General features: G+C 42.7%; 3 protein-coding genes across 4 annotated transcripts; 2 read left to right on the top strand and 1 right to left on the bottom strand.

Moving 5' to 3' along the window:
* The first annotated feature begins 24,630 nt into the window (after positions 1-24,630).
* SEMA5B (semaphorin 5B) lies at positions 24,631-311,257 on the top strand. The gene is made up of 23 exons (XM_054176331.1): positions 24,631-25,131; positions 113,407-113,467; positions 169,795-170,000; positions 186,316-186,415; positions 200,967-201,012; positions 226,924-226,986; positions 237,721-237,819; positions 238,580-238,793; positions 241,290-241,575; positions 245,687-245,822; positions 250,063-250,270; positions 252,891-253,098; positions 269,378-269,495; positions 275,894-276,075; positions 279,205-279,348; positions 280,825-280,972; positions 282,263-282,488; positions 283,119-283,337; positions 285,253-285,423; positions 286,670-286,819; positions 287,684-287,728; positions 290,907-291,112; positions 310,781-311,257. The coding sequence occupies exons 3-23, from the start codon at positions 169,847-169,849 to the stop codon at positions 310,934-310,936; spliced, it is 3,279 nt and encodes a 1,092-aa protein (XP_054032306.1). The 5' UTR covers positions 24,631-25,131; positions 113,407-113,467; positions 169,795-169,846; the 3' UTR covers positions 310,937-311,257.
* Positions 311,258-328,870: 17,613 nt separating this feature from the next.
* Positions 328,871-398,779, bottom strand: SLC49A4 (solute carrier family 49 member 4). Of its 2 annotated transcripts, XR_008463019.1 has the most exons (10): positions 398,232-398,779; positions 378,078-378,171; positions 364,064-364,332; positions 358,245-358,374; positions 353,102-353,210; positions 352,429-352,496; positions 347,402-347,529; positions 336,485-336,667; positions 332,353-332,598; positions 328,871-330,346 (listed from the first exon to the last, which is right to left on the bottom strand). XR_008463019.1 is itself a non-coding variant. In XM_054176316.1 (9 exons), exons 1-9 carry the CDS (start codon positions 398,596-398,598, stop codon positions 332,483-332,485), a joined length of 1,464 nt encoding a protein of 487 aa, XP_054032291.1. In that variant the 5' UTR covers positions 398,599-398,779; the 3' UTR covers positions 331,158-332,482. The 2 variants fall into 2 exon arrangements, 1 of the variants encoding a protein (XP_054032291.1); XM_054176316.1 differs by lacking the exon at positions 328,871-330,346 and having other exon boundaries at positions 331,158-332,598.
* Positions 398,780-399,067: 288 nt separating this feature from the next.
* HSPBAP1 (HSPB1 associated protein 1) lies at positions 399,068-443,406 on the top strand. Its single transcript, XM_054176305.1, has 8 exons — positions 399,068-399,164; positions 412,984-413,169; positions 421,959-422,143; positions 426,968-427,104; positions 430,172-430,343; positions 439,218-439,301; positions 442,515-442,625; positions 442,818-443,406. Exons 1-8 carry the CDS (start codon positions 399,128-399,130, stop codon positions 443,364-443,366), a joined length of 1,461 nt encoding a protein of 486 aa, XP_054032280.1. The 5' UTR covers positions 399,068-399,127; the 3' UTR covers positions 443,367-443,406.
* The last annotated feature ends 14,385 nt before the right edge of the window (positions 443,407-457,791 follow it).

Genomic DNA, 457,791 nt, shown 5'->3' with positions numbered 1-457,791 from the left:
CTCCTCATGACCTTTCCTACAGCTCTTCAGCACATGATGAAAAGCAAAAGAGACAGGACCAGCCCCTGTAGGACATTACATAGGAGTGGTCTCAGGGAAGAGGCACAGCTGTACAATGCTTTTCTACAGCTAATGTCTGTCAGAGGGGAGAGCCTGAAGGCAGCTTTCCTTTTCTGCTCCCTCCTCAGCACCTGAAGCAGGGCTGCAGATGCAACGTATCCATACACATCAGCTAACAAGTTCCACATAACATCATCAGCACACCAAAACGAGGGATACAAAGGTGTAGCTGTTACATGAACCATTGTTTCTTAGGTCAAACATTTCATACTTTTGCGTGAACTATTTTTAACACTATTATTGTTAATGACAGAGAAACATCATGGCTCTCAAGGCGCTGTGCTGTTATTTGGCTGTGGCACATCTGTGCTTTTCACCTCACTGCAGTCAATAGGATGTTAGGGAGGCAAGAGGGGTTGGAGTTCAACCTGAGAGCTTTTATCTCAGTGCTCTTCAAGAGTGCTGTACACAGCCATATAACTCAGTGCCTCCATTTTCTGCATCATACCCCTTTATGTTTCTGAGGTCTAGAAGGACTGTAGACTTTTTGTACAGCTCAGAGAAGAAATGCATGCATGCTGTGCGCTTTCATGGGAATTTTACTTGTGTGTTTTATTGCTGTTGTTTGCTTCATTCTGGAATAAAAGTACTTCTGGACCACAGGTAGACAGATGCTCTTTATATATGAGAGCTAAAAACAGTAGGTACTGCAGGAGTCAGTTAAAAGTGGATACAGATATTTCCCAAATATTTCTTCTTAGAAATTCTCCATTACAGCTGTTATTGCTCTCCTTAAGTCTGAGGTCTGCATGGCCTTCTACATTTATGTGGCCCTACTGTTGAGAACGCTGTCGTTTCTTTCACTGAACCTCCAAAGCTGGATATAATGTGTTCCTGAGTAACATAAAAACCTTCTACAGTACAGGCACCTTGCTGGCAGGTAGTAGATAATTTATGTCTCTCAGCTACCTGCTGAGAGAATAGTTTAAACAAGATTAAAACAACCATTGGAGTCTAGCTGTTGTGCACTGACTGCAGCACTACTGCATGTTTCCAAAGAACTGCAGTCAAGACAGTCTTCCAGTGATTTGCAGATGCTTACTGCATTACCAGGAAAGTGTCAAACAATGAGCTTGTGAAGAGGACTGAGATCTAAATCTGACTTCAATGCATAGGCCAACTCCAGGTTTCCTGCATGAGTATTATCATATGAGGTGGCTGGCCTCTCAGCTTATAAATGAGAAACAGGTGCATCAGTGGAGTTTAGCTAACACTCTTCAGATTGTCATGGTACCTACATACCATATGAGGCTCCAGCTGGTTCTCTTAGAACAACATTGGTCTCCATTCTGATGGCAAAATGTCCAACTTTAATACACAAATTCATTTATGAAGACTCATCAGGCTGTTCAGGGGTAGCCTCATGCTGACAGCCAGCAACAGGGAAGTAGATGGGACTTATATGAATGAAGATATTGTGCCTTTGGTCTGAGTACACCAAATATTCATCCATATGAAGGACTGAATATAAAGATAGGACTATAAATATGCACTCAAAATATTCAACATTAAATGATGTTTGCAATACTGGCCTTAGTTTTCAACGGAGCCATATCCATCCACAGTAGCTGAGCATCTGTCTCCACATTATACCCAAAGATACATTAGTATTCAACCAGCAATGTATATTTGCTGCAGACTATGTTCTACTAAAATATTTTTGTACATCTATCCTATGAGAATACATCCAATATATGCATTTTTTTTTCTTACTCCATACACAGATAATTTCATACCAGCTTCTTTTACACGTGTATGCACACACACACACACACATACACATGACATATATTAAACAGGTACTTTGCATGGATCTATATGATTTTATACACTATTAGTAAATATCTGGTCAATATTTTTTTCCTCAGTTTTTCAGCTTTTATGGAATTTGTGTGATTAATCACTGTCTGTTTGAGATCAAGATCAGCAGCCACAATTATGTGTATGACTACACAGTTCCTAGCTGCTACATGCAATACAGCAAAGTTTAATGAGAGGCATTTTCTTCATGAAAGACCTTGTCTTTGCAAGGACCACTACTCACAGCCATATGAAAAAAGCTGTGCTGTGATGAAGCTAAAACCCCCACAACCTTATGATCAAATCCCTTGGCTTTCTGTGGTTGCATAGTCAGAGTAATAATTTAGCAATTCAGTAAGGAATTTACTAGGATTTTCTCTCTCTAAACATCCTTCCTTCCATGCATATTGCAGTAACTTATCTTTTTGTAGGGAAAGACCACAGAGAGTGCTGCATTGAAAAAGAGGTTGTAGAAGAAGCAGGGAAGGAAGCAGGAATAAGACCTTGATCCTAAACTCTTTGAAGGTAATGGATTGATTTCAGCAGGTATTGTCTCAATCCCCAGCTGTCAGGGAGAAAAGTCAGTAAAGGAAGGAAGAAAAAGAATCTGAGAAGCAACAGAGAAACAAAGGAGGTGAAAAGAAAAAGTACTGAAGATAAAAGGAAGAAACCAGAAAGGGTAAAAAGTAAAGTACCAAGGGAAGCCAGGCAGAGGAGAGCAGTAGTGAACACCACTAAAACATAAACAGAGTGAGACAAAACCAAGAGTGAACAATATGTGAAATGGATTGTGCAGGAAGCCGAAGGACTCCTGGCTTTTAAGCTGGTTGTCTACATAGCACAGTCTTAGCATTGTCATGACTGAGGCTGCAACTACATTTACCTTTTGATGTGCTTTGTGGTATGCCCTGCATCTCAGCTCCCATGGTTAGCCAGGCCAGCCCTTCTTCAGCGAACACCATGGCTCCCAGCTGCTCTATTCATCCAGGTTTTCTACACAAGAAGAGTCTGGTGTGCATCTGGTTCTCACCCTGAGTACAGAGTTGAGCTTTTTGGAAGTCAATGAGAACAGAAGGAGCTCAGTATCAGAGAAATATGCAGTCTTGCCTCTTGCTTAATGATCTATTGATCATTAAAGTGGGTCTTATAAGAACAAGATTGTTTTGCAGGCTAGAAACAGGAGTTAAGAAACCTAAATTTTCTTTCAAAGCCCTGTCATGAGCCTGTGGCAACCATTAATAACTCTATAAAGTATATTTTTCTCATTCTCTTCTCTTGAAATGTGCATAAGCCTGGTGGCAGGTGGTTACCCAGCTGCTGCTTGTGAAACAGTGAGATATCCAAACAGGTTCTACTGTGAAACCTTTTGGCAAGGTCTGTGTTGGGAATGGACCATCATAGTTAGATTTGGTTGTTCTCCCAGATCTTCCTTTAAGAATACAGTTAATTTTCCAAGATACTTGGCAATACTTCTGCGTGGCTCTAGGTGAAATTCTTGCAGCATTAACAAAACTGAGAACTCTGACAGATGAAACTGAGAAATATTTCCCTTGTGGGATTGATTCTAGGCCTCTGAAATTGCACTATTTCCCTGGGATAGCCAAACAACACAGTTCCCTAGATCCAGAAGAGTTATTGTCAGCTCTAGACAGCAACTCTCCTCCCCTCACATCCCTGTGCCTTTGGAAGAATGTTGAGCAGAAAATCCAGCCTGAGATTACAGCCAGATGAAGCCAAAGCCAAGATCTCTGCACATGCAGAAGACTAGTTTAGATTTCCATCAGTAACATCTTTGCTCTGACTGTATTTTTGGCCTTTTGTGATGGGCTAAGTAGTACCTCCAGGATCAAATGAGAACTAGAGTGAATCTATGGGAGAGCGAGACTGAGCAGGGAAACACAACCAGGAATCAGTGTGAAGGGCTGATCTAAGAGACACTGTGTAGAGAGAAACCAAGGGATGGTAAGCAAAACTCAAAGTCTTCAGTTCCATGAGGATATTTGAGACAGATTCTGGGACTGAATTATGGGTTGAATGAGGAAAGCACAGCTGAATTTTCAAAAAGGATAAAGGTTAAGGTAAAAAGAGAGGAGCTAGAGGGACAGAAGAAGCTGTGGGCACACTCTCCCCCAGCACCCTGAGATACCCAGATTTCTGCTCTAGGTAAGTACGTGCTTAAACACACTCTGACAGATGGCAATTTGCCATTTCTATGCGTTAACTCCGTGTCTCGACTACCAGGATGGGAATGATGAATTTTGTTGATTTCAAAGATACAATATAACCTGCAAAACTGAAATATAGAATAGAATAGAATAGAATAGAATAGAATAGAATAGAATAGAATAGAATAGAATAGAATAGAATAGAATAGAATAGAATAATAGAAAAATAGAAAATACAAGTGACCCTTAGTTCATCTTCAGAATGTGCATGTGCAGTCAAGGTACTTCTTTTAGAACAGAATTAACCATGTTGGAAGAGACCTTCGAGATCATCATGTCCAACCTATCATCCAACACCATCTAGTCAACTAAACCACAGCACCAAGCGCTACACCAAGTCTCTTCCTAAACACCTCCAGTGATGATGACTCCACCACCTCCCCGGGCAGCCCATTCCAATGGCCAATCACTCTCTCTATGAAGAATTTTTTCCTAACATCCAGCCTAAGCCATCTTCTTGTTTGGATTGCTTTTCAAAAACACTTGGAAATCACATGCACACATGCTCTTTTCAGAAGAAACAAAGTCACTCACTCAAAAGTTGGGAGATACTAGATTAAGAATGCTTGAAAAATCTGTGCTAGCCTCCTTGAACAGCTTGTGAGATTGAATTTTTAACTGCTTTTTTTTCTCACAGATTGTCTAACCTGTTTGCTACAAAAGTTGGGAGATATATAATTAAAGGCAGGAGATGAAGAAAAAAGATGATCTTATCATTAATGCAATGTGACCTCTATAACACTGGGGAAACTACTTAAATGAAAACTTTTCCACATTATCTCTAAATGTTCCTATCTCTATTTCTGAGTATCCAGCTTGCTATCTGATCAGATTTGCAGAAATGCTGAGCACTCATAAGAGAAACACAATTCAGTAAGAGCAGTGCAATGAGCACTTAATACTCTATGCAGCTGACTATTCTGACGTAGGAGATCTTAGACAGCTTGACTATACAGCCAGAATAGAAAACTCAACCTTCTATTCCCTGCCTGTGAAGTGGAAGGGCATCTTATTTTGTCCTGTGTATTGGAAAAAAAAAAACTTATCAACAGGTATGAAGCACTCAGGCTCTTTAATGATAAACAGCATACAAAAGACCTTGTAATAAATAATATAACTCGCATAAAAGGAAAGCCTGAGTATCATACAGTAAGGAAGCAAGAGATCATGGAGGTTAAATGAAAATAACATGAGCTGCACATGTACTGGGCACCATCTTTCCTGTACACTGAAAAAGAAAGAGAATTGGGGGGGGTAGGAAAGGGAAGAAGAGGAGGGCAGAGGAGAAGTGATCAAATATTAACAGATGCTCGTTTATCTAAGAAAACAGTTTTGGAGGAAACAGGCAGTGAGAAGACAAGAATGTGTTTAAAAACATTCTGTCAAGCCTATGCAAAAATGTGTTAAGGACCTATAAAATGGAGATAATGATACTTCTCCTTGCTTGTGAAGTGCCTTGAGAACCAATGCTGAAATCTGCTACAAGACTTACTGCATTTTTCTTTTCTCAGGAACTGTAAGATGTTACTGAGTAACTCCAGGATAGCTCAAAAGACGGATCTGAAGACAATTGCAGTCAGTGGGAAGTTAGTTAATTTCAGGGGTTTGGGAGCAAAATCCATGAGCCATCAAACCCAGTTTCATTTTATGAAGAGACTTGATGTCAAGAACTGTAGACCCTAGAGACAAAACCATGGACTTGAGGTTATTAGGATGACATAAGCCAGGATACGGGCTTGGTTTATTTTTTAAACAAGTTGAGTCTTGGCAGCAAACCAGAAAGAAACAGTATGTATAAAAAAATAATAAGGAGGACAGCATGGTAATAAAATAGCTACTGAAACTAGATCTGTGCAGACAGTGAAGTCTGTGAAATACAGGAGAGGGACAGCACTGGGACACTAATAAGGCATTATGTGGCTGAACTAGTGCAAAGCAATAGAATGAGATTTAGCTGAGGCTGACGGGGTCACCTCAAGCTCATTTCCCCGCATGTGCCACAGAGGGAACATAGCCAAAATGGCCTTTTTTTTTTTTTACCTTCTGTCAATCATACAGCAGAAAAACTGAGCACCTGCTGAAGGCACTTGTCAATGACAAGCAGCAAATGGTAGCACTAGAAGAGCAAGCCAATGAGCAAAAGTGACCTAAGAAATACAGACTGACAGTGAAAAATGCTGCAGATTTGAGGTACACCATAGCTCTCTGGGTTTATGAAAGCAGTATATCAGGGCAGCTAGCATGGGAAACAATGATAGGGCATGTGTCTGAGGTGTTACTATGGAAAGACACAAAGTGCAAAGTCCTAAGCATCATTTGGAATTGGAGCCTTACCACTACAGTGATAAAAAGGTAAACAGATTCCCATTCTTAACGTTGTGGTCAAATTCCCAGGCCCTACTCTAAGCCTTCAGCTGGACACACTGTTCCCAGTACTGTCAAAATACTTACTCCTTATCCAGCCAAGGAGCTAAAAGCTTTTGCCTGTACAGGACCAAGACCTGCTCCAGTGTGACGTTCTATGTGTAAGCTTTTATCTCATTTTGGAGTTTATCTGAGCCTTGTGCCATCCTGTGGAAGAAGACTACAGATACATTAATGCCGTAAGTAATAGGGAGTTACTGTCACTGCAGCTGGGGTGCTGTACCTCTGTGTAGGTGAGTATTTGATACAGAAGGTATGCAGGGCCTCCAGAAGGAGAAGGACCCTAGATATGTTCTTGAGTTGCCTATGCTTAAAGCCTACTCTGAGGGGAATGTGAGCAATTTTGGACTCAGTGAATTTGTTTAAAAGAAGAATTACCACATACTTACGTTCTTCTATTACATTTCCCAAGACAAGAGCTCTTTTATTTAAGCTCTTTTATTATGTTGTCATCTCTTTGGAAGAGGAATCCTCTTTTCATTAGATAGCATCTAGTGCCATGGTGTTCTGGTCTGATTAGAAGACTTTCATGCCAGTGTACTGCAATCATTGCATTATCACAATATGGATTTTCCGTTTCTTCTTAATTCAGCCTTGATATGGCCAGAAAGGACAGAAATGGAAATGCTCAACTATGTGTGATCAATCTGTTCTCCCTTACCACAAACCTCATGGGGTTTTGCTTTTTCGTATGACATTAATATCTGATTGGTTGTGTATTCATAAATGCCAGACTTCTAAGTGAGAATTAACTTGTTTTAATATTGCCCACTTAGAGGAAGAGCTTAAGGGCAAGAACCTTTTCTCTGATTGGCATAAAGACATAATTTTTTCTTAAGGCACGTGGGTATATTTGGGTTACATAAATCAAAACACTCAGCTGTCTGTACCACAAGAGGGATGATATAGCTTATACAGAGGAAAATGTGCTGGAATTACAAACCCACAATTTTAATCAAAGTCTTTAGGCTATATGCTGTGTTAATACTAAAATGCTACAATACGTGCAAGCAAGATTACATAATGAGACTCTGCAAAATATGTTAATTTTTCTGCTATGTCAACTCATGTTCCTTGGTTAAAGCATGTTGTGTGGAAATTCAAGGCTGGCTGTGTACTGTGTCCAGTTCTGGGCCCCTCTATTCAAGAGAGATGTTGAGGTACTAGAACGTGTCCAGAGAAGGGCAACAAAACTGGTGAGGGAACACACACCCTATGAGGAGAGGCTGAGGGAGCTGGGGTTGCTTAGCCTGGAGGCTCAGGGGAGACCTCATTGCTGTCTACAACTACCTGAAGGGAGGTTGTAGCCAGGTGGGGGTCAGTCTGTTCTCCCAGGCAACCAGCAACAGAACAAGGGGACTCAGTCTCAAGTTGTGCCAGGGGAGGTTCAGGCTGGATATTAGGAAGAAGTTCTTCACAGAGAGAGTGATTTGCCATTGGAATGGGCTGCCCAGGGAGGTGGTGGAGTCGCTGTCCCTGGAAATCTTCAAGAAAAGACTGGATGAGGCACTTAGTGCCGTGGTCTACTTGATTGGGTAGGAATGGGTGATAGGTTGGACTGGATGATCTTGGAGGTCTCTTCCAACCTGGTTGATTCTATGATTCTATGATTTTGCTATTGAAATTGTATTTACATATGGTAGTAAAATGCCCTTTAACATTTCCTTCTCTTTAAAGCTGTTTATTGTTTTTCTCTTATAATGAGGACAATACTACCACAAGTGCTATTTGATTTTGAATTGCATTTTGACACATTAAGTTGTTAACATAAAGGCCAGAATGATTTGCCTACATTGCTAGTAATATATTTTAAGCAATTTAAGAATCCATTTGACCTATCACTTTTGATGTGTTTCTGAGTTCCCTCATACACATCACCAAATGAATGAGTAAAACAGATTTCTTCCTTTGGAGTAATTTCATGTTTTGTCTAAAAAGCAATGCAGAAAAAAATAGATGTTCATTGTTTACAAACAACAGAGTCTCATTCAAGTGTTAAACAACTGTTATTATTAATTATTTACATTGTGATAGCTCTGCAGAGACACTATCATGGAGCATGGCTCTATTATGTTAGCTTCTATACAAACATAGATGAAGAAGATGATTGTTAATATTCCTTATGGCCAATATGCTAAGCTGCCCAGGGTAACCATGATTTGTTTATAACAAGCAGGAAAAGGGCCTGGATTAATCCAAACAAAAATGCCTAATTGTACTATTGAAGTAAGAAAGAAACAAAACTAGAAAAGAATGTACTGGATTAACCTCACATTTGTTTGTTGTTAAAATAATAGAGGGATCAAGAAGGGGAAAGAAAAGACTGAAGAAGAATCAAGATGGCTATGAAAGGAAATATGCTAAGGCATTTTTTAATGTCTGCTTCCTAAATCACGTTCTGCATGCTGAAAACCACCAGTGCACTACTGTAGAGGAAGACCTAGATAACTTGTCACTCTTGTCAGCTTTAGCTAAAACCTGAACAAATACCTGTTGTGGCTCTTCTAGATATTTTTTTTCTTTTCCATCTATTTCTTCTGCATTTTTCTCTTTTTAGCATTTTTTCACTAACATAAAAGGATTTTTGCTTAGTTGTCCAGGATCAGAGGCCTTGTTGCTATGACATTAAATAGGCTGAGATCTCTGCATTCAAAATCCTGAATCCTATTTCACCTTTTAGGACTGGTCATGAACGCACTTTTGATTCAGTCATCCTATCAAATTCAGTGTAACAGTGATGCAGGCATCTTACACTCTAGCAGCATTACATAACATAAACTTACAAAAGGACTATTATGCATTCTAATTTTGCACCCAGAACTATCTGAAAAATTTTCTCTTGTTAATAAATACAGCATCAGTAGGTGCTAGGTTTAATAGATTGATGCAGGAAGTCTGTGGCATATTAGGATACTGAAGTCTGCAAAACTGCAGGCTAGCATTCTAATTACTGGATTACCTTTCTTTCTCCTATCACATTGCTGTTTCCAGTAGATTTCATTCATTATCATTGCTTCATTTTCAGTATGATACCAGTTTCCTGGGCAGCCAACACAATATACTGTGCTCTTCTAAATTGTCCAGAAGCAACAGCCTCCCACAAAACCCCACTCCCTTCTGAGTGCCTTTTTAAGCATGGATTTTTATGGAAAGCTGTCAGGCATGCCTTTATCTGTATGCTTCCTAAATGATACTTAACTTACTGTGACAGAGTCTAGAGAAGATTGTTTTCTCCTCTTGACTTTTTATGATAAAAAAGTTGTTTCCTTTCTCTTTGGCAGGATCCTTTTGGGGAGGGGAAGCAATCTCTGCTAGAAGGCATGATCATGATCATAAATGCATCTCAGCATTGTAATTCATGTACGAGAATTACAGGGAACAGCCCTTGTCACTTAATGTGATCCATAGGGAAGTGGGAAAGAAGCAGACAGAAGCAGTGTCTGCTCATTTTATCAACAGCAAAACTGACTAGAAAAAGTAAAATTCTAGTCTGGTTTTGGTGGATAGAATTATTTTAATTAAAAATATTTCTGTTCAGTGGTACTTGTTCTCTGCAGAAAAGTACCGCTGAAGCAGTGATCATAACCCTAGCTATTATGATTCTGTAATATTATTGAAGTCTCATATACTTACTTTGATTGTCTGATAGTCCTTTGGTTTTTTTAGGCTGTGTTTTCCCCCTTGGTGTGTTGTGGCCATGTGACTGCTGCGATGCACCATTTCCCTATACAAATAAAGTGCAAGAGGAGAGCACATTGATCTACTTATTTATGACAGGGAACCTAACCTACAATGAAAAATACCATTTTGCAACAGCTGGACTACAGTTCCCAGGAGGCAGCCCAGCTTTGTTTAGGAATCAAAATATTTTTCCTCTTCGCTGCCAGTTCAGGCCATTCTATCTAAAACAACTCCTCTCCTTTACTGCTTATTTTCCAAGCAGTTCTAACCAGGAATTCTCAATGAGACAACAGGGGAAGTAACAGAAGAGAGACCTAGTTAAGGAAAGAAAAAATTAACCTAGACTTACAATTTTCAGATGTCATCATCTTCTAATGAGTTTATTTTCTATTATGTGAGGCACTTAGACTGATTCTTCAGAAAACCTGGAAGTTAATAATGATCAATCTACATTTACTCTGTACATAAATGTAGGGGTTATGATGCATGACATAATTGCAGTGTACTGAATGTTTCCCTTTTATGGCTGGCTGCAGAGACTGTAATAGCCTGTTATTAATTTCTAGGTAAAGGAGTTCCTCCTTTGGTTTAGGTGGCAGGAATTTGTGCTTCTACTGCTGAGATTTTTCAACCTGGTCCTGACCAGCAGTTGTAGACAGCTTCATTTAATTATCATGGAGACAACATTGTGTTGCCATTCTCCTTTCAAAATGACCACAACACACCTGACAACAGTACTGTATCAAACAACCAAAGATGTTCCTAGAAAGGAGTTTTCCTGAATGCACTTCATTGCAAGGAAGAATTTATGACATGCTTTAAGTGTTCTCGTTTCTTTGTTTTATTTCTCTTTCCTTCAGAGATGACAAAGAAATAGAGAAGACCTGAGGTTAGAGCTGGCATAATTCCAACACCAGTCTGTCTCTTATACAACAATTAATTATTTATCTCTTTTCCTGAGAAAGACAATCAACATGCAAACAAAGTCAAGATGTATTATGTGTATTTACAACAAGTGAAACACAACAAAGATAAAAGAAAGCATTGTAAGTTTAAAATATTCTTGAAGATAAAACCCAAGGGATAAAGTGAAATTTCATGAATGCATACAAGTATATTGGCCCAAATCCATGCCAGCTATTAATCCATAGCTCAGAGATGAATTTATTTCACTGTTATTTAAAAACAGAGCAAAACTTGATTCTGGAGTAGTTACATTGAGCTGACAACCTCGTCACAGAGAACAATGTCCTGGATTAGACTAGAGAAAACACATTCAGTTAAATAGGTGCCACCAAAGAGAAAGGATGAGCTTGTAGCTATGGCTTTAGTGCACAACTGAGAACAGCTGGATTCACTACTTGTGAAAATCATATCCTCCCTCTGTGTCTGTTCCATGAGTAAAATAAATCTATATTTACCTTTCTGCATTGCAGAAACCTTCAGTGAAGACATGTTATGCTGCCACTGGAGACCGATCTTAGGCCTTGGAGAGCAAAAGCCAGGCCTCTTTTCTGCTTGAAGGATACCAGCCCCAGTCACATTTGCCTGAGTGACAGCTCTGGCCATTTCAGCCAAAACAAGGGGAAATATTGAAGGCAAGAATGTAGTGATACTGTTATCCATTCTGACTGACAAAAAGAGTGAGTAAGATTCACTGGAGATGTCCCATGTGAGAGTATACCTGAGCTGGCAGAGCTGCCTGGCCCTACAGAGCAGCTGCCTGGCCCTATGGAGCAGCTGCCTGGCTGACAGGGGAGGCCACAGGCCACAGGCCACAGGCCATCTACCCTGGTGAGCTGCATGGGTGGAAATGTCTTTTTCAACTGGAAACTGAGTTGAGCAAGCTTCCCTCAGCCTGCCTGACATCCCCTTTCCCTCAAGACTTGGCATGTTGCCTCCATGGTGCGAAGCAGTGGTGAGGAGAAGGTGACCACAGCTTGATCCTGCCACCATGTTAGGAGCTCTTTGATGGCTGTCACCCAAGATGAGGTAAGGACTAGAGGCATGGTCATCATTGGTATGATGGGGAGATCATGGTGTTCAGAGCTCCACATTTATGTTTATAACTGATTTAGAAGACCTATGAAAGGATTTCCTGGAGTTTTGGAGGGAAACTTTGGGGCTGTCCCTCCTGAGGGTGAGAAGACCTCTGGGTCCCTCTCACCACTCACCTGACCCAGAGCTGGTTTCATCAGTTGTGAAGGGACAGAAAGATGTTGGGGCACTGTTGGAAGGCCCAAAGTGGACAGTACTGAACACAGCCCCTGGAGTCTGGGGGTCATGAGGAGCTTCTCCTGGCTGGGCAGAGTAGCTTTTGGAAATGTCCTGCTTTGGGCAACAGTCAGTGATGAGAGGGCAGCCAGCTGGTGGAGAGGGAGGTTATCCATAGGATGTTTCTGTGTGGATTTCATTAAAAATATTTGGGGAGGCAAAGAAGCAACAAACTTTGTGGTGATGCTTCACCAGGCATGCCAGGGAGCCATAAGATCTGGCAGCTCCCTGGGATCTGGGGACTGCAAGGGTTCTGTGGGTGGCAGGACATGGCCTCCCTGCCAGGGAGCAGGGTGGTGGGCAGGCAATGAGGCAGCTCCAGCCCTGGGCACCATGTATCTCCCTGGAGACAGGATACCAGCTTATGGGACACATGAGTAGAGCTGTGGGGATCTGGAGACCTGAGCTTCTTGTGGCATGGCTGAGGCAGGAACTGAGGGCCCTGAGCTGGGCTGGAGTGGGATCTTGGACTGTGAGCAGGTGAGGAGAGGCCCTGGGAGATTGCTCAGAGCTTTTGGGCCTGCATGGGGTGGCCACAGCAACCCCATGCAGAGCTACAGGCTGGGGTCAGAGTGGCTGGAGAGCTCCCAGACAGAGAAGAACCTGGGAATACTGATTGACAGCCACCTAAACATGAGCCAGCAGTGTGCCCAAGTGGCCAAGAGGGCCAGTGGCATCCTGGCCTGTATTAGGAATAGTATGGCCAGCAGGAGCAGGGAGGTCATTGTGCCCCTGTACTCTGCATTGGTTAGGCCACACCTTGAGTACTGTGTCCAGGTCTGGGCCCCTCAGTTTAAGAAGGACATCGAGACACTTGAACGTGTCCAGAGAAGGGCAACAAGGCTGGTGAGAGGCCTTGAGCACAAGCCCTATGAGGAGAGGCTGAGGGAGCTGGGGTTGTTTAGCCTGGAGAAGAGGAGGCTCAGGGGTGACCTCATTGCCCTCTACAACTACCTGAAAGGTGGTTGTAGACAGGAAGGGGTTGGTCTCTTCTCCCAGGCAACCAGCACCAGAACAAGGGGACACAGTCTCAAGCTGCGCCAGGGGAGGTTTAGACTCGAAGTGAGGAGAAAGTTCTTCACTGAGCGAGTCATTCGTCATTGGAATGTGCTGCCCAGGGAGGTGGTAGAGTCACCATCCCTGGAGGTATTCAAGAGGAGATTGGATGTGGCACTTGGTGCCATGGTCTAGTTATGAGGTCTGTGGAGACAGGTTGGACTCGATGATCCTTGGGGTCTCTTCCAACCTTAGTTATACTGTGATACTGTGATACTGTAAAAGTGCACTCAGGGCTGTGGCAGTGGGCTGTATGCTACTGAAGTAACTGGGCAAGCAATTAAATCAAATATCAGAAAATTCCATAGAAACAAACATCTCATAAAAATAAGCATTTTTACTGAAGCTCTGGAAGATACTGTCACAGGAACCCACTGAGGCCAAGACCTTAAAGGAGATTGTAGAGGGTTTGCTCAGTTATGTCATAGCAAGATTGTCTAGATTTGACATAATTTGTGTCAGATTTCAGAGAGATTTTAAAGTGTGTGCTCCAGGGGAGAATTTATTCTCTCAAGAGATTAATTTGATATTTAAAGCAGAGAAAAAAAAAAAAAAAGGCACTGCCCTCTTAAGCTACTATTAGAGAGGATACTGATCTGAACAGATTGCCAGGTTGATAACATATGACAATTTCTAGGCTGAGTGCAGCCATGAAAAACAACAGTGTATGTGAAGGGCATGTGATTTTAGATTTTACAAGGGCTGCACCAACCTAGCTTCTGACAAATGAAAGCCTATCTGCTGTGAGAATCTTTCAATCAGTGAGGTTCCATCCTTCATGAAAGAGGAATAACTGACAAAAATGTTATTGCATCCACAAATTAATCCAGGTTTCCTGCTCTTTTATCTGGTACATAGCCTTTTGTTCTATTTCTCCCCTGCCCTTCCTTTTTATTTGGTATGCATAGGAGACAGGACTCCTCCATCACTTGGGTAGTTGCTTGTATTTACAAAACTAATAAGAGTGTTACAACATTTCTGATGACACATGAAAAATCACCTCTAGATGTGCAAGTGTTTCAGCACAGCAAACAACACACAGGGCATGAAATCCTGTGGCAACTCACATGTGAGTTTAGACAATATCCGTACAAAAGTTACAGTATGTGAACGTTTAGAGAGAGCTGCCATTGGTACCAGCTGGCCTGCTGCCATTCCCAGTTTAAGCAGCAAAATGTTTTTCTTCAAAGTACACAGATTACGATTTGTGACCTTAAAGAATTCTTGGGTGAGCCTTAAAGAGAAGTTTGCATGCCTTTCTCATAAAGTACACATCTGTGCAAAAGGTAATAAATTAGAAACATATTTCTTTATATATTTTTTAACCCGTTTGACCTAGCAAAATGCCCAGGCACTTTAGGAGATTTTGAGTTCCCTTTGCCCACCACTGATATGCAGTAATTTCTGGGCTGCAAACCAGCAGCTGCTGCGTGATCCACTACTGAATGAATAATAGTATCTCTTGCTGAAACCACATGGCAAGTATAACCAGTGAGCTTGGTGATTTTCAAATAGTGCAGTGCCACAATCTCTGCTTCAGATAATTCATGGATTCTGTTTTTCTTTACAGTGTCATAATGTTTTTCTCACTATTTTTCCAATATGCAGTGGAGGTACCATAACAATAGTTGAGCAAAATTAGACTATAGGAAACAATGTGAAACTGATCTTCCTTCAACAGGAGGTTTGCATTTGCTTTGCCGCCCTTGATGATTCAGCATTCTTTTGGCATGTGTGTTGGGAGATTACACTTGTGGACTCGTGTGTGTGCAGGCATTTCATTTTCTCTCCAGGTCACTCTGTGCTAGTCCTCTCCTCTCATTTGTTTGTTGCCTTCTTGTTTTTATCATTGGCTGAAAGTTTGGTCGTAGCTGGGTTTCCATCAGAGATACCTGAAAAAGACATCAAAGAAGTATGCTTATTTTAGAGCCTAGCTGGCCCAAACCAAAAGCAACAAAAACACAACCCCCCCAAACATGCAAACAAACAAAACCCACAAAAAATCCCCCAAACCCAAAACCACCAACACAAACACAGTCTCAAGCTGCACCAGGGGAGGTTTAGACTTGAAGTGAGGAGAAGGTTCTTCAGTGAGTGAGTTGTTCGTCATTGGAATGGGCTGCCCAGGGAGGTGGTGGAGTCGCCGTCCCTGGAGGTGTTCAAGAGGAGATTGGACCTGGCACTTGGTGCCATGGTCTAGTCATGAGGTCTGTGGAGACAGGTTGGACTCGATGATCCTTGGGGTCTCTTCCAACCTTAGTAATACTGTGATACTGTGAACAAACAAACAAACAAAACAACAAAACTCAAGAAAAAGCATTTGGAAATCCTAAACGAGTCTTGACCTGAGCTCTGAGCAGCAGCAAGACATCACAGGTCTGAGACTGACAGGTTCTCTGCCACTGTGACAGCAGTGGTTTTAGAAGATTACAGATTGAGAGCTGCTGCATTTGCTGAATCAGCAAAACTGTCCGCCTGAATGCTGAACTGCTAAATGCTTGGATGCCTATGCAAAGATCTTGCCTGGCTTCCTTCTGCTATTCAGAGGAAGAAATAGGGCAGGATCACAGATGAAAATCTAGAACCTGAACTTCCATAAAATGAAGACCTTCAACTGTTTTTCACAGATGGTTCTCTCAAAGGATGTGATTTTTCAGACCTAGCTTTCAAGCACTCCCAAACACTGGGAGCTGAATCCAAATTCTAACATTGTTATTCAGGCTCATCAACCTAATACCTTTGAGTAACTCCAGGTGGGTATAATGCAAGACATGCAGTGAGGTAGAGGATGCATGTTTCAGTGCTAATCACTGAACTTCACAAACCCTCAGTGCTATCATTTGTAGCAATGTGGTATCAATCTTCAAGGCTTATTTTGGATTGTGCAGAGAAAAATTATTAGTACTTAGGCTGCATAACCTTTTCCTTTGTAATGTCAGGAGCAAATGACAATTCAAAGTGAGTACTGCTCCTTCAGTTGAGCAGCTAGTATGTTTGCTTACCTGATGCAATGTTCTTAGACAGTGATTAGTGAAAGCTCTTGAGTCAGAGCCTATAAGCAGGATGGGTATTAACAGGTAAACCTAGAAACAGTAAAGGATAAAAGCTCCTGAGTGAGGGAAAGGTACTAACTGATATCTCAGTCTGGCTGCTTATATCTTGGTTCAAATCAGATTGTTCAGAGGTTGTTACATTTCAACCCACATGAGAAGGAGGATACGTGTTTATAGCCAAAGATGGACACACAGAGACTGGTGGCTAACTTCTCTGATGAAGCACATGCCTGACTTTAAGCAAGCATTTAAATATCACTGTCCTTCCTTGAACTTCGATGAAATTTTGGGTCACTGTTCAAGAACAAATTGATATTTATGTCCCTTAAACATCTGAGATGGGCTTGCTCATGACTTTTTTGCTTTGCTGGATCAAGGTTTGTAACACTACAAGATGATTTATATCCTATAATATCTAAATATTTCAAGCACATATACAAAAATAAACCTAATCTGATGCCAATATTCCACCTCTCTGGTCTCATGACATTCAGGGCACAAACCAGTGATCCTCACAATGATCTGACTTACAAATCCATTTTTAGAAGGCACTGACAGCTAATAACTCCTGCAGCTGGAATTATGGCATCTCCGCCGCATGTGACTAGCTTGGAAAATGAAGTTAAATTTGTACAATAGAAGTAATTTAATACATGATTTAGAACTTTAACCATCTTACTACAAATTAATTTGCATGCCTGCAGTGAGTAACCCTATGTGTTTTGACAATATTAGTGAAGTTTGGCCTGCTGACTGTAGAAATTATAGTATCTTAGATCAGTGACTGTATTTACATGAAATGTAGCAGTTCCATTCATTGTTCTTCCGTATCACTGTTGAATCCCACAATTTGAAGAAAGGAAAAGGAGAATGAAGCCTTGCATATCTCAGCCGGTTATGACAATCTGAATAGAAAATGTAAGCAATGAAGTAATTGATGACACTTAACCTGATCACCTACCAAATGAAATCATAGCTGAAATTTAGATAGGTCACTGCTCAAATAAGCAAATTCTGTCAATTCTGAGAGAGCTTTGACTACCTTTATGACTGATGGAAGGGATACTTACTGTCTTATAGAACTGGATTTTATGTTGTACGGTCATGGAACAAATTAGGTTGGAAGGGACATCTGGAAGTCTGCAGTCTGACCTTCTGCTCAATGCAGAGCTGGCTTCAAAACCAGATCAGGTTGCTCCAATCTTGCCAAGTTTTGAGAATTTCCAAGGTTGGAGATGAAATGTCACCTTTGGACCTGTGTCTCAGTGATGCACTAGTTCCACTGAGGTGATATTTCCCCCATAGTTTCAATCAGCATTTCCCGTTTTTCAGCTTGTGACTGGTGCCTTTTGTTCTTTTGCTGTGCATCTCCTAGAAAAGTCTGAATCTGTCTTCTCCAATGGATTAGGGTAGCAGAAGACTGCAACTGTATTCCTTCTTGGCCTTCTCATCTCTAGGTTAAACAAACTAGTTTCCCCAGCCTCTCCTTGTACATCAGGTGCTCTGGTCACCTCATTGTTTTAGCAGCCTTTCTCTGGAGTCTCTCCAGGGAGCCAGTAGTTATTGTTCTTGTTCTGTGGGCTCCAAACTCCAGCTGCATGGTTGTTCACTCAGCCCTCAGCCTGACCCTGACACACGAATTTGCATTTGCCTTTGTTGAACTTCATGAGATTCCACCTAACTTGTTCCTCCAGTTTAATGAGGTCCTCCTGAATGAAAACCTTCCAGTGTATGAACCACTCCTCCAGTGTGGGTGTCACTTGACTAGGTTGTGTTGTGTCTCAGCATCCAGGGCCATATGGCATAGCAGCAGGGTAACATATTGACTTAGTCAGCAAGTGATAATTTTCAGCTTATCTGGCAGGAACAGAATTCTTGATAATTATTGACCAGAATTCATGGAATATTTTTGGCCACTAGACTAGTCTGAATATACAACATACTTTGCAGTATGCCCTTAAAGTGGCAGGCAGAGCTGTTTAGTTTAGGGTTACATTTCAGGTTTGTTGTTGAGAAATGTCTCAACCTGTGAAATTGTATCTACCTTGCCTAGGAATTTGAAACCACATTTTCCCAACGATCATGGGTCTGTCTGTGTCATTTTGAATGGTCCTCTGTCTAATAAGAGGAAAGACCTTGAGACTGGGACACAACCATCACAGGTGAAGCTACAATACTGCTTCTTTTCTAAGCCCTTATTTTTAATACCTGTTTGAAAATCTGCAAAGTGGAGGGTTGAAATGTAAACTAATTGCCCTCTGCCTAAAGATGAAAACATGCTTTTAAAATCAATTCTTATTTTGATTGAGAAGACTAAAAGTTTAGGTTTTTCTTCTTCTCCTGACCCTTTGGCTCAAACAGCTCTGCAGAAAAAGTGGGTTAGATTTGAAAGTCGGTTGGGTTTGAACCGAATTATAAGCACACTGAGTAGGTACAGTATGGGTTTTAGTTAAATTAATTAAAAACATGTAAGTATGAAAGGACACTGTGTGAAATGAGTGCTATGCACTTTTTAAGTTGTCAGAAAGGCTTTCCAGGTCATGAGTTACAAATACTACAGGAGAATTACAGTCTGCTGAACAGATATTCAGTCTTACTAGCGTGTTCACATTCCCACAACACTGAGAATTGTGTTCTCCAAACTAGGTACTGCCAGCTGCATTACCAAGACATTGGTCATCAATAAGCAGGTGGAGGAAGGAATGCTAATACTATCAAAGCCTGCTCATGTTTAGACCCAGAACTTTCAGTAGGACACAACTCACTGGACATAACAGTTTGTTGTGCAAGTGGCCCCCTGTGAAGCTTTTTAATATAGCTGTTTAAAGGAAAATTAGAATAGGGCAAGATACTGCAAAGGTTGTAATGGGAACTCACAGTGCTGAGCTTTCAGCTGAATTGCCTAAGGTTGGGTATGAAGTCAGTAGATAAGCCCTCAACAATTCTTAATTCACTTTCCATTCAAACCTTGTTCTTGTAGTGTTTGGTGTGACATCTAATATGCCAAACAATATGTCTTTAAATTAAAGCTTAAGTGTAATTGCAAAGATACCTATACTCCCCAGGGAAAAAAAACCCAACCCATTTGTACTTGCCAAGGAAGTTTTCGTTCCCTCAGATAATATATATCTAGGAGCACCATAAAGGTGTTCAGTGCTATGTTTTACACTTCAGTCTCAAGACAGAAGTGATTTCCAATAAACACAGTCTCTAAGGTCAGAGTTTGAGTTAGAGGAGCAGGAAAAGCAGTTTAAAAGTAGTATCAAATCTCATAATAGTGTTATTAATTTCCCCCCCCCCCTCTGTTCCTTTTATTTGCCAACAAATAGGTGACTACTAGGTGCTGTATATCTTACCAAAATGTGGGTGGTCACTGGGCAGTGACAACTGTCTCAGATTCACATTCCCTACTTCCTGGTATATCGTATAGTTAACTTTTATGTTTCAGGAGCCTTTTTCTGCAAACAGGGAACTTTCTACTTCTGTGAGACTCAGTGGGAATACTCAGACCTGCCTCTATTAAGTGTGATGACATTTGCTGACTTCCTTGTGTCAAGTGACATATGAAAATTGGCAATTAATAGCACCTGGCTTCAGGGGGAGAAACAATTGTATATCACTTGTCTGTAAGCAGCAGAGGCTTCAGATATAATTCTCTGAAAATAAAGCAGTTGTCCCAATTTAAGCTCATTTCATTTCTTTCCAAAGAAGTGAAATATAGTCACTCCAGTGATAGTGTCAAGTCATTCCGCTCTATTATTCCATTTGTTCCATCACAGCCTCTTCTCTCCAGGGAGCTCATTTGTATTCTCTTGCTTTCAGGTCATCTGACTCTTAGTTTGTGTCATGGGTTTAACTTTGCCTCTCTTTAGTATAAATTAAAATATTACTGTCGCCACCAGACTGAGCCTGGAAACCATGACTGTGACTATTTAGCAACCTATTTTAAGTTCAAAAGCCATATACCTAAATATTTTATGGCTAATGGCCATTTAGCTTTAGATTCAGATCTCAGTATTCAGGATAATGCTTACTAGCACTATTGCTGCATGCCATTGCATTTGAGTATTTGCTGATACTGTGTTTAGAAACGCATTTTTTATCCTTTAGAGAAGACACTGCATAATCTACAAGGGAGTCTGGGCTCTACTTGGGTCATTCACATCAGCATAAAGTTGTAATGAACATCTTGTTGTGTATACTTTGAAGTTTTTCCTCATGGCAACCCTGCTTCTCTCCTTGATGGGGAAATAAAAACTTGTAGTCAGCTACTGAAATGACTGGCTGAGCATGTGTACCCAGCTCTAAATTCAAGCATAATTTGAAAATTTTGCCACTGACATCTTCACTTTCCCCTTTCCTCATTCTGTGTGAAATGGTCTGGCCATCTACAGCAAAATTACTTTTTTAATGAGACTGCTCCTACTGTGGAATCCATAGTCCAGTGATCAAGTGTGGGTGAATGTTGTTGCCTAGTTTGCAGACAGTTAAGATTTTCCTCCAGATCCCCCCTAAAACACCTCCCACTAAGATTTATCTGAATGGCCAGAACAGCTGGAGTTCAAGCAGGTCCGCAAAGGCAGCGCAGTCACAGATTGATTTACTGTGTGCAACTAACAGTCTGCTCAAGTTGGGCGGCAAAATGCAAGACTAGCTGCGATTGAGGGCGCTATCTTTGGATGCCCTGACTCACAAAAAGCCTAGGTCTTACATCTGCTTACCCCCACAGACCTCGGTCGTGCACTTGAAGGTCCTTGTCCCCACTAGCGCCCGACAGTGCATTTCTGTCATCCTGCCGCCTTTTGCCCTATAGCCCTCCCGTCCCTCAGAGTCCTGTTGCTCCTCGGGCAGCTGGCGCCTCTGCTCTATCTCTGCCCCGTCCTTCCCGATGCTCTGCGCCGCTGTATCTGAGGGCCGCAAAAGTGACCCCAGTTCCCTGCAGGCAGCGGCACTCCCTGTTGCGCAGGCAGTACCCTCCAGGCACTGGAATTTAACTCCTGCAGCCAGCTCCCGGGGAAGCGGGGCCAGAACTTCGTCCCGAGCCTCTGGCCGGTGACGTAGCCTGCTCACACAAATCGGCACCGTGTGCACGCACCCGCGTGGGTCGGTAGTCCCCGGCTGAGGGGATGCACTCTGGCCCCGAGTGGCCCCGCAATAGGGCGGCTCCGTGCTGACGGGGACCGGGCATGAGCTTGGTCAGCCCGGGCTAGCTGGGCTGGGCTCGCTGCCGTTAGGTGCTCATCGGGAGGCACTAGCAGCACCTAGTGGTGAAAGGAGGCCCAAGCGGCAGGAGGAGGGGGATCTGCCGGACACCCCTTTGCTTTGGTGAAACTGCACTTTGCGCTGACGAGAAAACGACTCGCGAGGAGCACCGCGTCCCTCCTAAGGCGGCACAAGCCAGGAGAAAAACAGAGTAAAGGAGGTTTCTCCAGCAGGGGTGGCTCTGGAGAGGGGTGCATTTCAACACCTCTGCAAAAAATCTGAGAGTCTTCCAAGAGCTCAGCCTCTGTCAAGCCCAGAACAGGAACCCGGTACATCCTCTCCATGGTGAGGCTTAGCATTTAGAGACTGAAAACAAGTTGTTTGATATAGATCACGTCACATGCAATACCCTGACTTTTCCCATGACATTTCTCTCTCTTTCAAAGAATCTGGATTGTACTGCTTTGCACCACAGGCCCTCACTAGGATTCGAGCAGTTTCCCTGTCTGGCTAGTGATTCAGAGATGTCATGCTGTGTAACACCATTAAGATGTCAGGACCTGAGTTTCCAACGACTTTAATTTATATGCACCTTTATTTATGGGTCTCTGAGCAATGCATGCACATACATGACCAACAGAAGTATTGCCAGCTTTGGGGGAAAATTGCTAAACAGTAACAGGAAATGCTTAGAAGATTTTAGGGAAAACATTGAATCTTTTCTCCAATAGAAAAGATCTATCCATTAGGTCTTTAAAAGTTGACATACACTGGGAAAAAACTCATGCAACTACCCTTTCACTGCTCAGTGCCTCCTCTGCAAGTCTCAGGAGGAAGAAAGGTTGAGCTGAGTCTTCTGCAAATTACATGTGTAGTTATGGCATTTGGTGAGGTGTTTTATCCATGAGGTTTAGCTAACCAAACCACCCGCTCTGCAGTAAAGCTGAAAAAGAAACCCAGGGATGTCCCAGCACAGCAGTGCAGCCTTGTGCTGTGTTCTGCTCTGAACACCCAGGCTGCTGTACATAATTATTTAAAATTTAATTTACTCAATTGAAATACAGACAGCTATTTACTACTCATGTAAACGAAAACAGCACTCTAAGAAGATGCTGTCACCAAAAAAAAACCAATAAAACAACCAAACAAAACCCAACCCAAACCAAAACAGCCCCACCACATCAGCCAGAGGGATTTTTTTTTTTAATTTAGTAAAGATGGTGATGAAAAAGGTGGGGCAGGTGCCAGGCCCGTGTATGTAGGACAGTATGCTCAGCATCATCCAGGCTGACTGAGGCTTATCCCAGAGTTTGCATTTTGAGCAGAATACACAGCCACACCGGTTGCTTTGTACCCATTACCTGTCCCACGCTTTACAGTGTGAGTTTTAAAATGGAAAGTAGATTGAAAATGCTACGCATATAAATAATGTATTGACTGATTCATAGAAGCTGTATCTATAAATGCATTACTGCATGACTGGATGTAGTGACGTAGTTGCTCGATTAACGAAGAACTGAGAAATTAAGAACCGGCAAATAATTACATATTGTATAATGATAATCTCAGTGGATCTATGCTGTGGCTTCTCTGAGATGTGAATCAGGAGAACACCCACTGCCACAACTGGCTGTCATAGCATTGATAAGCCATTATACAATTACACTGTTTTTATATAACTATAACATACTGTCATCATGAATGACTGGATCAGTTTACAGAAGAATGAAACAGCAGCCTCATGACATACATGCACATATGTATGCAAGGGCATTGGTGCAGGCCATTCTCTCTAGGGATTCAGCTGGTAAATAACTGAGGCTCTTATCTTGCGATTTCAAAATGTCACTAAACGACCCCAGATGCATTTTCATTCTTTCACTGTCAGGCTGTGCGTCCATCAGCAGCGATCACCCCACAGCTGTACGCGGTTGCTATTAAAGGAGTAAAAGCACCGTGCATAACCGCGGGGACATCGCGGCACAGCAGACACTTGCAAAAATACGTTTGATGCCCCCTCCCCGCCCAGACGCCCCAGCGATTGCCGGTGGGCGGCCTACGGCCAGCGTCGCGGGGCTGCGGCTGCTGTCGAGTGGCCCCGGGGCTCGGAGGGCTGCGGAGCTGAGCTGAACGCTGCGGGCGGCGCTGTCGCCGGGCAGCGCAGAGCGGCGCTGCGTCGCCCTTGCCCTTCGCGCCGCGTACGCGCTTCGCCCCGGATCTTCTGCCGCCTCCTCAGCTTCGGCCTGAGAAAACTTTGCCGCTTTCCTCCCTCCGTTTATTTCGACCCCCGTGGTCCCCGGAGAGCAACGGGACGTTGCGATGGGGAGATTGCAGCCTGAGCTCCAGGTGACGGGAGCAGCTCAGGCAAGGGGTGTTGTGATCCGACCGAGGCTCGGTAAAAGCCATGCCGGGCCGCGGCTCCAGGCAGCAGCTGCCTCGGTGTCTGCAAGTCAGCCCTGCCCCTCCGGAGCTGGGCCCGAGGGCCCGCGGCCCGACTCCAATCCCCAGTTCGGCGGCTTCCCAGCTCCCTGCTTCCATCCACAGCCACAGCAACCCTATCGGCCCTGCCCCCTCCATCAGAGAGGGAAGGGGGTGGATTTAAATACAAGCATCTCTCCGCCGCTGGCTCTTCTCACTCTCGGCTGGTGCCTCGTCTCCACCCTCAGCCCTCCCAACGTCTGCGTTGCTTGAACCTGCCCGCCCGAAAAGTGTGCTATTCCCCGATCCCCACTGGCCAGGTCCTCTGGCTCCCCTCCGCAGGGGCCCCGGCCGCGGAGCGCCGCCGTACTTCGGAAGACCCCCAACCGGCCTGGGACGGCCAGCGGCGAGTAGCAGGGAGGGCGGCGAGCAGCGGGGAGGGCGGAGAAGGCGAATCGCCTGCGAAGAAATGCCCTGTTGAACTTCGAATATATTAGTTGACATCAGTGCGAGTTGGGGCTGCCAGCCCCAGCTCCCTCCTCCTTCCCTACCTCCTCCTCCTCCGCCTCCTCCCCCTCCTCCCCCCGGTCTCCGATGGAAAGAGTTGAAGCCGTGCTGATAGGAGCCGCCTGGAAGAGACAGCAGAGCGCAGGGGAGGACTTAGGTCCCAACTCCGGCCGTGCCGCGGGGACGCTGCCAGTAGCCGTTCGCATGGCCCGAGGCGGCGCTCCCTAAGCGCCGGGCCGGGGAGAGCCGCCGCTCCGCTTCTCTGTTCGCCCCGCTCCCAACCCAGCCGCGCCGAGCCCAGCCGAGCCGAGCCGCGCCGCGCCGCGCCGCGGCTGCCCCCGCGCCTGCAGCAACCGGAGAGCGATGTGCCGGTGAGCCCCGCACTAGGAGCCCGGCTCCCCCCTCATAAGGGCAGCGCGGCGGCGGGTCCGGCCGCGAGGAAGAGGGCGCGCAAACTTCCCAACTTGGCGGGGGGCCGGGGCGAGCGGGCGGCACTGGGAGGGGGATCCCGGGGAGGTGGTGAGCCCCAGGCTGCTGCGCGGTTCCGCCGGCCCTGGCTCAGCCCTGCGGCGGCCGGTGCAAGGCAGCGGCGGGGGGTGATGGAGGAGCGTGTGTGTGTCTGTGTATGCACGACGCCCGGTGCGCCGTCCTCCTGCCCCCCGCGGGCTGCGGAGCGGAACGGGCTTTTCTTGTCGCTGTTTTTGCAGCGCTGGAGAGGACGTTAGCTAGGAGGTGGCAGTGGAGGTGGTTTCTCTCCTTTTTATCTCCTCACCGTCCCAGCTCTCCCTGAACCCATTGAGCAGGGCTGTGGCGAGAGGAAGGGGGTGCAATGGTGAGTAGTTCGATAGCCTAGACGGGGGGATATTAATGATTTTTTTTTTCAGATGGTAATTTGTCTTTGTGGTAGGGGTGGCCCATTAAATTTCAGCTCACGTCCTGATGGAGATCAAAAGCGAAGGGGAGAGGGAGAGGGAAGCAGAGAGCCTTGTGCAGCTCCTTAGCTCTGTGTATTGTTAGAAACTTATGGGTCGCGCCGGGGGGAGGATTCCCAGAAACAACCTTTGTCGATCCAGCTCCAACACCCACACCAAAAGTTGGAGATCTGTGTTTTCCAGCACTACCATCTGCGCCCCGGTGCTGCCCAGGAGCACGCTTACTGTTACGCCTCAGAGGAAACAAACAAAAGGTGTGCTTGCCAAGTCGGTACTGAACCTGTCTGTTCTTGGGCTTTTAGGTGGAGCGTGAGTATCGAGGAGTATCTATGTCCTAAAGGTTCTCTGTCCTCTGTTGGCTCTATTTAGACTCATAGATAATTTCCTATCCTTAAAAAAGGTCTCCAAACACGGTAAATGCCAGGTTTGTTTCCCCCCTCCACCCCCCCTCTTGTTTTGGTTTTATTTTCGGTTGCATTTTATTTTTTGCCTTGAGCTATTTATGTATGGTTATATTGGTTTGAGATCATAGTAAAGTTTCATATTTTGTTGTGCAAAGTGTTCTCTCTCATTACAGAAAATGCTTCTTTTCCTAAATTATAGTCTGAGTGGCAAGGGGTTAGCTCTTTGCCTCTGGATAGGGTTCAGTGGTAGGCTGAGACCTCAAGCTGACTGCACTGTAAACAAAATAGAAACCAACTAAGCTAAAAGTTATAATGGGCTTTGATTCTTACTGCTGTTTGAGATCAGTAGAGATCCTGGGTGAGTGAAGGCAAGAAGGAAGACTGAGAGTCGCTGAAAGAAGCTTCCTATACAGAAAAGTGATGTTTTGATTATATGTGTGATTTGTAAGACCCAAGGGAGAAAACTGGTCATAAACTGCAGAGAAGGTGACAGTGGGAAAAAGAAAAATACTGATCTCTAACCAGATTTTTTAATAGGCATTTCATTTTTAAACAGCCACTTGAATGATCTGTATCTTCTTTTCATTTTTTTTTCCCTTTTGGACGAAAACTTTCATGTTCAGATTGAATTGGATGATAAGTAGACTCTGCACTAGGCGGGCTATAGTAGGAGATCTCTGCATTTGATGTTTTGCCTCTTGCATTTTCAGTGAAGCGGAGGCAATTTCTTCTCTTTTTCTCTCTACCTTGCTTTCTGTCCTCATAGAGGTTAAGTTTTTTGTCCCTGTCAGGGACATGCTAATCCTGAAGTTGTGGCAGGTCAAGAGATCCCACCATTCAGAATATAGATATTTGCTTTGTTCATCCCCCGCAGCCCGTTAGGCTGATGGAATTGGCAGTGGCTGCCCTCCATGACCTCCCTCCCTTCCCTCAAAGAGCTGGGGCAACCAGAGAGCAGAAAATGTGCAAACTCAAGGGAGTGAAAAAGCACAACTCCAGAAGACAAAAGGCTTGAATGGAGAGATGTAAGGATGAGGGTCTGCATGGGGAATGACTCTTAACAAGGTGGCCTCAGTTGCTTCTTACAGACTTGAAAAGGTAGCATGGAGATAGGCTCTCTAGGAATGCACGTAGCCAGAAAGAAACTTGATACAAGTGGAGGTGTGGGATTTTAGTTGTGTTGCAGTTAAGGTGAAACAAGGGCCCAAACCAAATGGCACTGGTCATCCAGAATGATTGCCCTTTATTCTCCAGGCACACAGCTAACGTGGGGGTAATACAGCCAGACTTTATAGCCATTGCTTCTCACCTTGTAGTCATTTGTAAAAGTCCTACTTGACTTGGGCTAGGAAATGACAAGCCTTTGTTAGAGGAAATGTTCCTGGAGAGCAGTTTCTCTGTGATGTTAAACATGGCTTGAACAATGGATTTCTGCTTCACTCAGGATAAATAATCACACGAGCAGTCATGGTAGAGTTAAAGAAGACCATCTGTGTGAATAGTTTTCATGGAAACAAGTAACCTGATGTGAAAAGTTTGTGTGAAGCTTGGGCTGTTGACTTGCTGGTTGGCAAAAGGGGGCAGTATCAAACAGTACCACAAAGCCATCCCCTGCATGCTGCCTTCCAGCCGTGAGTGCTGACTGATCTGTGCTGTTATCTGCCGGCAGCCCTACTTCAGGTGATTCCTCCGAAAGACGTCAGGAAGGTTAATTGACTGTGTAAGAGATGCAAGATCAAAGCTGTCATTCTTTTACTTCGTGGCTGCATCACTTCCATATGGTGGTTTGACCAGGGAGAGCTCAGAAATTAAGGACAATGTTGTATGATTGCAAAGCTACTTTTGTTCATGTTAAGTAAGGCTGACAGCAGTAACTTTAACCTGTTTTCACCCCCCTGATTTTAGGGAGAGCATGATGAAGCCTTTGCTTTAGATGCTGTTCATATAAATGCCCTCTGAGGAACTGTTTTCTGTAGTAGGAAATCCATTTTCTTCTCTAAATTTAACTTTCTTCGAGAACTTGTTTCCCATCTAGAGAAATATATTGAACCATCTTATAAAATGCTGGTTTCAGAATGCATTTAAAAGCCTTTTCACCTTTGATGCTTAGATTACCACTTCTTAGTTAATCTTTTACTGAGAACCATGAGCAATTTTTGCCAAGGTTCTGTTATTGGAAAGTCACGCACTCGACTTCAGTTTTGTCAGGTGCTCTAAGAAGGCTCACTGCCTTCATGGCAAGAGCTGCAGTGGCAAGTGCAGACTGGCCTCAAGAGAGCAAAAGAGGTGAGGTATAAGGAAACTGTCATAGTAATGCAAAGGTGTTCCACAGCCAGGGCAGTGCTAAGATCCAGAGTTTAGGTACAGTCCAGTGTGAAATCTGAAACTGGATTTGGTTTGCTTTGATTCCTGCCGAACTAGAACATTTCTGGTGTAAACTGCAAACGAGATACTTAATAATATGCGGATAATGGTGGAGGCAATTCAGAAGTTTCTCTAGGAGTGAAATTCATTGGTACAGCAGGTATGTACTATCAAGTCATGCTGAGATTGCAAAGTCAGTCATATACAATTACAGATTAAATGCCCCTATGATGGGGCGTTGCCACTATTTTAGGTTTAATACTTGTGGTTTAGTCCAGAAGACAAACCATAGAGTATTACAGCACTACTCCTGCTGTCCCTTGAAAGGTGCTATGTCTGAATCTGTGTTGCTGACTTTGAGGATCAAGTCAGCAGTTCTTTGTTATCATTCTATTGCCTTTTAAAAATTATTATTAATTTTCTTTTTAAGGAGGAAAAATCACCTTATTGAGGGGAGTGTATCAGCTAGTCTTATTTTAGGGACTCTTATTTTAGTGACTTTTTACTCTGGGCTGCTGACTTTTCCAATGTGCACAATACCAAGACTCATCCCATTTCTGTCCATGGTGGCAATTTACATTAGTTTCAGTGGCAGCTGTCTGAATGAGAGATACAAGACAGGTATTTGAGTCTGCAACTTGTGTGAACAGTGCCTTGCTTGTTGGAGATTATTCTTCAAGCACAGTTAGCCTTCAAGCATAGTATTTATTTCACCTCTTTTCTCATTGTTGTCCAAAAAAAAGTACTGCTTGACAGCAGTTATTCCTTCCCCCGGGCTCAAACCATGTGAGCAAAGTGCAGCAGAGCTCTGACAGCACAACTGTGACTTCCAGTATGTAAGGTCTCCTTGACTACAGTGTTGACTCCCAAAGTTACCTCTGCTTCAGCACTCATACAGAGCACAAATTTTTAAAGTCCACACAAAATGACTCAAAGTGATTCTCTGATGACGACTGTATGAGTAGAAACTGTTATCAATTATGTATCTGCAAACCAAGGGGATTCATTTTGTTTCACAATGTAATAAGTCTGGGAGGTAATTTGCATGTGAAGGATGTTACCAAGTTACAGAGTATGACTCTGAATTGGTGACAAGGCTATTCATGGGTTTATAATTAAGCACGTACTCTGAAGCACTGTGCTGGTTCAAGACTGGTGTCTTTTTATTTACTTTTTAGAAGGCTTTAAATGAGATAATAAATAAACACACTGATTACTAGTCTTAATCTCCAAATCAATTGTGAACACCTTGGGAGTTTATAGATCATCTGTGCAATTTCATTGTTTTCCAATAAGGAGTCATTTGTGGAGAGGACACAGGGTGTTTTCTTCCTAGAAGCTGCTGTGAAGGAGCTTGATCTTACGAGGTGCTAGACATTCTTCCTTCTTATGAATGTGTCTCTGGGAAACAGCACCCTACATGATCAGACCCTTATAAAACAAACCCTGAGTGCCCAACCTCTGTACGCCATCTACTTTGTTGAGCAGGATAAATGGTTATGGCCTTGTTAGTCTCAATATATTAGGGTGTTGCCAGAAGTCAAAAAAATTGCAGAGTGCTAGTTTCAAAGGTTTGACTTTATCCATTGTGCAGCAACATGTGACCAGCTGGGACGTGGCAACCTGCAGAGAAGAACCATAGTCATCAGTTTTATCTCTGCCAATTACTGTGTTGTGCTCAAAAGCTTAATCATAACTTCGAACCCATGAGATTGCCTCTCTAACTGGGAATAACATGTGAGGATCTGGTGATGCCAAATGGATCCTCCAGTAGCCTTGAACCCTTTGTGCTGTGGAGGACAGACCCTGATGCTGGATATGTTCAGATGTTAAGCAGAGATGCTGTCTGCGGTCTTGTAGAACAGCCAGGCTAAGTCCTATGTGGATGATCTATAAGCCATTTACAGTTTAAGGGTTTGTGGATCCTGATGTTTGTATATTTTGCAGATTGCTTGTGCTATAGTCTTCAAAAACTGTTAGCTTTTAAGACAAACAGATGGCTTTAACAAAATATATTTGCTTGCACCTGGAACAGGTGGATCTGCAATCAATTTATGCAGTGTAATTTTTCCACACCCTTTTTGGAATAATTTTATACCCTGGAGCCACCTAAGATGCTTATTATGTAGCCAATAGGGAACAGCTTCTGTCTGACTACATAAGATTTTACGCAACTTTTATAGCTAATGCTTAGATTGAAATGCAAAATTTAGTGCTGGGAGTGCATGTGAATTTGTGAAAGGCCCTGGAGAAAATGTGGGTGCATGTATCAGTGAATGAATTATGCTCCTCCATAGACAGAGAGGGCTTTTCCTAGTGGTAACAAATGTCCTGTGTTCAGTGTTTGTCATTTTAAAGGTAGTATTTTTCATTTGAAGTGCAAACCTTGTGCAGGTTACTGATGTAGAGTGAAAATGAGAAAATAGCTTTAACTTTATTTGAAAGAGTAACAGAATGAAAATTTCTGGTGTGGTATGAAAGTGTCCTGACATAGAGATGGAATTGTTGTTCCCAAAAATGTGGCTGTGACAGTTGGAACTAGTTATCTGAGAAAGGAGAAAATCCTGCTTGTCTTCTCTAGGGGCAAGCAACAAACTCCATTGACACCTTGGCCATATCCTCATTCTTGCAACAGGATTGGAGCCAACAAGCTTTTCTGGCTGTGTAGATTCATAGTATCTTCAAAAAGGTTTTGAGTGGGTGCTGGGAACATTTACACAACTCAGAGGTAGAATTGGGCATTAAATCTGGGAACACTTTGGGGCCAGAATCTTAAGGAAAAGGATGTTGACTACAGATGGCCTGTTGGTCAGGTTTAATTGCTCTGCTGTGTTGCCTGGCCACGTGGAAGTTGTTTAGCCTGCTGTTTCAGCTAAAGGCTGCTTATTTATCTCTTATAATGCTGATTTACAATAGATCAAAGATTAGAGGGAAAAAAATAAGACAGGAAAGGAAAGGTTAGAAAGTTCACTCTGGATACCTGTTTGGCAGCATAATATAGTAAGAACGTGGAAAGAGATGCTTTTTGGAGCCTGTATATGTAATGCATGGAAGGAAAAATGGGCTAGGTCTCAAAAGTTTGTGAGAGTGATTACAGATCCCCTTGCCCTGCCTCATGTTCCCTTCTTTGCTCTCTCCTCCTGATTGAAGATAATTGTCTGCCAGTTTGGACAGGGCAATCAGTCTATATTTATAAATCACTTAAGATTTCACTCTCTGACCGTTTTGGGGGCATCACCATTATAAAAAAACCCAACAAAGCTAAGACAGTTTCTGCCTGTGTTCAAGGTGTTCCTCTGGTCTGAGAGAGATTAGCTTTTAGTTGGAATTTCAGCTAGTAATCACCTCCTTAAAATAAAAGACAACAGGGGAAATAATATAATTAGTGGCTTGTGGTAGGATAAAGATACGTATTTGATTCAACATAAGCAAAACAGAACTGCACACTGCAACTGCGCACTGTTCCAATACTGCTGAAAGCTGATGTCAACTAACATATAATATAAATCATGAAGACTTCCACAGTTCCTACTTTGTGAGGGTAATCAAGTGATATAATAGTACAACTTACCCTTATTTCAGTTTTGACAATCCTGCTCAGCAGTCAGAGGTAGTAATCATCAGGGAAAGAAACTGAGGTATAAAAGAACTACGGCTTGGAGAATGTTGTGCACTCATCTGTTAGAGATATCATGAAGCACAGCGATGCAGATAGGCGCCAAGTAGGATTGTCAATGACTGAAATCAGTATGAATTTGGCTTTGTGGTCTGTGAAAAGTCTGGTGCTAAGCGACTTGCTCAAGGTCATAGAGCGCATTAGTGACAGAAGCAAGGTTACAACCCCTGAAAACTTTCTTGTATACTTAATTCTAAATATTTAGTTTAATCCTGTGAATGAAATGTTTCATGTCATTGCTTTCCTGCATCAGAGCCCTAGACTCGTGCCTCACAAGACTTGCTAGACATTGCCAGTAGGTAATGTGATCGCGCAAATTCTTTACTCACCTAAGCAGTTCAGTTGAAGTTAGTCTGACTACAGTCTGAGAAGGGAGGTTGTAGCCAGGTGGAGGTTGGTCTGTTCTCCCAGGTAACCAGCACTGGAACAAGAGGGCACAGTCTCAAGCTGTGCCAGGGGAGGTTTAAGCTGGATGTTAGGAAGAAATTCTTCATGGAAAGAGTGATTGGCCATTGGAATGGGCTGCCCAGGGAGGTGGTGGAGTCACCATCACTGGAGGTGTTTAGGAAGAGACTGGATGGGGTGCTTGGTGCCATGGTTTTGTTAATTAGATAGTGCTGGATAATAGGTTGGACTTGATGATCTCAAAAGTCTTTTCCAACCTGGTTAATTCCATTCTAAAAGAAGTACCTTCACTGCACGTGCACATTTTGAAGATGAACTAGGGGTCACTCATATTTAATATTTTTATATGCACACTGGACTTGTATCCATACAGATGAAATTAAACTAAACCCAAGTGATTAACATGCTTTAAACTTTAACACTCCTCCCCCCCCACTTAACCAACAGAAATTGCTCCCAAGAGGGTAGTTTACTTGACACCTTCTGTGTTTGTCTAGGATTGCACATCAGGAATACAAACTGTGATATTGCTGCTGCTATGTCTTTCCTCTACTGGGTCTTTGAAATATTAAACCAACTTATATTTGGAATGAGCTTTACACACCTCCTTCTCTGTGGTTGCTTTGCAAATCCAGGCTTCACTGCTTTGCCTTGGAGAGTTATGAGTTTATTATACTCCTAGAATGCTAATAGCACTTAGTTTTCCCCCCTAAATTTCTTCTTCATATTTATTTATTGATTCTCCATTTGAGCACAGTTTCACCGATAATGATGGTACTACTGAGAATAGCTGGTATGAGTTAATTTTCAGAAGATTCTTTGCCAAGAAGATCTCTGTAAAGTTCATAATGTAAGGCATCCAAAATACTAAATTAGTCAAGACCACTGGATAAGATTACTTCAAATGTTGTATTTCATTCCTAGTTTCATAAAAACAAAGTGTATAAAGACTGACAAACTTAAAGTTAATTTTTTGTGTGTGTTGAAAACTCATGGGCAGATTTGCAGATGATACACTTCAGGGAAGCAATTTTTTCTACAGTCACTCGGTCTTTATTCAAATGAAGAGCACTGTCTTGTGAGAGAACACATGTGAACCAGGTTTTTAGCATTTCAGCCTTTAGTTTATGTTTTACTCTGATTCCTGAGATTCTCCCCTATCTTGTCCCTCTCCTCACAGAGATGGACAGTAACTCCAGAAAGGTGCACTCAGTCATTTTATCTGTTTTCCTTGAGGGCACTGAATTTCCCTGAGCTGATTGATGTTCAAGCTGGTCATCTATTTTAAACAAGCATCTGATTTCAATTTAAATGTTTCTGAGGGAAGAGAACATCCTGGAATTCTTGCTTAAGTGCTTAAAGTTCAGCAGCCCTCACGATTGTGCTGTCTCTTAGTTTCTCAGTGGCTCAGTTCCTGGTTCTGTCATGCTCTCATCTGGAGAGCAGAGCATCACATTTATTTTTTTTTCTGTGGAAGTACTTGTGAACTGCAATAAAGTCATCTCTTAATTTCTCTGTGATATTTCATTATGATACTGGATCCTTTCAGTCCTTATTACAGCTGACGGCTCTTCTGTGAACACTTTCTAGGGATGCCGCTGGCCAAAGAAGAGCCGTAGCACTGACAGCTGCAAAGACTTGTCAGAACTGGAGCAGCAGAGATTGTGGAGCAGAATTGAGTAGATAGATAGCAGGAGATAAGGACTATAAAGTTGGAAAGCAGACAATAGGGATAATGGTATTGGCTGCTCTTGGCCGGAGAAGCCTGGTGTGATATATGCCTGGTGAAGAACTAGAGTAGCTGTAGTGGTAAAAGGCAGCATCAAGTTTTTACCATCAGAGAAGGGTGGCTGAGAAGTGGCTAGGGACTGCAGCAGTACTGCTTGTAAATCAGAGCAGTGTTGTATCAGAGGAGCTCTGGGAAATGTCAGAACATCTGTCTGCGCTTTGCCTGGGCATAACCAGATTCTCTTTCACTCAGGAGCACTGCAGTGTGGGCAAAGAGAAATGAGATACTTCAACCTACAGAACAGACTTCAAGCTGAATTTCTGTTGAGGAGGTCATTCTGCTCTTGCAAGTGTAAGATTTGAGCTTGTAAAATAAAACTCAATTTTGCCATGTGTTCAAATGCATGAAGTGCTACCAATTTCAGTGAAATAACCTGGAGTATTGTGTCCCGTTCTGAGCTCCCCAGTTCAAGGACAGGGAACTACTGGAGAGAGGCCAACAGCGGGCCACAAGGATGATTAGGGGACTGAAGCATCTCTCTTACAAGGAGAGGCTGAGACCTGGGTCTCTTCAGCCTGGAAAAGAGATAGCTGAGAGCGGATCTTATAAATGCATATAAATATCTAAAGGGTGGAGGTCATGAGGATGGGACTGGGCTCTTCTATGTGATGGCCAGTGATAGCACAAGAAGCAGTGGGTACAAACTAGGACACAGGAGGTTTCACTCGAACTTGAGGAGAAACGTTTTTCTCTTCCGCATCCAGCTGGCAGCCAGTCACTAGCAGTGTTTGCAGATGACACCAAGTTTGGAGCAGATGTTGATCTGTTAGAGGGTAGAAGGGCTCTCCAGAGTGACCTTGAAAGACTGGACAGATGGGCAGAGTCCAACATGATGACATTCAACAAGTCCAAGTGCCAGGTGCTGCACTTTGGTCACAATAACCCCATGCAGTGCTACAGGCTAGGGTCAAAGTGGCTGGAGAGCAGCCAGGCAGAAAGGGACCTGGGGTACTGGTTGACAGCCAGCTGGACATGAGCCAGCAGTGTGCCCAGGTGGCCAAGAGGGTCAATGGCATCCTGGCCTGTATCAGAAATAGTGTGTCCAGCAGGAGCAGAGAAGTCATTCTGCCCCCGTACTCAGCACTGGTTAGGCCACACCTTGAGTACTGTGTCCAGTTCTGGGCCCCTCAATTTAAGAAGGATATTGAGACATTCAAATGTGTCCAGAGAAGGGCAACGAGGCTGGTGAGAGGTCTTGAGCACAAGCCCTATGAGGAGAGGCTGAGGGAGCTGGGATTGTTTAGACTGGAGAAGAGGCTCAGGGGAGACCTTATTGCTGTCTACAACTACCTGAAAGGAGGTTGTAGCCAGGAAGGGGTTGGTCTCTTCTCCCAGGCAACCAGCACCAGAACAAGGGGACACAGTCTCAAGCTGCGCCAGGGGAAGTTTAGGTTTGAGGTGAGGAGAAACTTCTTCACAGAAAGAGTTATGTTTATTGTAATGGGCTGCCCAGGGAGGTGGTGGAGTCACTGCCCCTGGAGATGTTCAAGAGGGGATTGGACATGGCACTTGAAGCCATGGTTTAGTTATGAGGTGCTGGGTGGTAGGTTGGGCTTGATGATCTCTGAGGGCTTTTCCAACCTTATTGACTCTAGGATAGGATAGGATAGGATAGGACAGAACAGAATAAACCAGGCTGGAAAAGACCTTTGAGATCATAGAGTCCAACCTATCACCCAACACCATCTAATCAACTAAACCATGGCACCAAGTGCCTCATCCAGTCTCTTCTTAAACACTTCCAGTAATGGTGACTCCACCACCTCCCTGTGCCTATGTGAAAGGATTGCATAGGGATGGTGTCATTTTGGAGGCACATTCCAAAATTAGGACTGCAAGATTATGCTGTTATAGAGCGCAGCACCAAGAGAAGCATTTCCAGTTTTAATTAAAACAAAACCCAGCACAAGATAAGCTTCCCAAATGTTTGAGCATGAGATGCAGAAGTAATTGATTAGAAACAGAAGTAAAATAATGAGCCTTACTTTTTCTTTCCTTTCCGATGCTGAGGAAGGGAAAAAATCCTCTGAAGTTTTTACTTGCATTGAGTAAGACTTTTCTGCACATGTAGACCTAAAGAACCACTGAAGTGCTTCAGTGAAGTTGTCACAAGGACCTGAGCCAGTGGGATTATTTACATGGCAGATTTCTACCTGATATAATCAGGGATTTAAATTAACAGTATAAAGAATTTAAAATAATCTGATTTCTGCAGTTGTAATGGTTTAAGACACTTGTTGAAGAGATAAGGGCCTGATCCTGCACCAAGGGACATCAATAGCAAAAGTTCAATTTATGTAAGTTCAAATTGGATTTTTCATTTTTAAAAGCCCCAGAAGTTTGCATCTTGCAGTTCTTATTCCAGGACTATTTGCTTTTGTAATTGGGATACTACCTTGAGTCAGGGTTGCTTGAGTTGCTCCATGTTTTCAACCTGACAGTACGTCTTTAAAATGCAGCAGTATAATTTAGGCATCTCTTATTTGTTTTGAATAGCAGAGCTAACATGTCTGTCAGTTACAATGACTTGATAGATGTGATTAAAAGGCAGGAGATCAGGAAAAATGTGTGCTTATCACAGCCAACCCTCTCTGATGAAAAATATGTGGCTCAGTGGCATATTTGCAATTGAGGTGCAACTGAAAGCATTTCTAGAAATGTGCTTTGTAGACTGCTTTGAAATGGTGTTTTCTATTATGACCAGTTTCTGGAACAGATTATCATGATTGTAGGAAGCACTTCAAAGCAGATGTAGGAAGATCTTTTCCCAAAAACTTTGGCTTCTGGGTAAGGCAGAAAGCTACAAATGTGTCTGCAATCTGTGTCATTTCAGCTGCAACAGCATTTATTTGATAAAAATGGGCTGGTATTAATTTCCAGAATGCTACAATGATCTTTGTATTTTGCTGTTTCCTCTGCTTCACAGAGGGTTTCAAAGATTGTGTTTCATTTCTGCCATATCCTTCTAAATTTCTGGTTTGTAATTTTTTTAGAGGCTGCGATTTAAACATGGTAATGAAATGTCAAGCTGCATCTGATAACTAGTCAGACATTAATTTAATATATTGGTGGCCAGACTTTCATAAAACAGATCTTGATGCGTTATCTAGTCTGTTCCCCAATCTCAGACAGCATCAACTATACCTCCACCATTCAGCTAAACACAGGCTCAGCTGAACTGAGCAGCAGCTAAACCTTGTGTTTAAGCTATATTCATCTTTGAATTTTCACTCATAAGAATAGCTGTGTTCCATTTCAGCAAGACTCTTGAAAACTTTACTTGCAGGCTAAATTCTCCATCTTTGAGAACTGAAGTCTTCTACATACTTGCCAACACAGGACCAAATGGGAAAACCCAACCGGCTGGTTGGTGTAAAACCATGTAGTAACAGTACAGTGAAGCATGGTGGGATGCCAGTAAATTCTTCTTGTTCTTCAAGGGAGGAGGTTTCTGCAGAAAATGAAGGACAGTGGTAGGAGGAAATACAAGAATCAACTAGAACTGTCTTGCTCCACTGTATTTAGTATAAGCTCCTGCAGAGGATAGGAAGAAAATATTACAAAAAAGTTGTGTTATTTTGTGTCTTGCCCAGCTGTAATGTATCAGAGCCATTGCATCACCTTTTATGATTCCTTAATGAACAGATTTCCTTTTTACCAAGGAAGAAGCTGAGGCAAAGAGAAGTTGAGACACTTCTCTAAGCTCATCCTGTAGCCACAGTCACTTTTTCATGTTTGACAGCAGAAGTATGATAAATTCTTCATGTTAAAGCAGAAGAGCCTTGAAAGAGTCCCTGCCCTTTCTGGGAAATGCTTTTTTCCTATAAAGCAAGGTCAAATGCTGTTGATGGATATGTTGTGAATACTTAGGGTAACTGTTACATTTCATTTTTTATTTTTTTATCCATAGTGCCATCAGATGAACAATTCTGACAAACTGGTTTGATACTAAAATACTGTGTTTCTTCTCTCAGTCAGCTCTTTAAATAGCTAAAGGAATACATTCTATGCGTATCTGTGGATTCCATTTGAAGTTGCCATCTTGCTGTTTGAAGCCCCACCAAGGCCTTCTCTTCTGCTCAAGTGTTTGTCATTTTCTTGAGGTTAGGAGCCTGTTTTGCTTATTAAAGAAGATAGCTGTTTGCAGAGATGCTCCTCCACACAGGTCATGTTGTAGGTTGTGTCTTGCTTTACTATAGCCACACAGTGTCTATTGTTCACCGCAGAACCTGGGAGTGGATGGGCTGAATATGTTGCAGATTTGTGTATCATCATCATCATCCTCAGCCTCAGCACAGGCCTGCTCTGCCTTGGTCCCTGTAAGGACTCTCTTTGTAACTGTTACATGGTACTTCTTTAAACTGTTTGCCCTCACTCAATTTGTTTCACTTCCTTCATTCTGTTACTTAATTCCATAACATTTATTCTTTTTGTCCAGAATACAATTTATTTATGAAATGTGGTGAGTAAATGACGTTATCTTATGCAAAGGACTTATTCTTCCTCAAAGAAAGAAAATAAGAAAGAAAGCAGAGCACTTTTAAATGAACTTCTAAAGCAGACAACTCTGAACCCTTTCTTACCCTTTCTTTTCTCCAGCATAGAAAATTAATAGCCAAGCACCAATTTTACTTGTATTTTTAGTGAGCATAAATTAATCTACTTAATATGTAGTCTCCTTCTTGCATCTACACATAATTAAATCATATTTGTTCTTAGAAACTATTCATCTAGTGTAAACCTTCTTCCTGAGTAAATATTCCTTTAATTAGTAGAACAAACAGATTGTGGGATTTGGAGTTTATTATCACAGCATTCCTTTCCCTGATGTCTGCTTCAGATCTGCTCAGCAGAGAGGGCTGCTAAATACAGCCAGAGTGCACAGCAGCAAGCTTCTTTGCAGTTTGAAAATAATACATCTTATGAATACTTCACACCTACAGAACCCTTCATTTGGGGATTACAAAGTGCTTTGCCATGCTGTGTGGGTATTATTTATTGCCACTTTAGAGGAGATTAAGGCCAATACACAACATCCCCATGTTGTATTAATAGGCATAGCTGTACTAAGATGTATATGGTTGTATGCTGCTTGTGTAGAACAGCAGAGGATATGGCTTTTCATACCGACTAATGAGGTACAGCATCCAGCCTTGGATGCCTGGTTGTGCATTTCTGGTCTCAGGGTTCCTTAAAGCTCAAAGCAGAGGGAAGTCAAGGAGAAATAAAGATACTGGAGATCTTGGAGCCATTCTTCTCCAGCAAGGTACCTCATTTTCAGTCTGGGCTGCTGTTTAGTGGCTTAGGACTGGGATGTACAGTCGGTGGCAGAGCTCAGAGAGCAGAGCAGATGTCTGACTGCCTGACCTTGCTGTGCCAAAGCTGAACTATTTAGTCTCAGATGTGTATCCTTGTCTATAGCGCAGCAGCTAGGAAGCTGGAAGCTCCACCTGAACAAGCACTGTAGCAAAGCCATGTGCACATCCTTAGTGTTTTTGTATTTGCTTCTGGGAAGGTGTATATGTGTGGGTGTCACTGTTTCCTGGGATTTTTTTATGTTAAGACTGTACAGGAGTAATTCCCCAGAAGGTATAGGAGAAATATAACACTCCCTTCCTGTGGGAGGAGTGTTTAAGAGTTGTCAGCAGCTTCATGTTTCCTAACTGCAGGGTAAGGGATTTCTGATCGGGGAGGGTCGATTTTGAGCTCTGACTTTCTCCCGCTGAGTTAATTAGACAGAGTTTAAAGCACTTCCTCTTTGGAGCTGGAGTTTCTTATGTGGGAGAGAGAAGTAGGAGACCACAGCCAAATGAGAATCCTAATTAAGGATGCAGGTGAACAAGGCTTGTAAATGGCTGTCTTGAGTTTGAGCAGAAGACCGTGTCTGTCAATGAAATGATGTTTGGATGTATCCTTAATGAAAGAGTTTACTGTGGAGTTAGCAGCCAAAACATCCTTTCTGCTGTTAGGGTACAGTGTGCCACATGTGCTGCACTTCCGCCTGTCTTTACTTCAGGATTGATGGCAGTGGCATTTGGAGAAGACTTTGGAATGTCAGAGCTGGGAAGGGCAACTGGGTTCTCTGTGATACCATCTTAATGGGGACAGTTCTTTGCATCTGCTTGTTTTTGGATGGGGTAAATTCATAAAACCACACACATAGATACTGACTTACAACAATTCTCTCTTCTTACAGTTGCTGTTTTCTTTTCTTTTTCCTCACTGGAGGTATTAGATGTATATAAATTTGGTTGGATAATTGACTGTGAAGGAAAAATATGTTGCTTAAAAACATCTTTAGCAACCAATAGGTTTAGAGTTTTATTTCTCTATACACTTTATCTTTGAAAGCTTGAGAGGCTATTCCTTCCTAACTCTGAAGGCTTTATTTTAAAAGCAAAGGCATCAACTGCCCCAAGCAGGTCCCTAGGATGTTGGTAGTGCTAGTACAGCCTGTGTCTTGTCAGCTAGCACAGGTATACCTACCTACCTGTGCAGTGGGTACTTCTCCTGCATATAGTGGAATGATAACTGAAGAGTGCCTTTATGTGGTTTAATGTAATCCTCTTAACCACAAGAAGATGTTCTGACTCTGTAAGGCACAGTATCAGCTGGGGGAACTAGCAGGAAATACCTATTGCCATTTAGGTTTACATCCTGGATTATTAGGCAATGATTTCCTTTTTGTATGAAGTTCTATCTCACACAGAGGTCAGATGGTGCTGGGACAGGAAGTTTAAACCAACTCCAAGAGGATATCTGATGAGTGATCTCTGCCTCACCTCCACTGTGAATAAGTACAAGAGTTCATTGAGATCAAAAGTCCTTTTGGGATGCATTATTCTGATGAGGTACTCCAAGGAGTTACTCTGTGGATAGCAACTTGTGCTATGCCACTCATGTGGGATCACTACCTGTCTCTGTAACACAAATAGCAGTTAGAATCCACCTGAAATCTGAGTGACTTGTAGTTTAAATGCTTTCTCTTTGTTTTGAGATAACAATCTCTTAAATTATTTGAGGCATTTAATGACAATTGTTTCAGCATAACTGCAGTAATCTTAGAGAGCATTGTGTGTGGTTTTGGGTAGTTAGGAACTGAAAACATACAGTACAGCTGGAACCCCAGCATTTTACTGTGTGATGACAGGTAGCATTGATTTTACAGTTAGGTGAGACTAATTTAAAATGTTCCTTTATTGAGTTTATTGGCACCTACGACTAACAATGTTAAAAGGTTAAATGGGATGCGTGTTGCACTGCACACAGCCAACAAAAATTGTTTAGAGAACCTAAACCACAGAGTCTTTTGTGACCAGTCCTTTCACCCTACAAAATGGCTGTGGATGGATTTCTAGCCTTGGTGAGCTTGTTCTAGATCACTGGTCAAGGTCTTCTTACATGTTTTCTGTGCCTTCTGTGGAGGATATTTTTGGCTGAAAACTGAGTTGGAGTAAGGGCAGAATGGGCTTTTGAGCTGAATGTAGATGGCAGACTTGGAATATTCCTGAAATATTTGGGAATGACCTGGCATCCATGGCTAGTACCAAGTCCTCTTATAGGCTTACCGTGCGAAAGTGAGCATGTCCCATAAACACTACAGCGTTGCTACTCAGCCCCTTTACAAACCAAATACACAGAGGTGCTGTGAGGCTTTGGTCACTGGGCTTTGTAAAGCTCTGGGAGCATTTGGTCTGGACCAGCTACAGAATTGCAAGTATTAATATTGCTTGGAGTCAAGCAGTCCTGTGTAATTGTCACTTGCTTTGGTCTGTGTTAACAGTTAGGAGGGGACCTGAACTAACTGAGAGAGGCATGAGCTGTGATATTTTAAATACAAACCTGGGAATTGGTAAGTTTTAACTTCTGAACTGATTCCTAACATCAGTTCACTCATTGCCTTGGGCAAATAATGGTAAGTCAGTATCAAGCTTCTCTGTTGTAGTAATAGTCTGTAAAAAAAAAGAAGAAAAAAGAAGAAAAAGTATTTTTTAGAGTTGTGAGAATTAATTAGAGATTGTTTCAAAGGATTAACCTGGAAAGTGCTATATATTTTAAATGGTGTCCCATTTTCAATCTGAAGCAAAGTTCCCATTTGGTGATTTCCATTTTATCCTTTCCTTCATCAAAACAACAGAGGGGACAGATACATACTACTAAACCACAATGTTTGAAGTGGCAGCATTATCTGTGAAACCCACCCTGCTGGAGCAGTGCTTGCAGAAACATCAGCTTCCCACCAGTTAGCTGCTGCTAACTCTTGCACTCAAGTCCCCAAGTTACTTGCAGAACAACTGGCATCAGCCACCCTTATTTCCTTTGATGAAAGAAGCTTGCATTTCGCATTCTCAGATTCCTCCACACATGTGCTCCCAGTAACAAGGAGTGATGGGCAGTGAATCGCTTGACACACTGTGTCGAGTGCTGGTTTTGCTCCTAGTGACGTGTGTCAACCTAGGCAGAAAAAAAGAAGTTCAAGAAAGGTAGACCCCAAAGGCATGATAACTTGAATGATTCCCCTTCACCCCTTTCCTTCCTGGAGTGGAAATCCAGCTTGTGTGTGGAGTTCGCAAACTGGAAACAAGCTGCTGACTCTGTGGCTGCTCTTGGCTGTGATCCTCCAAACCTCAGCATTTGAATTGAAAGCCAGACCTCTCTGGTGCATTAAGACTTGCACACTAGCTTTAATTGTTGAGCTTCCTTTCAGGACTAAGAGATTACAAGAGGGTTGCCAAGGCTTTCTTGTCAGTGGTCCATGTTCCTGTGATACTCTAGCTAACTTGACATTGAAGTGGGCTGCAAATGAAGATGCTCTTCATTCTCTCCTCTGAAGGAGGAGGGAATCTCTGAGGGTCCAACTGCAACTGGAGTTCATGTCAACTTGATTAGATGGCAGCAGCTTTGATGTGGACTGAAATGCCTAAAGCAAATTGTCTCTTTAGAATTACCTCTCACTCAAGAAGTTACTGTATTTGTTCCTCCTGAATTTAAAGCCTGTAAATTGGCTATGAGCCTCCCGTTACGTATGTGATTCAAAGATCACTGAAATAAAAGAGGGAGAGTGTCTTAAAATTCCATCCATCAGTTTTGGATTAGGTTGCCTTTTAAAGATACTTGTCCTTTCATCTACTCTGAACCAAGTATTCTCAAGGACTGTGTATAATTTTTCTGTTTCAGAAGTTTCTGCATTTCATTCCGACTGGGATCCTCAGTTCAGAGTTCCTCTCATTTAGTATGACTGGTGATCTGTAGAAGCAGGTTGGTTTTCATTACTGCATCTGACCGTGGATGGCTACCAAGATTGTGTTTTAACAGGATGTGGAGTATGTCAATGTACAACTGAACTCAGAGCAAATAGCATATTTTACCTTTAAGCTAGTGAGTCTACCCAAGCCAGTACTTTTTTTAGCTGAATGGGAGCTGTACATCTGTTGCGGCACAGCTGGAATACACGTCGTTAAGGGCAGGCTGTCCTCTCCAGGGGCTGGGTGTAGTGCTTTATATGCTGTCCACCTGCAATGGACTCTTTTCACTTGGCTCACTGAACTGTGGTCATGGTTGAAAATAAGCAGATTTGTTATTTAATACCTTTGGCAGTATGACAGGGAGTTACAGTAAAAATCTAGAGCACGCTTGGTTGGCATCCTGTTCCCATCAGAAAGGGCTCATGTGAAAACAGATCCCTGTGCTTGTCCTCTTCTTCTAGGGGTGTTATACCTGCTGGAGAGAAAAGGAACTTTAAGGTGATCCTGCTTATTGTCACCAGTCTACAAAGGATAATCCTAGTACCACTGCTTCTCAGAAAGAGCTTTTTGGCCTTGGCTGCCCTTTTTGGTGAGAAGGATGAAGACAGCATTTTGCAGCCTGGAGTTCATGGGTTCCTGATGCAGGGAAGTGCTGCTGTGTTAGGTTGTCCTTAGAAGTCATGGATCTGCTCTGCTGAATGCAACAAGGCAAGTGTCTTCTGTTTCTCTGTCAGAAATTGCCCCCCAAAAGGCAAAAGCAAACTTCAGTTGAATTGCTTCTCTGACAGGCTGGTAAATTATGTGGCTCTTTTGGCTGGAAATGGGCTGAGCTCCAACCTTTCTCATGCTGTTTGCCCTGTAACCTCTGTTCCTTTCCCAGTTCCCATCCATATTGTCAGAACTGGGCAAGCTCCAGTCTGCCGCTGGCTGGGCTGCTGCCGGCAGTGCTGCTGCCCTCCCAATGGGGCAGGGCTCTGCCTGGCCCAAACAAGATGCTGGCAGCTCCCTCCCATCCATCTGCCCACTTCCTACAGTCTGCAGAGCCTGGATGTTGTCCTTTGCTTTCATCCTCATAACCATACTCAACTGAGTGATTAGAACTGTTTGTGTTTCACTGGGAAAGCTCTGCACCTGTCCATTGGCTGGCTGGGGTGGTGAGGGAGCAAGGAGTTTTCAGCCACTCCAACTGAAATGACTTCTAATGACATTTTCAACTGAATGCTAAGGTAGCTGTTTACGAAGCCAAGAATAGGTCTCTTCATGCCACTCAAACACTTTACCGAAGGTGAGGGTGCGATTAGTCATTCAGCAGACAAACATCTGGTGCTTTTGCATGCCCTGCGGCTCCTCCTAGTTAGCAGGCCTCACCTCAGCCTGGCTAAGCTTGGAATGTGTCAGTGCAGGCATTTTAATTTTGTGCTTTTAACCATAAATGCCACCATAAATGGGCAGGGGATAAAACTTGCTCATGTGGTCTTTTCCAGTTCCATATCCTTGTATTTCTAGATCCCAACTCATTCTGGACAACAATTTATCTCTGTGATAGATAAAAGAAATAGGATTTTCAGAAGATTTCGAACCCATTATCTCTGTCCTTTCAGGCAGAATAGGAGTCAGAAAACCAGGGAGAATATAAAATGCCCTTACACTATCTCTGCTCCTTTAGTTCCCATGCTTGGCTTCTTTTCTGTGTCCCAAAGTCACCTTTGGAACACGAACAGTTCGTGGCTGATAGTTGAATCCTTGCAAAACTTCCCTTTCTTCCTTTACTTGCTGGCAACCCACCTAGGCTTTTATTTCCAGAATGACAAGGTGTCTTTTTGTTTTCCACAAATTGGGGAAATGCCCTTTTCTGCATGCTTTTCCTTGTAGCCCACCTGCAATAACAGTCTTCTTTCAACTCTCAGCACATCTATTGTCCTGTCTTAACATAAAACTGTTTACTTTGTCTTTTGTTTGTCTTGTGTCTTCTTTTAGAAGAAGTGTGTGCTGTGTCATGGGCTGTTACTTCACCTAGTCTGCGGCTGATAGAAGGTGTCTTGAAGTTTGGTGCCTGAGCTGAAAGTGCATTACAGCTGCTAGGAACTCAAACAGTGATTGTAGACAGAGGCCTGAATTGCTTCAGGTATCTCAGTAGATCTTAATCACAACCTGTTTTCTTCATCCAGGCATAGCTTCCAGGCATACTCAGTCTCAGAGAAACATGGTGCAAGTACTCTGTTGTTTTGCGCAGTGCAAGAAGTTCTTGTTAAAGTGACTCTCACGGGCATTTGGAAAGCAAAACCTCTGTGGTGAAAAGGCTTTGCTGTGCTGTATTTCAGTAATTGCAAGGTGACAGACTTGTGCTCTCTGTCTGTTATTGAATGTGTATTTAGGGACACTGGTAAGCAGAGCAATGAGGGCCTTTTGACCCAAAGAAGAATTATTAGTAAGTAATAATCTAATTAGGATTGGGAAAAGGCTGACAGCTGTCCTGGTTTGAGTTAGAACAGAAGAAATTCTGTACAGTGATGTTACTTTTCTGCTCAGTCTCTTCACAGTGATAGCTCTTTGTGCAGTTAACAGCAAGTTTTCTCAGACAGTGTCTGCTTCTAGCAGTGATAACACTCAATTTTTCTAGTTAGTACCAAGGATTGGTATGTGAACAAAGGTCATTGGTAAATCTTATGTACTATGTGGGAATGGAGAGTAAAAGGCCACACCTGCAGGGAGGAGTGGATGGGAGAGGTGAACCTAAACTGAGCAGTGAGGTATTCTGTCCCATACCCATCATATTCAGTACAAACATGAAGGATCACAGGAGCCAACTCTTCCTCTTCTTCCATGGGTGGCATCTGAGGAAGACTCTGCCTTTGATCCCAATCCAGGAATTCTGAATCCAGTTCCACAATCCAGCTCCTGAATTGCTTCCCATCTGCTGCTGAGTCTAGTCTGGGACTTCTGCCACAGTATCAGCGGTGACAGTGACTAATTGCCATCAGGGGAGGTTGGGTTCAATATTGATTTTTATATATTTCACTGTATTGTTATTATTTTCATTAAAGTAGTTTTAATTTTCTTTTTCAATTCATAAGTCTCCTTCCCTTATTCCCTTTCTTTTCTCCTTTGGGAAGGGAGAGGGGTTAATAGAGAATGTCTGTCAGTCATTTAGTGGCCAGCTCAGCCTTAAGCCTTGACAACAGCCTAATCAGTTCATTCCTTGCTAATGTGGGATTGTTCCCTACATGAAATTTTCTCCTGTTGGCTTTAAATAACTAAGCATCTATTGCTTCCCTTGGGAACGAGTACCATTTGCCAGCAGTGAACTCTGTCTAACAGCCAGTTTAAACTTTTCTTAATTTGTCTCCTCCCAATTAACTGTTTTTAAAGATACTTGTACACCTTCCTACTTACTAGTAGATAGCTCTGTTTTTACCATATGTTGTGCCAGTGATCAATGATCAGTGTAAGCTTCATTCTCATAAACTGCTGTTTATGCTGCTTCAAGTTTCACTTTGCAGATGTACATTTTCCAGTGCCACTAATTAATTAATGCAAACTCTAACTAGAGTGTGTTCTTTGATAAAGACACCTGTATGCCTGAATAAAGCTGTAGTTCTCGATACTTTTGAAATGTGTCACCACAGTCTTGGAGCAACATGAGGTCATACAGCCACTGACCCCCTTTTTTAATGTGGGTTACCCTCTCTTCATGTGGGAGTTCTAGGAGAGTGATTTTGCCTGTCAGAAGTCAGGACAGCTTGTGCATGAGTGGTACAGATTACATTCCCCAAACTGGGTGTGTATCAGGGGGACAGATGGTGCAAGTGTAGCTGAGATACTTTAGTCTTCCCAGCTGTGAGTTAGGGGTGCACTTGTAGGTGGTATTGTAATTCTTCAGAAACCAAATATTAACCACTACTGTGTCAAATGGTGCCTTATTTTTAAAATGGGCTTATCTACCACCAAATCCTAGAGGAGCCCTTTTGGCTGTGTCAGATCTGAATCTGGACATTGAGCAAAAGGGTTTCAGAGGAAAAAGCTTCTTTTTTAGACTATCCTTGCCATCATCCAGATTGATGAATAGGCTATTTCTTTTATTTCAGCTCAACGACTAATCAGCCATCTGGAATTATACATCAACCTCTGTTCCATATATTTTATGATTCATTGAAAATTAAAAAGAATCCTTTTTTGGAAGCCTGAAATGTTACTGATGGCCAAAGATCCAGAGAATCCATTTAGAGGAAAAATGCTAGTAAATGTAAGAGAGGATAAAAAGCATCACTGGCTGTGTCTTTTGGTGTAAATCACATTAATTTCATAAGTCTTGAACACATCCCTTAAACTTTAATACCTGAGTTTTCAAGCCCAGCAGTCAGTGGAGTTTTTAGCACCAGCCAGAGAGTACTCATAGTTGGCAGGCAGATGGTCCTCTCCCCTCTTTTACATTCTTTTAACGCACTAACACTGCCAGTTGGGCGTTTGAAAGCCTCATTAATTTTCCTTGCTGTTTGGCAATAAGACCTTGCTTGTTCCTTGCTGTCTTCCATTACTGAAACCTGTGCAGTTTTCAGATAGCTCCTACTTGTTGCTTTGATGTGGGGCTGGATTATTTGCCTTTCTCAGAGACCAAATGGTGGAGACGTTGAGTGATGCTGAAACATGATAGGATGTGATGTCAAAAGCACAAGTAGTTAGAGCGTGGAGAGGAGAAATCTGGTGTGGGTGCAATGAGGGAATTAGAAATGAGAGCGAAAGGGTCATGTCAAGACAATTATGATGTTACACCCAGCAAACTCAGAGATTATACCTTTCTCTGGTTCCATTATCTGTATTTGATGTTGTGGAGTAGCTAGTGATGTTTCTCTATACTTTCTGGAGAAGACTCATTTTTTTGTGGAGCTCTGGAAGTATGTGATGCATCTAAAAATACTGGGTTTTTTTACCCTTCCCCTCAAAAGAGACATGCTTTACAATCTATCCCTCCTTAATAAAATGAATTTGCAGAAGTGGCAGCATGGAGATGCATGTTGAATGGTTTCATATCTCATTATCCAAGTTACAGGATGCATTTTTTTGACTTCCTGCCCTGCAAACTTATATTGAGACAGGTGTGTTAAAAATGCATGTGTCCTTGGTTACCTGGAGAGAGCAGAGGTGCTTTGTAAGTCTGAGTTAAGTTAAATGAATAAAACCTGTATTATTCATCAAGACAAAATCATTTTCTGAATCTGAAAAAAGGAGCCATCTTGTCTTTGAAAATCATTTATCTGGCCTTGATTTTCCTGAGGGCAGCAAGTAGAAGTGAAGTTTAAAACAGAGACTTGAAGTCTTTCTGTGTGATCGAGAAAAGTAAATTGCCAGCAGAACCACTTTTGATCAAATGAGTGTCTGCTGCAGGAGCGGACTGCGCTGCCTGTGTGGCAGCGTTACAGTGTTCACCTGCTCTCCAGTCAGTTGGTATTGCTTTGTGCTCTTCTCTTGATGTGCCTGGCAAACTGAGAAAGCTGGATGTGTAAAAGGTTCTGTCTTTCTTACGTGGACTTCTTGAAGGTGAAGAGCTCACCGATAGATCAACAGTAGTTGCATCAGTCAGCATGTGTACAGAGAAACCACTAGTGCTAGGAATTCATGGGAATAGCACCTCTGTGGATGGTGTGGAAAAGCACTGATTGTTATGTCACAACTTAAAGAGGACCTGGCTAGCATTCTACAGCTCTCAGCCTGGGGTGTGATTGAGTTCTCACACGTTAAGAAGAGTCAGACACAACCAAATCTTCAGCGCAAAATTGAGGGTGATAATCATGATTCATGTGCTGCATTCCTTTGCCAAAGTGTAGGATGTTGCTGGAGTCATTATCTTTAAGGTAAGAAGTAATTCTGATATCCAAACGGTGTTACCATGGTCAGTATCCATCCATTTCATACCTCAACACTATTTGCTTTTGAGCCCCTGAGTCTTGGATAGATTGCAAATTGGAACAATTTATATTCTTGCTGCCATGGTGAGTTACAGAGGAGCATAAATCTCCAGAGAAAGGTGTGTTGTGCTTGTGTGTGAGTAGGCACTAATCAGCATCACCAAGGGGACCAAGGTGGCCACAGCTGGTGTGTACATGTGTGTGTGGCAAATAACAAAAGTAATATATTGATTAATTTCCTGAGCTTTTGCACCAAGAAAGAGTGTCTGTGGAGAAATTTCTCCCTACAAAGAATTAGGATTGATGAGTTTGGAGAATATGGATCTACATTCACTTTTGGCCTGTCAACCAAATCCTCTCTTCTAAATTACTCTCCTCAGACTTGTAACAAGTAAACTCACCAACCAGCCAGTAAAGCATAGGGAAAAAAAAGGCGTTTTTTCCCCCCTAAATATTCAATAGATCCCTTTCACACCTTTATGCCAGTGGTACTGTTATTTTTTTCAATGATTCTCTCCTACCATAGTGGTAGGTGGCAGGGTAAAAATCAAACAAGATACAAAGAATATTTAGCCCACTCTCCAGGAGGAATAATTTCAGCTGTTCCCTATACAAAAATATTTAAGATATCCTGTATTTGTGTCTGCATGTAATTCTCCATAGCATTTTAGGTGGGGGGGCGGGGGAGGCAGCTTCTTCTTGGTGTCAAGCAACAGGACTAGAGTAAATGGTTCCAAGCCATGCTAGGGGAGGCTTAGGGTGGATGTTTGGAAATACTTCTTTACTGAAAGGGTTATTGAACACTGGAATGGTCTGCCTCGGGCAGTGGTGGAGTCTCTGTCCCTGGAGGTATTTAAGTTGACCTGGCACTTAGGGACATGGTTTAGTATTGACCCTTGAGTGCTGGGTCAAAAGTTGGACTGCATGATCTTTGGAGGTTTCTTCCAACCAGATGTATTCTGTGATTCTTCAGCTTCTCTCCTAAAACACTTGTGCCTCTGTGTAATATGTTGTTAAACAAGCACTGTTTTCCACTCCAGACATGGCTGTATTGCTGGACAGGGTTCTAAGGATAGTTCACAAAATACTTCATCACTCTTAAGTGTGAGATAATTCTACCAGCAATAGTAGATATCTTGTCTCCTTAATAAATCTCAGACTTATTTTCTTTAAAAGGTTCAAAGAAAACCTGCTGTTCTTTTTACTGTTTTGTAATGATCCTCGAGGTCTCTTCCAACCTTAGTGATACTGTGAATACTGTGAATACTGTAAACTGTATTAGTTGTCACCCAGATTCTTGCAATAGCATTTTGTCTCCCTGTTATCTCCTCTTACTTATACAGCAGAACTGAATCGAGCTGAACGAGCTATACATGAACATGAAGTGGTGATTACTCAGCCCTGCTTGTATTAACTCACAAATGTAATTTAACAAATAAAAAACCCCCAAAGATCCTAACTTCACTCAGTACCTTTAGAGCATCGATCACAAAATTAATGGGAGCCTTCTAAATACTTCATGCAAATCCTGCATGACACACCAAATACATACCCCACATAGAATTTACAAAAGTTGAGGAAGGCTTGTTGCTGCAGCTGCCTGTGATGTACTGACGTGACTACTTACATTGCAGAACCACAGCGTAATGAATTACTCCTTGGTGGCTGATCCTCTGTGTAGTGAAGGCTGCTATCAAATGTGTTGTAGCTGAAGCTGAGTGGGAGAAAGATGTTATCACTACAGCTGCTCTTCTCCAAAATTTTCCTGGAGGTTGCTTTATTTAGGCTAAGGTGCTTCACTACTCATTTGCAAAGGGGTAGGAGCACAAATAGAGTCCATTGTTATGTTCATCTGACAAGTGATAACATGCAACCACTGTTGGGTTTTTATTGTCTAGGCATAAGTATTGCTTTGATTGTAATTGTTGTATATTTTTATTTGTCCCATATTAGCACTCCTTGTTTTGAGGTCTTTTCTTTTTCAGCTGCTACTCCCCTCCAGTCCTTCTCTCCTCAAATTTTCTAGTTTTGACTTAAGTTTTAGCCAGATTGTTTTATTAATTTTTAAGTAAGATGCCCTTTGAATCTGCCACATAAAGCAAGACACAGAGAAATGACACTATAGTAAGAGTTCATCATTTTGTGATAGTACTATAGTGCCAAGCACAGTGGGACCCTGGTTCCTCACCATGACTGTGGAGTCTCGGGAACCCTACAGAGGTGCAAAACTGGGATGACATCTCCAGACTTTGATTCTGCTCTCTGCTCTTCAAAGATGGTATGTTGTGAAGTCCTTACTACCTCTAGCAAGTCACACTTTTAAAGCACATGTCCCCACTCTTCTTCCAGGAAGACTGTTTAAGAAGATTGTCAGAAATACTGCCTAAGGTGTATGCTAATTCTATTCAGAGATAGCTAATACCATTTATTTTCTTGTATGCACTCTTTGTTTTAACCTTAATAGCTCTTTATACCTGATTTATTTATAGTCAGTAATCATCTCCCCTCTCAGCTTTTGTTTTACTAGGCCGAACAGTCTAAGCTCATGAGATTCATAAAGTGTCTGATAGCCTGAGTAGCTTTACTTTGGACCTACTCAAGTATGAATTCCTCTTCTTTGAGTATAGTACAGAACTGTATTGTATAGCTCTATTAATGTCTTCCCATCTCTGCTAGAAAAATGTGTTTTAATACAGTGATGCCCTGTTAATGGCTCAGGTGCTTGTGAATGCCATTATAAACCAGGTCTTTATCTTCCTCTTTCTAGCCAGTGATTGCCTCAGTGTTCTTGCTGTGTTTTAAATACATGATCTTGCCCTTAGTATTATTAAATGTCTTGCTTTGCATCTCTTTGGTCATGTATGGTATCACTGTTCTCTTCTGTGTCACCAATTTGTTTGAACTGTGAATCAGCATCACCTTTCATTAGAACATGACAACAAAATGCATCTGAAATGTAGAACTCAGGCTGCAAGATGTTTGTGTATTTCTTGCTGCATGCCTGCCTCATCTGCAGCTGTAATGAAGCTACAGAACTTGCAGCAGGAAATTTCTCATCTTTCAGCTCACGGTAGCAGGCCATACATTTAACTCTGAATGTCTTTAGTGAAATCCCTAACATACTTGTCATGTTGGTTTCCACAGTGTTGCAAGATCTTGTGCTGTGCTGAACTATTCCAGTGTGCGCACGCTTCAAAGGCACTCAGTGTTTGCTAAGATAAAGCTGCTTTGCTCAGGACATCTTTTCAACAAATGTTCCAAAAGATGATTTCTAGATGTGCCCACGCAGAATTCTTTGCAGGACTGTAGCCTAAATCACTTTCAACTTAATTATTATACAGATGCAGTCTATGTCAGGCTGCATGTGGGTATTTATGCTTCCCTCTGCGTGTAGGATTCCGTGGTTGCCTGCTGTGACCCACTGTCATTCCATTAATGAATTTGAAGCAAGCATGATTTAATTCAAAATGGTGGGACTCTACAGACAAAATTCATGTCTGTGAGGAGCTCCTCACAGGGGCAGGATTTTACACAATGTTACTAAAACTACTACTCAGGGCATAGATTGGAAATATCACTTATTGGTAAAACCTGCAGCTAGTCAAATTCCACATTAAAGTTGTGTATTGAAGGGTCCCACTGACCTACTCAGTGATTCAAGTGAGGCTGCATCAGGGGATGAGTCTGGCCAGTTAATTTAGCCTTGATGACAGCAGTTGTGCTGCTGATCTACACAATCGGATTGTGTTTTGGCATTGGAGGGACTCTGGGGAATCTCACGTGATCTGCGCTGTGAAATTAATTTGATAATGCACCATTGTTTTCCCTGAGCTTGATCATTCATTCCCGGCTGAAGCTAAGGCCCTCAGGATTGAATTCATCACATTTAGAAACCAGCCACAGCTTTCCATTTACAGAATGTCAAAATCCCTGTGTGGTCTTTCTCTTGAAATAACCCGAAGCACAGCGCTATGAGCAAAGGGAGGCCTGATGGAGGTTTCTGCCAGTGAGGGGCACATTATTATCCCTCAAGCTTTACAATTTTGTATGAGCGCTGTATTCCATAATCACTGCCCCATGAAAAGCTGGCACTGAGTTTCTTTAGAGCTGATGATGGGTGAATCTGCAGGTGCTCATTCTTGAAGGAGCTGACGCAATCCATTCTGATGAACGTGAATCTCAACAGGTTCAGAGGGAAGCATCCACTCCCTCCAGGCTGCGGTTGCTCCTGCAGATTTTAGCTGTGCCAACTAGAGGCACTAGGCCAACTCTAGCCATGGTGTAAGTCCATTGACATCCGTGGAATTGCCTGCACCTACACAGGGCTAACTTTGACCCACTGTGCTTAAACTTCTGTCAGTATTTCCGCTAAGCTCTTTTCTTTATTCATGGGTTTAGAAGCTGGCTGTAAAAATGTGCTCCATGCTGACATTTGGCATACAGCATCTCCTCATCCTGGGAGCATGGCTTTTCTTCCTCTGTAAAACAAAACAAAACAAATAGAAAACCCAAACCCCACTGAGGAATTTTAGTCTGATTTCCTGGATTAGGAATAAGTAAGAGTTTGTTTCCGATTCTTTCCTATTCACCTGTATCCCTGGGGTGGATTTGTGTTAAAGATTTTCATAGACACCTGTATACAGGGAATCTGCTCCTGCATGTGATGTCTCCTCATATTTCCTGTTTTGGTAGTCAGGGTCAGATGGCCCTTTCAGGAAATATAACACATTTCTTAGGCCCCTCTGTCCATAAGTCAGTGGCATGGGCTGAACAGGTAGCTTCTTTGTGGCTCTGCATCCCTTATCTGAATCACAGTCACTGCTTTCAGTAACTAGAGCTCCATTTGTGTCTTCACACAAGGATTTGAAGCTTGTGGCACATAGGTTTTTATGTAGATATATTTCAGTTCTAGAGTTGTTTGAGAGTAACTAATTGTGTTTTTTCATGGCTGTTGTCTCTTGGTGGCTAGTGGTGTAGCATAGACAAGTCACATATGAGTCTGTCCAGTTTGAGTGAAGTAAACAAGGGGAGGAGGCATGAATGAGTCAGTTGTGCAGATGCTCATGTCAGAGCATATTTGCATGAGTGTTCATGAAACTGCATGGACTTCTCTGTGATATTTCTTTGCCTGATTTATTTTTTTGCAAATGCTGTTGGTTTATGGACAACAATAAAATCAGCCTCACAGCTATCTGTAGACAAAAATGCATTTGCAGTGTTCATCAAGAGGGACTTGCTGGAGGGAGTTCAGACAAAAAGGGAATCTGCCCAATGCTGCTGCCAACACCCAGGGGTGAGATCGGCTGAGAAGTGGGTTCAGTAAGGGGAGACTGTGGTTTCTCCCCTCAGGTATGTCCTGGATCCCATATGGCTACAGCAGACCACACAAGGGTAATTAGGGAATCTAGGTGTGGGAGAAGCATATCTATTAGCATATTTATCTATTTCACAAGGATATGGCAAATTTTGGCAGATAGTCATGCCCATGCCTTTTAAACAGCTGTACTGATTTAGGTGGTTACTGTCTCTCAGCTGTTCATTATCTGTTGCTCAGCTGACTGATCATGTAAGTATTCCTAATTTGTTTCAGTACAAAGTGAAACAGTTCATTTAATGAAGCTTTTAATTAAGCTGATAGCAAGAAGGGATGGCCAGATCTTAAAGCACCATCGTTTTCAGGAATGAAGGTAGGATGATAGCTGCAATATTTGTAAAAGCCTACGGAGATGCTGAGGTAGAAGCAGTGATTCAGTTCATATCTTTAAGATATGGCTTATGCTGAATCCATAGGATATACTGTTTCTAAAACACTTTATGCACTGCTTTCTCTTCTCTGTATCAAAATACAAAGACTTGGAAAATAGATACCAAGAAAATAGGAGAAAAATTTTCTTGTAAAATGCAGATTTACTGGAAATGAAACCCAGACATCACAGAAAAGGAGTGGAATCAGACTTAGCAGTATTCGTGTTCCTCACTGCAGCAGTGTTTACATGGTCAGTGATTGGAAAAAAACCCCAGTGTTCACAGTTCCTCATTTTTAGACTGTTTTTGGATTGTTTAGGTCCTGAAGCATCAGTCCTGGGGAAGCATATGTTCATGGACCTGTAAGGAGTAAGACCTTGTCTGGTTCTTTGTCATGAAAATAACACAACCCATCTGTTTTTCCAGTTGTAGAGCTGACCTGGTTGGTGTCTCACTGGCAGACCAGCTGCAGGGAGCACTAGGTAGATACCCAATTAATATTAATTTAATGTACACTATACAATGTAGTACATTTTCACACACTCTTTTGATAACCATCATTCTTTAGTTTTCAGTGCATCTGAGACTGGGGAAAAATCAGGCCCTAAGGCCAGGCTGGCTCTGCTTTTGGAGACTCTGAGCTTCAGAGGAACCTGTGGAACCTGTGGAAGCTAAGCCACAGGTTGAGCTGTATTTGCTCATACAATATTAGTACCTCATCTGCAAATAATTTGACTTGCTTCAAAGCAGTCATGAATCAAAGTTTGCACTTTGTAGTGGGAGTGAGCTGTAGGGCCAGAAGACTGATGTCATTAGAATAAAGGAGCGTGAGCCTCCCAGGGATGCCTCAGTTCTGTTTGAAAGGGTCAGTCTGAGTGTATCTGAGATACTGATGGGAACTTTGTGCATGCTACACATCTGCACTAACTGAAGATCTGCTGGCCAAGCTGCTGAACATACTTTGCTACATGAAGGTCTATTGTTATGTTACATTATTGTTTACAAAACAGATTGGAAACCCCAATGTTGCCATCAGGTTTTCCATGTATTTTTACTTTTTGTTTGGACCAAAACCTCAAAGCCAATTTTGCTTTTATCTTTAATCAATTTCCCTTTCCAGCTCTGTGCTTTCTCCCTTATTGTCTTCCCTATGTACTCCTGGAAAGATTTTTAAATATTTGTACAAGTGGAAAACAAGTGGAGCTTTTTCTGTGAGTTTTCTTATAAAGAACAGCTTAATATTGTTACAAATGCTGAATGAATAACAAGTTTAACTTTGAAAGCACTTTGTGATGCTCACTCTGTCATAGAACATGTATTTGTTTAAAATAATGCAGCATTTGTCATGCCTTCTGGTTTTTCCTGCTTTACTCTCAGTATGTCCCTTACCAAGTCTCTGATCGTTTTGGCGCCTTACCACAATTTGGGCTCGACACATCAGAGTATTACGGGTTTGTTTCTCTGCTTCCTATTCAATATTCATCCTAGTTCAACCTGAAATCATGTCTACAATGCAGGAAATACAGATGGTATTCTGTTCCCAGGGTAATTCAGAAGGTCATCATGGACTAATCTGGCTGTAAAAGATAATCATTCTTCTAAACCTTTGCAGTACTTTAAAATACTGCAAGGTGCAAAAATACTCTAAACAGAGTGAAGAGCCATCATTAGAGAGGAAATGAAAATAGCCAGGCTTGCTTAGCCCAGCAAGGCTGAGGTGGAAAGGGTGTAGGAGTATCCATAAATATATTATGGGTGTTAATATCAAGGGAAGGAAAAGAACTCTTTAATGTAAAGGACTGGGCTGGCACAAGATTAGATATGTGTACACTGGTTGTCAGTAAATTCAGCCTGAAAACTAATGTTCTGGCTGCTAGAGAAGTGAAGGGCAGGCTTCTGCCACAGCTTTTGGAAGGGAGAATGTGTTTAATGTGGATCATGGCTGTTTATGAAAGGGATCAGTGATGTGGTTGCGTGCAGGAGCAAGAGGCTGGATGACCTGGCAATGCTCGATAAAAGAGCAAAACCAGCCAAACTTTTGTTATATGCTTCTGGTTATGATGTGTGAGAGTGTACCTTGTATAAGGTAAGAATTGACATTCTCATGATGGCCAGCAGACTGCACGGTAGGAAAAGAAGTATGTTCACCAGCATGTCACTACTTTATTTATACATGACTGGGTAGAATAAATCTCTCCAGTTACCTTCTATATGCAGCATTCTGTGTCTTATGAATCTCTTGAGTGAAGTTTAATGAAAAAGCAAGGTCACAGAACAGTAGGGGGAAAATTGCCATGTTCCAGCTATGAAGACAAAAAGATTGATCCAGTCAATAGCCATTCAAGTCAGAGGAAACCTTTACATTGATTTCAACGGAAACTGGATCAGAGCCTTAGTGAGTAAATTACTGTCTGGTCACAGCACCATGTCTGTCTAGTATCGTGATATAACACAGTTACATTTGTGAAGACATTTTACTCTCTGTCTGCGCTGTAAGGCATTAGAGATAAAAGGAAAAGCGATCCCAGTTGGAGCATTCTCCACACCACAAAGGTCATTAATTTTTATCTGGAGCTGTGAAATATAATTCAGAATTCTATAGAAAATGCACACTGACGTTTGTGATCTCTTCTTTAGGAACAGTCATTTTCCTACTCAAAAAAAGGAGCAGATAATATCCCTCCCACCCCCTCCCCCCCATCCCCTCACCATCTGTAAGGAGAGCTTTACATCCACGGTTTCATTCAAGTGCTGAATATTCTTCCTTGATGATTTAAACTAAAACCAAACCCAAGCTGAAATGCTGGGTCCTAAATCCAAGACTCTGGGACAGGTTTCTAGATTTACTCTACCAGGGGAGTGTCTGTCTCAACTGCTGTCTTATTCTGGTTAGTCTAGCTGAAAAGTTGAATCCAGGGCAAGATCCACACAGTGATATATATTGTTATACTTGCCCTAAAGTATCAGTAGTCTGCAGTACATGCACAAGTATAGGTGTTCAGGAGAAGACTTGATGGGGTGCTTGGTACCATGGTTTAGTTGATTAGGTGGGTTGGATTGTTTGATGGGTTGGACGCGATGATCTTGAAGGTCTCTTCCAACCTGGTTTATTCTGTGTATTCTATGTAAGTCCTGTTGCTGAAGGGAGACTAAGAAGTCCATTTTTGGACTCCATTGTCAAGATAATGACCTGAGGCTTCAAGATTGAGGGACTGAGCAGGTATCAATGGCAGAGCCAGTACTGAACCTGGATTGTCTATGTTGCAGTGTTTGATTGTAGATACCATTGTTTCGGTCACTGTATCTTAAACTTTCAGCTTGCTCTAACCTTGAAGGGCTCCCATGTGTTCTGAGCCACATGTGTGGAGAAAATGGCAATTTTCAGAAAAGCTACCTTTCCCCTCATTGGCCCTGATTGTTTTTAGGATATGGTGTATATTGGGGGCTGGCAGTAGAAAATTTCTTTTCACCACTTGTATTGTCAGATGAGAGACCAAAGACAAGCAATGGAACAATACATGGAAAACCACATGGCAAGTGAATCCATCTTGCAGTTCTGAACGTTTTAGGTATGCTGGCTCATTTTCCAGTTATGCAGACAAGACTCTCCCTGTTTCTTCTGCTATATAAATTGAACTACTGGGTCTTCAGGGATGGGACCCTCTTATTAAAACACTGTTCAGTGTGTTAGCATTTTGTTTCAGAGATGCCTACAGAGAATAACTGAATCCGACTATTGTGTTTGTCTGTGCAAACAGACACCTCCTGCATTCTCTTTGGTAGCCCTGCAAAGCCTCCACTTAGTATGCAGACGCTGCCACGGTAGCTTAGCCTACCCTCCCCTGTGTGGAATATGGATGGATCCTGGATGCGTTTGCACGCACTTACATCAAGCCATCCTGGCAGGTTTTTATTTTGCACCACCACTGTCGGCTTTCTGGGCCACGGGGAGGGAAAGCTGATATTCTGCCTGCTTCATAGCAAGTGCTTAGATGTAAGTGTTAACCATTCCTAAGTTGGAGATGTAAAAATTTTAGGTGCTGAATGAGAAAATACTTGTACCAGTAAGGAGTGTGGGCTGTGCTGGTGACATCTATACTGGCTGGGCGTCTACAGAGGTCTCTCCCTGAGAGCCAGCTGCCATCCACTTGCTGTGGAGTGCTGTGACCTCAGTCCCATTTAGTGAGCGCTACTGAAGGTGCAGCTTATCAGTGGATCTTTCAGCTCACCAAGGGGCCATGACTGGAGCACAGGGTCAGCGCAGTGTTGCACCCCAGCATAGGTGTGTGCTTCCCAAAGGGCTCCAGAGGTTTTTCCTGTTGTGTGATACACCACATCAGACCTAGCCCCTGTGTTAATTGCTGGAGCAGAGGAAACTGGATGTCTGCAAGTGCCAAAGTTAGAAGCACGCTCTCTCTTACTGCTCAGAAATGTAGGGGATATTCCCACAGTACTGCTGCTTCCCATCTTCCACCCTGAAATGTCTTGAGACATTTCAGAAAATACAAAGCTGTCTTTATTGTTTTCAGTATGTTCTCTCCAGCTTGTTGATGTCAAATCTGTGTTGCCATATTCTCTTTATGCTTTAATTGTGTTGGGGTTACTGCCCTCTTAGGTCAGCTGCTCATTAGGTGGTGCAAATGATCCCTGCTGGTTTAGTGCAGATGAACTGAATTAGGGTAAATACTACTTCAACCCAAGTTAAATGACCTTCCTGCTTCTGCTCTCCGTTTGCTGTTGATGTATGGCTTTGCTGGTCCCATTGCACTGGAAGCTCATGTTGAGTTCCTTGTTTGCTTTGACCCTCTAATTCCTTTCCTGGAAAGCAGTGGCTCTGCAAGCAGTTCTTTAGCTTTCAGGAAAGGACTGCATTCTTCACTCTAGATGATCCTCTGCTCTAAATTTAACTCTATTAATATTTTGAGTGGAAGCAACATGTAAAGAAGTCTGGAGTCATGTCATACACTTACCTAGGCTGTGAAGAGCAATTGAATTACATCTCTTCTTAGAGGCAGTTCCTAATTCTTTGTATTCCTGAGCTCAATTCCTTTTTTGTTTAGTTTTGTTGCTCAAGAGCTGAGAATACAATTAAATTCAAACAGCTAGTATCTGTGGACCTAAGTGTTACTATTCCAGGTAAGGGCCCAGCTTCATGTTCCAGGGTCCTGTTTGGCATATCTTAGCTCTGCAGATGTTCTCTCTTGTTGCTTTTGGTCAGATTTCACTTGTCACCCTGATCAGCTCTGGGCCATTGGGGTCAGGTAGCTCACACACTGGGAGGAGAGCAGAGCTCAAATGCTGTGGTGGTCAAAAGCAAATCTTTTGGATGTGCTGAAACAAAACTATCAGGGAAAAAGAGACCTGACCAGTGTGCAGATTTGAGAGGTATCTGTCTCTTTTCTTCATATTGATGAATTTAGCTCTAAACTGTGTAGCTCAAATATGTCTCTGGCATTTTCAGCAGTGTCACAACAGTGTTGGTAAGTTAGGGCCTCTTCAGGAGTGGCATTGAGCACACTCTCATAGAGATAACTGACAGGAGCCTTGCTGTTAATGTGACCAGAACTGGAACAGATAGGACATATTTGCCAATCAGTTCCTGACTTCCACATGCATGTCTTTATGCCATTTCAAGCAGTGTGGTGGAAGCAGATAGTATCCTGAAGATTTTTTTCCTTCTTTCTCTCTAGCATAAAACAGACAGGATATGATAGAAATCAAATCAGAAATGCATGCTAGCATATTTTATGCACAAGCTTGCTCACTCTCTCTCTCCCTGGATAGGAGATATTTAAAATAAACCCAGCACATTCAGAAGCCCAAATACAGCAGTTAAAAGGGAGTTGACCATAGCAGCTTCCAGAAAGACAAGTGTAGCCTAGTGTAATTGGCACTGGCCTGGGACTGGGGAACTGAGATACTATTTCTGGCTCTGCTATCAGTTTTTCCTGTGCAGTTTCCCTGTTTGTAAATACAGACACTTATCTCTTTCAGGAGAGATTTAGAACCAGTTGAGGAAAGTCATGGGAGTGCTGTAGGAGTCAACAACCTTCTTGGCACTGGAAAAAAAATGATTTAAAATTACTATATTAATATCCAAGCAGGCTCCTGTTTCTGCCTCGCCTGAGAGGCCTCTGTTAGGAGTGAGGCTTCAGCATATGGGATGCTTTTCAAACACGCAATATAAGTCAGCCCCAGCCCTGAACAGATGGCAGAGTGCTCTGTACAGCTAGACCTCATACCCTGTTGCAGTGAATGGGACACTGCTGCTATAAACAGCTTGTGGGTTGGATGCCTAATTAAAGAGAAGAGGCAATAAGTGAACATCGTGGTAGCAGGGAAATGGGGAGGTAAGTGGAATAAGTGGGAGTGGCTGAGTAGTCTAGGGGGCTCACAACTGGATTTCAGTTTCTGGTTTCACTTAGAAAAATTCAGCTCTCTAGGTCTGCACTTCTGCTTCCATTTAAAACTGAAACTATTTTTTTAAACCTCTGTTTATCTTCAGAAACCAGTTTTTGACTGGTTTTATTTTTATTTTTTAATTTTAATTGCTAGTTTATCCCAGTAATATTTACCATGGATTTTCTTGAGGGGAAGAAATGGATTCTGCAATTTGAAGCCAATAATGATCTGTCTGTGTACAACATGAAATAAAGAAACGGAAGGAATTTTTTGACAAGGAACAGACGTTTCCGTAAACGAATCTATTCTAAACCTGCTGTGGAGAGGTTTAGCTTTCTGGTGTTTCCCATGAAAGCATACATAACTCAGTGCTGCTCAGCAGTTTCAGGTCACTTGATGGGATGCAATTAGCATTCTGTAATGAGCTGGTAAGCCTACTGATGGTCTTGCCAGGGAAATGTTTAGGAGTCTGCAAAATGTACTTTGTACATCAGACAGAATCATTCAATCCCTTAAGACATTTCTCTTCAGTTCACAGGGTGCATTTGATGCATATCTACAGATGTGGTGTGTGCATGGGGTATGGTATGGCTGCTTAGAAGACTGTGATGATACTGAAATTGGTGGTTAAGTTTGGTTTCTGTGAGCTGCAAGCACTGTTTGCACTGATGTCCTAGAAAGAAGAAGCTGACACTGTAGGATGGGGAGGAGAAAACTTGGTGTATTAGCTCCGTGTGCATGTGGGGAGGGCATAAAGCCCAAGGTAAGTGGTGTAAAACCTCACTGTGCGTACACAGCAAAGGCCTGACTCCTGCCCAGCGTTAGAGGGAGATGCTCCATGGGAGGGCAGCTGCCTTCTTCAGAGCTGCTCACTGCAGTTTGGAAAAGATCTCAGGGAAATCCACTTTAGGCTTGGAGAGCCAGTACATAGCACATGGTTTCTGAAATACTTTCTGACTGTGCATGTTCAGCACTAGCAATAATTTAGGCCCCAATCCAATACCCACAGAAGCTAATGGGTGTCTTTCCGTTAACTTCTTTTTAATAGACCAGGCCCATAAAGCGAAGACAAGCGTATTTTTAAGAGCCTGCTAATCTGTGGAGCATGTGCTACTTTAAGTAAAATTCCCTAGCACTCTGTGAATGGAACACTTCCAAAAAATAAAAAAAAAGGTGGAAAAAAAAAAGAAAGAAAAAAGATTAAGAAAAGAGTAAATAGCCATTGCAGAAGCTAGGGAACTGTAATGGCTGAGAAAGGAAAGGTCAGCTGTATTTCAGGCTAAAGACTGCAGATCTCTATGGTTTTGAATGTGCCTTTTCCATGTGTGGGAGCTTTGAATATGCCTCAGTATTAATGGTATAGAGGAGAAATTACTAATAACAAGAGATCCGCCCCAAAAAAGCCCAAACCTCTTTACTTTGCCTCAGACTAAACTGCAAGATTATAGGGAGTGGGGGGAGCCAGCTTCCTTAGAGACAGAAGGAAACAAAGTTTTACCTGTCATTTCATAATAAACACAGCTTTTGTTGCAAAAATGCATTCTGTGTGGAAAAAAAATATAATTAAGTGGCATTATTACATCACATGTTTGTACAACTGTTTCATATTGTTTGTGTAGCTATTTCATATTTGTTTTCAAAGCCAGAGTGGCCTGTGAGCATCTAGCCTAATTTCCTGTTAAACTACAGAACATGAAATTTCACCTGCTAATTCCAACATTTAATTCAATAATATACAACTGTCTTAGAACATACCTACAGTGGGAAAGATATTCAAACTCAGGGCATAGAAGAAATGGAAAATCTGTGACATCCCAGGTTGAAAAGCTAGGTAAAGAATAAAAAGCTTGCTTTTTTCCAGTTTGTTTGTATAATTACTCCTTCTAGCACTTTGATCTGCCAGATTAGAGACCAGCCTAGGATCAGATACCAGATACTGTGTAGGTGCTTACAGACTGTGATCAAATCTCCTCTTAACGTGCTCTTTGATAAGCTAACAAGATTGAATTCTTTAAATCTCCTGCAGAAAAGCATGTTTTCCAGACCATGAATCATCCCTGGCCATTTGTTTGATAGTGTTGCACCAGTGTGAAATTGGAGGTGTCCAGTAGAGAATGGAGCTCTGTTGCTTTATTTATTTTGTAGAGGCGCTTGTTCTTTGAAAAATATTGGGCTTTAAATGCCTTTAAAAATGTGACCACCTCTGTGTTTCTGCTAAAGAAAAACAGACAGTAGTCTAGAAGCATCTCTCCTTCTTGTGTAAACTTAACAATTGTAAGTGTTTGCTTTTGGGTAAATGTTTCTTTAGCACTTCAGAGAAGCAGAGATGGTGAAGTAATGCGCACCAAGCCCCAAATGGTATGTGAAAAGCTTCTGAAAGAACCAGGAGATATAATGGTTCAGACCAGTGTGATAGCAATGCCAGTATCATGTTTTTATCAGCTAAGAATACATATAGAATAGAATACATAGAATAAACCAGGTTGGAAGAGACCTTCAAGATCATCATGTCCAACCCATCAACCAATCCAACCCACCTAATCAACTAAACCATGACACCAAGCACCCCATCAAGTCTCCTCATGATCGTGTTGCTACTGAAATCAGTTTGGAGTCCTCCACAGCCTCCCATGGAAGCCAGAGAGTATCTCCTTGGAGGCTGAACCTGTTCATTCCAGTCATCTCCTTTCTGTGGCCACTGCATTTCTTGGGAATCTGAGCATTACAGTAACACAGTGCTATAAGTAAGTAGTGAATTTCACCTGAGATATGGCTGTAGACATTGCTGGGACAGAGGGAAGAAGGGCCCTCACATGCTTGTTCAGTGTGCCAGTAAAGAAGGCAAGTTGTTTGTTGGCTGCAGTGACACAGGGTCAAAACTGACAGCCATAAAAGCTGTCAAAGTTTAGGAAAAGGTCTTCTCTGTGTCATTTACCAGACCCATTGCACTAAACCCCCTTTTCCTCTAGTGTGTGCCTTTGACAGCAGGCTGCTGCAGATGCTTAGGGCAGAACCTATGCAGCATGCAGTCCATCAGTAAATAGAGAATTCATCCCCGGAAAGCTCTTTGTGAATCCAGGCCTGATATAATATTTAGTGTTCCTAATGTAGCCCTTCTAAAATTCTATTTTTTGAGCTCATCTTCACCAGAAAATAAATCTGAATTTCCTAGCTTATGCCAGCGTTAGGTTTAGGAATACAGGTCTGTCCAACCCACCAGTTGAGATGTAGGTTAAAATTTTAACTCCTTTTCGCCTAAACTTGATGCCCTTTGGTGCCTGGTTTGGAGGTGTATGCATTATGAATGGGGAGAGGGATTAATGGTTATGGTTTAGCCAAAGAAACGTATGTGTGCTTCCAAATACATTGCATGGAGTATAGCTTCTGAAGGGAAACTCAGGTGCCTTATCTGACTCAAATCAAAGTACAGTGTACAAAACTGTGCTTGTGATTTCCTGGTTGTAAAAATGAATAATTCAGCTGATATCAGGGAAGTTATACCTGGTTGATAACCAAGTAAATGGCAGCAAAAGCTAGTAGTGTGCCTCCTTCTATGGATCTTTTCCTCAGAAGCTGTTCTTAAAGAGTTTCCTGAGTCTACAAGAAGTCAGTGAGAGCTGAAGGCATTCAGGGTGTTAAAACTTCTGTTACATGAGCGTGAGGAGATTGGTCAGGGATGTAAGATAAGGTATAATTACCTTCACTCAAAGGAGTTTAAATTCTCCCTCTGTAGACGGGAACCTGTGATGCATACCGTGTGCATAAACATTGTCAAAACCCAGCTATTACAATTAATACAACTGTAGTGAAAGTTATATTGATTCTGAGTGAAGAATATCTGTTTATGGCTGGCAGAGACAGTTTGCCTGCAGGATGCTCAGAGCCTGGCACAGTAAGCACTGTTCAGCCTAAATGCATGAACTTCAGCCTATTTTGCTCTGCTTAGGTCTGCTTGTATTTCAGATAAACCACCGGGAGTTTGATGTTTATAGTGAAATGCAATCTGAAAATCAATGTTTCTGTGTCTGCTTTTGCCAGTGTGCTTCACTGCTTTTTGTGGTCTTCTGTTATTAAAATTACATCAGGTGTGTAGCTGTATTGTATGATTTGGTAGTTGGAATGCAGATAACACTTGGATTATTGGGTCAGATGTATTTATTATCCATTCAGAGAGGGCGGATATCTGATGTGAATTTCTGGAAGTGTCTGAGTTGATTCTGTAAGTTGAGAGCAGCTTCCTCATCACTGGCTGCTGTGTGCAGACAGTCCTTTGGCTGCTGCTTACCTTTACTTTATTGTATGCTCCAGTGGAGCGTAATGAGCTTGTATATTGGAAATTGCTTGTTGTGTGTGTGGTGAGAGGGAAAGCCCAGCATCCGCTGATTCCCTGGCAAAGGAAGAGGGGAATGGGTGTTTCTTGATCCTTTGTACATGCTGTGTGGAGCTAGCACTTGGCTTTGGGGTCAGTCACTTCTTTACTGCTGGTACTGATTAGGGTGGAGGGCCAAGGAAAGGCATATGCAGGCAGAGGAGTATAGCCCCAGTGACAGCCACGAGCACTGAGCAACTGGGTGTGTTCTAGTGACCTCCTACTGCATCTGGCTGCCTTACTGTCACCTTTTTGCCATCTCCGAGTTATACTTATGTCTCTGGATGCTGCCTGTCTTTTTGCTGGATGTGTCTATTGGTGTGGGTAGGATAGAATGTACATTTCTGCCTCTGCTTCAGGCAGGGGTTTGCAGCTATGCACAGCAGCAGGTGGTATGAGACCGGACGCAACTTATGTGGTGCAGAGCAGCAGTTCTTGGAAGTGCCCAGGTGAGCCCTGGAGGTGTGTGTTTAGCAGTCCACGGCCAGGTGATGACACTAGCATGATGCCTTTCTGGGTTAATTAGTCTTCCTTGGAAGTGGGTTGCATAAGCTTGGCAGAGTGGTTATGTTGCTCCCAAGTGCCAAATGAAAAGTGGTTATGTTGCGCTCAGGGCTCAGCCTAGCTTGTTGAGAGCTGTCTTGGGTGTCTGCCCAACAGTGTATTCCAGACACCTACTCTTGGGGGTGGAGGCAGGTTTAAACAGACTTGTCCTTGCGTGGTGAAAAGAATCATCCAAACCAGCTCCACAACACATGGCTAGACTTGTGCAAAGAAGTCAAAGCCAGGAAGAATGATATGGCCTCACTTGGAAGCTGAGTAATGGAGAAGCACGTCTGTGTGTGATGGCCCAGAACATAATATCCAGCACACAAAAAATACCCAGATCCTTTCCTCTCTGTAGTCCTTAGCTCACAAGCAGAACCCTGCAGGTTTGGCTCGGAGAGACCGCAAGTGAGGGAATCCCTGCAAACTCAAATTCAATTACCTTCCTCTCTCTGAGAGCCAGCTCTCTGCTCAGCTGTTCCTTATAGAAAGATGCAGGGTTAGGGTTGTCCTGCACGTCAACTTCTTCACTCAGAAACTGAAGAGGAGAGGTATAGTGCTGACCTGCCTTCCAAGTGGGCAGATGTGTTCATCCAGCAGCTTCTGAGCTTCCCTTTTAGGAGCTGAAACTCATAGATTTAAAACATTAAACCCGAGTTCATCAGTAGTCTGGAAAGTATTTTGCAAAGCGATATGCATGTTACCCAATAAAACAAATTACACCTGGCCAGCCCTTGCAGCTGTACATCAAATAGATGTGCACAAGGAGGAGGGGATGAAGGGAGCTAGAGAGGGATTTCTTATTAGATTGTTATCTAGGAGATGATTCTTGGCTCAGCAAGCCTGTTGCTTCCAAGGCTATAGCTGAAAGTTTGAGATTTTTTGCTGCCATCATAAATAGTTTCTGCGTCCTCAGTCTGACTTGTCAAGTCCTCTCTCTGGGATCAGGTATGGTCTTTGTCATGTGCTTATTTGGTTCTTCTCTGTCCAAGCTGTTTTCAGAGCAGATCTTTTTGTCCCTGACAGTTCATCAGGAGGGACCTAGCTTCATAGACTGAGTATTGTACATAAAGAGCTGTGAAGATCAGCTGGAGTCAATCTGTGCTTCAGTATCTAGTCCACTTGGGACTTTGTGGTCCTTCATGCTTTCTTCAAGTGTTGGTTTCCTTTCTAGTAAATCCCACCCTGGGCTTGTGTACAAACTGTTACTGATTATTTCCTTCTATGGTAGCTCAGCTGAGTTCTCAAAACTGGTTTGGTAAAAACACCAAGCTCATGATGCCTTGTGGTGTTAGCATTCATCTTTGGGCAGCTGTAGAGCTGGCTGCCTGTGGGCAGTATCGGGGAGGAAGCTTGGGCTGCCATATCCCTGTCTGCAAGTGCCAGTGATACTTGAAAAAGGAGGCTCAAACATGCCTGTGGAGAGTCCAGATGTTGCAGAGAGGATAACTGGCATTATCAACTCAGGGTCTATTAGTGTGCCATACACATCAGAGGATATTTCTGCAAGCAATGGTGCCTAAACTCATTTTGATCTACTTTGGTTCTGGATTAAGCTTTTGCAAAGTCAATTTCCGCCCCCCCCCAACTTTGAATCCGTATTTCCAAAGCAAAGGGGACACCTGGAATGGAAGATACTGTAGAGGTTTAGGCTATAAAAGAATAGAATATCCTATTTTTCTCAGCATGGAGTTTGTCAGCAGCTATGCATCCAGGTATTTAATTTTAAACCACTAACACATAACAGGGCTTTGCAGCTCTATTTTCAGTGCAAATATTTTATAAAATATTAAAATTTAACACAGCTCTCTGTTCTTTGTTACAGGATAGTTAAACCTATAACTGCAGTTTCTTTCTCCATCAAATCCTGTAGAATCCTATTAGCTGTTGAGCTATAAAATCCAATCGACCCTTTTCCTGTAAGATCAGCTGCGAAGATGTGATAGAAATTCAAAATATTAGCCCCGACTTTAGCCTAGGGCAGACACTGTTTTCTGCAAGGCTACCGGGGCCCTCACTATACTTACACTAATATTTGTGACATACCCTTTACCCTCAGCTGGAGGCTTTGCTTTCCTAATCAACAGACCTGTCTGCTTGAGACTTATTTGATGAAGCAGTTGATGCATCCAGCTGTGAAAGTAAGCACAGCATTCAAGGGTCATTTGAAGTCCAGATGCCCGAGTCCTCTCTTTAAGACTACTCGAAGGGGGGGGTGGGGGGGAGAGGGAATTGGAAGAAAATTCTCTGAAGAGGAACTTTGCACTGAATGAGCAATTTGGATGAGAGTGCTACACAGCCGCTCGAAGCTGTGGGAAGAGATGACCACACAAGGTTAACTGCATCTGCCAAGTGTTTCCAGATTTCAAAAGAGAAGAATCACATATGTTCTTCTTCCCTGCCAAGTCCATTAGTAAGCTTCTTAAACTACCATGTAGTTCTGTGGATTCTTTCAGGCCATGAGCATGCTATGGGCATGAGTAGTGTGGCCCACAAGATGCTTGCATTTCCTGCAGGAGATGGGAGCACCCATGCTGTAACCACCACACAGATGGCTCTGGCAAAGCTGGAACTCCTAAACGTGGCTGGGGATGGGTCCAAATTAGTAGACCACTCAGAGAGATTCATGGATAAAGCCTGCTTGACCCCAGGGTCCAGAAGGATTTGCTCACAATGCACTGGATACACAGGACCAGTGTGGATACTGAGCACATAAGCTCAGTCTAATGAGAGCTGGGGAGTTGGCTCAGATCAGGCCAGGCTTTTCAGCTTTGTGTCAGAGCTGGCCATGAAGGATCTGTGCTGACTAAGAGTAGTGAGGGGTGGTTTTGCTATTTTCATCATGGGACTTTTGTGTTCTGTTAGCTGGGATACTCCAACTTCTTGTTACTTTGGATAGCAAAACATGGATGGTATACATGATCTTTTTATTCACTTAACTAGAACATAAGAGTTTAAAACAAACCTTATAACTGGCATCCATCATACCAGTAAAGTCAGCAATTAGGTGATCCTGCCCTGGGAGGGGGGTTGGACTAGATGATCTTTCAAGGTCCCTTTCATCCCCTAACATTCTGTGATTCTGTAAATTAACCTGCTACCCTTGTCTGAGGTCAAAAAAACAAGGAAGAAAGTTACAAATTACAGTTGTTGCCCAGCAAAATGGGATCATGCTCTGTCTCTCAGAAGTAGAAAAGTTTAAAAGGTAGTTCACTGGGATCAAAAGAAAAACTAACCATCCAGGGGGCTTGCACCAATAAGCTGAAAACACATCGATTGCTAAAAATCTTTTCATTACATTATGATGTAGATGAAATATGTGAAAACACAACGGAATTGTTAAGCTTCTTGATAACTGAGTTCAGTAGCATAAACATACATCTCAGTATTTCATGTTGCAGATAAGTTTTGGGAGTCCTCTGTATGCATGCACTTGGTAGGAAACAGGATCAGAGGATCAGAGCTGGTTCTTGTATGAGATTGTTACTTCTTTGGCAGGATGTGAGTCAGCTGCAGGTAACGTCTACAGAGACATGACTGCAGGGGTGAGTTGGATCTTTCTGGGTTACCAGTAGGACAGAAAACCTTGCCTATCATTAGTGTGCAGTCACAGCCTTGGGTATATTGTGCTCTTGCCAGATCTGGTATAGAGAATTATGTCTGAGCAGGCCTGATACTAAAGAAAGACAGTTAGGGTTGTGAAATGATGACTTGGACGAGCGAGTTGTTCCTACTGATTCAGTCAGGCACTGTGTCACTCGTCCTCCAGGAAAGATATTAAATGAAGTTTCTGACATTTGAAATCATTAATTATCACCTGGCATGTTTCAGAAGTGAAGAGGTGCCAGTTCCATTTTGCATGGTTATTTCTTGGCAGATTTAACAGAATAAGAAGTTATGTAGGATTTTCTTCTCTGTACCATTAAAGAGCACCTGTGTGTGTTAAGCAGTGGCCCCGGTGACCCCTAGCCCAAATCCTCCTAAGATTCATCCTGCTTTTCAATCGTGAGGCCTGAATAAATTCAGTGCAGAATTGTGGCCATAAGTGTGTAAGACAGCATTATATCCTCCCAAGAAGAAAAGTACTGTAGAAATTCAAGATCAGTATTTTAAAACACCCTCCAGGTCTGGACTCCTGCCGTAAACTCTATCTGAAAATAAGCAGAAGTGCCAGACACTGCCTGTTTTGCCCTGCCGCTGGCCCCCTTCCTTCAGAGCAGATTAGGAACAAATGTGGAGCTCACCAGCTCTCTTAAGCACTTCAACGAATTTAAAAGCAAACATGGTGATAAAAAAATCAACAGCCTTTTCACCAAGATTTAACTCTCTCTGTCTCATTGGTAACAATGGAGATGTATTCTACAGCATAGAGATGTAATATATAATAATTTCTTTATCCTGCTATTAAAATGATTTGTGATGTCTCTTTATAGTTAGTAAAATAGTAATAGGGTAATTGAGGGGAACTATTGATGTGTTGTTGGAGGAGATGAACAAACTTTTTTCCTTGTTGCTATTTCCTCCTCTGAGAGACAACACACTCCTTCCCTGATGATGTTGTGACTTTTGTCACACTCTGCTTCTGAGAGTGTTTGTTAATTGGCACCCCCTCGATGAACCTGTCAAAATCAGATGTGGCACCTGGATGTGGAATGTAACAAAATACTCTCAATATTTGAAAGGAATCTAGACTTAATACCATGTTCTATAAATAAAATCCCCTTGTTGATACGAGATTGATGTGATACGCCTTTAATCATAAAAATGAAAAGTATTCCGTGGATTTGCTTTCTGGTGTTGAAGCTTGCAGATCCCAGATCAAGATGTAACGTAGGCCCATGAATAAGTGCCATTGAAGTCGGTGACCCCTAGGTACATGCTTAATTTTAACGGTGTGCTTTTAAAATGCTGCGCAAGGTCAGGCACCACTTTTCTTAAAATTAATCATAATTTCTTTGCAGACATTCTTGGGACTCTGATTTCTGTGGCTTTGGGAATGTTGCTAAGAATGTGGAGAGGCTATTCAGTTTCTATAATACTGCTTTGGCCACAGTCCTGCAGCCAGCTCCAGAAGAGTGCAAACTATTATCATAGCAGCAGAGGTTTCCTGTATGCTGTGCAAATTTGTAATTCCCTTTCTTCACTTGTAGAAAGCTAAACTTGCATCCAAGAGCAAATCTCTATTAGTACGGCTCCCTATGTGCTGTGTTCCACATTAGCGGCTTTGCGGGTTGCAAGGTATGCTCAAGCCTCTTCTTTAGTCATAATGACTGTAAGCAGTTGGACACAGAGGACCTCAGCAAAAGCCTGCTGTGGTCAATGAAAAGGTTCTTACTGGCTGTTTATGATCATACCCTTGTTTTCTGTTCAGATCAAATGCCTTCTGAAGCAGGAGATGGTTTAAGAGAAAACATACAGCACTTCATGCTGAACATAGGTGCAGGTTTGGAGTCCTTTTCCTGATGCCTTTTGGAAAGAGAATTATTCTGCATTCTTACAGTCATGTACACAATGCAGGAAGGCTGAAGAAGTATTGTGGCTAAGCATAAAAATGAAGGATAAAGTGGTTTCCTTGCCCTGGCAAGGGTGAACACAAAGATAGAGAAGTGCACACAGACAGAACGAGCCCTTTCATGGAGGCAGTCGTGATTTGCTGATGTAGTGACTGCATCCCAAGTGCAGCCATGTGACAGGAGCAAGGCTCTGCCCCTCAGGAGGCCAAGGGGGCTAACACCCAAACACCTTGAATCTGTTTTCTTCTTTGCACTGATACTGTTCCAGTGACTGCATGAATTTACTGCTGACCCATACCAGTATGCATGTTAAGGTTTAAACCCTTTCATCTTCTCTTCCCTCTGTTTCCAAACTGATATAAAAGGCAGTGAGGTGATATCAACATTTTGCATAGGGAGTGCTGGGCTGTCAGCTTAACATGCTTTGCCCAGGTGTGAATGACTTTGGTGGCCAAGGTGCAGGCCTATTTCCTTTAGTACTGATGATCACTTAGGTTGCTGTGGCCCCCGCTGGGTCCCATTCTGCTGGTTATTGCAGTGACTCTGAGGAAGAGGCAATCCCTTTGCCAGATCAAGAGCCTGACTCTGATTTCATGTTCCCCATGACAGAGTAAATGAGTTGAAGTCAGTGGAGCTCTACTGGGGTGAAAGGAGAACAGAGCATTGAGTGTGATGGATCTGCCTGCTTAAGGAGTTTTTATGGCTCCCAGGGCTGTGATGTTTGAATGCCTCACAAACTTTAAGACCACTCCTGTGAGAAAGGGAAGCAGTGTCATCCCTGCTGAACAGCTGGGGAGCTGAGATACAGTAAGATGAAATACCTTGGCCAAGGTCGCTCTGGAAGTCTGTGACAAAGCAGGCTTTGCCAAATAAAACCTTGCCAGGTCTCAAGCTGGCATGTGAATGGCTGGGCCAGCTTTCCTCCTAGCATGGGGTGAATGGGCTGTCCTTGTCATCTGTCCCCTCTGCCTTCATCTTCCTCCTTTTTCTGTGTTGTGATAGCAGGAACTGCCTACCTGTGGGCCTCTGAAAAGGATCAGGCAAAGCCCAGCCTCTGGGTGACTGCGATCATGCAAGGTGCGGGTAGAGGATGGATGCCCATTTCCCAGGAGTGTGGGAATCCTGGGTCAGCACACCACTGGCCTGTCCATTACCAGGATCTGAACTCTAGCACCTTCCCCTCTCACATCTGTATTATTTAGGGTGACTAATCATAATAATAAATTGATTAAGGTTAACTGGATAAAGTCATCTAAGTCATATTTACTGCTAAACTAACTGCCCAGGGAGGTGAATTAATGATCTTTACAGAAACCTTTTATGGTTATTTGGCCACAAGGTGCGATCTGGTTTGATCTTTTATGCAACATAAATCAGTTTAATGGTTAAATCTGTGCAGCTAGCTGTTGAATTTAAATGAGGGCTTTTTAAATGAAGTATGATGCTTTTTCACGCACAGAGGGACATTGAGCAGGTGTATATTGCAATTAAATGGGAAAACTTACAATTAGATAATGTTAAGTTTGTGACACTGGCTGACAGAAGCCTGGAGATTCATGGTGAAGGTCCATGATCAATCATTAATTCATGCCATCGCTGAAGGAGTAAAATTGCAAATGGTTTCAGTTGAGGTCAAAGCAGTGTGGGAGAGCGATGCAGGTCATGCAGTGAATGGCTGATAACAGGCATTCATTTCAATAGCTTTGGGTTCAAATACTCTGTTGAGTCACAGATGGAGATTATTTGGTTTTAGGAGGTATTTCTCAGCCTTTCTAGCATTTATACTTCTTTTGGCAATACCTAGGAAGGTCCAGGCACCTGTTATAACAGGAAGATGAATAGCTTCAGACAGTTGCAGATTTTTCAGGACAGAAGAATGCTAAAAAGGCATTGGCAAATCTCCTGGTGTTCCTGCACTTTTAACACCATGCTTCTAAATTGCCTGCTGTAGTCACAGCCTCTCCTCCTTTATTTAAACCACAGTCATATCTCTCCCAGGAGCTTACTGTTTAGATGGTGAATGCACTTTGGCAGAGGGAGGCTGACCAACCTGTGCTAATACATCCCAGGTCAACAAACCAGATCTGAAAATGAAACCAGCACTTTTAATCTATACAGCCTTTTGTCTGAGTCACAAGACCACACTGCCTCTCTGGTCTCCTATCTTCACCCAAAGACAGAAAAAGGGACCAACTATTAGACATAGCTGAGCTATGAGCTGCTTCCTAAAGGATTTGTTAGCAGTCTGTTAGACACACCTGTTTACTCAGGTGTTTCCTGAAGGGAAAAGTGTTTGGGGTGTTGATGGAGCACAAGTTGTTTGTAGTTGGGAAGGCATAGAGAGGAGTGAATGGTTCCTTTTTGACTGACTTCTGTCCTGAGTGCGCTTGTGTTAATATTTTACTGGAAGTATTAAAGAATAGGCAAAGAACTTTTGGGGCAGGTGATGAGTAGAACTGAGTGAAAGGATTCATGAACATTCAGGAAAGGATTGGTTCAGACAGCATGACTATCAGCAAAGTCAAAGTAGCCAATGAAGCATAGTCCTCCTAGTCTTATCTCCATGTTGAGCAGAAGATAGTTGTTTGTTGTTCCTGTAGAGGCATAGTGCCATTGAGTAAAGAGAACTCAAATGTTCAGTGATTCTGCCAAGCCTTCCTGCATGTTTGAACTCCCTGTGTGACCCAGGGCAGGCAGCACAGCTACATACAGTGTTGTGCTGGGACTTGGAGGATTTGTAGCAGCCAGTTATAGACTTAACTTTTTGCCTGCATTACTGTGTGTTTTCTGCATTTCCCATCCATCTCCCATCACAGAAGATGGATTTTCTAACGCAGATCTCTGGGTAAATATTGTTTGTATGAGGATAAAAATGGCTGTGTAAGAGTTAAGCCTGCTTACCATAGACGTGTGTTAAGTTTACTGCTTGAAGTAATACAGCCTGTGGAAGATCCACCTGTGTGCAGGATCACAGCATGTTGTGGGCGCTTCTTGGGTTATAGCTTTTCAGAACTGCCAGCCAGTTTGCTTTGTTCCTCCCTGGTGGATCACCTGTGCTGAAGCTTTCTTTCAGCAAAGGCAGTAAATGATGTTTTAACACTTAAAATAATAATTTGCATCTTCAAAGCTCTTTGCAAACATAAACTAATTGCAGGATCATCATCAACCAAGAAATCACAGTTTTGCCTTCTTGCTTTTTAACTTACTGTGTGACAATACCCACCTGAACGTTGTAATAAATGCTGTTCATAGAGCAAGTACAGAAAAATTTCATGGGTTTCTTTCTCTCTTCTTTTTATAGTCAAAGCTGTGATTGATGACGTTTTAATTCCTTTTTTCTTGATTAACTGGCTCAAATAATGAAAGGACTAGAAAATAAATTAGCTACTTTCCCTCCAGCCTGCATTTGCTGTGAGTCTGCAGTATTGAAAATTGGGTCTGTTTGGATCTTAATGTTTTTACCTTTTGTTTATTACCTTTTTGTGCAGAACAGAATAGAAAGAGCACCACACAAACATAGGATTTTTAGAGCCTTAAAACCTGAACAGGGGGTTCAAGATTGTGCTTGAAACTGCTTCAGACAGTATCTCTTTGAATCGCATTAAAATGCAAGTTGGTGCATTAAGTCTCCCACCACCTTGGTGAGGTAAGTAAATATTATGATCCTATTTAACCTACGCCTCAAGCCATGTAAAAAGCCAAACAGGGACTTGGTGTACTTGGATGTGAATCATTAAAACTGCAGCTCTTTAAATGAAGACTGAATTTAGTCCAAAGAGAGGATGTTAGGACTGGAATTAGACTTGATTCTCAACTCACTTCCTGTACAAACCCCTGTGATTTAATAATGTAGTGACATATAAAAAACTCTACTGATGACTGTGACAGCATTTCAGATTTTTACTGCCATGATTGTTTCTCTGTTTTTAAATCAAAGCTCATTGTTTCTGCTGTGTTTGGGCTCGTATAAAGGGTAACAACCAATCTTAGATCTGCTTTACCCTTGGAGGGTATGTTGCCTGGAGCCCTGGTAGTGTGTGAAGTTGATATCTCAAAAGAAAGTTTGAAAACTTGCTTGGTTTCAGTTTCTCTGATGACCAGTATAGGATTTCCACCAAAGTGCATAAGGAGGCTTGGACCCATGCAGGAAATTTTTGAAGTGGTTGCGTTTGGAACCAGCCTGTTTTCTGTGAAAAGACAGTCTGAGGCTGGGTGGAGAATGCAAGATGCCAGTTTCTTTGTTTCTTTAGCCAAGTATTGTTCCTTACCACTTAACAGAGAAACAGACATTCATTTTTATTATCAGGACTTTCAGGATTCTGAAAGTGGACATTATGTTCACATTATGCCAAGCCTGCATTGGCCTTTCAGTAACATTTATCTGTGTTTCAGAATGGAAATAGAAATCACAAAAGCTGTGTTTCATTTCCAGACTATTAGAGTAGGCTTGTTCATGTGATTCTGATGTGGGGTTTACATTTGAGAAACATAGAGATATGGCAGCTTAATTCTGTCTGGGTCAGACAAAAGCTGCTCAGGGATGCGTGGGTCAGTCTCTGCGCTGATTTTATGATTTTCTTGAATTGATATTTTGAGTCTGATTTTAAGAATAAGGTTGGTCCGTTCTGCTGGAGGAGAGGGGTAGTCACAAGTCATCATAGGATCCCAATTTAGGAAGGTCAAATGCATCTTCTCCTTTTTGTCCCACTACTCAAGGAGGAAGCTGAGAGGTAAAGACTGCATGAGGACTCTCAAAATGCTTACAGTTTCATCAGTTACTTGCTTTGGTTGTGATTTCAGATTTGCTCTGGCAGAGTTGTCCGATTATAAATAAAAAATAGTGTTGGGAACTGACTGTGGTACCCAAAGAGAGAGCCAATGACAACATTCAGCATTGCGCCAAATTAAAGCTGCTATAAAACATGAGGCAGATGTTCTGTGGTGATGTGGGCACTGGTGAGAAGGAAAACCAGTGAAGGTAGATCAGCTCTGCTAGCCCAAGTGTTCACCTCTTCACCAAGTATACTGTGGGGAGGAAGTGGTCCAAACAGTTCAGAAGGTGGAAGCAGCTTGCAACTGAGATGCAGTTGACAGTGCTGTTCCAAGTCTTAAGTCACACCTGGCTATGCTGTAACTCTCATTTTCTGCTTGCGCTGCAAGGAAGCATTGCCATTTTCCCTGCTTTGCCCTTGAAGAAGACACTCCTTTCCAAGAAGAGATGAAAGACCTGTAGTAAAGGCACTAGCATGGGACTTGGAGGATTCTGGTTTAGTTCTTGCCTCTGCCACAGACTGCTTGTGTAACCCTGAGTAAATCTGTTAATCTCCATATGCTTTCAGTACTGCACTTGCAGGATAATCCCTCCCCAGCCTTTTCCTTTCTTGTCTAGTGTATGTGCTGCTCAGGGCAACTATGGTCTCCTTTTCTTTTATGTAATCCAGTAACTGGACAGTGGAATTCCGTAGGCTGAAGGAAAAACAGAACAATAACCTGGGCCACCCTGAGGCAATTCAGGCCAGGGGCAAATGAAATCAGAGAGTGGAAGGCTGGTGTTTGCTAGATTTGGGAGTGGGGCTGTGATTTGTGGGTATCTGCAGGAGTGGGGCACTCACATCTCTTGGAAGAGCTTTCACAGCTGTGCTAAATACTTCAGTGTTGATGTGTGCTGGAGATGAGGACTCTGCACAGTGACGTTGCAGTGCCATGTCAGCCACAAGGTTCTTTGCTGATAGGAGAAACTATGTGTGTGCTGTGCAAATTCCTTTGGGTCCAGATACCAGAGTTATTTCCAAGCTATAACATTCCACTTGCAGTTTTTGTTTCATTTCCCAGGGCTGGGACTTGCTTTACTTACCTGAGGTTCACAGTGCCTCAAGTCAGGTTTGGAAGAACCTAGAGGCTAAGATGGCATTTGGAACTCTGTAGTTACATTTACTGTTGGAGTTCAACCTCATGCTGGACACTACTCCAAGAGGCTATGGGTTCTTAACGTAAGCTGGATCTTGAAATAGGTTGTCACAAATCCCTGTGTCATGCTGTGGCTGAATTTTAAATGGTCTGGTGGTGCTAGGTTGCCTTTACATCTTGTACCTGTTACGACATCGTAGGGCTGTCAGTAATTTGCAACTGAACACTTCTGAAACAGAAGACAGCTCTGCAGGGTGGCTGCTCCCCAGCAAGATAAAGCCAAACACAGAGGGTAGGAGAAAAGAAATGACAGCACAGAGAGATGGCCAGTGGCCAGGTTCAATGATACAATTTTTAGGAAATTGTGTGTAGAGAAGATTTCTGTTTTCCCTGACACTCTAACGGTTGTCGTGGCTCTGAGGCATTCAAATGGAGAGGCACCATGAGAACTGCCATTCAGGTCTGCATAAATGGAAACCTTGTACTGCTGTGTGACAGCCACAGCCCTTCTTCCACAGGGGAGCTGCAGTAACAAACTTGAAGTGTCCCAAGCACATGCTGCAAGCCATCAGACCCAGCCCTGCTGCAAAGTCCTTGAGCACATTGTGAGGAACCTCAGAAGGGTTTGTGTATTTGATTCAAATCTGGCATTACTTATGCCATAGCCTTGATCGGCAACATCCCTGCAGTGACTGGAGCCCACGCTGCAGGATTTACAAGGGACGTTACTAAGTTAAATATAAATTACATAAGGAATAATTTACTCCCAGCCATGCACAATAATGCTGCTGCAATTCCAGCAAGGCGCTCTGCTGACATCAGAAACTGCCTCCCCAGGTCTCATGGCGGGACTTGCAGCCACAGCTCATGTTCCTTCCTCGCCCACCCTCTCCTTGCAGGCAGGCAGCCAGCAGCTGCAGCGAGGGAGGCACAGGAGGCACGGCACGAAGCCCTTCCAGCGTGGAGGCCTGCACCTCCCAGCACAAGTCATCCCCCACACGAGCTGGTGTGGTTTGGTAGGGGGAATTACCCCATCTCTCCACGCTCCTGGCTGGCTGGATGCAAGGCAGCTCCAGCCCGCAGGCTGTAACCGGAGCCTTGGCATGGCGCAGAGCGAAGCAGCTCCTCAGGGCTTATTAGCTAACTCCTCTTTGATGCTCTCTGCAAAAACACTTCTGTGGCTTCTGGTCTGCAGCCAATGAGCCCAGGGCGCGGGTAGACATGGTAGGAACGCACACACCTAACCTGCAGGCAGGGTGGGCAGCGTGCCAGAGCCATGGCCTCAGGGCCCGAAGAGCAGCTCTGCCGCAGAGCTTGCCGGATCCTGACATCTGGCTGCAGGTCCCGCTAAGGGCTGGGGCTGAGAGCTGGGGCTGAGAGCGAGGCCTCCTCAGGTGGAGAGTGGGGCAGGAGCTGCTGAGCCTGGAGCCTTTCACACCGGCCCCTAATGCTGCTCCCTTCCTCCTTGGACTGTTCAAGTGTTTGTGACCCCTGGGCTCTCTCGTGTGGGACTGTAAGCTATAGCGTTTCAAGTGAGAGAAGGATGACAAGAGAAGCGAGGGAAAGGCACCTAATACGATTTCAGAGAGCCCTCTGGCAGCCAGTCCATGGGAGGCTGCCATGTATAATAAGGAAACGATTTGTCTAGGAATGATTCAGCGTGTAAAACTCTCCCTTCCTGACCTCTTCTTAAGTCTCCAGCACGGGCTTGCAGGAGGTTTCCAGCGGAGGAGAGCTGATAAGGCGCAATAGTTTTCATATGCTTGGAGGAGAGGTTGAAGTGTCCATGCTGAGGCAGCGTTCTCACTGCCTCATGGGGCTGTGTCTAGCTGCATTTCACCTTTACCCTGTGGAGGGAGGTGGATTTTGCTCTGCTTGGAGACACATTAACTACCAGGGAGCTTTCCTTCTCTCCCCAGCCAGCCTTTGGGCTTGCTCTTCCCACAACCTCTCCCCCTGCCCCAGGGACTATGGCCAGCAAAACCCCACTGGCAGCTGCAGAGATCCTGCCTCACTGATTTTCACAGGGCTGCATCCATGCTCTGAGCTGGCCCACTGGTATTTCCCCGTGGTCTCCACCCCTTTTGTGGGAGACCACAGGGAGGGCTGGCAGCTGGAGCAGCTGCCCTGTGGGAGCCAGGTGATGCTGACTGATTTGCAGCAGGGGAAATTTGTGCGAATTTTCCGGAGCTCGCTCTGGACATGACGGTTGAATCACTTTCGCTTCCTAGGTGCTCTGGGAGTTTCTCCTGTCCAGCACTGTAAGCTTCTACCTGACTTGCACAAATGATTACAAAACTGCAGTTTCTTGGGAGCTGCACAGATTTTATAGGTTGTCAGGCTTTCCCAGTAAGTGTGGGAGGGGAAGAGGAGAGAAAGCAACAAAGTAGGCTCAGCAGCACTGAGTTTGCAAATGCTGACTTTTGAAATAGTAGTCACTCATGTGTGCTTCTCTGTCCCCTGGTAATACATCCTGACATTTTTGCAACTTTGTTTTTATTGCAAAGCTGTATTATCTGTTGGGGTGGGATGTTCTTTTGCTGCTTGCTTTTGCAGTTAGTTACACCAATGCAAAAAGGGTAAGAAGTGTGAGCAGATGATACTGGGCAGGGATTTGTGGGCAGCCTGAGGGGGCTGCCTGCTTCCCCTGTCATGTGGGGAAAGAGCAGCTGTGCTTCTATACAGTTCTCTTCCAGAGCAGTGCAGCTGTCTCCAGATCTAGCATTGCTCCTTCCCTTTTCATTAGCTGAATGTAGAGATGGCCAAGATTCCTGACCCTACAAGTTCTGGGCAGTCTTAATGCTCGTGTGGCTGAAGGCCACGAAATACATACAGCATCCCTTGGGGAGCTGGAGGGGGAACTGAGCCTAATTTAGAGATGGGAAGAAGAGACAAGCTCTGCAAAGTAGCGACTGTTCTGCTACGAGATGAGGCTGGACTGGGCATGCAATGGGGTTTCAGGGTGAGAAGTTAATGACCTTCATCGGCTCATTTCCCCTACAGCAATGACTTATGCTTATACCTGCTGTGCTTCTGGTAATGTAACCAGCTCAGCTGGAGTCTGTGTTTGAACTAGTCATGTGTGTGCAGATAAAAAGTTGTTGGTGGGCACCGCAGACTTTATGAATTCAGAGTAAAAAGCCGAGGTAAATGAGGCACCCTGTGTTAGCCCACAGCGAGGTTCATGCTCAGCAGGGAAGATGACAGAAGTTCAAACCAGTACTTAGGGTCTATGAATTCACCTTCCGAACACATTGCTTTCTAGGTCCTTCAGAGATATCAGCATGGACTGCAAGTGAAGTAACTGCTTTCCTGGTTATTAGGTGAAATCTATAAGCAGACAGCTCATTTTCTGTTCTGTTCCTGGCGAGGACATTTTGGCCAGAAGTGGTTTCCAATCTGGCAGGCACAACCAAAGTATTACAGGAAGGGAGAGAAGTCAAGATCCATGGAGGAAATATTTTTATTCTCTTTGTTTTTTTTCACTGGTTTGAAAATAGCCCCTAAGCAGGATAGCCAGCCAGGAACTGAATTGTCTCCAGTTGCTTGTTCATATGTATCAGCTAGCAGCAAGTCCACTCTGTACTCCTCTGATTTTGATGAGAATTTTGAGAAAATCAGCCTGGACTGGGATTACTACCCAGGCTGTGTTTCTGCTGGGTCTGACACTGGCCAAAACCTGCTGCTGTGTGTGTTGTGTGTGTGTGTGAAATAAACTCTCCATTGTTAAGGTCTTGTCCTATTTCCTAATGTCCAAGGACTCACTCTGAAATGTGTAGTATGTTTTGCCTCTCAGCAGCCACAGTTTGCTATCACAATGCTGGATAGACTTGTTACCAATGTGGATGCCCAGTCCCAGCTTTGTGTGTTGTAGTTTCTCCCAACAGCTACCAGTATGAGTGCACTGTCTGGCAAAACCAATGGTGGAGGACAAACAGGGAGAATGGAGGAAGATCAGTGTCAAACTGTCTGTCATTCATTATCTTAGAGGCTCCACTGTTGCCTGAGGAGGTGGTGGGGTCACCGTTGCTGGGGGTGTTCAGGGCGAGGCTTGACAGGATGCTTGGTTGTATGGTTTAGTTGATTAGGTGGTGTCGGATGATAGGTTGGACATGATGATCTCGAAGGTCTCTTCCAACCTGGTTAATTCTATTCTATTCTATTCTATTCTATTCTATTCTATTCTATTCTATTCTATTCTTTTGCTGTATAGAACAAATCATGAAACCTTTCTGTGCCTCGGCTCCATCCTGTATAATGAGGACAAATATTAATTTGTCTCCTAGTGACAGAGAGAGGTTACAGATTGCTTTGGTAATCACAGGTATTCTGTCACTGCCATATATTGTTACTGTTACCTGACATCTGCCTGCTTGAAGTTTAGTCTATGGGGTGCTGCATGGCCATCATCTTTCTGTGTCCATGTGGTGAACATGAGACAATTCAGGAATGGGATTTGTGCCACTGGTGCTGGATGTGACACCTGGATCTGAACTGTTACTTTTTAGCCTGGTGCATTGGTTGCACATGAAGCTGTCATGGCAAAGACAGCATGTAACTCCATGGCGAGAAGAGGCTTGGCATCTTCATCATCTCCTGCAAGAAGTTTACCCATCCCATCCCTCTTTCTCTCCTCATCACCCAGCCCAACAGCCTTTTTCACCACCTGCTCTATGAGCCCCCAAATTTTCAGCTCTCCACCAATGTTCAACAAACCCATCTGCTCAGGCTCTGTGATCCTGCACCTTGGTGTGGTGAGGGGTTGGCTCAGCAGTAATTAACAATGTGCACTTCATTAGCACTTCTGCCATGACTTTTCTGAGCAGTCTGTAAATGCTGCACCAGCCCACACTTCATTACCTTTTCCCCACTTCTCTGCTTAGTTAATTCTTTCAGACCTCATCCCAGAGGAACCTCCTGCTTGCTCACTGATATAGAGGCATTTCTTATCCCCTGGTTTTCTCTGGTTTTTGTACCTGGAATATTATTTCCCCTCTTGCCCTGTCTTCCCTAGACACTTAACACTTTATGTTTCGTTTATAGTCCCTATCTGATATTTTGTCTTTTCAACTCACTTTTTTTTGCTGTTGTTTTCCCAGTCTCACTTTTTTTATACAGGAAAATGGCGTTTGAAGTCTTTCTAAATCATCTTCTAAAGCTGAGCAGAGCACAAGCTCCCAGCAGCAGCATTCTGGGTGCTTAGGTGCTGTCTAAAAAAAAAATCTTTTGAAATACAGTTTTTGGGTCCCTTCTGTAGACCATGGTTAAGGTGCTGCAGAAGCTATTGTTTGCATTTCTCTTGAGAAGCCCAGGACTCCTCCACACTGACAGCTGTGCAACCACTAGAGAAATTATTTTTCTATTCCTATGTGCCTTCGAGAAGCTAATCTTCACGAGAACCCCACGGGCTGGGATCTTGCAGAGATAGAAAAGCTGGCAAACAGTCACTTAACCAGGATCACAAAAGGAAATCAAAAGCAGAACCAGGACTGAGATTTTTGCACTAATGCCTGCAGGCGTGTTCTTGGAATGTCTTTGACAGGACTTCCGATGCCACAGTGTGTGCACCCCACTTGTCTGCTACCACGTGCAATGGAAATTGCCACCAGCCTTGGACACCAAACAAAGTGTCATGCAGGAAGAGCAGTAAGACTGCTGCATGGCTTTGGGAGAAGCATGAATTAATGGTTATAGATGGTGTATGTGCTACATGGTGGGTAGGATAAATTTTGTGAAATGTTCATTTAGTTTGCTGAAACAATCCATTACCTGCACTCAAGAGTCTTGCCTGAAGAGCTTGCTTTTTGGTTTTTTTGCAGACAGCCAAATATCATAAAAGTTAATTGCTCTAAGGTAGACAGCAAGCCGTTTGCCCTGCACCCCGGTGCTGATGTGAAGCATAATGCCTTTGCACAGGCATAGTTTTTTGGACTCCCTTGTCAGTGTGTGTGCAAACACATCTTGATGGATCATGCTGGGCATTGCCTCTCTGGAAACACCTCTGCAGTGCAGCAACAAATCAGGACTAGCTCTGCCCTTGGCTGCAGGCAACATGTCACGTTCCCTCCCCAACCCGACTGCCTCTCTTCTCTGTCCCGTTGGGTATGTTGGAAGTATGTTGAGCCCTGCAGTGCTGTGGCTGAACAAGCATTCCTCCTTGTTCCAGAAGAGACCTGGGGCTAGCCTGTTTAAGCTCACCTTGGATATTTCTGATCGTTTCAGCATTGTGTTGCTCTGACCTGTCTGTACAGCACCGGTCCCAAGATGCTGGTTTGTAGGAAAGAAGCTGGGATGCTGCTGCTTGCTGTACATAGTCTTTTTGAGCCTTGATGCAGAGGGGTGTCTGGGAGGGACGCTGCTTTGGTTTTGGAGCCATCCAGAGCACGGATTCTCTAATCACATGGCACGTGGATTATTAATTTTATTCATAAATGAAACAAATCGCCAAAACTGAGGGATGATGTGGAACACGAACACCCAGCAAGTCTGGGTGCACAGCTGTCACAGCAAAAGCCAGTATCTGCAGAACATAAGGGGTTAGTTATGTTAGCAGTAGCATGATTAGGTGCTATGAACACTAATGATCCAAAAAAGATCATTTTTAGCTTACAAGAGAATTGTATCCACTGTTTTCATGCCTGTTAACTGTACAGACAGAAGGCTTCCTACAGGAGCCAGCGATCCAGGCAACTACAAGAAAAGTTACTGCAAATGCACGTAGTGTCTGACTGGAGCTGTGGTCTGTAGTGGGAAGTTAGACAAGGTGAGACTGTAAAAGGCCAGTAATTGTTCACAGGAGATGGCCGTGATTGCTTTGAATGCGGAGCCATTGTCAGGAACACAGAGGGAAAAGCACAGCCTTTTTGAGTGCTCTTATCTCAAACTTGTGGCTAAGTGAAGTCAGGCAACGACTGAGGGGTGTTCTTGTTGCCTGTGCATTTTCACCTCTGGGATTTGTAGAAACTTGGGATTTTGTGCTGCCTTTGACATAACTTTTCTACCCTTTGCCAAGTTTCATTAATCAGCAGCCAGGGGTTACATGAAGGGTATAGTGTCTACCCGATGGGAATTCAAGGACCAAAAGGAGAGGTTTCAATAAAGTTTGTTTAAAGGCACTGCAACTGCTCCTGAAACGTAACTGCTGTCCTTCGACTATTATCAACGGCCTTAGAGCTTCACACGCTGGGATCCATGAGAGAGTGTCAGACTGGCTTGCTGCTACATGAAAAATGTCAAATCTTGCGGCATCTCAGCTCTCGATTTTTGTCTGGTTTTTAGCACTTTGGAATTTGATGCTGTCATCTTATCAAAGGGAAAAATGTCTCAAATTAGAGCTTGCTTTAAACAGATGCTTTACCATCTCAAATAAGTACAATTTGTAGACATAACTTGGAGAAAGAATTAAATGTTGAAGGCAGCTACATTCACCAAATTGCTGTAATCCAGATAAACAGATGACTATTTACTCCAGTTTCCCATCATCCCTTGAGCATAATTTTTCCTTCCAAGGTATTCCTCTTGATTTGCTCTTATCCCTGAGACTCTGGTCTGATTTCCATGCTGAAAAGCTTTGCTATCCCCTTGTCTTTGTGAATCTTAGGCATCACTGTTCCCGGTCTTGTGGTAGTGTTGCTCTTTGTACATCGCTTTGTGTGTACAAACCCCCTGAATTATGACACATGAAATGAAGCAGTCTATAAAGCATGGGCTAAACTCTGTGATATTTTTAGTATTTGTTGCCCTTGTCTTGGCCCTCACTTTATTTCTCTGGGAAACGGTTGCTGAGTAGCATCATTTAGCTTGTCCCACATAACTCCAGGCTCTTGGAAAGCTGGAGTTTCCTGCCAGGCTTGAGACTTCTCAAATGGCTCTTTTCCCACTGGGAATGTGCCCATTACAGCATACAAGATCTCATGTCTTATTAATTTTGATGAGCATTTGGGGTGGAAAGGCAATCTCAGGACTAGACCTTGTGCTGTGTTTGGAGGGGGTAAGCACCAAAGGTCATGAGTTTAAACTGTGGCTAGGTTGTGTGTATCTCTTTGCTCCTTTTGCAGAGCAGTTGGAGACAAGCTGCACCACTGTGTTTGAAGATTCCTGATGCACAGGTATTCCTCTGAAAGGGGACAAAAAGCATTACTGCCTCTGGCAAATAAAGATACTATGGATGGGTGGGGGACAGAGAGCCAAATCGATACCTCTATGGAGAAGCAGACACCTTAGTCCCACAGTGGCTGACTGCTGGCTGGATTGACAGCGTGGTGGGTGAGCGGCATTCAGCTTGGCAGACAGCTGGCTACTAGTGAGGCAATATGGGAAAAAAGTGAAGGTCCTGGCTGGGCCTGTGGGAGTTTGTGATGTGGGGATTTCAGGAGATTTGGAAGAGAGATGTTGGAAGGCTAGAGCAGGATTACAGGGGCATAAAGGAGCTGGGGTTACATGAGTGGCTGGACAGGGGAGGACACTGGACCTGGATCCCTTGACAACGTTAGCATTACTGCTTCCAAAGAGCTTGCCTCAACTGCTGGATTCCAAAATGAGGGCTGGTGAACCTGAGGCTGGAGACATGGCCCCAGCTGCCTGCACTGTGCAGTCTGTTGGGGCCCTTGTTTCACAGCAGAATAGGCAGGGGCAGATAAGCCTGTATTGCCTCCAATTCCTGTGCAAACCCCATTTTTTAGCTCAAACCAGTGAGGATGATAGGCATGAGCTGAGCTCTCTGGCTGTAAGCTGGTGTGTTTAAGAGCAGACAAATGTCCTACTTTGCCCATTGCTTCAAGCAGTGGTAACCTCTGGTATATAATTGAGCCTTCCAGGGAGGGTGATACCTTAAAACTGCTAAATCTGCTGAAATGAGGTTGTAGTCAGGTGGGTCTCTCCCTAATACAAGTGATAGAATGAGAGAAAATGGCCTCAAATTGCACCACAGGAGGTTTAGATTGACTGTTAGGAAAAATTTCTTGACTAGAAGGTGATCAGGCATTGGAACATGCTGCCCAGCGAGGTGGGAGATTCACCGTCTCTGGAGGTATTAAAAAAACTTCAGGACATGGTTTAATGGCCATGGTGGTGACAGATTGATGGTTGGGCTCAATGATCTCAGAGGTCTTGTCCAAATGAAACAACAGGTCTGTAATTCCATGATTACCTAGCACAGATCTGGTTTGTGAACCTATAGTATTCGCCTTTGTAATCTCTTCTTTCTTACCCTGAGCACTAAAAGCCTTTTTTTCTGCTTTGTTGTTGTTGTTCTGTTACATTACATACAAATTAAATTACATCATTACTTCAGAGACAGAGAGCAGTGCTTTTATTAACTGAGAAAACACAGGTGAAATGAATGTTTTAAATACAACAATGGAAAAGTTGGGTAGCAGGACTGGGAGCAGAAATGCTTCTTCCATGTCCTAGCACGGAGAGAGAAAAAAGAGAGTGACTGAAGATCCTGGGTGTGGAATTCTTCCTCTGCTGGGCAAAGTGTTACACTAAGAACTAATTTATTTTCTGCAGTCATTTTACTTGCTTGGAAAAAGAAGACCTTTATATATTTTAGTTTAAAACTAATTGTTCACTTTTCAAACTGCTAAGAATATGAAGAGTGAAGCTAAGAATTAGTTTTTGAAAAAAGCACTGTTGGTCTCAAACTGAACCAAGACTTAGATTAATCACAGTCTTCTGTGCAATAGAAGGCATTTGAGAATCCATCAAGTTCATGGGAAAGTGATCTTGGAAGAGCAACAAATAAATACTGTGACCTTTTGACTCTGCTAGCCCTGGAGCTGTGGTAAGTTTGCAGTCAGGCACTTGGTTCCAGACAGGAATTTTCATTGCTGCAGTGAAATAAATCACCATGAGGAGGAGGCCTTGCTGGCCTTGTCTGCATGGGGATATTCTCAGAGCTCTAATTCCCTACGGGTGCCCCCTTCATCAGTGACAGCATAAGTGGGAGCCAAATGATAGATCTGCTCGGGAAGCCTGAAATACCAGCATCTTAAGCCCTGTTAGTTAATGTGGCAGCAGAATTGCCAGTGTTATCGCTGTTGTGGTCTGCAGTGGTGCTTCTGGCTGAATCCCAACACTATGGGACAGATTTGTCCCCGAGGCAAATGTATTAAGGGGATGGAGGGTGCTGTAGTGCTTGACAATAGCACCATCTTGGTGTGGCGCGAGTAGGACTCTTGAGGTTCCCCATTCCTATCCACATCTCTTCAGCAGTTCAAAGAAGCTGAATTAAAGATGGGAAGTAAAATAGCTTTTGGAAAAATCATTGGTTTTCATAATTATTAATTTAATGATCTTTGGAAACGAATGTTTTTTAAACCTCATGTTAGGGGAAGGGAGTTTCTCTGCAATTTAATTGTCTGACTTGGTTGGGTTTTTGTTTGTTCTGGGGTTTGTCCTCCCTACTTTAGTCATGAGGTCTGTGGTGACAGGTTGGACTCGACGATCTTTGAGGTCTCTTCCAACCTTAGTGATACTGAATCTTTTTTTTTTCAGCCTTGCTTTTTTGTAGCCTGCCTAGGCTACTAGGGTAGAGTATCTCTGCTGCCTAGAGCTGTGTCTACCCGGGCTTGAACTCTTATGCCTAATGTTTTAATTACAGTTAAGCTGCAGATATTGAACCAAGTGTCATATTGCCAGACTGGTTTTCATGTCATGTGAGATGAGGGGCTTCAAGAGGTTTGATTTGTCTTATAGAGCTGGAAAACTAAAAAACTGACTCAAAGTTCTTTCTGTTTTGACATGTGTGTTTTCTGGGGATGGAGGGTAACCTTTGATTTTTCAGTTTCAGTCCTCTTTGTCCATCTTTAGTTCCAGATTAGTACTGGAAGAAGTTAAGCCTTGTTTCCTGTCAATTTGTGTCTTGTGGTTGGTTGTGAAGCCTGATAAATGTAGTTAGGCCTCATATATAAGGCTGTTTTCCTATGTGGTTTAGCTTAACAAGGCATGAGTTCACATTTCAGCCTTTCCTGTATCTGTGAGAGCTGTCCTCTTCAGAGCTTGTGTTCATGTAGTTTGTAAGTACTTCTTCTGGAAACCTCCACTTCGCTCTGGTCTGGATTAAAACTAGTCCATGAGTTCCCAAGTTATTAGGAAGATAAGACAGTCAGGGTGTATGTTGGGTCTCATTTCCTTAGGAACAAGGAACAATGCTGATTTTTGTGATAACTGTGGAAACTAGTGTTTTAATGAAATGACTGGCCAGTGCAAGACTTGGGATAAAACAGCATTGAAAATGATGGTTTCTCCTGATCAGTCATCTTGTGCAAGGGAATAAAAGGCCTGATTACCATTGAGACTGCTTCAGAGACAATATAACTGGGCTGGATGTTATTTTGTTCTGCTAGATTGCCACTGTCTCCGTATGAGCTCAGTGCAGCATGTCCAGAGTGTCACATGAGGCGAGTAAGAGGAGTTTGTGCACTCTCTGTACAGTCATTATCAGGTTGTCCGTGGAGAATATGTCTAATGCATCTCTTCCAAGCGTTGTAGCTCTTTCTGGGGGGAAAAGGGGGGGCTTGGAGCGGGTCTGTGTCTTCTTTATCCTCACAGATGCTCACTGATACAATATAGGAGCAGGAATCTTCAGGCGATGCTCTGGCTTTGTCTTTGCAATCTGTGTGTGCTCTCTCCCTACCCTCAGTAAAAGATGAGTCATGTCAAACATGCTGAGATCCATTAAAACGAGTCCTTTTCCTCTAATAACAGTAAAATCAGTGCTGCTAGAAGGAGAGTCTTGCCGTCATTGTGCCTAAACGGCTGTTGCAGAGCAGTGCACAGGACTTGGCTGTGGAGCAGCAGAAACCTCTGGAAGAAAATCACAGGGGTTGCTGCTGGCTGTAGAAACCTCTCCTTCCTCAACATACGTGCTCAGTGTGAACCTATGAAATGCCCAGGAAACAACAGCTATAAACTAACTTCTCTGAAATACTTTCTTACCCTCTTTTCATCCTCCCCCGTCTGCTCTTTTCTTGTGTTTCTGTTCCTTTGGTGACGATAAAGACCTCTCATTAATTCTGTGGATTCCTTCCCCCTCAGGCATCCAGTGAAAAATACACATGGTATTTGATGTAAATCAGAGTAAGATCTGCTGGGTTTTTCCCCCCTTTTTTTCTGTGCTCTAGGCATTAGTACAGTGAAGGAGAAGACAACGATTCTTAATTCAAATTCTTTGAGGCGGATGCATTTGGCGTGTGTGTGACTGGAAAAGACTGGTCAGTGTGGCAATGTGTGAATGACTAAGCCTGAACTGAGGGCTGATTTTTCATCTGTTTAGGTGAAGACAGGAATGTGCCCCCTGCCTTCCTTCCCACATCATCCTCACCTGCCATGATCTCTCCCTTGCTGCCTCTTTGTGAGCAGTGATTCACAGGCTCACCAAGAACATAGCAGCTGCAGAACATCCTGATTCCAGGAATGGTGACAACAACTGTGGTGCTACTCCACCACCAGCTGAGACATGCTCCCATAGCTGGCCAGAGCAATCACTCAGTGACAGGGAGATCTTCTGGCTGAGGGATGTGCCAGGAACCTTCTTGTACTATACATAAAAAGAGCCAAACTGGAAGAGCTAAACTGGCCTGACCTGTACCTTGTGGAAGGGGAAGTAGAGTCTAGTCCACCACTGCACCCTACACAATATTTCCTCCTATTCTGACTTCATTTCCCCATGACAGAGTATAGTTTTGCCCCTTGTTTTCCCTGTAGGGTCGCTGTGCACACCCTGATGTTTAATGTTTCTTGCAGTGAAGTGGATACAGCTTTTCTCTGACAGTACCAAAGGAACTGGAACTGCCTGTCCCACAATTTGTTCCCTGGATCCTGCTCACAGGGAGAGCTGATGCCAGCCTTTACTCAGAGCAGATGATGTCTTACAATCAAGGTGTAGGTGATTGCACTGTTAGGATTTTTTTTCCCAAGTCAAAAATGGATCTCCAGGAAGGTAAAATTTTTCAACCCTGATCACACTCTGATGGACATGCGGTAGTTCTGCTCTCCCAGCAATTCATCCTTTCTGATAGACAAAAGTTCACCAATTCATTTATTTGGCATTTGTTCTCTCTTTTAAGAACACCTTAAATTTCTATCACTGGGAAATCATTTCGCTGCCTTGGGATGGCACTGTGGTTTTGAGTCTGATTTGTTGAGGCTTTGAGGCCAGATAACTTTATTAATGACAGTAGGTTCCTTTTCAGATAAATCCTCTTTTTCAGAGAACATTTTTCCTGAAGAGTTTCACAGCTGATTATGGACGCAAATAACTCTTCAGAAAAAAGTTAGTGATACTCAGTGCTTGGCAAGCCCTGAGTTATTATCCAGTTAGTGCTGCAGCACTATTCATTTCCAGCTGTGTTGCAGTGGCACACAGACCTCAGCAGCTGTTGCGGAGCTCATTAAATAGCTGTTGAGCATCATCCCTGATTTGTCATAAACCTAAAGGTTCCTCTGGGAAAAGAATGTTATCACCTGCCACAGCCCAGCTACACTTAAAGCAATGCTCCAGCACTGTTGTTATCCTAGGGATGCTTCTTGTTTGAATTCTTCCCCTCTCCCCTATGCCTTTGTTGTTTTTCCTGTTTTGGAGGGAGTTGTGCTTAGATTATTCACAGCTTTATGCGTCTAACTGGCTCGTCTGACAGTGCAGTTCAGTGCTTGCTTTAGGGCTTCCCGCCTGCATTTCTTGCTCACCAGCTGAGTTTACATTAAAAAAAAATTTAGGTGCCCAGCAATAGCAAGAGGCACAGAACAGAGGTCTTTTGTGAAGCACTCAGGTACGTTGTCCCTATAGAGAAGAATGGAGTTTCAGTTGTAAGCTGTGGAATGGACAAAAGCTATTATTTTATGCAGGATTTTCATGTTTCCATGTATTCAAGAAGGAAAAACCCCAGAAAACTTCAAAACTGGAAAGGAAATTCTGAGGGGGGAAAAAAAGCTTTGTTTGGGCTCCACAAAAAAGCTTTGTTTTAAAAAATGTTTATCTTCAGATGCCTAATGCAGAACATGGTGAATCAAAAGCTTATCTCAAAATATTTTTTGCTTCTCAAAGCTTTCCATGTCTGATTTTCCCAATTTCAGAACTTTTCCATTTTTTCTTCCTTTTTATCCTTTCAGATATAATTTCAGCAGAACTGATATGATCACCCAAACTGTTTTGGCTCAAGGAAGAAAGCTTCCAAAGATTTTCTGACCATTTTGGTCTTGGTGCTGCTGAAAACCCTCATTTGGTATTCATATGTTTCCTAGAGACCTGAAAAATTCAGGCCATGGTCTGATGGAGAAGGTGTTTTGCAAATGCAAGAGATCACAGTTAAGTTTCTGTTCTTGGAGGCTTAAACTCTCTGTGGTTCACACATTTCTTGATACGGTGTGAACAACAATAAAGTTGGTTTTCTTTTGGGTTCTATGCTTGTCCTGGCAGGGTTCAAGTTATTGCAGTCCCTAATTTCAGAGTTCAGCTTTTTAACTCATTCAACGCCCCTTCAGGCTTTGGTTTTGAAACACCTCAGTGGCCCTTGTGTTGGTATGGAAGCATTATCAAAAGAGACGTGGAAGTCACTCCTGGCCAAATCTCTGTCTAGCTGTCTCTGAGAAACACCCTGACAAGAGTAGTTTTCCATCCCTAAGTTGCAGATTAATCCCAGGAGATTTGCAGTGATTAGTTCCAGTGACACCCAAGTACTAGTGACAGGTGAAAGTATTTGTGTGTTTTCACAGAGGATTGTTCCTTTTGTGACTGTGCTCCTTGCAAAACTTGCCAAGTCACCATGATTGGGCTGTGAATGTCCCAGTGACTATAAATATCCCGGATAGATAGAGACAGTGCAAAAAGCAAACAAAGCACTTAAGTGGTAAGGACTTTCCTGTTAGACCCTGCTGGGTTTGTGCAAGTTGTCATTGTGCTTGTCACAAACAGCCTGCAAAAAACTATTTTCACCTACTTGAGATGAAGTAGATGAAGGTGAAGGCTTTTTGTTGGCTTGAAACAGGGAGTTGCTTTTGGTACCAAAAGGTTCTTTCTTCTTGCAGTCCCCCAAAGACTTTTTTGTCCTGAAGGCTCATGTAACAGCTTGTATATTAGTCCAGTAAAAGATACACGTAATCTAGCTGGTCTAAGTATCAGTCCATCACCTGGAATGTTGCTGCAGCTAATGATGGCTCATACATGATTTGTATCTAGTGTATTTTAAGGTTACAAAACCATCCAGCCAGGACAGATGTGTGTCTGTTATTATATATGCTTGTATTAATGATGAGCTATCTTGTAGCATTAGTCAATTTAAGTAGTGAAAACAAATGTTCTCCTATTTCTCTGCCCTGGGGCTAGGAGTGATTATTTCAGCCTCTTCAGCGTATATGAAATCTGCATTTGTTAGAGGTCTCTGTTCTGCAGTGAGCCCAGTGTACGAACCCAGTTTGCAAATTCATCTGAGAAGCGCTAAAATCGGCACCTAGTTCTGCTAGTAACTATACCAACAGTGTATCCAACGGTGTAAATACCTCATTGCTTTGGAATTGCAGTTTTTTTAGACTTAGCCACTTGTGTCAATGTCCTTCTGTCTCTTTATTGTTTGTATCTTGATGTTTCAGTGTCACCAGGATACATTATTATGACCCTGGGATGCAAACCTCCTATTGCCGAGGCTTTTTTTTTTTTTTTAGTAACTTGGCAACGTTATCTGAAGCGAAGCAGACTCTTGAAATTGGGACATACTGCAATACACAGGGACAATGAAAAGTATATGTGGTACAGAGTAATTCTTGCACATATGAAATCTCTGTTCTATCAATCAGAAAAGGAGTGGCTGAAGCAAAAAGTAATTTGTTTACTGATTAATGTTTCTGACAATATTTGAATTGGCAAAGATACATTTAGAAATGGTGTAAGAGTGTCACACAACCACCTTAATGTTTATAGTGCTGTTTGTAAATGAGTTTAGGGAAATATAAAATTGTAGATCACTGACCCAATAGTAATAAAATTTTCAGAGCTATTAAGGTGTGTCAACTGAATGAATGTTTAGAATCAGTGCAGCACATGCAGTAAAAATTTGCATGAGAGCCGTATTGATTTCAGGTGCAGGGGAATCATTTCAAGGCAGGATACATGGGCTGCTGGATTCATCTGTATTCTAAGCCAGGAGCAGGTAGAATTTGCCCAAGGGACCTCTTGTAGTCCTAACATGAGATGGTACAAGGCAGTGGGAGGCATTGCATATGAGGTGTAATGAATGACTGTGAGCTGCGGCTGCTGGGTCTGTCCCACATACCCCAATGAGGCAGTCTGTGATGGATAGAAGAGCTGCTCCCATGAATACAAGCAGAGAAGAAGAAATAGATGCCACTCTTCATGCTGCTTTTGTGACATGAGTCTCCTGATGAGTCCCCAGCACTCTTTGGCTGCATGCTGGTTTCAGCATTTGTGTGCAGCAGAGTTGCGATACCAACAGCAACGAAAGCCTCAGCTCCTCCAGAGCAGTGAGTGAAGGGAGACCCTACATCCCCAGTGACCGGGCAGTGGAGGAGACAGGGAGAAAACAAGAAAGCTTGGGACACATTGTTATGAGCTGCAGAAAAATAACAAGAATTTTGCACAACAGATACTCAGTGTGGTAATGTGCCATTTATGATGATGTGCCTCAGTGTATCCAGATCATTTTGAACATTTTGTTTCCTCAAGCCAATGTCAAGGTCTTTTGGCATCCTGAAATCTGGAGCTCATTAAGTGCATGATACATGGAAAACTGTGTTTGCCTCTTAGTAATGTAATACTGGGGAAAAAAGTTCTTAACCCCATTTTCTGTTGGGCACCTTCTACATTCCAAATTCAATCGATTTTATATATGTGTGCTTCAGTGTTTGTACTTGCATCTCACCATGTCCAAGTGTGGGTTTGAAAGTCATGCTCTGTGCAAAAATCTCCCCTAGTCACCAATCCTTGGTTGAAGGCAGAAGAACAAAATACGTGAAGTGTGGTGTTCTAGAACCCACCATGACCTGAGAGATGGAAGTGCCCCTTTACTGTGAATGTTACAAAGGGGTATTTCTCCGGAGGGAGATATTGAAGGATGCAGTGCATTTAGGAGTTTGTTGTTGTCTGCTTCAAAGTGAGGAGAGAATCAATAATTTGTTAGACTGGAAGTTGACAGCCTGTCTGAGTGCCAGCTCTGGTGCCCTCTAGAATAAGCTGCCAAAGTGACTGAGGGAGCAAAGCGGGATGTAAATTCCACAAGTCATTTTCCTGAAACTCTTATGTGGGAAACCTTCAGAAACCTCTCAGTAAGGACAAAATCCTTCCAGGCTTAATTCTTGTTTGAGCAAAATTCCTTCTGAGGTCAGTAGACCTAATCCTAAAGTCTTATAGCTTGTTTACCTCGATGAGATTTGAGGGTGTGGGGCACGGAGGGAGGGAGGGTCTTGGGAGAGAGTGTGCTGGAAATGCTTTCCTGGGAGGCTGAAGGAAGCCTAACTGGTTTAGGCTCTGCAGAAATGGTCGCATATGTGAGGGGAAGGCTTGCTTCAGTAAAAACAAACTGCTTCCCATTTTCTCAGCAGTGGTAGCAAAAAGAGGTGAGGATTCCTCTGTGGAGGTTTTTTTGGTACATGGCGTGGTCCAGCACCATCCTTCAGGGACAGTACAGCTCACACTTCCACGTATATGCTTCAGAGGTAGTTTTTTCTGAGGTCTTCCTTCTTTCACATCCTGAAGGAAAAGAAGTCTCCTGAGCTAGCAACTCCCTATTTTTAATTGCAATGCAGCCCATCAAAGTGATAGATCATGTGAAATATAGAAGCAGATGCGAGCTGGGACATTGGTTTCTGTTATCCTCAAGCAGAGAAACAAGCTCCGATTTTGCCATGTGGCTCTGGGGAAGGAGCCCATGGGGAGTTTGGAACAAGTCCTGACTCTGTTTGCCCCACGTACTGTCATGGTGAAACCCCTTAAATTGCCCCTTGTCCCTGCTTTGCAATCTATGACATACCGTAGCCTGCCTCCACAGAGGTTTCTCCTCTGTGTGTCCCCCTGCCTTCCCCCTCTCTTTATTTCTCCCTACAGGTTGAAATGTGACTTCTTTATAATGAACTCAGGCTTTATTAGCCAACTATCATGACTCTTCATTAACCTTCCAATAAGGCTACATCAGCTGAGTGAAATACTGGGGCATAAGGGATCATACAAGTCACTGCTGGTGTCACACAGCTGTGTACAATGCAGGGAATGGAGATGCTGCGTTTTGCTTTTTGTTTGGCTTGATGATGTTTAGTAAAGAGATGGAAAACATTCTTTTCTTTTTGTCTGCTTTCTGGTGAGTGACTTATAAATGGCCTGCATAAAATTTGCTGTAGAAAATATGATCAAAACAATATATAGGCTGTTGGTTGTAGCCAGGTGGGGTTGGTCTCTTCTCCTAGGCAACCAGCACTAGAACAAGAGGACACAGTCTCAAGCTGCACCAGGGGAGGTTCAGACTGGATGTTAGGAAGAAGTTCTTCATAGTAAGAGTGATTAGCCATTGGACTGGGCTGCCTGGGGAGGTGGTGGAGTCATCATCATTGGAAGTGTTTAGGAAGAGACTGGATGGGGTGCTTGGTGCCATGGTTTAGTTGATTAGATAGTGTCGGATGATCAGTTGGACTCGATGATCTCAAAGGTCCCTTCCATCCTGGTCTGGTCTGGTCTGGTCTGGTCTATTCTATTCTATTCTATTCTATTCTATTCTATTCTATTCTATTCTATTTATGAATCCCAGGTCATGACACTGGGGAGATTTCATGATAAAGTTTCATTAAAAGTAGAAGAGGAATCCTAAAAGCACTGCTGCTGATCCTGGGAAAGTAAAACTCTGTCAAGCCAAGTAACACTGGGCCATCTTGTACTTAATTCCCTGCTGTTTATCTCAAGCACATTTCTTACATTCAATAGATTTCTACTTCTGACAGTTTGTATCTCCATGAATTTAAGAGCCTTTGACTAATTAAGAGCAGAAAGATTTTCACTAGGCTGCCACAGGCTCACTGAAAGAATAATTTCCAAGTATTTTGATCTCTACTGGCATATGAGGCCAAAATTATAAAATCAACACATTTCTGTGTGCATATACAGATATATTGAGATGTCTAGATTGTAATTATATCCACATACATACTAGTTTTTATAAGAGCCTGTGGTAGTGAAATGAGCTCCATCAGTAGGTATTGTAACACAGTCTTCTAGGTGGACCTCTGGTTGTGTTAGAAGCTATTTGCAAATGCATCATGAAAGAAATGTAAGAGGTTAGACCCTGCAGGTGAAGAAGGCTGTGTTTGTGTGAGTGGGTGTGCATGCATGCAGAAAGCAGCTGTGAGGGATGCCTCTGCTTAAACTGATCAGACAAGTTTTATTACTTCTGTCCATCGGTGCTGTTCTGAAATATGGCAGGCTGATCCTATTAACTTAGCTCAGAAATGTCTTTCCAAAATGTTTTTTGGGCCCCAGTTCTCACACTACTTCACTTCCTTGACTCACTTCAAAATCTGCTTCCCTCAGCATCTGCTGCATTTGTTCACACAGATGCACTGAGACTGGGTCATTACCCAGCAGTTTTATGTAACAAAAGGTAGGGTTTGGTCGGGATCCAGAGAAGGATGTGCAGGAAAGGATCACAACCGTGGAAATGTCTGTGTTAAATTGCACTTCAACAATGGGATGGTAATATATATATGAAAAGATACACCTGAGTTAAAAAAACCCACACAAATGAAGGGAGAGGCACTCAAATTTGCCTTATTTGTGTTGGACAGTGCCTGACTCCATAATAAATCCTGCACACCAAATTCAAGGTTCAGATTCAGGAAAACATGCAAGTTATTAACTTCATCCCTGTATGATTCAGTGCCTCTCTCATTACTGTGAACCTGATTGTCAGCCTCCACAAGGCTTGGAGTAACACTGAGGTGAGACCCCCTGGATTTTTCATTCCACGTATAGATGTTTGCAGTGTCACAAGGTCTAAACCAGAGCCTTCAGCAAATGTATCCTGAATATGAGTAATGCAAAAAGAAGGGAGAGAAGCATTTGTCAATGGAAGTTAACAAAACACCTTTCATTTTACTGTGATGTGTCTGAGAGGAACAAAATCACTCATGAATCCTGAATGTTGCTAGAAGTCAGAAATTTACAAAAGCATTATTATGCTGTTGCTGTGATCTCACCTGTATGATCCTGCACCAGGGTGATACTCTTAACTTTAGAAACCAGTCTCCAATGGAAGACCACAATATGAGAGGAGATACAAGAGTATAGAGATAAAGGAGATACAAGGGAATGAATTTAAGCATTCTCATCTGAAGAAATATTTAATGGCAGAATGGTAATCTTAAGGGTCATTTAATACCAGAGAAAGGAAATGACACATAACACAAGTAGTAGCACAAAGAACAATGAATTCAATTTAATAAAGGGCAACGTAAAACTAGAAATGAGGCTAAACTTTCAGGTGGTTAAGGGCAGGCAGAAAGGGAAATTTTTTGCTTAATGAGGTAGTACGACAAGCCAGGTAGAAATAGTCAAGTTTCCAAACACAGCAAGTGTGGAGTTGAATCTGTCCTGTCTGGTACAGTGGGTTCGATCAAGGTGCCCAGCTGTGTTTTGTCAGCCTTGTCCAACATGACCATTAGTTTCATTAATAATCCATTGAATATTTAAATAAAGGCACTACAGTAACATGCTGAGAATTCTTCTTTCATCTCTAACAGTGGAGAAAGAAATAAGATTTTTTTTTGTGGCTTCACTATATGAAGCAAATAGTTAAGTGTGCTGTGGTTGGACAAGCTGAGATTTATAGACCTCATGGTGGTTTAGAGCTCACAGCATTTGTGTCTGATCAGAACCATGTTATAGAAAGGCTGGTGGGGGTCTTTTCCTAGGGTTGTGAAGGACCTGAGTGCTTTGTTTTTCACCATGATGTGGAGAAAGCTGCCAGAGATACCTTTTCAAATCCTACTCTTGTATTTCACTTCCACTACTTCCTTGAAGCAGAGCTGACCTGATGGCTGATAGTAATGCAACTGTTGGTCCTAATTAACCACCTACAAGTCTTCCTGCTCCAAATGGGCTCTCGGTCTCCTGCCTGCTATAGCACTTTTTAGGAGAGTGTCTGAAAATAGCCTTGTATCTGTGTTGCCAGGAAGTCTCTGTGAAAAAAAAAGACTCCTAAAGCATACTGCCAGAACCTCATATCTGAGTGAAAGGGGAGCAAATATATTTCCAATATAAACTTACTGGAATTAGTGATAGAACTGATGCTGATTTTTAAGTCAATGGTCTAAGATGATAAAGACAAGTGATTTACAAAAATGTTTATCTGCAATTGACATGTCTTGCTTTATTTTAAATACTTTGGTAGGCACAAAGTACCTAATTAATGAATTTTCATGGAGATCCCAGTTCACATCTACTGACCACCAACTGGTGGGTTTTGCAGTGTCTGAAAAGGAAAAAAAATGATAGCATTTGGTGCATGGAAATAGTACATATTGTCCAACACAGCTGATAATTACTGTGTTTAAGTAACAGAATTCTCATAAGGATTTGAGCTTCTCAAAATTTAATGCAATTTTTCCAGGACCCTGATAATGATCAGGATGTGACTATAGAACTGTGATCTCATTTCATTTGGAAATTTAATGGACTAATCTGATGGGCAGAGCTTGGTAGGGATCTAACTGTACACTGAAAAAGAAAGAAAAAGATTGAGGCAGTGGTCTCTGTCGGCAGCAATGCAAGTGGAGAAGACAGTAGATTTTATTCTGTAGTTACCTGAAAATGGGTGGTGTCCCAAAGAGAAATAAGGCAGCAGTGCTTTTTGTGAGGAAAATAGGTCAGCCTACGTAATAGCATTGGTTGTTCCATGCTACGATGGATGTGTATGTTGGAAAGGTGGTTGGAAAATTAATGTATTGCTATAAAAACATTGCTTTTATAGAAATATTTCTTTAAGCTTTGAGATTTTCTTTGGAAGGAATAAAAAATTATGTTTCCAGCTACCAGAAAGTTTCAGATGGAAAGCTGGTTTCTGGTTTGGTTCCACCCCCCCCCTGCCCCAACTCCCCTCCCACCCAAACACACCAACACTTGCAGGAGCAGCCATCTTTAGCAGTGTGAATGTTGTTTCTTCTACAATAGAAATTAATTAATCTTTGCAAGCTCTTCTGGTTTGTTTCTTGGTTCTGCTGCATCTCTGACTGGATGTGTAGGCAGCCTTAGCTGTTAGCTCCTTATTCCAGTCATGAGTTTCGAAGTTCTGGGTTCTGAGGTTCTGTTCCAGTCATAAGTTTGTAAGGTGCTCGGAGAGCTTGTCATCCCAGTTGCTCTCAGATCTTCCTTGCTCTTTGCAGATGAACTCAAAATTAGTAATAAAGTGTTTGTGATGTTCAGTGAAAGCAATGGCAGCAGTTGTCTTGCAGTGAATGTTACAAAAAGAAGCTGTAGAGGCTGAGTAAAGTAGATGCAAATTATCAAGAGTAAGTGAAAGACATTTTTTTTCTGAAATAACTCAGTTGTTTTGGCTGGGATCAGAGAACTACAATCAGAGTTTTAATTCACCCCTCGTGTGAGTGGTTGAAATTGCTGGAAAATAACCCATAAAATATAGACTAGTAGAATTGTCCCAGGACCCCAGCATAGGTAATGCTTCCCGGGTGTTTTGTGGGAATACTTTTTTGGACCTATACAGCACACAACCAGTGTTCATCAACTAACATGTAGAACTTACTGAACTCAGCTCTGTAAGTAGGGAAGTTGAGTTGTCAGCAGGAGATCAGAGTAAATGATCTGTTGGCTCATTCTTGCCCTCACTTCTCTGAATAAAGGTCCCAGATGTCTCTGCTAATGTCCATAGGCATGTGTGTGTTTGCACTGAGCAAAGGAAATGCGGAGTGGAATGGGCTGCCTGGGGAGGTGGTGGAGTCGCTGTCATTGGTGGTTTTCAGGAGGAGACTTGATGGGGTGCTTGGTGCCAAGGGTTAGTTGTTTAGGTGGTGTAGGATTGGTTGATGGATTGGACACGATGATCTTGAAGGTCTCTTCCAACCCAGTCTATTCTATTCTATTCTATTCTATTCTATTCTATTCTATTCTATTCTATTCTATTCTATTCTATTCTATTCTATTCTATTCTATTCTATTCTATTCTATTCTAAAGCTGTGATTAGCATTAAAACATGCTTCTTGCAGGCAGTCCTCTGAGTTAACATGTGAAAGCATGGGTGTTTCATAATTTGCTGGGGTATTTTCTGTACTTCGAGCAGGCCAGTGTCATGTATTACCAGAAAGCAGAGTTGAGGGGGAATGTGCTAGTAATTGCAGGTCCTTGTTTAAGATACAAATACATACATCAGTCTGCATAGCCAGTACCATTGTTGCTTGGGCTTTTGACTGAAAATGCAAAACAACTGTTAGAGGGTCTGGTTAAAACTTTAGTATTTTAGGCTGGGGTGTAGGATTGCTCCTTAGGATGCAGATGGTCTTTCCCTGGAAGGCCTCATTTTTATTCCTATGTACAGGGGAGAAACTCAGTGGGATGAGAAAACTCTTTCCTGTGTTGTTAACTAGGGACTTACTTCCAATATCTTCCCTCCTTTAAGTAGGTGTCAGTCACTTTTAGAAAAAAAATGTTTTTATTAGATACTATAGACTAATTCCTGTCTCTGTTCTGGGTCTGTGGTTGAACAGAGTAGTTCATCACCAGGGGAAAACAAGTCGTTCCTTATAACTGTTTCTCTTCATTTTATCGCAGCTTGTCAGTGTCTGGCAGATTCTCCATCCTTTATGCCATTCCTCTTCAGCTCACTAACAGAGCGGTCATTAGCGCCGCATATAGGGCAGGCTCAGGGGATTTGGTACTTGTCTGGAGCTTCCTTCACCGTTTTTGAATCTTACTTTCTTTACAGGTGAGAAAGGCTGGGTTCTGCTCTGAAGCCGGTCTTCGTATTGTGCGTTCTTTGCACTTGTAATTCCTCCCAGACTAGGCTGACGCGGGACAGTGTTGTAACTGTGCCTAACATTTCTGTTTGGAAAACCATTTATGATGTTGGCATGTGTATCTCATTTTGTTAAGTTTATTTGTACTGTTTAAAGCAATCTGAGGAGATTTATAATTGCTTATTTTGTAATGCAGCCACAAAGAATTAAGTAAAAGCTTTATAAGTAATCTCTTTTTTCCCCTCTAGCCAAAGACACACTGTCATGTTTTCATATATCAGCTTATTTAGGGTCGAAGGTTGGCTTCTCTCTGCATTTGATAGGCAGATATAAGTGCTGCATCGGAGCACACAGAGGAATTTGGCACTTTGATTTTTAAATGCGGTGCCAAACATGTGGAGAGAACAGCATTGCTTGATTAAAATGGAGCCCATGCAGCAAGGGGAGGTGTGTTTGCAGCAAAAATTACTACGAGAAGAGGCGACAACTTAAGAAACCAATTGTGATTAAAATTCTAACTGAGTTGATACTGGAGTTGGATAACTCCTAGCTTTAGATACTTGCTAGCTAGGCAGAAACTCAGAAAACAAGTGGTTTCTGAGAATAGAGATATGGAGAAAAGATGGCTTATTTTTAAGCCCCTATGCTGGGGCTCAGAAAATTGACTTCAGTTCCTTTCCTGGCTGCCTCACAGGATGTCTCTGTAGTCTTGGGGACGATTATAAACTTTTTACCATATGTTTATGCTGCATCTAGTGATCTGGAGCCCTCATTTTAGTTGGGCTTCATGAAATTGTAGCCTACCAAAAAATATTTACTCTTTAGTCTCTACCAGAAAGTAAACAAATGGTCTTTGAAAAATTAAACTGAGTCACGTTTACACTGAATAGGGATTCTGTGTCCTGGTCAGTGATGGATGAAAAGTAGGGCCTTCAGAGATGATGACTATATCAGACTTGATGCTGAGACCAGGCATGGGATCATTTAATTTGTTTCAAAAATATGTTGTGAGGAGGGAGAAGGGGAGGTGATGCCATGCAGGCTGTGAGCTATCTTCCCAATATTTTAGTCACATAACTCTGGAAAGAGGAAGGATGTGACAGAAGCAGAGAGAGCCTTCCTCAAAGACAACTTTATAAGATCATTATTCTATCAGCCAAATGCAGGCACACTTCTATTTTAGCAAAGGAAGAAAATGCCTTTCTCCCCCCCAGATAAATCATGCACAAATGAGCTTATGAGAAAAATAGAAGGAAGAAGGCCAAAGAGGCATGCCAGAGAAGGAAGTCTGCAGAGTCCAAGGGGTTCAGAGAAGACTGCAGTGGGACTGCCTCTGAGAGGGAGTGTTTACATCACTAATTCTTAACGGGTTTACCTTCTGGGACTCCAACCTTGGACTGCTGCCTGGACATTTGTCTTGGACTTGGCCTCTGGACTGGTGAGTTAGTGATGGAATGACACTCATCTCTGTTGTGCTGAAACATGATGACTTCAGATTGCTCAGCTTGAGGGGTTTTGGTATCTGATCACTGTGCTTCTCCTGCTCCAGTGATGAGAGTATGTGTCAAGGACAAGTCTGGTTGCTGGAAGACTTGGCCTCTGTTTCTGAGGCTGCCACAGCCTGTTTGTGGTTTTGGACAAGGCAAGGATTGACGGACGTTAGATGTAGGATTTTCCAAATGGCTCGGGGCTCTCTTAACTCTGCTGGTATTGGACTCAATGGGACTTTCTCACTTCTGATGGGAACAAGGACCTTCTATTTCAGACTGTGTGTGGAGTAGGTAGCTTTCTGTAATAATTTGGAATAAAAAAATGTGTGCCTGCTGCAGTGCAGTGAAATGATGCAACTTTTGCAGATGCTCTTTAGTGGTCAGAGGAAGCACAATTAAAAAGGTATGTCACAATCAGGCTCTAGTTAGTGTAGTAACAGCTTCTGTGAGAAGCTGCCAGAAGCTTTCCCCATGCCTGACAGAGCCAATGCCAGCCAGCTCCAAGATGGACCCACCACTGGCCAACGCTGAGCCTATCAACATCAGTGGTAGTGCCTCTGGGACCACATATTTAAGAAAGGAGAAAAAACTGCTGTGCAACAGCAACCCCAAGAGAGGAGAATATGTGAGAGGAACAACTTTGCAGACACCAAGTTCATTGAAGAAGGAGGGAGAGAAGGTACTTCAGGTACCAGAGCAGAGATTCTTCTGCTTAAGAACATGATGAGGCAGGCTGTTCCCCTGCAGCCCACAGATGTTAATAGTGGAGCATATAGCAGCCCATGCCAGACCAGGTAGATATGCCTGAAGGAGGCTGTGACCTTGTGGGAAGCTCATACTGGAGCAGGTTCTTGACAGGACCTGTGGCCCCGTGAAGAGCCCACTCTGAAGCAAGTTTGTTGGCAGCACTTGAGACCCCTTGGAGGACCCACATTGAAGCAGTCTGTACCCTGAAGGACTGCACCCTGCAGAAAGGAATCGTGCAGGTGCAATTTGTGAAGAACTGTGGAAGGACTCACATTGCAGAAGTTCATAGAGTACTGTCTCCCATGGGAGGGACATGATGGAGCAGGGAAACAGTGTAAGGAGTCCTTCCCCTGAGGAGGAAGGAATGGCAGAGACAACATGTGATGAACTGACCTCAACCTCCATTCCCCATTCTTCTGTGCTGTGGGAGGGGAGGGGTAGGGAAAATCAAGAGTAAAGCTAACCCCAGGAAGAAGGGATGGGTTGGGGGAAGGTATTTTAAGATTCAGTTTTATTTCTCATTACCCTGCTCTGACTTGATTGGCAATAAATTAAATTAATTTTCTCCAGGTCAAATTAAATTAATTTTCTCCAGGTCAAGTCTGTTTTGTCCATGCTGGTAATTGCTGAGTGATCTCTCCCAGTCCTCATCTCGACCTGAGCCTTTTGTGATAGTTTCTCTCCCCTTTCCAGCTGAAGAGGGAAGTGATAGAGCAGCTTTGAGGGGCAGCTAACATCATACCTCTTTATTGACAGACCTGGCAAACCTAAAAGACTGGGTGTGTCAGTGTTGGCAAATCAAGCTTTACTGTCAGAAGGGAACCATGCTGGAAATTTCCTGGGCAGATCCGCTTAGTGTATCCTAGGTCTAGTTTAGAAACAATGCAAAGAGCAAACTTTGCTCAATGGGTTTTACTTCTCCAATCTTTATTGCCCAGAATGGTGTACAGCAGCTCTGCTCTTTGGAGGAGGAATAGGCATTTTCTTTGACTGGAGATGTTTGCAGCTATCTTCTGTCTCCCTTGAACTCTTTCCATATTCACGACTTTATGCTAAAAAGATCCTCTGTCCTTTACAACTTTTCTTGGAATAGCCAAAGGGAAAAAAAAATAGAGGGAGGAAAAAAAGTAAGCAACAAACTAAAGCTTCATCTGAGTCTTTGCCTTATCCAATTACTGAAATTAATCAGTGTCAAGGAAAAGCTGGCTTGGTGTGACCACCCGGGGTGCTCTGTCTGGCTCCATGATTTATGTTGCTTCATCTGGGTGTCACATTGTGCGTGTGGTTTGGGATTATGCTCTGTCCTCAGGTGCCTGTCACCTTTACACTGTGTAATCAGACTGAATCTCGGGTGAATGTTGAGTACCACAGAAAAACATTTCCAAGTAGCTGTAGGTTTAATGTAGGCTTTTTAGGATCAGATTTTCACCTGTCGTGTAAATCCACTGAAGGAAAGAGTTTGTTTAGAGGCGCACCTGTTGGAAGTAGAATCTAGACCTAAATGTTGTCTTCAAGCAGTATCCTGAGCCCTGCTTCTGTGACCTTCAGTGTATGTATACATGCTTCTGGTGGCAGTCTTAAATTAAGCCATGACTGTATGTGGAATAGGCAAGAATTAAAACAGTGCCTAACTCCATGGTGTTCTTGGTAGAAACATCAATAGGAACGAGGACTAGTGTTTGAAGGGCACTGTCCCATAAGCTGAGGTTCCTCCATTCCCCTAGCTGTGCCACTGGCTTACTTTAAAGTCCTTTAGGCTTAGTTTTGCTTTTGTAGAGGAGGAACAATGATTCCTTTCAGCTGGGCCTCCACAGCAATGATTGAGCAGGACTAACAGGCACAAATGCAGTCTTCAGGGAGCAGCAATGCTGAAGCTACTCTAGTCAGTGTTTTGTACTAGAAGAAAAATGGATCCTTAAAATATTTAATCAACAATCTGTGGGTATATATGCCCCCACTTCTGCATGAAATACTCTTAGTGATATAGGGCTTTATTATCACAGAATTGTCAGGGTTGGAAGAGATCTCAAAGATCATCCAGTTCCAAGCCCCCTGCCATGGGCAGGGACACCTCACACCAGATCAGGTTGCTCAGAGCCATGACCAGCCTGGCCTTAACAAAATTCCAGGGATGGGGCTTCCAACGCTTCCCTCGGCAACCTGTTCCAGTATCCCACACCCTCATGGGGAAGAACTTTTTCCTAACACCCAATCTGAATCTGCCCACTTCTAGATTTGCTCCATTCCCCCTAGTCCTATCACTACCTGACACCCTAAAAAGTCCCTCCCCAGCTTTCTTGTAGCCCCCCTTCAGATACTGGAAGACCACAATAAGGTCTTCTTGGAGCCTTCTCTTCTCCAGACTGAACCCCAACTCTCTCAGTCTGTCTTTTCCTCTTTTGTTTATCTCATGTTTTCATCAACAGGAGCTTCACTTCACACCACGATAAAGCTTTTTAACCATACCTTTGCTGGCTGTGGTTGTTAGGAAATGTACTGTGTATTTTCCCCTCTCTGCCCCCTGTTTTTTCCCTAGTAACCCCATTCTCACTTTCTGAACTATCTCAAGTCCTTTTTGAAGGGAAGCAATAATAAATTTCCATATGGACTATACCTTGTAAAAAGATTATCTCCATTTATTCTTTTTATAAAGTTTTCAGAAGGGAAGGCACTGTCCCAATGCACAGAAGCAATTTTTCTTTCCAATGGATCCTGTGACTCAAATCTAAACCTTTGCTCTCAGAGGAACACTTTTCAAATGTTTACTTACTGCTTGATTCCTGATAGGCACTCTGGAAAAAAGATGAGGTGTTGCTCCTGAAAGTTATACTGCTTTATATTGTTTGAAAGGCAGAGATTGAACTGATTTGTCTAGCAGCTTGCCTTTTCTCAACTTCCTTTGTAGCTCAGTCTTTTATCAACAGTACAGTAAAAGTCTTTTATATATATATACATAAAAAAAAATCATACAGCATTCATATAAAGCCTTTCATCTTGATGGCTCCAAAGTAGTTGACAAATCTGTCAAGTAATTTATCAACTACTTTCAGCAAAAGTTATCTCATACTCCAGCACAAAAAGGGAGGTATTTCTATGCTGTGTAAAATCATCCTTTCTACTAATAGCTTTTAAAAGTAGCCATCAGACTTGTAATGTATGCATTACAAAATTTTAATCTAAGGATTTTTTAACTTGTTCCTGGCTGTCTGAGAGGATCTAATTAAACATGAAGCCACCCTCTCGTTCTAGTAAGGCCAGGGAAGAACTGGTGCATGAAGCGTGCTGAGCAGGAAAGGATCAGTGCTGTGTGTGCACTGTGGGGTTACTGGGGGGAGGAAAAATAAATACAATGCTGAAAACAAACCGAGAGTCTTAAAAGACCCCTTCCTGACAGTCACTTGGTGACAGATTCCTCTTCTGCAACACAGCTGGAACAGATTATTGTGTGTATGGGTGAAATCTGCATGAACTGATGGGGATGCCTGCACCTCTCTGATACCCCTTTACCCGTCCCAAGCAAGGAGTGGAGCCTCTGTGCCAAGAGCAGGTTGCTTTCCTGGGCCTGGTGATGCTCTTCACAGCAATCTGCCCATTGCCTCCTTGCTGACACCATGACCTTCCATGGGCAGTGTTTCCATAGAGTGCTTGCCTCTTCTGGAAAGGCTCTGCATTCACACATCCCACATACATGGACACCCTGCATCTGTAAGGCTTCATCAGAGGATTCTCTTGGCTCCTGAAACTTTCCCTTGTGCAAATCATTGGGTACCTTGTGAGCAAACATGTTGCAAGGTGACTGAGGGTTTCGTGATGGGATCTGTAGCACGAGTGTGTTAATGGAGTCAAGTACTATTTATTGGCTCCAGTGCATTTCACTGCGCCTTTGGCGCATTTGTGCTTCCTGTATGAAACTTGGCTGAAGGAGTCAGAACTGCAAGACATCATCCCAAATTCCAGCTGGGATGCGTAACTTGGCTACATGACACTCTCCCTTCTTTGCCCCCCTTAGCCACTTCCCATGTTAAATAGTTTCTCAGGACTCAAAAAGGAAGGGGGAGATAATCTCCGGGCCAGTGTTTCTGATAAGTAGAAGAATTGCACAAATAAATTAGTCATGGTTAACAGTAAGAAACTGTCACTTGTCTCACTTGCCTGGAAGTTGCAGCATGCCGAAATGACAGTCCTCATCTTGCTGTTGGGAGGTGGGATGCAGAGAGTGAATGCTGGGGGTAGGGATGTATTTTACACATATTTTCAAATTGGAGGGGAAAAAAAAAAAAAGATGATTTATTTTCTTTTGCTGCAGCCTGCTCCCAATTTTCACTTTATATTAATTGCTGTGGGAACAGCAGTTCTTATGGCCATATACCTCAGCTATTAACACTGTGTCTGGTTTGACAGTGCATCTCAATTCTTTTTTTCTATCCCCTTGCAGTCATAAAATATGTATCAGCCTTCCTTTTTAATCTCATTTGACATGTCCAGCTAGTTAATTTGTGTCTTCCTTTCCTCCTTTAGAACTTGATTTTCCTGACATCATATGCTTAACCAGAAAAAACAAACCAACTTTTGATTGAGAAACTTCCTTTCACTTTATTTTATTTCTAATTAAAAATATGTTTGCATTTATATTTAATGGAATAATTTCTCCAGGAGCCCCTAACAGCTTTCTACCCCAAATGTTTTCTTCACTGATATTTTAATTGCTGTAATAATCAGCATTCTGAATAAGAGGTCTTTCCCCTAGCTCAGTAAATCCATACTGGCTGAGTAAAGCATGTCTGTGATTTATGTGCAGATAAACAGCTTTGGATTCTATCCAATCACTTCATCAGTTTTAATTCGGCTGCCTAATCAGTAGCAAGCAGGAGGCTTGGTTTTTGTTGGTTTTTGCTTTGGTTTGTTTTTAACGGGGTGAGGTTGTTAATACAGGGTTTGGCACCTTCCCCGGAATGGCACAGATAGCTCCCCATTTCTCATCATGGTCATGTCAAAGTCAGCTCTAACTTTCTGAAAGAGTTTGTAAGAAGGGGATGAGATGCCAAGACTTGTCTTTGGGCTTTCCTTGGTATCTAAGGAACCTTGGAGATACGCATTCGGAACAAGAAGTCATCTCTTATCTCATGTTTTATAAAGGACATCTCTCAGATGCCTGAGAAAATTGGAAGGACTCATACAGAAGCAGATTTTGTTTCCTGTCTGTGTTTAAGGGTATTGAAATTATTTTTGCAGCAATCATGTTACTGCTGTTGCTTAATAGACATCATGATGAGAGGTGATCAGTGCCTGTGGGGTGTGCAGGGTTAGGAGCACTGTAGCCCACTCTTACTTTGCAGCTGCCATCTGTAGGTTCCTGTCATGTGTCAGCCATGTGCACAGTGCTATAATGACCAGGGTGGTCCAGGTGACCCCAGACGGAGGCTTTCTGACTTCAGCCTGACCACAGTTCCTGACCTCATTTTGTCTACCATAACCCAAGCAAGTGCTGTTAAGGTTAAAACATTGGACCATTTACATTTTTATCTGTTAGTGCCATGTGTCCAGAGGTGAAGTGTTTTCTGATTTATAAGCAGCCTCTGAAGGATTACAGAGACCAACCCCATTTTAGTCATCAGATATAGTGCAAGCATCTCTAATAATAAAGCTTACCTAAAGAGCTTAGCACGATTTCAGTAGTAAACCATGGCTTTGTGTTTTTGAACCTTGTCAGCTATCCTGGCTGCCATTCATTTCAGCCTGTAACTGTGTCTGGCCACTTCCCTTACACTGGGAGACTGTAAGAGATGTTAGCAACACTTCTGTGCCTGTTTTTCTCCTGTTTCATAGCTGCTTGTGCTATGTAAGCAAGCAGCAGGCTTTGGAAATCTGTGCTAGGCTGGATGGCCATCACTGGACTCTTTAGGACACAGGTTAATTGGGAAGAACACATTAGCTTTACTACCATATTTCATGACCCAACTGACACATAGCACCTATTTTTCCACATCAATTTGCCCCCTCCCCCGCCAGCTCTGTGTTTCAGTATTGCCAAGAAGAATCCTATCCAGAGCTGCTAAATTAAAAGGTCTTGGCCCAGCTGGAATTCCTTGAACACACCCAGAGCTGTACAGGCTTTAAATAGCTATTTGAATCATGATGAAATTCAGAGAATTAGGCTAGGCTAGAGGGAAGGGCAGTAGGGTTGGTGGCAGTTTGGGATCAGTTCATAGTGCAGATGTGCATGTCCTGAGGGACCTTGGGTGAGGTGTTTAATTCATCTGCTGTGCTGGGTTTTTTATAGCTTGCAAAAGGGCAGTAATACCTCCTGCCTTAGACTGGGAATGAAGCAAGGATGAAACCCATGACTAGAGAGAGAACATTTAGATCCTGTAGTGGTTCTGGTACAGCTCCATCTCTGCTGCAGCAATTACTGGGCTTTGTGTCTTCAGCTCCTGAAGATTTTTCACAAATGGTTGTGAGCATTTTTATACTTTTCTTGTGCATGGTCAGAGGAAGTCAGTGTGCACAGTGCTTGACCATTACATTGTGCTACTTATGGTATCCTGCTTCTTTGTAATTAATGACAGCACTATGGAGGGACTGCCAGCTTGGGATCTTCCTGGCTTTAACTGAGCAGAGTCTACAGGACTGGTTCTTTTAACTTCAACGAGAGCTCTGAACATCCTGTTCCTGTTAAAATTAATGTGAAACAAAATTCCAGAGTCCTGAAAGATGAAGACTATCCCATCTGTCTATCTGCTGCTTTAGTGGAGAGATAGGAAAGGTTTCTTGCTGTAACCTGAGAGGGAATTGAAACATCTGAGAAGTAAATGCAGGAGAAGGCTCAGTTTCTTGCAGATCAAAGGGTGAGTTTAGAGAATCTTTTATTCTCTGGCCAGAAGGGAACTATTATGTTTAGAGAGCTAGGCAGTTTGCTGGCTAAAGATCCTTCTGGTGATTAAACCTGAGAGTTTATGCACACCAGTGGCTTACTTTTTAGAAAGCACTATAAGTCCTGGAGGTTCTACCTAACAGATTCATCATTATTTTCTTACAGCTTGGTATGCTGGGCTCTGAACTGCCTCCTGGGATGTCACCAAAAATGCATTCTCACTCTTACAATTCTAAAGAGTGAGAGTCAACTGACAGTGAATTCTAAGTCCTTTTGTTAGGTGGTCTGTTGCCCCTAGGTTCCCTTGGGCTTCCCCTCCTTCAGGATTCAGCCCTGGCAGAAGAGCTGCAGAAATGTTCACATCTTCATCCCTTCCCTCTGATTTCTTCCACAAGGGAAGACTGGTTGGAGAAGGAAGGAAATGTGAAAGTGTGTATCTGTGTTGGTCTTAAAATGTTGAAAGAAGGAACTGTGAGAGCATTTTCAGAGTTATGGAAATGTGATGAATGAGGTCTCTTGTAGAAAACAATTACTTCAGTTCTCTCAGTGGGCTGGGTGACTGGTTCCTTTGTTGCTTCAGTTTCCTTTTTACAGATTTTGCAACATCTGTTATGACTTCTTCTTTATTATTTTAGATTTTTATTTCCCATTATCTTTCTCTACATTTTTCTCTTTCCCCTCTCCCCTTGCCCTGCCCTGCCCTTGACCTTGCCCTTCTTCCTCTTCTGCCTCTTCCTCCTCTTTTTCTTCTTCTTCTTCTTCCCCTTCCTCTCCCTCTTCCTTTTCCTGATTCACATTATTTAGAAGCCTTTGTTCAAGGAAAAGACCATGGTGGGCAGAAGTCTACCTGTGGCTAAAGTCTGATGACCTGTCCCTGAATGTGGCCCATTAATCCATGGGAGCCCTCTGACATCATTGAGCATTTTGGCTGACCAGACACTAGTTTCCCAGGAAAAAAACCTTAATGCTTTTTAGTATCTCTGTTCCTTGCCTATGATGCAAAGTTAACAGCATGTGCTCCTTCTCAGGAGCATGGTGAGGAAAAACCCATCTGGTTTGTGAATGCTCAGACATGGCTCTAATGGAAGCCATGTAAATAACTAGATAAATTATTTCAGTGAGATCATCTGTCAAGCATAATAGGTAGCAGGGTCACAATCTCTTCACAGTGAATCATTTCTTACTGGCTGAGTGGGATTTGTGCTCACAAGCCATTGTGCAGAAGCATCTTCTGATTTTTGCTCATTCTGTCTCTTCCCTGCCTACACTTTTAGCTCCTTGATCCCTTGCTGGCAAGCTCTGGGGAGCAAAGATTACCATGACCAGTGCCTGCAAAGAGTTCAGACATAGTGTGCCCTTTGGAAGTGCTGCTGTAATAAAAAACACACCGCCAAACCAAACAAAACAAGCAAACAAACAAACAAACAAACAAAAGCTAAATTATTAGGAAATACTCTAGAATGTGTTATAATTTGTTACAATTTTTGCTTCTTTCCTCAAGCTGTAGTGGAATTGGAGGTTTTGGCCAAGGCAGAAGGGTGAAAGTAATGAAAATAACCTTTGAGGTGTGAGTTTCTTAAACAGATTTGTACATTGTGTGTTTTGCTTTGGGATCAGCACCCTTGGTGTTTCCAAGAGGGGGGAATGTGGGCTCACAGCTAGCATACTAGATGCCTGCCCTGCCAGGCTTGCTGTGAGACCTGGGGCAAATCATGTAGGCTGCATTCACACGTCTTCATCTGGCTACAGCTCCTGGTTTCACTTGAACAATTTAAATAGGTTTTTACTAACCCATATCTGATGGCACTTCTGAGTGGTTTGCTGATAGAATGGAAGACTTGGTGAACTTCGGCAGGGGTGAGAGGTGAAGCCGGGTGAGGGTTGGTGGGGACAGGAATGTCCCAAAGCGGAGTACTGCAGTGAGGAATAGGATGCGTGTTCACAGCCTGCATTTCTTGCTGGTGCAAATATCCCACCTGGAAACTGGGGCAAGAGCGATTCCCGAGCTATTCCATGAGGGTGAAGCATTAAGGACTGTGAAAAGTTCAGGAAGGGCTGCACAATTCCTAAGTTAGATTGAATGTGTTAAAACATTTATTGTTTCTACAAACATTTGCTGCTAGCAAATCTGTAGGCTAGGATTTTTGCAGAGAGAAAATATGAAGAAAATGACTGCAGCTGAAGCAAGTTTTGAAGTTATCTTTAGGTGAGCATTAAGGCAATTTTTACACTGCTTTGTGGTTAAACTTAAATAATATGTTATTTACATATTGTTTCCAAAATAATGTGAATATTTGACATAAAATTCTCTTCAGCATCAGATAGGAGATGTAGTTAGAAATATCCACTGAAGCCTCTTTTTTTCTGATGTTTCCACAGGTTACTAAGGATTTTCCCTGGAGCGTGACTTTGACTATGACACTTCAGTAATGCCAAGGCTGTAAGTAAATAATACAATGTTTGCAACTCTCCTTTAACAGCCATGCCTACATTCTTTCCAGGTCTTTGCTAGAAATCATCTTTGCTAACAGTCTGCCTTGCAACTAGTTTGCGAGGAAGTGCCTGGAAGATGACAATGTTCTAAAATGGAGAATGACGTTTTAGAGACTGTGCTTTATCAGCTTCTTGTTTCATTTAAGAACTCAAATAATGGTTGCTTAATCTGCAGGAGGAAAGCCCAAGACATCTCTCAGTATTGCAGGGAATGCCACAAGCAGACAAAAATAAAACTACCTCATTAGTGTAGATGAGCAGTGAATAAAATGCAATGATACATTACCAAAAGCTGGCATGCAGTTGGTTCCCAGGCACAGAACAAAGGGCAAGAACCTTATTTTGCTTGTGTTACCACTAATTAAAAAGGCCTATTAGAAGCTGAATAAATGAACTCAAGGGGCTGCTGACTTGGTCATGTGTTTTCTGCCCTTTGGTAACTTGGTGTCAGTTCGGTATCTGAAGATTCTTGTCACAGAGGCAAGCTCTTGTCCAATTCCTGGTTATGAATGCTTGAAAAAGATACAATTTCCTTTGCCTCCTCACCTTTCCCCTTCTTTTTCTAAGGTGAATTAGTGAGCTCTTAATTTTGGTAGCTCCTCTGCATTGTTTTTCCTAATCAGTTCTCTCAGATCTGCTCAATCTCCGTGTAATTCAGTCAGCTACTCAAAATCAAACCTTTTGTAATAAAGAGAGTGCTAATTTTTCCTTTTATTTCAATTGTGGTTGATGGCTTTTGTCACGTGTTATCCTATAACTCAATCACCCGCCACCGGCATTTGTAATTTAATCAATAAAGGAGGCCATTTTTCCTCAAGGAGATCAAAAGAGAAAGAGCTCAAGGAAAATACTCGGTTAAAGGAAGGTGAAGAACAAAAAAGGGTGACAGGAACTGTGGTTTGAATTTAATAGCTGCACACCATGGTGACTACATCTGCCTGGCAAGTAGCATGCCAACCAGATACCGCTATTTTAGCATGAATGAATCTAATGATTTCACCTATTTCACCAGCACTCAGCTGGCCAAATCTAGTGGGAAAATCATGCATGTTACCTATGGCAGCTACCTTATATCAACTTCACCCCATCAAATGGTGTTAGCAACCCTGTACATGAGGAGTAGAATAGAATAGAATAGAATAGAATAGAATAGAATAGAATAGAATAGAATAGAATAGAATAGAATAGAATTAACCAGGTTGGAAAAGATCTTCAAGATCATCGAGTCCAACCTATCACCCAACACCATCTAATCAAATAAACCATGGCACCAAGTGCCTCATCCAGTCTCTTCCTAAACACCTCCAGTGATGGTGACTCCACCACCTCCCTGGGCAGCCCATTCCAATGGGCAATCTCTCTTTCTGTGAAGAACTTCTTCCTAACATCCAGCCTAAACCTCCCCAACTTGAGACTGTGTCCCCTTGTTCTGGTGCTGGTTGCCTGGGAGAAGAGACCAACCCCCACCTGGCTACAACCTCCCTTCAGGTAGTTGTAGACAGCAATGAAGTCTCCTCTGAGCCTCCTCTTCTCTAGGCTAAGCAACCCCACCTCCCTCAGCCTCTCCTCATAGGGCTCCAGAGCTCTCACTGGCTTTGTTGCCCTTCTCGGGACACATTCTAGCAACTCAACATCTTTCCTAAGCTGAGGGGCCCAGAACTGGACACAGTACTCAAGGTGTGGCCTAACCAGTGTTGAGTACAGGGGCAGAATGACCTCCATGCTCCTGCTGGCCACACTATTCCTGATACAGGCCAGGATGCCATTTGCCTTCTTGGCCACCTGGGCACACTGCTGTCTCCTGTTCAGCCTACTGTCAACCAGTACCTCCAGGTCCCTTTCTGCCTGGCTGCTCTCCAGCCACTCTGACCCCAGCCTGCAGCACTGCATGGGGTTGCTGTGGCCAATGTGCAGAACCCAGCACTTGGGTGTGTTAAATCTCATGCCGTTGGACTCTCCCCATCTGTCCAGCCTGTCAAGGTCCCTCTGGAGAGTTCTCTTATCCTCTAACAGATCAACTCCTGTCCCCAGCTTGATGTCATCTGCAAATTTACTGATGATGGACTCAATCCCCTCATCTAAATCATCAATAAAGATATTGAACAGGATGGGGCCCAGCACTGATCCCTGGGGCACACCACTAGTGACTGGCTGCCAGCTGGATGTGGCACCATTCACCACCACTCTCTGGGCTCAGCCCTCCAGCCAGTTCCTAACCCAGCACAGAGTGCTCCCATCCAAGTTATGGGCTGACAGTTTGCTGTAGGGGATGGTGTCAAAGGCCTTGCTGAAGTCCAGGTAGCCTACATCCACAGCCTGCCCCACATCCACCAGGCAGTCACCTGATCATAGAAGGAGATCAGGTTGGTGAGGCAGGACCTGCCCTTCCTAAATGTATGCTGGCTGGGCCTGATCCCTTGGCCATCCTGTAAGTGCTGTGTGATTGCCCCCAAGATGACCTGTTCCATAATCTTGCCTGGCACTGAGGTCAGGCTGACAGGTCTGTAATTCCCTGGTTCCTCCTTCCGACCCTTCTTGCGTATGGGCACCACGTTGGCCAGCTTCCAGTCTTCTGGGACCTCTCCAGTGAGCCAGGACTGTTGAAAAATGATGGAGAGTGGCTTGGCCAGCTCATCTGCCAGTTCTCTCAGCACCCTAGGATGGGTCCCATCTGGTCCCATGGGCTTGTGGGGATCCAAGTGGCTGAGCAGGTCTCTACTTATTTCCTCCTGGGCTACAGGGGAACTATACTGCTCCCTGACTCCATCTGCCAGCTCAGGAGGCCAGTTGTCCAGAAGGCAGCCAATCCTGCCATTAAAAGTCGAGGCAAAGAAGGTGTTAAGCACTGTGTGAATGGTAGTGTTCACACTACCAGTTTGATAGCAAGGACACCAAGAAATGAAAGCGTGCTATATGAGATGCAGTGATGTTTAATGCCTTCATCAATGATATCAGACAGTAGGGATGAGTTCACCCTCAGTAAGTTTGCAGATGACACCAAGCTGAGTGGTGCAGTCAGTATGTCAGAGGGATGAGATGTCATCCAGAGGGACCTGGACGAACTGTAGAAGTGGGCCCAGATGAACCTCATGATGCACAATAAGGCAAAGTGCAAGGTGCTGCACCTGGGTCAGAACAATCCTTACTACCAGTACAGGCCGGGGGAGGATGTCATAGAGAGCAGACCTGCAGAAAAGTACTTGGGGGTGATGGTGGATGAAAAGCTGGCCATGAGCCAGCAGGTTGAGAGAGGTGATTTCTGCCACTCTACTCTGCTCAGACCTCACCTGGAGTACTGTGTCCCACTCTGGGGCTCTCAACACATGGAGGGTCATGGATCTGATGGAGCAGGTCAAGAATAGGGCCACAAAAAATACCAGAATGCTGGAGTAACTCTCATATAAAGACAGGCTGAAAGAGTTGGGTTTGTTCAGCCTGAAGAAGAGAAGGCACCAGGGAGACCTGATAGTGGCCTTCCAGTACCTAAAGGGGTCCTGTAAGAAAGCTGGGGAGGGGCTGTTTACTAAAGAGCTTGTAGCAAAAGGACAAGGGGCACTGGTTTTAAACCAGAATAGGGTAGATTTAGATTGGACACGAAGAAGTTCTTTACTGTGAGAGTGGTGGAACATTGGAACAGGTTGCCCAGGAAGGTGGTGGAGGCCTCAACCCTGGAGATATTCAAGGTCATATTTACTGGGGCTCTGAGTATCCTGAGCTAGTGGGAGTTGCCCCTGTTTAATGCAGGGTTGGATTAGGTGACCTCTAGGTCCCTTCCAACCAGTGCATTCTATGATTGTATGATCCTCCCTTCTATAAAGATGCCTTTGTTGTGTTGCTGTTGCTTTAGACAAGGGCAGAGGAGGGAGCAGCTGTGGCATCAGGCTGCTCATGATGTGCTTGCTGAGCAGCCTGAGGCTTTGCAGCATAGGGATCTCACTTGGTTCAGAAGAAGTTGGCTGTGGCCTGCCTGCCTGTTCTGTCCACTCCTTCTAGGTTTGCTTCCACCACTGCTGCAGCCCCAAAGAAGGGGGTGGTACTGCACTGGCTTGGCAGGATAAGGGGATGGCTCTTCATTACTAGCAGTAATGAAGATCTTCACCTCACTCCTTGACTTCAAAGGGAGATTGCCTGGACGGGTCTCAGCTATGATGCATCTGAGGAGTTAGCTGTGGTTTTGCTGATAGATTGTTTAGTATTATGGTCTCAACTTGGTAAGATCTGCAAAACTCAAGATGAAAGGTATCAGAGTTACTCATTTGGAAAATGTTGATATTTGAAATTACATAATTACATAATTACATAATTTGGTCTTTAAAAGACACCAAAATGCTGCTTTACTCATGTCTCTCCCCAAACCCTGTTGCTAGTGCCACAGCCATGCTTTCTACAAATCAAATGTTGAGCCAGCCATTGAAAGGTGCATCTGGGGGGATTTTTAGAAGTTATTTTTTAAATTCAAGCAGGCACATTATTAATCAAAGGCCTAAGAATAAAACGTTTGGGAGAAGTTTTAATACGTGGTGTGGCATTTGTCTCAAAGATTTTAGTACTCCCCTGGAGTGCTGCTCCAGATTGAGTAAACAGGTATTTAGAGAGTCTTCAGGTGCTTATTTTCAGCCTGGGTTGACAAACTTTTCCTGTGCTAAGCACATAATTTCATAAGACAGTAAGACAATCAACTGATTACAGTGAATAATCTTTTAAAAAGCCACATCAAGCACTTTAGAGCAAAAGCCATCACTTAATTGTGGTAGAAACTTACCTCTGGGTTTGTTAAACACTGAACACCATGAATTCAAATATGCCTGGGTAACTGTTGCATCGAAATAGCTCAGCAATTCTTGCAGCCCACCTGAGTTCAAATCCTACTGCTGTAGGACTACAGCTGTACCAGACAGTTTTGGACAAGGAATGTATGAAGTGTGCCAGTCAGATGGCTGCAAAATCTACACAACTGCCACTGGCTGGCAAATCACTCCCTTTGCCCTTGGAAAAGAAAACAGAAGCCTTTTCTTGTATGAGCAATATTGTAAATATTGGTTCAACTTTTTTGAAATAAGACTGTTTAAGACTCTTCTCCAACCTTCCAACGGTGCCAAAGGATTACCAAACACACACCATATGATTGCTTATGATGCCGAGTTCCTTCTGACACCAAATAATGCCATCAAAGTCAGTGCTTCTCTGCCTGTTGTGTTTGGCCAAATATGAGAGCAGAATTTCTCCCACTGAGTAGCTTAGTGTCCTGCATTTGAGTTTGGCTTTTTGGAGCATCCAGGCTTTGACTGGCCAAAGCAATCAGTGTTTTGCCTAGTCAGGCAGCCTAGGGAACCCAACTGTAAGAAGTGAAAAGCTTCTGATCAGGCTGAGGTTGAAAGCATTTCTCAGGGTTGATTTAGCACTCAAGAGCTTAGTGCTTTGTAGAATTGGAGCATCCTCAGAAGCAAGCAATAGCACATCAGACTGCCCTTCTGTCCTTCTCACAATAATGACTTCCTCTTCTCACCTAAAAAAGGAGAAAATAAGTAATTATGCTTTAGTCCCACTTTTTGGTGGTATTTTGCACAAAATCCCTCCCACAGCGCGGAATAACTGGGTGGTTGAGAATCATGCATGCATATAATATGCACCAAAATACTTATATATGTGGCTATAAATTTTTTCCCCCTAATTTGCCTTGAAGTCACTAAACCATTTTGAGACACTTGGATTTTTCTTCCTGTCCTATTCCCAACACCAAACCACTCATTTTAGTGATTCCAAACTGATTATGAATCTGGAGGGAAAAAAAGGAAAGAGAGAAAGGACACTGCAGCCACTTTTAGCTAATCTCTTAAAGCGTGTTGAGTTTCGCTTCCACTGTTTTGGATTCAACAGGCTGCAGAAGGACTGGGTGTCATTTAGCTATTAAAGATTTTTGTTTTCCTGGTCATTGTGAAGTAGCATCATTAACACAGGCAAATTACCATGCTTCACTGTGCTGTGTCCATGGTGCATTAGAGGCTCTTTTCCATTGGTAAAGCTGAGTCTATTCTTCTGTAAAATGAGGGGCCCATTGGCAGTTCTTTGGCAAGTGAGACAGAGGGACTATTTAATGAGAAGAAGAGTGGTCTAATAAGGGAGAAGAAGTTGAACATGGCAAGTGCAGGGAAGGATAGCAGAAGGCTGGTTTATAAATCACTGTATAATTGGGCCAAAACCTGTTTGCATAGGGTCAGGGAAGAAGGGAGCTGCAGTTCTGGGGTAAATGAGAAACATGATTTTTCCAGAGCGTTTCTGTTCCATTTCTCTTCCCCACAGCAAGTGTTGTGCTTTCAGACTAATGGAATCTGGTGTGGATTGCTTGATTTTCTTTTCTGAAATGGTGTATTGGCTTTTAGTGAAGAAATTTGACCTATGCTTGAATATGTCTAGATTTTACAAATAGGTTTTTAGTTTAATAAGATGAAACCAATTAACCGGAAACGTCATTGCCGATGGATTTTACTACTACATAAAAATATATGGCTTTTTCTTTAAACGTTTCGTCACCTTCTTAAATGTTCCTTTTTCTTTCCTTTGCCACCACTGACAAAGCAGTGAAATGAATTTATTGCCTCATGCATTGATCTTTGGCCCTGATGGTGGGGGTGTGGGTGGGTGGGGTGTGTGTATGGGGGAAATTGCAGGCGTGTGTATATGCCTCTATTTATTTCTGTCTAACTTTACCCCTGGTGTCTTTCAGTGAGTTTAACTTGTGTCCTGAGGAAAGACAGAGCATACAAGCTGTAAAAAGGTGTTCTTAAGAGGTTACTTAAAGTGGCACAGGACCCAAAGGCTAATGAGCAGTCTCTCAAAACCAGGTGTTAATGCAACCACTGAAACGTTTAGCAGGGCAGAGACATTGAGGAAGGCAGTAGCACCTGGTTGTTACCCTACTGCATCCCTGAGAGAGGAAATGTCTCCTGGAAACTCTGGTACCTCATTATGCCAGCTTTGCTTTGCAAGTGAGGGTGAGGACAGAGACATACTGTTTCACAGTGTTGTGGAGGTCTGTGGAATTGAGATCTGGTCTCTGTCTGCCTGTCTCTGAACAGTATTGCCCATTTAATCACCTCTAGTGACATTTTACTTCCATTCTGAATAATTAAATCGGAGGCAATTTTAATATGAGGCCCCACCAGTCCCCACACAGTGACACGCGGAACATGAGGGCATACTGAGGAACTACAGAATTTCTCTTTCCATTACCTCAGCCTTCCCTGTTCCCTTACAGCCTTGCCTACTGGTTAAATTGCAAAGGATATGAACTTCTGTGATCATGTGGGGCGGTAACGCCGGCAGGCGTTGCCTTGGGATGACAAGGTTTGCCTGTTTAGCTCCATGTTAACTGAACTGTAGAGTCTGCTTTAATCCCTAACAACTTTGCTAGTTTGCTGTGGTTACCAGCTGATCCAGAAATGACTAGAGCATGGTACTTCGGGATCAAAATAGGGTGTACATGGCATATGACACAGATGTCTCTGTTTACACCAACTTTGCTGAGTCCTTCAAGAGAAGATCTATATCATCTGTAAGCATAACAAATGCTACGTTTTGGTAATAGGAAAGGTTTTAATTCTCTTCTCCCAGAATCAATGGGAGTGCCCTGCAGGGCAGTGCCCTTTTAGCATCTCTGCTTCCGTTTAGCAGTGGTTCTTATATTTTAAAAGTCTAGATATTTTACCAGCAGTATGACATCATTACTAATGCTATGCCTATTTAACATATAACTGCTGATCTAGTTAAAGGAAATAATTACATTGAGGGCTTTAAAGGAGACACCCCTTTCAATGGGGTATGAGCTTCAATAAACCACGCAGCTGCTTCAAGTCCTCCTGGATTTGTGAAACTTGGTGAATTAGCCACACCAATTGGCGAACGATGCTGCCCGTTCAAAAAGCTGGGACAGCCCAACACCTTCTTCCAGTAGCTGTGGTGTGAGCAGCATGTGGTGGTTCACATCCAAGCCCATCCTCTGCGTATTTCATTCTCATGCCTTTTGGTATTTATTAAATTCCTAGGCTGTTCCTCATACTAAAATGACCTTGTTCCTCTAGGGAAACCTCTCCCCATTCAAACAAATGGTACCAACACCAAACAGCCTCTTTGTGGTATCCAGTTTTGTCCTGCATTTGTTTTAAAGCTTCCCAGGAACCCTTGACTACTTCGCACAAACTGTTTACTTGAGGGTAACAATTTTGTCTGGGTTTTGTCACAGAAATTCAATTAAGGAGGATTATGAACACAGTTGTAGGCCTGTTTCATTTACAGTTGCAAATGAAACCCAGGCCACACACTGATCGTTTATACAGGAAAGGAGATGGTGTGTAGTTTTGAGTGGCTGAATTACCTGCGTGTTCCTTTGTGTGGCTTCACTTATTGCAGAAGGGAGGGGAGGGTGACTTGCAAAATGAATGAAGAAGTGATGGAAAGGTGGGAAAGAAATCACCAAGGGAAAAATCTACCCCCACTGCTTTTCCCTAGGAGGCACACTTCCTGTCTACACATAATAAACTCCACAGGGAATTTCTTCTTCCTTAGAAAACATATCCCAACAGGCAAGAGTGAGTAGTCCCTTTATTTATTTATTTATGGTTAACAAAGAGCAATATTCTGTTTTCCTGGCCTCGCTTTGGCTGCAAGTCCTGGAGCCACTGGGGGCAAAACTTATGGTTTCTGGTTTTTTTTTTCAGTTCTTATTTCTGGGCTGTGCAAGCCAACTTTTCATTCCTTTTCTTTTTTTCTCTTTTCAAGTTCTCCTGCAAGCAGCTGAATTCCCCAGGTAGGAGAGGGGAGAGAAGGGGGAAGGGAGGAGAGGACATTTACCAGATTGAAGCAAAATGGTAGCTGCTGCAGAGGCTGGGTCCTAGTAGAAGCAGTATGCTTGGAGATAATGAGAGGAGGGATTTTGTTTATTTTGTGGAATGCCTTTTTTAGGTCTGAAAGGCAAAATAAAAGCAAAACTTGTTTTGATGTCTGGAGATGAAATGTCTGTGTTTGTAAAGAAGCAATATATCTCAGCTTTACCCTGCAACAGTAGCTTTAGAATTGCTTTGGCCATCTCTTTTTCCTCATGCAGGCTTTATCCCATAGCATTGGACTCCGTCCTCTATAACCACTTTGCCTGAGAAATCTCACACTGGTTTCCCTGATCTATCACTTGCCTGAACACACAGAGGATGTGGCTTCCTATTACTAGTAATGCCTAAATCTCATCTACTAAATTTTATTCATAAAGCATTATCACCATTTTTCAGGTGGGGAAGAGAGAGGTGCCCTAAAGTGGAAACAGCCCCGTTTAGAGTTGAGAACAGAAACAAACCCAGTCTGTTCCCTGCCTCAAGTATCTCCTGCTAGTGAGTGCTGGAGAGTCTGCTAAGGGACCTACACCACTCATCACCTTTGATTAAACCTCTCCTCCAGTATACTCTATTTAACAACTCGTTTGCTTCTTGTTTCTTGCGTTTCTCTTGATCCTCCAATTCCAGGAAGGGTTTTACTGCCCTTACTGTAGTTTCAACTACATGCCCAAGAGGCTTACTGGATTCTTCACCAGATAAGGGGAAATAAGCTCTTTTGTTTCTAGCTTTAGAGCAGATACTGTTTCCATATATCTCGCTGTATACAGACTTGACACTGTTGAAGAGTGAAAGAGGAGCAGGCTGCTTATTAACTCTCAAAAACTTTGGCAAAATTCACTGGAAGTGGTGCAGTGAAATGTGAACAGTATCGACTTTTGCTCCATATCCAGGGCAATTGCCTGTGGGGAGGGTTTACAGTGATTTATATTTCTCAGTTGTTTTATGGTAGAGTTATCTTCTAACAGACCAACCTTGTTGTGAGAGTTTGTTGTTGAGGCAAAGCCAGGATGAAAAAAATGAAAGGCCTTGTGTTGAGGATGATCTGTGAGTCTCTGACCACTTTTCTGAGGAAGTTTTGACAACTGAATTCAGTGCCCTCAAAAGATGAACATGGCTTTGGAGCAGGTATGTTGATTTGTATGGAGCAGATATGTCTTGCTGGTGCAAGAACAGTGGGGGAGAAAAGGAGGAGGATCAAGATCCTGCATAACTATTGGATTATTTTGTTACAGCATTGGGACTGTCTGTTATAATCCAGGTTTGTTGTGTAGTGGAGGAGGGAGATGAGCATTTCCAGAAGGTGACTCATGAGAAAGACATTCCCACAGGCTACAAGAGCAGACCTTTGGGAGTGCTGATCTCCTGCTGCTAACAGTACCAGGCGCCTCACGGCCTAGCCTAGCCTGGCTTTCAGGTGAATAAAGTAGGGTGAGATGAATCTCTGCCTACGTTTCAATCACATGTTTTATATTTGGCAAAGCACACAGAAATAGCCCCTTTTTAGCATCTTTCAATCTGTAGATAGTAGAGTTAGATACATAGCCACATAAATGAGCTAAACTTCAGCGTTGAAGAGCTGATTTTGATGGACTGATTCAAACTTAAGTGATGAAAAGCTGCTTTGCTCCACTTCAAGCAGAGTCAAATCTTTGTGGAGGTTTTTGGGGTTGTTTTAGTAGTACCCCATAGCTTATCACCTAAACCTCAGCAAAGGAACAAGAAAGAGGCTGCACAGGCACAAATTATTTCATATGATGCTGTATGTTTTGCACAAAGTGCTTTTAGATTTAGCACATCTGGCAGCACTGCCCTCTTGGAGTGTAGCAAAGAAATAATCCTTTCAAATCAGCTCTGATAGACTGAAATGTTTTTCACTAGCCGGGTTTAAAAATCGTATATGAGCCTTTTCCTCCTGTGGCTGCTAACTGGTCTTGCACAAACAATGCAATGCACACAGGCAGTAGCCATTTCAGTAGTTTCCCCAGAGCTTACTGTACATTTTGCTGGGTTTTTTTGAACAAGGTTTTTTTTATACAGAAGGGAAAATGTTGAATCACAGGGCTAGATGAAGCATTGTGAGCCTGTGTTGAATTGAGGTCCTTTTCAGCCAAATAATGACTTTATCTGCTTATAGTGGAAGGATTGAAAGAGATATGGGAAAGTAAGACTGGAACACACTCAGGAGCCTATATTTCAGGAATGAGGAGGAGGCTGACTGTTAATATGGGAATTAATAACCCTCTAAAGCCACCTCTTGAGCAGCTGCAGTAGGAACTGGCAGTGCAGAATGCACAGGCTAATTCTCTTTCACAGCAGCTAAAATTAAATGTTTGTTACAGCTTTATATACGTATGCTCTCAGCAGGGGCTGTTTTCCTTCCCTTTAGGGAAACTCAGAAGAGGAAGAACATTTAACAGCCTCAAACCACCCAGTCAGTGTGCCATATGTATATGCTACTGAGCCATGCCTGGGTTGTCAGTGCTCAGACCCTTCCTGAAGGGTGGAATCTGGGCTGGTTGCTAGCAGTCCCTGTTGTTAGAGCACTGGAGCAAATTGCTAATGTTGATCAGAAGGGGAAGGTTAGAAATTGTAAGCAAACAGAAGATCCATGATGCTTTTTCACAGATGATGATAAAAGGCTGGCGGTGGCAGTCTGCTTATCAAATAACTAGATTTATTGAAATAGCCTGTGCTGTCATTAAACAGATTTTATTTCTTCCTACTGAAAATGTCTGAGGTTTCTTCAAACCTACTATTACTGCCATGGCAAACTGGCTAATTTAGATAAATTTTTCTGTTAATGCTCAAAAGAAGCATGGATTACAGAGTTCTCACTGACATAGTGGAACCTCAGTGCAAAGCCAGTCCCTGTCATGAAATCTGAGCTTCCTGGAAAATAAATTATAAAATCAATGTAATAATTATAAGTTTGTTCCTTCCAAGATGATAGTGCAAGTGGAAGTGTAGCTACACATTACATTTAGCATAAGCCTGGTGCCGTCAGCTATGCACAGAAAACAGGATAGGATCGATCATTTTTAATCACTAGAGAGAAATAAAATGCAGGAACAAAATGCTGCTAGCATGGTATGACATCTCTGTGCTGAAGGGACCATTCCTATCATGGCTTAGCAAGGTACTGCATTCTGTGGTTTTGTTCCCAGGGGAACAAGCTGCTGCTTTCCTTCTTTTCTGAAAGTTTGGTAGATGAGAAGTGGAATATTAATAATTGAAAATGCAAGTTGCAGGAATGCCATTTGCATAAGGATGTTTCTTGACCTATGGAGGATACTGTTTGTTGGAGTAAAGATCAGGAGAGGAACTGTGGGATCTTCATGGATGTATAAGGCTACCTGGCAATAGCCATTCTTAAATAAATCCTAATGCAGATCTTTCAGGAGTGGAGTTCTCTGTGTAAAGCCTGCCCTTTTTTTCTGGAGGACCTGAGATACCATTGAAAGAATCAATTCCCCCCAGCACTGGGTGTGGTGACAGTAAGTAGATGTTAATATGGAGATAGGTTTTTTTAGAATTGTTAGGGTTGGAAGGGACCTTGTTGTAGTTTGAGCTGGGTGCCCCCCTGGTGCATTCACTTCCTGTGTCCAGAAGTCCAGCCCAGAGGGATGGACACAGGAAATTGTGTATTCCCTACCATAATTCTTTGCACCACTATAAGATCCAGTGCGGAGTCTGGCACTTCCTCTTTCCTTCCCTCTCCGAGACTTGGTAACTGGGGGAGAGATCTCCCGGCCATGGGCCTGACCGGGCCCAAGGCCACAGGGGGATGGGCAGTCTCAGGCCTGGCCAGCTGAGACTAGCCCAGCAGAGGGAGGGGGAAGAAGGAGCCCTGGGGGTTTTGCATGCACCCTCAGGTGGGGATGGGATCTTTCTTTGTCACTGCGCTTTGGGTTTTCTGTAACATTCACTGCTTTCTATTTAAACTTTCATCACTTTTGCAATCCGTTTGTCTGAGTCGTTATTTCTGCCTGTGGTGGGGAGGGAATCTGCCCCAAACCCATTACAGACCTCAAGGATCATCTAGTTCCAAGCCCCCTGCCATGGGCAGGGACACCTCGCATCAGATCAGGCCACACAGAGCCACATCCAGCCTGGCCCCAAAAACTCCCAGGGATGAGGCTTCCACCACCTCCGTGGGCAACCTGTTCCAGTGTCTCACCACCCTCATGGGGAAGACCTTCCTCCCAACATCCAATCTGAATCCACTCATCTCTACCTTTTTTTTTTTTGCATACCCCCCAGTCCTTTCACTCCCTGACACCCTTAAAGTCCCCCACCAGCCCAAACAAACATGTCCCTTTAATAAAGGACATGGAGACAAATCTTTCCACCTGCAGAATTTGCTTTGTGAAGTTTAACAGTTTAACTCTGAGAAAGTTTTTGTCCAAAGACACTTTAATGGTGAACTATATGGGGCTCACCCATCTGCTGCATCAGAGGGTGAGACTGAGTTGACTCAGATGATATTTTAACCTGTAGTTCCATGAATTCTGGTTGGTTTTCTCTTGGACTTTTGGGGGAGTTTGTTTGTTAAGGCAGTTGCTTATGCTGCAGAGCCATCCTTCCATGCTGTTTTGAATGCTAACGGTACTGAAACATTACTCATAAAGTGCACACACCGTTATAATTCCTGACTTTAACTCTTAGCATATTTATAGGCCTCATTTCCATTTTTTGTGGTCTCATTAATGAAACAGCGATAATAAATTGAAATGTTAATGGGAGATCATTTCACCAACAGCCCAAGGTATTAACAAACTTGATAAGATAGTTGAAAGGAAAATAACTTTTTAGTAGTGTAATTTTTTTTAACCACAGGTCCTGACTGTGTCCTTCCAAATATGTATAATTGGGCCAGTTTTGAAAGGATGAACACCGTTTCATGTAGACACTTTTAAAAATCATCTTCTTGGATGCCTTGCATAGGAGATGAACCATCTGCAGAAATTCCAGTTGGGGCAACCATTCTGGAAGTTGAAGCGTGGGCAGACTTTGCCGTAGTCATGATAATAACCCAGGAGGCACTTTTTGTCTATGTAAGTTAGTGACCTTTATTAATGTGGTGTGAAAAAGTGGTCCTTCTTGTGTGAAGTGGGCAGTTCACATCCTTTTGTGAAATACTTGTAGACAGTGTTCAGATATGGTTTCATACAGGAATTAGATTCCCCAGAAAACAAGGGAATTGTACCTTTTTAGAATAGAATAGAATAGAATAGAGTAGAGTAGAATAGAATAGAGTAGAATAGAATAGAGTAGAGTAGAATAGAATAGAATAGAATAGAATAGAAAATAGAATAGAATTAACCAGGTTGGAAAAGACCTTTGAGATCATCAAGTCCAACCTATCACCCAACACTATCTAATCAACTAAGCCATGGGCCCCGTCCACTCTCTTCCATAGATTTGTGGAAGGACCCAGGTAAGTCCCTTAGTGGCACTGTATGTCAATTTTTGCCACTAGTAAAGTAGAGCAGTTTGTGTTAATGGAACACAGCAGGTTTTTCAGGCTTGGTCAGTTAGTATCTGTGGAGAGTTAGTATCTTCTGAGGGAGAGGTGGGACACTCTGGAGTAATCCTTAGCTGGAAGTAAACAGTATCAGAAACTATCCAGGACCTTTGCCAATACTATACCTTGTTGAAAACATCCATGATGGAGTTAGTTAAGCTATAAGGGCAATTCTAGACACATGCTTAGAAGCTGAAGACTGAAATTTGTAATAAATTTGCAGTAAATTTGCCTTTTGGCCCCTGGTACAGAGCATCTGCTTGAGGTTTTTGCTACTTAATTCTACATTTTCTTCCCAGTGGGTTTTCACATGTCAGAGTGCATGGATTAATGTCTTTTGGACTTTGCTTGCCCACAATTTTTGAAGTAGATTGGCAGCTCTTCTCCACCCTTCTTTCTTTCTTTTCGTTAAACAATAAGTTTAAAAGAGTTGCATGTTTAAACTGATTGTTTCTGCAAGAAAGCAGAGATTGGCATTTAAATGTACCATTCAAGCTAATCATCTCATAATCAGGAGTCCTGTGACCTAGAAACTTAATGTAGATTTGTGTGCTCAAGTATGTGCATTTTTTTGAGAAAATTGACAAAAGTATTCTTTTCATATGAGGGATGTGACTGGCTGAATTCTTTCTTTTTTCTTAGGTATCATTAATTAGAAAATTACTTCTGCACAGTGCCATTGTCTTCCTTCCTTGCAGGCAAACTGCGTGAGCCCGCTAGCTAAGGATGGGATGAGCAAGTACATATGGAAGTGGACAGATAAATGCCCATGCCAGGGGCATTTGAAACAAACAAACAAACAAAAGATAGATGAGAACCAGAAAAATGACTGGAAGTATTATATTGCATTTTTTTTTTTCTTGCTTTAAGCTTGATCCAAAACTCACCAAAATGAATGGAAAACTTTCCACAATGTGTTTGAGCTTTGGGTCTGGCACACCTGATCCTCATTCTTCCTGTCTCACTGCGTCAAATTTCTGAGTGCTTCTGGCAAATAAAGATATTTTCAGCAGCCAGCACTACCAACACTACCTGGCACTGGCAAAGCAAACTTCATCTGTTGTGGCTTTAACTACTCCTCACCATGTAGAGAGGAAAACACCTGCTTCCAGTAATATGGCATGGATATGGATATGGATGTGGATATAATCCAAGCACGTGGCGTGAGGTTGTGTTCAATGAAGTGTCATTTTTAGATAGAAAACTCACCTTAAAATGTTTGTATGAGTTTGCTGCATCACTGTATTTTAAATTTCTTTATCTTTAGAGTTTATTTTTTGCCCTAGGTTTTTATGTCTCAGGCAGTGTGTGCAAATTTGGTTTGAGGATGGAGGTGGAGAACAGCTGGTGGAGTGGAAGAGCAGGGAGGGAGCAGATCTTTTTTAAAGCAGCTAAACTTGTAGCCAAAAAAGATACTGCATTTATAATGTTCCCATTCTTCTCAATACTTAACAAGAAAAATGATTGTGTGTGTGTGACGTGAATATTCAGCACAGAGCTTTGGTAGCTGACCGCTCTCTTTTCACAGCCATCCAACCGCACACACATTCCTAGGAGATTACCTCACTGCCAGCGCTCCTCAAAGTGTGGGATACGCTGCAGCCAACCAACTGCAAAGCTCCTTTCTTCTCTCTGTGGTGCTGATTTTAGGCAATGACCTTTAAAACCACTAATGTAACCCTGCATCTACCATTCAAAAGATTATTCATCTCTTAGCTAAATGAGAGAGATGCTGGGAGTGGAAATAGGGTAGAATCAGTAGGTTACGTGTAGAAATTCCTCCCCAAGCTTTCCACTCCTCTTTGGCTCTAAACAGTCAATAACTTTCCAGCCAGAGAATGTTTGTCCCTTCCTTCTCTCTCGCTTTTTTGTGTTCTTCCCTTGTTTTGCATATTCTGACAACACTGTTTACTTCAGCCTGCAGCTCCCACTGCTTTGTGTGCTTTCTCCTTGTCTCACAATTGCACAAATAAATCACTGAGGAAAATTTGCATTTGATGGGAATTTTTAGGTGATATTAAGTTTTATGGGTGGAATATAATGTTTGTGAGTTGGCTTAATTAAACAGAATTTTCAGTTGTGACACAGAGGTCTTTATCTGCACAATACTATTTCTATCTTTCATCTTTTTTGCTATTAAACATGCCAGTGGATTTGAAAACCCGAGGATGACAGATCTTGGATAGTATTGTCTCTCTTGTATCAGAGTATCTGCTTATGCCAAGTGGAGCAAATCAGCATCATCACATAGCTGAACAGATAATTTATGCCAGGAATTTCTGAACACCAGACGGTCAGAGTCCGAGGCCCATATGTGTTGTAGCACCCTCTAGTCGCTCCATTGGTAACTTGCCTCACTCTAAGACAGATGAAGCCCAACAAAAGAATTTTGATGAAGATAAACTTTATTAAAAGTTTGTCCAGAGTTTCTGGGCCCTGATATGCTACAGAGGTTGAAAGTGGTTTCCTTCCCCATCCCAAACAGTCACATGTGCCCCAGAGTGCTGCTGGATTTGGGTTTGGTGAACTCATGGTCTCTTGCCACTACCTGTCCTGCTGCTAGGCCAAAGTTTGCTTATGGGCTGCAGTTTGCCTCTGAGATCCTGGGGGCTGTGAACACATGCTGTCTGTTCTGACACCTGGGTTGAGATTGTAAAGGTTGCAGAACATTTGGGAGTGCATAGGAAATTCTTCTCTTCTTTGTTCCAGAGAGATGAGGAACCAGCCTTCCAGGTTCCATTTTCACCCAGCTCTTAAATATCTGAATTGAAGGAAAGGGCAGAAATGCCATTACAGCCTGCCTCATGCACATAATGAGAGCAGGTTTAATGCATACTACTGAACAGGAACTTGGCCTGTGATATTTTTTGCTCCAGGAGCACTGGGAAGGGCTGTGAGCCTCCGGCAGCATCCCCCGATCCCACCTCCCGGAGCGCAGGTACTCCATGCCAGCTCTGAGTTTCTGACTGTTTTTCTGAAACAAGACCGTCAAATTATGGGTTGAGATAGTCACACTCATTAGTACTAATAATGCTGCTACAGCTCCCCAAAGTGCATGAGGCACTGATGAAAGTGCTAGTTTCAATGTGTTTATTTTTCAGGCCAAATATTTCCACACTTGCACAACTCCCTCTGCTGCCATTTTCCATGCAAAGGGCCTGCATGCCCCTGAGACTGATACCACATCTGCTCCTCTGCAAAGACAAAGATAAACTGGTTCATGGTGTGTTGTTATTTCGCTTGCTCTTCAGCATAAGAACAAGCAATAAGAATGCATTTAAGATGTTAATGAAATTAATGAAAGCCAGATCTCGGAAACAGCTGAGATTGTTGACTGTCTCAGGCAGATTTTTACTTCATTTTAATTACAGATGAGCCAGAACCAAACCTCTGATTAGAATTACTCCAAATTTTGGATCCACATCTCTCAGCTTTGCAGTTTGGACCGGTTTCCAGTTTAATTATCTCCAAGTTTTATTTTTCCTTCTGGTTTTACTCCAGGTGTTTTAATGTTTTCCTTTTGTTTCTATGAAAGCCTGGCCTTGGTGGCAGACATGAGACCTGCTGCCACAAGCTCTGCTGGGACTGCAGAGGCTTAATTTGGTATCAAGATGTGCTGAAACTTGCCGAGGGAGCAAGTGCTAGACTTTGAGTTTCTGTGCCATCCACACAGGCAGGTGGTTACTCTTAACTGGCATTCTGGTAGCTGGGTAAAATACAGTCCCTGAGAAGTCCTCCTTCTGTTAAATGGCAAACGTCTTTCTCTTTGGCCTGAAACGGCCACAACCCCTGACCGCTCCCCCAGCCACAAATCTGAGTGATGGTTTGGGACCACGCCTTTGGCCGTACCGCCAGAGCAGTGTTCTCAGTTTGCATGTATATCAATTCCATCACAGAATTTATACTTTGATTAAAAAGAAAGGCCTCTTGGAGATAGTGTGTTAATAATGAAGGAATTCCTTTTTATATCTCCTGGATATAAGGACACCACCCTGGAGAATAGACAATGGTCTGAAAAGCCTGGTTAGAAACCTCAGAGGCAACAAACACATGGGAGAATGTGGTTTATTATCTTTTTCTTTCCTGACTGTACTCAAATCCCAGGAACAGTGTTACTTTGAGTCAAAGATATTGTGCTGTTCATTTTTAGGGTAGGTTGAGAAAAACATCCTATCATAATGGCTTTAAAAACAGTGATAAAAGAGGGAGAGGAAAAAATATACATTAAATGCTGCAGTGCTTCATTTACACAATATAATAAAAAGCAAATTTTGAGATTCAAGTAATGATTGCAGGTTATTAAACCAGGCTTTAAAGGCTTCATAAATGAAAGGCTTTTAATAAGTGATGAACATGGACGATAATGCTCTTGGAAATAGAGAGAATATTAAGTTTGACACATTTGTTCTCCACCTACTTCCCTGCTACTTTATTTGGTCCCTGGATCATTATCACAAAAAATGCACCAATGAGACAAAGCTTTAGCTGGGAAACTACATGGGAAAGCACCATCTTCCATGACTGCCAGGGGTTGGAGGACATGACATTTTGGGAAGAGGCTGTGATGTGTGGCTTCCTGCTGATGCGAGTAGGGGTCGTGGGACAGCTAAAGCAGGTGGGACTCTGCTTCTAGAGCCAAATTCATTGCCAGATGGTTTCCATCGATGTGTGTAAGAGATATCTCCTACGCTAAAGCCTGAAAGTTGAGCAGAGAGCTCACTCAGACATGCAAGTTGCTTTCATTGGATAGTGTACAGTTAGAAAATTAGCAGCTGATTAGGACCTGATTCACAGCATACTGGTGTCAGTGGATGCCTTCTTATTGGCTTGAAGGTTCTGACCTGGTCAGTGCTGGATTGAGAAACTTTGACAGTCATTTCATAGTTTCTTCATCTTTCCAAGGGTTAGTTGTGACTGGGATTTGCTGATCTGGGAGGAAGGTGGTGGAGAGAGAGGCAGAGCTGTGCTGCTGAGCTGTGCAGCAGATGGTAGAGTCTTCCTTCTCTCAACTGGTAATAAGCTGATGCTGGTCTAAGGGAAACTGTTCCTGCAGGTACTGCCTTTTGATTAGATATCTGAGAGTCATAAAAAAACTTACTGTAATGAGGGTGAGTGTATCAGACAGCCCTGCCCAACTGCAGTTTTGAATAACTTAATTTTACCTGCTCAACTTGCTTCCTCATTTCAGTGGAATATTCTGCTCTATTTTGCCTAAATTATTAAAGACTGATGAGGTTTCCAACCTAGAAGTGGCTGCATTTCAGTGATGGATGAGTAGATTCTTGTGGATATAGTAATCAAGGCATTTTAAAGCATTTTCAGCATGAAAGGCACAATATAAATGTGAAATATTTTGTGCCATGCTGCTGCTCAAATCTGAAACACACATTATGTCTCGGTAATATAGACAGTGCTTAAGACTGTTAAATTAAACTATTAAAGCCTATAGAAAAAACAGAGATGACAGAGTGCAAATTAAATCTGAATTATCGTTAAATTGCCGTGCCAGTACTTTTCAAACACATTCATAGTGACCTGGAAGAGAGCAGGGGGAGTGGAATGACATTCACACCTCCTAATTGGAGTCATTATCTCTACTTTGTTACCATGCTGGCCACAACAAGGGCATCCTGCAATCGGGTGACTCAGGTAGGGCAGTATGATGGCCGTGGACCATAAAGGTTGCATAGGAATATAGTCAATGTCCTCCCATCTCTCTGATTTAAAGCCAGGACATGGCCATGCAGTCACTTTGTCTGATACATAGTTTTTAAGGTGATAAATGACTGCAAGTGCTTTTCTCTACAGGGCGACTGAGGTGGGAAAGCAGGGGCATGGTGCATGGCTGTGTTGTGCTTGTGAGAAATGCTGATGTTCCAGGGATATGCTGGTCCTTCTTCCCCTCTTCTCTGCTAACAGTCCAAGCTCAGTGGGGGCCCTTACTGGACCATAGACTTGTAGTAGTTCCAGCTATTTGCCTTCATGGAATATCAGGTGGAAAACGTGTGTTTTATGTCATCTAAATGATCTGCCTGCCAAAACATGAGCACACCTGACAGTATGTTCTTAGGTGCTTTGTGCAGTTTGTTTACATCCAGTTCCAAGTGATGACATTTACAGTTTCCTTTGGAAGTGTATCCCTTCCCCCTGCTCTAATAAACACTCCACAGTGTATTTTAAAAAGGAGATTTTGCCTTTGTTTTCCTCATTTCATTACTCATGATGGTATCTCTATGTAGCTCTAAAAAAAATCCCTTTCCATCCTTAATCTTTACAAGTGCTTGCAGGCATGTTGGTATCTGTTTATTGTGAGTCAACCTTATGCCAATCCATCAGTTTGCCTCTTGGAGCACTTTATGACAGCAGAAAGTGATTAATTTTCAAAGCAGACACAACCTTTAATCTGCAGAAAAGGAAACAAACTTTCCCCTGCTCCTTTGCTGATTGAATCAGGGAATGGATGAAGGATACCCGACTCAAATGTGTTTCTAAAATAGTTTTCATTAAATATAATCGGTCAGTGCTGATCATCAAAAGCGTCTTGGAGGTTGGCCTGTATATGTACACAGTGCTAAAGTCAGGATGAGCTCAGTGATCGAGATGCATCCAACATCTTAAGCTGCTCAACTGTATTAAAAGGATTTTCCCAACGTCCCTGCAAAGTGGAGAAATAATATAACTCCTGAGCAGGAATATTAAGGCAGAGAGGATAAATGTGATGTCCGAAAGCAATGCCAAGCAGCTCCTGACTTGTATCTTCATGTCTGTCATTCTGCTGTTTGTCATCATCAACCAGTGCAGTTACAGCTGAAGGAAACCCCCAAGGATGTCCAAGAAAAGACAGTTTGGCAAAACTGGAGGAAACATCTCAATGTGGCTTCTTCTCTGTGTGCTTTTGTAGTTCCAGATCTGTCAACTGCTCATTGCCAGTGGCTGAACCGGGACTAAACCCAAGCACACATACAACCTTAGCTCGGAGTAGTGTGGGGTTTTTTGGGTGGTTTGTTAGTTGTTTGGCTTCTGTACAAATAAGAACACAGATCCCTGTCCTTAAGTCCATCCCTTGCTATACTGTTAAATATACTTCCTGCTACCAGTGTGGGGCTGAACCTTGGCCCATGAGAATCTGAACTGAAGTATGTAAGTCGTTTTACATACTGCTGCACTTTAAAAATAATGCCAATTTTATATACATATACAGTTATCTCAGTAATGGCTAGAGATCTCTGTTCCTCTTAGAGGATTTACTGCAGGAAATCTTTTCAATTTCCCTGCTGCAAAATGAGAGAGTAACTAATAGTGTATTTAATTTAGTTATTTAAGTCCAAGCCTGCTACGGGACATTTGTCTGCAACTATGCCTTCTGGAAAGATTTGAATGAATGACCAAGACGAATCTGAGCCATCCAGTCATGCAGACTAAACTATTCCAATAATATGAGGGCTACTTTTCCTGATCCATAGTAATTGATGAGGCTCATTATATGTTAATCTCACTCCTTTATTTTTCTTTTTTTTTTTTTAAGTTCTACATGTAATTCACTGCAGTGTTTCAATGGGAAGGTATAATTAAGATTCAGATGGCAATTTCATTCTAGACTGCTCTCTACAGTTACTTCAATAAAAATTACTGCTTGGGATACAATTTTCTCCAGAGACAGAAAAAGATACTCTTTTGGATACGTTAGATATTAATCCATTCAGCCACTGCTGAGTTTTCTACTTGTGAAAAAATGCAGAGTACTACCTCTTCTAAGCAAGCACTGCTTCTTTTCCTCCTCCAAGGACTGGTGCCCATGCAGAAGGTCTTGTGTTCAGTGCAGCAGCTGGGACTCAGTTCCTACGTGCACAAAACCTCTGACTTTCATGTCAGCTTTTACCAGTGACCAATTCCTCCATCTTTATGTTAACACTAAGTATCGGTGTGCATGGTTCTGGTGGGTACAGCAGCCAGTCATTTCAAGGTTTGCACAACCAAACTATTGGTGTGAACTTCCTGCTGTGAACCTCCATGAAATTTCATTGAAAGTTTATTATACACATTGAGGGTTTACCCGGGCCTTAAAGTGGGCAAAAAGCCTTCTCAGTGAGGGTGTGAAAGGCATGTGTGGCCCTGTGTACTTGTAGAATCATAGAAAAATTTTGTTTAGAAAAGACCTTTAAGGTCATTGAGTTCAACCATTCTCTAACTGATGCTAAAACATGTCTCTTGGCACCACATTTGTGTCTTTTCAACACTTCCAGGCATGGGGATTCAACCACCTCCTTGGGGAGCCTGTTCCAGTTTTTGACAACCCTTTTAGTGAAGAAGGTTCTTCTAATATCCAATCTAAAACTCACAACTTCAGGGCATTTCATCTTGTCCTATCACTTCTTACTGAGGAGAGGAGTCTGTCCCCCACTATCACTTCTTACTGAGGAGAGGAGTCTGTCCCCCACCTGGTGCTCCAACCTCCTTTCAGGTAGTTGTAGAGAGCAAAAAGGTCTCCTCTTAGCCTCCTTTTCTGCAGACTACATAACTCCAGTTCCCACAGCTTCTCCTTACAAGATCTGTTCTCCAGACCCTTCACCAACTTTGTTATTCTTCTCTGGACCCACTACAGGACCTCAGTGCCTTTTCTGTAGTGAGGGCCAGAAAATTGTACACAGTAGTCAAAGTGTAGCCTCAGTAGTGCTGAATACAGGGGGACAGTCACTTCCAAGGTTGTGCTTGTCACACTGTTCCTGATATGGGTCAGGATGCCATTGGCCTTCTTGGCCACCTGGGTGCACTGATGGCTCATATTCGGCCAGCTGTTGTTCATCACCTCCAGGTCATTCTCTGCTGGGCAGCTTTCCAACCACTCTACCCCAAACCTGTAGCATTTCAAGTTGCATGACACGGCCTTGCTGAATTGCACAAAACTGGCCTCAGCCCATTGATAAATCCTGTCCTGATCTCTTTGCAGAGCCTTCCTACCCTCAAGTAATCAACATTCCCTCTCAGTTTAGTGTCATCTGCAGACTTACCGGGGGTGCACTCAATCCCCTTGTTTTGATCACTGATAAAGATATTAGAGAGAACTGGCCCCAGTACTGAGCCTGGAGAACACCGCTTGTGACCAGCTGCCAACTGGATGTAACTCCGTTCATCACAACTCTTTGTGTCTGGCCATCCAGCCAGTTTTTCACCCAGAGAAGCATACTTCCATCCAAGCCATGTGTCAGCACTTTATGCTGATCCTCTTCTTTACAACCAGGCTCTGTCTGTATGTGGGATTTGATGACTGCCTACCAGTTGACTACACACATGAGCTTACGCTGGGGATGCAGCTCCCTGTTGACAGAAGTGCTTTGGAACGTAGCGTATGAAAAGAGCAAACCAAAATGTTGCTGTGATATTGTGCAAGGGAAGACAAATGTGGGTGTACATGAAAACAGCCATGCGAGCTTGTTGACACGGGCAGAGTTTCTGATCTCTTGTAAAGCAAGTAGAATAGTTGCTGTTTGGTAGTGGGAATTCCTGAAGTGAATAGCTAAGTCTCATCCTTTTTTTTTTATTTTTAATTTATTTTTTATTGTATCAACCCTTTTTGGGAAACAATAATTTTGCCACTGTTTTGTTCAGACTGACATAAGGTGCTTTATGAACCCTGTTTCAGAGGCTTTCTTTGCTGACTGCTTGAAGAGAGCGGGGCCGCATGTCTGGAGCGCAAAGCTTGCGCTGGTGTGAACTGTGGCTGCCTGCAGTGGCGTTGCTTGGCAAGGCAGACTTGGTCGTTTCTCTGTCCAAAGGCAGATGTGCATTTTACAGCACTCTCAGTGCAATCCCCATGGGTTCATAGTCTGTAACACACAGTTGTCTCACCAAGGCGATGCAGTGTCCTCAAGGGTAGAAGAGCAGAGGGAAGGAGACTGCCTGCAGTGGGGGCTGCAGTCACCTTGTGGGCATGAGGGCAAAATCCCATCCACTGCTGCAGTGGATGGGACAATGTGTGAACACTTTCTAAGTGCTGGGGGTCAGAAAGAGGCAGACTGACCATTGGGCTCTGCATTGGGGACTGCTGTGAAAAATCATCGAAGGAAAAATCACTGAAGGAAAAATCATTGAAGGAAAAATCACTGAAGGACTTTCTGACGCATTTTTCCTTCATGTAGTTGGAGGAATTCTTTCCCCAGGACTTTGTAAAAAGTATTACTTTATAGTGATGCAGTGGTATGAGGGACTATGTGAGTCCTTCAGAGACACAGCATTCTGACAGCTGCTTTAAAGATGTAAAAAGAAATGCAATGATTTGGCTTCACTTTGCACCATGTGGAAAAACAGGATATGTCTTTCAAAAAAGGAATTTATCACAGCATTGTAGTTCTGAAGGACTGCAAGGAATGTGGGTCCTGTTCATCCCTGGTGTAATGGCAGCTCCTGTGCCTGACTGACACAATAGTGGGGATTTGGGGTTGCTCATTCGTGCAGGTAGCTGTGGTGGGAGTGTGCTGTCTCTGTGCCATGTGTTATACCATAATGTGAGTATTGGAACTGAGCCTGTTTTTAATAAACTGTACCTTTTCCTCGACTGCTTCCTGTCTAAATACTGCACGCTAACCCCAAAATGAGCAACCGTCACAGCAGCTGTCAGTGGATTTTTGTATGTTCTCGGCAAAGACCCTCTGAGGGAGTTCCTTATTAAACAGCCGAGATATCAAAAGCGCCTTTTCCTGCCAAAAAGGGCAAAAAGCACAGAGCACTGAATGAATGCTCAGTGAAATTCTGTTGCATTTTAACAAGACTGGGCTTTGGAAGGAGAACTCTCCTGACTGGTGCCTGCTGCAAAGAAAGTCAAAAGTACATGCTATAGTCTGGAGCATAAAACCTTTATCATCTTTGCTTTGACCCTTGCAGAGTGTATGGGTAATCTTGACATACTGCTGATGGATACGATTGCCCCTGGAGTTGGGCTGGGTGGTGTTTGTAGGGCATCATGTGCAGTGAATTCTTGGCTACTGTGGACAAACTCTAATCTGGCAGGCTGGGGAGCATTGTTTCAGCCTTCAGTGTATTTTTGAGGAAAGTACTGACCTCAGTTGTAAGAAAACAAGTGAAGTTTATCACCAGCTGGGTCTGTAACTTTTGGTGGTAGTGTAGAACAGGCCAGGACTCCAGTCTGGAAAAGAGATGGACCAGATGGGCATGTGGTGGAGATCCAAAAGACAGGAGAAGGCGTGGAAGCAGACAAGAAGTGGGAAAGAGGAAGGATATGCCTTCAGACATCTGGAAGTCACTGTTTCTCTTCCTGTGTTTTATGACTAATTCTAAAGGAGCACTGGCTAGATAATTGTTGTTGGAGGGAAATCTGTGGGAAGATCATGTCCAGGGGTGATACTGGAGGAACTGGCCTAGAAAAGCACTGGGACGAGTCTTCATGGGATTAATAGAAAGGCAGAGCCTGCATTTTTGCAAAGAAGGAAGCAAAGTGATCTGATTTGAAACAGAAGGTGATGTTAAAAAAATTACTCTGTGTGAGAGGCAGACAAACTGATCTCATGAATTAAGACTATTCATTTCACTGGTAGCACAAAAACGTGCTTTCTGCTTTTATTCCATCTCAACCTGGTTTTGGCCATTTTTATTCGGAGTTACTGCTGGAGGATGTCGCTTTGAGCTGCTTTCCTGTATGGAATTCAGGAGCAGGACTTCTTTCTTGAGTTAAAGTTTTCCATTATCTTATTTCTTTCCTAATGGAGTAAAATTGATTCCCAATAAAGCAGCTGGTTCATTTTGAAAATTCTAGCACTTGCCTATTTGTTTGATCTTTTGGTTTTCCATTTGATGGGTTGCTTGTTCTGTCTTGCCTCTAAATGACTTTCACCCATTCTGTGGGCATGGATTTCAGCTCCATGTCAGGGCCATTGTATGCTGCATCTGTTCTCCAGGGATTCCCACCACACTGTTGGACATGAAAGTTAATGAAAAATGTTATTTCTCCTTTTCCTTCAGTGGATTTGATTTCTATTCATTTTGTCCCTTTCTGATGAGACTGGATGAGTAGAAAAGGAGTCACTAAAGTGCTTTCATCACCCTGAGTGCACTCTGCTTCACTGTCCCCTTATTTCCTGGAGTAAATTACCACTTTTTTTTTTTATGCCTTTGCATTTTCTTTGTTTCTCTTTCCACCTCCCATCATAGATTCTCATCCATGTTGCCTCAACTCCCATCTTTTGGCACTGAGAGATCCTCAGCTTTGAGGCATTTCCTATTTCAGTGAGTATGTTTGGCAGTAATAAACACCAGAGCATGGTCCAAGCCAACAGTGCAACAATACATACCTTGATATTTCTTCTATCTGATTAATGTTCACACATTCAAGCCAGCCAGTTTCCAAGTTAGGACATTTGTTTCTCTGTCTCTGACCACTGCAAACTCTTCCTTTTATGTAGAGGAGAAAACATGTTTTCCTCCTGCTTTTTAAAGGGATGCAGTAGCACTAAGGAGGCTGGGCTAAAAAGCTGGCAGGTAACTTTGTGTATTATACATAAGATTGAAGAGGACAAAGTCTGTTCCCCAGAGTTACTTTGGCTGTGCAGAGTGTTTGGCATTTGTTTGTGAATGATGATGCAAACACTGTGCAGATGAAAAAGTAAGCATAACTCTGTCTGGTATCCAGCATGGTTTTAAAATACTTCTCTGAAGATAACTTTTATTCAGCAGGAAGCCAGTTATTTGACACACCGTATCCTTCTTGTGGGTAGTACTTCCCAACAGGATTCCAGAAGGCTACTGGCAGAACAATTAAGGGTGCATATTTTAAGCAGTACTTTCGAGAGCTTACAACTCTCGGCATCTCTAGTTACTTGTTGGGAGAATAGGAATAACCGTGCCAGATAAAGCTGGCAATCATTCTTCTCCAATCAGCTGCCAGTGACGGTATCCAATGTAGAATGCTTTAGGGAAGATGCAAGAAACTACGATGTGCCACGAAAGAACTTCCTCTGACTCACACCCGTCAGAGCTGGCTGGTGCTCTGAAGTGTGTTGATGTAGCATAAATAGTGATTTTTAGCTTGTCACTGACTTGGGAGTGAGTGCTACAGAGCACTCAGTGCTCTGTAGTGATGGAAGCAAAGGTAGCTGGAGTGCTATGGCTTGGCCAGGTGTGGAACTAGGGAAGGTCAGGGTAAATTGAAATAGTACAGTGGAAATGATCAATTTTCATTACGTTTATCACTTCCAATCAGAACAGTTTAGTTCTTTCCTTTGAATGGGTAAATGAAGTAAAACATTTATGCAAGTCCATAGGCAAATATTACAGTAATGTGAGCCTTAATTTGCTCAGAATTAGAATAAGCTTTGCTAATGAGTTCCTTTATCATGAAGTAGAGAAGACTTGTGAGCCTCTGAATTCCTGTAGAACTTGAATGAAAAGTCAGCGTGCTTTTTTTCCTGATTACTTAACTAACCAAATTCTGCTTTCACCTTTAAATGCTTTTATATGTTTAAGTGACTGGGGTTTCACATTTTTCCTCATGTATTTGAACCAGTAGAACAATTACTTAGTTTTGATCTAACAGCCATGTAGGAGATGGAGGCCATTTGAGTTCCTGTAATTTCTTGACCTACCACCTATTGAACAGAGAAGTAACACAGAATTGATACAGATGACTTGGCTATAAGATCTCAATATATAGGCTGTCAGCATCAGCCTGAAATATGCTGCCTGGGGAGCGTCAGACGTGAGCACTGCCAGCCCTGACATCACCTGCCTAGGGACGCTGCACCATATCAGTTATTCTGGCAGGTGGTTCCCAGGAACAAAAGAGAAATTAAACATAACAAAGCATTTTACTTAGCTGTGCAAAACACTATTAAAAAAGAACTTTCAAATAAGATTTGTGTGTTTCTTGCTCTATTGCTGTGTAATGACAAGACACCAGGCATTGCTGGCTGCTTTCATAGGTGTGGGAGGCACAGACACTGGTGTGGTAGTGGGGCTCCAGTCCTGCATTTTTAAGATGACATTGCTGCTGAAAGACCTTCCTGAGCTGCAGAATTGCAGCAGCTTTAGCCATGGTTATGTGGACAAATCCATTTTCACCCAGTGCTACCAGCAGAGCGAAACTGGGTAGGGCTGCAAATTGTCAAGTACATTGGCCTGTGGTGTAGAGGCCAATTTCACACTGCTGCCCTCAGGGACATGCAGATGTGGCTGCCCAGGCAGACTTGCAGGCACCATGATTACACCTTTTGCCCTCCTCAGCAAGTAATCAATTTGACTTTGTGGGGTTTGACTTTTTCTCTTGTGTTTCAAAGTTTCAGCACATCTTTTGGGTTTTGGGTACAAAATAGCCCACTGTAGAAAACTCTGTTAACACAGGGACAATGAACTCTACATTGAACTCTCGTATTCTGGTTTTCTGGGAAGTTTGCTATCTGGAGGATCCACATCAGTAAAGCTGTGATAATGCCAAAGTCACCTTGTGGTGAGTTGCCTGAATTAAGTGGCTAACCTGTAGTAATGTCCATACTGTCCCAGCTTAGCTGTTTTCCTTTCCAAATGTAGCCAGACAAGAGCTGGCCACTTTTGTTTACACTGTGCTGCAAACACTCTTGCAATTGCATTAGAGTCTGTGATATGTTAGTACCTATTTTGGGTGCAAAACAGTGATAAATAATTTTGAAAGGAAACTTTCAAAAAAGGAGGAAAAAAGGAAAGAACAGACAAAGCAAAAGAACATGCCTAGGTCATCTGTGCAAGTTTTCACTGTTCTTGGAAGCGAATGACAAATCTTTTTTCCCTTTGCAGTTCCAAGGTGCTCAGCTGCTCTGGGATCTCTGGTTTACCCAAATATCCTCTCTTCCATTGAAATCGGACTCTTAATGTCAGTTATACACTCTTCTTACAGTTGAAAATCCTAAGTAATTTTAACATTTCATCTACTGTCTTTACTCCATTGAACAGAAATAATGGAAAGAAGATAGAGTGATAAACACCAATGGGAAGCAGAATGAAAACTGATTGATGAGACATAATGTAGTTAAGCAGCAGATGTTAAGCACCGTTAACTGAATGTCTTATTATATTCTTCCAAAGGCTCATCTCCTCCGACCTGCGCAGGCCGAGCGATCTGGGAGCGCGTACAGCAAGTCAATGCAAATCAGAAGCAAAACATTTGCCTGCAGACTTCTAAGGAGCTTTTCAGTTAGGCAGTGGTGGTATAAATGCCAGTCTGATCTGATCTATTAGTGCAGTCGAGGCCAACCTCTCTAGCCTTTTAAACATAGAAAAACAACAGCTCTAAGTGGCTGTGAGGTTTCAATTACATTTACACCCCAGAGGGACGCAGCAGTGGCCTGGTGCTGATGGATTTATGAGTATGTTATCTGACAGGAAGGCGGGTTTAAAAACAACTGCTGCAACACGTGCTTAGTTATTACGCTACACTACTTGTCTTGGATGTCTCTATTTTTCTCCTCTCTGCAGGCTCAGGTAGTCCAGAGGATTGCTACCATTGATACGAAGATTTAGTTGTTCCAGAAATTGAAATCAAAACAAAAGCAATTTTAGACATGAAAAAAAAACCTCACAGCAACATTTGAATCACCAACAGAGTGATAAGCCTTTTGCTTTAGATGTTGGGGTTTTTTTTAAAGATGAGATTGTTTTCTCTAACTAGTTTGGATCAAGAGTGATTTCAAATGTAAAAGGCTGAGTGAGAGTTTTGTGAACACTTCCCACATTTAAATCCTTGGAATAAACAGACTTCAGTGATATATTGTTTGGCCCACATTATATTGTACAAGAGGTTGGTTTACTTAGCTGGAAGCCACAGAATATTATTCTTGAAAGTTATGAATTGCATTCCTTATTCCTCTGGAGCCTTTTATTCTCGTTTGGGGCTAATCATTATCAAGCAAATAATTAAATGTTAATGTGAAATAATGAAAACATTCTAAATGGGCTGAAAATTATACAATTGTCATGACTCTGAAAGTGATCAAATTAAATAGTAATATTTCAGCATTCTCTAGTATGCCACAAACCTACATGTGTACATTCCAGCTCAAAACTACAGTCCTGTGTAATGGTTTCAGTTTCACAGATGTATTCACCATTAGCCCATGTGTGAAGACTGCTAAGTAGTTTTTAATTAACTTATGTCAAATGTTGCGTTGTGGCACATCAACAAGAACTTACAAGAAGAACAAATCTTCATTCAGCTCAGATCAATACATGTACATAATTCATTACACCTGTACAGAAATATCCTGCAAAGACACCTTAACTCTGACCCATGAGGCTTTGCAGACAGCAGATGTCTATTTTAATAATTATTGCAGTAACAGGGATGAATAGGAATATACCCTCAGATGCTTCTGCACGTAGTAGCACTTAATGGTGTCTATATGTCATCTATCTGCTTGCATTAAATTGTGTGAGTTACCTCTTGCTGAGCTAGGAGCTGAACCAGATGTTCTAGCCATATTAGCCCCAATTAGCATCCTTTTTGATCTTGTAATAGCTTGATGTAAGTGAAAGGTGTAGACCTAAGCTTTGGATTCATCTGCAAGTGTCTCTTTCTTCAGCAGACTCTTAATTTTGCCTTTTCAACTCCTCAGAGCCTGTCTACCAGGCAGTGTCAAATGCATAGATATATGAGCTGGGATCTTGTCAGCAGCATTATGGCCTAGATATTCTCAGGCAACTTGTGTTACTGTTCTCTGTTCTGCTGTGACTAAGTTCCTAACAATATGTGTAGTACGTTTTGAAGATGATGTGAGCGTATCTGCATCTGGCACAGGGATTCAGGGTAGATCAGCCCTAAAATGTGAGGCGCTCCTGACTTGAGCTGTTAAAACTGCAAAACATGATTGGGCTATAGGTGGTATTGAACGTTTGTAAGTTATTATTTTTGTATGCCAGTAAGAAGTACACTTTGGGAAGTAAAAAAGGTCCAACACTGGAGCTGGAGGCACTGCATAATATTTTTGAAAACACTCTTTTGCTGTAGTTTTGTCTTGGCCATTTGTTTTTTCCCTCTAGTGGAGTACAAGTGGTAGGGTCTCTGACAGTCTCAGTTGGTTCAGATATCCCTGAGTATCACCACCAAAGTTCTTACAGTGGTCTGTGGCCAAATGAAGGTCTCTGCACTGTTAAGAGTCTGATGCCTAAACCAAGTGACTAAAGAGGTCTATGGGTGAGTATATTTTAGGAAAGGTCGCCTGCAGTGCTGCAGCAAGAGGAGGAGAGATGGCTGTGACAGACAGCTTTGTGGGCTTTGTCTCTGAGTTACACAGAAAGTAGTTTGACATAGCCTACATCTTTCTGCATAGCAAAATTTTCCTCTTAGCAGTCTGTGCATGGATCAGTCAGGAACATGATGTCTGCTTTAATAATTTTTCCTCATTCCTATTGCCTTTCAAGTGGTCACTGAGTTACAAGGACAAGAAAATGTAAACGTGCAATGACCAATAACAAGCAGCTTTTACAAAACTCACTACCCTGATAGAGCTGTGCTGCAGCAACATTTCCAGTCCATTTTTTATAGCTGTTCCCTGCTGCCAATCCCAATAATACAAATGAAACTAGCTTGGGACAAACAGGACCGTGTAACTTACCCATCCCTGCACATCTCCAGCAACAGCCTTTTGGTGCATAAATCAATGGACTGTTACCTGATGAGAAGGAGAATATGAAGTCAGGGATTTTCACTTCACAGTGCAGTTCCTATTTGAAACTTGTGTGACCTCCCTGTGACTGCCAGCTTAGTGGCAATAACACATTTCACTGGAAATATTTGCAAAGAGAGTTTTTTGTGCATGTGTATTTCCTGTCTGACAGATGGTTTTTGGTTGAAGCAGGGGTAGAAATTCCCCACAGTAGTTGCAGAGAGACTTGGCCACATCCACTGGTATTAATTATAATAATTGTCCTTCATAATTAGCTGCACACCAGAGCTGGAGGCACAACGTCACATCTCTGCCGACTCCATCTGATTGTTGTGTCCTTTTGTGGATTGCTTTCCCACAACTGGGAAACAGATTGTTTGGGCTGGAATTAGAGAGTTGTAGGTAGGCAGCAGCTGCTCTTGAGGTTTTTTTTGTATGCTAGTTGGATGTGGGAGATGAAATTTGTTTTGTTCATTTAACAGGCTGTTCAATGGAGGAGGAAGAACAATATGAGCCTCTGGTAACTGGTAACACTCTGTTCTCATAGAGGCTCTGCCTTAGATGACACTTAAATGATCGATTCTTGTTCCCTTATGAATGCAGAAAACAGCCCTTCATGTACCAGCTTCTGGTGGAGAAACCCTTATTCATGTCATGTCATACCAGCCTGTGCAGGTGGCATTTGGTTTGGCCTGGGCTTGGTGTAAGCAGTGAATACAGCATTACTGAAATGATGTAGGCATTTTCCACATTGTAATTTCAGTATGGAACTGACCTTATTTTTGAGACCCACAGTTTTAACATGTAAGGAGGCTTGCGTATGAGCCCTGAGCCGTACTGATAGTGAAGAATCCAACCTTACACATTTCTTCAGCAGGGTTCCCAGTTACTGGGGTGGGATGCAAGTAGTCTAAAAGCTTAACGACTCTTTTAAAAGGATTTCATGTCAGTGGGATAATAAGGACTTAGTGGGTTTCTCTTAACAGGACTGATAATCTTCTTTAAGAACAGCGGCAGTGGGTTACTGCAGGTAACCCACATAAGATAACACCAGTCATGTGGATAAGAAGGTTCGGATGATGGGGCTCACGCTACTAAATTTGCCCCTGAACCTTAGTCCTTCATCTCATATGTAGCCAGGCACATCAAGCTACAAAGTGCATCACTTAAGTGTCATTCCCATGTCAGCAGAACTTTTAACATCCTCCACAGTGTACAGCACATTTGATGATGTCTGCAGCAATGGCTCTATAGTGTTGTGTGCAAATTGGTGTTTGTGTTGAGGGTATGGTATCAATGCAAGATTGAAATGAAATCCAATTTGTGTCAAACAGTCTTGACAACACAGATACTGCAGAGATGCTGTAGTGAGCAAATAGGTAAGCAGCCATGCTGAGCTGCAAGATGGATGTTTTCCAGAGATGCTCATATGCAGTGTGTTACAAAGCCTTGATGCTAAAATGATTAACTTCTCAAGCCAAAACAAAGATATTCCACTTTATCTGCAGAAGAAATGCAAAGTAGCTGCCAAACTACTGGAATGAAATCTGTGCTTATTGTGCTCAACTAGATCTTTTGGAGATAGCAATAAAATCACTTTCTTTTCCATTTTGTCCTTGTGCCAAGACAAGGCTTACACCAGGGATGGAACTGACTCTTTGCTCTGTTCAGTCTGGGTATGTGGGAGTGGGAATGATACAGCTTACCATGGTGCCTCAACCAGAACTTTGAGAGAAAGCGAGAAAATCCGTATTTCTCTCCTGCCTCAAGTGCATGAAATGACTTCAGCTTATGATATTGCATTACATTATTAAAGTTAAACTCTGAGGGAGCAGGTGGCCCCAGTGATGTTATTTCACCTCCCAAGTCTCTTGACAAATATGTCATCTTGACATCAAGTGAGAATGAATTTTGTTGGCTGCAGTCTAGGGGGCTTCAGAAGCAGGGAGTTATTAGTGGTAATGGCTATTAGTGTTAAATGTTTGCTTTTTGCAAAGGAGTTGACTGTGACATGTACTAGTCACTGTAAAGAGGAGAAAGAGACAGCATTTTTTCTGAAGACATTCAATGAGTACTGTATTCAATTGTGGGGCTCTCACTGCAAAAAAGACACTGAAGTCCTGGAGTGGGTTGAGAGAAGGGCAGTGAAACTGGTGAAGGGTCTGAAGAGCAGGTCTTATGAGAAGCAGCTGAGAGAACTGGGGTGGTTTAGTCTGGAGAAAAGGAAGCTAAGAGAAGACTATATCACTTTCTACAACTACCTGAAAGGAGGCTGCAGCAAGGTGGGGGCAGTCTCTTCTCCGTAGTAATAAGTGATAGGACAAGAAGAAATGGCCTCAAGTTGCACCAGGGGAAGGATTGGGTATTAGAAGAACCTTCTTCACTGAAAGGATTATCAGACAGTGGAGTAGGCTCACCAGGGACATGGTTGAATCCACATCCTTGGAGGTATTTAAAAGGCACATAGCTATGGTGCTAAGGGACATGGTTTAGCACCAGACTTGGTAGAGTTAAAGGATGGTTGAACTCAATGATCTTGAAGGTCTTTTGAAACCAAAATGATGCTGTAATTCTATGGTTCTATGAATCCCCGAACCACTTTAAAAGTCTGGGTGAGTTGGGTCTATCTCTTCTCTAAACTGTAGGGAATATGTCTGTGTCCAGGTTTGGAGGGTTATTTCTGCAGGTTTGACTGGAGCATAAGGCATGGATCAGAGCAGGAAATCCTTACTTGTTGATTGTCTGCATTATGAATAGTTTAAACCAGTTCCAAATTGAAAAGATAGATTTAAATAGAAAGAAAACCTTCTCACTATTCAAGTGAAAAAAAAAAAAAGGGAAAGAATCTGCATCTCAATCTCATTGCTGCATTGAAGGAGATGTACTGAATTTACAGAATGGCTGCAGCAAGTTGTGAATAATGTATGAAAGAGAAAAATTGCTTCCCTGTGCACAGAGAAAATGCAAACAGCTGTGCTGCTTGCTGTCTGCTGGCTACACAGATACACTGGCATCGCTGGAGACCCACGATGAAGAGTGCAGCAAATCCAGAGTTCCTGAGTCTTCCCTCCTCTTCTGGCACCAGTCCTTAAGAAAGTTTAAAATTACTTTCATGGCTTACAATTAATTTTTGTTCCTTTTCTCTTAGTTTCTTCTCTACTGGCAACTGGCCAGTTAAAGAAAGGGAAAGAGAATGAGAAAGGCACACAAAGAGTCCAAAGAAAGAAACACAAGTTCAAATATATTATAGCCAACATTTTTTTTCTTTTTAAAGCTCAACCTTCTCCTTTTCAGTGTTGTTTATTTACTATAGATGAGAAATTGGGATGAGTAGGCTTGGCAAAAGTCAGTGTCTTCTGGTACTGCAAATGAAACCTTGATTTCTGCCACATCTGTGTACACCCACTACCTTGAGCAGGTAATCTAGAGCACAAGTCTTATGAGGAGCAGCAGAGGGAACTGGGTTTGTTTAGCCTGGAGAAAGGGAGGCTCAGGAGATGTCACTCTCTACAGTTAGCTGAAAGGAGGTTGTAGTGAGGTGGATGTTGGTCTCTTCTCCTAAGCAGCAAACAATAGGGCAAGAGAAAATGGCCTCAGGTTGCACCAGAGAAGGTTTAGTTTGGATATTAGGAAAAATCTCTTCACTGAAAGAATTGCAGAGCATTGGAACAGGCTGTCCGGGGAAGTGGTAGAATCGCCATCCTTGGAGGTATTTAAAAGACATGTAGATGTGGTACTTGGGTTCATGTTTTGGTGGTGCACTTGGCAATGATAGGGGTATGGTTGGACTCAATGTTTTTCCAACCTAAATACTTCTGTGTTTCTATACTTTAACCCAACAAGTCAGAATCTGCTCAAAATACAGTTTGTACTTCAAGGCATCATAGGTTAGACCTCAGCATCTTTTTTTCCATGATAGTCTCCTGAGCAGATGTGGCAGTTCAGGCTGGGTGCCTCCTGTTACTGCCACATAAGCTACACCTCTGGTGTCCCAAGTGTCCAGCCCAGTAGGTGGACCCAGGAAATAGGGTATTTCATACCCATAATATCCTGTGCCCTATAAATCCATCTGCAAAGTGGATTTTCTTCCTCTTTCTTCCCTCTCTGCTCTCATGGGAGATGCTCACTATAGGGTAATGGTGGGGGAGTATCTCAAAGCCTCTTAGGCCTGGCTAGGCCTAGTGCCAGGAGAAGGAGGAGGGGCAATCTCAGACCTGGCCAGCCTGAGACTAAGCCTAGCAGGGGCGGTGGGGAAGAAAGAGCCCTGGGGGTTTTGGGTGTACCCTCAGGTGGAGAGATGGGAAAGGCTGGGGACCTTTGGTTGTGCTGGAAGGGACTCTGTACACTTTGGGATTCTTTTGTCACTGTGCTTGTAGTTTCTGTAAAACAGAAGGACTGCTTTTCCATTTAAACTTTCCATGACTTTTGCAGTCCATTTGTGTGAGTGTCATTCTTTTGCCCCTCTCAGGGCAAGAGAGGATCTGCCTGGCCTTAAACCAGGACACCAGAAAATGAGACACAGGCCCAGTTCTGTGGTATGCTTAAGGTTTAGGGCCAGCAGGACACAAGTACTTTTCAGAAGGCTGTCTGAACTCTGGCCTTTGGAAAGGAGGGGGAATGAATGCAAACCCATTACCTAACTTAGCTTTCATGGAAATGAAAAAAAGCTTTTTTTTTTTTTCAATCCTACACTCTAAATTTGAACACATGACTGAATAGTGAAACACTAGAAGAGCTGTCCTTTGCTGCCAGGAGAACCTTTTGTCTGATGTGGTGAAGAAAACAATTAGTCATTTTTATGCTTTCAGAGCAGTGGTTTGATGGTGTCGAACTTTTTCTGACAGATCTCGTCTATCTGCCGCTCCAGCTTAGGAGGTTTCTAGGGCAACTGACATCTTCATAGTGAACGACCAGGCATACTCTCAGGATCCACTGAAGGATCTTATTAGTGGCTCCTTTTCCTTTAGTATTCAGAGGTTAGTAGGTCAATTCATTAAATCACATCAATAAATTATTATTATTGTAATAATAATAATTATTGTTGTTGTCATCATCATTGCCTCGAGCACAAGCCCTACGAGGAGAGGCTAAAAGAGCTGGGATTGTTTAGCCTGGAGAAGAGGAGGCTCAGAGGAGACCTTCTTGCTGCCTATAACTACCTGAAGGGTGGTTGTAGCCAGGAGGGGGTTGGTCTCTTTTCCCAGGCAACCAGTATCAGAACAAGACGACACAGTCTCAAGCTGTGCCAGAGGAGGTTTAGACTCAAGGTGAGGAGAAAGTTCTTCATTGAGGGAGTCATTCACCATTGGAATGAGCTGCCCAGGGAGGTGGTGGAGTCACCATCCCTGGAGGTGTTCAAGAGGGGATGGGATGTGGCACTTGGTGCTAGTAGTCATGTGACTACTAGCACCAAGTGACAGGTGACAGGTTGGACTTGATGATCTTTGAGGTCTTTTCCCACCTTGCTGATTCTATGATCATTGTAGTTATGATTGTTATTCTTGTTGTTATTTAAGTACAGGTGAATGATGTCTTGTCTTGGATGGTTACGAAGACTTTGACTTTCTCCTCTGTCAACTGTCTTCATAAGCAAGGGGTCTTGGCTAAGAATATTGCATGTAACTCTCTTGAACTTTGTTGGGAGTAACATTTGCTACACTGCTCTGGAAAAATGCTGTTGTCTCAGTCCAGGATCTGGGCTTCTCATCTGAGTAACAAGAGAGGTGAAGAGAAAGGCAGTGGAAACAAACAGCTCTGGGCTGGGGCTGCAGAGTGAGGGAGGTTCTTCAGTCTGCTGATGAAATTGCTTCTATCAGAGACTCAGTGCATCTCAGTAAACAGATACAGGATGATTTGTATTGGTAGGAACTGGTCCTAAAAGGAGGGGAGCTAGTTTCCTGCTAAAGGAGGTAGAAATCTTTGTTCTGAAGTCTACAGCTTGGGGGAAGTTCAGTGGGACACTGTGGCTGCAGAATGCCGGTTAAAATATATTTATGCTGTGGATCAGAAAAAACATTAACCATGCTACCTGGAAGAAATAGATAATCTGATTAGTCTGAGATTCTAAGTTCTGGGAGATAAGGTATATACATGTTATTATAATTAACTATGTTTGGCTCCAAAATCAACTCTCTGTTCTTAAAACACTTTCTTTTGAAAGATGATAATTTTATCATTACGTAGAAGATGGATGGATAGTGATAAAGAGATGTAAGGAAGCTGTACCACAGCTGGATGCAGTCAAGACAAGAGGCATGGAATTGTACTGATATAGCCACAGAGAGGTACCCCTCTGTGTTAATTTTATGTCTTAGAGGTGTCTGAAATCTCTTTGACAGCACTTTAAGGCTGTGCATCATGTGTTTGAAAAGCATCTAGCATGTTGGTGGCACTGTTTAGGAAGCCATACTCTTTCATTGTTCGTTGGTGTCATTCTTCCTGCACTATTGGCTGTGTAAAGGCAGAAGCTGAACAGCGCTGAGTATTCAGGTCTGCTCTTGGGTTTTAGGCCAATATGTAACAAAGCAGCTTGCTGGCTCATCAGTTAGCCAACGATAAATGGATACCATGCTTTTCAACAGACTTTCTCTATTAGGTGGTGGAGGGGGCAAGGAGATGCAGAGTTAGCTGCTGAAAATAAATGATAAAGTTGCTTATAATGCTTACACTTCCAGCTGGAGCCTGTTTGCTAACACCATCTACCCCTGCCACTAATGCTTCCCCCTTCCCTGAGGAGTGTCCATTTTCTGCTGCTGGCTTGGTGTAAGAATATCATGAATAGGATTTGTTATTTATTAGCTGTGTTAATGTGGCACATAGGAACTGCATTGCACTGGGCACAGTACAAACACATTTATTTAGACTTGTGTGAAGATTTCTAATGAGAAAAGATGGCTGGCCAAAGCTCTAGGCATTCTGACACCTTTGAATAAAACAATGACATCCCAACAATGTTTAAAGTGATGATTCCAGCAGAAACTCAGCCAGCTGCTTCCAGAAACTCCTACAGCATACCATTAGCCTTCTCTAAATAGTCTATAAAGCAGAAGACTTGACAAATGTTAGGAGATGGTCTTTACCCTGAAGTGTTTACAGCCCAAAGCCTCCATCCTTCAGAGAAGTGTCTATTTATATGATATTGTCCAGTGAGAAGATGTTACTTGCCTTCTTTAAAATTATGCCCATCTCTGCAAGGTCAAGACAGAAAGCAAAGGGAGAAGAAAGGAAAAGATGGAAACTTAAAACTGAAAGGGCTTGCCTGGGGCCATGTAGAGAGTCAGTTGCAGAGCCCAGAATATAAGCCAGATGTTTTGAGTCTGTGACAATACGCCTCAATGAGATTTTTAACAGAGAGATGTTTTTTTCTTCAAAGTCTGTTTTCATCTCCCTTTTGAATTATCTTTTGGTTGTCTTTTTTTTTTTCTCTCCTCCCTTTCTTTACAAGCTATCTAAAGAATAGCATGGGGAGTTTCAAATGAAAATGTTACACTGAGGAATCCAACATTTGGGACATTTGCTTGGATTTTGATTTACCATGAGCAAGAAGAGTTGTTCTGATCCTAATTCTTAGGCAGGAACCTCAAAGATTGCAAGAGTCTATAAATATTTGCTTTATTTGCAGTGAAGAGCACAGGAAGTTCTGAGTTAGCCTAATTTAGGTTTCAATATAGGCTATTTATGTACTACCTCCTGGGACCACCTCTGATTACTCAAAGAGTGACCTTATTGGAAACCAACAAGGAGGTCTGCAGTTAATTATAAAGAGTTCAGAGCTCGCTGCAGAACCCTAACAAAGGTATTTTTGTGGATGATGTTACGTGTTTTTACTTAACAGCTCAAATCAGGAGAGCTAAACCAGATGGTGTAGTTGTTACTGCTCCCTAAGAACACCTATAGAAAGACACTGATAAGAACTGAGAGAGGCCAAGCCTAATAGGTCAGGAATAATGGCAAAGATCAGGCTGTCTGGACTCACTAATTACCATCTGAAAGCAATAATGAACTGGTCAGTGGGGTCAGGAGCAGGTGATGCTGTGTGGAGTGGGTGAAAGAAGGTTTTATTTGTCTTCTGCATTTGGAAGAAGTGGTTTAAACATTGTTGTCTCTTTTAAAACTATAATAATGACAGTGACTTAATCTAATGTAAATGTGGCCTATGGAGAAAAACCTGCTTTAGGACTTTTCCAAAATAATTTCCTGAAGGAAGGACAAATCTGAGTAAACTTCAGGGTAATGTCTGAGGAGAGAAATGTAAAAAGCTGACTTAGGGGGCAGCAAGTTTATACATGGGATGATGCTCCTCTGGGGCATTATTAGAAAATGATTATACCAGATTTTGTTCATCAAGGCGAAGTAAGCTGAATCAGATACAAGGTAAAGCCCTTAGGAGGGGGAAGAACATATTCAATTTAGTGAGGCAACTGTGATAGTAATTAAAGCCCAGATGGAAACCTTTGAATGTGTCTGGCGTCTGTGTATCTGCTGTGTTTTTTGTGTTAACTTGACATTATAAAAAGAGCACCCAAAGACTAAAGAGATGGTGTTTGAAATTTCATCAGTCAAGCACTGTTCCAAATTTGATTTATTGTAAACAATCTTCAGAAATTGCTTTGGGTGTATATGATACAGGAAGGGCATTTTCTCAAGTGGTAACTCACAAAGAGAGAAATTGTCCATTATTTCTAGATTTGTCTTTGCTGAAATGAAGTCAGGATTAACCACACCATTTGCCAGCTCTGACTGTGAACCTCTTGTGCTTCGGACATATGGATAGAATTTTATTCTGCTGTTCTGTATTCTCTCTGAAGCAGAGTGCTACGCTGTTTACTTTATGAGACTGCAAGTTTTCAGGAAAAAAAATTCCTATGTAATGCAAACATTAATGTAAAAATCAAGGATTGAAAAAGGAAATGTTCCACTTTTCCCCCTCTAATGCACAACCCAAGAGCAAAGGTTGGTGTTGTGTGGAAACACCGTTAAAGGCTTAGAAACGTGTAAAGAGCGATTTGCTGTTGCTGCTAAATGGAGGGCTGGGGGTGGCTGTAACTCTGCTGGGCTGTCACACACAACCGGGAGCCTCAAGTGTCTCCTGCCTTGTGTTTGAGTCATTGCTTTATCTGGAGCAGACAGACCGCTTCCAGTCCCAAATCCTCCAGCATATGGACAATTTAATGCCTAGGACAGTCATGTGTGCTGTGCTAAGATTTACTATTACCACTTGACTAACTGGAGAATTGTAGCTTATGCTCACATTTTCCCTTGTCTGACTGGCCAGAATCACCATCACTGGGTGCCACCATCGCTGACCATCCTTTCATGTCAGAGCAAGGGGGAATAATTAGAAGTTTGGAGTAGGTCAAATGTACAAGAGAAAGAGGGGAAAAGGGAGATACTCCTCTTCAGGTATGTTAGATCGCTTTCCCCCATATCATCTCTAAACACACACTTAGGGGCTTTTGAAGAAGTCTGTTACTCCCCAGACAGACTAGTTTGCTGGCAATTTTGTGATGTTATAGTTGCAGGCAAAGCTGTAGTTAAGCATATGTAATTATCAGCAATATTAATGGTCTTTAATGATACTAACTGCAGGCAGTGGTGTTTTCCCCAAGTTTTCCTTACCTTAATGCTGATAATGGTTTACATCCTTTGTACTAAATCCACGTTGCCAAAATGCTTCTGGTGGTTTTCACTTTAAGTAAGGATCTCCATGTGAGCATGTTTCCTTCACATATGCTGTCAGTCTTCATTAACATTTTTTTTTTCCCCACTAAAGTTCATGGGGCCTCTCTTGCAGTCTGGATTCTGAAATAACAACAACAACAAAAAAGCCTCTTTTAAAAAATATGAAGCTCTCTTTAAAGAATTCTTAGCAGCTCTACTCTGAATCTACTTGCTCTGTGGCTATGTTGGCTGCTGTGCTCTCTGCAAGCGGTTTACTGCTCATAGACGAGAGTCCAAAACCCAGAGTCCCACGAGTTATGAATTTGGGACAGATTGAATTAATTTTAATCTTTCATTAAAAAAATAAATAAATCTTTGGTTTATCTCCATGTTTAATATTAGAGGTCATAAGAAGTGTATGTGTCTATGGAAGGTGTTTTTTACATAAGTCAGGTTGCCACCTCTATCTAACCTTGGAAGTGGAGTTGCAGCGTTCATGGGCTCTGTGATCAGTCCTCTACAAAGGGACCAGATACTGGCAGGTCTATAAAAGACTTGGGTGTAGTGCAGAAGAGCAGTCTATTCCCAATCACCTTTTCAATCAGCTTTTCACCTGTCAACTCCCTCCTTTGGTTAAAGCCAAATGAATTGTAATTAAAACAAATAATAAAATTATTCCCTAAATCCAACATCCTATGAAGTTTATCAGACCACTGGTTATATTTATAGCTCTTATACCTCCAAAGGGAGGCCACAGAGCTTTTGTCTGCAGTTTCATGGCCACCATGGGACTGAGGTCTGAATTTTGCATCGGTCCATGTAAGATGAGACTTAAGAGATTTATAATGGGAAGATGCTGACAGCTCTGTAATTTATTGTGAAGCTAACAGGCAGGACTGTAGCTCCTGACAGCTTCAAACCCTTGTTCTCTGGGATAGTTTGCTTCTAGTCCATTCTCTTTCCTGGATTCCTGCTCCCCCCTCACTGTCCCCCCCCACCCCCCCAGTCTCAGGATGAATGGATGTAGGCTGGTGAATATCTATATTGCTGCATTTCCCCTTGGATTTTCTATTGTTGAATTTTGTAAGAGATTTCAGGAACTTCACAGCAGAAAGGCTTTTTCATATACTTTGCCTTTTTTCTTGTTGTTCCTTCCCCAGCCCAGAGTATCTTACATATTCATTGTCACACCGGATACTCCAGCAGCAGCTTTACATTTGCGAGCTCCCAAAATGGGTAGACCCCGAACAATACCTACTCTTTAACTTATTTGAGGAGAATGCTGTGAATCTGCATAATGGTCTCACACAGAAGGTGCTTTATCTTCACGAGTTAGTGAGTCAGTTTAGGGGTATTCTATTGGCAAAAGCTTTCAGAGAAATTATGCATGGTAAATTAATGAAGGCCGTCTGAGGTATTATTGTGTGTGAATGCACATGCCATTAGAATCAATGGCTGGCTGAAAAAAGTTAACGGTCATTAAGGGACTGTTAAAAAGGCCAGTGGACACAGATTTACTCTCTTACGGGGCTCTGCTTGGGTTAGGTAAAGGCAGAGGTTGCTGTTTGCTTCCAGGCCACAGGACAGATCAGGCTTTGTGCTCTGCTGTCCCCATTTCTCTTGGCTCCTGTCACTGGCAGAATTTACAGCAGCCTGCAAGAGACCCTCTTCTGAGCAGGTAAAGACCTTTTCGGCACTTTTCCTTTTTTCACAAGTGGTTGGTAACAGAAAGTGCAAGCTTGAAAGGGCTTAAAACCTCTGACCATCTCTGTGGGAGTGTGAAATGGAGCTCTTTGTTGGAGAAGTTGCAAAAGAGAGGGTATTGTTTGGTTTTGGATGATGCCACCCTATCTGATGGTGAATCTTTAAAATATTGGTCATCTGAGTAGTGGGGTATTGCCTCCAATTTATGTTCACATATCAAGGAAATGCATCGAGCACTGTGACAGATCTAACCATTGGCCAGTGGTACAGGAAACAGAGCGCTGAACACCAACTGAAGATTAGACAACTGGGTGCCATTATTGGCAATTCAGCTGTGAATTTCTTCTGCTGAAAATGTAAGTGACGTGAGCTACTTCCTGGGCACCCGTATTCCCCTGAGCTCTGTCATTTCCCTTGGGCACTGTAGACATTTTTTCTTCCCATATTGCATTTTGAATGCAGTGATTCTGACTGAAATAGAATACATGTAGAAAATTAATGATTTGATATCTTCTTGCGGCTGCCAAAAGAAGTATCTTTGATCCGAGGGCTTTTAAAAAGCAAGCTGGACCAGTTACTGATACTTACTGACCTAAGTAAGTGATAAAGTGACTGTATCAAAGTTTAATTAGTCTTGATCAAGATAAGTTTTTAAGATTTAGAACTAGTGGCCTTTTGAAGAAGAAAGCCTTCGAGTTGTCATTTATGCCACAACATGTCCTTTTATCACACTTTATGTGTCTCCAGCAGGAACAGATTTTGTTTTAGAGGAAAAGAGAAATGGCTCATTTGATGGAGATTAGCACGGACAAGCTTACTAATACTGGAAGGCAATTTCTCTGTCTTACCTTTTTCTCTATTTCATATCCCACAGAGATTACCTCAGACTGCTGTTGTTAGTCACTGTTATTTATATAAAGATATGTAATGTGTTTGTGCTTGAGGGGTCGTCTGTAACGGGGTATGCAATTTCAGATTGTAGAGACTGGCAGGAATTACTGTGAAGAATTGCTTTCCAGTGACAGCTTTATCCTGCCTGTAATATGTCATTGCGTGTGACTTTCAATTAATCACGCGACAACAAAACACTGCGTCTGGCGACAATGGTGTGTCCATTAATATCGAGAAGTATGTCTTGGCTTCATGAGCACAAATGCTGCTGTGGTCCCCTGCCCACTCGTGCACTTTAATCAGCAAGTCTCAACCCCAGAAAGAACATTTCTCTCTTGTCCTCTCCCCCATCATCCTCCATTGTGATCTATTAAGCTGCAATCCATAACGTCTCGTGTCTCTGTAATGGTCTGATGGTGTGCAGTTTTAAATGACAGCATGAATTTGACTTTGTCTCAGTGCCTTGACCTTGGTGTCTTCAGTGGCTTCTCCTCCCTCTGTTTTCAAATCAGGGGTGGGGAGTTGGGAGAGAAAATGGAAAAGTGACAGAATGGACTTCGGACATATTTCACAGAAGGTTTAATAATCTTTGAGGAAATGGGGGAGACAAGAGGTAAGAAAGAAACCATTACTGGAAGACAAACCACAATGATTTGCGGATTTGCAGGAGAAAAGGCATCATGCTGTCGAGCATAACTGGCACCACAGACTGAAGCCTGCTGTGTGCAAGACCTCATTGGTAAGCACAGTGGAAACCTTGCAGTAATTCTTCCTCTTGCTCACTCTCCCATTTGTAATAAGGTTGTTAAGTAATACATCAATTTAAGTAAAACCTCCAAACTTCATTGTGTTTTACAGCTGTATCTATATCTTGAACAGAAACATAAAGAGGCATGTGGGCACAAAGAAAGAAAGACGCACTGGTCCCAGTCACCAAGTATGCTTCACTCTTATATCCATCCAAATTCAGGAGCAGGTTCTTACTCCACTGAAAGCCTTTTGTCTTGTTTTCAGCTGATGTTTCTTTTTTTGGCTTGCATTGAGGTTTTGCACCTTGTGCAACATAAATAAGGAAGCCTGGCGGTAATTAGTGTCAATACTTCTCTTTTTTCTTTTTCCTCTAAGAAGGAGATGAACTTAGCTTTTAGAAAAGTCACAGAAGAATCTCCTGAGCATCCTGAGAGCCAGTTTATAGCAGAGCACGGCACGTTACATGAAACAGAGGAAACTAATTTTTATATCTCTCCCTGTGGATTAATACTGTTTGCACATTTGTGCTGTGTTTGACTGGTTGCCTTGAAATGTGCAGGCTGAAAGAGGATTTGTGGTAGCTGTGGATTTTGACAGTGGTGTATTGGGTGCAGTGGAGTTCTTTTTTTTTTTTTTTTTTTTTTTTTGTTTTAATAAAAGGCAAAAGTCTTTGGGATTTTGAGGAATAGCAACAGTGTTTGTAGCTTATTGGGGAAATCTTCAAGCTGCAGCTTGCTGAATCTCCCCATTATCTCAGAATTATCAGCCAGACAATGAAAGAATAGTTAAGGGTTTATCTCAAACATGGTTTTCTGGGGAAAATGCAGTATTATACCAGTACCATTCAAGCTTCTTACACCCTCCAGGCAATGTGATTTCTGCCAGTTGGCAAGAGTGTTGGTTTTGGTTCTTTTAATTAAGACTAACTTCATCTTTCCAGCTGTATGAGCAGTGGATCTGACAAGATGCTGAACTTGCTAAACTATCTAAAATAGAAGCACCTGCCTTTACATGAACTTGAGGGCATTCAGTACTACAGAAGGTGATCTTATTGGTGATCCCTGGCAGAGCAAACCAGCACAGCTCCATAAAGCCATTTACTGCCAGGTGGAGGGGCATCTATTTGCATCAGGGTTTTCCATCAGCTGAAGACTGTTGGGGTGTATGTGTGTTAGGATCCAAATGCCTACGGGAGAGGCCTCCAAGAAGGAGGGTTTGTAATCAATTTATCATTCTCAAATTATTTTTTCCAGGATCCCCACAGTATGGTGTTTGAGTAACAGAATAATTTCCTAGCTATTAAGTGCCTGAAAATCAGCAGTAATTAACTTAGTGCAAATTCTTCTTTTCCTCTCCCTCCTCTCTGCTCAAAAAACCAAACAACCCCCCTTTCTCAGCAAAGGAAATGCAGATGGGACCAGTCTCTTCTGCCTTGCTGCAGCCATGTGCAGGCTACATCTTCCCCCCGCCCTTTCAGTTCTGTGAATAACATAATTGCTTTGTTATCCCTCAGGGGATTTGTAATATTAACATTGGTTAATGACATTAATTCAAGTTTTTACCATTAATAAAATGGCATTGCTTAAAATTAAGCATTACATTTCAATTAGCAGTCCATCGAAGACTTTAATAGTCCGGAGCATTAAAGTGATATTTTTTTTTTTATTTCATATTAATTTTTTATTGTATCATGCTAATTTCCAAAGAGTGATTGAAAGCCCAGCTGATGCAACAAATGACCCTCTCTGCCATGTTTCTTGAGGGAACTTCTTTCTTTTATGACATTATGCAAAAAGGTCACATTTCCACAAAGCAGGGATCTGTTTCAGTCACCTCCTGAATTCATTATCATCCTTTTTACTTTTTAACATGAGGCACATGATATACAGGCACCCCAGGTGGACATGTTTAAATTAATCTAGTAATAATTGATTCAGAAGAGATTTGGAGGACAGAATTTGCATAAAAGCCATAATGAGAGCAAATCCTCCAAGGCCAGACTGAACAGCTAAGTCCCTGAATAACTTACATCTCCTAAACTAATTTGGTTATATATGCAGGATGAAGGTGTGGGGGCTGGAGTGCCATGTGATTGGAATTCATTACAAATAATTCATCTTCTCCAGAAAGCCTGGCTTCAGAGTATATTAAAATGATATCAGCCCCCAAACACTTACTCAGACCCTGCCTCCTGGAAGATGACAAGGTTTCTGTCTGAAGGATTGTTTGGGATTTTTAAAGCATTTCTGAGGAGAGCTGTCACCCTGGGTCTGGGCTGTCTGATTGCAGGCTGCTTCTCTTGCCTGATGGGAGAAAATTCAGATGTCATTTTTGGCTGGACATCTGAATTTGCCAAAAATATGAATGTGGATGATGATCTCAGCTTTCAGACTCAGATATTCCTTCCTTCCATTCCAGCATGGAGATTCTTAGCTATGTCGTAGATCATAGGGTTAGTATTAAATCCTGGATCACCATGCTGTCTTTGGCAATTTAGGGAGAGGTACCTGTTACAGCATGGGAAGAGTACTGTGTTCTATTTAGGGAAAGTAAATCTGTGGACCGTGAAAATTATGGTCCCAGTTCATTAAAGAAATGCAGCCGAGGGCTTTTTGGAGGTTTACTGTTCTGCTTTATTTTCCCTTTGCCTAAATAGAATTTTTGAGAAAAGCACTAAAAGAATGTTGCTGTGACCTGTGTTCTTAGGCTGGTTAGCTTCAGTTAGCAGGCAACCCAGTACTGTGCTCCTAGTATCAGAGAATTTGTGCAGGTTGTTTGGAGGAAGAGGAGGACTCAGCTCAGTCTTTTCAGAAACTGTGGATCATGAGATATTTTTCAGGAGAAAAATCAATATCTGCTGTTTTCAGCAGATGAGGAATCAGTCCTACTTTGTTTACAAACAGTGGTTGGTAATAACCTTTCATTTGTGAGCTGTGTATTTTCTGCACTACTTCCCTTCAGTACTATCCTGCAACTGAGTAGCTCTGGGAAGAGCTGCTCTCCTCTACAGCATCCCGGGTGCAATGTGAGAGTCAGGGCAGACCAGAGCAACAACCCTGCTGGAAGTTAACAGAGCCCAATAGGTAACTGCTGTTGCAATATGAGAAAAACTGGATATGACAGGAGAAAAAAAAAAGAGCCTGGCTGACAAATATTACTTTGTCTGTTCAGATTTGGGGCAAACCTTCTAGCCAAAGGTTTCCATATGATAAATGATGCTGTGCAGTGCCAAGAAGATGCTGCGTTGAAACATATTCTTGTTTCCAAGCATGCTGAAACTTGGAGTTGTGCTACTTGTGCTTTGTGCTTATTCTCCTAGAGTTACAATTAAGCCATGAGTATGTCTTATGTGGCACTGGGTAATCACAAATCTCTGACAAAAACAAGTGAGCTGTGGTTTCTCTCTCCTGCACGAGCAAGCATTAAAAGAAAAAGGTTTTCTCACCCTGTTGCTGCAACATAGCAGTAGAAGATGAAGCAGCTGGGATGGATTGCAATGTGCAGCAACCACCTTTGAGCACGGCACATGGGGCTACGTGAGTGATGCAGGGGGATTGGTGGGATGGAGTACAAGCAGGGTGAGTGGCAGGAGCTGTAGCCCTGGAGCTAATGCTGGAGTCTTTAAACTGGGAATACAAGGCTCTAGGGAAAGTCCAGCCAATATGTTATGGCAGACTCTCAGGCAGGAGGTTTATTGGTGTGATGATTTCATGGCTCAATTTTCATCTGCTGGAAACGTGAATTGAGATTACTTCAGGTCAAAGGAGAATTAAATGTGTTGTTTAAAAAAAAAATCATCTTCTTACTTATTTCTTAACTAGGTGGCCACAGGGTCACCATAGTAGCTGCTACGTAGTTTATCAGGATTGCCTATCTGCTTGACGTCATCTGAGCGCTGCAGCTGTTCCCAGCTTGCCCTCACAGTGTTGAAGAGAGAAATTTTGCACGTTAACAACCTATATTAGGTCTCATACAATTTGGAACCATAGGATGTCTTCAGTGGACCCTCTAATTAGAGCTGAGTGAAAAACTAGTGTCAGTAAAGTAATGGTTAGTACTCTAGAAAGTGAAAAAATTCAAGAACACTTACTGTTTTCATATTAAACTGTGAGAAAAAAGAAAGCCTGAAAGCTACCAAAAGTAGTCAGGAGGGCTTTACTTCTCTGTCTGTATCTACTAAAAGCTGTCTGTAGTGACAGAGTCAGAGAGCTTTGTCATGCCTCAGTTGCTCCAGCTGCAGTGTCACAGCTGCAGTGAGGAGGTGAGTGAGCAGGAGCACTACACCTCTGGAAATCACTGGAAATAGTGTCTCCAGACTGTCAGGCATCAGAGAGTGCTGGAATGACAACGGCTGTGTAGTGTGATGTTAGAGGCTGTGTCGCTGCTGATTGCAAATTTGCAAACCATTTCCACACTCTTCCAGGGAGCAACTTGAAAAAAAGCTGCTGTGCTAAGTGTTTCTACAATGGCTAAGGCTAAAGACCTGGGTCTATGGGCTTGAGTTCCAAACCTCAAGCCAGAAAGCAGCCTTGAAGTCAGGTGCCTATTTGTAGGAGCTCTGATGACGAATTTACTATAATTGCATTATGCAACTGATCTGCATGCAAAGAGCACATCTGGTACCTTGGATTTACAGCACCCATGCAGAGGACTCTACATCACATGTACAGGGAGAACAGCAACTACACTGCAAGGGGTGCCAGGCCCTGGGCACACCTTTCCGCTGTAGGCAGGAGCTCTGGAATGGTTATTCTTGCTGGGTTGCTGCTGTCATGTGAGGCCTGGGGGACTCCTCTCCGGGCTTGTGTTACACTTATCCATCCTCTTCTTTTGATGGAGCATCCAGAGACCTTGACTGGGAGCCAAGAGCTCCTAATTTCTAATCTAGGCTGCAGTAAACTTTGTGTCTGAATTGCAGTCATGCTAAGTATGATAGCACCCAGTGTTGTGTTAGTCTCGGCTTTAGTCTCTTTGTTTCACAGACAGAGCACAGGAAAAATAATTCCATAGTCAGTCCAGGTCCCAGAATTACCAAAAATACCTACACTTTTTTTTAGACAGCCTCTCAGAGAGTCAGTTCTGTGATTAGCAAATACAAGGTCTTTCCAGCCCTGCTGCAGAGGTAGTCTTGTAGGGATTGGTGGAGGCTATCACCAGGGAACTAAATGAGTGTTAGCCTTCATTGCCAAATACAATCTTTGGATAAACAGAAGACTTCAGACTCCAAGGCACCTTTTCACAAGTGCTAAGTTCATACCCCAAACAAATGCTAACAAAACTTCTCATGTCTTTATATTATGTGTAGCCAGTCAAAAAAAGATCTAGAGCCCTCTGGGGAGAGCCTCTTGAAGCACTTGGGGATGGACTCAATGTGTGGTCAGGTTAGTGCTATTCAAAAGCAGATCTGAGTGTCAGCAGAGCACATATTTATTTATGCCCACTAGGTCTGGCAGGAGCCCAGCAGTAGAGTATATTTTGCTCTGTTACACAGGCTTTTATCGTTGAGTCAGCTTTATTTAATGGAAGCTTTCTATAATAGGTTCCTGTTCTGCAGGGCCTTCTCTAAAGGTAAGGAAACAGTTCAGTTTCCAGGACCATGCAGTCACTCTCTGTGCTGCTGAGGCCAAGTAACCAAGTAATGGCTGGTGATGGCTCATTGAGAGCATACACCAGTCCATAAAGAAGGGGACAGACACCAACCAATTAATTTTGTTCCAAGCTGTTATTAAGAGCTTTGTCTCTCTTACCTGATCTGAATGAGAACATCCCATTGTGTTTTGTGGGCTTGTTCTGAGACTTTGACCAGTCCTGCATCGGTTTGAATAGCCATTAGAAAGTGCTCTAGAAATAAAATGTCCCAAAGTGTGCTGACAATATTTTATGGGAAGTAGTCCTAAGGAGATCACACTCTGGGTTTCTGTTATTCAGCTCCACTACAGGCTTCACGAGCCGTGAATCAGGCAGTGTATTAGATTTCACTGGTTTCTTCTTTGCAGGGGATTACATGAGTTATTTATATGAATAAGAGAAGGGTTGCAATAAAGTGACCTGTGTTGTGAGATCTTGGTTGTTTATTCCTGATATAAAGCCTATTGTGATACTCCAACCAGTGCCAACTGGGACTGTGTGATGCAGGAGCTGTGAGAGTGCCCCAGGGATAAGCATGGAGCATGAGCTTCTGCTTTGCCACAGGAGAGCATTTTACCCACACACTCTTACGATCCACCCTGCTGCTGAATTGCAGGGTTTTTTTAATAGGTAACCCTTGGATTATAGGCATGAAAATGTGGTTCTATCTTCTGGGGTGCTGATCTAAGGGTGCACAGGAGATCTGACATCTGCTTGTGCAAGCGCAGTGTGCCGTAATTCAGGTGGGAGCCAGATCCCTCTCCCCAGCGCAGGCATGGCCAGGGGAAGAGGGAGAAGTTGTGCCTTTTCTTCGATAGTGTGAAATGGCCCTTGGAACCAGTTTGGTGGGATGAATTCCAGCTGGTGAGGGTGGAAGGGGAGGGCAAGGAGCAGCACATGAATAAAGGACTGTGGTTTTGTTGGCCTTGGAGTTTTCTAGGGCAGAGCTGCCTGTGCCAGCCCGTGATAGCTGCATTGCTGAGCTGCCGTGCTTTATAATGTTTATATTTATTTCCCTTATTTCTCCAATACCTTTTTGAATACTTTAATGTCCACCTCTTTCCTTTGCTGTCCTTCCCTCTGGGAGCCTATTCAGTCATAACTGTTCCAATCACAAAAGGTCCCGAGTAGAAGAATTAATGCTTTTAAAGGAGGTTCCTTTTTCTGTCTTTATTTTAAGGCATCTCTTTTATTTAAAATGAAAGATGAAGCATTTTCTTTTATCCTTAAACTTTACTGTCACATTTTATTAAGTCAAAATGATAGTTACAGTCAGAGGAAAGCAGGATATGAATTCCTGGTACAGCCATTTTTAAAATGTGCTTTGTTTTAAAGCCCTAAGGATTGATTGAAGGTATTTTTCTTTTAGACATGGAGCTTTAGTCAAAGAGGGCCTGATCTGAGTTACCCTCTGTAAATCAGGATTAGTTCCTGTGAAATCAATGGAGTTGCAATGATACAATACAGGGCGAGCTGGAAAAGACTCATGCCCTGAGAATGAATAAGGGAGGGACTGTGGGTGATCCCCTGAATGCCGTGCTTGTGCAAAGAGGTGAAGCCACGAGGCAAAGCAGAATTATACCCTGTCTCTATCTGGCTGTCATGAAACAGACTGGGTGAGAAATGGGTATGTGGCAGTGGGTTTGTGCTCACATTGATGCTGTGGTTGCAAATCTCAGCTTTATCGACCCACTGAGTGTGCAGACCTCCTGCTTTACTGAGAAGGAGCAGCTCTTGCCCATCCACTGCCACTGCAGTCAGGGAGGCCCATGAGCTAAGAGAGCCTGATTTAGGAGACAAGAGGATACTGGCAGGAGCAGTGCTCTGCAAAATTCCTGTCTCTGGAACATATTTCACTGGATACAAATGCAGCCTGAATTTGTTGACCTTTCTTGGCAGAGGGCTAGAGGGATTCACTGTTCAGAACAGGAGAGGGGAGAGAGATGCCCCATCAGTGGGTGTTTGGTCTATGCAGAGGTGCAGAGGAACAGGCTTTCATGAGTGAGAGGGCAGATAAACTTGAACAGATAATCTTACTGGACATTTTATTCCTTTTTCTAATGTCTGCATTGTGTAGGAGGGGAATAGCTAAGGTGGTAGAGACACATCAAGATGAGCAAATAAAGATTTGAAACTATGTCCTGTCTGAGATCTGAGTTTAACCAGGGATTTGAGCTCTTGTCTCTCATCTACACTGAAGCTTTGACAGGTGATTTTTTGAGCTCTAAGTCATTTTGAGCAGAGAGTCTAATAAGAACAACTCTTTTTGTAGCATTTAACTGTATCTAAATGGCTTAATGCTAGGACAAGTTCCAGCAGTGCAAGCCACCTCTAGCCTGGCCTGTATTTAGGATGTGAAGTGTTTTAGCAATCTGGATGAGGAATGGTCCTAAGCACTGGTTGCATCCAGCCCCCACAGTGAAAATATGTAGCTTGGGTGTAATTGAAGGCTTGAGCTTGTTCATCTCCAATAGAATTAAAACATTTACACTTCACAACTAGCTGCTGGACTCTCCCAGGCAGTTAATAGTTTGCTCTTGGCATACAATTGACCTGCTCTTGTACATGTCACTGCTTTGTATTTGGAGTATGTTTTTTCATAAATAAAGTTGCAGCAGTTGGGAACAGCAATTACTGAGTTAGAGTGTCTCTGAAACTACTGAGGAAAAAAAATGAGCAAGGCAGCCTGAGAAGGGGCAGGTTGAAACAGCAACCTTTTTGCAATGCTGTCTGCTGGTCTGAATGTTGTTCAGCTGGTGCTGTAGGGCTCTGGCTTCTATCCCCCTTGATCAAGCTGGCATTTACCCATTGTCTCTGACTCCAGTAGACACCAGTTCAAGCCTGCACATGACACTGATTTTGTTCAAGTTCCCAGCACATGAGAGCTCCACACACCTGATGGATATAGGTGGCAGGGGACGCAGGGAAGGACACGAGTTGTTTATAATGGTTCTTTTTAATCTTTCTTTGGTCATACGTTACTTTCCACTTCACATCATGTTTGAAACCATTATTTTCTTTGGATTTCCTATGACAATAAGGAAAAAGAAGATGGAACTTTACCCTAAATTATGGTTACAGCTTTCTAAGGAACACTGAAGTCTCTTGGACTGTGGTAAAGTCTCCCAGGGAAAGTGGCAGAAATCCAACTACTTGGCACATTTTACAACTAATCCAGACAAAACACTAGTAAATGTACTCTGCTTTGGCACAGAATAGGCTGTGGGATGTTATGAAGCTTTCCTGTGTGTAACTTTTTATCATTTCATGACCCTGATGAGTGAGGAACTTGAATTTACTCATCTGCCACTTAGGGTCTTAGAGAAGCATGGGACACTACCATGTGTCTTTCTTTGAGAGTTTTTTCATCTAGAATGAGATCATTGTTTGGATGATTATACATGAAAATAGCCATATTGGCTCAAACTGAAAGTCTGTCTAGTTTTAGTATCTTATTTCTAAGATTAGCCTGTAATGGCTGCATTGGGAGGAGTAGAACATGCATAAAGCAAGATTTCCATGACTGTCTCTTCCAGTTTCCAGCAAGGATATATGACAGCAAAGTCCTTTTGCCTCCTGTGCATTTCCCCAAGCAACCATCTCTGTCTTAAGGAAAATTTGGCTTTACTCTTCTGACACTTTAAGTGGGTCCAAGAGCTATGCAAAATGGTCTTCACATCTCTGTGCTGTTTCACTTCCACATCTGTATTGAAAAAAAATAATAATTATTTAAACCAATGGCTGAAAATATAATCCAGTGCTTCAGCATCAATAATTTTCATTGCAGCATGACTTCCACAACATCTCCATCATCTGAGATGCCACAGTACTCAGTGGTGTACGCCCTGCAGTATGCTTGTGCTTAATGACTAAACGCTGTGCTGGCCTTAGCTTTGAATGATTCACATCTCTTGCTTCTGCCAGTCCCATTTTTAAATTTAACATGGTATTTGCTGTGTTTAAAAAAACTCCTTTCATTCTGAAGCACTGTAGAACCTCCTTTGGAATACTGGAAGGAAATTTTATACATCCCTGCATAAAATCTGCATGTATATGGGTCTGGGGGAAAAAAAAAAAAGTAAAATGCTGTAATCTTTCACTTACACTAGCTGGGAAACCAAGTCCCTAGAACTACCCCAAATCCCGAATGCCAACACTATTTTCAGTCAATGGTATGTAGCTGCTGCTGAGGACATGCATAATGGATGCAATGATAACTCATCTTTGTGCCAGTGTTCAAAATCACAGAGAAATACAGATAAGAGTAAAACATAGGATCCATCTTTCAAACCAGCTGTCCCCTATTGCTGCCATAAGCAGTCCCTTTTTGCTCCTCTGATGCCCAAAGACCTTTACAAACTTCTTCCAGCTCCTGGATGCCCCAATATTGCCCCTTACATTGCAGTTCACTCCATGCCATGGAGTGACATTGTTGCTGTTAATCATTGGCCTGACCACTTCAGCTCACTGAAGGTGTTTTGAAGACTCTGAATACAAGTACAGAGGTACTGGGCACCACAGCTGTTCACCGTTACCCTGCCTTTATGAATCACAGCACCCACAGGAACTGGAAATCTCATTATGTGTGTATTTAATCAGAGTCAGCTTTATCACTAGATAAGATTTAAAAGCAGGAGACTCCATTTATTTGAAAACATGTGTTTGCAATAACTGAGGAAAGTTGCACAGGAAAATAAGCACAGTGAGATTAAATTTGGCAATGCAGGTTTTCCTAAGGTGTGGCAGCATCCAGGGAAGCTTGTGGCATGGGCTAATTAATCCTCCATCCCCTGCCTCAGGCCTGGTAGGCCCAGGGGAGTTTTTAGACCTATATCTCTTCTGCTGCTGTTGTTAAAACGTTCACATATGAAAGGCATGACTTTCCCCTCTCCTAGCCTGAGAGTGAGTGCTCTTCCTTTTCAGCTGTGCTTCAGCTCCTGTGACTGGGAACTATAGCATCCCATGATAATGCAGGCAGTTGTCTCACTTCTCACCATTCTTCCCATTAAGGTCTTTTAATTTTTGTTACCTTGATACCTGGCAACACCTTTAAATTGAGTTTTCTAGTTTCAAGGTATTTAAAACAACAGCAGTAAATTGTGTAAATCGCCTCTTAGAACAAAACGAATTGCACGTTTGTTTTTGTGATGACTGATGCTGGCCTTTCCTTAGCAATCTCTGGAGTGTAGCATGACATTTAAACATGGACATGTCATGAAACCAAGGAGTGAGGTGTCCACAAGGGGGGACACGCTTACATCTGCAATAGTTGAGATTTCATGTTATCAGTGCTGGCCGTTGCACATCAGCTGTGGTCTACATGGACATACATCCCAAAGGTACACAAAGATACATATTCAGAGAGCTGTGCACCTTCCCTTCTTTCTGAAGGTGTAAATTTTTTTTCCCCCTTTTATTTATTTACCTGTTTTTAAGTTTTTTTCAAATTTAGATACTGCTTCTGGAATAACTTTATCTTGTGTACTTAAGCACAAGTGGGGTTGGGAAGAAAGGAAAACCTCTACCCTTCTCTACCCATGTTACACATTTGGGATAAGCATTCATCTTTCTGAAAGTAGAATTATTTGTATTTCAGGTATCCTCCCTGGGCCTACCTTGGAAGCTAGATCTGCAGCTGCCCTTCAGTCATGGTTGTTTCAAGATTAAAGGCCATTTCCCTGTCATTGCCAAGCCTTTTTCTTCTTGCTTTTCATCTCTCAGCATCACAAAATGTACCTGAATACTCTGAAGCTGAAAATCAGCAGTGTGTCAGAAAAGAACACCCCACAATTTCCTTTGAAGGTAAGAGCTTCTGTTCCTGTTTCAAGTTCCAGTAGGATGATCCATTTGCAAGGCCTTCCTGGTGTTGTTATGGATGATGGTTTAGTCTCTGCTGTTTTCCTTCCACCTGTGATCCACAGGCCAGTGTGAGTGGCCTGGATGAATCATATTCCCTTTGATGCTTTACAGTGTTTTAACTCAGAGGTTTCACAGCAGTCGCTTAATTCAGGCAGTCTTGGGACTCCTGGTATAAGAATCTCTGTTTTCAATTCTGCTGCAGGCTCCCTGTAATCTTCTGCCACATTGAAGCTGTGTTTCAGACTCCTTTTCTCTAACTGAGTTTAGTGATGATTATATACTTCACCTGGCAGTCTGGATACAGACAATAAGTGAAAAGTGAGTGACAAAGAATTTGGACATACTTAAATGCAAGAGGAGTAAATAGTTTTAAAATTGCAGTGAGTGGCTGCCTTTGTTTGTTGCTCTTTTTTAGTTTGTTTTGGTTTTGTTATGTATTTATCACCTCTGCTAGTAGTTTTTCTGCTTTTCATCTAGGTATTTACATTGACAAGGTCTTAAGAATGTGAGAGGGGACCTTTGTGTTGCAATGAGCAATCTTTTTACTGTTCTTCTGGGGCATTGATTTTTCTCTTGTCCTTATCCCAGTTGGATTTTCTCTGGGTGTACATGTTCTCCTAAGGTGCTGTCTGTTCAATCTGTCCACTTACCCACATCACAGATCATTATATTGGTACCACCATTATTTCTGAATTCACCCCAGAATGGTCTGTTAAGCTTAGTGTGCCAGAATCATCTGCTGCTGAATCTCCTTGCTAAAAATGGTTTCCTCCTAAATGTCGAAATATTGATTTTGGTTCCCATTTAAAGCTTTACAACGCATCTCCAGTTTCATTCTTCACTATAGGCAATTAAGTACCTTGCAATGTGTCTCTGGTTAGGTTCCTTGATAAAGGCAATTTCGTTGTGGTTTTGTGACCTTTGAGATAGAGTTTCCAGGAAGAAAGTAGTCAAAGACATCCTTGCTGACCTTTCAGGATTCTTCTAGAGAGCTTCACAGAGGTAGAAACTCTTGTCTCTTAATTTGGAAAGTGTAAGAGATTTCTTGTCTGTTTTCCATTATCTGTGCTTTAAAGGTTTAAGTGGATTGGAGTAAATTAGTAAAATCTTTAAGCCTACAAGATATGGCACTGGCTCTTACCTTGCTCTGGTGGAATGGGTAAATAAACCTTGATTTCAATTGCTAAATAAGTTTAACCATCTGTGTAACTGGGGAGGGGTGAAAGGAGAAACAGAAACCCTTGGGGCTCAAAACATGGTGGAATTCCGATAGTTAAAATAGATAATACAATAATAGATATGAAAGAGAGAGGAAGTGTGCACTCTTCCTGTTAACTGAAAGCACCAAACTTTTGCAGAGAATGTATTCATGGGATCCAGCACTGAGACAAATCATTCAGCAAGGATATTAGATCCCCAGCTCCTGATGCTGAGGAATCAGTGGATATTTTTTGGCACTCCATATGAGTGTTTCTCTGCAGAAATGATGGCCTCATAAACACCTGCCAGTTTGCTTTGTTTTAATCAGACATGAGTTTTTCACAGAAAAAAATTAATCTCTCCTCTCCTTTCATGTTCTTGGTCTCCTCCTCTCATTAGTGATAGAGGGCAAAAGCTGGTATGAATTAATTAGAACTTGACAATTATATCAAAGAAAGAAAGACTGAAATTGCAGACACATCAAGGACATGATGCAACTTATTATTTGGATCTCTTAAACCCAAGTTGGATTCAAAGTTACTGTTTTTTCTCAACGCCTGTTTCCTCATGATTGCTCATCATACAGTTTGATTCCATATTTTCGGCTGCAAAGCTTAGCTGGAAAATACACAGGGCACCTTATTTCCACTCCACATAGTATTTAAGTTCTGTGAAAGAGAGCTCATACCTCCAAAACCACATCTCAGTTCATAATATAATTTACCTTAAAGCTATACCCTGTTCTGATGCCAACACAAGCAGATTTAGACTGGAAGGGGAGACAACCAGGGGAATCTACATCTTATGTGCTGTTCTGAATTGCTCTTGAGTAAGGCTTTGCTTAATGGTGTGGGTCATGGGCTTTCTGTGAGTCTCCAAATGCATCATCCCATGGATCACAAGCTGCTATGCAATGGGAATGCTGGGCCAACAACTGAAACACTGACCCCATCAGCAGCTCTGCTGATGGTCCCGCTGCCAGGGAAGAGGATTGTGTTACACCAGCCATTTTTAGTGGATGGATGGTAATAATAAGTAAGGCCCCAGACCATTCAGTCATACAGGATGCATTAATTTACTGCCAGAAAAAACAGATTAACAAAGCAGTTTATGTTACAAAGGGGTTGAATAGATTCTTTTTCACAACCTTGCTAGCCATGCTTCCCATTGCAAGACAAATGGGGTGCCATAACATGTTTTGTGCTCTCCACTCTTCAGTTCCCACCTTGTTTGTGTTCAGCCTCTTTTATTATTGTGCTTTTCCTCCAGCTTAAGGCGTTAACATCCAGTTGGCTGGTTAATATCCTTGTCATGGAATAGTCAAGTAAAACTCCTTTCTGTCTACTTTTAAACCGATTTCCTGAGAAATTATGTATTTTCTGTGCCTCATCTCTTGCTTATCATACCTCATCCACACTACCCAACCATCTGTTTGAATTGATGTCTCCTTTGTATTGCTGTTGGAGGGGGAGGAAAGAGAGAATACAGCGCATGACCTACTCATTTAAGCAGAAAGGAGTCTATGTATGCAGAATGCTTTTACTTCAGTTGTGTTCAAACCTGAAGAAGTGCTTGTTTCTTCACAGCATCCATTCACCAAACCACTTGCCACTACTCATGACCAACAGAAAATGGTCTAGAAAAGTCAAGGGATATGAATTCTAATCCTAAATAGACAAAGTATGCACTGCCAGGAGAGATGATGGCTGGGAAGGGGCTGTGAGCTGAATGATTTATCCTAGCAGACTGCATAGAGATTGTGAGGGACAGGTTAGGAATTTGTGCTGTGAGCACCATGCTGTGTGTTTTCACAGTACCAAACTAACACAATGGTGCTCCAGTATCCCTGGGGTTTATAAATGATGCTCATTATGCAGTTCACCACCAATAATAACGTACCAAGTTTGGGTTTTTCATGATTAGATTGTTCTACTCTGTGCTTATAGAAAATCCAGTTAAAATTTGATTTCCCTTGTTAGATCAATAACAAAATGATCTTTTACTTCCCAGGAGGCTGTTTCTGGTGTCTTATTACCTTTTTGGCTGTAAGTGGGTAGCTACATTAAGGATCTTGCATTCTTGCTTGTTTTTCAGTGAGTTGGGAAATGAGTGAAACAAGTCAAATGCATCTTTAGTATATCCTTTTCTAAAAAAAATAAATACATTACATGTGCATGTACATATGTGTCCAGGCCTCATTTCACTAAACAGCATGCCATCCTGGCACAGCTCCACTGTGGATCACTCTGGTAAGCCACACCTTGGAGAAATTGCTTCTAGTTCTTGTCAGTCACACTTGTCTTTTTTGTCTTTTCCATACATGTCATACAACCAACGGATCAGTCCCTGCAATTGCAACTGGGCTGCGCCCTTGCCATGCTGTCCTGGTTCTTAGCAGTATATTTCACTGTTATGCACCTGTTTCTTGGACATAAAGCACCTTTGCTATCCATTAAAGGCATTTGGAGTTCCTTTGCAACATACCCCTTTGGAAAGCCAGAAACATCTTCTGCCATGACAATATTATGTGAGATATGCTACTGTGAGAGCCAGAGCCACTACTGATGTGCATGTGTGTTTGTAATGGGTGCAGAGTGCTTGGTTTCAGCTTGTTTACCCAGGAAGCCCTTAAAAGTTTGCAAACTCATCTGTGTTACATGAATCACTTGGTTGTTCACAATTTAACTGGAAATGAGTTGTAGACAGGTTTCCACTTGTAGTTTCTGCTCTTATTTATTTCTCATTAGCTTTATCCATTAAATCGCTATGCTCAGAAAAAAACTATGATAGACTTTCTCAGTTTTCTCTCTGTTCTGTCTCCCAGGGCTTTCTCCCTTGGGTCATGGCAGTTACTGTAAACTGGAAGAACATAATTTGTTCCTGCTTTAATAATTGCAACCTGTCTTCATCCATAAAAACATCTCAGCTGATCCCATGCTGAAGCACAGGAGACAGGTGGGCTTGGTTAAATAGCTTATATCCCAGATCTTATCAGCTTTTTAGACGTCATCATGGCTGGTGGGAGCTCTCAGTTTGCAATAGTTGACCCATTGTCTAATCCTCAGTCTTTCCTAGATGCAGAGAAGTTGCTCTGTCTGTTGCCTCAGGTTTTCAAAATGAAATAATGCTTAAATCTGAGATTTAGACTCATCTTCAGGCTGCCTGTAATTATTACCTCCTACCAGATGAATGTGATTCAGGTTGCTCGAATGTAGCTTGCAATATATTTTCTTTCTTTAAACAACATTTTATTGAAATGTGGCCAGCTTCAAACACTGAAATCTGTGGGGAGCAGTTAAAGTGTTCATTTGTTGTATTGAAAGCAAAAGCTGTTTTAGCTTTGTGTGCTGAAGGATAATAGGGTATGATTTATTTCTTTTGAAGGTTCTTGACATTTTACCAACACCCCCCCCTATTGTTGAGTTGGTCACTAATACATTATTCTCTGTACTGTATATTGGTGGGGAAAAAAGCACATTAGCATCCATCAACTCCAAAGGCCAGCTAGGAAAGTCCCTTAGGAAACTGTGATGCAGATTTACACTTGCCTTGAGCAAGTGAGATTTTGACAATCTGAGCCAAAATTTTAGTCAACAAAGAATGAAGACTGTGGGGTGAAGTAAGAGAAACATGTCTGCCTGAACATATCTGGCTAAACATTATGGCAGCATTGTCTTCCAGCTCATAGCCTTGCTGGCCTTGGATCTCCATACAGGGAGTCCTAAGATTAACAAATGATGGAGTGTTGACCGGAAACTGGTGGCCTCCTGGGAGTGCCGCAGAATGTTTGACTGTCAGTGCGTTTCAGTATAGATTTTGTTTCCATTAAGAAAACCTTGTGGCAATTTTCTTTCTAACCTTGAAAAATGGTACTGTGGCAAATGAAGCTGCAATTTTCTTCTTTAGCTTTGATTTAGAAATTGTTTGAAAATTATGATAGATAAAGCCATAAACATAAGGTGGTTAGGTAAATAATTTGCTCTCAGGCAAAACTTCTGCAAATTACACCCAACAGCTCTCAATATTTTTATCATTCTATAATAATAATTATAACAATAATTATTCTAGTTCTTTGACACTTTCCCAGTAATGGTGTCCAAGACACTTCACAAATAATTGCAATGAGATTTGATTGAAAATTTTTTTCACTGTGCTATTCCTTGAGGCCTCAAGAAGAAAAGGGGTTTTGGAAAAATGCCCTTCATTCACAAAATGTTTTAGACAAAGCAAATCCTAACTTGCAAGAGAGAAAAAGAAGACTTTGCAGCAAAGCTTCAGGAAGCAAAGTAATTGTGGAGCTCTTACATATTGGCGTGGGGGGAGGGAAAGTAAAGCTTCAAAAAGGTACAATAGTTCAAGTAAAAGAGGGACCTCTGATCATGAGTGGTGGTGATGATGAGAAGGAGAGAATCCTTAGCAGCAGAACTGAATGAGGTGGACTCAGTGGGGAACAGGTGCTCAGAAGGTCATCAGCATAATAAGTATGGACAAAGCCATGAAAATCTCTTGTCAGCAGCAGAGTAGCTTACTTGCATTTTCCAGAGGTACTGCTGCTGTAACTGAGGCTAAGAGCAGCAGCTAACAGGAGCATATGCCTGGTCAGTTCTTTGGCACAGCGGTTTGATCTAGGACATATAAGTGGGCTGCTTCTTTTCAGATCCCAGGCACACCTCAGAGAAATAAACAGGGTGGAAAGGAAACCAAGTGCTTTTCTTCTTTTTCTATGGTTTGATGCAAAGGCATGCCTTACGGAGCCCCCATTCTCAAGTTTAGCATAGTTACCTAACTGAGTAAGTTTGTGAGCCAGTGGTGTGGGAGACCTCATTTATCTGAAACATCTGCTTCTGATGAGTGTTAATATATCACATTCTTATGAAACTTTCCATTCAAGGATGTCATTATGGTTTGATAAAGTTCACATTAGTGCCAGCAGTCTCATAGGAAGTATTCTTGTTTAGTCATGTTGAGTTTATCCTACAAAGCCATGAACAGTCAAGCACTTAATATGTACTTAATACGAAGTCAATGGGATTGTGCAGTTGAAACCGAATGTAAGCTTGTGTGTTGAGCCAGGCCGCAGTGAAAGTACGCAGCAATGAAACATCACGTCTGTAAATGGAAACTCTAGCTATCACAGGTCCAACTGGCCAAGTTGTTCCTCTAATATGGCTGAATCAAGTGGTAAGAAATGTGATGTGCTTCTTGGCTTAGAATAGAATTAGCTGGATGATAGTCTGTGATCTGCAATACACAGTAGACTGGGTTAGAGGGTTTCTGATAATTTCTAGCTTTGGGAGGTACAGATAAAATCCTGAAGAAACTCTTGTGCTTTGGCTTAAAAAGCTCTGACTTCAGAGATCAACCATACTGTCCTTTGTATAACACTGGGTGATCCTTAGAATGTGTTTTAGTGGAAGTGCTTGAGCTGCAAAATTCAGATCTGCGTTTTATACATGAGGATTGCTCTGTTTTACAGCACTTTAATAAAAGAGGTGGAGGTCATTGATGAAATGTGGTCTCTGATAATCTGTTAGTATTATTAGCCAGCTTCCAATCTAAAAACACTGATCCTTATGAGAACAGGTTCATTTCAAAAGTCTTTCAGGATTTTACAGCCTCTGCTCCAATTCATTGCTGTGACTGACTCACAGTGGGACCTTTGTTCACAGAAGACAGGAGTCCTCATAAGCCTGGCTAGCTAAAAAGTACAAACTGTGCATTTGACTTGGCATCTCTAATTCGGTCTCTGTTGAACCAGCAAAGAGGGTCAACTTCTGTTTCAGATGTTCATTAAAATATGACACATCTGCTTCTGTGCTAGATCTGACTACGTGCAGGTGAAATTCAAGGAGAGTTTAGCCACGCTTTCACTGTCCTCTCCTGCATTCTTGCTGGTGAAAACCATTGTCCTAAATTTTGCACCATCTCTGCGGGCACAAATGGCTGATGAAGAAATGTAACTATAAGGACAGTGACAAATATTTGCCTGCAGATATGGAGGAGACAGATTGATGGTTGAGTGATGTCAAAGGAGTGGGTTTTTTTCCCATCAGATTGCAGTGGCTGTAGGAGCCAAGATGCAGGTTGTTTTCCTGCCTGAAAAGAAGGATTATACTGATCAGAATGTCGTAGGAAACTGCAAGTGATGCATGAGCACTCACCTTATCTTTCTCAGGGAGATTGTATGACAGCTGCGGAGCTTGCCTCAGTAAACAATGGATCACAATACTTAAACACTCTGCAACATCCTTAAGAAAACAAGAAATCTCTGAGTTTGCTACTAGTGGGGCTGTGTGTGGCACTGGTTAACCAAGTTTCACAAGGTGGTGGTGGGGCATAGGGCTATGGCTGCCTGAATTCATGCAGTGCTGTGTGGGGTAACAGGAAAGGTTTTTGAAGAGGGTTGTTGAGGAGAGCGGGCAGGGTTAGGGTAGAGTATGCCCTAGTTGGTAGCCTGCTGAGGAAAATTAAATCCATTCTTTCCATGGAATCCTGTGTTGTGTAGGCACAAACCTTTTGTCTTGTCGATCTCAGGCATGGCAAACGCACATGCTGATGACTCACGGGCTTGTATCTGCATTAGACACTCTTGTAGCACTTTAGTGTCTACAGTGCTACAGGCTGGGGTCAGAGTGGCTGGAGAGCAGCCAGGCAGAAAGGGACCTGGGGGTACTGGTTGATAGTAGGCCAGCAGTATGTCCAGGTGGCCAAGAAGGCCAATGGCATCTTGGCCTGTATCAGGAACAGTGCGACCAGCAGGAGTAGGGAGGTCATTCTGCCCCTGTACTCTGCACTGGTCAGGCCACACCTTGAGTCCTGTGTCCAGTTTTGGGCCCCTCAGTTTAGGAAAGATGTTGACTTGCTGGAACATGTCCAGAGAAGGGCAACAAACTTGGTGAGGGGTTTGGAACACGAGCCCTATGAGGAGAGGCTGAGGGAGCTGGGGTTGCTTAGCCTGGAGAAGAGGAGGCTCAGGGGAGACCTTATTGCTCTCTACAACTACCTGAAGGGAGGTTGTAGCCAGGTGGGGGTTGGTCTCTTCTCCCAGGCAACCACCAACAGAGCAAGAGGACACAGCCTCAGGCTGTGCCAGGGGAGGTTTAGGCTGGATGTTAGGAAGAAATTCTTCACCTAGTGATTGGCCATTGGAGTGGGCTGCCCGGGGAGGTGGTGGAGTCACTATCATTGGAGGTGTTTAGGAAGAGACTGGATGGGGTGCTTGGTGCCATGGTTTAGTTGATTAGATGGTGTTGGATGATGGGTTGGACTTGATGACCTCGAAGGTCTCTTCCAACCTGGTTAATTCTATTCTATTCTATTCTATTCTTGCTCTTGATTGGCCATTGCCAGTGAGGATTTGCAATGCTGCATGTTCAGTCACTGTCCTTGGAGGTATTTAGAAGACATGTAGATGTGGCACTTAGAGACATGGTTTACTGGTGGTTTTGGCAGTGTTTGGTTTACAGTTAGAACTTGATGATTTAAAAGTTTTTTTTCAAGAAGAAATGATTCTATGATTTTTTTCAGTTGGGGTTTGAGGTCTTGAGGGGGTCTGAGCTATAAAAGCCTTGCTGAAGAAGGAAAAGCCTCTCTCATATTGCATGTCTTCTATCCCATTCCCCCAGCCTTGAGACTCACCAGGTGGGAGTCTTCTGGCTCCCCCCTGGTGCAGATCTTGATTGACCTTTTGCCTGCCCTTCATCATGTACAAATAGAAACCCAAGTAAAACAATGAATGGACCAAGCCTAGCCTCTCTGATGAAGAATGATGAAGAACTGCAAAAATGTGCCAAATGGGGAATGTGACTTGCAGTCCTTTGATCTTCTCCCTTGAGGAGGGCCCAACACGCTGTCCCATACTGGAAGTGAACACAAGTTCATGATTAATATTTGGTGTTTTCTTTATCTGAGGTGAATCCCTGGGGTGTGTTTTGCCAGCTGCTCCGTATGAATAACAAAAAAGTAAATAAACAAGCAGTCATGGTTGCACTTTTGCAAAAATTAGGTTTGGTCTAAGGGCTTTTTCCTCTATATTGAAACAATTGAGCAACACTTGTTTTGAAGAAATTATTAACATTTAGGAAACAGAGAGCCAAGATGCTTGGTACGCATTAGCAACAATTAGTGCTGCCTGTGCAGTGCTTGAGTTACAGATAGCTATGCCCCGATGCAGCAGCCCGTATGCCTAAACCCATTTAATACTTGCAAGCATTAACTAACTAATAATGGAACTAAATAGTTCCATTATTTGCCCAAGACAGAGGATTCCAATGTCAGTGCTGTTGGGCGGTTGGGACTATGCCTACATCTCCAGATATCATTTCTCTCTTGGGATGGAAGAAGCTCAACAAGACCAGTTCAAAGCAGTGAGGGGAGAGGTACAAAATCATCTAGATTTGATATAACATTAAATGATAGCATATGTAGGTTACTAGGATTAGTGTGATTCCCTATGGCTCTGTGAAGCTACAACCTGAGTCTTTAGTTCTTTTTTTTCTTTTTTCCCCTTTAGGCTGGTAAAAGAGCACAGCTCTTCCTTGGTGGCTAAGAAATGGGAATGTTCCATCTTTGACATAACAAGAGAGATAAAGTCGTCTTTCTTCTTTGAGTCATCTGCTATCCTTATATTCTTGGACAGATTGGAGAAGGGCTTTAGCAATTAGCACTAAAGGACTTTTGCTTCTTGCATCTCAGTGAAAAGGCATAGCTCACTGCAAGCAGCTATCACAGTGACCCTCATCTGAGGAGGAGTTTCATCATTGGCCAGGATAGGATGAATTGATTGGGCAGGAAATAAGGTAGAAACGTGACTAGAAGATGAAGATTGCTGGAAAATAAAGCATGAGTGAAAGAGGAGTTGTAGGGTCAGAGGGATAAACTGAATGAAACCATGAAAATGAGACAGTTGGAAGAACATCTGAGTTGGATTTGGGTATTGAGGGGAGAGAGAAAGAAACTGCTTGGTTTGGCCCATTTTGTAGAAGTGAGTGTGCTCTGCCAACAGCCTTCTGAGTCCTCATAACTATGAGTAGAGATCAGAGATTAAAGAAGGCAATAAAGGTAGAAATTGCAGCAGTTGGGTTGAGGAATATTTAGTGTACAATTAAAAGATTTCAACACATCTGGTTAAAAGAAGAGAGAATACCAGTAATGAGGTGGAGGTGGTGATGGGAAGACAAGACAGCAGGGTGATATGTATGTGTAGGAGGACTTCTGGGATAAAGCCAGCTTGATTTTTTTTTGGCCTCATGAGTAAAGTTGAGCTCTGAGTGCTGATACATTTGTTTGCTCAGCTCTGCCCTCGCAGTAAAAGATTTCTCCTTCTTCTGATAAATTTGCTGAATTGCAGAGTGGTTTTGTGTTCTGGAGGCTACTTTTAAATTTCAGCAAGGTGTAGGAAAGAAAATTATTTTCCAAAGACTACTGCACTGACTTGTGGTATGACCTACAATGCAGAACTAAAACTTAAAATGGAGCTGATATTAAATGATCATGATTCATTGTAGGTCTAATAAAGATAATGCTGTAATTTTACTTTGACTTCTCTACATTCTTGGAAGTGTCCACACTTGCTGCATTTGAGAAGACAGGTGGTAACATGGGTAGCATTAGTCTTCTGAGCTTTTGTTACAGCGTTGTTTCCTTTGTCTCTGATGAGTTCTGGTCAGTGACCCACACAGAATGAAAACTGTGGCCTCAGTCTTAGCAGGCAACTACTTTGTGAAAAATTTTCTAAATACTGAGGATAATTGGGACACAGAGGACACAGTCTCAGGCTGCGCCAGGGGAGGTTTAGGTTGGATATTAGGAAGAAGTTCTATACAGAGAGAGTGATTGCCCATTGGAATGGGCTGCCTGGGGAGGTGGTGGAGTCGCCATCATTGAAGGTGTTCAGGAGGAGACTTGATGGGGTGCTTGGTGCCATGGGTTAGTTGTTTAGGTGGGTTGGATTGGTTGATAGGTTGGACGTGATGATCTTGAAGGTCTCTTCTGACCTGGTTTATTCTATGTATAATTGAGCCATAGAACACTTTATTCTGGAAAAGACCCCTAAGATCATTAATTCCAACCATTACCTTAACCATGTCCCTAAGCACCATGTGTACATGTCTTTTATATACCTCCAAACAGAGACAGTCTGAGATAGTAGAGCTGATTCTGAAAAGAGCATTTCATCAGTCTATATCAAGAAACAGCCTGCAACCTTACCTTATGTTACAAGTGATTTGCCTTTGTTGGTCATGGTTGGGATCCAACAGTGAGAGTACTTCAGGCTAGTGGGTGGTCTGGAAAGATCTAAGTGGTTGACTACTTGCAAACTGGAGTATCTGCCAGTCACTAAATATGGTTTGCTCTGTGCCAGGGCTGGAGCAAAACAAAAGGGGAGAAGATTGTACAGTTACAAAAGTTATGGCTGTTACCTGGGCCTTCCCAGAAGTGCTGAAATACTCACACACAGTAATTAAGCATGCCATGAAATAGTAAGCTGAGTTAAGATGACTTATAAGAGACCATACTGAGGGAATAAGGGAAGCACTCAGTGTGTGGTGAAGTTGACACTGCACAAAAGTAGGGCTGAATATCTTTAGAACAGATATTTATTTATTCCTGTGGAGTTTGGTGGGCCACAAGTGCTGTATGTGTTCTCCATTGCACAAACCTTTACTATCGAATCAGCTTCTTTTGCAGGGACTTCATGTAATGCGGCTGGTTCAGGTTATCTCTTCAAGAATGGGGTCCCTCTGAATCTTCTGCTTCAACTTCCCTGTCTTCTTCCCTTACAGATTTTTAATGATATTTTGGAAGCTTTTCTGTGCAATCCCAGGATAGCAGCATGGTTCGATAGGAGCATGGTTAAGTCTGTATACGTGGGTGTACCCTTACTTTGCACAAAGAATCCACGCTCCTAATTAGTTTAAGTTTTTTTTTGCTCCAGACTAGGAAATCTGTGCTGATTCTTTTTCTGGAAGAGATGTTCTTAAATAACACAGCAGTTAGCTGTCCTCTGTGCACCCAGCAATGGCTTTGCAATTTCAAAAGGCATGGACATTTAACCTCCCTGCTCTTGTGTGATGTGTGCTGGATGGACAAAGCTGTTACAGCCTGCTGGAGGTGAGAGCTACAGTGGGTTTCAAGTGAGATGAAGCAGGAAATGCTGTCCTTCAAACAGGGAAGTCTAAGTCAGTGTTTACATAATTCTTTCCTCCAAAAAACACAGTGTAAGGGTGAGGTGGGGAGCAGCTGGTTTTGAGATGAAGGCTCAAGTATTACCAGGTTTACCACATCTTTAGAAGCTGATCCAAAACCCATCAAGCTCAGTGGAAAATGGCCAATGATTTGAAGAGTCTCTGGATCAGGCCCTTAAACCCAGCTCCTGCAATTTGGCACGCTGTCCTTTGTGCAGCTGACTAATCCTTGTCCCAGTCCAGTACTCTCAGGAAGCTGGTGCAGAGCAGTACACTGTCAGGCTGCAGGGACCACCCTCTGAAATGGCAGAGGGCCTCTTTTCACCTTGTCTTATGCCTGCATAATAGCCTGAGCCCAGCTGTGTCTGCAGACTTACATTTCCTGTGGAGCTCTGTCTTCTTTGCAGCTGGATACCTGAACCACCTTGAGCTGTGGAGGGACTTCCAGAGCTTTAGAGGTTCTAAATCAGATGTCTGGCGATGGATGGTGTTGGAAACTATTAAACTTTTGTTCGTTGGTCCTCATGTGGAGGAAGTGAGAGCATGGATCTTTAACCCCCTGGAAATGATTACAGATGAGAAACACAAAGGAAGCCTTGATGAACATTTTGCCCCTAAGCCATGTGGTTCCTAGCTTTCCGGCTCCTGCTGCCGACATGCAAAGCCAGGACCTTGGGTTTTAATTTTTCATACTGTTTTTAAATAGATACTTTTGCAAATGTAAACATGCCCCAGCACTGAAGGTTTCCAGCCAAATTAAAGAGTCAGCACTGGAAAAATCAGCCTACTCAGAAAGGTCAAATACGAGCAAACACTGGAGTTCATTGGGTCCATGTGTGTAAACTTCAGCTAGCATGGGATAGACCCAGAGCAGCACTTACCTTGCAAAGTTAGTTTCAGAATGAGAGGCTGGAACTGTCCTCAGGGATGCCTGTGGTCTGAGCAATAGGATTGAATGTGTAGAATGAAAAGAGACCCATGTTCTAACTCATGGTTGGATTTCCATTCTACTTTATCCCTTCCTTCTTAAGAGGCAAAAAAGAAGGTTGGGAAGGAAAATGTGACATTTGGCATTAATTCTGACAGTTGACATTCAGATAGTCTTATCTGGGACCATGCTGGGCTTAATAATCTCCAACTACATGCCTATAAAGGCTTAATTTTACTATGAGGATGCATGCCTTGCAGCCTTTAATTTAATAACCAGGAAGGGTTTCTTTATAAGTTGTACCACCTGCAGTAGTAATAGAAATCAAGACATTGCCTGTTATTTCTTGGGCTAGATAGACTTTTCAGCCAACATAGAAAGATTCAAGCCACCTACTGCCTTTAATTCTTTTAAAATTATTTTCACCTGTAATTTATCAGATCTTGTCATTAAAAGGAAGAACTGATGAGTGTACCTCTCTGAAGTGAGGAGCTCTTGCTTAGAGTAGCAGATGAAGAAATGTTCATCCTGCTACTGCAATGTAATAGTGGGTTAGTTGGTAGGAAAGAGTTGGTGGGAGAGAAGGTAAAATGACAAGAAAAATTATGGACTAAAAGTAGGATCCTTAAAAGGTGTCATCATTATATAGCAATCCCCTAATCCCACCCCCATCAGCCAACAGAAATGCCAGATCTGTAGCACATGTCAGCAGGCTAACCTGCCTGAAAGGTGTTATTGTTGCTGGTTCTGCTGCTTGGCTCAGAAATGTCTCTGCAGCTAAAGAGCTACAGGAACAGAAGACAGACGCCCGTTAGTTAGGAGAATGCCAGAGGTGAAGCTGCAGTGCCTCCTTGGTGCTAGTACATCATTAAGGGTCCCAGGGGAGTGTAGGAGGTGGAGATGCTTGAAGGTTAGATGGGCTGAGTTATTCCTTAACTCATGCCTTTTCATTGAAGAGCAGAGGAGGTACATGTGTTGTGTGTGATTACGCAGTGTGACAGGAATGCTGAGAAGAGCTGGAAGCCTCCTGCTGCTGACAACAGGGGTTTTAGGTTGTGAGGAAGGAGGTGTCATTGTTGGAGAGGCCCTGGAAGCATCCAGTTAGGGGGAGCAGGGTACCAGGCTTGATGGTGCCCAGCTCCATGGTGAATGGGATTAGGAGCTGCTATGGGGTGTGGTGGCAAACAAGGCAGAGGCAAAAGCTCCATGACAAGAGTCTACTTTAGAGGACAAGTGGAGTGTAGAGACTTTTATAGAGTTGTCACATCATTTAGGTTGAAACAATCCTTCAAGATCATTGAGTCCAACCATTATAAGTGTTTTCTTAATGTTTTGATAACTGAAGGGCTTGATTATCTTTTGTTTGTCTCTGCTGGGAGAAGGGACTCAAAACTGCTCAACAAATATGACTATGTCAAAACTTTAAACCCTTGCACATCTGTAATCCTGCAAAGCGTGCCAAGACACCCAAGGCCTTAATAAGATTCCTCATCATCATTGTTGTTTTACTGCTGTGGAAAGGAGAACTAAGGCCTACAACAAAACATTCAAACTTGACTGCCTTCGGTGAGACTTCTCAATTTGTCATTGGGGTTATAAAATTACAATGGAACATATTTTCCCAAAGCTCTTTTGAACTAATCTGAACTGCATCATTATTGTTCTGAGTCATGAGGTCATTGGTGTGGGTATTGGTATCTTGTTGGCATGAGGCCAGAAGTAACCACCTTTTGTGTTGAACCTCCTGAACCTTCGATACCCAGTCCCTGAATGAGGCAGGCATACTTGTCAACAGGTCACAGAAGGATTGCAGATATATTGATTTGGTCTCATTTGTTCCTTTCTCCCTCTGATACCTGGTATTCTCCATGTATTTAACAGCCAGAACAGTTAGTAGCTGGAAAGTAGCCAGAAGTAAATTCTCAAGAGAAGTCCTCATTATAAACCTGATGACCTTCTGACACATATGTATGAATCTATCCCTGCTTTTTTTTGTGCAGTAAAGGTGCAAGCTGAGGCTGAAATTCTGTGATATGTGATACATACAAGGTCAAAGTTGGTAACTGTATTGAGAGCTAGGATTTTGTGAATACCCTATCATCAGGCCTGAGAGTTATTCAGCTTTTTCTCTAAACAGGTGTATTTGTTATTTCATCAGGACTATCTGCCCTAGATCTTTCAGCTAATGTGTTAATATATATAGCTTCTGGGAGTGTTTTGTCTCCACGGTGAGCATAGCATAGCCAAGTCTACTGCTTTGCATTTAACCTGTGTGATTGCACTTTGGACAATTGCCTAGATTGGCAAATCCAAGCTACCTGATAGAGCCAGTCTCAAGTTTGTGCAATCTCTTAGCCACAAACATGCTGTGATGACTACCCTATGCTCCCCATCAAAATTAAAGAAGGATATAACTGATAGGGATTCCAGATGTTAGGTGAAGTAAAACTTAGAAGAGAACCTAAAACCTGAAAGAGAAGGTAAAACTTGTCATGGGAGCATCCAGGTCTTCAGTGCAGGTCACTTCTACTCTAACTTTGTTTTCAATTAGTTGACCCCACCTTCTCTTTCTGGAGGGCAGCAGAGAAAGCAAGACTATGATGGTCTTTTGGCAGGCAATCGAGTCCCTTTCCACCATAACCTTGGGACTGAAGCTGGTTCCCCATTTTTAACATGAGCAAAATCAAGCTGCTGTTGCCTCTGAAACCAAGGCTGACACTCCCATCTCAGATGTGAAAATAGCTGCTGAGACAGCCCTGCGTTTGTGTGCGGGCTTTTGCACGTTCTGCAGAGAATCAGAATAAATAGAATCCCTTTAAATAGATTATTAATTAGCCTTCCCTTGACAGATAACTCGGCATGAAACCCATTTAGTGGATGTCTGGGTGAACTCACTGCTTCTAGAGATGCTTTATTGTTTTTTGTTTTCTCATTTTCTTTGCAGATCTGAAGCCCTGGGTGTCGAATTTCACCTATCCAGGTGTGCATGACTTTTCACAGCTTGCACTGGATGCCAACAGGAACCAGCTCATTGTGGGAGCAAGGTACAGATTATATTTTAATTAGTCCAGGTTTGCCATTCAGGCTCTTTCCCTTCAGGTTGTGTCTTCAGAGGAGAGTGTGCTTCCAGCTTATGTGGCCAGTCTCCCCCTGAATAAGAAAGCTATAATCCATATAGAGGGATTTAGACTCCTACTATATTTGTAAAGAAGAGAAAATGACTAGATTAAAACAACAACGAACAACCCACACAAATAAATAAAACCACCAAACCCACAAAACTACCCCCAAAACCGGAACACAAAACCAAACCAAACCAACCAACCAAAAACCCCAAAAGCAATCAAAATGACTGGTTAATGAAGCAGAATGCTGGCATCTCCCTCAATATCATGAGTGTTAGAAGAGTTACAGTAAATCATTCTGCATCATCACAGTATCACAGTATCACCAATGTTGGAAGAGACCTCAAAGATCATCAAGTCCAACCTATCACCCAAGACCTCATGACTAGACCATGGCACCAAGTGCCACATCCAGTCCCCTCTTGAACTCCTCCAGGGATGGTGACTCTACCACCTCCCTGGGCAGCACATTCCAATGGCGAATGACTCTCTCAGTGAAGAACTTTCTGCTCACCTCGAGCCTAAACTTCCCCTGGTGCAGCTTGAGACTGTGTCCTCTTGTTCTGGTGCTGGTTGCCTGGGAGAAGAGACCAACCTCTTCCTGGCTACAACCACCCTTCAGGTAGTTGTAGAGAGCAATGAGGTCTCCCCTGAGCCTCCTCTTCTCCAGGCTAAACAACCCTATCATCCCTCTTCCAGCAGAGTATTTGACTTTGTGGTTTGTTTGCCATGGCCAGACTCTCCCTGTGTACCCAGGTTCATCTATATACTATTGCATAAGTTGCAGAGGCAATGCAAAGTATTGTTTTATTCTCTTTTAGAATTCACTCCACAACCTGCTCTCTTCACCTTGCTGATGCAGCCAAATCCTCACCTAATGCATTTTGGTGCAACTCTGTTGTTGTGGCTTATTGTGTATAATTAGCACATATTTTCCTTTATTTTTAAACCTTATTTTTATTCAGGATGCTGTAACATGAGGGTGGAAACACACAAGATGAGGCTAGGGAAGCTCTAAGAAATTTAGAGCTGAATTTGCAGCAGGGAAAAGAGCTATGGTGCAGTGAAATAATACACGTCAGGAGTGGTTGAATCATGAGACCCAAGAGCAACTATTTTTTATAATATAATAAACAGATAAGACAACCCAAACAGAAAAGACTAAGCATGGTCCAACAAATCAGTTTAAGTATAACATTTAGAATCAGATAACATTGTGGTAGCAGTCTCTACTGTTAATGAAAATGGAGGAAGAGACTGCTTTCTTCCCAGGTTATTCAGCTTTAGAGGACAGGAAGGTGAGGAGGAGAGCTGGAAGAACTTATGATAGGAACAAGATGTGTAGCAGAGGGAGAGTTTTTTGCTTCATAGAGACGGCTGAAGTGGTATTTAATATATGCTTTCTGTGTGTATATTTGTGCAGTAAATAATAACTCCTACCTTCTTCTAGCTGTTCAAATTGCCATAGGCCCTCCTGCTTTTCATACAGAAACACTTTACTTTCCAAAGCGTGGCTTCACCTGTGCTGGAATCCTTAACCAGCAATTATTAATATTTATTACTTCAGAAGAGCAGTGCTTTGGGGATGGCTATGAACAGTGCCTTCCACCAGGCATTGCACAAACACAGGCACGTTGCTCTGAGGAATTTATGGTTTACATAATTCAGCTGCACAGCAGGTTCCCCCCATGCAGATGCTGCTAATGCCGACACGCTTCACTCCCGCTCAAACCCCAGCAACACGTCCTCTGTCTCTGCAAGAGTTCATACGAGTGTGGTTAGGCACGAGCCCACAAAATCCTCATAAACAGGGGCATAACAGCAAATTTGCCTTCCCACTGGAAGTACAATATATAGCAATATAGTGCCTCAGGAGGAAGCACTAGCACATCTTTATAGAATTTGCTTGGAAAAGTCAGTTTTCATGAAGCTCTACCCACCTGACTGCAAGACTGAAAGGTTTGATGGTGACACACAGCTGTGATGAGCAATTCTTGGTAGAGTTAATGAAGAGTTATTTTCCCAGAGCAGGTGGGATACAGGCTTGGTGTGGAGGAAGTCAGGAGTGCTGAGCCCTTTCCCTCTTCACCATCTAATTTCCACCCTGGGTGATGTGACAGGGAGAAGTTCATGAACATAGGGCTGTGGATGCAGTTCTTAGTGCAGCACAGCTCTAGGCATGATGAGCTCCTGAAACTGTGCCAGAGAAATGGGAAGGGGAAGTAAAGCCTTTTCTGTTCCCCCCTTCTAAGATAAATCCACACCTTGTTCTGGACTATTTTTAGGGGGTGATTTTTTGAGTCATTAGTTGCTCGTGCACCATCTGCTTGAATTTGCAAATGAAACAATACCTCAAAAGAGATAGGAGCTGTCTCTATCCATCTCTATAGGGTGTAATTTATGAAACCTAAATTTAAATGTTAACCATGTTCAAATGTGCTACTGTAGATCATATTAGTAGTAATGCTATCTATTCTGGGGTTGTGGAAGGAGTTTAGGATCAGGGTGGAGTTTATAAGTACTCCCACTTCTCAATTTCCTGGTTAACATCATTCTCTTAGATGATAGCATTATAAATTATTTCAGCCTAGTTCTTTCTGTCTCTATTTAAAAGCAGTATGACCTCACTACAGCATCTCTTTGGCTTAGTTTATCCTGTGTTTCAAAGCTTCACAGTAAATGCTTCCTAGAAGAAAAGAAGATTCTGGGGCTCACAGGGGTTTTTGGTTTCAGGAATTGGACACAGCGTGACTGAAGCTGTGAGAGGTATTGAGGGCATGCCATGCAGCCAGGGAGCTGGAATAACACAAACCTCAGATTCTCAAGCTTTATCCTTATCTGAGAGCCCTCTCCGAATGACTGGTGCTGTCTGAGTCCAAACCAGAGGAGTTTGATAACTCCACTGCACCAAACACCTGCCAAGTCAAAATCCTAGAAACAAAGGAATTAATTTCAAAAGCCCACCATGGTTTCCAAGCAACGTATTTACTTGTCACATCATTTGTAAAATCCAAACACTTGCAAGTAAGGATATGAATAGTTTGGAACATTGTAAATCTCACACTACCCATGTTATGAGACACATTTCATTAAGTACAAACCCACATATTGCAAAAATTCATAACCTTCTTTTTGACTCATAGTTTGCATGTTTTGGTTTTGTTTTAAATGTAACATTAGTATTTTAATGTACTGTTTTTCTTCTGTGAATGAGTGATTGTTTTGCAATATTTGCTGCTTTTTTTTCAGCTCTTGAGCTCATGTGATTGCTATTTGAGCTTATTTCAATGGGAGGGAAAACAACATTCTAGACTTCATTATTACTGAGAAGAAAAAAAAAAAAGAGAAGCTAGCAAATATGATTGCAATGGTGATTTCATTTGGGTGCTGGAGGAGCAGTGCTCTGCTCTCTCACCTGTGCTGTAGGCAGTGTGCCCAGTCCCTGGGGAGAGTGGGTTTTGTGGAGGAAGTGCATAGTGTAGCACCTCCTTGAGAAGCCTTACTCCTCCAGACTAGCTTGTTACTGGCTGGGCAGAGATGGGAGCCAGTAAAGAAATTATGACATGAAAGACCCTGCTTGGAGTCAAGCCAAAAAGCATGCTTCACAAGAGCTCCCTGGTGAGGAGAACATAAAAGGTTTAAAGGAGGATGGTTGAGACACTGTGTGACAATCTGGCACGACAGCAAGCTGAAGGGAAACAGCTTGGACAACAGGAGGATGGTACCCAAACAAATGGCTGCACAGAGAGTGGCTGAGAAGCCCTAAAGGAAGCATTTGACTTTTCCCAGAAGAAAACTGCAGGGGTGTCAGCTCAGGGCAGCAGCCTGCTGGGGTTGCGAATGTGAGACGCATGGCTATGAGAGTCGGCCATTCGCAGGGAGTGGAGGTGTTACTGTAGAAAACCCTCCAGAAAGCTTCATGGCCAGAAGTCTTCATAGTTCTGCCTACCAAGAGGGCTGTCAGCTCCATCAGGAGATGGGAAGGGATGGTCTGACATGGCTGTTGCATGGGGAGCTGTGGCTCGGGAAACCTTGTCACAAATAGCCATTACCAAGAAGAGCCTGGAGGTAGAGGGTAGTGAGCAAAGGCTGCATCAAGGGACTCAAAATTGGCAAGTAAATTATATGTCATTCTAGACTGTCAGACTTCTCTGCAATAAATGTAAAGCTGCTAAGCTGCTGGCGATGCAAGGCTGGATGCTTTAACAGCATGATTTTCGTACTTGATTTAGAGCTGGACTGAATGTGCCTGTTAATGCTAAGTAGATAGGTGTGAGAAAGGAGATACAGTTAGTCTGGGGAGCAGGGAAGGTGTGTATGAACTTTCAAGGGTTATTTTAGGGGGACCACAGCAACCAGGGAGCCCTTCTTCTTGGCTATCATTGCTCCTGCCTGTACAAGCGTTAAAACAACTCTGGATCATTCAGGCTTAGAAACTGAAGACTGAATGGAGTGACTGATGTCCCCAAGGAGTTGCTTCAAGTTGTAGCGTGCAGAAATATGGCAAATTGTAAATATACTCTAGGACCCTCAACCAGCAGGTTTGGAACCCTGTGTTTATTGAAGGTCTCTAGTGTATGATAGATTAGTCTGTCAGACAGTAAGTTTCATGCAGATTCCTGGCTTAACGTAGGCTTTTTCCTGCCTGCTTGGCAGAAAGCTCCAGAGCACAGTAGTAAAACTCTCAAAACCTGTGCTGCTTGGAAAATATCACTCTCACCCTTGGGCACCTTCAATCCTGTCCAGATCTAGACTGCCACTGAACCCAGAAGAGAGTAAGTCTCTGCAGATAGTGTTACCTGTGAAAAAAACCCAAACACTACAAACCAACCAAACCAACCAAACAACGATAAACCAAACCAAAACAAAAACCCCAGCACCCAAACCGTTTTGCAAGCCAGGAAATTCAGTGGCAGAAATCAGGTCAGAGTTGATCCACAGATTTATAGTATCAGCATTCAGTCTAAACTCTGTCAAGAATACTTTCTGTTGCCAAATGATCAGAGCCCCTCCCCAGCATTAATCCTCACAGGGCTCCTGTGAGGCACAAAATCACAAATTTCACATTATAGATGGGAATTCAAAGCTCAGAGGGATTAAGAACAAGTCTGCCCTGTGAAAAGGCTCTGATGCTGAAATGGGAGTTAATAGATCTGGAAAGTATTGCAGGTCTGCACCTAACACAGCTATTCCTTCAGCAAGAGCACACACTTTCTGAAGTTACCAGTCAAAGTCTGCATAACTTCAGAGGTTTCTGCACTGGGCCCATGTGGACATAGCTGAAGCTCTTCTATGGACTTGCAGATGGGATTTGAACCCTTTCCTGTTGTATTCCACATGGAAGTTTATTCAGTTGTCCTCAGCCTTGTATCTCCAAAGAAGACATAAGTATTGAAAATGTTCACGAAAGCCTGTGAATCACACACTAGGACAATGGAACTTCAGCATGGCAGGTCATGTATAGCATGAAGTGATTAAAATGCAAATAACATTGACCATGACCAAATGGGCATAGTCAAAGGCTAAATAGTCCATAGGTGTGTCCTGTTATCAGCCAAGAATATTATGCTATTTGTCCCTGATTACAGGATTTGACTCAATACTTTTCTGGGACAAATTGACTGAGCTGAGTTACTGCAATTTCTGATGGCTTGCATTAGATCATACTGTCTTACACCAGCTTTACCCCCTACTAAGTCACGTTTGGCTGAGAAATTACCTTGCCAGTTGAGGTATTAATGAGGACGTGAGCAAGCAAAGAGTATGATAATGTTTTTCATTATATCCAGATCAAAGGAGGGTAGCTGTGAAAGCACTGTTTCAGAGAAACCCACAAAAACAAATACCATCTTTTCTCACTGTGATTTTTCCTATCAGACAAAATAATGTTCTAATTAAAGTTGCATCCTTGTATTGCAGACTGGAGAGGGGCAGGTAGCATGGTGATATGAGAAAAAGGGAGAGTCACTCTCTGAAATTAACAGAAACTTTGAAAGGACCATTAATGCTTTTTAAAGAAGCTGCCTCACTTGGATGGTAAAGAATATAGTGAAGGTGAGAACCCTGTGATTAGACATTGCAGCTTGTTAAATCCATAATTGTGGGTGCGTAGTTTCTTTACACAGGGAACAAAAGTGTGATTTAAAGTGCAGATTTTAACCTATCTGGTTGAGCTTGGGATAGTTTAGAAGGAGATTTCCCACTCTGATACTGTGCCAGGTGGATTCAGCTCAACCTTCTTGTAAGTGTTGGGGGGTGAAGCCTCACAGGCATGTCTAGTTCTTACCTATAGAGTTTGCTTTCCTCTGTTGGTCTCCAAGGAGTCTGAATTTGTCAAACTCCAAATCTGTGCTGTCCCTGACATACCTCATGGGGAGGAGGGAAAGAGCTATGGACAGGAAAGGACAGAAGGACAATTGTGTTATTGGAGAATTCTGGAACTTTGGATCTTGGCCCAAATTTTATTAAAAGTGTAATTTTTTAATTTCTTAGTTAAAATTTGTGTGTTTTCTTGGGCACAGGATGTGAATTTTAAATAGCACAATAAATCAATCAAATCAAATGCTATGCTGAAGTACTGGCAGGTTGCTGGTTTGGTCCAATGCACAGAAGTCGCAGATGTAGGAAGGCAAAGAGGCAGCTTTGCTCCAGCTGTTGTACATGGAGAAGAGGGTAAGGCAACAGCAGTCTCTAATCTGTCACCTTTGTTGGCAGAGAAAACAGATGGTTCTTCAAATTGCCTGTAAGGCAGTACCATCTACCTCTCTGAAAATGACCTCAGTGGTGTGGTGGTCTCTGCTTTTGCCCACCATTGGAGGAACCAGGCTTTCAGATGACTTGTGGCTGGTGCCTGCACAGCCAGTGCTGTGAGAGACAGTCTTGGTGCAGCAGAGGCTGATAGGAAGCATCCTTACAGAGCGAAATGCAGGCCTGACTGGAATAATATCTCATATTCCAGATAAAAAGAAAATTGGTGATATCCTATCAAAAGCAGCCACCCATGAGAGGCTCACTTGCTTCAGAATAATTAAGTTTGAAGATTATAGTTCAGAGAGTGGGGGCATGAGCAAACAGAAGGTCAGGATACTTTGGCAAAAGCATTTGAATCTTGGACCTACAGCATCACAGGATGGAGCTGCAGAGCAGTTTCCTTTCCTTCTGCATTACTGGCAGTACTCTCTCTTGCTCTGGTTAAGTTGGCGATATATTAGTTTTATATGGCAGGGCTCACCACAGTTACTTGTATATCACTTTATATCCAGATGTTTAGGTGCTAAGCCTACTGTTCTGTGCCACTGCAAAGGTATAAAAGCCACAAGAAAGAGAAGGGATTGCTTGGCAACAACCTAAGCTCACCAGCCAACTCTATCAGTATTTGCATGCAAGTCATATTGAACTCATCCAGAGTATGAGGAAAGCTTGACAGAACTTAGCGTGTTTATCAGCCTAAGTAGGCAGCTGGGGGGCCTGCCAGGGAATATTTGAACGATAATCAGTGTGTCATAAGAGGAGGAGTTTTACTTATTGAAAGCACAACTTAAAGTAATGGGCAAATAGTTGCCCAAAGGTCCTCATGCAGCTCAGGGCCATATTCGAGGTACTGGAAGTGCTCTGTGACTCTGCCAACTGCATGAGAGGGGGAGAGAAGAGCTGTCAGCCACATGTCAGGAGAGACCTGAGGTGGCATGTGGGATAATACATGAAGGTCTGAAAGATGGACTCTTCCAGGAAAATAGGAACAAACCCACATGCAGGCTTTGAAAATTTGGCTCAGTTTCCATCTCTGAGGTTTTGAAGAAACTCATCTAGTGAAACAGGGGGAGGGAAATGCGACCCAAGCTAGCAAACAAGCAAACAGAACCCAACCAACAACAAAGTTCCCCCATGTTTTATAAATAAGTTCAAACAATTGCACACAAAAAAAATAAATAATCCCACTCCCCATTCTGTGAAGTGTGTGTGTACTGCTACCCTCCAGAAAACATCTGGTTCAAGGTATCTCTGGAGTGCAGCAAACACTGTCATCCCCAAGGAGGTGGGAGCATATTAGAGGGAGGCTTTGCCTCTCCTGCCATGGGAAAGAGAAAGGCCAGAGACACTAGAGCTAGTTTGCTGCTTCCCTTGCAAGCTGATGCAAGAGAGGACCAGATTGCTTATCCACGTCCTGCTTCTCCCTCCCATGGCAGCAGCCATCTATACAGATTTCTGTATACCAGTATAGTCCAAGGATGTCACAGCTTTGCAGTTGTCCTGCATGTTCTGCATCTGCCTCTTTTGACTCTTCCTAGAGCTGGCCCTGAGTCTGCAGCACGGAGTCTGAGCAGATCTGTGCCGTGCACCCTGTGCCACTGGAGTCAATGGTTGCTCTCCGTTGACTGGGATATAGAGGATTTGTTTTTCATCGCTGTTTTTATTGGGGAGTACTAAGTGCCCATCAATGGCAACCCAGAAACAGTAGCTAGGGTTCTGCCTTATTTTGGAAGCTGCTTAATCAGAACGATATGCTGCTTGCATAAGGAGCCTCTTCTAAATGGATGCTCTGCTGGCTGTGGCTGGATTTATCAGCGAGGAATGTTGCTTTGGGAAAAGCAATTGCTCATACAGAAACTGCATCATATTCCTGTATACTATTCAGTATGGTTCTCTGTTGAGCACCTATTGATTTTTAAGGAAGAATGATGTACCAGACAAGTTTTTCTTCAGTAGAAACAATATTACTGGTGAATAAGAATCCAGCCTGTAAGGGAGATGCTGACTCTCCACCTTTTCTGCAGCATGTGTATGTCAGACTCTTCAAATGAATCACTGGAATAGCATTTCTAAACCGATTGTCACATCACACTCTGGAGCAGGCATGTAATTAACTCCTGAGAGCAAAGGCCAGAAACACCTTCAGGAGCTGGGTTTCTCAGGATGGTTGGCTAGTTCAGAATTGTGGATAACTGTATGAAAAGTTCAGCCATATCTGGACCTGCATAGAGACAGTGTGCATTAATCTAGTGTGAGATTTGGTAGTCAGGAGCCCTGGGGTCTGAACTCAATTCCATCATTGACTTGCTGTGTGCTTTGGAGAAGGTCATTTAACCTTTCTCTGGCTCATTTTCTCTATTAGTATAAAGGGGGAATGATGCTAACCAGCTCCCAGGTTGCTGTGAAGCATACTAAACTGTGTTTGTCATGTACTGTGGAAGTGCAAAGTATATCTAAGGCCTCCAGGAGCAAAGATAGGAAGAACTGACAGGAGGTGCTGGCTCCTAGCCTGAGACTCAGCCGCAGCACATGGCTTCCAGAAGTGCCAGAAGGGAGCATTAGCTTTGTCACATGCATAATTCTGTGTCTTGTTTTGTGTCACCCAAAGGACCCTGTTCTGTTAATTATTTTTCTTATTATCTACCCTGTGACAGTTCGGAGTCCCTCTTGCTGACCTGGCTCCTGATTGCAGCACAATTCCCCACCGAGGAGGGGAAGCAAAGAGGGCTGCTGATCTCTTTTTCTTTTCCCTGGGATCCAGGGATAGCATACATGCAAATGGATCAAAACTGTGCCAGCAGAGGTTCAGGCTGGACATTAGGAGGCATTTCTTTACTGAGAGGGTTATCAAACACTGGAAGAGGTAGCCTGCCCTGTAATGAAGAAGGGGTGATCTTCTCAGGTCTACTATAAGGTGCAGACAAGTAGAAACATGTGAACAGGTGTGCGTGTTTTCTAGTAACACAGACCGGTTGAGACAAGGCAACGTGTTGTTGGTTTCTGTGTACATGTCAAAGTCTTGAGAGGTCCTGCTGGAGGTCAGCATTAGGGATCTTGTGGCTCCTGATTTGCTAGCAGGGGTTGTTCTGAAGCTCAGAGAGGTTGTCTTTCCTGGTTGGTGTGTATTGGAGGGGGACAGAGTTAAGAAGTGTAAACTAATCTCACTCATTTAAATTTAAAACAACCTGAAGCTAGAGTAGCCTTTCATTTACATCTGTTCAGTCCATTGGCTCCAGGGATGTTCCTCCTGATCTAGCACAGCAGAACTGAAAAGTGTGCTCTCCTTTAATTAGAAGGAAACACTTTTTAATTGGCCAGCATAGTGCTAGCAGATGTAGTGTCTGAAAAGAGACCAGAATGAGCATCTAAAGCATGTTGCAAGCCTTATAATTTTGAAACTCCTAAGAGTATGGTTCTCTAAGGAAGGGTCTCTGCTATTATTCAAACACTCTTGTTATGTGACTTTCCATTGGAAAGAATTACTTTGCCTTGTAGCTCTGTTGCTCAGTGGCATCCTAGAAATACTTTGCCTTGGCTGTAAATTGTTTCAAGGCCAGGCAATGTGTGAACAAGTGCGTGGGCATCATGTTAGAAAGTTCATCCAAGGTGTGCTTGGCTATATGGCATAAACACTTAATAAACAGCTTTGGCTTGGGAATGTCATGGCAAGCAGATTTAAATGACTATATTCTTCCACCTTTTTTTGAAACACTTCTCAGCTGCTATTTTGGTATGTATGCTTTGTGGTACCAGGCACAGTGAGCACTTAATCATTTTACAAGGCAGCCAAATACAAATTACAAAGCCAATTAACAAATACTTTCATCTACAGGATTTATACTACAGCTTGGCTCTCTTCATACACAGACTAGCATAGAGGGCCCAGTTTGGGAAAGTAATTCAACATCCACCCAATTTTCATTAGTGCAAATGGCACTTCAGCACCAGTGTGCCCCAGCTCTGGGGGCAAGTTGTTCTCCTAACCAGGGCATAGACTAATGGACCAGGAGACCAACTCCTGGTTGTGCTGCAGATATGTTCTGTGATGTTGGCCGAGTTGCTCAATCTGTGCTTTAAATGTAAATGAGAACAGCATATCTTATTTTACTCTTCTGTATATATTCAGATGGCAAATTCTTCAAGACTGGATTGTTAGAGCAGGAAGGTCTTTACAGCAGCTACCTTCATGTGTTTGAGCTGAGGGATAATACACCCCTGCAGTCAAAGGTGACAGAGAGAGGATATATCCTCAGGTTGTTTAAATAGGCATCTGCCATGAATCAATCTCTAGAGGAAGAACCATCAACCCACTTCATGTCTTAACAAAACCACAGTCTTGGCTGAGACTCAAACTGTTACTATTTAACATGGGCATTTTCAAGAAATGCACTGGTGTTCATGAATAATAAGGCTAGTAGTGATAATAATTAGCAGTTTGAGGCACCTTGCAATTCTGTAATACCATTTGTCCCAGAGTTACTTAGATGAGTTTAGGCACTTGCTTTGGAGATGAAGTGCAGCCACCTCTGGGCTGGGGTGTGTATTAAAACACACCAAGGTTGTGTTTTAATACCATAGAGTGATGTGGTATGACTTACTGGTACAGAAAGTGAGTAAGAAGGCTGACCTATCCCTCCATGTTTCTGTACCACCTTTTTATACAGGAGAAAGAGATTGTTAGAATAGGTGGTTGAACCAGGCAATCGCTCTCCTGGCCTTGTTCTGATGGGTTTAATTTAAGAGAGAACAGAATTAGCCAGTGCTCACTTACAAGACAAAATGGGAGAAAAAGAAAAGACCACAAAGACATCTCATCCATTCATGCAGAAATCTCAGTGTTCTCATTTATTTCTTAATCCTACTCTTTCAGTTGCTTTAAATTATAGTTCACCAAGGTATTAAACAGACATAACTTCAAACACAAGCAGAAAAAAAAGACACAAATGGGGCAATTCCAGGTACAATAAACCGTGCCTGTCATTCAGGGACCTTGCTCATTCTTAGACTGAAATTGCAGTTAAAATGTAATTCATAAAAATGGCACAGTCATATTCAGCAGATCTTTCCCCTTGGCTTTTTACTCCTGGTATGGCTTTGCAGAACAACTATTCTTAATAAAGCATGTTATTAATTAAGGATTAGTCTGTTCTAGCTGAGCAGGTCAACTATGAGTCTGGAGGTGTCTCTGATAGCCTGGTCTGACACCAGTGTTCATATCACTGCTGATAAGATGTGAGCAGGATCAAACAAACAAAAAGAAACTGCCAGTGGCTGTGCAGACAGCAAGTGAGGAAAGCTGATGAAAAATGTAAGGAAACCCTCATTTCTGTAAGAAAGCCACAAGGTCAGAGTTAGAGAGCTGAGGTTAGTACGAAGGCTGTGTAAGATCATAGTGCTAGCCCCATTAGTACTCCATTCCACCCTGGTTTAGGTCTCAGCCACTCAAGTAATATCTCTGCTAATGCTTTGTCCAGGTGCTGTGCAGCAGTCACTAAGAGGACAGAGACTGGTTTTATTTAAATGGACACTGTTCCTGTCTGCTTCTGTTTTGGCTGAGTGTAATGAAAATTGTGCCCTTTAGATATGTCTCTTCCATTAAAGATATTTTGGTTAAATTTGCTCTGCAGTGCTATCAGGGAAAGAAACCTAATATTAAAAATTATTAGTCAGTCAAACTGTCCAGCTTTTCACAAAACTAAAACAAGGAGGTGAAATCTGCATTATAAGACTTCCAAAATCAATGCATTTAAATAGCATGCTTAACAACAGGAGAGCAACTTCAAGTCTTCAGTTATGAGAACTTTCTCCTTAGGGTGTTGTAAGATTGGAGGCCAGTGACATGCTTAACTTTTCCAGGAGAAGGCTTTAGTTCAAGGCATTTGATGTGTTGAAGTTGCATTAATATTTTGGTGAGAGCAGCATGTGCTTTTCTAAGGGAGACGTCAGGCTAGTCACTGGATGAGAATTTATCTCCATTTTGAAATTTTAGCTCTGTGTAAGCTTAGTGTCTCTGGTCTGCTGCATGTGCCTGCAGAATAGAATATTTAAGTCTAAAGAATTAATAACAAATTGCTTGGGAAAGTATGCAGCCCTTTGAGACAGAATAGGCTTTCAGACTGTACAAAAGGACTGACGAACCTCCAGTCATAGGATTAGGAGAGAAGAGGGAGATGTTGAGTGTGAGGGTACATATTGCTGATTTATTTTTTCCAGATATTGCTGATGGGTCTTATCCTTATTCTGGGTAGCAAGACCCAACACAGATTAGGATGATGGAAAAAAAAGAAAAGAAGAAAAAAAGAAGAAAAGAGCATATCAAAGCTGAGCTGAAAATTTGATACCATGAGTCTGACTTCCTGAGTTCCCCATCACCCTTGTCCCCGTCCTTCTTTGTTGACAGTCAGTAGCAGCTGAGAGCTTTTGATTTATTTCTAGAACTGGGACAAAGTATATAGGCAACTCTATGATTATGATTTAAGTGATACACAAGTGAGAGACAACAGTAGAAGGAAAAACTTCTCAAGCCTTGTAGTGGTCATTGCAATCCAATATGAATCTCTTGTATGCCATAGTTTAAATGACTATATTTGCTTGGGCAGAGTGTGCTGCTGACTACACACCCTAAACAAGGCCATTCAGAAGAGTCTTTAGGACTTTTCCATCACTATAGGAGCTTTCTACTGAATTTTTTCTGACTTTACTGACCTAGGGAGTGATACTCCCATTTTTAATAGATAGGGGAATGTCTATATATTAGCACTTCTAGAGTGGCTGAAGCTGTATCATCAGTGTGGTACTTTCTACTACTTAAATAGAGCCACCTCCAAAAAAGTAACTCACCTGGAGAATGTGGTGACAGGGAAGCTAGAAAAAGATCACAGCTCTTTAGACCACTGATAGATGGGGATGCAACAATACAAAGTTAGACACGGCCAAAACCCTCAAGCACACAATCAAGTCCATATGGCTTATTATGTTGGCAGGGTCCTGGAAAATGCATTGCCTTAGCAGTCAAAAATGTGAGATAATCCTGTTAACTATGTCTCATCTATTGATGTTTATGCAAATGTGTGTTCCCTCCTATTTGTGATGGGATATGAACATGCAAAAGGAGGATTACAGGAGCTCAGCTGATGTGTAGTATCTCATGCTACAGTGACTTCTGTCAGGAATTCCCTTGCTTTGTCTGTGGAGATGCAGTGACAGGAGGATTGGGAGTATGCCACTGCCTTGATTTCCCTGCTGGTTTTCTGTGCAGAGAGATTCTGCTGAGAAGTATCTGTCCTCTACTCCTTTTCCACAAAGTCCTGAATAGGAGTGCCCACAAGAACAGATATGGCATCAGCTTTGTTCCAGTTGACTTCTCTTCAACCCCAGTTTTCTCAATATGTAGAGAAAAACATGAGTGCAGCCATTACAGGACTTCAGCTAAAGTTGTTTGTGGGTTTGAAAACAGTCCCAGTGTTGTTGGGATTTAATTGTGGTTCTTCGTTATGAGTTCTGTAATATTTTACTCCTGACCTGCTCAAAATTTTGTTATGGGGGTTCATTAAGACACTGATGAACAAGGGGCATAGAGCTGTTTTGACATTGTGGCAAAGACTCCAAGAAAAGCTTGTCTGTAGAAATGAATGACCAAAAACTATGAGCTGGTTTTATAACCTCTCCTTTCCTTCTTTGTTAGCCTAACAGTTTGTAATTTTTCTGCTTGTTCATGCAGGAACTACCTCTTCAGACTTAGTCTACACAACGTTTCTCTTATTCAGGTATGTTCATTTTTAATTCTCTTGTTTTAGTTGACTTGCTCATGAATGTGTAATATTTGATGCACATTTTCAGAAGCTGTATAGTGTAAATTTGCCCAGAGTGATGAAGCAGGGAGAAGACAAAGTCAGAACCAGATGCTTATTCCCACTCCAATGATAGTGCTGGGGGAAGGGCTCTTCTGTGCTTGCCCATTTGGACAGCACACTCTGCTCTTAATTCTTGAGTGTTTGGGTGGTAACAGGATCTGCCAAAAGTATGGCATCTTAAGGAACAAAGCATGTAGCGTGACTGATACAGCTTTAAACACAACAATCAATAGAAATCCTTGGCTTTCATTAGAGGAAATGTCAGCAACATGTAGGAGAAGCTTTTACTATTCTCGTCCATCCTCATTTTTAGCCATTGTTGGCCTCTGTGAATATGGATTGCTGAGGAGCTGTGCTTTGCTGAATGAATTACAAAAAACAAGGTTGGACTTTCAAGCATTCAGAAGGCAAAACACATTGAAAGATGTATGTTACCCATGGCAGAATGGAGGTAAAGCAGCTAAACTTTGAAAGGGCTTGCAAATAACCAGCAGTATGAGGACTTTCTTCCCACTGCACTGAATCTGGAGTCAAAAGATGCAGCAAAAGTTGTTAGTGAAAAGCCCAACTGCTTATGTTAAATAAATAAGTACTTGCACTCTGGGATATTTACTTTCTTCTACAGTTGCCTAGAGCACTGAAGATACATTCAGGAATTCTGAGATAGATTGAAGGGCTTTCCTCATGTACCTGGCCATACAAAGAAGCCATTAGAGCAGTATGACAGCCATTCTAATATGCACAAGCCTTTTGCTGATAGTAAGAGTTACAAGTATAGCTGGAGAAAAGAAAACATGTTTAATGGTTGTAAAATGCATTGAATCTTCCTTTAAAATGAAAACAAAGTCTGGAATTACCAGTGACAACAATGAAGAGTTAGAGAAGCTGATACTCCCATTTGGCAGTAGTTTCTCTTTGCAGAGCCATATTAGCATGGTTGGAAAGCTTCCAGCAAGCACACAGGAGAGGGAAGTCTCTAGTTTATACAAAGTGTCATACCTTCTGCAATGCCTGTTATCACACTGCCTGACACAGCCTCTTGTGCTTGTCAGACAAGGGTTCCCCTTCTATGAAACCCATTTGTGAATCTCCCTCACACACTTCTGAAGTCAGGCTTGGCTTGGGCCCTTTTTGGTGCAGCAAGCTTCCTTCCCTACACCGCAAAACATGGGAAGTCTCCTTCTATGGCACTGGAGGATGCTGTGGGATCTCCGGTTAACATAATGAGCTTAGTTTGCTCCTGCTTTCTGGGTGTATCCGGTCACTTTGCCAAGAGTTTTTGCATGACAAAGAGAGCATGGAATTATGTTGACACACGTGTTGGGAATGATGGAAGCGATTGTTTCCCGACCTAATGGTTGCCTAAGTAGCTGCTTGGCTTGGCTCCATAAAGCACATGATGCAGATTAGAGGCACCCCCTCCTACCTTCCCTTCACTGTGCATCATTTTAAAGATCAGATCAGAAAGCGAGACAAGAAAAGCAAGAAATTTGCAAGGGTGAGAGTGCAGTTTAAGAAACAGTCACAATGCTAATTTGGGTTGGTTTGTATCTCTTCTTTGCTTGTAAGTAAAGCACAGTGTGGGTGTTATTTGGCCTGATTTGGGGATAGTTTTTTTGTCCTGAAATTGTGGTCTGATTTATTTCTGCTCATGGGACTTCCTCTTCAAATTGCCAGTGGTATTAAAACTGTTTTGTGGTGCAACATTGCATTGAAAGATGTCTGCTCCCTTCCATTGGAACCTTCTTGAGTTGAAGGCAGAAACATGAGGAACAGAGTCTACAGGGAGCGGGATATGCCTGTTGAGGGGCAAAGCCTGGCAGAGTGAGGAATGTATCTCTCTACAGCAAGGTTAGGTGAAGTTTAAAGCTGATTTTCACTGAATGTCCTTGTGCAGTCAGCTATATTGATAGGCTGCACTGGGGAAAAGACAAGGGCACATTTCAGCCCCATAGCTGTCACAGAAAGGAGAGAGGGCCAGAGTCTTCCTGTGAAGGAGATGACTCTTCATTGTCTTCAGCAAGGGTGTTCACAGCATCTCATGGGAGCAATATTCCTATGCCACTGCTTGCTCCCACAGCAAACTCAGTACTTAAGTGTCTCATTCTGTAATGGGTAGATTTACTAGCTCATTTTACCTAATGCATGTTTTTCGTGACAGTTATCTGTTCTTTAACCAGAAAATTAATATTTCCTGCCATTGAGCAAGCCATAATGTTTTTCATCACAGCATTACTTCAGTCATTGCTTTTCAGTTGGAATAAATTCTTCTTTTTCTGGATTTTAATCCCCTTTATGAATACTGTGTATCACAAACCCAGGGTTAACTATTCCATCACTCTCTGATTTAAAAAAAGTTTTCAGCTCACGGAGTTCAGACGACTAAGCTCTTTCCTTCTACCTGTTGAATGACTCTGGAGGCCTTTCGTTTAAACCCAATGCAAAATCAGCTAAAATGAGCAAGAGTTCTCCATCATCTTCAAAGATCTTTTTGTGAAACTGTCACTCCTGAAAATACATTTTAGGAGTTGTCAGTTGCAGAAGCTGAGGTTATGGTATTGCTCCTGAACCTGTGTTGGACTGCCAGTGGTATAAACTTCATTATGTAATCTCCACAGCAAGGAATGCTCTGTAGTATAGTGTAGCTCCTCCATGTTGTTTGGATAAGAAGTTATTGTCTTGGAATTCCAGTAGGCTAGAAGACAAAATGGAGCATCATAAGGGCAAGTTATTGAATAAAAGTTGTGTAAGAAGGTAACATTGCCTTATAGAACAGTTGAGATTTCAGGGGAGAGGAGGAAGAGAGGTAGATTTTAGGATGTGTCAGCTGTTGGACTGTATTTTAAAGGAGTCATTTCCTTTCTGTGGTTGTTTCTCCAAGATGTTAGTGCTGAGCTTTTATATAAGAATTAGTGAGTGGAGCAGAAACTGAAGCAGTACAAGCTCGCTTCCTGCTCCACAAAACAAACTGTACTGACTTCTCTGAGATTTTTTTCCCCCTTTCTCATTTTGTTTCTGAAATGTGTTTCAGAGATTCCATTTGGGACCTGGGAAATCTTTCACCAAGTGAGTTTTAGCTGCATGAGAAACTTTGGTGGTGGTGGTGAATATTTTTCTGAGAAACATTTTTGGCTGAATTTCAAGATCCAGAAGCAAATTGAGGCCAAATTATTTGGGGGGTCACTTGTGATTTTGTCTACCTGCCTTTCTTGCCAAAACTGAGGCACATTGTTAAAGAATTTCTGAACATCAGCATATTGAGATGCCCCAGCTGGGATATCCAAAAGTACCTCTTTGGTGCTTTGGCACGTAGCATTCAAAGGCATGTAGCATTGATATTCTTGCAGCAGTCAAGAAGCACAGTTTTAAAATGGATACTAGTTCCTAAATCTTTTCGTGTCTCTTAAACAAAATCCCTGCAACATGTTTCATCTCCATCTTTAAATGGTTCCCTTGTATGCATTGTAAGCTCTGAGTATTAGACATTTTATAGAACACACTTTAAAAATGATGTGTACTGGGAGCACATGGTGTATTTAATTTATGCATGGGTCTGAAACAAGGTTAGCTCCTAATCTGCAGCTTTCACAGTGAGGCCATAGAAAAGTCTGGTTTATAATGGAGTTTGTAATTAATGGAGGAGGTGGAAGGGTCACTTAAAAAACATAAGCCTTTGAGCAAATTTTTAGAAATGCACGATGCTGATTAGGACTTCTTAGGAAGGAATGCTATTCTTTGCTGTGTGTAAAAAGCAGGCTACTTGGCAGGCATTCCATAAATCCCAGTGCAGTGCCTACCCCCTGTTCACCCTGATTTTGCTTGAAACTTAGAGTTCTCAATTGAACTGAGTGGAAAATGATTTTTTCCAACCTTTCAGAGATGCAAATATTTCCACCCTTTTTCTGCACTGAAATGAAACCAAGACTTTTTGATATCTCTGTAAAATCTGAAAGAGGAAATAGACACATGGTTGCTTGGGATGCAAATATTCTCAGACAAGTTATTTTCTGAAGCATCAAGAGAGAGGATTTGAATGTGCTTTTCTTGCATCTCAAGCGATTGACCTGGTTTGTTTAGGGCATCTGTTTTTCTTTTCCTTTCCTTTATATTGTGACCAGAAATTTTCCTCTAGCTCCAAGGTTCCTATCTGGACTTTCATCTGATTAGTTTAATAGAAACTGTTAGAATTTCATAAAATGTTTTTATTTCAATTATTTGTTTCAATGGAAGATGTGAAGAAGTTTCTAACCTGCAAAATTTATATGCTGACTGGTTAGGTTGTGTTAGGTTAATACTATTTAAAATACTTGAAGAGTTGGTATGTAGGATAGAATAGAATAGAATAGAATAGAATAGAATAGAATAGAATAGAATAGAATAGAATAGAATAGAATAGAATAGAATAGAATAGAATTAACCAGGTTGGAAAAGACCTCTGAGATCATCAAGTCCAACCTATCATCCAACACCATCTAATCAACTAAACCATGGCACCAGGCACCCCATCCAGTCTGCACTTTCTTAAAATTAAACTGTATTTGAAGAGATTGAAAGAATAAACAGGTACACCTATTGCAAAATCCTGACATACACTTGCAGAGGATGTTTCATATCAGCCAGAGGCACTTTGAGGTGTGCCTGTTCTAGTGTGGCCTTCTCCAATCAGCAGCTAAACCCCAAGCAGCCACTCCCTGACTCCCTGCCTTGCTGCAGCGGGGGACGATTAGAAGAGTAAAAGTGGGAAAAAATATGGGTTGAGATAAAGACAATAAGTGAAGCAAAAGCCATGTACACCAGCAACGGAAAACAAGGAATTCATTCACCATTTCCCATCAGCAGGCAAGCGTTCAGCCACCTCCAGGCAAGCAGGGCTCCATCATGCATAACGGTTACTTGGGAAGACAAATGGCATCACTCTGAACCACCCCTTTCTTTCTTCTCCCCCCAGCTCCATGTGCTGAGCATGAGGTCATATAGTGTGGAATATTTGGTCAGCTGGGATCAGCTGTCCCAGCTGTGTTTCCTCCCAACTTCTTGTTCACCCCCAGCCCGATCACTGGTGGGGCAGTGTGAGAAGCAGAAAAGGCCTTGGCTCTATGTAAGAGTGTGGATTGCTCAGCAATGCCTAGAATATCCCCGAGTTATCAACGCTGTTTTCAGCACAAATCCAAACCATAGCCCCATACGAGCGACTATGAAGAAAATTAACTCTATCCCAGACAAAACCAGCACAAATAAAAATGTGTAAGGATAAGTGGCAGAGTTTAATTTGGTTTTTCTCTGTACAGTTGAATGAAGAAAAAAACCAATGGGTAGCAGTGAGTAATATGGTTTACAGCACAAATTGTCACTCAGGTAATCTTTCCTGGTGAAAATACTTCACTGGGAAAATTTAAGCAGAGTATGTTCACAAAGCCCTGGTGCTGATCAGAAAACTTATAAATAATAGATGAATCTTACATCCCCAAGAGATGCTGGATAGGCACCAGATGGGGCCCAAATCTGTGGATCTGCCCACAGGTACTGGAAGGAAAGTTAATCTGCCCAGTTTATCTGCCTGGTATATGCTTGGGTGTGAAATGGGGGCACTTCTTTATAAAGTGCTGTGAATTTTGTCAATAAAAAGATGTAAAAGTATTGTATTTCAGGTTTACTTGCAGAACCATCCTTGAGCTGTTCCCAGTTTTCAAAATGTCCTTTGAAAAATCACAGGGAAAGTAGGCATTGATATGCAGCACAAACCCATGGGTGCTCGTGAGATGGCCCAGCTTTGCTGAATGTATTTATTTCTTCAATCTAGCTGGAGTGCCAAGATTATTATCTAATTCAAAATCCAGTTTGGGAAGCAATTCTGGGAAAAGATTGAGAATGCTTTGCCTATATTTAAGTTCTACTGAGCCACCTGACAGGAACTCCATTTTGAAGTGTTCATGGATAAACTTCACTTTCCAGATGTCATTTTGTTTTTTAAAGTAGTTTATTATTTTTTTACTTGCAGATTCCCAGTTACATCTTTGAATTACATGGCATATCTTTCTAGATAAAACTTTTATTTCTAGGCCAATGCAATTCCCTCATTTAAAAACATAATCAAAACCTCTGCTAGAGCAGATGCAGTCTTTAATATGTGGCTCGTAGCTGAGTTATGATTGTCACATATTTTATCAGTACGCTACATTTTTTATTAACAGATTAACATATAAATCTATTCATAAATCACCTTCCAAAGCTGCACCTAAACCCTCTCACTCTCAGCCAAGGAGGTTTAAAGCTATTCCATAATAAAGCTTATACTGGCTGAACAAACTTTCTGGCAAATTCAGCTTTTTATTCCTACGGTTTCAGGTTCCCCAAACAAAATCTACTCCCTGAATACACCCTTCCTTAAAGTGACTCGCCAGGAGACAGATTGTGGCTTTCAGGTGAAGGTCTACCTAGGATTTATCTAAGTGAGAAATTTCTACCTGAATTGGGAGATGGGGGAAGAAAAGGCATGTCAGACTGGAGGTGGTCTGAAGACTGGTCTGAAGGCCACACTTATCTTTCAAGGACACAGTTCTCCAGCTCTGAGCTGCCAGCAACTGTACTCCTTAATAAGCTCCAGCTTATGCTGTTGGGAGCCAACCTTGTGCTGATGTTACTTGTCAGCTGGAATTCAGAGAGCAGAGAAATCCAATCTTCTATCATATTCTGTAGTGTTGAGTGATTTCTGAACACATCTCCTCTGTCTGAGAGAACCCAAATTGAGAGTCCCTTTATAGACAGCAAAACGTAAGTCCAGGTCTAGCTTTAAATAAATGCCTGTTTTCCTTTGAGAATTTTCTGAGGTAAGAACATGCTGCATGCTCTATCAAGTGAGAATACATTTCCATATGTGCATTCATACATTTGTTAACCTGGTCCAGAGTGAAGTGCCTAGCTGTGACAAATGTAATTGTGAATGCCTCCAGAGAAGGGCAATAAGGACGATTAGAGGGCTGGAGCACGTCTCCTGTAAGGACAGACTGAGGGAGTTGGGGCTGTTCAGTCTGGAGAAGAGAAGGCTCTGAGGAGACCTAATTGTGGCTTTCCAGTGTCTGAAGGGGGCCTACAAGAAAGCTGGGGAGGGACTTTTTAGGGTGACAGGTAGGGATAGGACTAGGGGGAATGAAGCAAAACTAGAAATGGGTAGATTCAGATTGGATGTTAGGAAGAAGTTCTTCACCATGAGGGTGGTGAGACACTGGAACAGGTTGCCCAGGGATGTGGTGGAAGCCCCATCCCTGGAGGTTTTTAAGGCCAGGCTGGCTGTGGCTCTGGGCAACCTGATCTAGTGTGAGGTGTCCCTGCCCATGGCAGGGGGGTTGGAACTAGATGATCTTGAGGTCCCTTCCAACCCCAACAATTCCATGATTTTATTATTCTATTTAGGTATGCTATAGGAAGTTCTCATATATTCATTCACATCTACATTTATATATGTAGATGTGTATATATATGTATGAATGAGCTTCTATACACAGAAGGATCATATCCATAGGGTTGTATAGCACATTATGCATATGGCACATATAGGTTCAGGATCTGTACCTGTTTGGGCTGACACTTTGCATTAAGCAGGGCAGCCTTCTCCAAGTCAGTGAAGGCCCCACCTAGAGAGGAACTACACTTCTATGTTCACACAGTGAAGTGAGGTTGGTATGATGACTGTCAGCCACCTGCTTTCCTGGGTGACTTGTTAGTTGTTATTCCTCCCTTCCCTGCCTCACCTCACCTGTAAGCCAAAACTACTACAGCAGTTTTGGCCTTTGTCAGCAAATAGCATGAGAGTTTAATTAGCTGCTGAAGTCCTTTACTAATAACAGTAGCATATTTGGCTCTTAGAATCATAGAATCATAGAATCAACCAGGTTGGAAAAGACCTCAGAGATCTTCAAGTCCAACCTATTACCTAACATCACAACTAAACCATGGCTCCAAGTGCCATGTCCAATCCTTTTTTGAACACCTCCAGGGGGATATTAGAATAGAATAGAATAGAATAGAATAGAATAGAATAGAATAGAATAGAATAGAATAGAATAGAATAGAATAGAATAGAATAGAATTAGCCACTGTCAGGCATTTTATGTGTAGGGAATGAAGACTAATGGTCTTATTTCACACAGAACCACAGAATCACAGAATGTTAGGGGCTGGCAGGGACCTCAAAAGATCAGCTAGTGCAACCCCTTTGCCGGAGCAGTATCACCTATACCATATCACACTGGAATGCATCCAGGTGCATCTTGAATATCTCCAGAGAGATATTCAGCTTAGAGTCATGATCATTAAACATCCTTTAGATTGGGAAGGGGAAAAAAACCCAAAATTTGAGGGGAAAAAAAAAGTCCCTTGGACTTTTTGTATCTTCTCACTGAAGTTGCCTCTTTGGGAAATGTAGGCTGGTTTGCTTACTTGCCCCTTTTTTCTCTGTGTGCTGTTTCTCATTCCATCAGAACCCAGGAGAGGCTCTGTGGGGATCTGTGTTCTTACACCCTGGCTGTTCCCTGCCCTGACACATGCATTCATCTGTGGCTGCTGTCAATAAATCCACCTCTGCATATGTTCCCGAGAGGCAAATCAGCCTCTTGGTGTAGGCTACACCTTGGCTAAACTGATATTTATATAAACAGAGATTTGTATAAAAATATGCTGCTTTAAATCATTAGTGCTTTAGGGATGTGGCATATTTTTAGACACAGGAGAAGTTTATTCTCTAGCTGCAAATGCTGGCTTACCACAAGTCACAGAAAGTGTTTCCACATTGCTGCTGTTGCAGTTAGGCTGCTCTGATGCGATCAACAGTGAAGGCTCTAACGCAGGATGGGTTTTGATGCAGCACCTTTGCTAAGAGCAGTAGATGTGGCAACAGCAGCCTACTGAGTTTCACACACCAAGCACAGGGTTCACACAGCCAGCTCCTGCCTCATGCCCTCCTGGAGAGGAGGTGATGCCCCCCTGCAGTCTCTTGTTCAGCAAGTTCAGGTTTGTGGAGATGGTGGGCTGCCAATCAGTGGAGCCCGGGGACAGGTCCTGGCGCCCTGCTGCAGCCAGTGCTGTGGTTTACTACTTCTCAGGGCTGTGTGTTCAGGAAAGTGCTTTTCCTACCTGGGACCTGGCGCCCTGACCCATCTTCAGGGTGGGAGCTGAGTTGCACATGCTGGGAAGTCAGAATTAAGAGAAGTCCTTGAAGACACAAAGGACTGCAATTTACAAGATGAACAATGGAGTATCTGGGCCAATTACAGCAGGCCACAGATCTTTTTAAGGCTGAGAATACAGAGAAATACATTTCATTCTCAAAGTAGAGTTTTGGAGAGATCTAAATGATTCACATCCCTTGCACTGGCTCTCTGCACAGGATTAAGTTTGACCCTGGCAGCATCCAGCCATTTATAATGAGAGCATTTATAAAAAGTCACCATTTATTGATTTGCATCTCTCTAAGGGCCCATGAATGACCTCATGTGTTTCCTTTAAAACCGACTATTGAACTCTTAGAGAAAAATAATAAAAGAATTACTTTATAGTAAATACATTTCATGTCTGTGCATGTGCTTTTCCCCTAGATAAAGAATCCAGCTTTTCTCTGTTAGTACCAGTTTAGCTGATGTGTGGTTTACAGCTCCTTTTAAATGCAACAGATCTGAATGACTAACGGGAGGAGATTATTTGAGCCAGGAGCTACAGAGCAGAGTCACTGACATGGTCTGCACAGCTGTTACCAGAGATTCAGAGCTGGGAAGCAGAGCTGGGAACGGATTGCTCATCGCTCCCACAAGGCATCAATCCTGTGTCAGCACAGCAGGCACAGCTTCCCTAAATGCTTTGAGAGTCTCAGAGAGCTTTGGCCTCCAAGGTTCATCCACCTTCCCCAGTTTGAGCTTAAGGAAAGCACAACCCATGTGCTAAGAGAACACATGAGTAAACAGGCACAAACTTAACTATGCCTATGGTATCTCCAGCCACCTTGGCTGGAGCAAGATGGCAAGTTTTCAGGCTCAAGGTTTTTCTTCAGGGCTGCAGAAAAAGTAGCAAGCCTTCAGCTAAACAGCAAACAACAGCTGCTGTGAGTTGCCTGCTAATGGATGGGGAAATAAGAGGGGAATGCTGGGCTCTCTGGAGGAGGGTTAGGGCTGTGGGGTATAAATGAGTTGCTGGGTGCTGCCACAGCTTGCACAGTCAACAATGATCCTATGGGTGTTCTGCTGTCACTGAAATGCTTCCTTCATCTAAAAGTTGGCACCCTGTGGCTATAGCTCTCTGAAGGATTTTTATCTGTGGCATGAACAGGCAGAGACCAAGCTATTCTGAGACTGGGGAGTCTCCCAGTCTTCAGTGGAAGGAGGTATGCAGAAAAAAATTATGTATTTCTCTCATTCTCTGTATCATAGAACCATAGAATTGTCAGTGTTGGAAGGGACCTCAAGTTCATCTAGTTCCAACACCCCCTGCCATGGGTAGGGACACTTCACACTAGATCAAGTTGCCCAGAGTCACATCCAGCCTGGCCTTAAAAACCTCCAGGGATGAGGCTTCTACCACCTCCCTGGGCAACCTGTTCCACCACCCTCATGGTGAAGAACTTCTTCCTAACATCCAATCTGAATCTACCCATTTCTATTTTTTTTTTCATTCCCCCTAGTCCTATCACTACCTGTCACCCTAAAGAGTCCCTCCCCAGCTTTCTTATAGCCCCCCTTCAGATACTGGAATGCCACAATTAGGTCTTCTCAGAGCCTTCTGTTCTTCAGACTGAATAGCCCTAACTCCCCCAGTCTGTCCTCATGAGAGAGATGCTCCAGCCCTCTAATCATCCTCGTGGCCCTTCTCTGGACACATTCCAGCACCTCCAGATCCTTCCTGTAACAGGGGCTCCAGAACTGAACACAGTACTCCAGGTGGAGTCTCACCAGAGCAGACTAGAGGGGGAGAATCGCCTCCCTCAATCTGCTGGCTATGCAAAGGTGAGTCTGGATAGCATAGAGTAAGTGCCTTACTTGTAAACAGTCAGCTTTCCTTTCTCCACAAATAAAGCTGAGATAATGACACTTGGCCTTTGAAATGCTTTGCAGTAAGTGGCTTTCTATTTATGATGTAAATATTATACATGATGATATGCACTTGCAGGGAATTTGCCTTAATCATCAGTCTGCAAAGTTGTTACATTCTGATTCATAGTACATGTAATATTGAGCAGTTGTAAGCTTCACTCCTGCTTTTTAGATAAACAGTATTCAACTTCAGCATGTCCACCTGTTTAAAATGGACCTGTTTTTCACTATTTCTATCTAAGCTTCTTAGATTTTAAGATTTTACTTTATTTAAGCTTCTTGGAAGAAAGTATTTTAATGCAAAAATAGAGTAGTTGGAGCCTGGTGGGGGCAAAATGTAATAAAAATGTATCCCTTCAAGTAAGAAGTACTTAAGTTTAAATAATTCTGGATTTTTTTTCCCTCACTTGTTTGTTTGGTTGGGGTTTTTTTTTGAAAAGAGAACAGCTTGGAAATAATTTGAGGGGAGAGTTAATAAAAACATGGTTTTGACAGAAACACTTTTGTGTCAGGAATGTCAATCAAATGCCATGCATTGTTTTAATTATTAATTCATCACTTCAAACAGGAGACAAAGCATTGTGTTAAGGTTTTTGAAATAGAGTGCTTTAATTCCTTATAAGTAAAGACAAATTAATAACAGAGCTGCAGCCATTTGTATAGGCTGCAAGGTTGCTCAAAGAGAAGTGATTTAAGCTTTGTTACGAATGTTAAAAAAGTTCCAGAGTTAACTTGGGGTTAGTAAGAGACAAAATGTAGTTGCCTAAGAGGAGAGCATCAGGTAGAAATGAATGATCAATGGTTCATAAATATGATAGTAGTAAACACAGTGACAGGAGAAAAAATGTATTGGGCTAATAAAATTGCTACAAATTCAGTTGCTTTCACTATGAGATCAGTTACTGAGGATTTAAGAGCCAGGCAAGCAAAAGCAAAGCAAAAGATTGTGGTGTTTTGGGTTTTTTTCTCAAGACAAGATAAATGTGAAAGCATTGAAAACCACCAAAAAGGAGATGGTGAGAGACAGCACAAAGTAGTATGAATCATTAATCCTGTTGGAGAATGATTTTGTATTCCCTCATCTTAATTATAAGGCATATTCTCAAAACTCATTTGTGGAATGTTTGACCTTGGTGGAGGTCAAATGCAAACATGCTAGAGGGGAGGTGAGGGAAGAGCAGCCAGGTGGCAGGGGGAATGTAAGGGCAGGACTCAAACTGAAGGAAATTGAAAAATAAATCCTGAGTTGGCAAGAGAGTGCAAGCTGGAGAGCAGAACAGAGGAGCTGGAACGAAGGAATAAAAGACACTGCATCAGAGTCATCTTTGCAGAAGGAGCAAATAAATTCCTTGTTGAGATGAAGCTTGGCAGAATTCACTACAGCATCAGGTGCTGACGTCTGGTGTTGGAAAAGAGGAGGCAGAAGCAAGGCAAACTGTGACAGACCAAGCAGGGAGTCTGAAGGCAACTGTTTTCCAGGCTTAGGAAGAAGTTAGGTGATTGATGCTACACGCAGTGATGGGGCTCTGGCTGCTCACAGCAGCAGCAGGCAGGGACTGTGTTCAGCTGAGCTGGGTGGCCAAAGACAGTAGCATGTAGAAATATGTGGTCTTTTGGTGGTGGGATAGGAAAGAAACAGAGAGCCATCTTCCCTAACGTTGCAGTCCAGTCTTGATTTAAGGCGTTATGTACTTCCATTTTGCAGCAACGAGATGTGAGAAATATCTTTTGGATTCTTGATAAGTCATCCACATCACTTTTCTCCCAAACGGACTCCTTGTGCTTTTCTGAAATGAGAATTTAATTTGCATTGATCAAGTGCTGAACCCAGCTACTGCATGTATTGCTGGTGATGTGATAGGACTTGAAATATGAAGCTTTTGAGGTAAAGATGTAAAAATAATGGAGAGACCCAGGTCCTTTCTAGCTTGTCATTTCCCCACTGACCACTGAAAATGGTTGCTGTGTATGTAGATAACTAGAGTGGTCAGAGACTAACAGTGTGTTTAGGACTGGGTGGATGTTGGCTTCACAATTGGAAATTCTGGGGATAGGAGCTGGGGGCAGCAAACAGGGAATTCAATGCTGTTGGTTCTTCACTTCCTCTGTATTTAGTGTTCCTTGGTGATGAAGCACAGATGGTCTTAGATTAAGGAAAAAACATGCCAGAACTGCAGGCTAGGCTCAGACTGGGGAGTTAAGCTTGACATGAAATAAGCAGAAGGCTGTAATTAGCTTATCAAGAGCATTAGGCACCTGGTGGAGGAGCAGGTATGTAATGAACAATGTAGCTATAGAATAATAAAAAACAATACTGAAATCTGTTTTATGAAATGTGGGGGACTTTTCATTACTGCCTTCCTCTTCCAGCACTGCCTGGTAATATCTGAAAGGTCCTACTTATGTTTGGTTATTAGTGGGTTATCAGAAACGACATTTTCTGATAGTTTGTGATGCTAAGCACCAAACTCCATAGAAGCTCAGAGAGTCTAAAGGTCAAAACCTAGGTGTGTTGCCAACAACTTTCTTGAAAACGATGCACCATGCCTGCATGTGCACTGTGTGTACTCCCTAGTTGTGTCAGTCCTCTCACTGCTCTCTCTTCTTCTTCCTCCCTCTATTTCTCAGCCACACATTGTCCTTCTCCCTAACCCTAGGATTCAAGCTCACTGGGGCAAAAATTGCCATTTAATTTTAAGCAGAAATGCCTCACAGTACAGCTGAATATTCCATGTGATTCCACAGTACGTGTCAAAATCCTAGCGTCTAGGAAGAGGACTCTGCATCCTTTCTCTAGGTATGCAAAACAAATTGGAATTCAGACATACATCTGCTGATCTGAGTAGGGAGAGTACAAGACTCCCTTTTAGCTGAGGATTTTTTTCCCCATGAAGGCTCAAAAACTATTACTTTAAAATAGAGAAGAGCAGGGGGGTAGATTCTGGTTTCACTTAAGCTCTAATGGAACAGGCAGGCTCAGGCAGGATCTCTGTATTCAGCCTGCCTTGCAAAAACTTTCCCAAATCTCTCTGGCTTGCATGAAAGTGGCCTTGGCTAATGAAAGTAATCTCAAAGCTTTTCTTTCGTCTCAGTAATGTGTCTTTCACTTAGTTAAAGATTTCCAGTGCATTTTTTTCCCTTTTGGTTGTATTATACCAAGCTTAAGTGCACAGCCAGAAAAGAATGTTGATAGGATAAATTGAATCACACACACATTTATTTGTTTAATCGTGCACGGCCCCTTTTTTCAAGCCAAGACAGGACTCAAACTAAACTCACAAAGTTTTAATGAGAATATATTGCAGTGTTTGTCATCTGAAAGAGTATTAGCCCCCCCTAAAAGCAATAGATGTGATTTCCCCAAAGAAAAGCAGGAAGCACAGAACATTGAAAATGTCTTGAGTTCTTCATTAGTCTCTTTAATACTGCAGGATGTGCTGATTTTGATTCTTGAATCTCAGCCTAATTGTTGGGAGAATCAGATCCAAATTGGGCATTTCCTCAAACTTATTTTAGCTCCTTCCCAAAGCAAAGGAATAAATGCTGAACAAGTATATTCAATGATGTAACCTGGAGAGGAATGAAGTATCCCACTTCAGAAAGCTGATACTACACAGAGGTTTCACATGTACTTCAGTGATTTCATTTTCAGTTTGAAGTATATATGGGAAGATTGCTTTTCATAGCTGAACTCTTAATGTAAGTGCACAAACTGCACTCAGTTGACTGTACAGGATTTGTCCAGTCTGCCTCAGAAGCAGACAGGGGGAGGGAACATAAAATGTATAGTGGAGAACCCTTAACATCTCTACATAGCAGTAAGCCTCGAGAAGGCACAATGGCAAGGAAATCCAGAGGAGAAAAATGAGGGAGAATAAAATTGCTTTGGTTGATGCAGAAATACAAAGGAGACTATAGCCATGGCAAATTGATTTTGTACTGAATATGGGCTGGTCCACTGGAAGGGTTTTTGAACCTCCTACTCCAGAAATCATTGTGCAAAACAGTAAGAGGAGGCTGCTTAGAAGTCTTGTCACATCCATCAGTGGAGCCCACAAAGAGGAAGGAGGGATTTAGTTCTGAAAGGCGACTCTGCCAAGGAACATAAAGGGGTGGAGATGGACATCTTTTGGTGGTGGAGAAGTCTCGAATGAAGAATTACCTCCACTTTATCAAGGGCAGCCATTGCTGTGACTCTGTTAGTTGGCTCACTTCTTAGAAATAGCTTGTCATACCTTGTTTGTAGCAACTGAAGAAAAATAACCCCACAACAAAACAACTTCTTTACAGAACAAGCAGTGCTAGTGATGTGAGAAATAGTGCTGTGTGCTGTCCACCTGGCCAGTGTCAACTGCACCTGCAAACACTTCAGCTGTATTCATGTATCCCCTCGTGCTTGACTGCAGAGGAATTTTTCTTTAATAATTTTTGACTCAGTGCTTTTTAACCTCTTTACTTAGTTATTTTATTGATTTACCATATAATCTTATGTCTCTGTAATCTCCAGTACATTTGGTAAATGTTTGTTGTCGTAAGCTATAAACTGAATGTGACATGGCAAGAAACCAAATTCTACTCTGGCTGTTAATTACCCAGTAGGCTAAAAGTCCTGTCTCAGTTTCTGTATGCTTTTCATCATTAGCAGTAAGAAACACTGTAAGTCATCTTTCTTTAACATCCTCTGTGCTTTTTTTTCCACTTCTGGATGTTGTTATTCATTCTAAACTGGCTATAGGTGAGAGCTTTACAGACTTTTAAAACTAGAATGACAAGTATCCCAGTTAAGTGAGGCTATCGATCTGCATGTCTCCCTGCCCATGCTTTTGCTTGCTTAAAAGCAGTAGAAATAGCCAATGAATTGAGCTGTTTTCAGAAAAAAAATATAAACATTCTCATATATAGTACTTGCAACTAAATCTAAACTAAATGTGTTTAACACATTCAAGCAAAATGAAGTAGATCATCAGCGAAATGAAATCATTCTCACAGACTGACATTTTTCTTTACATAGAATGATAAAAATACAAACACTAGACAGTGGAAACAGAAATCCAGTGCCGTCTTTATCTCTCTTCTTCAGAGCTGTATTTTTCTTCCAAAGCATCATGTCAGCATGTTCATCTGACATTGCTGCATAAATGTGTAGCTGTCAGTCTAAGCTCAGCATATAGCCACAGGAGAATGTGTCCTCTCCTTACCCTTATGGACAAGCCCTGCAATCTGATCTGTTGCTAAAACCTGTGATCTGGGCATCATTCCTGGCTTCCACAAGCCCTTCTGTTCAGATATAGAATCATCTCCTTGTGTTGTTGGATCACTGGTATCTTTGCACCCTTCCACTGATTCCCCTCTCTTTGGCCATAACCTCATGACGTTAGTGCTTATTTGAATTTGAAGGCTCTTTCACAGACCTGCTTATCATTGCTTGTAAGATGCTCACTCCATTATGAATCAGCCCGTGAAGTCAGCATCTCTCTCCCTCTTGGTTAACGTGCCTTCTCCTTTTGCCTAATGTGCTTTTTCCTGTGTGTCCTCTTTGTGTCTCAGAAGAATCTCATCTTTGATATAGTAAAATTTTTCAGGTTGTGAAAATCTCACCATGACTTACATGGCTGGTGAGCCATGACCTTTCCCTCTTGTGTGGTTCTCCTCTGTTGTCTCTCCCTGCTCTGCCATCCACTGCTACCTGATGCGTCCTTTATTATTACGCCTTGCTTATAATGCATTGTGTCAAGGCTTGCACAGGCAGTCCTGGGCTATGGTAGAGAATCGTAGGTGCTATGAAAACTGCAAATCTGGGTGAGGAAAAATGGTTCCATTATGTGAAAAAGCTCAAATTTCCCTCTGTGTGGCTTTCAGTATCAAGCTACAAGTGTTTTACTCCAGGGTTACTGAAAGCATGCTTAAGGCACTGGCAAGTCAATCTGCTTGCTTCAAATACGGATTTTAATTTGACAGTACCTCCTCAAGGTTGAGCTGGATGCTTCATTGTAAGCTGTCCCTGTTTCCCTAAATTTCCCAAAGCTGAAAAAAGTACAGGTTGAAACCTGGGTGTGTCTATCTTTACTGTGCATCTGGAAAATCCTGGTTTAGTTTTAGTACTTGGTATCAAATGTTCTTTACTAAAGCTGTAGACAGTTGTCTTTAATAATAAAACCTTGTGCTGTCCATGTGGGTGCACAGTAGAGGCTGTGATCTGTTAAGACTCATACAGTGCTCCTTTCAGATAAGGAAATGCATGGTCTGGAGTTGTAAACTCTTATCTGACACTGCAGAGAGAGGGGAGTGTCTGATTTATGGAAGTTATATTGTTTAATTGAGTCTCCTGCAGGACAAATGGAAGCTGAAGGCCCCCAAACACAGTCTCATGTAGAAAACCAAATCTGAATCTTTGCCCAAGATGACAGAAAGAAGATATTGACATGCAAGTCATCTTGCTCACTATTCTAATCTCTAAACCCACCCCCTCTGTGCACCACTGATTCAGCAGATGCATTTTGTGATACTTGCTAGAAAAGGCTGTCTAACAACTCATTTTGTGCTGGGCAGGAAAGTTTTTAGTCTTCAAGAGAGCAAAGATCAGGGCTCATCTCTGCCCCTGACATGCTCGGTGTCTTTTCCTAGTCAGCTGATCTCTCTGTGCTTCTGGTTTTCCTTTCCTCCCATGTGCCCATGCTGTCTGTTTAGCAGACAGAAATTCTCTCCTGTGGCATTTTTGTTTATTGCATAGAAATCTGGGGTCACAATATCAACTCATTCGGCTGCGAAAGAGAGAGAATCAGTAGCATTGACTGTACAAGAAGATCTCAAAGCAGCTGAAAACTTGCCCTCAACAAACTAATATTTGCAGTTGAAATCAAAAGTTGTTTCTAGGTACAGACACAAGAGTTACAAGAACCCATCCTCTTACAGCTTGCTGCAGAGCTGTGAGGAGGAACACTGTGAGGCGTTTTACCTAGCATCTGAGATAAAAGAGGACCATGAGCAGAGTGGGTTGCCATGACTCAGATGATGCACAGTAGTCACCGGGCTGGGATAACTTTATCAAAGAAAATAGAGCTTTCATACCTGGAGGCTGAGACCCTGTTCTGCAGGGTGTTACAGAGATTCTCCTTCCAGGTATGCATGCACTCTGAAAACATAAGATGGGAGGACAGGCTCAACTTTAAATCAGTGAGGTTTAAGAATGGAACCAATAAAGACAACGCAGTTAGTCATGGAAACCCTCCTCCCTGTTTCTTGGATGCAGATGTACACCATCTGCATTTCTCTTTGTGAGGGTGTGATAAGAGTCTGTGAGACAGAGAAATGAGAATAACCAAAGATGGCATTATTTGGAGATGAGTTAAATATCCATTGTTAAAATGAGAAAGTCCTGCTTCCTGGTGAATGATTCTTTCTTCATTATGCCAGTATGTAGCATCCACTTCTTCTCTGATGTGAACAACGTGATCACGTTCAGCAGCCAGTGACTGCAGACCAAAATCCGTCCTAGTATAGTAAGTGGTTGACTTTTGTTTGTAGAGAGAAGATCTGAGTCAGAGATTAAGGTTATGGGAACTGGAGCCCACTGATGGAATTTTTTTAATGATTATTTTGTTTATTTTTTGTTTTCTTTTAAAAATTGTTTTTTTCATGATTGCCAGCCTCCATCTACAAAGTGAGGTCTTCTCCAGCTGACTTACTGTCTAACCACTCCAGAAGAGCTTCGTGATTGGACCAGTGTGTTGATAGGCACTATGGATGCTTAGTTTTAATGAAGCAAACAACTGGAGTTTCACCACATCTAGGAGGATCTGAGATCATTTAAGGGAAATCAATTAATAATTAGATAAAACACAATGCAATTCCCTTCATCCAAGCCCCCTCTCCCTGCAATGAATTGACAGGGTCCTGTGATCATTCCTCATACCTGTCACTGCACTCAGCAGTGATCTGTAATCTGTATACTGCTGCATGTAGCAGAGCTATTTATAGAAGCTTGGCATTATGTACTTTGAGTATTGGTTATGTGTTTATCAGACATGTTTATCACAGTTTTAACAAATTACCAGAGATGGCCTCTAAGGTATTAAGCTTCTGTGCTTTATTATTAAGAAGTTAGACTTCAACAAGTTATTATTTATAGAGTGCTATAAATGTGCCTTGTCCTTGGAAGACAATGCTTCAAAAAGGGAATTTAACTTTCCCCTTTTAGACTAAAGCAGCAAATCTTTATGGAGAAGTCTTGGAGGATTAAATAGGAAAGAAATTGATAAAGTGTTGTAGAAATGTTTTTACAGTACACATCATAGAAACTGAAGTGAAACAAGAACCTTTTCATGGATTTGCTGGGTCCAGCCTATAGGAACTTCTTTCAGTGACTTTTTTCCTTCTAAGTGCTGTAAGACCCAGCATTTACTAGTTTCTATCTTGTATACAGACTGCAAAGTGTGTAGAAACATAGAAATAAACTTATAGAAATAGATTTGTCACTATCAGCAAGAATGTATTTGTAATATTTCAGGTCTGAAATCTATTTGTCAGGATGGATGAAAAGATTGAGAGTGACATCTTGTAGGGGAATGAACTGGCCCTTAAGCAGCCAAAGCATGAAGGGCTTGATCTGCATCCCAATTTAGTTAAGTCCTTATCGTTAAGCTACACTGGTCTGATAGGGCATGTAAATATGTGCTCTATTTCCATTAAAGCTGGCAGATACTAAATGCAGTGCAGAAATGCAGTGCTTCTGTGTTTCTCTCTCCCCAGACTTGGAGAAAATTTTCCATACCTTGTCGTGAAGTGAGCTGAGCTAAAAAAAAATATTTGTAAATGTAAATAAGAAATGCAGAGATTTTGGGCTGCTGTAAGGAATCCAGGGAGCTGCTTTCAAAGCAAGTGTTGGGTTTGTTTTTTTTCCAGAGGTATATTTCTCTGAGCATAGTGGTGCCTTGTACAGTTACTGGAAAGGAGGATGTAAATAAATACACAAGGAAAGAAATTGCTCTGCCAGCTCAGGTCTCTGGTGCACAATAACTGTCATATCTCGACACCTCCTGCCCTCCTTCCTCATGCATAACTCAGCAAAGGGTGATGTGACTGGCAGACTCTGCTCAGGGTGCCCTGCATGGCACAAGTGAAGAACCAACTCTGTGGACAGATTGAGAAGTCTCCTGTGGGCAACGCAGAGGGTTGATGGTCCATTTGGAAGCTCCCACCATTATCAATTCCTGCAGAACTGAGCCTGGGACACAAGGTGCTGCTTCTGCTGATGTTAGCAGGAACCTGAGGAGCTCAGTACCATGTAGGTACTGGGCATCTCCCAGGGTCATTCTGTGGGGTTTTTTTTGCAGTAAGCCTGTACTTGTAGGTTTTTTTATATCCTTCCAAACACAAGCAATGTGAAAAACATGATTGTAGGTTTGTCTGCTGGCGTGCAAGGCTGCCATTAGCTTGCACAGGAACTTATTTCATGGAAGTAACAGATGAATAGGTCTGTTATAAAAGACTTAAGAAATTAAGCATGGGTTTATTTACCTGATAAATATACATGTTACCTATTCTCTTCTAGCCTTCACTTTCCAGTTTTAAAGCAGTATTCTGGTTTTGCACAAACCCCTGCAACCTCGATTGTGCCAGTGCAGTGAAGACATTAGTGTATGCTTAAACTGTTAAACACAACACATATGTGGTGTTTGGAGTAATTGGAAATTGCTGGCCTGAGTGTAAAAGCTGGTCCATAGAAGTTGAATTGCTTTTCACATCAGCATTTGAGGATGCACGTAACTGTTGATAACAGGACATGCTAGTGATGCCTACACTGGTATGTGCAGGTAATTAAATAAATGTATTTAGAAAGCTTCTCTCAGGAGTGCATGATGAATAACTGATTTGACAGTACATGACGAGCTAGAGTTTCTAGAGCACTGTTGGTCTACAGTCCGAAGCAATGTTCATGATTTATTAGAAGATACATTAACTCTTTCTTTCTGTGTCTGAGTGTGACATCTGAATATTCAGATATGCACAGAATTTAGCCGTTGTGGTCCATTTCTGCTCGTTTCCTCCTGGGCAGTGTTGTACCAGATACGCACGGTTGTACGCATGACTGCTTCTCCTGTGATGGTTCTCCTTCATGTGACTTCCTAAAGATGCAGAAATAACACACAACTTTCTTCTTTTTGTTTTTTAAATTTCTGTTTTAATTGACAAAATCTGCCTGCAGAGAACTCAAGCACAGAAATAGGGATGTGAAGAACCAGGTGCCCATGGAAATAGGCTGAATGGAAGGCACAGTTAATTGCATGTTCATAGATGAAGTTGATAGTGTTGTTGTGTCTGTGCAGATGGCTGGGCTGTCGTGCTCATGGTTTGCATGGCCTTGAGCTGGTTGTTTCATCTGTATTCCATATGAATCTGGTGTTCCTCCATACTGCACATGGGCCATATGGTTGTAGAGGTGGTCCTTAGAGTGCCTGGGAACAGTGTTAGAAATGGTATTTCTTCTGGACATGCAGGAGGGAAGAGATGCTGGAGAGTCTGTGAGGTGCAGCATGATGACCTGGCATGCTCTTGGTAAGGAGGGTAAGAATGTTGGTGAGGATGGAAGAGGAGGAATTGCTGGTAGCCTAACACTGAAAAAAGTGTTTGCTTTATAACTTGCACACATGACAAGTAAGGAAGCAGCTAAGAGAAAGTGTTTGTATGTTGCCTTGCTCTCAGGTTTGTCACATCTCCATCCAGACTCCCTTTCCATGGTCTATGCCATGAAAGTTATTTTTTTGTCACATGGTTCCAGAGGCATCAACTCTACTACTTTTGAGTGACACATGTAGCAGGAGGTGAAAAATAATAATCCTGGATGTGCTTTCTGGAGAAGGGAAACTTAAATGTTTCAGACAACTGAGACCACGTATCATAAATTCAGGATGATTACCCAACTGAGTGACCAAAAACTTCTGGTGGTGACAATTTGTACCTCACCCAAGCATGCAGAGGTGGCTTTCAGCAGTGATGAAAAGAAGTAGAATTAATTTGGTCTATTGAGGGAGATGAGGAAAGGGAGGGAAGGGACCTAAGTCAGTGTGCAAGAAGGCAGCCTTTGAGAAGGATTGTAATCAGGTAAGGAGGCAAAAGTACAAAGCATCCTTTCAGAGCTGTAGTGTTAGATGTTAAGTAGGTGAGTAGGTGTCTTCTTCACTGGGAAACATGTGGGAACACACAGATGTACTCCAGAAGAGAGACATCCTTCTGAAGATTTGTATCTCTCAAATATCCAGGACTTAGTTTTATACTGGAGCAAAATGATTCTAAGGCAGAGGAAGAAAATTTCTCCTGGAAAGGAGGGGCTTTGGTTGGTCATACCAATCAGCTTCACAAAGTGCAGCACCAGGGAATTTGCAGAGAAGTTCAAGACAACAGAGATGACAACAGTGAGACATTTTGATCTGAAAAGACACTTGATCAGTTAAGTAATCAAACAAATTGAGAAAGGTAATATGAAAAGCCCAAGCTTAGATGTCTGAGCCTACCCAAAACCTTACTAGGTTCAACCCAAAGGCCATGACAGCATATGTGGGGAGGGGTTCCTTGAAGCCCAGCAGAGGGACTGGTCTAGGCTGTAGGTCAGCTGACTGGTGCATGTTCATACCTTGCAGTACAATTATTTAAACACACATTAGCTCCTTGGCTTTGTGACTACATTTTTATTATTGACAAGATGTTCTGCTTTGCACAGTTGTGATTACTTTCCTTGAGTCACTAGAGGTCATTTGAGTTACTCAGCTCTCAAACTAGCTCCTCCCTGTCCCCCGCAAAGACATGTGTGGGACTTGTAAAACATGCGCTGTGTTGCCATATTGCCTAATTATCCCCTTAGCTCTAATAAATTTCACCCTGACTAATGGTGCAGTCATGAATATGTTCCCATAATTTGGGTCATCACCAAGAACTTCTGTTATCACCAGACTCATCAAGGTAGAACTTCAAAAAGCTGAAGGGCAGTGTTGCCTAATAAAAGAAAACAGTTAGGTACCAAGAACATTGCTGAAGGGGACCAGTGCTCTGACATGAGCTATGTTTGCAACACGCTCAAAACTCTGCAGTGCAGGTGTCTGGCAGGAAGAGCAAAGTGTTCCCCAGGAGGCCAAATTCTTCTCTATTGCATTGCTGCACTTCCAGAAGCAGAGAAGCAGCATCAACTGCTGAATTAACCAAGGATTTTTGTTTTCATTTTGTCCTGTTAAGGTGAACTGGTCTGTGTAATGGAGAGTGGTCTCTATCCGCTTTTGAAATGGGAAGAGCCACCTAGTAAGCTGCCTCTGTATTAAGGCTTTCAAAAATTCATCCAAGGTGCAAGGATACAGTGGTTACATGAGTATGGGCTCAGTTTGGGACTGGGGATCAAAATGCTGCTGTGTGGTTGTTTTGCAGGTGTTGAGGGCTCCTGGGAGTCACTAGTCAAAATTTCTTGCACTCCTGCGATGTTTTATTGATGTGATCACTCTCATCCAGTGACATATCTCCTCTCGGGATATGGCTAAATGATCCTTTCCAGGAAGGACTTATCCCAGCTCTCACACAAACACTTCTAAGACACAAGCTTTTGGCCTTCAGCCTGCATTGGACTTCAGTACATGGGATGTTTTTCCCAAGTGACTCTCGGGGAAAGATCTTTTGTTCTTCCCTTCTCCCTCTAGGTCTTTGCCTGTGTTCATAAAGTTTTACTTCAAGCCAAACTGAACTGAACTCTGAACTAATGAAGAATATACTCTTTTCTTTTCTCTCTTCTCTTCTCTTCTCTTCTCTTCTCTTCTCTTCTCTTCTCTTCTCTTCTCTTCTCTTCTCTTCTCTTCTCTTCTCTTCTCTTCTCTTCTCTTCTCTTCTCTTCTCTTCTCTTCTCTTCTCTTCTCTCTCTTTTCTCTTCTCTCTCTTTTCTCTTCTCTCTCTTTTCTCTTCTCTCTCTTTTCTCTTCTCTCTCTTTTCTCTTCTCTCTCTTTTCTCTTCTCTCTCTTTTCTCTTCTCTCTCTTTTCTCTTCTCTCTCTTTTCTCTTCTCTCTCTTTTCTCTTCTCTCTCTTTTCTCTTCTCTCTCTTTTCTCTTCTCTCTCTTTTCTTTTCTCTCTCTTTTCTTTTCTCTCTCTTTTCTTTTCTATCTCTTTTCTTTTCTCTCTCTTTTCTTTTCTCTCTCTTTTCTTTTCTCTCTCTTTTCTTTTCTCTCTCTTTTCTTTTCTCTCTCTTTTCTTTTCTCTCTCTTTTCTTTTCTCTCTCTTTTCTTTTCTCTCTCTTTTCTTTTCTCTCTCTTTTCTTTTCTCTCTCTTTTCTTTTCTCTCTCTTTTCTTTTCTCTCTCTTTTCTTTTCTCTCTCTTTTCTTTTCTCTCTCTTTTCTTTTCTCTCTCTTTTCTTTTCTCTCTCTTTTCTTTTCTCTCTCTTTTCTTTTCTCTCTCTTTTCTTTTCTCTCTCTTTTCTTTTCTCTCTCTTTTTCTTATCTTTTCTCCCATTGAGGTAGAAATTTGATGCATAAATGCAGTTCCTGGGTGGTGGTATTGTGGTTCTGAGTGATTGGCTTCACAGACCTGATTGACCCCTCTTCTTACTATTCTCCCATCTTCCTCTTGAAAAAGACAGGACTTACCATATGTCAAGGGAACAATTTCTATGGAAGTCTAGAGTTCAAAAAACTACATTGGCTGCAGTGAGAAGGTTTGAGAAGAGTTCAAATCAGATTTGAACTTCAAAGCCATTTCCTGTGTTGGAAATGGACTGAGGGAAAAAGAGAAATCCTGGCTCTTTAAGGGGAGCTTTGGATCTGTATCTGAACTTTGGGAGCCTGGCCTTTCTCTGTGTAACAGAGCTATTTTTCTTGTGCTCAGAATGATGTATTATGTATAGTGTAGATGTTTATATGTATTTTCACCTCCAGCTAACAATACCTGCTTGAATTAGCTAGGACTATTTTTAAAAAGTGCTGAAGGGAGGAAAATTATGGAGGGTAGTGAGTGGTTGGGTATGTTGCTGAATATCTTTAATCTAAAAGTTCTCTCTAATGCAGCTTTGCTGGTCTTGACTTTCTGTGCTAAGGAAGGGGCCTCTTTCCTCCAAAGCAAAGCTCCCATCAGAGCTGACTGGAGATCCTACTTGCTCTTGGCCCCCAGTCAGTAGTGCCCTTGGCCCTAATGCATTTAACTCTACCTCAGGATCTGACCCCACTTGTCTGACATCAGAAATCAGCATCCAATCTTTCTCCCCACTTGCTGGCTCTCCAGGTTTCATCTATCAGCTCCCAGTTATTGTTTAGTCTAGGTCACATTGCTGCATGGCTACTTAGAGAGGAATAATCTCATGAGTAAGTTTAAGGGGACCAGCAGATTTGTGCAGAATACTGGATTTTGCTATAAGCAAGGTTTCCCTTTTGGTGATGAAAGCTGGCCACTTTATACAGCGCTGTCCTCTTTGAAAATAAGGTGATGGATCTGTGTGTGGGGCTTATGTCTTGGACCTTCCAGTTGAATGACAATCAGAAGTTGTATTTACATGTAAATTAAAGTCTGTTCTCTCTTAGCATTCCAGTTGCTTTTGCCTCTGGACTTCTCATCTATTTATCATTTGTGTGCACTGTGAGCACAGTGGGAGCGAGATACATGTTTACTGCCACAATGCTGCTTTTAAATGGGGATGTGTAAATTGGCTGGAGAGACTCTTTCTTGTTTTGGGAGTCTCTAGACATGGTGGTTGGTGGCATTGTCATGTAACTTGTGCATTTTGGTTCCTCAGGCAACAGCATGGGGTTCAGATGAAGACACCAGGAGGTCCTGTCAAAGCAAAGGGAAAACAGAGGTAAGTTTTGCTTTGCTACAACAATGCTATGGGTAAATTTATTTGCATCATGTGAAATCCACCCAGGGAGCATCTGACACCAGCTTGAGCTCATAAATTTGCCACAGTTTAGATCTACCACCTCAAGTGTATAAGCACCACCAAGCAAGCCATTTTAAAGGTTCCCTGTCCAAGTTATTAGGCTTGCTCTGTGTGAAATGTAAAGGTGATTTCACTGCTGGAGAGGACACAATTTGTGCCACATCAAGAAGCAGAGTGGTGGCAAGCCAGGGGCAACATCTCATAGTGAGTTCTGAGGCCAGGCCTGTTGGCTTGGTCTAGGTACTCAGCAGTGAGCTGCTGGCATTCAGCCTTGTGAGCTACAGTACTTGTTTGTTGTTGGAGTTCATCTTTGTTGTAATTCACCTGAATGTGAAAACTGAATCTGCTAGTACACTGCAGTCTGTTCAGGTGGAACATCACAGAGCTCCTTCAGAGGCAGCTGCAATCTGCTAAGCTGCAGTTTAATGTAGGAAATGTTTGAACCAACACATATTGTCCTAGGAGTCTGGAGTTTGAAGGCACTTCTAATTGAAACACAGGTGCTTTCTGTCCCAATTCTGAGAAGTTAAAGCAAAGCCCATCTAAAAGCAGGAAATCTTTTCAGTTTTCAAATGTGATGTTGACAGTGTTGAAAATTCCTCAGGCCTCAAATGAGAGACTGCCCTATTTTCCCTAGTACTGCAAAGAGTACTCAATCTAAACCAAAGGAGTTGGGCAAAGGGTTAAGAGAAGATAAGCACATCTTTGCTTAGACATGGACAGCCAAGCAGAGAGCGTTTGTGTGGCTGGTCCAAAATGGTGGAATTCTGCCAAATTCCAGTGCTTTAAACAGAGGATTAAACGATCTTCCACTGACCATATTCATTTCATATAATAAACTTTATGTGATTACTGTCTTAATTTGTTACATACACAAAAAAAGCTAGTTGTAATTTTGCTGGGTAGACAACTGCTTCATATAGCTGTGGAGAGCAGGACTATGGCTATCCTAGAACTTCTGTTAGAGTTTCCTACAGGATCTACATTGTGCAGGAAAACACCATGGAGGCAAACTAGATTGGGCTAGGTGAACACCAAACATGGCCAGCAGTGGGAAGGACCCAATAGAGAGTGAACAAAACTCCAAAAGCTAAGACATGAGGAATTTTGGAATTCGTAGTCTTTGTACTTTAAAACACACAAATAAAATGTTTTCCTTTTTTTCTTCCATTGTAAAGTTTGTGAGATTTAAATGGTGTCATATTGTACATGAATAATTTTAATATATAACCCAGAATTATTTTTTCAACCCCTTGTTAAAGCCATACACTTGACTGAACAAGTTCTAGGATACTTTGACTTTATTTTGGTTCCTGTCATGCCAAAAGAAAGTGATGGTCTGAATGTCTTCACTGCAGCTACCTCCTCAAATTACAAGGAGGTTTGCCAAAATTTTCATGAGGATAATGCTCTGAACAGCCAAGTTCGTGCTGATTGTGATCCAGAGCTTGAAATTGTTTGGTGGACACAGTGGCCACAGGTGTGAATTTCTGAGGAAGGATAATTAAGCAGACTGTCAGACACTTGTTGACACACAATTAATGACAAACACAGGTGACTAAAAGTCTGACAAGAAGACATGAAGCTACAAACAAGGACAGAAGGATTCTGCAGTAGCTAAGTAAACTTAGAAGTCTGTATCTAATCAAGCCTGTGTGTCCAGGGCTGTGTCTCACTTGAAATGAGTCTGCATGCTCATTGTTTGTTACAATGAAGAGAAATTTCTTAGTGGCAGCTCCAAAAATACTGATGTTAGCCTAGCCAGCTGGTTAAATGCTCTGCTTCAGCTAGAATGCCCAGCTCTGATCCAACATCTCTACCCTTGGCTGGGTCAGTGCAGCACTGATGTGAATATTTCTGATTCTGCCGTGAAATGGCGGCAGAGCTCTGTCTGCTCTGCTTTGTCAAATCTTGACTAATGGCAGTCTTCTACCTAGCACAGATGATTTGATAAATATGGTATGGATTGTCAGGCACTTAGATATGTGATAGTAATAAGGAGGACCTTTGGTTCTTGCATTAATTCACAGTGTACTTTGTGTAAGTTATACGACTAGTCCATTTTCCTTGCCCATTTAATAATGTATGTATTTTAGGGTGAGATTTTCAAAGCCACCAAGTCTATCAATATGCCTTCCCCTCTTCATTCTTATACCTGTTGAGTATATAGATCAGATTCTTTCTGCTGCTGAGAAAATCTCTTCCTGTAATGCTTAGGGCTTTACCATAAGGAAAATGGAGAAGTGCAAGAATAAAAGCTACAAAGCTTGTATCACAGGGGTATAATTATTATGGTACGGTGGTGGCTCCACATTTGCCAGAAAAAAAGGGTGACAAAAAATCTGGATCCCAGATTTAAGGTTAGAAAGTACCATTTCTTCTGACACCTTGTGTAGCTCTGGCCACAAGTTTCGCCTGATTATTTCTAAATGGAGCTCAGTAACTTATGTTTCACTACTGCACCTTTTTGAGGGGGGCAAAAAGTTTGGAACTGAAGGCCTGAAGCAAATGGGCTGACTGTATGCTTTGCTGGCTTTTTCTAATGTTAGGTTACCTTCTCAGTTAAGATGTACTTTGTTTTTCCTCACTGCATCTGGCTTCAGTTTTGAGTGACTGGGTCTCATTCTGCCCTTCTCTGCTAGATTAAAGAGCCCTTCAGTTACCAGTATTTATTTTTAACAAAGACACTTAAATGCTCTTGGCAAACCAGTCTTAGGCTTTCTCTTAATGAAAAAAAGCTGAGTTCTCCAAACCTCTTTCATGAAGTACTTTTTCCTATTGTCCTTGAATATATTTTGTCTGTTTTCTGCACACTCAGTTTTTCACTGTACTGCCTTGTCAATCTCTCTAATGCCTGAGTGTGATTAAAACCATCTTCCACCTCTTATTCACCCTCCTCTGGTCATATGCATGGCAGTTTGACAAGCTTCTCTGCTGTAGGAGGTCATGCAGAATTGCCTGGTCACTGTGACCACTAAGCCCTTTTCACAGCTGGTAGTCTTGAGGTGTCTTCTCCCAGTCTATACATGGAACCCTTTTGTTCCTTGCTGTTTAATGCATATATTACAAAAATGTATTTTGTTTGTTGTGTCCAGCTGCTTAACCATCCTAGCATGTGTCACTACATATATGTAGTGAGACATGGGCCTCTCTGGTAATTACTGTATTTGTGATCGTTGGGTTTTCCACAAATGTTTAAGAAAGATATTGATAGTAAGCTAGTACCACCCTATCTGGGGCCCTATTACAACAGCAGATTTATGAATTATTTCACTGAGGACTTTTTTTTTTTTTCAGCTAAGTAATTTATCAAATTTTAATCCATTAATGTAGAGGTTCTTGAACCTGATTTTAAAATTAACTCTCTGCAATATATCATGTGGCATTAAACACCTCAGGAAAAAAAAGTATTTCATTTATGTTGTTTTTATCAGCTAAAACTTGGGGTCTCTCCAAATAGTTGTACATGTTTTAGTTGCCACATTTCTGGAGGTTCACACCATCTTCCAGGAGTAATCATTGTTATTTTTGCAGCATTAATAAAATGTATCACGATCAACACCTTAAAATTGGCCCCTGGAAAACATCACATTGCTGAAAGACAATGCAGAGAGCGAAATCAGTGTTAGGCTGCCTTTCTTTCTGTCTTCCACATGAAATCACCCAGAGGCTGTAGTTAAAATGAGTGATGAATAGAGCAGAAGGGGAAGAGGCATATTTGATTTCATTAGGAGTTGCTGAGCTTCTAATTTGTAATTGGTTTGCCTCTGCATAACAGTCCACATCCACCACACTAAGGAATTTTGCCTGACATGAAAAGTTGTGACTTTCTAAACGTGAGCACTTTGTTATTTTCTCCTGTCTAAGCACAGAATTGTTGGCTTTCCAGTAGCAGCACACCATAATTTCAAAACGTGAAAGGGAACCATTTGTGAAAATGGCAGCACTTACATCCCATCCTGAAAGCTTTGTGTAGCCAGGAGAAAGGTGACACACTAATAACACTTCTGGAAGAAGAAAGAACCAAGGAGAAATATGTGATAGGCATCCAGCTACTGGTTGCCCCACCATATTGCCTGTAGAGTTTCTTCCTTTTATTGTATGGTGTATTGATGCTGGGGATCTCATGATTCACTCACAGTTGCAGGGAAATCCTAGCTGAAGGCTTCACCCTAGCTAAATGGATTTAGTGCAGAAATTGCTGAGCTAATGGAAAAATCAGCTCTTTCAGGCCTTTAAGGTGCTCTGTGTTACACAGAGGATGTGCCTTGCAATTATCTAGTGGAGCTGAGACTCACCATGCCATTTATGAATAACAGGCATCTAGGTAGGACAGGCACCACTATAAATCTGCAGGTAAATAGAAGTAACAGGGAGGTGGTCAGAGAATTCCCCCCAACCCCCCTTGTAACTGTTCCTAGCGATCTGAACCTGTATTCTTAGTACTTCTGCTAAGATATCAGTGTAGAATCTGTCCTTGAATTTAAAGTTCATTCAAGAAAACTTGTCTGGAAAAATCATTAGCAATTCTTTCTGCTGTCTCTTACACTCAAAGGAGAGAGCTCGGCCAGGACATTGGCTTAAACTGTTTAACAGAATTCTTTCTCCAAAGAAAGAAATACAGATATCTGAAAGTGTGTTAATAACAGTGCTGGAGAACGTACTAGCTCTGGATTATTGTTTATAACAAACTGAAGTGAACTGCAACAGATAAACTAAATGTATGCTCAGCTCTAAAATGTTGTTGAAAGTCTAAAGTGGAGCTCTGCTGGTTGATTCTCTGAACTCCTTGTTGTACTCAGGAGTTTGTGTTTCTTTACTGAGAATAGCAGACCGTCTGAAACAGGTATTTTTCTCATACAGCGTGCGACCGTGTGTTTCATCTATGATTAAAATGTATCAATATGTGATGAAGTAGCATTAGCCTACCAAAAGAAAAAAAAAAAAGAAGACATCTGTGACAATAGGGTTGAGTGATTTATTCAAAGTAAGAGGCCAATTAAAGCAGTGCCTATACATGGTTATGCTTTCAAAGAAAAATACATCTGTACAATAAGATTAGGGACTTATTTCAGAAGTCTACTGTTCAGAGATGACAGAAGAAACAACTCAAGAAGCACTTACATCTGTCTTATTTGCAGCGTCCTGAAAATGTCTCTTTAATTTCTACCTCAAACTGAAGCTTTCTAGAGTTCAGGGCTCCCATTTGCTGATCTGACCATTGGAATGGAGTATCAGGGTACCACATCTAGTTCTTGGGCTTGAAATGTGCTTTCAAAGCAGCCTGACATCTCTCTGAGCTAGAAAAAGGCCTGGTCATGTCCACAGGACAGGCATTACAACATTCACAGACTGAAAATTTTAAATCTAAATTTTGCAGGGTGGGAGGGAGGAAAATAAATGAGGATAGGCTCAAACTGAGGAGCTTCAAAGAAGTTTATTAGGACAGGACAGGACAGAATTAGAATAGAATACATAGAATACATAGAATAAACCAGGTTGGAAGAGACCTTCAAGATCACCGCGTCCAACCCATCAACCAATCCAACACCGCCCAAGCAACTAACCCACAGCACCAAGTACCCCGTCAAGTCTTCTCCTAAAAACCTCCAGTGATGGCGACTCCACCACCTCCCCAGGCAGCCCATTCCAATGTGCAATCACTCTTTCTGTATAGAACTTTTTTCTAACATCCAGCCTGAATCTCCCCTGGCGCAGCCTGAGACTGTGTCCTCTTGTTCTGGTACTGCTTGCCTGGGAGAAGAGACCAACATCCGTCTGTCTACAACCTCCCTTCAGGTAGTTGTAGAGAGTAATAAGGTCACCCCTGAGTCTCCTCTTCTCCAGGCTAAGCAACCCCAGCTCCCTCAGCCTCTCCTCGTAGGGCTTATGTTCCAAATAGAATAGAATTGAATTGAATTAACCTGCTTGGAAAAGACCTTTGAGATCATTGAGTCCAACCTATCATCCAACACTATCTAATCAACTAAACCATGGCACCAAGCACCCCATCCAGTCTCTTCCTAAACACCTCCAGTGATGGTGATGCTACCACCTCCCTGGGTAGCCCATTCCAATGGCCAATCACTCTTTCTGTGGAGATGATACCCTGTGCCCTGTAGGGCTGAGCATTAGAAGTTATATAATCTTCCTTTCTGGGAAAACAAAAGGTCATTGAACTGGAGAATAGTGCTACCTGCTCAGCTTAAGGCCTCCTCTCAAAAAAGGGTAATTTTGAGGAAGAATTGAGAACCTCAGAGTGGGTAGCATGCAATTCACAGAAAAAACAGAGATATGCTTAATGGTCTGGCAGTGAGCCACAAGTTTTTATCAGCTCTGACATATATTTAATAATAATCCTAACTAATATAACTGGGTTATTCTCATTAACCGTATAAATATCCAGTCTTCTTCCTTTATTTAAATCCTTAATCTCTTGATCCCAATAATATTTTCTGGTGATGAGATTTGCAGACTCATCATACACAGATTTAAGTGTCTGCTCCACAATGTGAGACCAGAATCCAAATAGTGTCTCGTCTGAGCAGAGCTGGGCTCAGGCTTGACAGGTTTTTTGCCTGTATTAAAGCCCATCTGAATTTTGCTTCCTGCATGCCTAGAGTTTTCCAGCCACATGGAAGAAACTACATTAAGTGACTCCTATTCTGAAGGGGGTTATGACGTAATTTTACTAACCGATTGCCTCACCTATGGACTGTTGCAAAGAGCAGCGTGCTGGGTGACTTTTCGGAGCAAATTCAGGCTGGTTCAAAGAACACAAAGAGGAAGCTGTTACTTGCTAAGTTATTTTGAGAACAGGGTAGAAAGAGGGTTCAATGGAAATCTCAGCAACAGTGTCAAGAAAAATCCTGCAGGCTGCACCATCTAAACAGTTTGGTTTATTCTTTGCTTTTGTTGGAGGTTTTCTTGGACTGAGTGACTGGCAGTGGGTGCAGCCATAGGAAACATGAGATGAGCACGGTACTCCTCTTTGGGCCAGGCAGGTTAGAGAGGTATGGTCTGGTAGTTAGGTCTTTGTTGCTGTGTCACCATGGCAAGTCCAGCACCTGCATGTTTCAGTTCACTCAGCTGAGAAAAGATGCCAGATAATGTACAGCTGTTTCAGAACAACTACAGCTGAAAATGGCTCACACTTAGTAGCATTGTTGTTTAAGCAGAGTAGAAAACATCCACTAGACATCCCTGTTTCTGCCTCTTACAGCCAACGAAATAACTAGTGAGCTGGGTGCAGCCAGTTCCCTCCAAAATATTGGTTGTCATATGTTTCCAGTCTAACACCTCAGCCACACTGACTGTGCTCTTTTGCTCTTTGCTGCTGCAGGTGGGAATGGGCTGGAAGTCACATGTTAAATATTTTGTTGCATCTTCAGACAGCAGCAGATGTATTTGCTCAGTATGGTTTCTTCTGTGCTTCTGTAAATAACTTCTGCTTTTCACTGAACTGGTACAAATAAAACCATGCTTAATTAGACTAAAATAATGCAATGTTTACCAGCTTCCAGCATCCTTATCAAGCCAGGCTACTGCACCATGGAGGAAAGTGTGCAACAGATGCATCACTACCTGTGAAAACCATCCAGCACATGACCTCACAGAGAAGTGCTTTTTTTGTACGCTATCTTCTCATCTGAGAAGACTTTTGTAGAAGTAGAAGCTTAGTAGCCTGTAACACAATGCAAAGAAGAGACTTCTGCAAATTAGGAATTTAGCTTTCTGCAGGACAGGATTTTAGTCAGGAATATATTGAAGTACCTGGGCAGCAACAAAAAGATACTAGGTGGTTTAGGTAGGAAGCTATGCTCAGACTCTTACAAAGCAGAGAAAATGCAAGTGGAAGGGGAGCAGATGGGTACTCTTTTATTGTGTGAAAATTGAGTTCAGAGCTGCTTTCCAGGTTAAATATCAAATCAGATTATGAAAACAAAGCCTTGTTAGGATAGGAGCCCATACATTTTTTTTAATAGTATGCCCTCAAAAAAATTAGTATTTTACAGTTAAATATATAGTCATCCTAACATTATTTGGGGTTGAATAACTATGCTCTAGAGAAAGAGAAATTACTTAACCCAGTCATAAAATGCAGACAACTCTAGGGCAGGGAATATCTAACAGGGCTCACTGCACCATGTAACAATGGCAGGAGGGGGCAGAGAGGCTGGCAAGCCCTTCATCTTATTCAAGGAAGCAATGAGACCTCTATTCTCAACACTCACCAGGTGGGACAGTGCTTCTCAAGGTCCTATTTGATAGACTGATGCACAGTCACCATGACCGATCTGCTTCAGAAATAAGTAGTGAGTTGACTCAGCTATGTATTTAAGCTCTCATTTTCCAGTTTCAGGCCTTGTGTGCCCCTCATACCCCAGCTGAGAACTCAAGACTGGCAGGACCTGTTCTGTCACACTCTGTAGCCTCTGCCTGGGCTGGGCAAGTGCTCCTAGGCTGGCAAGTCTCACGTCATGCCCATGCAATCGCTTGCATGTGGGTAGCACTGGTGGGTTTCCACGAAACGCTATCCTTCAAAAATGTCAATAAGTTGCTTTCCATACAGCACATGAAAGAAGATAGCACATAATCCAGCTAAGCAAGCCTCTTCCTTTCCAGATGATAAGGGAGTGTTTTTACACTGCTGAATCTTGCAAATGAAGTCTTCAGGGAAATGATCAAGTGTGGAGTACTGTGAGACAGGGAAACTCACAGAGTGCCGCTTAGGGAAGGAGAAGCGTTATCTGCAGCTATAGGCTCAGCTTAGTGGCAAATTATGATCTGTTGGAGGGAGGAAAAGAGCAGCCAGGATAACCCAGCAGAGGTTGTTATTTTTTAACAAGTTTCCTTTTCTGTTTGCGATAGACAATAGTAGACTTTCTTCACTGGGAGCCCTGTGGCTGTCAGTCATTAGCCATTACTCATATTGTTTCTTCTGAGGTGGCCCCAGAGCCCAGGGCAGGCAGGCTGGTGCCCAGCTCGCTGTACATCTGTCACTGGGGCTGTGTGGATGAACCTTGGTGCAGGCAGCTCTTGAGCTTCTTGTACTGCCTGTGGGAGCTGCACACTAGTCTTGCTTCTCCCTTTTCCCTGTGTATACTGTTAGAAAGTCCCTGCCTGATGTGACTTCTTCCCCCACTGCTTAACTCCCCAGAGATGCTCAGTTAGCCTGATAATGCTATCCACAGGCCTCTGAATGCAAGGCTGTGAGGAGAAAGAGAGACTCTGGCTCTCTCCAATGACACAAAGGAGATTTTCTGGCAAAGGCCAGCTGTAGCCATGTCCTGCTGTCACCAAAAGTCAGGAACCAAACTCTTTAACACTAGTGAGCAGGCACCATGTGCGCAGCAAGCAAGCATCAAGGTTCTGATCATATAGATCAAAGCATTACAGAAAGAGTGATTGCCCATAGGAATGGGCTGCCTGGGGAGGTGGTGGAGTCGCCATCATTGGAGGTTTTCAGGGGAAGACTTGATGGGGTGCTTGGTGCCATGGGTTAGTTGTTTAGGTGGTGTTGGATTGGTTGATGGGTTGGACGCGATGATCTTGAAGGTCTCTTCCAACCTGGTTTATTCTATGTATTCTATGTATTACGTATTTATTAGATCCCTATTCTATACAAATCATCTCAAATTATCACTTTACATAAATCTCCTGCTTGAGCATGATCTTTCCATCTTCAGAGGTCATTGTGGTCATTGTAGGTGGTCTCAGGTAGTCAGAGACCCAGTGTTACAGGTAGCTGCAGGTCAACCTGTTCCTCTTCTTTATATGGGACTCTTTTGGCTATTTTATAGGTTGATTGTCTAACACTATTGTTTTACTTCATGCTTAACTATCTACCTTTAACCACTGTTCTCAATTAGAGTTTAGACTAGACAGGGTTGGTTTAATATAAACAATAAATGATGGATATCTTGTCTCTTGTTTTAACATCACTGCCATCCTACCCCACTGTGGGGCAGCAGAAGCCCCACACCTATGGGGACTGGCATGTGGGGGGAACTGCTTGTTTGTACCAGTAAATGGTCATGCAGCTGAGGAAAGGGGATTTGCTGTTTCTCATTGGCATGGCCTGAAAGAGGAACTCTTCCCATGGAAAATCCTGGGCATACAATATGTGTGGGAGGTAGGAAGTAACAGCCTGTTTAAGCACAAGATTCTCCTGACCAGCCTGGTCAGTTAAAAAGAAGTTCCTGCTGTTTTCCTGCTGGCACCGTTGTGAATTATAGCATAGACAGACCTGCTGTCCTTCACTGGGATTTGTGTCTGGGTAATGTTTTCAAAGCTGCAGCACTACTGGGGAAAAAGAGATCAGAAATATCATCATGAAAAGAGGGAGGATTCCTCCTCCAGTGTAAGCAGAGCACAGAAAGAGGCACTTGTGTAGCTAATAGAGTCAACCTGATGGATAACATCCTATCCAGGGACTATGCAGGGCTATGGTTAGAGAAATAACCAGCAAACTGTGTGTGATCACTTGGACCAACAGCTCCACACAGCAGTGCCCTGCTTGACACGACAAACTTGATCTGAGTTGAAGCTAAGGAAGGTATATGCCAGCTGCAATACAGGTAATTTTTGTTTAAATGTAATAAATGACCCCTCAGTCTCATTTCAAAAATCCTTTCTCTTGTGTCCCTACAGGAAGAGTGCCAGAACTATGTCCGAGTGCTGATTGTTTATGGCAAGAAGGTTTTCACGTGTGGCACCAATGCCTTTTCACCAGTGTGTTCCAGTCGACAGGTCTGTTTTGCTTTTACAGTTAAGGAGAGGGCTGGATACACACTTTAGGGAAGGCCAGTCATTTGGCAGGGCACCATGAATGCAGAGAATATGTTACAAATGTAGCAAATCTGATATTTTTTTAAACTATTTTCTTATTATTTATCATTATTTGGGGCCTCTTTGGGATGCTGTGGGGCCATGGATATGATGTCTGCAGGTGGGGAACAAAAGTTTGTGTTATGGGTAAAGTGAATCCGGGCAAAGTTACAAATAGTAAAATGTTTCCTTAAAAGAAATGGCAAAACTCCCTGTGATTTTGAAGGAGGCAGAGGAGACTGAGAACAGTATTAGTATTTTTTAATACTAGTACTCATTCAGGAGGTGCCTGTGGAAGATTAGAAACCAGTACTACTATCAGGAGCAGCTGATTGCACCAAGTTGGTTGGGGCCTGCAGGCTTTCTTGGCTGTGGAATGACTCCACTTAAAAAGCAATAGGATCAGTGAGGCTCAGACACCACTTCTTACATGGGCAAACGATGGATGTAAAGATCAATTTACAGTCATTGCTGACATTAGAGTCTTTTCATGTTGGCAAATGATGGATGTAAAGATCAGTCTACAGTAGTCAATACTGACATTACATTCTTACAGCTGACTGTTTGTTTTACAAAAAAATCAAGGTTTAACTTATAGGTACTCATAGGTGAACTCAGTTCTCTATATCAATAAGAAAGCCAGGTACTCTTTAAATTGTCTCTTGTCTCCTTTTAAATACAGGTAGGAAATCTTAGCAAAGTCATTGACAGAATTAATGGAGTGGCTCGGTGCCCATATGACCCTCGGCATAACTCAACAGCTGTGATTACATCACGAGGAGAGCTCTATGCTGCAACTGTAATTGATTTCTCTGGACGGGATCCTGCTATTTACCGCAGCCTTGGAAACGTTCCCCCACTTAGGACAGCACAATACAACTCCAAATGGCTCAATGGTAAAGTCATGTGGGTCATATCTGAGCAAGAGGTGTATGAAAGTCAGCTTGACACGCTTGTATATCTTACCTTCTGTTTTCATACTGAGACCCAGTTATAATGGGGGAGGGCTTCTGGTGCAATAATTGATGCAGCTTAGAAGGCATTTAAAAATAGTCTGGAAGTATTTCAGAGAAGTTGATTTAGAATATAGAAAGTAGATCTTACAGTCTACCTAATATGTATAGCAGTCTCTGTCTTGCGAGATGATCAAGTACATAATTTTAACAAGAAAATCATTCCAAGATTGGAAGATCAAAACCAGCTTAAAGCATCCATCTTATTGTTGACTCAGCTCTACACTGTGTTAAGCACCCTCCACTTCCACTGACTCAGCTGAAGGTGATTGGTTTCAGTGCAAGATCAGGCTGAAAATGAGAAATTTAACAGCATGTTATATTCCATGCAAACCCATGCTGTTGTGGATTTACAGTTATTAAAAGCAGCTGTTACCCCAGTGTGATAATACCCTGCTTCAAGCAAGCTATAGGATTTCAACCAGTAATTCCTGCACTGAGCACAAACCTTCTGACCGGAGCAAAGCACATATTGTCTGAACAGACTGTAGTAATGGAGACCCCAGTATTTCCCTTCTCTACTTTGACCCAGGTAAGTTGACAAGCTACTTGGAATCTGTGTATTGGATTTCGGGACCTTTCAATCAAAGACACGGGCAATAGTCCTGTGCAAATCCCTTGGGCTTAATGAGACTGAACTAGGCTTCCACAGGCATACTGAAGTCAGTATGGAGATTCAGAGTTTTAAGAGAAGGATGCCATCAGACAAGACTGTGAATTAGGACTCAAGAAGCAGCATAACCCAAATACAGTCATTAGAAATATGTGCCACTTGTCTGTGCATGAATGAAGAATTCAGAAGGAAGCCACATTGGAACAAGGGATTTTAAGGAAAGATAAACAGAAACTGTTTCTAGTCTGTGACTGGAAAAACTAACATGACTCTTGAAATTATAACCTTGTGCAGTACTGGTGACACTGGAATAATTTCATCCTGATCTGGTTACTATTCAACAAGAAACCAACAACTTCAAGGTGGTTCAAGGAAGAGCCATGGAGTGATTTGAAGCTTGAAAGGCCTATCTCATAGTGAGAAGCTTAAGAAGCTCTATTTATTTATCTTTCTGAAAAGGAGATAAAAAGTGTTTTGTTAATGATATGGAAGTACTTACATCAAGAGGAGATTTCTGACAGGATAAAGTTGTTCAATCTAACCAGACAAGTCATGACAAGAGCCTGTGATTGGAAGCTGAAATCAAATAATGTCAAATGGAAAAAAGAAGACCGCTCTGGCAGTCTTTAGTTATTTGAGCAAGTCACTGATATTGCCCAGTGTGATCAGATGTCTTTTGAAAGCTGTGGTGTAATTCACCTGTTATGGTGTAAGTACAGACTGAAGTTCTTTGGTTCTGGTTAGACTGAAGGTCAGATGGATGATCACAATGGTCCTTTTAAGTTTCATTGTTTGTTTGAAGGAGCAAATTCTATGTGAGATGGTTTGTGGTGCCTTTGCCTCCCAAAGCTGCGTTGCAGCAGTGTCAGCCCGCCTTTCTCTCCCTCTCTCATGACTCTATTCTGCTTTCACTCTTGGGCTGCAGTATTAAAGGAAATCTGTACTTCCCTTTTTTCTTTTTCCTTAGAGCATTGTTCACAAAGGAACGTTGTAAAAACACCCTATAAAACCAACAGAGAGGGGGTTTTTTGTTTAGTCAAATATTATTCATTGGCCAGTCTTTTCCTTTTGTCAAAGAAACTGTTGGGATAAAAGACCGTACACTTGAAAGCTTTGTTAAATACTCAATTAAAATGTTCACTACAAAACCAATTCCAGGTTCTTTTCAATTCTTGTGGAAACAATAACAATAATTCTAGGAGACAAAGAAATAAGGAGAGCTTGCTTCAATACTGTCAGTCTCTGATATGGTTTTGGTTTATGGACATAAGATAATCTTTTGTGCCTAGAAACTGGAAAGGGTTTGCGATAAAAGCCAGATGTGATTGCACTGGGATAGTGGGTTGAATGTTTCAGTGCAGCAGTCTGGGGAATCGGGCGGATGCACGCAGAATATTTAACACATCATAAGGTGCACTTCAGAGCAAATAGGTGAGGAAACCCAGTGGGAAGGCTTTATGTTGTAAAACGAGTGTAGGCAGAGAGTAGTCGTGCATATGCAATCACTGAAATCAGTAGCAGCTTTGCCAGTAAAGTGAGGAAACAATGGGGTCTTTCCAAGATCTGAAAAATGGAACTAGAGCTGTATCCCCATATATCATTATTTCCATCTACAGTTTTTAATACCTTTTGCTGACTACAAGCTCCCTGTGGTCCCAGCTGTGAAAGACTGTGTGAAGGGAGCTGGTGGCAGAATGCATTGTACAAGTCAGTGAGCACAGACTGAATTCTGACCTGTATAAATCTTTTCAAATATTTGTTTGCAGAGCCTAACTTTATTGCTGCCTATGACATTGGTTTGTTCACCTACTTCTTCTTCCGCGAGAACGCGGTGGAACACGACTGTGGGAAAACCGTCTACTCTCGTGTGGCAAGGGTGTGCAAAAATGATATTGGAGGGAGATTTTTACTGGAGGACACATGGACAACTTTCATGAAGGCCAGGCTGAACTGCTCCCGTGCTGGAGAAATCCCTTTCTATTATAACGAACTGCAGAGCACCTTCTACCTTCCTGAGCAAGATCTGATCTATGGTGTCTTCACTACTAATGTGTAAGTTGCACTGGTTGTAATGCCCTTCTTCCATCCCCAGCAGTCTGAGACTGACAATATCCTGATTTCTTAGACAGTCTGAGCAATCGTTTTTCAAAGATCCTTTGGTTAGTGTGAAGGAATAGATGGCTCTGTGTTATGCATCATAGCAACATAGCCTTTAGGACAATGTTTTGAATCCACGGTTCATAGGTTCCTCAAGTCCATAAAAGGTGAGTGTGCAGTGCTTAGGGAAAAATGTGATACAAACCCTGGATCTGATGGACTCCCGTGGCAGTGGCAATGCTGCTTGTGTAGTTCACAGAGCTCATCTAAATGTGATCCAGCAGAAAAAGGTAATTAATTTTCAGCCAGGCTAACTGCCTGGGCAATCTGATACAATTGCGTGAACGTGGAGGCTGGCCTGTGAGATGGACGTGTACATATGCTTTGGGTAGTATGTGTATGTATGCTTGGATATGTTCATATGCTTTAAGAAGGGGAACGAGGCAGATGGGATCACAGCAGCCTGGAAGGAAATAAACATAAATTGCTGTTGAACAACACTTTATTGAAGCGATGTCATATGGGCTACACAGCATTTGACATTTGCAAGGGGGACTGTACCTCCGTACAGACGGTTTGATGTCCACAAATCAAAAGCAGTGCTGCAACTCCAAGAGGAAGGCGTGATTTCTGAAACTTCATAATTGCCTCTTCTTGGCTTGATATCGGAAAAACTTGTAATTGGAATGATTTAATGTAGCTGTGAAAGCAGAAAGGAGAAGAGGAGTTAATTAAAAAATATATTAGAAATCTCATAATGTATATTTTTAAGTCAGGAAAACTCAAATAACTTTTTCTCTGAAGCCCAAGGCTAGGATGATAAGTTTCAAGCTATAACCAGTCTGTGTGGTATTGAGTTTCAATAATACATGTTCTCCAGGGGGATGTATCCTGATATGTAAACTAGAGAATTAAAATTTGAGTTAGTTACTCCACATGGCAAACACCCAAAGAAAGGGACTTTGCAGTGGTGCACTGTTCAGTCTGAGTAAGGGTCTGTTTTCAGCAAACCTGAAAAGTGAAGCCCCACTGATGTGACAGGGCTGAACTTCAGCCTTTGAAGTCACACAGTATAAGCTCCAACTTCCTGAGCTGAGTAACCGTTGGGAGGTTCACTATGGGAGTCAGCACAGCCTGAACATTATTCCTGCTCTGTAAATGCTAAGAAGTATGCAAGTATCTGGTCACCCTCATAGATCTTCCATGTTTTGTTTCTACATTACTATTGTCAATATCAGCCAAAAGTAAGGTAGTGGAGAAGCAACTAGAAGAAATAAATATGATTGAGCACTGCACCTGGACTGTGGACTTTGGGGAAAATCTTTCCTGGGACTGAAAGGAACATGAGTTGTTCTCTAAACACATTTCAAGGCTGTTAGCTAAACTTCCCAGACATTAAAAAGAAACCTGGCTACTGCTCTGGGCATTTGAGATGATGCTTTTTTTTTTCTGCTCATAGTGGTAATGTTTTATCTATCCCTTTGTTGATTCATCTAGCCAACAACAGAAGCTGGAAATTATTAATAGTTATCAAATTGATATCAGTTTTGCACTATAAGAGGCGAGGCATAGGCTGACACTGATTGGAACAGTTCTCTTGTGCTTTGTCTGTCTCTTAGGCTTAGTGTGAGATGTGATGAGTGTTACCTGTCTCCTCTGGGTTACACTGAAGTCACTCTTCATACATTATGGGTTTATATTCTCTCCTGTATCTTCTGAGGGCAATATAATATGTAACATTTGTGTAATTGAAGAAGTTATTGATAATAGCTGAAGTTAGATCAAGTAGCATTTTAGGTTTACAACATGATGCTCTTCTGAGAGTTCAAAGAGAAAATGTTCCAATTTGTCATCCGACTAGAGAAATAGCAGTAATTATTCTTTTAACTTCCACTGGGACTTATATCATGCTGCATGAGCTCTGCATACTAAAGAGAGTTGATGTATGCTTCAGTCTGAATTTCTTTATAATAGAATGCCAATACATTGCAAAACTATGCTGTCTTTTTATTAAGGTGTTTTTATTTTGGAAAGTTCATGTTTAATGTATTTAGGATCATGATATTAATTGTTGTGGTAACACCTATGTATAGATTTATTGCTTCATGTTCTGTTATACCCAACTGAATCAGTGGGAAAGAGAGCTTTTATAGGAAGCTCTGGGAGGTAATAGAGACAATGTTGAAGCCTCCTTGAACTGAGCCTGTTCTCCAAACCATCTAGTTAATCACAGAAGTAGGAAGTGAGAATAGAAGAGGTTGTGCTTCACACCAGGACAGCACAGGGGCCAGCTGCACAAGTTGATGTCACTGGTTTGAGACTGGGATCAAACTTTTCATAGGGAGGGGTGGGAAATATGCCAGACCACAGATGGAAAGAAAAATGGGCCACAGGTTTTGTGGAAAACTTTTTTCCTTTCTCCTCTCTAAGAAAGAGAAGGGGTAGAGTCCTTAGCAGCCATCTAAAGACACTTTAAAAAAAGTCTTTTAGTTAGACTATCAGGGTTTGGGGGGTTGTTTTGCTTTGGTGTTCCCCCCCCCACCCCCCCCTTTTTCTTTCTTTCGTTCTTTTTTTTTTTCTTCCATGTGTGCCTCAAGGCATTTACTTGTCATCCATCATTAGCTTTGTCTTAAGAGCTGCTGTCTGTGAGCACGCGCTGTGTCAGTGGTGTTCAGACAGAAGTGGGGAAAGGTTCACCCAGCATTGCTTTGACATGTTCAAAGTGAGATACTCCATCACTCCAGGGATGGAAGAGGCAGAGGCAGGAGCAGAGAAAGGGAAGCCAAAGTAAGAACTTCTTCCTGATGTTGTGTTGCTTGGAAGAAATACGCTGTGAAAGAATCTGTTCTGCTTTCCAGCCTGGGATTGTGGAGCAAGGCTTCTTTTTGTGTGTGCAAGAGAGTGTAATTATTGGTTTAGTTAGAAAAATATGTTCTTTTCAGAGAATTCAAATTGCTTTAATTAGCAGAAAGATACGTACAGCAGGGCTTGGGTTATTTAAAAGGCACCATGACGAGTCAGTCTCTTGTGCTAGCCCTATTTTTAGTTTTATTCTGGTATCTTTTTCTCTAAACGTTGGTCCTTTCCTTAAAAAAGGAGAGAAGGAAGCAGAGAGCTGGGAGCAGGTTCGAATTTCAGGTTACCATGTAGCAAACCCTCTTTGGGCCAGCTTCCCTGAGGTGCCCTCACCACCTGGGAGGTACCCTCCAGCCCAGTTGAGGGACAAGAAGCTGAGCCTACCCAGAACCTTGAAGAAATGGATCCTCCATGACTGAAATGTGACAGCAAAGCCTGACTGATGTGTATGTGAGTCTGGCTGGGCAGTAGAGCATCCCTAAAACAAATTCCCTTCCAAAGAGTCTTTCCTACAGTGGCATTTCCCTAGCTGTTCCTCCCCTAGCTGGTGTGTGCATGGTGCACAGTCTGTCCAAGACAGATGCTGTTCCCAGCTGGGAACACAAAGAAGTGAACTGTGATCACTGAAAACACAGGCTTTCACATATTAGCAAGACCATTTTTCATGCTGAGCTGCTCTAACAACCAGCCTGGTTTGCACTGTCACTCTTTCCTTTCCCCTGCATGCACGCGCATGCATGTGTGTGCTTTATATATATGTAAAACAGGGCAGATATTTTATAGCTGAAGATTTCAGGAGCCCATACAAATTTAATTCCACCTTGGGAAACACCGAGAGATTGAAAATTGAGTCATTTGTAATCAATTTAGATAGATGAATTCTTAAAAAATAAAAATAAACCCAGACACCAGTAATCCATGTAAATTAAACTGTATTCACCTCTCCTGTCAGAACTACTTCCATGACCCCTAAATCACAAACATTTAAAACCCAGAGCTCAAAATTAATTCTCAAAATTGTCATGCAAGCCATCTGCATTTTTGAATGTTATTTATTTATTTATTTTTGCTCCCTGAGAGATTGGTATTGCTGTACCTCTACCAGTCAATTTATATGTATTTTATTTGAGTGGAGTTTGATGCCTGTTATGATGAAAATGTCAATGTTCTAATGATTAAATTGATTTTTTTTCCCCCCCCTCTTTTCCAGAAACAGCATAGCTGCCTCAGCAGTGTGTGCCTTCAATCTGAGTGCCATTACTCAGGCATTTAATGGCCCTTTCCGTTACCAAGAAAACCCAAGATCGGCCTGGCTGCCAACCTTAAACCCCATCCCTAATTTCCAGGTACTTGCTACTGTCCTTCAGTTTGCTCTGGCCCCTATTTTCTTCTGTCATTCCAGGGGGTTGATTTGTGTAGGCTTCTTTTTCCAGGTGGACCTATGGAGTTGATAAATTGTATTTTTTCACATTCATGTGTGTTTAGTTTGTGATGCTCCTTGCCACATATCATTGAGAACATGAGATTTGTGGCTTTTAAAAAAATATCAATTATTTAAATCTCTGCTACACTCATCACTGACATATGAACTCTGAGAATGTAATCCTCACAAGGGGATGTAGAAAGATGTCCTTGCCAGAGCTGGAAATGATTGAAGGCTGAAGCTGGACAAAATCAAACTAGAATGGAGACAGACTGTGTTTTTAAAACAAGAAAGGTAATTAACCACTGCAATTTTGTACGGATGTGATGAATTTTCCAACCTTTGAGAGGATGCCTAAGGCTACTGAAAGTGCAAGATGGATGCATTTCCAAGACAAAATAACCCAACTAAAAGTTATGGACCTGTTGCAGCAGTAACTGAATTGGAAGAGGACACATGAGGATAGTCACAGTGATTCCTTCTCATACTAAAAGTCTTTGTTTTCATGACTGAGCAGCTTTCCAGGTTTATCAGTTAATGCCAATTTGAAAATCATGGAACACCTTCAATCCCTTTCTGCCCAGATTCAGTCAGCACAGCATGTGACAGCCCCAGCAAAGCTGTCTTCTGAAGCCTGAGCCCTTTTTACAGCTCACTCCCTTCTCAACTGGAGAATTCTAGGGAGGATGGACTTGTCTTCCTGTCATCACTTCCCCATGGTGAATCCTTCCAGTCCAGCTATGTGAATCTGGCTCTTTTTTTATTATGGCAAATGTGCTGAGGCTGCCTGCAAATGCCATCTGCCTTCAAGCTGGTGATGTTAGGGACCTTCCAAAAACGACTGTGCAGTCACCTGAAATCACAACAAGAGCAGGTGGGAGGCAGGTCCACACTGCAGGCAGGGACATGCTTGAATTCCTGCTGAGGAACCAAATTTCTCCCCGTAAATTGCCTCATAGCACCTGAGTGCTATAGCTTTTGCACGTACAAAGTGGGACAGATGCAGGCTCTCAGTCACCCCCTCAGCTTCCAAACCGAGAAACAAAGCTTGACTGAAAGCCTAGCCATGCCAAACATGGGCTTTTTTGTTTGGTTGGGGTTCTGTGGGGGGTTCTTTTTCTTTTTTTTTTTTTTTTTTAAGTGTAAAGAGCATATTAAGGTTAACTGAGAATGAAGGACTTTCTGGTCCTTGCTGAACTGGCCAAGGAGGAAGAGAAAAGGACTTTGGAAAGCATTTCCATGTAGCGCAAAGTGCCAGATAAAATGTGGAGTGCAAAGACTGCAACAGCAAGATGAAAGAAGAGGGTCAGAGGAAAATAAGGAAAGGAAAAGGAGGTATGTGGCAGACAAAAGGAAGATTGAAAGAAGAGATTAAGATGTTTTTCAAGTACAGGAGGAACAAGAGGTCAGTAAAGGGCCTTTAGGAGATGACAAGGGTAATTTAGTGACAGAGGAGGAAGATATTGCAAAAAAAATTAAATTTTTTTCCCCTCAGTGTTCACAAAGGAAGATGAGGGAAGCATGCCAGATTTTTTTATTTTTTTTTCTTGCAGAGAGGAAGGAGAAATTCTGAAGGATATAGAGGATCAGGGCAGTGCAGATAATCAGGAAATTAGAAGAAAACAAAATAAAACCAAACCAGAGGGATGCTGTGTCAGCACACAAACTGCCAGTAGACCAAAAGGATTATCTGTGACTTGAGAGCAGAAAACAAAACCAACAATGACATTCCTGCCACTGGGACTCTTCCTTCAGTGATCCTCTAGAAAAGAAAGTGAGTGGGGAGAAAAACATCCAAAACAAGGCAGAAGAGTAAACAAGAAGGAGTATAGGAGGCAGCAGAAGAGAGGAATCTAAAAACACTTTAGAATGTGGGATGAGTAATGAGCTAAAACCCACCACTGCAATAGAAAAAACGAAACAACACATTAAACCCCTCCTGAGGACACTCACTACTCAGGCAGGTGCTTAAGTTTATAAAAGAATGAGCATCTTCATAGGTGGTAGGAATTGGCATCATCCTGTTCACCTAATTCACGCACGCTTAGAAATACCGCAGGGCTTAGTACAGCAACCGTTAGGCTCGGTATTTGCAGTGTAAATGGGAGCTACATCCCTGTCAACTCATTTTAGCACATTGTAGGAGAACCTCTGCATGGTGCACCTTGGAAAGGCAGCCACACTGCAAATACTTGCTTTGATGCATGTCAAGAGTATACACATGGGGAATTTGCACTCTCTGGCTGGAGTGCTATAAATCAACATCCTGATTCACAGTATATGAACTTATCTTCCAAGGAAAGCCCAAACACCTGTACCCAAAATGAACAAAAAGAAATTTGTGCAGTTTTTTCCTGGTGAAATTACTGAAATTACTCAGGTGTGAGCTTCACTTACTGAGAAGCAAAGTTGTCGATGGACTGAGTATGACAGGATTTCTAGTTGTACCACTAACTCCCATGGGCTTGGGCAAGATAAATAACCAGTCACCCAGCTGTCTTTTAGAGTAATAAATCTTCTGCCAACCTTGCATGGCATTGTGAAGAAGAAGGAAGATCTATCCCTGGCTATGGACAGACCACAAAACTGCATGGAGAGTTTAATATTGCTTCGGCTTTTGAACATGGTGAATTATAGGTGATAGCGTGAGATAGAAACTCACACCTTCAAATGCACTATCCACCTTGTAGGACTTGCACTAATGTTTAAAAGACATAAGATGAGCTCTCTTCTTCCCTTCTATTTTGTATTGGACAAGGACATTGAGTTCTATTTCAGTGTACCCCTTGGTGCCAGAGGATCATGGAGTCATTAAGGGTGGAAAAGACCTTTAAGATCATCATGTCCAACTGTAACCCAACTACCATGACCACTAAATTATATCATGAAGCACCACATCTACACACTTCTTGAACACCTCCCTGGGCAGCCTGTTCCAGTGCCTCACCACTCTGTCAGTAAAGATTTTCCTAGTGTGCAATCTTAAATCTCCCTTGGCACAACTTAAATCCATTTACTCTTGTCCTATTCCTAGTTATTTGGGAGCCACACTACAACCTCCTTTCAAGTAGTCATAGAGAGCAATAAGATCTCCCTTTAGCCTTCTCCAGACTAAACAACCCCAGCTCCCTCAGCTGCTCCTTGTATGACCTGATCTTCAAACCCCTCACCAGCCTCATTGCTCTTCTCTGGACACCCTCCAGGACCTCAATACATTTCCTATACTGTGGCACCCAGAATTAAACACACTACTAAAGCTGTGGCCTCACCAGGACTGAGTACAGGGGTGCAATCGCTTCTTTACTCCTGCTGGACACACTGGTTTTGCTACAGGCCAGGATGCCATTTGCCTTCTTGGGCACCTGGGCACACTGCTGGCTCTTGTTCAGCCAGTTGTCCACCAGCACCCCCAGATGTTTTTCCACTGGGCTGCATTCCATCTGCTCTTCCCCAAGCCTGTAGCATTGCTTGGGGTTGTTGTTACTGAAGTGCAGGACCTGGCACTTAGTCTGGATGGGTGAATATGGGTTGGGTGAATATGGGTTGATCTGCTATTCACCGTGAGGTTAGAAGAGATGCATATGGTGAACAGGGAGCTGGTGGCTAAGCTGCCTTGCTTCAGATGAAGCAAAGGGGTCTGTTCAGAAAGGAGCACATCTAAGAAGAGCAGTGTGGTGAGCTGGGTTCTTTGATGCAAAATCTACCCATTTTTCAGGCTTTTTAACTTCCAGTTTTCTGCATTTTATAGACTGAGATGCCAGGTAGAGTCTGAAGGTTGTTTGAAATGCTTCTAGGAATTGTCACTGCAAAAACTTGCTCTCTACTGCTTGCTTTAAATGTTTCTACAGCTAGTTGTAATTCCTTCTTTTCCACCTTGGTTTGTTGTTGCCTTTTGCCCTTCCAGTGTGCTGGCTCCATGGTATCTCAAGGGGATGAAATTCCACATCACTGGTCAGTGGACCACCTGGGAGAAATGTTTTTAAAGAGTGGGTTACAGGCCAAAGTTAGGCTAAGGATCTATGGTCAGGTTAAGGGCCTCACACAGACCCATGGACCAGGTCAATCCACAGGACATGGGTTTCCAGAATAATTTCAGAGTTTGGTCTTGGGCTGCTGAAGTGGATAGAAAATGCAGGTGCTGAAGTTCAATCTTCCATGTTTAGTGTGGGACGCTGAATGATGACAGCCCTAATGAGAACCTGACGGAGAGAGTCCTGCAGGACGCGCAGCGCTTGTTCCTGATGAACGATGTCGTGCAGCCGGTGACTGTAGATCCCTACGTCACCCAGGACAGCATTCGGTTTTCCAAACTAGTGGTTGATATTGTTCAGGGGAAGGATACTCTCTACCACGTGATGTATATTGGAACAGGTAAGACCACCAGGGCTTAAGAAAGTTCTCTCCACTCGCTTGTAGACTTAGCAGCCTTGGGAGCCTGGTCATGATGTCATTACAGAGTTGTCATTCAATATCATTTTGGCACAAAACTGTGTTAAGTGTTAGTTTTCCTCAGTAAATTAAAAGCAGCAGGATGGATGACTCGAGGCAGAGTCCCAAGTGAACAGGCCATAAATCTACACTGTGTTTAAAAACAACAACAACATTTCTCTCCCTTTTATAAAAACCTGTTTCAGCTAATCGTGTGATTGCATTGCAGTGAGGAAGGGCAGAGGCCACTGAAATGCTCTGTTGTTTTGAGTATGTAAGTTGCCTCCTCACGCTATGACATGCTCATCTCTAAATAAGCAATAATAGTGTATAGCCTCCAGGCTTGCCCAAGGTTTCAATTATGTCTTTCTTTGCACTTCCCTGTGCCTACTGGTGTCTGACTCCTGCTGTTTTCAGGAATGGGCATGTACTGTAGTGTAATGCAGCTGGGGAAGCTGAGGCAAGTGCCTTTTTGTGGTAGCATAGTGAGCCAGTGGTAGAATTAAGTGTATGATCTAGTCTCTCGATTTCTACTGCCATCCTCTAATTAGCAGGACACATTGCCTCTTCTGAGAAGTAGAGACATCTTGGAATGATGGAAGATGCTGAAGAAGGACAAAGTGTTATAAATGGTTGTCTTAGCCCATATCCATACTAATGATAGAGGTTAAATTAAATAGTTTGATTAATCAGAGCATATGGCCAGCCTCATGGGTATAATGTTGTTATCCTCAATTGCAGAAGCTTTGACTTTAGAATAAGATGGATTGCCTCCATAAGTGTTAGCTTAATCTCACATCTGAATGCAGACTCATTGCCTCATTCTCGTGTTACCACCTTCCAGGACTGTGTCATGATTTATCTGACTTTTACCACCACTTATTTCCAAAGTGATCATCTTGGATGTGTTCTAGTAACATTCACACTATAGAAGCCTCTATGGACATTGATTATTATGAGAAAATTGTACTTAAATGGAAATGCAATGTGATTCTGCCATTTTGATGTCTTATTGTTTTAAGTGAGGAGTCCCTGCTGCCTAGCGCTGTCCAGGGGCAGAACGGGACACAAACCTATCTCTGAGGCAAACCAAGACAAAACTTGGACCTCAGTCTTGTTCCCCACTTTACAGAATCACAGAATTGAAGGTTGGAAGTGACATCTGGCGATCATCTAGTCCAACCTCCCTGCTAAAGCAGGTTTGCCTAGAGCTGGTTGCACAGTAATGCATCCAGGCAGGTTTTGAAAGTCTCCACAAAGACTCCACAACCTCTCTGGGCAGCCTGTTTCAGTGCTCCATCACCCTCAAAGGACAGATGTTTTTCCTTTTGTTTTGGTGGAACTTCCTGTGTTCTAGTTTGTGCCTGTTGCCCCTTGTCCTAATCACTGGGCAACACTGAAAGGAGTCCAGCCCCATCCTCTTGACATCCACCCCTTAGATATTGAAAAGCATTTATAAGATTCAACCCCCCTGCCCCCCAGTCTTATCTAGGCTGAAGAGCCTCTGATCTCTCAGCCTGTCCTGGTAAAAGAGACATTCCAGCCCCCTAAGGATCTTTCTGGCCCTCCATTGGACTGTCTCCAGTAGTTCTCTGTCTCTCTTGAACTGAGAAGTCCAGAACTGGACAGGGCTCACTAGGGCAGAGTAAAGGGGGAGGAGAACCTCCCTTAACCTGCTGGACACACTCTTCTCTCTGCACCCCAGGAGACCATTGGCCTACCTGGCCACAGGAAAACATGGCTGGCACAAGGGGAATGTCCACCAGGACTCCGAATTTAAGGCTCTCCTAAATGAAAGAGAAGCTTCACATTGTAGCCAACCCCATCACTGTAAATTGCTGAGCTTTGGCACTAGTACTGAGGCTATCAGGATAGAAAGGTTAAGCTTCAGGAGCAGTTGGGGCTGAGAGACCTCTTTGGAGCTTTAGTGAAAAATGCTGTGGATTCCCCCTTTTTCCCTAGCATGAATCTTCCACAGCTTATCAGATCTGTAAATTGTTTAGGTAAGAGCACTGTGAACTCAAGCAGATATGTTTCTGTGCATGCACTGTTCATGCCATAACATCCCCTTGTCAAGCTGGCAGGATGGCTTCTTCCAGGAAGAAGATCAATTAGATTTGTGACCCATGCAGTCATTATGGAGGCCTCTGAGATTTCCAGCAGAGCCACTGCATCTGTTGTCATTTGTCATGGCATCAAATCAGGCCGATCTGCTCCATAACCTAAAAGAAATACAGACTCAAGGCACCAGAAATGATCTAGACTCTTTTCTGCCCCCGTGCTCCAACTGGGAAATATTTCCAGGTACTTGCTCTCCAGATGGTTCACGTTCTTCTGGGTTCCCATTAAAATACATTCACAGGTGGTTTCTGCAATGTCTGTGAGAACTGCTGAGGAGTGTAATGATGTAGCTGGAGCTCTCTCTACTGTGGGCAGCAGGTGACCCAGAACTAGGTTTAAAGCAGCTGTGTAAAGATGACATTAATATTTCACTCTTTAGGCAGGTATGAAATGAAGTGAATGCCTGTAAGATTTACTTGTGCCTTGTTTCTTGTTCTGTTAGAGTATGGCACCATCCTGAAGGCCCTTTCTACCACTAACAGGAGCCTGAGGAGTTGTTATTTAGAGGAAATGCAGATCCTCCCTGATGGACAACAGGAAGCAATCAAGAGTCTCCAAATCCTGCACAGTGACAGGTCGCTCTTTGTGGGCTTAAATAATGGAGTGTTAAAAATTCCTCTGGAGAGATGCTCCATGTACAAAACAGAAGGGTAAGCAAATTTACAGCTCTGATATATTCCACTCCAGGTTAAAAAGAAAAGCACAAGGGAAGCATATTCCAGTCTGATTCAGGTTAGAAGGTGTTTTTGTGGGGTTTTTTTATTACTACAACTCAAAAGACTGTTAAAAATGCATCTTCTAATACATTCATGTCAGGAGCAATGAGAATGTGCAATATAGATATATATTTTAAATATTAATTAGTCCTCATCAGAAATTAATTGCATGTTTGCCAAAAAAGGCTTTCCATATTTACCTGGGTTTTGGTGTGTTTTGTTTTACTTACCATTTCAATGTTACTTTTACAACTTCGTGGTAATCATTCTTATTGGCAGTATGGCTACAGGTTTCTGAATTTGGGTAGAATAGAATAGAATAGACCAGGTTGGAAGAGACCTTTGAGATCATAATGTCTAACCCATCATCCAACACTAATCAACTACACCATGGCACCAAGCACCCCATCCAGTCTCTTCCTAAACACCTCCAGTGATGGTGACTCCACCACCTCCCTGGGCAGCCCATTCCAATGGGCAATCACTCTCTCTATGAAGAATTTCTTGAGACTATGTCCTCTTGTTCTGGTGCTGGTTGCCTGGGAGAAGAGAAGGTTGATGCCAGTCTGTCCTGGCTTATCTGGATGATCAGCTTTCAAATATCTGAAGAGGCAGGTCTGAGCTGGGTGGCAACTTATTATTGTTCTTGGAGCCCAATAGCTCATCTCAACTATGTGTGACAGCTCTAACATCTGGGTGGATTCTGTGCCTTGGTTTGTACTTTCTAAAGGAAGTATAAAAAAGACTTTTTGTTTCAATTGTCAGCCCTGGCTCCAGAGCAGTTTTCCACCCATAAATGTGTGTAGAAGGTTTTTGCACCCAAAAGGTATCCCTCCATTCAAACACATGAAAGAATGTGATACCAACTGATCAAGATGCTCAAATACTCTCCCTGAGTGTGTACTGGGGTCTGCTGTGGGTAATTACTTGTTTAAAATAATCATCCTTCTCATCTCTTGCTTTTTGCCTTGCTTTCCTTGATGAGAGTTTAGTCTCAAACTGAAGTCCTCTGTCATAGACAAGAGGAAGGATTTTGTTAGCAGCATATAAACGGATTCCCTCTTTCATGGCCTACTGCAAGATGTCCCTGTTCTCTTGCCAAAAAAGCGTGATATAGAAAATGTTACCGTCACTTTATTGTCAACAAGTAGAGTTTATCTATCAGCTTGTACTAAATTTGTGTCAGTTTAAATATAAAAGTGCTAAGTCTTTCTATTTTCACTGAAACTCTTAATTATCCCTTTTAGGAAATACAACTTGGTCATTACTGCAAGTTTGACACAGAAGTGTTTAATGTGTAAAGGTTTAGTTGCTTATACAGACAAGCTGACACAAAAGTGTTTGCTAAAAGAAAGAGAACCACAGCTGGGAAATACCATTCTGTCCTCAACCCTTAAAAGCAGAGATTTATAAAGGTAGAACATAACAGCTGTCCTCTTCAGGCTGTCCTGGAGAGTTTCAGTTTGAGAATATTTATGTGTGTATACATACGTGCGATCCAGTTTCAAGAGAAATGAGTTCTCCCTTTTCTTTCTTTTCATAATCTTGAGTTCAGCTTTCCAGTAATTTATATGCCCCAGTTTCAGCCTGCATAGGTACTTTGTATGACACTTCCATTAAAACTCAAATGGTGGAGGTTTGCTCAACTAGCTAAAAAAGGGATAAGCAGGGGAAAAGCAGCAGTGGCTGGAGGGCAGCTGGTGGGGGTACCTCACAAGAGTATCTTCTATTTAATACCTGAGGACACAGCACAGTCCCCTGCTAGTAGTATAAGCTTATCCCAGCAGAGGAAAAATAACTAGCCTCAGTTTGATGCATTGTGTGGCACTAAGTCCTGCCTGAAATTATTGGGAAGCTTGTGTACTAACGCTGGTATTTTTCTAAAACAAACGTTCTGAAGGCATTTTTCAGGGCAATAAGGAATCAGTCCTGCTCTTTGGGGAATGGAGATTTAAACTCTGCCTCCATGGACAAGTTTCGTGATACTTGTAGACAATTTAAGGCAGCCACTGGGCAATACCAAAATACAGAAGAAAGGGTTTGCTGATAGCATGGTGGGTGCATTTGTTTGGCAGTGTGGGAGGTCCGAATTTGCTGAATTCAGGTGCTGGCTAGCTGATGCACATTGCTACAGATCCTTTGCCTCGTGGCCAAGTTTTGTGGAGGCACTGTGCATTTGAAAAAAAAAAGGAGGACAAGGAAAGTAGGAAAGCCAAGGAAGGCCATTATTTATGTTTTCATTTCAAAGGATGTTTGTGATATGGTGATTTTGTAAACTAAGGGAATTATTCAGCTGCAATTTTTTTCAACTGCAGTTGTTGGAACTCTTTTGCCTCTTAGCATCCTGGTTGTGTAGGTGACAATTCAGCTTGGCCTCCTTTGTATTATTTTCAATACCAAACTGTATCAAGAGGGATGTTTTAATTTCCCTCAGTGCCTTCCACCTGGCACTTCTCCTGGGCTGTGATTTATTGCTTATTGTTGTGTCTATGTTTAATACATGCCAATATACAGCCACCCTGGGAAGCAGGGCTCCGGCTCCTACAACACCCCCTGCTTACTTTTTTTCTGTGACTCCTTGACTGGCCTCCCTAAAATGCTTTGGTTTCAGCAGTTTTTATAATCTAATTGTTTTGATGGGGGCTGAGGAAGCTTGGAGGTGATGAAGAATTTGTGCCTCCGAGGCACAACATTGTTTTCTTTGGCTCTGCCTTACATTATCAGGAAACTTTGCAGCTTTTTATACCCTGGGGACTGATGTGGGTTCTTGATTGCTGACATAGAGCTCTAGCCTTCGCCCTTCCTTCTCCCTTCTCTCTGGAACAGGCAATCATGTATCAAGAGAAAATTGATCCTAATATTGATCCCCCTCCAGCAATCCTTACTGCTGTGCTGCTTTAAAACCTTGGGGCTTGGCACCAAGGCCCAGAAATGGGGCAGAAGAGAAAGAAGCAGCAGCAAAGGGAAGAGATGAAAAGGGAAAAGGATTTCTGCTATCTCCTTTACTGTTCATTTATTGACACAGCACCAATTTAATCACTTAAATGGTGACCAGTAACTCAGCCCCATGTCTTGATGTAGTTCATTGACCCGATATATTTCTAGGTGTCTGAGCAGTGTTTTGTATGTGCCCACTGACCTGTCTCAATCTATCTTTTCACAACAGCCAGTCTTAGCAACAGGGAAACAGGAAGACATCTGTAATGTCAGCTGCCCATATTTACAGGCTGGACTTTGCTGCAGAGCCTTTGCCTTATGCCTGTTGTGTTTCAGTGCTGCCATTTCCCACTTTTGCTGGAGACTGTTAGGAAGATGTTCCACGTGAGCAAAACCTACAAACTCTTTAAACATGCAGCATGTTTTGAAGGCTGCTTTGCTGACTGAGCTTGCTGCTGGATTTTGCATGGCTTTGAAATCTTTGTAACCTCCCTGCAATTTTCAAATGAGCTTGAATTTTTACTTCTAGTTGCCCCAAGCTTTGAGAAGGAACATTTGGAAAACCAGCACTGCAGCTTTATCACTGACACCACCATCTCTCTAGAATGTGTCTGAACTAAATCCCAAATCTGACTTTCAGAGAGGAAAGGACTAGACCATTATTTTCAGGTGGGGCTTATCTGTACGGTGGGGTGAGGTTATTCATTTTGGGAACTGCAATCAAGCAAGTAGGAAAATGAGCTTGTTGTTGCAGGGGATCTCTTTTTATTGCCCCTTGGTAGCATCAGGGCCACAGGCCTCTGAGCAGAAAGAGACCCTGAGGTGGGCCTTGGAATGATTTTGCAGTGATTTTTTTGTTATACATTCAAATGAGGAAAATAAAACATGTTTTAGAATGAGCCCAGAGGTTCTCTTGAATACCCCTCCCCTTTCTGGTCTCCCTGTGCTGAGCAGTTTATTTTAAAACACTTTATGTTGATATCTTCTTCCTCTCTCTAATTTTCTGCATAAAATTTGCAGTCTGCATGGTGCAGGTTGCAATTTTGACATGTACACTGTGTTTCTGAGAATAGTTTATCTTGTCTGTCCTCCTGCTGTCATGCTGTGCTCATGTGTGGGCATCCTATCAGGTTGTCTGATGCCATTTCAGTTCAGCCTCATACCAGTGGAGATACTTCTGCTTCCAAGACTATGGGGAGAGCCAGATCCTCTTGCGTGCAGCTATGGCATGCTCTCATTTGAACTCTGCCTGCTTTTTGACCTGGTTGCAGGGAGTTTGCTGTTGAGGGATGCTGAGATTTTGCCCTCCTACTTGGCCTAAATTCTGCAATACATCCCCTCCAGCCATGGTGCTTTACACAGAGCTAGCAGAAATGACTCAGCTGACAAGCACTCCGATTTGCTGACTTGAGCTCTGTGTGAGAAATGCAATTCACCTTTAAATAGCTCTGGGCCAGTGACCAGACAACTAAGTACATATGGGTGAGTAACTCCTGAAATGTCCCCAGGGAGTTTTCAGAAGGAAAGGTTTGGCACCCATGGTAAAGAAGCAGAGCGCCTCCTATTCTCTCCAGAGTGCAAAACTGGAGCACCAAGCATGGTGCCTGTACCATGTCCACACCATGCTTCAAGGGAGTTGGGATATCACATGGAGGATTGCTTTGGTGGTTCTTGTTATTTTCTTCTTTTTCTCTACTCCTTATATGGTGCAAGATCCTCAATATCAAAGGAATTAAATACTTGAATTTAGGATTGCAAAATGAGAATTACAGGATTGCCAGATTCCAGGAGTCAAAGTTGATTGAAGGAATAATATAGTCTGGAAAGAGATCTGAAAATTTCCCAGTTTGTGGGAAAGAATGAGTTGAATATGGGCTGGAAACCCTCGGACCTCTTCATCAGAATGACGATAGCTCCTTGAAGGACAAACAAGGAGCTACTGTTGGGTAAAAAGCACAGGAGAGAAAATGTTAAAAGACATAGGGAAGGGAACAAAGCAGAGACTGTTCAGTGGAGCCCAGCATCCAGCAGATTGCTGAGGCGACGACACTGATGGCCAGATTGTTCATCAAAGACCTTGAAAATCCTGCCCCTTCTTCTGAACTGTGGCTGTTGAAAGTCTGGCCTAGAGTGTGTTTTGAAATATTCTCCCTAAGAGTTCTTATAAATATCCAACTTTTTAAATTATTATTATTTTAATAGAGGCAAAAGCAAAGGTAAAAGACTGCAAAAGTATTGGAAGACTTCATAGGCAGAAAGCAGAGTGCTCAAGCCAATGTTTTGTCGTCCACAGTATCCAGTAATACATCAGAATAAATCACTAAACATCTGGTTTGGCATTCTGGTTGCATTTAAGTAAATAGCAAGACTCCCACTGATGGAGAATTAAGACATCAAACAGAACCATGATCACTAAAGCTCTTGGGAAAAAAATGAAGTTTGGTTGATCAAATGGATCTGTGTTCTTTAAATGGCAGTTCAAAATGATACCATTTTCTCTATCCTAAAAACACATTTGCATCTGCTGTAGCAGGCAATTACTCCCATTTTCTTTAATGTAGCTACTCCTATATGTAAAGTTAAGTGCATCCCTACTATTTGCAGAATATGGATGTTGAAGATTTGAGGAGATGTTACAGGCCTAAGAAACCTGGATACCAGGTTTGCAGTTGAAGAGCTGCTTTTCAACAGTCTGGGACAGGGACATGGCCAGGTGTGCCTGAAATTGGAGAAAAGAAAAAAAAGGTGGCAAGGGTAAGCAGTAATGTCATGAGCAGAGGCATGTTTCCAGTAAGATGCCAGAGAGATTGGTTTTCAGTTTCATCTTATTTGACATTATCTTTAATGGCATGGAAGAAAGAAAATAGCATACTTTGTAGATGGCATTGAGGTATGAAGGAATCACAAATAACAGTGAAGAGAGAAATGCAATGTGGGGCCAGTAGGGAACCCAGCAAGAGGCTGAATTTGAGAAATAAGCCTGTGCTAAGATTGCTGGTGTTTGCATCACTGGAAGAGAGAGGATACAGGATGACAGAGTGGAAAGGGGCTCTGTTCTGAACCAGATGAATTACTACAGTTCTTCCATTTCTATTAAATGCCCAAACCAATGACATGGTTTGCATTAATTTTAGGATGCCTGTACACTTTTAATATCCCACTTTTAGTCAGAGCTATCTAAAGGGTCCTGAGTGAATGGTACTGTGGCAGGAGAAGAATTTAGCAGTAGCCAGAGTCTGGGGTTATACAGATGCTGAAAGAGATGAAGATCAGTCCAGAAAGCCAAATAAAATCAGCCAGTGTCAGGGTTCTCTGCCTTTTTTCCCCTATACAATGTAGATGATAATATTAGGGTGCAAATTTGTCTGGGGGGGACTTTGGATTTGCTAGGAGGGAGTAAAAAGCTGAGAGGCTGAACATTTTGAGGGAATTTCTTTGCTTCTTGTTTTTAAAGTGTATTGCCAACATACTTGGCTCACAAGATCAGGAATGGTTTAGCGTATGGATCCTTTTACCTCAAGCAGACTGGCTTGAGGCCAGCTCAGATCAGTGATGTCTAGAAGTCATTACCATCTGATGCCTGCTAGGTGGGCTATGTGAAAATAATTTCAACACAGTGGTGACTGACAGCATAGCATGTAGTTTTCTTGAATGTGTAATGTTAGGATGACATTGATGCTATTGTTGTACAAACAAGATTAATAACTAAAGCTACCAGCAAGGCCCAGGGCAGATACCCTTTGCATCTGTCAGCACTTGCAATTTGCTACCCTTTTGTCGTAAGATTTGTACTTTAGGCAATGGTCACGTTCAGTGGTATGACTCCTAATGCAGAGTCTACAGCTTTACTCCTGCAATGGATGTTTTGCTTCATGCCTCAAGCTTCCAGTCAGCATTTTCAGTGCAAAAGGCAAACATGTCCCATGTTAATACTGAATTAATGTAATATTACAGATGTGCAGATGTACAGGCCAATGGCATCCTGGCCTGTATCAGGAACAGTGTGGCCAGCAGGAGCAGGGAAGTCATTCTGCCTCTGTACTCAGCACTGGTCAGGCCACACCTTGAGTCCTGTGTCCAGTTCTGGGCCCCTCAGTTTAGGAAAGATGTTGACTTGCTGGAACATTAGTAGTGACTGGATTTCTGACACAGATCTCTATGAATAATTGGGTTTGATCAGATTCTTTTGGATTTTGATCACATTCCATTGGAGTTTGATCACACTCTGTTAATGGTTGGGCCAAGTGATCCCTTCCAACCTGGCACTCTGTGATTCTGTGTGATGCTGTGTAGTAACAAACACTAAGCAGGTGAGGATTTCTGGTCTCACAAACCCAGGTCCCCACACCTCTGGGTTTTTATTAACAAACACTAAGCAGGTTGTGAGGTTCAGTTCTTAGAAACCCAGGTTCCCACACCTCTGGTTTTTTGTTAGATCAGTCCAGATTAAACTTTCTCAGTTTCAAAAGCAAATTTCTGTTGGATAAAATGTATTCACTGTTTAAATTCTTGAAGTTTTAAGTTCTCCTGGAGGTGTTCAAAAAGGGATTGGATGTGGCACTTGAAGCCATGGTTTAGCAGTCATGAGGTCTTGACTGACAGGTTGGACCTGATGATCTTTGAGGTCTTTTCCAACCTTGTTGATTCTATGATTCTATGATTCTATGAACATGTCCAGAGAAGGGCAACAAAGCTAGGGAGGGGTTTGGAGCACAAGCCCTATGAGGAGAGGCTGAGGGAGCTGGGATTGCTTAGCCTGGAGAAGAGGAGGCTCAGGGGAGACCTTATTGCTGTCTACAGCTACCTGAAGGGAGGTTGTAGCCAGGTAGGGGTTGGTCTCTTCTCCCAGGCAACCAGCACCAGAACAAGAGGACACAGTCTCAAGCTGTGCCAGGGGAGGTTTAGTCTGGATGTTAGGAAGAAGTTCTTCACAGAAAGAGTGATTGCCCATTGGAATGGGCTGCCTGGGGAGGTGGTGGAGTCACCATCACTGGAGGTGTTTAAGAAGAGACTGGATGGGGCACTTAGTGCCATGGGTTAGTTGATTAGATAGTGTTTGGTGATAGGGTGGACTCAATGATTTCAAAGGTCTTTTCCAACATGGTCTGGTTTATTCTATTCTATTCTATTCTATTCTATTCTATTCATCATTAACTTTTTATTAGGAGGTGTGCTATTCTGCCTATTTGGGGAGGAGGAAGCATCTGGACCCAGAGCAAATGTGTTATTGGTTTAAGTTTAAAATTTAAGTGTATATATAAGAACATAAAATATCTATGGGTTGTAGAAAAACACAATGTTAGCCTGTCTGGTGTCTTCTCCATGTCAAAATACCTAAGAACTGTAGATCTACAGGGACACTGCACTCTGCAAAGGGGTAGGGCTGTATCTCAAGAATATCAATTTACTTGAGTGATGTTGTCCCTTGTTAAAAAGTGGATGGGCATTGTTTGAAGGTGTTTATATAAATACAGGGATGTGGTTGTTCCCTTGTACTCAGCCCTGGTGAAACCATGTGTTGAGTGCTGTGTTCAGTTTGAGGCCCTCACTACAAGAAAGACATTGATGTACTGGATTAGGTAAAGAGGAAGGCAATTAAGCTGGTGAGGGGTCTGGAGAACTTATGAGGAGTGGCTGAGGGAACTGGGGTGTATAGTCTGGAGAAAAAGAAGGCTGAAGGGAGACCTTCTTGCTCTCTACAACTGCCTGGAAGGAGGTTGTGGTGAGGTGGGGGATTGGTCTCTTTTTCCTAGTAACAAGTGATAGGATGAGAGGAAATGCCTCAGGTTGCTCCAGAGGAGGTTTAGATTGGATAGTAGAAGAAAATTCTGCACACCTGAGTGCACAGATTTGCCCAAGCTGCCTTTCCAAAAGGATGTGGAGTTCCCCCTGCCTCTTTCCATATGGCAGCCTTGGGAGGCATGTTTTCTTAAGGCTCAAAAGCCTGCCAAGGCTAGGAAATGGTTGTGCTGCACAATCCAGACAAACATGTCCTGCACTCAGGAATTCCTTCTGGCTATTTTTTTCGTTAGGACTTAAATAGTATCTGAGTTTTCTTATGGATGACTGATCCCATCACTGGTAGTCAGAGGCTCTCTGTACTTCTGTTTTTATTAGAGGTCAGTTTTGTTTGGCACAGTGTCAAGGGTTTCTAACAGTGTTTCTGGAACACGTATTCATTTTGTTTAATAACCTCCTTTATTGATGTAAACATAAATCCAGGTTTAATCAGAATTTTTCTCAGGATGGCATTAATCTTCATATTTGAATAAATGCAATGTTGTTTTATTTCATGGCTTTAAAAATAAACACCTATCCAATAAAAGAGTCAGTGTTGCTAAAAGATGATGGAATGAGATGTCAGAAAGTAAGAAATGGAACAGGTTTTTTGTGTAGCTTGTGCGAGACCGTGATCTATAAACCACAATCGATTAAAGTGATCTTGAAAATGGTAAAGCAGGAGGTGGAAACCAGCAAGCCAAGGTCCCTGGTGTGGAAAAGAAAATAAGGTGAAACTGCCTTTGAAAATCCTCTGTGCACTGCTTCTCTCAAACAAGTTACATGTGTTTGGCTCACAAATGGACTTCAGTTTTAGTGGTTGTTTTACACCATGGCTTTAATTTATGTATTCAAAACAAATCATGTGCAGAGCAGCAATCACTGATGCTAAGCATGTGTGGGTGATAAATTACACACACACACACTTCAGCTTCTCTGCCTCTGTGTCCAATATCAAATGCCGAAATACCAAACTTTGTCTGTCCAGATTAACATCAACTGTAGCCCTCACAGTGGTGGTACCTGTGAGCTATGGTATGCTCTTCCTGAGTTGTGCCCTGCTCCACAAATAGCCCCATTAATTGCTCTTGAAGTATATGGCTACCTGTCTTGAGGAAAGGGCAGGAGCATCTGGCATGGAATGTGTTGTATTCACTAGCTGAGAAATGAAGCTGCTACTTGACCAGTGTCTGACAAAAGCAGCTCAGTTCCACTTGGCTTCTCTTCTCAGTGGGGAAAGATAATGGATTTGTACAGATCACTAACTCATCTCTGCAGTTTGAATTTTTCAAGGTATCAAAATTAAAGGGATTGTTTGAAGCTCTGGTGCTTTTTTTTCCCTTTCTAATCTTATTTTCTTAAGCCACAAACGTCTTTTTGATTCTTATTCTCCTCTTTTCATGCCATCTGGCTTTAGGGAAGACAGAAGTCCGTTCTTCCTTACACAGGCTATTGAGGTTGTCAGTAATTATGATTTGGTTGGCTGGAAGGTAATATGATTATTTGTTTAGTTCATCCACTCTGTAGGTTGATAGCAATGGGCCAGTGAGCTAACCTTGTCCAGAAATGCCAGTCTGCCAAACACAGCTTTATGCCTGCAACTAACAGACAGCTGAAACTCCCTTATTGCTTGCAAAGGGCTGTTCCCTTAGAGTTAACTGTGCAGAGAGCAACAAATCATTACGAAATTCTGAGCTCTTATTCCCCAACAGAGCAAGATGAGCTCCTGTGCTGCCCCTGCTCCTGAGATGCTGAGCAGGTATGAGCGTTGCTCAGTGTCTTGCAAGTTCAGGCTTATAAATGTTTGCACTGCACCAGTTCGCAGCACTGAGCTAACTGGTGATGCCCATGGAGGTTTAAAGGACTAGATGCTATGACAATTGTGCTGTGACAATTATCTTATCTTCCTGGCAAACTTGATGTCCACTGCAGGTTTCAAACTCACCAGTAAAAATGGAGAACTCTCTCCTGGTGCAGGGTTTTGTGAGCAAATACAGTTTGGGAAGGGAGCTTCTCAGCCTAGCGCCCTGCCTCTGCAGATCATCACATTCCATTCCTGTTGCTTGTAGTCATCAAAAAGGAGTGAGAAACACATAAATGAAAAGAGAGGAAATGAAAATTGGGAGAGTAAGCGTGTCCTGGCAGATTAGAGGAACAGAGTCCTTCAGTGTGACAGTTTTGTGGCTTTTGGTCCAAAATGGCATTTTTGTGTCTATTCTGTCTGGTAGTATGAAGGGGGAAAAGCTGCAGTAATTATTTATTTCCTTTGGGATGTCAAAGTCTCATCTCCTGGGTCTGGTTTTACTGATTTGGTAATCTGTTTATTACATATACTATCTAGACGCAGAGCAAATTAAACTGGGAATGAAAAATGTTTGAACTACAGAGGTTCAAGATTTAATGAAGATTCTGAAATAAGACATGATTCAGGCTATTACAAAAAAAAAAAACACAACCAAAAACCTTGGGCAGCACAATACCACCATCATAGAAGCAGAAGCCTTTATACAGCACATGCTGTTAGCGAAGGCTCAACTGACAGGCTTTAAAGTCCCCCTTTAAAAGCCCTTCTGAGTCATTGGTCAGAGTTTCCATTTTCAGTGGGCTGTGGGTAGTGCCCCACTTGCAGAGTCATAATCCTTTGTGTTTCTACAGCAGATCACTGCTGTAGAAGTGATTGAAAGGGCCAACAATAGGGAGGTTTACAGCTCCCAAACAGCAGGCAGCAGGTGAACTCTTATGAGTAAGATCTTATTTTCATGCAAATATCCTTGGTAAGTGAGAATAAGGAACTGAGGAGAAAAAAACCCAAACAGCAGCAACAACAACAAAACTCCAACAAACCCCCAAAACCTTGGACAAGAGTTACAAACGGAATTGGTTTTCAATCAAACATTTTCAGTGTATGCTTTTATGCTTCAGATGAGACATTTGTTGTGAGGCAATGAATTAAAATGAATCACTATTGGTAGTAATGTGCTGTCAAAATAAATCAAACCACTTAAATATCTGTCAGAAGTTATTCTCCCAAGTCCTTGCTGAATGTGCAATGGTTAGTAGATGGCCAGAGCAGAACTGGTGGCAGAGACTATGGGGTAGTATTAGAGTCTTACTTCCACAAGCATCCCACTTTGTGACATTTCATTAACTAGTTCATTAGAATTAATATAGCCAGTGTTAACCTGCTATGCTCAGGTAGTCTTCTGGGATAATGGGTTCCTTCTAGCTGTGTGAATTATGATTGGAGATGATAGTGTGTCATTAGCTCCTTCAGGCATTCCTAGCCACTGAGGAGTCTTAAGTGTGGTGTTCCCTGTATGTATGGTATGAAACCTGGCCTCACTAAGCCTGTGACAGGACTCCCATTGCCTTTGAAACATCAGAATTTCATTATGGTATGTAAACTCCTTTGCATCTTATTTCGCAGTATTTACATTCTGCCCTTTGAGACTCTGGGTCCCACAGCCTGTGTGAGACTTTTCAGTGGTATCGTAATACGAAATGGTATTTACACCTGAATGTTTCCATTTATCACAGTATCACAGTATAACCAAGGTTGGAAGAGACCCCAAGGATCATCAAGTCCAACCTGTCCCAACAGACCCTACAACTAGACCATGGCACCAAGTGCCACGTCCAATCTCCCCTTGAACACCTCCAGGGACGGCGACTCCACCACCTCCCTGGGCAGCACATTCCAATGACGAACGACTCGCTCAGGGAAGAACTTTCTCCTCACCTCGAGTCTAAACCTCCCCTGGCACAGCTTGAGACTGTGTCCCCTTGTTCTGGTGCTGGTTGCCTGGGAGAAGAGACCAACCCCTTCCTGTCTACAGCCACCTTTCAGGTAGTTGTAGAGGGCAATGAGGTCACCTCTGATCCTTCTCTTCTCCAGGCTAAACAATCCCAGCTCCCTCAGCCTCTCCTCATAGGGCTTGTGCTCAAGGCCTCTCACCAGCCTTGTTGCCCTTCTCTGGACATGTTCAAGTGTCTCGATGTCCTTCCTAAACTGAGGGGCCCAGAACTGGACACAGTACTCAAGGTGTGGCCTAACCAATGCAGAGTACAGGGACACAATGACCTCCCTGCTCCTGCTGGCCACACTATTCCTAATACAGGCCAGGATGCCATTGGCCCTCTTGGCCACCTGGGCACACTGCTGGCTCATGTTTAGGCGGGTGTCAATCATCACCCCCAGGTCCCTCTCTGTTTGGCAACTCTCCAGCCACTCTGACCCCAGCCTGTAGCTCTGCATGGGGTTGTCGTGGCCAAAGTGCAGCACCTGGCACTTGGACTTGTTAAATGCCATCCCATTGGACTCTGCCCATCTGTCCAGTCGGTCAAGGTCCCTCTGCAGAGCCTTTCTACCTTCTAACTGACTAACATCCGTTCCCAACTTGGTGTCATCTGCAAACTTGCTGATGACTGACTCAACCCCCTCATCCATATCGTCAGTGAAGATGTTGAAGAGGATGGGGCCCAGCACTGATCCCTATTTTGTGTTCTGAGCACAGGGAAATACTGTGATATCTTTACATTTTGCACATTGTGCTGCCTGAGCTACTAAGAATGACAGCATATTTCTGAAGCATTTGGATCTGTGTATGCATACATACCTTTGTTTTTTAAAGGTGCGTGTTTGCCGGTGTGGTTTTATCTTTTAATGACATAAACAGGGATATATATTCTGAAGCTATTGTAAGGATATAAATTAGGGTGGATTTTGAGGTGTTCACTTAGAGTGTTTGCCAGAAATGTTGTTCTCTTGTAGTAATGCATATTGTAATGCTTTTCCTGCTTACAAACGGAGGGGGGGAGGAATGGAGCAAATTGTGTGTAAGTAAACACATTCCTCCTCACCCTTAAGTTTATTGCTGTCAGCTGATATAATAGGTTTCTCACCAGATCTGAGGCAGATGAGTGGGCTCTGAATCCTGAAGGGAGGCAGACAGCATAGCTATTTTGTTTTTAAGTTTCAAATGGTTTTGAGGGCCTGCTATCAAACAGGGAGAAGTCCTGGGCTGTGATGGTTGGTAAATTACAGAGTGTGTGATTTGACAACACAGCAGAGCCCGGGCTGGATAGGAATTCATTACTCCCAGGATGCAGAATGCACGAACAGTGCAGCATGGGATGGCCATAGCTCCCTGCCAACAGGCACTGTACCAGGCTGTTCCCGAGGCCCAGCATCACGGCCTTCTGGCGGCTCTGCAGCTTGGTTACTGATGGCCCATCAGCTGGGGGTCAGTGGTGGTGGCAGGGGACCGCAGGCTGTGATTCATTGAGTGCAGCGTTGGGGATCCGTAGCTCTTCACTCTCAGCCAAGAGCAGCACATTAGCTCCATGACACACATTATGATGGTGCCAGCAAAGTGGTCAGTGTCTAACCGGGATATATTGCAGCCTACAGAGTGGCTGAGGGCTGTAGCACAGAACATATGGAGATTATTTCCTGAGTTTATGCAGCACATGTTTTCCTATAAATTAAATTCAGAGAAAATGCGTATCATAATAGGGCGATGCTCACAACAGCCTTCCCTGCCATGAATTACAATGACCTCTCTCAGCTTGCTTGGTGCCCAGTGAAATGGCTTCGTGCAGCTGGAAACAATAGCATGTATGTGGTGTCAGGGTCTGAAAGCCTGAGACAAGGTTAAAACAGGGGCTTTTTTTTTTTTTTTCTTGGCCTTTTTTCCCCCCTTTCTTGTTTTCACCTCCCTTGCTACTCTTATTCTCATTCTAGAAACTGTCCAGATTCCTCCTGAAAGGCAGAGTTGCTGAGAGGGTGGCCAGATGCCCTGTGTCTGGTCTGTAATTAACTGGCAGCTGCCCTTGCTGGGAAGCTGCTGGATGACAACAGTAGCTCTGGACGTGGCAACAGCCCCACTTCATGGGTGAGGGCAGCGTGGGTTGCCAAACAGCAGGATGGGGGTCCATAGCCAGAATAATGAGCAAAGCAGCATGTGTCCTTGGACTGAGGATCCCAAGTCTTTTCTAAGCAAATATTTGATATTCCGTTGCCTGGGACTGGGGCAAAATCATCTTTGCCTTTTCCCTGAGTGTGTTGAAGCATCTGAAGGCAGAATGGAGTAGAGAAATTCATTGTAACTACCTTACTGAAGCATGAAAGAGTTATATTCCTTACAACTCTGTGTGTAAAATCTATAGGAGATGAAATGTAGGAGCTGCCATGTGGGAGACAAGTGGAAAGTCATAATTTAATTTAAATATATACATGTGTGTCTGTCTGGTTATAAAGCAGTGGGTACCAGACAGCAAAACAGGCTGGGGTCTGCTTTGGGGCAAATCGTTGTGGAGTCAGTACAGACTGATAGAGTGTTTTTAGCTGTGCTTAAGGGACTTGCTTTTTCATTTGTGGCCAATTACTGGCTAATAGGATTTCAAAGATTTCTGGGAGGGAATGGTTCACATCTCATTGCATTTGATTTTTTTTTTTCTCTCTTTTTTTAATGTTTCATTTATCATACTAGCCTTAGAATAAATTTCGTTACTCTCCTGTTTAGCTGCTTGAATGGAATTTTTCCCCTTGGTCCCTTGCTGCTGTCTCATTGACAGTTTCCAAATCATTTGGGACTTTTGGAAAGATTCTATCAGCCTTTTCTGTAATAGAGGAGAATGGATCATTGGAATGAAAAATAATATTGGAAATCTTTCCAGATTTGGTCCTCTCTTTGTCTCTCATTAATACATGCATGATGTGGCTTGCACTGTTGTTTTCTTAATGAAAATTAATAATTTGAGAGCAGCCCATGGGAGCAATCACTACAGCTGAATTTTATCGCTGCAGACTAATTCAGTGACTGACCTTCTCTGTTTCGTGGCAGTAGTAACTCTAGTTATTTTTCTTTAGCAGCTCACATGTTTGGAACACACACTTAGCTTGTAAATATGGATTCAGGAGGAAAATGAATACGACAGTGTTCAAAGCAGCCAAAAGCTTAGAAATAATGTTCTGCTGTGACTTTTCCAAACTGACATCTTGATGTTGGGATTATAAATGAAACCATTGTTCCAGCAAAGGCCAAGACTAATAGAAAACCTTTATTACTGGTCCATTGGCTAATTCTGCTTGTCTAACCCCTTTGGATGGACACAGTGTCAGAAAACATACTCACAGAGGTTGCTTTGTGCGAGATTTGGCCTGCTGAGTGATTACATGTGGGCACAAAGATATCCCAATGACAAGTGTTCTTTGACTAAAATTTGTAAAGTCATTTTCTTTCCCTAGGCCTTGGAGAGGAGTGAACTGATTTTTAATCTACAGCTTCTATGACTGATAGTTGCTTTGTGTCTTATCACCCTTCTATTCAGCTATTCTCCCCTTCCAAGCAGGTAAACCTCTGTTTAGAAGAAATTGTTTCTTCTGCTGAGCCTTGGTGCAGTTGACAGCTGTCATACACAAGCACTATACTTGAATTTGTGTCTTTAGAGCTAGACAGTTTTGAAAAGCTTTAATCTTTATTCTTTTCACATGCAGGGAATGCCTTGGAGCCAGAGACCCCTATTGTGGCTGGGATTACAAGCAGAAGCGATGCACCACCATTGAGGACAGCTCCAACATGAGCCTGTGGTCTCAAAACATTACTGAGTGTCCAGTAAGTGGAAGGAGTGGAAATATTTTACGTATACATGTGTAGGTGTATGTGTGTGCTCATGTGGAAGGGAGAGGGAAAGTGAGTGTGTGGCAGCCTGATGAGGATTAGCTGTCAGAGAAACCTGGAGAGCCCAGTGGCACATGCTAATATTTGAACACAGCTTCTTGGTGAGAACACAGAGTCCCTGCAGGTATTTTCTGCAAAAGAGGGATCCCAAAGCAAGCATTCAGTCCTCCTCACGTCTTCAGTGAAGAAGACTGGATCATGCTGTTGGATTACTGCTGAGAACCATGTAAGCCCCAGATGAAACTTATTATCTACACCATTTCCTTTGCTTCCCTGCAGGCCGAGGGTATCAGAATAGGTGACTACAGTGTCCTTGGGAAGCATTCAGTTAACTTTCCTCTTGGATTTCTGAGCTGGGCCAAGTTGATGCTAGTGAAGTGTTGCACTGACAGGAAGAGGCACCTAGGGAGCAGCAGAGAGTTGGGGTATGTGTGGGTGGTTTGCAGAAGATACAAAATGATGTAATACCTACAAGAGAACACATGGGAAGAGGAGAGTGTAGCCAAGAGAGTATGAAAAAGAACATATTAGGTTCTAACCTTACTTTAGCAGGACAAAGACCAAATCTACATGATCATCTTTCTTTCCCCTGCTTTCCATCAGATGCAGCAGTTAAAGAACAGTGTGTCTGCTTGACTCAGCTTGAGTTGGCTCTCCAGATCTCTTCCCATCCACCCTCCTCTGACAACAATATCCAGTTCCTGGCTGTGATCCCCAGAAGCCATCTGGCCAAATTTAATTCCTGCTGCTTGAACTGTACCTGCACAATGGCTGGGGAGGGAAACTAGTCTTGTTAAATACATTTGGGGTAGAAATTCTCATTAAGGTCCATTGTTATTATCTAATGTCAATTAGTGTGTTAATACTGCTAAGTCTGGTAGATAGAGAGAGAGGACTGGATGGGTTATATCTTCAGAATGCTATTTCTGTCTGGAGGTGCTGGGATGTTTATTCCCCTTATCTTCCTTACTTCTCAGATATTTTCCTAGGAAATATTAGTCATTACTTCAATCCATTCTCAGCTTTGCAGGCTTAAGTTTTTCACTGCTGGATTCAGAGGCTTGTGTGTTTAAAACCCTCCTGTGTTGAACTGGGATGCAGTGCTTCTTGATTGCCCATGGTGTTATCTTGTCCCGCTTAATGCCTGTGTCTGTTGATAGGTGTGTGAGGTGTTAATCCTCTGGTTTGAACATGTCTGCTGTAGTGCACACCAGGGAACAGGCTACTCCAGATCATTGTTTCAAGGTCATAAAAATCCAGCACAGAATATTCAGGAGATTTGGCTGTTCTTGGGGCGCTGGTTTTACATTGGTTTTAGCATTTCCATTGTAGATTACTTTCCATGCAGGTGTGCTTGTTCTGGTGCATACATCAGCTTTGTGCTCTTTGACTGACAGGCTACCAAACTGCTTAAAATCCACATGCAAATGCTTTCTTTTTCTTTCTCTTCTGCCCCTTGCTGGAATGAATTCACCACTGGTGTGGAGTGGGGTACTTCATTTAAGCACCTAATTCAGCAATGTCCAACTAATTCCTTGTCTTCAGTGCAGAATAAAGGTCACGGTCAACAGAGGCAAGAGTCTAAGACAGCATGTGCAAATGACCACTGGAAAGGCAAGGGAATGCAGTGACCCAATGCCAAATTTCACATCTGAAAAAATCCAATCTGGGAGTTTAGCTGGATGAGTTACTGTCTTAAGAACTCTCCTGGCTTTTCTCAACCCACTTTCCTGGGCCAAGCACCAGGCACTCAGCTGTGCTGGTACAGCTGTATGTGAGATCACAGTCAAATGTGACATGGTGCAGATTAAAAGCACCCACACCCCACACATCCCCCAAATAAACTTTTCCTAACCCAGATAATGTCACTGAGTTCTTCTGCAGCCTAGCCCACAAACAGATGTCCTGGCACAGCTGAGAGACTGGCACACAGCAGCTTCTAAAGCCAGAACTGGCATATTATTAAATTGTGTCCCACGGGGGCCAGGCATTAGTGTGAGTCAGCCACAACACTAGCACAACTTGACTGCTGATCTTGTGCAAACACGCTTGTTCAGAGGTACTTTGAACACCTTTGTGCAGCAATGCATTGTACCACAGATTCCCTCTCCAACTTTAATACTGAGGGATCTTAGAGATTTAATCATATTACATTAACATGGTATAGTACCTTGGGCAGTGGTGTTACCTGGTTATTACCAGGTAATACCCTAAACCTCCTAAAGGTTCATTGCTAAGATTGCAATGTCAAGTATCTAACCTAAAGAAATGATAGAACACAAATTGCACATGCTTCTCCTTTCCCTGTATGTGCATCTGCCATATCAGGGAGTTCTGAATACATGATCTGTGTGCTGTTTCTTCTGAAAACTGAAAAAAGCCATATCCTGCTTCATAACATCATTTTGATGCCAACATGAGCCACCGGCAGAAAAGAAACATTAGATTTGGCTAACTCCAGAAGCCAAGCTCATGGGGTCACTGCTGATGGTGGCTGGCAAGTCAGGAATGTAGTATTCCCATTAAAGGATACAATCTTCCTTATCCCAAGCCAAATTATGCTTTTCCTTACAGGTTTTCATCCCAGTCCCATTCAGTGCTTTCAGCAAACTCCTGTATCAGTCATCTGGCATTTGCTTCATGCTTCATTTTGTTATTAATCAGTGCCAGTCACCCCGCTCTGTTTTTGGAGTGGCCAGCTGACTTTGAGAGCAGACTGCTCTCAATTCATGTAGGTTCAGCAACTCAGAGCTGTAGTGCCTGGGATAATCCTGCTTGGGCCCATGCTGAAGCATACCCAATGCACAGAGAAAGACTTCAGATGCCAGGATCAAAAATATGTGAGTCTCTGAAACTGAGAATTGTCCTCCCAACCCCTCAACAATTTTATACCCTAGACAGATTTGAATGGCTTTCCATTGGAACTGTAAAAAGTTGCAAGGACATAAAGTTCTGTTCTGTGCTCTGAACACAAGCTTGTTCCAAGGAAAAGGTTTCCACTTATGAACATTCTTTCTCCTTAGATTTGATTTAAGAAATGCTGTAAGCATTTTGATTGAAACTTTGCAGGTATTTTTAGCTTCTGTCAAACAGACAACATGGAAACTTTTAACTGAAATAATTAGTTTGTATCTGAATCCTCAGAGGAGGCATAGATGAATGCTTCTAGCCTTCTCTGTAATACCAGAATAAGCACTGAAAATATTCTGGTAGCAGGAGGTAGGAATGGTGAGTCTGACCTTTTAGAGCTTTTGCTAGAGTCTTTAGGTGGTACAAAGAAGAAGTGAAAAGGCAGTGCCCTTGGTGGGAGCATGGCAATTTATAAACCACAAGAACTCTGGATTTGGTAATAGTCAGGTGAGAGAAGGGCACTTGATCACAGGCATTTTTAAAGATGCCGTCTCTGTCTGATGGGCACCGTGTTGGCTACAAAGGATTTGCCTTCAGATATTCCTGAAAAAGATCAATGCGTGTGGGTTTTTATCCCACTTCCCAGGTTTGCTCTTTTGAAGATATTTTTATGAATTTAAAGACGGATTAGTAATCCACATATAATTTCTTAAGTATAAAAACTTCCCACACTCACAACGTGACACGGTTATAAATCTCAGCGTTTTGGTTATGGCTGCTTATTTGTTTAATTTTTGGGTTGCTTCCCAGTATCCTTTATGAGCCAATAATTATTTGTCAGCTTTTTCTTTTTCATTTTTTAAAAATTGAAGCTGTGGGCCATACCATACCCTTGATTTCTGAACACTACTCCCTGTTGGAATCGACAAGGCTTTCTGGCTCAAAAAATGAATAGAAATGATCCAATCCTTGGATTATGACTTTTGTAAGGCAGGCGGAGAAGGGAGTTAAAAATCTGCTGTTAAATTTCTCAGAGTAGTTCTTTCAATTCCCCTGACTTTTAGCAGCCCAACTGTATTGATTTTTGATTTCATGCATGTTTTAAGCAACAAGTTCAACACAACAGCAAAATTCTGTGTTCTTCTCTCTGGGCATCTTGCCTTGTAACCTGCAGCCCAGAGCAAACTTTTATGATGACATGATAATCTATTGCAAACAAAGGTTTATGGCAGATGCTTGAAGCCCCCCAACTGCAGCCTAATGAGCACAGTAACAGATCTAAATTACTTCCATGCCACTGCTGCGTATCTTTGATGCTGCTATAGATGGGTGAGAGCGGAAGATGACAGCCCACCAGAGGTGCATTATGAGCGCTTAATGTAGTTCCAGATTTGAGGAATAAACACAAAGCACCGTGTTTCAAAGGCTGTGTGCTTGAGAGCACTACTCACATGGCTGTGGTTGACTCCCAAGCAAGCCCACAACCTCTCCATGCCTTGGTTTCCTTGTCTATAAAGAACAAAAAACTATTTTCCCCCGCGGGGCAGCCCAGGGGACTGACCCTCCGGACTGCAGAGCTCAGTGAAGCATGGCACAATAGCTGATTCAGATTTGGGGTCAGGGCTGTTTGCCAGGGCCCCATCCACTTTCTTTCTTCACCCTTTGTTGTGTGTGACACTGAGGCCAAGTGCAGTGTTGCCTTTGCCAACAGTTTTACCAAAGTTGCTGAGCATCCCACCACCCCATGGGTGACACCAGTGGGGATGAGCCACTGGCAGGCAGCCACCATCCATGCTGTCCCTCCTGCGAGGCCTTGCCTATGGGGACATGCACCTTGCTCCCTCAGCTCAAGGCTTAGGGCTCACCTGGCAGCCCTGAGTAAAACAAGGCACAGGGAAGCAAGCTCTGCCACCCTGTCTCCTGGAAGGTTTCCACTAGTTCTGGGCTGAACTAGTTAGAATACATAGAATACATAGAATAAACCAGGTTGGAAGAGACCTTCAAGATCATCGCGTCCAACCCATCACCAATCCAACACCGCCCAAGCAACTAACCCACAGCACCAAGCACCCTGTCAAGTCTTCTCCTAAAAACCTCCAGTGATGGCGACTCCACCACCTCCCCAGGCAGCCCATTCCAATGTGCAATCACTCTTTCTGTATAGAACTTTTTTCTAACATCCAGCCTGAACCTCCCCTGGCGCAGCCTGAGACTGTGCCCTCTTGTTCTGGTACTGCTTGCCTGGGAGAAGAGACCAACATCTGTCTGTCTACAACCTCCCTTCAGGTAGTTGTAGAGAGTAATAAGGTCACCCCTGAGTCTCCTCTTCTCCAGGCTAAGCAACCCCAGCTCCCTCAGCCTCTCCTCGTAGGGCTTGTGTTCCAAACCCCTCACCAACTTTGTTGCTCTTCTCTGGACTCGTTCCAGCAAGTCAACATCCTTCCTAAACTGAGGGGCCCAGAACTGGACACAGTACTCGAGGTGCGGCCTAACCAGTGCAGTGTACAGGGGCAGAATGACCTCCCTGCTCCTGCTGGCCACACTGTTCCTGATGCAGGCCAGGATGCCATTGGCCCTCTTAGCTGCCTGGGCACACTGCAGGCTCATGTTCAGTCTACCGTCGACCAGCACCCCCAGGTCCCTCTCAGCCTGACTGCTCTCCAGCCACTCTGACCCCAGCCTGTAGCTCTGCATGGGGTTGCTGTGGCCAATTCTCTTTCTCATGGCTTTGGTCTGCCAAGACTACTGTATTTTTACCTCTTCATTACAGTGCACAGAAATCTCATGCCCCAGGCTATCTGGGGCTGTACAGGCATGAAGTAAAGGGCAGAGGAAACAGCCACATGATCTGGTCTATAAATTACCTTGAGATTAGTTCTTGCTCTTTAGCCCACTGTGTGATCCTCAGCATTAATTCTGGTCACCATCATCTCCTTCACTCTATCTTTCAGCTATCTTAGAAATTAAGGCTGTGGCTCTGTTTGGAAAGGGAGCCTGTTCTTACTGTGTGTTTGGACAGGGCCATACTTGGGAGGCCCTGGTCTCAGCTGATTGCTATGGTTATAAATACTACCTCAGGAGCAGTCCCAAGCACTGCAGAGGCAGGAGCATAATGGAGTGAGGACAATCAGCAGCAGCTGTTGTATTGCTTGAAAGGCTGAAGCTGTGCAGTGTGGGACGAGGGAGCAGGGTGGTTTTGTGGCATAGCAGATGGATGCTTGCTTCTGGCGTGGTGCTGGCTGGGTCGGCTGGGGTGCCTGTGCGCACACGTTAGGTATGCGGGGTGGAATTTGGAGGGTAAATATTGACGTGGCATTGTCTGAAAACAACCCTCTGTTTTGAATCCTGCTCACAAGCACAGACAGCTCCCATCGAAGCTGCATCCTAATCCTCTCGGCAGCATTGTTTGGCATTTCTGCTGTGGGGCTGTCTCTGGAAATGTAAACTTGCTATTAATGACCTTTTTTTTCTTTTAAAATTAGGTAAAAAACCTGACAACAAACGGAAGATTGGGACCTTGGTCCCCATGGCAACTGTGTGAGCATTCAGATGGGGACAGCACAGGCTCCTGCATGTGTAGGTCACGTTCATGTGACAGCCCTCGTCCTCGCTGCGGAGGTCGTGGCTGTGAAGGTGCCAGGATCGAGGTCGCAAATTGCTCAAGGTACCTCAGCATCTTTGTGCATTTTAGGAAGGGAACAAGAGTTGTGCCTGTCCACAGCTCGTGTTTCTGTGACTGTGTTTTTGTACCCCAGCTAAACTGAGGTATGTGAGGTTCACCTTACAGCTAGTAAAAAAGGAAGGAGCCCAATGGCTCTGAGAGAAGGTCCTTCAGCCAGGGCTCTTGGAAGAAGAGACCCCAAGTTAGAGTAACATTAACCTTCTCCAGACTGTACCTCAATTTCCCTTAAACATACAGTGAGTCGTGACCTATCTGGAAGAGGAGTGTGAGGCAGAGGTAGTTATTATCCATCTGAACAGCAATAAGATCATTATTTTTCAATTTGGATTCCAAGGTTGTGCTACCAAAAGCAAGCAGAGCACCTTGTAAATGCTTGTAAAGACAGGGCCTAGCCTAGCTCCGAGCAAGGCTTGTTTGCCTTGTTCTGCAAGTCTGTGAACTGTCTGCAGCATACTGGCTAGGTGGAAGCATCAGATCATCATCTGGCAGCAGCACCACTCAGGAGGCATGCCTGCCAGGGACAGCACTTAAACAGCACATGTATCTCAGCTTGTGTTGAAGTTCTGCATTTTTCCAGGGGAGCCTGAAGCTTGTACTTGAGCAGTAAGCGCAAGCTGTGTATCCTCCAGTGCCCAGGATAGCCAGAGTGTTTGTGTCCGTGTTGCCCCACCACCCCTAAACTACGTTGTGTCGTGACTCAAGGGAATATGATGCAGTAGTGTAAGTGCTGTTTAACCAGGGTGGGACCAGCCAATATTTTGGTAAATATTGATTCAGTGTAGTTTTTATCCGTTTTATCTTCTCCATAAACATTCATCCATTAAGGGCAACTGTCTCTTGTCTCATCCCTGGAGATCAGTGCTGGTCTTGGCATCACAAATCCAGCAATACTCATGTTTTAATTGGCATCTGTCCCTCCAGTTGTGGGCTGTGCTGCCCAAAAAGCATGCAGTCATTCTTGTCCCTGTGCTGCCACCGTGGGCTGAGCAAAACCTTCCCCAGGCAGGCCTTTTATGACAGTGGTAAATGGAAAGCATGCCAGTGGGATGGGTTTCTCAGCAGTGCTCTGATGGCAAAAGAGGCAGAAACAGCTTCTAATAAGGGTATGAAAAATAGATTATTCAATCTTAAGACATAGGAAAACAGCATGGTTTGAAAAATAGGGACATCTGGTCATCCTACATTTGCCTCAGCCCTCGAATTTCCTTTAATTGACTTCATATGGCATTGAGATTTCTTTTTGCAAAGAGAGAGCAGGATGCCTGAAGATGAGTTCTATTAGAAATCTGGGGATCTGAAAAAGGAGGGTATCTATTTCTGTTAAAAATGCCAATCCACGAATAGATGCAGAGAATTGTTGGGGGTTTTGAGCAATTTTTAGTCACAATGACATTTCCTCGTCTGTCTTTCTCTTTTTTTCTTTCTTTTTTTTTTTTTTCCCCCTCCTCCCTGCAATAACAGCAACCTTCCATTTGATTTTTTGGGTGATTTTGCATATCATCTTTCTTTTGGATTAGGGAATAGGGAGGTCATAGGTGGTTTAAAACATGTCAGAATAAAATGAAAAAGCCGAATTTTTATGTGAGTGAGTTTCATGTTCTTTGACCTTGTTTGGGGTGGAAGAAGGGAAGGAAGGGAGTGAGAGGGATGAGAGAACAGGAGGAGGAGGGGAGAAATGTCTAACAAGGTTCTGAAATAAAGCTGCCAAGAACAGGTAAGAATAGATAACAGATACAAAAATTGTGAAGGGCAATGCGGGTTTTAGCTTTCATCCTCTACCCTGATTGGTGCTATGCCAGAAAATATTTCTTGCCAGCAGTGTTATTAGTTCAGTAAATGCTTTGAAAATTAACATCTGTTTTCAAGTTTAGCTTTCAAGAACCATAAAGCACCTGAGTTGTTTTCTGACTACTTTTTAGAAAGGCTTTTCTTTGTTGCAAAAACCCTTAAACCAAGTGAGATTTTTGGCTTAAAGCACTGAAGTGTCAAGATTAGGCAGTTTTGTAAACCAGAGCATTGCCACTGGCTCCATATGAAATGAAACCTGCAGCTCAGAAGAGATGAGATACAGTTCCTCCTATCCTGCTCCAAGGTTCAGTAGTGCTGCCAAATCAGAGGAAGGTGAGCTTTTGATAAATGCAAGAATTTAGAGATGAAAATGTTGGCTTCTGTGTGAGCACACGGCTGAGTCACCGCACGGCAGCAGCGTCGCAGGAGCCAGCCAGCCGCACGTGCTCAGCTTGCCACAGGAGCCAGGCACACAGCATTGGCTGATGCCTGTCACTGAGGTGTGAACTAAGGGGGTTTACATCGCATTTGCTTCCGGATAAGTTACAACTGCTCAGCAGAGATGCGATCGCTCATTAAACCGTGAAACCTGATCCTGCCTCAGAGCTCTTAATTGCCTCTGGTTTCTACAGATTTAAGGTCACTCTATGGTGACGTCGGCAGGCAGCCATGAAAGCTAGAGGCAGATATTGTTATTTCTAATGAAATCTGAGATTTCTACTTAGGATTCAGTGCTGAGAGCTTTAGGAAAACACCAAATATTATGAGGTTTATGATTAAAACCATGGGAGCTGTCAGAAGTATTGCTGTGAGAGACTTAAAGCATTGGTACCTACTGAATTAGCAGAGGGTAGGTTTTTTATAGCCTTTATCACAACTGCAGTGTGTGAACCTCAAAACCTGTACTCTGTGCAGAAGAGTCCAGGAGATAAACTCTGGGGTCAGTCATTGGTTGAGAAAAGTGAGGTTATGAGACATGAGGGAGATGATGGGGGAATAGTCAATAATAGTTATAGCAACCACACTGTTGCCCACAAAATCCTTGGAGGCATTTTAAAAAAAAACAATATTTGGCATTGGTTTCATTCTCTTCTTTTCCAATTCTTAGGAAACGAACGAGAGGAAAATTAGGCCAATGCTAACCACTTTGGAAACTCCCTTTTCTAAATCTCTGCTGGTAAAGTCTGGTTGAAATTAAGAATCTCTTCTCCAGTGAGTTCAGTGACTCCCATCAGTGCCTTAAGTGTTTCATTTAAAACAGCATGATGTGGTCAGACCATTAGGTCATGCCCATACTCTGTTCTCTCTCACTCTTTGTGTTAGAAACGGCGCTTGGACACCCTGGTCTTCCTGGGCCCCATGTAGCACCTCCTGTGGGATAGGCTTTCAGGTCCGTCAGCGCTCCTGCAGCAACCCTGCTCCACGGTATGGGGGCAGGGTCTGCGTTGGGCAAAGCAGGGAAGAAAGGTAAGAGATGTCCTCAATGCCATATGTTCACTTCTGTGGTTGGTTATAATGCTGCAGCTGGAAGTGCTGGCTCATATGTGAGTGGAAATTAAGGCTGCTTGGCTAAATGCACAAAACTGATGGAATTCCATAGCCTGGGAGGGATGAGGTTGTGCACATACATGGCTACTACTTCAATGAGCCTGTGAAGATCAGAGACTTCAGGGATACCTCTGTTCTCAAGTAGGACCTTTTAGACCTTCAGAAGTATTCCTGTCTCCCAGGCAGAAGGCTGACTTTATAAATAAAAGAAGAAGCTGGATCTCCTGTCAGCAGTGTGGTTTATGGATAGTTGCACTGTTCAGATCCCTCCCTGCAGAGGCAGTCAAGTATGTGCGGCTTTCCTCACCAATTGCACTGTTCCTGTCTCCATTAATTGTGCTGATTCACCAAAACAAGTTCAAGACAAAATGGATCTTAACTCACCGGTTTGAGGTTGAAATTTTGCAGGGCTTGGCATCAGAAAAACATACATTTCCTGTCCCCCCTATTAATTAATCACTAAAAGACAATACTTTTTTCCATCTATGGAGCCATCTGCACTACTATGCTCCTTTAAGCTTGGCCCCTCATTAACCATATGCTTTCAGGCATTCCAGTTTGGTTTCTAGATTTGACATTTCATTAAAGGCCACCTTTGCTTGTCAGTAGGCTGTTTGTCCCTTGAGCAGCCACTTAAGACAGATCTGTCTTCTGTGTTTCTCAGAATACAAAGGGAAATTCATTTAACTTCTTCGATTCAGGACATTGTAATGTTTGGTTTGATTTGTGGCCATTCACAGTGGTCCTTTATGGGTTTTAAAGACTACATCTGAGTCAATTGTAGTCCCATGTGATTCATTTTGAGAACAATGTTTATTAACTAGCTTAACAAAATTAAACTTACCTTTTAAAAGGGGAATGTGAAGTAGCATTAATTTAGACTTGCTATGATGCACATAGCGACTGGATCAGCTGAAGTTGCAACACTTCTTAGGGTCTAAGCAGCAGAAAGGGCCAAGATCATGTGAAGAGACAATTGTCAACTGTTTAACATCTGCCATTAGTGACGGGTCACTGTTGAGCTGATCTCCCAGTAGTCATCCCAATGAAAATATTCACCATCCACTCTTTTTGTGACACATGGGTTTCAGCTTATGAGCTCTTTTGTGAACTCAGTACATAAAAGTTTTGAAGAACCTAATCTTGACCATTTATTCCAACTGCCTCACTGAGCTCAGCCAGCTTAATCCACTCTCTGTTTTGTACATAGGGAACAGTTCTCTGCTGTCAGCATGGATTTTGCTAGTCTGACTGTTGTGTCAGCCTTCTGCTGGCTTTCTATGCATGCATGATTTGCACCCAGAATGCAGTGTGCAGTCTGACATCCATCACCATTTTGTCCCTCTGGTGTGCTGGCATGAGTATATTTTTGAGCAATGAACTTTCTTCTTTCAGATTCTGTAATGAGAACAGTCCATGTCCATTACCAATTTTCTGGTCTTCATGGGGTCCTTGGAATAAATGTAGTGTGAACTGTGGTGGAGGGATTCATTCAAGGCAAAGATCCTGTGAAAATGGAAATACATGTCCAGGCTGTGCTGTGGTATGTATTGTTGACTGGCATTGCATAGAGGGCACTTACTAGCATCTACCTTCTAGGAACTTGGTCTTTAACTCCTCTCTCGACCTTGGTTTTATTTCTCAAGCTAGAAGAAAATGCTAGCCTCAGCTTTTGCTAGAGAGGATGCTGAAATTAACTGAGAAGCAGAGAAGTGGCAGATTCCTAAAGCCAGTGAAGTTGCTGGGAGAGTGTGTGTGTGTGTTCAGGTAGGGACAGACTGGTGTACAGAGGACTTCCTTAGGCTTAGATATCAAGTCCTGAAAGCACTATACATTTATTTTTTCTGTCCCACTTCCAAGCATAATCCTGTTGAGTCAAGGAGACCCTATCTGCCTCAGAAATGAGTCTCACTGTCGTACTTGAGTAAACAACAAGTCAAAACACCTAGCTAACCCATCAGTCCACCAGTGGAGCAATGGCTAGCCATTTTCTCTCTTTATTTTTCCTTTTCTATTCTGGCAGCTGTTTCATGCAGCTGTTTTCTTCAGTTTTGTGGAAAGTTTTCTTTCAGTGTAAGCAGATTTGATCTGGAACCTCTCTGTTCATAAGCTGTTTGGCATTTACTCTAGAAGCATGAAGTCCTAAAGCATTGCATTCCATTCCCTCTGCCAGAAAAAGACCAGTTCTTAGTTTATTTTAAAACAAGAATGCAATGTTTGTCACTGGAATTCCTCCCACTAGGGATGAGAAAGACCCCGAATCACCCCATTCCCATCCAGCTAGGGTGTTGTCTGTATTCAGTGGATGCTCTACACCAAGGATGGAGAATGGTTTATAGCCCTCATTAGAGTTCAAAAAGCCAAACAAACAAAAATAGCTGTAAAAAGAAATGCACATTAAAAATAAAACAATAAACTTTTCAAGTAATAAACCTTGCTGACATTTTGTCCTCATGTGGCTCCTCTAGGCTGACCTGAGAGCAGCATCTCAAGGTCACAGCAGAAAACTTGTTTACTGTTACTTTTATCTACTGCCTGAATTATTCTCCTGCTCACATGACTTTGAGTCAACAAAGAAACACAAACCTGAGGGAGACATAAAGATAGCAGGCAGAGTTCACCCTTGAGGTCCATGTGGAGTTCTGTACCACTGTTGCCACTGTAGACATAGAGGCACTAGCTTGTGTCTGTGAGGTCAGATAAGGTGGGTGGAGGCTGTTTTAGGTCCAGATGGATCCAGAGGGTACTCTTTTATTTTCTGTAGTGTAAATAAACCTCTGTCAGTTGGGCTGCTGCTGTTTAATAAGAATAGAGTGGCTTTTCTTCTTGGCAGGAATATAAAACCTGTAACCCAGAGAGCTGCCCAGAGGTGCGCAGGAATACACCCTGGACCCCATGGATGCCTGTCAACATCACCCAGAACGGTGCCCGCCAGGAGCAGCGCTTCCGCTACACGTGCCGTGCCCAGCTGTCTGATCCCCATGAGCTGCAGTTTGGGAGGAAGAAAACTGAGAGTCGATTCTGCCCCAATGATGGCTCGGCAGTGTGTGATACTGACTGTACGTCCTGTGAGCTCTGGGGGACTGTAGGTCAAGCCTAGATTTGCTGGTGAAAGCAGGGTCCTCTCACAAAAAGAACTGTGTCTGCCCAAGCCTCAATACGTATGACTAGTGTTACTGCAGAATGGTGGGGATGGAGAGAACCTTGTGACTCAGAGATCAATACAGTTGTGAGCTCTGTGCATGTGGCATTGTATAGATTTGTTCTTGCTATTGTCAGGCTGGCCTAAAGAGAACTGTCAAGTAATGAGATGTAGAGAAGAACCATTCTATCTTAACCCATCTTTGTCTCTGGAGGCCCTGTTGTGCACTGCCTCTGGGGTTGCTCCCTTAGTACTACTGTGATGCAAGGCAGTGTCCTGAGGGCACAGCCTCAGCTACCACAATTTGCTGCTCAGAAAGATCATTTTACAAGATTATCAGTAGACTCCATTTCTGTGTGTACAAATTTCCTTCTGTGTTTAGCTTAGCTGTAACTCTGTGGAACAAAGCCCTTGCTAAGGGGTTCCAACAGAAACTCTTCCCCGGGGCAATTAAATTCTGATTTTGCGTATGAATTGAAGCCCTTTTTAAAGACCCAACAAGTGGTTAATTTGTGATCTTGTTGTGTCTTGTCTGTTTTCCTTGAAGCTCTTGTTGATGACCTCCTCAAGACTGGTAAGACCACTGCACGGATTATCAATGGGGGCTGGTCCTTCTGGGGCGCCTGGTCTTCCTGTTCCAGGGACTGTGAGTTGGGCTTTAGGATCAGGAAGAGAACATGCACAAACCCTGAACCTAAAAATGGTGGCTTGCCCTGTGTGGGGTCAGCGATGGAGTACCAAGACTGCAATCCACATCCCTGCCCAGGTAACCATGATCATCTTCCTGCATGAAATTCAGAGGTGTTTTTTCCCATCTTAACGGTAGAGCCATCAAAAAAACCCACAACCAAACAACCCAACCCAACCAACCAAAAATCCACAACAATATTTCCAAGCTGCCTTTTTTTTCTTTTTCTTGGTGGTATTTTTTTTTTTTTAATTTGGGGGATTTTTCCTTAATTATTTTTAAAGCTATTGTAATGACTCATGTGATCTTTAGTGCTATGACTTATCTTTCACCTCAGCTTAGAGAGTAACACAGCCACATCCTCTAGAGGAAGTAGTATAGTGGCTTGCCTAGCAAATTTTTGCTCCCAGGTTTGATGCTCCATCCAGTGGAGGGCACCATGGTGCATCTGCACCTTGATGAGGAGACAGGCTTAATAAATGTGGCTTAGAACTGTGTAGAGATGCTTGATGTGGCAGTTCTTTCTTGTGAACACTTGTTTCTTCCCCCTCTCCTGCTTACGTATTGTTCTTGCGGTGGGCATCTACTCTTGGCATCAGTTACCATTTCCTGCACAGCCAGCAGGGAGTATTCTTGCCTGGTTTCCTGGTTTTCGAGTTTGTCTTCATGTTTATGTTGCACTCCTGGTCCAGAATAGTAATAATAGATCCATTGACTACTGTGTTCACTCTCACTTGTCCTTCTCTTTGCTCTGTAATAACTAAGCTAAATTTAAATGGTCTGACACAAATTACCTTGCCTCTGCAGTTCTAGCAATTACCTACCTCCAGCAATATAGTTTCTGGCCTACAGCTGAAAATGCTGTATTATAATAGTATTATTATGATTCTAAAATTCAATACAAAGATAAAATTTCAATGAAGATACGATCAGAATGTGCAGCAAGAGCATAGCAGGAGTGTCAAACATTGCACTCTATGGCCTATAAAATGAAAATAACTCTAGTGCTATAAAGGCAGCTATTAGTACTATTTTGGAAGCTCTCAGTGGCTTTTCACTAATGTCTGTGCCTTTCTTCTGTGCTGTTTTCTCCCCTTGGACACTATGATGTTTTACAATCTGTTTTCAGTGCATGATTACTATTTCTCTGTGTCTCCCTCCTTCCCTGTCTCAATCAATGTATATACACAAATCCTGGGTTTATCTTGCACTAAGTCATCAGGTTATTATCTTCTGAAATAATGGCATGTGGACCTGAAAATCAGGCAGTGTAGTAGCTGACAAGGGGGGAGGGTGGAAATCAGGCATCTTCAGTCCTTCCCTAGTTTTATTATTACCTTATTATGAGGCTGTGCTCAGATCATAGAATCATAGAATGGTTTGATTTGGAATGGACCTTTAAAGGTCATCTAGTCCAATCCCTCTCCAATTAGCAGGGACAACAAATAAAGTCTCTGAGTTTCTGTTTCCTGGAGGTTGGAACTAGAGGACTTGAGGGCCCTACAGAAAGATGCCTTATAAGTTCCATTTAGACTGTACAACACTTTTTTTTTGCCAAGTAAATCTGCTGTTGCTGTAGGTGTAGCATCAGGAAACAATATAACAGCAGCACTGTTAAAAACAAGGTATAGAGCAGAATAGAATTAGAATAGAATAGAATAGATTAGAATGGAATAGAACAGAATAGAATTGAATAGAAGATAGAATAATTTCAGTGACTGCCCTAAAGAATAGTTTCAATTTTGGCACTTTATGATGCGGAGTCTTTTTGTGCACAGACTTCATTCTGTATCTGCAGGGTGCAGCACATTCATACCCTCTGTTGTTATGAACTTCATTTTGTCAAGCCCAAGTGTCCTGGGGTGTAAGAAACTGCTAGCTAGTCTGGGCAAAGTGTATCTGGAAGGTGAAATATTGGGGCTCTCCAGCTTTGTCACAATGGGAGTAACCAACAACATCTACTTCTCTCTCCTTGCTTTTCAATGTCCTTCAGTGAAAGGCTCCTGGTCTTGTTGGACTCCATGGTCTCACTGCTCAGCCACCTGTGGAGGAGGACACTACCAGCGCACGCGGACTTGCACCAATCCGGCTCCATCTAGCGGAGAGGATATCTGCATTGGTCTGCACACTGAGGAGGCCCTTTGCAACACACACCCATGTGAAGGTAGCCTGTTATCAAGTCATGGAATTGGTTTAGTTGGAAAAGACCTTTAAGATGATCATGTCCATCAACCATGGTGGCTATTAACCCATGTCCCTAAGTACCATGTCCACATGTTTCTTGAGCACCTCCAGAGATGGTGACTCCACCTCCTCCCTGTGCAACCTATTCCAATGCCTGACCACTCTTTCAGTAAAGAAATTTTTCATCATATCCAGTCTAAACCTCCCCTGGCACAATTTCAGGCCATTTCCTCTCATTCTGTCACCTGATATAAGGGAGAAGAGACTGATTCCCACCTCACTGCAATCTCCTTTCAGGGAGCTGTAGAGAGCAATGAGGTCTTCCCTCAGCCTCCTCTTCTCCAGACTAAACTATCCCAGTTCCCTCAGCCACTCCTCATAAGACTTGTTCTTGTCCCTGCTCTTGTGGGCTTAGGTGGTGGTGGGAGCAGGCACATCTGCAAAATATTTTAGAAATGAATCAGAATTACCATCAGTTAGATGCTTTTCTGTCCATTCAGTAAATGTCTGCTGAGCCAGGGAAAAAGCAGACATCCCAGTGTTCAACTGCAATGCATCACCTTTTTCTTCACCTGTTCTCTAGCTCTTGCTCTGGCACTCTGATGCCAGACAGACAAAATCTTGTTAACAGCTGATCCTTTTACAGTAATTGAAAAAGCAGGAGCTTGGTTATTCAATGTGAAAGCTTGCAAGACAAACAAAAGGAGTCATGGAGCATCAATCCTTACAGTTGTTGAAGGGACAATCCTTCCTTTTTCTTACACAGATGAACAAATAAGCATTGATTCAGCTCAGACGACAAGGTTTAGATCTGTGCTGGTTTTGAACCACCTTTGTGTATTTCTGTTCCAGTGCAGGCTGACTTCTGCCCTTGGGAACCTCAGCAAAACTCTTGTAAATGCTCTAATTTGTGCTGTCTGGTTGAGGCACATCCCTGGGTGGCCACGGCAACATGGCCCCATTCGGCTGCTTCTGTATCTTTAAACAGAGAGCTGAGGTAGAAGTTGTTAAGACAACTCCATGCTGTGCAATGCTCCACCAAGCACAGACCATATCAAAAGAAATGCAGCTTGACAAGGAGGGCATGATGCTTGAACTAACAAAATTAAATCCACTATAGATCCTTGAATTAGATGTGCAGGAAAGGTCCAGGCCAGGATCTAGACATGGGATCCTTTTCCTTCTTGGTGACATTGTCTGTGTGTTTTGTTGATCTTGGATTTCAGGTGGCTGGTCAGAGTGGTCAGAGTGGAGCCTGTGTAATGAAGAGGGCATCCAGTACCGCAGCCGTTACTGTGAGGTGCACAACCCAGACTCTTCTCAGTGCGTTGGAAACAGCACACAGTACCAAGATTGCCTATACAATGAAATTCCTGGTATGTACAGCGTCATCGAGGAGGAAGAGGGTGGGACACCTCAGGAGAGCTGCTTGTGCTCAGGCTGTCAAACCAGGCTGAGATTTTCTCTACTACACATTGGATTTGGATGCTTCTAATAAAACAGGCAAAGACACAAAGGTGTTATAAACTCCCTTGTGGCAGGCACAGGATAACCGGCATTCCTTCAAGACAGCTTAGCAATTCTTTGAAACAGAATTGCCTAGACCTGTAATAAATAACTAGCAGTGCTTAACCTAAACTGAAGCTTTTACCCTTACTTAGTTCATGTCAGGCTGAGTTACAAAAATTACCTCTGTTCTTGGTATGGATATGGGCAACAGAAGATACTTGAATACAGGTATCAAAAGAACAAAGAAATAAGGTGAGGCAGATGGAGAAAATTGGTGTATGAAGTGGGAAGATTAATCAAGGGTCTAACAGAGTGACACTGTTGATGAACAGATGGTCATCAACATCTTCCACCCTGTGTTTTGTGGAATTGAATCTCTCAAATATTTGATATGGGTCTAGACTAAATAACACTTTTCCACATGTGTTTTTTTCTGGATTACAGTGCCCTGACTTAAAATTCAGTGGGGGTATTGTAGTATATTTTTTTCCTCCTAAATCAAAGAAGCTAAACAGTGATCAGGTAACAGCACTTCAATTGTCAGGTCTGTGGAGAGGTTTTGTTGCATGTATTTCACACTATGAGTTTATAATTCAGTTTAGAGTGACTCTCAGCCTGCTGCAGAACACATGAGCACCTTCATGTGTCTGGAGCACAGGGGGTTTAATTACTTAAGGAAGTAAAGTGATGGCAAAATGACAACTTTCTCCAATCTTCTTTTCTTTGTTTAGTGATCCTGCCAGCCTCCAGCATTGATGAGAGCACGAACTGTGGAGGTAGGATACCATTACCTGTATATGTTATTTTTATCTTAACCTGGCTTCTTTTCTCCCTGTGTAGTATCAACCAAACCATTAATCTATACAGCTCATATCCCACTGATAGCCTTAATTCCACTGGAGTCTTGCTGTCTGAGTGAGACTGGAGGAATGTATTGTGCGTCCACTTGTCAGTTCCAAGATTTGTATTTATTTGGGGGTTTGCATCAGCCACTGAGGGTCATTAATTACCAGGATAAATTACATTGCTTGTCCCTATCCAGCAACAGGGTAAATGGTTTAGGAGAAAGAAAGGGATACTCCTAATTTCACCCCTGTAGGCCTCGATCTGTTTGGAGACAGGTGCTTTTAAATAACCTGTAAAGATTTCAGTGGGAAGGATCTCTTGGATAGATCCCCTGCTGACATAGCATGAGATAAGAGTTTATACTTGTCCTCCAAGCACTTGCTTTCATTCAAGTCCTGACCTCTCACAAAAGTTATGTCTTCTTTCTGCATGTATCTTGGAAATATCCTGTGATTAGTGTCGCTTTTTCCACTTCTCTTCAGACTGAAGAAAATGGCAGGTTCCTTCGACGCTTTAAAATGCTAGTTCCACACTAATGACCACGGCAATTCCTGCTAGCATAAGATCCCTGCTTTCCTCAAATCTAGATGATATGCAGTCTGCCAAAATCTCTTCTCCCTGTGGAGCTTATGGCAAAAAAGGCATGCCACCTGTGGCATGGAAATGTGGCCTCTCAGTTTGTGACTGTGGGGCAATCAATGGAATGAAGATTTCAGCACCTGCAATGTAACAGTTGGCTTTCTGCGTCACTCCTCCCTCAGAGGCTGCAACCTATCTGCTTCAGTTCCAGGGCTTCTTGCTACAGCTTGTACTCTACTGTTATACACTGTATCCACATTTCCTTCCTTTACCACCCCCATTCGATTTGCTGTTGCAATCTACATTTTACTATAGCTAATATTATTACTTAGTGTTCTACAACATTTGGCAAAGAAGCCAATCAATAGAAATTTTGTTGGTGTATCTCAGAAAATCTATATTTTCAAAGTGATGAACCAGCAAGCTTCTCCCCTGGGGAGTCACATGATGGGGGACAGGGGGAGGGCAGGAGGAGAAATAAATAATTAATTTCTTTAATCCCTAAGTTATGGCAAAAAGTCTCCTAAAAATTCAGCTGAGTCTTTCAAACATGAGAGTGAAATGTAAGAGAGCTTTATGCTTTAGAGAGGATTTCCTACCATAGTGACTTGCAAATGTAGCAATGAAATGAACCATTCCCTGCTATGTAAGCAAAGCTGGGCAGGAGGAGAGCGTGGCAGAGTGTCGTGTGGCTTTACTGAGCACAGTTGCATATTCTGTGTTTTAACTCTCATGAGTGATGTAAAACAGGCAGAGATTTTTAGTAAGGAAATATCCTCTTGGAAGTGTCTTGTAACATTTAGTATGAAATGATCATCTTTCTGCTGTTTTTTGGGACCCTCATCCAGAACAAAATAGAAAGTGGTAATCCTGCAATAGAATTTTATAGTGTGGTTTAAAAAATAAATGTAGCTCATCAGTCTGATAAATTCTATATGTTCCTTACAGTAATTATGATTGAAGTGCATTACTTTGCCATAGAATTCTATCAGTTTTGTTCATTTTAAACTCAGGAGGATATTTTTTAACTAAAGATTAGAGGAGAGCCATAGACTAATGGGCAGAATTCTCTATTTGAAAAGCATATCAGTTAAAATGTAAGATGGCACACAAAAAAATGCACACCGTGATCAGACTAAGAATGAACCTCATTTAAAGCCACTCTCTGAGCAGTCTCCTCCATTTCCCTGTGCACAGGCAAGGCAGCAGAGCAGCCTGTCCAAATGAATTGACTTCTTCAGTATTGTGGGAATTCTACCAGGCTGATGTGGCTGGCCTCTGGGACAGCTGCCTGGGGGGTCAGCAAAGGTCCCACGCCCCAGGCATTAGGGCATCTGTCATTTGTGTATGAAGGATGACAGAGCAAAAGCAGAGGAAAGGCAGTAGCATTCAGAGCCATCATTTCTGTAGATTCTCCCCTGCACACAGCAAAAGACAACAGGGTCATAAAGTTTTGCCACTCACGACTGCCTCTGGTTGATTCATTAACTTGGTGGCTGTAAAGGTCGCTACTGTTTGTTCTGTTGTCACTGAAGATCTGTTGGTTGGTTGTTTTTACCCTAGGGTTTGAGACTCTCTGAGGTGAAGGAGGAATAAGGAGTGATGTTTGACTTTGTCTTGCCCCCCATGAGCTGGAGTTGTGAGTTAGACCTCCCAGCATGTGGGATGCACAACTACAGCTTCTTCCGGAGGTCAGGGCTGTGCTTGGAGGGTGCTGCTGCAATCCCACATGGAGAGATCACTGCAGGAGACTTTTATAGTCCAAGAGCTTTTCTGGTTGAAATATTTGCACTGTACCTACCCTGCTAGCACCTGCCTGCAGCTTGCTTCCTATCTTTGTAGTTTGTGCAGAAAGCCAACAAAGAAGTGTTTTCCAAGCAGTTCCCCCCTTTCCTTTGTCCACCTTACCTTTCCCCTTCACCCAAGCACCCCTATTTCACTGTTAGCAGTACAAATACACCTCAGAGGTAATATAGACATGGCCAAGGCAATATTGCCTCATGGATAAGCAAGAATGTTGAGCATACTTGGATTACATAGGGGAGGAATGTGTATCTCCCCCACCCCACACACAGTCCTATAGGCACTTTGGGCAGCTGACAAAAAGGGTTTTCCCCTCCCTTGCTTCCCCCTCAGAGAAACACTGAGGATTTTTATCCCCTTATTTCCATGACACGCACATGCCTTGGAATCCATTTATGTGCATTGTTTGTACGGCTCATTTCTTTAGCTGTCAGCTTAACATAATGTTTAGTTTCAATCTCAATAGAGGGGAGAGAGGAGAGACAGGGAGGGAGCTTTGAGAAAACAATGCATGAACCTGTTAAGCTGCACAAGGCAGAGCTGCAGTGGGGAGACCGATTTGTGAGGAGATTATGTCAGTTTATGTTAGAACGTAAGACTCTGGCTTCAACAGCTTATTAATGTTGATCCCGAGATGTCATAACTCTGATTTGCACCTGTGGTCTTGTCATGAGAGGGAAAAGGGATGTTCTTTAAAAATAGCACCTCTTGTCATTTCCCTTGCAGGTTTTAGTCTCATCCATCTGATTGCCACTGGGGTCTCCTGTTTCTTTGGCTCTAGCCTCTTAACGTTTGTGATTTACGTGTACTGCCAGCGCTGCCAGAGGCAGTCCCAGGAGTCCACTGTTATCCACCCGACCACTCCCAACCATCTCCACTACAAGGGCAACACAACCCCCAAGAACGAGAAGTACACCCCTATGGAGTTCAAGGTATGGCACTCGATAAGAACTATCACAACCATTTAATACTACCTGAAGAAGCTCTGTATTTATGTCATGGTTGGAACCAGAGAGGTTTGTGTTTCTGTGCCCAACTGTTGGTGTCACATAGGGGATTGAAGGGACGTTTAGCCATACTGTCACAAAGAGGTCAAAAAGTCCCATTACTGCAGTGGGCTTTTGTTCTTTTTCACAGTCCTCATGAATGCCAGTCCGGCAAGTGCATAGCAAGATACTCCAGTCCATTCTGACTATTGTATGTAGACAAATTGTCCTCTAAGAAATCAGTAAGAACTCAGCTTGGTGCATTGTTATTGCATGGTAAGAGGAAATGGAGGGGAGGAAGAATGAAAAATGGAAACTTTATTAACCAAATAGCTGGGAAAATGCTTATTGGTAAGATGAGATTCTGGAAATGCTTTGGGAACTGCCAAATTAGAGAGAATGAGAAAGCAGAGAAGGATTGACCGCCTCTATCAGTACTGGACAGAACTTACTTCAGGCATCCATGCAGCATTCAATGATAGCAGCAGAACTAGGAGTGAAGCCTTAGGAGAAGATGAATGTTGAAGTGGCAGATTCTGCCTGCGAAAGAACACAACCCATTGTCTGAGCAGATAGACCTGAGGGTGCATGAGACAATATGCTGAGACAATAGAACATTGTGGTATTTGAGTATCAGTCTCCAGGTGAAGTGTAGGATCCTAAAGATGAGTGATGGGATGGGTGAAGGGACTTCATGTCTCCACTGGAGGAGAAGCCTGCCTCAGGTCACTTGGACAGTGTGGAGCATTATTTGGAACATGAACACAAACCAGAAAGAAACCCTTCAGCTGCTTGTTCCTTTGTATAGCTATGTGCTCTTGGCATTTTGGTTGTCTGTTTCTACTGATCTGGCTTGGCTTCTGACTGAGACCCAACAGTAAGCCCAGCAGTGGAACTGTCTAAATTCTCCAGGTATTTGGGACTGTTTTTATGTAGGTATTTTATAACGCTGGTCGTAGGATGGTTGCTGATATATGGCCATGATCTGCAAGGTGAACACACCATAGAAACAAGAGCTTCCATCTAGTGATTTGAAAAGAGTCAATATTGGTTTGGTCTTTTAAAAGAAAACAGTTTGAGCTGGAAATAACAGATGAGTTTGGCAATAAACATGTGCTAAATTCCTTGTGTTGGGTATTGCAGCCCCTCAGAGGATCCTGCTGCCCATATATTCAGCCTCACAAATACATTTCCTAGCAGCATGAGGCTACAGTTACATACAGTTTAATAAGGGTGCAGCATCATAATGTGAGTCAGCATGGATTTGTGGAAAGTAAATCATGTCAAGCAAATTGGATTCCTTTTTTAAATTAAATAAATATTGATCTAGATAGGAGGGAAGCAGCAGACATATTGGGATTTTCAGAAGCTTTTAACAAAGTTTCACAGCATGGATTATTCTGCACACTCTGCATATATAGGTTAGGTAATAAATTATTAAGACAGGTAAAGAACAAGGACCTGATCATGGAAGCCTCAAACTACGAGAGTAATCTTTTCAGTTATGTGTGTAGCTGTGGCAAAGTCAATAGCAAGGCCTTGATAAGAAATGCTTGCAGGAAGGAAGAGATGGGCAAGAGCATCTCACTGCTTCTTACAGAGCAGACAAGGAAGAAAAGAGACAAATTAATTTTTGTGGCCCAAAGCAGGCAGTTTCAGGGTTGGTGTTGCATTAACATTTTCTTAAGGTTTTATATTGTGCTATCATGTGTTTTCAGATGATGCTAGCATAGGGAAAATAGTTAAAATTTAGAAGGATGAAGTTGTTTGTGGAACAGTCTTGATCAGCTGGGCAAATGGATGATGAAATGCAGTATGTCTTTGTTGAGTGGTGCAGTGGAGTAGAAGTAATAACAAAGCTAAGCAAAGTTTAAAATAGCAGCAGAGTAGTTAATGTGGTATCAGGAGGGAGTTGACCTCTTTGATAGATCCATCTCTGAATACTTGATCTTGTGTGTAGTAATGGTGAGCAGCTGTTAGAGTCTTCTTTTAAGGGATGTGAAGAGTCTAGGCATTAGATCAAGTTTGGAAAAGCTAGTTTATTTTAAGGAGGGCATTAGCTAACTGGGACTGTATGAATTAGGGGGAGAAGGGACTTGGACACAAGGAGAGATAGACCAGATGGGCCTTATTTATAGAATGTTAGGAAGTGAAGGAGTTCAAGTGAATAAATCTTCAGCCATTGGACAGACCAAAACAAAATGTTCAGGAGCAAGGGGCTACTTGCTAAGAACTCCAGATCATGCTCTTTCAGCATGGTGAATGAGGCAGAGATTTACAGAAAAGGGAAAATGTGTTTATCAAGTGAAGGCCCTTTTCTCTTCTTGATGAATATTTCCTTATGTTCATCTTTGCTATTGTCCCTCCCTTCTTAAACTCTTGCCTGGAAAGATCTCCTTTAACACTACAAATTTGCTGCTTCTCAGTGTTCCCTTGAAGAATATAGCATTAGTGCAGTAAGAGGAAGGGTCTGTGTGCTCTCTGCAGTGTAATTAGTTACAGAACTTGTTATTAACCAGCTTTGTATTTAGGAATAACTGGCAGGTTTTTCTAAGATCCAGGAGGGAGTTTTTCATGCCTCCAAGGAGCATGTGCAGTTTTATTGTGATGCTGTGAAATTAACATTCAAATGGCAAGAACTAAAATTCACCTTTTGGAACACTGAGGATTGAAGTAAGCTTGGATCTGGGCCTATCTGAATTTTAAATGTGTATGTATGAAAGAAAGTGAAAACAGCTGAAACGCCGGATTCTAATCGGAATCTTCTATTCAGCAGACACCAGGAAAACTGCCCCTGAAATTTTTATAGACCGAAAGCAAAAGAATCATTGCAGATTTGTGTGTGTGTGAAAGAGTTGCTAAAGCCATGATTAAGGAAATACACGGTGTGTAGACTGCTTTTCAGCAACAGAAAATAATAATGCATAGTGACACGATGGCAGCAGAAGGCTGAGCATATGCCTAAGTCTATTGTTTTGCATTCTTTGCTAACAATAAGCCTTCTGCAACCATCTTGAGTTTGTTTTTGTCTTGAAATAGTTCTGCTCTCCAACCAGCAGGTGAACACAGTGGAGAATTTGGCAATGACACATTTAAATGTACGGCCCTGAATGCAAACTTATAAATCAAGGTGAATTTTATATCAGGACAGATTTTAATGAAGGAAGTGCTAGCTGATAGGAGCCTTGTTGGACATTTCAGCACAGCAATGCAGTAATGCACATCAGATGTAAATACCATACGCAATGGTGACCTATTGGTCATTTAGCTGATGCTAGTGTTTTGCAGCAGTGTTTCAGTTTTGCTGGCTTCTTTTCCCTTCCTGTTTTGCTTTCTCAAGAATGCTGTGAAGTTTATTATTAGCTATTTTAGCCATGATGTCTTAAAAGATTTCATGCATATGCATTTAGCAGCAGCTTGTTGATTTTGATTTGTTATTCATAGATCGTAGGGGAGAGACCTTTTGGGTCACCTAATAAGCAGTTCATGTTTCATTAATTGGTTAAAGTTCATACAGCACTCTGACAATATTGAAGACTATGCAGAACAAGAACATAATGAAATAAAAATTATCAGCTCTTCACATTTTGACATGATGGGCTACACAACCACCTACAACCTTCCCAGTGCAGCCACGCCGATTAGTTAATAGCTGGCTATCAAAGCAGAGAGGAGATCCTCTTAAACATTTTGCTTCAGCTACTCAGTGATTTACTCCTGTGAATTACTTATTAGAGCTACAATGATGGAAGGCCAGATGATCCTGCAGTAGAAGCAGGAGGATGTAAGGTCAAGGCTGTGTATCAGGCACTCTTGTGTATTAGGAACTCTTGCAACAGCCACACATGGAGAAAGGTTTGGGATGAACTTCCTCCTAATGCTGAATCCTCTGGCAATAAAGCAAGCCAGCATTTTATTCTACACAGGATTTGGACAGACAAAGGCATCTGCACATTGGTCCAAATCCAAAATCCAATGGCCTTTGGATCAGGCCAGATGGGATTACTGAGAAATGTAAGTTTGCAGGATGGTTATGATGATGATTCTGCAGATTTTCTTCTCAGCTGTGCTGGACAGACCTCCCTCTGTCCTTCCTTCCTTAAACACAGCTTTAGTCATGGGTCATGCAGTCAAACTCTGTCTGTACTGATGCCTCAAATAAGCTGAGGAAGCACCTGAGCATTGTGTCTGCTTTGTGCATCATTGCTGTTCTCTTAGAAGCTTACAGACCAAACACTGAAATTGTGCCCAAGCAAAACAATCATTTATGGCAATGAGCAAAGTTATTGTGGAGGAAAATGAGAGGAGAACTATGTGAGAGGGAAACTAAGTGTTTGATGTATCACCTGGTACCTGAAGTTTCAAGGAGAACATCAGAACAATACATGTTAACTTCAGCAGGACTGAGAGTCCTGCACTTGCCTGAAATTACACAGCAAATAGAAATGCAACTACCAGAAAATGGGAGAAGTATTCAGTAGATTGCTTGGGACTCTGTATAGATTAGAAGTTACAATGGATATTATTTTTTTTTAATACAGTGAGAATAATGCAGTTGAGAATCAAATAACAGTGCAGAGCAGACACCATCTGCAAAGGGCTCTGGACACTGTGATCCATACCTCATTAACCAATCCCAAATAATTCATGACAACAGAATATCAACAGGGAGGGTTCTGAAACAGAAACCAATTCTGCCTTTGGAAGAAGAATACTTCTGAATAAAACAACAGGCCAGGTGTTTGGTGTGGCTTTCAGCCCTGCACAAGGAAATAAAGCTCAGAGTATTAAAAAGTGGACCCCTGTATGGATTTAAAATCTCACTCTCTTGATGCTGATCAATGTCATTGCCACTGAAAATCATACCTTTTTTTTTTCAGTAGGCCAAGGGCCAGTGGTTCAATGAGCTAAATGAGTTTTAACTGCAGTCAGGTGCCCCAGAGCAATGTTTGTCTAAGTCAGCCTTGGTCACCAATGATGTTTGTTTCTCTCTGCATAGGAAATCTTAGGGCTTCTGTGTCCTATTGCTCAGTTGATAAGTTGATTCTTCAACTAAAATTGACTAACAGATGTATTTGTAGTGATCACACCACATACACTGATAGCACTGTGAAACAAGCTTTTGTTCTTTTGCCAGTGACCCTTTCACTGTGTATCATTCAAGCCCTGGGAAGTGGCTGTAAACTTCAGAGAGAAGTCAGCAGTTGATGACAACCAACATTGTCGATAAGTTATTAACATCACAGAATCATGGAATGGTTTGGGTTGGAAGGGTCCTCCATAGGTCATCTAGTCCAACCCCCCTGCAGTGAGCAGGGATATCCTCCATTAGAATCATAAAATCAATAAGGTTGGAAAAGACCTCAAAGATCATCAAGTCCAACCTGTCACCCAAGACCTCATGACCACTAAACCATGGCAGCAAGTGCCACATCCAATCCCCTCTTGAACACCTCCAGGGTTGGTGACTCCACCACCTCCCTGGGCAGCACATTCCAATGGCTAACAACTCTCTCTCTCCTCACCTCGAGCCTCACCATTAGGTCAGGTTGCCCAGAGCTCTGTCAACCCTGACCTTGAATATTTCCAAGGATGGGGCTCAAGTACTTCCCTGGGCAACCTGTTCCACTGTTCCACTACCCTCATGGTAAAGAACTTTCTCTGAATGTCCAACCTAAAACTACTCTTTTCTAATTTCCAACTGTTGCCCCTCATCCTATCACTGCAGGCCTTTGTAAACAGTCCCTTTCCTGCCTTCTTCTAGGCCCCCTTCAGGTACTGGAAGGCCACTCTTAGGTCTCCCCTGATTCTCTTTTAAGTATTTGTTTCAGCTTCATACTGTTTTGAAGAGAGATTTATCTGATATAATCTGTTGGAAAAATAAACACACACACACACACACACATATATATATAAATGAAATATAGTAAATCAGATTGAAACATAAATTTTGTTCTCAGTGAATTTCATGTTTAACAAAGACTATTTCCCCTGAACAAAGTGGCATTTAAGAACATTAACTGCTTGAATAGTAGAGTACATATTTTTAGTACTTACCATGAGTACAGTATTATTCGTAAAAGAATGGTAGGGGCAGGGGGTTGTATTGGCAAAGGCTCATTGTGCCCTTTCTTGTATGATCCTGCAGTTGCAAATATCACTTCAGGGGACTCTCAATTTACATAATGCCTGCTAGAAAGGGAGAGCAAGAGAGCTTACTGATGGGGAAAAAAGGATTAAGTGGTGTGTCTCAGTCAAAATCTATTAGTGTCTTCTCTCCTCTTCATATCATTGGGTCGAGTCAAATCGAGCAGTCAAGCATGCCTGGAGGTGTGGCTGTCCTGGGATGATAGTGCATCTCTTGGAGGTGTCCCCACGCCATGGCAGCAGCGGCTCAGTGGGTTGCCGTGTGCAAGTCATAGATAGCTCCCTCTCATGGATACATCATTTAAGAGTAGGGGAAACTGCTAGTTCAGATCTGAGAGTTTCCTTGCTGCTGCTCCTTTTGGCGTGCTAAGCAGATGTTCACAACAGTCTCCCAATGGGAACTGGTCTCCACTCTATCAACTTTTCATACAAATATGTCATTATTTGGCAAGTCTGTTGCTGCTCACCATGGGGTGGGAATGCATGTTGTTCTTCCTCCACCACCATTTTGAGTGTATCCAACATTGGGCACCAGTTTTCATTTTCCTCTTTCAACCATATTGAGAACTTTTAGGTGACACCAGGGGTAGATGCTTCTTATTCATCCTGTCATGTTTTACTCCAGTGACTCAACCTTCTCTTCTTCTCCTTGTACAACCAGGTGTATCTTCTCTGCACTCAGGTCAGAAATATGGTCCGTGCTCTGCCCTCTTACCAGCTAGGCTAGTCATCATGGATGCTCACACTAGCCTTTCTTTGGGGTTGTATTGCTGCAGCTGTGATGATCTGTGGATGCAGGCAAGACAAGTTTGTAGGCAGACAAGTCTTGCTTTGTTTTTAATTAGATCAGTGATTATAGCTGGAAAAAGCTGGCAGGTTTTTGAACATGTGAGCTGCTATTTCAGACCTGAAGACAGACAGATCTGTCCATAAGTTTATCTGATTTTTCCATCTACACTAATTGATCTAATGACTGATATTACCCTTTTCTTGCAATTTTTGCCTTTCCCAATGTTTCAGAGGTTGACATGTTTCTGTCCCCACCCACTACCTGTACTGGAAGAAGAATTAAACTAAGAGCTGCAGGAATGGGCCTAACAAAATCACACCGTTCTGGCTCCTGTGTATTTACTTGACTTCCCTCTACTGGCCAGAAGAGGAATATTTGGAATATACCCTAGTCTCATTTGCTGAAAGTTAATGGTTTTCTTCGGTCCAGGTGCTTGAAGTGGTCCTTTCCTCCTTGTCTCCTTGAAATTCTCTCTGGCACTGTTATACACATTAGCTGAGCTGGGAAATCCTCAGTGCTGCCAAGATGTGAAGGAGTAATTAATTATGTGTTTGCAAAAGAGTTTAAAGGGAGCCATGAAAGAGGCAGGAAGCTAAAGGGAGAGGATAATATTAGACAAGTAATAAATACCAGAAAACATATAACTTTTGTGGGACACTTGGAAAGCTGCTGCCTCTATTTTTCTGGAATAGCTTCTCTGGCAAATAATGCATTTTAAAGTAGAATTATAAAGCCGTGGAACTGCATGCATACAAAATAGAGATAGCTGTGTCAGTATTCAGAAGTAGAATCCAATGTTCAGAATGTATTTGGCAGTTCTTTGAGGGGACAGCTGAAATACCTGAGCTGTCTTCTCCTGAACCATGACCACTCTGTTCTAAAGAGCCATTGAGAGTGCAGGGCTGCTCAGGACGTGCTGGCTGCTGCCACTGCACAGGTGACACAGGCTGCAGCAACACTATATCCATTGCCACCTTTCCCTGGTGCATCATTTATATGTGCATGAAAGGTTTGGTGTATGGTAAGCAGAAGCAGCTCTGCGTGCATTCCCCTATAGCTGGGGGAATCCTCATTAAGTCAGCTCAAACATGGTCCTGAGGTTTGGCACAGAAAGGAAAGAACTGAAAATCTGTGGATGAAGGAATCTAGATGGACTGTGTCCCAGAGTCTGTGAGAAACAGCTAATGAACAACTCCAATTACCTTTATAAATATCACGGATCTTGGGCAAATCCCCGGTGCCATGGAAAGCAAAGGTAATACAAAAGCATTTGTATTAAGCAGGCCAATTTCCTCCCAGCTAATTGGGTCACTGTTAAGCTACTGAAGTCCAATGAAGTCACACAACTAGCTCCAGTAAGTCTGTGTGGGAAACACCAGCTGGTGAGAGGTCTGGAGCACAAGCCCTATGAGGAGAGGCTGAGGGAGATGGGATTGCTTAGCCTGGAGAAGAGGAGGCTCAGGGGAGACCTTATTGCTGTCTACAGCTACCTGAATGGAGGTTGTAGCCAGGTGGTGGTTGGTCTCTTCTCCCAAGCAACCAGCACCAGAACAAGGGGACACAGTCTCAAGCTGCACCAGGGGACGTTTAGGCTGGATGTTAGGAAGAAGTTCTTCCCAGAAAGAGTGATTGGCCATTGGAATGGGCTGCCTGGGGAGGTGGTGGAGTCACCATCACTGGAGGTTGTTTAGGAAGAGACTGGATGGGGCTCTTGGTGCCATGATACAGAGAATACATAGAATAAACCAGGTTGGAAGAGACCTTCAAGATCATCGCGTCCAACCCATCAACCAATCCAACACCACCCAAACATCTAATATAATATAATAATGATATAATTGATTAGATAGTGTTAGGTGATAGGTTGGACTTGGATCTTGAAGGTCTTTTCTAACCTGGTTAATTCTATTCTATTCTATTTGAGGTGAGGCAAAATATGAGCATACAGGCCCACAATCAATGGAGCATGCCTGGACCTTCCCCATTCAATAAAGCATATCAACAGGGTGTTAAATCCCACTTGGTCATTAAAATTTGTCAGGGTTGGGGCTGTACTAGAGGGTGAATCCGGGAGGAATAAAACGTATTGGCTCAGCTCTACTTTCATTTACAGCAGTGGAAACTCACTGAAACAAATCTGTGTCAGCACTAATATGCAGGCAAATCTGAATTAATATTTGAGAGGCAACATATCTCACACTCTGATGAAATGAAAGGTGGTCGGGCTGAACTGACAGCTGAGCCAGGACCTCGATCAAACACGGTCACATTTTTGCAGAGACTCAGCATTAGAGAACAAAGGGAATGCACGAGACTGAGCTGCATAAAGGCAGATTCCCAGCTAGTTAAGAATGTAGCTTCACTGGTCCATACACCTAAAAAAAAAAGAGGATGGTATTGGTGTCTTAAATAATCTTGTGATGTGTAAAAAGAAATTGGCTTGGACAGGAGTGCTGCTGTAGAGATTGAAACCTAGCTAATGGACTGTGAACATCAGGCAATCATTAATGGGCACCTACAGGGCTATGGGGAGGAGTTGTTTGGGGCACTGTAAGCAGTAATGCAAGGTTTGGCTTTGTTTAATATCTTCATTATCGACCTTGGAGAGGGTGCAGGCAGTGTGTTAATTAAACTAGCAGAGGATATGAAAATGGGAGGTGTGTCCAAAAAAACAGACACTGGTATAGAAAGAATGGAAAATTACCTGAGAAGGTTATAAATGTAGAGAGGAAATAACAAGGTGAGATGCAACATAGGGAGAAAACAAAGGAGTCTTGAGGAAAATAATCAGAAGCAGCTGTTTAGGGGGTAGGCAATATTTGGAAAGCAGTGAGACTAGAAGGGACTGAGTGGAGTTAGCAGATGGCAAATTGGCATATTAGGCCCTCTTTTTACTTCTATTTCTATTTTTACTCTTGGTTCTTTTCCTTTTTTTTCCCTTCACCACTGCAGTTATACCTTTGCAATTCTTAGTCTAAGTGCAGCACCAGGCTGCATGACTTGTGTTGGTAATTCACCAGAATAAAATGCTCTGAGACCATCTGAAAACTCAGGGCTGATCGCTCTGGCATAACTGCAGAGAAGCACTGAATGCTGTCTTCCTCAGCCAGTCACTGTGTCCTTCCTACTTACCATCAGCTGAAGCCCTGTACAGGCCAGTTGCTCTATACAACCACCTGCACCCCATGTGAACTGTTAAACTGATTTAGAAGGCAGTGATTATCCCTCTGGTGAGTTAGTGTCAATACTAGAGCGTGCAAAAGGCCAGGTGCTGTAGCTCAGCTGATGAGCCTCTGTAGTAACAGTATTGTAAATGTGAGGGACCCAGGAAGGGCTTACACCAAGGCATAGCAGTGCAGTAAGGAGAGAGTTTACACCTTCCCACACAGCTGAGATCATGTCTGCTATATCCTGTGTATCAGCTATATTGGGAAGCAATTTGGGGCAGCCCTGAATTCCTCTTTTGTTTGGGTGCCACGTCATGGGTGTTACCACCACCAATTTACTGGCAAGCTAGGCAAAAATAGCAAGTTTAGGCTAGACACCTGCACTTGTCAGTGGGAAGATTTCCATCAACTCCTTGGACTTCAGTTTCAGTTCAGAAAAATTCTTAAACCTGAATTTAGCTCTAAGCAGGGACTCACTTCAGTCTGCCTTACAATTACATACAGTTTGTTTTGTCATCTTACTCATGCTTAAAGTCAGAGTCATGCCAAAGCATCTTTCTGACAATGGCCCTTTATGTTGCCAGCTCTAAAGGTTTTGTAAGTTTAAAACTGCAATAATATAACCTCACTCCCTCCTAAGTATAAGGATAAATAGCTATTTTCAACAGCTATAGAAAGCTGTAGCTATTCATTTTCTTATAATTGAATGTTAGTTTCATTGTCAACCTGAGCACATCTACAGATGCTGCTGTCATTTGGGGGCTGGGGGTAATTTATTTACCAATAACAGTGAACAAAGAATTTTCAGTCAGTAGTATCATAGTATCAGTCAGGGTTGGAAGGGACCACAAGGATCATCTAGTTCCAACCCCCCTGCCATGGGCAGGGACACCCCACACTAGATCAGGCTGGTCAGAGCCTCATCCAGCCTGGGTTTAAACACCTCCAGGGATGGGGCCTCAACCACCTCCCTGGACAACCCATTCCAGGGCTTCCACCACTCTCATGAGGAAGAACTTCCTCCTCACATCCAGCCTGAATCTCCCCACCTCCAGCTTCATTCCATCCCCCCTAGTCCTATCACTACCTGATATCCTGAGACGTCCCTCCCCAGCCTTCTTGTAGGCCCCCTTCAGATACTGGAAGGCCACAATTAGGTCACCTCGGAGCCTTCTCTTCTCCAGACTGAACAGCCCCAGCTCCTTCAGTCTGTCCTCATAGAAGAGGTGCTCCAGCCCTCTGATCATCCTCGTGGCCCTTCTCTGGACACACTCCAGCACGTCCATATCCCTCTTGTAATAGGGGCTCCAGAACTGGACACAGTACTCCAGGTGGGGTCTCACCAGAGCTCAGTAGAGGGGGAGAATCACCTCCCTTGACCTGCTGGCCACACTTCTCTTGATGCAACCCAAGATCTGATTGGCTTTCCGGGCTGCAAGTGCACATTGAGAGCTCATGTTGAGCTTCTCCTCCACCAGCACCCCCAAGTCTCTCTCCTCAGGGCTGCTTTCCAGCCAGTCCCTGCCCAGCCTGTATTTGTGTCTGGGGTTGCCTCAACTCAGATGGTAAGCTTCCATCCAAAAAGAACATGCAACCATAACTTTAGTGTCCCAGTGGGACTTCTTTTGTCTTTCTTTTCAAGTGGAAAACCTTTCCTATATAGAGAATAGGTTTCTCGTCTGTCCATCTACCCTTCACTGTAAATTCTGCAATCAGCCTTATTGAATTAATCAGAAAAAAAAGCAATACTTAAACCCTGGCCACTGCTACCTTTGACTTTGGCGTAGGCAGGGCTCAAGAGACTTTATAAAAGCATCAGAAGAGACTGGTCAGTGTAAGACACTAAGCAAATTTTTAAGACAGACTAGAAAGAAGACTCGTTAAAGTCTTAACCCCCCCCCCCATTCTTAGCTTGCAGTAAATGCAAGCATCTCCTAAGGTCTTTCTGGCAACTTTCCGTCTTTCCAGGGTCATTTGTAAGGCACAGCTCGAGAAGCACAGCAGTGTTGTGGCATCTAGCTGATCAGAAAGAAGGGAGCGTGTGGGTGGCCAGGGGCCATTTATTTCCTTGGTGTCAATTATTGCCAACAGAGGTTGATTTTAGTTGCGTGGTTTATTTTGTTTAAATGTAATTATTATGGTAATTATTTCCAAACTTGCTGGCTAATTATAATTCTGAGATCTCTGCCTTGGTACTTCCAGATATGTACCAAGCTGTGGGAAATGTTTGATACTATTAATATCTTTTTACAACCCTAAGTCATTTGGCTAACGTTCCTAGGATGCAAAAAGTAACATCCTTTAGCGAGGAGGCATGGCTAGCTCCGTGAAACAGCTGATCTGCCTCAAAAAGGCATTTTGCTCAATTTGATTTCACTGCAAGAAGCAAACAACTTCAAAGGAGCACAAAAGAACACAAACCTTGGATCTTGGCTTCATTACATCATTGCACAGTTCCCTCATCCCTCCATCTTCCTGAGGGATGAGGAGTAATGGCCATCCCACTGCCGCTACAGGAAGTCTGTTGGATGTCATTCCAAGGAAAATTGGAAAGCCTACCTCGATTCTTTTGGGGCTAATTGTGCAACTGAGTTCAGTGGGAATGTTATCCTTGCTCTCTGCAGAGGCAGAATGGAGGATGCGTGTGGACTTCATTTGGATATTGCTAAGAGGACTGAGTTGACTACAAAGTTGCTGCCTGCTGCTTAGACCTTGACTTTAGACCTTGACTTTAGCCTTTTGTGTCCACAGTCGATGACCAAGGTTAGCAGCAATAGTTGTTACCCTTGTTTCCTTAGTGCCTGCGCTCACTTTGAGATGAAGGAAAGGGGAAGTTTGTGGTGGTGTGCTGATGAGGGACACTCAGCATTACAAACAAACTTGTAAAATGGAAACTTGCAGCTATGCAGTCCTGGCACAGGCGCCACATCCCTGATGAGTCATGCCCATTGGAAAGGGGCATGCTGTGTTTTTCAGCCTCTTTAGAGCCTGAAGTAGTGCTAATGTAACTATAAATGCCAGAGTAGTTGGAAGCTGCCCAGGAAGGTCACCTAACTTCTTCTTTCATCTTTTTCCCATTTTTTAAGAGGAAAGTGTCATGGTGGGGGGAGGAGGTGGAAGAACTGAAATTACACCTGTCAATGGAGAAACAGTGGAGAAACTGTGAGGCTGGGGGAAATTGTCCTTATTCCTTGACTTCACAGGGACAGTGGTGCTGTGTAGCTAGTGAAGATTAACCTACAAAACTCCTGGAAAACTTGCTGACTCTTCCCCCACACTACCCTTAAAATAGAAAAGATCTGGAGCTCAAAGAGAATGCTGAGCTCCAGAAAGCTGACTGCTTTCCCTGTGAGAAGATTAAGGAAATCTTGCCACTGCATATCACCCCGGGGGAACTCTGCTAGGGCCCTTATTTTGGTATTAGGTGTATGTGTATCAGGTGCTTTACAAGCCTCCTTTTCACTTCACCTTCTCAAAAACTCTAGGAAATTCTTTTTAACTTGGGATGGGGAGATGGTAATCTTTTTAAACCCAGTTTTGAAACTCTTTGACTGTTTACTGAAAATGGAAACATTTAATCTGTTTATGTGTGTAAGAAATGTTTATACAGCTTTGTACAGGCAGCTGTAGGATGGGAGTGGTACTGAAAGTCCCACACTGTTACACATGAAGCTGTTTCGATACATCTGGGAGAATACAAGCAAGTAGGTCAGTGGATTATGACTTAATGATTTGGAGCAGAGGCAGAATTTGGGAGAGAAAGTAGCAAATGGAAAATGCGAATGGTGACTTAGGCTAAAAATATCAATGGAGGAAGCTGAACAAAATTAAATGTATGCATATGGTACAATACAGTCATGTTTAACACATCCAGCACTTGGCTCTACCTTGGGAGGAGCAGCCTGGGAGTGCACGTCAGTATTTTCCCTGCGGTAGGAATACCAGGAACTAAGCAGCACACAAGGGAGGAATAGCTGTAAACTTTCCCCTTGGACTCTTCCAGTTCTAACTGATTGCTAATGCAACAGCAGGAGTGATCACAAATTGTTTCTGTATTTCTGTAAATATAGAAATACTCAGGATTCTGTTGTGCTTGGCACAGACACACAACTCACCAACAATAAGGTTGCCCTGTTGATTGATAGATCACATATAATGGGGAACGGCACTGCTGGTTTACATTCTCTTGAAACCATATCCAACCCATCTGAAAACATCCCTGCTTTAAAAAACAGAGTTCCTGGGCCAAAAGATTTACAAACTGTATTAGTCATATGCCAACACCCCATGATAACGTGTCTTTTAAAGGAAGCACTTGCAGCTGTGTCCACCTTTGAGCCATCTGCCCAGCTGGGTTAGTGCCTTCTGGTGGTTTACCTTCTGCTAACAGGTTCTTGAATTGGGGTTAGTGGTGAACTCATGGCTCATACTGGATGGGAGGAAGCAGATAAAAGTATTTGATGCATGTTGAGTTTCTAGTTGTTAGTTGAACAGGACACCTTCTCTACACACATTTCATAGGTTTTCATATTAGCTTAGGGTCTGGCCTCACTTTTTATAATGAATGTCTTACTTGCTGCCTGGGGAGGTGGTGGAATCACCATCATTGGAGGTGTTTAGGAGACTTGATAGGGTGCTTGGTTGCATGGTTTAGTTGATTAGGTGGTGGTGGATGATGGGTTGGACGTGATGATCTTGAAGGTCTCTTCCAACCTTGTTTATTCTATTCTATAACTACCAGAAACCTCTTTCTTCTCAGTGTAGGATAGGACCAAAATGAAAGCCTGAAGTAGGTTTCCCTCACTGTTTGAAATACATCGTTAACTGCTGGAATGGGCTCCCAGGGAGGTGGTTGAATCACCATCCCTGGAAGTGTTAAGGAGGGGATTGGACGTGGCACTTGGTGCCATGGTTTAGTAGTCATGAGGTGTTGGGTGACAGGTTGGACTTGACGATCTTTGAGGTCTTTTCCAACCTTATTGATTCTATGATTTTTCCATGTGTGGCACAGTGATCTTGCACTAGGCGATGCTGCAGTGTTAAATGATGAGTGGGATTTTGGTTCTTTCTGATCCTGCTTACTGAGCAACCAATCCCAAGAGGCTGTAGTTGCTGGCAAGGGGACAGAGAAGTATTTGATATGGGAGGGAGCAGACAGCAAGAAGGGTAAAATACAGGTTGAGTGACTGGCAAAGTACCATTAGTAAGGTCTGGTGGATGCTGATGACTGACACATCTCCCTGCAGGGTGCAGAATAGCAGTGCAGTAAGGCTCAGGCAGCAAAGGCAAGTCATCCTTCCTTCTCTGAAACCTCCAGTAAGAACAGCCTGAGCTCTAGGGCTCCCTGCACTGCTTTGGTTGGTGTAGTTACTACAGCCACTGATATGTCCCTGCCAAAGCACCAGAGGATTGTCCTTTCTAAGAAGAGTTATTGGGCTTTTTCTTCAGCAAACACTTCTTGGGCACTGTAGGACTGCGGACATGGCTCAAAAGTTGCTGAGATGAAGAATGACTTGCTGGAACGTGTCCAGAGAAGGGCAACGAAGTTGGTGAGGGGTTTGGAACACAAGCCCTATGAGGAGAGACTGAGGGAGCTGGGCTTGCTTGGCCTGGAGGGGAGGAGACTCAGGGGTGACCTTATTACTCTCTACAACTACCTGAAGGGAGGTTGTAGACAGGCGGATGTTGGTCTCTTCTCCCAGGCACCAGTACCAGAACAAGAGGACACATTCTCAGGCTGCGCCAGGGGAGGTTTAGGTTGGATGTTAGGAAGAAGTTCTATACAGAGAGAGTGATTGCCCATTGGAATGGGCTGCCTGGGGAGGTGGTGGAATCACCATCATTGGAGGTGTTCAGGAGGAGACTTGATGGGGTGCTTGGTGCCATGGGTTAGTTGTTTGGGTGGTGTTGGATTGGTTGATGGGTTGGACGCGATGATCTTGAAGGTCTCTTCCAACCTGGTTTATTCTATGTATTCTATGTATTCTATATTCTAATCACTCGCAGGAGATGCACTGTGAGCAAGGGTCAGGTCTGTGTTAGTTTTTGTGATTGACTGAAGTTGTGCAGGGGTGAGGACTCGGCCTTTCCCACTGGGACTGATAAATATTGGTGGGAACACCTATGAGTGCAGCAGGCTGTTTTCATCCCCACATTAACTCCAGTGAATTCAAGTTGTTCGGAGGCTTTGACCGTGACAGCACGACCTATATAGCATTGGGGGAATATCTTCCAAAGGGAAAGCTGTTGGGCATCTCTGTGCTGTCACAGCAAAGAACTGCAGGACATGAGCAAGGGCTAACGCTCTGAGTACAACAGAACAGGAGCCCACCCAGAGAGATTTAACTGCTCACTGCTTCTCCTGCAGTGCATGCACAAATATGTGTGTGTGTACTTCTCCAAAATTCACTGCTGGCTGATTTCCCTTCAAAATTTCAACCTATTTCTAGTGCCAAGGAACCTAATCATCTATTTATTAAAATGAGACAGACAATAAGTTTGTGTGGGGAAACGCTAAGGCAGCGCACATTGATCATGCTGATTTAGGACAGGACTGCCATCGCAGCGCTTCCAGAGACAAATTCCTTGCAGCTAATTGCATTATAAATTCCACTAAACCATTTTCATAAGTATTTCCCTAAGATATAAGCCCTCCATCAAAAATAAACTCAAAAAGAGCAAAGGAGCAGTTGTGGGGTTTTTTCCTAATTAAATGTCATATGAAAGTAAGATGAGAGAGAAAGGGAAAAAGCAAATAGTTTTAATTAAATGCTAAGTCTGCTATAAGGGCTAAGTTTTAAACACCATGGGACATGTTGAAACTCATACAGATTTTCCAAATGGAAGCCAAAAAGGTAGAGTCCTGAGGTCTCAGATCAAGATGGTCCTGAGCCATCCCAGGTCAGGATTTTGATGTCAACATATTTTAGAGGTGATAATCCTGGCATGAACCTTAACTGTCCCAAAAAAGTGACCCAGACAAGGCCTGGATGCTGGACCACCTTTAAGCCAGCCCAAGGAGTGTGGCAGGGGAAATCAGCCTCATCCACTTGCTGTGGTGGACCATAGCTGCAGGGTTACACTGCCTGCAGTGGGTATCCTGGGTTAGAGTCACCAATTGGAGAGAGCAATCATTGTGTATAGCTGATATGAACACCTGAGGTGTTTGCCAGAGAGCAGCTCTCCCAAATACTCACTGGCTGTACTTAGCAAAGTGTGTTTTTACAGGGGATCTCAAATGTTTTCATCAAGCTGGGTCAGAAGATACTGAAGCACAAAGCAGTTAATTGGATTTCCCAAGGAAGCATAGCAAGCAGCAAAGGACTGAGTCTGGCTTTCTTGTTTCCCACCCTCCAGCACAAATCAGCAGATTGTTGCCCACACTATTTTAATATTTCCTTGGGTGACTGGGAACAAAACATGACATTTCCTTTCTTCCTTTCATCCTGAGGGACACAAATTTTCATTCCTTGGAAATATTTGTCACTTTAAGAATGCCTATTTGAAGTCTCTCCTCTGTTCCTACAAGTGGTGTGCCATGAGCACATTTTAGAGGCTCCAGGCAGGGAGAGATTGCAGTCAGACCAGGAGGAGGCTGGGTCTCTTCTGATTTTCATGTGTGAGATGTTTCAGATCATGTACCAAAAGTATTATTAGGTAGTTCAGCAGCTGGGAAATTTCTTTGCCACAGTACTTCTGCTACAGGAAAGCCCTTTTTCCTAACATCTTTTAGGAAACTGGAATTTGCAGCTCCCAGAGTAGCTGTAACTGTCAGTCTGCTATCAGATTAAAACAAAGCATTTTCTTTTCTTCCTCCTCCTCTCCCCCTCCTCATGCAGTAAAATTATTTAATTACAAAGTTGGAAGATAGATTAGTGCCTGTGCTCTTGTCTTTGAACCCATCTTTGAACCTAGGGGTAGCTCTGATCATTTCAGCAGCCACAGCCTTGACTGCAATGGGGATGCACACAGGGCAAGACCCTACTCACTAACTGTAGCCTCCTAAAAGTCAGGCACCCACTGTTGGCAGCTCACCCCATGCTGCTGCAGCCGACACAGACAGGGGCTTCCCCAGAAGGCAATTTCCATCTGCACCTGCCTTCATGCAGGAAGGAGACTTCTTTCTTTGCTGATGGGTAATATAGAATACAGTCATAATGCCTGAAGCTTAGGTGACTGAATTTAGATGGGTTGAATAAAAGCTAACGAGCTTGGGTATTTCATGGACTTAAGCATTAGTTAATCAATTTTCATCTTGCCCTGAGCCTGGGTCAGGTGTGAGGTGCTTGTCCCAAGGGACAACTGAGGTTAAGTGGTTTCTCCAGCTGCGTTGGATTGTGGCAGAACAAACATTAGGTCCCAGGACTAGCTGCCTCATTAGACCTCTCCATCTCTGTGCTCCAAGCAGGAGGGATGCTCATACTCTCTTTAAATGTGCTGTGCCCTCATCATAAGGCTGCTCTAGCAAACATGCCTAGGGTCAACTCCCAGATCAAAGGAGTCAGTTCCCTGCAGGTCAGCTATTAAAGGTGCACACAGGAATGACATAGGCCAGAAGATAAATGTAAGAAATTTAAGCTGGGAGTTAGTTGAAAAAAAAACCACCTGTCATAAAAGTTCCTCAGCCAAATTCATCAGAATTAATATAAAGATGCAGGAGAAAGTTCCATAAAATGATTGCATCCCCACCTCCCAAAATGGAGGTTTATCCTTGTGCAGAGGTAACAGCTGGAAGAGGAGTGGGCTTTTGTCGGGGGAGAGGGGCACATCTGCTTGCTGGTGCAAAAAACAAAGGAGGGGGGGAAGAGGGGAGGGAGAAGAAACCCATTTCTTCATTTTTATGGTAAAAGGGGCATTTGTAGTTCTTTTTTTTCCTTTCTTTTTTGTTGTCATTGCCAACAATTGTTACGTGGTTGTGAATTTTCTTAAGTCATGTTAGTTTCTCCAAAAGTGACCATGATCTGTTACTTATACTGTAGCTTACAGAAGTGACACACTTAATATCGGGGGGTCCAAACCTGGACATCTACCAATGGAGATGGAGATCAGGTAAATGCACACCTGCTCTTCCAAAGAGTAAAAGCTGCCCTTTGGCAACTGTTTGGAGAGGGAGCTGCAGGCTATAACACGAGCGTTTTGGAAGAGATTAGATTGAGTGCTGCCACCAAACACCAAATTTTGCGTAGGCCCAGCATGGTTTTGTGTGACAATGACGTTCAGACAACACGCCATCTACCAGGAGACTCCAGGTCTCTGGAGAAGGCTCTAGGTTCTGGCCCTAGCAGTAGTTGAGTGCAGGTGCAGAGAAGGAGACCTGGCAGGAGCTGTGGTCCCCTGCCGACTAGCCCCGTAGAGAGCCTGATGTGCTGTCTTACTCTCCCAGCTGGAGGGAAGGCGGTGGTGGCTGCAAACAGAGACCATGAGGCAGGTGAGAGGGAGGTGTCTGCAGGTAGAAAAGAGTAATTATGTGACACTGTTGCTATGTCTCTCATCTCCTCTTCTCTTTTACAGACACTTAACAAGAATAATTTGATACCAGATGACAGGACCAACTTCTACCCCTTGCAGCAAACCAATGTGTACACGACAACATATTATCCGAGTACACTGAACAAGTACGACTACAGGCCCGAGGCCTCCCCTGGAAGGACCTTTACCAACAGCTGATGATGGACAGATCCTACAGGACTGGATCGCTTTCTATGTGATTATTTTTTTTTAATTGATTTTATGGACCAAATACTGGCCCAGCCTCTAGATGTAAATATTGTACAGTAGGGTCTTTCTTTTTGCTTTTTCTTTCCCCTTTGGTTAATTGTATTTCTCGTAAACAGCACATCTCCTTACAAGGACAAAACATGCATATGGACCATTCTGCAGAGCTTTTGTGGATATTTGGCTGGAGATGGCTCTTACTACTGCAACTGTTTATGGGTGGAAGACCAGCATTGCTGTCCAAGGCTGATGTTGTCAAAGAGATGGCTGTGTGCTTGGTGGCCAGCACATAGCAGCACACGAGTGCACTCTAAGCAAGGCAAGAGATGGCCTCCCGGGGCAGGGGTGTCTGTCTGGTGAGGAACGTCCTTCCTGAGACAGGGTAGCAATGATGCACTGGATGACATGCGGCTGATGAGACAGGCTGAGTGGGACTCCATTGTGCCAACAACTTGAAGAACGTTTTCCTTTCCTTTCCTTTTCCTTTTTGGTTCTGTTTTTGTTTTAATTTTTTTTTAATATTTCTGCAAAAAAAAAGACAAGAAAAAACCCCCAAGAAAGGGACTTCCTAGGGCAGTGTTCCCTGTATCTTCAACAGAATCTTTTCATATTGCAGGAAATACTCTCCACAGCCTTCTTTGGTAATATGCAGTTCAGCTGACGGGAAACAACACACAAACAAAGCGCATTACCCAAAGAAGCTTTCCAGAACCTTTCCAGTCCTGATTAAAAGAAAATTATACAGGCAGTGAGACACTGAGAAAAGTAAATGTTGGAATAACATCGGAGACATGAACTTGGAGTGCCTAACAAACAAAGATCTTTGTGTCACTGGAAGAAAAGACGCGATGATTGCCGCTCAAGAGCCCTGGGCTTTTTTTACTTTCTTCCTTTATCTTTTTTTCTGAGACAGTGTTAACTCTTTCTGTTCTAGCTTTGATCTTGATTGTGTCTGCCATGAAAGGCAACTTTAGAGGCCATGCTCTTCTTGTGGGAAATCACCATGCTTTGGGCTAATTTTTCCTCTTGTTTTAGTGTTGGTTTTTAGTTCGTTTACTTTCCGAGAGTGAATTTGACTTTACAGGGGGAGGGTATTTTTGTAAGGAAAGTTTCCATAGTCTGAGATGACCCAGAAAGTCTGCTGCACATTCTTCTAGTGTCTTCCAGTCAGTACTTAATGAAATGGTAACACAGCTGAGTAATGTGCATTGTTTGCCAGTATTGCTTTAGTTTTCCTGAACAAAACCAACCCAACAAACACATGCCGCTGCAGCTATTGAAACAAATCGGGGCGGTAGCGTTGTTGAACACTATATCCAGCCTTGAAATGTAATTTTGTGTATGTGTGTGACTGTGTCTCTGAGAACTGTATTAGTTTGATGCAGAAGCCATGTTGTCTACAACCAGATGTTTGTCTGACATAATTGTTTGGCAAAAAGGAAACGTATTGCTGGTGCTTAATGTACAACTACATCCAGTGTGTTAGCGACGTGAACAAGTTCACCACTGTTATCATTCAGTGTTTCTAAATATTTATAATGAACTCCTGATGCTAAGGATTTTAGAATGTCGCAATACTGAGCATGAGATAAAAGTACACCCTGAAACGTGCATGAGCTCCATGTGGTCCCGAGCTTGGCTTTGTTGTCTGCATCTTACTCCAGCAGTTGCCATGCCCGTGCTTGGCCCTTGCCTCGGCCGTGTTCCCAGCAGCCCCCTTTGTCTTCGCTTTAGTTCAGGTTTTGCTGTAAGCCGACGCTGAATGTCTCTCGGTGCTGTTCCTTTGCAGTTGCTTGTTGGGAAGCCCAGCTTGGGCTGTGTACTCAGCTCTTTCACATAGGCAGCCAGTAGGGAATGACGAGAGACTGTGTTGCTTGTGACAAGTATATTGCTTTTCCTGTGAGGAAAAGCCAACATGGCTCTGTAAGCCTGTGTTAGGGTGGTTTGACCAGAAGGCAAGAATAAAGTAGCCTCCCATTTTTTAATTACTTTGTTTGGCCTCAGTTTGCAGTGATTGAAGGCTGTAGGGATATTTGTAATGAAGTGAGGTCATTAGCACTGCCAGGGAGCACACCTTAGGCTCAGTGGTGCCCATCATTTCCAGCAGGTGTTTTTTTCTAATTTAGCAGCTCATCCTGCTTCAGCACTGGTCTCACCAGGTGAAATAGAGAGAACAGAGCAGGAGAGAGAGAGGGAAGTGCCCTTAAATAGATGTACTTGCATTTGAAGCAGCAGGGTCAGGATCTGACGCAGACCTTGAAGCTCTATCAGAAGCAACCTGTTGCAATCCTCCAAGCAGGCACGTGGCTTGGTGGCCCTAACCCCACTGGCAGCACAGCTGGGGTGAGAGGGGCAGGAGTGAAGCAGGATCACCAGGGAAGCAGGAGAGCATCAGTAGCAGTTACCAGCTCATGCAAGGAGGGTCTTCCCAGACCCCTAAATTCCATTTGAGGAGTAATGCCTTTGTGACTCATGCCATAATGAGAGTTGATCTCATGTCACTGAATTTTCACCTCTCCCTCAGCAACACTGAAAATCCTGACTTAAACTAGTTCTAACAAGTATGGAGCCCAAGGATTGAAAACTATTACATTAGACTATCAGGATGGGATTTCCCAGCTTTAATTTATGTGATTCAGAATAAGCCACTGGCTTCCAGGGTCACTCTAGCCCTGGTAAAATTACAGCCCTCTCCAGGCTTCCCCTTTAGAAGATTCTCTGTATTGACACATCCTGCAATTACCATGCATGTGGCAGGGTTGCAGCTGGAGTCTGGGGAATGTGAGCAAGTCAAACTTTGCAATTATTTTAATTTTCTATTTTTCCTTCCCCCCACCCTCCATTTTTGGCTTCACAGAATAACATGATGGCAGCATGAATGCTCAGCTCACCAAGAGAGGTCATTACTGCCATTGTGCTCAGGAGGCGGATATTTTGTAGGCTATGGGAGAGTAGGTGCTCTGAGAGTGGTTATAGTTTCATCAAGACATTCCTTCTTGCCAGCCATCCAAACGGATTCAGCCCTTTTTCACATAATTGGCAATCACAGCAAGGGTCTGCAGACTCCATTCAAGCAGAAAGTAGAATCTAGGAGAGGGGAGAAAGAGCAAAAAAGGGAAATCAGACCACTTATTACTCAATTAATGTTTGCATGAGAACACAGTTCTTTAAGGATGGTGTTAACGCGGTGTGAGGGTTGCATTTTTTATGAGCTGTCTAATGCGTGGCAGGTTAATGGCACCGTCTACAGTCCAGGTAATTTGGCAGCTTGATCATCACGTCTCTAATATCTGTAGCAGCTTGAATTGCTCCTGCAGCTGGATGTTAAACTTGCAAAATTTTCCTATTCTTAAGGCCATCTTCCCCTACAGATGAAATGCAGTTAGCTGGGAGCACTGCTTTCCAAGAGTCTTGCTGTAGTTCGGTTGGTTTTGTTTGGTTTGGGGTGGGGTTTTTTTGTTTTCCCTTTCACTTCTAGGAGAGATAGGGGGAATCCTGGACAGTTCCCGTGTTGGGCCAGTGACACTGGTTCTCTGCAAACCCTTTGGACAGGATTCAGGTATACAGTATGTGAAATATGCTGGAAATCTTAGAGCCGAGTATGTAGCGGAAACATCTTTCATTGGGCCATTTCTCATTCTTTTGTCATGGAAGGGGCTGCCTTTCTGCCTCCAGAAGGGGTGTGCATTGTGGTGTTATCCAGGCTGTGTTGAGCTGTTGCTGTTGGGCTTCATCAGCTATCGCCAGAACTTGTGCAGCTCACTCGTAGACAAACCACTTGACAATCAAACCACAGCGTAAGAGGTGCTGTTGCTCTAAAGGTGCACTTGAATGTTCAGTATATGAGCCAGGGCTGCTCTTCACTATATGAACTGTACAGATACTATATATGTATTGTCTTACCACCACTGTTTCTAATGCCTTACGTTCAGAAAATGAGATGTTTGGTCTGAAATCAACAGAAAGTAGGAATGGAGTCCACATCTGATGCAGGCCACTTGACATCTCCAGTGTTAATCGGATGTTCAGCCCACCTGGAGAGAAAAATTGCTGTCCATGGAGATTGATTTATTCTTTGTACCAAATGTAGTGGGGGCAGAGTTATATATATATAAATATAAATATATATATATATATATATAAAAAAAATGTAAATGTAAAGTTTGTGTACTCTTTTTTTTCTTTTGTAATAGTGTATACATCTATCTCTCAGTGGATAGATACAGTATATATTTATAATATATACACATACAATATATATATTTAGCAAAATGCCTGCAGAGAGAACTTAGAATTAGAGAGGCAGTGCTGATATCCAAATTCTACAGGGACAAAGTGAAGGAAAACCACAAAACACCCAACTTGGACAACCTACTACCCTTTCCATTAGGTTTAAAAAAGAAACAACACAAAACCCCAGCCACTGTTGAGGTAAAGGAAACACAGGTGTTTTAATTGAAAAGGAAATTGATTTTGATAGTTAGGAATGCTGATTCTCCACCAAATCACTCTGGATAAGGATGATTAAGGAAAAACAACAACAACAAAGGATTCTTGTTACTGTTTTCTGAGGAAGCCTCCCAAATCTCTCATGTGTGTCACTATTGTTTTTGTAATTATAAGTAGGGAGTAATTGTGCAAAGAAAATTAAACCGGCAAGTCAGAGTAACAAATACTGTACCGTTATAGCAAAAGACATCATCTGTTAGAACAAGTGAAATGTCATCTTCCATGGCAAGGAATTTAGCCACTGCTTTCTGAGTTATAGATCAGTGTTACAGGCCTTGCCTTATCATCACACCAGGAGGTTTTAGTCGAAGAGAAACGTCACAGACTCATGGCTTTTGGTGTTCAGAGGGGTCCAAAAAAGCCGTCAGGCCATGGGAGTCACAACCCTGGTGCCCTGCGTGCCCCAGAGCCTCTGCAGATATTCCTCACCCTGTCACTCCCTTAGCCAGCCTGCTTGCACAGCAGGGCACAGGACCCCTTGGAAGTGGCTAGCATAACAGAGAAATACCCAGGACCTTGGCTTTGAAGGACTTTTTATCCCAACAAATCACTTTAATGCCTTCATGACCAAGCCCAGACTTAAGGACTTAATCAGGTGGTTTCAAGAGCAGGTTTGGGGTAGGTGAGAAACCTACAAATTTGGATGCAGTCTGATTTCCAGAGCTTTTGATGCTGCCAGCATTTCTGGAGCTGGGTCCTTGTGGGACTTAATCAATCTCAACTGTTTTACCTAGAAATTCCTCCTTTGGGCCTTTTGGGAAATTTTAGTTGTCTATTATTTTAGTTGTCAATTTAGTTGCCCTGGCTGGAGGAGCAAAACCAGCAACCCATTTTTAAGATAGCCACAAATCTAAGTGCTCAACAGCATTTAACATAAGTTTGGGTCTTGGACTTAGAATCATAGAATGTTTTGGGTTGGAAAGGACCTTTAAAGGTCACCTAGTCCAACCTACCTGCAGTGAGCAGGGACATCTTCAACAAGATGTGGTTGATCTGATCTAGTTAAAGTTGATCTTGCTTTTTCTCCATTCTGCCGCCAGCCTCAGCTGCAAATTCACCCCTGCTATTTGAGAGGGCTCAGTGCTGTGAGAGCAGCATTTGGCTTTCTGCAAATCCCAGATGCAATTTGGCTTTAAGCACTTCTGATTGTGAAAAGTATTAACACTGCACTCCGGCCCTGGAACCTCCGTGAGCGGGACGCGCTTCGTTCGCAGGCACGGAGTCGAGCAGAGGGTGGCCTGGAGCAGCCATGAATAACTGCAGCAATGGTATTTTGGGTACCAACATGTCAAACAACGCTAAACCAGCCAGCTGCCTGTCAGGGGGTTTCCATCCACACACCCTTCCTTAGACAACATTCAAACATGTGCATTGTGGTTAATTAGAAGCATTCCCACAGAGGAAGGTTTAGGGAGGATGAATAGTATGTGAGATGGAAATGATAGGATTTAGCTTGTAATTGAGGAGGGAGAGTGACAGATACAACCCTGGATCTCAGATACGTGGGAAATTACTATGCTAACACAGAATGCTTGCCCCTAAACAGCAAAACCTGGAGAGTATTATTGGACTCTGTTGTGAAGGCACACCACCCTTCCTATGCAATTGAACTTGATGGTACTTTAGTATAAAGGTGACCTAGACTGTAATCACTGCCTTTAGACACTGTGAATTTATTTTTTTTCCTTTGGGTACTCTGTATTTTTATATATTGTACAATGTAAAGAATAATTCAGAAATAAAACAGACCAACCTGGCAAGCCTGTGAGTTATTTCTCCTCCATGGCTGATGGGTGGTGGGACTGGGGCTCCTGAGCAGCACGGGCAGGACAGGTCAGAGGAAACGTGGAGGAGCTTCCTCCTGACATTGGTCAGGGCAATGCAACGTGCACTCAGTGGGGACTTGCAGCCTACATCCTTTCTCTCTCTCTGCACTCCAGCTGCATCCTGAGGCCCTCTTTCGGATTTTGTTACGAGATGTAGACAATGCAGTTACAAAATTGTGTTACTGAGTGAAATGCCCAAGTCTGCTGCTGCAGCTTATTTCCCCTCCCACACAATCACAGAATGTTTGGGGCTGGAAGGGACCTCAAGAGATCAACTCCCCTGCCAAAGCAGGATCACCTGTACCAGGTCACACAGGAATTCATCCAGGTGGGTACTGAATATCTCCAGAGAGAGAGAGACTCCAGAACCCCCCTAGCCCCTTCCAGTGAAATAATTCTTTCTCTTGTTTCCATGGAGCTTCCTATGCCTCAACTTCCACTCATTGCCCCTGGTCCTGTCATTGGGTATCGATGAGAAGAGCCCCACTCCATCCTCTTGGCACTCACCCTTTACATATTTATAAACAAGAACGAGGTCACCCGTTAGTCTCCTCCAAGCTGAAGAGCCCCAGCTCCCTCAGTCTGACTGTTGGAGTACAGCTCCACGCCAGACGTGGGGTGCACTGGGAAAAGGATATTTCTGAGTGAGGTGCCCAAATGAGATAAAAATCAGATCTATCTAAAAGTTGGGGTGCCAAATCCACACCCAGTTCTGCAGTACGCATTGCCCCTCTGCTCTCCAGCTCTCCATCACCACCCATGACAACAAGGACACAACTGCTCACTCACCATGCCAGGAGACTGGGTGGCTGCAGCCAGCAAAAGCACAGTCGTCTTCTGCAGAGCCTTTCAGGTGTATGTGCTCAGCTGCAGTGAGATCCTATGGCTGCTCCTTCTCAAGCCCTACATATTGATGTGAGAAGTTATAAAAAGCTGAGGGACACATTTTGACTGAAGGATGATTGTAGCCTCGTATTGAAGAACGTTATGGCTCTTGTTGCATTTATTAATCAAAGTAAAGACCATGAAAAGTGACAGAGTCAGGAACATTTTAGTTTATGTTCCGATACAGCTCAGGACTTATATTGAAGTTTCACACAGAAAATTACACCATAACGTCATAAAAAATAGATTGGATTACTAATAACCTGAAACGTGCTACACCTGCATACACAATACTTTAATCCTACTAAATCATAAGCTTTCCTTTGGGTGTTTTCATATTCTCAAGTGTGCATACAGAAATTTCTTTTCAATGCAGACCATTAAAAAATAATTGAGAGGCATAAGATCAGTAAAAACAAACTCGCTCTGAGTAAGATGGATTTCCCCCCCCCAGTTAGTTTGCAGGGTGACGCAGGGCTGCCATTTCTGAATGGTTTTGTTTTTCATCAAGACACCTCTGCACACAATGAGAGCAAAGTACCATGCTGGAACCTTGTTCCAATTTCCTTAGAAAGCTGTCCACCACAATTATTATTTTTTCTAGATGCTAATTTGACTACTTAACATAACAATTTCACCTGTAGCCCCAATGCATTTTGTTCTTTCACCTTGTCCCAACCTCTTCCCTCTTTAATTCTTAACTGTGGGTACTAAGTACTGAAAGCTTGTTACCATGCAGCTTCCCCCCCCTTGGTTTCCTATAAAGCCAAAGCCTTGGGGCTGTGCTGCTTGTGGTGGGCTGCCGAGCAGCCCCCCACAGGGTTTGCCGAGGAGCACCTGCAGCAGTGTGGGCAAATGCCCTGTGGTGCCCCTCTAACCTGCTTTTGGCAGTGCTTGGAGGTTTGAGCATATGAAAAGGAGAAAAAGGAACAAGCAGAAGGCTCCTTGTAATTCATATCTGCATGTTTCCTTGCAGCTCCCTGCAATAAACTCTTTAGGGACAGCCTGAGCTAGGTGCTGCAGTGTCAAACCTCTCCTATCCTTCTCCCTACATATGAAACCCTTTTGCTGGGATCCTACTGGTGTTTTCTTCTCCATCGAGGGGTGGAGAGATTCATGGCTGGTGGGGCACTAGCCTAGGCAAGGGCACAGCCCTGTAGTCGGTGTTATGGAAGAAAGGAAGGGCAGTCCACACCAATGGTTGTGAAAACACTGCAGCAGGAACTTAGATGAATTTGTAACCACGGCAGAGTGGCTGAGCAGCTGTGTATTGGCACCAGGGTGTTATCAAGAGCAAGTTGCATCAGACAGTTAATTTCCTCCTCTGACCAGGCAGATAGCACCAAAACAAATATCCTGGAGCCTGATTTTTATCAAGGCCTTTGACGCTCTGGCTGGGCAGGGCGTTGTGCAGACCCCATTCTTGGAAAGCAGAGAGAGGCCATAGCAGCAACAACAACAAAAAACCCCTAATGGGTCACCTATTGCCATTCCCAATACCACAGTCCCCCAGTAGGACATAATCACAAGCCCTAGCTCTGACTCCTGTATCTCCTTTTCCCATGCAGGCATTTTGCTCAGTATTTTGCTGCTGTGAGCAGACATGGTGATAGTCCCCAAGCTTGGGGACAGTCCCTGAGTCAGCTGAAATCAGCTCATTGCAGCCACTGCAGCACAGAGCTCAGCACAAAGCAAGCACCCCCTCAATGTGAGGGGCAAAAAGCTCTAGCAAAAGCATCACTTCCCATGGTGTCTCCTGTGGTTTTTCCCCTCGAGTGTACAGCCAAGAGACTGCATGCTCTGCTCCCAAATGCACAGCTCAGTTACCAAAACCTTGGGAGATTCATTAAAAATGCTGTTTCACTAACAGCTGAAATGCATTTTGACATGGTTTGTTTTGCTCATTCATAAAAGGCCACTTGTGGAGTTGTCACTGCACCTTCTGTTTAAAAAAAGCTGAGGTTCAAATTAATCAAGAAGGTGCCAGAGTTCAGCACTGCCCAAGCCTGCTTCCAGAAGAAAAAAATCCAGCACAACCCCATTACCCACCCCACCCCCCCTCCCCTCTCAGCATGCAGGGGAAGGACAGACAATAAATTCCTTACATCATCAGAAATGGTGAGAGTCAGACTCTGAGGACAAGACATCAGCCCATTTCCCAGGACACCCCACAGAGAGTCCATCTTTGGCCAGGTTTCAATCTTTCGGTCTGCTTACAATTTCTGCTGGAGAAAGGACTGAACAAGACAAAGGTAATTTTGTTTGTTGAGATAAAACCAGGAGGCTGGCTGGCAGGAGGAGGCTGGGGGTGTTCTTGCCTCTGCCTGCTTTGCCCTGGTGAGCTCGTAGGGCAGGTTTACATCACCCTTCCTTTGTTGTGACTGACTCTACCTTGGCCACCTCATGGCAGCGACTCAAGCACATACAAGATTAGCTTGCTCTCATTTTAAAACTATAAAGGCCAGAAGGAAACCTTTGCATCCACCTGTCAGAGCCATGGTTTGTATCTACAGAACACAGGAAATAGAACTTGTCAGGTCCTTGCATTGATGGAAGCAGATCTGGTACCCAGCAAACACCTGAAGTTGCTTCTGACTGCGGAGCAGACACGTCTCCTCACTCAGGAGCTGTGCCCTACTGCTGTCACACTTCAGAACAAGTTTTCTGTAGATTTTCAAGGTCAGACTCGACAGTCCATGAACCAGCAATTAGCTGGAAGCAAAAAGTGGTCCTGGCCTTCCATCACTGTGGAGATGGTGTGGCACCTCCCAGACCTGGGGTTAGCATTGACCATGGCGAACAGCAACAGTGTTGAGGTTCGATCCATCTAACCTTGCTGTACTCTTTCAATTTTAAGCCTCCCATAGTCATTTCCTTGCTGTCATGGAAATAATGGAGCCAGCAATGGATGGCTCCCCTCTGGAGCGCAGGGTAAAGAGCACCCATCAGACACGTTTGATATTTCCGTGCCGTGAGGCGGCAGTGGCCACAGAGCAGCCTGCGCCCGTTTGTGCCGCACTCCATTTACTGCCACGAGCAAGCGCTCCCTGTGAGAGCGCAGCCTGAGCACCGCTACGCTTTCATTACCTCCCTGGCAGGAGCCACATTATTGTTTTCTGTTTCCACATTCCTTAGCAACAACATTTTTTTGTTCATAGGTTTCTTCATAGGAGCTCAGCTCAAACAATTTTTTATGTTGTACCCAATTTGCATGCTGACTTACATCAGCCTGTCCAGGAGTGAGAGCCTTGCTTTCTGCCTGAAAGCCTCCTGGTAATTACTGCTGTCTTCTGCTGATCCATTACTCCTCTGGTGCTGCAGGAGACAAACCTCCCTGCCTGACAGAGGCTGCCCATCCTGGGGAGCAGCTGAGTCCCTGGCAGTCCTTGCCATGCTGGGTACTGTCACAGCCAGGGGGGGTCTGGAGATAGTAAGCAGGGACTTGTGCTTTTGCCAACCTTCCCAGAGAACCACAGTCCCACTCCAGCCAAGGTAGAGTCATCTTAAAGTACCACATGACATACAAGGTAGGACAAGCTGTGATGCTTTAGCATAGGCTAAGGCCTATTCTGAAAAGCTCTCTCAAAAAGTTGTTTTCCCTGCAGTTTGTGGCAGTTGAAGTCACTGTATGAGGTGGTGCTGTTTTAGTTGACATTTCTTCTGCTCACCACAACCCTTTCAGAACTGCCATTTGCCCACCAGAAATGCATTTTCAGGACCCAAAGTCATCTGTAAGGATACATCTATAATCCCAGCCCTGGGCTGTGCAATCGTAGGCAGGTTTAGGAGACCTCCTGGGGACAGTAGGAGGTACAGAACACAGTGGGGTCATTTTCTTGGCTGCCAGCACTTCCTCTGTCTGCACTTCCCTGAGCCCCACTCGCTGAGGTCCCTCCATTTCCCTGTGCACTGCCCATGGGGAGGTTTGTATGTCCATGCCCACCGCCTTTTAGTGCCCGAGCTGGGTAGCTATTGTGGCCATATGGCTGCAGTCAGGCAGTCAGATAGGCAGACAGACAGACAAATGGATAAGCTTACTCACAGCAGTCCTTGCAGCCCACAGGGAAGGAGTCCAGCCTGTTGTGGTGCCACCACTGGAGTCTTTCCAGCTCTAGGATCTGCCTGCAAAGCACAAAGCTCCTAAAAAGAAACCTTGCTGCAGCCATGGGGCCTTCTCCAAAGCCTCCTGCTGAGCATCTGGGTTTACCAAAGGCTGCCCCACCACCATGCTCCCATGGTCATTCGGCTTCTGAAGAGTTAAGATGGTTTTTGCAGACTTTATCCAAGAATGATTTCACTGGGTGACTGGGAGAGGAGAGCAAGCTGCTCCTGGCAGCTTGTGTGAGGAGTCCTGGCACGGTGCACGCGCTTAGCCTTCCCCTCTACCTGCTCAAGCTCAAGCTGGAGCAAAAGGACAATCCCCTGGTTGCAAGTTTGTGCTTATAGAGTGGTGAGTCCAGAGTACTTTCAGTGGTGTGTGTCACCAGGTGAAGGATAACACCTTGGTCCCCCATGAGACTCCTTGGCTGCAGCCCAAACCATACCCCCAAAGCAGGTAAAGCACTGCAGACACTCAGCCCTTGCAACCCCTGGCAGAAGACTACAGGCAGGTCCACTGGGGCCACTCTTCACCAGCATCAGCATCCCCTGGCACTGGGCTGCAGCCCTGAGATGCCCAAACACCCATACCCAGTCTTTACAAGTGGCACTGCCTTTCCCCTGCAGGCCACTGGATGTGAGATATCTGTGAGTGGCTCCTCCACACCTGGACACTGCTAGGCACAACACCAAGTGCCTGCACCCAGCCCAAGCCCCAGCACAGCTGCTCTGAGGTCTCCTCTGTCACATGCCCCTAGAGCACGGTCAGAGAGGGAAGCACCAGCAAGCACCCAGCAAGGATGTGCAGATCAGGAAAGAGAATAAACATCATTTCTGTGCCAGGGAAACAGCAGACTTCAACCACAGCAAAGACAAAATAGAAACCTGGTGAAAGACCCCTCTGAGAAATAAAGAGCACAGGGAGGTCACCAACACAGAAAAGCACATAAGGGATCCGAGATGGCCCTCAGCTCTCACGGCCCACAGGACGGAGATTTCCGTAACACTGCCAAGATAAATATTACCAGGAACTGTATCATTAGAAGAGCCTTAAGCTCCCATATATAGCCTGGAAAGAGACTGTTGCTAAGAATAGTGGGGCCCAGATATTCCACGATACCAGAGTTGACAGATTTCTTCCCAGCACTAATAGGATGGGAGGCTATTTTAAACTTGCCCTGGTGAGCAGTTAGGGTGTTACTGAAGAGCTGCTCCTAGAAAATAAACGTGGATCAAGAGATGCTGGGTTGGACTCTTCTCAAGTGACTGCAGAATAAACATAAGGAAGGCTATTATAAAGGGCCTGCCTCCCAAAAGCCAGGCATTAACGGTGGAAAGCAGCAAAATCAAATGGCTTGCAGCATCCTGAGCTGCAAAATGAGATGGGGGTAAGTACAGAGGGGCAGTGGCAGCTGCCATTGCTGCCAGCTCCTTCCCTTCCCTCACTTTCCTGCTTGCTGTGGACTCCTCTGCCCCAAACCACCTCCTGCTTTTCTTGGTATGCAGGGAACCTTGGTCCAGCAGCAGTGCCAGCCCCCTACCCTAAAACCCCACCAAAAGTGATGGAAATCTTTCTGTTGGCTGGGTTGGTCTTTGGGTGAGGCTACACTCAGCTTCAGCAACCCCCATTGTGTAGCAGCATTTGCAGTGGCTTCCACAGAATCACCAAGGTTGGAAGAGACCTCAAAGATCATCGAGTCCAACCTGTCACCACAGACCTCATGAATAAACCATGGCACCAAGTGCCATGTCCAATCCCCTCTTGAACACCTCCAGGGATGGTGACTCCACCACCTCCTCAGGCAGCACATTCCAATGGCTAACAACTCTCTCAGTGAAGAACTTTCTCCTCACCTTGAGTCTAAACTTCCCCTGGTGCAGCTTGAGACTGTGTCCTCTTGTTCTGGTGGTGGTTGCCTGGGAGAACAGACCAACCCCTTTCTGGCTGCAACCACCCTTCAGGTAAGGTCACCCCTGAGCCTCTTCTTCTCCAGGCTGAACAATCCCAGCTCCCTCAGCCTCTCCTCATAGGGCTTGTGCTCAAGGCCTCTCACCAGCCTCATTGCCCTTCTCTGGACACATTCAAGTGTCTCGATGTCCTTCTTAATCTGAGGGGCCCAGAACTAGACACAGGACTCAAGGTGTGGCCTGACCAGTGCAGAGTACAAGGGAACAATGACTTCCCTGCTCCTGCTGGCCACACTATTCTTGATGCAGGCCAGGATGCTATTGGCCTTCTTGGCCAGCTGGGCACACTGCTGGCTCATGTTCAGCTGGCTGTCAATCAGCACCCCCAGGTCCCTTACTGTTTGGCTGCTCTCCAGCCACTCCGGCCCCAACGTGTAGCACTGCATGGGGTTGTTGTGACCAAAGTGCAGCACCCGGCACTTGGACTTGTTGAATGCCATCCTGTTGGACTCTACCCATCTCTCCAGTCAGTTGAGGTCCCTCTGCAGAGCCCTGCCACCCTCCAACTGACCAACATCTGCTCCCCACTTGGTGTCATCTGCAAATTTGCTGCTGACTGACTCAATCCCCTCATCCAGATCTTCCAGTGATGCTACAGCAGAAGTGACTTAGCCCTTGCATTTTCTTCTGGTGTTATTTTTTTTAAACTAATGACCATTGATGTCTGTTCATCTGAGCAACCTCTTTAATGTGCCACAGCCAGCAGGTACAGTAACACTCACTGCAGGGTCAGATTCCAGTTCTAAAAATACACAGCACAGTGGGTGTGTTAGGTTGACAAGTACATCGTGGCTCCAACGCTGTTTTCATAACAATGAAAATACACCACACATTGGAATGTTGCATACAAAAAGTACCATTTGTCCCCAAAAGAACATTTTATCAAGTCATTAAAAATCATAGAAGTAAAATGCATACAAACTCCAGTAAAATGGAAGAGTCTCACAGGTTGAGGATCGATTACAAAGGTGCTGTCCAACGTGTTAAGCCTCCTTCCTCGTCAGTAGGTTCGTGCAGCTCAAAAGAACCCCAGCTGCTACGTGCAGCACATAACTCAAAGCTGCTTTTTCCACTTTATCAAGTACTTGTTTCTGAAATGCACAGTGGCAGACATTAAACTCGGCAGGGGAAAGAGAGATGTAATCTAGCACATATCACAGGCAGAGAAAACAAACATATCTAAAAAATGCATCAATGTCCTGGGGGGCAGCAGCAGCCAGCAGCTGGTGACCCACGGGGGTGTCCTGTGGTTCTGCTGGGCTTGCTCGACTGGGGTGACAGGTGGCAGGGCAGGGAGGAGAGGTGTATGCAGGAGAGGTGCAGGCAGAGCCAGGGGTGAGGGAACAGACTGCATTTTTGCAGAGTGGCTTTGATTGCTCCAGGGTGTTCAGCAAGAGCTAGATACCGGCCAGGGGCATGGCAGTCCCAACTGCTCTGAACATCCCCTTCCCTAAACACAGCTATTTCCCACGAGTTTGTTATGTTACCTGTCCTTCAGGAGGGGGTTTTCATCCAAACAGTGCTGTCTATGCCTTGCAGAATGTGTTGGCCAGGTGGAGAAAAACCAGGGTCTGCACTCCCCACAGAAGGCTCAAGGCTGAGCACACACAGCCCATTAACCAGGGCATTTCACAGCCCCTACCCAAGCCCTGACATATCTCTGTGACTGAGCTGGTGCATTGTCCAGGCTCAGTACCTGTCCCAGCATTGCACATACCTGCACGTCCCCCTGCAAAGGAAAACATGGGGCTGGGGTTTTTCTGGCCTTTAACAGATGGCCCAAGGCTGGAGAAGTGGCCTGAGCTTAAAGGGAAAGCCTCCCCACAAAGAAAAATATGTTTTGCTCATGGTGTTTTCTTTACAAATTGAGTGCAGCAAGCCTGTCCAGATAGAAAACATGGAGAAATCACATGGGAGAAGCAGGCAGGGAAAGAGACAATGGAAGAAGCTGTTACTGCAGACAGCAAGTCCCACCTGCCTTCTCTGCCACAGCCTGGGAAACCAGCACCTCTACACTGTGTCCCACAGCCAGAGCTGCTCCTGGGGCACAAAGCATGTCTCAAACCACGTGAAGGACACAACCTCACCTTTGTAGAAGTGAAAAATGAGACTCTACTGAAACTGGGCTGCAGAAGACAGCCCTCCTGCACAAATGACTGTGGCACCCACCAGCGTAGCACCTTCTGGGCATCCTGGCTGCGGCACTTCCCTTCTCGGGCCCTGCCCCAACTGCTGGCCCTAGCCTGAGCATGAAGTTTTCCACAGTGCCGCTGGGGGGTGAGTGGTGGCAGGAGCTCCGGAGCTGTGGAAGCAGGTCCACACCCCAGGTGGGCATGAATTGCTTCAAACACATCCTGATCCCAAGAAAAAGACAGGAGCCAGCACATCTGTGCAAATATTTGCTTTTGCTTGTCAAAACTTTGGACAGAGTTACATTTCTTCCTCTGTTTATTAGCTTCAGCTGTCCTGAATCACAAACTGCAAAAACTACAAGCAGATTGCCATCATCCTCTGACTTTACAGGGTCTGACGCCTGCTCTGCAGCAGTTCTCTGAAATGACACTGCTGGAGAAGGCAAAGCAGTTACTCCTGTGCCACCTACAAGCTACCTTGCAGCAGTAATGGCTGCAGGGAAGTGAACAAAGCCTGTGTTGATACTTACAGTCTCTGACACGAGAAGCAGTGAGCCTGGAGGCCACCTCTCTGTTGGAAGGGAGGCAGCAGCCACGAGGCAGATTTTCCCCCTGCGTGCACTTCCCTCCTCATCCCAGCCCCAGTGCTGCTTCCCACGGAAGATACTGAAGATCTGTTCACTTGGCAGGGTCAGCATCAACCCTTGCACGACTGCGCACCCATGAGCACCCCTGCACACTCCACATCCCCACTCCTCAAGCCTGGTGTTGAGAACAGCAGCACCAGCATCCAATAGCAAACTGGCACCAATACTGAGGAATGCCTCCCACCAGGGCAGCAGCTGTCTTGCCAAGGTATTGCAGTGACTCACTGACAACCTAAAAGGAATCCTCCCCCAAACTAATGGAACATAAAAATGGCTTTATCATATACACCTACTAGTATTTGCAAGTGGCCCACCAGAAGAAATGAACAATTAAGCCCTGCTGTCACTGCATTACTGAGCAGTTGCATCCACTCTGCGAACTGTACTGTTTCCATTCATATCTCAGTCAATCCTCACAACGAAATGGCTTCTCTCCCTCCAGCAACAGCCTATATGCCTATCAGTCAGTTCTGCTGGTTTATATTGCAGACACTTGCTGAGTTTATTGTAGAACAAGCCTGGCATTAGCATCCCTGTCACGACAAAACTTCAAGTTTTCTATGGATTTGATCAAGGCAACATTTCAGGGTTTGAAATGGCCTCCAGCACAACCCTCCTCAAGACCCCTGCCCTTAATCCATCGGCCTGGTGCTCCCCTGCGTTACCAGCATGAACACTGATGCAGCTGGAGGCTGTCCAACACAGACATGGTTAAAGACATCCTACTCCCATTCCTTTCAGCTCTGTCAGATGGTTGGGAGTAACTGTTGATGCTTTGAATCTGAATACCTAATAGGCACAGTGCCTATCTGCTTGGCCTCTTCAGGTGTGTGAGCGAAAATTGTAAGTTTCAGGCAAATTATAGTCTGCTCATAACAGACTCTCTGCTCACATAGGTGCAAACCCCTTTGGGTCTGCACTTTCTTCCAGCTTGCATAATTTTCCAAAAAATTACTGTTTTTATGTATATTAAGTACATGGTTAACCAACCCATCCCTCGACAAATCACTGGCTTTATGTATTAAGTACAAGGCTAGCCAACCTATCCCTCTAAAAAGGTCACTATGTTAATGTAGTCAGGACATGGTTGGCTAACTCATCCCTCTAAAACAAGGCTGTAAACTGAGCCTACATCTAAGCCTGAGCATCCTCACCAGCAGCATGAAAGCCAGCACAGCGCTGCAGCTCGCAAGAGGAAAAGCCATCAGCACTGTAACCAGAACTGAGAGCTGTTACTAAGCCAAGGAGAAGCCTGAGGAACTGCCCATACTTAAAATGAAGCTGTTAAGAGGGAGCAGTCACTCCAGAGCATCCTTCCCAGCATTTTCAACACAAAACACAACATTTATATGTTAGAGGGCTCAGGGCTGCTGGAAAAAAGTGTTCCTCAGGGTTGTGAACCTGGAGGCCATGTAGAAAAGCCAATGTTGTGACTTCCCATGGCACCTTCCTCTGGTGCTGGACACAGGTGGGGATAAATTTTTCAGAGGTCTCAACATTTTCAAATCTCACCTCCATCCTGAGCTGGACCTGCTAATTAATAAAGCCCAAACACTGTGTGTGGAATGCAGCAGTGTTCTGCACAACTTCAAATCATCATGGAGTAAACCTCAGGGTCCCGCTCAGGCAGGTTTCCGTCAGCCTTGATGGGAACTTCAGCTGAGCCTTGACCTGTGCCTACAGACCCAGTGTGTGTCTCCAGCAGAGTCCTGCCATGTCACTCTGCTCTGGATAATGTCTCTGTTTTGGTGCAGAGGCATTGAGGACTGCAACTAAGACCATAGCCTATAGTGTCCAAGACAGACACACTGAGTTTGTGTGGTGAGGTTTTGTGAGCAGAGGGGCTATAGGTGTGGCTTCTGTAAGAAATTGCTAGAAGCTTCCCCCGTGTCTGACAGAGCCAATGCCAGCCAGCTCCAAGAAGGACCCACCACTGGTCAAGGCTGAGCCCAGCAGCAACGGCAGTAATGCCTCTGGGATAACAAATTTAAGGAGAGGAAACTGCTGCATGACAGCAGCCGAAGAGAGGAGTGAGAATATGTGAAAGGAAAAACGCTGTAGACACCAAAGTCAGTGAAGAGAGAGTGGGAAGAGGTGCCTCATGGGGAAGACCATGGTAAGGCAGGGTGTCCCTTGGTAGTATATCAGATCCCTCTGCAGCCCATGAAGGACCCCATGCTGGAGCAGGTGTTTGCCCAAAAGAGGGTGTGACCCTGTGGTAAGCCTACTGGAGCAGCCTCCTGGCAGGACCTGCAGAGAGAGGAGCCCCTGATGGAGCAGGTTTGGGGGCAGGACTTGTCCCACTGTGGGAGACCCACACTGGAATAGCACTCCTGAAGGACTGCACTCTCTGGAAGGGACCCATGTTGGAGCAGTCGGTGAAGAACTGCAGCTCATGGGAGAAGTTTGTGGAGTATTGTCTCCTGTGGAAGGACCCCACACAGGACATAGAGCATAAGGAGTCCTCTCCCTAAGGAGAAAGCAGCAGTGGAGACAACATCAGTAATGAACTGATTAGAACTCCCACTGCCCACCCCTGAAGGTAGAGAAAATCAGGAGTAGAGTGAAGCCCAGGAAGAAGGGAGAAGTTGGGGAAAGGTGTTTAAAGATTTGGGTTCATTTCTCATTACCCTACTACTCTGACCTGATTGGTAAAGGTTCCCCAATCTGAGACTATTTTGCCTGTTGATGGTAATTACTGAGTAATCTCTTCCTGCACCTAACCCATAAGCCTTTCATTATACTTTCTCTCCCATGTCCAGCTGAAGAGGGGAGTGATAGAGCAGCTCTGGTGGGAATCTGGTGTCCATCTGGGGTCAACCCACTGCACTCAGAAATTTCTACCGCAGCATGAAGGTTCACAAAAGCAGTGAGCAATTCACAGAGACTCACAAAAACAATCAGTGGGGTTTAACACAAGATACTCACTCTTCTGCTCTGGCTGTAGAGAAAGCCTGCATCTGGCAGCACTGAAAAATATTTTAAATTGTTCAAGGCTGTCTGGAACAGAGGCAGGATAGGTTATGGTCTGAACACTGCCTGAAGTGCTTCTCCATGTTAAAATAGTCATGACAGTGAAAGGATTAGAAATCTCCATCGCTCGGGACAGCGCCCGAGCTGTGCAATTTTAATCTTAATATAGCTACAGTAAATTGTAGGAGCAGAGCTCTGAAGAGCCATCCGAGCTTGCCATTCTGCCATGACAATGCAACTCCAATCAGACTCTTGGCAAGTGATCCCTGGTTTCAGAAGACAATAGGTAGCAGCAGCTACTGGATACTGAAACTCTTCCAGCCACTAAAACATAGTAAAAAGAAGTTGGACAGTTAATACCATTGTCTGAAAAATGGTTAAGAGAATGTTGCCAGCAGATCTGAATGTGCTGGTTAAATTGATTTAGTTATCCCAGTGTGAGTTAGCTCCATTTCTGCAGAGCCTGCTCGGAGATAGAAAAGATCATTTAGGAGCTGATACAGGCAATGAGCAAAGTCAATTTTCTGTTACTTCAGAAAATACATCCACTGTGCTGAAAACATAAAAGCAGGGAAAAGCTTGTTTTATTTTACTGAGCAGGTACACTCCTGAGTTAAAGGTATTGGTGGCACAGTCCCCCTGCAAAGGACAGCAAGCAGCGTGAACGGATCTGTGCCTGAAAGGGTGCACCCAGTTCAGGGTTTATTCGATGAGCTTACAGTGCCGGTGTCACCCCAGGGTGGCAGAGAAGAGGCCCACACAGGAGCAAAACGTGTTTGATTCAGACTTCTACGGAGCAGAGCCCTGCACACCAGCCTCCTCCAACACGTGCACAGCCCCACTGTGATAAAGTTGTTATGATAAGAAATCATTCACCCCTGAAAAAAGCCATGTTGCAGACAGGCTATGTAGGCGCTCCCGTTCACAGCACTGGCTGGTGTGGTTACAAACAGTGTCATAACCACCATCCAGAGACACGGTGACTTAAAACAAATCTATGTAAACACATGCCCTTATGTAACTTATGTATAAAAGATATAGATATATATATATATATATGTAAGTTTTATTTGTGTATACATAGATATAAATACACACACGCAGACACACACCCCTAACACACCACGGAACACACGCACACACACACGGAAATATTGCAAGTGATGCTGAACTGAAATCTAAGAATAGGATTAAGAAATTATTAGCACATTTAAAATTGAGTTAAAAAACTATTCAAAGTGTCTTTAATATTTAGGTTCAAGTAAGGGCCAGAAGGACCACAGGTTAGCACTGATAAAAAGAGCTGGCATCGTATTTCCCACGTTATGCCAACGCTCGGGTTATTTCCCATTGTCATTTTGCCATCAGGGCACCTCCTCAACTAGAAAGGTGTTTTGGTTTGGTTTTTTTTCAGGAAAAAGTTATTTTAAAGACTTGGGTTAACAAACAGTATTGTTTAGGCACCCTCAATCATAAACTAATCCTAAAAACCATGCACACCTCGGAGTATAAGAAACGAGGACTAGTGGGACTTAGACAGCCACACCCACAGTACTCGGTGGTACAAACAGGTCTTCACAGTAGAAAAGACAGTACTGGAGATGGGGGGATGAAAAGGTGACACAGTGGTGGCCTTTAAAACAGCAATATTTACCAAGAGTGACCCTCCAGTAAACTTCTGACATACCACAGATGCTCCATATTCAGGAGACACAGAACCATGGTAGCATTTCAGAGACAGCTGTGGGTGCAACCCAGGTTTCGGGGGCAGCTAAAGCTACAGTTTACATGTGCTCCAGGGTGACAATGAACACCTCTAACAACACTGCAAGGATCGTTTGGGATATTTAGTGTGGCTGAACCCTTTGGTACCAGCGTCTTCTATCAGAAATCACTTCATTAGAAAGTAGAAGTAGTGTTTCAGCTTAACTGTTTAATGGACATTAATTCTGTAAATGACTAGTCATTTTTTAAAGGAGAGGTCTTAAAAAAACCAATTCTTTTTCCTTTTGTCTTTTTATTTTCCTTTTGTTAAGATTACTCACTATTTCTATTCTGATAAAAGACTCCAAAGATGACTGGTACCCTGGTGTGCGTAACTGTGAGTCAGCAGACACACACACCTCACACACACACACACACACACAACTGTACATGTACACCTCGCTGCTACATCAACAGCCTTTTACACAGAGAGCCCCAGCTCCTGCTCCAGGGCTTGTACATCAGATATATTCTCTTTGTGCATTTCGGCATTGTTATCACCATTCAAGTTCCACATTTATCCAAAATCAAGGTGGTCTTGAACCTAAGAACAGCCTGTCCCTCACCCTCTCTAAGAAAGCCACGATTACAGTCTTGCAGTTGTTTTCCTGCTGTTCAGTTGTGCAAATCCAGGCAGATGTGCAGACTGCAAAGCTGGCTTCCAGTCTTTTCCAATCTCTCGCCAGTCCACTGTAATCACACAGAGACGACGACATCGAGATAGAGTCTGTCATAGGACTCACGGAAGCACAGGATGAGAAGCAGGCTGAGCAGACAGGATCCTGGCAGGCACCAGTTGAACCAAGAAAACTCTGTAATACAGAAAACAACCCCAACCTCAGAGTTATCAAACACATTTTGTGCTTAAAGTGACCAATATTCAAACCAGAAAGTCTTAGCATTGCAGACAGCCATGGACAACTGTGGTAACATTAACCACAATTCAAACGCCAACAAGAGGAGAAACTTCTTTACAGTGAGGGTGACAGAGCACTGGAAAAGGCTGCACAGAGATGTTGTGGAGTCTCCTTCTCTAGAGGCTTTCAAAACACACCTGGATGCATTCCTGTGTGGACTACCCTAAGTGATCCTGCTGTGGCAGAAGGGTTGGACCCGATGATCTCTGGAGGTCCCTTCCGACCTCTAATGTACTGTGATACATACACACACACACACACACACACATATATATATATGCTATAACTAATGCCTCCAGCTAATGTTAATCCCCCTTAGTGAACCATCAATGAAGAGAACAAGGTGTGGGGAGGGAAATCTATCACTGCTAATGGAAAATAAGACATTTCTGAAGACTCTACTCATTACTTCATTCATTTCTATGGATTGAAAACTAAATCAAATTAGAAGTGTGAGGAGTAAGATTTGTTTTTGAATCAAACCTGCTACACAGCATGAGGAAGGAAAACTGATTGCTGAGAAGAAACTTGTGAGTAGGTCAATCAATTAAATTTAAAACTAGTTGCACCAACAGCTCCTCAGAAGCTTCCTTTTAGCTGTTAGACATACTGTACTACTTTTAAAAGGCCTGTGCTCCAAAATCAGTAAATCCTATTGTCGAATAGAATAGAATAGAAGAATAGAATAGAATAGACCAGACCAGGTTGGAAGAGACCCTCAAGATCATCATGTCCAATCCATCAACCAATCCAACCCACCTAAACAACTAACCCATGGTACCAAGCACCCCATCAAGTCTCCTCCTGAACACCTCCAATGATGGTAACTCCACCACCTCCCCAGGCAGCCCATTCCAATGGGCAGTCACTCTCTCTGTATAGAACTTCTTCCTGACATCCAGCCTAAACCTCCCCTGGCACAGCCTGAGACTGTGTCCTCTTGTTCTGGTATTGGCTGCCTGGGAGAAGAGACCAACATCTGCCTGTCTACAACCTCCCTTCAGGTAGTTGTAGAGAGCAATAAGGTCACCCCTGAGTCTTCTCCTCTCCAGGCTAAGCAACCCCAGCTCACTCAGCCTCTCCTCCATATTTGACTGCTAAACAGAAGCTCTATTCAGATTTTGGGGCTTGGGGTTTGCTGTTGGTTTTCTGTTTTGTTTGGGTTGGGTTGTTTGAAGAAAAAAAACCCATACCAAACCAATGCACCACAATGTCCTCTAATGTTTTACTGGAGATGGTCTATTATTACTATTATTATTAAGTTTCCTTTAGTATCATGAGGATTAACTTACTTTTACAGCATCTAAATTCTCACTCAAAGTCTGAGTTAATCAAAATCAAGACTTCAGCAGTAAATCTGTAATTTGCATTGCTAAAAGAAAAAGTGCATTGTATATTATGTAATGCAAAGCCAGAAAGCCAAAAGAAAAAGACAGAAAAAGTAAAAATCAACCTTCCATACACTGTAATCTTCAAGACCACCTTCCCTCATCCACCCAAAATCCCTTACAGTTGTTTAGGCAGTAATCTTATTGAAACCTGAGTAAAAATTACCTAGGCTTAGAGATGACCATGTTATGCAATGCCAGAAGTCAATAAGCAAATGCATAGCTATTATTTTCCTTGTAATGTTCTTGCTTAATTGGATTAGGTAGACTTTAACCCAAATATCCTAAAAGATCAAATTTAACTTGTGAATCCTTCACATCTTCTGTAATTCAGAGTTTGTGACAGCACTGTCAATGCATGCTAACACACTGATCACATGAAGCTAAAGATTGATTTTGCTTTGGTTTTGCTCCTGGAAGCCCCTGCAGAAAAAGCAAAGGAAACTGCATCCAGTGAGTGCAGCTTTGGGTCTCAGGGCACAACACTAGTGTGGAGGTTGAGCTTTAGAGAAGTTTACATCTCCACTGTGTTAGCTGGACCAAAATCTTCAGTGCACTGGAAAGTTTCCAAGGCTTGGCTCTTCCACAGCCTCTGCAGTACGAGACTACATGGAGAAAAGGTGGGAAATCAGAACTGAAACTACTGAAAGATTATTTGGCCTAGAAAGCAAGACTGTGGGAAGATGAATCTGACTGAGTTCCAGTTTATCTGTAAGCTGCTTAAATGCCATTAGAGGATGTATTTGAATCAAATGAAAGACAAACATTTAAGATCATTATCTACCTTCTACGGGATTTTTTAATCAAAGGAGCCAATAGCACCCACTGGCATCGATTCCCCCCGCTGGTTATGTGCACTCTTGTACTTTTCATCACTTGTGGAACTGCATCATGGAGAATGAATCCCCTAACAATATATTGCTTTCTAGTAATTTTTTTTCCTTTGAAAAAACAGGGAAAATATTCCAAGTGCATGAATATATTATTTTCAGTTTTATCTTTACCTGCATTTATTGATACCTGCTACGGACATACTTACAGCGGGGGGAAAAAGGCCCCAAATACCTTATTTATGAGAGAATGAGTTCATTTTTATCATCATACTTCAGTCAGAAGTGAGACACTGTATCCCCACCCTCAGTATTAATTAATTCTGAACACTGGACTGTTACTTTGAAAAATGCTGAAAAAATTCCCTGACTATTGTATGTAGACTTTTCAGCTCAGGTATAAATGTTGGAAATTGTAGTATATGTGAACAGAGTTCACACCAATTAATATTAATCACAAAAGCACTCCTTAAAATGCAAAGACTGAGTATCATGCCACTCAGGCTGGGATGGAATTCAGATTTCATGACAATGCAGTTCAATGTCAGTATTATAAATAAATAAATAACATCATTTTGTGCTCACAGACCACAAGTTGCAACAGGGTTGTTAACCTGCTTGTGATTCCTTGGCAGAAACACACAAATCACTCTTGACAATTTGCCCCAGGCTGTAACCTTCATAATTTCAGGCACAATTCATTCTGCAAATTGTCATTCTCCTCTTTGTTATAAAGCACACCAGCCTAAGAAGTACACGGACTCATGACAACATATAAAAGCTTGCAATTTCTAATGGCTCCAAAGCAAAACACTGCTTTACAAGTCTTGCATCATGAAGCAAACGTTTACCACAACAGCAAAACACAAACCAAAAATCTGCATCTTTGAAAAACATTAATGAAGACTCCTTCCCTTTGAAAGCAAGATGGGTTCCTGTTTCACAGCTTAGAGCAATAATATGTATTATAGTCTATTAAACAGCGAGTTGAAAGATACGATTATGAATTGTGAGGAAGCAATTAATACTTGAAAGATGAGCAAGTCTGAAGAAGTGTTGATGAAAATATCAAGCAAAACACTGTTCTGCCTCATTAGGCCACTAGATTGTCTGAAGGAAGGAGTATTTAATCTTTGAGCAGTGGTCAGGAGATGCTCGCTCCCCTGCAGTTCAACACACTGAATGAAGCTGACCCTCCTGGGCAATACAGTTATATCCTGCACCATGAGGCTGGAGTAGCTTTTTAGTGGTTTTGAACACCCTTAGATAGAAACATTATTGATGGTCATATTACCCAGACCTTTATACAGACATGGCGATAGTAGGTATCTCGATGGGTTCCAACTACAGCAAATTCTAAGCAGCACATGACTGTATACATCTTGTACCAAATCATTTAATTTTTATTAGCATGCATACAAAAGAGAACAATTAAAGTTCTTCTCCTTTGCTGCTATATAGGTGGATTCAAACACCCAATTATTAACAGGAATTGTATGTGCAAAACCTTCCCTCTACTGACAAGGGAAGAATTAGATTTTCAAGGTAGCTTAGATTTCTTACCTGTATGGTAAAATGTGAGGAAAAACAAAAGCACTCCCATAAACACATTACTCAAAAAGGTGACAACTCCACAGGTAATTCCTTCTGGAACAGGGTAGACTGTCTCCACAAAGAGTTCAAAGAATATTGGTACACTGCTGTTGAGGAATATACCCAACAAAATACAGGATGTGTACAGTGTAGCTATAAAAGAAATAAAAACAGTTATTAATTTCATGCTGTCATTCCCCCCCCCCTATTTAGAGCTGCCAAGAATACTAATACTTTAGGAACTGAAAATGCATAAATTTGTTTTTATTCTCTGTGAATCATAAAGCATATCACATCCCACTAGTTTTATGCAGAATGCATACATTAATTTTGAACAAAATAAATAGAAACTCTGAATTTAGATTTTTTTTTAAACAGAACCCACGGATACACATCCAGCAGTTTGAAATTCACTTTCAAATAAAACAAACAGGACAAAATTATGAATGCAAAGCATCACCTACAGTCTGATTTACTTCTGAAATGAATAGAAACTATTGTCCCAGACACAATTAGGACAGAGAGCAATTAATGTACCAAATTGGAAATGGACATGGATTAACCTTTTGACTTAGCTCTAAAGGTCAAAAGTAATTTTGTTTCTATTTTACAAATAAATACTAATGATCTACCAGATATCAAGACATTAGTATTCAGCACAGCCACAGCTGCAACATGTTGAATCCCTTTCTGCTTCAAAAGGAAGTGAAGGGCACCCCACCCCTGGGAGGAACAGCACATGTTGATAACACAGATTGTTCACTGCTGTACAGCAATTATTTTTCTTGCAAGAATTAACAGAAGAATAAAGACATTTCTTCAGCAGCCTCAAATATTTTGTTCTACAACTCCTGACACTACCAAATACTGAACAGTGCTTAATATCTTAATATAGATGCTCAGTGTGACTCTATTAATAAACCTACGTTACCAGTATCTGAAAAAGAGAAAAGTTTAGAAGCATTTAATATCTATAAAGAAATGTAAAGAAGTCTGTGCTGAGGGCTGTCTTGGAAATGGGAAGATTTCCTGACTTGCAGTCTCAGCAATCTGAGGTTATTGATCAAGCAAACAGTATAAGGAAACAATTAGAAGATTTGGAGGAGGGAAAAGAAAAGGAGGGAAGATGAGCGAGGGGAAAAGGAGGGAAGACGAGCGAGGGGAAAAGGAGGGAAGACGAGCGAGGGGAAAAGGGGGGAACACGAGCGAGGGGAAAAGGGGGGAAGACGAGCGAGGGGAAAAGGGGGGAAGACGAGAGAGAGGAAAAGGGGGGAAGACGAGAGAGAGGAAAAGGGGGGAAGACGAGCGAGGGGAAAAGGGGGGAAGACGAGAGAGAGGAAAAGGGGGGAAGAGGGAAAAGGGAAAAATCTAGAATAGTTTCTGAAGTTTCTATCAAAATAACAAGAAAATGTAAAGAAAAACTTTTCAGCCACAGAAGTGTTACCTAATCAGAGGGAAATTACTTCTAGCATCTTTTCACTATAGCACAGTACAAAACCCCTTAGACAAGTTTGCCCCCCTCCCCCATAAAGATACACCTATTTATATAAACTAGAAACTACATTCTCAGTTTAACTGACATTTGTCTGCTTTGAAAGAGCAGAACTGAAACAGCTCTGCTCCATCTTGTTAAGCATTGCTCAAGCTTTCAGTTGAGAAACTGTTAGGAACCAGGCAACTTCCAGCTTAAAAAAAAACAAAGGAACATTATTAATTAAAAAAAAAAAGGCAAAAAAAAAAAGCTGTTCTTAAATTATGAAGAATCATAGAAAAGAGATAAAGGCCTTAAGAAACAGAAAGGCTTATCAGAGCCTCCATTTTATGTGGTTTGCTTCCAGGGCACAGACATATTTCTTTCTCCACAGAGGATTTGCCTGGACAGCAAAAAAAAGGACAGAAGTCCCAGAGTCAGAACGATTGCATAGATGTCACAACTTCAGGAGACACAGCTGGCTCCTGGGTTTTGGTGGATTTTTTTAATATATCAGAATGTTCTGAGTTGTTAAGACACACACACACACAAAAAGGGGAGAAAAAAAAACCCAAACAAATAAACCATGATAACTTTTCCGAGTCTCAAATTCTCTTATTACAAACTGCAGCATAGAAGCCAAAGAAATGGATGCAAGGTTATCTTCAAGAGTCATCAGAGAGGAAGGAAAAGAACCAAACCAGTATTACCATGCTCTTCCTGATGGGCTCTCCTAGCTAACATTGAAGAATTGATTCCCTAGTTAAAAGAGTCAATGATTTTTTTCCTGCAAGCCTTCACCAGTATTTAAAATTTCATGAAGCTTTCTTTGAACTCCTGTATACCTCAAACACCACTGCTTATTGCTCTAAATGTCTTTAACTGCTCTCAGGCCTGGCCAGCAACTCTAAACATATTCAGCTATACGAAATTTTCTTGTTGGTTTGAGAAACCAACACATAAACGAAACAGAAGGATCTTTTAGCATAAACGAACAACATCTGCCCCTCATTACACTCATTTGAAGATATCTGTAGATAACTACTTGTAACTTCCAGAGAACATTGTCAGAAGTTTCCCCAAAGAAAAGGGAGTTGTAGCCAGCTCTAATTCTGTATCAGAAACTCAAACAGTAAAAACAGTCATGAAGCTGCTGAAAGCCACAACTGCACCATCAAAAGTAAAGCTCCATAGACAGAGTGCCAGAGGCAATACCTCGGCAGAAAGACTGAAACCTCTTCCAGAAAGAGCAGCAGCTGGGAAAGGGAAAATCACATGCCTCTGAATAGAAACACCTACAGGTCTATATTTTCCAGAAACTTATATTCACTGGAGATGAAGGCAAAAAGATGCATCAAAGATTAGCAGCCTTTTGAAGACCAAGACTTCAAATTTTAGTCAATACAGAAGGTGCCAAAGGTTCCATTAAAAAAAACCCCAGGTTTAAAAATAAATTTGATTGTTTAAAATAGGGCAGATGAATTACATCATCCTGAAATGTATGAAGAAGACTAGACCGCAAGCAAACAGGCACAGCAGCTCTGTTCTTCAGAAATTGCACCTTTACATTCCCTTGTCACAACAGCTTGCATCAGTCACACAAATACACTCACTAGCACACACCTCACACTTCCATACTACTATGAGCAAAGCAGTGTTAGCATTACCTTTTAGTTCACCCCAAAGCATGACCTGCCTCACACCAGCGTGCCCAAACCAGCCAGCTGAATACCTATGACACCACCTCAGCTGAGATAAGTAAAACTTAAATACATACACAGGTACATATGTACATACAGATCTGGAAACTAATAAGAGGTAAAGTCAAGGCAAAAGAACAGACAGAATACAGGAGGCAGTAGATGCCAATTTAAGTTGTAAAATCTAATGAAAATGACAGCTTTAAAGTGATAAATCACACAGGGAAGCTCTGCTAGTGAAGGAGACATACAGATGTGAAAGCCTCCCTTAATGGGTACATGTCATAGTGGCAGGAGAGTATTTTTATTTCATATTTCTGCAAGTGATCTAGGGGCTAAGTGGCATACACATAAGCTCCTTCCATTAACTTGGCAATTAAATCACAAACTGACCAACGAGATAGAAAGTTGAAGATGTGCAGTTCCAGAAAGAGAAGTTATAGGAAGAGGTCAAATAAGAGCTCAGATTTTTATTTTAAATTTTTTTCCCATTGCACACACTGAATAGCACAACTCATATCCCAGCTCATGGGCAACAAGACACTGTAGCTGGGAGAACACCACCTATTAACAGAGACCATTTACTTTCCATTTCAGTGACCTTGCATTGAAAGAATGCAAACAATTACCACGATTTTTGTACTGCAAAAGAACAGCTGCTAAAGTTACGGTGAATGTTTTTTTCAATTAAGACAATCTTGATGACAGTCACAGGAAAGGAAGCTAAAGATATGAAAGTATTGACCAAAAAAAAAAAAAGGAGAAAAAAAAGAGATGATTTACCAAAAAGCTAACAATATGTTCTAAAGTCCAACAAGGACAGGCATACACTGCAGAAGTCTGTCATGCTATTGGTATTAAAAGATTTCTTTGCTCTTTTAAAATGACTGTTTCTTAGGAAAAGAAATTAACTGCCTGTGTACATCAGAGACAGTGGCAGCTGTGGACATCAATAAAAAATGAAATAGGGCTGGGTTTCTTTAAATCATTTTGATTAATGTCATGTTTTAAAGATGTTTGTGTGAATTAAGCAGCTATTTCTCAGGCTGGCCACTGTAAAAAGATCAGGAAAGGCAAGACACCCAGCTGAAGCACAGCTGCTTCAGAGAATTGGTCCAGAGCATCCGCAGCAGGTGGCTCAAGCTAGGCTTCATCATGTCATGTTCTGCAATATGTTTAGCAATTTACCCTTGAATTATGCCATCACTAAACATGTAACTAGAGAGACTGATCCAAGCCCAAATAAAAGTAATGGAAGGACCTCCACTGATGTAAACACTTCTTAGCAACCCATTAGTATGTCTTGACTGATTTTTAACAGAATATGAAATAGTAGCATTTCTTAAAGGAAAAAAAAAGGGTGGGGTGGGGATAAATTTACAAAGGAAATGTGATATGCTAGAGCAGCATCAAGTGCAAGCAGGTGGTACAGTATCTTCTTCCAAAGTCCTCTGCCAGGAACTCATGAACTCTGTACATTTTGTAACAGTTCTGTTCTTAGACAAACTAAGCCAAGACTCACATAAATTTCACATGGCTCAAAGGAAAGTAAACACAACTGAATATGTTCTCTTGGGTACAGAACTCAATTTAAAGCAAAATCTGTGGAGATGTAGGGCATTTTGTTATCGCCCTTTATAAAAGTATCCAAAATGCCAAAAACAAAAGGATAATCTTCATGTGGATGGATGCTTTGTAGACTTCAGTATCCTCATGAATGACCTAAACAATTCAAAGTCAGCTCCTACTAAACTCTCTAAAGTCTGTTAAAGTGGAATGAAACTTCCTTATAATTTAATTCTTGCTATTGGCCATGGTAAAAATAGTCATGGAAGAAGTCCTCCTTAACTACTCTATGAGAAATGTGACTCCCTCAAGGTAAGACAGTAATTTTTCCTGTAATTCATTTATAGGAACAAAAAACACAATACAAGAGGATGTCCCTGTAGTGCACGTTTATAACATCAATATGTTTCATTGCCTGGATTTCCATTCCAGCATGCACTGATCAGATTCTTATTTCATGATATAGTTATGAAAGTAACCAAAAATCTGATCAAATTGCATTTGTTCTATATACTTCCCAAGAGGAAAAGGCAAGTAGAACTTGCTTTGAAAGCACAGCATTCACTTTGGAAAACTAAAAAGTGAAAGAAATTACTGAGTGAGCCTGGGGGAGGCTAGAAATCACACAATATTTGAGACTTGCTATCAAGGGGTATTGAAAAGTTGGCAGATTTATAGATACTCATCATCGCAATGTGCCTCCCAAATTTCAAGCACTGTACACTACTTAACACTGGAGGTTTTAACTGTTTTTAAATAAAACCTTTAAATTATTTCTTCTTTAAGCTTTTTTCTCTCTGTGGATTTACAGGAAGCCTTCAGGAAGACAGAGGTCATTATTCCCACCTTATGAGTGAGAAAAGCACAACAGGAGTAGGGGTAATGATTTGCGCACCAAGCACAAGCAGGTTAACGCTGAAGCTAGGAATAGAAATGTTTTCAGGACGCTGTTTTACCCACTGGGCCCCTCGCCCTTACACTCAAGCACATCTTGTTTATAGTAAAGACATTAAACTCAAAAGAATCAAACCAATCAGTTTTAAATCATTAACAGCCCTCTTTCACAATGCTGTGCTCTGTAGATGAGGACAGGGAGACGGATGTGTTTGTAACATTCAATCTGTTGAACCTGAAAATAAAACGTAGGCTGCTTAACCTAAATATAGTCATCAACGCACGGAGCTTGCCATCGCATTTGGAGTATCTGCAATGTAGCACTAAAATACATTTTGTAAAGCAAAATTCTGCTGAATGTGCTCATAAATATTAGAATATTCTTGATATGCTGTGCTGAAAACATTCCATCTGAGCTTCAAGCAACTAGAGTTGCATATCAATTTTTGGAAAATGCTAGTATTTGTACCCAGAGACACAACCAGCAATACAAAGTGGCAAGATACTGAGACTGGCATTACAATGGCTTACGCAATTGTTTTGGGTCAGAGTATCCCATTGTACATAAATTCACATAATGAAGTTCAGAACAAAGCAAACTAACAATGGACTTGGCACAGAGCAACAGATCAGCAGCTGCATTGGGAATTCAATGGAAAAAACTATTTTAATGCTCAATGCGTACATAAAGTTGTCTCTGAAACTTGCTGAAAAATGCAAATAATATACATTAAAATTAAAATGTCTTAAAAGAAAATTCAAGCTTGCTTAAAATGTAAACTGATTCCAGAATCAAGGGTTTTCAAGAGCTGTGATTAGCTGATGAGAGGTGTGGTAGACGGATGATACAGTAGCTGTGATGGCACTGTATCATTATTACCTTCCTTGCCCTTTCCTCCTCCCCCCTCAAAAAAAAACCCCACAACAAACAGTTCTAGTTTCAAACATGACTCCAAATACATTTTCTATAAAATCTTTTGGAAAATTTATTAAGAAGCCAGCAAGTTACAGAAAGCTTGTATTGCTCTGCGGCAGAAGGAAAACCAGTGTATTATGATAATGCAGAGCAATGCAGGCATTACACAGTACAAACAATGCTAAACAGCATCATTTAAAGGAAACACAAAGCAGTCATTGATTTTTAATATCTGCATTAAAGGTCCCCATTCCAAGTAATTCCATTTTGTAGGAAATATCTTTAGCTGATGTGCCTATTTACAAGGCATTAAGAGAGTATTACACAAACAAGTGCAGGAAAAACACATTTAGCTCTGACCATTTTTTTGGGGGAAATATAATTCCTTCCCTCAATATTTAAACCAGACATTACCACAACTGCTACAAAGAATACTGATTAAAGGAGAGGAGGCCTTTCTTTGTATTTTAAAGACAAGTCTTCAGAGATTTTTTCCCCCCTTCCCCTTTCCTTTAGGGTATCAGGCCAAACTCATCTTTTCAGCATTTCAAAAGCTTGCTTGCAGGTAAACATTCCCACCTGAGTGCTTACTCTGGAGACCAGGAGAGAGAGAGAGGAGGATTTTCAGAAGAGGAGAATAAGCATGGATGCCACACAATATCTGCAAGCTAATGGAAAATAAAAATATTTTTGGACCTGGGGAAATCACTGGTAAGGTCTACTTATGGATGTGAACTATATTTGTGAACCAAGCAGCTGCTAAGTGAGATGAAGTGGATGATGATGTTCTCTAACTAGCCTTCACATAAATGCATGCCCTAAATTCTGGGCCAGTACAAAGACTTCCATGAAGCGTCTTGCTTCCTCATCAGAACGACTATCCTGTCCCATGGAGTCTATCAGGTCATGTGGATATTTTAGCAGTTTCCAGGTGTGGCTGCAAGATGCAATGCTTGTGGTTTTGTAGGGCAACAGTAACTCGCTCAAGAGAACCACATCAGAGGCAAAGAAAGAGAAAAGGAGAAAGGCCCTCACAAAATGGGAGCTAGTCAGTTGAATTGGGAAAACCTCCTTGCAAGAACAAATGTACAACCCCACAAGTTTCCGTTAACAGTCAGTTTTGAACTCAGCTTGCTTTAACCTCAACATTTGAATGAGCCTGAGATTGTGGACCAAGATTCATCCCTGGCTTTATAGCAATGCTAACATTTCTGTTTCTTGCCACTAGACAAGTTAGCTGAGGAGCTCATCAACCTTGTGGCAACATCAAACCACATTGCCCTCAATAACACAAGAATCCTTGCTTTGCAGCAGGTGTTCAGTGATGCCTGAAAAGTAGCTCTGGAATACAAAGCATTACATGGACCTCTCAATAAAAAATAAGAGAAGAGGAAAAAAAAAAAAGAAGAAAAAAAAAAAGGAAAGAGGAGGTAAAAAAATGAAGAAAAAAGAAAGCCTCCCACACTGATAGCTGCTGCTGTTTTGCACATCTTCCAGCTCTACAAAGACACTCAGTATAACTAACTGAAAGTCCACTGTCAGTACTGGTCCACTGAGTCTGTAGAATGACTTGCACCTTAACAAGCTACCTCAAATCACATCCTACAGCTGCCAGGCAATGGCCTGCATTTCACTTGCTACATTTATACGCTGATATACTCTACGGCTCAAAGTTTTAATTAAAAAGAAGGAAAAAAAAGTTCATCCAAATCAATTCAAATGTACCATTTCTCCCAATTACTGTGGAATGCAGAGGTCATCATCATATTGCATCATTACATTGAGGAATAATCTAGCATGAAGTCCTATAAATTAGCTTAAATGGCTTGTGTGTTTTCATCCATAAAAGCATATTTCATGAAGATACAGCAATGCTTTTCTGTGTACAAGGATCTAAAATTGAACAGGCGCATTACATCTATTTTATCTGAACTTTAATGAGAAAAGGCTGGCAGGAACCCTGCCTCTGCCTATCCACAGAGCTTAAACATTATACCACAGAAGAAAAAAAAAGAGATCTTATTTGGAGGCTGCACATTAGGCCCTGATGCTTTAGATTGCCCTTTTTTTGAGGAATGCACCATATTGCTGGCATTTCTACTCAAAACAAACTTGTGTTTTATAGAAAAGGGTTCAACATTTACAGTGACATATATATAAGAACAGCAGACAGAAAACTCTAAAATACAGTTCACAACTCAACTGAGGAATCATCCATTTAAAAAGAAATTATAAGTGTATGAAAAGAACAACCCAATCTCCAGATTTTTGTCAAAGGATGCTAGTTTAGCATGTCTTACACACGTTCATGTCACTTTTCCAAAGAGAAGCACCACAGCACACCTACATGCTATAAACAAGGAAGAATCCGCAGAATAGCTTAGATTGGACCTTGGAGATCATCTACTCCAACCTCCCTGCCATTTGCAGGGATGCCTCTCAAGTAGACTCAGCTGCTCAAGGCCTCATCCAGCCTGGCCTGCAACACCCTCAAGGAGGAGGCAACCACACCCTCACCCTAGGCAGCCTATTCCAGAGTCTCACCACCCTTGTATTGAAGAACTTCTTCCTTCTTCCTATTCAGCCTAAACCTCTTCTCCCTCAGCTTCAAACCATTCCCTCTAGTCCTGTTTCTAGACACCCTTGTGAAAAGTCCCTCTCCAGCCTTCCTCTTGGACCCCTTCACATATTGGAAGGCACCTATAAACTCCCCCTGGAGTCTTCTACAGTCTGAATAACCCCAGCTCCCTCTGTTATCCTCATAGCACAGGTGTTCCAGCTCTTGGATCCTCTTTCTGGCCCTCCTCTGGAATTGCTCCAACAGCTTTGTGTGCTGCTTCTGCTGGGGACACCAGAACTGGACATGGTATTCAAGGTGGGGTCTCACAAGAGCAGAGTGAAAGGGAAGAATCACTTCTCTTGACTGGCTGGCCACACTCCTAGAGCCTATGCTGCATGTGGAGTTCTTTACAAAAACATAAAATCAAAGAGAACTCCATCATTGAAATCTCCCTGCTTCCTACTTGTGCACAGACTCGAAGGGACATTTCTGTGTAGCATCAGAGGACAGTGTTTACCTTACTGCAGGCTTGCAGTGAAGCAGCAGGCAGGCACAAGAAATAAGGGTTCGTTTTAGATTTGATGGGAAGCATAGTCATTTGGTATGGCAACAGGTGCCATGAAACCTATTTATTGATTAAAGCACATTTTATTTCAGCAATTTAAAATTAAAAAAAAAAAAAAGAAGCTGAAAATTTCAAGATGAATTTGATCTATCCATCCAGATGGTGTTTCTCCTGAATTGATCATGTATTTCAATTTGCTGTACCCACTTTGGTTTATAGTTGTGACACACACAATGCACCAAGGACACTTACTGAACTCAAAGTTAATTTGAGTCAAAGAGTAGTTTACATACCCTCCACACCAAGCTCTTTATTAAAAAAGGGGGGAGGGGGAGGAAGTTTTCATTTCTTCTGTAATAAACTTGCCTATATAAAAAAAGATGGCACTTTATGTAAAATGGATTTACAGAATTCTCTAATAAATATTTTTTAAATCTTCCAACAGCTTACTTTTCCTGTAACTCATTACTCTGCTGAAGGTCTTGAAGCAAGGGTGGAACAGTCCTTTGGTGAAGAGAGGGAAGTGAAAGACAGATTTTTAAGAATTAAGCAGCACTCATTTTCAACTATGTGTACAGCTTGCTGGCAGCTTGAGTACACCCCTAAGCTTTTCCCTCCACTCTTGCCAACAACATTCTTCCTTCATCTTTTTGAGGTGCAGCATGAGTTAATTTGGGGTGGGGAACTTTCCTGAACTTGCATGTAGTCGCAAAAAAAAAGGACAGCTTAGTGCAGGAAGAGTATTTTCAGCTACCTAAGTCTAGGGGTTACTTGGCTGAACTGCTCACTACGTGTTTCCAACAACCAATGTTAAGTTTCAAATGCCAAAATTCCCAGACATGTCACTCTTTCTTACATGCAATGGTACTCTGTCATCTGATTCTTTTTGGTTTATTTCTCCTCTTTGTTACGTTTAAAACACTCAAACCAGTAAAACCCTCCATCCCCCAAAAATCAAAGTTTTGAATGTATATTCTGGGCTCTTATTACTAAGTTTTGTTAGCTTTTAATCTTTTTATGGAGTTATGCAAAGCTGGAAAACATATTTCAGATTCAATACGTTTTCTAAACCTCCTTTTTTGTGTGTGTGTATCTTGGCAGAACTACTGTGCTACTAAAGATACCAACTGGCTTATAATACAGTTGATTTAAGACTGCAAATATTTGCCTGCAATACCACTTATGAATAATAGGAATTAAAATAATTGTTGATACCTGTGGTTAAAGGCAGATGAGTGACACTAGTTAGGCAGGTGAGAGTGAACCAGGTTGATGCTAATGTTGCTCCAGATAAAAGCAGCAGCAGTATAAACTTCAGCATGCCCCTGATAAAATCTGCAAATCTAAAATAAAAGCACACATCAGAGCAGAACGAATGCTGATTTTCATATTATTTGAAGGTGATGCTTGACAATTAATTCAGTATATTCTCATTAAACATTTTGGAGACTACAAAAAAACCCCAATTTTAAAATAGTTTTTCATTTTCAGAAATAGAACAAAGGCATTTGTATGAAATGGGGATATTTCCAGCTGTCAAGCTGAAGAGCAATGGATTTCTTAGCTGCCACAAAACAACCACCAAACCAGAACAATTCTCAAGGCAAACAATTGAAAACACTTGGTATACAGGAAGGTTTATTTTTCCCCTGCATTTGTTGGACACAACATCATGCTACTACTTACATTGCTGTTTTGTCAGTGTTTGCCAGTCTCCCTTGGCAGACACACCACTCAATTAGCATATGAGGAGGCTGCTGCATTTCATTCAAGACATAGTTAAGTGTTAAGATTCATTACTGTGGGAAATGACAAAACTCCAAATACCACAATCCCTAGATCAAAGATGACAAGGAACAGCTTCTGAAGCCCTAGATTCAACAGATATGAAACTCCTGGTGGCTTAGGGAAAGCAGGAAGCCTTTACACAGGTGGTCACTCTGCTGGTGGCTCTTTTGGGTTAAAATGTTCCAGAACCCAAGTGCTCAGTGCCACACCTCTCCTACACACGCCCCACTGGCCATCTTGGGGAGGACACCCCTACAATTCCTTGGGTAGTCTGGCTGATATACAGAGGAAAATATGATCTTTATACCACCTGGTGGTACAATTACTTTTTTCATCTTTTTTCCTTTTTCTTTCAAGGAGACAGAATGCAACCCAGCAGTGCTCACATGGCATAATCATCAGTGTGACTGCTCTTTTCAAAAGGGATTTCATCACAGCTACTAAAAAGAGATGTATTAGAAAAGGCAATGTCGTTTATCCACTAGCAATTTGCTGTAATATTCTGCTTAGGAGATGTGATTTTGGGCTACACAGGTTAGGTATGTATGTCTTTAGAACACCTTCTGCCTTTGTAGCCTTCTGCTTTGATTCAGCTAATGGCGGTGCAATCCACCTTGGTTGATCCATGATGAAACCTGTCCGTTTGTCAGCTTACTGCACCTTCTGTGCCCTGACATCGTACAGGCATATCCTTTATACCTCACATGATAAAACAGATAATGCTACCAACATTTTGAGAACTAGGAATCTCAGCTCCACATGCACCGTAAGAGATGTATGAGCAAATAAATCCCCCCCAAGCCTCCACCCCACTTCTTTTCTCTTATTTTGATTCTCCCTGTGCTTTAATTCCACATTGAATTTAGCAGTGAGTAGGTCAATACACAGCAGTGGAAGATCAATGTTGCATATAATCTTAAAAGTTTATGACTGCAGTGTTCAAGTGGCTTATACATTAATCTCCAATAATCAGAGGTTAGCTGCTACTGTGGTTTGGTTTTTTTCTCTGACAATCCAAATCGAGCAGTCAGGATCACCTCTTCTCACTGCTTTTTCCAGTTTCTTTAATTATTCTTTGGGATCACAGGGGTCAAAATCAGCAATTCTAAAAGCTTCTCAGAAGCATCTCAAAGTACAAACTTTTGACTTCTTCCACAGAGTCCCTGCTTTGCCTCCAGCAAACACCACCACTATTCCCTCTCCTTACAGGCAAGACTACTTAAGTACCTGTTCCACTTAGTGAAACACAGTGTGAGAAATATTTGCCTGCAGGGAAGGACATTCACAGACAACATGTCTGGAAGGGATCTCTAGGAGGTTCTCTGTCTCTATCCTCCCACCAGGAACATGTAAGGGTGGGAGAGTGATATGCAACTAAACCGTTCAAGATAGTTAAGTGGAACAATATCTACCGTTACTGAGCACCTGTGACTCTTTCTGACCAAGATCCTGGTTTGAACATTAGTGGTAGCATTGTACCTCAAGGAGCTCTCAGATATCACAGGACTCCAGAAGGGTCAGGTACAAACTTAAAGGTTTATGCAGCTATGGAAGTCAACCAGAAAAAAAAAAAAAAGGGGGGGGGGGAAGGGCCGGAATAACAGTCTGAACTTGGTAATTGAAGGACTTCTGCTTCTTGTCTGATTACAGAAGAAAGAAGACTGTAAATCTGTCTACTCTTCAGAACACTTGCTTCAATCAAAAAATGAGAAAAAAATATTTTTATCCTCTGACCCAGTAGCTGCTCTCAAAGCTCTCCATCCTAATTCCTTCTTCATCATGTAGCATATAAGGAGATGTCTCTATGTGCTGAAAAGCTAAAAAAGTAGGCACACCAGGAGAGAATATGGAGACAGTTCTGGACTAATATGGAGACAGATCTGAGCCCACTGTTGGTAACAGTCTCTTGTAACCCAGCAAACCCAGCTCTAGGCTAGATCCTATAGTTACAGTCACAAACCTGAGTTGCTGACAACACTGCTGCTCAGGAAGTTATCACCACATCATAAAGTTTCAATATTTTGCAGGTGTTGTGGTTGACAAAGTCTCAAAACTATCTATGATCATTAGCAAATGTGGAGAGGAAAAAAAAACCTAAAAATTAGAGAATAGATTTCCATGCAATGATATGGATGTTACTCTTTGACACTGCCTTTCTTCAAACCAATATTGTCTCAAAGATGCCAGCAAAGGGTACAGTACCTGCCAATTGCCCAAAATAGCCCAGGCATTTAGATTATAAAAATGCATCACACAAATTATCTATACCTATCTAAGCTCATGGCTCTTGGGACAGCAGTGGGTGGAAAGCAGGAGGATTTATGTATTGTGGTGAGGAAAACTTGTACTATTTTAAAAATTAGGTAAGCAAATTTCCAAACTATGCACTACTTTAAACACAGATGATTTAACACCTACTGTCATGTGCAAGATCTAATGCTCCAGGGCAAGGCTCAGGTTGCTACAACTCTAAATGGTAGAATCTACACTGACAAAAGTGCAAGGAGCAAATTCCTAGCCTGCCCCAATTTTGCTCTGATAAATTAGCAAGAGGAAAAAAGAAAAGAAAAAAAGAAAGGGGGGGAAAAATAGGAGGGGGGAGAGGGGAAGTAAGGAAAAAACCCAACCAAAATCCAACAGCTTCTTGAGAAGTGGTTAAAGGACAGAGCTGCTTGCTTGGAAATTCACAGTTCTGACATTGAAATACATCAACTTGTCAGCCTTGACAAGAATCATTACTTAATTTTCCTAATTACAACTTTCAGCAGATTACAGTCAGACTCGTCATTGATTCAGCTCTACACAGATAAATGCTGAATAGGCCTAGGAGAGGGAGTCATCCATCAGGAATGACAAATAACCTCCTCCCTCCCTTTCTGTGTGCAAACCCTCCCATTTGAACTGTGTATCACCCAAGTTAGAAAGACATATTTGGTATTTTTTAAATTTACTCAAAAGCTAAGAGGTGAATACTACAAAATCCCATCAGTCAGCAAGGTGAGACATCAGGTGTGAGGCAGCTAAAGAGACTGGCAGCACTTCCTGAAACTTAACCCAGGCAACATATTAAATAAATGAATCTACCATAAAGATTGAGATTTGCATGTTGGCATTGACTCAGCAGATTCTCTCCTAACAATGTTCAGTGAGCTGGCTAAGGATGCCCCTCTACTATTGGAATGCTACAAATATACCAGAGATTAACTCATGATGGAAAACATTAAACCGGCACAGTACCCGCTTCAGCATGTAACCCACCGTGGCATCTGTATCATTTACAGAATTGGCTTTAAACATCTGCTTCTCCTGGTGAGGAAACCTCCTATCTGAGCTTAGCTATCAAAAGCAACTCTCTTTAGAGGAAATCGGAGTGTGAACTTTGTTTCAATAAAGTCCTTTGGCCGGCATCTGGAACAGATGGGAGGGAAGCGCTTATTTCTTTTCCCTAGGTCAGGACTTGTTCCCTCTCCCTCATCCCAGTTGCTAGGCAGCTTGCAAAATGTCAGGATGAGAAATCTCACTTTTCTTTATGCATTGATGATGCACAGCAAGTAAAAGAAGCGAGCTACAATTTCTGTGCTAAAAAGATGCCTTTCTGGGTCCATAATCCCACAATGACTGCAACAATGACAGATCCCTGCTCTTGTGCTATACTCATTTCAGAACTGGAATCTATAGAGTGGACACAGAGAAGCCAGAACAATGCCTAGATATCCCGATGCAAGGGCAACACGTGATTTGTTTTAATCAGTTTTATAAACTTGCTGCCCTGTCTTCCCCTGTCACTTTTTTTAAAGGAGACCTCAAGTGAAGGAAAAGCAGCAGCTGTTTGGAAGGGCAATCTGTCTCTTGCTCGTCTGCTCTCCATGTCATCAGCATTCACGGTGGCCAGAGTTAGCTGTGTTTGGATATATAAAAAGCCTACCATATATGTACTATGCTATACCCCACAGAAGTACAGCAAAAATAGGCCATCTGGGAATCCTGGCCAAAACAGGCCCAGACCAATTGCTCTGTGGATAAATGCAATGTATTTGTGGGTAGGCTGCCTGTGCTACATTCCCAGTACCCCTTTGAGAATCGATATGCCCAAAAGTGTTGAGGGAAGGAGACAGACACTAATTTCTTCAATGCTTTCCAAACATGCTGCAACAGATTCTCCCTCATACCAGGCAGTTTAATTCACAAGAACTGTGTTTAAAAGGAGAATTCACGAAGCACTTGTCATAGTGAACTGCCATACTGAGGCATACACATGTGGAGTTCTCAACCCCAAGCAACCACTAACAAGGAATGTAGACATTATTGCTCTGCAGAAACACACCATTATCCTAGAACACATTTTCCATTTCAGGTCTCTAGAAGACTGGAGAAAACAAGTTACATTATCAAAAGGATAAACTAAATGACAATCACAGTTGAAGAAATGGAGAAGAACCTGTAATTATCCTTACCTTGCCATTGCTATGCCAACAACACAACCTCCAACTATAGACCAAAATCCAATCCACCCTGCATCTACCTGACAGGAAAAACAAAAACAGAGAGAAATGTGTTAAAGCTGAGAAAATAAGGTAAGATGTTACTTTGAAAATAAATGGTGTGCAGGAGCTGCAAACTGCCAGCAACAGCCCCCAACAACAATTTGAAGTATAAGGCTTTTTCTAGAATATTCAAAAGGAAATAAATTCACTAAAAGAAAGTATGATTAAATAACCAATGCTGTAAATAGGACCTCTCTTTATAGGGCTCAGTAATGTCCTCTGGAGTTTTGTAATACACTATCAAAAGCTTTGAAATCCTCTTCTCCTCCTTTATTGTTTTCTATCTGGTAAACATTATTTTCTTTTACTAAAGCTGCAGCAGCCTACAATACTCCTGTTTACCTGCTTCTTCCTTCTCAGAAGGTGGACAGTTCCACAAATACATACTGCTGGTGGAGAGTCAGCAGGAAGAATGGTAACAATTTGGGATGCCAAACCTGTTGTTTATTTTGCTTAAACTTTCAGGATCCATATTTATTAATAGTGGCTTAAACACTAAAACTTGATACATTTATATGCTAGTGCAAAATAAAAACATACCACTTACAAACCAGCTGCTGATTATCAGTCAGGAGATACTCACTTGGCTTACATGAACTGGTGTTAATATCAAATCCAGAACACCAGACCAGCCAGAGAAAACACCCAGTGGTATAGCATAGGCTAAAGCAATCATCAAGAATCGGAAATTGCTGTGAAAACAAAACACAAGCAATTAGCTGCAGCTTATAATAGAAATTGCACCACGATTACTTGCTGAAGTAAATTAAACCCTAAAATCTATATTCTGCCCAACAAGAAAAAATAACAGAGGTCTGAAGAAGGAGTGAGCCAGGAAAACCAAGAAAGGTATCCAGCCATGTCACTCACATTCCACTGGCTGAGACGTTATTGCCTTAGCACACAGTGCAAAGGCTTTTATAACATGCTGGGCTCATGTGTTTCTCATTTCCACAAGCAATTCGTCCATCCATTTGCTTGGGCAACCTACTTAGCCTAAGTGTATTTTAGGTACAATAAGCACTAATTTAAATTTTTTAAAAACTTATTTCAAGAATAAAACCAGAGAGTCATACTTTTTGTACTGTACTTTTTAATTATTTTTAAAACAGTCTTATTTCTCTCTTTTGGTGAAACACAGAAAGAGCTCTGGGAATGACATAGGTGCAGTTGCCGGAGTGGAAAATATTGAGAGCTTGAACTGTCAAAAAACAGAGACAAGTACAATATTCTGCTTTAAACAGTCAGTGTCTTTGCTTTTTCTTCCCAATTATTCATTATTCACTATTCAGTGAAGCTGAAGCAGTTAAAGCTGTGTCATCATCTTCATCATACACAGCTAAACAGGAGTTGGCAGACAAATACCACCTCTAAGTTCTCCCATCCACCGTAACTGCAAGGAAATGCAAAATCTTTGCTAAGAGGCATCCAACTTTTCCTGAAGAATGTTTCAATTTGAGGATAAAACCAGAAAATATACTTTGGACTGTGCAACAGTGATATTTTGAAGTGAAGAGACTTTTACCATGATTCCAAAGTTATCCCCTGGGATATCTGCATAGCCACGAAATGTGGCTCCCTCCATTCCCAAACAGTTTACACAAAATCAGTCCTGATCAGTACCAGTTCCTTGGCGTGCAGCAGCAATTTGATACCAGAGTTACAAAACCCAGGAGGGAGAGAAAGAGCTTCAAATACTCTCCAAATGATCAGAGGGTTGCAGCTTACGCTGTTTTGCACACCAGCCAGCATTCAGCTTTTTTTTTTTTTGCACTGTTCTTTTTCACACATCCTCTTCTTGAATAACACATTTCTGTCACATGAACATATCCTCCTCTTTCAATATCATTCATGTCAGAATTATTTTTTAACACAAAGAAAAACAACTCCCAAACTTGCAGCTTTTCTGCACACTGCTTATATTTCTCTGAATGCTAAAGCTTTTGCTGTCTTTCTAACATTTTTTCCTCTCTTTAGAAGACTAGGGTAAGACTACAGCCTATCCTGTATCCTCTTAGTATCTCTGAAGGCAGATTTTCTGATGCTACTCCATATTTTTTATGTGAAAGTTAATTCAAAACCTGCAGAATAAATAAAAGGGAGAGAGTCCATTTTGCATGGATATTATATAGCCATGTTGTAGACTGCAAAGAGGAAAACAGTCTGAATGCACTTTTCCAAAATAATGCTTGCTCAATATTCAAAATCTTTGGCTATCTGAACATCATCTTTGTTAATCAGTTACTTTTGATGGGGCTGAATACTTTATAATCTACTTGACTGAGATGTCCTGTGGAACATTTGTCCTCTGTAACTCGAGCAACAAGAGAAACTGGCACATGAGATGGCTGCTCTGTGCCACATCCAACTCCTAGTACCAATGCCAGCATCATGACATCCTCTGCTGACAGGGCCTGCCACCCTGTCTGGCCTTCAGAATAAAGAAGGTGACCAGGAGAAAGGGTGAATGGCAGTGACAAGGTGGCCACCAATCACCAGATGTCATTCTATGTCTTTGTCCAGCAACAGCTAGCACTGGCTACATTAATTGCTAAAGCTACTTGAAACACACATCTCAAGAAGCAGCCCAGCTTTTCAATGCTCCAGTCACTTGTATTTCTTTTTCCAATTCTGCAATTGCTCCACTGAAAATAGAAAAATGTCTTGTCTGTCACACCGTCAATTGGTGAACCCACGCTGTTTTCCATCCTAGCAGCCCTTATGACAGGCTATCAGCAGTAGCCTCTATTAGACAATCCTGCTGCAATACAAATTGTCTTTTCCTGGTCTTTTTTTTCAGAAACATACTGAAAACCACTAGAATTTGTAACACACACTGGTTTGGAGGGGAGCCCCATCACTGTCAGAATAACTCTGAGAGCACTTTTTAACATGGGGGACACTCTTGAGCAGCTTTCATCACTGGATGGTGATGTCACATTAAAGCCTCATTAAATAAATAGTGATGCAAAAAAGAAAAAAAAAGAAAAGAAAAGGGCAAACCTTGTTATGAAGTTTCAAAACTGCTTACACAGTCCCTTGAAAATACATAGGCATGTAATCAGCTAAAAGCATCTAATTACTTCAAAGCAAAAACCACAACATGTTTTTTTAATACAGATTTGAAGACTTAGCAACTACTAGATTTGTTTGTTTTTTTTTCATGGAAATTTGTGGCATATTCTGAAATAAGATGGCATTAAAAAAAAAAAAAAAGTCATATCTGCTTCACCCAGGAAGCTGAGAAAGGGCACCATACTTGTTTCTAATGGAAATTCAAACTACACTTGTCACAGTGTGAGATAGACTGTTAAAAGATTTGGGCTTAGCTCCCAAACCATGACTAATCTACCGTCTCCCACTGCAGGCTGAGAGAGTTGGTATCTGGAGATAACTAGAGGTCAGCTAATCATTATAACCTGTCAGAAACAGGAGCCCTCCAAATGAGGAGGAAGACCCAAGTTCCTAAGTCCAAGAAACATGGCCTACAGGGGATGGCTGACCCTAGGAAGACAGGTGCAATATGACTCCGCAGGAAGCAATGCGTGAAGGTGACTGCTCAAGAGACTGAAGACATAAAAGAGTGTGGGAGTTGCAAACATGGTAAAGCCCTTTAGCATCCAAAGGAAAAGGTCAATGACTTCACTGCTGAAGTTATGCTACACAGCTTTATTTTCAAGTAATAAAACTGCAGCCTTGGGGAGAGAAGAGGGAAATGCTGAACATTTCAATTCTCATGAGTGCATAGCTGCGTCAGCCCACCAGCTCACACACATCCTAAATGCCTTACACACAGTTCTTATACCAGAGGGTAAGCCTGCAACAGGGGAAAATCATGATTTCCAGGTATTCATGAGTTGATTACCTTCAGCCTACACGCTGGCTCTCTGTGCCAAGAATTATGAAGCCTAGATTAGGCAAGCAATAGAGCTTAGAAGCCTAACAAGCCAGATGATGGATTTTTCTTGAAGCAGGGCAGATACCATTTTCTTGTATAAAACTCCCTTGCTTGATGGATTGTTGCTGAAAGACACACCAAGATAAGTGGGTTTAATGATAAACTGTTGATTGTTTCATGTACTTCATGAATGAAGAAGTGCCTTTGATAAGGGGTAGCATGGAAGAATGCATAAAGACCAGAGGGAAGGGAGATATAATGATCTGACTGCATTTTAAAACACTTGGTTCTTAGAAATGCTGAAAGCTATGCTCCTTATTTAAGCATCCACTTTGTTAAGTTTCATTGACTGTGAACAGTAAGCCAGTTTTGCTGCTTTCCTCCTGACCTTACCAGTATCACAGGTCCACTGTTTACAACACTTTAAACAAGGAACCTAATGGTTATAAAGCTCTGTTATAAACAGAGTACTGTCAACAGAAATTTTGTATTTCACCTGCAGAGTCAGTTGCTGTTTGGATTGCTGTTCAACACATTTACAACGCAGCCCTCAGGCAGGGTCTCACTGCACACCAGCTTGGGTGCCTAACTGCATTATTGTGTGTGCTAAGTGGCCTTATGGGAATTGCTATTTTTTTGATATCCTGAGCAGGTCAATTTGCAGACTAACCAGCCAGCTGTACTCACACCTTCTCCCAACTGCCAGTCTGCTCCAGGATGAACATACATGATTAAGGTTATCTTGTCAACTATTTACTCCTCCAAACTGAAACAAGACCCTCCAACAGCAAAAGAAAGAAAAATAATGACAAGAGATGAGTTGGTTTTGCTGGCTCAAAATACACTTTCTGAAAGCACAGCCCACAACAGGTCTGTAACTGCCAAATGCCTAAAGCTCCACAACTACCAAGTTTCAAGCAGGCCTTTATACATGGATTCAGCTCTTATCACTGTATCACCAAAGAAACAGTTACAGCAAGAGTTCAAAAGTTCCCCAGTGAAGTCAGCTATAGTCTGCACCATGACAGTGGTTCTTTTTTGCTCCACCTGTGCAATTCCACATACAGAGCACCAGCCTTCACAATTATTCAGCATTAATAATACATCAGCTTCAGCGGTTTCTCTGAGATCTCTTTCCTATTACATGAGACACTGTACAAACAATGGAGGGGCACAGGATTATGTCTTACCAAAAAGACCCAAGTGGAAGAAGCTGCAAAGCTGGAGATGTCACTTTATAACCTCTTTTTTTTTAATCTATAGATTTAGAAGAAACTAACTTTCCTTTGAACCTCCCAGAAACATATTTTAACGTACAACTAACGAGATTTCAAATAACAGTTTCAGACAGTTCATTTGTTGCTCCCACAAGTTGAATGAAAGCAGCTGAATACTCTTTTGAACAGCAAGCAAACTTCAAATTCATTCCAATATAAGAAGAATGGAAGAAAGCAGTTTATTAGCCAGTTATTCCTAGTATTGTCACTTGTTATCTCACACCTAGCACTATGCACAGTACTAACACTCTTGTATAACCTGATGTAAAAGAAGCATTGCATAAGAAAAGTCATGCTAACAGGATGACTAAGGAAGTGTTGCTGCTGAAGGACTCTGGTATGAAGGCTTGAGATATACCCAATGCTTTAAAATTTAATGTCTGCTTTTTAGCAGTTAGCATTCTTTTGTGTCTCAGCATTAATATTTAATTTTATTTTGTTTTAAAGTACTACAAATGAACTTGCTTGCTCAATGAGAGGATTATAGCACACTTGGCTTTATTTATTTAGGTGGTGATCTGCTGTAAAGTGGAAACCCAGTGAGGACATACCTTAAGAGCCTGCAAAAACTCCTCCTGTAGCTGAGCCGTTGACTCGCTGCAGCCACGCTGGGAGGGAATGGAGGGCGTGAGGGGAAGTAGGCCAATGCTGCAGAAAATATCAGGGAAACCATTCCAAATTCTAAAAAGGAGGGAAAACAAAAACAAAACAGAATAGATTTCAGCATCGAAAGACGACTTCTGGTTACAGCATTGTTCTCAGCCAGCCTCTGATACATAAATCCTGATACAAGTGCTTTACTGCTCTTGACAACAGAAGTCCATAACTTCAAGGAAAATTTCTCCTCCCCAAACAAGATTTCAAACTGAGATGGAGAATCGATGAGATGAAGAAATACTGACAGCCCATTCCAGTGACAGGAGCTGCAGAGAACAAGGCTCACACATGAGAAACTCAGTGATGCAAAAAGAAAGCTTTGGAGTTTTCTCTTTACAGAGAACTGCATTATGAAGATTTAGCTACGTTACCTTGCAATAGAAGTAATGCAGTGCAGGTAGCAGAGTATCAGACACTTTAAACAGATGGGACTGTGGAAGCCCTAGCCCATGGAATGACAATTACTTGGTGTACAGGATGATGAAGGCAAACAAAAGGGAAAGCAAGGCAGCATCTCTGACACAAACAGTATTACTTGTTGACAAAATATAAAGAGAAAAGTGTAGGTGCAGTCATGGCTCACAAACAGAAAGAACACAGGTAACAGGGAGAAAAAAATGAAAGAATACAGATGTTTGCAGATTCTCCTCTTGTTCAGCAGCAGGTACTCCAGATCTTTGAAAAATTTCATAGCAGAAATGTGGACCTGAACCTGCAAAGTGATGAGCACTTCACAGAAAACACTCCAGAAGCCTTGTGATCAGACATGCTGAAGAAAAACAACTCTACCCACAGTCAGCCTAATTAATTTGGCTTATAGGCCTTTTACAATGTATATCATACCCTCCATAGTCCTCAGTCCTAACTTTTCTCCTTATCCCCTTTGAAAACAAGAATCTTTGCTGCTGCAGAGAATAATGTATAGCTGAAGTGTGTTATCTTAAAAGAACCTGTGATCTTGTAACAAAGAAGTGTTCACTGACACCACAAATAAATTCCAACAGAGCTGGATACTCAATTCCATTTGTTTTCAATTTTTTCCTCTTTTTTAATAAATCAGTATGAACATGGCACTTTGCCAGCTCTTCTGCTAAACCAGAGAAAATAAATTCAAGAAACTGAAAAGCAAAAAACACTTAAGAGTCTAAATGGATCAGCTTTCTTTTGAAGACAATGGGAATGTGGCAATGCTATCAAATACTAAAGAATTCATCTTGAATTATGTGGTGTCTCTTTCCCTCCTGTAGTTTGAGTGTTTTGAGAATCATAGAATCAATAAGGTTGGAAAAGACCTCAGAGATCATCAAGTCCAACCCATCACCCAACACCTCATGACTAACTAAACCATGGCACCAAGTATCATAGTATCAGTCAGGGTTGGAAGGGACCACAAGGATCATCTAGTTCCAACCCCCCTGCCATGGGCAGGGACACCCCACATTAGATCAGGCTGGCCAGAGCCTCATCCAGCCTGGTCTTAAACACCTCCAGGGATGGGGCCTCAACCACCTCCCTGGACAACCCATTCCAGGGCTTCACCACTCTCATGGTGAAGAACTTCCTCCTCATGTCCAGCCTGAATCTCCCCACCTCCAGCTTCATTCCACTACCCCTAGTCCTATCACTACCTGATATCCTGACAAGTCCCTCCCCAGCCTTCTTGTAGGCCTCCTTCAGATACTGGAAGGCCACAATTAGGTCACCTTGGAGCCTTCTCTTCTCCAGACTGAACAGCCCTAGCTCCTTCAGTCTGTCCTCATAGGAGAGGTGCTCCTATGGGTCAAGGGCATTTTAACTAGACCTTCTCATATTTTCACTGCTCTCCAGGAAACAGATTAATTTCTACCTTTATGTACATCATCTTTGGGACCATGAGCACTAAATAAAGAATCGGCAATAACAGATCATCCCAGGATTAAAGAAAGGGATGAAATGCTTTGTCACTACAGGATGATACTAGACATGGAAGCAAGGGTGCAAAAAACAGTTTATTCCCTTCTGCATCTAGGTCTACATATAGGTTTAACAGGTATACATATGTATGGGTATATCCACACTTTAACCACATTAAAGAAAGATTTCAGACTGTAGACAGGTATAAACAACAAGAATGTGATCACAAAAATCCATAAACTTTGTCTAAGGTGTTTAGTACTTAACTATATTGCAAGGTAAGGGCAATGGCTAGGTCTTTTTCTGAAGAATGTAGAATACACTGATAATTTTGTTAAGTCACAGTAATATTTTATATCAGGTCCCCCCTTGGGGACTCTTCCATAGGTTGTCTCAAGATTCCTGCCAGTCAAATTGCTGGAGCAGGAGCAGTATAGTAACACTTCATTTTTTAATTATTATTATTAAATTCAGCATGCAGTCTTTATAATGACTTCTTGCAACTCTTTAATGTCTCCCAGTGTAACACTTTTTGTATGCACAACATGCCCAACAGAAAAGAGCAGAATTGGAAACTAAAGCATCTCCCTCTATTGAAGAATAGGAGACATCAGTGCCATTCTAGCTTTGTGAATCACTTTTGCATCTGTATCAGAAGTCCAGGTACTGTTAAACATATTCAATTTCTTGTATGTTGCACCGCTTCATTAGGAAGCCCACACCTCTATATGCATCATCATTTACTCTACCAGACTAGCTGAAGAAAAATACATTCCCAGGACAAGTTTTACAAGGTAAGTAGGGAGTGAAAGTAAGCAAAAGAGAAAAGGTATGAAATAGGTCAATACTGAGACAATGGAACTGCAGTCATGTCTATAGGAGCCATTTGCTTCTCAACAGTGTGCAATGGACATAGCAAGACACTCAGAACTGTGCAAGTCAGCATAAATCAGTGTGCAGAAACTCAGTTGTGTGCATCTCTTGTTGAGGAGTGAATCTGGAATACTTCACAAAGGCTGGGCACCATGCCACAATGACCAGTGTCCAAGTGGAGAGATGGCTGCATCTTAGCCTAGAAAGTAGGCACCCACACTTGATATAAGATGCTTTTACTTCAGATAGCCTATTCATAGCACCAAAACCTACCCAAACTCAGAAACTGTCCTCCTCCATTGTTCTGAAATTTAAAGGGGGACTGAATGCACTTTACACATGTGCCTTCCCCCCTACCCCCCAACAAATAATGATTTAACATTGATATTTAGGAAAACATCTGGCTAAAAGATCTTGTTGCAGTCCAGACTAATTCAGGCTTCCTTGTGTAATTCAGGTAATACAATTCAACCCTGATTTGCTACATCTGTACCATTTCAGCTGCAAACCAGAATGTGCAGCGACACAGACACAAAAAGAGTTCTTAGTCTGTGTTTGAGATAAAGAAACAGCAATTTATTAAAACACAGGAGACACTAGAGTTAACAGAGCCATTTCAGAATGAGTTTATATGCAATTGCTTTGTAATCATGTTTGAGGTTAAATCCTTGGAAAATTACCACACTCTTGGCATGCTACTGATCTCAATTTAACAGTTCACATCGTTACCATCTTTCAAAAGTCATCACCTAACTTTTGGAGGATGCTTATCTAACACTACCTCACACAAAAGCAATAAGCTCCATCACAAACACAACTGTTAAGAATGCAAAGTGCTTACCCTGAGAAATTGGCTTTCCCTGCAGTATCTAAAAGAAGTCATATCAAGACTGACCAGACTTGTTAAAGACGTTGGGAAGTGGCACATTTGGGTCCAGTTCCTCATTCTGCTATATTCTGCATCATCACTTTTCCTAGTAATCTGCCATTTTGAGCTTCATTACCTGCCCAGCTGATTAAGGGGACAAACAGTACCTTACCACAACTATGAGATATTTTTTTGCTCTGCAGAACAGAGCTGTACAACAAACCAACCTTCCTTCCACCTGGCATAACAGAGCATAGAGGAGTCAAACAGCAGGGACCTCACTCCTTTGGCTGTCCCTGGAAACAGAGCTAAGGTAAAACAGGGTGAATCCCACATGGGATTCAAAGCAACCTCTTTGACAGTTCCTACCAATTTTAAACCAGTTGGATGTTTCACTTGTGATTCACTGCAGGCCAGTAATGTTTGTGAACCAGCTCTTTTTCTTTGCCTGAACAGCAAGAGGTTGTAGCTCCTACTAGGACACAATCACAAGCGTAGTTGCACAAAGAAACCACCTCTGTTCAAAGCATTTTGAAATCCTATGGAAGAACTACAGGTGCCCACAAAACACATTTTCTATGAAGCCTTGAGCTGCTGTAGATCACCTTACACTGTGACCAGTGATCCCAAACAGGTCTATGGGATGTTCCCAAACCCTTGCAGGCTGAAAAAGGCAGAAAGTGACACGCTGAGACATAGGGTGGGCAAGACATGAATCTGAACCTCTTTGGCAAGGAAGATCTCCCTCCATGGTCAATCTGGAGGGGAAACACTAAAGCACTTCTCTAATTGCTAAATTTTTCCTCCTCTTATCTGCTGCTCCTCAGGACAGAAGCTGTTTTGCCTTCAGTTTTCCCTTTGTCACACTGGTAATTTTCATCCGCCATGAGACTTTTGAGTCTAACACCGTATTTACCACTGAATAAGGTCTAACCAACCCCACATTTCCTTATTGTTCCAACACATTTGAGTCCAGTAAAAAGTAGGTCACTAAAAAATACTTGCTGAAATAGTGATCCAACTTCTACTACATTCTTTCAAATTAACTGTAAAGTGGCCTTCATCCAATTTCCATAAGAGTAAAGCCCAGGAATAAATGGTCACAAATAGCTAACTCAATCCCATAAACCTGCATATAAGCTACACAGTATATATACTTTTGGAAGACTTAGGGCTAACTCCTGGCTGAGTTTGTAACTCCTGGCTGCAATTGTAAGGGGTGCAAAATACAACCACATGTGCAACTGGCATAACATAGTAAAGTTCTGTTGCTTTTAATACTATACCAATTTATATCCATTAAGAATCAAACCACAGACTCTTAGGCCACTCGAGTAACTCTTTTTCCTTAAAGCTTGCTGCTCATTTTTTTAAGTGACACAAAGAGCCATAGATGCCATTGCATGGTAAAGAGAAAGGACCAAAAAAATTCTGTTATATCAGGTGAATTTCTGATCAGTATGCTTTTCACTTCATTAAGGTTGCTCACCACATAAGAATGATGTGGGTTTTGTTAAAAATAAAATCGAAGGAGTTTTAATTTCAATGATAGATTCTTAAATACTAATAATCTAATCACATTTGAAAGGCATATGCAAGTCATAAATTAAGACTGATTTCATGCAGGAAAGAATTTAATGCTGGAAGTCTACTGGATTCCTATCCTTATGAAAACAAAGGAAAAAAAATAATCCAACCTGCCACAGACATTTTTCAAATGAAAATTCAAGAAGCAAAGACCAATTTGGAAGCTCAGGGAATGCATAAGCTCTCCTAGAAGACATTTCTCCTAAGATCAGCTGACACAAATAACAGAAATCCTTGATTTGGAATCCATCTGTACAAAAGGCTATTTTCAAACCTTTCCTACACAAAAGGAAAAAGCCCAACCCTTCCAATGGTAACGTTTTGCCACTTCATTATTTTCCTTCAGTCAGTAACCGTCTTCTGTGCAGACCAGCCACTAGAGGGTAGTGGTTCACAAGTACCAAACACACGTGAAATTGTCAATTTTCTGTAATGTTTTTCCTTAAAAAATAAAAAAAAATTTTAAATTAAAAATTTGGTTTTAACCCACACCTGCATACAGCACAGCCTCAATGCGGTCCTTGATGTGTTCAGTGCTGCTCGGTGATGCCAGCAGGAGGTGAGACGTTCCATTAGGAGATGGCACAACAAGAGGTCCCACTAGAAAGGCACCAGCAGCACCCAGGGAACTGAGCAACGATGCGATGGCTGTTGCTGTGGCACGTTCATCTGGAGAAAACCAGGTGGTGGAAAGGAATGGCGCCGCGTTCATCACAGTCGGCCCCGCCAAGCCGTTTAGCAGCTGCCCTCCGTGGATAAGCCTGGAACAGACAATAAAGCCTATAGTCATTTGGATTAAAATTGCTTGCCCTTTTCTTTTTTTTTAATTAGAAAAGCATGTAAGGTCAAGTGCTGAAGATGGAGTGAATGCACACAAAAAAATGAAAGTCCTGCGCTAAAAAAAGGACATTCTGCATGCTAAAAGAAGCCCAAATGGACTGATTAAAGAATTCCGACCTACTCCGGGCTTATTAGCTCAGATAAAATGGAGAAGCAAATGTTCTCTTCAAAGTAGGAAAGGGAGAGTGAATAAAAGGGATTTTCTTTGTGGAAAAAAGGTATTATCATAGGATATAAAATTAGAAAAGGTGTAGTAGCAGGAAAGCTTTAAATTACAAATGTCTTAAACCTGACCCTTTGCCTGCATAAATCCCAACAGAAGATTTAAATTAGTTATGACAGATCCAAAATTGAAACACTTCAGCAAAATACTCTGCATATTTTTTCACTGCATTATTTATTTTTATTTACACACTCTCTATGCTCTTACAGATGAGGAGGCTGGGCTGTTGAGGTTTCCAAGAGAATCATCTTCTCCAGCAATCTGGCCATTCTCAACATACTGTTGAAACAGCCAAGCAAACCCAGATTTTTCTCATTTTTCACACTCATTGGGATTTAACAGATAAGCCTGGTGACAGAACAGAGACACAACTTCCAAGCAGTGAAGTCTCTGAAAACTCTGGCTTAATATTAGTAGAATGAGCACATGCAGAAAAGGACTTTGTGAAGGCTCTTCTACCCGTGGAAGTCAGCCAGAAACCTTCCGCTTTGACTTTTCCAGAAAGTGATCAGCCGTGAAAGGCAAAAGCATTTTGGAATTTATAGAACAACTTCATGGCTAAAAACCAGCTAGTGAGTCAAACGAAATGCTGCAACCCTCCCAAGTAGATCTGTCCATGGTGCAGTAAAATGGTGGCAGCGATGTTTTTTAATGGGTAGTGTTTTTCTAAGCATAGCAAGCAGCCAGCGCTAGTGCTGCAAGACTTGAACTGTCAGACATCAAATGCCACAGTCTCAAAATGAGGAAACATAAGCTAGTATTTAGGCAGAGTTTCAAGCCATAAACGGCTGAATAATACACAGTGTAGCAGGAAACTTTTAAAGCACACAAAGGAACAAAATATGCAAAAGATATGTTGACAGACTCTTTATCAAATTAACAAGGTAGACTGCAATAAAACGGGATAAATGCTACTGATTCTCAGTGGAACAGAAATAAATTTTAAAACAACATTTATTAAAATATGCAGAAATAAAAAGAAAAAGCTGTTACATATCATCTGAAGGAAATGCTTTCCATGCTGGGCCAGAAGTAGCATCCACTCTCATCACATAATGAGGACAGATTTCATTACTATTTCTTCCTGATGCGCTTCAGATGGTGTGGTCAGGCCTTTTTAATGCTTGTTAAATTGGAGACTCCCAAAAAAACATAAAAATAAATAGGCCTAAATAAATAAAAACCACTATCTAAATACTGTCCTGGTATAGTTTTCTGGGAGACACATTACATGAATCCCTTTTGGTTACCCTCCAATCCAGCGTACTTTGGACAAACTAAGGTAGCCCTTTCCACTTTGGTTATTTTCCTGCTACTTACCTGACTACAATAAATTCTTGTCAAACTGAACTGTTTCAGGGTATTTTCAGAGCTGTGCTACATCCTAGAAACAGCTGCATTTCAGAAGCAAGTGAAGTAACTACTTCAACACGTAAAGCTTTTATTTTAGTACTTCCCCTTGCTCCAAAGTGAATTTAATGCTTAAATTGTGCTTGTGTTATTGTATGCTATGAAGACTGTCACCACAAAATAACCTTCAGAACTATAGGTGCCATATTAACACCTCTATTCATTTACACTACTATGATAATATTATTCTAATTCAAATACACCTACTCTGTAGAAATCCTAAGGGTAAAAAATTCTCACTAACATCAGAAAAGCAGAACTGCAGCTCTTCTGCAGCACCTATAGGCATGCAGGCACTTCACCTGGTAGAAGAAGAAAAGTTTATAAAACAAATGAACAGTTTATACATTGTGAGAATTATACATACTCTTTTCATGTATTCACACTTCAGATTTAGATGATAGCTATCAAATTCTACCGCCTGAATACAGCTCTAACTAACCTTTATACTCAGTGGAGAAACAGATGTTCACTTTACTTTGCAGATCCAGAGGGAGAAAGTAGTATCTTAATCCAGAATTTTGATTTTACATTACTTCTCTGTCATCTTTTGTCTCTGTATCTCTCTTCTGTTGGCATTCTCCTGGCTGCTCACTCTCCTCCCTTGCCTTCCCTGGCATGCTGTCTGTTCCCACAGTTTTGCCTTTCTATCTGCATTTTTAGTTTTTACCAAGCTTGATAGGGTAGAGCACCTTTTATCTTCATACTGCTTAATTTTAGGTCAATTTTTTTGGGTTAATAAACACTAATTTCAGACTACATTACCATTGATATAAAGACTACCTCAAATATGATGCATATGATACTAGCCTCAACCTCATTTTGTGTGTTTTTCACTACTGGCTTAATGAATTAAGCTACTTTTTCCTAAGAAAAGGATTATTTGTGCTGTTCTCCCCACACTCTTAACTCATTTCCCTAAAGACGCAGGGATGAGAGGTTCAAGATACAATTCAGTGCATTTACTAAGCTGCTACTGCCAGAGACAGAGATAGCAGCTGCTCCATCTGACAGAGAAACACAACAGTACTGGTGGCTTTTTGCTGTTTGTTACAACTTCTTATCATTGCCATGTTGGATTTGGGTCTCACAGCCCATAGGAGTCCGCTCTTCTACAGCAGCAGTGCAAAAAATTGCTCCAACACCAAGAGATACTTGTTTCTGTTACTCCTCGATTTCCTTCTTATTTATGCTGCTGAAAAGGTGCAGAGAGCAACTGCATTTTTTTCCCCTGTGACTATTTCAGTTTTATTCTGCACAAAATTTCTCTTCCTTGAGAAGAGAACTTGAGCTTAGGACCCTACCCAGGCAGAAAACCATTTTCAGTCTTATTACACTAACAGAGTGATTTTAATCTGTTATTTATCCAGCTCTGCTCTGTTGTCAGATGCATTATTTATTCGATCATCATCTAATTATTTTCATGTATTAAAAACTAGAAAGGTATTGAGTTCAAATAATAGAAAATAACACAAGAGTTTCAGAAGGCTTTTTCATCACAATCATGAAAGAGAAAATTGAAAGAAAATGACAACCAGAAATTCATCCCTGACTTACAAAATAATTGACGACTGTTTACCATAAAGAAGCAGCAGAGAAGTAAACATCTATCCAAAATACCTTGTAACTAACCATTTCGGAAGCCAGGTGAAGGACTTGTTTTGAAATTTCAAGGGTTTTGAACAGCTGAACTCTGCAGTATTTAATTTATGATGCTCTGCCAAACTTGTAACTTGCAGATGAACGCAAGCCCTTTGCAAAAATTGTAAATAAAATTTATTTGAGAACTGTCAGCATATACCAGTGTGGCGTGTCAGGTACCACAGCACTGGGGTAATGGAGAACATATACATTAAATGTCTGTCTATATATAAGAAAACCAAACACAGATGTGCATCTCTTTGCACAAAATAAATATCATACATGTTCCTAACACCTCTGAATTGCAAAAAAAGGTAGAGCAAGGGCTAGTTAAAATACAGTGAAGAAAAACCAGTGTTAAAATCAGAGAAAAAAAAACAACTTATTGTACTATACTGCCATCTCTTTTTCAAATTTTTGTCAAGTCACATTATAAATAACTTAAATTATATATTTTTCTTCACTTCCCTGAGAGAAGACTTTATGAGTTTTAAGAAGTAACCTGGTTATACCTGATTTATTCACTCCCTGCTGTCACTATTGCAACGTCCTAACACGCAACAATAAAAATAAGCATGGGAGGCTATAAATGCTGCAATTACAATATCACTGAGCAAACTGGGTATGAAAAAAAAGTGACATTATATAGGAAAAAGGCTTTGGTGATTGATGATAACACCATATAGTTAAGATGGGAAAGAGCTTCCATTTACAGTTGGCTTTATTTATCTTTTTCTCCCTGTAAGGGCTGAAACTTTTCATGCACGGTCACAGTTCTGTCGGGTATTGGATTTGTTAAGCTATTTAAAAGCTGCATGCTACATAAACAACTTTCCTGTCTAAAAACTCCAGACATTTAGTGTTTCTACCACAGTATGTCTCATGTCTGTACTTAAGAGAATTTTAAATTAAAGAAAATCTCATTAGTTTCCATACTCAGATGGGAAAACCAAAGCAGCATTAGAGGGAAAATTACTCAAAGCGTTACTTTCAATAAAATGGGTTTAAACTGCAATATTAAACTAAGTCTCCAAAGCTCAGGTCTAAGACATGTTAATGGAACTTGTCTTGGGAAGGCTAGGACTGGAGAATTATCAGCATTTTAACACTGATTACCAGAGTTAAAGCCTTTCCACCTCTTCTTTGGCAGGTAACAGAGGGCCTCTGGTCAATTGGGAGCCTCTGGTCAATTGGGAAATCACATTCTCCTATATCCTAGGAGAGAGCACAGCTCATCCTTCTGAACCTTGTGAAGACAAGGGTTTGGTGCAGATTTTTTTTCCTTAAACTTTTCATACTGGCTGCCATGACAATTGACCCCTTAGCCACTATTCAAACTTCTACACAAATGCAATGAAAAAAACGAGGTAATTCAGTTTTGTCACTGTTTAGCAAAGTAATAGGAGTAACAAATTTGCTGAGAAAGCTAGCCCACTACTGCATGAAGACAGCACTGTGGCATGCCTATTAGTCTGGAGAAGTTTAGTAGATTAATTACTGATCCTAACAATTAACACAAAAAGGGATTCTGGATACAGAAATTAATGTTTTACAGAAATGGATGGCTTATTTTTCTTTCATAGGCCTGACATTATCTCTCACTGAAAGAAGTGGATGGTTCAACTCCTGCTAATTTGGAAGACAAATATGTTGATACAGCAATTAGCTCATTGTGGGAACTACTGGAAGCAAATGAAAGAGCCCCTTCCACTGGAGGACTTCAGAGCACTTTTCAAGTGCTATTGAATTTAGCCTTAGCACTACATGGCAACAAAGCAAACAAATGCCTCCAATTCTAGCATCTGCACTGATGTATGATGCAAGTTGCTTGCCCAGGGAAAGGAATATGAAGAGACGTGGATTTATCCACATCATATATTAGGAGATTTATTATACCTTGGAGGTAACTGATACTAGTTTTGTAAAGAACTACCTCTGACTTCTCACAATCAAGTTACTAGAAAAGAACAGAGCTTTACCTTTACGCTCAAAAATGAATAAAATAAAAGAACCTTCTATTAAGTGGAACCTTTTCAGGTACTTTTTAAGGCAAAGACAGAATTAGGGATGTCAAAATCATCCTTTACAGAAATTAACTGCTACAGAGTACTGGGAGAACTCAATGCAAATGCTGTTCAGTTCATAACCCAAAGAGAATGCAGTAAGGCTCTATGTCTGGAAAAGGACTAGAAAGAAAAAGACCGCTGGGTAAAGCAATGAATTCATCTATTAAAAATAACATTCTGAAAGATGAATTTTGTGGAGCTGCACTTCCTTTCAATATTTTCATTAAATGATATATTTATACTACAAAAGCTTTATGCCTTCTGGATGTTCATGGTTTGAGGCCATTAGCATTTTTTAGCTTGTTTTTGATGCATGGGACCATTGATATGTGGAATAATGTGAAGCCGTTTTTCCCCATCAGCAAGAAAAATTATTAGAAGCAGAAAGCCTGAGTCACTTCATGGCACATTATCTCCAGTAATAAAAGGAAGGGGGTGAAAAAAAAAATGAGAGAAAAATCTTAAAATATGTACTTTGACTATTTCCATCAGGAACTGGGCTCATGTTTCACCCCCAGTACAAACCATGGTCCCTGCATAGTCAGTCACATCATTATGTGAGCAGATTTGGAAAGGACCAGAGCATCTTCCAGGCATCACAGCCTTATGCCTCTTCACCTGCTCTTACAGAAAATAGCAAATACATTTGCAATGGTCTAAAAAATGGTGATTTTCAGTTTGAAATTGAAGAGTACTGCAAAAACTGAGTTGCTCCAAAACTTTTGTTATTGAGAGCTTGCCAAGAGAGAGACAAGGATTTGCACGGAGAGGAAGCAGCAATCTGAAGCCAAGACCCTGACGCATCTGTTAGATGTCCTGACACAGGAAAGGGATGGGGTGGGCGTACAGTACAACCTCTGACAGTACAGTGACAAATTCACTCACAACTTCACATCATGGAAGCCATGTTATTGTGTGCAGCCATCACAGCTGTCACACAGCAGAGAAGAGGGTTTCTTCACTTACAGCTTTATACAAGTTTGAAGGATGAAGGAAAACAAAAATCAAAGCTGCTTTTTTTGCCTTTTTTATTTTAAATTAAAAATGGGGAGGTTTTGTTTCTCTCTTAATGCTAACACACTCCACAAAGCCCTTATTAAAAGAAGACACCGTTAAAGCAACACTAATAAAAGACACACTCATCAAATATGAACAGATTCAAAATGAACAGCATTGCAATAAACACAAAGTAGGCAATTACAGTATGGGCTAATGAGGCAAAACAGACTGAAACTCGTTACCAGCAAGGGGCACCAGGACTGGCTGCTATCAGGACAGCCATTGGAGAAAGCTGATGGAGATTACTTAGGACAAGATAGGGCCTAAGTAGGGTTTTTTAGTAAAACAGTAGGAGTGTACAGGAGATACAACTAATTAGGAAATGAGATAAACAAGACTTCATTAAATATTCCTGAACAATTTTTCTTAGGCTACTGAAAGAGCAAGAGGGTGTTTTGATTATAACACAGCAACTTCAATATAAATTCAATTAATGTGAATTATTTAAGGACAGAAATTAGCCAATAGATTACAAGTCAGAAGACTAAAGCAAAGAGCTTAATATGATTAAAAACATTAAAAGCTTTCTACATTTGAGGGTTATACCACCTGTCATTATATGAGAGGGAGATAAATATCCCACAAAATATACATTCTCTTCCCTTCCAGCACAGGCCTTGTAGAAATGCTGCCCATTAAACACTGCTGCAACATCAAGCCCTTTCTGAGATTTCAGTTTCCTTCAATCTATCTACTGGATTTACACAGGGTCTGTAAATTGCTAATTCAGCAGCCACCTTCATTGCTGGAGGAGGGAGATGACAGCCACAGTGCTATGGCCAAAATCCAGCATAGAAGCAAGAGGAAAGAGTATATATAATTAAAAACCATCAAGCCACCTCCTCTTTCTACTAAGGCTGTTTCAGGAGACACCAGTTTGGCTGCCACAGGACACACAGCTAGGGCAGTGGCAGGCAGGGGTGCTGCGTAGCCAGAGGGACACTTAATCACCCACCAAAGCCACTGCTACCATTGACAAATAGGCAAAACATGAAATAAAGTGGCAACAATCAGGAACAACTCATGAGACCTCTCATCTAAGGCAGCTTTAGAGCAAAAGTTAAAAATAAAAACTGTCTACAAGGTGAAGATCATGGAGGTAATAAAAATAATAAGCTAAACTGTTACATTACAGGGGCATAAAAATTAAGCACTCCTCACAAGAACCTACTTGTGGCTGATCCATCTTCTTCTTCCCCCCCGCTTACCTATTTTTCTGACACTATGGATTAACACAGCTCAGCCTTCCCTTAGCACTGCAGCCAAAGCAGAAACAAGCAAGTGCCAAGAAAGTGCTCCATCTTGACATCTTCCTTCTATGCTCACTGAGCTCCAGCATACAAACAGGTATATTTATTCATCTTTTTTACTCTCAGAATCATGCTTTACATTAAATCCTTTTTTCATTCCTCTTCCCCAGGGAGCATGCAACATGCATCATTCTCTACCATCCATCCTCTCCTAAAAGGCTCTTCTCATTCATTGGAATATTTTAATCCCTCTTCTCCACAGCTGCTCCAGTTAGGGATGTTTTTTTGAGCATAGAAGTGTGTTCACTATTGCCAGGGAATATGAAATTGCCAGGGATATGTCTGTCTGTTACTAGAATTATCTCTTCTGAGGTGCCCCTTCACATTTTTCAAGCATGAGAATGGTGGTACATGGTCATCTTAGGATGAGGGAAGATAAATAATGAGATGATCCCATGTCACTGAATCATAGGACTGTTTTGGCTCGAAAAGACCTTCAAGATTGAGTCCAACCTTCACAACTGTTAAGGCTTTCAGTGGTAAGAACTAATCTTCAAATACAACAAAAACTTAACATCAATATATATAAGAACAGGCAAAGAACTTCAAAATTCTAAGCAAAAAAACTCTTTACAGGATCTACCAATTACCACTGTGTGTCCCATAAACCACTTTGCAAATAATTGCTCCTGTTTTCACTGTTGATCTACATATTGTTATGCTGGCTTCTCAAGAAATGTTTTCATAGTATTTATTGCCAAGGAACATCCTCTCACTGCCATGACTCAAGGTAGTCAATAACTGCTGCTCTGTTGTGAAATTCAACGTGAAGGCCAAACACCACCAGCCCACAGCATACTAAGTTCTAATAAACTGCATAATTAATATATTCAATACAAATGAGAAATTATGTTACATCTTTTACTTCCATGTCTTTAATTATCTTGTCTTTCAACACATTTTAAGAAGTCTTACATCACCCAGCTGGTCTTAAAAGCCATAGATTTATGGCTATGGGCTGATTTAATCATTTATTTCCATCTTTCCTACATGTTTCAGCTTATACAGCATTTTGTCTACATTTATTATGTTACAACCATATAGGAGACCTAAAATGTATGTAAATCTATTCCTAAACACAGAATATTAGATAAATAACAAGGTGTTGGGGTTGAGGGGAACAATCCTGGGTTTTTTCTACTTAAAAAGTACATATAGCTTCCTAGTAACATTAATGTTCAGGATTAAATACTCCAACTTCAAAAGAGACCAAGGAAAATATTCACTCGGTGCCAAGCAGTAGTCAAAACCGAAAGGACTGGACAAAATGCATGCAAAAAGCACTAGCAATGTTCTTGTAACCTTCAGGGATGGGAAGAAGGTACCAGTTGAGGACAGTTTGATAACTTCTTTATGTTCTATATCATTTACATTAACTATGAACTTTAAAAAAAAAAAGGCATGGCAAATAAGGTTTTCATAAACCTCATTTCATAAAACTTTCACATTTAGAAAGGAATAATGGCTGGGGTTTATTTTTAAAAGTCCAAGTCACTGTCACATGCTGAAGTGTGTGGCAAATAAGACAAACACTTTTTTTATCTCCCTGTCTGAATGATACACACACAAACCTGACAGGTTAGTGGGCTGGGGAAGAAACCATGTAAGTATGAGCATGTGTGTACATGAGAGAGACTTTACTAAGTCCATTTACAGGCTGGTTCCTCCATCTCACATGCAAGTCCGTACTTCCACATTTCCACCATGCACTTCCATTTTGGCCTTCACTGAATTCATGCAGCTCTGGTGTGAATTCCCTGCACTGTTCTAGGTCACACTTCAGCAAAGAAAGAAAGTTCACCATAAGGGACAGCTACTTCCCTCATACAAATTGTGCATACATGGGGCATCAACTGAACTGAAAACAGAGGTAATGGTTTGTGTTTAAAACATGACTTGGAGAACTGGAGACAGCTTGCTGTTACATGTCAAAGCCAAGAAAATAATTACAGACTAGAAAGCAGCTTCAGACTGCACTTGGATATTACAAGTCTGTGTGAGATAAGGTGCACAAGGCAGTCAGGATTAAATGCCAGTCCTAGCAGCGATTTCTTCATGCCTGTGATTGCTCTGATAGGTGATGGGCTTTAGTAGCTCTCCTTAATGTTAAATTACAAGATCTTAGGGAGCAGAGACAGCTAAGAAGGAAAAAAATAAATAAAAATCTCTAAATCTGGCAAATCTCATGAATGCTCTTGTAAGTTCATGTATCTTAACTCTGATGCAATTGTCCTATGGAAATCCTTCAGTATATTACTGCAGATTACCAGGGACTGAGGGAACACATTACAGAACATGCAAAAGCATTTAAAGAAATTCCAGTTACACTGGCTTCTGAAATACTCCAATATTAGCTTGTGTGTGATCTTGTCCATCTGACTGGCTCTATAATGTTCCAGCTGTCATGTTAATGCATATACACATTCAGAGTAAGTGCATAATTTAGTACTCTGCCAGTTGTTGCTAATGCATTAAGCAGTAATGCTCATCTCAAAAACATCATTTTATTTGGTGTCATGCTTCAAGTAACTCATGAAAACTGGCCTGCAGTCTTAGTCCTCAAAACAGTGCAGGTTACCTGTTGTAACATCATTGTCTGTATCATTATTTACAGTATCTGAATGCTTTTGCCTCCCATGGTTAGTTCTAACTCTCTGTAGATTTTTAATCAAACTGTGTAAAATATCAAACTACTTCCTCAGGTAGACCTGCAGTTCTTCACAATTTCTGTCTCTTTTGTTCATTAGTTTTCTTTTGCAACAATAGGCAAATTTATGAGTTTCAGCTGGAGATTATATATATTTTCACAAAATGAATAAATGAAGTAAGTAATCTTTTCCATCAGGATTTTATACATCTCATCAGACCCTACACAGTCCACAACCTTTCTTTCTCCAGTTAAAGAAGATGTTCTTTGAGTGTTTCTCCCTATGTATGTATTTCATTGTTCTCCTACATCTTTTCCAGTTACACTGGAAAACCTTGTTTGAAGGGGATCACAACATTAGTTGCTTGTTTAAGCAATTAATCCCAAGGGCTGTGTAGCAGCCCTTAAGAACAAAGGGGTCCAGGATGGTTGGACCTACTTCAAACAGCAGCTCTTGAAGGCACAGGAACAGGCTGTGCCCATGCGCCAAAAGATGAGCCAGCAGGGAAGGCGACCGGCCTGGATGGGCAAGCAGCTCTTGAAGGGGTTCAGCAGTAAAAAAGAGGACATATTGCCTTTGGAAAGGGGGGGAGGTAACTAGTGATATGTTTAAGGATATTGTTAGATCATGTCAGAGAAGAATTTGTAAGGCAAAAGCCCAGTTAGAGCTTAAGCTGGCCACTTCTGTGAGGGATAATAAAAAGCATTTTTATAAATACATTAATGCTAAAAAGAGGGGCAAGAAGAACCTCCACTCTTTATTGGACCTAGGGGGGAACATTGTAACTAAAGATGAGGCAAAGGCTGAGGTACTAAATACTTTCTTTGCCTCCGTTTTCACAAGTAAGGCAGGAGGACTTCAGGATAACTGGCCTCCTGAACTGGCAGATGGGGTCAGGGAGCAGTATAATCCCCCTGAAATCCATGAGGAAGTAGTTAGGGATTTGCTGAGCCACTTGGATCCCCACAAGTCCATGGGACCAGATGGGATCCATCCTAGGGTGCTGAGAGAGCTGGGAGATGAGCTGGCCAAGCTGCTCTCCATCATTTACCACCAGTGCTGGCTCACTGGAGAGGTCCCAGATGACTGGAAACTGGCCAGTGTGGTGCCCATCCACAAAAGGGATGGAGAGAGGAACCTGCAAACTACAGGCCTGCCAGCCTGACCTCAGTGCCAGGCAAGATTATGGATCATCTTGGGGGCAATCACAGTGTACTTGCAGGATGGCTAACCAGCACCAGAACAAGAGGACACAGTCTCAAGCTGCACCAGGGGAAGTTTAGGCTTGAGGTGAGGAGAAAGTTCTTCACAGAAAGAGTTATTGGCCATTGGAATGTGCTGCCCAGGGAGGTGGTGGAGTCACCGTTTCTGGAAGTGTTCAAAAAAGGATTGGATGTGGCACTTGAAGCCATGGTTTAGTTAGTCATGAGGTGTTGGGTGATAGGTTGGACTTGATGATCTCTGATGTCTTTTCCACCCTTATTGATTCTATGAACATGTGGAAAGTCTCCTTCCCACTCCTTAAATGATACCTCACATCTAAATATGACTTATAGACTCATAGAATTGTTAGGGTTGGAAAGGACCTCAAGGATCATCTATTTCCAACCCCCCTGCCATGGGCAGGGACACCTCACACTAGATCAGGTTGCTCAGAGCCACATCCAGCCTGGTCTTAAAAACCTCCGGGGATGGGGCTTCCACCACCTCCCTGGGCAACCTGTTCCAGTGTCTCACCACTGTCATGGTGAAGAATTTCTTCCTAACATCCAATCTAAATCTACTCATTTCTATTTTTGTTCCATTTGGGAATTTCTTTTCAGGTTCTTAGTTGTTTTCCTTGCTTTGGTAAAGCCTAGAGCAGCACCAGTTTTTTGGCATAAATCACAAATTAAAAGCTACAAAATACACCATATTTCATACATTTAAGCCATCTGGTCCATTCAAGAGATACATATTTAATCTAAGATTGGTCAGAATGGATGAACTGGATGCTAAGCATCTCTCAGCAGCTTGAGAAGACGTAAAACAAGGGCACAGTGAGGACAGCTCTTCCTGGCTACCTTAACAGTATATTTTAACCTTTATAGGGTCACTGTGAAGAGTGACACAATATGGTTAGTTCAGCCTCCCCTGCTTATAAAGTCTTTGAACATCACATTGAAATGGACAGTGCTGGGCAACTCACACCAAGAGCATCTTGAGTGCCTCCTTATATGCTCATTAAGCACCCCCTACTACACTGCCCTTAAGTTTACTAGCCTATTCATTACATACTAGCTTCTCAGCCCTGACTAGGGCTGGTTTTACAATCAAGGTGTTTATTACATTCCTAGTCCTCTCCCTAAGCCTTCTCCTTTGTTTTACCCATGGCATCCAGTCATATGCCTTCTACTTCGCACCAAACATTTTCCTTCTCAACTTAAAGGTTCCCAAGAACTTGCTGCAACAATACAAAGGCTGTCTGAAAGCTGACTACAATTCAAGGCGGGGGTGGGGAACAACCCAAATTCAAAACCTTTTATAAACAATTTCTGTTCTTAGTGCAAACATAACTGGCAAAGAGCTAGTGCTACTACTGTTTTTAAAGAAGTAGCAGGAAAATGTAGTAATGCCTGTACTCCCTCCTCCTTAAGCATGAGAAGCAGAAGAAACCGATTAAATGATCCATACTCCCTGGCTATACAAAATGAGTACAACTCCAATGGGATAACTGAATTGTGGGGACTGTGTGATTTTTAGGAAGGAATCTGCTGCAATCACAAACTCTTAAATTCCATTTGTACAGAAGGCATTAATTTCAGCCACAGAGAAAGCACTACTTTGGAATACAGGCTGAAGGAGAGTACATGAAAAAAGGCTGTTTTGTGTAGATTCATGTCTTACTGCATCACCCCATACATACAGCATGAGAAACATTAACTAATTATTTAACATTTGCATACAAATTACATATTTGGGGGGGGTTGTGGCACAGTTCCCTGTGTGATCTTGGGCCAGTTTCTGAACCTCTCTAAATCTATGCTCCCTTGTTTGCAAAACAGATTAATATTAGTTATGCAGAACAGGGTGAGGCTCAATTAACTCAGGTTTGTGTGAAGAGCTTTCTGATTTTCAGATACCACACAGAAGAGGGACTGGAAAAATTCATTTAAGAAGCAAAGCAGCACGTAAGTCCACATCCACACAACAAGCATTTGGCATATCAAATTCAACCAAAATTTTTACTAACATCTCTTTGCAGTAGCAGCAAAAATTGCATTAGCAGAAAGTATAAAACAAGTTTATAAAAAAAACTAATTCACTCACTTCTTCCTGATTTCTAGGTCTGAAACAGGAACACATCTCAGGCCAGCTCCCAGCACCATGAGAGATGATGTTAGCAAAACAGTTACTCTCAGACCTAGGATGAAAAAAATAACAGTATTTTTTAAGTTGTCAGCAATGTTGCAAAAAATACTGCTTAAATATATATGTGTCTATATCCAGTCTCAGAGAAGTAACATCTCTCTTTCAAATCATAAACACTTCGGTGCTGATACAAATTACAGATACATTAGGAGATCCTGTGGGGTTTTTTTATGGGTACATTCTAGAACAACAAAGGCTTACTCTTGGCATTTTATTGTACAGGACTGTACCCAAAATCTTACAGTCTTGGAAGTGAAAAACAGTAATAGATGTATCAAAATGTACAACGTGCCCTTTAGAATTGGAAGCATCAGGGAATATGCTCCAGGGTGTGATTTGAAATCTAGGCAGATCCAAAGAAAAATGTGGACCTGTACATTTTTCCCAACTACTTAATGAGCACACAGAGCACGGTTACTGTTTTCTTGCGTAACGCAGATACCGTTTAGTCCTGAAGAAACAACCATTTATTCAGGGGGACAATGTGCAAGCCTTTTTTTGCAGTCCTTGCAATTAGGCCAGGTTTTTGCTGCGCTCAGCTCAAATTGTCAGAGGTTGTAAATATAGTACATTAGGAAAAAAAGCTACAATTGACTGATTTCCTGAATATGTTTTTCCCCATACTGCGATTCTTGTCTGAGAAACACTTAGATCAGAAACAATTTTATCTTAGTGCTGCAATCCCTTTTGCAAGCAGTTTACTTGCTGCTGCTAAGGTGTTTCCATCAGCAGCAAAGACAAAGAGAATGGTGATAGCTAAGGGGCCTAATGTCTAAAATATTGTAAAATACCAAAGTTGTAAACATGCACAATTAAAAACCACTGACACGGTCTATATCTGTTAAGTCATCAAACTTGAAAGAACTTTACAGCAATAAGCAGAAAATACAGGGCTTCCATGTTCTTAGCAGAAAATAATAAAAATGATTACAAACACACAGTACCTCTGATCACAGAAACATTAGGGGTTGGAAGGGATCTTGCAAGATCAACTAGTCCAAACTCCCTGCCAAAGCAAGGTCACCAAGAGCATGCCGCACAGGAACACGTACAGACAGGTTTTGAAGTCTCCAGAGGAGACTCCACAAACTCTCTGGGCAGTCTGTTCCAGTGCTGCATCATCCTCACTGTAAAGTTTCTCCTCCCGTTGAGGTGGAACCTCCTGTGTTCCAGCTTGTACCCATTGTTCCTTGTCCTATCAATGGGCACCAAAAAAGAGACCATCTCCTTCATCCTGACACCCACCTCTCAGATATTTACAGACTTCTCGTCTCAAGACTCTCTGTCTTTCCTTATAGGAGAGATGTTTGGGTGAAAGTAGTAACTACCCAAAACACAGAAGGAAAGAGAAAAGTCCCTTTGATAGTTCACCTAATAAACAATTTGTTTTCTAAAACTGTCAGAGAAGCACTTCCTCCACATTAATGACTCCTGTAATTTGTACAATTCAACCCACAGCTGTACTAAGTATTTTGTCTTCATGTGAATTTTATGGAGGGTTTAGAGCATGTATTTTACCAAATAATTTTAGAGGACAAGAACTCACTTTGCTCTCATTGCAACAGCTCTTAGCGAGCCTCATTGATGAGTATGCAACTCTTTGCATTGGACATTGCACAAGCCAACCACAGCTGCTCTCTGAACCCAACCCAGGACAACTCAAACAAACAAAAAGTTAATGTTACAGGTTTCCTGAAATGGAAGTATGACTTCCTTTGACATGGCTCAGTCATTAACAAAAGGAATGCCAACTGCAGTCCAAAAGACACCTCAGATCCCTAATGCCTTGGAGAGGTATCATCAGTCAAGAACATTTGTTTCCTTAAGGACTTCCAACGTCTGCCCAGACTTACTTGCCTGACTCTGTGTTCAACCATCACATGTTGCTGTTAAACTGGTTTTTCAAGTGTGGATGTTCAGAGAGCCCTAACGAAATGCCCAGATAATAAGGCTGCTCAAAATCCTGTTGTTCTTCATGTTTGCTGGGCCACAACATAAGCCTTCATGCCATGCTTAACCCCATATTACCATACTGCATATGTTGTGGGGGTAATTGTTTGTATCAGGATCACATATGTGATGCTTCTGCCTTTTCTCCTGGGAAATTAATCTCCGTTAGCACTGGTTTTGTGCATAATGAGAATGAGTACGCAATGAGAATTAGAATTTCATTGATGGAAAACTGGAACACAAATCTTCTAACTGAAAAATCAGAAGTTTTCCATTTGGAAATACTGCTGCAATGTTTCAGGAAAGCTTTAGTAATGTACATACCACCACCTTATTTTCCATATAAAACAGGCTCTTCTAAAATTGTATTTCACAACACACGGCACATTCTGTCTTTCAGGAGACACAAGGACAGAGACAGCCTGGAAGGTTCTGCTCATAAAGGGTACCACAGGAGGCAAAGGCCAGGTGCAGGCCCAGGGCACAGCAGTAAGTAAGTATTATACAGAAGTGTTAAGTTTAAGTCACCACAAGACATGAGAAGTGTTTCCAGATAAAAGACTTACTTGATTTTAAATGTATTTAAAACCCAACCAACCAAAAATGACAACAGCAGCAAACAAACAAAAGCTAAAAAAAAACAAAACAACACACCAAACCCCCACTGTAACCAAACCCAAAATAGAAAGCAAAAACCAAGGAAAAGTTTCAAATTAAATCTGCAGCAAAGTTCCCTAAGAAAAACAATAAACAATTCAGTGAAAACTAAGCTGGATGTCAAAGTTTTCCCCCAGACCTAATTTTAAGCTTATCTTTAATATCAACTTGACATGATGGGTTATTAAAGAAAAAGAGAAAAAGAAAATATCAGTTACAGCCTCACAGTCAAGTATGTTTAATCTCTTCAAACATTCTTTGAAGTCCTCATCTTGAATATTATACACTGTAATGTAGCACTTTTAAATGTTTTGATCACACCGATTATGCTTTGGCCTTTTTCTTTTCCCCATCTGAACATGTAAACACACCCCTAAAAATTCCTTCAGTTAAAGCTGCATGTTGAAGACGATGACACCACAGTGAACAAGTAAAAGACTGTCAAGCAGTGTGTTAGGAATTTTCTTTGCTAATTACACGACGTATTTCCACCTTCTAAGCACCCTCCCCTTTTATTTTGCTTTAAACTCACTGAATCCATATCCCTTTTCATCTTTCATAGTATCAGTCAGGGTTGGAAGGGACCACAAGGATCATCTAGTTCCTATCTGTTAGAAATAGGTCTTTAATAGTGTTTTCATAATTATTTCAGTGGGTTTGCTTTGAACATTGCAGTGGCCCTTAATCTGAATTGGACATCTTGTACTCCTACTCTAAAAGGGGCACCCCAGAGTGTTTCAGGTAGCAGCATGCATCAGAGCAATAATAAACCAAAGTAACCAACTAAGGCTGAAAAAATACATAGCATGTGAACCTTGCAAAAAGTATTTACTCTAAGTAATCTACATAACCAAAGCTCTGAGTAGATGTACCTAACTTCATTAATTTTGCTTTCCAAATGCAAGGGCTAATTGACCAGGAGGCTGCGCTACAGCTTGCTTAAAATCCATCATCCAGTTTCCAGTCCTTTTCTCTCATCCAGTTTCCAGTCCTTTTCTCTCAGAGGTTTCTGGCATGTGGCTGGAAAGGGGAGAAACTCCTATAAAAGGTTTTTCTGCCTTTCTGCGCATTTCTCCTTAGCTGCCCATTCCCATCATACTCTTGAAGAAGATTTCTGGGCCCCACAGGTGTCACTGACTGTTGAGGGAAGTGTGGCCATGCTCAGAACGGCCAGATGCCATTGACAGTAAAAGAAAAGTCTGAATTAGCAGAAGAAATTTGGTCAGTAATAAAAAGCTGTATTAGTTATCTTTTATGAGAGAAACAGTCAATACTGTTCAAGTGTTTAGGCCTCCTGCATCTAATAACATGGTCTGCTTTACAACTTTAGCAGCCCACACCACATTTGCTGGGCTTTGTTTAGCTTTAAAACAACTACCCCCATCTCCTGCCACTATCAGAGACCTAACACAAACTTGCAATTTACAATCTTCATAACTCTCCTGCAAAACACATACTTTTAACCTTGTCAGGATCACGTTGTACTAGTAAGTCTTAATGATTACTTGTGCTGGTAGGATATGCTAACCAGATCTGGACCCTGGAACACTCCAAGCTGGACCACTGGTTTCTCTCTGCTAGTAAAGTATACGCTGCAGTAATACATGTGGGTGGCATGATAAAACCAGGGCCCCACCATCACACACAGCCCAAGACAGAAAACGAGGAAAACCAAAGTGCACTGCCACATGGACTCACACAGGAGTGGGTGGCAGCAGCTGCCAGTGGCACCCTGCTGGTCTTCAACTCCCTCATTGCAACATCAAACCATAGGGTCCAATACATGAGTGCTGCACCCCCCACAAGTCTTCCAGAACATCTTACTTTTGAGATGTTTTTTAAAGTACATGAAAAGAAAATGCATTTCACCCTCTCACACTGCATTACTGACTTACAAGTCACCCAATAAGTGATTTCCGTCCAGTTTAATGAGAAACTTTTAAAAAGACTCCTCATTCCAACTATTTGTACATTATCATTTTGTCATTCAGAAATAAAGTATGACTAGCAACTGTTTGATGCTTATGTAAGCTTTTAAGAAGTATGATCATTCCTTCTCTCACCTGTTATAACATCATAAAACACATGACTGACAAACTGTAAAAACCAAATCCTTCCTCACACAAAACACATATTCAAGTCAAACCCATCTTCACATGGAGAAGTGGTAGTTTCTACTTATGCTGTCTAGTGGCAGCAAGTACAGTGTGCACTGCCCCAGGTGAGAGGCCAGTGCACAGCAGCACCTGTTTCCCCAGAGTATCACACAATTGGCAGATATCGTTTGGTGTCATTGTGTTGTCGTACCTTGCCATGAAGCAAATTCCAGTTGGATGTGCAGAACAGTTTATACCTTTCTATTATGAATAACTGAAGCTTGACTAGAGGAAAGACTGCCAGGTTCAGCCCTCCACCTGCTATTGCCAGCACTGGATTTCCCTCGTACAGATCACAGCCCCTGCTCGGGGATGCATTAACAAGGGGTTTCCTTCCCTTGGCTGCAGATACTATAATCAGTATCCTCACAAATAAACAATACAGCAAGGCTCTAATTAAAAACTATTGACATCAGCCTGCTGCACAATTTCCTGAGTACTTAAGGATCAGGCTGGAAGCAAGAACAGTCCCTTCTGACACTGTACCAAAGCTTAACTACTCCACTCTTATTTTCACTACATCACATCTAGCTAAAAAACATCCAACCAACAAACAAGCAAAAACAAAAGTCCTGTCTTCCTGCACATAGATCAGGAATGAAGAACTCAGTGTCAACAGACATTCCAACAATTCACTGTTAAATTCTGCTTTTTCTTCCAATTTAAAGCACATTCATTTTTCAAACGAATGTTTGCTTTGCCTTTCCTGATAAACCACAGGCTCATGCATTTTTCCTTCTATGAAATTAAACCTCCCAACAACAAAAAATCTTTACCTTTGGTTTCAGTTACGCAAAGCACTAAGCTCCAAGACCTTCACAATTTTTCTTTGGTCCTGGCATTGTAAGGGCATGTGGTGACAGGACAAGGGGCAATGCTTTTAGACTACAACAGGGTAGATTTAGATTAGAAATTAGGAAGAAGTTCTTTATTATGCAGTGAAATACTAGAATGGGTTGCCCAGAGAAGTTGTGGACATCAAGCAGTTAAGAGAAGGCTGGATGAGGCTTTGAGCAACCTGATCTAGTGGGAGGTGTCCCTGCCTTTGGCAGAGGAGTTGGAACTACATCTGTAAGGTCCCTTCCAATTCAACCCATTCTATGAGTCTCTGCTTTTTGCATCTTGTCTAAATACCCTCCTCATTCTTCTAGCATATTTTTTTAAATGGGTTTCTTTGCTGGATACCAGTTCTCCGTTTCATAGGATGAGTCCCTTTGTCTTCCTCCTTAAAGTGTGCCTTTACATTTAGCCATAATAAAACGAAAGCTTGATTAAACAGCTCACTTTGTCAAGGCATCCTGAAAGCTCTGCACTGAACTTCCTCCTTCACCATTATCTACTACTCCAGAAATCTCTGTATTTTAGATGTAATTCTGCCAAAATTATACTAATAGCTGTGCCATTTACTCTCAATAAGATCAGTTATCTTTGTCATGATTAACCCCCCCCCCCCCAACCCCTGCTACCTTTCTACTAAACACAGTGAATAAGCTTCTATTGTGCCTGCACTTTGCCAAATTGATTACTGTCATTACAGAGGATAAGCAGCAATCGTCTTTCAGAAGAAGCCTCCTTGCATCAAGCAATAAAAATTTCGAAAGAAAAGAACCTTTTCACTGATGTAAAGACTTCATAGCAGCTATGTGGTCCCAATCTTTCTGCTAACACACAGAACAAATTTGAAAAATCACTGTATTGGGCTTGCCTTAGGTTCCACAAAAGCACTTGATTGCAAAGGAGCACAAATTGTGTTTGGAAACTCAATGGAAAATAAATACACTCATGAATGGCATCACACATGGAATCAAGAAAAAATTGGAACCAAATACAAAGACTGATAACACCTGATACAAAGATAACAACTACCTGGTCATATGTATCAATAAAAATTTACTCCTAATTTGAGTGTCAAGATACGATGGGGTGCCATTAAGCACAGCCTGGAATGAACTTTCTCTTGGGCTGCATGATGCTGCTGCCTGTTATCACCTTGTCTTTCATAAGCTGTATTTTTACATCAATTGAGCCCAACTCTTTCCATCCATTTCCCTGGCTCTATGGGGCACTGCCAAATCAGCAACCAAATCTCAACTGAAAAGGCTTAGGACTTGAGTATTTTTCTTCTATTTGAAAATGAAGCAAAGTCAATTTAAGCATTCTGCATGGCAGGTGACAGCATCCTTCTGGTATCTAGTAGTAACATATAGGACCTGTCTGAAATTAAATAGACCCAAAGCTACATTTCAATACCCAGTCTCATCTAGGATACAGAAAAAGCAGACCTTTTCCTGTACAAATCCTACAACACAGCCCAGTTTTACCTTTCAGAGGAGGACTGCACGGCAACAGCAGACTCTAGTAGATACTATGCTCCAATTTCTGCCTGACACAAGCAAGGCAGACTGAGACCCCCCCCCAGACAAATTATGTGCTGGAAATCTCTTGAGACATATATGTAGGAGGAGGTAATGACCTTCAGAGGGTTAATTTCCCTTTGTAATCTCTTACAGCTGCTGCTACAGAATCTGTCAGCAATAGCTGCCCAGTTAATACCCAAACTAACAGCAGGAGTTTGAAAGTTGCAACTTCATGTGTGAAATTTAAATTCAAGGAAACAAACTTTGTATGTATAAACACAGCAACTCAAGCAAAACTATTCCTTTGCTTTGATACAGACTTCCTAATCAGGGTCAGAAACTGAGAAGAGCCATATCCCAGAAGTGTCATCATGAGTGATGTGGGGGAATCTGCAGAGAAGTCTCTACTAGATCAGGAAGAAAAGTGTTGCCAGGGTCCAGATCCACCCGGAAGATGAAGTTATCTCTGCTGCTCACGCTTGTTGGACGTACACAGCAATGTTGTGTTCAAAACCAAAAATGAGCATTAACACTTGTCTCTACCTTCTAGTCAGTGAATCTCAGATTGAAAAACATGCATTCTCTGCATAAATGGCACCATGCAAGTTCTTGGAAGAAAAGCATCACTCCCAGATTCTGAGGTTAGTTAAGGATCTTGTAGAAAATACCAATATAACTAAGACAATCAAAGCACAAAAATCAGCCAGCCAGTGTTTCAGAGAGAAGACAGGCATCTTGAAGGAAATGACTGAACAGTAACGACTGAAACAGATGTAGAAGCTGCTAGGATATAATTGTGAGAAGCAAAGCTAAATATAATGCAGCCAACAATTATTATGACAATCACACAACCTTTCTGCAATTCTTGAGCTGCTGCATCTTTCTCTGTGTGCAACCTGATTGTCAGAAAAACAAGACACTTAAGCATTCACACTCTAACTGCACTGTTCAGTTCAGGTTTGTATTGTAAATGCTCTTCTTGGCTTATGGTACTTTCCTTGTTTATTCTTCCTCCTTAACATCAATTAAAGCATATTAAAATCCTTATTTTTATGTTTGCTCTAGATACATGAATTTGACTACACCTGTTAGAAGGAATAATAGACTATCACAGCCATGTCAAGAGGCCGCAGGGTGCTTTTGCCTCTTTTGCATCAGAGAGGTCAAGCCAATGCAATCAGTGGACCCCTCCTGTTGTAAGACTTCCCCAGCATATTAAGCAAGCACATAACCAATCCTAAAAAGATGTCAAGCTTAATTCTCCAGCTCTCCATTCCTCTACACTTAGTTGCTACAAAGATAATGACCTAAGTTCTTCTATGGTGATTTAGCTCCATTACCATGGACTAACCATGGTTGGTGGCAGACTATCCCGTAAACAAAAGGCAAGTAATTCAGAGCTTGTGCAGGAGTTTAGGAGTTTAAAGTAATCCTGATTTGGAGAACTGAACAAGCTTAATCTGAGCTTTTGGATATATGAAAAGGTAGTTTACAAGTATTGAAGTTTCTCCCCCACATCAGCTAAGGTTTTTGAAGCATCCTAACAGTTTAACATCAACAATGGAAAAATGAATGGCAAAAGATGCCGATCAAAAATCTGCACTGCAAGTTTCTGCAAGTGTTGTAAATTCTATTTACCAATCCAGAGACTGACATTTTGCCTGGACAGATAAACAAAGCATTGAATTGAATGGTATTTGCCTGGAGATCAAATTGCTGATCTTAGAATCAGCTTTAGACTCTTTACTAAAACAGCTCCTATTCTTAAATACTGTGTTTCTTGGCCTCAAAGGAGGCCAATTATTTTAGCTGTTTATCGATATTATACATTTTAGTGCATTGGGCATCCATTTTATCTGCAACTAATCCAAGTGCAATGAACCTCTCAACTCTTGCAGAGTGACTTTGAGAGAAGAGAGCACTGGCTTGGGGCAGTGGGACCTGCATCTCTCAACATGCCTTATGAAACTGGGCAGGTCATTTATCTTCTGCTTCACTTTTAACACCCCCCCACCCCACCCCCACCCCTTGTTTACTCAGGCTACAAACACTTGGAAACAGGAGCTTGTCTCACCATTAGTGTTACAAAGGCTAGTAAATCAGGTCTTCTCTTGGCTTGGGGGTCAGTTCAGTGCTTGGATACAATAAAAAAATAAAAATACAATAAAAAAGCTATTTGAATGCTGTGAAATTTATACAGAAATGCAAGAGGTGTCATTTCTTCCATCACCTCAGGTACCTCACTTTTAGTCTCAACTCCACTTTTTACTGAAACACAAAGATTTGGGTGCATCATTTAATCTATATTTGCCATTTGATAAAGTGGAAAACTATGCAATGGGACATGACAAAACCAGCAAATAATGCAGTTGGAGACTAAACTTCATTAATTTTGAAGCCAAATCATGGATGCTCATTAACAAGTCGAGAGAAAGTAACACACAACAAGACTTTGCTCTTGCTGTTTTATTTCTGGATGAACGCCGACGATCCAAGTCCTTTCAGCACTGAACAAAGGGAGGGAAGCCTTTTCTTTTCTCTTCCCACTCATTTCAAGGACTCCCGATTGCACAGCAGGCTTAATTACTACACAACTAACTACAGATCCTTACCTGTGGCGAAAGAGAGGAAAAACAATCTCTCTTGTACACATCTGTCAGGGAAGATGTTCTGTCATTATCTTAGTGGTACTTGCCCACACCACCCAGTGGTGCATGAAATTCTTCATTTTAAGAAATAGAGAGGCATTTTGCTATATCACCAGAGTATCAAGGAGCAACCATGCAGCAAGGATTGGCAGCTACAGTAAATACCGCCTAGAGCATCTGCTAAGCAGGACGCTAAGTGCAAAGTTTCTCCTTTTCACTATCCCTGCTGCAAGTTGAGAGAAAAACAGCCTTACAAGTCTCACGGACATAACATCCACGCAAGTCCTGTGACTTGTAGGAAAGGTCACTGCGGCAAGCTTTCAATTTTCCTCTGTGTGAACAGTTTCGCAGTTACTTGAACATTAGAATGCATTAGGCACTATTTAGGGTGCATAGGTCATCCTAAAAGACACCCTTTGCAGTCCTGTAATGGGTCCTAAACCCATTACATTTTTTAAGGCTCCTGATCAATTATTAGGCTCATATGATTAACTAAAAATACAACTCCACCTTTCTTACCTCTATCAAAAGAGATGGCACTCATAAAAAATAGCCAAATAAACAAAAAGAGCTGCTGAAGTCCTGTATTCCACAAAAAATATGATCAGACTGCAGAAAGCAGAAGACCTCTCACTTTCAAAACACATCACTCCCTCAAGCTGAGTCATATGGATCTCCAGCCTCAGAAAGAGGAAAAATCTAGACATTCTCTCTACTACAAATCTTCATGAGGAAGCTTAATTCGTAGCTTTTAAGGAAGTTGGGTTGTTGATCACAAGCTTCTGCAGCACTATTACAGTTACTGCATGGCCACAGAGTCACAATAGGACATGCACTAAGGAGCATTAAACCCCAAAATTATTTCAGGAAAGGATGGAATAGCTTGGAATGTCACCACAGAGAGATGGGCAGAGCAAGCCATGATTCCCCTTGCCCCAGGATTATAACTAAGAAAATTCTTAAAGATACTTGGATCAGCAAGGTCTTTGGTCTGCTCAGCAAAGGCTATTCCAGCTATACCAGGTTTTATTAGAAAATATGCCAAATATTCTAATAAAAAAAAAAAAATCCTTAAATTTACTTCTGTTCAGGCATTGAGGGGGTAGGGGGAGGAGGCTGAGTGTTTATAAACTAAATATTTTTGCTTGACAATGTCAGACTATAGATTTTCACAACAGGGAACAATTTCAGAACCTGTGCTATGTACTATCAATTTCTTGAACTCTGAAAAGGCAAGAAAATATCTCCCAAGAAAAGGGCTCCCTTCCTACAAGTAAGGCTTTTCTTGCCAGAAGGGGGGGGAAAAAAAAAGAAAAAAGAATCTAGGTAGAAATTGGCAATGCAGAAAATATCTGAACTTTATTATCAAGTAATGAACCTCTTTTTTGCATTTTCTCCAGACTTTTTTTTTTTTTCACTCCTAAAACATAACATGAAACTAACCCCTAATTCCATCATCAGCAAAAACAAGGAATAAAAGCAGGTTTATTTGTGCAATGGGAATGCTCTAAGTGCAATTTAGAAATCAGTAAAGATGGGTTAGTTCAGCATTGCCAGATGAAAATGGTCTTTCTTTGTTCATATTTAGTTTCCTCTAACAGGAAACATAATATCATATGAATTCTTTAAAGGAAACTGACTGAGTTTTCTTTAAAGGTAGCAGATTCAGCTTTTGCAGGTCAAAACCTTATGTACTCTTTTTTTCTCTTTAATGGAATGATAAAGGAATAGCTAGGGATTATAAATACATTACACACATCTAGCTAGCAAAATGAATGAATGAAGTACAACTTTCCTAAGTACTTTACTACTCCCACAATAAAAATCTACTAGAAAGCCCAAAGGACTTTTGGAATTATTGTTGCAATTTATGTTATAGGAGTTAGCATCAGCTACCTTTATGTAGCACAGTTGCGACACCATAAAAAGCTTCTAAAAGGAGACGCAACAAGGCAGTGGACAATGGATTTTAAAGTGTTCTGTCCTGTTGTATGAGACTTTCCTGAAGGGATGATACACTGGCTAGAGGGGCCACATCCACCCCAGCCTAACACTCATGCCTCTATCATGTGGCCACAACCCACATGAACCCACTCAAGGAGGAACGGCAACCCTCCCCTGCATCACCAGTGCCCAGCAGGGAAGCCAAGCACTGTGGCACCTCAGGGAACAGGAGGGTGATGGAAGGACCAAATCACTTCTTATCAGGTCAACAAGAGGCATTGCCAGGCAGAGTTCAGAGGCTGGGTTGTACAGATGCAAAAGACTGGGACACTGCTGGAGGTAAGAAAAGGTAAAAAGGGCAATTGTGTTCAGAGATATTTCAGCTCCTCACTTCAAGCAATTTTCAAACCAGTTCACAAAGGCCATGTTTGCTAATCTGTAGCTAGGGTTGCAGGCACCTGCCATCATCATCATCTTCTGCTGGCTGCCTAAGTCACATTTACTACTGCCTCTCGCTTACTCGGCATTCTTCTCCCTGTGCCTCCTCAATCTTCCACCTTGACTATCTCTACCACTCTTTGCCCTCTGATTCCAGATCCCATTTCTGCGTCAGTATCTCCCATGCCTCACCCTATACCTTATCCCATACTCATCCCTTCCCACCTGTCCAAAGGCTTTTCCCACATCTGCTCACACTCCTTTGAGCTCTGAGCTTCTCATGTCCAACCTCTTCTACTCAACAAGCAAGAGGAGTGGAGGAGAGGGAAGTGAGAGGACAGAATAGGCACAGAATTGCCACAACAGCAAGTAGACATACAGGTGAGGCAGCAGAGAAAAGGAAAATATTGGGTCAAGAGAAGGTTTTGAGGGATAGTTAAAAAAAAAAATAAAAAAATATGTGAACAGACAACAGGATAAGTATCAGGGAAAAGTTTCCCCAGCATTATACTCTGTGGCATCAACTTCTAAAAGCTACCGTTGACAAAATATCTTCCCAGAGAGAGCTGTGTCTTGACCCAGTTTTGGGATGCTTCAGTGCTGTAACTCTGCTTGTGTTAGTAGCTGCATTATAAAAAGAGATTGTATTTTACAGTAGTAAATTATTTCCCTATTCATCAATCTGTCAACATCAAGGTACAGCAAGTTACAAATTCCACACTTGCTGTGCCTCTTTGGTACTCAGTTTACCAAAGCCTCAAGATAACATGATCCTTGGATAATGTGGCCATTACTATTCTCAAGCATGTTGAGATTTCACTTTTTGACACAAAGTTTTTAATTCCATATGCTATTTCCTGATACTCTCTAGTGTGTGGTGTTTCAAAATGCTGTTCTAGCCCCACTGCTACACCTGAAGTGTGTGAAGAGAGTAAAAACCACAGCAGTGGTGTAAAGGGCAGCAGTATAAAGAGAAGAGTCTGCAGAAACATGGTACAGAGCAGACACAGCAGGTGACATGTAACAAAAAAGGCTAGCTCCAGAAAAGGACATCTGTCTACAGCCACGATTGATGCTTTCAATGCAACCTAGCCCATCAGGAGGTATGGGAAGTGATGCTAACAATCAAGCTAGTATTGCTATGATGAATCATAGTGGCATCAAGTAATACAACTCATCGGATCCTAATTAAACCACTCTATGTTGCTAATCACTTTGTGCATCTCAAGTGGTCTTTTGCAGCATGCCTGACTCCAGTGAGGGTGGGCCAATCAATTCTCTAATGAGTCCTCACTTCTGTAAGCACTTGCACAAATGCTCTGTGGACTTTCATGCAGACATAGTACGTAAGATTAAGCAACAAAAGCTAACTTTTGTTCAGTCTTCCCTTTATTCTGAAGGTAGAGAGGAAAAGTACATCTATACAAGTACTCATCAAAATAACTTTTGTAAAATCAAGCTTATCAAATATCTGCGCTACTGGGATTTACCTATACTCAGCTCTCTAATTGCTTCTTTCATTTTTCCACATGAAAACCAATACTTCATCTAATTTCTTCCACGATTTGTTAGCTTAGGAAAATTAATCCCTTTCATGGAATTTGATAGGTGTGGATCAGTATCACAAGACAACGAAATATGTATCATCCATAGCATTCAGTAGAAGATAGCTACAGCTGAGAGAGAGAACAGTCTGGGATAAAGAGCTATTTTCCTTCTTTTGCCTTTGGTTGAAGTGCATCAAGCCCTTGCCTTTTCACCAAATATATACAGCTCTCACCTCATGGGTCAAGGTATTCCCTTCCTCTCTAGCCCTTTTTTTATAACAAAACCCAAAACCAACCAACCAAACGAACAAAAACCAAAAAAGCCACAAAATGAAACACCAAACCTAAAGGATGAAGTTCACATTATGTTTCATTAAATCCAAGAGAGTATTCTGCTGCTCTTGTTGGAGTTAACAAGACCTTTGCCATTAACATTAATGATACTGAGCAGAATCAATTGTTTATGATGAGATTAATCTCTCTAATCCCATCGTATTTCAGTGGAGCACAAGAAACATCACACTTTCCCTTCTCGCTGGCTCCTTGGCATTCTACCCACATTTTCAGAGCTGCAAGTTTCCCCATGAGTATTTCTTTCCTGCATGCTCTACTAACCTACCAAACTCATAATGCCTATATAAACCTCTTCTATTGTTGAAGCGTGTAAATCCTCTTAGCTTGATCTCACCAAATTATATTAAAGTCTTACAGCCTTACGCCGAGCCTTATCCTGGGTATCTTTAGTTGAGGCTCATGCTTGAACTTGATTCGTGAATTATTAAAGTGGTCATTTTGAAATACTGGCCACATACCTTGCAGTCATGCATCTCAGACAAGAAAAGTCTATTTCTGAGTTCATGGCAATAATGAGCTGAAAATGTGTTTCTTTGCCACAAGGTGAAAACTCTCAGACTTTAAAGGTTAACCATTCATCTATTTTTGTCCTTCTGTTAACCCAAACCTCCTATGTTTTTAGAATGGAATAGAGTTAACCAGGTTGGAAAAGACTTTCGAGATATCAAGTCCAACCTATCACCCAACACCATCAAATCAACTAAACCATGGTACCAAGTGCCTCATCCAGTCTCCTCCTAAACACCTCCAGTGATGGTGACTCCACCACCTCCCCAGGCAGCCTGTTCTTATGTTTATGATCATTTGCAATATGGCAGAACTATGACTATTTCCATTAAAAACGCTACACATTCTCATGTGTGCCACCATGGAAAAGTACTTCACACTGACTATCTATGCCAACAGTGATACCTATTAACAACTTAGACCTGCTTCAATTTTCCTGTGTTACTAGGGCCATGCTCCAATTCACATTTACTGTCACGTTATCTGAAAGCCAGACAAGGACCACAGGACACCAAGCACAACGGAAACATTTAGGAACATTGGGCTGAGCTTTCACTGACATCTGGAACAACAACCTGCTTCCTCTTTGGTCTCTGTACCCACCTCCACATCTCTCAGAATAAAATCAAAGGCATTTCATAAAAACTTCCTAAATGAAAATCTAGAAGAGCACAAGTTCACTTGAAATTTTCTCCCTTCTGTCCCACTGACCCTAGATGTGACTCAGCAAAGTCCAGAGGTCCCCTGAAAGTAAAACCAGCGTTTCCAAGCATGCAGCACAAAGTGACAGTGTGGAAACTTCAAATACAAAAGCTGCTATGCAGAATTCTCTTTATCCACCAGATAAAGATGTACAGGTAGAGGTGCAGTTTATTTTGTACTGAGTATATTATATTTTTATTATTAAGATATTTTTATATTAGTAAGGCCCAATTTAGTACTCGCATTCAAATATTCATTGCTATTTTGTCAGGCAGTATTACATGATTTAACCTCAAGCTGCACTGTGGAAGAGACAAAACTACCAAATATCTCAGAAAAGGAAACTGAGAAGCATGATTTAGGAGACAGCCATGAAATCAAGAGTTTGATATTCAGGAAAGAAATAACTATTCATACAAGTAAAAACATTTGTGGTCTCAACAGACAAGCCAATCTCCATTAAAAACCAAAATCTGATTATTGAAGTTTTCTCTCTGCTTCATAATTCAATCACTAGGATAACTGCTATGTAAATTTAATTTCAGCAAAATAGAGTTAGTAAGAATGCCTACACAAGCCACGTAAGCATATCATTTCCTAACAAAAGACCAAGAAATAGATTACGTTTCACTTTTAGAAGTATATGTCACATTTCTGCAAAGTCAATATAAAACTGTATTCACTGTATTCTGAAAATTAATGAAAGGTATCAACATTCTGTTCAATTTGTTTGATGTAAATTTTCATAACCTATTTCATTCTTCATTGCTTCTTCTGGTTTACATGTGAATATAATGAAGACTGGCATTATATACTGCTATTGGGTCTCACCTTTAACTATGAACTTACTTAAGAATAGTGAACCAGATCCATAAATATATGATTTGGAGTTAGAAATAAAAACATCCTAACAGTTCTGTATGCTTGTATTTACTGTTCCTAGGAAATGAAACTCTCAAGGCACAAAACATCCATAAACACACAAGCACCACGTGACAAACTGTAGCTAATTTTAATCATGTAAACAACAAGGGTCCATCCAAAAGCACACTGAAGTAATTTCTCAATTAATTTCAGTCTTATTGAATCTCTAAAGGTAATTATCATTTAAACAAGGGCTCTCTAATCCCATTGCTAAAGAAAATGAGTAAGACACACATCACACTCTTTTAACCTTTCTTCACTAAGATGCCACACAGCCAAAACAAACTTGTAATTCTACTTACGGAAAAGAGTTTTCAAACCTGCTTCAAAAAATGGTGCATGATCAAAAATGACATGTGCAAACATAATTCCTGAATTTCAACATGTAGCCATCCAGAACAGGACTAGAAACATTACAGATGCCACTGCTGTCACCGTTACAGCATCCAGCCAAGGAGTCCAGAAAGCTCTCTCAGGCTCCAGAGGGGTAGCACTCTGGAACAAGTCTCCATTCAGCCAGAGGAAGGTGGGAGACAGGAAGAGGAACAGGGCATGCTCCCCAAAAGAGAATTTCCAGTTGTGATACTAGAGCCTCGCTAAGTGTCTGAAAATGACTGTACTTTTAAGAACAGAAACTTAGCAAAAAATACTTTCAACTGACACACCTTACAGAAATACCTGCTAAATACAGGCTTCCTTCAGTGCCTCAAAGAACCTTTAAAATACAGCATTAACATACTTCTGAGGCTGTTCAGATCTTCCACATGTATTTTTTTGCCATTGTGAGGACCATCATTGCCCTCCTGATGAATTTTCACCCTTAATTTAATTAAATAAACAAACAAAACCAAACAACCAAACACAAAACCCACACAACAGGAAATCTCTGCAGATCCACAGGAGCATGGTCTTAAGCCAATACTTCTGACACCAGCACCCATTTTGGGCCGAGTCCTTGGGGAAGGCATAATTGCTTGTAGTATCTTTCTGCAGAAATTCCCCAGGGAGCCAAAACTGACACTACCATGTGTCGCACGTTTCCAACCCACATACTGCTCTCCCGTTCTCAAGCTGCACTGCCTGTGTCAACTGCAAACAGGCCTCCACAGAAAGTCCAGGAGACACTCTTGGCAGGCCAGGAGGGGAAAAGTAACAAAGGCCAAGAAAACCTCTGAGGTTAGAAAACAAACGAGTAATTTCTCCACTGTAGTTCCCTTATATACAAAGCTGAAAAAAAACAAACAAAAAAACCCCAGATCATTTAGCGCTTATTTAGCATATCTTTTACTAAAAATAATACACTGCTGTCCTCTCTTCTCAGGGGACCCCAGACTTCTCTGAGAAGCTGTGATGAAACTCAGTCAAGAAGTCCAGGAAATGTTCCTGCCAATCAGGATTACTGACATGCCTCTCGCTAAATCTTTAATATTTCAGATTCTAATAATTTAGAAGATACAAAGCAACCAAACCCTTATAAGCAGTACTGAAATAAGAAAAAGGCATACAAAGAATACAACAGAAGTCTGGTGTGAAAACAGATTTGCTTCTAACTCTGTGCTACACCGAACAAGTGAAAACCAAAAAGACAAATAGAAAAGTGTTCAGGACTTCATTTGAAGCATCACACACAAAACCAGACTTAAGTGACAGCAGGCAGCTACTCATAAGTTAGACATACCTCTGACTGTGAAGTATAGGACTATCTAACAGCAGAATCTCCTCTCAAATTCTGACATGCATCATCTCCAGTGTCATACTTGTGATACATGACAGGTTTTACATGTTGACACTTCACAAATACAATTTTTTCCTGACAGTTCCTTTACTAGCTAACTCAAATGATAGATGATTGAAACCAGAGAGTATATTTTATGTAACAACAATCACTTTTATTCTTAAGTGAGTGGAATATTGCTCTTGCAAGGTCAGACTCAACCAACTTGACAGCTTCAAAGCAGTAGAGTCATGCTCCTACCAGAACATGCATACTCTGAAGAGCAGAAACCTCCCCACAATGCGCCTCCGGTGGAAATGCTCCCCACAGGAAACTCAGGCAACAGTAGCTCTCCTCTTTGCTCCATGAGAAACCAAGTGTCAGGACTCCAGCATTACTTCCAACGTGAATAGCACAACATTCTCTGTGGGAATCATCCCGATTCAGAAAACAACACACAACAGGGCCCCCACAAACTCTGCTGATGTGCAAAGAATATGATACAGAGCTCTTATGCCTAAAGCAAGTAAGTTACAATGCTCTACTTAGACTACGAACCAAAATTCTCTCAACAAAGAAAGCAACAAAGCAAAGGCAAATCATGGAAACAAAAACCAAACAAAAACCCCACCCAAGCAATCAGTTAAGGTAATGAGGAAAACCCTTGCATACACATTCTCACAAAAACAAGTCACTTGTAAAACCAAGAAATCCAGCAACTACATTACTAATCACATTAAAGAAACAACAAAACATGGTGTTTCTTCTCCCATGAGCTACTTTGAAACTTTTCAGTTTGTTTGCTTGTTTTTCTGTATGGCTCACAATCAACTTGGTAGAAAATGAAGAAATAAAAGCACAGGCTTGGGTCTACAAGCACAGGTTCAAGCTTAGTTTTTTTGCCTTCATACCATGAAGAGTGTTATTGTCTTCACTGTACAAAACAAAATTATTTTAAGATAATTAACACCACCATCATACAGCAGTCTAGACAGACATTGTCGACTTAAGTCTAAATTGCTTGTGAGTAGACTGGCTGGCTGCACAGCCACCATGGATTCATTTGGAGAACCCATTTTCAGCCCAATAAGTTTTATTCCCCCAACACCTCTTCAGTTTCTGGAAAAGCAATTCCAATTTTGAGACACAGCGCTTCTCAGCTACAACTTTTCTTGCTGACTGCCTTCACTTTCCCCCCTTTCCTTTCCCACAAATGAGCTATTAATTCCTAAATAAATTGAATGAGTAGCACTTAACATCAGGAGTCACAAGGGTATGTGACAAGCTCTTATCTCCTGTTTAGAGGCCTGTTTAAACAAGAATTAAAAGACTAAATGCTTCTATGGCTTTAGGCCCAAAAGATCTGCAAACACAGGTACCTGACCACACCGTAGTAGCCCCGGCAGATGAAGAGCATAGGCCATGGAGAAGTTCTCCAGAGACCAACACCATTTTCTGAAGTCTTCTACTGAGACACCACAGCCTGAACAAAAATTAGGAAACTCTCCCTCGTGCTCATCTGCTGAAACCCTGAGGCACAACTTCTGGTTTATGTTCCCTACCTTTGCATCTCCCTAGCACTTCTAAAAGCAAAGCACAGACTTCATGTCCAGCTTGCTTTTCAAATCTAAGTATTTCTTCGAAGATTCAGTGGCCACCCTGAGCACTAACATTACCTCATCCAAACATCAACATGGGCATTTGTTTCACAGCTGATTACCAGAAACCACAACCATCTTCAGGTCAATCACCCACATAGCAATGCCAGAATGGAGCACCATCTCCGCCAGACCCACACCTCAGTGGCGATGTAAGATGCTGTAACTCCTTTTAACTCTAAGGCCACCTTAAGGACCTCCTTTGTGAATGGCCTTCGATGTTCCTTTGAGCAGGTGTACCGAAAATAGTAATCGTGGTGTCTTTAAAGTGTTAGTCAGACCCTTTTAAGACCGAGGCCTCGAATGCAATGTGTGTCCCCAGGCCGTCGGTGCCCCAACTCTGGGCCTCAGGACCACCGTGGCGTCGGCGGACACGGGCACGGCCACTGTCACGGTACAGCCACAGCCACGGTGTCCCCGCCTAGCCCAGGGGAAGCCGCAGCAGCGGGGCGGGGAGTCCCGAACCCCTGGCCGCGCCGCCCCAGGCCCCGCTCACCCTTCTTGTCCATGAGCCACATGAAGAAGAAGCAGGGCACGAAGCCGATGGGCCCCCAGAAGACGAGAAGGGCGATGTCCCAGCCGCTGAAGCCGAAGGCCAGGCGGGCCGAGTTCTGGATGGGGCCCCAGCTGTTCCACACCAGGCCCTGCGCAAAGCCCAGCAGCGAGAAGAGCAGCAGCACCAGCCACCGCCGCCCATAGACGCGGCCCGCCAACGGCGGCAAGCGTCGCACCGGCCCCGGCACCGCCGCCGGCAGCGCCGGGGCCCCCGCCGGCTCCCGCGGCCGCCGCCGTTCCTGCTGTTGCTGTGGCGGCGGCGGCAAAAGGGGCTGCCGCTCCTCCGCACTGCTCCAGCCTAAGCCCATCTGCTGGGGCGCTGACGGGGGCCCCTCAGGGAGGGAACCAGGGCTACGGACACCCACACTTCAACCCACGAGCACAGCGGCGCTGCCCCGTCCCAGCACAGCCGCATGCGCGGTCGGGGAGGGCCGGCGGCCGCCTCCTACCTCCGCCGGCAAGGGGAGGAGAACCGGGCCCGCCGCCCGTGAGGAGGAAGCGGTGCCGGCGGGCAGCCGCAACCCCGAGGCCTGTGGGGGCGTGTGGGGCAGGGAAGCCGCCCCGTGGGGCTCGGGTTCTGGGGCAGAGCGGGGCGGCCCGCGGGAGCCGCCGCTGAAGCCTCAGGGACGGTGGGGTCTGCTCGCGTATGATCAGGAAAGCCCCTGCTACAGGGCCACTGTCAGCCCCGGCCGTCACACTGCCACCGCGGCTCCGCCCCGCACGGCGGAGCGCAGCCGGCCGGGCTCGCTCCCGAGCCGGGTTCCCCCTTCTTCCGCTAGCGAGGGCGGTGCCGAGGGGATCCCGTAAGAGCCGCCCCGGAGGGTGAAGCAGAGGAGCATGGCCGGGGCGGAAAACTGTCGTCCTCCCGCGCCGGGTAGGTGCCCCGCGCCCTCCGCTGAGGAGGCAGCCGAGCCGCCTCAGCCCACAACCGCCGTGCCAGGCTGCACAGCGAGACGCGGGCCCGGCCGCGCGGCTTGTCTGCAGGCCGCAGGCGGGAACGGGGCGGGGGTGCTCCACGACTGGCCGTCAGCTCCTCCTCCGAAACGTCCCCGTGACGCGTGGGTCGGCTGCGGGCACGGAGGACAGAGTCAGGTTCGCCTTTCAGCAAGTGCGGTACTTCTCCCTTTTAAACGGAGAAGTAAACTCTTGTTTTGAGGTACAGAAGTCAGCCGTGCCCCGAACTGGAGGGGAAAATAGCAGGATTCAGTTACAGCTTGCACTGAAATCCATTTTAGAATAATTTGGATGACTGTACCCTCATGTGGGTTACACTAAGCTCATTAGAAATTATTATAATTTAAACAGATTGAAGTATATATTCATTCGTTAGGTTGTGTAAGTATTTATCTGTATATCTGCCATCTGCACTTGTCATAAAATTAATGGCTTATATGCTGCACAGTGCTTCATCTTTGCAGAAAAAAATGAGGAATTTCAGTTTGGCTTGCTTAGGCATTCTGTCACAAAGTCTGGGAGCTGGCTTGATAAATGCTTCTGTGCTTAACTGGGGAGGGCTCAACAGTGGGATCCACGTGGGCTGGTTTTAGATCCAGTATCAGTACCATAACTGTTGATGCGCTGGGCAATGCGCAACTGAACTTCACACGTGGTCCCTGTCTCATGGTTTTGCAGCCAGAACCACGCACTCTCATTAAATTCTTCCCAAAACATGTAGACATTGCATTTTGTCTAGCCCACACAACTCTTCACTAGACTGAGGTTCAAATTAGAAGTTGCACTGAAGGTGCAAAAAAGGGAGTTTATACCAACTGAAATCAGCAGAACTATGATCCAAAAGAAAATAGGAGATTTTGTCTAGAAAAGTTCAAGAAATTGCCCAGGAAAAAGAAAATTCATGCACAATTACATAATGGTGGAACATACGCATGGTAACAAACTAAAATTTGAGCTTGCTGTGTACAGCTGCAGTGACAAAAACACAGTAAAAATATTCAACAGGATTCAGATTTGGTCATGGTCTTATTCCAGTACTGCTTTGGGGCTCCAAATAAGATTAATTCCGTGGTTCATTAGGTCTTTTCCACATGTTACCACCTCAGCGTAGTTTAGCCCACACCAAAATGTTCTATCAGTTTAAAATGGCTGTGTTACTACTATAATTAAGCATTATGCTGAAGTGCTGGCATTTGCAGAAGTAAAGGGGAAAAATATTTATCTGAGAACATTTCTCAATTAACTCTAGTAATTGTGGGGGTTCCTTGGTTGCTCTAGTGGCGAGTGGGGCTTTGCTGTGTCCTTTAACTGCAGAACTTGCCTCTTGCCTCTTACTAGCCGCGCAGTAAAATGAAAGCTTGCATCTAAGCAGGATAACTCTTTAGTAACTTACCCAGATCACTTCATCTTATGATGGGTTTAAAGGTATTTTGACTCCTGCATGGGTCAGCCAGAAAGAAATTTCTAAGAAAGAGTGACAAAAGAAATGAGCTGTAAAAACAGGCTTAGAAAATCCAGTTGTATTTACTGTTGATTTAATAATTTTTAAAGTTATTTTAATTGCTTGATTTGAAATCACTCCATCTTTTCATAGCTTTACAACCCATATGTGCATCTTTCAGTCATGGCCTGACCTTTTCTATTCCAGCTATTTAATTAACACAGTGTAATATTCTGTGTGAATTATTCTTGTTTGCAGGATATGGTACCATTTAAATTTGTTAATGTAAGGGAGCACTGCATTGTTGATAAACTGTTGGAAACCAAATTAGCTTTATCTTGCAGCTAGCTGATTGCATTATTTTACTCAGGGGTATAATACTTCTCTAAATATGCTAATTTCACTCTTTTCTCTGTGTGGTGACATTTTTACTGTTCTCATTACTGGCATTTGTAATATTTGGGGTGGGGAAATCTTTTCTTGCTTTAACCTCATTATAATGTAGCTAAAGAGATTTGAATATTATCAAATGAAGTGCACATATATTTAGAAAAGTGGAAAGGTTGTTTTGTCTCCTGGCTCAGAACTTTCACGTCTACTTGCATGGACTTAATGGTGCCTAGATGTGAAATGGTGGTACAGAAGCCCAACCATGATAGCATATCCCTTGTTGGTTGCCTCCATTTCAAACCTAAAAGCTCTCAAGGTAGTTGCATCTCCATATTCATGCCTATCTGCCTGTGTCTGGCCTAAAACCTCCTGGAATTCATTTTAGGAGGAGTAGGTTGCCTGGAGCTCTGATAGACTAGTGGTGATGGATAAAAATTATATGGCTGCAGCTGTTAGTGCTTCCAAATACTCATCCCATCCCTGAGGCAGGTCTGGCTGATCTGCTTATGACTTGGCACCTAGACTGTGCTGATTTAAGCCTGGCTTATTAAGATAAACCGAAGCCTTTGACAGGTTTGTTATAACCTTGAGGCATCTGGAGAATCTAATTCAGCTTAAACACACCTGTCATGTCATGGTTGAGCTGAGCAGCCCAGGAGAGTATCGACCCTGTGGTACAACCCCCAGTTCTTAGTGCATTGTGAAGTGCCATTTGCTTGCTCCAGACATCAGGGTTTAGCTGATGTTCTCTCCATGTGACTTTCTTTAGAGAGATTTGATGAACTTGAGCATCCCTTGTTTCTTACGCTTTCAGAGAATTGAGCAACTCCTTGTTTCTTACCCCTCTGTCCCAACAACTCCTAACATCGTGTTCAATCTTGCACTTTCTTGTTCAACTCACATGTTGCATCTGACAAGTAGCCATTGATTGCATACCCTACAAAGGTGAGAAACATTTTGGCATGAAATGGGCATGACACAAGATTTATTCAAAGTTTCCAAAGTGGCAATTGGCCAATTCTGACTGTTCCTTCCAGCATCCCACAAGAGGCCTGTTTTCCAGGGATTTTTCTCAGCTTCTGGACTTAGATGAAGTTGTGACAATACTGTTTCAAAGCTGCCATAAACAGTCCTAGTGTAGCAGGGAGCTGTAATAGTTCTCTTCTTTACAGCCCCTGTCATAAGCAACATCTATGAAAGCGAGCCTGTGAGATTTAAGCAAATCTTATTCTTCCCTCATCAAGTTTTGACATTCCTTTCTTTTTAGTTACTTAGAAACAGGATGTTCAGGATCTCTGGTTTGACCTTAATTCGAGCACCTTCAATCATGCATTCTGTACCTTTCATCATCTTTTCTCACTTTTCTTTTTATTGACAGCTAAGTGAACTTCCAGCTCTAACATCATACAAAAATTTTCTTCAAGAGGAAAAAGGTCTTACAGTCCTTCTCCTTTTTTTCTACTAACAACAAACAAAAATGGTGGGCATTCTTTTATACCTCTTTGATTGCAGGCTGTGTATCTACATTGCAAAGTAACCATTGTAGTGGAGATGATTCTAGGTCTGTGGTGAGTCAGGGCCTATTGGAAGGTTCTTTAGGGAGATGTGGGGGTGCTCCTTTTTCTTGTACAGTCTAGCTTTGTGGTTGACCAATGAAAGATATCTCACCAGATTCACTGTTGACCACCGTGTTCATTCTTTACTGTAGCTCTCAAAAGGGGTATGCAGAAGTCACACCTGACTTGGGCTTTGAGTACATTTGAATCTTTTTGTACTCCCATTTCTGCTTGTTCTGCCATTTGTCACCAGCTTGACAATGAGCACATAGAGTATGATTGTATCTTCGAGTGGAAAGTGGAAGCTGCATGCCTTTCATCCAAGCTCATTTTGATGACTACTTCCCTACCTCACTTAGCCTTCAGGATCAGTGTTCTAGGTGTTTTAGGGACATTATGTTGAACCTGCAACCTCATCAGATCGTGGTCTTTGTATTCTTCCATGTTATTCAGGGGCACAACGTGCAGGTAACTGCACACAACATCCACAGAGTATTTTGCATCCCAAAGTTGTATGATGGAAATCCAGTTTCAAAGACTGGTGGTTTCCTACCTTCCTGAAAACCTGAGAATGATAGAAATTAACTGAGCCACATGAGAATGTTAGGCTTGAGTTTGGAATACAGGGTGAAACTCTCCACCTGTCTTGATCTCAGACTGCCTCAATGTAGATCTCATTGTCTCTGGTGCCAGCAAGTAAAGCTATTCATGTTGCTCTGGTATTGGTCTGTCCATTCTATCTCTCCTTCTCATTTTTTATCAGACTTTGTAATTGTTCTACTGTCTTACATCAAAGCAGCAAGGAATAAATTATCGTTGTGATGCAATTAACAATGGTAGGCATTAGGGAATTTGTTTCAGTTGGTCTGGCTGGTCATACTTGGCTGTTGTACCACAAGTATGATGTGTGCTCTCCATAGGAACCTTCTGAAGACCTGATTGTCTGTGTATGTGTTTGGGTGCAGATCTGTATTGAAGACATAATATTACAAAATGTTTGTCTGTTTGGAAATATGACTCTCATGTAGTTCTGTGTAGAAAGAGGAGAAATAGATTTCTGTGTCTCTGCTTCTCTGAACCGGGGTATATAAGCTTTAAGATGAGATTATTCTATGCTCTGTGATCACAGACACAATGAGATTCTTGGGAGTAGATATGGTAGCACAAGGTTTTGATTTCTACTAGATGATTTCAACCAGAGCAGTGGTAAAGCAGTTTGGATGTCTTGCTGTAAAAGTGCAACTTCAACCTTCTGTACTTTCATTGTTTTGCTAATGTTCAGGGGGTTATCTTAAATTTCTAAGCACGATGTGGTTTTGAAGACTGGATATAGAAGACATTGTTGCCTCTAATACTAACATTGAATTAGTCAGTGGTTGACACAGTAACAGTAACGTTTAAAAGGAATCTGACAATATTGAAACTCCTTTGCTGAAAGGGACTTTTCCAGATATGTTAACAGGTTGACAAATGCTGAGTTTTGGAAAATTCTGCATATTGCAGAAAGCTTCCAAAACTCAAAGCAGCAGCATTGCCATGGTTTCTTCTAAAATTAAAGGTCATCTTCAGTCTCCAGAAAAGCAGGTGCAGCTGATTAGAACAAGAGTTCGTGCACATCAGAGCGCAGATTTGGGCCTACGGAGCCCTTGATCTTTTCTGATATTTAGCTCCTGGTGTTTACAGATAAAGAAACTTTGCAGGCAGTTGTTATTTAAAAAAGAAACGAAGGAGAAAATCTCTGGAGGGAAGATGGCAAAGATAGGTTGACACCACTAGCGGCAGTTTTTTTTGTATTATAAAGTTGTGAAAGATAAGCTTCTGTGTAACAAGGTTGTGCTTTTTCATTGAAAACAGAGTCTGGTTTTTATGTTTCATGTTTATATTAAAAAAACCAGAACTGATATTAATGAAATATTGAAGTTGGAAAATCAAGTTAGTAAGAGCTTGGTAGTTCACATTTGGTGAGCTGCATGAGGCTGAATGTATCCTTAGCTCTGTATTATGGCAAAGAAAGGTGTTGAATTTTTTTGTATGAACCCCCAGGATTCAAAACATACATTGGTAACAGCTTTTTGCAGGCAAATTTCATGTTGCTGCATGAGAATCTATAAAGACAAACAGCAGCTTGAAACAAAGGTTAAGCTCACTTCTGCTTTTTCTACTCAAGATGAAAGAAATGGAATTATGTAAACTGATGGAATAATGGCCATGCTTCTTGTTTAATATTCCTATAATAATTGCATTCCCTGAGTCATCATAGAATCATTTGGGTTGGAAGGGGCCTTAAAGATCATCTAGTTCCACACCCTCTGCCATGGGCAGGGATACCTTCTAGACCAGGCTGCTTAACACCCCATCCAACCTGGCTTCTAGGGTTGGTGCCTCCTACACTTAATATCCTGGTGGTTCAGATGGTTTATTGTGTATTTCATAAACTGTTCTTGAAGTTCACATGGTGAGTCTCTCTGGTTTCTTTCAATTCAATAATTTATGTCATTCAAAAATACTTCTTTTATTCCTTCAAAATATAATTTCATTCTGACAATTCTACCTCTGACTCATCGTTTGTGTCCTATGTGGTGTAATAGTGAACTGTCATGTGTACTTCCATCATAACCCTTTTGTAGATCAAATTCAAAAGGCTCAGTTGTATTGACTACAGCTTGTGGGAACCTCCCCTGTATTTAGAATGCTATTGATTATGGGGAAATGTGTATTTTAGAAGATTTAGATTCTTTTGTTGATGTAATTTTGAAGCTCTTGGCAGTCATGTTTGCAGGACAGGACAACAACAGAGTCATAAATGGTTACAGTTTCTGACAGGGGATTTTATACAGTGCTGTTGGACGAGAAGCTCAACATGAGCTCTCAATGTGCACTTGCAGCCCAGAAGGCCAATCAGATCCTGGGCTGCATCAAAAGAAATGTGGTCAGCATGGCAAGGGAGGTGATTCTCCCCCTCTACTCAGCTCTGGTGAGACCCCACCTGGAGTACTGCATCCAGTTCTGGAGCCCCTATTACAAGAGGGATATGGACATGCTGGAATGGGTCCAGAGAAGGGCCACAAGGATGATCAGAGGGCTGGGACACCTCTCCTATGAGGACAGACTGAAGGAGCTGGGGCTGTTCAGTCTGGAGAAGAGAAGGCTCCAGGGTGACCTAATTGTGGCCTTCCAGTATCTGAAGGGGGCCTACAAGAAGGCTGGGGAGGGACTTGTCAGGATCTCAAGTAGTGATAGGACTAGGGGGAATGGAATGAAGCTGGAGGTGGGGAGATTCAGGCTGGATGTGAGGAGGAAGTTCTTCAGCATGAGAGTGGTGAAGCCCTGGAATGGGTTGTCCAGGGAGGTGGTTGAGGCCCCATCCCTGGAGTTGTTTAAGCCCAGGCTGGATGAGGCTCTGGGCAGCCTGATCTAGAGTGGGGTGTCCCTGCCCATGGCAGGGGGGTTGGAACTAGATGATCCTTGTGGTTCCTTCCAACCCTGACTGATTCTATGATTCATCACTTCAAGCATAGTGCATTCATATTAACTAGTAACAGAGATTAGAAAAAAGAAAGGGAAATAAACTTTACTTTCAACACAGATTCTTTTGTTCTTAGAAATATAGATGTTAGTTTCAGATGTGGCAGTCCTCTTACCTTCAATCTTAATGTTATGTTAAATTTTGTATTATATTGCCCGTCTGTTAGTAAATGTGAGAAATGTGTATCAGTGCCAGTGGAGTATTGGGAAGAAATGGTTTTGCTACTATATTTCCTCAGCAGCAGGTGGGTGTCATTTACACTCCAAATAGACGGAAAGGTGGAATTGTAGCAGCCTAACTTAAGGAAGAATGGTCTCTCCTTTGGAGAAACTATTTTATATCCTGATGGAAGGTTTTGGTCAAAGATTATAGTCTTTTCCTTCAAAAGAAAATGAAATGCCAGTTATCTGACAAGTGCTGCAGTTTCATTGTTTCCACTTTGCCTTCAGAAATTTTGCCAATAAGAAGCACACAAAGTTCATTGGAAATGCATTTAGTATGATTTCTATTTCTAATTTCCTAATTTTCCTGGGTTTAGGGGATTGGGAGGGGAAGGTGGTACTTCAAATGGAGAAGATACAGGCAGGAGCTGCAAAGACAAACAGTGAAAGTATTTCTTCTGCTAGAAGGGACCAGAAGAGCTGAGGTCATTGAACATCCAGTTAGCTGAAAACTGACATGACTGCTTTCTGAAAGTGTACTATAGGATGGGAGGAGAAGAGACAACAGGCAGGAGCTGGCTGGGGGTTCAAGAAGAGCTTTCTAGGATGAGCCCTAGGGGATTGAGGAATGAATTTCATAAATGTATATCTGAGATGATGTGCTGTTATTTAGAGCAGGGGTGGGAAGTCCCTCCCAGGATCAGCCTTTTGCTCCACCCCTATGAAGTCTGGCAGCTGTTTCCTTTCCATTATCAGAAGGGCAGTTTGAGGTTTGAGGGCTTAGCCCATGCTCTTGCCTTACTTCATGTCTTGAGTCACTCAGACTTACTGTAAGAAAAACTGTAAGATGCTCAGCCTTGCCACAGGAGGACTGGAAAGTGAGTGCAAATACAAATTCCTCTTTTGGCCTCTGCTTTTGATGCCTTCCTTCTACAGTAGCAGATACAGAGGACAAGGGGTGTGTTGACTTCAGGCTACTAGAGTAAGATTCAGGTGCCAGTTTTACCAGTCCAGACTGTCTATCCTGAGAGGCTCCATGCAACTGCTAACTATCCTTCAGTAACAAATCTGGGTTAGACACCCCTTAGCTACACTGCATCTGCAGTATTGACATTCCTGGAGTCAAAAATAATAGCAACAGCAATAACTGGTCAGGAAATAATACCTAGATGTTCATACAGTATGTCCTGGAAACTACTCGTGTATTTAGATGCACTCTCTTTGCTCAGGGTAGGCTGATTATAGTGCATAACGTTGTAATCACATGCAAATTATTTAAAGCTGTTTTTTAATTTACAGAGTTAATGTACTGTGGAATCGTTAAGTCTGACCTCCAAACCAAGCCACTTCGCTTTGGTTTGGGGAGTTTCACCATCCTCCCCCATCCCTTCTACTTTCCCACTCCTGGCTGTTGGATGGTTAAATAGTTGATGTTTTGAGTGACCTGGCTGCTCTGAGTTCATGTATTCAAAATACTTAATTTTTCTTTTAGCTTCTTATTTCTTTAATATTTTTAATAAATGAGGCTAATGAAGCATTACATATATGCGAGAAAAGCAATTTGATGATGCTTATACCAAATATGTTACCAGGAGTTCCTTGTACTCCCTCTTTTAGAAAATAATTTTAATACCTCTCAATTAAGTCTCATATTTGCACAGCAGGGTGTTTTGGCAGAAGCCAACTACTATGCACTAATGAACTCTTCTAATTTGCTGAATTATTTTTAATGAATGACAGTACATTTAGCTTTTTAATGACAGTACATTTAACTTCTGAATAACTTTGATCAAGTCCACTTTTTGTCAGACTGCCTGCTGTGCTAAACTCTTTATTCTCAAACCCCACTCAGTTATTCAGAAAAATTGTTAATCGGTAACATTAAATTATTTTCTCTCTCAGAAGCTCAAAATCTACTGGAAAGTACTTTCTTTTACCAGCCCTCAGTGCTGAGTCTGGTTGCATCTTCATACTTGACAATGCTTCATGTAAAGACTACTGGCGAGCTTTGGTTTTTTAACTGGAAGATCATAGAATCATAACATGAATCACAGAATGGTCCAGGCTGGAAAGGACCTCCAAAGGTCACCTGGTCTGACCTCCCCATGGTCAGCAGGGACATCCCCAACTAGACCAGGCTGCCCAGGGCCTTGTCAAGCCTTGCCTTGAATATCTCCAGGGAAGTGGCCTCAATCACCTCCCTGGGCAACCTGTTCCAGTGTTTCACTACCCTTGTAGTGAAGAACTTCTCCCTGATATCCCATCTACATCTGTCCTTCTCTAGTTTGAAGCCATTGCCCCTTGTCCTGTCACTGCAGGCATTTGTAAACAGTCTCTCCCCATCCTTCCTGGAGGCCCCGCTTTGGTACTGAAAGGCTGCTATCAGGTCTCCCTAGAGCCTCCTCTTCTCCAGGCTGCACAACCCCAGCTCCCTCAGCCTGTCCTCATAGCAGAGGTGCTCCAAGCCCCTGATTATTTCTGTGGCCCTCCTCTGGACCCTCTCCATCAGGTCCACATCCTTCCTATATTGAGGGCTCCAGACCTGCACACGGTACTGCAGGTGAGGTCTCCTGCTCTCCAGAGCAAAGTGGTAGAATCACCTCTCTGGATCTGCTGGCAGAGCATCTTTTGATGCAGCCAAAAATGTGATTTGCCTTCTGGGCTGCAAGCACACACTGTCTCTATTTGCAATATGTTACCTCTCTAAAGGAACACCTACGTTTTCCGCCAAAAAGTAAGCTGTCACAATTACAAAACTTGAGCTAAAACTTGGTTTGGTTTTTCAGTTCCTGGTTGGATTCTACACATGCCTTGTGTAAAGTCAAAACAGGAGATAAATTATTCCTTCTTCCTTTTGTACTGTGAAACCACATCGTTTGTTGAGCCTGATAGAAAGAACTAATTTAAAGTATTCCTTTTCTCTTTTGGATCAGAGTACAACTGAGAAAATGAAGCCTCCAACAGAGCTTTTCTGTTCAAAGGAAATAGGCATTTTTCTTCTCTCCTTCAAGCTAATGTCCCCATGGAATTTGATATCTAAATGCCCAAGATGTGCTATGGGCATTTTGTTTCTTTGCAATACATTTTATTTATACACCTTTTACTTACATATAGCCATGTCTAAAGTGTATGCTCTTATATATGCCATACAACCTCAGGTTTTGCCTAAGAATCAGTTACCACCAATTTCAGGTTAGGATATACTGAGAAGCAAGAGCCCAGCTTAGAGGTCTTTGTGAAGCTATGATAACAACAACTGAGGAAAAGATTACTATTATTATTTTAAATGACAAGATTTTTTGTGCTAATCTGTCTTTCATGAGATACCTTCAGTTCTCCAGATTATCATAATATCTACTTGATATACCATATGATACTTACCTTTTATCATGTGCCTTTTTTCTAACTGCCATTTAGAGATTCATGACAAACATTATGGGGAAATAATTACATTTAGCTGACTGCTGTTCTCACCAAGGAATACATAAAACTGAATCAAGACAATTAAAGATTCTTTGCACAAAACCAGCAAGAATCCCCATTTGTCTTTGCAAAAAACTCTTTATGTTCATTTATTTAACGCTTTACATTGTCTGAAATGTTTCAGCCTTCACTGTTGATCATATCAGGTATATTGCATGTGATTATCTGTACTGTTTGAAGATAGAACTTAGCATCTTCCCCAAGACTGTCCTCTGTTATTGTTTCTAAATTTTATAGGGAAAGAGGTTTACAGCTGAATGAAGCATGGTGACATGACAAAATCTTCTAGCCAACATTCAGTGGGGAGGTTATTTAATCTAATTGTGGGGTATTTTTTTGTTTGGCACTGATAGAAACTCTCCCACTAGCTTGAGCTCTGAGCTCCCCACTGTGTATTCGCTGTGGTTAAAGCCACACCTTTCAGAAGAACATTATCCATATGGAAATCACATTAGAAAGCTATACAGAATTCAATCAACAGCTGGCTTCAATGAGCCTTCCTGTATCTCAGTAAAATTTCTGCTTTCATAGCACATCCCAACTGTTGACTGAAGCTGCAGGATAAACCTGAAGCTTTTTCAAATGGGGAAAAAAAAGCAGCTTTACAAAATCCTTGAAAAAAGTGCCACTAGTTTCTTGCATTTCTTTGGATTTACATCCTCTAAAATAATTAAAGATGCTGCCCTCAAAAACAGTTGAGTAGTCAAAAAGCAGCCATGTAGCCATAAACTTGGCTTAAGCAGGAATGATTTATGAATTGGAAAATCTGAAAGGTATGTAAGCAGCCAGTGCCTGCATCGTGAAAGCTGCTTTGGCATATTTTAATGGCACTGGTCAAAGACAGAAGGTCTTTCCTAAACACTCCAGGAGCATTCATATCAGGTCCAAGTCTTGCCTAAGTCTTTGAACAGCATCATGTGCCACGCTTTAACCTTTAGCCTTGTTACAGCCAGCTCCTGGTACCTGCACACCAGCATGTGCCATTATGTCTGCAAACGGCCTTTCTGCATTCTCTGTACTATCTTTGTCTAGGTATGTTAACCTATCGCTCAGGAGCCCCCATAGCCTCCTTCCAGGGGTAGGGAAGACCATATGGTAAGACATACGGTCCCTGTGAGGCCTCCTTATGTCCTGGTTGCACAAGTTGCTAGAGCGCGAGACTGAAGGCCAAGTGTCAGAGATCTCTCTGTGTCACAGCAACACTATCCTGTCGAGTGTTGCTCTGCATACAAGGAGAATTATGGAAAACAAACCAAACCCCACCTGTTCTCTGCCTTAAGTAAGAGCAGCCATTGAGAAAATTTATCTTCCTTGAAGGTAAATTATTGGGGGTCTTTAGTTTTAACTAATGCTTCCAGATGGAGTTTTCACGAGTGAAAAGCAAAAAGCATTTGGTTTCCCTGGAGGTCCATGGGAGAATGTAGGAAACTCCAGCCCTGATACTTCCTACTGAGTTTGTGTGAGGACAGCAGCTTACTTTAGACAACTGTTAAGTACCTATAGCGGGGTATAAACCCTGACAAAAGAAGAGAGTCACAAAGTTTCCAAAGGGCATACTGCCTGCAAGGGCTCCTCTCATCCCTGCCATTCACACTTAACATTCATAGATTTATTTTAAACTGTTCTGTTTGACATAAGTCTGTAGAGCCTTCCTCAGTAACCTTGTTCCCAGTCTTTTGTCTTTCTCCCAGCTGGCACCAAAGGCTGCCCAGTGTGAGACTGGCCGCTTCTCCACTACCTGTCCCGCCACCCACACATAGGAAGTAGCAAGAGACAACCATCAGTAAAGGAAATTTCCAGTTCTGTATTTTTTAACCCATTGTGCATTCCAGATCAGAATATGACTCCTAAGCAGCGTGATGGAATTGGTTGGTTTGTTTTAAACGAGCTGTTAGGAGTCATGGGGCACCATACAAATTGATGCAGTATGTTAAATCTTAAGCACGATACAGATAAAAATTCTGGATGAGTTAAACTCAATAGAGGTTAAAATAATGAATATATTTTTTTTAATGATCCAAAGTTGCAGTCCAGTGTTTCAGCTCTATAAAGCTGTTATGTTTTGGATTGAGTTTGGTTTGCTTTTTTTTTTAATCAGGTTTTCTTCTCAATATATCCCTAAAGAGAAGCTGTTCTGAAAGTGCTGAGTTTATTCAAGGTTGCCAGCATTTCAGCCTGACAGTTTCAGTGGGGCATATAAATCTCTAAAGAGCAAAGGAGTAAATGGAAATCTTGAGTTAGTTTACTTCTTTGGCTGGCACACTTTTCTATTTCTAAAATTCTAGAATGAATGAAAAAATTAGAAGAAGTTCTCAACCCTCCAAAGATACCTGCTGGTTTTGTAATGCTGCTGTTTGTTAGTTTAAATAAAATGCAGAGGAACCTGGTTTGCTCTCCCTGACAATTCACTGTGCATCCTGGAAAGAATGCCATGCAGGAAGACTTCCTCGTAAAATTCATGTTCTATAAATTCTGGACGTTACTTGTAAGGGGTTTTTAGTGTTGGCCTAATTCTAAACTGTTTGCCTACAGTGTTTTATTGCCTAAGCTACAAGTGAAAATTCTAAGCACATGCCTGGTTTGTTGTTGTTGTTGTTTGGTTTTTACATTTTGTATGCTAATATGACCTAATTGTGGCCTTCCAGTATCTGAAGGGGGCCTACAAGAAGGCTGGGGAGAGACTTCTCAGGATATCAGGTAGTGATAGGACTAGGGGGAATGGAATGAAGCTGGAGGTGGGGAGATTCAGATTGGATGTGAGGAGGAAGTTCTTCACCATGAGAGTTGGGAATGGGCTGTCCAGGGAGGTGGTTGAGGCCCTACCCCTGGAGGTGTTTAAGCCCAGGATGGATGAGGCTCTGGCCAGCCTGATCTAGAGCGGGGTGTCCCTGCCCATGGCAGGGGGGTTGGAACTAGATGATCCTTGTGGTCCCTTCCAACCCTGACTGATACTATGATACTATGAATACACTGTTTTAAACTTTAATGTAATATAAGAAGGTTCTTTCAGTGTTTTCAGTAGAAATTACTTTAAAAAAATAAAATACAATTGAAATGTGATAAAGCAACTCTCTAAACAAAGGAGGTGTTAGGGCTTAATGCTGCCCATTCTGTGGGATGTGGTAAGTAACACTTCATGTATCATAAATCATCTCTCTACAGCTGTTTTTTATTTTATGTAGGTGAGGATGTAAAGCCATTTACTCCTGAGAAAGCCAAGGAACTTGTGATGGCTCTACAGCAACCTGCAGTCTTCTGTAACATGGTTGGTGACTGGCCAGCCCTGCGCTGGAATGCGGAACACCTTTCTGCGGTGCTGGATGGAAAGACGATCCAGTTTAGGCTAGGTCTGAAGACAGTGGATTTAGGTGAGATTGAAGTGCACAGGCATTGCATGCCACAGCTCTCACTTACAGGCTCTGCAGTTCTCTGCCTCTCCATTACCACTGTTCAGATGTATTGCTTTTCACTGCAGGTGTTGTTGTTAGGACATGGGATTTAACCAACAGTGGAACTCTCTTACATGTTTATTGTTGGTAGGAGGTTTGGTGAGTAACACTAGACACCTAAGATCAAGTGTCTCAGTGTTCTTTTCTTGCTTTGTAGTGTGTGTGTGATCCCAGTCCTCTACACCATTCAGCTGTTCATGTGAACTAAGCTTCCATATCCACAAAACCTGAGTGCGTTAAACTAGCCAACTAACTAGTCTGGATTGGGGTTTTTATCTGTAAAATGGCAATGATTCTCACCTTCCTCCAGAAGTTTTATAAGACTGTGGTGTCTTTCAGTATTTTAATGTCCTGTGATGAAAGATGCTATTGAAAGCACCTACAAAGCATTAACAATTTCACTTGATGCCAGTACAATAATTTCACCTCTAACCCCCCAGATTCACTCAAACATCTAGGAACATGCCATGGGAGAAACACAGTTTTGTGCACTTAAAATCAAGTACTACAATTTAATTCTATCTGTAGCTACACAGTATTAGTTATAGTCTATCCATGGACAGATAGAGCTTCATACTTGGAAGGAAAGATGCCAGAAACATGCTCCAAGGTGGCAATTTGTTTGCCGCTTTAGAGGTTGTGCATTGCTTTATTCATGCCCTGTGCCTCCTTTCCCCTCCCAATCACATACAAAAATACATTTTGCTGTGTACTTTCTCCCTGTTGCCTAAAATAACTTGTCTCCCTTCCATCTATTTTTTAACCCTAGACCAGACAAACCCAGTTCTTAAAAAATATTCTATGTAAGTCATGTTTTTTTAGACCCCTACCTAGCTCTCCTTTCTGTACTCTGTACTTCTTCATTTGGACTACTACCTTTTCCTTGAATGTAGAGTCTGCACAAAGACTCCAGCTAAGGGTCTGCCAGTTCTTACAGAAGTGGTAGGATTACATCACATTATTTTACTTCACTGTGTGAAATTTGCTTTCCCCACATCATCCTGACCATATTATTTCGTGGTGAGTTCTTGCAAGAGAAGTGATGAAACAGAAAGGAGCATTAGAGGGAAAATGCTTGGCATTATAGGATTTCAAACCATTTTACCAACATGGATTAGTGATTCCTCGGCTGCTTTTTGGGAAAACAGATGTTTATTCACTTTCTCCAGATGGGATAACTGAAGTGTAGGGTTAATACATTACAGTATCACAGTATCACAGTATAACCAAGGCTGGAAGAGACCCCAAGGATCATTAAGTCCAACCTGTTCCAACAGACCCCACAACTAGACCATGGCACCAAGTGCCACGTCCAATCTCCTCTTGAACACCTCCAGGGACGGCGACTCCACCACCTCCCTGGGCAGCCCATTCCAATGACGAATGACTCGCTCAGTGAAGAACTTCCTCCTCACCTCGAGTCTAAACCTCCCCTGGCACAGCTTGAGACTGTGTCCCCTTGTTCTGGTGCTGGTTGCCTGGGAGAAGAGACCAACCCCCTCCTGTCTACAACCACCTTTCAGGTAGTTATAGAGGGCAATGAGGTCACCTCTGATCCTTCTCTTCTCCAGGCTAAACAATCCCAGCTCCCTCAGCCTCTCCTCATAGGGCTTGTGCTCAAGGCCTCTCACCAGCCTTGTTGCCCTTCTCTGGACACGTTCAAGTGACTCGATGTCCTTCTTAAACTGAGGGGCCCAGAACTGGACACAGTACTCAAGGTGTGGCCTAACCAATGCAGAGTAGAGGGGCAGAATGACCTCCCTGCTCCTGCTGGCCACACTATTCCTAATACAGGCCAGGATGCCATTGGCCCTCTTGGCCACCTGGGCACACTGCTGGCTCATGTTTAGGTGGGTGTCAATCAGCACCCCCAGGTCCCTCTCTGTTTGACAGCTCTCCAGCCACTCTGACCCCAGCCTGTAGCTCTGCATGGGGTTGCCGTGGCCAAAGTGCAGCACCCGGCACTTGGACTTATTAAATGCCATCCCATTGGACTCTGCCCATCTGTCCAGTCGGTCAAGGTCCCTCTGCAGAGCCTTTCTACCCTCTAACTGACTAACATCTGTTCCCAACTTGGTGTCATCTGCAAACTTGCTGATGACTGACTCAACCCCCTCATCCAGATCATCAATGAAGATGTTAAAGAGGATGGGGCCCAGCACCGATCCCTGGGGGACGCCGCTGGTGACTGGCCGCCAGATGGTGCACATCTTCACAGCAATACTTCAGTAGTTCAGTGAGGTATCAGCCAGTTGTTGCATTCCCTGTGAAAAGCATCCCATTGCCAATAATGAAAACATTTTCCTTGATACCTTATTAACATGTCTCAGGCTTACCAGGTAAAAGGATAGTTTTGGTCCTAGTCTCCATTAATTAGTAGGCATTACAACTGAGATATCTTCTGATGGAAGTGATGGAGTGTTATGTAGCTAAATGGTGGACTCATGCTAACAACTAAGTAGATAAGAGTCAATTAATGACTTGTAGTCACTGGAGATACAGAGTGGAATTGAATTGGAATTTGTATCTGGAAGTTGCATCTATTTGTATTTTGTGGGTTTTTTTTCTGAAGGCATCAATCCCTAGGCAGCAATCAGTTTGTCTCCAGGAGCCTCCATTTTATGCTAATGAAAGCTAGAAATGTCTTCAAGAAGATGGGTAGAGCCTTCAGGGGTTCTATTGTAACTGAATGAGACCTATGATGCTATAAAAAAATTTGCATTGTAAGGATGTATTAGTGAAGTCATTAGCCATGCCATCTCACAGTCTGAAATAATGTAATACATTTCATGTGCCACTGTCTTTTGGAAGATGGTTGATAGCACTCTTGCATGCTTAACATTGTTTTTCAGCAAGGGCCTCTCTTTCTAACATTGCTCATGCTAACTTTCCCTGATGAAGCAGAGGCACTGATGTGGTTAGAAAAAGCAACAGGAGAAAACAACTAAAATTGTATTGATTTCTCTGATATTCCTCCCATGTTTACTATAGATGAATTGCCTTAAGACTAGACAGGACCACTTCTGCCACTGAGTCAGAATCATAGAATAATCGAATTGATTTGGTTAGAAAAGACCTCCAAGATCATCAAGTCCAACTATTGACCTATCACAGTATCACCAAGGTTGGAAGAGACCTCAGAGATCATGGAGTCCAACCTTTCACCACAAACCTCATGATTAGACCATGGCATCAAGTGCCACGTCCAATCCCCTCTTGAACACATCCAGGGACGGTCACTCCACCACCTCCCTGGGCAGCCCATTCCAATGACAAATGACTCTCTCAGTGAAGAACTTTCTCCTCACCTCCAGCCTAAACTTCCCCTGGCACAGCTTGAGACTGTGTCCTCTTGTTCTGGTGTTGGTTGCTAGAGAGAAGAGACCAACCCGTTTCTGGCTACAACCACCTTTCAGGTAGTTGTAGAGAGCAATGAGGTCTCCCCTGAGCCTCTACTTCTCCAGGCTAAACAACCCCAGCTCTCTCAGCCTCTCCTCATAGGGCTTGTGCTCAAGGCCTCTCACCAACCTTGTTGCCCTTCTCTGGACATGTTCAAGTGTCTCGATGTCCTTCCTAAACTGAGAGGCCCAGAACTGGACACAGTACTCAAGGTGTGGCCTAACCAGTGCTGAGTACAGGGGCACAATGACCTCCCTGCTCCTGCTGGCCACACTATTCCTGATGCAGGCCAGGATGCCATTTGCCTTCTTGGCCACCTGGGCACACTGCTGGCTCATGTTTAGGCACCTGTGAATCAGCACCCCCAGGTCCCTCTCTGGCAGCTCTCTAGCCACTCCTAACACCACCATGTCCATTAAACCACATCCCATCTTGTCCACACATGTACAAGAAAGAAAACAGGTCTCCTGCTTATAGGTGTATTTTGATGTCTCTGTGAAGTGGCTGGCTTAGAGTTTCAGAGGTTAAGACACAAGGTTCATTTGGGAAGATTCAAAATTACTTGAAACCTCTTACTGTGATTTCTCATCTCTACTGCCACTTATGCAGCCTGGATTCCCAAACTGAAAACTCCTTAATTTAAAGAAGAGGAAACTGCAAATGGGGCAACTTTGTGGGAGTTAGTTGGGTTTTGTATTTGCTTTACTTGCTTGTTTAGAAGTTCTTGAGGCATGTGCTCCACCAAGCTGGGGGCAGGAGTTGATCTGCTGGAGGGTAGAGAGGCTCTGCAGAGGGACCTCGACAGGCTGGACAGATGGGCAGAATCCAACAGCATGAGATTGAACACATCCAAGTGCCGGGTTCTGCACATTGGCCACAACAACCCCATGCAGAGCTACAGGCTGGGGTCAGAGTGGCTGGAGAGCAGTCAGGCTGAGAGGGACCTGGGGGTGCTGGTTGACAGTAGACTGAACATGAGCCTGCAGTGTGCCCAGGCAGCTAAGAGGGCCAATGGCATCCTGGCCTGCATCAGGAACAGTGTGGCCAGCAGGAGCAGGGAGGTCATTCTGCCCCTGTACACTGCACTGGTTAGGCCACACCTCGAGTACTGTGTCCAGTTCTGGGCCCCTCAGTTTAGGAAGGAGGTTGACTTGCTGGAACGAGTCCAGAGAAGAGCAACAAAGTTGGTGAGGGGTTTGGAACATAAGCCCTACGAGGAGAGGCTGAGGGAGCTGGGGTTGCTTAGCCTGGAGGGGAGGAGACTCAGGGGTGACCTTATTACTCTCTACAACTACCTGAAGGGAGGTTGTAGACAGACGGATGTTGGTCTCTTCTCCCAGGCAAGCAGTACCAGGACAAGAGGACACAGTCTCAGGCTGCACCAGGGGAGGTTCAGGCTGGATGTTAGGAAAAAGTTCTATACAGAAAGAGTGATTGCCCATTGGAATGGGCTGCCTGGGGAGGTGGTGGGGTTGCCATCACTGGAGGTTTTCAGGAGAAGACTTGATGGGGTGCTTGGTGCCGTGGGTTAGTTGTTTGGGCGGTGTTGGATTGGTTGATGGGTTGGACGCGATGATCTTGAAGGTCTCTTCCAACCTGGTTTATTCTATGTATTCTATGTGGATGCGAAAGGCACATTTGAAACACGGAAGACGTGGGATGTAGCAGTATTATTTGTGTGAATTATTTGTACTCACCTAAGTTTGTGTTTGATAGTATTCTGACTACACAAGTTAAACAGTATCTGCCCATAAAGGGAAAAAATACAGTCAGAGGATTAAGCATTGACAGAGATAAGATGCCCCCAGAGAGAGCACCAGCGTTCATTACAAGAACAATGAAGGTGCTATTAATCAGGAATTCCCTACCCATCTAGTTCCAGTCACACCAAAAGATTTATTTTTCTGAGGTGGGGTAAAGGGTGGGCAGCAGTGACAGAAGTTGAATTTCTGGCAGGGAAAATGCAGCATTATAGTCTGTCTGATGGCTACTGGGAGCACACCAGCAATTACAAAGGAAGAAGAAAACTTCCACAAAATGGACTTCTGTATGCCAGTGTTTCTCATTTTGAGCATTTCCTCTGGTTGTGTAGCAAACTGAATAAACAATGAGTTTACTCTGAAGAAGCTAGAGAGAACAAGAGGTTGTCATGCTGATCAGTTAAGAGTCACAAGATCTCTGGAGGAAATTTCTCTTAGAGATTCTGGATAGAGCTGATGCTGTCAGATACACAGTTGGATAGAAAAGGGCTGCAACCTGGACATCTGCCCAAGAGGTTTTACCACTAAAGACAATAAAAAAAATTCAAGCCTCTGACATTTGATATAGAGGAGGACTGCAAAGGTGGCTATAGACTCAGCAGCTGAACAGGAGGTTGAAACAGCAGCACAAACACCCCGCACTGAGTAAATGTCGCACAAAGCTGATATTTGAGGTGATTATTGGAGATGGATGGGGATGGCCATTTTATTTTTTGTTGCTTGTGAGTGTGCCTGTGCTTTGTTATAGTATTACATGGCTGTTCCTGCCTTGGATTATTTGATTAAGGAATTTTAATTCCCTGTCAGCTGTGACTAGACATTTGGTTTTCTTTTAAGGTTAAAGAAATAGAATCGAATAGAATAGATGAAGGAGACATTCCACTTGCATTTTTTACTGGTACTTTGGGGTATTTTCTAAGACTCTTATCCATTTTTTTCAACATTTCCCTTAGTAAACACTGTCTTTCTGAGTAGAACAGAATTTGGTGTCTGTGAGGATCAGACATTATCTAAGAAGAGGAGCTGGTTCCTTGAAAGCACTGCTTCCCACTCCCAATTCAGTTTCAATCCCTCTCCCCCTCCAGGTTCAATCTGTGGCATTAGGTGGGAGAGAGAACTGGCATGCCTTCAGATACTATGGCCAGACAGCACTGGTTGCTTACTTTAGACTTCATGGTTTCATCTACCACAGTCACTTAGAATACATACATAGAATAAACCAGGTTGGAAGAGACCTTCAAGATCATCACGTCCAACCCATCAACCAATCCAACACCACCCAAACAACTAACCCATGGCACCAAGCACCCCATCAAGTCTCCTCCTGAACACCTTCAATGATGGCGACTCCACCACCTCCCCAGGCAGCCCATTCCAATGGGCAATCACTCTCTCTGTATAGAACTTCTTCCTGACATCCAGCCTAAACCTCCCCTGGTGCAGCCTGAGACTGTGTCCTCTTGTTCTGGTGCTGGTTGCCTGGGAGAAGAGACCAACCCCCTCTTGTCTACAACCTCCCTTCAGGTAGTTGTAGACAGCAATAAGGTCACCCCTGAGCTTCCTCTTCCCCAGGCTAAGCAACCCCAGCTCCCTCAGCCTCTCCTCATCTACAACTTATCAATTACAAAACACCTTCATTTTTTAATCGTTAAGTGTTACAGAACTGGATAATTGTGTGCCTGCTTTCAGCTGCCCCACTGCTAACATTTTCACCCTAGCTGCAGTCTACAAACCCAAACAATCTGGTTAGATTGCCCAAATACATATTTTTTTTATTACCATTTATTTTTCCATGAGCCCTACACCTTGGTGCTGAACAAGTTATAAATTGAACCAAGATCTTTGCCCTGGGGAGAGTGTATCCTAGAAGATGGTGTTGCCTTTCATAGTTGGGTTTTTTTAAAGGAAGCTCACAGTGAAATATGCTGTGAGGTAGAAAGAGCCTATTTCTTGCATTTGAAACACATGCTCCTGAGTTATCTTGGAAAACAGGCAGTGTCCTAAGCACTCTTTGTTCTCATCAAAACAATACAGATATTGAGCCACCTTCAGTAATGCTTCTATCTTTTATCTAATTTATCTTACATCTTTTATCTAATATCAGACCATCATTCACTGAAATGATGTGCATTGCTTTAGGGACTGGGTATCAGGAAGGGCACTGGACTGCAACACAGAGAATCAGATACAGGGATTTGGGGTTATTTCAGTTGATTTATGTTTTGTATGCAGTTGTTAGGTATGGAGCCCTTGCTCTGCAGAGATCCCAGGTTAGGGATTGCTGAATAACAGGGCTTATTTGACATTTTTAGTTAATGAATTTGATAGTGAGAAGAAGGAAAACCACTACCTAGTCTACTGCAATGGAAAATGGCACACTGACAGTGGTAAAGGTTTGCAAAAACTGTTCTCCCACCCAAGGGGAATAGGAACAAATGTCTGAGAGACTGCTCTGGGAATTGCTGCAGTAACAAAATGAGAGCACTAAAAAATGAAGAGCTGCTGCTGCACAACAGTGAAAGAATCCTATTTCTGAGCAGCTCTGTGCAAGTTACACAGGGTTAAACTGCAGCTCTGTCACTGCCATTCATGCAAGCTACAGCAATCTTTACCTCATAGTAGTTGTAGTCATTTTTTTGTTAAGTCTCTTTGAATCCTGCACAATTAGCAGCTGCAGGAAATGAGGATCTCTGGTTGACCACAATTAAAGTATACTGTGATGTGAGTTAGCTTGTAGGCCTTCCAAGTGACCTGACCTTGAGCTGAAAAGCTGTTATCAGTCAGCCTGACCAAAGCATGGCAGGAACAAAACACTGCTGGTAAATACTTTTTATGTCTGCCAAGAAACACCGCAGTATGGTCAGTCCCAAGGACACACAGCATTTTAGATGGATCATGGGCACACATGTGGCTCCATAATTTGTTTTCTACATGTTACTGTGCTGATTTGGTTACCACTTTTAAGGAAGGGGAAAGACTTGACAGGGTGCTTGGTTGCATGGTTTAGTTGATTAGGTGGGTTGGATTAGTTGATAGGTTGGATGCGATGATCTTGAAGGTCTCTTCCAACCTGGTTTAGTCTATTCTGTTCTAAATGATAAATGAACACGTCCACCTATGTGTAAATCCACAGAGACAAAATGAAGGGTACAAAAGAACTTGTGTGCACATTTGCAGCTCACACTTAAGAAGAGTGATGAAGCAAAGGACAGGTCCTCAGTTGTTAAGGGAACTTGGGTGTATTATTGAGTTACTGTGCTGCAAGGTGTCTTGCACATGAAACAACAGTAACTATTGGTGTGCTTTTCCCTCACAGCAAGTTCAAGGTAACAGCCATTCACTTAAACCTTAATGAAAAAGCAATAGTCTCAGACTTTAATTATGAGTTAGGTGATGAGAACCATTTTATTGACCAGAGCTGAGCCACCTAGTCTCACTTCATATCTCATGTTGCTTTTAACCACAGCTGAGAGAGAAACTATATATTATCTTTGCTGTTTCTTTGCTCAATACTCAATGTAATGTTTGGCTTTTCCTTTGTTGCTCTAGTTCCCCAGTTTGAAACCAGGTGTAGCTATGTGAAGGCTACACTTAAAGAGTTTTTGGCTTGGAGTTGTGGGGAGCCTTCTTGTCTCTCTGGACCCTTCAGTTGTTATGAGTACTCCAAATACTGGGCTTATGCTGACTACAAATACATCGCCAGGATATTTGAAGACAGGCCAGAATTTTTCCAGGTAAAATACTACAATTATCTCTTCCTAATTTAATCATTGCAAATTATCTAGTGAGGCTTCTGAAACATCTACTTGTATTCCCTCCCTGCTTCTTTGGCTGTTTATTTTAAAATTTGGAAATAAAAGCTATTTGCTCTCAAGCTAATGGAGAACTAGTACCAAGTGGCAGCCACCTAAAATGCTGAGTCTTCTTTTTATGCTTAAAAACACCACCACAAGTGACAAGAAGAGCTGCTAGGTTGACAGGACTCCTCTCTACCTTTAACCCAGCATCATTTTGTGACTGTGCAGGCTTGGGGTGCAGAGTCATGTGTGTGACCTCTGCAGCTGAACACCTTCTCTGCATCTCTATTGAAGGTATGGAAATGAGGTGGGAATTGAATGTGGAGATGACAGACAGCAGGCCTGTCATGTTGCAAATTTGGTGCTGCCTCAGATCCATCTTGGGTACCTGAATGGTTAATTAACAGCTCCACACAAGAGAGAGAATTTGATGGCATGTTTTGCCCTGTAGCTCATTTTCTCAAGCAGACATTTCCTTCTCTTAATATATTTAATTGTTGGTAAGGAGAGATTCTGAGTTTGCAGGATTATTATACCTTACTGGTGCAGGCAGTGAAACACATGAAGTAACCAGGTATCAGGACACCTACTGGGTATTTTATTTTACTTTCTGCTATTTCACAGAGTCACAAAATCATTTAATAGTAGGACTTGGAAGAGACCCCTGGAGATCATCTACTCCAACTACCCTGCTAAAGCAGGGTCATCTAGATCAGGTTGCACAGGAGTATGTCCAGGAAGGTTTTGAAAGTCTCCAACCTCTCTGGGCAGCCTGTTTCAGTGCTCTGTCACCATGACACTTTTTCCTTATGTTTAAGTGAAACCTCCTGCATTCAAGTTTGTGCCTGTTGTCCCTTGTCCTATCAGTGAGCACCGAAAGAGCCCACCCCCATCCTCTTGACCTCCATCCTTTAGATATTTATGTGCATTGCTAAGATCCCCTCTCTCTTTTGGTTCCAGGCTCAAGAGCCCCAGCTCTCTCACCCCTCTTCATAGAAATGCTCCAGTCCCCTAACAATCTCTGTGGCCCTCCATTGGACTTTTTGCAGCAGGTCCTTGTCACTCTTGAACTGGAGAGCCCCAAACTGGACACAATACTCCAGATGTGGCCTCACCAGAGCAAGAGTCGAGGGGGAGGAGAACCTCCCTACATTTCAATGTATTGGTTCATCTACATTCCTGCTGCTTCTCCTTAGAAATTGGAAGAGGGCAAAATTAAGGACAGCTGTACAAAAGGTGTATTTTTTCAAAAGATACAAAGAAAGAATGGTAAATGAAGCCTGATTCATTTCTGTGCCTTTAAATGTGAAGATAGAATCATAACTCCCTGCAAACACTGTATCACTGGGATGACAGTGGGAATTGATAAGCCCCCTCAAATTCATTATTTCCTTCAGAAAGCCTTTCCCATGTTCCTTTTATGTGTTTTATTCTTTTATACCAGTAAAATTAGAATTTTTCAGTGCTCAGCTTTTTTCAGACTGTCTCACTTCCCATTGTTCTGTGGGTCAGGAGGTAAGGTTTGAGCACAGAGACCGTCTGACCTTCCTTAGCTCACTGAAACACAAGGTTCACAAAAACTTGGGCGGCATGATTCTGATGCTGGGTCGTGTTATTTGAACTAAGCTGGGAGCCCCAAGGATGTTTCAGGCTTCCCCAGGCCTTTTGAGTGCCTTCCTGTATCTGTGGTCCTCCTTTGGTCTTCTCTCTCAATGCTTCAACAAGCAGCATTTTCCTGTCTTTTGTGGCACAAGATAATAGCAGCTCAGAAGACCTGAATAGCCTGCTGCTTTATTCAGTCAATAAAAACACCCTTGATGGAAATAACCATTTCCCTGCCTGCTTCTTCCTTTTGCCCCCATTCAAGAACAAAATTGAGGATCCAGGAATTGCATTTCTATGCAGGTGTCACACCACCACCTCATCACCCGACCCCTAAGAAGCAGCAGATTGTGCTGCAATTTTAGAAGAGGCACACGTAATGGTTATGCTGGGGATTTATATTTTTTTTTAAAGCAGAATCTGGGAAGGAAAAAAAAATGGATGGTGTTATGTAAGCAAATATGGTGCATGTCATCTGACAGTTTCACAGGCATGAGAGTGAAATGCAGTCATCAGTTCTGGACTCGTACGGCTTCTGAAACACTGCTACACGATTTATACCAGCCAAAAGAGTTCTTTGTTGAAACCCTCTCCCATTCCTGGGGGAATTTCATGGTAACCCCATTTTTTTTTTTTCCTTTTTTAGATTTTATTTAGATTTACATAAGGTGATTTGAAGGGGAAAAGAAGGCCAACTGCACTGTTATTTATAGTGATTAATAGGGCCATTTAGAAGTTGTTTGAAATTTAGATTGCGCTGTTTATCATTTACAGTTGTGTGGGCTAAGGTAATGATTCCATTATTCTAATCTATGAGCAGTATCTAGCATCTCACAGTGGTTTTTTTTGTTCAGTTGATATTTCATTACAGGATTTGAGATATAAATCAGAAGCAAGATATATGCATGGAGTTTAAATAGAAATGAGACCTTTTAAAGTGACATACGGGTACAGATTAACTTCATTATAAGCAGCAAATGAAATAAATATAATTCACAAGTAATGTGCCATCTGTTATGGTTGGAACACCTTTTAGTGCATTTCTTCTTGCTGGGGCTTTTTATTGTAGATAAGGAACCCACTGTGACAAGATTTCAGTAATCCCACCGCTCCCTTCTCAGTTCGTTGCTTAAAAACTATTTTACCCATAATCACTTCAGCTATTTACTACAGCTGCAGCCTTTTCCAAAAAGTGCTTTTAAATCTCATATTGATTATGTGTGCCTTCTTTCCACTTAAATTGTAACAAAATACAAAAACTATTTAGGTGTGAGATTAAAGTGCAGAGATGGAGTTACGCTCAACTTTATCACCGAGATGGCTGTATTGGATTTTAAATTTTATGCCTCCTGAAATCTATAGGAGCAGCTTTTTCCTTTTGATTTTTTTGCTGTCTTTGACAAATGTTTATATTACACTTCTGCTTTTTTGTTTCTCCCCCCCCCCCCCCAAATGATATCTTTAAAATCAATAACTCTGAAATTCAAAATCTTTAGCAACACCTAATTTTGGGGAAGGCTATCGCTCATTGTGAGGGTTTCCTGATAACAGTCATGGTGAAGTCATCCTTATAATAATGTGTGGCTGTAGTTTTCCTCATCCCTAGATCTTACAAAAGGATAGGCATCCACCTGTCTGCAAGCAGCTAGCTTACATACTTAAATGAGGAGGCTAGGCTCTTGTTTTCCTTTTATAGACAGTGGAAAGAGAGAGGCTTTTCCAAGGCATCATTGAGAGTGCTTTGACAAGAGCAGGAGCCCAGCTCAAATTAGGTTCCTAAAGTTGGGTGATGGGGATGACCCCAACGTGCTTTACTGCAACAGAACAAATGCCCTTATCTTCCTTTACAAGAGGGCAGGGATAAAGCTCAGAGATGAAGTGATTTGCCTGAGACCATTTGGAAGCCAGGAACTGAATCTGTTTCCTAAGGCTCATTCTGGGGCTCCAGCCAAAAGGCACCGATATCTCTGGCCAGTATACTTCAGCTGCTTTCCAGTAACAAATGATCAGGCCCTGCAGGTGGCATGGCCAGCTACAGAAACATGGGAAAGCTTTATCCATGCTATGCAGAGCCATCCTGCAAAACCCTTGAACTATCTGAAAAATACCTCACTGTCCCTCATTCAAACTGTCATCCCCAAATGATTGCTTGCAGGAACACTGGTGAACAGGAAAGCTCCAGGATCATACTCGTAACACACACATCTGTTCTGCCCTTTCTCACCATGTAATGGAGTTGTTTTAAGTTCACTGCCTCCACAGTTGCAAAGGCAGGAGAATAATTTGTCCATTAAATAAAAAGAAACTTTAAAAGAACAGCATACCCCTGGAAAAAGGAGAAAGCTGAGGCAGGAGCAAATAGAAAGCAAGTGTACCACGTAGGAATCACAGAATGCCAGGTTGGAAGGGACCCCAAGGTCCAGCCTTTCTAGGTAATAGTATAGTTTAAATGAGATGGGCCAGCATCCTGTCAATCTGAGTCTTAAAACTGTCCAATGTAGGGGAATCTGCTACTTCCCTTGGGACTTTATTGCAATGTTTAACTGTTCTCATGGTGACAAATTTTCTTCTGCAGTCCAATTGGAATCTCCCCAGGAGTAGCTTACCCCTTGTCCTTTCCATCTGACTCTTTGTGAACAGGGAGCTTCCATCCTCCTGGTAGCCACCTTTTCTGTACTGGTACAAGGGTTATCAAATTGTTTTGAAAAGGGAATAGTTGTTTTTTTTTTCCCCTTCCTTCCATTCATTCTTTTTGTAAATGTCATATTTCAGATTTTTTTCTAAAAACAATCCTCAGCTTGGGTGGATGATTAAGAGTGGAGAAAGGAAGAAAGTGTTTGCAAAGCAGTTGTGTGTGGCTACAAGCAGCTGGACAGTCCTTCTATAAAGCAAGCAGGGGTGACAGGAGAAACTGAGATGATAAATGGAGACGGATCTGGGAAGCTGTGTCATCAGACAAGAAAGGAGGAAAGTCAACACAAGAAATGCTGCTAGAGAGGAAAATTTTGGAGGAAGGGACAAAGGCTATGTGTGCAGGATCCCCACCAAGAAGTAAAGAGTGACTGAACAGTAGAGGGAGAAAACAAGAAACACAGGGAACTGAGGGTAGAGTGTGAATCAGTGCAACAGCTTACAGAAATAACCTTTTCATTGCTGTAGGATATAAGATGGGCTGACTTTGGCTTTCCTGGGAGAAGTGGAAAAGAGAGCACGCTGTGGATTGGTACTGAAGGAGCAAATACCCCCTGCCATTTGGACTCCTACGGCTGCAACTTAGTGTTGCAAGTACAAGGAAGGTAACAAGTGTGCAAACAAATACAGAAGTTATACTGTGCTATAAAGTTACCTTTAGACTCCTGAGTATTAATTCTAGGCCCAAATTATTCTTGTTTCTCTGAACTGTCAGTGACTGAAGAGCATCAGAACTGTTCTATAGGAGATAGCAGAACTTCAGAGGACTGGAGTTGGGAGCCCAGAGGTAACAGAATCCTCTCACTTCTGCCCGAGGAAAATCTATCCTGGTCTATGAGTTACATGGTTCAATAATAAAACTGTTAATCTTTCTAGCAGTTATGAATTCAAGAATTTGGAATGAGGAGATAAAGAGTTAAAAATAAAAAGCCTAGAAACAGAACAGAAATAAACTACTTTAGACTTCTGTGGTATTCTCTGTGCAAGAGCCTCTAATAGCCTGCTAGCATTAATTTAAAAGGGGAACATCAGGTTAGGAGCAACCAGCTGTGAGCAAAGTTGAAAGGGACACTTGAGTCTCTAAACTAATTTTGGAGCCTGCAGCTTTGGTGCTGTATCTTTCTGCCTGCTTACATGCTGTCTTTTTTTTCCCCTTCTTCTTTCTTTCCTTGTATATTGGCATCAGGGAGTTTTTTTGCTATCTATTGTTGCTCGAGTAACAAAACAAATTGCATGCGTGTTTTGGGTTTGATAGTATATAGTGGAAGGAACAATTTGCCAGTGGGATATTAATGTGATTAATTACTCTGACATTTTGTGGATCAGTAAAATTAAGGTGGTCTTGAGATTAAAGTGCAGGATTGGGAGACAGGCATTCTGGCTTCTATATTGGCCAGTGCCACAGGCTGACTGGCTTTAAGGCACTCCTTTTTGCTGCAGCCAGTCCTGTAGACTCCAGCTCATATCAATAAACATTATGCATTGGAGGCCAGACATTTAAATGTATTTAGACCCAGAAATGTCATTGAAAACTATGAGTCTTACATGTCTGGATATCTTCTAAGGGTAAATACTGTGCATACTAAATAAGTACAATAATTATAAAATGATTTTGCTTGGAAGAGAGCTTTAAGATCAAGTTCAACTCTTAACCTAGCACTGCCAGGTCCCTCCTGAACTGTGTTGCTCAGCACCACATCTAGCAGACCTGATACATGCCTCTTTGATGTCCACCTCCAACTGTTGGAGCTCAAGCCAGAGTTCCAGTATCACATGGGTATTTTGCCTGTCTTCCTAAGATACTTCCTGCCGTTCTGGTAGAACAAAATCCTTGTTGCTCTCAGGGAAAGAAGAAGCCTAAAGCTTTTGCATAGCCTGAAAAGTCAAAGTTGTTTTCCTCTTCAGAGCAAAGCTTATAAATAGATTGCAAACTTCCACAAGCTTGTAAAATCCTGTGCTTCTTCAGAGCAGAAAGATTCCCTTTTGAGACTCACAAACAAGACAAGCTTTGTAACAGAATATAAGCTTATGCTAAACTTAAATAGATTTGCCTTTACAGGAAAGCCAGGGATGACTCCTTAGCCCTTTGTTGCTATCTTGAATTTCCTTCTTGCATCCCTCGGGCTTCTTAATGTTTTGCTTCATGATATTGCTTTGTCATAAGCCTGCAGGATTAACCCATGAGCCTCCTAACCTAGTTATTCTCTGTCCCTTCAGAGGCTCTAGTTTGGAGGGCAAAACAAAGTTGCAATAATGCTTGAGTTTCAGGATAACTGTTTTTCTGTAGCTTTGGTAGTTACCAAGAAATGTCAGTGGCCAATGGAACTCCCATCTGTGTCAATCTCTGCAGTTCTGGCTATCCTGCTATCCTTGCCCCTTCTGGTTTTGTGCCATTTGGCTGCTCCCCTCCCATTTTCAGATTTATGACTTAGAACTGACAACCAGCAGCAGTAGGCAAAAAGGAGGATGTGAGTACCAAGGAATGGGACAAAAAGAAAAGACCTTGCTGAAGTCTGAAGCAAAGAGAAGAGCTGCTCAAATTGCCCAACTGTGCCACAAAGTACTGCTTTTATTTTTCCATTGCTTATTGCATGGGTCACTGTTATACTGATTGTCTGGCACATCTGAAATGTAATAAATTCCCCCTTTGTGCATTCCTTTCTGGTTATTTCCATCACTTAAAGTACTGCCATATAAAACTCCTATTTCTAAGTAACATATGTACCTGCTAAGATATTTCATTTATACTACCCATAAAACTGTCACCACCAGTTCTGGCATATTCTTTTTTCTTTCTTTGATGTTGTCTGTGTAAGTGAAACAGAAGCATTAGCTCCTGAGGAGCTCTGCTTGGCCCTGCACTGCAGTGTGTTAACCTGCTTCTCTGGATGCAGGATAGAGAGCAACCTGGAGCATGAGGGCCCTGATGAGCAGAGCTACCCTGTCCTGTTCTGTCTGGGCATTTAGTCACACCAGTGAGATCTTAAACCCAATGGCCCACGAGAGCCACCTTTTCATCATGTAGTACTCAGAAGAATACAGGTGGTTTAGAATGCTTTTGTCAATTCATGCCTCTGATTTTTATTTATGCCATCTGTGGCATAGAAGCATCAAAATGAGTTTTAGTCACAAACCTCTCGTGCTTAGTAGCAGCCAAATAAGTAGTGCAGGTGAAGACAGGAGACAGATGATCATGCCCACAGCCCTTAGCTGTTACCAGTGTAAACACACATTGCCCTCCGTTTAAAACAAACATGGGCGTGGTATCCATTCAGTGGCAGTATGTTGTCTCCAGCAAAACTGTTTCCCCTAGTTCACAGAGCAATTTCTAACGCTCCGAGCATCTGTAAATGCTGTGTGTTGCTTTGTAAAAGGGAGGCAGGAGGAACCAGATGGAAGAACTTTAAAAAAAAAAAAAAAACACAACACAAAAATGTTTTATCTGCCTTTTAAAAATAATGTGTGAGAAGCTGTGAATCTTTTCAGTTAAAAAATTAAAAAGTGGAATATTTTAAAAACACTTTTAGGAGACAGCCTGTAAGCACTGCCTGTGTTCGCACTGCGTAGGAGAGTCACACAGGGAGGCAGATTTATGTTTTATTGAAAACCTTGCTACTGCCTTTAGTTCTTTGCTGTAACTGACAGGCATTTTTATCTTCTCTCTATTTTCAGGAAGAGATGGCACCTCTTCCCACCTGGTGACACCAGTTTCCTTTATCCCACCAGGATCCCTTACGAAGAATCCAGTGTATTCAGCAAAGTCAACGTTGCCAACCCTGACCTGAAATGCTTTCCTGAGTTTAGGAACACGACAGCTCACGTGGCTACACTCAGTCCAGGACAGGTACCATTCACATAGGAGCTTTTCTTTTCTTTGAAGATGCCAAGTAAATTATTTAGCCAGCTAATTAAGGGCTAGGAATTCTTAACAAACTGACTGTGGAACTTCCCTCTCCCTCTCCTCTACGCTCAGGCTTGATACGTTTCCCTCAGCGCGGGAACTGTCTTTGCTCACAGTTACTGTGCGAGCCCTTTTTGTACCAAAGCCACAAACATTTGGCGAGTTAGTTCAATCAGCTGCTCAATTCCATCACAGTTCTTGCAATCTCCTCCAGTTTGTCTGCTTCAAAACTTTCTCAAACAGTACTCCAGCCTGACTACTCTGAAACCAGTGTGTTCCATAAAGTGTATTTGATTAATGAGCACGTAGAGCCAGCAAAGGAGCTCAGTGTGATAGTGAATAACCTTCACCAGGGAACACTGGCCCAACTCGTTGCTTTAAGAGCAGAGTATTGTAATGATGATATTGCATTTAGAGTGCACACCATTCAGAGGTTTCATGGTGCTTTACAAGGATGTGAGGATATTATTAGCCCTGTTTTACTGAGAAAGTTCAGCTGTAAGTGCCTGGCTTATAGTCACACAGACAGTCAGCAGCCATACGAGAGGACTCTTAATTCCTAGTCTCCTGCTGTAAGTAGCATCCTTCTTTATTTAATCAACCTGGTCTGTCTTTGGAGTCTGAATTACCCTTTTTCATTTGTGCAGCAGTGCATGTCCTTGCAACACACTCCTGCACAGCTCAGGCTGTCAGGCCTTTCCGAAGGAATTTTGCAGTGTTCATCGCTTTGACTGCTTACGACAGTGGAGTTGTCGCTTCTAGAGCCTTTTCATCATTCTCCTACCAGATTTTGTCACCTCTTTTGACATGCTAGCTCACTGAGCTGTGCAAGTGTTCCCCTTGCTACTTACAATAATTTAAAGAAAAAATTTTTGCTCATCCAGCTGATTTTGGGTAGGCAGAGCAAGGAGTGAACTGGTGAGGTGTCAGACTGGAGCAGGATAGCAGTTTCCAAGAAGAGGATGTGTCTTCCTCACCTCTTGAGAATATGCTTTTCTGCTGGTGCAGTTGTAAATGGGGAATGTGTGATCAACCTCTGTCGTTTGCACTACACTAGGCTCCTAGTTGTACTCCTGAAGCATTTTGCACTTTGTAAGGTTGCAGTGTTCAATAATTTAAAGCACAGAGAACAAATTTTTACTATTGATAAAAATGCCTCATCCATTCAGCACTGCATTATCCATGATCTCCAACCCTATTTCCATTTATAATCTCCTTTGGAATGATCAAGTGCAATAGTGAACCTTTAATATGATCTTAATTTTAATTAGGCTTAAAGCAATTACAAATTAATCTTGCTAGGAATAAAGATCTTGAGCCAGCTCAGTAATACAAGTTGCCTGCATTGCCATGAACGAGATACTGTTTGAATTTCTAGGGAGAAAGTAATGTAGAGGCAATGAAGGAATAGCGAGGTATTGCCTTCATCCATTTTAACAGCACCTTTTGCATGGTGCTTTCCAGCATCTCAGCCAGAAGCTTATGGGGAGGTGGCTGGGGACTGCTGTTCTTTGATGGAGAGTAAAGGAATGGCCTAGAAGGAACTCCTAGAAGAGCAATCTTGATACATGCTTAGCAGTGGGGTTTGTGTAAAATTGATACAACTGCTGCAGAATTTGCAGCCAGCTTTATTTTGTGTTAATTTATAGCATCTCCACTGCTTAAAAAATAAAGAGAAAGGTATTCTTAGGTATTCATAAGAACAACTAACTGCACGTAGGGTGAGTGCTGCTTTGAATATCAACAACTTCGTGTGTCTAATGCCACCTTCTGGTCATTGTTTTCTACAGCCATTTTTTTCTACACCCGTTTAAGGCTTAAAGCAGAATTCCCTTCCTGTAATATTGTACCAATGCACAATACCTACTTCAGTTGCATCCTTTGTGCCCTTTCCCTGCATGGTTCAGAGGTGGATCTCTGTTAAGAATTTAGGTAGTTGGCTGAGACTTCACCTTTTACAAGGCTTCATCCTGTACTTGACCAGTGGCTGTGGGCTGAATTTCCACAGAAGTCTTAAGAAATTCTACCAGTCGAGTGTAGGAGTGCCTTACAACCTTTTGGACCTGGTCACCTGTGTGATGACTGCCAGGCTGAGTGACAAGCTTGGAGCAGGAGGTTGACTGGTGGTGAACTGGTGCTCACTGAGCTTTCACCTAAAGCATTAGTATTTTGGTTTATTTGTTCCTAATTTTGCAGTATTTCTAGTAACACCTTGATTGTTTTTACAAATATACAAATACTGGGTAAAAGATAGGAAATGGGGCTAAATGTCTGTTCTAGTACATTTCACCCCACATTCACAGGTGTTAAGAGAGTCAGGAGTAAAATCTGCTGCCCTCAACTGAAACCTTACCCAGCACAGATGTCCCATCTGCCATCAGTGGGAGGAACCTGGCACCTCTATGAGGTGATTCATCCTCCCTGTCTCATACAGCTACAGTCCTGCAGGACTTGGCCTTCAGCACAGGCTATAAAAGAAGCCTATGCTTCACTTTTTTATTATTAAAAATCAGAGAGATAAATCTCACCTGCAAAGACTACAAAAAACTGAGGTGCTATACAAATACAATATCATTGATCATTCTTTGCTCTGCCCCACTTCTCACTAGCTTCATGCTTCCTTCCTGCTCACTAATGTAATTGTTCTTAATCCATCTTCCTCTTAATCCATATGACTAGGCAAGGTAGAAAGATGAGAAAGCAAACCTCACTACACCTGAAGGTAGACACAGGACGCTACACACATCTGCTCTCCTAATGAAGAACTTCCATACTGGGCTCCCATAAGCAATTCCTTTCCCTCTCACACTGCCCCAGACAGGAGGGGTAGTGAACACCAGGACCCATGCAGTTACAGGCAGCTCTCAGCTCTTTTGCTTCCTGGCTCATTCTGCAGGTGCAGGCTGGAGCCAGAGGAGTTGCAATGAAGCTGCAGACACCAGCAGTGCAAGGGAAGGCCTAACTGAGCTAGTTTTAGAGACACATCAAGTCCAAGAAGGATGCTCCCTTCCAGCCTTGAAAAATGTCACACTGGGAGGAAAAACACTTTAAGAGATCAAGGTTATTTCTTGCTCTCTCTCACCATGGTCTGCTGCTCAGGAGCTATCCTCCTCTGCTTTTCATTGGCTGCTTTCAGAAAGTCTGAGAGACATACTTCAAGCTCACTCTCTGTCCACAACTACAGCTATCACTAACGTCCTGCATATAGCTACAAGGTTGTCTCTTCCTGTGCAGCATCTAACACACCATGGGATACTGCTCAGCAGCCAGGGCTTTCAACAGTGCAAGGCAGATCTCCAACTTCTAACCTAACCCTGAGCAAGCAGAAATCTTCATGAAGTTAGGGAAGGATTTCCCTATGTGCCACCTTTAAAGAAAAGGGGTAGAAACTCTAGTTTGAGCTTAGAGTGGGGAGCAGCAGAACAAACAGTCTGAAGAACCAAGAAAAACATAGTTGCTGCTGAAAGAGGTGTTCTAATGAGTCAGGAAATGCAGTAGTTCAGATTTTCAAAAAGACAACACAATGTTCCAGCTCAAAGTCTACATAGAATACATAGAATAAACCAGGTTGGAAGAGACCTTCAAGATCATCGCGTCCAACCCATCAACCAATCCAACACCACCCAAACAACTAACCCATGGCACCAAGCACCCCATCAAGTCTCCTCCTGAAAACCTCCAGTGATGGTGACCCCACCACCTCCCCAGGCAGCCCATTCCAATGTGCAATCACTCTTTCTGTATAGAACTTTTTCCTAACATCTAGCCTGAACCTCCCCTGGCGCAGCCTGAGACTGTGTCCTCTTGTTTTGGTACTGGCCGCCTGGAAGAAGAGACCAACATCCGTCTGTCTACAACCTCCCTTCAGGTAGTTGTAGAGAGTAATAAGGTCACCCCTGAGTCTCCTCTTCTCCAGGCTAAGCAACCCCAGCTCCCTCAGCCTCTCCTCGTAGGGCTTGTGTTCCAAACTCCTCACCAACTTTGTTGCTCTTCTCTGGACTCGTTCCAGCAAGTCAACCTCCTTCCTAAACTGAGGGGCCCAGAACTGGACACAACAAAATGCTATTTTCCAAGGGGTTGCAGGCAAAACTTTCTTTTGCTGGAAAAGAGTTTAAGTGATTTTAGAAAAGCAGCCTTCAGAGCTGCCTGCAGCATTACCCACAGTAGAGGGCTGATAATTCTAGTCTGGGGAAAGGAAGAAAGAATTTTCATGTGGGAGGCTACACATCTGGACAGCCCATAGAGAACCCCAACCCAACCTTTACATTCCAGAACTTTTGTCTCCGTCACAGAAGAAGCAGAAATACCTGAGCTGAGTTTACGCTAGAACTGGTGGTTAAAATACCACTCAGCCAGCAGCACACCTGGGGAATCCTGCCAGTTCCTAACACTGCTTTTCCACCTCTTCCTTGATCTTGCCTGGGTCCTTATGGACAGAGTATGGTAACAGCCCCATTCTCTTCCTGTGCACAGTGCTTTTCACCAGGGCTGTCTCTGTATTTCTGACTTTAGTAGCCCTTTCAGCAAGTAGGAAGATGTTAGCATGGGAGGAAGGCAGGTTAAGAAACCGCTTCCTAGCACCAGGGGAGCCAGGTACCAGCTGGGATGGTTGTGGTGGCAGCACTCTCACAGAGTCCTCACGTGGTTCTCCCACAGAGCTGACTATGCTTTTATTTGTTTTATATTGCCAGGCTTGCAAGCAGCTCTGGGATTTGCTTGAGTCCTCCCATAGCTCCCCATCTTCCCATCACACTGATGTTCTTTGGTGCTTCCTTTTCTTGCACATTTACCTAAATATCTTTTAATAATGAGCAGGAATTCCATGGTACAATATTTCGCTTCAGGGTATGCTCTCTTTTTGAAGCAATTCCACCTTTGCCCTACCTTTGCACTGCATCAAGTTAATCATGTCCATGGAGAATTTAAACCTGTTCTGTTCTCTGTGCCGTACAAGTCTTCAGCATTGCTCCACTTGCTCTCCCAGTGTTCTTTTTGTGTCTTTCCTCTAGTTACAGACCAGAATTTCATTATATCTTTTCTGAGACTTCTGTCCTACTTTGACTTCATCTGCTATATTTGCCTATCACTAACCTAAATACTTAAATTATCTGATTGGTTGCTGTTTAGATCAGCACCTTCCCAGCCCACTGATCTAGATATACTCTGTAGAAAGCAGACTAACACAAGATTATCCTTTAGCTTGGAGTAGTTCTGTCTTGCTCTTGCACTTCACATTTCCCCTGTAAAATGTCTGCTGCATTTGTGTGTGTATATTATTTCACTGTGGCTTTCTTTCACATTTCCTACTGAAACACAGTTCCAAATGTAGTTCAATGTGTGTCCCATATAAACATATGGAAGTCTGTGGAAATGCCAGTTAAGGGTAGGGGTGTTGGGGTTTTGTTTCTTTTGGTTTGTTGAGAGAGTTTGGGTTTTATGTTTGTTTTAGTTTGCAAACCTAGAAGAGTGCTGCTTAACTCTGTGGGGTGGAGGAGGTATCTTTTGCTAATTCTGCTGCTCCCTTGCCAGTTAGATTTTTGGGGCTTCATTACTTTTTTTTCCTCAATTCTTCATCTTCCTTGAAGTCTTTCTCCTTTTGGTTGTTGATAATTTCCTTTTCCTGATGCTATAAATGCTTGTTTTAGCAAGCAGAAGCCCAAAAATAAAGAGAAGAGGAAGTGTCTTTGTGGTACCTGTTACACCTCTGAGTCACAGCTCTGTAGCTCCTCTATAAATTGCATCAAACAGCACCAGCTGCAGAAATACACAACTCTGCAGTTATTAACCTGCTGGCAAGTAAAATCTGATTAGTCTCTCCAAAGACCAAGTTCCCCCTCTTTGGTTTGTTGAAGAGATTGTATTTTCCTCCTAGTTACAGCTCCTTTTTCCAAAGCAATTCTGTCTCTGCTTTGCATGTGACTCATGTTGAGCCAGCATGTTCCATTCCTAATTTCCATCTTGTTTTTCCAGGCAGCCCCTCTCACTGAGCCAATTACACCCTTCCCTTAATCCACCTTTCACTTTTATGCCCTTGCTGGATAGTCTTTCTGCACCATACTCCCATTCTCTAGTGCCAAGCTCACTCTTCCAATGCAAGTCTCAGAAAATGGACCCCATTTCAGGGAGGTCATTCTGCCCCTGTACACTGCACTGGTTGGGCCACACCTTGAGTACTGTTTCCAGTTCTGGGCCCCTCAGTTTAGGAAGGATGCTGACTTGCTGGAACGGGTCCAGAGAAGAGCAACAAAGTTGGTGAGGGGTTTGGAGCACAAGCCCTATGAGGAGAGGCTGAGGGAGATGGGATTGCTTAACCTGGAGAAGAGGAGGCTCAGGGGTGACCTTATTGCTGTCTACAACTACCTGAAGGGAGGTTGTAGACAGGCAGAGGTTGGTCTCTTCTCCCAGGCAACCAGCACCAGAATAAGAGGACACAATCTCAAAGTGTGCCGGGGGAGGTTTAGGCTGGACATTAGGAAGAAGTTCTACACAGATTGCCCATTGGAATGGGCTGCCTGGGGAGGTGGTGGAATCACCATCATTGGAGGTGTTCAGGAGGAGACTTGACAGGGTGCTTGGTTGCATGGTATAGTTGATAAGGTGGGTTGGATAGTAGGTTGGACACGATGATCTTGAAGGTCTCTTTCAACCTGGTTTTTTCTATTCTATTAATTGTTGGACAGAGCTACTTACTGCAGAAGGTATGTCCCTTTGTGCTGCATAGTAAAGTTTCCCAGGGTTCATCATTAAATCCTGTCACTTTGAGGGCATCCAGGTGGTTTAACAAAGTTCAGTGTATGATCCCCTATAGGACAGATGAGTCATAGAATGATAGAACAAATAAGGTTGGAAAAGACCTCAAGGATCATCAAGTCCTGTCACCTAACACCTCATGACTACTAAACCATGGCACCAAGTGCCACATCCAGTCCCTTCTTGAACACCTCCAGGGATGGTGACTCCACCACCTCCTGGGCAGCATATTCCAATGGCTAACAACTCTCTCAGTGAAGAACTTTCTCCTCACCTCAAGCCTAAACTTCCCCTGGTGCAGCTTGAGACTGTGTCCTCTTGTTCTGGTGCTGGTTGCCTGGGAGAAGAGACCAACCCCCTCCTGTCTACAACCTCCCTTCAGGTAGTTGTAGACAGCAATAAGGTCACCCCTGAGCCTCCTCTTCCCCAGGCTAAGCAACCCCAGCTCCCTCAGCCTCTCCTCACAGGGCTGTGCTCGAGGCCTGTCCCCAGCCTCGTTGCCCTTCTCTGGACACATTCAAGAGTCTCAATGTCCTCCTGAAGCTGAGGGGCCCAGAACTGGACACAGTACTCAAGGTATGGCCTAACCAGTGCAGAGTACAGGGGCACAATGACTTCCCTGTTCCTGCTGGCCACACTATTCCTGATGCAGGCCAGGATGCCATTGGCCTTCTTGGCCAGCTGGGCACACTGCTGGCTCACGTTCAGCCAGAGTCTTTGGGTTCTTGTATGATTCTGCAGGCAGTGAAATGTGGGCAGCCACTTGCTAACAGATAAAGCCATTGCAGGTGATGCAAATGCAGTTTTCATTTCAAGTGTAGGTTTCTGTGATAAAAGTCCCATTCTGAAGCTTCCTCAGTGTTGAAAATGTGTTTTGGCTTCGCTCTGTGCAGGGTTTCATACACTTTCAGATGTCAGGAGTAACTAATTGGTGATATTTTTAATATAATGGCCTCACACAGACTGACTTCCTTCTGGTTTTTTGTGTGGCACCAGATTAAAGTACAATTTCCAAATGTTTTTGACCTTTAGAGGGCCAATGCTTTCTTTTCTTGTTTGACTTAAATTGAAACCTGCAGAGAACATTTTGTTCTCTGGTCCAAAACTGACTCCACTCTGACTGTCTTCTAAGTGCTTGGAGAACTAGGGCCCCAGTCATTGTTTCCTGCACTGACATTTTCTCATTAGCTGTGGTTTGATGTAACAAAGCACAGGACTATCTAGGTAGCAGAACATTCTTTTAAGTGATTTGTGTCTACCAAGAAAAAGACTTTTCTGCAATTCAGATACAGCTCATTGCTTTGCTTTCCCCATTCTGAAACGTGTGTTTTTATCTGTCTCTGACCATTTTTATTCCTTGCCAAAAACATCTTTTATGCTTTTCTTGATAGCTCTGTGTTAATCTAATGTTCAGTAATCTGTAAAGCTTGTCCTATATCATCAGGACAACGTTGATGTCTTTGTACCATGGGTTAGAATCAATTGCGTGTCACAGCCATCATCCTTGTATCACTGTAAAGCTTTGATCTAAACTAGATTGTCATGATGCCTGGGACACCTTCTTTTAAAAACCTGTCTACTAAAAGTGCTAAATTTAATAGTGGTGGTGATTATTTACCACAATTAAAGCTACATGTTGTTAATCACCTAGATGAGTATTAGGATACCTGCTTTTTGGGGAAGCCAGCTGGCAGTCCTTCTAAAGGAACTAGGAAGTTTACTCAGCTGGAGAGCCTACAAAAGAGTTCTTGCTTGGCTGAGACTTTCTCTAAAGCCCTGTTCTTATGCTATAAAACAGCTACACTCCTTTTATACAGCCTGCCAAACCTTGTTTACCTAAAGTCACGATCCTGCTTCACATGAGAAGGAGTTCAGATGAGAGGTAGTTCTGGATCATGTCCACTTCTTACAGGATAGTATTAATACAAAGGGAGAAGAGAAAGGATATTTATGTCTTGAGAAAAAGTTCTTTAGAAGACAAAGATCACCTTCCCCTCCCCCCAACTTCATTGTCTCTTTTTGTCTCGGCATTCTGCTGGTACCCTAATGTGATGTCTCCATTTCCAGGTCCTGCTTGTTCCAAGGCACTGGTGGCACTATGTGGAATCCATTGATCCCATCACTGTCAGCATAAACTCTTGGATTGAACTGGTATATTTTCCTTCATATGTCATGGTGATGTTGTGCTTCCATATCTGCATGGACTTTTGTCCCTTGCCTGCCAGGGTTGGCCTGACTGGGTGTGCTCTGTTCAGAGGGTGTGGAGGGAAGAGCCTTTATGAGTAGTTTTTCCTGAAGAACCTTAGAAGGTTCCAGATCTAAAGTCTCAATTTGGAAGAGATTCCAGTTTGCCTCAATCAGGCAAAGAATGAAACAGAAGCTAAACGTTTCACATCCAGTTTCTTGTGGGCTAACTGGCTTTGTGGTGCACAGGGAACAAGAAACAGCAACTTCCCCTCAAGCACATGCTAACATGCCAAGCAAAGTTAGAATTTAAATCAGGTTAGTGTGATAGGAAGAGGGTGGCAGAGGATTTTTGAGTCTTCATTTCCCTGTAATAATTTTGATTTGCCTAGAGTTGGATTTTCTCAAGGGTTTAATTAATTTTCTTTTCCCCAGGCTTTGATTTGCCTTCTCATGTTAACCAGTACATATGGGATGGTTCCAGGGGTATCACAGAATAGTTTGTGTTGGAAGGGACCTTTAAAGGCCAGCTAGTCCAACCACCCTGCAATGAGGGGGGACATCTCCAGTTAGGTCATCTTAATGCTCCAGAAGGTTTTCTGATTGAAATTACTTTATCATTAATCCTATCTTAATATATAAAACCAAAACACTTTGAAATAGCCCTGTGAAAGCTACTTATTTGCTCTTTTTTTTTTTTTGCCCCTTCTTTTTTTAAACCTTTCTTAGGCTAGAAATCTGCAGGGAAATGACCAGTGATGGCCAGCAATAGGACAAGGGGCAACAGGTGCAAGATGGAGCATAGGAGGTTCCATGTAAATATAAAGAAAAACTTTTTCCAGAAGACAGAACACTGGAACAGGCTGCCCAGAGAGGTTGTGGAGTCTCCTCCTCTGGAGATAGCAAAAACCTGCCTGGATGTGTTCCTTGTGACCTACTCTAGGTGATCCTGCTCTGGCAGAGGGGTTGGGCTTGATGATATTTCAAGGTCCCTTCCCACCCCTAACAAGCTGTGATTCTGTGACCACATGCAATCAGCTGCTGCTCAAAGACCAGACAATACGTTTCTCATACCAACATAAAGCCAAGTACTTGCAGAGCAGAGGAACTCACTTAGGCATTTCCTCTCACAGAGAAATTTTCCAGATGATGCTATGTATTTAGGAAGGACAGCAGGCCCCCCAGCCCACACCAGCCTCTTACAGAGCCTAAGTACAGTCAGACTGTGTCCAATGCCAGAGAAAGCATCAACAATATTGAGAAGCAACCATCTAAGTTTGCCTTAATTTTGAGTAGCCTTTGAAGCAATTCTGAGAAACTGGCAGTGCTTGGAAAGACCCTGATGTCAACACACACACCTGTACCCTAAGCTGTGCCTCACAAGTTGTCCCTCTGTGGAGGAGCAAGTCAGTACTGGATCACTTGTTCTAGGCTGATAACTCCCATGTGGCTGGTGGTGTATTGCTACACACTGCAAGAAAAACAAATAGAGCAGCTAAACTCCATGGCCTTTCTGGTCAATAAGGTCTTGCAGAAGCTACCAAGAACCTGTTTGGTGACAGCATCTGGGTCAGCAAGTCAAGAAGAGGTAGTTGTGTGGCATCATGAACAAAGAAGAGTTTGCTGGATCTTGCTAATTAATACCACACGCTTGCTCTCCCCAGATGTCGAAAGCTGCCATCTAGCAAGTGCAGCTATTACAGCCCAGGTGAAAGTTCCTTGCAGAAACTACCCCTGGCAGCACTGTCAAGAACTGCTGCATCTATAAAGATAAATTCTGACATGGATATTGTAAGACAATACTGAACATTTCCATTACCAAATCAAGCAGCTCTTGCTTGCAGCTGTTACCAGCTGCTTTCGTACTGACAGACATGAATCACGCCAACATTTATACTCCTAGTGGAACCATTAATTACATTGGCAAGGCTTTAGAGAAGAAGTTTAATTTGTTTTCAGCTCCCTGTCAGCTACTCAAAGTATTCCTTACTTCCTAACATACTCTTAAGCTCTCATGGTACAGCTCTGTTATTCAGCAGACCAGGATGAACACCAATAGTGCAACGCTTTACTATGCACATGTAGATACCAAACTCTATTTTGGAGGCATGTTACATGAGGCCATTAGTAAGCCAAGCCTCCAATGCTAGGAGTACTTCCCCCTGCTTCTGTCCCAAATTCTGCTCAGGCTTCCAGCATGAATTGCTGCCTTCAACACTCATACTAGCAAGATGCATGGCTTGCCTGAGGTGTTCCTCAAAGCCAAAATTAGTCACTTCAGGGCTATGGGTTGACTAAGTTACATTTTTCCTCCAGAATTCACAGGTCTGAGCATGTCAGTGAAAGCAAAGGTCTGTATCCACTCCTGGGCAGTTGTCACTGAAATAACTCAAACCACTCATATTGTTTGGAGAGTCTTACTGTCTCTTTCACACTTGATTTCTGGTATATGGAAGGGAAGGGTAAGCAGGAAGGAAAGCTAAGAAAAAGATCCTATGAAGCTTTGTTCTGCTACCATAAACTAGCTGGTACCCAGCTGCCCAAGGGGATGATGCAGGAACTGAAGGCCTGAAAGACAGAGCCAGTTGCTAACCTAGTTTTCAGTTTTGTAGGAGAGCTTTCCCATTTTTCCTTCTGCTGATGCTTAAAATTGCAGCAGTATGTTAGCTGCTGTTACATTATGAAATATTTCCTGCATTTCTTTAAGACTCACTTTGCTTTGCCTCTGTAGCCCCCAGATAGTCCCTGCTTGGTGCAACATCCTGTGTGTTTGAAGTACTTCAGCCATAATGTGTAGATGTGTAAGATTTGCTGTGTACTTCTGTGGTCCTTTTAGTCCTAAAGAGCTATGTAAACACATACATTAATTCAGTGCTAACACTGCATTGTAATTTTAAGCACCAGATTCAATTAACAGAAAACTAATAAGGGAAAAGAGTATATGCACACACTAGAAGCTATTTCTTGCAAAGCCTTTTTCAGACAAGTAGCTGCTGTTGCTCGTGTGGGAGCTGTGCACAAGTAGGAGCACCAAAAGCCTGAAGCCTTCCACTGACTTTGCATGCACAAGTATGGCTTTCAAACAAAGCTATCCATTTAGTTCTTCCCAAAATCTTCCAGCTTTCTGAAGAGACTCAGGTGCTAAACCATCTCCAAACACCTTCTGTTCTCTTGAGGCAGGATGCAGATCATGAAGCTCGTGTAGAAGAAGCAATAACTCGAACGCTGGTATGTGCCATGAAATCAGCAGAAGATCCCAGTGATGGAGATGTCTGGCTAAATCCCACAGAGGTGAGCCCTCTCTTGCTCCCATTACAGCACTGATAATGAAGAGTTACTGACATTTTGCTTAGCTCCCCCTGAGTCTTTCTGCTGCCCAAGAAAAAGAATTCTAAATTCCTTCCCTTCTTGTAGCAAAAGCAATTCACGGAAGACAGTCATGCTGTCTCCTTTTAACTGCATCTATCCTGGGTGTTTTCTTAGGTTGAGGCAACATCCCATGAAATCAACCTTCAGTACCTGAATAAGGCAGTGTCTGCATATTTCAAGTCTCAAAAAGCAAGTATGTCAGCCCAGGCATGCTCCAGCAGCACTGGTGCAGAGCAGAGAACAGGCAGCTTGTGCAAGAGAAGGAGAAGAGAAGTTGGCTGTGAACCAGAGGGCTGCAGATTACAGCCCCACGAACTGGGCTTTTCGACAGAAAGGCTGCAGAAAATACCTTTTGGGCCTCATCTTATTCCAGTTTTACCACAGCCTCAAGAAAGCAGCTGGATGGGTGCAGGTGTGGTTGAAAGTGACAGCAGAGATCTTCTCCAGGAAAACAAAGGAGGACATTTTGGAAAATTACACTGCCCCAGGAAGCAGCTGGTAACGAGTGAGGACTGTGAAATGCCTGCACATCAGATGCATTCAGACAGCAGCCCAAATGCCTCACAAGCAGCCCTATCTACCAATGATTTGCTGGACTGCTTGGTTAACCCACATGTCATCAGTTTAGTGGCTCGGCTGCTGCTGGAGAGAACAAGAGTTTAATGCTGGAGTGCTTTATCATTGCTGAAATAAAGAAATCAAATGGCAGCCTTGTTCTGGGTGTTTAATCTCTGCAATAATTAATGTTTCATTCCAAATAATTTTTAAGTATTAGATAGAATTAATGGGTAAGTGGCAGACTGAAGCTGAGCTGAAAGAAGAATAACTAGTTAATGATGGCTGGGAAGAGAAAGGTGTGTTCAGTCAGAGAGCTCCTCAGTGTTACAAACAAAAGAGAGCATACGGGGTTATACTCCCACCAGGCTGTGTGGATGGGATCTTTAAGTGTTCCGCAGCTCTGAGCTATGAAACAAGTATGGCTTTAAAAGAGATCACAGGAGGGAATGCTGGGACATGGTTACATAGCAGGGGGAGACTAAGATTGAGAGAAGATAAACTGACTTACTGTAGACTGCAGCCTTTGTCCACATTTGAAGTGAAATGGCCAATAAGTGATCAGGTGATCACATGAGAAATGGCAATTCCAATTAAACCTAACCTCAGGCAGTGCACTCACTAATGCATTGACTTCCTCCCTTCCACAGAACAACTTCAGCTTTGTCACAAAGCTCTAGGGTGGAGTGAAACAAAAGCCTTTGGCATGAAAGTGGCCTTCAGGTGGTTCAGAAACACTTCAAGCTGGGAGACAGAAGGCCATTGAGAAGTTAACTGTTCTGATTTAATAAAAACCAGATACACACAGTTCCCTAAGGACAAAACAAAACAGTCATAACCTTCTACCTCTGTCCTACTGTTTACCATTATGATCAAAATATATTGATGGTTTTCTTTTGGTTGTAAGCAGCTGCTGTACAAGACCATCCTATCTTCCAGGTGTGGTAGTCCTTGGATTTGTCCTTTGATTAAAAGGTTGTGGAACTTAAAATACAAGCTAGAAGGTGAGCTAATAGTGAAGGTGTGCATGGAGGCTTAACAAAACCAACCAACCAAAACAACAACAAAAACACCACCTGGAAAGCAAGATGCTGACATCATCTGGGGTGCTCTTGCCTCCTCTGCTCTCTGCAGTGGCAACAGAATGGCTTTTGCCCCAGCCATATCTTTAAAGGAATTCTTCTGGGACAATTCCTGTGAAGCCTTTGCTTTCAAACCTTGTCTTTGCTCATGTCTACTAGCACCTATAAGCCAGGGTTTGTCATTAGCCTCTGTCCACATAACCCTCTATCTGATATTTTCTTTGCCTGATGCCTATTTCCTCCTAAATAGGTTAAGCTAGTGCTGTTTTCACAAAGATCACCTTCCAGCAATTTATAGGTGAAAAATCATGATGGCAAAGGTGCTTTCTCTGCTTTAACACAGACTGCATCTTGGCAGGGCCCTGATGGATAATGGTATGTGCTCGAGGTACGCACCAACACGTCATCATTCCAGGAAACCTTGCCATTTAAGAAAATCCTCCCTAGAAGCTAATTCACTTGGAAGAGGATTAAATGGAAAAGGCTCAAAGGTTCATTTTCAACAAGCACAGAAACCTCCTCCTGATGGACCCTTTTGGGTGCAGTTACTTCAGCTACTAGATGAGGCAGTATTTACCTCCTCTGGCCAGAAAGGAAGGAGCGAACAAAGCTGTACATGTAGTGAGCTGGAGACCTTGACTTTGACAAGTGACTGTGAGTGAGTAGGAGGAAAAAACCAGAGAGAAACTTTTTACAAGGTCATGTGGTGATAGGACAAGGGGTAATGGCATTAAACTAAAAGAGGCTAGATTCAGATTACATACAGGGGTGGAAAATTTTCACTATCAGGATGGGGAGGCACTGGAACAGGTTGCCCAGAGAGGTTGTGGAGGTCCCATTGCTGGGTTTTTCAAGGCCAGGTTGGATGAGGCTTTTAGCAGCCTGGTCTAGTGGAAGGTATCACTGCCCATGGAAGGGGTATAGAAATTAGATGATCTTTCATGTCCCTTCCAAACCCACTTTTTCTGCCATTCTATGGCATCAGTCCTGTCTTTGACCCAAAATGTGCCATTTTACTTTGGTAATTGGGCTCAGACCCTGATGACACCTCACACATCATCTTAGGCAGCAACCTGCAGGCAGGATGCAATTCTCAGCAGCATGTGAGAAAATCCAATTTTCTTGTTTCATGTTAGCACACCAAAGCGTGTCAATGAGGTCTCACCACCATGACAACACCAGAATTTAATAAACAGTCCCACTGATACAGTTCATGTTTGTGTGGTGGCACTGCTGTGCCAAAAGGATTGAAAACTACTTAGGAAACAGCTTAGCCACATCTGTTGCATTTAGCAATTCAGCAGGCTCCAAGGGAACAGATCTGTGGAATAAGGCAGCCAGTTTTGATACATGGACACATTTGAGCAGAGCTGGGCTCTAGTGACAGCCCATTTACATCCTGCTGCTGCACTTGTCTCCTTTCCCAGGCTGACCTCAAAGGCTGGGACCAACCTGAGAACACCGATGCTGGGATCACTTGCACTGGAGAGGAGGGGCTGCAAATGCTTGATTTTAATAGTCTCGCAATAAAAAAGCTTTTATCCCTCAAACATGTATGGGTGAGGGAGGAAACAGCGGCAGGAAGGTGGAGGAGACGGGCAGCAATACCACTTTCCAGTCCCCACCACATGAATTTCCATAGCTTAACTTTCCTCCCAGCACAGAGATGATCTTGACATACTCCTCACAATATCCACACTGAACGTTTCCTCCCTTCACATTGTAAATGACCGTCCTTGAAAATGCTTGCTCAACGCTGCTGAGATTGTTAGAGGTGTGTGGTGTCTGTGGTGGGTTGGGGTTGTGGGGGCTGTACAGTGTGTCTGTGAGACATCTGTGGTGTATGTGTGGAGTACACTGGAGCACTGCAACAGGCTGCCCAGAGTCCATAGGGTGGTAGAGACCAGGGCTGGCAAGTGCCATGGGTAAGAGATGATGTTTGTGAAAGTCTCCCAGAGGCCCTGGGAGCAAAGCAGAAACAAACTCTCTGCCATCCCAGTGTTCCTGTGCTGAGGAAGTTGGGGAGTCCTGCAGCAGGTAAAAGCAGGCCAGAAGTGTTGCTTCACAGCCAAACCTCACACGCATTACAGTTGCCCTGGTCCTTGTGTTACTGCTTACCTATCTGCAGGGGGAGTGATGGCAAAGGTATGGCTCAGCAAGTGTTACTTTCTCAGTAGCTCTAGTTGTGAGGACACAAACTTTGCCCCCCTCAAATCTCTGGTGACATTGTCCCAGCAATAAGTACTGAATCCTTCTGGTGACCCATGAAAAACCACTTCATAAAGGTCTGAGGTTAACATTTCAACTTTTAAACCCAATTTCCCTCCATCTTTCCAGGTCAGAAAGGTCCCTAGCAAAAAGGGTTTTCATCTCCCTGAGGGCTATTTGACTCACATGGAACCACTCTCTGCCCCATCACCGCTATGGAAGGAGCATGTTTGAGGCAGTCAGAGGGTTAAATTTGTTCCTAAATTCCTCTCTCACTCCTGCCATGCCTCTTCTCCTGCATCCTGGCTGATGCCCATCCAAAGCTCCAGGCAGTAAAACTCACCTTTCCTATTTAATCAGCACCAGTCTTGTCCTGGCCTGGCAGGACACATGAATCCAGACTAATTAGCAGCAGCCCTAACAAAGCTGGCTGAGAAACCACCATTAAAATGAAAAATGATGTTGTGTAAAAAGAAGGCAGAGCAAGCAGGGCATACTATAACTTACTGCTTCCCCCAGATGAACAGCCTCAGAACCTACCAGGAGCTCAATAGCTCAGCCTGCTTTCCCCTGGGGAAGCCACGCTTTACCTCGGCGCCGCACACGGCGTCCGCTCGAGGCTTTGGGGTTTTATCTGCAGAGATTAGGAGCTCTGCCGTGGTTAGAAATGGAGATGTCTGCAGTGTGGCCATAGTTCATTGAAATGTGGTTTAATTCCCTGATTGCTGCTACCTTGGCTGAAAACTGAAGAACTGCAAAGACTGACACCATACACAGCACATCAGTTAGTGCCACTTTAGCCAGGACTGTCTCCTGCTCATACCCCAACAATCCTGTCTTCCACCCACTGGTGGTCTTCTTGGGACAAGCCAGGCTGGGTGAGCTAGGGACACGATAAGATCAAAGGTCTCCAAATCACATACTTGACTAACTGTATGACCAGACCCTATTGCCACCACATTACACACAGAGGGGCATGTGGGCAGATCAAATTCAAAGGTTAACTAGACCAACTCCAGGATACAACATACAGAATCATAGAATGGTCCAAGGGGGATGGGACCTCTAAAGGTCATCTAGTCCAACCTCCCTACAGTCAGCAGGGACATCCCCAACTAGACCAGGCTGCCCAGGGCCTCATTGAGCCTCACCTTGAACACCCAGAGCAGCCTCAACCACCTCCCTGGACAACCTGTTCCAGTGTTCCACCACCCTCAAACAACATCAGAAACATCCCCAGCCCCACAGCTGCCTGTGTCTGCCAGCCCCATTATTACCATTTTAAACTGAAATAAAGTTTACAACTCCATTAGAAGAAACACTAGAGCACAGAATAGCAGAAAACAAGCCTGCCCTGGCTGGGGCAAGACAGGAAGACAGGGCCAAGCAGGTCTTTGCTAGGTCTTTCTCTTTAGAGAGTTAATTAGCAAGGCAAGGTAAGGGCATTGTTGTGGTGTTTGTGCAGTTACCACACGTGCTGATTGCACTAAATTCTGTCCTGCGAGTTAAAGTCAGAACCATCTCACATCTGCCAAAAAGCAATCAGGACCAATTAATGAAGATGTAATTTCCCCAGATGCTGCTATGAACATAATTCAGAGTGTTCCTAGCAACATGAATATAATTAATCCAGTTAACCACAGCTCTCGTCACCGCTGCACCGAGCTGCCTGTGCCGGCAGAGGAACCTCACTACACACCATGCCCAGGTGGCACATCCACAGGGTTGTGGGTCAGAGCTGGACTACACTCCGCCTCCTCTGGAGGTGTTTGGGCGTTACAGACATGGCCCACAGCCCAGCAGTTGCTGAAGGCTCTTCTCAGAAGCAGCACAACACAACAGACCTTACTTTAACCAGTTCATATGACCCAAATGCATCTCTCCAACAGGAAAGGGGCATAACACCACATCAGGCCCACCCCAGCCTTGGAAATTGGTCACAAATTAAGACAATCCCTTAACCCAGCATGTCCTCCCACTTTTTTTTTCTTCTGATTCATACTCTGCATAGCAACATGGTAAGCACACAGCTTTGCCTTCACCACCATCCCAAGCACAACAACTTACTATTGGAGAGCAGCAGGACAAGCTGGGAGCCAAAGGAGATGGGGGTGTAGTCCCACAAGGGCTGGTACCTCTGTCCATCAACACCTCCAAACACAGCAAGCCATGAACCAAGTCCAAGGTCCCACCAGGGCCCAGCAGCTAGGAGCAAAAGGAAGCAGGGCTGGAGAGATGTAACAACATGGATCTAAAATTCCTTCTGAAGGCAGGGCTCAAACCAGAGCTATCAGGTCAGGGATGAAGTGAAATGGGGCTCCAGAGGCTGTGGGTATGTATAGGTCCCAGGTGAGGCTGGACAGGGCTATTTGGGCCTTCAGGTGCTTTTCCTCCAACGATTATAGAGGATAAGCAACCATCAACTTCACCTGCTGCAGCCTGTGCTTGTTGTAGGCTCTGGACAGGCAGTACTCTCAGTGCTGATGGGGAAGGGTAGTAGTGGGGGGATCTCCTTCCTGGTCTGTCCAAATTCAGCCCCACTTCTGCTTCTCAGGCAGCAGCCTGGAGTGATGAAGTGGAAAAGATGAAGATTCAAGCATTCAGACCTAAGTTCAGTGCTTTCCCAGTACCTTGGTCCTTGCTAAGCTGAGCCAAAAGTCTCATCTCATGTTTGTGTCTCTGTATTGCTCTCACTTGATCACTTGCTAAACCTGGAGGCAGGAGCTGGAGCTGCCCTTGGAAAGGTGAGGACAGGGCCTCCTGCAGCCCCCAGGACATGTTTTAGCAGTCCAGCAGGATCACTGCCCACCTTCAAGGTTGAGGGATGGGTGCAGACAAGATGCTTTAGCCAGTCCTAGTAGCTTGCACAACACCATTTCAAATTTTCCCAGTTTGAGAGAAGAACTAGCAGATTCAAGCAGTCAGAAATGGTCAGAAGTGGCAGTTTCACCTATGTTTGAGTGTGCCATGAAAGGATTTCTGGGCTGAATTTTGGGGCTGGGTTTTATCTAATCCTCCTCCTCCATTTTCAATGAAGTTTCACATCGAAAAAGAACAACACAGGCAGCATTTCTGAAAAGCTCTAAAAAGTTGGAAGGGCTTTTCTTTCCTGAGGGAAGAGCCCCTGATTTCTCTTCTAGCTTTTTTTGGCTGGTGAGAAAGGAAACAAGAAAGGGGATGTTAAAAATTAATGAATACTTTTTTTTCCCCCTTTTTCTCCACAAGTGTGGAAAGTTTTCAGATGAATTTAAACTATTCAGTTCATTCTTTTGATAGCTTTGGTCAACAGGGAGTTGATTTCCCAGCCAGCTCTGAGAACACCTTGAAGCTCCTAAAACTGGGAGAAGTGTTGACCAAACCCTGTTTCCTAGCTTGAGGCCACCAGTGCTTTAAATAATTCATCCCCATTTCTTGCAGATTGATTTAACTGAAATCACCTGAAAATATTTGGCTTCAGAATGTGAGTAATCTGCCGGGTCAGACAAAGCAGGACATTGTAATGAAAGCACAGACCTCTCTGAACCAGTGAGTGGTTTAACAATTACCAGATATAATAACATGTAAAGAGATGCTATGGACAAAGGTGAGATCATTCATGTTAATTAAAATGTCTGAGCTGCAACACTCCCACCTTAATTGTGGATTTAAGCCCAGACATTGTAAAGCAATGATAGAATGGTCATTCCTTTCGTGTAATTAAGGAAGAAACAGAGAATTAACAAGGGCCTTCGTTGGAGGGCTGGGGAACTGCTGCCAGCTCCTCGTGGTCACTAGGTGTGCAGGTTCTCCTGGGTGTAAGTGGGAAAGCAGAGTGCCAGGTAGTGCAAGATGGGGTAAAAGGCTGGCACCAGCAGAGGTGGCTGTCACTTGAACCTGGCAGTGAGGAAGGTCAGGATGCCTGCTGCTCCCTGAAGTTCCCCCCACGTGCTTTTGCGTGTGGCTGCAGCTCTCCAGACTTTTGCCCCATTTCTGAGAGATGCAACCGCCAACCTGAAGTCACCGTGAGTGACAGAGATGAGTTGGCGACTCATTTCAAGGCATTTCTGTGCAATGTGCTGCCCTTTCCCACCCTCTCCAGGCAGGCAGATTGGTGGCAGGCACTCCTCTAAATCCTGGCTGCCTGGGCTGATCTCCGCGCTGGGAGGCATGAAATATTCATAGGAAAGTGAGCACGAAAGCGAGCGATTGACTCCATGGCCGGGCCAGCAGGGCACGGGCCAGGGCACCTCAATTATTCATATGCAGCAGTGCAGCTTCCACAGAAGGAGAGCAAAACCTCCCAGCACCCTGCTGCCAGCAGCTGGAAATCCCCTGCTGGCTGCCTCTCCATCCTCATCCCGCTGGTATTTGCACCCCTTTTGCAAGGGATGCAATTTGGTCTCCAAACCCTAGAGTGGGGCTGAGATTATGCACCCCTAAAGTGAGGGACTCAGGGGGGAGTTCAGGTGCTAGTACCATAGGTCCCCTCCTTCCCTTATCTGCTAGATCATCATATAATCATAGAATGGTTTGGGTTGGAGTAGATCTTGAAGATCATCTAGTTCCAACCCTCCTGCCATGAGCAGGCACATCTTTCACTAGACCAGGTTACTCAAAGCCCCATCCAGCCTGGCCTTGAACACCTCCAGGGAGGGACCATAGACAGGTTCTCTGGGCAGCCTGTTCCAGTGTCTCACCACCTTCACAATGAAGAAATTCTTCTTAATATCTAATCTAAATCTATCCTCTTGAAGTTCAAAACCATTGCCCCTCATCCTATCACTTCCTGATAGAGTCCCTCCCCATCTTTCTTGCAACCCCCCCATAAAGTACTGCTTCCAGTACAGCTATAAGGTCTCCTCAAAGCCTTCTCTTTTGAAGGATGAACCCTAACTCTCTCAGCTTCTCTTCATGGGGGGGAGATGCTCCAGCTCCCTGATCATGTTCATGCCCCTCCTCTGGACTCACTTGAGCAGGTCCATGTCTTTCTTGTGCTAGGGGACCCACGAGCTAGCAGGGAGAGAAGGGGGCAGTGTGAGGGATAAAAATGTCTGATGCCCAAATTCCTTCCACCTGCCCACAGGTCTCCCAGCAGCACAGAGGGAGCATGGTTCCTCCCCCAGCATTGTCCTGCATCCATCCAGGTGTTGGACTCTGCCCGTTCCCAACCCCAAAGCACCCAAAGAGATGCCCATAAGGTGATGCAGGTTGGGGCTGCAAGAGGGCATTCTCCAGTGCCTGGGAGCACCAGGCCCACCAATGCACAGCATGTGCCAAGGTGGCTTTTGGAACAAAGTTTTCTTACCTTTTTTTCTTCTTCTTTCCTTTTTTTTTTTCCCACCACAGTAATTCTTTTATTTAATCAGCTACAGAAAATTGATGTGTCTTTCTGGTTAAAGGTCCTGGCTTGAAGCTTTCTGTCCCTTAAATCATCTTCCTATGATTTAAGAGGAGGCAAAATTCCACTCTGGTGCCAGCTGCTGCGTCGCCTTCCAGGAAAAGCCCCACCACAAAAAGGTGATGTGACTGCACTAGGTATGAGAGGGGCTGAGCCTCCAACCCCTGCCCCTGCCCCTGCCCCCTCCAGACCCCACCAGCTCACAACAGCAGCTCTGCCAGGGTCAGCCTCTGCACCTCTCTTGAATCCTGCAGCCTCCCACCACCCGGGTGGGGCGGGGAGGCAATCGGTGCTGGTGGAAACTCCATCTCCCAGAGGGTGCCTGCAGGAGTAGCCCTGGAGTACAGAAGCCACACAGCATCCTTTGGACTTGCAAATGGTGCAAACTGGGTGGGGAAATCACTCAAGCCCAGAAAACATGGCACATGGGGAGGGCATTCCCATCCCTGCTCCTGGGAGCACAGCAGCACCTGCATACTAATCCAGCCAGATGTTATAAAAGCCTCAATCAAATTAGCCATAGAGAGCTTTTAAGTCCTCCCTCTGGATCTGTCTGGAATAAATTCTTCAGAGAAAATCAGTTCATTGATGGGTTACTTTTAAAAAATGCTGGCAGCTTGCTGGGCTTGGAGAATCAGTGTGAGGGAGCTGCTGTCCCCATGCCCAGGCGAGGATGGGACGGTGGGATGCTTACGGGATCCACATGTTTGCCTAATGCTTTATGGGCTTGGCTGAAACACCAGGAGGGCATGGAAAGCCCCAGAAATCATTTTCTTAAGTTCTGTCCTGAAGGCTTTTCCCTCCTTCCTGCTTTCAAATTAATTTATTTAATTTTCCCCCTTGAAATAGAGACTAATGGTGCTGAATCCGAAAGCACAGCTCTTTTGTCTCGCCTTGCAAGGAAGGAAAATAGCCTCCGCTCCCCTTTTAATGCCCTTGCATGAAAAATCTCCTGGCAAAATCTCCATTTATCAAGCCAGGCTGAAGGGCACACAACAGAGGAGCTTATTGCCCTGCTGCCTTTTGCCTTGTACCTCTGCTTGTGTTATCAAGTGGAGTGATTAAGAAGATTGCTTTTTCTTTTGAGTGTGGTAGGACAGAAAATTTACAGTGAAGGGAAGCGGGGAAGGACATGGGTGCAGCTTTACAGAGATGTCAGAGTGTTTCCTAACAATTAAGAGAGAGACACCACATTTGAGGCACAAGGTGATTTTCAGCATCAATGTGTGGTGTGCCCTGTGTCACTGAGGCACTGAAGCCTGAAGCTGCTGATGGAAGGTTTCAGGCTGGGTCTCTGATGATGCAGACAGGTCAGCCACCGCTGTCCCAACCACAGGCAGCCACTCTGCCATGTTTACACAGAATAATATTGATGCTTTTCACTGATTTCAACACAACCTTTAAACAATTATTTATGGAATTAATAGAGAAATCATAACCCAATAACATTTTAAAGCAATTATTTGCTACAAATGAACACAAATGGGTTTGATATATAACACATTAACTCCAGCAGTGGGGAAATTCATCCTCATTAGAAGTGCACTCGGGCTGCAGCATGTTCATCAGGGCACTCAGCTCCAGGGTCTCTGTGAAACCCTTTATTTGCTGTAAATCCATGTTTTCTTCCTTCTCATCTAAACTCCTCATGACTTTCACTTTTGAGCAACACATGCCCATAGTCAGCTTTTCCTTTTTGTCCCTGAACTGCTCCACTTTGTTCCATTTAATCACCCAGAAGGTGTGGAAGGATGCAGCCCAGCCCTAAGGCTCATCTGCTCTGAAGTAATTTTTTCTTGCACCAAGAATCTGCAGACAAAGAGAGCATTTTAATGCCAGCCTCCCTCTACCAGTAGCCAAATTCAACAAGAAAAGGGGAGATGCGTCCAGGTACCCACAACAATCTCAGTGGGACCAGGCAGGAGCTGCTTGCTAGTCCTCCCAGTCAAACACAGTCACCTGACCAAACAGGGACCATGCCTCAAATCAATCATCAGAGAAGATATTTTGTGGGTATAATGCAGTTTCTTACACTTAATTACATTCCTGCATAATTAGATTACCTTCTTTGGCACCTATTTATTTGTACCAAAGGCACACACTTTCCCCCTTTTATTTTTATCCTCCCAGACAGCTGACATTGGACAATGCAATCAGTGGTGACAGAAAGTTTCTGGTTTGATTAATGAGAGAGCAAAGTTCTAGGGGAAGGAGAGGCAGAAAAACAGGGGTGGAGGAGGACTCATGATAATTCTGGATGATTAGGGTTAATTTCCCTGTTTTGCTGCCAGCTGCAGTTTCCAAGGCAGAACTGTTGGGCTGTAAAGGTCTGGAGATAGCCCACAGGTGCTCACAGTGATGATGAAGTGGGGCGCCTGGTGCAAGCTGCCGAGTTGCTCATGGGACTCAGTACTGTCCCACTGCTGCTCATGGAGCCCTGCCAGGATGCATTGGGCTGGGGAAGCAACGGGACAGAAACCAGGATGTTGTCCCAGAAGATTCAGCCATGGCAGCAGGGTGGAAGGAGAAGCTTGGTTTGCTGTAGAAGCACCATATGGAGGCTGTTACTAGCGGTGATCCTTGGTGCACTGCCATTGCGCTATGTGGGCAGCAAAACACCAAACCCGGCTGTGGTTTCTGCCAGCAGGTTTCCCCATATGGAAAACCAGAAAGTGCCTGTCTGCAGCATCCTCCCTCCTCTCCCTCTGATGTGGCTGGCTCACTCCTTGAACAGTCATAAGCCATAGCACTGGGTGCACCTCATCTTTTCATGGACATGTTATCCCTTAATTCTGATGGTACCTCATGGCAAGTCAGTCCAATTAAATATTTCCTTCATCTGTATCAATGCTGTCACACTGTCAACATTCCACTTTCCCTCTAGTGCCTGTGTAACAGCTGCAGATGGATGTGACCACAATTGCTCCTCTCTCACTCTCTGCTCCTACCCTGACTGTTGGCCTCACCTCTATTGCCCTGCTTCGCTCAGTATTTCACTGAAGACTGAGGAAGTGAAATCTCTTCTGGACAGACCTCAGCAGGAGCAGGACTGCACCAAGAGAGCTTTTATTTTTGTTAAGCCAAAAAGCACATGTCCTCCTTCAGCTTACATGAATCACCATCATGCTCGAGATAAACCAGGAACACCTGGATTCCTGGACTGCCTCAAGTGCCTGGTTTGCTAATGGATGCGTATGACATCCCCACACTCACAACAGCCTTTATTTTCAAGGCTTGTGACTTAGTTTTGGAAACTCTCAAGTCTCAGGAAAGCAAAATGAGCAGAGACTTGCCTCCTGCCCAAATAAAGCACAGTTGATGTATAACATGTTCCCCTAGTGCTGTGAGTTTGCCTTGCTCTTTCATGACTGAAGTATCACATGAAGCTCGTGGAAACGGAGTTTTGCCTGTTTCTCATTACCTTTTGCCATCTCTGTGGCCTCTCTGGCCAGGTGGGATCCTGCCAGCCACAGGTTAATGTCCCAGGTACCCTCCCCAATGCCTGGGAACCCCTAAGGCACTTCTCCTGCCTGTCCTTCTCTCATGACTGCTGGTGCTGGGTCCACAAACCACTCTCCACCGCCTGAACCAGCTGTGGCAGCCCTGGGAGATAAAGGTTCCACATCAAAGCACACCATGCAGCAGAAAATCTGATATGCTCCTTCAGCAGAGTGCAAATCTGCTAGGAAAGCATTGCTTAGGAGACAGGGTATTTATGCACAGCAAAACCTTTCATTGAGAGAGAGATGCCCCCCACTGTGGCCACATCAGGAGTGATTTCAAAGGGTTTCCACCAGCCAGTTGACCCACTGCTCTTCACCCAACACTGTCACACAGGCAGGGCTGGGGGGGTGGGGAGGAAGGGGATATGTAAGGGCATTTATGGTCATTTATGGTCATCCATGGTGGGGCTGGCCTGTGTGGAGATGGGTCAGGTGCAGAGGCAGATGTTGGTGATGGGACATGAGTTCCCATTCTCAGGCACTTGTGTGCATTTGGATATCTTCAGAGCGATGTCAGCACTGCTGAAAGTGCTGGTGGTAAGGAAGGAGCCTTTCCCAACAGAAACATACTCTTATTTATTTCTAGGACTTCAAATATTACCCATACCTCATGCCCTGTGGCAGCCACGGGAGCAGACCTGCCACAGGTGTCTCTGTGGGGGGACAGAAGTTTGGAAATAACAGGAAGCTTTTATCCAGAACAAAACCTGTGTCATAAAATGTCAGACAACAAATTTCTTTCTCAATGGGCCCCTTGGGGCCTAAAAAATAAATATCTGAGGATTCATGTCTCTCTGGAGACTTTCAAGACCCGTCTGGATGTGTTCCTCTGCGACCTGTGCTACATTCTATGGTCCTGCTCTGGCAGGGCAGTTGGACTCTATGATCTTTGAAGGTCCCTTCCAACCCCTAACATCCTATGATCCTATGATCCTATGTAGTAGTAAGAGTCAATAAAAATCTTTGAAGCAAATGGGCTATTGAGGAGTTATGTGAACAGTGTGGCCAGCAGGAGCAGGGAGGTCATTCTGCCCCTGTACACTGCATTGGTTAGGCCGCACCTTGAGTACTGTGTCCAGTTCTGGGCCCCTCAGTTTAGGAAGGATGTTGACTTGCTGGAACGAGTCCAGAGAAGAGCAACAAAGTTGGTGAGGGGTTTGGAACATAAGCCCTACGAGGAGAGGCTGAGGGAGCTGGGGTTGCTTAGCCTGGAGAAGAGGAGACTCAGGGGTGACCTTATTACTCTCTACAACTACCTGAAGGGAGGTTGTAGACAGACGGATGTTGGTCTCTTCTCCCAGGCAAGCAGTACCAGAACAAGAGGACACAGTCTCAGGCTGCACCAGGGGAGGTTCAGGCTGGATGTTAGAAAAAAGTTCTATACAGAAAGAGTGATTGCCCATTGGAATGGGCTGCCTGGGGAGGTGGTGGAGTCGCCATCACTGGAGGTTTTTAGGAGAAGACTTGACGGGGTACTTGGTGCTGTGGGTTAGTTGCTTGGGCGGAGTTGGATTGGTTGATGGGTTGGACGCGATGATCTTGAAGGTCTCTTCCAACCTGGTTTATTCTATGTATTCTATGTATTCTATGTGTGGAAAGGAATGGATGGATTCTTCTTGAAATCTCCTCATAGAGTTGTCCCAAGATAACGAAGACACAGTAGGTGCATTAGTAAAAGGTCCTCTTTTTAACAACTGCTATACCTTCTGCTTTTCCTAAAGCAATGGCTTACCAGATGGAAAATCCACTTAAAGATTTTTATCTAGAAAGGAGACTGCAGTCATCCAGCGGGAAGGAGCCAGCTTTGTTCTCTGTCCCCTCAGGGACAGAAGGGAAGGCCATACCTGTCTGTGTAATACTCAAGAGATGTAAAACCCTTCTTATCCCCCACAAGAGGTGGTCAAAAGATGATCTAAGGTCCACAGCCAACTTTATGGTAGCAAAATGCAAGGAGGAATTTGGAAATGTATGGAAATAAAGTGGTTCCCAGCTGAGGCAACACCAGACACATCCCCTATGGAGCACCTGATGGCCAGAAAACCCACTGGGCTGACCCCTCACTGTTCCAGAGGCTGGGCTTGCTGCGTGGAGATGCCTTTGGCGCCCCTGGGACCCGCAGCCCTCAGAGCAGCGGCTGTGCCCTTGCCCATCAGCCCCCTGCCGCGTTCAAGCCAGCTGCATCAATACGGTCCCAGTATGCGGCACTTGTTCTGCAGCTTGTAATGGCATTTGCCAGCCCTGGAGGGGAGTTTTTCAGGCACCCCCTGAAGCAGGAGTGAGTTTTACATCAGTGCCGAGCTCTGCTGCGGAAACATCGCGCCCTGCTTTAATTATTATCGATTTTCATTTTTCTGAGGAAATGC

The sequence above is a fragment of the Dryobates pubescens genome, chromosome 2 (genome assembly GCF_014839835.1).
Source record: "Dryobates pubescens isolate bDryPub1 chromosome 2, bDryPub1.pri, whole genome shotgun sequence".
Classification (NCBI taxonomy): Eukaryota; Metazoa; Chordata; class Aves; order Piciformes; family Picidae; genus Dryobates; species Dryobates pubescens.
The sequence above is the reverse complement of the archived record's forward strand: the minus strand, read 5'-3'. Positions and strand labels throughout refer to the sequence as shown.

Coding starts and splice junctions, on each gene's coding strand:
- SEMA5B (XM_054176331.1), top strand. CDS start 169,847: ATGGTTGTTTCAAGATTAAAGGCCATTTCCCTGTCATTGCCAAGCCTT. Junction 279,349..280,824: donor GGGCAAAGCAGGGAAGAAAG/GTAAGAGATGTC, acceptor TTCTTCTTTCAG/ATTCTGTAATGAGAACAGTC. Junction 280,973..282,262: donor CATGTCCAGGCTGTGCTGTG/GTATGTATTGTT, acceptor TCTTCTTGGCAG/GAATATAAAACCTGTAACCC.
- SLC49A4 (XM_054176316.1), bottom strand. CDS start 398,598: ATGGGCTTAGGCTGGAGCAGTGCGGAGGAGCGGCAGCCCCTTTTGCCG. Junction 336,668..347,401: donor TCATCTGCCTTTAACCACAG/GTATCAACAATT, acceptor TTTCTTTTATAG/CTACACTGTACACATCCTGT. Junction 332,599..336,484: donor CCTCACATTTTACCATACAG/GTAAGAAATCTA, acceptor TCTGTATTACAG/AGTTTTCTTGGTTCAACTGG.
- HSPBAP1 (XM_054176305.1), top strand. CDS start 399,128: ATGGCCGGGGCGGAAAACTGTCGTCCTCCCGCGCCGG. Junction 427,105..430,171: donor GTGTTGCAAGTACAAGGAAG/GTAACAAGTGTG, acceptor CTCTATTTTCAG/GAAGAGATGGCACCTCTTCC. Junction 442,626..442,817: donor TCTGGCTAAATCCCACAGAG/GTGAGCCCTCTC, acceptor GTGTTTTCTTAG/GTTGAGGCAACATCCCATGA.